The sequence below is a fragment of the Callospermophilus lateralis genome, chromosome 1 (assembly GCF_048772815.1).
Source record: "Callospermophilus lateralis isolate mCalLat2 chromosome 1, mCalLat2.hap1, whole genome shotgun sequence".
Lineage (NCBI taxonomy): Eukaryota > Metazoa > Chordata > Mammalia > Rodentia > Sciuridae > Callospermophilus > Callospermophilus lateralis.
Window position 1 is genome coordinate 17,115,358 of NC_135305.1, and position 576,716 is coordinate 17,692,073.

At 39.3% G+C, this 576,716-nt stretch overlaps 2 protein-coding genes across 4 annotated transcripts; both read left to right on the forward strand.

Moving 5' to 3' along the window:
* The first annotated feature begins 24,076 nt into the window (after nt 1–24,076).
* Nucleotides 24,077–428,151, forward strand: Dgki (diacylglycerol kinase iota). Of its 2 annotated transcripts, XM_076860225.2 has the most exons (34): nt 24,077–24,486; nt 155,544–155,652; nt 168,117–168,212; nt 189,168–189,242; nt 190,410–190,466; nt 200,190–200,255; nt 218,567–218,638; nt 221,543–221,659; nt 232,254–232,328; nt 232,925–233,023; nt 240,134–240,216; nt 242,447–242,507; nt 259,048–259,161; nt 260,539–260,676; nt 263,723–263,801; nt 274,244–274,299; nt 275,209–275,271; nt 278,595–278,668; nt 282,334–282,445; nt 298,633–298,832; nt 302,907–302,969; nt 323,509–323,609; nt 346,830–346,909; nt 349,344–349,388; nt 364,365–364,434; nt 366,600–366,640; nt 367,524–367,651; nt 370,012–370,134; nt 388,638–388,663; nt 411,014–411,051; nt 414,453–414,573; nt 422,359–422,395; nt 423,770–423,869; nt 428,035–428,151. In XM_076860225.2, exons 1-34 carry the CDS (start codon nt 24,077–24,079, stop codon nt 428,149–428,151), a joined length of 3,246 nt encoding a protein of 1,081 aa, XP_076716340.2. The 2 variants fall into 2 exon arrangements, with proteins under 2 accessions (XP_076716340.2, XP_076716341.2); XM_076860226.2 differs by lacking the exon at nt 302,907–302,969.
* Nucleotides 428,152–466,563: 38,412 nt separating this feature from the next.
* Nucleotides 466,564–569,096, forward strand: Ptn (pleiotrophin). 2 transcript variants are annotated; one of them, XM_076860228.2, is made up of 5 exons: nt 466,564–466,813; nt 545,771–545,886; nt 546,929–547,102; nt 549,101–549,262; nt 568,347–569,096. In XM_076860228.2, the coding sequence occupies exons 2-5, from the start codon at nt 545,772–545,774 to the stop codon at nt 568,400–568,402; spliced, it is 507 nt and encodes a 168-aa protein (XP_076716343.1). In that variant the 5' UTR covers nt 466,564–466,813; nt 545,771; the 3' UTR covers nt 568,403–569,096. The 2 variants fall into 2 exon arrangements, with proteins under 2 accessions (XP_076716343.1, XP_076716344.1); XM_076860229.2 differs by having other exon boundaries at nt 568,350–569,096.
* Nucleotides 569,097–576,716: the final 7,620 nt, after the last annotated feature.

Below are 576,716 nucleotides of genomic sequence, written 5' to 3' on the forward strand. Positions count from 1 at the left end.
TTTGTTAGGACTCTATTTCATTTAATTTCTCTGCTGAGTCCCATTTCTTCCTCTTTACTTTCATGATTTTGGATCCTTAATTATCAGCCTATACCCAAGACTCAGTTTCAGCATCTCCTTCTAGAGAATGAAGCCTGTGACACAGCAGATTAGACATAATCATAAAGAGAACTTTTAAATTGGAAACTCTTCTGTAAATGGAGTGGCAGCACTGGGAATTTATAAGACCTTTTACATCCTTAGTATTCTATAATCCTAGATATCTCCTTGATTGAGAGAAACGAATTTATCTTCAAACATCAAGATTAGGACCCAGAGATAGAGATGGAAAAGAGGAAATGTTTAGCTTGTTCTAATAAATGAATTAAATGGTTCTACAGTGGAATTCTTCTCTAAAAATAGACTAGAATGTTTGAGTATTTAGGGTACAGATGTTGGAGCCAGACAGGGTTCAAAATCCTGATTCTGCAAAAATTCTCCTGACCTCTCTTTTTCAGTTCCATTGGATGTAAAATGGGAAAAAAATTGATACCTATCTTATAAGGTTTTTGTGAGTTTAGAGTGAGTTAATAAAAGCCATATAATAATTACTGACATATGGTATTTACTACATAAGTGTTAGTATCGTTGTGTACATAAGATTTCTAAGTGGAGATTTCTCATGGACTAGAACAACATCTACAATGTAAAACTTCTGATTAATTGACACTAATATCACAAAACCCATTCATGACCCTACTTGCCCCAGAGGAATCTTTCTTCTCTGAAAACTGTTATATTACCCATTGTTTCTACTGCAAGGGCCTTGGGTGGGCATGATAAAGTATTATCAGGTACCAACACACTGTGGCAGGTGCCCAGAGCACTATTCCCAGAAGAAGCCAGCAAGCTTCCTTGTCAGTGGTTCTCAAAGCCTTATCTAGGAAGTGTTTCTCAAAATGTGAATGCTTAGGCCCCCATTGCAAGACAGTCTGAATGGTTTGTAAATTCTAGGCATCAGTATTTACCACATGCTTCCACTGAGACATTTACATTTTGAAATGTAAATATTCCTATGCAGCTAATAGCTGTATATATAAAAGAATAGACAGGTAAAAGGGGGAGAAAGAAACTTTTTTTTTTTTTTTGGCATAGAATATGATTAGTTGAATAGATAGGTTAAGTGGCACAAGACACACATCATGAAACAAAAATAAATGAGTGAAACTGTGGATGGAACAGAGGGAGAGAAACCGATGAAGTAATTATAGGTTCCAAAAATTCCTCAAAACCAGGCATAATATTCAATCTACATTTTCATAAGTTTTTGGTGAAACTACTGCCTCTGAGGGACTTGGGGGGAGTTTAAGCTGTGCACAGATTTAAGACCCACAAATCTTTCTTTTTGCATAGGCAACTCACCCACTAATGTAATGGTGGGTCAAACATCAGCACTTGGTGGGCGTCCATAGGGGACAATCCCCCAAACCAGTGAACAGCCTAGATAGCCACTCCAGAAATGCAAGCTGCAAGGGAGGCCCGCCTCTGGTCAGTGCTACAGAACTAACACCATTGTCTGCTTAGGTGCCTTTAGCAAAGGGCTGACTGGGCCAATAGATGTTTTTGGAGCAGGGGAGAAGGTTCACTGCCTGGAAGAGAGGCCTGCTTGTGCTTGTAGCAGGAGTTCTCAGCACCTGAGGAATGTGTAGACCAGACATTTTGACCTTTTGACCAGACATTTTGCTGCAGGCCTGCTGGAGTGAGAATCAACACCCACCTTACCTTTCCCTCTTGACCACACACTCCTATCCAATGAGGTCAATGGTCTCACTGCACCAGTGCTAAGGATACCACACTGGTTGGTACAAACAGGCAAAGAAACATCACTAGCCATTTGGGGAGACAGGGATGTCTGACAAGGGAGCTCAGGCTAATAATCAGATTAGGTGCTTTCTTTGGAAGCAGAGCTAATGGAGGAACTGAAGAAAATGTAAATAAAAATACAATGAAGGCTTTTCAAGATATTTGCTTAAAGAACAAATTAGAGTTTCTGGAATCAAAAGAAATTCTGAATTTAAAAATGTATTAGGGAAAAGAAGAAAATATGCTTTGACAAATCTGACATTCCCATAAGGTAGCAATTAAGTCAACCATTTGCTTTTTTCTTTACAAACTCAACAAACATATATCTAATTCCCTTAATTTTTTTGGTGATCTTTATTTGCTTCTGAAGTCTCTTAACTATCTCTTCTTTTAAAAAATAAGCAATTAACCAGCACAGCAGAGCCACTGTGTTCCATGTGATTAATTGTCCTTACAAGTGGACGGAAGCTTCTGCCTTAGCAACTGTCAGAGTAACCCTTTTAAAACAGTCAGAATTCACAGATTTTAAGCAAAATATGAAGTCCATTTGGCAACATCATGGCCATGGGGAACGAGAACCTCTGCTTTCAGATCAGTTATATTTTCTGGCATAATGTCTTCTCTTCTTTCTTATTACTTCCTTTCACCTCAAAGAATTCACTCAGAGTGGTTTTAATAGTATAATTTCTGTTATTGTTATTTAATATTTATTGAGTAATGGAGCAGGAAACACATCAGTGAACTCTTGACTACTAGACAATAGTTATCCATTAGCTTTGATGAAGAGATCTTTTGGAAATAGTTCAACATTCAGATTGGCAAATGCACTCATGAAATTACTTTCTGAGATGGAAAAATGTCAAAAGGATCCATATCTATTCCTGAGAGAAAGGGAACACATTGTATCTTTAAGAAGTTCTGTGCTTATAACCTCTGAAAGTGCTCCTGATGCCATTGCTCCTGGCTTCTTCCTCCTTGATGGTAGCCCCCATCTGGAGGGGAGAGGGAAGAGTGAGAGGAGGAGAGGCAGACAGAGCAAAGGGGTGGTATAAATGGAGAAAAATGGATCAAGTAACTAATAAAACCTCAAAATTTTCAGGACTCTAATAGGACAACAAATTGTATGGTAAGTGGGTAGTTTACCTCCTATGTCCAGTTTCCGCCTTATTCATATTTATTTGACTCTTGGACCATGAAAGAATCTTAGAGAATCTCTATTTCAACCCTCAACCTTAATAAATAAGAGAACTACATATTAGGGAAGTTAGGAGACTTGCCTGAGGCCACATAGTGATAAAGGTAGAGCAGTCTGGGCTCTGGTTTTCAGATTCAGTATCCTTTCCACTACCGAGTCCTTCTGAGATAGACCCTTGACTATGGCAGTCTTGTATAAGCTTTTCTGTTGTCGTTTTATTTTAAATCCAGTTCCCACTTTCCAGCTCAGGGTTCCAGCAGAATGAAAGTCAGATGTTGTGAGTGCTCAGGTGTTCTGGTCTGAATGCAAGGGTTAAGAGTGGACAGAACAAAATGGCCCTCACGTGGAATGAGCCCATTTCCTGCAATACATAATAAAATCTTCTCTAACCCAAGGAACTGACTGGCATGAACTCCCAAGCAGTAAAAACTCAGGGAGGCTTACTCAATAATTCAGTTCAGCAACCTCTGACGCCAACAAACAATTGGTCAGATAATTTGTGATAATGGGCGTGGCTTTATTGCTGTAGGCGAAGCAATAGATTCATGGTCTTACTGCTGTCAGGAAACTAATACCAACTGGAAGAAATAAATAGGAAACAATGAAATATTTTACTAATATTAAGTAGATGCCAAGTGAGGTTTGGTGTAGTATTTCTCAACGGATCCCAAGAATCTGGACCTTATGTTATTTCTTTTCAATATTAAAATATGTTGTTTGCTTTTGTATGGTCATTTAAAAATTAGTATTGCATATGGGTATTCTACATCAGCTATTGTATCCCTTTGAAAATAACTGCTCTGTGTTTTCTGGAACCCCATTGGTCACCAAAAAGCACTATTTTGTGGTGGTGAGCTCATGAGTAAAGAATAAAGATAAAATTATTATGTAAATTGTGCCTTTGTGCTAAGCACTGGCCAAATGGCATCTCTGCAGGCCATGTGAGCAAAGGGCTCACTGTTATTGTAGTCTAGAAATGCAACCAGACAACTGCCTGTTATCACAGCACCCAGCGCCAAAGAAATTGCTCTGGAGCAAACAGGACCAAATTCTTGTTGAAAGTGGTAAGCAACTTGGGGACATTATCTGCCATACAACATTCAGGCTTTGGTTTTGAGAATATAGGTTGTATACTCTCATATTTGAGACTTATTTGAGTTTTATTGTTGTATAGGTAATATAAGGATTTTATGACTTGTTTTTATGAAAAAAAAACATACTGAATTAAAATTCTAATTGAAAGAATTTAAAAAAATTTTTAGGGTCTTTAGGAATCCCTTTCTACTCCCCCCACCCACACACACACACTTGTTTTCCTTTAAATATTGGGGATTAAACCTCCAGGGGCACTTCGCCACTGAATTACATCCCCAGCCCTTTTTAATTTTTATTTTGAGACAGGGTCTCTCTATGTTGCTAAGGGTCTTGCTAACTTGCTTGGGCCAGCCTTGAATTTATGATCTTCCTGCCTCAGCCTCCCAAGAGGCTGGGATTGCAGGTATGCACCACCACACCTGGTTACCTTCCTCCTTTATTCAGCATATGAATTCAGCATATGAATTCAGCATATGAATGAAGATTGAGAAACTCTGGTCTAAACTATGAATGGAATAGTTTGAACAAATGCAATAGGTTCTAGCTTCAAGTCCTTTGGACAGCAGAAGTAACACTGGACTAGAGAGTTTAACGACTACCATCCGATTAGAGACCCGGCTCGCTGGAATTAACGGGGAAAATGCAATCATCATTCTCCTGTGCGGCTCCCTAATGGTGGGTCTGCCTGGAGGAGTGTTGCCGAATGCACTGGGCTCACCAGAGGGACTGTGGGTGATAATAACAAGAGAAGACCTTTAAGCACTCGGTTTTCATTGCAAGCAAACTCTGGTCCTGAGAGCACAAGCATTTGTCCTCAGGGAACTCTCTTTCTCTCCAATCAGCACCATCTCAGAGGAGCAGAAAATGGAAAACTCTTTGGCAAATAACGCTTCCCTGTAATTCTGCATTATCTTTGATTAATGAAGAAGGATGAGCAAGCGCCCGTGGAACCTGGTGCAGGAATTGGCATCACAGCTTAGAAGACTGCATCAGGAAATTATTCTTCCCTTGCCTTGCTAGTGCCTTACCTGGCTTTTGGTCATTTGGACTCATCTTCTCAGAGGATATACTTTCCTAGCTCATGGTCTAATTTGTGGTCTCAGCATAAATTCATTTTCATAATTTCCCTGAACATGTATTTTTCTTTTACTTTTTTTTCCCCACCTCTGCAAGTGTTCTTTAAAAAAGTTATTGTGCTAAGAATGTGTGACATAAAATTGATCATCTCAATCACTGCTATGTGTATGATGTGGTCTTGTTCAGTGTGTTCACGTTGTTCTACAACCAATCTCTAGAACATTTTCGTCTTGCAAAACTGAAACTCTGTACCTTTTATATAACAGCTTCCTGTTTCTTCCTCCCCCACCTCCTGACAACCACTACTTCACTTTGTGTCAGTATGAATTTGACAATTTAGATACTTCAGATAAGTGGAATCACACAGTATTTGTCTCTTGTGACTGATTAACTTCAGCATAATGTGCTCAAGGTTCATCAATGTCATTGTATGTATAAGAATTTCCTTCTTTTTGAAGGTTGAATAATATTCCTTTGTATAAAAAAATACATTTTGCTTATCCATTCATCCACCTACATTGCTTCTACCGCTTGAGTATTATGAACACTGCTGCTATAAAAATGGGTATGTGCATGCCACTATAGTATTCTGACTTTAATTTTTTTGGATAATATGGGTGTGTAGATGTCGATTTGAGATCCTGCTTCTAATTTTCTTGATACACACACAGAAGTAGAATTGATGAATCATATATTAATTGTTTAGCTTTATGAGTAGCTGCCACATTATTTGCCCGTGCACAAGCATTTCAATTTTTCTTCCCATTTGACAACACTTGTTATTTTCTGGTTTTGTTTTATTTTTGAAAGTATCTATTCTTAATGGATGTGATACCTCAATGTGGTTTTGATTTGATGTTGAGCATCTTTTCATATGCTTGTTGGCCAATTATATGTTATCTTAGGAGAAATATCCATTCAAGTCCTTTGCCCATTTAAAAATTCAGGTTAGGTAAGCTGAGCATGGTAGTGCATGCCTGTAGTCCCAGGAGCTCAGGAGGCTGAGGCAGGAGGATCACAGTTGGAGAACAGCCTGGGCAATTTAGTGAGACCCTGTCTCAAAATAAAAATAGCTGGATAGTATAGCTCAGGGGTAAAGAATCCCTGGGTTCAATCGCTGAATAATAATAAAAAAAACCCCAGGTTATTGTTGAGTTATAAGAATTTATTATATATTTAAAATATTAACTCCATATCAGATATATGATTTGCAAATATTTTCTCCTATTCCATAGGTTGTATTCTCTAATGGACAGAAGCTTTTATACTTCTATACAGCCCTAATTATCTACTTTTAATTTTGGTACCTATGCTTTTGGTATCATATCCAGGAAATATTTGTGAAATCTAATGATATGATTCTTTCCCCCAGGTTTTCTTCTAAGTGTTTTATAGTTTTACATCTTAAGTTAGGTCTTTGTTTTATTTTGACTTAATTTTTATATGTGGTATAAGATAAGAGTAACAATATTTATCTATAGATATTCATATTCCTAACATCATTTGTTGAAGGGACTATCCTTTCCCCAATTGGATGGTCTTGACACTGTTGCCAAAAATCATATGACTCTGTATACAGTGATTTATTTCTCAGAAATATTTCCCTGATGGATAACTGTCTTTATTCAAGTACCTCCCTGTTTCGATTACCATAGCTTTGCAATAAGTTTTGAAATCAGGAAGTATGACATCTCAACTGTGTTCTTTTTTATTTTTATTAATTTATTTTCTTATTTTATTGGTACATTGCAATTATATATAATTGTGAGATTCATTATGCCATATTCATAAGGCATAAAACTGTCACATTTTGATTAATCTCATTCCCCAGTACCATCCTCTTCTTTTTTAATTAAAATTTTATTGGTGCATTACAGTCATACATGACATAATTGTGACATAATTTGGTCAGTTTCATTCCCCAGTACCTCAGTACCTCCTTTCCCCCTCCCCTCCCCTTTCCCCCAGTCCCCTTTCTCTTTTCTGGTGGTACCTCTTCTCTTTTCTCTCTAGCTACAGTGTATGTAGCTAGACTTTCTGGGTCTGACATTGCTTAACATAATTCTTGAGTTTCATCCATTTTCTACAAATGGAACAATTTTATTCTTTATGGCTGAATAAAACTCCATTGTGTATATATAACACATTTTCTTTTTCCACTCATCTGTTGATGAGTACTTAGGCTGGTTCTATAACTTGGCTATTGTGAATTGTACTGCTATAAAAATGGGTATGTGCATGCCACTATAGTAGTCCGACTTTAATTTTTTTGAATAAATACCAAACTGGTATAGCTGGGTCATGTGGTGTTTCCATTCACAGTCTTATGGGGAAACTCTACACTGGCTTCCATGGTAGTTGTTCTAATTGACAATTCCATCAGTAGAGTATAAGTGTTCATTTTCTCCCATATCCTCACTAGCATTTATTATTATTTGCATTCTTGATAACAGGATGAAATCTCAGTGTAGCTTTTATTTGCATTTCCTTGATTCCCATATGCATTGAACATTTTTTTCATGTATTTGTTGTTCATTTGCATTTTATCTTTTAAAGAAGCATTTGCTGGTTTATGAATTGGGTTATTTGGTTTTTTTGGTCATGAGATTTTTGAGTTCTTTATATATTCAGAATATTAATCCAGAATAGTAGCTCACAGAGATTTTATCCCATTCTATAGGTTCTCTCTACATGTTCTTTTTTCCTTTGCTTTGCAGAAGCTTTTTTTATTATTTACCATTCAATTTATTAATTTTTGATATTATATCCTGAACTGTAGGATATAGGGGAAATCATGGCCTGTGCTTGTGTGTTAGAGTATTTACCCTAGGTTTTCTTTTAGCATTTGCAAAATTTCTGGTCTAATTCCTATTTATTTGATTCATATTTTTTTAGTTGTTGATGGACCTTTACTTTATTTACTAATTTATTTATGTGGTGCTGAGAATTGAGCCCAATGCCTCACACATCTTGGTAAGTGCTCTACCACTGAGCCACAACCCCGGCCACTTCCTTTGATTCATTTTGAGTTGACTTTTGTATAGGATGAAAGATAGGGATTTACTTTTATCCTTCTACATATGGATATCAAATTTTCCCAACACCATTTGTTAAAAAGTCTGTCTTTTCTCCAACATATATTATTGGTACTTTTGTCAAATACCAGATGATTATATTTGTGTGAATTTGTTTCTGCCTTTTATTCTAGTCCATTGGTCTTTGTGTTTTATGATAATACCTTGCCATTTTGTTGTTATAGCTCTTTAGGATAATTTAAAATCGATATTGGTATGTCTCCAAGATTTCTTTTTGTTCTAGAATTGCTCTGGATATTCAGAGTCTTCTATTCTCCCACTTGAATGTTAGGACTGCTTTCTCAGGTTCTGTGAAGACTGTCATATGTATTCTGATGGGGATTACATTGAATCTGTAGATTGCTTTTGGTGATAAGGCCATTTTAACAATGTTAATAATGCCTATCCATGAACATAGGAGATCTTTCCATCTTCTAGGTCATCGATTATTTTTCTTTCTTCAGTGTTCTTTTATTTTCATTGTAGAGGTCTTTCATCTCCTAGGTTAAATTTCTTTATTTTTTATTTTATAATTTTTTTGTGGAGGGGTATTGTGAGTGGAACTGTTTTCCTGATTCCCCTTCCAGTGGATTCATTGTTGGTGTATAGAAACACTATTGATTTTTCTATTTTGATTTTGTATTCTGCAATTTTTCTGAATTTGTTTGTTATAGAACTCTTCTGGCAGAGCTTTGTGGATGTTCTAAGTATGGAATTATATCACCCGAAACCAGTTATAATTTGACTTTTTTTTTCTGTCTGTATGCCTTTTGATTTCCTTATTTTGCCTGATTGCTCTAGTTAAAATTTCAAATATTATGTTGAATAGGAGTGGTGGTAGTGGACATCCTTTTCTCATTTCTGATTTGAGAGGAAATACTTTCAGTTTTTCTGCATTCACTATGATGTTAGCTCTGGTAATTTGTCATATATAGTCTTTAAATTGTTTGGGTAAGTTATTCTATCCCTAGTTTCTTCAATTTTTAAAAATATCTTTATTATTTTTTATATGGTGCTGAGGATTGAACCCAGGGTCTCACACGTGCATGGCAAATGCTCTACCACTGAGCTACAACCCCAGCCCCTCTTCAGTGTTTTTATCATAAATAGATACTGAATTTTTCCAAGTTGTTTTCTGCTTTAAGATGTTTGTGTGGTTTTGTCCTTAATTCTTATAATTGTGAATTACATCTATTGCTTTATGCATGTTGAAACATCCTTGCATCCTTAGAATAAAATCCACTTGATCATAATGTACAGCCTTCTTAATGTGTTCTTGAATCAGATTGGCCAATATTTTAAGAATTTTCTTTTCATTTATGTACATTAGGAATCATCAGGGATATTGGTCTATAGTTTCCTTTCTTTTATGTGTTCTTTTCTGGTGTAGGTATCAGGGTGATACTAGCTTCACAGAATGAATATGGAAGTGTGCTCCCTGCACCATCCTCTATTTAATGGAGTAATATAAGAGCTTTATGCATTAGTTTTTTTTTTTTTTTTTTTTTTTTTTTTTTGTGTGTGTGTGTGTGTGGTATTGAGGTTTATTAAACCCAGAGGTGCAAGATACCACTGAGGTATATCCCCAACCCTTTTTTATTTTGAAACATGATCTCACTAAGTTGCTGAGGCTGGTCTTAAACTTGTGATCCTCTTGTTTCAGCTTCCCAAGTTGCTGGGGTTACAGGCATGTGCCACCATATCCAGCTGCATTAGTTCTTCTTTAATGTCCGGGTAGAATTCAAATGAGAATCTTATCTGGTCGTGGGCTTTTTTATGCTGGAAGACTTTTTATTACTGCTTCAACCTCTTTGTCATTCATCACTTTAATTATTCTATATCTTCTTGGTAAATATTAGTAGGTTATACATGTTTAGAAATTTATCAATTTTTTCTATACTTTCCAATTTATTGGAGTACAAGTTTTCAAGATAGTCCCTAATGATCCTCTGGATTTATGTAGTGATAATTTCTTTTTCATCCCTAATTTTATTAATTTGAGTCTTCTCTTTTTTTCTGGTTAGTTTCACTAGGTTTTATCAATCTTATTTATCTTTTCAAAGAATCAATGCTTTGTTTCATTGATCTTTTGCATTTTTAATTATCTAATTAATTTTGGCTCTAATTTTAGTTATTTCCTTCCTTTGTAATTGGTTTGTTCTAAGTTTTCTAGGACCTTCAAATGCATTATTATGTTGCTTATTTGGAATCTTAATATGTAGGCATTCATAGCTATAAAGTTTCCTCTTGGAAATACTTTTATAAAGTCCCAGAGATTCTAATAGGTTTTTTTCTCTTCTTTAATTTGATTTTAAGAGCTTTTGAATCCTTCCCTGGATTTCTTTTATGACCAATTTATTTTTCAAAACTGTATTGTTCAGTCTTGTGTTTATAGTTTTTCTCGTTGTTGTTTTCTAGTTTCATTATCATATCAATATAATAAATTTACTAAAACTTGCTTTGTGACCTAAAATATATTCTATTTTGGAGAAGGTCCTATGAGTACCTGACTAGAAAGCAAATTGGCTGTTGGTGCATAAAAATTCTAGAGATGTCTGTTAGGGACATATAATTTGTAATATGTTTTAGGTCTGATCAGTCTTACCGATTTTATGCCTGTATAACCTATCTGTTGGTGAGAGAGATATGTTGAAATCACTCAGTATTATTGTATTGGGGTCTAAGTCTTTATGGCAAGTATTTTTTGTCTTATGTAATTAGGTGCACAAAAAAATTGGGGCATACATATTTACTATCATTTTATCATCTTGTTGAATTTTATATTTGCCAATATAAAATGATCTTTGTCTCTTGTGGACAATTTTGGTTTGCATTCTACTTTATTAGACATGAGAGTAGCTATTCTTGTTTACTTTGGGGTTCCATTTGCATCATTTTCCAATCTTTTCACTTTCAGTCTATGGCTGTTTTTGCTAGAAAGATGAGTCTCTTGCCAATAAAATATAGGTGGGTCTTATTTCTTAATCTAGTCTGCCTTTTAATCTGATCTGTCTTTTTTTTATTAATTTTTATTGTTGGTTGTTCAAAACATTACATAGTTCTTGATATATCATATTTCACACTTTGATTCAAGTGGGATATGAACTCCCATTTTTACCCCGTATACAGATTGCAGAATCACATCAGTTACACATCCATTGATTTACATATTGCCATACTAGTGTCTGTTATATTCTGCTGCCTTTCCTATCCTCTACTATCTGATCTGTCTTTTAATTGGAGAGTTGAGACCTTTTGTATTTGATGTCATTATGGACAAATAAATCAAACAGATCCCATCAGTTTGATTTATTTCTAATGTTTAATTTGGTCCTAGATTTTTGTTTGCTTAGCTTCTCTTCTCATGAGATTTGTCCAGTTCTGAGCTCTGAAATTTGGTTTTAATTCTTATGTATTTAGTATTTCATTAAGTATTTTCTGTATTGCTGGTTTAGTAGTCATGAATTTTTTTTGAATGATAGTCCTGCTGGATATAGAATTCCTGGTTGACATCATTTTTACCTGGATTTTAGAGTTAATGATGAAAAATCAGAAATAATTCTGATTAGCTAACCTCGAAATACAACCTGACATCTTTATCTTAAGGCTTTTAAAATTTTATTCTTGTTCTATATGTCAGGCAAACTAATGTGTCATAGTGAAGCTCTTTTTAAAAAATCTTGTCTATTTTGGTTTTTGAATGCCTCTGGATGCCTATTTCTTTCCCAAGGTTTGAAAAAAATTATCTGGTATTATTTCCCTGAAAATGTTATCCATGAAATTAGCATGTATCATATCTTTCTTTTGTTTTTTTAAAGAGAGAGTGAGAGAGAGACAGAGAGAGAGAGAGAGAGAGAGAGAGAGAGAGAGAGAATTTTCTTTTTAAAGAGAGAGTGAGAAAGAGAGAGAGAGAGAGAGAGAGAGAATTTTCTTTTTAAAGAGAGAGTGAGAAAGAGAGAGAGAGAGAGAGAGAGAGAGAATTTTTTGATTTTTTTTATTTTTTAGTTATTGGCGGACACAACATCTTTGTTTGTATGTTGGTGCTGAGGATCGAACCCGGGCCGCATGCATGCCAGGCGAGCACACTACCGCTTGAGCCACATCCCCAGCCCTCATATCTTTCTTTAATTCCAGTGATTCTTACATTTAAGTCTCTTAATGTTGTCCCAATCTTCTAATATAGTCTGGTCATGGTTATTTCTTTTATTTTCTTTAACACTCTCTAAATATTCAAGGCTGGTCACTTTGTCTTCCAGTTCTGAGATTCTGCCTTCTTCTTGTTTTACTCTATTGATGATCCTTTCAACTGATTTTTAAATTTGATTTAATTGTACCTTTTATTTCTTGGATTTTCTTTTCTTTTTTAATCTCTCTCTCTTTATCACTAATATTCTGAACTGACTGCCTTATTTCATTCTGTCATTTTTTTTGTATTAGATTACATCAATCTTTTTTATAATCATTCTTTTGAATTCTTTATCAGGTACTTTATTCACTTTAATGTGGAGTCAATAGATAGTGAATTATAAACACTAGGTGATATCAGACTACCCTGTTTTTTTCATTTTTCATGCATTCCTATGTTGAAACATGTGCATTTGATAAAATTGGGTTCGCTTCCATTTTTATGTGAAAGTCTTTTTAAGGCACAGCTTTCTTTTAATTAAGTATTCTGGAATATCAGGCTGTTATAATTTATTGAAAATATTTCCACGTGTGTTTCAGAGTAACTTTCTGTGCAAGTTCTTTGGTGAAGATTAGTGTACTTTGATACAGTGTAAATTGTGTCTGAGCTTGATGATCTCACTTTTTCTGTAGGTCTCACAAGAGTGGGGTCCCTCTAGTAGGTCATGCAATTACGTTGTATATGCGGATACACACTCTGTGCTTGCTCTTATAGACTTGACAACTTTGTTTGTTTGAAAGGGTATGGGAGTGATCTAGGTTGAAACCCCTCATAATGTGCCGCAGTCCGGCTGCAGCAAAATAACCGGGGGGTGACGAATGACTTGTGTACCTTGATACAGCAGGAATGGAAGCTGTTTATTGTAGGACAGGAGTGGTATTTATACATTTTACACAGCTTATCTAATTAGCATAAAATAGATACAGCAGTCAACAAATAAGGAATCTCCACACTTAATGGCTCGCTTTTGTTACTTCACAAACCACTCCCTCTGGCATTTTGCCAGGCACCATGCAGACTTGTTTACAGACTCTAACATTTCTCTGGCAAAATAACAGGTGCCAATCTGACTTGTTTATAGACCTTAACAATAATGTGATGTATACAGTCTTTGTGTTATTTCTCTGCTGTTGCTGTAGGAGCAGATGTACATGAGTGAAATCTGAGGGCCCTTTCTAGACATTCTTGCTTGGATCATGATCGTTGGTTTGGGGTTTTTATATCTCTTAGTCTTTTTTTTTTTTTTTTTTTTTTTGGTACTGAAGATTGAACTCAGGGGCACTCAACCACTGGGCCACCTTCCCAGCCCTATTTTGAATTTTGTTTAGAGACAGGGTCTCACTGAGTTGCTTAGTGCCTTACATTTGCTGAGGCAGACTTTGAATTCTCAATCCTCCTTCTTCAGCCTCCAGAGCTGCTGGGATTATAGGCATGCACCTCCATGCCCGGCTCTCTTAGTCTTTATGTTAAATTATTAGTGAATTCGAGTAGGTTTTGGTTATGTGTGGAGGAAGGTGTGCTTTCTCTTAGCTAGACTGGGTTATAGCTCAGAAGTAGAACTTGTGGTGCGTTACACTAGATTCCCAGCACCTCACAGAAAAAGGGAGGGGTAAACAACAACAACAGCAGCAGCAGCAAACAGTATGACACTTGTGACACTAACAACGACAAAGGCAGGAATGATGGGTCAGAAATGAACAATAGCAAGAGCAAACAGACATGAACTAACATAATATTAAAGTGAGCTCCAGGTGTCAAATATGACATTCACAATCCTAAAATTGTAACAATATACGTGGTGGAGGCAGAAACTATATAAAGTAGTTTTAAAAGATGGTAAAATATAGGTTTTTAAGAGTAATGAATATAGGGTGGGAAGGCAAAAGAAATTTTAAAGTAATCAAAAGTTGAAAAGAGAAAGCATAAGAGAGTAGCAAGTGGAGGTCATAAAGAAGGAGCAGAAAAATCAAAATAATAAAAATGAGAGAGGTGGGGAGAACATGAGAATTTGGCTAGTAGAGGGAGGAGAATAGAGAGTAAGAAAAGAAACAAAAATAAAAGTGAAAAACCAAAAAAAATCACCAACCCTAAAAAAAAAAAAAGGAAAATAAAAGGGAACAAAAATTGTAAAGAAGAAAATACATATTTACCCAACCCTATCAGCAAATAAAATATATGCTTTATTGTATATATAATTCTATATTATTATACAATATTATATATACTTAATTATATAATATTATATACACACATACATAATTGTATTAGACTATATACATATATATGCTAATTAGTAAATACAATAAGAAAACAAAACAAATCTTTTCTTGCCTTCTGGTCCTAGGGATTTAACTTAGGGGTGCTTTACCACTGACCTATATCCCTAGTTCTTTTCATTTTTTAACTTGAGACAGGGTCCCACTGAGTTGCTGAAGATCTTGCTAAGTTGCTGAGACTGACCTCAAATTTGTGATTCTCCTGTCTCAGCCTCCTAAGTCATTGGAATTACAGGTATGTGTTACTGTGCCAGGCTACAAAACACATTCTTCATGAAAAATGAAAGAAATCTTGAATTTCACTGTAGTAAAGGTGATTGAAGCTGTGGACAAGGATGGATATTCACCGTCTCTGCAAGGCTGCCCTTTTTTCCATTTCTTCTTGGGTTATGCATCCTTAGAGAGAGCAAGGACCTGGGGGATTAAACACATCCTTCTTTTGTGTTGCCGGCTAGAGTGGCCTGGGGCCAAAGCTAGTTGAAATGGCTCTCATCTCCCCTGCTTACCAATTCAAGATAGGATTAATGGGAAATCTATTTAAGTTTTGTCTGGACATTCTAGAAAAACCCACTCCAGGGCAGGAGTGTTGCAGAATTCTAAATAGGAATTTCTGGAGGCTAGGGTCTAGTTCTGATCAGAACTTTGAAAAATTTTTAGATGATATCTGCTCCAGAAAGATTAGATCAATACCCACTCAGGGCCAGGCAGATAGCAATCTCTGCTGGGCACCTGGATCTCAGGAGCCTTCCAAGAATTCTCACAGGGGAGGGTAACCAACTCCTGTGGATGGAGGGGACTTGGCAGTTTTCACACTCTCCATCGGCCATGAATATGGTCTTCTAAAGCTTCAGTCCTCAAATGTAATCACACCCACCTGTTTGGTTTCCCAACCCTTTTCATCTGGTTGAGGTAATCACCCAACTCAGAGGGAAAGCAAGTTGCAATCCCATCTGTATCTCTGATCAGAATCTCCTTGGAAACAGTCTTCTCTGTGCCTATTTCAATCACTTTTGGCAGGTGCAGCCTCGGTCACATGGTAGGCACTGCTGGGACTGTGGGGAAATGTTTGCTGTGGTCCCCAGCCTCCTGCAGTGGCATGCTCCAGCATGGCCTCCTTAAGCTGGCCCCTTTCCTCAGCTCTCTGCTCTCAAACTGAGAAACATGGAACACTTTTCAAACACCGCCTCCCTGTACAACCTCTGAATCAGCTAAACTCAGACTATCTTTCTCTTCTAAAGGTGTTCCTGTGCCAAATTTGTCTTCTCTGTTTCTCTTTCCATTTGTGTTTCCCCTCCCCTCTGTAGTGACCCAGTACAGCAGCAGCGGCCACTGGCTTGGCTCTGATGGACTCCTCCTTGTATTCTGTTGAAACACCAGGATTTCTAGGTCTCTTGGAATCTCTCATTGTCCAATATTGAATTTCAGTGGATTCTCTCCGACACCCAAGTCACTGAAAAGCAGAATTTCCCTGCTTTATTTCTGAGCTGCAGAGCCACAGCAAAGTGCAGGCTTGTTCTTTTTAAAGAATGTTTTGCCTATTTAAGTCACTTGTTGTAGCCTCCAGGGTTGGAACTTAGGATACAAGCCCTTATGATAATAAGTCTTATAATTAGAGACCTCTCTCTTTCTTTTCCTCATTCTTTCTTTTCTCCCTTCCTCCTTCTTTCTTTCTTCCTTTATTTTATACTTAAAATATAAACCCATGGTCCTTTACCACTAAGTTACAGCCCCAGTCCTTTTTATTTTTTATTTTGAGACAGGGTCTTATTAAGATGCTGAGACGGGCCTTGAATTTGTGATCCACCTGCCTCAGCCTTCTGAGTCATTAGGATTAAAGGCATGTGGCCATTAATAAGTCTTGTAATTATTATCCCGTGATTCATTCAAGACTCTGATATCTGAGGGGTAGGATACATCCCCAACTGATATTTACACAAAATGCTATACACAGTGTCCAGTGTAAAATAGTACAGAGTAACTTCTTAATGAATGTTGATTCTGAGGAGCAAATAACATTAAAGAAGATCTGAATTCTATTCCTCCTTCTCCATTAGCAACCTATATGGCCTTGGGTGTGACTCATTTAACTTTTCTAGCTTTCAGCTTCTTCATTTGTGAAATGAACAGTGATGACAGATGATCTTCAAGATTCCTCCCAACTCTGACATCTTATTGACATTTTCATTTGTGCAAAAGACAACTTTAATCATTCAAATAACTTCCTTATCCATGACATGCAAGGAAAACAAAAGCAAAACTGAATTTCTTTATTTTTTATATTTATTTTTTAGTTGTAGTGGACATAATACCTTTATTTTGTTTATTTATTTTTATGTGGTGCTGAGGATTGAACCCAGGGCCTCACACATGCTAGGCAAGCGCTCTACGACGGAGCCACAACTCTAACCCTGCAAAACTGAATTTCTTTAATGCATTTGACTATACATTTCATGTTAATTCTTGAGGAACTATTCCTTATCTTTTTATTTCTTTCCTTTTTTTTATTTATACTGGGAATTAAACCTCAAGAGACTTTACTATTGAGCCATGTTCTCATTCTTTTTTGAGAAAGAGTCTCACCAAGTTGCTTAGGGCCTTGCTGAGTTGCTGAGGCTGGCTTTGAACTTGTAAATCTCCTGCCTCAGCCTCCTGAGTCACTGAAATTACAGGTGTGCACCACCAAGCCTAGCCAATTCTAATTTTTATGAGCTTTCTTGGTATTAAAAAATGATCCCATACTGAGTTAAAATACTTTTTGCTATTTGTTTAAATTAAATTTATAATTTTGTATGTTCCTTGTTTCAAATAATATTCTAATACTTGTAATACTCCGTTTTGGGTAGGGACATAAAAAATATTTTTTAAAGAACATGGTATTTATTAAAATAATACTTATCAGTCAAAAGGTTTATAATATTATAAATAATTTTGAAAATAGCATCTTTAAAATAAAATATTCTCCTATTTGTGAATTCCTTCTGTGTCTTCATTTATCCACATTTTATGTAGCTTCAATGATAGTGTCACAATTGTGTATCTTAGTATTTTCATTTAGCATGTCATCAGAAAATTGTATTGTTTCTACATGGACTTATAATTATTATCTTGGAATAACATTCCTTCAATGGACATTGAAAAATTTGATTATTTTCCTATTGTTGACTTGAAAAGACCACTTGGTTTTCATCATTAAAAACAATTCTATAAACAATATCTTTCTTTACTTAGAGTCTTCTTTACTTGGGATTTTTTTTTTTTTCTTAATGGGCATTTATAGAAGTAGGATGGTTTCGTTAAAGGACAGTATTGTTAATTTTATAGATAACTTTGGAAAGTATTCACAGAAGTACAATTTTGTGAGATAACCCATTTGATGTAGGTTATAATGAATATTTTGACAATACATTAAGTATTTTTCTGAACTTATTTGTGCCATGTAACAGGCCTGGTTTTGGCTGTTAAGCAAATAAAAAATTAACTCCAGTCAACAGTGACTTCAATATATCAGAGCTTAATTTTCTCACATAATAAAAAATGTCTAGAAATAGATGGTAGAAAATAGGTGGTCGAAATAGCCAGTCCTGGGTTGGAAAAAGCTCAGTAAATTCACTGAGGACCAAGTCCTATTGCATCCTCTTAGTCTTCCCTTCTTTTGATTGGTTTTTGTCCTTATGGTTACAAGACGGCTATTATGCCTCAAGGTATTGAACTAGCTTTTCTAAGCATGAAGAAGGAGGAAGAGCAAAGGAATGGAGGGGCATATTATCTTTCTGTACTAATCAAGCACTTCTCCAAGCCCAGTTTGATTATTCTGGCTTTGAGCTCTTTGTTCAGAACCAGCTCACGTAGACACACTTCACTTCAGGGAGATTTGGGAAAGAGAACATTTTATCCTGTACATCTTTGTAGTCTAGGATGATGAGGAAGAAAGGGGCCATGGTATTTGCCACATGACTTTCATTACTTCAATTGAAAATGAAGGGTTGGCTTTCACTTATAACAATTAAAAGGCAAACTCCTTCCAGGAAGCTGTAGAATTGTATCCATCTTTGAATCTTTAGCATTAGCACAACAGAAGAGACTCCAGAACTGTTTGTGATATACTGAAAAGTCAATATATGATCCCTGGAAAATTCAGATGGGTTAACTAAAAAGTCACATTAGATTAGCCTCCTATGTTTGGTAGGGTTTCTGGTCTGATAATTTATGGATATGGAACAGAAATAGAATATTGGACAAGGCCCCTGAACCAAACATTGCACATAATAGAGAAATGTGGATTCACAAGAGTCCAACTCAATTCTTTAATGTGAATTTTAATAACTGTACACAAAAGTTCACAATAGAGCACTAGTTATTTAGCACCAAGAAAGCAGGGTCTGTAGCCTTTTTCCTGCTGGCATCTACAACAGGGTGTACGTATCATATGTGGGCACTTAGTAACTGCCAGCGAAAGTAATGGCCGTCAGTCTGGATGGAGGTTACTAGGGGCACACGGCACCCTTTGATTACAACCTTATTCTTTTTATGAGGAGATTTATTGATGACTTTATTGGATATATTTCATATCAGGCCTGCTCTTGAATAAGTAATCCAGTGGGCTAGTGAATGTAATGAATGACAGACAAACTCCAGATCCAAAGATTTTTGAATAGGTAAATGATGGTCAGAACATTAACAAGAGGAAATTTATTGGAAATAAATGTTAATTCCTTCAACTTGCCCCTTGCTCAGCTTAGCTGCTGAAGTACAGAAACATGGATGATTATACGATTTGTGTAAGTGTGTTGCACCAGCTGTGAGAATGAGGGATAATGGTGAAAACTGGAAAGAACTTCATGGCAGAGCTTCCTGAAAACCATGGGGCTGCTCAGACAGCAGTGATTCCTCCATCACCTCAACTGTCCACCATCACAGATGCCATGGGAGTGCCACGCATGAGTGGGGGGCAGGACTGGGTGATGTCAGAGACCCTTTCTCTCCTGGAAATATAGGACTATTATTTGTAGTTAAATCAAGTTCAGAGATTCTCGATGGGAAGGATCCCTATCAGTAGAACCTAAGAAACTGTTTTCCACTTTAATTCAACCATCTATCACTATAGTTTTATATTTCATATGGCAAGGATCTAAGTAAGAATTTAATCTTTCACTCTGGATTTAACACAAAAATTCTCTTTCTCCCGTACTGGCTAGTAAATTTATAAGCCTAGCACCTTCCTAATTGGACCTCTGTTTTTCCTTCCAGACAAATGAATGTGGAGTGAGAGCCATTCGTTCAATAAGCATTTATTGTTCACCTACTGTGCATAGCAGTTTTTGAACATTAGCTAAAAAAGCTGTGTGCAAATAATAGAAGAAAGTCAAAGAAGGAAACTGACAATGTTTAAGCATTAGGTAGTGCTTTGAGGGAAATAAACCAAAGTTATGTGGTCTTGTGCAGGGAAGGGCAGTTTAGGCAGTGTCAGGGAGGCTTCCGAAGTAAGATCTAGATGATAAGAAGCAGCAGAATGTATAAGACTGGTCTTGTGCATCTCCAGAATGGTTGCCCACTCCCCACTCCCATCTTCCACACCCTTGCTCCTCTGCTTACTCAACAGACAGCTCCAGCTGCCATTTGCCTCCTCCCTAGCTCTGCTGGCTGTCTCCGCCTCCTCCATTGAGGGCTAGACTCTGGCACAGCCTCTGTACCAATGGCATAGGTAGGAGACTTAACAGGGTGGTGCTTGAGCTCAATCTAGTTCTATTCTTAGAGTTCCACCCACCAGAAGGAAGAGTCCTGCTGTGGGGTGAGTGAGGTGATCTACATTCCCTCATAGCTGCCAAAAGAGTTAGTTACATAACCTAGAACCAAGGATGAACTCCTTCCCTAGGGGATCCACTTCAAACAGCATGTCACAGGAGACAGACAGAACTACAAAGACAGACAAAACCTTCTTTTTCCTGTGAACAGAATGTCCCTAGGTGCAATATCTTGAAGAAGATCTGGGATGATACTTGTTTGAGATAGAACAGTAATGATATAAAGATGAGTCCACCCCCCCCCCACACTCTGCACCTGGTGAAGGTGATGTTGTCCATCTGAGAAGAGGGATTAGATTTGCAGGTCCAGAAGTCGAATGATTTAACATACCCAGAGATGCCTGTTTTCTTATTTGCATACTCAAAAATCATACAAGATGCATGCTTAAATCAGAAGATCAGTTTCTTTTTCTGTGATTAGAAAGTTTTGATCCATTTCAAAGAATTGCACTTTTTTAGTATCAAGGTAAGTCAGAAGCTGAATGAATAATTAAAAAATTGCTTAGTAAAATTAAAAAAAAGAAAAGAAATTTTCTAAGAAGATGACTGGTATTTTAAGCAACTTCTAGGAAGGTTATCCCCACAACAGAACTTCTTTGTCTCATGTTGAAATTGTGCTTTCCAGGTCTCTGCTAAAGTTAGGGTGCCTAGGCAATGGATGTTTTTTAAACCCTATTTCCTTTGTTGAGCAATCCGCTGATGCACTCTTTCAACATGCAAATACACACCTGATAGGTCCAGCTGGCTTTCCTGTTAGTCTGGGAGACATTCTGTCTCCTGTTGGTATGTATTGATTTAATCAGCAAAGCCTCAAGATTCTAGTGAGGGCCATGTAACTCTGCTCCGGTGTCACTGTTTACTCAGGTGTCTCCACAGGTGTATGTGTATATTCATTCTTTTTTTTCTTTTTCCCATAAATGGTTGCATACTGAATAGTTAGGCTGAATCTAATTTTTATTTTTAAATTGACCTTATGTTTCGAGATTGTTTTATATTACATGTCAGTTTGCTTTATTTCTTTTATTTATTTGCTTTATTTCTTTCCAAAGAATTCCATTTTTGCAGGAATAATAACTTAGTAACTATTATTAACAATAATAAATTAATATGTAGTTATAACTTATACTATTACTAATATACTAGCTAGTATATATATACTACTAATAATACATTAGTATTATAACAATAAATTAATGGTTTAGGTTGATTCCAGTCGAAGTTTTACGTATACTTACAAGAATGGCAGAGGACAAATTTCTAGAAGTGGAATTGGTATATTAATTAGAATGTGCATTTCAAATGTTGATGCATATTGCCAAATTTCCCATCAGAGAGACTGTACCAATTAAGCTATACCAACAATTTGAAAGGGGGTTGCTTTTCCTACCCCCACACTATCAAACTATTTATTCTGCAAATGATATCTTATTGTAGTTTAAAATTGATTTATTTTATAATGAGTAGTTGAAGCATATGTTTATATGTTCAGAATGATGTACATTTCCTTTTTTGTTGACACACACTTAACCATGGCTTACAATATACACAACTTGGTATGTTATTACATTGTATGCTTATTTATGATCATGGGGATATGACAGCATACAGCCTCTACATACACAGGGAGAGACAGACAAGTGACAAACAGTTATAGTGGTCCAAGCTTACTAGAATAGTAGAGTAGGAGCCTATTGGGTGGGGGTCCATCATGGTCTAGAATGGAGGTTTCTAGAGATCTGATGGAGGTGTGGGAGTAAACAGTAATATTAGGGGTGAATGACACAAGAAGGAAGAGAAGATAACATGTTAGACTTTACACTAATGACAATATGATAAAACCAAAACATTTTAAAGTAGAGGGGTAGCATAGCAGAAATATCTTGAAGTCATGTGGGGAATGGATACAGAAGGTATGACTGGGAGCAAGAGTCATGAGAAAGTGAGTCCAGTAATTCAATTATGACAACATTTGCTTGGTCTTAGGGATCCCCTCAATGTTTGGATCTTGCTGTTGAAATGCCTGAGGGTCCCCTCTGTAGAAAGAGTGATCGCCTCTGGTGAAGTGTAAAGACCTGCCATCTCGCAGCCTGGACATGATTCCCAGCTTTGCCAATTTCTCCTTGCACATGCTTGAGCAATGAGAAAAGCTACTCACACTTGAGGGGTGTTGCAAAAACGTATGGCAGTGGATGTGTGAAGTGCTTAGCACAACACTTGTCATGTAAAAGCAAGGGCTTAATAATTGCTAGCTGTTTTTATTTTTATAACCTTTCCTCACTCCTCTGGAAATGCCCTTGCCTTTATCTTATTGTAATATACCAGTGTGAGGAGAATTACAGAATGTTGAAGTTGGAAGATGTTTAAGGTAGCTTGCTCAGTCTCCTAATTTAGAGGAACAAACAAAAAACCTGTTCCTAGTCACGCAGTGCCACCCTGAAACTCCTCATGGTCGGGTTTCTTACAGCAGCATATATGGACGTGTATAGTTTGGTTACAAACATCTACTTTGAGGTGTTTCTCATGTTTGCTGACAGCGGTTATTTCTTGGGAGGAAACCCCTAATTTAGAAAGTGGTCTATTTTAAAACACTTTATAGCGCACCGTTCAAATCGCACAGAATTTTCTATAATCATAGAAAGAAACTGGGCACGAGGTGTACAGTTAGCTTCCGCAGAGCCTGCAAGATGGGGTTTCAGCCTCGGGGTCCTGGCAGCTTGAAACGTTCTTGGGCGAGCCCCTGCTCTCCTTCGGGTCCTCACTTCTACTTCCCGAATGCTCTCAGCTTTCTGCTTCACTGAGGACCCGGTGATCTGATTCAAAGAACAACTGTTTAGGGAGTGCCTACTACGTATTTGGGATGCACCTGGCGAGAAGTGGGCGGGGGCGTTCAAAGATGCTGGGGTCCCACTTTTCTCATCAGAAAAGAGGCAGGCGCTTGGCACCCCATCCCCTTAATTTATATTGCAAACGAATTCTCCCCAAGGTTCCCACCGACCACGCTCTTATTATGTTCCCCGAATGTTACCCAGGTCTGGAGGCTTCTGCCTGGCCCCGGCTCTGCCCTCCCCAAAACCGCGCGGGAGGGAATACTGCCCTGGGCATTGGGCTTCAGGAGTCTGTGACCAAGGGGGGCGCCGCCGCTCACCGGCAACTGCCAGCGCAGAGCAATTCTCTGGTCCTGGTCCCCGTTCCCTCCTGCTTTAACCAGGGCGCGGCACGCTCTCCTCCGAGTTTCCCCGGGCGCTCTTCTTCCCTGATGCCAGTGTTTGTGCCCCAGCGCCCCTCGCCCGGCGGCGCCTCGTTCCCTCTTCTCCTCCTCTCTGGCAGCCAGTCGCCTCCGGGCAGAGTTCGGGTTCAGCCCTTGCCTTTGCTCAGGATTTAGGGAAAGGCTTGGGGGTGGGGGGCGGCCGGAGGGCGCCGGCTGGCCGGGGGAGGGAGGGGGAGAAGGAGAGAGGTAGCCTCTGATTGGTCGGGGAGGGGGAGTGGAGGCACGGAGTTTCCCACAATGCCTCGGTGCCGTGCAGCCGCGGATGGATGCTGCGGGAAGGGGCTGCCATTTGCTGCCCCTGCCAGCGGCGCGCGGACCTGCCCGAGCTCCTGCAGCCGCCGCCGCCGCCGCCGCCAGCGCCGTCCGCGGGCCGGGCCTCTACAGCGACGCCGCCTCGGCTCCCTCCGCGGCCGCCAGAGCGGTCGCCATGAACCCCAGCTCCTCGGCGGGAGAGGAGAAGGGGGCGACGGGCGGCAGCAGCAGCAGCGGAAGCGGCGCCGGGAGCTGCTGCCTGGGCGCCGAGGGCGGCGCGGACCCGCGGGGCGTAGGAGCAACGGCTGCGGCGGGGGCCGCTGCCCTAGAAGAGCCCGCGGTCGCCGGCCAGAAGGAGAAGGATGAGGCGCTGGAGGAGAAGCTGAGGAACTTAACTTTCCGGAAGCAGGTCTCTTACAGGTAGGCGCGGGGAGCCCAGGAGCCGCAGACAGGTGCCGCCGAGGGCGGGGAGCGACTCTTCTCTCCGAGAGGCGCTTCCACGGAGTTGTTGGGGTGCCTCATAGTCTCAGTCTCTCTCCTGCCCTCGTCTCCCTCTCCCCCCCGCCCCCTCTCTGTTGTTCTCTTCTCATTCCATCATTCTGGGCTGGAGGGAAGCTACGTGAGCCTGGATTCCCCCTAACGCCTAAGGAGGGATGTATCTGTAACTGGAGAGAAGACCGAGTCCCTGAAGTCAGGATAACAAAAATACGTGTGTGTGTGTGTGTGTGTGTGTGTGTGTGTGTGTGTGAGAGAGAGAGAGAGAGAGAGAGAGAGAGAGGTGGGGTGGGGGGAGGCACAGACCCAGAGGTTCTTAGTTTTCTTGAGAAAAGTCATCAAAGTTGCCCCTAAGCCAGCGTCCTCTCAACCACTTGCTCCACACTCCAGATTTCACTTGATGAACCTTTGGCACTACTTGATGACCGAGGTCACTTCCCCGAGCAGAAAAGAACAGCACTACACCTGCCTGGAAATCCTCCACTAAGGGAGAGTAGGATACCGGTCTCTTATCTGTAGATACGCCACTGCTTATGAGGGTTACGCATACATGTGCTCTCTGCTTCTCCGCTGGGTGTGACCAGAAGATGATGTGGGGAGCCTACTGGCAAGCGAGGGGTGAGGGGGAGAACTGACCCTCACATGTACCTAAAGATGGATGTATTTGTGAAACAAGGACAGTGTGAGCTAGATGGCCATCAAATTAGGACAAAAAATGACCCCTAATTGTGTCAGGACCCAAACATGAGAAATGAAGATTCAGTACGTTCTCTGCGACCCCCCCCCCACCCCCACAAGATCCTCAGGCAAGAAGATGCTGAGACTATACTTAATGCTTATTGGTTTTAGAAGTTGAGGTGAGAAGCAAGCATAGATTTATAAAGATTTGTACTTGATATTTGTGCTTTTTATATTTTCAGTTTCTGGAGTGTTTCTTGAAAAGGGGTCAGTGAGAGCAGTCTTATAACCCAACTCCTTTTGAGTTAGCAGTACCTTCCAGAACACCATCTAAAGTATTAGGCCTGTCACACCATGTGCTGTTATGTAAGCAAAAGCAGATGACAGAGGTGTGTGGGTTTGCGAGGGTGTGCTTTATTTATGGGGGCAGGTGTGTGAATCACTGGGATCCCCACAGGCATTGCCTGGACTGGAGGCCCTGGCACTGGGGCATGTGCTGTGTGTCTAAATGTGACTTCTGATGCTTCCTAAAGGTGTTCCTGGTGTGGTGACAGCTTCTGCATCCCGTGCCTGCATTCTGCTTCCTGCATGCTCAGGGAGTTTCCACCTGTGTTGTTCTCTTAGTTACTTACACAGATCAGATCCAAGTGGATCTTTCTTTTTATATTTTCAGTTTCTAAAAATAGGCAGGTGGTGGGGAGTGGGGCCGCTCTAGGGAGGTATGCTAGGACACTGCTGGCTCTGCTTCCTAGCTTCAATGGCCCTTCTGGCCCTTAGGGGAGCAGGGACCACATTTAGCCTAATTTAGGTGATGTGTGTTTGGATGGGGTTATTTTGGGGAGCACATGGTGGGTCTGGATCCTGGGTTTCTGGACTGAGGGATCCTCCTGAGTGATCAGTATTCATCAGACTTCTCATTGGGTGGAGCTTCAAAGCTATCCTTTGCAAGGGAAATCATTCCAGTTTGCCTCTTGGCAGGGGTCATTCTCTGAGCCTCTCTCCTGGAAATGTACTCTGTATGAACTGTTGTCTTACACAGGCAACCGGCATGTGTAAGTGTGTACTCACACATAGGCAGTGTTTTTCTAGAAAGTGATAATAAATAATATTGCATCTGCCTTAAAGTTCGTAGAAGTGGCTTCTACTTCTTGGACATCATTTCTTTTCAATTAAAGCCTCCAATTTAGTGAAATACCTGTATACACGTCACCTCAGGTTGCTGGTTAAAATGTTTGCCACCTTGGATTTACAGCATTGAATTCTCTGTGGGTGGGACTTCTTATCAAGTTCCTCAGGTGATGCTGAAGCACAGCAATGTCTGAGGATTGCTGCCCTATTTTTTTTTCCCCCAAAGGCTAAACTATTGACCTTTGAATTCATACACCCTGCCCAGCCAAACGAGGCCAGGCTGTTCCCAAGCCAGGAGAAAGACAGGGAGAAAGTGGGTGATTTCACCTGGCACATGTTTGTCCAGGAGCCTCTGCATTTTGATCACTGATATTTATTTATTTTAATAATTTGTTTAACAATAAAAAATGGCCTACCCAACTGCCATGGTGGCCATTGGTGCTGGATACAGGGATGCAGCCAGGCCTGACAGATTCTACTGGAGGGCTAAGGAAAGGTATGTAAGGAAAGAGCAGTTGGGCTCAGGTTGGGTGTGGGCTTCTCAGTGAGGACAACTCTGCCTGGCTCCTGGGGGTCAGCTGAGGACGGGGACTGGTGGGAGTTACTGGAGAGGAGTCAGAAAGGCCTCCCTGAGTGGAGTCTACACAGAAGAGTTCAGCTAGAGTGTGGGGGGTTGCTTGTGTGCAGGGGATCCTTCGAGGTGGGGAAGTGGCAATTTTCAGGTAGGTTAAAAAATGTCTTTGGAAGCACATGGATATTTGCAGAATGGAACTTGATAGAAAAGGAGAAGGGGCTTGGGGAGAGAGGGTGTGTGTGTCTCTCTGTGTGTAGGGGGGTCTCATCTGCTCCTCTTGTTGCTAAGGAACATATAAGCTAGGGTTTAAAAATAAAATGAAGAGTGGGTGGGCATATGCAGTGACTCCTGTCTTTTTAGGAACCAGAGCCCTTTACAAAAAGCCTTTAAATAACTATTTCTGGAGGCAGATTATTCATTTTGCTTGACTTTTACTTTGTTAAGTAAAATAAACTCCTTTATATACCCCTAGATTTCCCCTCATTATCTTTCCTTTGTTGGCTTTTTTGGGAACCGTTTTTTCCCATGAGAATTTTTCCTTTATTTCAGAACTTGCACCCCTAGAGCAAATAGTCTCTGTAGACTGTAAAGCTGAAGGGTTTAGAAGGCAGTGCAAGTGAGCTGGTACTTTTCTCTTAAAATTACTACTTCTTTTTTCTTTGCAAATTATGGTGCTGCAACAGATACATATGTGCAAATGACTATATAATGTGTAGTTTTAAAAAACTGCTGTAAGAATTCCCATTTAAGTCAGTAAAACTGAAGAGAGGGAAAAAAAAACCTTTCAGTAGCACACAAGGGAGGGAAAGAGAAAGTTGCTGATGTTTCTTGTCTTTCAAGCACTATGCTAAGCATTACTGTATGGTCCATCTTACTTGATATTCATGACAGTCCTATGATGTCATCATGCCTATTTCTGTTTTTTTAGAAAACAAACCTAAAGAATAGAGCTCAGGCAGGAGGCAGATTTTCAACAGAGATCTGACTGTGAAGGATTTTCTCTTTAGATTACATCCTCAAACAATTACTTTAGACTTGAATTTGTGGGGTGTGTGTGTGTGTGTGTGTGTGTGTATACCTATGTGTGTCTGTACAGTGTAAGCTGCTTCCTCCATAGCATTCTGTTAGTTATTGTATTCTACATTATCTCTTGTATGCTTTATTCTTTGTACAATGGTCCTTTGGTTGTGTGATTGTAGGGAACTCCTCTGCTATGTTGGAAATAAAAAGTGAATATAAATTCATGATTATTGGCAAGTAGATTGATTTCATGTCTGAGAACAGAACCACCTGCGTGACATCTGCCATCTCTGTGAAGCCATCCATGTTAAAAGTGAATACGTCTTTGGAAATAATTCCCATGGGTATTGTTTAGGGGGACCCAGGTCTGGGGACAAGTTGCCCTGTCTGTACTTCCCTGGGCGGCACACAGAAGAAGATGAAGTATGATTTTGCTTGTTAGGAGGCCGGGGCAGTTACCACTACTTGTAAGAGCTCAATGCCTGTGCTTCAGTTTCTCCACATACACAAACCAGGATGGAAATACTTGACCTTTCTTAAAGGAAGTTTCTGTAGAAGTAGCAGCAAGGAATATTAAACTTCTTAGATTAGCCAACCAGGTTAAAAAAAAAAAAAGATCTTTTATTCTTGGTAGGTTGACGATACGAGCATATTAAGATCATCTCTCAGTATTTGTGGGCAATTGGTTCCAGGATCCTTCTGCAGATTTCTAATCTTCAGGTGCTGGAGTTCCTTATATAAAATGGTATAGTATTTGCATAGAACCCGTGAACATCCTCCCTTAAGCTTTCAATCATATCTGAATACCCATAATACCTAATACAATGTAAATGCTCTGCAAATTGTTGTCACAGTGTATTGTTAAGCAAGTAATGACAAGAAGAGTCTATACATGCTTAGTACATATGCAGTTATTTTTTCTGCATATTTTTCAATCTGTGGTTGATTGGATCCATGATGCAGAACTCACAGATACAGAGGGCTGACTATATCTCCATTTTGTGTTTTGTCCCACAAAACAAGATTGTGTTATTATAAGAAACATGTTGTGGAGTTGGAAGCCAAATAGGGTAACCCGGACATTGTCCTTCCCTGTGCACTGGAATCAGTAGTGTCTGGGGAAACTTTGTTTTCTGAATGTCATTATCAGCATCCTTCTTTGTAAATCAATTTTATTTTATGTTTTTAATCTGTGCTTTGCACATTTGTTAGATATTTAGAAACTTCAGGATCAGATAAAAGCCTCAGTTCTAATTTAATATTTCCTTCCTCAATAGTGACTTAGGTACTGACTCAGTGTCGATTTCCTCAGTTAGGACATGCACCAAGTGAGCTTCATTTCAGTTTATCCCCTCTCCACTGTGATCCATATTTTGGAGGCTTTACCCAGCACAAGACCCTGTGTTTTGGGGGCTGGAGAGGTGAAGGAGGGCTTTGCTGCCTTTCAATTCTGTTGTGGCAACAACACCATTGCTTCGTGGGGCCAAATTAAATTAGAGGCACACTGGCTCTTTCCGACACTCCACTTTCTAATCTGAGAAAATGAGGACTCCCAGGAAGGGCCAACCTAGCTGTACCTCTGTGTTCTTCAAGGTTGGGATCTGGGATATGTGTTTCCTATGTGACCCCCAAGGCATCCCAGGAATTGAGTACACAGGGGCATCTGGAGAAGCCATTGCTTATGCCCCGGGCTGAGATGTTTGTGCTCACATGGGTGTATTTGCAGTGGTAATTCTGGAGACTAATATAGAGTGGTAATTCTGGAGACTAATATAATAAAGTGTTTCTCCTATAATTGTGGTCTTAGGACACTAGTTACTGCAAATGAAGGTGGTTTTGAGCTTTAGGAAGGAGGGTCAAGAGCACAGCCAAATATAAGCCATTAGATTTGAATCTTAAAATAATCATAAAATGGATTACTTTTTAATTGTTTGAACTGGTTGGAGCCTATCACAAGACATAACAAACCAGTATACTGTAGAAAATTAAAGAAATAAAACACCAAGTTATGTCTGCCTGTGCATAATGCGCTCATCTCGTGTCTGGCTTGCTCACCAGATGGACTTCTTAGGGAGCTTGTCCACTTTGTGTGGATGGTGCTTGGTCCTTCCCATTCTTGTGTGGCTTCTTCAACAGCTGTGTTAGGACCACATTGTAATTTTCTGTCCTGGGAATTAGACTTGGGTTTGAACCTGGCATCTTCCAGCTGATCTTGGGCAAGTTATGTAACCTCTTTGTGGTTCAGCAGAGCTCTCTCTAAAGTGCTGTGGTGGCAATACCTGTCCAGGAAGTTTTTTGTGAAAATTAAGTCAGTTACTTTATGGAAAGGGCTCAGCGTAGCACCCTTCTCAGAGACAGCTTTTGTAATTCTTGTCTACACTGAGTTGTTAGTCTCGTTGAAGACAGGAACTGCACCTTATTACGTGATTATCTTCCTCTTCTTGCTTAGTAGGTATTGGGTAAATTATTGAATGAATACAACTTACTGACATTTTCAAATCAACTACTGTTGTTCATCTGGGCACCATCTCAATTGCGATTTCCTTTCCATTAAAAGAAAAGTCTGTCTTCTCCTTTACGTTTGGTCCAGCAGCCCAGGGCTGTTGCTGCCTACAGCTTCCTGTTTGAGTACCTGCTCTGGCCTTTCAACCAGCTGTTGGAGGCTCAAGAGGGGTGGATGAAGTGCTTCTTAACCATCTGTTTGCACTTTGTCAAAGAAAAGGTCTTATTTTGCCTTCTGAGTAGCACTAATTAGCTCTCTGGTTCTCTTTCTGTCCGTCTCATCCCTGTCCAAGGGGCCACATTGATGTTCTCTTCAGGGAATTTTCTCTTGACATTTCCTTCTGTGATTAGAACTTAACAACGCAGAGAGAAGGCGATCCAGTGCTCCTGGGTCTGTCCAGGCTGCTGTCCAGCCAGCCGGCAACCTCTGCTGTGGAGGGCTTCACTCACTCCTTCTTTCCAACCCATTTGGTTGATGCTGGCGGGAAAGTTGTTGAAGGAAGCATGGTGAGCTCCCTTGGTGACTCTTAGCTTTTGCTTTGTTTTGACCTCATTTAACCACAGCTGCTTTTTCTTCCTGTAACCTACGAAGCCCTTGAAGAACGGCTTGTGAGTTTCCCGTCATCCTCAGAGAGAGGTGCATGAACCCAGTGTGGGCTATTCTGAAGAAAAGCAAGTCTTGAGTGTGTGCGAGCTGGCGAGGGGGAGGCTGTGACTGGGAAGGGGTGGGAAGAAAGTCTTAGTGGACAAATTTGAATGTTAATCCCTTTCAGCCCTGAGTTTTGTGTGCTTTTGAAATGGAGCAGATACCGTTCTTTAAAGGCTACGGCTTTCTAACAGGGACTTCTGTGGTTCTTGTATCTAACCTCCATGAGTTTCCTCAAATGGAGATTTGCCTTTAGATGTTTAGGCTCATAAATAATTTTCTGATAAGGAGCCAATTCTGGTTGAAGCTACATTAGTAGTCTGGTTTTTGTTGGATATAGAGGAAAACTTTCAAAGCTTAAAATGATAATAATTACACTGCAGTTAAATCTCATTATTCTTAACCTTCAATTATTCAAGTAGGGTACTGGTTAAGAGCCCTGACTCTGAAGTACTGCTGCCTAGTTCCACACTCTCTATGCCATAGTTCTCCCATGTGTAAAATGATAACCATAGCAGCACCAACCCATAGGACTTATTTCAAGTTTAAGTTGATACTTACAACACTCGTTGTCACAAAATAAATGCCATGGGTGTTTATTAAAGTGGTATTCTAACTTAAGTCCAGTATTTATTGTTCTTTAAAACAATGAATGTCTGTCAAAAGTCAGTAGCTGATGGTAAAATTATTCAGATTTTATGAAAATGATTTATTTTATACATTCAAGACTTTTTTTTTAAAGATGGACATAACATCTTTATTTGTTTTATTTATTTTTTATGCAGTGCTGAGGATCAAACCCAGTACCTTACAAATATGAGGCAAGTGCTCTACTGCTGAGCTATAACCCCAGCCCCCATCCAAGACATTTAATTTGCAGGTTTTGGTGCTCATGAGGATGAAGAATATGTACTTTTCCTTGCATTCTACTTTTCCTTGCAGTGCTGGGGACAGACCCTAGGGCCTCGTGGTTGCTATGCAAGTGCTCTGCCATGGGCCGCAGCCCCAGCCCAGCAAAGGCCATCCTTACTAAGTGGCTGCAGGAGGCTGCTTCTGGGTGCTCTGGGAAATGGAGTGACAGAAGGCAGAGGTCAGGGAAGATAGGCACAGTGAGTGTGCAGAGGGGTGGGGGAGCAGTGACGCAGACGGCCAGAGGGTCACCCAAGAGCAGGAAGTCAGGTGTGGAGGTGGGCCGGAGGGGTGGCTGGGCTTCTCAGTGTCAGGAAGAGATAAGTAGATCAAGATAGAAGCACTGGAAATAGAGCTGTCACCTGTGACTCCAGAACGGAGGCTGGTCCTCTTCGGGCCTGTCCTGGTGCTGTCCGCCTCACTACACAGACGCTGGCCGTCAGAGGACAAAGCCCCCCCCACACCGCCTGCCCTGGATTATTTCAGAAATGGGAGACTCAGCCTTCTGGGGAGTTCCGAGTTAGCCCAACCAGGCCAAACAGCAGAATTCATGTTTAAAATCTATAGATAGCTTTTAAATATTTGTTGAACAAATAAAGCTGGCTCAGGACAAATACGTTTTGAAGGGATGACCCCCACCCCCTTTTTTTCCCTCCAAAGGCAAAGATAACACAGTTTGGATATCTGTGTATCACATGGATTTGTAGGAAATAGCCAGAAAATAGCCTCCCTGGAAGGAGTAAAGTACATTTTTAAATATGGCGTTCCTTTGATGTGAGAAAGATGCCAAGACTTCTATGGAAAAATTAGTATCTATTAAAAAATAACTTGAAAACAAGTTGTTTAAAGATAAAAAGAGTCTTATATAAGCCTGGGTGGAAGCATTTGGAAAGGGTATCATTTGGAGGCAAACTTCTGGAACATTCCTCAGGCTAAAAGTACTGGGATCCCATCATTGTATGTGACAGGCAAAGAGGCAAGCCCTCTCAGAGAGCAATTCCTGTGGAGGCTTTTTAGGGAGAGTCTGACTTAAAACAGATCCTCCTCTTTAAAATGGCCTCTTCTCAATGCAAAGACTGAGCCGTGATATGTATTTGTTTCTCTCTAGTTGATGGAAGTCCCTTCCACCTTAAGTTATACAGGAAATAGAAAAAGTGTGAGTCCCAGAGGCTGCAGAGCATGAACTGCCCTGACAGAGTGCACAGCCATGGGGCTGAGTGGCCCCCCCAGCTGACTCGGCTCCCACTGCTGTAAGGAAGTATCGTGGACCAGGTGGCTTACCTACAACAGACACTTCTTCTCACAGGTCTGGAGGCTAGAAGTTGAGATCTGGGTGCCTGAACAGTCAGGTTCTGGTGAAGGCTCTCTTCTGGGCTGCAAGTGGCCACCTTCTCACTGTGTGTCTACAGTAGAGGGTAGAGAGAGCTAGAATGAGCTCTCAGAAGACCTCTAAACTCATTCATAAGGGTTCTGCTTTTCTTGACCTGATCCCCTCCAGAGGACCCACCTCCTCATGCCGTCACCTTGGGAATAAGGATTGCAGCATATGGATTTGGGGAGGACACAGATATTTGGTCCAAAGCTCCAGCCCACCCTGTCTTTTCTCTAAATGGCCTAGGAGGTGCTTCTGATAGATCGTTCCCTGAGGCAGCAAAAAGCAGTCCATGCACTGATAAATGTTTGGTAAAGTGCAAGTCAGTGAAAGGAAGACTTTGTTCAGTACAAATACTTGCTGCAAGCATTCGCTTACCTCACTACCTATGAATATTAATCATTACAAGTTATTGATTTTATTAAATGCCTATTCTCTGCCAAGAACTACTAAGCATTTTATGTACAGTATTTCATTGAACACCCAATTTCCCTTTTGCAGATAAAGACATAGAGGCTTAGAGTTTAAGCACCTTGCCTGAGGTCACCCGGCCAGTTAAGTGGCAGGCATATCGAAGAGGGCTCCTTGCAGGATGCTTGAGTCATGTCGATCTTCGCTTTGGTTCTTCCTTCACCCTTTCCCATTTTCTGTGTGCAGACAGGCATGTTTCCTCAATCTAGTGGCTCATTAGACCACAATCCCCGGAGGGCATAAACCCATATATTTCATCACGGTGGGCCCCACTAGGCCCACCAGGACAGAGGAAGGCCTTAACAGAAGTCGATTGATAAGAGTATATTTCTTTTCTGTCTAAGTGCAGGAGCGAGGTCTGTGAGTAACTTTGTGCTACTGTCAGTTGCAGGGAAGTCAAGGTTGAACTTTCTGAAAACTATATGAATTTTCCATTGCATGAGATGGGGAAATGAATCCAATTTCATGGGGCCAGAAAATGATTGCAGGGATTATAATCTCGTACTATTTCCTTTAAATTCTACCTCTAGGACAAGACCTCATGACTTGTTTAATCAGAGGGGAACCGAAGCGGGTAAGAGATTGTACATGGATCAGGGTCCAGTGAAGAAGTGAGGACCAATGTACTTGTGTTTGACATGGTGAAGATGATACAGACGGCATCATTTGAATAAAAAAAAAATTCTTAGGAGAAGTGAGTCTTTTACCTTTCACTAGTGACCTGTTCAGGCTGCAAGTATTTATAGTATTAATTTTTCCATAACAATGCCCTTCAGAATTCATAAGTATGTTCACATATGCAGTTATAGACACCTAGAAAGTTCCAAAGGAACATTTAAAAAACCTGAGTCATTCTTTCACATTTGAAGAAAACCTTCAGAATTTCTTCGGAAAATAAATCTCTAGCTCAAAAATAAACTTTGAAGCTATTTAAAGATTAAAACAGAAGCTTTCTATGAGCCAGTGCAGCATTACTTGTAACAAAATCTAAGGGATTTGTTTTTTGTTTTGTTTTTTTTTTTTTGAAAACCAATTTTTGGAGATTTCTTTAACTGTTAATAGTGACTAAAGTTAGGTACTTAATAATAATGAAATGTGCATGGTGCCTCTAAGACTTACCATTTATAAACTTTCACATCAATGATCTAATTCTATGCTCAAAACAATCTTAGACAACCCCATGCTGTGTTCAGAGCCATTCTACAATTCAGTAAAGTCACGGCTGCTAAGTCACTTCCCCAGCCACCTGCCAATGAAGGGCACTGCAAGGCAGGCTGGGTTTTGGATCTGAAATCCCATCTTTTTTTGACTTTAGAACACTGATCCCACATATCCATCCATAGAATGACAGCAGCATTTTCCTCTTGTTAATTTCATTTCCTTGAATCAATCTGGTTTGTAAATCACAATGAACAAATTTAAAATCAGTCACCATCTGGGGTATCAAATCCATATTACATTGATAACAAGGATGACCTCATTGCTGTCCTCATTACCCTTCCGGTGTATGTGAAAACATGCAACCACATGTGTGGCTAATGCATGTCTAATACTCCTCCTGCTACTGGGGAAAAAGAAAAAGAGGGGAGAGAGAGAGAGAGAGAGAGAGAGAAGGAGATGTTCAGACTCTTTGCATTAGTTGCTAAGCAGCAGCCATTTCATTGTAAAGGAGATTCAGTTCAAGTAATGACATAGGTATTCCAAGAATAGCATTTCATTTTTATAGCAACTGCATTTCAGGTCTCCATAGAGCACATGCTCCTGCAGCTCAATGATTTTGGAAGAAGAAATAGCTACCTTGACATATTTTTTGGATATACAGAGAAAATTCCATAGAGCCGATCACCTGATAACCAGAATTTTGCGTTCTGCACGTGATGAACGGTGGGCGGCGGCAAGCGCAGGCCACTCGCGGTTGTAAGAATTTGGAAGTATCTCCAGAAAAAACGGCAGACAAAGAGGTATGTTTTGAGGCCATATTTGACACGAACTGATACCATCTCAGTGGGATACTGTGGGTAATTTGGAATTCTAACTTGTTTGAAGTAACATGGTCTAGAACGGAATTTGATGTTGCAGCCAAGGAGCTGGAGCATGGCCAAGATTTCATTGTACTGGGTGTTTGCTGGCCAGGGAAGGCTCTTAAAAAGGAAGTTAGAGAAAATCATGGAGTTCAGTCCAACAGGAAGAAAGAGCATAAGTGTAGAGGAAGACCTGTATTTGATGTCCTCACAGGTGTCTGTGTGAATGGGAGATGTCCAATGCAAAGATGCCAGGGTCAAGGGTATTTTTTGGATTGCACTCATCAATTTTGAAGATGGCCTGAACCGTGTGTGGAAGCCCTTGGCCTGGCCTCCTCAGGCATTTCTGCCATCTCTGTTGTGACTTGCCAAACTGTGGTGAAATGTGGGTGCGTCTGGACAATTATATTTTCTCCAGAGAACTGCTTCATGGGACTTGTTACAGGAGCACACTTTGTTGCTTTCTAAGAGTGCTCTTCCCTCACAGTCTCCCCCACCCCTCCTCAAGCTATTTGAGAGAAAATGCCTCTTTCCGGGAGTAGCTGGGATGCTCGGAAGCTCCTCTTTAACTTCCAGTAAGTTGCCCTCCCATTTAAGTCAAAGTACCTCTTCTAGGAACTAAAAGTGATATTCAGAAGAAGTAATACATGGATGAATTCACAAATGGTGAATGGTTATTCCCACTGTGCTATTGGGTTCATTAATATGGTTGTTTTTAGCATCTCTCCAGCAATTACTGCCTCTCATATATTTCCTTGTGCACTTTTTACAATTACTTGAAACAGCCTTGCTGAAGCAGCTCTGGCCTTGCAGGAAGCCATTATCTGCATAGGGAAACTAAGTCAAGACGGCTGGGGAGGAGAGGACTAAAGGTCACAGAGGTGCAAGGTCCTAAGTCTCTCTCAGAAGGATATTGGGTTTGGGAGGAGCTCATGATCCGCACTCAGCATTATTCACAGCAATACCAGGAACAGTTCTTGAAGCCTTACTGTGCACCAGGAACTATGCAGAGTGCTTTACCTACACAGTTTCAGTATGTTCTTCCAAGGCTTTTGTAGTAGATACTCTGTTACCTGCAGCTTTACAGAAAAGGAAACAGAGGCACAAGACAATGAAATAACACACAAGCCAGCAAACAGTGGAACTGGGAATGTGAATCCCAGAATGCTCTGTGCAGTATCCCAGGATAACTATGTGACTAAAGAACCCTGTTTGGAAATTACCTCTACCCTGTCGCATGCAGCTTGGTGGGGCTCAGAATCAAGGTGCCTCACTCACCACCAGAAACCAGCTCTTCCTTAGCAGCTGAGGGTGGGGTTAGGAGCCTTCCTCTCACTGTGATTCTGCCACCTAAGGGCAAGCGCATGACCTGGCCATGGGCACCCAGACTGTGTGTACTGGGACTCCTATGGACTGGCAAAGGGACTGCTGGTTTGTCTGTGTCCATTAGTAGTGCTCTGGTAGGACACTTCATGCTGCTCTGGCTCCTGTCTTTATGCCCCGCACGGATCACCATCCTTCCGATTGAACTGTGAACAGTATCTTCCCCATTAATTTCCTTATTGCCTGCATTAACTAGGGTTGGTTTTCATTGCTTGCAACTAAAAATATTAAAATCTAACTGAAAAAAATGTCAATGAGTATACACTCAGAAAAATGAGAAATTATATCCCATCTATGTATGATATATCAAAGTGCTTAAATGAATTCTATTGTCATGTATAACTAATTAAAACAAATTAAAAAGAAATTTAAAAATCTGCTAGCCATATTTGAAAGTGTAATATACTGGACATTTTCTTTAAAAAATTCACAAATGAATATACATTGATCTTATAATTAAAAAAAAAAAAACCAATGAGAGATTCTGCCAGCCTCTTCTGGTGAATGGCCTCAGTGCCAGGAAGTGCCAGACAGTGAGTTGCCTTAGGTAGACATTTATACCATTGGCCAGATCTTCATGGTTAGAGTTTTCATGATAGGAAAAAGGAATGGATTATTATTTAGCAAATATTAACATGAATTAGGTAACTTTTTGCTTCCTTTTTGTTGTTATTTAATTATATAAAATTCTCTAGGTTAGTTATCTCTGTTTTAAAGATGAGGAGTCTGAGTCTTACAGAAGGGAAATTATTTGCTTCCAGTCAAAGAGCTAATAACTGAGGGAGTCCATTCCAGTCACCCACAGCCCACAGTTATTCTCATTCACCCTGCTGCTCCCGCGTCATGTCCAAAACTGACTCCTTCATTTTCTAACTGCTGGCATTATAGTTTCACTTCTAGGGGACCTTCCAGATAACCCTTTTCTGCTTTTCTATGTGATAGGTCTTTAAATATTTAGAGTCGGATACCACACATCTCTTCATCCCTCCTTCCTGTAGTCAGAACTATCTTCACTTTCATTCTCATCTTTATCTGAAGGTGATTTTCAGTCCCCTCTACATGTCTGTCTCTCTCTAATTTGACATTATACTGAGTTATCCATGGTTTTCTTTATGAAATTGGAGCAACTAAAAATGTTGTCTAACCAAGGCCACTGCTAGCACATAGAGTATTTTTGTTCAAATTAGAAATAGGTCTCAAGTCTGGGTGGACAAATTTATAGACCTCCTCCCTCATTGCAGAGCTCAGTCAGTCCCCAAGCCACGACCAAGCAGGTGGTGGGTGGCACATGGGCTGGATTTCAGTCTCCACCTGCTCTTTCTCTGGGTGCCCTAGTGCAGGACACAGCCTCCATGCTGGGCATATAGTTCTGGGGCTTCCTTCCCTTGTGTGTTCATTGGTAATGGATATGGATTTGCAGGGGTGCTGGCTGGCTGCTTTAAAACCAAACTGCCAGACCGCCAATTCAACAAATTACTGATGACATTTCTAAAGTTTTGCTTAGGTTGCAACAACTGCTCTTCAGATTTGTCATTTCAGTTTGGCTTAATGTTTACTTGGTGTGTTTCATATTTATTTTAGATACCAAACAGTTCTAGAAAGTTCATCATTCATCCCTTTCTTTCTCTCCTCTTTCCTTAATAAGAAAGGACAAGATCTCTCTTAAGTATTGGTTAGTATTACCTGTATTTCTTTGACTTAACCCCACCCTTCCCTTCCTTGGCCCTTTGGTTAGTAGAGAAATGCCTGTGGTTAAGTCTTCTAAAACTGCTTTTGGCTCTTTGTCCAAAAGGTCTTGGTAAAACTTGCTTTCAGTGAGGTGATACAAAGCTGATAAAGAAACCCATTTATACTTTGGCCAAACCTATATTTGGTAGCCAAGATGACGTTTTGCCCAAAGGAGAGCATTTTACCATTTCAGGTACAAGGGACTTGCTGTCCGATGCAGTGGGCACTGGCCTCATGTGCCTATCAAAACCAATTAAACAAATTAAACGCAAAATCCAGTTAGTCACAGTAACCACACATCTTGTGCTTAAGGGCCGCATGAGGAGAGAGGCTACCATCCTGAGCATCACACACAGAACATTTTTTGCCACTGCAGAAAGTTCAGTGGAACACTGCTGCTTTGAGGGACATGTCAAGATATTAATTTATCAAAATTACAGAAACCTCTAGCTAGCCATCCTTGAATGATGACCTTGAGGGGTGTAGTTCTTGAATTAAGAAGTCCAGTTCCCTAGCTAAGAAGTTGTATTTTAGGAGTATAATTGTCACGTGCTCCTCCTTTTCTCACTGCAGTGGTGACTGAGTTCCATAAGGAGAAGGACAAGGAATTTGTCTTCCTTTTTCTTTGTAAACTGTACCTTCCTGTACATGCCACACATAAAGAGCTCTGGGCAGAAGAGAACATGTTCTACAGCTTTCGGGTGGGCTGGGAATTCTGCCATCCAGGAGTTAGCTCAGCTTGTGGTTGCATGTGGGGGTAGGATGGAGGGTGGGCACCGTGTGACTGCTTCTCCCTCAGTAGGTCCTTGTACTTTGTGTTTCAGGGTGTGGCATATGGAGTTGGAGTGTGGACCTATGGCTTCAGGTTGTGTCTATCACAGAAACTGTTTTGCCTGCTTCCTCTTTTGTTCTTAACATGAGCTCCCATCACATTCAGTAAATATTTATTTTAAATTCACCAGGGGAGACATGAAAGTAAATGCACCACGGACTTAAACTTTCAGTGTGGCTCACCTGGTGCCCAGGGAAAATACCCGAGGACACTACAAAAAGGGCTTCAAGGACAGAACAAAAGCCCCAGGAGAAAATCCGTGTGTGTGTGTGTGAGTGTGTGTGTGTGTGTGTGTGTGTGGATTTTCTCTGGTGCTTTGAACTGCCAATATTGCACACAAGGGTGTTCTAAAAATAACTCGAGTAATGTGCATCTTCTGCTGAAGGGAAGGAGATAATTTGTGAGAATGATGAGAAATGGAAAGGCAGAGGAGCTTTAGAAGATGAGAAATGAAATACATGACTCTCAGTGGTCTCCGAGGCTCTTCCATATACCCAATGCTCCCTTTGAAGCCTTGATCTTGGAAACTGGGAAAAAATACTTGAAATAAAAGCAATATCCCTGGGAGAACGTTGGGTTTTTCTCACCTGTGTTATCACATGAGCAGTTCCCTAGATAAAAACGTTCCTATTTTATCAGAATGGCTATGGAATACTCCTCTGTTATATGTGCAAAACATTATTTCAAGTTAGGAATCCAAAGTTAGATAATATATAGTTTCTACCTTAATATTTTTAAGTTGCTTCTAATTTATTGGGTGAGTAAATAAAAAAAATGTATTGAGTGCCTACTACTTGTGAAACACTATGCTAAAGGTGCTAAAAATAAAAGAGAAACCAGAATCTCTGTTATTAAGAATATATGGTATTAAGAATATCAAGAATTAGGGATTAAGAGGCACAGAATAGATCTGCTCTCCTACAAGTTGATAAAAACAAAGAGGGGAACGTTTGGGGTCAGCATGGGTATCAGCATCAGACTGAGGAGTCAGCAGGTCTGCTTCTTTAGGGAGGAAGAGGAGATGGCTGGGTAGAGAAGGGATTGAAGGATTTGTTCAAATCTGATTCAATGATGGGAAACATACCCCAGGTTCAAAATGGCAAACGAGAAACGGAATTTTGGACCGTAGTCCTTTGAATTCTAATCTCTTCTGAAAAATTCCTAAAATAGATCATTTGAATTTTTTAACCTAGAAATCCCCACATAAAAGAGATCAAATTCTTTTATACTTGTTAGACACCAGCGGCTTGAAGCAAGGTAAAGCAGCAGGAGGAAGGGGTGCCTGGGATCTTCTGGGCTACAGAAACCCTGAGGAGGAGAGGTTAGTTCTGTGTGCAAGAAGATTTCCTGGAGCATTGACTTTGAAGCGTTGGTTGGATTTCAGCAGGAGGAGAGGGGGCACAGGAAGGGAACATTTCAGGCAGCAGGAATTGTATGAAAACGACAGTGGTGGACATGCATGACCTTTGTGCGTCAGTGTGAACAGTGGAAGAATTTTGCCTTGAGTGTGGGGACACAGAGTGGAAGATAAGGTCGGGAAGGTTTGTTAAATGCTTGTTAGGGTAGACCTTGGGGATGTGGCTCCAGTGGTAGCGTGCTCGCCTGGCATGCATGAGGCATCAGGTTCGATTCTCAGCACCAAGTAGAAACAAAAATAAAGATGTGTGTTCACCTAAAACTGAAGAATAAATTTTTTTAAAAAAAGGAACTATTTGAGGGTTTGGAGCAGAGAGGTAGTGCTCTCTATTCTCATGTGGGGAAATCCTTGTTCTTCCTGGAGCCGTTGCTGGTTCCCCTGCTTCTGGAACTACAGAAGTTGTTGTTGCAAAAGCCCTTGCTGCAGAAGTGTTACCTCCAGCCTGACATGCCTCTGAGCACTCCAGGGTGGACAAGAGCCTGCCTCCTTTTACAAGAGCATGAAGAGGGACGAGAGATCTGTGCTTTCTCTGCAGTGACCATGGTGGCCAAGAGACAGGCTCTTTTCTTGCCTTCAGGACCATAGGAGGTGGCATGATCTTGTCTCAGGTGAGAATTTGGGAAAGACTAAGCAAGGAGGAAGTGAGCTGTCCTGAGTCTGCACACAAAACTCGTTTTTGCATCAAGCAGTGTAACCAAGTGATGTTTCAATTTGATGTCACTCATTGATATTTTAGCAAAACAGCATTTTTCGAAGTTCTCAACAAGTAAACACACAGAAAATTTGGGAACATGGCTTGCTGCTGAGCCGGGAACTTTTCTTTTTCTTTCCAAACTGTTTGGAGAAACTCCCAGAATCACATCTTTGGAATTTTATTATTTATTTATTTATTTTGAGTTAAGTGGACTGTTTTTCTCCCCCCGATTCTAATACCTAGAAATCACTAAGCAAATTAACAAGAGGAGTGTACATTTTGAATTGACTGGAAAATAGCAGTTGGGCAGCTTTGATGTGTTCCTTGTCAAAGGTCTGGGTGACTGTTGCACACTGTTACATGAAGAGAGATTGAAGGGACCAGTTAATAGAAATACAGTTTTGCAGGCAAGACTTTGCATTCAGCTGTAAACCGCATGCTCTTTTCAGACCTAATCTTTTTTAGTAAATGGAGTGCAACACTGTGGTGGAAAGTTGGTGTGACAAATGCCATCCGCTGGCTTTCATGCCCATTCCTGGAGGATTAGGAGGACGCCCAGCTTATTGTCTGCATTATGTGCCTCGTGTTGCCACGCCCGAGAGCTGGCTCACGTCCTGCATTTTAGAAAACCAACATTTTCTCATATAAGTGGAAAACAGAGAAAAATAGGAGAGGAGAGAGAGAAACTTTCAGATCAAAGGAATATTAACGTGCGGGAAAGGGAAGAATCCTGGCTTAAGGCCACCCTGAGTGATGCGCAGTCCTGTGACCTGCCTGATGGGGGAATCGATCCTGCTAACCGATTGCAGGATTAAGAAATAAGAGCTGCTTTTAAACCAAATTCACTTAATAACATAGAGACTTTAAAGCAATGTCCTAGTGTTAGTCCACAATAAGCTTTAAGGTGAAAAACGTCGTGTATTTTTTCCCAAGTTACTTAATGAAGCCAGTTTTATTTTAAATGGAAAAAAGAAATGTGACCCATAATTTTCCCCCCCGGATAGTCTACATTTAAATCTGCATTCTTTGCTTCCCTAGGCTGACAAAGGCATAAACGTGTTTGGAAACACTCTGTCCTGTGTCGCTGCTCCATCCATGTCACAGAACACCGCCACCTACTACCTAGAGTGTGCATACTTGTTGTGGTGTGTGTACATGTGGTTGAGTCCTTATCTAAAAAATGAGGCTGATGATGCCTTTTGTCTTGTATGGCTTCTGAGGTGGCTGAAACGATGTATGCGCATTGTAAATTGTATAGCCCCAAGACATTGCTGTCACCACCATGCTGAATCACATACATGGTATCTGCCTTGGAATAACAGGAGGCCCCTATGAACTTTCCTGGCAAATTTCTTAAATGTCAGCTTTGGAACATAGGGTTACAAGTGGTGCAAATCATTTTGTACATGTGCACCTGCAGGTGTATATGGATGAATCATCTTTGGGTTTTATTTTAAAATATTATTTAATCAAAGAATACATAAGTAAAGCTTGATGTATAGGCTGTAATCAGAACTATAGGGTTCATAACAGAGCCCAGTGGGTAGTCCTTTCCCCACCTTTCCCTCACACTCCCTTCCCCTGAGCTTCTGTGATGCACAAACTCTTTTATTTATACTCAATATGCCACCAAAGGCTGTTTTGTCATTTTTCTCAGTTGAGAGTGTCCCTTCTCCCTTCTTCTAATGTAGTCACACACAAACTTATTTAAACCACTAATAAATGCTTATATCATTATGACTTTATGAATCTTACCCATTATGCTAGGAAGACTTTTCCATCCTTGAATTATTGGCTTCACCTTGAGATTATTTGTATATGAACTTATTTCTAATTCTTCTATAAAAACTTAACAGAATCATGAATTTTCTATTGCATTCTGTCCTATGCAATAATGTGTGTAGCCCTCCTGCTTCTCTCTGGACTGGTTTTTATGTATCTCATTCTTTTCCATCATTTCAATTTCCCACTGCCTTTTTCTTTTCTTGGATCTTCTGTTTTCTAGATTTTCTTTTTTTTTTTCACATTTTCTTGTGGAATGCCATGTTTGATGGCACAATTTCAACAACAACAACAACAAAACATTGCGTATGAGTTCCCCCCTCCCAGAACTTTCATAATGCTTTTGATTACCAAGTGGAAAAAGTTTCTCAGGATGTGAACTGTCCTGCGATAGCTTTCACAGAGAGGGTGCCTGGGAGGTAGATATTTAGAATATCTGAGAATATCTTTTTCTCTACCTTCATTCTTGGTTGGATTTTCTTTTTAAGGTATGGAGTTCTAGACTGGAATAATTTTACCTCAGAATTGTGAAGGCATTTCCCTGTTGCTGCTCGGCTTCTGAAGTTGCAAAGGAGAAAATCTATGCATTTTCTTTCTTTCTGGGCTTTTTTGGGGGGTCATTTTTTCTTTATGTCAGCTACTTAAGATTTTCAAAATTGATGTGCCTTAGCCTGGGAACAATATGATCATGGTCTGTGGAAATTTTTAGATCTCTTGCATCTTAAAACCCTCAGTTCTAAGAAATTTTCTGATCTTTTTTTTGCGGGGGTTGGGGAAGGATATTTTCTTTCTCTCCATCTTACCAATTTTTTTTTCCTGGAATTTATATTATGTAACTATTGTATTTACTGGACTAACCAACTTTCTTCTTTATTCATGTTCTACTTCACTTTTATTCTGACTTCCAAGAGATTTTCTTGTTATTCTCTGTCCTTTCAGTGGATTAAAAACTTTTTTTTATGTGTGTGATTACACTTTTAATGCCTAAGAGCTCTTTCATATTTTCTGATGTTCCTTTTTATAGGGCTTTATTCTTGTTTTGTGGCTTTAATATCTTCTTCTTGTACTCTTTGAGGATATGTGCCACACTTTTTGAATGTTTTACTCACTCTGTATTAATTCTGTCTTCTTCTATTGATGTTGGTATCTTCATGATGGAGACTCCTCAAATACCTGGTAATCCAGTATTCTGTAAGAGCTTGGCAGGGCTCAATGGAAGTTCTATGTGTGTGTGACTTGAGCATTTAAGCTTCGCCATGGGGTCCTTCTTTGTTTTATTGGGAAAACCCTAAACATTCATATTTTCTGTTTAGTTTTTCTCAGGAAAGAATCATCCACTATCTTTTAAGAGGTTGACAGCTTTCTCTGAGGTTGTGTTTTTATTTAGGATGTAGACTTTCATTTGATCTCACTGTATTAATAGAGGGCCTCCCACTCAATTCTAGAGTGGACAGGGCTTTCTAGTTCCTTCCATTTAGCTTTTTCAAAAACAAAATTTTCCATCTCAAGGCCGTGTGTGATAGGAATATTGCAGTCTGCTCTGAATGGGGCATAAGTGCCCTCTATAATGAATTCTTCCTGTTTTTGGTCTTTCCCCAGGAGCTAATTTTCAGATGGATCTAATTCCTGGGCTTTTCTGGAATTCTGTGGTGTGAAGCCACCTCTTTCTGTTTTGCTTCTTCCTTCAGTCACTGGATTTCCAGGTTGTTCTACCTTCTCTAATTCAGTTTCCTCTCCATCTTCCAGACTTTCTGCCCATCTCTTCCCATCATCTCTCCTGCTTTCTTTTTCTTGTGATGGTGTAATTTCCTCCAGTTCACATTAGTGGGAATTTCTGGAGGAGGTGAAATAAAGCTGTGTCCCTGTCCCTTTGGTGAGCTGAAAGTTTTGCTCTTCTTCTTTGTCCTCAGTAAGAACAATAGAGGATTAAACATATTCGTGTGTTTCTTTAGAATATTTACACACACAGTAACGTTTATCATGTGTCTTAGTTCTGAAGGACTTTTAAGACTTTCCTAGGCATCTTAGCTTTTTCAGCTCTCTATGTGATAAGGAGAAGGAGAATCCAACATCATTTTTTTCTTTTTTTGAGCATCTAAGTAGAGAAGGCACCTCCCGTGACTTCTGATGGCATCCTGGCCCGGTTCAGTGCCTTTTCCCTTGCAGACAACTAGTGTCCCCGTATCCCTTTGATTTCATCACCTCCCAACCTGGAGTCATTGGTTTCTGCCTGAAGCCATGCTTCTCTCTGTAGCCTGTGCTCTCCTGGCTTCCTAGCAGCTCAGATGCCATTCTCCCCAAAACACCCAGGCTCATTTAGCACCAATGAGGTGCTTGGTCTGGGATTTCTGAGGGACTGTCACTGGGGAGAGGCTGTTGCTAATGAGGTGCAAATTGGTGGCAGCTGGGGAGGGGCCAGGCCCCAGAGAGGGGATTGCTATGACACTGTCAGAAAGGGTGGCTGTGGGCTGGAACGGGTGACTCCTCACCCTTTGGCAAGGCCTGATTCCTTGATGGGAGGCTGGTCTGGGCTCACGCCGCCCCACCCCTGTAGCTGTTGCCAGCTGGCTAATCTCTCGTCTGGCTGGCTTTCCTGGCTGGCTTTCCTTGCAAGTAGGAGAGGCCGTGATCAGTCACGGGGCTTTCCCAGACTTTAGAGAGACAGCCAGAAAGATCTACTGTCCCCAGAGACACTATCCTTGGGATTATTATGCTAGAAGGTTGAGGGGTGGAGGGCTTGGTGGTGGAAGAGCAGTTATGGTAGCAACCCTGGAGACAGAGGAGCATGCCCACTTTCCCTGAGCATTTGCTTTTAATGGAGGAGACTCTTACTCATTAAACTCGTCACCCGAGTGCCCTCATCAGCTGCTCTTGTACTCCTGGAAGATTCAATCCTCTCATAGTCATTTTCACTTGCAATTGTCCCCACCAGATGAACAAGAAACTCTTCTCTTTGGTGGAGAGAAGATAGAGGAGGTAGGTGGCTGGGGTTCTGTAGGTTCCTAAGTCTTTCTCACTCCTGGTCAAAACCTGCTGGTTGGGGCCTCCGGGATATAATCTGTGTGACCATTTGGTGACCCTGAGCAAATCTCCTAACTTCTTGGGCTTTAGCATCCTCCATCTTCTATTTATCTTGATCTCATTTCCTCTAGCATTTTAGGCTATAGTGGGTGCCAGGCTAGATGCAAGGATGACAGAAATGAATGAAACGCTGTCCCTGTCTTCAAGGATCTCACCTTCTGTTGGAAGAAGGCAGATATGTAAGCAGCACAGATTTCTATGTAGTATGGACCGCACTGTAGCAGAGGTGTGCAAAAAGTGCAATGGGACAATGGGGGGAGGGGCAACAATGCTAAGAGAAGGGGAGAATGCTTTGCCGTGGAGGCAACATTTGAACTGGTTGTTGGAGATTGACTATTTAGGCAGGCAAGGGGGCAGCACAGTCATGGAGGTTTGAAAAGACGGGATATGTGCTAAAAAGGGCAGATTTGCTTGTAGATGCTGGAATGCAGGGGCCGGAGGGCCTGACAGGCCATGGATGGGTCAGGTGATGGAGTCTTCCACCTGAGTTTGCACACTGCCTTATTTGGAGATGGAGAATTGTAGGGCGCTGTGAGGAGAACTGAGATAATTGGCTAAATGAGGAGGCTGAGCTGGATAATCTTTAAGATCCCTTGTAGTCCAAAATTCTTGGATTCTCTGTGTGGGTACAAGATGTGGGTCTGGGAACACAGCTTCTTTGAGGAGTGTAATCTGGTGTAAAGTCTGTGAGTAGGTGTTTAAATGTGGGCTGTACCCAAGTGCTATATTAAGAGGTAACATCAAGAGGGGAGCAGAGCACTGGGTTCCCAGTTAAGCTGGAGTTTAAATATCCAAGTCTTGTTTCACCATCCGACCATACTTTTGGCCATGGCTGAAGTGCTTGATCTGTCTATGCCTCAAGATCACCACTTGTAAAATGGAGATTTTTACTTCTGTGCAGCTGGGAGGGTGTTTTGGAGAAGGTTTATTTGAGAATGACTTTGCTGTTGGTTAGGACATTGGAAAGGGAATTATTATTTTAGTTTATCATGATTTCTAATACTATTATGAGCTATCAACAAACATGGGAATAAAATTTATCTGTACACCAATCTTTGTGTAATATGCTCATGTTCTTCTCCTGAGTTCTGATTTATCTCTGGAGAAGGAATCTGACGACTGTTGTAGCCAGGAGTTGGGAAGATTTGCGAACATCAGTGTCACAATGCTGATCGTCCAGTGGGGCCGCTATAGGAATGTACTCGTGTGGTTGACGACACATTCCTGAAATCCTGAGTGTGAGTTTATTCTTGTTGAACTTTAAACCCAGGGGATTGTTCTTTTCTGGAACCATGGGATGAACATTTTGGCCCAAATTCCAAGATAGTTCCCAATCTCTGAATTGTGTGTTTGCTTTTGAGCTGGGAGTATGTTTTTCAAGTTTGTCTTAGAAGGTTTTTAGCTTGGTGATTTGACTTCTTCTCAGAATACTCCCCTATAAACTCACGTTTGTAACAAAGGGACAAACAATTTCTATGTTCTTCTCATGATCTGAGATAAGGTCATTGATGGTGTGATAGCCAAAGATGGGACACCAGAAAGAGTAGGCAAAATATGGAATAATTGGTAAGGTGTGTGGGGTACTGGTTGTGGATAGCTGATGATTTCATGTGAGTGTCCACTAGCTGATGTTGACCCTCCTGGGGGTGGAAAGGACTGGGACACGCACATGCACAGGAACACAACTTTGTAGATGTGGTGTCTTTGGGAAAGGGAGGGGAAGGTACCATTCAGCACTGACCTCAGACACACAGATGGAGTCTTCCTACATTCATAGGAGTCTTATCGTTGAAATAATCCATTGGTATCTGTAGCGGTCTTTCCAGTGGGAGCAATGGTCATGTTTACAACCTTGCATTTGTTTGTGATTTACTGGTTACAAGTAAATCAAGATTTACAAGACAAGGTATTTATTTTATTCTAGAGAATGAGTAAAACACTTATTTGAAAGTATTTTTTCCTGGATCTGAACTCTAGTAACACTTTTCTGTTACTTATGTTACGTATCACTTTTAGTATTGTTTGAGACTTATGCCTGAATGTACTTTGTGGACTCTAAATGATCATAAAATCCTTGAAGACACAGTGATTAATTCATTAAGCAAAAATATCTGAAGCACCTAGTGTGTGTTTTATGCAACAAACCCAAATGAGTTAGGCAGTGAGGCACTCTGAGCAGAGGAATAAAGGATGGAGAGGAATTGTGCAAACAAAGAAGTAGCAGGGGTCTTCCACAAAGGTCAAGAGGCCAACAGAGGCCGAGATATGGTTGTATAGAGAAAGAAAAACAAGTTAGTAATCAGGAATGGGAAGTGATAGCTTGGGTCAAGAAATGAGATTGGAATGGTAACAGTGTTGCTGCTTAATTTGTCATTGCAGAATCATTCAATGAGGAGGACCCCGTCCCAACTTTTGGGGTGCTGTTGGCACCTAGTGGTTAAAAGTCAGGACCCTATGATCTCCTTACGATGCTTAGGACAGCCCCGCACAGTGAAGACTTGTCTGCTCCTAAGTGTCCATGGTGCCATGGTTGAGAAGCCCTCTTTTAGGTCTTTCCATGTTTGACTCAAGCATGAGCTCCAAAGTCACTACTTCTGTGGCTGCCCGGCCCATCATCAACTGTCACAGAAAATGTGCCTTTCTTCTCTGTGATTCTCTGTTACATCATCCAATCTTAGTGTGAACCTTTTGATACTGTCAGTCTTCTATTATATATTTACTTCGTTATGTCTCTTCCTCTAGAATATAAATATTGTGAGCGTTTTGACTTGTTCACTAGGGTTTCTCTAGAACCTTCAGTCGTGTGGGACACAGAGGCAAAGCATGGAGAGGTTTGTATGTGGGAGTTCTGTGGGGAAGAGGGCAGTCAGTCGGGTGTAGACTCTGGTGCTGGAAGAGGAGTAGTTAACATTTATTTTTGCTACTGATATCAGGCGCCGTTCTCAACATTTTATGTGTGTTAACTCATTTGACCCTGGGATTGTAGGCATTGTGATTATTCCCATTCTGCATACCAGCAAACTGAGAAAGAAGGTTGAGCATTTTCCTAAGGTTATACATCTAGCAGGTGACAGTGCTCCAGAGGTGATCTTGTGTACTCACACATGCTCTTTGTGGCTATTAGTCTGGCAATACTGTGGGAGTGGGTGGGCTGGGGACTTGTAAATTGGGTTTGAGGGGTTTTGTATAGTGTACCCCCAAACAGATACCAGTTGGATAAGGCAGTCACATACAGATGGAAAGGTTAATATTTGGTGGACAGAGATTTTGTAATTAGAGACTGGTGCCCAGCAGGGTATGGAGCACACCAGCCTGGTTAGGATATCTAATGACCCATTTAGGTTGATAAAAGCTGAGGACCAGGATCCTCTTATTCAAGGGGAGTACTTTGGTTAGAAGGAGAGATATGACAGTCCCAGGCCTCCATGTCAATCTTGGGCTCAGGACATTTTGTCCTGAGTGGTGGCACAATGCTGCCTTGGGTCCAGCACCAGTACCTGCTGGCCATTTTCAGTGTCAGGAGTGAGCTGCAGAGATAGACTAGGATGATGAGTTGGCTCAGAGACAGTCCCTGGACACAGACCCTGTGACTGGGTGATAGAGCTGCTGCTTCTCACTGCCGTATGCCTGCTCACCACTTACCCCTCCCAGCCTCCTGCCACGGAGGCTCTGGGATTCTCAGGGCTAAGATCACACAGCTGGGCCATTCGTTGCTGGGCTGGTTGTAGCAAACCAGGTGGTTGCCGCCTGGCCATCTACCTGGAGACAAGGACTCTGACTGCTTTGTTTTTTTCCACCTTCTTTCCTTTTCCCCATGGCAGGATCATAAGTTGGAGCTCAGTAAGTCTTGATATAAACATACTTTCTAGAGCAAAGGTGTGCGGGAGTCTCTGGGTCCCTAGAACACTTCTCCTTTTGTGGGAGGAGCCATTGTTAGTGGGCAGACCCGATTGGTTCTGAATGTCAGCGTCTTCACGTGCAGTTATGCTGCCTGATCTGCAAGGCACTGCTAGGTTTTCAGGTGAGAGGTGGAGAGAGAGGTTGTTGCCATGTGTAAGTGAGATCTGGAGGTATTGAAATGTCAAGAGGTTGGAGAGCCCTCCAGTCTCTGAGACCCATTCTAGTTGAAGCAACAGGTAGATGTTAGCCATTTCCTAGGGCGGAGACCAGAAAGGGGAGAGAGATTTGATATTTTACGTGCACAGTAGGGGCTTGGAAACCTTGTCTAAGTTGGCTTTCTGGAAGCAGACGCTGGCATGGGGCTGGCCAAAACTGAGGTCTTACAGGTGAGGACGCAGGAAGGTGTATTTTCAGTCTGAATTCCAGGTACAGCTAGGTTTGGAAGCAAGGACTTGAGCTAAACTGAGTTAGTAAACCAGATAGTTTGGAAGAGCCAAGTTGGGGGTGGGGGGAAGTGGGAAGAAGAGGCCCCTTATGAGGAAGTCCTGGTCCTTGAAGGTGGATGCCAGGGGCAGTGATCTGAACCAAGAGTGGAGGCATTGTCGCCACTTTCTGGCTAGTGTGGAAAGCGACTGAGAAGTTTTAGACAAGGAAGAGGCTTTTTCAGACTTACTTTTTAATTATGTTATTCAAATAATTGCATAGAGGACAGGTTAGTAGAAACTCTTGTGCGAGTCTAGGGGAGAGAAAGGACACAGCAGAGCTAGGAGATGGAAGGAATCGGGAAACAGAAATTAAAACTAAGAGGGCTCACCGATTAGGTGAACGTGATGTGTTTAGAATGAAGGAGCCTCAAGAACGACTTCCGTGTTTCAGATGTGGTTGCCTGTTGGTGCTCACACCTCAGATAAAGAGGAGAGGATGAGGAGCTCTCCTGGTCAGGGGAAAATAATGAACTAAATTTTGGTCATGCTGCATTCAAGGCATCTTGAGCCAACAGGATGAAGGCCAGAGGGAAAGGGATCCTCATGTTCCAGAGAATGGCCTGGCTGAAGGTGGGGAGTTCCAGTGGGAACTGAAATCATGAGAGCAGACATAATTTTCTAGGGGTAGGCTGTAGGATGAGGAGCAGAGAGGACCTAGGGGACACTCTGAAGTCACGTCAGTACATAAGTGACCACAAGAAGAACCCACATGGAAACAGAAGGAGCAGCAGACCCATGTTTCAAGATCTGTGTTGGACGTGAGCTTCTGTTTGAAGTCTCCCTTCTCTGTGTTGAGTGAATATTTTGCTACATTATTTGGTGTTTTCAACACATGGTACCATAGCATGTGGTACCTGGTGGCATTAGCAATGGCAGATGCTATGAGTGTCATACAGGCCCCTCGGGCTCCTTCAGGCTTCATCCTCATCTTTTCTCCTCCCATGATCTGTCTCCACGGTAGGGATGCCAGTGGTTGATATCTGGTAGGTTTTCTGTGACATTGTTAGATCATAGAGACTATAACAGAACATATTTTTTGGAGAATGAATGTGCCATTTTTTTTTTTTTAGAGAAAAATTTCTAACCCACATCAGAAGAAGAAATGTTTGTACCAATTAACTTCCCCTCCTGTTATAAAATAGACTCACCCACCCCGCCAACTTCTTGAACAAACACTTTAGCTGATTTCTGAAATGGAGCTTCTAGATCAGCACCAGAGCCATGTGAGAGGCTGGACCAGCAGCTCAAGTAAGATGGTTTCTTGAGAGCAATCAGAGGAGCTGGCACCCTGTACGGGAGAGGAGGCTCTCTTGTTCTCCTGCCCTCCGGTGCACACAGTGGGTTCCGCTCTTCTCCAGCAGCTCCAGGGAGGAAGAGGGGGTGACTTTTTGAAAGACTCAGGGGGAGGCATCCAGATTCTATAAATACCTGAGAAAAGTAATAACAAAACTAGTAATTCCACTTTTATGAACCGAAGGCCAATGCTATTTAGTGTTATTTTTTTTTAAGTGGGAAGTAAAAAGAGAGTAACTCTTTAGGGTAATTATCCATATTTCCGTGTTAGCAGCAGGATTCAAGTTAGCTAAGAAAAGCACAATCTTTCATTGTCCAAACTTGGAGATTACTTGAGTAATCCAAAGCCAGGAAATTGCTGCCCAACGAGTGTCTTTTATTTTAGTTTATATGTTGATAAACTAAAATGCTCAAGTATTAAATGTACATGATGCACCTAAGTAGTTTGTCTACCCCTGGAATGTATGTGGGCTTCGATTGCTCTTTTTACTTTTTCTCTAGGGAGGCTTATAATATTTAATAATATTTACAGAATCTGAGACATTTCTTATTCTCATTCCAAACCTCAATTTCTGTGCCAGGTTGCTTGGAGCAGCTCAAGTCTCTGTAGTCAGAGAAGCTAGAAGCTGTCAACTGCTCAAGTAGAGGAGATCCACCCCTTCTAGGAGAAGTGGGGTTGATGGTGGAATGTGAACCTTTCTGCGCATCCCCCCACTCTGTGAGAACACTGGGCCGTGTTCCACCCAGTGCTGAGCAGTTTTAGCTTTGAACCATAGAGCTTTTAGAAAGGGCTTCTGTGGGTGAGGGTCATCACACCCTGTGGTGGCCTGAACCTCCTCCCCATCTTGCATTGTCCTTCTACACCTACCTTCACTCCACCCTTTGGGAAAGGAGAGTGGAAAGGACACCATTGATCCACAGAGGCAGTAAAGATGCCCTTTGGGCTTTAACATTATGTCCAACACTATTTTTGTGCTCAGCAAAAATCCATTTTGTCTCATTATGAACATGTTTTCCCTTCCGAGGTTATTTCAAGGGAAATCATGTCCATCTATCAGCTGCATTTGCCCACATCTCACTCAATGACTATTAGAGTTATTAGATATCTTGAACCAGGAAGCTGCAGTTTTTGCCAGCACTAAATGCCACTTGAAATTCTAAGATTTAATTTGGAGGCAAATCACTACATTTGAGTGGGTTAAAATCTTGCCCAAAATGCATTTTTCCATCTGTCTCATGCTAAGAGCTCTTGAAGGGTTTGAAATTTATAGCAAAGGACTTTCAGCCATCTTTGCAAAGTGGTCAGAAACTGGAGAATTCCTTGGGAGCAGCCCTCCAGAGTGAGGGTACTCTTGAGTGGGTATCCGTTTCCTTCTGTCTGAAGTTTCTCGATGTCACACTGTAGAGCCAGCACCAACACCCTCGGCACCTCAGGGGCTGGTTCACAAGCGGTCTGTATCCACAGCCCTGCAACATCCAGACGCTGTACATGACTCGAAGTAGCAGTCATGGTCACTTCCCATTCTCTCCTCCTGACCTTAACCTGCCATGACAGTCTGAGCATTGGCTGCATCCTTATTCGCCCGCTCTAACACACACACACACACACACACACACACACACACACATACACGAAAGGCTCTGGGTTTTGCCGAAGCCAAGTAAGAAGTCAGAAGCCAAGTCAAGAATCTCAGCTTCTTCTCTGACCTGGCCCACGCACAGCTGGTTGTAATTTTCCTCTTCACTTTGTGCCCCTGATGAGACCTGTGAGCCCTAGTGCAGTAGCTCATGAGCACCGCAGCTGACCTTCCTGTCTCTGCTTGGGTGGATGGACTCTGCCTCTTAGGGTTGTCCGCACCCACTTGCTTCAGAAGAGGAGCTCCCTTGGGATTGCTCGTCATTTGTTTACTGGCATATTTTTTCGGTGTATTGCTGGAGACTCTGCTTTGTTGACCTCTTGGCTCTTTCGGCTGTTCTCCCAGCTCAATCATAGTGTACTTGACCTCGTCACGCAGCCATGGGTGGGGACATGCTACCTTCCAGTTTGTACACCTCACATGGCCTGTGTTATCATTGCTTCAGTTACCACTGTGCACAGAGTTTACATCAGTTGATTAATTAATCTTACCCATGGCCTAGTGGGCAGAGCTCAGGCTTTAAGGTCATCTTTCTGAGCTTAGATCTTCAGATGACCACTTCCTAGGTTTATGGAGTGGCCAAGTTATTTAGAATCTGTTGGCCTTAACTTCCTTATCTTTAAAATGAGGATATTAGTAGAATCTTCCAGCGGTGTTATTGTAAGGATTGGATGAATTAATATGTTCAGACGACATAGACTGATGCCTTGTACACATTAAGATATCAAACCTTGGTTATGATAGTGATGGTAGGGGCTCAGTACAATGACCTTGAAATTGCTCCTGAAGGAGTTGGGTTTCTTAATCATTCATATACAGAGAGTTATATATGAGAAATTGCTTAAGAGGTTGGGTGTAACCTTTGCTGCAGTTAAATGCTTCCTTGATTTCTAAAGTAGAACCTAGATGATGAAGATGGCCAACATTTATTGTGCATTTACTATGTACCAGGCTTGTCCCAAGCATCATCTTGTTTATCCCTCATATTCCATTTTACAGTTGAAGAAATTGCAATTCCAAAAGCTTGGAGCTGGGTTTGTACCCAAACTTCCCAATTAACCGTCACATTGAATGACCTTCTCTGCAACCATTGATGGTTTCTTCTTAAGAGGAAGCCTGGGAACTAGGAACTGAAGGGCTTTTCCTAGCATCTCTTGTGCCTGACATCTCTGGTGTTCAGAATTTTCATCTGTAAACTGAAGATGACAGCTGCTTCACAGATTGTTGTGTGAGACAGAAAACAAAATAAAATATGTAACAAAGCAAGCCTAGGTATGTACTTGAAGAATTGCTGCCTAGCTTGGCCTGGGCAGCCAAAAGAAATGAAGATTCTGTTTTATGTACAATAGTCCCCTTATCCATGGGGGACATGGTCCAAAACCCCCAGTGGATGCCTGAAACCAAAGCTAGTACCAAACCCTATACATGCTGTATTTTCTCCTGTGTTCCCTGTCCCTTACCACTTAGAACCTAGCTAATGTGTCCTTCTGTGATTTATAACCTGATGCCTCTTTTGCATCAGTACTTATTCAGGCTGGGGCTGTTACTAAGTAGAGCAAGGCTTTTGCGCACACAGTTACTGAGATACCACAACAGTTGGCTGAGGGGCAGGTAAATAGCTTATGGTGTGAATATGGCTGGTAAAGGGGTGATTTAGATTCTGGGCTAGCCAGTGCAAGAAGAAGTGAGATTCTGTGTGTGCACCAGTTAAAATGTATGGATTGTTTATTTCGGGAATTTTCCATTTAAATTTTCAGATTGTGGTTGGCTGCGGGTAACTGAAGTATGACAAAGTGAAACTCTGTATAATGTACAGGGAACCACTACATCTAGAAGTATGGGCAGCTCATTCTGAGGTCTGGCTAAAGTTCTTCTCCCTGGAATCTGAGCTCAGTCACTTAACCAGTGTGATTTGGGGATAAGTTTTGGTCTCCACTGGAGTCTCTGGTCTTATAAATCTTATTAATTGAGATGCTGCAACATAGTCCTTCAGGCGACTACCCTAACAGATTTTAGTTCTTTCTGATAGTTTTTGAGATATATTAATATCTCGGCATTTCTAATAGAGCATTTTGTGTTTGTTTTCTCCCAAGACACAGAAATTCTTTTTGAGGAGGTTGGTTATTGCTGCTGCTACTGTAGCTGGTGTGTGTGTGTGTGTGTGTGTGTGTGTGTGTGTGTGAGAGAGAGAGAGAGAGAGAGAAGTCTTTTCTGGCAGTTGGTAGTCAGAAAGGAGCTTAGCATCAATTTGTGAAACTCTAACTCTGAGACATAACATTGAGGAACCTACTGAAGGAGATGGGTAGGGAGAAACTCAGGGGTGTCACCATTTAATCAGTTTAAGTTCAATTTCATGTGTTATAACAGACCCATCCCCCATCTTTATCGCTGCATCTTCTGATAGCTCATCACTGCTTCAGGGGCAGAATTCAGCAACATCTTTGGTTTATCTACCATCAACAAGCCTGTCTGATTAGCCTGTCTGATTAAGGCAGATACAGTCTTTGGGATTATCATCTGTTAAAATAGAGCCACCCCAACAACTACCCGTGGCCATCATTGGGACTTGTTACCAAATACTCTGGCTCTCCCAGCTCTGGGAGTGTGGTAGGTTGTTCTTCTGGACACCCTTACATTTTGGTGGGGATATAGAACTAGTTGTGGACACTGTGTTGTGATTGGAAGTGATGTATGCTCTTGTGGGGCGGGATAGTTATTTGCCAGTAGGAGCACCGCCCTCACCATAAGGGGTCACTTTTCCTTTGGCATAGTGACAAGTCCTTGGTTGTTAGCTCAGGTCCCAGAGAGTCCTGATGAACTGTTCCTAGACAGGCAGTGCTGGCTGGAAATGAACTGTTGTTATTTTGTCAAACGAGGTATTTCTTATGTTCCTGTCCTATAACCTGGTCTATCCCTTCTAATGTAGGGATTTGTTGATGGAGCCTGTGCTTATATAAGGTGGGCAGTCAAGGTACCACCTTGATGACATTTTTCTCTGTACTACTGTTCCCATAACTTCTGTCTTGCATTCTGAGATAATGTAAGAGCATAATAATAGATATCTCAGGGCAATGAAGCTTACTTAGTCTCTTCCATAGTCTAGTTTTCTTTTTCCTTTAAAATTTTTTTCCCTGTGGGTCCTTGCCCCAGTCTTTAATGTTTCTCCTGGCATAGAGTAGCACTCAATAAATGAGTGATGAATGACTACATACAGAAATCCATCGACTTGAAAGGAACTTTCCATTAGCATAATAGAAGTATTTCTCTTCTCCCTGAACTTATTGTGGCTATTTATTCTTTTACTTAATTCAACTCTCAGTCATAATATTCCATTTTCAGGGCTTCCGTGGCTCAGCAGCAGCTTCAGTGGCCTCTCTAGGAGGCCGCAGCTGGGCACCCTGGATCTCCACTTTCTCAGTCCAGTAAGCGGGGGAAATATAAAGGACTCTTGCCCCAGAAAGAAAGAAGTATGTCCCTTTTTCCTGCATCACTTGTGGCCAAGACCATAACAGTCAAACTGGTGCTGGCTCTAAAGGATGTTTTCACCTGTATATATATATTTTTTTCCTTTTCTTTTATAACGTATAGTTTTGATCAAACTCTTTGACTTCTTTGACCTTGGAGAGTCTGCCTGACTCCACGCTTATTCCTATGGGACCTTGACTGAGGTGTCTATGTTCTGACTACTAAGTGCTGAGAGGGAAAGGGTGGGGTTAGGACAGCCTGGGGCTTCAGCTTATACCCAGTGGCAAAACACCAGTGTTGTCAACACCAGGCCCACGCCCTGTTCTGCTGGAGTTCTCTCTGGAATCAATTCCTTCTCTCCTTTCCTCCCAGCATTGCTTCGTATTAGGCTCTCAAATCTGTTGATTACACCATTAAATTAGAGCAGGGCCTGGGACATCAATAAGTATAAGCTATTATTGTCTTTATTATTGCTATTTCTGCAGCCTCATGTTCTCCCTGTCTCCAGTTTTTCTTCACTCCAATCCATACTTGGCATTTTTTAAAAATAGACCTGATTCTGTCATTTCCCTGTTTATGAAGCTCTTTTGCTCCATGGCCTAGGGGACAGAGTCCTGGATCCTGAGCTCATCGTACCTCTTCAGCTGTGGTTCTTGCCCACTGTGTCCGTATCTGAATCCCCAGGGGAGCCAGGGAGCTCTCCATACCCACCTCTCTTTCCCAGAAGATTCTGGTGAGCTTTTGGGTGGTGGGGAAGGGAGAACTGACCCACTCCTGGGGTGGGATGTGCACTTGGGAAGGCTGTCCAAGTGATGTTAGATGACTACCTGCTCACATAGCCACCCCTGCCGCCCCTGGGAGGACCACTTCCCACACTCTGGTCTCCCACCTCACCCCATGTGTGACATGGGTCCCAGTCACACCAGGCTTTGAGCCCCTCAGCCTCGTGTTCTGTTGACCTCCCTGTGTCTTGCAGGTGCCATCTTGTCCCCTTGTATGCCCTTCTTCTTGGCTCTGCAACAGTCAGTCCCTCCCATTTTATCTTCAGGTTCAGTTTAAATGTCAACTTTGAGACCTTTCCCAACAGGCCCAGGGCTGTCCCTCCGGCCACAGCACTTGGCACTGACCCTCATTATCACCCTTGTCAAGTTGCAGCCTTATTATTTGTGACTGCAGCCCCCTGGAGACCCGGCAGGTGCCTGGTTCTGTGATCCTCTGGATCACAATTGAGTTTTGGTATACAGTAGGTACTCAATGAGAAGCCCCAGTGGGTGACCCAGCATTGCATGATGGTTGAGTCTGGACTTTGGTGCCTTCCTTCCTTCTGTGTGTGACAATTAAAAGAGATAATGTACCCCAGGCACTCAGCCCAGGGCCTGGCTCTTTCAAAGTGCTCAATAAATGTTCCTCACCATTTTTATGAAATAAATATTTTATTGATTCGTTTGTATATAAAATTCTTTCATTCATATACTGAATTATTTATACATTAATATCCATACCAGGATGCATGTATTTCCAATCCAGATAATTGAAACACAAGTGAGTATTTATTAAGCTCACATTGGTTGCTGTAAAGAGTGTATACTATCTCGTTTTTGCACTCCAAGAGAGCACCCACAGACCACCCCCGCAATGCAGACACACATGAAAAGGCAAGGAGCCAGTCATCGCAGAGTTTAATTGGTTGTGTAACAAAGTCTTGTCTTTAAGCCAGTGGGAATGAAAAGGCTAGTTGTGGTGGTGGCAAAAGAGACCTTTAGGAATCTTATACCACTCTTAATTCCACTTCTTGGCCTCACATGGGTCAGTGGCCTGACTGGTTGTGCTTGACGGGGAGCTGGGCAGACAAGAAGACAACTCCCTTACTAATCCTGGTTCTGAGCACAGGTACCAACGCTTGGTTTCTGATTCTTCCCAGTCTAATGTGGCACTGACTTTGGAATCATCTAGACCCGGATTCAAATTCTGACTCCGTGCTGAAGCTGTTGTGTAGCTCTGGGTCCCTCTAGGACGGGGTTTCATTTACTTGACCTAGAGGGCTCTTCTAAAAATGACACACAAGTTGCAAGTCATTCGGCATCCAGCCACAATCAATGAGAGCTGCTATTATTGTCACCACTGTTTTCATTTCCCGTTTTCTAAAGCCTCCCCTTCACCTGTCCATCAGGTGAACACTTTCATCTGGTCAATGAGAATCAGAGAAGGATAGGCATAGAAAAGGGAGACTGAGTGACTGTTTTTTGGGCTCACAAGTGATTCATAATAGATGAGGTTGAGAAGAGGAAATGAAATACCCGGTCCACTTGCTCTTAGCCAACTCAAGTGCTGCCTGTATTATCATTTGGCATCAGAGAAATTACCTTCTGAAGTGCTTTGTTTAGCTCTCTGCAACTAAAGGCTGTAGGTCCGACGCAGGCTCGGCCTTGGCTGACCTGTAGGGAGCCAAATAAGTTCCTTCACCTTTTTTAGCCTCTGTTTCCTTATCTCAAAAATGAGAGCATGAACCTTCATGATCCCTAAAGTATTTCCAGTTATGAGAGTCCAAGAAATGATGCCCATCTGAGGGCAGTGGAGTTAATGGTACAGAGAAAGCCTGAAGGAGAAGCGCTGGGGATGGGAGTGGGAGCAGATGTGAATCCTGTCTGCTTTTGAGCTTGGAAATGATGACAGCAGGTTTTCATATTCATCTGCCTGGTTGCATGCTTGTGCTCTGCCCTGATGTGACCTTGAAGAACGTGGTTTTTTTTTTTTTTTGCATTGTTTCTAATGGAGACAACACTGTATTGTCACAATTATTGTGTCACATCTGCTGGGGAAACCTACCAGGATCTCTTTGGATCCTCCTCCTTCAGGGAGCTCTGAAGTCAGTGGCTTACCTGAACAATTCATGGTGACTTTGGGCTGCCTTCTCTCTGGCCAGGACCCTGGGATCCCTAACTTCCCCAGACACTGCACGGTACAGAAGGTGTCTTCTCTCCATCCACTTCTCACCAGAATTGGCACTGGAGATTGTCAGGCAGGGGAGGAGAATGTGGTCATGCTCTGAAGGAATGTCAGACCCAACATGAGTCAGCTGCAGCTTCTCTAAGCACAGCTGAGAGACAAAGAAATGGATTTACCAGAGATGTACACAAACTAGCGCCTATTATGTTAAAAAAGCATAAATAAAACAGAAGAAAAGGCACACAGAATGAAATTATCTTTTTAAAGCATCTTGGCAAAATAGCACTCAGTAAACATCAGTATAATAGTAGAGTCATCCATGTGTGTCAACCTGTAGTTTTTAATGACAGAGATGTATAAACAAGTAGGTGATACGCAGCCCAGCTGCCTCTGAGGTTTTTCTTACTCTCTTCGAGAATGAGCTGATGGAAACACAGCTGAAAAGACTCTTCTGGAAAATGAGTCATTGAAGTTGAACATGGAAGAGGAGAGCTGGATGAGGATTCAGAGAGAAGACCCCTTGGACCCCGGAAGCTTGCAGTTAAGATTGAATAGAAATTCTATTGCACTCTCAAAGTACGGACGTCATTCCCACTTCTTTCTATGGTTAGGCAAAACTATGAATGATATCCCTAACGTGGGCTTCTTTTCTCTCCTCCATGTGCCCACTCAAGCTCTTTCACAAAAGGAGTTCTTTTGCCCACCCCCCCCAACCCCGCATCAATCCCGAACAGACAGTGCAGACACACACACAGTAGAGAAGTTGGAAATTTTTCGTTTTTCAAAACTGCTCTGCCTTTGTTCTGACAGATGATTTATAGTAGCCAGTGTAGTTAAATGGATGTACAGGGGAGCAAAACGACTTATTGAAAGGACAGAATGAGTGAAGGACTTCTCTTGCCAAGAGGGAACAGGGCAGAGCCATAATCAATTCTTATCGAAGCTGGAGAACCAGCCTAGATTCATCGACCTGGAATGTCCTGAGCACTGCTGTTCTAGGATCTTTTACAATAAGTGTAAAGAAGTCATTTTCCTGAAAAGGAAATTGATGTTCAGAGAGGCTGAATAAGTACCCACACTCACATATCCAGTGGGCATTGGGGGAGATGTAGAAGCCTAAAGTCAATGCCTTACTGTTTCCCTGTCCTCCAGCAATCAAACTGAGACATAAAGCCTCCGGTCTATGGCAGACATTTTGCTGGGTATTGGAGCTGTGGAGAGAAAATGAACCTAGAGCTCAGCTCATTCTTTTTTTAAGAATGATTTTTTTTAAGTTGTTGATGGACTTTTATTTTGTTTATTTATATGTGGCTCACTCCTGAGTGCTTCACAAAGCACCTGTGCAGTGTGCACTGTTTGTCACTTATTCTTACAAAGGAGAGATTCAGTGGAGCCTCACAGTAGATGACAGAGCCAAGGGGTCATGCTCGGAGCTTGTATTCCAGATAATGAAAAATGCATGCTCAGAATGAAAAATGCATGCTCAGTCTGTTTACCTCACATCACTAAGATGGTCCAGCCAGTCAGTGTGAGCACTGGGATTTGGACCCAATCCACAGAGGGTGTATTCAGTCCCCCAGCCCCTGATTTTTTTCCAACATACACATAATACTACTTGTAATACTTGTTAACTTCACCAAGATATTTGATGTGGAGTTAAGATGTTGCATTTGCAAAAGTATTTTTATTTTATTTGAAGCTCCCACAGGTGAACCTCCATTTTAAAAGAACTTCCTAATTAAGTGGGGGAATCCATTTGCTCAGGGAAAAATTTCAAGAGGCTTCAAAATGATGCCCTATGTTAAATCTGTGTACCTTCAATATGCTTGTCTATAAACATGAAGGGCAGATTACCTCAGCTGGCAGACAAGGAAGAGAAAAGCAATGTCAAAAGGAATAAAATATTGTACAAATAAATGTCTGGTGATATGAATGATAAACATAACTCTTGAAAAAGATTGAAACCAGGAGGACCTATTTATTCCATTATTTTTGTGGTGCTGGGGATGGTGCTAGGCAAGTGTTCTACTACTAAACTATACCCCCAGGCCCATAAGGACTTATTTAATACACTGGCTGATATTGGAATCATAAAATTTAGCTGGAGTCTTGTATGAAAATCTTATTTGGCTCTCTGCTGCTGGCTCTATAATTCGTGGTGGACCCTTTACTCTGGGAAATAAGGCCCCCAGAGAGCTGATCACAATCCCTCTCTCATCTTACGCCCACCTGCACTGGACAGTCCACATGTCTGCTCTTCTCCCGGTGTCCCATGTTGCCTGCTTTATTTCACCAGGGTATGTTCCAGCCTGAACCCCTCCATGGCTGTATGAATGTAGAACCCTGCAGTGCCCACTCACTTCTGTGGGATGCCGTGGCTGATCCCAGCTTAGAGCAGGTGACCTGCCGCCTTTCCTTTGGATTCTCGTTTAGAGTGTGGGTGCTCGCCTGGTGAGCCTTCTTATTCTTTGCTTTGTATTCATGATTTTTAGTGCTTGTATTGTTCCACCTCCTAAACTATAATTTTCATGGGAGTGTTTGTCATCTGCTTTTACTCTTTGTAGCCTTTGGCACAGTACTTCGCAAGCTCTCATGAATGTCAGTGGACTTAGTTAAATAAACCTCCATTCATAAAGACCCAGTGTACAGCGAGCCGTCAGAAGAGCCAGGCTTTACCTTCCTTGGAATTAGTGATAAAGTCTTCTGTGGTAAGGCAGGAAGCTGGAGGGGAGAGGCAGGAAGGAGAGGGAGGTGTCTCTGCAGTGTGGCACTAATATGAAATTTACCCTGGAAAATTGGCCTGTCTGCAGGAACCACCTTTGCCCTTCTCGTGGAGGAGAATATCCCCTTATTAGGCAGAACTTATACAAATTGATAAGCAAATTTCACACCCTCCTAAAGATATAACCCTACTTATGACATCACATTTGGCTACTTAGCCACACTGACAGTGTCACAAATAGAGGATTATTAGGGTTTCAGATGGGAAAAAGCTGGAACAAGGGACTAAAGGTCAGCAACAAAAGAGAACGAGATGACCAGCTTACCGCTGCACCGGGATTCTTTGCTGGAAGGCATTCTTGCCTAAAGTTTCTATGGAGTGAGAGGAGCACACTCTGAAGATGGACATTCCCCTGGACAGTCCTTCTGGCCCCAGGCACACCAGGCTTCTTCCAGAGCATTCACAGTCCCTTGTCCCTGTCCTTACTCCCACTGGGGGCTAAGCCTCCCTTTCCCATCGAGTGCCAGTCAGGGTTGTTCTCCAGATGTGGAGAGTGGAATGGATTGCTGAAGCCTGATGTTGGATGTTTGTCAAGACTCCACGGTTAGGACCTGGGGGGCTCACACTTTCTTTTGACATCTGATGGTCTTATGCTTTGGGTGTCATTGCTGTTTATTTTCACAACATACATTATAGCGATAATCATGTGAATCTGTTCCCCTTCCTTCTTTTTTCAAAACCCTGATTTCTTTTTTTTTTTCCTCCCCTTCTATTGGCTCATAAGATTCAGAAAAGCTGGTCTCCTTTCCAACTCTAGGGAACAGGAAAGAGGACATGTCTGAGTGGCTGTGGGGAGGAGTGTGGCTTCCCTCCTTCCCCTGTCATCGATCCATCATCTGTTTATCTTCCTTTTCCTTTGGTCCCATCCCTTCCCTCCTTTCCCACTTGACGTCTCCCTCTCCCTTTCTTTCTTCTCATTTATTTTTGTTTTCTTTCTTGTGAGTTCAGAACACCTGCAAGAACATATTCAAAGATCAAGGAAATTACAAAAGACATCTCTGTTTGAAGGGGAGAGTATCCATGTACAAGTGTGTAGAATGGGAAGTCGGAGGTTGATGGGCAGTTCAGAGGCCTTTGACCTTTGGCTGGTACCTCCTTCTCTTTTCTTCCTGAGCCCAGAGGAATCACGACTTATCAAAAGTTTCCCAGGCTCCTGAAGGAAAAAGACAAATCAGTTACAAAATACTGGCTAGGAAGAGAAGTACAGGGTTTCATGAGACAGTGTAGCAAAAAAACATTTCGCAAAGTGAAAAACGGCAGAATGCTGACCCGGGTCCTGCAGAACGGGACACCAGCACTCAGAGCACGTGAACAGCAGCCGAAGTGGAATGAGACCCTGGAAGAATGTAGTCTAAGGTGAGGTGGGAATTCTTCATACTCCACAACATTCTTGCTTTAGAGCATGAGAGATAGGCTAACTGCCAAATGCCACTAGCAGATGCTTGACAGCCATGGTGAGCAGTGGATGAAGGCAGGAACATGTTTAAATGGTGTGAGATTTATCAAAGACAGTACGACCCAGACCCAGAAATAAGACTTGAGTATCACCAAGCCTTGACTTTAGACCTGTTAAAAATGAGCACCAACATTTCTGCTCCTTCCCTGAAACCAGTGAGAAGCCATTTAGTACCAGTCCAGCTTGTCCTGGAATGCAGCAACGGCCTCGCCCCAACCTTGTCACACAAGTGGGGAAACTGGGAGCCTCAAATCCCTCTGGTACCTGGATTTCTCATTCCCCTTCAGAGATCCTGAAACTATTGACCTGAAACAACCATACCCCATATTCCTGTGCCCTCTGGTATTTTTCTTTCTGCTTTATTTCTAACAGAGAATGTGCTGAAGAATCGAACCAGGTGATTTTTGAATGCCATTACATATGTAAAAGTAACAATTGAATTAATCATTGCAGAAGAAAATATTTTTAAAAAAATTTCAAATACATCATTCATAATCACAGTGAATTTCAAAACTAACGATTCACCCACAGATGTACCTGAGCAGCAAACAATAGCCAGGTTGTGTGGGAGACATCACAACTAAGCTCTCATTCTTTCATTTCATTTCAATTCAGGCACATCTTCGACTGATTAGTGGCTGAGGCTCGTTGGCTTACTATTTCAGATCAGTGCCTGCATATTCTGGCTTTAATTATTGGAGGTTCAGAAACAGATTGTTACCAATTTTCCTTAGAAAAGCAGGTGACTGACTTCTTAAACAATCTAGCCAAAAACTGATGAACAATAATGTCAAAATAATTGCTTTTCCAGGAATAGATTCTAGGCAGAGTAACTGAACTCAGTATGTCCTTAAATGAGGAATTGGACTGACTTTTTAAATAACAGCTTCATGGAGACACAATTTTCATAAAATTCAGCCTTTTAAATTGTACCCTTCATTAGATTTTAATGCAGTCACAGTTGGGCAATCATAATTACTGAGTATTTTTAGGATGTTTTTATCGTCCCCCAAAGAAACCCTGTACCTATTAGTACTCACTCTTCACTTCATGTTCCCCGCGGCTCTTGGCAAACACCCATCTACTTTCTGTTTAGGGGTTTCTTGTTCTGGACATTTCAAATAAATGGATTCATGTCCTCTGTGATATTTTGTGACTGTCTTGTTTCACCTAGCATAGTGCCAAGGTCCCACATTGTGGGGTACATGAGGCTATCCTCACTGATGACTGCTGGATGATGTTCAGTTATGTGGCTAGTAGAATGCCCAGGGTGGCGAAAGAAGAGCTTTTTGTCACTTTTTGATCTAAGAGGGAGAATGTTTAATCTTTCACTATTAAGTATAATGTTAGTTTTTTTTTTAACGTAGATGTCCTTTATATTTCTAGTGTGTTGAGTAGTTTTTTTTTTTTTAAATCATTAACAGCTGTTCTGTTTTTAAAAAATGATTTTTCTGTGTCTGTGGAGATGATCATGTGAGGTTTGCCCTTTAGTCTATTGATACGGAGTACTGTGTTGACAGATTTTACTATGTTGCACCAGCCTTACTCTCCTAGGATAAGTCACCCTTGGTCACTTATAATTCTTTTGTGTGTGTGTGTGTGTGTGTGTGTGTGTGTGTGTGTGTGTGTTGCTGGATTCGGTTTGCTAGTGTTTTAAGAATTTTTGCCTCTGTATTTATAATGGGTCTTGTTCTGCTGTTTTCTTCTCTTGGGATGTTTTGTTTTTTGGTAACACTGGCCACAGAGATTAGGTGGGAAGCTGTTCCTTCCTCTTCTAGTTTTCACAGAATGTTTTGAAGGATTGGTGTTAATTCTGTTTTGAATGTTTGGTAGAATTCACCACTGAAACCATCTGGACTTGGAGTTTTCTTCATGAGAAGTTTTAAAATTCAGTCTCTTGTTATAGTCTATTGAGATTTTCTATTTTTTCTTGAGTCAGACTCAGTAGTCTGTCTCTTTCTAGGATTTTAAAGACTTCATCTAGGCCATCCAACTAGTTTACTTGCAGTTCCTTTAGCTTTACCTGGAGTTTCAGCGAGGTCAATGGTGATGTCCCTGCATCAGCAACCGAGTCTTCCTCCTTTTCCCTTTGGTCAGCCTAGCTGAGGGTGTTCATTTTCCCTATAACTGTTTGGCTAATTTCCATTCTGACAGTTTTTGTCACTGATTTTGAGATACAAAGTGTAAGACCAGAAAGTTGTGGGCAGAACGTAGTATCCGAAAAATGGGAATGGCTATGCTTTGAAAGGAGGCAACATGAAGGTGGATGAAGTCTGGTGCTTGTCTCCTCCCTGGAAAGATAAAAGGTGGTATCTCTCTCCAGGGAATGTGGTGCCTAATTTTTCTGAGAATAAGAATCACTGCTAGATAGTCTCCTTAAGCCTTGAGATCATGGGGAAAGGGAAGGGCATTTGGTCTTGATAGTAAAGTCTGAGTGGATGTCTTAGCTTAGAACCTTGGAAAAGCCAGTAGGACAGCATTGTGACAGTGAGACTTAAGGGACTAATTGGTTGATATTGCTGTCTGGGAACTTAGTAGATGTACATGCTGTCGATTTGCTACTTAAAGTTCAGCCTGAGTGCCACCTGAGTGCCACTTGGGAACTCAGTAGCAACGTAGGATCTCAGATTCCACTCCAGATTCAGTAAATTAGAATTCGCATTCCGACAAGGTGATTTATGCACACATTTGAATTTTAGTAAGTGCATGCCTGTAGCATATTTACATCTTTATCTTGTCTTGGGAGAACTCTTGAAATTTTCTAGCTTCATCTATTTAATGTTGACTCTATCAACTTGAATTTCAGAAGCATGTTATTGGCGTTCCTGAAATTTTGAAGAACACCAATCATTGTACAGTATGGTCCTTTTTGTAGTTTTTTATACTGAAGAGAAACAATTGAACCTCAACAGAGAGGAAGAAAAAAAATCTGTGTATGTCGGAGTGCTCCAAAAGACAGGAAGGGGAGGAGGTGAGTGCGTGTCAGGCTGATGGAAGAATATGGGGCCAGCCTACAGTCGTGGGGATTATTTATCATGCAGTAGACTTCCAAGTTGCAAAATTTTTGAGGATATGGATTATGTCTTGCTCACATATGTATCCTTAGTGAATGGCATGGTTGGATAAATTTTTTGCACACTGAAAAGTGGAAAAATTGGTTTAATCGGAGATGAGGGTTTATATAGAAATTCTGGAAATGGATGCAAATTGATTAGAATATAGCTGAATGATGGGGACCTTGAAAACTTGGTAGGAGTTTGTATTTAAATTTGTTGGATAACTTTTAATAATCCGTGTTGGTATGGAAGGAGGCTTGATTGGTATTGTTAGTAGGAAATGACAGTCAGATGAAATAACTCTAAAAGCAGAGCCCTCCCAAATCCTCTTGCTTCTTCCAGGTATGTGGTCACTTGAATGAGAACACACGGTGGGAACCATGCATTGAGGGAAAAGAAATCTGGACAAATGTAATAGACATTAGTAGCACATTTCAGTTTACACTTCAGTTTTTTACAGGCATTCTCAAGGAGGGAAATGATGTGAAGAATGGTTTAGTAAGTGCCAGGGAGGTTGGAAGGGGATGAGAATGGAGTTGGGTAGAATAAGGAGTTGTTTTCATAATTTTGGGATGGAGGCACAGGAATGTGGACCAAGACCACTGTAAGGTAAAGCTGCTACTGCAAGACTCTGGTAGACATCTGATCAGGCAGTTTGGCTTTTTACATGAAACAAGAAAGGAGAAAAGAGAAACTTACCTGATACAACAGTAGTGGTGAAAGTGAGACAAGCGAAAGTTGCTTGGTGAGATGCTGGACATTTGGTGAGCACTCCCTACAGGTTAGTGACCGCTCTTGTTTCCTGGAAGGAAGGGCCTCCTGGCTCTATCAAGTAGCACTCTGTTTCTCTCAATTGATACCCAGCTCAGCACTTACTTGCAAAAGATGCTTAATAAATGGATAAATGGAAAATAAAATCTATGTTGATTTTAAGTAGAATCACATTTTACTGTTGATTTCTGTTATATACATAGCCCCCCAGTGGAGGATTTGGTAATGTGGCTATTGTATCTTCTGCTTGCCAAATAATCTCTCCCAGTCCCCCTACCCTCTTTTTTGGCACTGGGGATTGAACCCAGACGCCCTTAACCACTGAGACACATCCACAGCCCCTTTTCACATTTTGTTTACAGACAGGTTCTCACTGAGTTCTTACGGCTTTGCTAAGTTGCTGAGGCTGGCTTTGAACTTGCAATCCTCCTGCCTCAGCCTCCCAAGCCACTGGGATTACAGGTGTTTCCTACCACACCCATATCTCCCCTCCCTCTTAATATTCCTCTTTCTCTCTTTTCCCACCCCCATTCTGAGAGATTCCTATTTCAGTACTTGTGATTCCTGAAAGCCAGCTCTTCCTGTGTGTGTGTTTTATAGTTGATGCACAGAAAAATTTGTGTTAATTACCAACCAATGTATTCTAGACCCTGGCTCATGCCTCAAAGCAGTACTGACTGTGGGAAAGATGCTCTCTGTTCTCTGCCATATTTAAGTCAGCCCTTTGAAATAGTTTGTCCTCTGAATGGCCATTAAGATGTTCAATAGGACCAATTTAATGAGTTGTGGCTACACTGCTTTATTTTACGTGACTGGCATATATTTAGCTGCACACTTGGGCATGAGCCTAAATCTCTAAACATCTCCTGGTAAGATGACAGCATAATTAGTGTGAGGGGGCAAGGATTGAGTGGTTCATGTTTTACTTCTCTTTCTTCACCCACCACTGCAGTAGAACTTTCCTTGAAGCAGAAGTCAGGGACTTTTCCTGTTCCTATCACCATTTGACAGAAGTTGGAGCATGGAATTGAAAATGTTAGGTAGAATCTCTTTTCAAGTAGCTAAAATAACTTTTTATTCATTACCTCAGCATCCCTGTACAGAAGGGAAGTTTCCATATATAGCCGGAGCTGATTTTCAAAGTTAAGGAATCTTATAGGGTCTTACAGATTCAAAGGAACTTAGTACTGTAGAGAAAAATCATGACAACCTCAAGTCCAGCTCTTCTGATTTCTTTGGGTCCTTTATTTAAAGTTGGCTTGCCTTTTGCCATTGCACAGCTTTTTCTTTAATGCTTAACAATGATGAGTCCTTCGGAAGACATTTGCTACAAAGGGTTGGAACAGGGGTGGGGAATCTTGCTATATCAGGGCCACTGACTAATCATAAGGATTAATGGAGCCTACTTATGAAAGAGCCACCTAATCTGGGTCATTTGCAAAGGAATATGAGGCCATGAAGTAAGTGTAGGCACAGTTGCTGCTGCCACTTCAAACTCCTGTCATGTCCAGTTGAGGGAGATGAGGGAGAACACACGGGGGAAGAGATGGAATGGGTTAGGAGAAGGGAGCCAATGGAGAAAAGCATTACGCAGAGGCAGAGATGTGTGCAGACCGGGAGAAAGGGAGGAGGAGGCTGACGAGCACTGAGGCGAGAGTATTGGGGTGAGGTGCTTGTCACACACAGTTGCTCACTTGGACTGGTTTCCTTGCTAATGAGTTGCTTAAGCATTGCTCATAGCTCCTTCTATAGCAGTTTGCCAAGAGGGAAGAAAATCCTTTGGACTGTAGCAACATTGACCTACGCGATGCCTCTCTGAGAAAGCAGATAAAACCAAGCCCACGGCTGGAGTTTGCCTGACCCTTTGAAGGGAATGCAACTAATATTAATTGATCCTTATTTTGTATCCAGCACTCTATGTAGGTTTTCTAGTTTAATCTTCTACAAATCCAGCCACAGGCACTACTCTGCCCAGTTTGATCAGGGAGCACAGCTAGTGCCTGGGAACAGGGGTTCATGTGTCCTCTCTGAGTCCTGCTTATTTGGCATCTAAGTCTCTTTCTAGAACTTAAAGGAACTTCAGAGAATCATCCAATTTGCAAGTTGATTGACTTTGCTCAGGGCTTCAGATTGATCATCCTTTGCTTTATTGAATAGAAGTGTGTCACTCGGCCCCATGCCAGGCAACCGAGCTTCTCAGCCATTTACAGTAAAACAACATCCAGTTGGTTTTAGGGAGTATGATACCTGCCTTTCTATGATATAGTTTTCCATTTGACTTCAAATTCTTATAGCAGGGACGTTCACAGTTTCTCACAGGAGATTATCCCGGTCATTTTCAGAGTCAGTCTTAGCATGATCAATACCATTAATCCCTTTCCCCTGGCTTTGAATGCTACATCCTGTGATGGGTCTGACTTTCCTGCTTCACTAAAGATGGTTGTTCTGGTGTTTCCTGTGATAACATAGAAACTGTGAGTTGACAAGGAAGCTGTGGCTAGAGTCAACAAACCGTGGCTTCTGGCCAGAGCTAGCTGGTTGGTTTTGTAAATAAAGTTTTATTGGAACACAGCTGTGCTTATTCATTTATGTCTTGTCTGTGCTTTCATGCACTGATGGCAGAGTGTAGTCGTTGGGACAGAGACCACATGGACTGCATAGATTAAAAGATTTTCTTGTCTGGACCTTTATCGAACAAATTTGTGACATCGACTTTAGATTCATAAGTCACCTGAAGAATCTTGAAGAAAACTGGGATGTAACAAAACTCTGGTGTTACCTAGGCAACGGTACGAGGACTGCAACAGATAATGTTTTCCAGGTGCCCCTTGTGTTTGGGGGAATAGAAAAGACAGGATTCTCTTGCTGATACGTTGAAAGCCCTCCTCAAAATAAGGACTGAGAGTTCCTGGTAGAAATGCAGATTGTGTATTAAAATATAGAGCTGTGCTCCTCTGACCCCACTGGGATTCCTGTCCAGGCAGACTTGGAAATTGTGACTCCCAGAAACCGTGCAGGCAGCCAAGCGTTCCAGCTGATGTTTTGTGTTTTCCCCCCTTCATTTAAAAATAAACTTTGCAGATTTTTTTTTCACGGCTCTCTAAATATTCTGTTTTGAAACATTTAATTACCCAGGTTATTTATATGGAAAGGTCTGATAATGTTTCTATGGGAGTCTGTTATTTATTTCTTTAGCTAAATTTTATGTTATATTAGGGGAAGGGCTGAGGTTGGTTGCTATGGCAACAGGCTCAAAAATGGCAACAATCCCATTATGGATGCTAAAACTATAGTCATTCTGGTGGGAGGGCAACAGGGATGGTGGGTGGTAGTCTTTTTATTTTTATTTTATTTACTTTTTTTAAGAAAACCTCTCCTACTTCCAACTCTTTTGCATTCATTTATTTTAAACTTTCCAGTTTAGGGCATTGGGATTAAAAGAAAGAAAGAAAGGAAGGAAGGAAGGAAGGAAGGAAGGAAGGAAGGAAGGAAGGAAGAAGAGATCATGTCTCTCCATTAAGTTTCTGGAGTCCTTTTGCCACTCCATCTTTAGGGATACCTTGTTTTCTATCTCCTATTTTAATCACGTAAGCATCAGTTTATTTTCCAGACTTTTATTAAGGTCTACTCTGTGTTGGAGATGAATAAAATAGCAACCTTGCTCTCATGTTTCCTTTTAAATTGTAAATATCTTGAAGTCATTAATTCACTTTAATTCATTTAAGGAAATTGTTTTCTTTTTTCTTTTTTTGGTACTGGGGATTGAACCGAGGGCCATTTAACCATTAAGCCACATCCACAGCCCTTTTTAATTTTTACTTTGAGACAAGGTCTCATTAAGTTGCTTAGGGTCTTGCTAAGTTACTGACGTTGGCTTTGAACTTGTGATCTTCCTGCCTAAGCCTCTGGAGCTGCTTGGGTTACAGACATGTGCTACCATGCCTGGCCAGTCAAGGAAATATTTGTCCTTGCTCTATACTGAGGATCATGATGGCTTACAAATATAAACAAATTTGTAAAAATAAAAAAGTTTTTTTTTGTGTGTGTGTATGGAAGCACATTGTTTTGTTTTCTTGGGAAGCACAGAGAAGTGCATACTTTTAAGCCCTGAGATGTTTAAAATAAAATTTGGTAAATGCCAGTGGAGGTACTTAGACCAGGTAACTACCCCCGCACCATACAGAACATAGAAAAGACTTGGCAAAGAAGTGACATTTGGGCTGATTTGAAGACAGATGGATATTATGGTTAGGGTCTGTTGTGGGCGTGGATGTGGGTGCGTTAGGCATTCCAGGTGGTCTGGACCAGTAAGAACAAAGCTGTGGAGGTGAGGGAGCCGTTGACTATGTACAAGATAACAACAACCGCCACAGAATGCGCACGGAGAGTTGTGGAAGAGTCTGGAGACAGGCCAGATCCCTCAAGAGAAGCCACAACTGATGGGTTGAATTTGAGATATGGAGCCACTGAAAAATTCAGGCAGAGGAGCAGCTTGTGTGTTTGGGTCGAGAAAGATCTTGCTGTTGGTTGTTGTGGGAGTGAGTTGGCTCGGGAAAGGCATATGATGATTTGTAAAAGGTGGCGAGATTCATCTTGGGACATGGCGATTTTGAGCCCTACCACACTGTGCTGCAGCTTGAAATAGGGATCTGGAACTGACAGGGAAAGCCAATAGTAGTCAATCTAGTGTCGGTGCCCTCTGAATCTAGCAGATACTTAAATTGACTTCTCTTGTGGGTTCTTTGCAGATTCTCTCTCTCCCACATTGATGAAAGACTCTCACGTTTGTGGTTCCCTGAGATAAAGGCAATGCTTGACTAGACTAGCTCCACTCTTCAACCCTTGGCCCCTGATACTACTTCTTAAGGTACTCCTGAGATGATCTCTACACATGGCATGCTTTGCTTCTATAGACTGTAGGAGTGCAACCACTTCTCCTGGAGCCACCCTCAACCAGCCTGCAAGCCCCTTTCTACTATAATATGCCATGTATGAATCAGACACAAACCCACTTGTCTCCCAAACTTCATGAAGTGCTGGGGACAGATGGGAAGCCCACTGTCTGCCTCTGCTAGTCCCTCTGTCCTGAGGTAAAGAAGTGAGTACCTCCATCCACTGCTGTCCTTGATTGGAGGGGGCTTTCAACACATCAACAGGCCCCTTGAACAGCCCTTCCCTAGTGTATCCTTCTTGTTCCTGTTACATCCTCTAGGTGAATAAGGAATTATATGTTTTGGGGTTTGTTTGTTTTTTTGGTACCAGAGATGATTGAACCTAGGGGCTTAACCACTGAGCCACATCTACAGTCCTTTTTATATTTTATTTTTTAAAAATTTGTTATATATGACAGAAGAATGCATTACCATTCATATTACACATACAGAGCACAATTTTTTATATCTCTGGTTGTACACAAAGTAGAGTCACACCATTTGTGTCTTTATATTTTGTTTTGAGACAGGGTTTCACTGAGTTACATAGGGCTTCACTAAGTTGCTGAAGCTGGCTTTGAACTTTGATCCTCCTGCTTCAGCCTCCTGAGCCACAGAGACAGTGTAAGACACCACACCTGACGTGATTATGAGTTTTGTAAACAGTTTATTGACACCTTCTTTAGTAAAATTTGTGAGTGTTTTAGCTCCTTTCTAAAAACACATTTTCTATCTCTTCTTATTGCTTTGGAGAGACTATTCATTGAAAAATCTTGAACACAGATGTTTCCTACGTTCACTTCTTTCAGTTTTCCATTCATTTAGGGAAAGAGTTGCCACATGGATACAGGACTGGCCATCCAGGGATGGGCTGAACGGATGCCAGGGCGGGAGCCAGGCAGTCTCTGTGGAGGTTGTGTGCATACTCTCCCTGCAGGCTCCCCTCCTCTTTCAGGGTACCCTTAGATGAGCAGCTGTGCACCTGACAGAAGTTCTGTTTACAGTGATCAGTTTCCTCTGTGCCAGTGACTCTTGGATCTGTCTTAGTGGCCAGACCTCTTCTTGCACAGACCCATATCTGATACCTTGCTGGATTTCTCTCATCAAAGTATTACAAGCTTAACTCATATGTTGCTTCAAAGCCCATCCCCAATATCCATTCATCTCCATATGATTTCTCCTTAGTCTATTAATATAATAAATGATACCCAGAACCTCCTCCCCTGCCCCTTCTGGTTGCTCAAATCAGAAGTCTGGGAGGCATCTTTGCATTCTTAAGTGCTTGTGAGCCATGCCCTATTAGCAGTCTGGTGATTTCTGTGTCCGCCTTTTCAAATAATGTTGTTCTGTGTGACCAGTGATATGGAAACACAGTTCTGTTATGGGTGACTTGGGATCCATGGCTTTGTTTCCTCTCTCTCAGCTCTCACTGATTATCAGTCACAGATCACCTCCTGGAGAGCTGTCAGACTCCTTCCATCTCATCTGCCTTCACAGCACTGTCTTAATTCCAGCCTTTATCATCTCTTACTTGAATTACTGATGTTAAATTTGCTCACGTGCGCGTGCACACACACACACATACTTATATATATATATAAGCTTGTGTGTATATGAAACAAAATGAGTCCCCATGTAGCCATCCCCTAGTTTGGAGTTTCAATAGAATAAATACCCCAACCTACTGCCTACCTTTTATTCTTTTATAATGATGTCTTGAAGTAAAATTTATAAACTACCTTAGTTCACCTTTGTGCTACTATAACAAGATTCCTTAGACTGCTTAATTTGTAAAGAACAGAAATCAATTTTCTCATAATTCTTAGGGCTGATGAGAAAAGGTCAAGGTCAAGGTCTGGGTGCCTGCATCTGGTGGGGGTCTTCTTGCTGCATCATCACATGGTCAAAGGCAGGAGGAAAAAGGACCCTAAAGGGAGCCAATGATAAGAGAGTGCTCCCGGCCTAAACACCTTTCCAAAGTCCTACCTCTTAATACTGTTACTTTGGCAATTAAATTTCAATATGAGTTTTGAGAGGAACCTAAATCATAATGTAAACAAACATTCAAACTGTATTCAAAATGCATAAATCTTGGATGTGCAATTTTGATATGTGGTTACCGAACCCACTCTTTATGGGTTAAACCCCAAATCCCTATAAAGATAGAGAATATTTTCATTTCCCCCAGAAAGTTCGCTGTTCCATCAATGGTGCATTCCACTAGGGGCACCTGCTGCTGTTAGTTTTTCCATGTTAGTTTAGTTCTGCCTGTTCTGGAGTTTCTTATAAATGAACTCATGCAATGTGTTCTCTTTTTGTGCCTAATTTCTTTCATTTAATATAAGATTCTAATATCATACATATTGTTTTGTAGACAGCTATTTCATTGACTACTGTTGCTGAACAACTTTCCATTATTCACAGGTTGCTAGTGAATCTTGGTGGGCATTTTGATAGTCTTAATATTTGTCTATTTAAGAATGCTGTTCTAAGCATTCTTAATGACTTTTTATTGGTATTTATTTTTATTTTTCTTGGATAAATACCTAGAAGTGGAATTTGGGACTCAAAGAGCAAGAGGTATGTTTACTTTTATAAGAAACTGCTAAACCTTTATTAAAAGTACCATTTTACTAGCAAGGTCTTAAAGTTAGTTTTTCTACATCTCATCCGCATTTTTACTGCTGGTCTTTAAATCTGGCCATTTTAGTGAGTGCATAATGGAATGTTTTTCATTGTGGTCTTCTTTCGCATTTCCTTATTGTGATATAAAGCATTATTTCTTATGGACATTCATAGATCTGTTTTTGTGAATGTGTATTCAAACTTTCTTTTTTGATTTTATGAGTGAATTTCAGGATTAAGAAAAAGTTTGGAATTAAATTCTTTATGAGACAGGTGTTTTGTGAATATTTTCTCCCAATCTGAGGTATACCTATTAATTTTTCTTAATATTTTCTAATATACAATTTAAAATTTACTTTTATCATTGCTTTTTAAATTTTGTCTGAGAAATCTTTACCTGTTTCTAGACAACAAAGATATTCTCCTATGTGTCTTCTAGAGTCTTATATCTTAGCTTTCATAGTTAGATCTATAATTAGATCTAACTATGAAATTATTTGAATTAGTTTTATGCATGCTGTGAAGTAGTGGGAGTTGCTTCTCGTTTTATTGAATTGATTTGCTAACTTTGTTAAAGTTGGGTGGATTTCTGGACTTTATTTTGTTCTTTTGATTTACTTGTCTCTTTCTGTCAATCCACACTGGAAATTTAAGATAAGTTTTGAAATCATGTAGTGTTAACTTCTCTTTGTTATTCTTTTCAAGGTTGTCTTACATATTTAAATCCTTTACATTTCCAATTAGATTTTAGAATCATCATGACAATTTTTATTTCAAAAAGCCCTGCTGGGATTATAATTGGGATTGCATTGACTCCAAATATGCATATATAGTTTATTACTTAGCAGGATTATTTGCAGATTTTAGAGCTCATTCTTTGTGACTTTGCTTCCAACATTTTCCTCCTAGCTTTCTGCATTTCTGCCTTCCCTGAATCATCTGACACTTCAGTCATTTAAGGAAATGGAGTCTTTTGGCAGCTCAAGATCTGTGTGGATTAGGCAAAATTTTACAAATTTATGAATTTTATCCATTGCAGTGTGCCTTTTAATGGTTGTCTCTGTTCCAGTGTTTGCCTAACATTGGCCATTTTCCAATGCTTTGAGTAGTTTTCTTAAAAAAAAAAACCAATCCCCCGCCCCAATCCATATTTTATGTTTGTTGTCCATGGAACAATTATACTAACTAAGCGGCTTTGTAATTATTAGAGGATTTACTACATCCTTTGGCCACCATCTAATGGTTTTTCTTTGCCTTCTCTTTCAACTCTGTCTAATCTCTGTCTAATAAACTGGCCTTTTATCCCCAGAGTGATCTTTCAAATGCAAACTATTGCCTGATTGAAAGCTAAAATAGCCATATAGACCAATGGTACAAAATAGAAGACACAGAGACCAACCCACATAAATATAGTTATCTCATTCTAGACAAAGGTGCCTAAAACATACATTGGAGAAAGGATAGCCTCTTCAGCAAATGGAGCTGGGAAAACTGGAAATCCATATGTAGCAAAATGAAATTAAACCTCTATCTCTCACCATGCACAAAAATCAAAGTGGATCAAGGACCTAGGAATTAGACCAGAGACCCTGCACCCTAATAGAAGAAAAAGTAGGTCCAGATTTTCATCATGTTGGAATAGGCCCTGACTTCCTTAACAAGACCCCTCAAAAGTGCAAGAAATAAAATAAAGAATCAATAAATGCAATGTATTCAAGCTAAAAAGCTTCTTTTCAGCAAAAGAAACAGTCATTAAAGTGCAGAGAGAGCCTACAGTATGGGAATAAATTTTTACCACACACTCATCAGATAGAGTGCTAGTTTTCAGGATATATAAAAAACTCAAAAAACTTAAACCAAAAAATTAAATGGGATAAGGAACTGAACAGACACTTCTCAGAAGAAGATATACATGCCATCAACAAATATATGAAAAAGCATTCAGCATCTTTAGTAATTAGAGAAATGCAAATCAAAACTATTCTAAGATTTCATCTCACCCCAGTAAGAATGGTAATTATCAAGATTACAAGCAATAATAAGTATTGGAGAGGATGTGGGGAAAAAGGTAGACTCATACTGGTACACTCATTATCAAAGAGGTACACTCATTGCTGGTGGGACTGCAAATTGATGCAACCACTTTGGAAAGCAGTGTGGAGATTCCTTAGAAAACTTGGAATGAAACCACCATTTGACCCAGCTATCCCATTCCTCAGTTTGTATCCAAAGGATTTAAAATCAGCATACTATAGTGACATAGCCACACCAATGTTTATAGCAACTGAATTCAGAATGGCTAAACTGTGGAACCAACCTCGATGCCCATCAAGGGTGAATGGATAAAGAAACTGTGATTGATATATATATATATATATTTATATATATATATATATATACACACACACACACACACACATACACACACACACATACACACATTATATCTATATCTATATCTATATCTCTCTATATATACACACACACATACAATGGAATATTACTGAGCATTAAAAGAGAATAAAATTGTGGCATTTGCAGGTAAATGGATAGAGTTGGAGAACATTATGCTAAGCAAAGTAAACCAATCCCCCCAAACTATAGGCTAAACATACTCTCTGGTTAGTGGATGGTGATCTATGATTCTATGATGGGGGATGGGGGCATGGGAAGAAGGGAGACTCTTTGTATTGGCAAAGGGGAGGGTGGAGAGGGGTTATGAGGGTAGGAAAGATGGTGGAATGAGATGGACATCATTACCCTAGGTACACGTATGATTGCATGAATGGTGCGTCTCTACACCCGGTACAACCAGAAAATTGAAATGTGCTCCATTTGTGTATGATGAATTGAAATCCATTTTGCTGTCATGTACAACTAAGTAGAACAAATAAAAAATGAATTAATTTTAAAAAAAAAGAAAGCCTGTCAGTAGCTTCACATTGCCTCTGTCACTTCTCATCGCTTCCCTTCTTTGTGTTCTTGATTCTTCCACTTAGGCTGTGTGCTCCCTGGCTTTATTGAACACTTCAGCATTCCCTAGATGCACTCTTCCCTGCAAGTCTCCCTTCTTTGCATTTGTGATAGTCTTTGTACCTGGCTCACGCCTACTGTGCTTCACAAGTCTGCTCAAAGCCTCACTCATTGGCGAAAACATCCTCCATCAGGATAGCTCATATTTTCAAATTTTCCTGTTGTTCTTGGTGTATTTTTGTACCAGAGCTTGTTAACTTGTACTTAATTGTTTAATCACTTATTATTAATATTTCTTACCTCACCTATCAAAGCTGTGAGCTGCTTGAGAGGAAGGGTCTCTGTTCTTGCCTGTGGTTGCCTTCTTATTGAAGGGAAGAAATGGAGTTGGACAGACTTGATAGTCAAAGTATGGTTGCACTGTAAGTTTTAGTCATCCTCAAATATTTAACCTCGTTCCTTTCACTCATGGCACTGGATACTTAAACACTAGTCTGAAATTGACAGTTATCCAGAAGAAAGCCTCCCAGGAGCTTCAGAAAAGGCATCAGCTTCGGATTTATAAAAAAATTGTATTTTAAGGAATTCCTTTAAAGAGAATAAAAGGTATCTATCTATAAATAGAAAGTGGTGACAAAATAATAACCAATGAGCCAATGAGATATTTAAAGTTTTATGGACACAAAGAAAAAAATTTGATTATAATTTCAAAAGTTAAGTAGCTTTTGCAGCTTTAATCTGTGTGGCCAGCATATGACCCTGAGGAACTCTGAGGGAACTCGCTCATACCTGTGGCTGCTGCAAGAGTTTGGGAGCCAGAATCCCTCCACCTTCACCTGGCAGGTCAGCCTGTCCTTCCTTCCTCCCTCCCTCCCTCCCTCCCTCCCTCCCTCCCTTCCTTCCTTCTGGAGGTCGGCTTCTCACTGCTATGACAACATAAAGGAAGAAAGACTTATTTTGGCTTGTGGTTTCAGTGGAAGCATGGCTGGTCCTTTGTTTCTGGGCCTGGGGTGAGGCAGTACATCATGGAGGAAGAGCATGGCAGAGCAGAGATGCTCACCTCATGGTAGCCAGGAGGAAGAGGAAAGGGTAGGGGGCAAGATACAATCTCCAAGGTCAGGACCCCAAGGACTCAGTTCCTTTAACTAGTTCCTACCTCATGCAGTTTTTCCTACCTACCAATGGTCCATTAAGCTAGGAATACATCAATGAATTAATCCATTGGTAAGTTTAGAAATATCAGGATCCAATCACTCCCTGAAACCCCACCTCTAAACATTGCCATATTGGGGACCAATCGAGCCTTTTGGGGACATTCTAGATCCAAACCATAACAGGCATCATAGACTGTATACCTGTTTTTTTTTTCTTGGTAGAATCCCAATTTCCATTACTGTTTCCATGTCAGTCATTGTTGGTGAGGAGACAATGTCTTTTCAACTTTAAAACTTATACTGCACAATTATATACCACCTTCCTGAACATCAACTAAATTTAAAGGTTCTCTCAGTATATATATATATATATATATTTTTTTTTTTTTTTTGAACAAGGCCTTTCCTTGTATTTTGGCTGACTCATTTACTCGTCTTTTCTTTTTTCTACTCTTTGATTAATTTGTAAACATTGTCTTCCTGTGTTCATGTCATTTTGCTTTGAGCCGCTCCCACGGAAAATCTGGCCCCATATACACTTCTCATTTATTTCAAGAGCTTCGGTCATTTTTAAAGATATCAATAGTCTATTTCTTCCATTAAATTCTCCTGGGTAATCATAGTTGACTGTATGTATTTGTGTGTATATGTGCATGCTCTTTTTAAGTTTTAATTGCAAGCATAATAAGTGCTTTATTTATATGGAATTTCCATTTTAAAACACACCTACCCCCAATATACCTACCTCTTTCCCCACTCTTGGAGGTAATCACTCTCAACCATTTTCTGTGTTGTATGCATGTCTATATTTTTCTAAGCATCTATGAATGAACACACACACACACACACACACACACACACACACACAAACACAGCAAAGTGATGGTGAAAACATTTAACCACTAGTATGGTAATATATATAAATATATAACCCAGAACTCAAAAATATGTTCTATTATCTAAGTAAACTAAAATATGTATAACTGCCTTCCATATGATCTAAATTAAGGGTAATTGCTCATCAAATTATTCTAACAATTTTTCAAGTACTTATTGATTCTTACTTGGTATGGTCTTTTGTTTGATGATGTGGCTGTCTCTAGCTAATTGATGGTTCCATATCCAACATGATTTGAAAGAGGAAAACACATCACTCTATTCCAACGATTCACTCATTGCATTAATAAGCATCAGGTCTATATATTGTACTGCGTTTTTCTTCTTTGTTTAAGAATATATCATTGGTTGATGTATTTCTACATGAGAACATAATAGATCTATTCATTGTTCTTAATGACAGGATAGTATCCCATAATGTGTATAATAAATTTAGCTATCAAATTCCCTATTGTGTATATTTTTCCAGTGCTTTGCTATTGCAAATAATGGTGCCAGAATATCCTCTTAAGTTTTTGTGTGCCTAGTAAATATCATTGCAGGATGGATTTACAGGTGAGGATTTGTCAGTTCACAGTGTGTATGCTGGTCAGGAATTCATCCCCTTAAAAGAAATGCTCCATGCACTTCATGAGCACACATGCTGGCATCTGCATGACCTGGAAATGGAAACTCAGAAGCAAACTCGGGTGTGCCCTGGGTTAAGTCTACAGTTCATTTGAAAGTTTGGCACCATGAGGATGTGTACCCACATTGCCCCAGCCAAGAAGGCGGGAGAGAGGAGTGGCAGAGGTACTGGGTGGAAAGTGGGGGAGAAGAGGAAAGGCTGGTGAACAGGGGAGTGAATGTGCTTGCCAGAAGGAGGGTGTCTGTCCTGTGTTGAGGAAACTTTTTGAGTGTTGTTGTTTCCTTATTGTCCGCCCAAGGAGAACCATTTTTTTTTTCTTCTGAGACTTAAAGATCAGAACTGCTTTGTTTAACTATTGGAAAGCTCCCCTTTGGGGCTGGGGTTGTAGCTCAGTGGTAGAGCACTCACCTAGCATGCATGAGGCACTGGGTTCTATCCTCAGCACCACATAAAATGAAATAAAGATATTGTATCCACCTAAAACTAAAAAATAAAAATAAAAATAAAATAAAATAAAAAAAGCTCCCCTTCTCTTTTGTGCTTCGTGGAACATACGTTTTTCAGGAGTCAAGGAGTTCTAAAAAAAAAAAAGAAAAGAATGAAAAGAAAGTGAGTCAGAGCTAAGTTCTGCCTGTGAGTCTGAGTCAGAGTGTTGAAAAGAAGCCGTGTGCGGAGACCTGCCTGGAAAAACTGCTGAATGGAAACACTCAGGATCACCAGCTGATGGACGCTGGGCAGAGGAGGAGTTCACGTCTCTTCAGAGGTGGTTAGTGGCCACTAATAACAGTCCCATGACGCCACAGAAACCCTGACTGTCCTGGGTCCTCCTTCCCATTCTCTTCTAAGCCCCGCTCGCTCACCTGGGATCCACATAGGATGATCGCAACAGGGGCTCAGGAGGAGAGGAGGGCTGCCCAAAGGAGGGAGGAGGCAGCCTGTGCTGTCCTTTCCTGGCAACCCTGCCTACTCTCAGATCAGATCATCTCTTCTTTTGGAGGAGATGCTGCCTGGTAGGGGCCCTCTCTGGTCATTCAGCTGCTACCACCAACTCAGACATGTGGGACCGCTGGAAAGAAAAACACCCCTGGATGGGGAGAAGGTTGAGTTCAATTTTATTTTTCACTGTGTGTGTGTGTGTGTGTGTGTGTGTGTGTGTGTGTGTGTGTGTGCCTGTGTGGAGAGGGTAATAATGGTCAATGTGTGTGTGTTGCAGACACATAAACATGAACAATACAGTGGATGCATCTTTTACTCATGCACATAAAGACGATGTTTTCATTTGATTTACTGTGGGAGGAAAAACTTTATGGTTGGAGATTTGGTGTAGTGGAAATTGCATGGAAACTTCTTGTTGCCTTGTGTTCACAAACATGATTTCCTGAGAAAAATCGCCTTTTAAAATCACTTTTTAATTTAAAAAGAAAACGTCAGAAAATTGAAGCTAACATACCTTTTGGTCAAGAGTGAAAATATTTTTAAGGGGCTCTCCTGTTGCTCAAATTATGCTGGTAACCATTTTTTGATTTGAGTGTTGAATCTGTTAGAGAGCTCAGATGTAGTCCCCAAAAAGTTTTCTGTGGAATGCTAGTGGAACTTCACTCTTTAGTGGTTTTTTTTCTTTTCTTTTGTACCAAGGATTGAATCCAGGGGCACTTAACCACTGAGCTACCTCTCCAGCCTATTTTTTATTTTGAGACAAGGTTTCACTAAGTTGCTTAGGGCCTCACAAAGTTGCTGAGGCTGGCTTTGAACTTGCAATCTTCCTGTCTTAGCCTCCTGACTCTATAGTGTTTCAAAGAAGTGGCTTTTTTTTTTTTTTTTTTCAAACAATGGCAACTTTTCTCTCTTTGTCTTTTGGAAAGGCATCTGTTCTGCAGGCTGCATTGGATATTATTCCTTAGCATCTCTCTAGGGTGGGTGACTGTGTGGTTGCCTAGTGGCAGGGCAGTTAGAGACACCAGTGCAAGGCTGGTGCACCCAGTAATCTTCACACAGGCATGTTATTCATACTAAATCACTGTGTCAAGTGAGGTTCACAATTTTTTTTTTTTCTGGAAATGCATTTTCAGTTGTATTTCAAGGTCTAGGAGTATTTTTCAAAAACTAGCCAAAAATATTCTCCCACTTAAGAAAATAAGTTTAAGTGATTAAAAAAGTTTGATAAAGCCTCATGGAGGCAGACTTGTTGTCTGTTGATAAACGTTAGTGTATGACCTACATCATGTCTGTGCGGTTAGATCTGCAGTTGTTCCCATTTCCAGACACCCACCTTGGTGTGATGGAAGAATGGGGTGGAGAGTCAGGCAGTCCTGGACTTGAGTCACTTTTCCACAGCTGGGGCTTTAGCTGGCTACGTGGCCTCTGTGAGCCTGGGTTTTCTCACCTATGAAATGAAATAATGCCTGCAGTTTACTATTGTAGTGTAGATCATCTTTGCAGAACCTCTGTCCAGAGCAAGTATGTGCAGAAACACATACTTGTTAGTTTCTATCTCCACCTCTCTTGTTTCTTTGGTTGTTTGTGTTTCTTCCCTGATCGTTGGTTTCTCCTCCATTTTAAGTAGAATGCAGTCTTCCTGCAGCATGTCAATGTAGATTTGCCAACAGAGCTTTTCTGAATTGCTCTTGCTCTTTCCTTCACCAACAGCCCCCACTGGTCCTGCTCCTTGATCTTGTTTCTCAATCCTATGTGCCGCTTGGATCTGTGGAGGCCCTCGGGGTCTTCATTTCAGGACTGCAGCTTTCCCTGGGGGTTAGCCCTTCCGAAGCAGTAATCCATTTTCCTGGCAAAAAGCTTCCATCACATCTTCTCAGCAAGTTAATCGTATTTATTCACTCTGGCTAGCGCAAGGATTGTCCCTGTTGGCACGTCTTTTGCAGTTTTTTCCGACCGTCATGTGCTATAAATGTGATATGACTCCAGACCCTTGTTTTTGCTAATATAAAACAAATCCCACTGTAAATAATTCCAATGGTTTTGTTGCAAATTATTTTGCTAGTTCAAAATAAGAGGACTGTTCCAGTGTGGAGCTGCTTTGGTGCAGTTTGCAGAGGTAAACTATGCTATACTGTGATTGGTCCATGGTTCCCCTCACATACAGAGTGCTGGACACTTTCTGGGAAGGAAGGAGAAGGGGGAGCTGGTCTGCGTCTGGTGATTCACTTTCATCCTGCAACATTCACTCAGAGCAGCTTCTTCCACTGTGACCCTGACTCACCCTTCCTTTCTCCACCCACCTTGTCTCGTTCTGATGTGCTGTTCACACCATGGATTCTAGGGTCACATTGACTTATGCCTTCTTCATTCTAAGCGGGGGAGAAAGCTTGTTTCTGTTGATGAAAGTTTGAAGACAGAACTGCCAACGCTCTTCGATGCAAACAATGCACATTGGTTGCCTGTATCAACACAACAACCTGGAATAGCTGCCCACAGTGTTTGCAAATATTTTGGCCCTATTTAAGTAAAGAGACATGAATAATTTGAAACTGGCATTTTCTTTCTTTCTTTTTTTGCATTAGCAATGTATGTGATGAAACCTTAAAAACAAATTTTCATAGTTAAGAATGGTTGTCTCTGGCAGGGAGGAGAAGGGAGCTTGGGCTGTTCATCATGAACCATTCTGCATGTTTCTTTTTTCTAAGCAGATATATGTATTACTTTAGTGCCTCCCTTAAGTAGGCTCAGTTTAAGTGCAGTCTCAGGGGCCTTGTGCCTGACATGGTGCTGGTCACCCAGACCTGGGGGATGAGTCAGGAGTGGTTTTTATTATGAGTTCACAGTCTGGTCGGCACAGAACAGACCAAAGGCAGATGTTTAAATACTAGACACTGGCTAACAGAGGTAGCCATGGAGACATTTTATTGATAATTTTTGGTTTTAAATTCTATCTTTGTGATGCCTGAATCTCCACAGAGTTCATTATTACAAGTTCAGATTTTGTGGAAAATGAACAGATGAGATTTTATTATCTTAATTCCTGTAGCATGCAGGATTCTGGAACAAGACAGGGTACTGCAGAGAGAGGCTTGACACCAGTCCTGAGTTTTATTTGGCTACTTCCTCTCTGGAGGGGAGGGTTTGGTGGAGTTGAGTAGCTCTGACTCTCAAGTCATAGCCAGATGTATAAGAACCAGGACGTTGCTTATTTCCAGAAATCCACAGCTGCCTGTTTCTCTGTGCACACCCAGAGTTTCCTGTGACCCTTCCGTGATTTCAGAGCCCCCAAGAACAATTGCATCTCATTAGACGGTGTTTCCCAATTTGAACTGGAGACAAACCAAGCTTCTCTTCCAGACTCTTGAGTTCTTCAGGTCTTACTGACAAAGCTTCAGACTCTGAAGGATGTGGACATGTTAGTCCATCTCTCAGATTGTCCCTAGCTAACAGGACCATACTTCCCTTGAAGATCACATTGGAGCTGCTCTGCATTCACCAGGATGCACCAAATCATACTGGGTTTTAAATTGTCATTGAAGTGTTGTTGATGTAAAGATGCACACCTGGTGGCATCTTTAGACTCCTGTATCTCATTCCAGGGAGAAATTTCTCAAATTTGCACAAAGATAGTTTGCGCAAATTTGTACAAAGATGTTGTGGCTTTGTGAGTTCCCTTGACTAAAAGTGAATAGAGTGCATCTGATGTGAATTGAGTCTTGTTTCTTCTAACTCGGAGGTAAGTGCTTTGTTAGAGATTAAAGAAAGTATTTGATTTGTGCAAAAACGAATCATTGTGATTACAAGGATAAACACAAACTCCAATCGGGACTCAGAATTTTACCAGAATGTATGTCGACAGTCACGTAGATCCAACCTTTACTGACTCATTGCAGATTTGCCTTATATACTTCATGTGTTTTCAGTTCCCTTCATATGACATGACTATATGACATTGAAATTTTAAATAAATTAAAAATCTCTAGAACATTTCATTAAAATCCACCTGGGTATAATTTATTATATTTTTAAAGTAATATATAATTGTGCAATCAGTGCATGGTACTTTTTTTTTTTTTTTAAATTGTGCCTGAGTGATTGATACCATCCTTTCCAGCCATTTTAAACCTATTTCTTAGGCTCTAATAGTTTTCACCTTAGTTCCAAATGCTCACCACATTTGGGGTCCACATGTTCTTATAGAACTTTGCCCTCAACTGCCACAGCTGGATTGTCTGTCAGAGTTTAGAGGTTTACTGCACTCTGGCTTCTCGTGTCTGTTGTCTGTTTCTCCCTTGCAAGGAGCAGACACAGAAAGAGTGATTACTGACATGCAGGTGGACTGTGTAATCAGAATGCTAAATCCCTGTGCATAAATGCTATCTTTCCTCCGAATCTCCTGACCCATTTTCCATTTTTTGAGAAGACAAAAATTGACTTTCTTTCCTTTCTTCATTCTTCAGAAATCTCTTATAGTGACTGGCATTTTCATCTGCTGGTACCTCTGCCAATGACTTGGATAACATGCCTCAGATAGAATAGAGTGCCAACATTTCATCTTATAAAAGCAATACTTTTTCTGCAAGAGTTAGTTTCTCTGATGAAACCAGCATATGGACCATTTAATAGAAAACTCAAAAGACTTCAGAACACAATTTAGCTGCCATTTAATCAAGCTGCACCAATTTCTTTTGTGCCTTATAGGGAAGGAGGGTAGCCCAAGGAAGGCTTGGCTGGGGAGGTGGAAGGCAAGAATAGGTGGTATAGGGGTCCTGAAGAGGGCCAGCGAGGTAAAAATTCAGGGCATCTTGTGCAAGGAAGCACAACACAATTGTGCCTGAGGCTTGTTGGGCCACCTGCCTCCTTTTCCCTTGGAAATATGCCCTTTCCTGACTTTTTGTTTGCTTTGAAGCAGCTGGAGAGGATATTTTTTGCTGTGACTCAGAGCTTAGTTTTTGCAGAAGCTGCTTGGTGAGAGTCATCTCTAGTCATCGCTCTGGGTTCCAGCTCAGTGTGATAAGGTTACTTAAATATGTGTGTGTTTTTTAAATGATTATAAAAATAAACTAGTCACAAAAATGGGCCCATCTCCTCCTCCCTATGGAGTCTTGATCTCTTTGGCAAGAGCGTCCCATTGCCCCATCCCTTCCCTCTGGCATTTATTTACCTCCACATTTCTAAATATTATGCTTGTGTTTCAATTACTTAATTTGCCAATTGTAGACACTACGTACTATCTTTTCTTTTTTATGAATGGTAATATTTTAAACTAACATCCTTGTGTCCCTCTAACATATTTCCTCTTTGTTGGTCTTCCTTATGGAATTACCTCAAACTTTTTGGTTGAATTCGTGATTAAATTACTTGTACTGGAATGTTACGCAAGGGTTTTTAACATTAGCTGACATTTACGGGGTAATTTCTAAGTGCAAGCTATGGTGAAGAGTTTAGGCATATATTTCCTTATACTCATCACAATCATATAAAGCAGGTCCCTCTTATTCTTCCCATTTTGTAGATGTGGACGTTGAGGCACAGTTAAATGACTTTTACAAATCCTGTATGTAGTAGTTGGTGGATCCCAGGCTTCAGTCCAAAGTAAAACTGGCTCTAGAGTTGGCTTTTAAGCACTATGCTCTTTAAATAATCATGATTTTATAAATATTACTTATAATGGAGCCACGTGTGTCTTATTGTTTCCTTGCTTCCTTCCTTTCCTCTACAACTCCTATTAACGGTCTTGGTTTCTTACCTTTCTCTCTTCATGACCTTGGGGCCCACCTTCTGGGAATTGCCTGAGCGCTCTCTTCTGCCTCTTCTGTTGACCTTTGATCCTGTGGTGTTTCTCGGTCTCCAGTGCTGTCTCTTATTGTCTGCGTGCCCCGTTGTTTTTCAGTTCCTTCTTCCTGACCGTGTACTCAGTGCTGTCTTTCACATTAGTAGCTCTCTTCCAATGTCAGGGGATCCGCAGCTGTCGGGTCACATGTAAGAATGGAGCTCCACGGAGCTGACAGGTCACAATGTGCATGTGGCCTGGGCTTGTCAGGCCGTGGAGCTCCCTGCAGGGTGACCTGGGATCTGCAGATCTGTCCAGCTGGATGAGCCTCCCATGTCCTCCTCAGGAAGCCTTCCCCATGGACAGGTCAGATTCTCCAGAATGGAATCTTCCAGACTGGTCCCTAGGCACACCACCTGCAGCAGGTGTTGGGTGGGCACGTTTGGGATGGGGGACAGAAAACTCAGTGTGGGTGTTGACCTTCACCTGTTCCCCGTTTCAGACCCACGTCTCCCCCAGCACACCCCTCACGCCCTGCACGCCCTCCTGCTTGTGTTCCCACTTCCTGAAGACGGCTCTTGCTGTGTTTTTCTAGAAAGAAAATTCCTGCTTTTTGACTGTTAAACTTTTGATTGTTATCACCTCTCTCTCTCTCTTTTCTCTTTCTTTCTTTTTTTTTTTTTTTTGTCCTTGTGATTTTACTTTCTACAACTTAATTGCTTTCATTACATTGGAGTTGGGAAGGAAGCAGAGATAAACACCATGTTAAGACGCCACACTTAATGAAAGTCTGATCACATCACCACGGAGGATTCTTGTTTCCTGGCGTTTGCTTCATTTTCCTGTGAGGTTGAAGAACCCAGAAATAATTGCCTCAGAACAACAGGATGGCTTCCCATGTCACCTTGCCTGACACTCCTTATGTATGCTGTCTCCTTCTTTCCTCTCAGGATCTTGTCTTAGCTCTGCTCTCTTCCTGTCTTCATCTTCAAAACGGGCTGAGAGCTGGGTTTCAGGAAGAGGCAGAGAGTGGGGGATTCTCAAGTTCAGCTAAGTGTCCCTTTGGGTTTTCCTTTCAGAGCTGTTCTCTGAGAATCTCGCCACACCCAGACCCACAGACTGACTTCAGTGTTGGATACCAGCTCATGGCGTAGGCCTGACTTCTCTGAGGAGCACACTATGGCTTTGGGAATGAACCGCTGACATGGAGCGTCTCCTTTCTCTCTTGAAGTCTGTTGTCGGGCTGGATGGTTTGGGGGCTTCAGAGCCTTCCTGGATGCCTGGGTACCATGTCCTGCCCATCTGGTTCTGAGGATGCTTGGCCGAGTTTTTTAGTAAGTGGCTTGAGGCTCACCCTGTCATCCTAGGAAGGCTTCAGGTTCCCAGACTATCTCAGAGGACTGATGGTGGTGATGGCTCTAAACCTTGACAAGGGAACGCTCTCTGCAGGATGTCACCAGGCAAGGGTTGTCACCAGGGGAGTCCTGCTGAGTTTCCCAGTTCCTGGACTAGCTCTGGACACTTCATTTTGCCAGCAAATTTGAAGAAGTCACAAGAAGTGTGTTCGTTCGATTTGCAGCAGTCACAAAGCTGGGAAGCATGGCCATTGTGATCAGTGACAAAGACACGTCTCAAAGTCATGTGGGCGTGCTGGAATCCTGGGTGAAAAGTCAGGAGGTGGCATTTCAAAGAGATAAATGTAAAATCTTATTTTGGAGTTAAAAAATCAATGGTAATGATGAGAAAGGAAAAAAAGTGTGCTGTCTGTGGTTCTGCTGGTAGAAGACATGGGAGTTTTATTTGGCTGAAAGCTAATATAAGCCACTGTATTTGAGGAGGCATCTAAAAAGCTGCATTAATGGAACCATAATGTATTGATCCCAGGAAGTTAACACTCCTTCCCACTCCTTCCCACTCTACAGCCCGTGCTTGCTGGTGAACCTTTTGTTAGATAGAGCAAGTCGGAGTTTACCAGAGAAAGGTGATTATCAAGGGGACTGGGGGTCTGGAAGTGTATCTCAGGGAGTGTGTCCCAGGGGAGGAAGTGAGAATATTTAGAAGGAAAATAAAAGCATCTTCTTATTAGCTGTGAAATGTTAGGCAAGTAACTAGTCTCTGAGCTTCAGTAGCCTTCTGTGAAAAGTGAGAAGGGGAGGATTTATTTATGGTGGTTGGAGGGGGGTACATGGCAGAAATTGGAAAGGTAGGAGGTGGGGAGGAGATTGAGGAGATTTTTATATCTCAGGACAAGGCATTTGAAGTTTCTCCTGTGTTGTAGGTAAACAGTAAGGTCACCCTATCTATTTGTATTCACAAACATGACTATAAGAGTGAAAGGGAGGTTTCTTAGTCTGTTTTTAGTTGCTATAACAGAATACCTGAGACCGGGTGATTTGTAAATAATAAAGGCTATTAATTTTATAATTCTAGAAGCTGGAACATTCCAGATCAGGCTCCTACATGTGGTGAGGTTCTTTTTGATGGCAGGGACTCTGCAAAGTTCCAGAGTGGTTTAGGGCATCACATGACAAAAGGGACATATAAAAGAGACAGCTAAAGTGGCTTTTATAACAGACCCACTTTTGAGATAAACCCATTAATCCACAAATGGATTGATCCATTCATGAAGGCAGAGACCCCAAAGATCAAATCACCTTTTGAAGGTCCCACCTGTTCTTTACCTCTTAACATCTCACAATGGGGATTAAATTTCAAGAGGAGTTTGGGTGGGGACATTCAAATCCTAGCAAAAGGCTTAGTAAATAAACCAGGCCAACAGGTGCACATTGGGACTATTGTGGGCACCTAGGCAAACCTGGAGGAAGGGCCATCCTGCTAATGGTACTATTAGTAGAGGCAAACTGCTTCCTGGGTCTACCTTTGGAAATCTTTAAGTAGGGTTTGGATGAACCTCTGTTATGGGCCAGTGTTTCTGTTGTGGGTGGAGATGAACTCAGGAACTTTAAGATCCGTATTAATTACTGCCACAAGTGATGCTAGACTTGGGGGTGGTGCATGAAGCAACTTAGATGGAAACCACTTTGGCCCTCTCCAAATTCTTCTAGATGTGCATAGTTGGCCAAAAGCAAACAGCAAATGGAATTACAACCCCTTCCTTCCTCACCCCTAAGCATTCCCTTTGAATGGTAAAACATTTAAAATTTGGAGCCTGTTCACCTGGACCAGTAACCTTGGTGTGCTCAAGGATTACAAACACTGATATCCTGGGCTTAAGGAGCTGAATGAAGTAGGGTGGGGCACTTTAGGAAATATGATCTGTTCTAGAGTGACACCATTCATGAATCTCAGGTGCGCATCCAAAGACATTTATTAAATATTTGCTGGACCTGGACCTGTAAGAGCAGCTGACCAGATCAACCTAAGCCATCACTGGACACACTTAGAGGCTTAAAATAAATGCTGGGATGATATGCACCCTGAATGAAGGCCAAGCAGGCAGATGGCCTGTCACCGATGTAGTGCCCTGGTTTTCAGCCTGCTCAGGCCTTTCTGGTTAGAGCTACCATGGCATGCTTTTATAGTTGTGACGAGAGACTGGAAATTGCTCCATACCAAGTATGGAGGCCTGGTGGGGCCTGAGGGCAGACAGGCCTGGCTTGGGGGGCTACCTGCTTGCCCACAAATTGCTTTTTAATGGTCAGGCACGTTGGTCCTGCCTTGAGAGGAAGGCAGACGCCCTGCCCTTCCACCTTTTCTTCCACTGTCCATTAAGGTCATAAAGTCCTGCAGTGCCCAAGCTTAGGCAGCGGGCCTTGTGGAGGGCAGGGAAGCACATTGAGGAGATCCTAAGCCACCCATCTCTTGGTTACCATGTTCTCACATGAAAAAGACTCTCTTGGTAAAGCCGGCCACAGGGGAGAGTGGGTGGCGGTGGACCTAGCTGTGGAGAAGAGTCCTGTGCTCCGTGCTTGTCCAAATAGTGGGATTTTCCTCCGAAAACGAGATTATATGGTAGGAAATTAGAGAAAAGGTTAAATTTTCTGAAGAAAAACAATCCGCAGTGAAAGCCAAATAAAAATTCCTAAATCAATTAGAACACAGTTACTATTTCAGAAGGAAAAAGAAAGTATTTTTTTTCTTGAGAGCTGAATATGCCTCAAAATCCATACACATGTGGCAAGTTTTAGGAAGGAGGAGTCCATCCCAGATAGAGGCTGAGAAGTCACCTTGGGTAGGACAGATATTCCTTCCTGGACATCACACTTTGGCCAGGAGGACTTGGGCTCATTAGAAGTGATGGCATCTGAACAAGAGCTAATGTGTATTTGAGCTATTGCTGGGTCTAGAACCTGAGATAGGAAGCAAACATCACAAGAGAATGGAAGCCAAGACTTGAGTGTTCCCATCTCAGATGCTGCTCAGAATGCCTACGGATGCAGTGGGCCCGTGCTTGGGCAGTGCACGGCAGAGGTGATCCGCACCTGAAAAAATAAGATCCTGGGGCAGCAGCTTTAGCCTGCCTGGATACCGTCCAGTTTGACTGTTCTTTAAAATTGTGGTTTAGCTTCTAGGCTGTGTCTTGAACCCTTAGCAAACTGTTCTAATTTCTGAGGTGTCCAAGGCTCTCCTAAATTGTCTTTGTTGATCTCTCTCTCTCTCCCCCCGTGTCTCTCTCTCTCCCTCCTTCTCTCCCTACCTCCCTTCCTCTCTCTCTCTCTCTTCATTTTCTACAGGGCATGCTTGCTCAGTCATGCAAAGTGGCTTCCTTACCCTTTCCAGCATACAGCATGAGGCTCACACCAAATGTTTAAGGAGAGAAAGATTATTTACGGATCAGTAATTTCCAGCCGTTCTTGGGGAAAGTCCTACTTCGTTGTTGTGCTTGATTGGTTTAATTCTTCCTGCCATTTGAGTCCTGACATTATTCTGGACCATTTCAGATCAGGAAATACAAGCTAAAATTCACTCACATTGCCTGAAGAAAAGCCTAGTGGCAGTTCACAATAGCAGGTGCCATTTATAGGTGCTAAATACTATGCTTTCTTTTTATTCCCTCATTTACATCTTAAGGCTGTCCTGAATGATAGCATTGCTATTCAGTGTGTTTAAAAATGAACAAATCAAGCCGCATAGTTATTTCCGAGGGTGTAATACCACCAGGTGAAGGAACTTGGACACTTATTTTGGTCTTTCTGACTTCAAAATTGTGTGTGTGTGTGTGTGTGTGTGTGTGTGTGTGTACACATGTGTGTATCTGTAGCACCACTAAGTACCACTCTGCTTGGAAATATCTGCAGAAGATTGATTCACCTCTGTTTAAAGAAAACTATACAAGTCAGTTAGGATATACCCCCAACTTCCAATAGCCCAAGGAGAAAGCTAACCTTTTTCCTTTTCTGAAATTCTTTCTGGATGAGAAAGGTGTAGGCAGACACCAGCCTGAACCACCCAATTCAAGCCTTTTAGCCCAGATGAATTATATTCTGAGTAACAGAGAGAAGCGGCTGAATTATTATTGAGAATCTTTGGAGAGTCATGGATAATAAATGGGACAGTCCCTGGAAAGCTAAGATAGGCAAGCCTTTTCTAGGTTTTCAAGAATGGGAAGTCTGTGTATTTCACACACTAAAATGAGAGAGTCTGACATCATTTCCATAATGCGTTCTTAAGCAGGCTCTGAAACTCACTTTGTGAGTGCTTGGACAGGAAAGGAATGATCCCTAAATGCAAACACTATCCCACTGAGAATATTTAGCCAAAGTAGCATGATTTCTTTTCAGGAAATTTAAAGTTGCAAAACCTTAAATAGGATAAAGGGAGCAAATGCAGTAAACCTGGGCCTCAGCAAGACATTTGACAAACATCTATGTTCATTACTTCACACCCAGAACTTTCTGGATAATACTGATAGGTGTGAACTGTATACAGGAACTGTCAGAGAGCATCCTCTTCCTCCTATGACTTCCTGGGTGCCTCACAGGCATGTAGACCTGTGACAGTCATCATTTTGGAGCTTATAAATGTATTAAAGTTTTTTGCCTTTATTTTGTTGCTTGAGTTAATTAGTGTCTAATGAGAGAGATTGCACATGTGGATTCTGCTCATTGGGCCCTATCTGAATTTTTAAGCCAGTAATTTTAGATAAGGATAAATAAACATGAACATCAAAATATTAGGTGAGGAGACATTGGGGGGCTGGGGTTAATAAACACTTTGGACAGGATGAGACCAGAAGGTTTTGAATGGATGAGTGGTTGCGACCATGGAGATAAATCCTGATGTGATCATTCTTTGTCACTCACTCAACATTAAAGTCCCCATTTGTCCGGACTTGGACTGAGTGCTAGGATCAGGAGATCCGTGTTCCCTAGCAGGGAGAACACGAGGTGGGCCATGTCCCGCAGTAATTCTATGGTGGAAGTGAGCCCAGAGTGCTGTAGTACAGATAAAAGGAGTGTCATGAAGGCTTGGGGTGGGCAGGAGCTGGGGAGAGCTACTGAACCAAGCAAGGCCACTGCAGAAGGTCATGTCTGGAGTTTTGAGGGATGAGGAGGAGTTTGCTGTGATAAGTGTTGGGGTCAGGGTATCACACATTCCGGGAACAACATGTATGATGGCACAGCAGCCAGGAAAAGTGAGACCTCAGAGTAAGACAACATGGAAAATCAATTTGTAGAGGCCATCAGTGGCAGATAACTGGAACAGAGAGGAGTGTGACATATTTCTCTCACTTCAGTGTTCCCTGCTCCTGGGTCATGAAATGTGAGAGAGACTTAGGAATACCCCAAGGAGCAGCAGCCAGGGCATGAAGGGCACATTTTCTTGTCTTAGAGGACAATGTGTTTTAAACATACCTGATCATTAGAATCATTTGGCCTATGTTTAAAATTCTATTTCACACAATGCTCCCTTGGAAAATCTCATTTCAGTTTTTTTTTTTAATTTTTTAGGGTGGGACCCCAGAATCTATTTAAGGAGAACCCTAGTTAAGTTTGGGAAAATTTTTTATAGACTATCAGGAGCTGTTTAGCATTTAATACTAGGAAGGAATGTGATCTCTTGTCATTAAAATAGGCTGTTTTGTCTGCCATGTTAAGAGTGATTGGAGAGGGGAAAATACTTCCTTCAAATCTAGGTCATAAATAATGAGCATCTAGAGAAAGACAATAAAAATGAACAGTTTGAATTGGATTTGATCACTGCCTGGGCATGGTGATTGATGGTTCCAGTTTTCAGTCTTGGGCTAGTAGGTGATACCATTCCTTGGGGAATATTTCTGCTATTTTTTTTGGGTGGGGGGATACTGGCTATTGAACTCAGGGGCACTCGACCACTGAACCACATCCCCCGCACTATTTTGTATTTTATTTAGAGACAGGGTCTCACTGAGTTGCTTAGTGCCTCACTTTTGCTGAGGCTGGCTTTGAACTCTTGATCCTCCTGCCTCAGCCTCCTGAGCTGGTGGGATTACAGGTATGCACCACAGCGCCCAGCTAGATTTCTGCTTTTATCAAGTCAAGTTTAAACTGTGTCGAAGACATTCCAATGGAGATATCCAATAGACAGATAAGTATGACTGGAGTCCAGGAGAGAGATTTGGTGGTCTACCTTCATGGTAGTTAAAGCCTTGGGTATAACTGAGAGTACTCAGGGAGAATGTTCATATTGATAAGAGCAGAAAGCCTAGAACAAAACTTTGTGGAACATTCTAAGAAAGCTGAAGAGGTATTCACAAAGGAAACCTGAGAGGGAAAATTTAGGGGAAGGAAGAGGAGGAGGAGGAAGAGGAAGTGGTAGAGAGTATCAAAAAGAGAATGAGCAAGAATATTGGATGCTGCTAATAGAGTTGGGTGATGGTAATAGTCACTAACAGTTTTTGAGGACTTCCTGTGAGTGAGCCCTGCTTGGACTGTTTTATACATATTGCCTCATTTAACCATCACAATAACCTGACAAAGCAGTTACAATTATTACTTCAGTAATAATGGAAGCAGCAGAGGTTAAATAACCTGGCTAAAGTAACTTGATAAATGCTAGAGCCAAGAATTGAACATAAGTAAACGGACTTTGAAGTGCTGTTCTCACCACAGCCACTTGTTAAGGAACATGGTGGCTGACAGGCTGGAAGGGGTCCACAGAGCTCAAAAACACCTCCATCACCTTGGCTCTGCTTTGGTCATGGAGGAAACCACTGCAGAACAAGGAACTAGGGGCAGGAAGGGAGAGATGACCTCCCACAGGGAAGACAAGGGAGCAGCCCTGGAGGGTACTAAGGGTCAAGAGGGGATTCTGCTTTAAGATGGGCAATTGTGTTTATATATTGAAGGAAGTGAGTAGAGAGAAATTGGCCTAAGGACAACAAGACTGAAGAGATTTTGGTGGAATGAAGATCCCTCAGGAGTCCTGAAGTAGTAGAATCCTGATCCTCCTGAAGGGAATGGTCTTGCCCAGGGAAAGGGAATGTTACCCTTCCACATGGGAAGACAGTGGGGCTGTCCTGTGGGGTGGGAGGAAGGTGGGGCTGTCTCTTGGAAGCAGGGTGGGTAGCTCAGTGGCTGGAATGGTATTAGCAGATCTCAGCAGGCCCTTCAGATAACTCCAGCTTCTTTTTTCCAACCAAGATGGTTCTTGCTGGACTTGGCCTTCCTTGCTCCCTTCTCCTCCCTTTCTAGGGTCTGCATAGAACCTTCATTCCCAACCCTGGCGGTTTCTGTTGTGAGTGGTACTTTTCCATTTAGGAACATGGAAAGAACCCTCCTGATAGGATCTGGTAGATTGGAGGGAAGGGGAGAGGAGAGAACTTCAATCACTGTGGTTCCCTTTATCCATCCGAAAAGGAGGGAGGCAAGGATGGAGAAGGTGGGACTCCATGAGGGCCAGGCACAGGGGTGAGGGCAACCAGGAGGTGGCTAGAGCGAGGCCAGCTTGTTTAACAAGCAAAGCAGATAAAGATTAGAGTAACCATGACAACAGGCTACTGGCAAAGGCTCAGGGTTGGGGGAGAAGGAGGGAGGTGGAATGAGTGGGCTGGGTATAAGCCCAGAGTTTTGGAAAATGCCATTTCTTCCCCCAGGGCTCTTGGCTGTAATCACCATAGTCACCCACAGTGACTGGAAGGGAAAGAAAGACCAGAGGGAGGACAGGAAAGGTTAGAAGGTTAAGATGGGTCTGGCTGACCCAGAGAAGAGGGAGGAGCTTGAGGACCATAACAGGTTCCCTACTGGAGGCTCAGGGAGGCCTTCGGGCCTTCGGGGTTCACTGCCTCAGTCTCCCTCTGTGACTCCAGAACTCTCACTCTCCATTTGGCCCCACTAGGGTAGCAGAGGTGCTGCAGCTAGCATGCCTTCTTATTCTCAGTTTCCGGGACATCACCTTCTTTACTCCTGGACACTGGGGCACAAGCCCCTCGGTACTCTTTCTGAGGATGCTCAAAGTCTCTGCATATGACATTTGCAAGCATTCATGCTAATGAAGCCACTTCACCCAGCCCAGGCCTGGAATTAGTTTTGAAGTGTGTTGCCCGGGCTATGTAGCTGACCACTCTACAGCTGCTTGGGCATCCATGGATAAGGAGATAAGGAATCTGTATCCTTAAAAATAGGTGAATACAGTTGTTCCTTTGTGAGTCAGATCAAAACACCTGAATGGGAGCTGGAGACATTGGCACGATTACAAACAAATGGTGCTTTTGGCTTAGTATCTCCTTATCGCACCCAGCGTGATCTCTCCCGAAATAGCACCAGCACTGCTGGAGAGGGACAGAGACTTTTTCTCAGTCTGATGTAAAGAGGTTTGCAAATGCGGCTTTGACTATCTGCTCCCTTCCTTTCCAACCAGACTGTGCAGACTGTGGCCCTTCCAGCTTCTCCCTGCAGAAATAAACACTGGTGCCACCTCAGCAGTGGGCTGGGACCCGAGGTGCAGAGTGAGCCTCGGGGGAGCAGGAGTCCCATGCCTTGCCCCAGGAGCTTAGAGGACTGTGAACTATAGAGGCGTAGGTGTCACAGATGTCATCCCTGAGCATTTGCAATTTTGATTGGAGAGGAGGTAGCAAAGTGGATTCATATCCTTTTCCAAGTCTTGTTCTCTCCAGATAAGCATGTGTAGCCCAAGCTGTTGGAAAAAAGAGATTCTTTTGCACAAAGAAAGTTAAAATAAGAGATACAGGACTGAGCTCTTTGTTCCAAAATGTCATAAATAGCTGTGCAAAGAGAAAACATACAGAGACCTGATTTCCCCAGAGTACAGAGGAGAGCTGTCTCAATGTTGGAAAGAGGAGGCAGGATTCTCCAATTTTGCTATAAACCTGAAATGACTTTTTTCCTTTCTTTTTAAACAAATCTACTTCTGCCAGGTAGATGCAGTCACCTTGTCCTTCTCAGCTATGTTATAATTTGTAAACATGTAAATTGGTCCAACAGCGATGCAGAGTTCCTGGCACCCTGTGGGACAGGCCCTGCATTGATATTTCCTTGGTTGAGAGATTTTTTTCCTGAACCAGTGACTTTAATTTTCTTTGTTGTCAGCACATATCAGAGTTTGACATGGAACTATACGTGGCAGGAGGTCATTGCCTAAATGTCCCAAAGGGAAGGAAGAGAAAGGAAGACACAGGTAAAAAATGACATGCAGTGGTCCCTTGTGTGAATTAGAAAAATTCAGGAGGATTTGGAGAGAGAATGGAGAAAGTTTCTACTCTGGAAAGTAAAACATGGTATCCACTGTTACCCCTTGCCAACCCACCATGGTGTTGTGTAGACACGTGCACATACCATGGCACTCACCAACACACTTGTATATACTTGGAGTAAACAAGACATTCACCTTTATCCATTTCATCTGCTAGTTTGATTAACTCACCTCACAGACATTGACTGAGCATTTGCTATGGGAAGATACTGTGCTAGGTCACAGCAAAGGACACAAAAGTGGGCAAGACATGGTTTCTACCCTGAAGGAGTTTCTGGTTAGTTGGTGAACAGTCATATAAATATGTAATTACGTTGCACATTGTTGAACGTCCTTGAGGGATGGACAGTTGTACAAGTTACTGGAAGTGTTGATCAACTTTCCTGATTAAGGACGAGGAGGGTCAAAGAGTGTGTTTTAGTCAGCTCAGACTGCCTTAACAAAACACCACAATTCTGGAGGCTGGAAGTTCAAACTCAAGTTTCTGGCAGGGTTAGGTTTCTGGTGAGGCCTTTTCCTGGGTAGCAGAGGGTCACTCTCCTCTTGTGTTCTCATATGACCTGACCTATTCTTTATACTGGGGATGGATAGACGTGGGGAGAGAGAACACATTCTCTGGTGTCTCTTCCTATAAGGATCCTAACCCTGCCAGATATGATTTCATTTTGCCTTAATTACTTCCTTAAAGGCCCTATATCCTAGCCACCTTGGGGGCTAGGACTTCAACCTGTGAATTTTGGGGAGATGCAGGCAGTCCGTCCAAATAAGGCTTCACAGAACCTGCGTTGAAAGAGTCGCTTTCATGCATTCACGTGAAAGCATTGAAAGAGTAGCTTCCTGCTTTATGCATATTGGAAATGACGATAATTCAATGCAACTAGAAGGGAAAAGGGATGTGTGGGATAGGGACATAATGCCTGGCTTGGGCTTGCTGCGTAGTTGATGTGTAGCCGTTAATTAATCTTGAAGGTGGAGACGGGAAGCCCCAGGTGAACCAGGACAGCAAGCCAGGTCGGGAGAAGAGGTCTGCGGGCTTTAGTGACTGACTGCAGGTGAGGCATGGGGCAGTTGGAGCTGGTATCCAAGCTCTGACTTGACTGAGTCTTCTCCATTAGGAGTGCAGTGGGAGAGACAGGTGTCAAGGGGTAGACAGTGGGTACAGTTTTGGGCACTTCAGGTGTGACTTTTCATTTCTCGTTGGTCAGGAGAAAGGTCTGACAGAAAACGCTGGGACCCCTTGCCATGAAGGAGGGGTTGGGACACGAAAGTGGACAGTTTGTGGAGAAACCATGAGGATTAGAGAGAAGAGCTGAGCTTGGGATCCCAGGTAGCTCCATCCGTTAGGGGCTGGGAAGACGGGGTGCCCGAAAAGGAGAGGGCACAGGAAAACCAGGGAGGAGTCCTGCACAGATGTCAAAGGAGGAGGACTGGCGGGAAGGAAGAAGTGCTCTGCGGAGCTGCAGAGATGCACTGAGAAAGACTAAGAGGTCCTGAGCCCTGGCTGGAGTCGGTGGCTTTGGGGAGAGGTTTCCCTGGAGCTGGGAGGGGACTCCCTAGGACCAAGGGTACGGAAATGAACACAGTGTTGTTATGTGGAACAGAAAGCACTGTGGGAACCCAGGGTGAAGGCTGTCGGAAAAGTCAAGGACAGTCTTCATTCAATTGTCTGGGAGATATTTTTAGATCTGGGAGAATGTTTATGGAGAAATTCCAGAGAATCAACAAATACAAAAGGAAAATCTTAAAATAACAGTTTATATATGAATAAAAACAAAAACAAAAACAAAAAACTCTGTCCAAAGTGTATAGAGCCCAAATGATTGAGAGAGGAAGAGGCTGATAAATATCTTTGGAGGAGTTGAATAAAAGAGGAGGGGTTGGTTGGTTTTAGGGTTGTATGGTTAAGGTCTTGTATGGGTTTTTTTCAGGTCTTGTGTGGTTAAGAGGAGGATTTGGGAAGGGGAGGGAGGGTAATATGTTGAGGAATTGGACTTATGAACACTGCATTAATCAACTCCAATCCATACAATGTAGGTTCTCAGGCAAATTCATTTTAAATTGGAGTTTATTTTTTTTTTAAATTCACAAGTCTAAATACTTAGTCTTTTAGATCCTAGAGATGGATAAAGTTAAATAGCTCTTTTAAGAACAGCACCGCATGGAAAATAACTAGGTTTGCCCTGCTAAGTTTAGCATATAAAGCTCTTTCCTGAATGGCTCCTTTGTCAACTCCAAGCTGGAGGAGTTCAATTCCCTTTTATTTGGCGAATTCCTTAATTGGATTTTGTTTGCCGATCTGACTTTCTCACATTGTAAGGTTTTAATAAATCATTATAATCATTCCCTTATGTCTTGCAAAAATAACCTTTCTGACAGTTCCCGAAAGATTTTGTTCCCCCTGTGTTTGCATCATGGGATTATTAGTGTAGCTTACAAATGAATCAGAAAAGGGCTCAGCCGCTGGAGATATATTTCCATCATTTCCCAGGCGTGAACTCGGAGAGTGATAACCAGGAACCTGTGAGGTCACGCTCGGCTGGGAGGGCACAGCAGGTCTTGGCATATTATCTCCTGTCTGGATTATTGATGAGATCTACCGCGTGGAAACAGGGGAGAGATCTCCTCTCTGTTTGGTTATTAAAGTCTCTGTGGGAAGCAGGTTTATTTGTGATATATGTACACTGCGGCTTCTGATGCCTTCTCAGCTTAGATTCTTCTGTGTCAGTTATTGTTGATGCCTGGGTAAGGAAAAACCATTCATTTTGTTTAACTGTTGTGCTGGGGCCACGTCAGGCTCAAAAAATACCTCTTCTAAGAACCGTCCCGGACCGACCTCCTCTTGCAAGCTTCAAGGACTTGCTCAGTCACTCAGGTTCCGTCCAGTCTCTTCTCACTCATCGTCCTCCAAGCCATATCCTCAATAGACACAGGGGACACGGGGCCCTTCCTGCTCCTGGGCGACCTTCACAGCCCTCTCTTGTGGGTGGAGCTTTGGGAAGTGTGTGCAGTTACAGTATTTTGCTGATCGGACTTGTGGTTCATTTGGCAGTTCAGTGTCCTCTTAAGATGTTCAGGGCAACATGTTTCCAGGGTGCTCCACATGTGAGGAGCAAAGCCCAAGATCACAACCTGGACATAGGAGTAATTTTTAAGCCAGAAAACCTCACTTTCCTGTTCCTCTCCCTGCCCCATACTAAAGGCAGCCATCTTGACACCATATTGGAAAGCAGGCGTGGGTGGGAAGTTGCTCTCCCCAGCTAAGTCTCCCCATGGGCTCATTCCCTTTTTTGGTGAGAACTCAGTGGGAAGTCTTGAAAAACAAACAAAACAAGAAGCCTTGAATCTTCAAAACTTTTCCCTTTGTAATTTTTCCTATTGTGTTTTTTTTTTTTTTTTTTCCTCTACTGGTAGTAAGAGATTAATTCAACATGAGACTGGAGACCTTATTTTATTCCTCTTCTTTGTACCTACATGATCTAACCATGAACCTAATTTACAGTCCACTTAGGTATGGATTACATATTGAATTGTGTGAGCCTATGTAGGTAAATACTTGGAAATATTCCTGAGAGCAAAATTATGAAACAAAGTACCTAAAACCTATAGAGAAAAAGACTTCACCGGAGCAAGAAGGTAAATGTCTTAAAGCAGGAGCTATTTGAGTTTTGATGCCACATCTGCCGGGCAAGCCTAAAGTCCCAGCATGTGTGATGTTTTTAATTTTGTTCTCTAACGGGGCCAGGCACCCTCCCTGAGGCTGTTTGTGGAAGCCACTAGAAGTCCCCTGGCTGCAGAGTGACGCCAGCTCTCCCAAGGACCCAGGGGAAGCTGCTGCCGCTGCTGTTTCTGTCTCTGCCTTTCTTTGCTCAAAAGTTGGCAAATGCTGGTCACGTCGTGGGTCTATTTATAGTACGCACACGTCTAAGCACCTTGTTCTTTTCTTAGCATCAGCCTGACTTGCTATCAATTATCCATGAGGTGAATGGCAACGCAAGGAAAGTTATTTGAAGCAGGTGCCCCAAGGTGAGAGGTGGGGGTTGTGGCCGAGGTCACACGGGGACAGCTCCAGATGAAAAGGGTAAAAGAGACATTCTGTGCTGTGTCTCAGCCTGGTGAGCGATCTCAGACAGGTGGGTGGGGAATCCTGAGCTGCTTGTCAGGCAGTCTCAGCTTCTGTCCTCTTACCTGCTTCTGTCTAAAATGTCCTTTTGAAAAATACAACGGGACCCAAAGGAGGTGGCCCTCTTCTAGAGGTCATGTTTGTTACACCCTCCAGCCACAGAAGGAGTAGACATAAGGCCCAAGTAGGGGATCCTGGGGGGCTGGACATCCTTCCTCCCACTGGAGCATTTCCAGGGGTGTGGGTGTGAGGTAGCAGCTGGCGAATGGGGAAAAATCAACTGTGCCTGGGATGTCCTGCTGCCCCTCTTCTTGCCCTGTCTGGATCAGCAAGGTGGCTATCCCTGGAAGTGCAGCACAGCATGTTGCCTGGCTCACAACATCTCCCAGCCTTCCTCACAGACCCTCCATGCCCTCGGGGATTCTAGACTCGCTCATTGCTTTCACTCCTCCTCACTGACAAGGTCTCCCTTTTTGAAAACAAGTCCTTCTTCTCCTCTTCCTCCTCCTCTCTAGTGTTAGAGCAGAGATGCTGATTGCCCCGTTTCAGTGGGACTGGATACCCTCCTGTCACTTTCTCATTTGTCTGCCACTGATTTGGGGCTGTGTGGCAGGAGCTGGAGGGATTTGCTCTCGGAGCTGTTGTATCAACACTGATGTTTCTGTTGTCTTAGCTCCCACAATTGAATTGCCTGTGACCTGGGTGATAGAGGGGACTTCTGCCTTTTATATCCCAGTAATAGTATCATTGCCCTTCCTGTTTGTGCCCTCTGTCCACCGTGGGCTTTGAATCTGAAAAGGGACAAAAAAGAATTGAATCAAGGTCAAAAAGAGTGGGACACAAATTAATTACGCATTCTGTCGGCCTCGCCATGAACTGACTCAGCCTTTAAGACCCATTTCTAAGTCTTCCCACTCCCCACCTCCTGCTTCTCAGTCCCTGTGGCAATGGTGGACTCAACTGTCTGCAGGAAGTGTGTGCGGCTGGCTCCTTGGGGACAGAGTGGCTGCAGGGCCTTGGACATTGTGCAGTATTCCTGACTATGTAAAGGGCCCTGGCTGACCCTCCCAGGGCTCCCGCTCCGAGGCTAATGCCATCTGCCCGGCTAATCCACTTTCCGGGCCAGTGTCTAGCGCCAGAGAATGTCTGTGTCCGTGAGTATCCTGGTGCCATTTAAACTGACTCCAGGTTCCTGGGGATCTGTTTGCAGCCTTTGTTATCTTTTGGCAGAGCTACCTGTCTATTCCTTTCTCTTCTTCTCCGTAGTCAGATCACTCAAGTTAAACTTGGTTTATTATTTAGGGACCTCCTGGGGAGGAGTTAGATGCTTATCCTGAGCACAGAACAGCCAGCTTTCAGGTGGTGCATGTGTGTGGTATACCAGTCACGTCTCTTTGTGTGTAAGTGCTTCTGGCTGTCTTAGAAGGATGAGTAGGGGCTGGATGGATCTCTTTTGCAGAAGCTGCAGGACCCAAAACAGGTGCACAAGGTCATTGTCAGAGTCCTCAGATGGCAGGTGAGTACAAGAGGAGTCCCATTCTTTTTGTTCTAACTTATAACAACAACAAAAAAATGTAGTTATAAATATTAGGGCCTCCTTTTTCTTTTTTATACACTAAAATTTGGGATCTAGGACCCTTTTTTGATATCTTTTTGGGGATTGTGAGACCTGACTTTCTTTTTCTTTTTGCATGTTGATTATGTTATTCCTAACCTGTGGGCGTTCACCACCCACAATTTTTGGTAATTATTTGACACCTCCTTCCTCTTTCTCCACCCCCCACCCCCAAGCACAGGCTAGAAGTGGTTTCTTCTGAGGATAAGTTTTGGAAATAGATTTTTAGTCTGGAGTTTCTGGTGGCAGGATTTATGGTTCTGAAACATATTGATAGGTTCTATTCAGTTATGCATTTAAATATATAGTCAGCTGTATCTGCATTCCATTACATACAGTTAAATGATTGCTCATGACTAATAAACCAAACAATGTTGCTTTGGCTTTTCCTTTTGTTATTATCATGTTGTTATTGTTTCTTAATTTGTTCCTTAAGAGTTTGCATAGGACCAAATGTTCCTCATTTTGCCTGGCAAATGATAAGAAATTATTTTTTAATGCTTGCTTATTTGTTCCAAGCTTAAATGCAAGGTTTGGAAAACTATAGTCCCTCCATCAATCCAGCCTACCACCTGCTTTTATAACTAAAGTTTTATTGAAATGTGGGCAAGCTCCTCGTTTACTTTCCATCTGGGGTAGGCTTTTGCTACCACTGCAGAATTAAATCGTGATGACATGGACTTTATGGCTCATGAAGTTCAGAATACTTAGTATCTGACCCTTCACAGGCATAGGTTACCGCCGTCTCATTTAATTTACATTTCTGTTCAAAATGCTTTCAAAAGAGCTATAGCAAAACTAAATAGTTATAGGGTCTGAATGAAAAAATGAACCATTATCTGCACTCAAGGAGATTCTGAGTCAGTCAGAAAAGCAGAAGAGGTTACTGTCACATGCATAGAAACACAGATGATACAAATCAATGAAGGACACTTAACAGAGACCCTGGCAAATACAAAGTAGCCTTCCCGTGCTATGAGAGCTGCCCAGTGAATGGAACGCAGTGCTAGTCCCAGGGAGTTGTCTGGGACAACTCGAGAGAATCTACTCAAAAGGAGAATCTACTCAAGTAACTAGTTGTAACTAGTAGTAATCATCTCATTGTGACTTTGGAAAATATGCCATGCTATGGGATTCGAAGAAGCTAACATGACTTCTGTAGCCTATTCTAGAGAGGAGGATCTTTGGATTGGAAATTAGGGAAACTCTAGTGATGAGTTTTCTTCTAAGAGTGAAGAAGACCTTTATTCACTGAAGTCAATCTTTGCTTCTGTAGTAGAAGGAAGCTTGTTCCCCCCAGTCCCCCTCAAAGAAAGAATAGATGAACTTTAGCAAGCTCTTTGGAGTGAGACTCAGTGATAATAGACTTAGAGATGCTTCATTTCAGGCCATATACAGGAACAAAAATATGATTAAATCCCTAATTAGCCAGTGACCTAGAAGTGACTTTTACAGATATCCTACTATTATTATGCTTGTTTTACAATGGAAAAATGGGTACCAAAGATCTCTTCTTGAGTTGTGTAAAATTGCCTGTGGGACCTAAGCTTCTGATTCCCTGGTCTTCACTAAAGTCTTCAATACTTTTTTCAAACTTTGAGACATATTCTATGTGAGTGGGTAGAATATTCCAGAATTCTCAGCCTGAAGTCTTTCATGGTCATAGAGACCTTTGTTAACATGCTAGTCCTTTCCTTGGTCCCCTTGAATCTTAAAGTTCTAGGCCATTTGGGGTGCCACCTTCTTCTAACTGCCCTCTCATACTGCTAATAGGGTAGACATTTCAGGATTGGACTGGGGCATTCTGATGGAGTGCCCCATATTTTTATACAGATGCTGATTTGTGCCTAAAATACCCACAGCAGGATTTTCTTTGGAGGAAGATGGGCGGAAGTGAGGAGATAGGAAAATAGCCTATAGGTGATGTTGGGGGATAGATACCTTAAGCTTCCTTTTAACTGCCTCCAGGGCAGGAAGGTGTGATCCCCTTCCTTATTCTTCATAAGAGTCATGGCTGATACTCCTCTAACCAGAGTCAGGTTGATAAGACACGGGAGCCTTAGAAGTGAAGCTAAGGTTAGGGAGATTTGAGGTGATGTAGGCAGCTGTGTCAAAATGCAATTGAACAGAAAGGGTGGCACCTGGTGGGAATAGGCCAAATGGAGAAACGTAGTAGGGTCTTTCTATTCCGATGCTTTTTGGCAGCTCTGTACAGAGTTCCTTGTTTCCAGTTATCGGGCAAGACCTCTTCTAAAATGTCTTTTTGTCTTTTTTACCCCTCTCATTTGTGGGGCTGGGGCTTGAACCCAGGGCCTTGTACATAGCTCTAGCTCTACTACTAGAGCTACACCCCAGCCTTAGGAATGGAGCTTTCTGACTTACTATAAACAAGGTAGGTCAGAAAATTTCTTTGTTTTTTAATCTTACACAGTAAGGGATGGAGAGGAGATGAGAATAATATTTTCAGGTTTTGTAGCTGCTTTAGGGGACAATGGGTTCTTGTTTCTGCAGTCCACTATAAGGGAAGTGGATTAGTGGTTCCGAGGCTTTCCTGGATCCGAATGAGTGAGGGAGTGGAGGGCAGGAAAAGGAATGAGGGAAGTTTTGTTTCTGTGGCTTTCACTTTGGGGTATCATTTTCTGAACCCTAACATCGCCACTCAGTGATCTTGTGTTTATTTATTCAAGAAGTATTTATTAAACTTCTACTGCATACCAGACTTTGCTCTGGGCACTTGCCATTCACAGTGATCTAAACAGATAGGAATCCTCCCTCCAGGGTTTTACATATTAAGGTGCTTCATTAAGGGAGAGTGTTTCTTGGAGGATCAGCTTGGAATCTGAGCAGGGGCCCTGCATCCTGCTTTGGCTGCTTCCCCACCAGCTCCACAGCCCTCCTTACTCCACGTCCCACTGCTTTTGCCAAGTCCCTGTGTCGGTAGGACCTTCACCCTGGTTCCTCTGGGACAAGCGTCTCTTCCTCATCTTTGCTGGCACTTGCCTATTTCTCTGGGTCTCCTGTTGTCCTGCTTTGTATTGTCACCTCTTGCAAGGTCTCCCTGACGCCAGTGTGTCCTGGTTCTCTAGGGACACTGTGTTCAGCCTGTCTCCACTTCCCCGTCTCTGCGGCCAGTTCTGCTCCCGTTTTCCAGCTTCTGCCCAACCCCGTGGGGCATGTCTTGCTCTAGATCCTGAGGTCCCACCTGTGGGCCATGCACTTCTGGGGACAGATCTACTTCTAGCTATGTCTGGAATCAAGACGTGTAGCACACTGTTTCCACTTCTGTGATGGAGTTTATTTATACACATTGTCAGTTCCTTCATTTAACAGTGTTTTTATTGATCCCAATTCCAGCTGGGGACATAAGGGTGAAGGGTCCACTCTTAGGTCCCGTAGATCTTTCATTAGCAGATGAGGAATCGGAGTTGGAATTTGGCCAACCTCAGGTACACTGATTCTTCATTAACAAAATGATGAATATGGAATAAATTTTAATGTCCCTTTGAATTCAAATATTCAGTCTATAAAATTTCCCCTCCTTAGTCTCCTCCCATCCCTCCCTCTCTGTGTCCTCTCTCTACAACTGCTTGACTGTTGTCTGCAGCTAAGGTTATAAAAACAGCTCGAATTTCTTAGGCAGCCCAAAAGAAGTGTGTATGGAGGGAGGGAGGGGAGGGGAAGGCAAGAAATCTGCAGATCCTGGACAAGAAGGGTCAGCTGGGAAGGGAACACTTAGAATGCTGTGGCCTGGAGCTCACCAGTGGTTTGTGTGGGGAGTAGGCTCAGGGAAAATCTCTAGTGTCCAAAGGAATCATGGCAGATTTCTGTCAGGCGCAAACAAGGGAAGGGTGAGGAAGAGCTGGGGGTTCCCTCTGGTCCTTGCCTCTTTTAGGTGTTCTTCTTTTGTGCCTTTTGCAAATTGAAAAAATAGAAATAGCAGCTGTTTTATGCTTCGGAAAGGCAGAAGATGGAGGAGCTTTTGAGTTTATCTTAGGTGAAATGAAGAATCTGATTTTGTCAGTTTATGGATAATAGGAGAGATAAGATTGAAAGAAAAGGCAATTAAAATCCTAACTATCTGATGACCATTCGGTGGACATGATAGCACTATGTCCCATTTTTCAATGGTGCATCTGTTGTCTCCATAAATAATCCTGTAGTCATAACCCACACGTCAATATTTGGTTCAGAAAATATAATCATTGGTTGCTGCTATTGTCTGCAAGGCATGATGATACCTTATCTTGTCATCTGTCTCAGTTTTTATCACTATCTCTTAGGTAATTTTATTGGAAGGAACGATAACTTATAAATCACGAAAAGGTGAATGATTATCCCAGTTATAAATTTCTTCCCTTACCAGGTGTCTTTAAGGTGACCTCTCTTAATCATGACTAATATTTTCCCAAAGGTTTTAAAAGAAGTGAATGCAGATTTGTGTGATGGGATAAGGTTGGGCATGGCGGGTTTACGATGAATTTCTGATAGTGTTCGGAGAGTAGTATACCTTTGAAAAAGTTGAAAATACAAAAAAATACAGAGAAGAAAACAAAAGCTCCCCATTGCTTTTTCTTTCCTAAGGAAGAACAGGAAGATGAAGCAGGTCTGAGGGGCAGAGATATTGTCTGTTTCATGCTCTGTGTCTGTGCCAAAAAATGCTTGGGGCATAGTAGGTACTCATAAATATTTATAGGATGGATAATGAATATTTGGTATATTTTCTTCAAGTCTTTTTTCATATAGTCATTTGACACTTAATGACAGGGATACATTTGGAGAAATGTGACATTAGGCATTTTCATTGTAATCTTAGAGTGTCCCTACACAAACCTAGATGGTACAGCCCACTACATACCTAGGCTACCTGGTGGAGCCACCAGCCATTGTCATGTGTATGAGCTTCACTGACCAAAATGTTGCTTTTGGCTTGGGACTGTGTATGTATGAATATCATATAATCATGGTTACATCTACACCTTTAAATGATATTCTGTATTTTGGTTTTTTATTTTATTTTTTTGTTTTATTTTAATCATGGATATAAATTCAGAATTTCTTAGAGGGACCAGAAGAAAATGCAATAAAAATAGCATTATATATGAAACAGGTTAAGAAATTTAGAATTTTGACTCCCAGTGACTAAGAAATTTGAAGTTATTTGTCTCCTTGTGTCTTGGTTCCTCATCTGCAGGACTGCAATTTTAGGGCTGGCACTTAGGTGCAGGTAGTCGGTGTTCAATGGTGAAGTTTATGTTGATGTTAAGGTGGTGACATATGTATGGAATGTAGAGTTTTGACACTGGAGTCACAAGAGCTTGGATTTGAATCTTCTTGCCTCCTGCAGTACTAGATTATGTGACCTTGGGCAAGGGACCTCGGGCAAATGTCTTATTCTGTGTGAACCTTACTTCCTTGCCTGTAAATTGTGTTTGTACTTGCTGGGATACACCAGCCAGGATATGTTGCCATAACAAATAAACTCTGGCACCTAACTGGTTTAGCACAACAGAAGAGCATCTCTTGTTTACATAAATGCAAAGTGAAGTGTGTTTGCTGTGGCAGGGACCCAGGGAGCCTTCTTTTGGTGATGCTGTCACCCCACCTCAACCTGTGACCTTCACTGTCTCTGTAAGAAAGGAAAAGAAACATTGGTGATGGCACCCTAGCCCCTGCTGCCTTGGCATCCATGTGCATGTTCATCTTCTGTGCACGTTCCATTGTGTAGATCTAGGCACGTAATCATGCTCCAGCACAAAGGCTACGTGTAAAATTTTTGCATGCTTAGGAAGAAGAGGAGACCCAGGCATGTGAAAGCACTAGTAGTTTTTACAACAGAGACTAATTATAGTAACCTCCACAAGTATGTATACTTCAGACTTTTACCAGCCTGTGATTAAAACACAAACAGACCAAATGGGATTGTGGTATGCTTTAGTTTTTAATCCTAAATTATCATGATCAGAAAGGAGCCCTACCCATCAAATTGCTGGAAGTACATTCCCCTCAAGATCCTGTTAAATGATGTTGTCGAATTAGACTGTCCTACTTCTGGGGTATTTTTGAAGAAATGTGGCCACCACAGAGCACCTCTTCTTGTGTTCTCCACAGCTTTCTTCCCAGGCAGCCGCCACAGAGCTTGGTCCCTCAGGACATGCTGAAGCCTTGAGGACAAAGCAAGCAAACCCCAGAGTATAGTTGACACCTGTCCCCAGACACGTCTGGACTCACAGGGCCTCAGGCCCGAGCCCAGCTGCGCAGTCTTCTGTTCCACTCCTCCTTGGCTCAGTTCCCCTTGACTCCACCGAGGGATGATTCAGACCTCTGCATGCTCTGGAGTCTAGGCCCAAGGAGTTTGTCCTGTTTCCAGGCCTTGTTTCAAAGCCTCTGGTTCACTTCTTGCCAGGGTGGTGACTAGTGGGAAATTGATTCTCCCCCAGCAGAGATTTCACAGTGTGAAAATATAATGCAATATTTAAAAGTACATTACCCTAAATCTGGATGATTCAGGCTCAAATCATGCCATGCTGGGGACCAAGAGCCTATCCAGACTGAGCTTTGGTAAGTCTGTGTCACCTTCATGTGATCTTTCTTGTAGTCGTGGAAGAGGGAAGATAGGACTTTCCCTCTCTCTTGATAGTCCAGGCTCAGCTCCATCTCCAAGAGCAGATGCTTGGGTGACTCAAGCACAGTATGACAGGGACAACACAGAATGTCACAGAGGATCAATCCTAAGTCAGACTTTGCTGCAACAACAAGAATAAAACTCACACCAAACCAAACCAAACCAAAACAATTTTTCTTTTGCACTGACAGTTCAGTTAATGTGGCCAGTTTCCATTAGAAAGTAGATAACTTCCTGGGTTGGGCTGACGTTTTGACACTGGGTTTCTTTGGGATTCAGGTTTTCCCAAGGAAGATGGAGAAGTATGTGCTGCTTTCCATCCACATGAATCAAAGGCTCACTGATGTCATCCTTTCCGTGACACAGCCTAGTTCTACCTGAAAATACCTTGCACATTTTATAAGGCAGAAACCTGCAAATGGGTGTTTTCAATAGCTGCACAACAACTCAAAGTCCATTTCCTCCCAGAACTCCTTTATATTAGGTATTTCAATTATAATAAATCAGTGTTACATTTTCCATTCTTTATCTTTCCATATCTTATCTTATTCAATAAACTTGGTTACCCATAAAATATTCATCCTGCTGGGGCATACTGGTGGGATCAAACCTGTTTTACCTACACACATACTTCGTTTTTCCTTTCCAACTTCATTTTTTCTCCTCAGGAACTCATTGTCCCTCTCACCCTAACACTGAGTGAAAAACATAGTCTTTGGACACACTTGAGCTTTCATTCTCACAAGAACATGTTTGTGGTTGGAGTAATAACTTTATCATGTGGGTTTGAACCTGTCTCTGCCTTGAAAATGACTTAGGGGTGCACATGGGTCTGCATGGGAAGGGCTTGCGTGTCTGTGGGGGGAGAATGGAAGTCCTGGGAAGCTTCCATAGACTTTCCTGTGGCAATTGGTCCCAGGATGGATCCCTGGCACTTACAATAAAGCTTCATTTCTGTCCAGAGCAACTCTGAGAGTCTCTGTTGCTGCTCCTATTGCAGAGGGGCCCAAACTGGGAAGGCTTTTAAAGTTCTGTTTCTTCTTTTTCCTTTTGGATGTAATAGCTCACCCACCACTGCCAGAGCTGACAGAATTGGAATGGCAGTAGGTGGGTGAGGGGGGTGGCGAGAGGAATGGCAATCATCAGTTTAGAACAATCTTCGAACCAAAGAAATGCCTTTGGCGCAGGAGAACAGCATGAGTTTGTCTCTTCGCCTCCTTGGAAAGAAGGTACACTATAAATCTGACTCAACCCAGGAACTATTTATGGGAGATCATTATTAAGGAATAGATGTTTTCCTTTTCAATTAGTACTACTTTGGAGAGACTGTGAAATGGGCCACTGAGAACTTGCTGTGCACAGATAATTTTTGTCTGGCCATCTCTAAGGTGAATACAGATTTTTGACAGGAATCTTTTTAAGAGAATCAATTCTAGGTTTCTATATTGTGTTCATATGGGTAAAAGCACTAACAAACAAAGAGTATTTCATTAGATTTGGCCCCCTAAGCTTGCGGTGTTGGTAGAATCAAGAGCTTTTATTTATGATGACTCTTGACTGTGCTTTTCCAAATCACCCAGACATCAGTTCATAAAACTGAGTATCTAAATTTGTTGAGATAATCATCTCAACTAGATTCCACTTCTGAGCCCAGGAAGAACTGTTATTCTCAGTGATTCAAATAGATATTTGAGTACAGGTGGTCATGTGTGGCAAGCAGGTTTCTGTGTAAATCCGGCACCTGTGTTTGGTTGAGTTTTATCATTCAGACATGGAGGCTTCATGGAGCATTGCTTCAAACTGGTTTTGCAGAAACCACAACCTTTCTGTGATCCTAATAGGAAGGAGTCAGGGTACAGAAGGATGTGACAGATTAATAATTGGAAGCTGGGATAAACCAGAATATGCCCTGTGGGGCTAACTTCCTTCTTTAAGTCGTGGGCAATATTTCTTAGGTACCCCTTTTCCAAACTTCAGCACTTCACTTGTCTTTCTGCATTTTCTGCAAGGACTTCCAAGATGTGAAAGGGCATCTGTAAAGCGGGTGGATTGGGTAGGAGCTCTGACGTTATGTGTGGAAGAGCCCGCCTGGCTTCAGCGCACTTGTGAGCTTTCACTAATTAAAGTCAAGAAGACTTTTCAGCGAGACCTCGCATGTGTACAGCACCTGCTGGATTACTTTGATCCTTTTGGTATTTCTGGTTGGGTGGAGAGGCAAGAAAGGGGAAACAAATGACTTGAGGCAAGAAACAGTGGTGATGCCCTACTCTGGGGCAGGCATGTCATTGACCTGTTTAAATGGATAGCAGGCTGTTTGTGTCTGGGGTTCCACATCCATGGGTCTGACCAACAATGGATTCAAAAAAAAAAAAAAAAAGATTCATCTGAACTGAACAAGTACAGACTTTTTGTCCTGGTCATTATTCCCTAAATGATATAGGACAGCTATTTGTATAGCATACACATATTATTAGGTATGACAAGTATCGTAGAGATGATTTAAATTATATGGAAGCATATACATAAGTTATATGCAAATCCTATATCCTTTTATATAAGGGACATGAACATCTGTAGATGTTGGTATCCCAGGGGGTCCTAAAATCAGTCCCGTGAAGATGAGGATGAGGAACGACTACATTTTTTTCCAACTCTAACAATAATCCTTTAAGTGGATATTTATCAACCTGTGGAAATTGAGGCTCATTTACACAATTACTCAGTGTGTTGCTGAATAAGGATTTGATCCTGAATCAGTTTGAAAGCCCACTCTACTTCCAGCCCTATAGCTATCTTAAAAAAACAGGGTGTCTATAGTGCGGACAGCTTTTCATGAGAACAGGCTCACTCCACATGGAGTTAGTTTATGTTGGAAGATTATTTAAAATTATAGTCATAGTGATAGCATGATGTCACTAGCAAGCCATGGACGCTTTCCAGAGATGTTTCCTTGGTTAAATATTCACACAACTTTTGGACACGCAGAGTAACCAAGCATGGTGCTAGTTCTGTGTGTGTTGTGGGGTGGGTAGAAGTATTGGCTGATCTGAGTAATTCTTAGACTGATTTCCTTGCAGTGAGACATTATCTGATTCTCTAGTTTTGAGGTAGGGGGGAGCAACTGTGGCAAATCCCTGGAGACAGCTTGATGGATGTACCAGTACACCTGCCACTGGGGACCGAAGTGGAGCCACAGGGCAAGCAGCCACCAGCCCCAGGGAATTGCTTATGAGCTGACCTCAGGCATCTTCCTGGGGAAGGTGCTCACTTGTGACATCCTGAATTCATGTCAAGCAGGCCTGGTTTGGTCATACTTTTTTTTTTTTTTTTTGCCCAGAAAATATAATCAGAAGTAAGAGATAGAGGAAACTAGTCTTTCATCCAGAATTAAGAAGCCAAGATATTTTCAGTTTATTTCCCAAGAATGTGGATTTCTGCAGTGAGACTTAAACAGAATTCATGCTTCAATTTGCCTGGGTGTTTAATTTCCGAATTCTGTAGTATGGGTTAGGTAGAGGAGGTACGCGCAGTGATTTGCTGTGAACGCTTCGAAAGGGGCTGCTCTTTACCTTTATTCCATGGTGAGACCTTGGTTGAGGTCCCTTGTTGCAAGGAGATGCTTCTTCCTCCTAACCCAACCTGGGAGGTTGTGCTGGAACAGAGTCACCTGGCAGCACCAGGAGGGATCACTGAAGCTGGAGTAGTTCTCGCCAAACAGAGAGAGACCTCCGTTTCAACCTTCTCTCAATGGCCAATTTGGTTCTGCAAATGGCAAAAATAGACAAGGAGGCAGATGGTCACTCTCCTATGCTCTGTTGATAATCGGAAAAATAGAAAAGGCAATCAGGAGGCATGTGAACAAAAACAACTCCCTGTGGCCAGTCTGGGGGATAAAAGCTACTGGGAGGAGCCAGTGTACACATCTGTGCGGCACGTTTTACATTTGTCAGTCCCTGGTGTGGCTCCTCTCCTTGGCCATCCTGGCCACGTGTGTGTAAGGAGTGGGTCTTAGTCCCCCACTGGAGGGAGGGGTGAGGATCTAAAGCAGCCCTGGGAAACGGCCTGCCAGGGCTGGAGCGCCCAGAGAGGCCCGCCCAAGATTCCATGGGACACCTCCTGGAACTCTAGGGCCAGCTGCTTTTTTCTCTTAGGCAGATCATACCACAACTCTGAGAAAAACCAAAACCCCCAAACAAACAAACATGGAAGCCTAAGCTTTTGTTGTTTCATGTTTTCAATATAGAAGGAGGCCTAGAATTTATTTTGTCCATCTTTTCATTTTAGAGGCGAGGAAAATGAGATCCAGAGAGATGTGACTTTGACAGGGTTAAGTCACTCAGGGCTCTAGCTAGCCTATAGAATACCTGACATGAATGTTAAGAAATGCAGCAGAGGAGAAAACAGCCTTCGGGCACATGGTTTGGCAAGCCGAGGTGTGCCTGTGCAAAGGAAGAGAAGCCCTTCTTAGTCTGTTTTGTATTGCTCTAATAGAATACCAAAGATAGGGTAATTTATAGAGAAAAGAAATTTATTTCTTACAATTCTAGAGGTGTGAAAGTCCAATATCAAGGTGTCAGCATCTGGTGAGCACTTTCGTGCCAGGTGACATCCTGTGGTGGAAGGTAAGAGCCAACAAGAGAGGGTAAGACTAGACTGAATTCACTTATGACACACCAGCTCCCTGTGATTATGGCATCAGTCCACTCTTGAGGACAAAGCCCTTGTCACCCAATTACCTTTTGAAAGTCCCACCTCTCAATGCTGTTATTGCACTGGGAAGTGTATTCAACATGTGAGCTTTGGGGACACATTCAGACCAAGGCACCCTTCTTTCTGGCAGATGCAGATCCATGCTGGTGCACATGGCTTAGAGGCCAAGCATGGCTGCACGTCAGCTCCTAAGACCTCTATCTGTGACCACAAGCTGCCTGTTTTATGAAGTGCCCCTGCACGGTTATCCCAGTTCATTTAAAACAGATCTGGGTGGAAAACATTACTAGTGAGAGAGTAGGCATTCTATTAGGTGGATGATAGTGTCCCTCTGTCTACTAATCACCCTCTTGTGACACAAATCGGTCAGACTTGAGGGCTGAGAGGTGAATCTATATTTTTTATGGTGATGGGCATGAATGATGAGGATGCCACCAGAGCTGCCCGTGCTGGCTTGAGTGATGATGGATACTTTTAAAATTTTAGAGAAAAGAGACTTAGTGAAAATCTGGAAAACTTCACTATGCCTCTACTGAATTGAATGTGAAAAAGGGAAGAAAAGCTCTACCACCTTCTCTGTATATATATATATATATATATATATATATATATATATATATATATATATATTTAAAAGTGTTCACATAAAACAGGGCTGGTTAGGTTAAAGAATCATTTCTCAAGCTCACAACAATATAAGAGGAGATTTCCACTCGCAGCCAGGATTTGAATAGAAAAATTCAGGTTGGTCTCAGTAGTCAATACCTGAAGTTCACAACATGTCTTTTTGTTTTTCACCCATTGCTACAGATGTGTTTTATGAATACATTTTATATTGAAAGATAAATAGCACTATTCCACTGGTAAGTAGTGAATAATTTAATCGGTGGTGAAAATAGCCCTATCTTTCGGTGAGTAATCCTTCTTGTGAAAGCTCTTTGAGTAGCTCAACATTCTCCTTTGTATAATTCATTACAGTTGGAATTTAAGTATTATTTGTAGGTATGCATTTAATGTCTCCTGTAGCTGTGTCAGCCCAGAAAATTCATGAGGGACCTGGTTTCAAATTCCACTTTTATCTCTGGTCTAGTTACTTCATCTCTTTGTGCTTCAGTCAGCATCTACAAAATGGTCATAAACATAGGACCTATTTCATAGGGCTGTGCACTAGATACATGAAATGAGATCATCCACAGTGCTGAGCGCTGTGTCTGGAACATGGAAGCCCTTAACATGGAAGCCATTGACAGACTGTGAAGGACTGTAGTACCCTGTGGTTATTCCCAGTGCTTCATGCAGAGCTTTGGGGCATATAGATAAACAGCAAATATTGTTGAATTAATCAATGATCCCATTTCTTCATAACTCCAGTGCAGTAAAGCCTCAGATTGCCCAGGGTGTTATGTGGGAAATTATGTCCCTGGTGGCCAGAATTCTTCTTCAGTGTGGCGTTTCTATTCTGCCACGCTTCATTTCCAGATTGATCTGCTTTTACATAAAGAGAGTAACCTTAGGAGCTATGGGCTCTTAGCTTCATAAAAATTGACAGCTATAGAGCTGTTTCAACATACAGTATCCAAAATGCTGGGAATAATGTTGGGAAATAGGGGGTGCTGATTTGGGGCAGTAGGAAGTGACTAGAGGACCAGGTCAGGGATTCTGGGTTCTAGTCCGAAGCCTATCAGAGGTGAAATCTCACATCACCTCATTAGATTTAACTCTTTTTTATAAAATGAAAGGGTTAACCCCCATGATCTTCAAAGTCTTTTTTTTGTATTTTTATTTTATGATACTCAAATTTTAGTAAATTTTGTTAATTCCTTAGAAATACCGATACAAACCTGCCTGTGTACTAGAATGCAGACATGGTTTCTGCAAATAATGTTTCTTTATATTCCAGGGACATTTACTGTTGGAAGGGATCCTTCCATGAATATGTCTTGTGATTCAGAAATCTTTTCTAATGCAAATAGTTATCTCCAAGTGGCTGTTCTTTGAAAATTTGTATTTATTGTGTTTTCTTAAAATGAGGCTTGTTGAATATTTTCAAGTAAAACTAATATAATTTGGTGAGTGGACACATGCCCAGTGCAGGTCGCTACATACTTTGGGGGTCTCCAGTTTTAAAACACCATCATGTTTCCTGCCATCCAGTTATATTTAGCGTCAATCATTTTTTAGTCCAATTGTTTGAAACCATCTAACCTTGATTTTTTTCAGGAGTTAAAAATTACTCAAATTTCTGATTTAACCTGACTTATAAGGGATAACAAAGATCATTATTTAAAGCCACTGTCATTAATGATAGGAGGGCAGATACTAGAAAAAGTGGATAGGCTCCTTATCTCTTCCTGTGATTCATATGACCCCTAATTAATTTAATCACAGTTCTGTATCTAATGTTGAGGTACTGCAACAAGGTCTTGATTGACAAAATCTATTTCTTCCTCATACTCATTCAGTTCAGACCTCTTGGAACTACCTCTTGGAAGGTAGGGTTTCTGATTCAATTATGCTATTTTTATAACTTGCAGAAGATCCCACATAGTCAATTTCAAGTTCCCTTCGCTGCCAGTGTTTTTCCTAGGTGTTTGTTTTGCTTAAGATAAACAGGCGCAATCTGTGGGGTTGTTGTTTGACTTCTCATGTGAAAAGGTTTTAAGTGTTTTCTCACTCAGCCGATCATTTTAGAAGATTATTGATTGCTAAGCACTTTAATACCTTCTCTCATTCAGCCTGATGAGGTAAGGACTATTATGTATCTCATTCCACCTTTGCAAAAATAAGCCACAGAGGAACTGAACAATCTGCTCAATGTCACACAGCTAGTAAGAGGTTGATAATCAAGGTCTAAAATCAAGTCTCTGGAACTCTGGTCTTAGCTTTACAATATGTGGCTTCATACACAGACCCAATTTTCAGTGAAAATTGCATTCTAAATATATCTTAAATAAAGCATGTAGTTTATTCATGTTTCAGCATTCACATTGGTCAGGCTGCAAAATCTGTGTAGACATTTGTTGAGAGATTGGAGGCACATGAGTGACACCTCTGAGTTTTCTTTCAGTTGATCTTAGACATTAGAATGAACTGAGAGATGAGGGGAGGAGAGAGCTGTAGGGGGAAATTGAACACTGTTCACTGCTGTTGAGTGGCTTCATGTGCAACATGTGATGATCTGCATGGGATGCCCTGTGTGCAGTGCTTGGGCCATGATCATTCTCTCATCTGCAGCTATTGCTTTCTGGTACACAGTTGTTGGGTGGGCTGCAAGGCCGAGATGAGCATCCAAGCATTACTGAAAGCATACTTCCACCAGCCCAGCTTGCTAGCCTCAACTCCTGCTTCTAGTAATATCATTTTACAGGAATTGTCCTTCCAAGTTGCTGGGCCTTGGATGGGCCCGCTCTGGGCTGTCCTAATTGGTGTCTTTCACTTTAGAAGACTAAGAGCTGAGGTTTTGCCTCCTTTATTTTCAGTGTTCTTTTGGGCTTTGTGTGTACTTTGGTCCTCATTCTTTATAGTGACCAATTTTACATGTGGTTACTTTCTAATCATATGAAAACGACTTACTGCTTAATAGATATTTCAACCCCTAACGTGGGGCCTTTGCATTGCCAAGAAATATTATTTTACATAAATAAGCTAATTTGTTTTCATTCTTAAGGGAAATAAACTCCCTACCTCATCAGTGCCTCAGATATACCACCATTATGCAGGAGAAATGCTGGAACACAGATACCTAGGGGAGAGAAGGGCTGCTTGGCCAATTATGAAGGGTGATTCCTTATGTGAGTCTTGGAGGATAAGTAAAATTAACCAGGTTGGAAAAGGTGGGAAGGATTTTGAAGTGAGAACATAGGATGAACAAAATAAGGAAAGAATTGACTGATATCTTATAAAGAAAAGTGAGATGGATCAATATCACTCAAGCAGAAAGTGAGTGGGAGCGGCAGAAGAGAAGTTTGAACATATAGGTCCTAATATGCAGTGCCAAGGAGATCAGAATTTATTTTAGGTCACAGGGCATCCTGAAAGGGTTTTCAATGGGACAGATATAGATGACTGTAATTTCAGTATGAAGCATGGGCTTCAGGGGCAGTAGCTGCAGTAGAGGCAGAGGCCAGTGGAAAGATAATAAGATGGCATGAGTGTGGAATGGGAAAGGACCCATGTGGCTAACCGCAGATTTTCAAATAATATGGATTGACAGGACTTGATGATTGGTGATGTGTAAAAGACAAAGCATAATTGATAACTTTTTATTGATCACACACTCTGCGCCAAGCACTCTAAAGGTCTTGAGGTCTAGAGGTAGGTGCTTTAGACCCATCAGAGGTACAGGTTCTGGGGTGGTTATCATCCAGAAAAGTATTGATAGGACAGACACTGTTGAGCATCCTTACAGCATACTGTATTTGCAAGATAATTTGAATATTTTATTATAGTAAATATGTTTTATTCAAAGTACTTAGGCTTTGCAAATCAAGTCAGGGTTTAAAATGACCTAGGATTATATACTAGAGCCCTATCCTGCAGAATTTGCAATCCAGGCAAACCCAGTTTAGTACATCTTCATTGAATACCTCTAAGACTCCTTGGTAGGAAAGGCATACAAAATATATATTTACAAATACCTATTGAAAAGTGACTTACATCCTAGTATGAAACTAGATACCTATTTGTTCTACAAGCTACTGTTTGTGTAACTGGTGTTAGAATAGCAATGGCCACAAAGGCAAATCAATGGATGTTACAGATGACCCAACTGCAAGTTTCTCAATAACTGTGAGTGAATGAGTTTTAAAGCATTATCGGAAGGTGGAAAGTTTTGTGAAGACATGAAAGCATTTCTATGAATTAAAGGTCACTGTGTCAACATGCATAAATGTATTTGAAGTTACATGTCCTGCTAGTGTGAGCTGAGCTGTGGGGAAGCCCTCATCAGGCAGGATGCAGGATGGAGGTGTGGCTATGGGTTTTTATTTGGAGGGTCAGCAGCTTTGGGGTTAATTTCAGCAGATTCCTGAGGGTGAAGTGGACCAAGCTCCAAAGAGAAGGTGATTATGGCTGTGAAATGGTGAGGGCAGATTTCAGAAGCAAGAAATCAAGCACTTTGGATTCCAGAAATTAAGGTTAGACAGGGGCAAGAATGCAAGGAGGAGTGTAAATCCCGATAGTGGCATAGCCAGGAGAATGCGGATGTGGGCCTCATTTGGAGAGAAGGGTTTTCCTATGGTTTCTTGTACAGTTGGAAGTTCCCTCAGTATGGTAGTGTTAAGGCACATGATGGTGGTGGTGGTGGTGGTGGTGGTGGTGGTGGTGGTGATGTTCATGTAGTAAGCTGCCGTCTGTTGGGCACCAAGCACTATTAATTCAACACATATTTTTAATACCTATAATGTACCCAAGTGCTAGGGAAACCATAATAAAATAGATGAAGTCCTTGTTCTCATGGAGCTTAGGTTTAAGTGGAAGGAGACTTACAGTAAGTACATAGGCAAATACATGGTAAGTTGGGAGGTGCTCAGCTCTTTGGAAGACAGAAGAAGCAGAGTGAATGGAAGAGGACTGGAACAGGGCAGATAGTTCACATAGGATGTTCAGGAAAGCCTAGTGTTTTGAACAGAGATACAGTATTAGTGTGGGACCAAGCCAGGCAAATTTGGGGAGAATGTTTTGAATAGAGTGCAGAGCAGGTGCTAAGACCAGGGGGCAGGAATTGCTTGGCAAGTAGGTGGAATAGCAAGGAGGCCAGTGACTGAGGAGGAGGACCCCCAGAGCCCTTCCTTGTAGCTGAGCTGTAGGTTTTGTCTTTTCATCCAAAAGAGAAGCCACTGGAGGCTTCTCTGAACATTGTGAAACATTAGCTATACCTGTTGTATTCTCTCCAAACTTGTGTGAGATAAATGATATTGTTATTCACTCTTTAATGTGGACTCTTTAGACATAGAAAACTTAATCAACTTGTCCAAAATTAGCACTGAGGATTTGGAATGAGAATCGTATTCTCAGTCTGACTTCAGAGCACATACAGGTTACATAGGAGACATGGTAAAAGGGACACAAAGAAATTTTGAGGGAATGTCAGACCTTTCATTACCTTGATTGTGGTAAGAGTTTCACAAGTGATGCTCATATTAAATTCATCAAATTGTACACTTTCAATATGTACAGTATATTGTGTGTTAATAATACCTCAGTGATGTTGTAAAAATTGTTTGAAAATGTAAAAGGCCTTGAAGGATTTTAAAGCAGACAAATGATGTTCACATTTTGCAAAAGATGGATTGGAGATCCATTAGAGATGTCACAAAAACTCAGAAGAATACTGATAAGCAACTGAAGGAAGGTAGTGTGGAGAGGAAGGAGGAGAAGACCTAGATTGTAAAATTTAGTTAAAATGAGAAGTGAGAGAAAGAAAGAAGGAATTGAGGATGACAAGCAAGTTGGGTTTGATGAAAAGTCAATTGTGGTCCTAAGAACAAAAATGTACAATTCCAGAGGAGCAGGAGATTTTGGGAAAGATGATGGCAGCTGGAGACATGTTGAGATTGGTGTGCCCGTGAGATAGCTAGGGTAAGAAATAGCTCCACATAGGAGACTTCTAGTCTAGAAAGAGAAATGTGGGGGTCAGCGTTTAGAAGGGCGTTGAAGCTCTTATATGATTGACATGACCCAGGGATGAGAAGGGGTGGAGGACATAATTCTAGGGAGCACCAGTATTTAAAATGGGACATAGAGAAAAGAAAATTCTGCATGGATTGTGTCCTGTGCTTCTTTTCATGCTTGTGGGCAACACAGCTGATCAGTCACAACACTCTCCGCTTTAGGACTCTCTCAGTACAGTGTTCATAGAACCATTGCATTTGATCAATGTCCATAAGCAAGATGAATCCTCTTTTCCATCTCTGACTTAAGCAGTGAACATGAAACCCTTAGGGAGATGAAGGAGTGTTTTCAGAATTTAGCAGAGACCCGGGAGGTAATCATGACATGGAAGCTAAGAAAATTTCAAGAAAAAAGAGGTAGTCAGCTCAGACCTTAATCCTGTAAGAACTGATAGGTATCCATTGGAGGTTAATACTGACCTTGTGGAGGATCGTTTCCATGGCATGAGAGGGCAGAGGCCAGATTATGATGGACTGAGGTGTTAAAGAGAGGGTTGTTCTTCCCAGAAGCTTAGCCTGCAAGGAAAGGAGTAGGCACTTTATTGAAACAGTCAGCATCATTTTTGGAAACCTCTTCCTAAATCAAAGGATCATATTAGTTTTTGTAGTTTGTCACGTTTCTTTCTTAAATAGAGGAAGATCCTTGGAATCTCTTTGCTAAGAGACTTTTAAGGACAAGGCAGATTGCTCCTTATTTCTAGGCAGTATGCTGCTCTGAGGAGACTCCCTGAGCCTTACTTAGCATGTTAAAGAAATCAACAACCCTTGTCAGTCACCTCATTTTTTCCAATGGTTGGAATTCCTTGACTCCTTATAAATAGCCATTCACCGCTTTATTTATTTATTTATTATTCTCTGGGCCAGACTTAATTTGGACAAAGAAAGCTGTCTAGGTCAATGAGATGGTTCTTAGTCCTCAGTCCTAAGAAACATGGACATATGGCCTAATCCCCAAGAACTTCAATGTAAAAGACAGATTATTTCGATAATCTCAGAAAAGAGATGATTCTTCTTGGAATTAGACTTTAAAATCAGTCACAACAAAATAAATGCACAAAGTCCCCTAAGGATACTGAATGGCTCCCCTGCCAGCCGGATAAAACTTCAATGCAGTTAAAGTATTAATCTGTCTAATTGAACAATGTATCAATGAGCAGCAAGGCTGATTTGAGGTGGCAGCAGGAGAAGCCGGTGAGGCAAAGCTGGTGGTATCTCTGAGCACAGACTAGACAAGGGGGGGATGTGTTTAGATGGCTGGGTTACCCTGGCAGAGGCAGAGTGAGCCCAATGCCCACCTTGACACCCACTGCATACCACTCTGCACCTCTTTCCACACTTACATAGACGATGCAATTGTGCTGGGGGTAAAATATTACTTCTCATACAGACTTAGAGTTTAAGTCCCTGTGTGAATTGCTTCCTGATAGAAATTCACAGCTGGCATCCTGGGTTTATCCTGCAGTCTTAGCTCTGAAAGACGGATCCTTTAATGTGCTGATGACGTCTTCTCTGAGCCTGAGGGTTGAGGACTGATGGAAGCTTGTGATTTTTTGCTAGGAAGACTTTGAGCCATTGGTTGTCCCCAAACTTTGACATGGACACTGTTATTGAACCACAGTTTTGACTTGTCATTATTTTCCTATTACAGTTTTTACTCAAAGTATCATTTTAAAGGAAATATCAAATTAATAGCATTTTTTTTAATGAGATGTTCTGCAGAAAATCATGTTCAATAATTTTGGTCATTTTTCACTAGCCAATTTTCAGTCATTTTGACTTTTTTTTCCCCCCTTTGCTCCTTACTCGAAACATTTGTTGAATTATTGATTATCTTAGTTCACACAGTTGTGGATAGTCCTAGGATGATGATCCGCAGGCCCGTTCTCCTTTCTTCCGTCTCGTCTCGGTTCTGCTGTGATGGATTCTTTGTCTTGCAGATCTTGAAAGAGGTTAATGGAGAAGGTAATCCCAGCAAGATAGATCCCTAGACCCACAATTCTGACCACAAACAAAATATTCTGCTTTCAGATTCTGCGGTGAAAAATTACATGGATTTTTGCTCATGGTTTACAAATTATTTTACTCCTAAGACTCGAGGCTATTAATGTGACAGTGAGCATCTGGGAGATTTTTTTTTTTTAATTAGTCATTTGAATGTTTGATGTACAGTTTGAAAAGTTCACAAATTTGTAAACATTCTGATGTTAGTCATTTGAGTTCTTTCCCTACTTCTTTCATCTGTTCACTTGTCTTTATGTAAATGGAATCCTCCGAAGGGGAGGGAGAAAGGCTTTTTCTCCAAATACTCCACACTTACCATTTTGTTCTCTTCTGATTTTATTTGTGGGGACATCTACAGGTATGTTTGAAAGGGAAATCTAGACTGTCCTCAAAAGTGGGAAAGCGAAGGTGTAGGGAGGGAAAGTAAAGTTGGATTACTTGACCTCCACTTTAGGTTTTCTCCGGTAAATTTAATTTATTTACATTTTGAAATGAAGAAAATATCACAAATTGTTTAAAAATGTACACACTAGGTAATTCAAATGGCTCAGGAGGCTGAGGCAGGAGGATAGCATGTTCAAAGTCAGCCTCAGTAACTTAGGGAGGCCCTAAGCAACTCAGTGAGACTCTGTCTCTAAATAAAATATAAAGAAAGGGCTGGGGATGCGGCTCAGTGGTTAAGTGCCCCTGAGTTCAATTCCTGGTTAAAAAAAAAAAAAAGGTATATGATGGTTTTTAAAGTCATTTTGAATAGAATAGAAATGTGCCTGTTAGGATTCTTTTTTAAACTAAGAGGAAGTTTCCCAGCAAGCTCTGAGGCTTTCATGTTGGCTGTGATGTGTCCAGGTCACCTCAGGGACATATAGTGATCTTATAAGGAAAACCAAAGAGAAGATATTAGAAGCCTGGAAATTTAACGAATTGAGGAAAGATGGATTGTACCAGGGAAAATTGGGTTATTTTGAGCATTTGTCAAGGTGTCCCAGGTGTGTCTCTGCTCAGAAGAATATATTTCCAATGTCTTGACCTGTAGACCAAGCAGAACCAAGAAGACCAATGATTTCGCCGCTCTGTTTCTTCTCCTCCCGATTGAGTCTTTTTCAATACTGAAAATGCCTAAGCAGTGGTCATGGAAGAGCTCCCCGGCCTTTGTGGGGAGGTATTGAAGGTGGAAAGGGGTCTAATACAGAATGCCTGAAGGAGACTCTCCAGAAATCCCTTTCATACCTTCTCCGCCCACTGTCTTCTTCTCACCCCCACAGAGAGCTAAGCCCTTTTCCACTCGGATTTTCTTCCTCCATCACGACATCCTCTTTTTAAGTTTTCTTTTGCTAAAACTATCTTGCCTTCCCCACTTCGATGGATGCAGAGCCCCAGAGCACAGTGTTAGCTGGACGCTTCTTTCCTCTGTTTCTGGCTACTTCCCCCCCTAGGATCTCATCTGCTCCTGTAACATGAAGTACTATTTTTGTGCTGTGTACCTTCAAACCTATATCCCTAGTCCTTACCTCTTCTCCTGAACTCCACACCACCTACTTGTCGTCTTTGCTTAGATGTCTCCTAGGCATCTCAAATATGAGTTTGCACAAAAGCGAAATGTGTGATTTCTGCATCCCCAGCACATGGTCCTCTCTCAGGTGGCCACATCTCACAGCAAATGTGACATCCTCTGTCCAGATGCCTTGAGTCATCTTGGCTTCTTTCTGTTATTTGTAATGCATCTTTAGTCCCTTAGTCTGGAGCTTTACACCCATGAAGTATCTTGAATCCTGTACCCCTCCTTGCCCATGCTGTGACCATTCTAATCAAAGTCCTCACTTTCTGGATGATGGACGCAGCCTCCTAATTGATTCCTCTTTTCCACCCATCTCTTGGACACATATTCAGATCTATTCTCCACACTCCATCTAATGTGGTCCTTTCAAACATCAGTTGCTTATATCACTTCCCAGCTCAGAAACTTCTGGTAGCTTTTTATTCTTAGGATCTCTCAAGGTCGCCCATGGCCTGTAGAGCCCTGCAAGTTCTGGCTTCAGTCACCTCTCCAATCTTGTCTGCGGTCAGTCTTGCTTTCATTTCATGAGGTTGAACCTCACCTCCTGGCTCTTTTCTGAACAAGCTGAAGTCGGAGGGGCTTTGAACTCCGTGACCTTTGTCTGGAACTGTCTTCCATCACATAGTTGACCCTCTCTCACTTCATTAGGGGTCTGCTCAGGTGCCACCTCTTCTGAGGGGATGTCATAACCCCCTATCAAAAATAGCATTCCATGTGGGCTGGTGTTGTGGCTCAGTGGTAGAGCGCTTGCCTAGCACTTGTGAGGTACTGGGTTCAATCCTCAGCACCACATAAAAATAAATAAATAAATATTGTGTCTACCCACAACTAAAAAAAAAATAGCACCCCTTATTCTGCTCTTGCTCTTGTTCTTCATTGCCACTGTCATGATTTAACTCTAGATTGTTTGTCATTTGACTGAAGTAAGCTCTCTCAAACAGGGACTTTCCTGTTCTGTGCCTGGCATCCAGAAGCCACCCACCTGCACCTGAGGCATAACTACTAGCTCCATAAACACTGGCTGACTGAATGGCAAATCAGTAGTCAAGGGGGTCAGTTTTTGATTCCTGTGATTTCTTACGTTAGCAGCCTTGGAAATGGGAGTAAGTCTGCCCAAGTCTCACAAGTAAGTTTGCATATATAAATGTAGGTTGAGCAAAGAAATGAATGATTAAATGAGTGGATAATGTTGCATTAGTATGTTAATCGCTAGTACTTCTTCACCTACTTTTTAGACCTCTTCATTGGCCAAGAAGCCTCAACTTGTCTAAGGATTTTGAGGGGCCTCCTGGAAGTGCATGATAGTGTTCATATCTGACATTCCAGGCACTTGCTGGGAGCTTCTACTGCCTGTGTACACTAACTGGTTTAATCCTTGCAACAAATTTGTGAGGTTGATTCTAAATTACTCCCATGTTATAGATAAGGAAATGGGATACATAAAAGTAGATTAACAGAGGATATGCAGCTAATAAGGTGTAGAGGAAGATCCATGTAGTCTAGTCCTAGGTCCTGGGCTCTTAACTACTCACTGTGCCATACATCCAAGCTGGACATAGATTAGAAGAATAGCTAGCTAAATGGAGGGCTGGAATTAGGTAGAAGTCAGTGTTCTGGGCCATGTATCAAGGACTAGATCATAACCAGTTCCATAGATATGGAGGCCTTATGGGCTGTGCCAAGGGGTTTGTCCTTACCTGAGGCAAACAGAAAATTAGAGGGCTTAAGGCAGGGTATTAGATACACAGACAGACATGTTTAAGCAGTCACAGTGGTGACCTGTAGAAGGAGAGCTGGAAGCATGTAGGTAGGAAGCAGGAGGACCCATAGGAAGTTCTCACAGTGGTCCAAGGAAGGGGTCATGGTGACCTGGTTAGGGGGTGGTGATGGTGATAGGCAGCATGGATTTAAGGTAGAATCAATGGGACTCAGCGACTTTCTTCAATGAAGAAAGGAAATATAAAGATGTCAAGGTTGATTCCCAGATTCCTGCTTGGGAAGGCAGAAGAAGATGATGTCATTTAGAAGGATTGATTAATTGATCAGTTCAATCTAGAATTTGACTTTGCAGATAGATTAGTTAACTAATTCATGCATGTAAGCTCTTTTTTTTTATTTACAAGGATCTTTATTGCATTATTTATAGTTGGATAAGAAATAATACAGTGCAGGGTCTTGCACAACCCCAGGGGCTACCTTTTGGAGAATGTGATATGGGAGTCTCCCTGAATCTGTGCGACTGGTAGGTATTAAATTACTAACTTCCAGTAAGTCCAAGCAATGGAATATAATGCAGCAATTCAGGATTAAGATGTAAGAGAGTCTTTATGAGTTGATAGATTGCCAAGATACATTGTTACACAAAAAGAAGAAGAAAAAGGATGCTTATTTTATTATAAAATCTGTTTTTACACACATATATTCTTGTAAATGCATTACATATTTCTGAAAAGACAGATAAAACTTTGTAACAGAGCTGCCCCTGGGGTGAAGAATTAGAAGACGATCGTAGTAAAGAAAGTTCTTTATTTTACTGTGTAATATTTAATTGTCATGAATTAAGTACTAAAATGATAATTCAAAAATATAGAAACATGATAATGCAGCAACAATGAAATGATTAGGAAAATATGAATAAAGCAAACATGATATTAATTTATACTCACCTTTCCATTTAAATACCTCTGAAACAATAAAAATTTAAACCATAATAATAAGTCCCAGGGCAAAATTAAATATTGTGTAGTAAATGTGGGATACAAAATAGTGTATGGGGGGAGGATAAGATATATGAATCTTATTAAATAGAAGATAGAAAAATTATAATACAAATTTTTACATATAAAATGTTAGTAATAATTGTGGATGCAATTAATTGCCTGTAGGGTTAAATATACACAGACAGGATCAAGATTTGCAAGAATAGAAAAAACTGCATTTAAATAATATTCATCACAGAAACTTTAGATATCTAATAATTTTGCCCCAAATTCCACTTTGCTAATTAAGGACTCAAGGTTCTTTCAAGTGTGAAAAGCCTTAAGATTAATGAATTTTAGATTGCACTTCCAGTTCTAAGATAATATTAGTTGTTTAAAATGTGCTGGGGGCTCATGGTCCTGCAGGTAGGTGTCATAACTTCTAGCATAACTCTCTTTATTAGGCCACGTGAGAATCCTCTGTGAAATGAAAGCACGGTATTAACGGGAAGAATAAAGTGGGGCAGGACCAGGATGGATTTTAGATTGGGTTTGCCATCTGGGCTTTTTTAGATTCTCACACTGTAAGCAATCATGGGCTTCTGGGAAGAGACAGGCTTCCCCAGTCCTTGTTGATCTGCGCATCCAACAACAACAGCAACAAAACAAAGAGCAAACAAACACTTTGGGATCAGTTTGGTGACTCTCTTCAGAAATTTCCTGGTTCCTGAGTGAGCTTACAATTGAAGATGTTAGGGTTGAATAATAAAATTCACTATGGGCATTACAGAGATGTTAGAAATTCTTAAAATAAGTCTTAGTATAAGGAATGACAAAATGAAGGAAAATTACAGTGAAGGAACACTTTTTATCCGGTTCTCTTCCCATCCCTAGTAGACCGGTACTGTGAACAATTGAAAGTCAAGATGTATATAAAATTAAAATATTGTCTTCTCTGATTAACATTCCTCTGTGATCACCTCCTCAGAGACAAAGTTCCTACGTGTGACGGCCTCTTCTGAGGATCATCACAGATAGTCTGTGAATACTGCACAGAAGAGCCCACATGAAATTAGGGCATTTCTTCTTGTCCAGGCAATGAGCCCAAACAGATGTCTCAAATTCTCAGTCTCTCTTTTCTGATTCTAGTGGTGAGAGTCTTTTTTCTTCAGATCTCTTGATCTTTGAACTCTTGCCACCTGAATCAGCCAGAATGTGAAGTTAGGTGATATGAGAAGAAACAGTGGGCATGGGCATGTTTCCTGGAAGACAAAATGGCAGGCCAGGCCTTGCCCATTTCTTGTGAAGCCCAAATTGACTCTATCTCTACTTGTGCAGGAGATTTACGTTACCCTTAACCCTCTAAGGGTGAATGACATGTAATTCTCCAATTTAAAACCCACTAACCTCTTTTAGGTCAGAACCCTTTAAGCTGTCTTCCATGTTTGCTATTTCTATAAGCCCATGCAATGTTGGGGACAATACTTGATTTTGAAGGTGACTTGGGAAAATCTGATTTGCTTTCTATTTGTCTTATTAAATGTGTGAACTTGAGCCTATTTCAAGACTTTGTAAACCTTAGTTTCTGGATGAGTTCACTGGGGATAAGATCTACCACCTCAGGGCTGTGGTGGGGGTTGTGTGAGTTTATCCATGTAAAATATTTGGCTTGCAGTTGGCATTTGTGGAATTGTTCATCTGTTCTTTTGGATGCTTCCTGACCCACCAGGCCCTCGTGTTTCTGAGATGTGTTGTGCAGACGGCCCACATCAGAATTTCCTGTGGAGTGTTTTGAAAAGGTGAATTTGCAACCAGTTCCCCTCAGAGATGCTGGACCAGAATTCCATCCCCATCCCCACAAGCTGGGAATCTTTGTGATTAACAAGCTCCCCAGGTGACTTAATAGAAATTAAATTTGGGGACCATGGTGCTGAAGAGTGGTACTTTTCCAAACAGCCTCTCTGAATTCTGTTTAGGGGCTTCACTTAAACATCAGTGCATTCTTGTTAGGTGGAAAGGAGTGATTTCTGTTCAAGGGGAAAAAGAACACAAGATCAATAGACTAGAGAATTTAAAAGTAAAATACCTTCATTTCCCCTTAACACAAGATTATCTAGTTTTAGGAGGTATTTTTGGAAATGTGGATGGAAAGGTAATTTCTGGTTGTTGTATGAATCACTGATGCCGGATGGGGTCCTTGGATGAGGTCAGCACACAATCCCTATGTTGCCTGCTATGGTTTGATTCTGTGTAAAGCTGTGACAGCATACACCTGTAGGCACAGGATGTTCACAGACTCTGGGTGGATGGCAGCTGGGTGCATAGTAGGACACATAGGGTTTGGCTTCAGGTTTTACGCCCTGTTTAAGTTTCAGAGCCGTCTTTTAAAAGTGAGTATAGGATAGATAGTTGATGGATACGGAAAGTCTAACTGTCTAAGACATTAAAATAGTATGTGCCAAGACCTAGAACCTTCTGCTGACCAGAATACTGACTGAGGGAAAGACCACACTTCTGTATTTTACACAGAAATTCATCTTGTTCAAAATTCTGATCCATTTTTTGTAGTGATCACATTTGCCACAAGTCCCTCCAGGAGGGACATTTCCCCCCACCCCACTTTTCATTAGTGCATTACAGTTGCACACAGTGGTGGGATTTGTTGTTATGTGCTCATATCTGCACACAATAGAACATTATAAGTTGGCTAGTATCATTCCCCAGTGTTCCCCCTTTCTCACCCCTTCTCCCTCCCCTGCTCTCTTTTCTTTACTGATTTCCCACTGATTTTTGTGAGACTCCCTCCCCCACCCACTTGCTTTTCCTTTTTCCTCTCTAGCTTTCACGGATGAGAGGAAACATGCAACCTTTAACCCTCTGAGTTTGACGCATTTTCCTTCAAATGACAACGTCATTCTTCTTTATGTTTATAGACCACATTTCTTCCTCCATTTATCCTTTGATGGACACCTAGGCAGGAGTTTTTTTGTTTTTTATATCAGAGGGCCTTTCCTATCCCATTCTCTAGTCCAGTTCTGCGGCACCTCTGGTGGGGAGTTCTCTACTCCTTTGTTCCTCAGGGATGGAGAGCTGTCACCACAGCCCTGAAGACCTCTGGTGGTCCCGGGAGGCGTTCTGAGACCCCTGGAACTCTAACTTTTGGGTGTTTTTCGCAGGCTCCTGGACATCCTGGGGTTTTAATGGGCTTCCTGTGCATATCTGTCAGAAAACGGCCTCCCTCAGGGAGCCCCATGTTCTGAGGTGGTGACCTGGGGGTGGAGCTGTGCTGGCCAGCGTCTGTGTCCTACAGAGGAGGCCCTGAGTGCAGAGAGGCCTTTGGCACTGCCCCTCCTGTTTCGAGTCCCAGTGTCTCTTCCTTTCTCAGCCTCCTGCTGACACACAGGCATCTCACGGCAGGGTGGGCTTCTCTTCCCCACCCTTTGGGTTCAAATCCCAGCTCCCTTCTTTTTTAACTCCAAGGCCAACTCCCTAGCCTCCTTGGCTTTTGTTCTCCTCATCTGTGACAGTGGTCCAATAAAAATAAGTACTGCCTCCTGTGTACTTGAAAAAACCAAAGCAAACAGAACAAAAGAAGTCCTTGTCTTCCTTCTGAGGGAAAGCAGGTGTTCTGCTGCTCCCTGTGTCAGCCTCAAGAGGTTAGAAGCCACCATCCGGTCCAGGGGACGCTTGTTTTATAGTTCTCTTGTGACACCGTGCGTGGCCAGCCCCACCTGAGTGAGTCATGGCTCCTCAGTCTAGGTGGGACGATGCTTTTTAAGCACAATCTGAGAACGAAGCCTCTGAGGGGCACACCTCTTGTCCTGCTGGGAGAGACCGTGAGAGCCCCTTGCACCAGTAGATTGTCAGCATCCTTGTGGCAAAGATTGAACGGATTGGAGTGGTATAGGAGGAAACCGTGTGAAAAATATGTGCTAAGGTATTTTTTTGGTCAGAAACAGCCACTAGGCATTATGTGAGAAGCCTTCGTAGGAAGGTGAAGCGTGATAACAATCCTTTGTGAGTGTTGCATCTTTTCCTTCTCCCTGCTTCACCCCCCAACATTCTTCTTTTCATTAATTTTATGGCAATTTGACTCAACACTTCCAAATATCTAAGTAAACAAAAATAAAAAATAAAGTGCCCCTAAATGAGTGTACACACACACACATACACACACACACACACACAGAGAGATGGTAGAGCTCTTACTGAGCAGTACCCAGTCTTGGTGGTAAGTGAACCAATAGATGTATCTTTAAGGCATTCAGAGAACCTCCATAGCATTCTGTGAAATGCTTTCACTTAAAACGTGCTAGTCTACTTTTTTTTTTCATTTTTCATTTCTTAAGAACTGTTCCAAAAAATGCCAACGACTCATTTTATGTAGAATTGTAGTTTTTCTAAGTCACAGAAAGAAAAAAAAAAAGTATACAGTCTTTTCCTTTTCCTTCTTGACAGCCAAAAAGAGCATGTCGGAGCCATTTCTGCCTGTGATTAAATAATGGAGCCTCCCACATCCCACAGGCTCTAAACCACCAAATCCAAGAAAGCAATCTTTTTTTTTTTTTTTTTTTTTTTTTTTGCATTTTCTTGTGTATAGGGCAAAATTTCTTCACTGAATGAAGAAATAGTCATCTATTATGTGCCGGTCACTTTGTGGTCCCGAATAAGACACAGTTCCAGGTATTCTATAATCCAATAGGAAAGGTCAGAAAATTGAACTGACCTTCTTGTTAGAACCAGATCAGTTTCATAAGAGAAGGAAGGAGCCAGTGTGGCAGGAAAGAGTCAAGTTAGAAAAAGCATGTCTCCGTGGGTTCTGCAAGAGGCAGGGAGAAATGGAATCAAAACAAGATTGGTGGGAACCTTGGCTTAGGCCAGGATGTCAGCTGGTGGTTGGTTTTTTTCAGAGGGAGAGGCAAAGAAATAGATCACTAATGGTATCAAGGAAAGTGTGTATTAGATACAATACAAAGAGGTCTAGGAGGCACCCACCTTGATCTTTGGGAAGTGGAACTGAGGTGTTTTGCAAGGATTGGTGGGGGGTTGAGAGCAGTAGCTAGGTGTTGGGGGTCGAGCTGACACCTGAGACCTGGGAGAACTTGCTATGGTCAGGGGTGGAATGTTCCTTCCTGGTGTGTCTTTCAACACACACTGCATGTGCTCAAGAATCTCCATGATTATTTGCTTTTAAAGATCATTAAGAGAGTAGTGATTTCATTTTTAATTACTTCCCTGCTGAGTCTTCCACTGGTGTCTTTTGCTTTATGTTGAGTTAAACCTATCCTGGATCCAGCTGTCTTCGGGTGACTGGTGTAAAGTGGAAGTGAGTGGCAGGTTGTTATAGCAACGGAATCCGATAGCAGTTGGTGATACCTGTGGGGATTGATCATGAGCCGGCAAGCTTTTCTTAGGGAATCTCACAGTCATTTTAAAGGCCTTTCTTGAAATTTTTATTCTGATGATGAACACTTTCACAAATGTTCACATTGTCTGAAGATGTTAGAAAATTACCACAAGGCAGTTGTAAGACCATTCCATGAGTCTCTGAGAACGTATCATTGAACAGTCTATTGTGGTTCTGTTAAAGTTGTGGATGGGAACAATTTTGTTGAGACCTGAGTGTAAATGTGGTCTCCTGTACTAAAGCTCTGCTGAGCCTATCTGTGACCTCCTTAGTAATTGCTCTGGGCTTCATACTCTCGCTCTCAGCAGTCTAGATTTTTGCTCCATTTCTCTCCTTCATACGCTTGCATATTTTAGAAGCAATGGGTGACTTTTGGTAACTAGCACAAGACGTCATCCATCTCAACCTGGACCCTTGCTGTGCTGTCTGCTCTGCATATCAAGCTTTGAACCTAACCTCTTCCTGCTAAAATTCTCAGGCTGAGCTTAAGTGCTCCTTGGAGCATTTCAGCCTTTCCTCCTCCTTCCTCTTCTAGGCAGAACTCCCTTCCTTTTTCATGCTAGTTGAAGACTGAAAGTACCACTAATACAGTAAGTTTGGGTTGCATCACAATCATCAGATTAGTGTCCAGGAGCACAGGATATTTCTGAGGAACACGTGTTTCCTTGTTGCTTTGCACACTCTGTGTTCTTCCTTTGCACAAAGCAGGGCACTGTTATGTGTACCTGCACTTCTGTTGGGCATATGTCAGTGTCTCTCCCTAAATGAAGCTGGGACTTCAACAATGATTCTGCAGGGAACCATGTGACCCAACTGATATTTTGGATGATATTTAAAGGGAAAGTATGCCTGGACTTTAAGGATGGGACATTCAGCATGGGAGGGCATCAGGGCAGCGAGTCTCCTGACCTTGCACCCTGTTCCACCATCAGTGCTGTTTTAGACAGCATTTCTCAATCTAGGTCTGGCTGGAACGGTTTCACAATACGAAAGCCCAGGCTTCAGAGCTTCTAATTTTGTAGGTCTGCAGATGACTCCTGATTAACAAAACATTTCCCAAGCTTGGCCAGTGACTGCACAGCTGGACTGAGAGGCATCAATCCCATAGCGGGTCTCAGGCTGGCAGCACTTTTCAACCCTCCAGGGAGGTTTTCCAAATATCAAGCACTGGGTGCTACTCACACCATTTCAATCACAATCTTTAAAGCCTGACCACCGATCTGGGCTCTCCTCTGCCTGCTTGCATCAAAAGGCAGGATGCAGAAGAGAGCCGGGCAGTGAACAGCAAAGGGCAATTGCAGGAAATCACAGAGAAAGCTCCGTGTTAGCAGTTCTCATGGTAGTTGCTTTTATTTTGTTTCTGGATAAGGAAAGAGGAATGGAAGAGAGCAAGATGAACAGGTGGAGAGTAAGGGTAGAGCCATTTCCGGCGGAAGGATTAGTACTGGTGAAGCTCGGAAATGAGCAATTTCCTCAGCTGATGGGAAGATACATCTGTGGATTCACAAGGGAGCCCTTCAGACAAATGACTGCCAGGATATGGTGGGTGGGGAACTGGAAGTCTGGGTTTAAGATGATGGGCTGAATCTTGGAGAGAACAGGGGCTGACTTTATTTCTGAGCAGGGAGTCGTTTTCTAGATAACATTTAATTTCAACAAAATGTCTTACTGCTATGGTAGGGTGGATTGAAATCAGTGGTAACAAGAAGGGATTTTGTGTAGGATCAGCTTGTCTGGAAGGCGTAAGATCCTGGATGCTTCTATTTTGTGTGTCCAGCTTGATGAACCAAAATCTACCATGGATGCACCTCTCTGTACCTTTGCTTCTCTGTCTCTCCCATTTTCCTATTTTTTTCCCTTCAGTAGATTCTTGTCCTCTAGTTATCATAAATGTAGGTAGAAAGAAGTAGAAGAAAAATTAAAAAGCAACAATTTGGTGCACAAATATTTCTCAACGTGAACATTGCCCTGAGGGACTCTGTATTATTTAAAATAAAATATTTAAATGAGACACATGTTGGATGTTTTTTAACAGTCTTGTGTGCTGGAAAGAATTCTAAAGTAAAATAATTCGAAATTTTGATTTATTAAAGACATGAATTTTCTCTCAATAATGCTTTAGTTAATTCCATTGAGGAGAATTATCTTAAAACTGGACGAGAGAGATAAATATTGATATAGGGAAAGAATCCAAGATCAGGAAGAATATATTTTTAAAAACTTACTTTCTTTAGAGAGAGAGGATTCCACATTCAAATGAATTATGTCACAGTAGTAAGTGCTATTGCAAATTTGATGATGGGATCATGGACTCACAATATCTGAGAAATATTGAAATGGGAGACTTTCTGGAGGATAATGACAGGGAGAATATTTCCATTCAAAAGGTGAATTTGTAGTTTAGTAAGTTTAATGTCAGCCTCTACAAAATTCTTCCAAAATACTTTAAATGGATGTTCCATGTAAACTTAGAAAAGGAGATAGTGGGCATGATGAGTGAACGTGAGTTCCCTAAAAAAATATAAGTGATTTGCTTCATTTATTGGGTGGAGATACTATCCTATTAGATTTGGGAAATTCTGTACACAACTTGTATCTAAATATCAGTCATCTGATAATTGTTCATAATTTCTCTTTGGTCACAGAGACGGCAGGCTAAAATTAGACCAAATTGCAGGTGGTTAAATCTCACCCCACCCCAACCCTACAAATATTAAACAGTTCCAAGCATCCCTGGGCTCAATCCCTCGTACCAAAAAACAAACAAACGAACGAACAAACAAAAAAACAAAACAACAACAACAAAAAACATTATAAACGTGGAGACTGTGGTAGTTAATGAAAAGGTGTCAGGGCCTTTCCCCACCTGTACTCTGACTCTGTGTTCCTTCCTATTTCATGCTGGGAAGATGGCAGCCAATGATCAGATCCCGGATGCCTCTATTTTGTGGTCAGGGCTCTTGGCAGAACTAGTTTCGAAGTTGTGTGGAAGGTTGCATTTGATTTCTTTGAAGCTGTGAAGTCTGTTATTCTTTGGAATTACTTGGAGAACTTTTTCATGAAAGACAACATCACATCAGTTATCCATCATAGAGCTAAATAGTTCATCTCATTCGTCACACGTAGGTTCCAGTCGCTTGTTGCTTGCTGACTAAAATGCAGTCTGTCTTCAGAGGATCAGGATTGTCAGGACTCAGAATGTTCAAAAGTATGGCTGCAGATTCAGAATGTTTTTCCAGGAGGAGGGTCTCCATGCTTTGAACAGAAAGGAATCTGAGTAAAATAGTAATTATTATTGAGAGAGATTTAGCGTGTTGTCTAAAGAGGTGACTTTGAATGGACAGAAGTAGCTCAACCGTGCATACTGACATGTCTCTGTTTCTAATTTGACAGGGCTTAAGATGTTTTCATTGATGGGAGAGGACATGCAACAGAATGGGATAAAATACTTATATTTGTAAATTATGAAGAAAATAGCACAACAAATAGCTGAGTACTCAGCACCCAATTTAATAACAAAGTACACTATTACCATAACCTCTGGAGTGCACCCACATTTCTCCTTTCATCCACCACTTAACCTCCCTTAATAAGCCTGAAATTTTTTACTTATTGCTACTTCGCTTTTTATTATTTCACCAATACATCTTTAGTGATGATAGCCACATAAAGCTTCTATACAGTGATTTGTATGTGGCAGCATTTGTAAGTGCCATAAAAAACTTCATTTCATCCAAAAGCAATCTTTGTGAGAAACTAACTAATATCTCCATTTTACATATGGGGGAAATGAGTGGTACGTAAAGGTGACATAACTGTCTGGTCACATAGTTAGCAGGTAGAGTAACAAGAAGCACCATTCTTATACTTGCATCTTTAAATGTTGTTTAAGCAAATTCGACTGTATATTCTGCAGTTGACTCTTTTCAGTCACTGCTGTGCTTTGCTTTGCATCTATTTTGTTCTGTGGAACTGGAACTCATTCATCTTCATTGCTGGAGCCATTGTTACCTCATGTGATATGTCTCAATGCATATATCCATTCTGCTTTCACTAAACACTTAAGCTGTTTTCATATTTTTCCATAATCAGCAGTGCTTATGGGATGTCTTGTCACCCTCTGTGTGTGTGCTGGACATCCTCTAGGATCTGAATCTTTGAGTGTCATTGGTCTCCCTGTGCTACATGTCTCTTCAATGTTTCTACATAATTTCAGGTTGTTTCCCAAAGTAACCAAGAGGTTACATTGTCACATTTTAAATTTTTGCCAGTTTTTTTTTTTGTGTGTGTGTATGGGGTGAGAGAGTAATGTTGGGGAGGGAGGGTAGAAAATAAAGGGGAGACAGGTATGGAGGTGAATTTCCATTTATCTGGTGAATTTGACTAGGTTTTTAACCTTATTATTATTTTTTTGCTATTTAGGTTTTTTCCTCTATAAAATTGCTGTTCAAATTTTTGCCACTTTCTTTTAAGGGGGTAATTTTTTTTTTCTCTCATAGGTATCTTCGAATCCCTTATCAACTGTAGAAAATATCTTCTTTTATTTTGTGGCTTGTATTTTTACATTCTTTCATAGTATTTTTGATGAACAAAATTAATTGAATTTATAAATTCTTTGATTTTTTTAATTCATGGGTTTTTTTTTTTGTGTTTATTGAATGCTTTCCTCCCTTTTGATAAAAAGAGATATTTTTCTATATTGTTTCTAACATTACACAGTTCTATAACTCACTTTTCATCTTTAATCTAGCTGGGATTAATTTTATAGCTACTTTAAGTAGGGACTCATTTTTCTTCCCTAAGGCTGACAAATTATTCTGGGAATATTTTTTGAAAACTGCATCTTTTTTCACTATTATGCAATGCTAGTTCTGTCATAAATCAAGTTTACACATGTTTTGGTCTGTGTCTGATTCTGTTTGGTTCCGTTGGTCAGTTTGTTGATTCTGGCTCAGTTCTATTCTATTCTAATTGGTAATGTTTGTGATATCTTGATTCTGTGTAAATTTCCTTCCAGCGTTTGCCATTAACAGTCTTGGCTACTCTTGTTCTTTGCTCGTCTATATAACTTTTAAAATTCACTTATTGAGTTCACCCAGAAAGCCAAAGCGACTTTTTTTAAATTTAAATGTTTTTTAAATTGTTGACGAATCTTTATTTTATTTATTAATTTATTTATATGTGGTGCTGAGAATCGAACCCAGTGCCTCACACATGCTAGGCTCTACCACTGAACTACAACCAAGTCCCCCAAAGGGACTTTTGGTGGAGATTTTGTTAATTTAAACATCTAGGGAAGAATCGAGAAATTCAGAATATTGAGTCTTCGATTATGTGAATGCAGCTTCTTTTTAATTTGAGTTTTAATGGCTTTCTGATCTGTCTTTAAATATTGCCTTGTCCAGTTCTTTCGTTTCTTTCTGAAGCACTAACAGACATATATTGATTTTAATTATAGTTTTCCTTATTAACATTTTATTTTTTTTCTTTTTAAAATAGGTATTTTTCTTTCTTTCTATTTTTTGGAGGCTAAAGCAGGAGGAGCACAAGTTTGAGGCGAGTGTGGGCAACTTAGTAAGATTTTATATCAAAATTAAAAATAAATAAATAAATAAAGCAAGAACTGGGAATGTAGTTCAGTGGTAGAGTACTTGCCTGACACGTGGAAGACCCTGGGTTCAATCCCCAGTACTGCAAGATAAAATGAAAAGTAAAAAAGTTGTTTATTTATATATATTTTTTGTTCCTCAGTCTTAGTTTTAACCCTGTCTTTTATTCCTTTAAAGATATAAAACATGATTTTATGTTCTATTTATGATGGTTTTATTTAGTTTTAATTTTTTAGAGGTTGTGCTGCCTACAACTCATTTGTGTGTGTGTTTGTGTGTGTTTATATTTTTGACAGGGATTTCATAGTGTCTTGGAAATTTGGGGGGACTTGGGTTGAAAATTTTTCCTCCCTAGGGAGGATTTACATTTCCATCTTAGATAAGGGAAACTTATTAACCCATACCTATGTATACTGAATAAAGTCTTTTGGAAAACTCGGGGAACAAATCCATGGCAAGGCTAGCATGTGGTCACATATCCTGGGATGATATTTTTTCCCATCATTTAGTGCTAATATTCAAGACAGACATTTTTTTCTTGTAGTTTTAAAGGTGAGTGTAATATTTGAAATTTGGTTCCTCTTTTTTTCCCCCTCACTGAGGTCTCTTTAGATAATACCCCAGAAATTTTAGAAATAAATGCTTCCTGACAGTGGGTTCTCTCTCCCCTCCCACACATGAAATTCTGTGGCTTCCGGTACTCATAGTAACCTGTTGAAGTGAGAAACCTTAAATTCTAGGCTTCATTAGTTTCATAATAAATCCACCTCTGCTTCTGAGTGCATGCACATTAGTTTTTCACATCAAGTACACTGTAGCTTTACAAAATAATCTTTTTTATTTTTTACTATACAAAGTAGTTTATACTCTCTTATTTCCTGAAAGATATTATCTTCTCTCCTTTATGGCTGAGGGAACAAAGGCTCAGAGCAGTTAAGTGACTTGTTCAGAGTCATAAAGTTAATAAGTCAAATCTGTTTTTCTTTTTTTTTTTCTAACCCACTTTCCACTTTCAAGGCTAGTCCTCTATTTAATTATCACAGATGCTGTTTTCAAAACCACTGCTTTGTTCTAGGAAAGGGTGAAGAAAAAGGTGCATTTAATATTCTTATTTAATTGTACCTTTGAATCAACCTATGTGATACAAATTTTCCTTCCTGTTTCACAGATGAAGACATTGAACCTAAGAAATACTAATAGATAGATCATTCATTTAACAAGGGAGAGAGGCTGGCTTCCAGTTGAAGCTACTTTAAATCCTGTATCTGTCACCTCCTCATAAGTAGCCTTCCTTAAACGACATAATTCCCCTTTTCGAACATTCAAACCTGTTCCCTTCATAGCAGTTGTATCCATTAGCAATAATTCATGTGTTCTTCTAATTATTTATTGTCTGTTCTCTTTCTGGGGATGATAAACTTAACAAGAAGAGGGACCTTGTGGGTTTCTTTTACTTCCTTACTGTTAGACGTTAGTTCGAGTCTGGAACATTGTAGACACTGAATAAAAACACTGAATGCCTACGAGTCTGATTCTGAGACCCATTTTCCTTTTGCTACGTGTAGTTATTGAATGGGTTCCTTTCCTGTTACTTGGAACTACAGCCAGTTCTCAAAAGTCAAAAACCATGGACACAAGATGGATCCACATCTTCAGTTTCGAGAGCGGCACTGGGAGGGCTGAGATCAGAAAGGTACTCCTCAGAAGGCAGTTTAAACATCTCAATCCTCATTATGGCATGTGAACAGTCAGTGGATTTGGCCATCTGGCCCTCAGGCAGAAGAAAAAAAATTGTAAAGAGACGTTTTGGTGGGAGACTGCTAGGTAGAAGGTGAGCACAAGTTGGGGTTACTGAAAGTTCTTGATACTCACAAACTTTGGAAATTGATTCCACACTTTCTTTCAGTTTCGGATAGTTGAAATTCTGGGGCCTGCAGAGCCATTCTTGTCAACTATCATAACTTTTGGTCAGTTGAAAGCAACCTGTCTATCTGAGTGCATCATGACGGTATCAACTGGGAGCTGTCACAAGATCTTCATCTTGACGGACACTGCAGGGGTTGCTTTGGGCAGAGCATACCAAAGCTACCACCAGTCCAAGACAGTTAGCTCAGCCTCATAGCTAAGACCAGTGTGCTGCCAGTTTCACTTAGTCAATTGCAGAGACCATCTTTTCCCTCCTGTTCCCTCCTCTGGGAATGAGAGGAATGAGAACAGTGGGAATGGAGAGACGATCATGAAGAGCAGACCTCTCTATCCCTGCTCCGACTCAAAGCTGCCAATGCCACAGGTCTATGGGAGGAGAGGGGTTTTGGAACAGAAATGAGAATGAAATGAACAAGATTACAATGGTTAGCAGAAATTGAGTGAGACTATTAGGGGAGTTATTACCTATAGGAAAGAGGGGTTTCACATGGCATAATTAGGGAAATAGTTGGAAAATAAAGGTCTTTCTCATTCAAAGTCAAGGAAGTTTGAGACTCCACATCCAACTGTTGTAATAGTTATCTTTGAAAGGTCGATAACCCAGGACTGCTTATTGGGTGAAAAAAAATTTTTAATAAGGGTATTTTGACACTTTAATGTGCCACCCAGTTTTTGACTTCCTCTTTGGGGTGAACGCTGTGGCGTGAGACCTAGCATTTTATTTTACCAGTAACTAAAGGCCAAACCTCACATTTCCCTTGGCCTGCATAATATTTCAACTGCACAGCTCTTCTAATGTATTTAGAGAACAAGAAAAATGGAGTATGTCAAGAGTCACAGCAATAGAGACCCCAGTTGTTTGTATCTTGGATTAAAAAGGCTACCCAAGGGAATGTGTTAGTCTGCTCTCTGTTACTATAACAAATACTTAGATAATCAACTTATTTAAAAAAAAAAAAAAAAGATAGCTTTGCTCATGGTTTTGTTGGTTTTGGGCCATGATTGGTCCAGTTGCTGTGGGCTTGGGAGGCAGCACTTCATGGTAGAAGCACGTGGTGAAGCAGAGCCACACACTTCAGGGCCAGGAAGCAAAAAGAGCTGCAGAAGAAGGGGGCGGGGCTCCACATCCCCTTCAAGGGCACATCCTCAGTGATTTGAAGACCTCCACTGGCCCCTGCTGATTGACAGGCGTTACCTCATCCCAGGAGCACCACTCTGCAGAACAAGCCTTCAGCACAGGGCTCTTTGGGAGTCTCTAGGATCCGTGTTGCAGCAGGGGACACTGATGAACTGTTTGTGTTGTCAAAACAGTTTAGTCCTAGCCACACATAGTGGGACGGTTAAGAAGCCCTTTTTCTTAAAGAAAAGTATTTGCTAACCTGTGTGGCATTCCCACTATTAGAATTTGCATGGGTCTGTGTTTTAATAAATACACTTGCTTCATAGTAAGAGTGCAGTAAATATTTACTAAATTTTTTTTCAAAAGATATGGTTCAAAGGACTGTTCTGTAGTATTATAAATAAGGGCATTTATAACATTTTTATTGTTTTTCTCCCTATCCTCCCCCAGGGTTATCTCTAATTGCATGTTCTACATTTTATTTCATGATTCCATTTGATTATCAGAGTCATAAGAAACAGCAAAATTATGTTCACGGATGGCAATCTCCATCATTTAATAATAGCTACCATCTTAAAATATGCATCCTCTCTGGGTAGCAACTGACATGCCTTCTTTATTTGTCATTTTTTTTTGCAGAATATTTAAATGCAAGCTAATGAGTTTTAACCAAAGTCCACAAGTGTGTAACTGATACCTCTATCGAGATAAGGAATATTTCTACTACTAATTTTTATGCCCTCCTAGTCAAACCTTCTCCTTCACTCAGCAACCTCTGTTCTGATTTCCACTGCAAAACATTAGTTTTGATCGTTCTAGAACTTTATATATATAAACATATAAACACGTTTGTTCTCTTGTGACCCATCTGTTTCACTCAGGATGTTTCTGAGATTCATCCATGTTGTTGGAATTATCTTTAGTTCATTCTTTTTGATTCCTGAGTAGTATTTCATTGTATGACTATACCATAGTTTCTTTTATCCGTCCTCCTGTTGATGGACATTTGAGTTATTTTCTTTTTTCTTTACTAAACATGCACAAAGATGGTATGAATATTCATGTGGACACTTTTAGTTCTTTTGTATAAGCATCTAGGAGAGGAGTTGCTTGGATCACATCACATGATGTTTAACTAGAATAGAAATTGCCAAAAAGTTTTCAAGTGTTTTAAGATTTTTCATTTCTACCAACAATGTATGAGAGTTCTGCTTGTTTCATATTTTTGTTGACATTTAGCTTTCTCTGTCTTTATTTCTAGTGGCATGAAATAAAATTTCATTGTTTATATGCTATTTGTTTTCCTGATGTCTAAAATGTTGAATATTTTCTCTGGTTTTATTGGGCATATTTATAGATCTTTTATGAAGCATATGCGTAGAAGTTTTTTTCTTTCTTTTTTTTTTTTTTTTGATGGGAAGTTGTGCTGGATATAGATTTATTGGTCAACTTTTTTTTTTTTTTCTTTCAGCATTCCCAACATGACGTTCTGTTGCCTTCCTTCCAGGCTCCATGATTTCTGATCAGAAGTCAGCTATTAATTTTGTTGAGAATGTTTTGCAGGTGAAGATTCATTTTCCTCTTGTTGCTTTTAAGATTTTCTCTGTATTGTTGACTTTTAAGAGTTTGACTATAATGTCTCTAGCTGTGGAGCTCTGAGTCATCTTCGTTCAAGTCTGCTGTGAATGTATAGATTAATATTCTTTTTAAATTAACATTGAAATTTTTGCAATTTTTTTTCTTCAATAAAATTTTTTTTGCCTCTGTCTCTCCATCTTCTGGGATACCCATTTTGAATATACTGGCATGCTCAGTGGTGTCCCATACATCTCTGAGGATCTGTTTCTTTTCTTTCTGTTTCTAAAAGTGGAAAAGGTTATTGTTCTTTCTTTAAGTTCACGGATTCATTCAACCAGATTAAATCTGCTATCAAACACTTATCGTGAATTTTTACTTTAATTATTATATTTTCAGTTCTAGAATTTCTATTTGGTTTCTTATTAAATATTTTGCATCTTTTCATGGTTATTCTCAGTTTGATAAGACGCTGTTCTCATAGTGTTCTTAAGTATTTTTTGACATGGTTTATTTAAGCTCTTTAAATATTTTTAATGTAGGCGATTTACTTTTGTAAGTATCTGGTCTTTCTTGTATTGACTGACTCTTTTCCTGTGATACTTTCTTGTTTCTTTTCATGTCTTATGAAAATTTGTTTAAAAAAGGACACTTGACCTCAGAAAGAATTTAGTAAGTTGCAAATGTGATTAAAGATTCAAAAAGTGAGAAATGTGGGAATAGATCCATGAGTTTGGACTTTCTTTGTTTGCTAAGGGTAGGGTTGACATTGAAATGGATTTTGTACTAGTTCTGGTTCACTTTGACAAGACCGTTCACCTGCTCTCCAATCTCTGGTGACTTAACATTTCTTTTTTTTTCCAGTACCACATGCTTTTGGCCTCTTCTACTGTATTGTAAGTCCTGTGACCAGGTGGTGGTTGGTTTATAATCCTACTTTTAAGTAGTTCCCTTACTAAAGTGTCTTTATCCGAAGCATCTGGAGTGAATGGTGTGTTTCTGCCTCCTCACTGATACAGGTTGGCAGTGTCTCTTGAACATACATATCATTATGCTCTTGGGTCCCTCTCTCTCAGCCTGGTCCTATGCCTCGTGCTCACCTCTAAGCAGGTGAGTAGGTCTCCACCACTAGCCACAGACCTCCCCACCAGTATTTATAATGTTTGGGTTGGGGCTTAGAAAAATTACTTTCTGTACTTTGAGCATTAAATGACCCCTTCCTTTGCGTCACGTTGGTCTTTCCATTTTTATGAGTCCCTTCGGAACACGCAGATGCCCTTGTGAGGGACATACCTCAAACTTATTTCAGTTGAGAAGACTGTGTTGCGTTTTCTATTTAAAATGCCATCAGCTGAGCAGAGACTGTGATTGTGGCAACACAGGTACTAAGTGCTGGGGAAATTGAAGTGGGCAGGGACCAGTGTGTTCGTGTGGAAATGGACAAGGGATTCTAAAAATAAACTTTTCCTGTTGGTAATTTTACTGAGAACAGACCTGCGAGTCTTAATCCTTTCGCTTAAAAATTTCTATGAAGTCCCAAAGGGCTTATGTGCTTAAGGTTATTTCTGTCCTGAGGCTAATGCTTTTCCTAAATTTGTTCAATTCTGGATTATCTTTCTATCTTGGTTGGCAAAGTCTATTCCGTATTCATTGACCTAAATGTAACGTGCAGCTCTTTTCTCAGTTTCCACACTCATAAAGCCTCACTGCTGTGAGGCAGGGAGCAGACAGACTTCCCTGAAGATGTAGGAGCCGGTAGGAAATATGGAGGAGCAGACAAAGGAGACATGTCTGTCACAGCAGGACAGTTCCCAATTGGTCATGGGACTGAGGGCTTAAAATGCCCCTCATCCTACACAGAGGCACTTACTGTGGCCTGAATATTTATGCTACCAGCTCTGCCACTTAAATTCACATATTAAAATCTCAACCCTGTCAGAATTAGAAGGTGGTTCCTTTGGGAGGTGATTCCATCATGAGAGTGGGGTCCTCATGGTTGGGATCAGTGCCTTATAGATGAAGCACAGGGTAAGAGGTTGGCCCCTTCTGCCCCATGAGGACTTAGTGAGTAGATAGATACCCTCTGTGAGCAGCAAGTAGGCCCTCACCAGACACTGAATCTGGTGCCTTGAATTTGGGGCTTCCCAGACTCCAAAATTGTGCAAAATGGGTTTCTATTGTCTATAAGCTCCCAGTTTATGGTATTTTGTTGTGACAGCCATAGCGGACTGAAACAGCACTTCGCTGGTCAGTTCTATCCATTGCGTGGCCTTGCCATGGGCCCTCTTGTCCATCTCCCTCTCAAAGGGAATACAGAGTGATGAGCCTTTGGAGCCAGACATCTGGGCTCCAATTTTTGCCTTCTCACTCATTAGCCATATGGCTTATTAGAGGTGCCTTAAAGTTTCTATTGCCAGTTGACCTATTTGCAAAATGGACATAATAACTCGGTCCATCTTGTGGTTTATCGGGAATATCAGAGGTGTGCTGTAGTCGACTATCTATGCACAGTCTCAGGACTGAGTTCCTCATTTTCTCAGCCTTCATTACCAGGCGTGTTAGCTGCTTGTGGTCTACAGCTGAGCCCTTCCTGGGTATTGCCCCTGGTTAATCTCTCCCCAGGGGTTTCACATGCCCAGTCTCTGGTTGATGTGGGGGTTCAGTCTTGTGCCTCTGCTTCAGATTTGGGACAATTCTGAAGGGCCATCCCAGCTCCAGCCCCTATTGTGGGGTCAGCCGAGGCTGTCGTTGGAACTACATTACTTGAGCTTCTCTCTTGGCCAGTCCGCTTTCTTCAGTTCCTGATGGGCATTCTCCAGTAAACATGAAAATTACTGTCCCACACAGCCTCTTTCTGACCTAAGAGAAAATGAACTATGGGGATGAGAATAAAATCATCCCAAATTTTGACACAGGAGAAATAGTTATTGTTCGATTTTTTAAAATGTTATTTTATTACAGCATATTCTAGTTCGCCTGTTCCAATAAAAGCAGAACCTGATTATTTAATAATTGACTCTCATTTAATACTCCTGGGTACAGTAATTTTGTTGTCTCTGTATGCTTGATTATTAATCCAAAACAGAAGTATTGATGGTTTATATTTCTGTAAGGTTAGAAGTTAGCCTGCAAAGCTGATAGATTATGATTTTATGGAGTAAAAGGGAAGTTAATGACACAAAGGTTAAGATCTTTTTAACTTTTATAAAGTAAACAACCCTTATTTCTGACTTAGAAGTCTGTTTAGGCATTTCTTTCCTATTATAAATCTCAATTTCTTATACCCATTTTGAATTTGCACTTGTCTTTTCTGCTGATTATTATTTTATTAATGAGTTAAATAAAACTTTGTCAGATTCTCCCTATTTTTATTTAATAGCAGTTTTTCATTAGACTGTATCTCTGTTTAAGACTTATTGTCCTGAAAAGCAGAGTTATAGCCAAATGGTACCCACGGTTTCCTTGGGTGGTTGGAAAAGGTAAGTCAACATGCTGATGTTAGCTAAATCCCACCATACTAAATCCAAACACTGGGTTTAGATTTGAAATATGTGTATTTTCTCGGGCTTCCATAACCAAGTATAACACACAGAGTGGCTTCCACAACAGAAATCACTGTCTTGCAGTTCTGGAAGCTATAATCTGAGACCATGGTGTTGGCAGGGCTGGTTCCTTCTGGGGGAGAGTCTGGTCCACACCTCTCCCCTGGCTGAGGGTGATTTGCTGGTATTCTTTGGCCTTCTTTGGCATGTAGATGCATTGTCCTGATGTCTCTGTTCGTCTTCATATGGCTTTCCCCCATGTGTGTATCTTTGTCCAAATTTTCACTTTTTATGAAGCCACCAGTCAACTTGGATGACAGTTCCACCCTAATGACCTCATTTTAACTTGATGGCCTCTGTAAAGACCCCATCTTCAAATTCAGTCATATTTTGAGGTTCTGGGGATAAAGACTTCCAAATATGAATTTTGGGAGGACATGACGATTACTTTTTCTCTACTTCCAAGGGTTACTTTCTCCCTCAAATGATATCTTCAAGAGAATAATGTCATAAATTCCTGAGAGAATCTTAGTTAAGAAGTCTCACTTTGTTTAAAATGAGGATTATTGCCACGTTCTATACCAAGTCGATACCGGCATCAGTTTATAGATGTGGTTATAATGAATTTTGCTTGACAAATAAATCCTGACTTGTAGAAGAGTTTGCAAGTTCTGAGAGGGAAGGTAGCACATTTTTCAGATTAAACAATCAAACAAGTTTTTTTTTTTTTTTTGTATTGCATTAACTTACATGACTATAACAAATAATTCCAATGGCATCTAGATTGTATGTCTATTTTCAATAACGTTGGTAAAGTAGAGGTGAGAGTTGTAATTTCTAGTTTTGCATTAGGAAGGTAGGTAAGTTATTCCTTAGGCCACCATGGAATTATTCCCTGGCTAGAAGAATCTTCTGTCTGAATGACCCTTTGAATGGCCTGACATTTGGTAGAAACTTGTAAAATGTTTATTGAATGAGTAGAAGTATTTGGGGGAACTTGGAAAACTTGAGAGCAATCAAACCTCACATGTTTATTCAGATTTATGTTATACCTAACTTTAGCTAGATGCTGTGGGAGTTTCTAATATGTGAAATAATAGTAGTAGTGGTGACCATTTATTGGATTTACTGTGTGCCAGGTATTCTGTGCATATTTAATTTTTTAAAAAAATTTTTCTGTTATGCTCTGAATTTTACATAATTATTTTATTTTTTATATAAGAAAACTGAATCTAAGAGGTGAAATAACTTGTCCACATAGCTATTAATTGGTAAGGTCAGTTGTGTTCTTAACCTCCATGCTCTGAAGTCTATCACACATAGCCTCTCTCTAATTGAAGCTTACATTCTTATTGTGAAGATAGGACATTATATATATATATGTTGTTGATGGACCTTTATTTTGTTCATATATTTATATGTGGTGCTAAGAATCGAAACCAGTGCCTTACAAGTGCTAGGCAAGTGCTCTACCACTGAGCTACAACCCCAGCCCAAGATAGGACTTTCTTAACTAAGACAATTAGAAAATTAGAGTATGAGATTAATTTCATAGTATGACTAGTTTGCTTTGTATCCATGTGTTGACAGCATTTCACAGACCGTGACCCTGTGCAACTGCAAGATACGCCCACCCTGGTGCCAAATGCCTAGATTCAGAGTCACTTGGAGCTCTTCCTGTGCATGTGAACTTGAACATGTAGCTTGCCCATTTCGTGATACTGTATTTAAAATTTATTATAAAAGAGGAATAATAAAGGTACCTATCTCATTCTGAGAGAGATACATAAATATATAAAATGATTCAGTAACTGGCAAAGTGTTTCTCCTGGAATGCAAGCTTCACAAAGGCAGTGACTCCTATCTGTTTCGTTCATTCATGTGTCTACCCGTCTAAAACAGTGCATTGAGTAAATACATGGTTGAATGGATGAATGTATTTCAGTATGTAAATTCCTAGGCTTAGTCAGTTTAGTGGACACACTGAAGTAGTCAGAGGCTTGCATATTATGTGCAACAGTGGAACTCAGCCTAGGGAACATATGGAACCCGGGGCCTTGTGCGTGTTAGGCAAGCACTCATCACTGATTTCTACTCTCTGTCCCATGGAAGGCTTTTAAATTGACTCATTGTCAAGCCTCACCATGGGCAAAGGTTCAATACCACTGTTGGAGAATAACTGTGAAGTTAAAATATCCAGAATAATGCAGGTATGTTACATTGAACCTTCAATATAAAAAATGGTTTTCTGAATGATTTAACACCCCGAGACATGAATGGTGTGAATATACTTTGTATACAACCAGAGATATGAAAAATTGTGCTCTATGTATAATATGAATTGTAATGCATTTTACTGTCATACATAACAAATTAGAAATTAAAAAATTTTTAAAAACCTGAAAATAAAAATAGAAATCTATTGGTAGATATTTTTTGTTTTTTGTTTTGCTTTGATTGTCCTATCCATTACTAATATTTGTGGAATCAAAAATAAAATCTGAAATTTTCTTCCATTTAAAACTAAAGAATTTTTGAGAAGGAAAAAAAAAGAAAACTAAACAAGACCTTTGTTTCAATAATAATTGAGTTCTTGAAAATGTAAACATACATTAAAATCACCAAAAACTATTTTGAATTTATATGTGAAATGAAGTAGGATTTAGGCTCAAAGAATTGCACATAGTTTGTTCCCCTTCATATACTTCTGGTGGAATATTTGGAATTCATCCAGGTTTGAGGACATTTTTTTTTTTTGTTGGGTGGACTATCCTCAGCATTGCAGGTAGCTCGTCTATGATAACCAGGAGGCATTATGGGCTGCTTTGAATACAAGCAGTTAGTGCCTAGACGGTGTGGGGAAACACCAACACACACAGCGCTGAAGGAGTCTCTTGAGGCACAATGGCATTGAGCCAATGTAAGGAATAGCTCTCTGGGCAGCTGGCTTCTTTTCTAGAACAAGAGGAGTTTTCTGGTATCCAAAAGGGGAAACCTTAGGAGATGTCCTGGCTAAGGGATCTCCTGATTCTCTGGTACTTTTCTGCTCAGCAAGCAGGGTCCCCCTCTTATGCTCCTGCATAGGATCCACTTGGAGAGGGAGTTGGCAAGACACAGATGGTTGAATATGGGAGCCACATAAAGTTGGAGACAGAGTGGAACCAGGGCACACAGAGAAATTTGTGAAATGGATGATTGGAAAGTATACTGGCTAAGTATTCATCCTTTTACTTGTTTTCCCATACATTTTAAAAAATTCTGTATATGTAGAGTATAAGCTGTGTGTTTCTTTCGATAAATACATTGTATAAATGTTAACAGCATTATATGGTCTCTACAAAATCCTAGCAAAGGGGCTTCATGTCAATGTTTATCACCCAAAGCAGTTTTGATGATTTCTGTTTAACACTGGATTCTACCTCATTTGCCTTTATTTTTAATGGGCTGCTTTGAAGGGTTTCTGACCCTCTCAGCAAAGAATATAACTGAAATGTAAGGTTAGGATATAATTCAAATCATCCTAAATCAGATTTCTGAGACCTTGATCTAATCAGTAGGCTGTTGTGCTTAGCTTCTTGGTCAAGTTCATTCATTCACTCAGAATGCATTTATTGAATATATGCTGTGTCTACCCTTGGGCCAGAATGAAATAAGATTAGTTGATGAATTGAACCCTGTCCTTTAGGAGTTTATAGTCTTATTGAACTAAGTGAAGGAAATAATAGAATGCTGTTTAAAATGTATAATGGCTTTTATACTTTAAATATGTTAGAGGTCTTCCATGTCAGGTAATTGGCATTAACTGTGACTTTATGCTTTTGAAACTGCATTATAGAGTATTTTCTTTTCAGATCTATTTCATGGTTAACATCACAGTTCTTTTTGAAAGATGCTTTTGTGATTATAGTTATTCCTCACAAAAGGGTTGTTGTGAGATTAATAGAAAGAATCACTGGCATTTTATGGTTTTGCTTTCTATAGGTTTGGGAGGATTTTTAGCAGGAATAAGGAATGAGAAGTTGAAACCTCGTTTTTTTTTTTTTTTTTAATTGAAGCAAATTGTAGCATAAAACCATTGTCTTACCATCCCCTTGCAACCACCTACCGAGTGCCGTTATGCTCTTAAATGTCATCTCCCACAACCAAGATAAATTTAAATAGAAAAGTAACATACACTAATTTTATTTGAGGTCTGAGATATAATGAGGTTACTTTCTTATTTTGGAAGAAAAATAAGTATTCACGTATGAATTTTTGGAAAGAAGGATTTCTCCCATGGTTATTTTTATTTAGAATGGAAATCTGTAAGCAGAAATTACTTTCTATTCTGCTGCCTTATAGTAACTTTCTTTTTTCCCCTATTCTCTTTCTCTTATATTGTGTTTCTAGGAGACCCATTTGCAAGTTATAGACTGGTAGTCACTTTGATGTTTCTTACTTATTTTTCCTCCTAATTAATATTTATATGTGCAGTTGATATATAATTTTCTTCAATTAATTATATAAAAGCAACCTTAAATTTGCATCCACAATGAGGAATAAATGATCAACAAAAGACTACTTAACTGCGTCTGCTCACAGTCTAGAAAATATTATGATTTGACTGCAACTTCTTTAAGGATTAAATGTTTATGTATCTCTTATAGTCACATTGTTCTTCTATAGCACATACATCTCTTGCATACTAATTAGATTATCTGCATTTTTTGCCCCTCCTGGCACTCCTAATTAGGAAGAGTAATAAGATTTTGGTTGTCAGGGTATACAAGTTCTGATCAGTTAAATTCATTTGGTGTCTGAAAGTAGAATTTTATTTCCACTCTTCCTCCTTTTCCTCTCCCTTCCTCCCCCTGCCCTGACCCTTCTTCTTCTCCTTCTTCTTCTTCTTCTTCTTCTTCTTCTTCTTCTTCTTCTTCTTCTTCTTCTTCTTCTTCTTCTTTTTTTTTTCTGATCACAGCTCTCGGGGAGGGGGGAAGTTCATGAAAAAGTGCAGGATTTGTGTCTTCTTATTCACCTGCACTTCAGGAGTTCTTCAGCCATCTTAAGGACTTGTATTCAGGCACTATTTTTTTTTTTTTTTGTGTGTGAAACATTTAAAGTTCAGTTGTGTATACTGTCGAGGACCCGAAAATGGGACTTGTGGTTTCTGACTCCATAGAGATCTGAAAAATTTTCTTAAAAATCCCAAACTGATTTTGTGGCACAAAATCTCTCTAAACGGGAGACAGTGCTAATGAAGAATGCCAAAGAAGTTCCTTCAGTTTAGTTGGAGGAAAATGATCATGGGTGAAAGATCACAGATAGGAATCTTCCACTGTTCCTTTCTTATTTAACTCAACCATAAGGAAGATAAGGAATAGACTTTGGGTTGAAGGGTCAAAACTGATGTTCGTTAGTAGCCTTGGTGAAAGTGAGGGAAGGGAATGCCATGTCACCCGACTGTCTTCATTCAAGGCCTCCATTTTTATAATGACCCTCAGGGGATTATCTACATTAAGTGCCTTGAATGCTGCTGGCAAGTTTGATACGATCACTTCCAACTACTGAAGACCTGTCCACCCTTCATAGAACCTCCTGGGGAGGAATACCAGAGACTAAAAGGATTAAGGAGGGCTGGACCCTCGCTGAGCTCTGACGCAGTTGATCATTGATCAATGGTTGCACAATTCTGAGCTCTTTACTGGATTCCACGCTCCTTTCCTGGGTTGTTAGGGCTGCTGTCCTTCTTGCTCATCTTTACAATTTCCATTTCTTGATGGGGTTTTCGGAGGCCAGTGAACATGTTGAGAGATCACCTTTCTTTTAGGATTCAACAAGACTTGTACCCTTTGTTGTTACACCTTCTCCTTTCTGGTGCAAATGTCTTTCCTTGGTGACTCAGTCCTGATGGGATTCATCATAGATCTCCCTACCACTGATTTTCCTTCTCTCCACTCTGCTGTCTGTAGCCTTCTTTGTCTGTGGTGAGGTGGGTGAAGGTCTGAGGACCTGGGCCACAGTGTGTCAGCTGAACAGAAAGCGGAATAAAATTGCTGAGGTTTTTCTCTAGAACTCCCCTTTGATGGGTCCTGGTAAGTTATTGTTCTCCCAACTGCCCAAACATACTTGCTCCCATGGAACACGTTAGCTCACGGAAGGGAACACCTTGGGAGCCTGTGTGAATGCAGATTCCTATGCCTCACCCTCATGATAGACTCAGAGCTGCAGCATCCCAACCCCCACTGGATTCTATTTCGACGTTTCTCAGACCATACATAGGTACTTGTAGGGAGGAGAAGCCCTCCCTTCTAGGCATCTGTTAATACTAACAGATTATGATTCTGTACTCATAACTTAAGCTCCTGATCTTTGTTGGACATTTTTGACAGGTTGTTCAAAAAGTGAACCATTGTTCCCAACAACACTACAGTCTCCCTAGGTGATCTCTGCTTGCTTTCTTTTCTATGCCCTTCTTATTCTTTCCAGGACGTTCTCACTTCTGTTTCCTTAGCTGAGCAATGGTCATATTTACTTGGCTAAAACAGCTTCTCTTATTTCTTATCCTTGCAGGCCAAAGTTGGGGCCAACTGTCTCAGCCACCCTTGATTCATTCTTCCCTTTCTGAATTTAATTCTGTTATGTTCCACCTAACAAACCTAGGATCTAAGACTATGATTTGGCTTTTCTCTCTGTGGGCCTTGGTGAGGTGCTGATCTTTTAGCATGTGCACTTCCTTGGCATATGCAGAACGGTTTTTAAAACCTCAGGCTCCTAAATCCTCTGCAAGGGCAAAGAAGGATGATTCTGAGAGAAGAGAATGGACTTTCAGCTGCCCTGGGCACCAAAAGGATTTCAACAGAAGGCCTCACGAGGCTGCTTTCTTCTTTGCTTTTAGTTTCTGGCAACTTGAAAATTCTCCAAGCATTGCAACTGCCCAAACCCTGGATCGTTTTTGTAAATAGAGAGACCTCCATTTCTGTTCTCTATCCTCAACAGGGGCTTACATTTTACCTTCTGGTCCTAAAGCAATATTTCCCCAGAGGGCTGTCCTCAAGCTCCTTGTCTTTTGGGACCTGCCACCCTCTTCCTTTAGAGAACTGTATTCCAACACATTCGTAAAGGGGTTCAGATGTAGAAAGCTACCTTGGGCATTGTATCTACCCCATGGGAAATTTTGTACTCTGTACAAGATTCTGATACTGGTTTTCTTTTGTTTTCTTTTCTTCTTGCTGCAGGAAAGCAATCTCCCGGGCAGGCCTCCAGCATCTGGCTCCTGCACATCCTCTCAGCCTTCCCGTGGCAAATGGTCCAGCCAAGGAGCCCAGAGCAACTCTGGACTGGAGTGTAGGTGTCAGCTTTTTCACTTGAACCTAATTTCAGCTGCATGTTGTGTGTTGCTCATTCTCAGGATCCCTATAGCTACAAGAAAGATGTGATGATTTCCAATATCGCTCACTGACTAATCTTCGGATGTCTAAGCCATAGCTCCATTTCTTCTTTATATGAAGTCAGATGTGTTCAAGATTAAAATGACAACTTCACTAATCCCTTGAAGCACTTTGTAGCTGTGAGATAAAAGTTACCATGTGCACAGGCTCTATTGATTTCTGCCAGGTTGGTGAGGATGAGCAGAGCTTACCCTTGGCAACGTCATAGGATCTGAGATCGATTTCATGGAACTTCGTTTCCTAAGTCACACTGGCTTTAGGGGATGCCTTCCTCTCTGGACAGATGATAACCTCAGTTTACAGTGTCCTTCTATTGGTGACACTCCCACCCCCAGACAGACCCACAATACCTTTTCACTTAATTTGCAGTTGCAGACTAGAATTCTTAAGCCCAGAAGAACATACTTATGGAGCGTCTTCAATAGCTAAGTTCTTGGTGGATAACATCTCTTAACTGTGAACTAAAAGATTTTGTCCCTTCCCAGGGCCATCTAAGGAACAGCATCAGTTGTAGGAAGGCCTCTCTAAAGTCCTGCCACCCTGTCTGGACGATGACCCTTGTTTAGCATTTTTAGTTGAGTTTGTGCACACAGGCTAATCTATGCTCTTTTCCTCTCCTATGGAAGAGAGAGGTGGGGTAGGGAAAGGAGAGGAGTGTGTTTTTAAATTGAAATATATTTTTAGTTGATGAAAACATAAAAATTCATACATACCCATATAATGTTTTGATGCATATGTATGTTGTGTGATGTTTAAATCAGGGTACACATGTCTACTTCAACATTTATTATTTATTTATGGTGAAAACATTCAAAATCATGTCTTCTAACTTTTTGAAATAGATGGTACATTATTATTTATGTTCCACCAACCATGAAATAACCCACAAGAACTTCCTACTCCTGACTGTAACTTAGTACCCGTTGATCAACCTTCCCCATCCTCCTGCCCTCTAGCTCCCCAGGCTAGAGGCTCAATTTCTATGAGATCAACTTTTTTTGTATTTCACATATGAGTGAGAACAGGCTGTACTTGTTTCTTTTTTCTGTGCCTGGCTTACTTCATTTAATATAAAGATCTCTAGTTCCATCCATGTTGTTGCAAATGACAAGATTTCATTCTTTTTAATGTTTGAATAGTACCCTGTGGTGTTCCTGCACCACATTTTCTTTATCCATCTGTCAGCTGATGGACACTTAGGTGGTTTCAATGTCTTGGCTGTTGGGAGTAGTGGTGCAGTGCACACAGGAGTGCAGATGTCTCTTTGACATACTGATTTCATTTCCTTTGGCTATATGCTCAGTAGCAGAATTGCTGGATCATATGGGTATTTCTATTTTTAATTTTTTGAGGAATGTCCATACTGTTTCCATAATGGGTATCCTAATTTGCATTCCCATCAACGGTTTGCAAGGATTTCCTTTTCCCCACATTCTCTGCAGCACACACTATCTTTTGTCTTTTTCATAAGAGCCATTCTTACGGGGATGAGGTGATATATCATTGTGGCATTGACTTATATTTCCCTAATGATCAGTGATATTTACATTTTCTCATATACCTATTGACTATTTGTATGTCTTCATTTTAGAAAAATCATAAATGTCTATTTGGGTCTATTGCTCATTTAGAAAATTGATTTTTTTGGTTCTGCTATTGAATTTTTTAAATTGCTTTTATTTTTTAAATAGGTGACAGCGGAATGCATCACAATTCTTATTACACATATAGAACACAAATTTTCATGTCTCTGTTTGTATATAAAGTATGTTCACACCAATTCATGTCTTCAAAAGTGTACTTTGGATAATGATGTCCATTACATTCCACCTTCATTGATAACCCCCTGCCTCCTGTCTTCCCCTCCCGCCCCTCTGCCCTATCTAGAGTTCATCAATTCCTCCCATGCTCCCCCTCCCTACCCTACTATGAGTCAGTCACCTTATATCAGAGAAAACATTTGCCATTTGTTTTTTTGGGACTGGCTAACTCCACTTAACATTGTCTTCCCCAACTGCATCCATTTACCTGCAAATGCCATGATTTTATTCTCTTTTATTGCTGAGTAATGTTCCATTGTGTATATATGCCACATTTTTAATCCATTCATCTACTGAAGAACATTTAGATTGACTCCACAGTTTAGCTATTGTGAATTGTGCTGCTATAAACATTGATGTGGCTGTGTCCCTGTAGTATGCTGTTTTTAAGTCCTTTGGGTATAGACTGAGGAGAAAGATAGCTGGGTCAAATGGTGGTTCCATTCCAAGTTTTCCAAGGAATCTCCATACTGCTTTCCAGATTGGCTGCACCAATTTGCAGTTCTGCAGCAGTGTATGAGTTTGCCTTTTCCCCCACATTCTCGCCGACACTTATTGTTGTTTGTCTTCATAATAGCTGCCATTCTGATTGGAGTGAGATTGTATCTTAGAGTAGTTTTGATTTGCATTTCTCTAATTGCTAGAGATGATGAACATTTTTTCATATATTTGTTGATTTATTGAATATCCTCTTGTGAGTGCTATTGAGTTTTTGACTTCTTTATATATTCTGGATATTAATTTCTGTCAGAGATGTGGATTGCAGATACTTTCTCCATTGTTCAGGCTGCTCCTTCACTGTGTTGATTGTTTCCTTAGCTGTGTAGAAGGTCTTTTTTTTTCAATGTAATTCCATTTATCTACTTTTGCTGTTTCTTGTGCGATTGAGGTTTTCTCCAGAAAATCATTGCCCACTCCAATGTCATGAAGCATTTTCCCTGTGCTTTCTTCTAGTAGTTTCAGGTCTCATATTTAAGGTTTTAATCCATTTTGATTTGATTTTTGTACCCAGTGAGAGATAGGAATCTAGTTTCACTCTTCTACAGGTGGTGTTCAATTTTCCCAGCACCATTGATTAAAAAGACTGTCATTTCTGTGATATGGGATCTTGGTACCTTTGTTGAAAATCAGTGGATATAGATGTATTTTAAAGAATTTATATCATGATTTAATCTCCTTCATATTATAATACCTTTTCTCCCCCAACACACATTTATTAACATTCTTCCTTTACATTCTGAACATATATCTATGTAGCTGCTGCCGACACTTATGAAGTATCCAGCAAAAGACTAAATGTAATTGAAATGTAACTTTTTCCTTGATGGAGATTTATTATATTGGAGCTTCCTTTTACTGTAAGACAGTTATGATACAGTGTAGAATATAGTTGTACCACAATAAATTATACAGTGTATATAGTAGAGTATATTTATTTAATTCATGATATGGGATAAGCGTATATTTACACCAGTGTTTGCATAACTAAAAATAATTAAATGTGTACACAAACCTATTTGAAAAATTATAGGGGGGTGTACATGGTCCAGTGGTGAGAGTGTTATGAATGATGCAATCCAAAAAGTTAGTTTAATATTCTTGATGTTTCAAACAGTCTCCTGGTCTAAAGCAGCAGGTCCTTATTTGAAATATGAAATTCTAATGAGGGATAGCTTAAATCATTTGGCCAGGGGCATTCATTTAAAGTGTTCCTGGTCCTCTGCATGACATTAGTCACATCACTCAATTTTGCTTAGCCTATACATCATTTTGTAAATGGGATAATTGTAGCCCCTCCTCCAGAGAGACTTCTTGGGTATTGTTAGGATCAAGCATGGCAACAGTGTGAAAAATTCTTTTTTTTTTTGTTACCCATGGCATTCTGCAGTTTTACTTATTCAAAAATTATTCATATATTCATATATCAACCATTTCTGAACACATGCCTAGGACATGTGTGTGTTCCCTGAGATTGCACAGTGAAGAAACAGTTTCTACCTTCAAGGAGCTTAGAATCCAGGGGACAGACAATAAATCAACAGCTAGAACATGGAGGTGGGGTGGGGGGAGTTGGACCAAGACAGAGGGGTTCAGAGTGGGTCACTGGAGTGTTAGAAAGGACTCTCTATCCCCACTGGTGTTGGAAATAGTCATCAGCAAAGGCTTTTAATAAGTGTCCTGCTTGTGCCAGCTTTTGGCTAGAAAGCATTATTTTCTGATTCCTGTGGAGAGGTATGTACTCCAGTATTCATCACAATGGTATTTTGGCAGGTGGTGGGAGGCTGTAATGCAGAACAGGAGAAGAACAAATCAGAACTAAGGCTGGTTTGTGTGTAGTGGTCTTTTGTTTCTCCCTTTCCTTCCCTCTTTGATTGTGGACACCCTATCATGGCAGTCTCTTGAAATTATGGCATGAGAAAGAGGCAGGTTGTTAAAAATATTTCAGTGACTCCCTCTTTTTTTATTTTTATTTTTATTGCCAAGGCTTAAGATTACTTGCTTTACATTTTTTGGCTCTTCATACCAAACGTACTTTTCAGCAATTTCATTTATATCACCTTAGTTTGCTCTTCTGTTCCAAGAACCAAATCAGGAAATACTTTGTTCTGGTTAAAGTGTAAGAAGAGTCATTGGGCTTAACTGCTGCCTTCGCCTACCCCCTTGTTTAATTCCTGGTGGAAAATCGGGGTGACAACTAGCTCATCCCCCACCATCAGCCCACGCTTCTGGACTACTTGCATTAAAATGATTAATCCTTACTTACTCAGTACTACTGTTTATTGAGGAATGATTAGTCCTGGAGCCTCTTAGGAGTCTCCAAAATAAGAAAGAGAATGGAAAGAATTAACAGGGCTGGGGTGTAGCACAGGGGTAGAGCATTTGCCTAGCATGTGCAAGGCCCTGGGTGTAATTTCCAGTACCACACACACACACACACACACACACATACACACACACTCACACACACCCACGCGCGCACACACACACAAAGGAACTCCAATTACTGAATTAAGTAATTGGATGAGGTACCGGCCCAATAGTGTTCAGCAATGCTTTGGAGGGCTTTGATCACAACAACAGAACAGAGGAGGCAGGGCTGAGAATTCCCTGTTCCCTCCTACCTCCTCCTTGACTATTGAAATTCTCTTTGCTCTATAACCCTTTGGCTCAGGGGGATGGGTGTCAACTCAAAGGCCTTGAGTATGGTGACCTTCTGGCTATGCCACATCTGCTTGCCTCACTTACCAGTGAAGAAAGAGATATAGAATCTATTCATGGTGCATCTTAAGTTGAAAGGCAGGCAAGGTCAACCTGGGATTAGGATCTTAGTCACTGAGTTTCTATGTTTGAGTAAAGAGCTCTGTTCTGACCCTAGCATGTATGCCAAAGCTCTCTGAAGAGACAGGGCTCTTTCCCTGATATCCTTCTACAGAAGTATTGAGAACTGATCTGCTCATGGGGCTCCTGAGACAGAGGTGAACATTGATTAGTGAGCCCAGACTGTAGGTACCGTATAGCTTGGCCAGGAGGATATTATTGTCTGAGTCAGTTTTTAGGCTTTTGATGAATGAACTTAACAATGTCCTTTAAATATCCTGTTTTTACACTTTTGTTTCCCTCTTTAGTGATAAATAGTCTCTTTCATAATTTTAGTTTGTTCCTAGACATGCAATACCTACTCTCTTTCTGCAGTTTACTCAAATAGTTTATTATGACCTCTAGGATTCCCTACCTTAGTACATGGTCCCATTTCCTTGACAACCCTTTTGTAGTATTTTCCTTGTAGGCCTGTGCCTAGGCTCCCCACCCCACATCTGTCAGGGGAGAACCCTTAATGATGATGCACAGAGTACCCAAGTCAGTCTTCAGTATGGTTCCTGAGTGTGCTAAGGACAACAGGGGACCCTAGCTCAATCCAACATGGAGATGGCTATTTGCTATGGGTATTTCCTCTCTTGTTTTTCCCAAGACATGCTCATCTTTTAATCAAGCCAGTTCTGTGTATCTCATTTATTGTTTGCTTTGATTGTTCACAATACCTATATGTACAGGGCATTGTCTAAAAAAACTCACAACCAAGTTAGTGTTTCCTGTTTGCCTTGGTGCCCTCAGTTAGGTTCAAGCTGTGTGAAAGGACAGGCAGTCTCTTTTGCTTGTGTCCTCTTCTCAGGAAGAGCATAGCACTCCAGCCTAGGAGCTGCTACATAGTTACTGGCGTTGGGGAATGAATTGAAGACAGCTTTTCTGCTCAAGCAGCTGGAAAGAGACATATCACTGGTAATTGACAGGCACTCAGATAATCTCCAGTTACTGAAAGGCTTGGTAAACACTTACTTGCAAAACAAATGGATGTGTGCTATTTTAATGCTAAGTAACTCTTTTTAAAATTTCTTCCTATTACAGTACATTGTGTTAGACCACTAGGCACACATGGTTATTTGATCTTCCCACTGCTCCTAATAGTGTCCTCCCTTCACCTTCCCAGAGACAATGACAACTGGCAGGGGCTGTTCCCCCGACTTCGACATCGTAAGATACATGCCAGCCAAGCCGGAGTTGGAGGAAATAAGCTAAATTACTAGAAAGGGAGGAAGTAATGCTCAAAAAGGAAAAATATTCTCATCTCCTGGGCTGGATTCCAAGTTCCCAGTTTAGTGAGTTAGCCCATTTAGAAGTGTGTCTGTTCTGTAGATAATGGTGTCTTCTCTTAAATGTCATATGCCTTTCCTGAAATGGAGATTTAATTTGCACTTAGAAATCTCTTCTGGTTTTAGAGTGTAGCAGAGAGCATAGGCGTTGGGTCTCCCTACTGTCCCCACTGTTTTATAATTTTGGTTTTGCCCATCACACTGCCTATAACAGCCCTCAGGGTTGTGTGTGTTGGTGGGGCGGGGTGGGGGTGAGGGACCAGTTCTTTCTCAAAGGGCGTGTTGGCTTTGAACCTAATATCCTTGATTTCAGTTTATTTTTTCTCCTTCACTGGAACACATCCTCTCATCCATCCCAAGTGCTGCAGAAACCAGATCCCCAATCCAGACCACCTCTTCTCCTTTCCTTTAGTTGAAGATGCTAAGGAAAGAAGCACTTTGTCCCAAGCAGCACAGTTGGGATCTGCCTCACAGTTTGGTTCCAGGACAGTATCAGGGAACCAGAGACTTCATGTGGGACTGGTTTAAACTGGGTTATGAAACTAGGTCATTTTATCTTTAGAAACCTTGAATGAAAATCCAGGAGGAGGCAGGGGTTTGTGTGTGTGTGGTCTGTGCGCACACTTTCTCATTCTAGTCCTATCCTGTGGAGTCCTGGCAAACCTGTCTGTCAGGTTTTGGTGTCACCATCCATAGCCCCTCTCAACCCACTTCTTGCCCTTTTCCCATCCCTGTTTCAAAAAACAAGTCAGACCACAAGGTCATTCGATTCCTGAGTAGGACAGGCAGAGCAACTCACTGTGAATCAGTGAAGACCCTGCCCTTGGTTAGCCACATTAATACTGTGATTCATAGACTCCCACTAGTCCTTTATTCCCTCAAATTGGAAAAATTTTTAATTAAATCATATTGGCTTTTGGGAGAAATCACAGAATCCTATAGCTTTACAGTTCTGCGAGAAGTGTCTAGGTCTTATTTTCTGCCACTTGGCTAGAGATTATTTAACACTGTCTAGTAGAAATAGATGTGGACAATAAATTAATGTTGAACTTTCTAGGAAACCATGTTAAAAAAGTGAAGAGAAACAAGGAAAATTAATTTTAATACTATATTTTGTTTAACTAAATATATTCCAAATACTATCATTTCAGCATATAAATCAATATAAAAATATTAGTTTTACATTCTTTTTCACATTGTCTTCAGACTCTGTTGTGAATTTCACACTGACAGAATACCCCAATTAGTGCTAACCACATTTCTAGTGATCAGTGGTCATATGCCAATTGTACAGAATAATCCAAACCAAGATAGTTTGCTACCTATTTTTATCCTGAAGATTTTCATGGGGAGATCATTCATCTAGTTTTCCTTTTTGCTTTTCTATGGATATTTACATAGGTCACATTAATAATTCTTATTGCTTCAAAATATTTTTACAATTAACAAAGATTTCAAAAGGTTTATAAGTATCTTCTTTTTGGTAGATTATTTGCTTCTGACATGAATGTATTTTTATATGTTATTCAATATCTAATACTGTTCACCTTTATCTTTATATCTCTAAGCATTACTAAGATTTCAATAAAACTTGTACAAGGAATCTGTACCTATTAATCTATATTTGTATTTAGGAGTATTTCTACTCCTAGGTAAATAGATCTGTTGTTGTAAATCCATTTATGTAAATATATAAAATCTATCTATATAAATTTACTTAAATAAATATATGACTTGTCTTAGCACTCACAAGTCCAGAAGAAATGTTATCTTCATTTAAAAATGGGTGTGTTGGAATACCTCTGTAATCCCAGTGGCCTGGGAGGCTGAGACAGGAGAATCACGAGTTCAAAGCCAGCCTCAGCAACTGTGAGGTGCTAAGCAACTCAGTGAGACCCTGCCTCTAAATAAAATATAAAATAGGGCCAGGGATGTGGCTCAGTGGTCAAGTACCCCTGAGTTCAATCCCTGGTACAAAAAGGGGGGGCAGTTGTTTTCCTGTCTCATACAGATGGGCAGTTTGGGGGTTGTATATTATTTAAGATGGCATTTCAAGGTGGATGTGTAGAGAAGAAGCAAGAAAGATGTTCCTAGGTGGAGGAACACAAATACAATCAATAAAAATGTGGCACAGAAAACAAAAAACAAAAAAAGATAAAGAAACAAAAATTTGGTATGTTTAAAAAAGAATAATATGAGAAAAATTTAAAAAATTATGAAGGTAAGTAAGAGAGGCATAAGAGAAGTTAAACATATTGATTGGCACTACTAGTGGGAGGTCTTGCATGCCAGATTGCATTTATATTTAATTTTATAAATCTTACATAATTATAGCTGCATTTTATGGGAATTTAGTGCATGCCCAATGTAAAATAAATCAGAGCAGATATTAGAATGAGAGTTCAGAGAAGCAACCAGGACTTGAGAGATTCGACTTCCTGTCTAGTGTATAGTAAGTAACCTGGGGGCAGATGCAGATAATGGATGGAAATCTAGACAAAAATAATATTAAGGAGAAGAGGTCTGTATTGGTTGGGGATGAATGAAAGACAAATTAGTAATGGCACAATTCAACAGAGGTTTGTTTCTCTGGGGTAGACCTGGACTCTTCCAGGTGGTTGGGTGAGGAGTCAGTCCTTTCTCAGATACTTATTCAGGGATACATACTGATGAGTGTTCTGACATCTCAGCAGGAGGCTTCCAAAATCACACCACGAGATGAATTCCCAATGAACCTCTGTGGCAAAAGAGCATGGAGGAGTGCTCATAGGAGGACTTAATGGACCAAGCCTGGAACTTCTGCCCATGTTCCATCAGTTAGAACTTGGTTACATGGCCACACCTAATCTGTAAGGGAGGCTTGGGAATAAGATCTACCTACAAAAACCAGAGAAGGGCACTTGCGTAATGCAGCCCAGGCTAGATACCTTTATGCATACTCAGGAGTCCCGAAGGTCATCCTTACTTCTGACTTTAGCTGCAAGTTTGTGAAGCCCCAAGACCACACTTAGTTTGGAGAGTTCTCCAGACAGATACATATAACTCAGTGAAAGCTGGTATACCCACAATTCTGGCATACTATACTCCTTTACCAGTGGAGTGGTGGACAGCTAGCTTACTTCTGCCAGCAACCATAGGTAATGATACGTGTGGCATATTGCCAACCAGGGAAGCTCATCTGAGTTTTAGTATCCAGAGTTTCAATTGGAATTCGTCATGTAGACATAGTTGACTGCTATGTGATTGATCTTAACCTCTAGTTTCTCAGGAGGTCAAGCTGACTCTATATGGTGAGTGTGCCCAGGTAAATAGATACTTTTAATCTAGTAGAATACTCCAGGTGCTTAGAGATTACTTTATTGGTGCTGAGCACTAAAACCAGGGTTTTTAGGTAAGTTTTCTTTTTGAATTTGATTGAGCATTACATAGAGAGACATGCAAGGAAAGGTCAGGATATAGGAAAACATAGTCTAGCTAAAAGTACTCTTCATCTTTTCCTTGCATGCCTATTTTTAAGGACTCTGTTTCTTTTCCTGACGTTAAGAGACTGCCATATCCCTATTAGGCATCCATAGTTATGTATTAGTCCAAACTAGATAAAAAAATAATTATTTTCTATTGCTCCTTGGAGTAAGATATAATAAAAATGTACATTCAGTTCTTTATTCATTGATTTTTATTCTTTCACCTCTTCACTTTTTAAAATTTATTAAGCATCTACTCTTTGCGAGGCACTAAGTTAGTTTTTGGACATTCAGTATTCTAATGGATCTTAGACTCTAGTATAAAAGGAAATATAAATCAAATAATCATGCCAACATATAAATAATTTTCAGCTTTGATAAATGATGGGAGAGAAACATGGTTTTCTGACAAACTAATTAAACAGCTTGACTTAGGTTTTGGGGTTGGTGAGAACTTTTTTGAAGTAGTGATAGTTGATGTGATGACCAAGAAATTAACCACATAAAGTCAGAATGGAGAGGGATAATAAATTTGGATAAAGAAATCGAATATACAGTGAACCATCTTTGCTATAGAAACATTTGAACAGAACCCTCAATTAAGTGAGGAAAACACAATACTGGTGTCAAGTGTAAGCCATTTTAGATAAGGGAACAAAAAACACATCTGAGGGAGAGCTTCATTGCCCTTCTTGAGAAGTAGCAAGGGGACAGAGTGATGACATGTTGACACACTTTCATGTCTCACTTTTGCTGTTCTAGGACTTACCTTACTTTCGTGGGATCATGAAGCTCCTAGATCATAGGACAAAAATATAGCATTTGGTTATTCTTGCCTGAAAATATTTGATACTATAAGCCCTGCAATGAAAATATATTTAAGCATGAAGAAATGTATTTATTTTAAAAGATGGGTGACTCTTACTATTTTTCCCCCAGAAAACATTGGCTCTATATTTCTGCTTCTCTGGGCTAAGTTTTGGGATTCAGAGGACTATAGTGTGGACTCTTCTGGACTGAGTTATAATAAAGGTGGCTCATACATAAGATAGGTTTCTAAGTTGCTTGGTTATTCTACAAAATTCCTTATTGAAACCATCCCCTATATTGGCCTTCTCAGGATGCTGTAACAAAATGCCGTGGACTTGGCACCTTAAACAATAGGCTTTCCTTTTTCAGTCCTGGAAGCTAAGAAGTTCAAGGTCAAGGTGCTGGCAGATTTGGTTCCTGGTGAGGAGCTCCTTCCTGGCTTGTAAACAGCCACTTTCTTTCTGTGGATTCATGTGACTTTTCCTTGACCCGTGCACATGCAGAAAGGAAGACAGGAATATTTTTCTTGTGCTCCCTTTGTATAAGGACACAGATCCTGTCATGGTGCCTTTGCCCTCATGACTTCATTATTTCCCAAATGCTGTACTTTCTAATACCATCAAATTGGGGCTTAGCATCCACCACAGAAAAATAACCGTAAGTTCATCTATTTTTAATGAGTAAAGTAAAATGAGAAATTTTCCTATAAGACCTGCCAACTTAGTCTTGTTTCTTTGTGATTAATCTAATACAATGCTTTCCCTAACATATTGGAACTCTTTTTTAACCAAATAAAGAGTTAATATACCAATTCATCCTTTCCAATGTAATGTGTTATAAGAAATATGGATTTCTGTTCTTGGTACTTTCAAAGACAAGTGTTTACACTTCTCTCTCCAATTAAACCCTGCATATTTGGGGACAGTAGGGCTGTTGCTCATTATATCATACATCAGAGGGTGAGCCCTGCTCACTTTCAGAAGTTTGTGACTATTTTTAGAAGCAATAAAATTATTCAGTTTGAAAAATTTAGAATTAATTGGATGGAAGGCCTTACTGAATTAGTAAAATATTTGAGTCAGTAGAAATTTACTAATGCTTTGAGTACCAGGGACTTAAACTAAGTTTTAAGAAAACTCTGCCCTGAGAAGTATAATTTACCCACTGCTTATACAAATGTTTTTTGAAACAGTCTCAAAGTACTTTAATACCACTATTGTCCTTCTAACTCACTAAGTTAAGGCAAATTTTAATAGAGTTTTGATCTCAATTGTCATAAAATTTGCAGCATTGTGCCTGGATAAGTAAGGCTTAACATGATATTATTTAGGGATTTTTTTCCCATTTGTGTTGAATATATTTTTTTTAAAAATGACCACATATTTGAACAAATCAACTTGAGACCTTGTGTCTATTTTGGTCATAGCTCAAAGAAAGCTTTCCCACACCTTTTCCATTTCTAGACTTTCAGTAGTATCCATTCTAGGGGAATCTTAAGTGGTCCCAGGAGAGGTGCTTAAACTCCTTGGGCCAACTTTCCTGTATCCAAATAGAAGTTTAAAACTCCCTCTTTGTCTCTGAAGAGAAAACTGAAGCCGCTGGGTCTTTTCCTTGCAGGAGAACGCCGTGAACGGGGAGCACCTCTGGCTGGAGACCAATGCCTCAGGTGACCTCTGCTACCTGGGAGAAGAGAACTGCCAAGTCCGATTTGCAGTGAGTGTGTTCTAGGCTCCTGCTCTGTCCCCGGGGAGGACCTCTGGGTCTGAGGGCAGAGGGGGTCTGGTGCCTGGATTTCCCAGGAGGGTCCTTGTGAGGTAGAAAACTTTCTGGAGGTTTTCAAGGTTTACAGAGCATTTATGAAGTGAACGTAGCTTGCAGGTTGTCAGTTTTTGTGGCTTCAGGGTTTGACTGTACAGGTGAGACCTTGGTGTGACAATGGTGCTTAAGGATGACACCCAGGGTAGGTTTGTGTGTGTGTTGGGGCTGGGGAGAGGGTGCATGTGAAGGAGGGAGGGTTCCTTGTGTGTGGAGGAAGGGGGTAATCTCCTCCATGTGGGGTCCAGCCCTCCTGGTGGGAGAAGAAGAAGTGGGGTGCAAGCACCTGTGCTGGAGAGCGGTGTAGGCTTAGCAACTTATCCCCACTGTTCTGGACAATATCAGTATGTCAATCAGAGCATTTTTTTTTCGCTTATTAAAATTTACTTTGTGTCCCTATTGAGAACAGTCTGTTTAAGTTTAAAATTCTCTTTAGGTTCTGTGAGAAAAGCCCATGGGCCATGCATACAGTACTTTATGAAGGAACTAAAACTTTAATGTTGGGAAAGTGAAGTTAAAATTTTTGCCTTGTTTAAAATTATTGGTCTAAAAAGAAAGTGAAGGGAAACTTCGAATAGGAAAGAAAGAAAGAAAGGAGGTATTCCTTCATATTTGATAATTTACATAGTACTTATTTTTTTTTTGTAATATTTGTTAATGTATGAAAGATTTGGAACAAAATGTAGGGCATTGAAATTTCAAGCATGTATGTGTCTGTTAATAACCAATGAGGAAAAATTTGAGGTTTTGTCAAAGTTGATAGAAGATACTTTTATCAGGCTGCCTAGAATGGCCAAGTCCCAGAACCAAGACTTTTACATCACATTAGCAGCTTTGACCCCTAGAAGAGGTTTTACTTGGAAAAAAATCTGAGGTTGGGGTGGGGGGAAGATCAGGGTTTGTTTTTTTTTGAGTGAATTTGGGAATAGTAAAAGGTCAAGGAGGAGCCCAGATAAACAGGGTCTGAATCGGAAGTCAGGAAACCTGGATTTGAATCTCAACATTAACACTCACTGTGTGACATGAGAATTCATGACCTTTGGTTCTTGGCTAGCTTCCAGGTAGAAAAAGAGTGTAGGATTAAATTATTTTAAATTTTGCTTCTAACTCAGATCTGTAATTAATCGTTTGCATTTCTCTTCTAATCTGGTTGTAAATTCAATTGACTTAAATATCAGCATTTCAACTTTATGCATATGTATTTTTAATTAAAGTATAATTGCATGGAATTTGATTAAATTAACGAAATCCATGAGAAGCTCAGCTGTTTGGACTAAACTGCTATAAATAATGAATTAACATTAAGGTCTCAGTTAATTTCATAAACACCGGTCTTGGGATATCAGATAATACAAAATAGAAAAAAAGAAAAGCCGCTCTTGCTTCACATGGACTTTATACTGATCCTGCTGTCAACCAATGGACTAATTTGTTCCAGACTCTGCCTTATCTCCAAATGCCTCCCTTTTGGGTCCTTTTCTGATATTCACTTTGGGGAAGACACATGTCACCTCCATTGACAGATACATGAATAATCATACACATCCTCCTTCTACCTTGTATCAGTAAATAGCACTGCTAGCCACTAATTGGTTATTATTTGGTCACTGTTACCTCTAGGCCATAGGAAATACCAAATAGGATAAAGGGAACTGTAGGCTGGAGTATCAGGTAACCCAGTTGTGAGAATCCCCAGTACTGGGGCCTCTTGACTCAGTTTACAAAGTGTCTGGAAGATAAAGAGTTTTCCTCCTCGTGATGTTGATTCACCAAAGGAATAAGTCAGTGAGGAAGGGGAGCACCCCGCGGTTCCTGAAGACTCAGCCTCTTCACCTAGAAGTGCTGTTTTGAGGATTTGGTAAAGCATTGCCTAGGAGGGGCTCACTTTCCACAGGGACGGGCAGAACCGATTAAAAGAAGAAAAACAGAAAGGACAGGAACAGATGATTCATAGAAAAACTGCCAGTTGCCAATCCACACCTGAAAATCAAAACCCAAGTTAGAACAACTCTGAAGAGCCAACCTCATGTGCCTCTTCAGCTAGCAAAGGTTTTCCAAGTGATGGCACTTTCCACTGGTTGCCTCAGGCTGAAATGGGGTCTTGTGATCAGCCTGCAGGAGTGTAGATGGATGCGCTTCACAAAATTGGTAGTGTGTAGTAAAGGCTTTAAAAACCTTCCAGCTGTCTCCCCCACCTCATACCTTGTAGGTATGTGCCAGCTTTGAGATCACGTTTGGGGAGAGACATTGACAAGCAGCAAAGAACCCAGATGAGAGTGTCCAAGTTGGTTCAGGGTGTGGGACCTTGTGGTAAAGAAAAGCTAAAGAACCTGGGTTTTGACTGAGTATTAAGGAGGGAGGGTAGAAAGAGGTCTTCCAGGATATTTAGAGCTGCTGTGAAGACTTGAGTTTGGTTTTAGGGAGATGGAACAGGTTGTCAGCCTAGAGTCCACTGACTGATAGCGGATCCACACTCTGTGGTGCACAGACATCACCTGGGAAAAGCCTGTGAATCACGTACATTACTGTTTCCTGCCTTGTTCCAAATGCTGATTTAGTTACGCCTAGAGTTGGACTTGAAAGCCTGGGATTTTAACAAGCATCTCAAATATTCTGGTGCAGATGGTCCACAAAGTTAATTTCAAGAAATACTGTAGTATAAGTATGTTAACAAACAGAAACCGTCCTGCTGTCCAGATGGTTCAGCTGGAGAAATGGTCTCAAAGGATGTGTCCATGGATAAGCTGAATGACCATCTTCCAAGGATGCTGGAAAGGGAAAATGTGCACGTGCTGTGGACAAGGGTCAGACAAGAGGAAGCCCCCAGTTTAAATGTCCTGTTAGCAACTTTCTTAGATTTTGTAAAAGAACCCTGCCTCCTTACACTGTGTATTACATTCTCATTTCTTTTAGTGCACCACTTTTGAAGAATAGCCACCTGTTAGGGTTGGGATCAAATTACCATAACCAGGAACCAGATTCTGCCTGCAGGCTTCTAAACAAAGTTCAGGCATCCTGCTTGGGAGGAGGAGAGAATCCATCACTGAAGACAGGCCTGTGCTCACTCTTTACCCTGTTTTAGCAAAGCAAATGTCACAAGTAAAAGTTAGGAGAAGGAAGAAGTTGGTGTGGGCTGAGGTAGACAGAGGCCACGTCACAGAAATGGTGCTGGAGTTCAGCTTTGAAAGACGGCTAAGATTTACATAAGTGGAGTTGGGGAAGGAGAACATTTTGGGGAGGGAGAACAACAGGAACAAACTCAGAGGCAGGAGCAATCTCTGAACAAGAGAGACAGTAACTGTGAGTCACACATGAGCACGTCAAAGGGCCTCTGTTAGAGAAGCATAGAAGGAATGTGGTGGGGGTGTTTCCATGTTTTCTGAATCAAAACTTGGAGCATGGGTAAATGTTGGTATAACTATGGAATACACTGTCCACACCAAGACAATGTTGAGGGTGAAAGTGGCCAAGGATGATAATGATGCGGTGGCATTAGGGGTTAACCACAGCTGCATCAGAGGCACTAACGCAGTTACTGTAGCTTACAGGGATGTCAGAGCTTCTATTAACTAAGCTCTCCTGCAAAGCCAGGGCCTCCTGCTGCCATATGGATCAATAATTGGGCACTGATAGTGGAGGATATTGAAAACAAGACAGTGACCTCAGAGGATCTCGGGCTGTTACAGAAGTTTGCTCCAAGGCCTCAGGACTGAACCACATGATCTTTAAAAATCTTTCCTCTTCTATTCTCTGGTGACAACATCTAATACAGTAGAACTGTGAGCAGATATTTACGGGGATTAAGCTGGTTCCCAAATCAGCAAAAGTTTCCAAATTAGTAACTGTTTCTTTTTCTGGTTTAGGGAAGAGAAAAGGATGTAAAAATAATGAAACTGGAGTAGAAGGATCACTGTTTTCCAACCTGATTATAGAAAGAAAAACCTGAAATAAAACTCCAGTCAGGATCACTCCCACTTGGTAACATTGATTGCCATCTATATTTCTTCATCTGTTTATTCTGTCAGTGTCTGTGGGCTGAGGACCCAGCACCAATGATTGCGAGACAGTGCTGAGAGTGACATCTTCTTACCTGTAACTCACACCCTGACTGGTTAGCGGGTACTCTGATAGCAACATCTCATGCCCCAGTGATGGTGTGTACAAAGAGGTCCAGCCAAGTATCTGTACCCAGAGGAACTTCCCCCTTCACTAGGAATCTAGAGAGCTCAGGCCAGTGCACACCTGGCTTTCCACTTGAAGGTTACCTGCCCACGTAGATCTGCAGACATACCTGCCAAAGTTGGTCACATGGGTTGGGCAGGTAGAGATGGGCAGCATGGATTGTGAACTTTTTGTGGTACAGACTTGGGTTTGAAAACCCACAGTTCTGGTTATATTCTGTGTGAACTGTAGACATATCATTTTATCTCTTTTTGCTTTGGTTTCCAGGCTTTAAAGCATTGTTGTTAAGGTTGACCTCAGAGATGGTCATTTCTGAGAGAGCATTGCACTCCTGCAGGACACTTAACTCCTTCATTTTACATTTTAAAATGTTGACTCCCAGTCTGGATATGTTGCATGTAATGTGTGCTATGGGCATGAAATATATTTTAAAAATAATGAAATGTTTCTGCAGATGATTCTGTAAACCTTCAGGGTAGAGAGCCACTGATCAACTTCATAAAGAGTGTCAGGACCAAATGAGGTGGTCTGGTTTTTGCACCTGGCAGATGGTGGCAGTAGTGAGTTGAACTGTGTACTCCAAAGAAGAGGTGCTGAGGTTCTAATGTCCCAGACTTTGGAATATGACCTTATTTCGGAATGGGGTTGTTGCCAATATCATTAGCTAGGATGAGGTCATACTGGAGCCAGGGAAGCCCTAATCTCATGACAAGTGACCTTGTAAAAAGAGGAGAGAAGAGACAGAGAAGCACGCAGGGTGAAAGCCCCGTGATGACGAAGGTCAAGCGTGGAGAGATGCAGCTACCAGCCAAAGAGTGACGAGGACTGTAGGCTGCCATCAGAACCTAGGGGAGCACCCAGGAGATGTGCAGCCATGTTGACACCCTGATGTTGGTACTTTGTCAAGGCAGCTCTACGAAACTTGGGCAGCAGCCACTCTGTGACGTGTGGATTTTATCTAGCTGTGAAGGTATCTCCAGATCCACATCAGTTTACAGGTGCATGCACAGGGACACAGGTAAAGCAGCCACGAGTGTTTAGGTGGAGGGACAGGTGGTTTCTGGGTAGGTGAATAGATAGGTAGGTGTCAGCAGCTGAGAGCTGCAAGAAGAGAGTAGGTAGATGGTTAGGTGAGTGAGAGCGCGTAGGTTGTGTGAGAGGAAAAGGGAACTGTCAGACTTCAAAATGCCGCTACCAGATATATCTTCTCTATTTTTAAATGTGCTTGTGTCACCTTCTTTTTGTGGGTAGGCGAACAGGCTCTGTTTTCCTTTTGCTATTGTTTCACTCACGCATTTTGCTTTAGTCTTTTCCTCGTGGGTAATGTCTGGTGAAAAAGGCTAACCCCACCTGCAATACCTGACCTTCGTCCTGAGGTGTCTTCCGATATTGCTGGCAGCTTGACAGATATGGTTTCATTGAGATGAGAGTCAGTGAATCTCATTTGGTGGGCCATGTGGCAAGGGGGTCAGCAGATTGGAGAGTGGGAGCCACTACAGATCTAGAGATGAAAAGATCTGGATAAAAATCCAGGCTCTGCTTCACTGCTCGGAGTCTCGAGTTCCTCTATAAAATAGTGATAATTAGCACTACCTACTGGTATCAGCACAAAGATGAAATTAATTAACAAATGTTCACATTCTCCTGCCTTCTCTTTTGTTCCCAATTATAGTTCGATGTCATTAAGATGAACAAGGTAAACAGTGGTTGGTTGGACTTTGGTTTTAATAAGACCTTATGTTTGGGAGGACTTCATGTAGTCCCAACATTAAGACTCTTCTACCTCCATTTGTCATTTTGCTTCTGTGTATAACACCCGTATTCTTACTAGGTCATGGGTGAGACCAGTTGGGTGTGACAAATCAAAGTAACATTTTCTGGGAAACCTCTCACATCCTGTGTCCTCTTTCAGAGGATTGGAAGCCTCATCATTGCCTATAGTGTGATATCACAGTATCTGCCCACAGAGATGTTCGCTATGGTCTTGGGTTTTGGGAAGACACTGCAAAGAAGTGTCTAAACTCTCTATCTTATTTGAAGAAAACTTTCATCTTTCCGCTGTTTAAAATTTAAAATGACCCCAAACTGTGTTACCCCTGATTCATTTCATCTCAGGAAGATTGGAGCATTCAGTAGCAGAATGTACAAATGCAGATTCCCATGCATCTGTGTCTACAGGTAAAAGGATGAGAGAACCAATACCCAGCATGCATTTCTGGGGACTTTCTGCCCATCTGTGTATTTGGTCCAACAGGTACACACCACAGTGCACCAATACTGGTCTCAGGATGCGCCATGATCTGCCTGCATATGGTTCTGTTCTGGGAGCCTCACATGCCAGTTGTCCAGCATGGCAGATTGATGATCACACCCCAGATGGCAGCTTGGCTGAGCTGGGTATAGGCTGTCAGAGGGAACCTCATGTGTGGCAGCAAAGCCCAGGAGGCAAAGCCAACTTTCTGAGTTGTTGGGTGGCAGCCTGAAGACAACATATCCAGGGAGCTGCCAAGGCTGCTGTCTGCTTGAGGACTCACCCACCATTAGGATATTGAGAATCTAATAAATCAAGATGACTCAGACCAAGCACAGCCATCAACATTAGTTTATGAAAATATAAAATTCATGGACAGACTCTCTGCTTCTGACTGACTTGTCAGTGTATATGAGTAGAGGAAGGGAGTGGGGGTCTCCTGTGGATGGAAGTAATGTTGCCTTCTGTGGATCGGCCAGATGGTTGGACATTTCTGTGAGATAATCTCTTAATATACTGAGAATAGTACCTGGCACATGTTAGTCATTGTTACTATTACAGCTACTGTGACGGTTCTTATAATCATCATTTAGAACAGAATGCTGTCTGTACAAGTATGTAACTATCATACCCACCTTATTTAATAGAGAAAGAAAGAGAGATGATACTTAGGATATGAAGCCCAGGGGTCTTTAGGAGTCTGTCACTTCTAGATGACCTTCACCAATGTCTATTTGCACAGTCCATTTTTCCCCCAATCATATTATGGACAATGCTGAACTCATATGGGTTGCTATTAACTAAAAAGGGCTTGTGATCATACGTTTAGAAAACACGGAACACCTTTTATATACAAGTAAATCTTATGAAGCTCAAAGAAGAATTTAAGTATACAGGACTTCCAATTTTTTTTTCCTGAGTGGTGGGGAGGATTGCAGAACCCATTATTTTCCCCTCAGAAGAGCCCTTGACATTTCATGGGATTTCAATGTCCAGTGGAAAACTACTTGAGAAACGCTCACACATTTCTTTGCAGTTTCCCGAGGACTCATACTCATCTCGGTTCCCTAGCAACAATCCTGGGGGGCAGTTAGAGCAGGCAGTTCATGTCTACCCAAAGGTAAAGGGAAGAAGAGTCACCACAGTTTAGTCACCAGCCGAAGCTTTATCGTTTCTTTTTTACATTGAGTCAAAAGTGTGTGTGTGTGTGTGTGTGTGTGTGTGTGTGTTTTCTTCTTAAGAGTTTGAGCATCTGAGAGAATATTGAAGATGAAGAGATATCTTCTGTAAAGACAATTTTAGGCTGATGCTGCATTTGTGTTCATTTGTGTTTGTAAGTGGGCGTGCGTGTTTGTGTGAAGCAGTTCTGTTGTTATTTAATATTATATGGTCCTGTTACTTAGTAATAAAGATAATTTGCATCCAATTCAGCATAGAGTTTGCATGTCACCTAGGTAATGCCCAGGTGCATAGAAACGCTTTCCCTTCTTCTCATGTCTCCCAAAGCCAAAGACCCACAATAGTAGATTTTTAAGCAGTATTCTTGTTGCTCAGGGGCATGCAATCTTGTTAAACCATTGTTTGCATTAGCAGTTCCTCAAAATTTCTATGACCTCTAAAGTTGACACTGTCTCTGTTTTCCTAGGAGCTTTTTGTTGTAGTTGCTTCCTGCCTGATAGTCCAGGCAGAAACATATTTCAGAAGAAATGGATTTAAAAACACAAGGAAACGAAAACCGTGCCTTCATATTTTTAATGAAGGAGGGGTGGGTATTTGATGAAGTATGTGGACTTTGGAATCAAATGATCTAGCTTTGTATCCAGGGTCTCAGATGTATGACATCAGTCATTGTTTTCACCTCTTGACCTAAATTTCCTATTGGTAAAATGTGAGTAGCAACTTGCTTCTCATGATTGACAGTTGATTGAGACAATGCATGCAGAAGAGTCATTAGCTTGGCAGATCATAAGCACTCAATAAGTATTAGCCACTAGAATCATTCCTCTTGGAATGAAAGTGGTTCCATGAACCAAACCCCAGAAGGAAACCCAGAATACTAGATTTGGAGTCTTAGAATCACCTACTGTGTCTCATTGAGGAAAACCTAAGACAGAGCTCATGCAGTGAAGCAACCAGGCGCCCAAGGTCAGGCTGTCCCCTGACCCTGACCCTGTTCTCTCTACTCTTTATGGAACACATCACTTTCTATCATTTTTAAAATACTTTTTGTTGTTGGACATAATACCTTTATTTTATGTATTTATTTTTATGTGGTGCTGAGGATCGAACCCAACAGCTTCTATTATTTAAAAAAAAATATTTGCCCTCTTATTTACTTGTCTCTACCCTGGAACACAATCTCCACATTGGCTGGGACTTTGCCTATTTTAAACTCTTGAACCTGCAGCACTGAGAACAAATAGCTGCACTGAATAGTCGTCTTGTGACTTTTCACTGAAAGAATACATGAGTTCAATAATGTGATTGCTGAGAAAGAGACATGTACACACCGAGACATTGTCACCAGGTGGACTCTGCCATTTAGATATCATTGCATTGATAGTCCAAGGACATTTGAATTCCTGCCTTATTTCTGAGGCTCTTGAGAGGGCAATTTCCTACTCACTACTAGCAGACTGTTACGGGGGGAAAGCACTCTTGGCCAGTACTACATCTTCTGAAGCCCATTTTATTTGATCCCCGTGAAGAACAGAGACTGCTTTTTACCATCTTTTCGTGGGTGGTCATGGTATGGTTGTCATCGGTCCATTTCCGTGGGGTTCTCAGGAGACCAAATAAAGCAAAGATGTCAGATATCACATGTCTTATGGGTTCTTATCAGTATTGGTTCCATAAACCAACACTGAAAATAAGACAAAGAAAATAAGAGGGAAAGTAAGTTGTCATCAGTAGAAGACCCGGATTCCACTCTTAGCTTGTCTTCTTGAGCAAGTTGCTCAGTATCACAGGGTCTCAGTCCCTTAGCCCCAAGTGGTTGAATAGTACCTGGCCTGGCTAGGGACCATGGACATCATACTGCCAGCCATCTAGTGAACTATGGTGATGGTGTCCTCACTGAAAAACGATATGGGTGGCGATGTGTGTACATCAGTGAAAACAGCATTTCAACTGGAGATACTATGAAGGGTGACTGAAATGTTGATTTTTCTCTGGTGAAACTGGCTAGGGAAGCCCTGTCTGAATTATGAACCAATAGCTGGGAACATGGAAAACAGCAATGAAAGGAGAGCTAGCTTACCACTGCTGGTATGGTTTCTAAAGTACATATAATATCTCATATAAAAACAAGTACCTCTAAAGTGTAGGTTAGAAATATTTAGTTGTTGTTTTAAAAAATTCATCTATTTCCACAAAGTAAGCTGATAATGAGAACACTTAGACTCCTTATACAAGTAAGATGGCTTAAATGGTGCTTTCATACCAGCTGGAGTTAAAAGGCAAAGTTTGGCATCTTCTAGTTCCATTAAGCCTCAGCTCTCTGCTGTGCCCAAGATATACTACTTCAGAACTAGAGAGAGCCATTGAGACCACCTCTGAGACCCCAGTTCCTGTTAACTTGCCTTCATTGTGGCTTCTGTAGTATATCCAGCCCATCCTCACTCCTACCTGTCTGCTTGAAATGTGTTGATGCCCATTCATTTATATGTGTAGGTCTCTAATTGTGAATTTCTATTTATGATTGTCTCTGTACTAGTAATCATATTTATATACATTTTTGCACATATATCCACTCTTCTGCTAACCTTCTGTAATATGTATGGCAACTTTGATCTGCTAATACAAAATAAAACTTTGGAGAGAGGCTTAAAATCTAACATGCAGCAGCCACAAGAGCAGTTGGAAAGAACCAGAGACGGGAAGGTGGCAGCACGTGTACTAAAACTCGTGACTGGACCTGCTGGCTTCTGGGTGGAGAAGTAAAGGGAAGCAAATGTGAAAAAGGAAGGAAAGCACAAGCAGGTCAGAGAGGACGGGGAGAAAGAAGAGCTGATGGCAACAGGGTAGATGGTTAATACTAACATGGCAATATAAAGTGTTCTTGGGTAAAATGAGAGCCAGGAAGAAGAAATAGGATGACAGTATTTTGAAGTTTTGAGTTTGTTGACTGAGATCCCTTTCTAATACATCATGACCATTCTGGAGAAGATGAAGGAATGGATAAGCAGAGAAGCAATCTTCCAGTGGAGAGGACACTGGACGTCATACATTTGACCATCTCAGACAATCGGAGTTTTAGGATCATTTCATTCAGCTTGTACCAACATGTAACAATTTTTCAGGTCATTCCCCATACTCCAGTATGTTCTGTGTCTAAATAACTGCACCTGAATTTTATGTAGATTTCTTAGATGTGGTAGCAGTACTTGCTCAATTTAGTTCTAAGACACAGACCTCTCTTAAGATTCTTATGGTAGCTTTCAGCTGAAAGTGAAATCTTGCACAATTCTTTGCTGCTTAATTATGGGATGTCTTCTAAGAAATACATCATCGTGTACTTGTACAAACCTAGACAATCTGGCCTTTCACACGCCTAGGCTGTATAGTGTGTTACGTCAGATATGCATGAAGTCTGGCTTTGACCAAAATGTTGTTATGCAGTACAAAATTCTACCTATCATGTTTTCCCCTGTAAAAAAAAATTAAACCAAATAAAAAAATAAGCATTCAATTCTAGCTTTGAGTCAACATGTTCTAGCAGTGTGGTTTACCAAATTGCTTCTCAGGTGAGTCCCAGTGGTTGCTTCTCAGGGGGGAGAAAGGTTTCTTGTATTTTTCTGGCTCTCATATTCAGTCCACAAAGTCTTCTACTTCCCTTGGCTTTCTGCTGCAAGATTTTGGCTTCTTTTATTCCCCCTTTCTTTGAATGCAAAATATAAAATATACTGGCTGTTGGGGAATTATAACACTTTTCATTTGTGTCCAAACAATGCCAGGGAGGCACTTTTCTTCTTCTCTCCGTGTGTCTCTCAGGGACCAATGAGTTGACCTTTCTTTGTATCAGCTCCAGTGTGGCCTTGGCTTAGCTGCAAGATTTATGTGCATATCTGAGGTTACTCAAAAGTGTCTCTAGGAACACAGACACTTCATATGCAGAGTGTTTCAGAGGATGTGTTCCTTAGAAAAGAACAAAACACTGTTGGAAGAGCATATTAAATGGCTTTTATTACAGAACTCAGAGACAATTCCAGCCGTAGTCCAGTAGGAAACTGTGATGTATGCTGTCAGCAGGTCAACACCTGCAGCCAGAGTGTAGGATCGAAACCAACCTTGATAGTATTAATTAATCTACTGAAAGACCCAAGACCAAAGTGTGAGACATTCATGTTGACCTTGGAAAACACCTGTGTGGGATTGGAAAGAGGGGTATGCACTCAGTCCCTGCTATAGTTTGACTTGAAATATTCCCCAAAGGCCCTTGTGCTAAAGGCTTGATCCTTAGCCTGTGGTACTATCGGAAGGCAGTGGAACCTTTAGGAATTGGGGTCTGGAGGGAGGTGGTCTGGTCATTGGGAGCAGGTCCTTATAGGAAATATTGAGACCCCACCACTTCTTGTCATCACTTATCTTCCTAGCTGAATAGACCTCTCCTCCATGTACTCCCACCATACTGTACTGTGTCATCACACCAAAGCAAAAGGGCCAGATGACCACTGGCCTTTGAGATCATGAGCCCCATCTCATCTCCTTTTCTATAAATTCTGTAAATTTCCCTTTAACACTTATTTCCATCAACATGATATATATATTGATATGTATGTGTATATATATGTGTGTGTATGTATATATATATATATTAAACACTTATTTTTTAGTTTTAGGTGGACACAATATCTTTATTTTATTATGTGGTGCTGAGGATCGAACCCAGTGCCTCATGCATGTTAGCCAAGCACTCTACCACTGAGCCACAACCCCAGCCAAACATGTTATATGTTACTTTCCTATTTTGATTATTGTCTGCCACCTCTCTCAGGCAAACAATGCTCTGTGATGTGTATATATACATAAATATATATTTGCTGCTATGTCCCCAGTGCCTGGAAGTCTGCCACCTAGTAGGGACTCAATGTTTATTAGTTGACTGAATTAATAAATTACTTAGCTCACCTTCTCTCATCTCCTTCCTTGTGCTTTGAGATAGTGCTGCAGGCTCTTACCAAATTAAATGATTATCTGTGGCATTATTAGTCTCAAAACCTCTATGGGTCCCTTGTTACCCATTAAGTTAAAATTTGTAGTTTTTAAAGTCCAGATGTAGGGTCTTGGGGACCCTATCCCCGTCTACCTTATAGCCTCATCTGCATCACCCCGCCAGGGTCTTCTCCTGGGGAAGGCTGGCTGCCTTGGCCCCAGTTCCAGCTGTTTCCTCTGCCTCCCAGCCCCATTGTTGCCCAAATAAGCCTTCCAAGTTTTGAGGGACTAACAGATACATGTGGCCTCCTGTGAGCAGCAGTAGCACAGTCACCTCCTGCTCTACCCACCATGGAAGCCCTCAGTCCTCTGCAGCCTGGTATCCCCATCAGGTCTCCCTGGGAATCCCCAGAGGACATGTGATTTGTTGGATGAAATAGTTGCCCCACAGCAGTGGAGCCTCTACCCTGTTTCCCCCGTGGTCTGTAGAGGTCCTCTGTTCCTCAGTCAGCATAATTATTACTTCTTGCAGGATTGTCCATTATGAGAAGCCCATGTACTAGTGGGGATGTCTCCTAATGTCTCCAAGACCGCCATTTTCCCCTTTTCCTTTCCTTCCAGAATATCTGTGTCAGGCACTGAACTTGGTGTTGTATTACAGCTGTGTGTGGAAAAACACAGCAGAATCTCCACCATCTTGTATGCTAAGATCTTTTTTTTTTTTTTTTTTTTAAACACCTGGGCGTCTTAGAAATAGTTCTGCTTCGCCAGTTCTATGGCAACTCCTCATGACACAGCAAAACCATTGTGCACATCTGTGGACACCCATTGTGCCCGATCCCCCAACTAAATGCACGTGATCAAACTCAAACACCAAACCTTGTGCAACATACAACTTGTGCAAATGGACACCCATGAGCCCGGCAGCTCTGTGCCCACCTCACTTGCTGAAGCCAGGCTCAGTTCCTTTCAGAAGGCATCAGTGCCTGTTAAATAATGATAACTTTTGATCTTTCTGCTGGAATGTTTTTGATTTTTCAAACGTATACACCTTTTAAGGCTAAATTCAAGAGTTGGATTTCTCCTTGAGGCCTTTCTTACTGACTCAGCCTCTGCAATCTTACTCTCCTCTAAATTATACCTTTTATTGTCTGAGCTGTTTCTTTAACATTTCACCACGTGCAGCTCTCTCCTAACATTCTGCCAGCTTCTCCCAAGACAGAAGCGTTCTCCTCTGCCTTCTACCTGGAGTGATGTTAGAATGATCTGTTGACTGAATTTCCACAAATATATTCTGGAAAAGCTGGTGGTTCACAGATTGTTCCAGCCACATGAGAAATTCTCTGTGTGTGTGTGACTGTATGTCAGGCCATCCTGCTTCAGGTAGCTGCCGCACAGATGCGTTGATACACATTGGAGCCTGTCATAAGGATTTTGGTGCACACATTCCCCCACCCACCTTCCAGAAGTCTCTGCTATTTTTTCCTTTCAGATATTCTGTGGTACTTTTGGCATCATTTATAATCTAGGATGTTGATGGTGGAATACCATCTCAGAGGGATTCAGCCCTTACCAGGACGTTGTCTGTACAGAGGTCACATTTTTACCAACACATGGGTCTTCACAAATAAAGCCTTCCTTTCCAGGCTGAGGGATAGGACCCTCCACAAGTGCCATTCTACTGAAGTCAACCTTCTAAGGAGATCTCCGAGTTTTCCTTGGGTCACAGACTCCTCCAGATATGTGCATCTTGGTTCCTTGGTTTAAGATCATGAGATTCTGTTGCTCTGAACAGAACTGGTAAAATCCCAGGACGTCCAGTAGGCGTGTGCTGGGACCTCAGCTGGCCACCCTCCTGACTTATGTGAAACTGTTATGCTCGAATTTGGGATCCCCAAAAGACCACCAGAGACCAAGAGGGATGTAAGCAGCAAAGAGGCGTTTATTGGGAGCTAGCTCTGTCCTCCACGCGCACACAGCAACTTGTGATGCTGAGAGGCCCCGAGCCCAGGGTTTGCAGCAGTTTTATACACTTTTGGGGGGAGGCAAGGACTTCACATACATCATAGCATCTCTTAGCAAATCATCACACACCACGGGAAAATCATAAAACAACTCTGAAACATGATTAGCACATTCACTGGCAGGAACAAATTGGGTAAGGGTGATTGGTTAGCACAAGAGGAGGATTCGTTTTAACTGATCCATTTAATCCACGAGGGGTGTACGTGCTGAACTACATGGTTTCCCAACATGTTGTCAACCACCACAAACTACTGGGAAGGTCATCTGGCATCCCAGGTATTTTTCCTGTCTCATGCTGATTGGTGGTTGCTGGGGGTTGCTATGGGTCCTCACCTAGCCTGACTGAGTCAGGGACACCTGGCTCTGCAGATCTCTCCTGTTTTTTGTAGATAAACCACTCAGCAGAGTGGGTATGTGCCTAGGAGTGCTCTGTGGGTCTTTCCAAGGACAAGGGTCACACCCCCTTCCTTGGACAGGCTTTGCTCTGAGGTAGGGGCTGGTTTCTCAAAACGTTCTGTGTTCTGCTGGGAGAAAAGAGGAGCCAGCATGAGGGACAGTGGAGGCTGAACTTTGGCTCTGAAGTCTTACTTATGGAACTTTCAGATAATGTCATTCTTCATTTTTCCTAATACCAATTTACAGATTGCATCCCAGGCTCCCCAGAAAAGCAGGACTTGCCAAGTATGCTTGTCATTTCTTCTAATGAGGTTTTAAATAAATCAAAGAACTCTTGTTTTCATTTACCTTGAATTATACAGCAAAAAAAAAAAAAAAAAAAAAAAAAAATGTTCTTGTTTTTGTTGCCCAGAGAGGCAGTCCTCACCTAAAGGACTCCAAATTCCTGACATTCTAAAAGCTAGGGAGTTTCCTGTCCTGCCATTCACCAAGCATTCCCTTAGCCCCACCCTCAGAGAGAGAACCCGGACAAGGCCAGCCTCCTGGGCTGCACTGCCCTGCTCCTGCCCTCTCACCAGAGTGCCCCTGTGGCTGAGCCTGGTGGTCTGCAGGGAGAATCTGCTGACCTAGGAAGGCCTAGGGGCTGAGAAATCAGTGGGAGGGGCTCAGGGGAGCCCATCCCCCAGCCTCCCCAGAGTTCCCCTTCCCTGGGCTTTTTCAGCTTCAGCAGAAACTTCCCCTAAGAGCCCCTCTGAAGCTGCCTCCCTGCTTCTCCCCGTGTGGCCTCCTGGCTTACAGGACTCAGTAGAAGCAGCAATTCCCTGCATTAGGTCTGGGGGCTTCACTCTGGTGTCTCTGTCTAAAGTGATAAGCTGTGAGTCCAAACTTAACCCTGGTATTTTGGGAGGCAGGAGCGGGTTCTGGCCTCTGCACCCTCCTTGAGCCAGGGAAATCAATGGGTGGCCACATAGACTCCTGATTTCTGGTGGTTAAACCTGGTGGTTGGGTGAGGGGGGTTCTTAAGGCTACAGCAGGAGATATATGGTCAGCAGGGAAGACAATATGCCCTCTGTTTAAGGAGAGGAAAGGTTTGGTGTGTACCTTGTTGGTAAGGGAACAGCTAGCCTTGTCTTACCTGCTCCTTGGGGTCAAACAGCAGACTGTTGGGGCCAATAAACATTGAACTCCAGTTACCCTGGGATGCAAGAAGGCAGGACCCTTTCATAACCACAGACCTGTGAGAGCAACTTACCATAGTCCTGAAGTCTTCATGTCCTTCCCGTCCCTCTCAACCCATCCTGCCATTCCCCCTCTCCTCCCGTTTCTCTTCCTTCCTCTCCTTTCCTTCCATTTTTATTTCCCCCTCCTTCTTCTTCTCCTCCTTCCCTTTCTCCTTTTCTCACCTTTCTTTTTCCCTCTATCAGATTCTACTTCCACCAGAAATTCATTATAACTTAGCAGAAATCATCTCTCTTGCTCAAGGGAATTAAAGATCGCTGTCTTATAGCCAGAGGTTGTGGTTGGGAGAGATATGAAACCCTGTCCTGTGACCACTGGTTGTCTCTCATCTTTCTGTCCCTAGAACTGATATCCCCAGCTCCAGGGCTCTAAAGCTGCGGCAATTTTGCTTCCTTGCTTGATAGGAGCAGCAGTTTGGTGAGGAGCTGCCCCTGCTTGGAAGGCCAGCTGTTCCTGTAGTTTGGAAAATGATAAAGGGCCAAGCCAGAACTTTAAGTGTGTTTCCTCTTCTAGCCACGGTACGGCCGCTAGACCAGGCCTGCCATGCTCAAACGTAGCATACCATCTTGTTATTATGGTTATTTCGGGGATTGCTGGGGGGCTAGGCATCAGTAGGCAAGGGCTCTGTCACTGAGCTATCTCCCAGCCCCTTTCATGTAATTATTTAAGTAAAGGCCCATCATGATTTTAGTAGATAAAAGTGAGATGTGATGGTTTTCATCGCTGTGACCAAAATAACCTACAAGAACAACTTAGAGGAGGAGAAGTTTATTTTGGCTTATGTTTCCAGAGGTTTAATCCATGGCTGGCCAAGTATGTGGCTCTAAGCCCAAGATGAGGCAGAACATCATGGCAGAAGGGCATGTGGAGGAAAATGACTCACTTCATGACAGTCAGAAAGCAGAGACAGAGAGGAAAGGAAAGGGCACCGGGAAGAACAAGCTTTTCAGGGCATACTCCCACTGACCCACCCCCTCCAGCCACACCTACCAACCCACAGTTAACACCTAGTCAACAGTCCATTCAAACTAGGACGGACAGATTAGGTTACAGCTTTCACAATCCAATCACTTTACTTCTTAACATTTCTGTATTAACACAGAGGCTTTTGAGAGACACCTCATATCCAAACCATAACAGATGGGATGTGATCTATTCTTAGTTTCTACAAATATGCTATAAAAGCATACACACATGCGCACACACACAGAGAGATTAATGGGTTTATTTTGAATACCAACACTGATCAAATCAGGAAACCCTCATTAAGGGCACTGAGGTTACTCTATTTGAAATTTAAAGTAGAAAGCCCAAATGACCTTTAAATTCACTGATGAGAACAAATTAATACATTTTTACAATTTTAATTTTTGAACATGGACTTAGTGTCCCAGATAATGTTTCTGTTTTCAATTATGTTTTTGTGCTAGGTTCTGTAACAACTGTGTCCCAATGTGAAGACTAACCTATTGGATGATTTGTTAATGACTTGATTTGATTCATCACCTTTCATAGTGAAGGAGGAGCTGGCTTAAGTAAGAGTTATTTAGGAAAAAAGAGAATTAGTGAAGGTATTTAGAATAGAGTATGCTTCATGTTGTATTTCCTGTATTTAGATTAAATTTTTAAAACAAAAATTGTAACATAACCAAGCATAAAATTCTACATGTTTGGAGCAAGTTCTACTCAAAAGCTTATTATCTAGCCACTTCAGATAGCCTTAGCCAATTGAAACAGTAAAAAAAAAAAAAAAAAAAAAAAGTCAGCAGTTGCCTTTGGATCCATTGAAGCAATTGTCGTTAGTTGAGGAACTATAATCCTCGTTCTTTACTAGTATGGGAAAAAAACTTGGGCCTTCACTCAGAATTTATTCACTTAATTTTGTATATGTTTGTAAAATTTAATTATCTGATGTTCAGATCACAAGCTGCTTAGTAGCTGTCATTTAGGAAATCCTGGGCAACAAAGACAGGAACAATGATTTGAAAGGGTCTTTTGTCAGATCATAGGAGAGGAAAGAAAAATGACTGGACTTTGAAGAAGAATTCAGATTGTGGTCAATATTTGCTGTCTCAGGAGGCACAGAAGCATGCGATATATTTTAAGACGGTCTTTCAGAATTCAATATTATTTAATTAAAATTAGTTTTATCACATACAGCACTTTATTTCCTATGTTGTCAGCCATAGATTGTTGCTCTTGAATTGTTCACGATGAATGACGTTAGCGTATTTACATGTCATCCCAGAAAGCTGAGTGATGACATATCTTGAGGCAGTGGCTCTTAAACTCCAGTATCCCAGATCCCTTATCTAATAGGGATTTTGACCCAGAATCCTGATGTGGAAAACAAAGAAAGGAAGAGGTGTTCTGGGTTTATTGAGTTCACAGGCTTCCTGAGCCCACTGTATTTCTTTTCCCATCCTCCTCAATGACTCCTAAGACGCTTCCAGAAACCCTGGAGCTCCAAAGAGCTTAATGCAGAGCTTGATATCAGGCACAAAGCTAGACCCAGGTTGGGGGTATGGACAAGAAAGGAGGCTTTTCAGACACCTTAAATCATAGCCCCTAAGGGGTAGCCCACCTGAAGTAGGCTGCTTTGCTTGTGTGCAGTGTTATCTAGAAGTCTTGTGGATGGCAAGAAGCTGCCTAGAACCAACTCCAGTTTCCCTGGCATCTCTGTAACTTTGTTAGTGGGACTCAAATGCCCCAGGGGTTTTCTGCAGGTGGTGCTAAAGCAGGATCCCACCAGGATATGCGCAGGAAACAGGAGAGCCCAGGCACTTGTCTGCGGCCATTCCTCTCATGAAAATTTACAAGGTCAAATTTTATTACTGTTGTTGCTGCTGCTTCTGTTACTGCTGTGACTGGTGCTTCGAATTCTCTTGTAGTGTGCGTCCTCCTCTTCCTCCTCCTCTCCCTCTTCCCCCCCACTTTCTCCTCCTGCTTCTCTTCTGCTGTGTTTAGGAGTAGAGCAAGACAGTTTTCAGTAGTGTTACTAGTTGTTTTAGTTTCCCTTATCCTTTGTTACTTGTAGAATCAATTGATTGTCAAATCCATACAACATTGAAGACCATGTTCTCTCTTTAGGAACAGGAAAGAGTGATCAAAGCATCCACCAACAGGGTCAATTAACTTCAGTCAGTGAATACATTCCAGAGTTTTCGTTGTTGTGGTAATACAGTGTTCTAGGTGTTTCTTTGATAGCTGAGCTGATAACACTGTCATCACTGGTACCAACAGGAGCCCACCCCCACGCCCCCATGTTGAATAACTGGAACCATCCAGGAACGGGGGGGGGGGGGGGAGGCAGTTTCTTTCCTTTTGCTGCCCCTTCCAAGGTGGCTATCTGCAGTCCCTCCAGTCTCCTTGGGTGGCACCAGTATTGGGCTCTTTCCTACCCCACTGCCAAAGTCTCCTCCAATATGACACCCAGCAGAGGCAGCCACTCATCAGACGGGGACAAGGGGGAGTTGCTCATAGTCTATTCTGGTGCCTTCTGAAAGGAAAGGGACCGCCTTTCACACTTGGTGGCTTTGATGGACTGTTGGCAGATAGGTTGTTGGTAAGAAGTTTCTTCTAGTGCGCAAACTCAAAAGTACGGACTCAGATGTCCCTGCAGAGATCTCAGCGTTCCCAGCTTAAATGCTACAGGACCTTGGTAGTGATGAAATGTAGAGCCCCTGTTCATCTCTCCCCACAGCTCTTTATTATTAGAGAAAAGATAAACCTTAAAAAGCTTTTTATTGTGAATTTAACCACTACTAACTGTCAGAGATGCCACATTGAGTAGTGCTTAGGAGTCAGACAGTCTGACTCTGCTATCCCCTAATTAGATGACCTTGGGCAGGTCCCTTCCCAGGCCTCACTCTTCTCATCTGTAACCTGGGAAGGATAGTACCTATTTCATAGAGTTGTGGGGGTTAAGGGAGTTGCTGTTTGTGAAGTACTGATAAGGGCATGCAGCAAGCCCTGTGTTGCATTAACTGCCCTTGCTGAGTTTGCTGTTGTGGTTGTTATCATTATTATTATTTCTTGGGTATAAAAACTAGAGCTGTGTTCTCTCTCCTGAAGGTAAGAGCAGAGACCCAAGTAGCTTAGTATAGATTTATACCTGGAACTGAAACCTAAGGTGATTGTCCCCTTGAAATATAGACTTTCTGGCAGTAGGAAACGAATGCTTGATTTGAATGCAGAACTAAGTAAGGCTCTCAAACAGAAAATCAGAAATAGATAAGAAAGATTAATTGCTCAAATGAAAATGTGACAATTTTTTTTTTAAAGGGATAAAAATAATGCCTACATTGCTAGGTCTCAAACTTAGAAGTAGTGTAATGGAATAAAGTGCCCAATTCATATCATATGCTCCATATGACATTGGGACATTATTATACTTGGGAGAGACCGGCCAGGCCACTGTGGAACTACTTGGTGAGACAAGACCGTTAGGTTTGTTGTGATGTTTAATATTTTGATGAAGTTTCAAATTCACTTGGTATGAAAGAATGGCAGTGTTTCATTTGTGTACATATACAGTCCTTATACCAGGGAAGTCTTTACACAGACTGTTAACATTTCTTTCCTGTATTTTGAATTGAATGTTGTAGAAATCGGCTCTCAGGAGGAAGTGTGCAGTCTGTAAAATCGTGGTCCACACCGCCTGCATCGAGCAGCTAGAAAAGGTAAGAGAGCGCCACCTGCTGCCACCCTCCTTTATTGTAGGTGTGTGGTCTTCAAAGACTGGGTGTCAGTTTCCATTTCCAGCTTTTTGGAAAAAAATGCCCTTTAAAAAAAGAGGAATTCCAACATAATTAACAGATTAATAGTAAAAAGAGTTTTAAGCGTAATTCACTGTGTTGTTTGCTAAGTGTCAATTGCAATAATTTTATGTTACCTCTTAGGATGAATAATGGTCTCTGGAGCCAGTGCTCAGTCTTTTCTCTGGGCTTCTTGGTCAGTGCTTTTGCTCGTGCAGGGTAAATGTGTGGCTGGGGCTGGAAGTGGCAGCCCGAGGTTGTGTTATCTCCAAAGAAGAAAATTCTGTGTAGTGCATTTATTTGACATTCGGGAGAAAGGAAAGGACCCAATAGTGATTTTCTGCTGCTCACTTTCAAGAGTCCCTCTCCATTTCCATGTGTGATTCTCTGTGCATTATCTGTGTTTTCAAGCTGACATGTGTAAATGCATTGAGATATTTTAGTTCTATGCAGCATTCACTTAATTTCACTGACATATTACAATTGCTGGTGATCTAGATGGTGTGGCAATGACCACTGACGTTCGATCTTAATATGTTCTTTCCCATCCCAACTCCACTTATTCATCTCCTTCATTCTTACACTTTCACGTCCTACTGTAGTTGAAGATGATATAAGTGTACCATGTAGGAGACCTCCCCACTTAAAGTATGGGGCTGCTGAATCCTTCTATAAAGAATACTTTTTCTATTGTTGGGATAATCCTTACAACATTTTCAATTTCTCAAGTTTATATTTTCTACTTTTAAATTTTAAAACCCAGCTGGGTGGTTTAACTTCTCTGTAGTTTTCCTCTGACTCTTTCTTATCTATTTCTGATTTTCTGTTTGAGAGCCTTATTGTTGAAAGATGCTGTGATTTCATTAGTGAGAAGGAGGGGATGGAAAGTGGAGATAGAGAATCAGTTGATGTGTCTGTAGATTATCTAATGTGATGATTTCAAAGCACTGAGAATAGCAGTAAACTTTCTTCTTTATTATTTAGTTTCTTTTTTTCTGTAGCCTCAGTATCTGTCATTGTTGGATGGTTTTAGGTAATTCGTTTTAGTGTGATGCTATCCCTAATGTAAATGCTTTTCTTTTTAAATGACAGATTAATTTCAGATGTAAGCCAACGTTTCGAGAAGGAGGCTCAAGATCACCAAGAGAAGTGAGTAATTTTTTTTTTTGTACCAGGGATTGAACCCAGGGGTGCTTAAATACTGAGTCACATTTCCAGCCCCTTTTATGTTTTATTTAGAGACAGGGTCTTGCCAAGTTGCTTAGGGCCTTGCTAAATTGCTGAGGCTGGCTTTGAACTCTGGATCCTCCTGCCTTAGCTTCCTGAGTCTAAGGAGACACCATCATGAAAGGCAAGAAGTGAGTAATTTGAGGCTCCATTTCAGATCCCACCTTGGAATCACTGGACTCCTAGATATTCACCTGGGATTGAAAAATAAATTCCCTCTCTAAGTATTCAAAATCAGTTATTTATGAATCCACTAATATATGCAATCAATAAAATCTCATAAGTCTCTTCAACATTTGGACACTGCACTGTAGATATGTTGGGAAACCACGGTCATACTGATTTGACAGAGAGTGGGGGGCATCACAGTTGAAGAGGCAAGAAAGAAATAGATGCTATTGTCTGTTGATTGATTTTAATTCTATTTTGTTAATTTTGAGTGGGGGGCATTAAGCTATTCAGGGGGCAGCATAGTTACTGGTTATTCATGTGTTTTAGCCAACTTTTTTTTGCTACTGTAACTAAAAGACCTGACAAGAACAATAGCAAGGAGGAAAAGTTTATTTCAAAGGTCTCAGTCCACATAGCTGGCTCTATTCGTTCCACAGGGCTTGAGGTGAGGCAGAATATCATGGTAGGGGAGAGAGAGAGAGAGAGAGAGAGAGAGAGAGAGAGAGAGAGAGAGAGAGAGAGAGAGAGAGACTCTAATATCAGGTCATTAAATATATACCCCAAAGGCATGCCCCTAGAAACCCCCCTCCTCCAGCCACATTCTATATGCCTGCAATTACCACTGAATTATTCCTGTCAGAGGATTAATTCATTGATTGGGTTAAGGCTTTCAGAATCCAGTCATTTCACTTTTGAATGTTCTTGCATCGTCTCATACATGAGTTTTTGGAGGACACCTCATATCTAAACCATAACATCACGTGAATGCTGGAATTAGAATTGGGCTATCTGCTTTCAAAGCCAGTCTCGATATAGTTGACCTTTGGCATCTCTCTCTAAATCACAGTGTTTTCATCTGTTAAGTCAAATAAATAAGTCAAAATTGCACTCCCCAGTCAGAAAACCTAAAGCCTACCATTAACATCCTTCTTAGAATGTTGCTTAGCATGCCAGATGTTAACCATTGTTTCCCAAACACTACCATCTCATGTGGTACTCTCCTCAAAGAAAGTCTGCTAAATAAGAATTCTAGCTAGCATATTTTCTTTACTTCATTTAGGTTCCCAGTGATATGAATTTTAGTTCCACTTATAGATTTAGCCCTTGGAAACCTTCCCAGCTAGTGTACTCCTTATACCAGCTCTGTGTAGTCATGAATGGGAGAGACTGGAAAGGGGTTAAATAAATGGTTTCCTGGAGGAGGTGGGCACTAAACTGACATGTGCAGGAGTTATCTAACTTAAAAAGGTGTGCAGGGGGTGGTTACCAGGAGAGTGAGAGCCTTCTAGACAGAAAGCACAGCAGCATACAAACTGTACTGAGGGAGCTGAGTAAGATATGTGGCCTGTGAGGCAGACAAGAGCTAGACCATGCAGATTCCTGGGAGCCAGGTTGTACTCGGAGTGTTTTGTCATGAGGAAGTTGGGAGGACATTGAACTGTTTAAGCTGAATATATTATACCTGACTGCTGTGTGGAGGGAATACCACACAGTCCTGGAGTAGTATTGAAGGCACAGAAACAACTTAAGAATTTTAAGAAGCTCCTCTAGCCATAGAGGCAAGAAATAGTTGGGAAACCAGGGTCAGACTGATTTGAGCCAGAGAGTGGGAGGCATCACAGTTGAAAAGGCAAGAAAGAAATAGATGCTATTTGTCTGTTGATTGATTTTAATTCTATTTTGTTAATAAGAGAGGTGACCTGAACCAAGAGTAATGTTGGTGGTAGACATTAGACTGAATTAAACAAATTGACAGAATATGGTTATTGATTGGATTTTGGACATGAGTTGGGAGTGGGGGTGGGGAGACTGAATAAACCAGACCTCTACCTTGCAAAACTGATTAATATCGAAAAGGAGTGATTTGGAAATAGAGGGGAGGTGATGAATTTAATTACAGAACGATCATGTTTGAGATGGCCCTCAGTTGGAGATATTCAACAGCAATATATGAGTTGGAAGTTAGAAAGAAGAATGGGCAGGAGGTAAGGTTTATGAGTCATTGGCAGATGTAGATAATAATAAAAGCTATGATGACAGATTGATGTGTAGAAAAGGAATAGAAGATGTCTGAGCACAAAGAAAATCACAAATTTTAAAAACAGTTAATAAAAAGAGAAGAGATTGTGCATGACTATAGTCCCAGCTACTTGGGAGGCCAAGGCAGGACAATCCCATGGGTCCAAGAGTTTGACATCAGCCTGCATAAAATATGAGAGCCTGTTTTTTTTTTTTTTTTTAAAAAAAGACACTGTGAAAAAGAGTAATCTCAGTGTTATTGGTGAATGCAAGGAGATTAAAAGAAAATATGGGAAAAGATTGGATTTTGAGGTTATGGAGAGAGGAAAAATAGTTCTTCTATCAGTTGCCTTGCCCATTTGGTGTCTGTCCAATATGGCAGCAATGGATGAGGGAAGTGTGAGGAAAACGATAGCATTGTGGGTGTCCTCGGTGCCCACCGTGATGTACTACAGTATTGGCCAGAAGATGGCTCAGTGATAGCTCAAATGAAGTAGTTGTTTTATTTAGGAAAATTGAAAGCACAGAATTTTGTTCTAAAGAATACAACATAAATATAACTACCTTTTACTCCCTGTCCCTCAATTTTTCTCTTTTCAGAATGGCTAGTTGGATAAGAGATAATTTTCGTTGTATGTATAATTTTTCTAATCCAAGTGTTGTTTTATTTTTATCAGTGTGTTGCTCCTCTTCTCTGTATCTAGACCCTTCATAAGATCTTGGATCTCTTCCCCCACCTTCTTATCAAGGACTTGATATTCTTTCCTTTCCTGTGTTTTCAACTACCCCACCTCCCACCAGGTGTAGACTATTTCCGTCAGCAAAAGCATGCTCTAGTAGTTTCCATCTTAAAAAACAAACAAACAAACAAGAGTGTGCTTTAACTGCCGACTGTGTATTTACTGCTGCTCTGATTCTCAGTTTGCTGTTCACTGCCAAGCTTCCAGAAAGTATCATCCATAAAAATTATTTTTAGTATGTCATCTTCTAGTCATTTTAACCTGTTCTGATCTCATTTCTTCTCTATGTACTTGCTGAAATTGCTTTTCTCAGTGTTGCCAGTGATCTCCCTGATGCCAAACTCATTACTTTTCTGTTCTTATTCAGTCTCTAAAAAAGTATTCAAAATATCAATATTTGGTTCTTCTTGAAATGCTCTCCTCTCTTGACTTCCCACATCGCTCTTTCCTAATTTTCCTCTTCATTGGATCAGCCTTCCTAAAGTCTTTCTTTGCTCACACCCCTGACCTCGACAAATCCTTCTGGGATTCATCTATGTTCTTATCTTTGTCTGCTCTTATTAGGAGAGTTAACAACAAGGGACTTTACATTTCCAGTCTACATTTTCTGGAGTTCATTTGACATGTCCATTGAATGTATCACAATCATCTCAGATATAATGCATCAAACCTATATTCACTATAAAACCATTTTTCCCAATTTTTTTGCAAATCAGAAAATGAGTTTCTAGTTGGGAAAACTAGAGTAGGTTCTCACTGATTCCTGCTCTCATGCACTCTCTGCCTCTAGTTCTTTGCTAGTTTTATTGATTTTATTCACAAAACATATTTTAAATCCATTTATTTATCTCCTTTTCTGTTGACAATAGCTTAGACTAAGGTGCCATGATTTCTTATCTTTGACCTCTCCATGGTTGTTTTTATTTCTCCCTCCAATCTACCTGTGATTTGATGGAATGATCTTTTAAAATGAAATCTAGATAATGTCATTTTCCAGATTAAAACTCTCTAGTGGTTTCCATTGCACTTAGAAAAAAATCTAAATGCTTTGTCTTGGCCTGAGAAACTTGTAAGTCTGGCCCCTGCGTGTCTCTCCAGCTCTACACAGTTGTCACAGGAATTTTATTTCAGTTCCCAAGGTGCATCCCAAGATATCCCTTACCTGTAGACCCTTGCATAATTTATTGTTATATTGTAGATCTCTTTAAACGACTAGCTACTGCTTATAGTTAGGTTTCTTCTCAATTATCATTCTCTCAGAGCTTGTCTTAGTCAGTTCAGGCTGTGTAACAAAATATCCTGGACTGGGTTGCTTATAAACAACAGAATTCTTTTAAGAATTCTAGAGGATGGGAAGTCCAAGATCTGGATGCCAGCATGGTCCAATTCTGATGAAGGCCGTCTTCCAAGTTGCAGACTGCTGCCTTCTTATTGCATCCTCTTTCAGAGAAAAGAAAGCAAAAGATCCCAGGGGGTGCTTTTCATAAGGCAGTAATGCCATTCACTAGGCCCCTACCCTCAAGAACGAGTTACCTAACAAAAGGTCTCACCTCCCAATACCACTCAACGGATGAACTTGCTCCATTGCAGAGCTCTTCCTTGATACCACGTGTAAGCAGGTAGCACTGTGTTCTTTGTCAAAGTTCCTTGTTTTCCCCATTAGGTCATTTTAGATGTCATAATTATTTATGTTTATAACTGTTTGTTGCCTGACAATGTTTCTCCCCTTTAGTGTAAGCCTTGGGAGATCAATCATGGAGCTTATCACAGACTAATTGTTCCAGGACATGGAGTATGTGATCAATGAGTATCTGTGGCTTCAATGCTTTTGTAAGGGGGTGCATTTCTTCCAAAGTGTGTAAGAACTTTTAGTCTAAGAGGACATATACTAGATGAAATTATGACTATGACTCATTTGTGATTCTTAAGAGACTTTCAGTAGAGTACTCAATGGAAATGAAAGAACATTCACTTTAGCATTAGTGATCTGGGTTCAGTTCAACTCTGCTTCTTTTCTAATAGGTGGTCAGTCTTGAGTGTGGGGATTGTTAGTCACCGTGTCCTGGCAGTGTATAGTGCCTGGCGCGCAGCTGTTTTCTAATGAATATTTGTTGGATTGCTTTCTCCAAGTTGAATCTTTTTGGAACTCAGTTTTCTTAGTCATAAGCCATATGGATTGGGTTGTGATTTCTAAGATCCTTTCAAGCATTCTATGAATAATATTTTGAATTGCATTGGCTGTTTGAAAATAACTGTGCAATTGTGCTATATGTCTCAGCTAACAACACTGGGTATTTTTTATTTTATTTTATTTCTTTTGGTACTGGGGGTTGAACCCAGGGGTGCTTTACATCTGAGCTACATCCCCAGCTTGCCTCAAATTCATGATCCTCCTGCCTCAGCCTCCTGACTTGCTAAGATTACAGGTTTGTGCCACTTTGCCCAGCTGCAGATAAGTCTTGAAATAATATATCATTGATATTTTAACACCTATAAGTAATAGCTTTTTACCTTACTTACTTATACTTGCTTGAAGTATATGAATAATTCATAAATTATTGATGAGTGATGAAATGGTATTATTGTGTTAGAAGCTTTGCTGTTCTGTCTTAACAACTGTTTATCAACATTCACATTTGGAGGCAAATCTAATATCAGTTCAACAATTTAAGAGATATGAATAATGGTCAAAAGAACATAGAAAAAATCTAATTTTAGTCCAACAATTTAGGAGGTATGAATAATTGTCAAAAGAAAATTGTGTGAAGAATTAAGGTGCTTGGGAAATAAAGATTTTCTTTATATCACTGATGAAGGCAACTGATGATTCTTCCTCCCCTAAATGATAATCACATGACTTAATTGTCACAGAAGTAAGGTTGAGAATTCAATTCAGTTCAACGTATATTTATTGGATGTACTTTGTTCAAACTATGTTAAGCAGCAATAGGATCAATTTATATTGGGAATAAGAAGAACTCTGAATAACAACTGCTTGACATCTCAAATCATAGAGCTTAGTTTTTAACTTTCTTCTACAGTAAAAGTAATGGATAAGTTACTTTCTCTGTGCCTTTATGTCCTCAGTCTCCCACTTATTTTCTTGGAAGGATAATACTCAAGATGTTTAATGACTGGTAGAGTCATATACATTAGTTTTTAAATAAAAATTTAAGGTGTTTTCTCCTATTCCCTAAATGAACTAAACTACATGGTGTTAGAACTCTTTTTGCCAAATTGGTGCAACCAATCTGGAAAGCAGTATGGGGATTTCTTAGAAAACTTGGAATGGAACCACAATTTGACCCAGCTATCCCACTCCTTGGTTTAAACCCAAAGGACTTAAAAACAGTATACTGTAGTGGCACAGCAACATCAATATTTATAGCAGAACTATAATTCACAATAGCTAAATTATGGAACCAACCTAGATATACTTCAATAGATGAATGGATAAAGAAACTGTGGCTCATGTACACAGTGGAATATTATTCAGCATTAAAAGAGAATAAAATCATGGCATTTGCAGGTAAATGAATGGAGTTGGAGAATATCATGCTAAGTGAAGTAAGTCAATCCGAAAAGAAAAAAACCAAAGGCAAAATGTTTTCTCTGATAAGTGGATGCTGATCCATAATGAGGATGGGGGTTGGGAGGGAGCATGGGAGGAATGAAGGAACTTTGGGTAGGGCAAAGGGGAGGGAGGGGAAGGGAGGGGATATGGAGGTAGCACAGGTGGTAGAATGAGATGGACATCATTACCCTAGGTACATGTATGAAGACACATACACGTAGAAACACGGTGTGATTCTACTTTGTGTAAACTAGAGAAATGAAAAACTGTGCTCCATTTGTGTACTATGAACTGACATGCATTCTGCATTCATGTATAACAAATCAGAAATAAATAAATAATTTTTTTAAAAAAGAAGATGTTGTGGTACAAATGATTTAAGTCATCTTATTTCTAAATAACTGTTGATCTGTGGAAATTGTAGGTTTAATCTCTTGAGTGGAGCTGTTACTAGCTCAAGGATCCCATGAGTCAGCCATGATTTCTCATAGATTAATTGCACCCAATTCTTCCAACATTTCCCTTCTTAAATTGATAGTCACTGGGTGATTTATAATCTCGATAAGTGCAGAATTTCTCTTAACATCAATGATATTGTTCAATCTCCCTCAGTTTCTGCTAAAATAACAGCAATTGTATTAAATTTTTTCAATCCTTTTTGATTAGTGTCTGACATTTTTATGTGTTCAATATTTCCACTCCTGACTGTCATTGAAGTCATTGATTGGTGTGTCATGCTGAAGTAGCTTGAACCTAATCTTTCAGAGTTGAGGAGGCATAGAGATGCCATGGAAGGAGCATAGACTCTACTGCCAGCCTGTTGGAGTTCTAGCCCTTGCTTTGACTCTTAAATTCTTTGTGACCTCTCTGTGCTTTGGCTTCTTCATCTGTAAAGTAAGGAGGATAATTCTGACCAAAGTTGAGCCCTCTGATGAGTTGCCCTACAGTAATGTTATTGGGAATAAATACTGCAGTTGGCAGTTGACTTCAGTCCTCCCCATCCTATTCTTAAGTAGGCACTGAGCTAGAATTCTTTTTTTTTGGGGGGGGTGGGGGCTAGAATTCTTATCACTCAGTAGTAGCCTTACCTGCAAAGTAGGAGGTGGAGGATCCAGGACCTTCATCTTCCACCAATAGAATTATTCCTCTGAATTGTTGGCATGAATATTGATAACTGGGAACATTTCTGGAGTTGTTGCCACCATCTTGAAAGCTACACCCAGACATGGTACCCCAAATCGCCCATGTGGACATTTAACCTTCCATGGATAACCCATACTAGGTGGACCCAGCCCAGTCTTCTGAAGTTTTTGAGGGAATTTGTGGCATTGCCCAGGCAACAGGATTTGTTTTCACAAAATAACTCATTTGAAACAGGATCTTGGAGTCACAATATGTCAGAAATTTACATCCTAATTGTTCAATTAAGAATATGTAAAAATAGTCTTCAGTATTGAGAGGGTGTATTAGGAGTTGTTATGGTGGTAGGGGAGGAGCTAGCGAAATGGTAGAGGTGCTAAATCGCAATTTACTAGCTAATGTAGGAACATTTTAATACTTTAACAACTCCTAGAGGTTGATTGGTACACTTCTACGGAACAACACTTCTATTTATTAAAATTCTCATGAAGACTAAAAGCATTATTACATACAAAATAGTTTTAAAAGTTCATGGAACATAGTACTCAATAAGTGTTAGCTATTATGATTAGCTGCTTTCTGAGAGCAACATTGAATTGTATCTTTGTTTTAATAAATGGGAGCAGAGTGAAAAACAAGATGAAAATTAGACTAATTTGTAGGATCAGTATGTTGCTTTACAGTTTACAGTTAAAAGACCATTATACCTCCAGAGCCTTTATTCAGTTTTATTTTAAATTGATTTTACATTGTTAAGAGAATAAAGGTGGTGTTTTTTTTTATTAATAAAACTAGTGCTTGTTGGAGGTATTCTCACCATTCTGAATTTCATGCCTTGATAAAGCTTTTTTCTTCCCTCAACCCGATCTCATATCTTTGTACATCTGTATTCAGTGTGTGCTTGGCATACAGTAGGCACTTGGTAAATATTTGTTGAATTAAGGAATATATTTAAGGGTCCTTTAAAGGGGAAATATGGACCATGGCTAGATTCTGCCATAGACAAATTATCAGATAAAGTGTGTTTTCTCAGAAAAGGGCAAGAGAAAAAACTTAGCAAGTATGTCAGGCATATTGGTTCCAGAGGGATGAGTTGTATTAAGCTATTGAGTTTATCTGCATCACTACTTGGATGACCCTGCTCTCTCTTGTAACATCCTAAGAGCTAGTGGAGATGGGGCTGTTTGATTCGGTCCCAGGGGATCGCCTACCTGGGGGGAGGAGGAGGACCCCCCTGTGTTTCCTACAGTTCAAGACAAGAACAGACCTTGGAAACTAACCTCAACTAGTGTTGAGGATAGGTTAAACACACCATCACCAAACCACCATCAATATGCCCACATCTCTTATCCACATCAGTTTTCTTCTAGATTCTCAAATCAATGCCCCAAATCAGGGGATCGATTGCTTTCTGATAACTTGATTTCTTTAAGTTCCTTCTAGGTAGAATGTTGAGGAGAGGGCCCTGTGGAAGTAGAACTGGCTTCCAGCATTGAGGGTTGTGGCAGGGGTCGCTGGGGACAGCAGGAGAGCGGCCAGGGAGCCTGCCATGTAGCAAGCATTGAACACATTTGTCATGTTCAATTATCGATGTGTCAGCTTTTCTCCTTCACCTTTTCACTTCTATTTGGGTATTTCCTATACCTGTCTGAGTTATCTCCCAGCCCAGTTTCCTGTTCACAAATCTGCACCATGTTTCACTAGTAAGGTGGAGTGACAGTAATCTGGCATGGCTGCTTGCCATCGGGAAGACAGGGAGAAAGGGCAGGATAAACGCCGTCTCCCTTTGTGAAAGATCACTGGCATAGAGAATTAGCTTCATTTTTTTTTTTTGAGTGGATTCATATTTATTGCTAAACAAGTTGTATCTACACATTCGATTTTGTGCTTCTAGGGGCTTATGTTATGGTTTCTACAATCCTGTAGTCTCTAAACATTAAAAAAATGAATATTGAGGTTTGCAAATTAACACATATTCATTTAACTTTGTTTCCTCCACAGAATTTTGTGCGTCATCACTGGGTGCACAGGCGTCGGCAGGAGGGGAAATGTAAGCAGTGTGGTAAGGTAAGAGGCCCAGCCACCCACAGCCATCACAGGAGGCTCCTCAGGCTTTTGCAAGCACCCATGTCGACAAGTCCTGTCCCCAAATCCAATGTTCAGTGCATCAGTTTCCTGAAAGGTCCTATTTTTCCAGGTCCACTGTTCTGAAGAGCTATTTCAGTTGCTGTACAGCTCACTGCAAGAGGTAGTGGTCTTAATAAAAGAAATTAGGTGGATGCATCCTTGCAGAGAATTCCTCTGATTGTTGATTTTTTGTTATGTTTTGGTTTTGGTGTCAGGGATTGAACCCATGGGCATTCTATCATGGAGCTAAATTCTCAGCCCCTTTTATTTTTTATTTTGAGACAGAGTTTTGCTGAGTTACCCAGATTGCCCTTGAACTTGTGATCCTCCTGCCTCAACCTCCTGCAGTTATAGGCATGCATCACTATGACTGACTGATGGATGATTTTGGAAAGCAAGTTTTCCTATTTTGTTAAAACTTCCCTACAAGGCAAACTGGCTATCATACTTATTTGGTCAGTAACAGCAAACTAATGGAATGTTGAGCAATGCTACTTTTGCCCATGTCCAAGCGTGAGCATCTGTACTGTGATACAAGGTGCTGAGCAGAGCCATGCATGACAGCATGGTCAGAAGCTAGAAATACATAGCTCTTCTTATCAGTTTCTGGGAAGAGATGCCCCTGTTGGTGGTGGTTGTGTATGTCTCTTCCCTCTTTCACTCTGGCTGATTACAGGCTCCTCTGATGCAGTGCCACTTGGAAAAGAGAGGTGGAACAGGGTGGGGGCATATGACTGTGCGCTGTTAAACTCACATTCCGAATATTATTGATCTAGCACAAAAGTTTGAAGTGGCTTTTCAATCACTTAATCTGTAAATGGAAATAGAACTGTTAGCTTTTCTCCAAATGTTATTGACCTGAACTGATTTGAGTATGAATTTTTTCCAGTGTAAAAAGCTCTTCTTTAGGAGATTTCAGGAACCTCTGGGAAGATTAAACAGAGGTCAGTCACACAATAAAGAATGTTTTAAATGACATCAGTAATAAACTGATATTGGTAATGGGACATTGGTAATGGGAAGTTTGGGTTTGGCAAGAGTTCAAGATAATTTGAGAGAATGTATTGTTTATCAGTTAATTATTAGTTACTCAATTAATTCATTTATGTGACTCCTTCCAGTTAAACATTGCCTGGAGTAGGATTGTGGATGGTGAAGGAAACTTGGAAATAGTTTATTGATTTTGCTGTTGTGTCTCATACCTGGGAAGAAAATATGATGCAGCAATTGGTAACCAAGTTCTCAGGGCATGAACCTCCTTTATACTAGTAGTATCTCCTCAGGTTGCACCCAGTGACTCTCAGTTGGTTGCCTTTTAGCCTGTAAAGAGTTTGGCAAAATAGTATGAAAGCAGATTGAGTTAAAAAAAAAGTGAGGAGGAAGGGGAAGTAGAAAGATTTTGATGGTCATTTTACATGACTGGGAAGTAGGAGCTCAGTCTTCTAGTCTCCTTTGAGTGAATCTCCCTCTTCCTACATGGTGCTACCTTGGGGCTTTTGAATTTTCTCTTACTTTGTGAATTGTAAACTATAACTCTGTGTGTGTGTGTGTGTGTGTGTGTGTGTGTGTGTGTGTGTGAGAGAGAGAGAGAGAGAGAGAGAGAGAAGGTGTAGAGAAAAGAGAGGCAGGCACAACCATTTTGGAATCAGACATGTGGATGACAATCACAAGCAATCTGGATGAGTAAGTTTTTCTCTTTGGAAAAGAATCTTTCACTGGGCAGCCTTATACCTGACACCACTTCAACACTTCAAATTATAATGTAATTGGAGGAATTTTATTTAAAAAATCAATGAACATAATATATTTGAGGATAAGCATTGCCTGGTGTCAGACTGCACTCCCATTTGTGTGGCCTCAGCTTATGTAGGCACGGTCGGTCGATTGGAAGCCCTGGATTCCCCGAATGCTGCATGGCTAAGACCATCCCCTCTCCTGTGCATGTTCTCTGGCAATCCTCCCAGAGTGCCTGCGCTTCTGTGCACCACAGTTATCAGGGGGGATGGTCCAGCTCTTCATGCAATGTTCCTATAACGTTTACCCCTTACAGTCCAGCTGCTCATGAATTCTTAGATTCAAGCAATGAAAGGATGGGATGGTCTTAGACCTATCATATCCTCGCTGGATGATAACTCTCCTTTGCATCCTAGATCCTGCCCTGCACTGGGGGAAAGCTAACAGTTCTATTTCCATTTGCAGATTAAGTGATTGAAAAGCCATTTCAAACTTTGGTGCTGGGTGTCATTTTTATCAGTAGAGTTGTACATCCTTACATACCCACAGACTTCAAAATCTCACCCAAGTCTCACCCCAATTATTCCACAATGTCTTTCTTTGGGTGGGTTTAAAAAATAGCCGTTTCACTTAGCAAATCTTTTCTCCCAGTGGTGTTTTTGAAGCTTTGGTGGGTTTTTAGGGTGTATTAATAATATGGTTTCAATTTCTACTTCTTGATTGAATAATAAATATTTGGAGTGATTTTCTCTTGAGCTCTGAATGTATTTTTGCCTGACCGTGTGTGTGTGTGGCATTTAATGTGATCACAGGAGAGAGCTCATGATTCAGCTGCTTGGTTCCTTTAACATCAACTGAACATCTCAGGCTGCCAAGTTTAAGGCCATTCCCTGGTTTTACATTGTCATCGTTCATAGCCCTGTCTTATGAAAGAGCCAGAGTTAAGTCAGAAAAAGAATGAAAGACTCACACTTAAATTATGTAGCTTGATGAGAGTTTAATAAAAAGAGTATTTATAATGTGTGTGCAGAGTAGAGGGGAACCACCTGGGATAGTGTCGAACACTGAGGTTAGAAACGGAGGGGCCATGGTCAAGCCTAGTCTGAAGAGGCAGGAGATGGCCAGGGTTCTTCCAGGAGCTATGGCCTTTAGTCACAAGACTCAGACAGCTTGAGGGGAATAAATGTACCTTTGATCTCTAACTACCAAACCCAGTATAAACCAGAGCTCAAGGGACTTTGTTGAGGCAAACCATAAAAGCAACATTTAAAAAAATACAGTAGAATGCGTTTTGACATATTATGCATACATGGATTCTGACTTACCATTTTGTGGTTGTACATGATGTGGAGTTACACTGGTCGTGTATTCATATATGAACGTAGGAAAGTTATGTCCTATTTTTTCTACTGTCTTTCCTATTCCTGTCCTCCCTCCCTTCCCTTCATTCCCCTAATTCAATGAACTTCTGTTCTCCCCCCATCCCACTTATTGTGTGTTAGCATTCACATATCAGAAGGAACATTTGTAAAAGCCAACTTTTAACAATGGGCCATAGTGTATCAAAAACAGAGATGGGACTGGAGAGTTGGATGAGATCTGTCTAGAACATATCATTTAATGCAGATCTGCATTCAATCAATGGTTCAAAGCCAGAATGCATACTTATTCTGCAAACCTGTTTGTGTCTTTTTCTCACCAAATCTACACATTACATTCATTCAGTTAGAATTCCCTCACCACTGAGTTGTCTGTAGTACTTAAAAGTATCAAGATGCAAAGGAACAATATAGTAATGATTATAGCTCATTTGACCATTCTTTCAAAGAATTAAGCATCCAAGCCCAGCAGTGTGGTAATGTGGAAATGTTTGTAAATTACAACCTGAAACCTTCTTTTATTTCATTTGGAAACATACATAAGCATTATAAAATAAATAATTTTTATACTATTTGATAACCATGACTCAAAAATTTTTATTATCAAATATTAAGAGCAGGCTTTCAGTGCAATAACCCCTATTTCAACTTTGGTATACATTTGAATACTTCTTAGTTCCCTAACCAAACAAGACACATCCTTATGATTTATTATAAATCATATGTTCTTTAATATTTAATTAATTTAAATAAATTAAGTTACGTGCACCATATGTAATGGGAAGATATCAAAAGTACTCTTTAATTTTCATGGATATTATTAATTTAAAATGAACTTAAGGTGTGGTATGTAAAATGTACATAGCTAAACAAACAATGCCTAATAGCTCTTTTTGTAATGCAAAAATTTTAAAAAAATTTTTAAAAAATGACTAAGCCATTATTATAGGGATGGTGAAAGGGATTGCAGAGTCTAAAAATAATAAAAATACTGATTGGGGCTTTCTAGGATATTCTGTGTTTCAATTTGAAAACTCCCCTCTAGTGATTTGAAAATGCCTGCATCCCAGGAGTCAGCTCTCGAGAGGTTAGGTACCAGGACTCTAAGTGCTAGTGCGAGGATCCACAGCTGGTTGGGCAAGCTTGGTTATTTGCCTGTCTACGTGTGTCCAGCTGTAACAGAGACATCCTCTGTCATTAGCCTCAGGAGGACCATGGAGGAGGACTGGAGTGGGCGATAGAACAAGGGCATGGAATCCAAGCCTCTCCATGGAGCTCCTGGCAGAATGACTGCTGGAAGCTTGGTTTTCCTTTCTGTCCTTGACTGAATGTCAGTCAATGGGACAAGGGCAACCACGATTCCATCCTTTGACTATTTTAGGTTCTTTGCAGAAGTGATATCGTGTATCGTTTCTCCTTTCATGTCTGACTGACTTCACTTAGCTTAATGTCCTCAAGTTCACCAGGGAGGGGCCGTGGGGAGGTATTAGTAAAGAGTATCAAGTTTTGATTATACAAGAGGAATAAGTCTTAGAGATCTATTATGTTGTATAGTGTCTATAGTTGAAAATGCTGTACTGTTCATGTCTAAGGCTTCTAGGAGGGTAGCTTTTATGTTGAGTGTTCTTATCACTGGGAGAAAAAGATGGGTGGGAGGAAAGAAGTTTGGAGGTGCTGGATATGTTTTTGGCATAGATTGTAGAGCTGATTTCACAGGTATATGCTTATCTTCAAACTCATCACCTTGCATACATTAAATATGTATTTATACCTCCATAAAGTGGCTTAAAAAGGTAGGTTCCTCGGAGACAAATGGCCTCCCATCTTTCTCCCTGACTTCCCCAGTGGAGTCAATTTGGCCTTTATATACTTCCTCTCCTTTTTTCAGAATCTGACCCTGGACAATTAATCTGAAATTTTGATTCCTAGTCTTTTGTTATGAGACTGAGCGGTGATTACCTCCCTTTCAAACTGCCTTTCTTGAATCACTTCATGAAGAAAAGCTACTTCTCACTCTGCCCTGGTTTAAAAAGCATGGGTGTGTCAGACACTTGGATATTGATTTCAGAAATAAACCTCCTTCAATTAAAAATACAGCACAATGAAATATGATTTTAAAAGAGAAAGACTTATTTGTATATTTTTAAAATTGATGGCCATCACAGTAATAAACAAAACTAGGGCTTGGTTTTCCTAGGTAGGCAGAGAAATGCATGCTGAGTTGTTAGCTGAGAAGCAGAAGTCAAGGTTCTTTTGACTAATAAATGGAGTTTTTACTCTTTATAGATTAGAATTAGTCCAAAATACACTCACAGTTAATTAAACAAGGCAAGTAAGTATAGAAGTACATTGAAGTTGGTTAACACATGTTGCTCAGGAAAGATCTTTTGAGTGCTTTGGTGAGGATGTAATATAGAGACATAATAATTTTGGCTCGGGATATAGCTCAGTTGGTGTAGTGCTTACCTTGCATGCATAAGGCCCTGGGTTCAATCCCCAGAACCACACACACAAAGAGAGAGAGAGAGAGAGAGAGAGAGAGAGAGAGAGAGAGAGAGAGAGAGAGAGAGAGAGAGAGAGAATAATTCTCATTTTTTAGTGTCAGCTGATTAAAAGCAATTGTGGTAAAACAGCATTTTCTTTTGATATCTACCAGTCAAGTGTTGCTGTTGGAGGAACAATTCTGGATTCATCTCACTCTCAACTAGTACTTCTGATTTAGGTGACCTGCTTGATTGCAGGGGTACAGGACCTTAGCCTTGTGCAGTCTGATTCCTTAGTCTTGAGTGCTTCACATTCTGTTTATTATTAAAATTATTCAGAGAGTTACAAAGGATGTCCCAGTGGATCATCAGGGTACCAAATATATTCTTCCAGCTTCCATTGTCAAGTAACAGCTGTGTCTCTACCTAATGATCCAGGTCAGTTTCTTCTGTTGGTCCGATGACTCATTCCTGTATCTGTTAGACTCTTGACACAAAAATTCCAAATTAACTGGGCTCAGTGGTAGTTTAAACTTTGAGAGATTCCTGTTGTGCCCTGTGGTTGAAGGTGCTCTTCCTTTGGTACTCAATCCTCACAGCCCAGAGTTGTAGGGATGAGAATCAAAAATTCCCCAAGTAGGTCAGCGGAAACTGTGGTAGACAGGGCCACTCTACTTCCATCCCTTGGTTTTTTTAACAGTATATTTTGCCATGGACACAAACCACCATAAAATTCCCATGGACTTGGGAGTGCATTGGGTTTGGAGGATGGTGCTCACAGGGTATCCTTTCAAAGCTCCAACCTGAGTTATATGTGCCTTCCAAAGACTGTATCAGGCCTGCTTCTGGGTGGTGTGGCTCATCTCATGGACTCATGTCTACTGATGCACTCTTGTTGTCATAAAGTGTTTCCTTTGGTCTTACACAATATTTTGCAGAATCCTGCATCAGTGGGTCAAACACCAATGTGTATGTTTGTTGTAGTGAGTTTTTGCCTCTTCTGGAGTGGAAGGGGTTCAGTGTCATCCATTTTTCATCAGTTGTTTCCTTTAAGGGATGTGTCATGGTGGCCTTGGTGCTCAACTTTGGTGGCTTTTGTTGGCAGGTGAGTCATTAAGCAGTGGCAGTAGCTAACTCAGTTTTGGTGAATGTTAGCCCTTGCTGTTGAACACAAACATGTCATCCTAAACTACCATAATGGGTACTTCACTTAGGACCCCATGGTGCTATCTGTGGAATGGCTCATAACAGATAGCACAGAGAGTGGTACCTGGGTTATATCATAGTTTTTGTTTCTTACACGGTGAGTACTCTCTGTTGGGCATACGTACAATGATTTTTTTTTTTACTCTTTGTACTTAACTTCATATATCATCTAACCATCTCTTCCACAGACCTCTCCTTTCCTTCCTGGTCCCTGACCATCTAGCAAGCCATTCACCATGGTCTGTAGGTCATTATATATTTGTATACCAGGGCATTTATCTTTTTACACAGTTGCTGCATCTGAACTTATGCTCACTGGAAAATTTCTTCTCACTTATGTCTCTAGGGACCACTCCTGAGTAGGCTTCAGTGCAACAAGAATCCATTTTTGGCTGGGACTTACATAGTTGATCCATCCATGCATGACCCAATCTCAGCTTTTTTCTCCTCTTTCAGATGACCATTAATTGAGGTGTGAATTGAGTGAGAGACCTGGTACTATATAGTAATGGACGACATGGAATTCTGAGCTACCTACTCATGCATCCTGGTGCTGCTCATACAAGGTCCTTGATAATCCCAATTAATATAGCAATGGATGGAGCTGGGCAAACCCAACCTTATGATCTTACAGAATTACACCTGGTGATTCACCTGGTATTCCTCCACCAGAGCATAGTAACAGGCCAGGAAATGATTTTGAAAGGTATTTCATTTTCTCCTACAGATGGCATAAATTTGTTTCAGAATCCTAGTGTCTGTATTATCTTGTTGCTGCTTGTCATAAATACCACAGGGACCCTTTCTCCTCTCCTGTTCCTCTAAGAGCAGGAGAGATAGCAGTACTTTCATTGCAGAAAGAAACTGTTGCAGAACTCTATCCTGCTCTGGGCTCTACTCTAAGCTGGGAGCATTTAATGTCATGCACTAAATGGATGAAGACAGTATTCTTACATGTGTAATGTGCTACCTCTAGGACCCAAAGAGGCCTACAAAGTGCTGTGCTTAATTCTTATTTTTGTCAAAATTGTGAAATGCAATAATTTACTTTATGGATCCGGGAGGTTTTTCTAGCATGCTCCTGTGAACCTCAGGAGCTTCACTAACAAGTGAGATCTCTGATTATACATAGGGCCTATGTCCCTACCTTCTATCTCACCAAGACTTTCAGTATACCTGCCATTTTTTGGCTAATCCGCTTTGACATGATATCATTGATAAGGTGGACCAAGTGATGATCTGCAGCATGTTCATATTGTTAAGGTCCCTTTGCATTACATCCAGAAGAGCTCAAAGCCTTGGAATGAGCCTGAAAAAGTACCATTGACCATTGACCCATTGACCCTGCAAGTGAATGTAAAATGTTTTGTATTTTCCTTTCAGAGAGGATGGAAAATAATTCAATTTCCAGTCAGTCTCCACATATCATGTACTTGAAGCTGAAAGATTCCAAAGTTAGCACAGTAACTGCAATCAGAGTACACTGGGTTGAATTTGTGCTAGCCTAACACCATTCTCCTATTTGGCTTTATAGTATCTCAACTGGTAACTTAAATGGGGATATGTAATTGTATACTACCTCTGCCTCCTTTAGTTTTTAAAGGGTGGCACTTAAACAGATCATTTTTTTGAGAGAGAGAGAGAGAGAGAGAGAGAGAGAGAGAGAGAGAGAATTTTAATATTTATTTATTTTTTTAGTTTTTTTGGCGGACACAATATCTTTGTTTGTAAGTGGGGCTGAGGATCGAACCCGGGCTGCACGCATGCCAGGCGAGCACGCTACCGCTTGAGCCACATCCCCAGCCCTAAACAGATCATTTTAAGGAAACTTAAACAAAAGACCATTGTCACAGCTTTCAAAATTACCAATTTGAAATCATCTCATACCTATTGCATTTGTGAGTTTCACATTGGTTATGTTTTACATAAGCTTTGGAGAGTGGTTTGATTGTTATTTGGGTCTCCTCGCTATGCTAGTTCTTTCACAATTTCCAAGGGTGTACATTCCAATTATGTAATTGAGGACCAGGGAAAATAACCCTGATGGATTTATAGAATTAGCAGACTCTATAAACAGCCCTAGTACAGGACTTGATTTTTTTTTAATGCTCTAGAGTATCATGATACTGCCTTATACCCAGGGTAGACAAGTCATTTTGGAATTTTGCCCCATAGTTTTTAAGACACTTGAACATTTCTCTCTCCTCAGTGTCAAACTACCCGAGTGAATGGTTGTAGATTCTTTAAGTTAAAGACTGGGCAGATTTACCATGGACACTTGTTGTGATGTTGCTAGAGTCTTCTTCTAGGGACTTGTCCTCTCCTTCAGTCAATGGGTTGTATCTTTGATGAATGACAGAAACATAAGAAAAAATTACGACTGTCTATTGGAGCATCTACCCTTATATCTCTTGATCAGTTTTCCTGATTTCTTTTGATTGTGTTGATTGAAAAATATTCTTTTATCTGAAAATTCATGGTGATGGTTTGCATATAAGGTGTCCCTCAAAAGCTCATATGTGAGATAATGTAGGAATGTTCAGAGGTGAAATGATTAGACTCTGAGAGCCACTGGATGGATTAATAAATTCATTAATGGGTGGTACTTATGGGCAGGTAGAAAGTGGCTGAAGGAAGTGGGTCATTGAGGGCATGTCTTTGGGTTTATCTTTAGTGTCTGATGTGCAGAGCTTTCTCTCTGTTTCCTGGCTGTCTTGTCCTGAGCTGGCTGTCATGTCCTGAGCTGATTTTCTCTGCCACATCCTTCTACCACGATGTTCTGCCTCACCAAAGCTATTGATGATGGACTGAACCTCTGAAACCATGAGCAAAAGTAAACTTTTCTTTCTTTAAGTTGTTCATATCAGTCTTTTGGTCACAGCAATGCAAAGCTGACAAAACATCCATCTTGCTTCTGGGGATGCCATGCTCTATTTTCCAGTTCCATAGCTCTCTTTAGGTCAAGATCCCTTGGTGTCAACATCAATCTTACTGTAAAGGTGCCAGCCTTGCTTTGATGATTAAGTGCTGCCACATGGTTCCTAATGTGTCTGGAATTCTATAATCCCAGTTGCTAACATTCTGCAAGGCATTGACTACAGTCTGGGCTAACCTGCAGAGGAGAACTGCCCTGAGCTTCTCAACATGTTGCCCTTCTCACCAGCACATTTATTACTGATTTTTGAAGTGGAGCATCCTTTGGTCCTGATGCAGATCATAGTCAACTGATGTGTACTTAGCTGTACCTAACAAAGCAACTCCAGTATATTGCCTCTGTAAGATTTCCATTGTTTCTCTATCATAACAGTTCTGGCATTTCTACTTAACATGGACCATTTCTTTGTTTTTAAAAGCCATCTTAATGTTAGTGCTAGCATCCTGGTGTCAGCATCATCTTCTGAGTTTCTTGGTCAGCTCTTCTATTATCCAATTATGTATTTTATTTGTATTAGCTTTTTATCACTCTGAAAATACTGAGAAAAATGACTTAGAGGAGGAAAGGTTTATTTTGGCTCAGGGCTCAGGGGTTTCTGTCTATGGTCAGCTGGCTCCAAGGCAGAAACACCATGGTAGAAGTGTGTGGTAGAGCACAGCTGCTCAATTCATGGTGGCCAGGAAGTAGATAGAAGGAGGAATGGACCAGAGACAAGGTATAGCCGTAGAGGGTATTCCCTCAAGTACTCACTTCTTCAATTAGGTCCCACCTGCCGCAGCCTTTACCACCTCCCAATAATGCCATAAAATTATTAATCCCTATTGTGGTCAGAGCTTTCATGATTCAATCACTTCCCCAGAGTTCTGCCTCTGAACATTGCTGCATCAAGGACCCAGCCACTGCCTTTGAGGAACATTCTAGATCCAAAACATAACAATAGGACACACACACACACACACACACGTATATATACGTGTGTGTGTGCATATATATATATATATATATATATATATATATATATATACACACAACTTTATATACAATATATGTGTGTGTGTATATATATATATACAGCTTTATATACAATATATGTGTGTGTGTATATATATATACAACTTTATATACAATATATGTGTGTGTGTGTATATATATATATATATATATATATATATATATATCTTACATGTAACTTACAAAACTTGTAAAAACCTATAAAATTTATAAAATATCTAACTTATCTTTAACGTATGAGTGTTCTTACATTGAGAAACTCTCCTTCATCAGCTGTAAGTCCTGCCTTCTCTATCCTACACCCTCAGATCCAGGCTCCCAGACACTCTCACACTCCCACTGGTACATTTTGATTAGTTCCTGAAGCTAGGTCCTCTGAGGCTTAGTTCTTTTCCTCTCTTAACAGCCTTTACATCTTCCCTGACTGAGTCCATGAGTATGAAAAGACTATTAGGTCATTGGTAATATTACCAGGAAGAATAAATGTAGTAAAGCACCAAAGTAAAGTCAAAACTATTTCTGGACAGCAGATTTTTCATTCTCTGAGGTACATACACCTAACAATATTACCTTGACATAGATTCACAAAGCCAGCTAGGACATAATCTGAATAATTTCACCAAGTTTTGTAAGTCTCTTCCTTAGTTGTCTGGTAGCTGTATAGCAAAACAGTCCAAGTTTATATACAAAAACGTAGAATTACTTCTACCAGCAGAAGAACATTTTATTTAATCAACTAGTTAGAGTACAGCCAGTTATTTCCTGAAATGTCATATAGCCAGCAAGGTATATATTGTATTATTTGTTTAAAGAAATCTTAAACGATTTTAATTGGTCTTGTTTTTTTTCCCAAACACCAACCTGCTTGGTGAATATTATCAGCATAAAATGATAATTTTAATTTTTAAGGTTATTAATTATGGGTCAGAGATGTCAATTAATTATCATGGATGAACATATTATCATAATTGTAAGTAGTTTGTTGCAGCATTAGGAAAATGTTTTCTTACAAGAAACCTACCTGTTATTATAGGACAAAGGTAAGCCCAATAGTTAGATGTAGTTTGTGCCTTCTTGAATATAATACTATTCACAAAAGATATTTTTGTTCTAAATTCAGAATGGTCATAAAAACATAACACATAGCTATCTGTAGTTTTCTTGTAAATTAAAATGTCAATTAGTATCCATAGTTATGGGGGTCTGCCTGAGTTCCAGGGCCCTGGGTTAAGCCCTCCACCTTGACAAAGTCATTGACTCATGGAAGACACAGTCTTGGAAGCCATGCCTTAGACTCTTCACATAGTCTGACACAATTGTAGTAATAGTGTTAACACTCAGGGAGAATCCTGTGTCCTAATTCTTTGATAAATTTTCCCTAGAAGACTCAATTTATAATCTGTAGCTTGTAGAAGGGGCCTTGAGACAGATGAATGGAAACAGGAAGAAGTATCTGAGGATGGTATGGCTGAGCTGCTCTGATTAATATATTGTAATTCCAAACCATATGAGGATGGAGGAACTCAGGGTGTTCTGTTGAGAAATAATAAAAAGCCAATGTAACATATTATGAACAATAAGGGCGATGCAAATTTTAAGAGCCTTTAATTAATACCATAAAGTGTATTGTAATTAAACCCAATAGACAAGAACTTAAGACTTTTCAAGAATGATTCTAATAAAGTAACTATAAATTCACATAATTTTAAGCAACTTCAGAAGTTATAGACACTGCTTACTATTGGTTTAATTGATAAAAACATTGTTTATTATAATTTTAACTTAGATGGATACATGTACTTACATTTTGTAAATGTTAAAAACAAATTTTAAAAATTTTAGCTTAAAACCAATACTATCAGAATAGGAAATTTAGGAAATTCAGATAAATGGGATTTTCTATGAATGAATAAAATCTCAGTTTTATAAAAAACTAGAATGTTATACTAACATTTTTACACTGTGACCAAACTAAAGAAAAAGCATATTGTCACCCTAACCTAGTTTCTAAGGAGTTACCATGTTGGGCAAAGGTGCTAGTATCAGTGAACTAGTATAACTGCACTGAGGTTTTCTGAGAGGAAAAGTTCAATGATCTGTGTATATTGGGAAGGTGGCTGGTTCCTGGTGGCTTTGCTTACAGATTGAAGCATGAACTGTAGATAAGACAAAAGTAGCCCATAAGTGAGTGGATAATCAGTTAACACAAATGCCTTTTTTTATTATTGGTTAGAAGAGTTTTCAGTTAGGCTAGTGAGTCTGCCCCTAGGAAACCTGAAGGTCTTGGTTACTTACTAGCTTTAGCTGGTTGGAGGTGGTTACAAGGCAGCCAGTTTGAGGTTTTCTAGCAAAGTCCTGCTTAAAGAGGAAAAACCTCCTTTTACATCACTGAGTACCAAATCACTAGTTATAGTAAAATACATTGGTAGATATATTCCCATGATATTCATTTAAAAGAGTGATATAGCTGTTTATTTTAAAATTTCAATCTTATTTTTCTAGACATTATGAACTTTGCTTTTCCACTTATGATAAACATTTTAGAGATGAAACATGAAATTTGTAAAAGAGTAAATATTTAGTTCAAAAATCATAGGAAATATTTGAGCAAAAATGCTTGAAGTCATCTTTTTAAGATAAATATTACTGGAGGTAAATTGATTTAATCTTATTTTATATTTCACTTGGGTCTGTCCTCAATAATAGTTATGGGTTTTGCAAACACTGGTGGATGTGGACAGGCTTATTTTATTGCTGCTTAGTTTTGGAGGCAAGTGAAGTATCATCTTGTGCAGGATAAGATCAAATCACACAGGGAGGGAATCCGCCTAAGGTCAAGAGATCCCCCCACTTCAAACTTCAGTTCAATACAGAAACGAGAAAATAATTTCAGGTAAGGTTCTTTTTTCCAGTTTCAGCCAAGGCTGTAAAACTGAGTGCCATTTGGTATGTGCCCTAGATGGCAGAAGAAAGAGACGCCACAGAGCTTTAGCTGCTCAGAATAAGTCTTGTATAAGCTTTATTCCAAAGGCTCAGTGTGATTGAAAAAACGCAAAGAACCAGGAGAGTGACTTTGTCCCTCGGTATTCTTGATATTTTTAATTTTGAAGTCAGTTGGATCCAAAGCATCTGGGCTCATGTCCCTATTTGCCTCTTTGATAGTGCGGAACAAAATAGCCCTTAAAAATCAGAGTCATTTTAAATGCAGTCAGGCATCTGTCAGTACCATAATAGCAGATTTGGGCCAGCATTTTAACATGGGTGATTAGGAATCTGGTTCTTTTTGCCTGGCCAAAATCTTCCATGGCAGGTGGTCTGTGGGAACTTGGTCCATGATGGCTCTCAGGCGATTCTATTTATGTGTCTGTGTTAGATAATAACCCCAAAGCCATGGCCACTGTGACTCTGCCAGACTAGAATCCAAAACAAAGCACAGAGATGATGACCACCAGGCTCATTTCCAAGGAACCCCCCGGCAATTCTGCATAAGCATCAGACTAGTTGTGATTGGCCTTGTCATTTGTTTCTGGAATCAGCCTGTCTGTGTCACAGTGGATTGCATCTGTTTTCTTCCTGAAGCTGGAAGAGAAGGCCAGTATTCACTGGAGGGCAGCAGCCGAATACACTCACCCTAAACTAAGTCACATCTTGCACTCAGAAGGCTTTCTCAGCAAGGTGGTAGAAGAGGTCCCTGCTGCTAGAATTTAGTGATGAAATTACTCTTTCACACATATAAACACACACACCTATTGAAAGCATTATAAGAACTCCCAGATACAATTTTTTCATTTGATGCTTATAACCCACCTGGAGGTGTAGGAAAGGTTCAATTCATTATTTCCATTTTTAGGTAAAGGAAGATGTTAGAAGAGTTAAGTGATTTACCTAAGATCACTGTTAGGATTTGGAGATGAGGTGTCCCCCAAGAGCTGACAGGCAAGAAGATTCAGAGGAGAAATGATTGGAATATGAGAGCCTTGACTCAGTGAATTAATCCCTTGACAGGATTCACTGAGTGGTAACTGAAGGCCAGTAGGACGTGGGTGGAAGAGATGGGTCACTGGAAGTGTGCCTTTAGGGTATCTATTTTGCATCTGGAGAGTGGAGTCTCTCTCTCTCTGCTTCCTAATTATCATGTGGGCTGCTTCCCTCCACCATATTCTTCCTCACTAATGTTCAGCCTCACCTTGAGCCCTGAGGAATGGAGCAGGCTGTCTAGGGACCTCGGAAACCATGAGTCCTTGAATAAGCTTTTCCTCCTCTCAGATTGTTCTGGTCGGGTCTTTCAGTCACAGCAGTGAAAAAAACTGACTAAGACAATCACCCAGCCAATAAGAAGATCCAAGAACTGGTCTCAGCTTTGTCATCTCTCCTCATATTCTGTCTCATGTACAAGTTGATGAAAGGGTGCCTGGGTAAAAGCATTTAAGACTCAATACATTTGAATTACAGCACTCAGCTGTGGCTGTCAGGTTACACATTTTACTGTATTGATTTTAGCCATTTAGCATTCCCAATATTTCAGACTTAAAAGTAAAATTTAGAGTCCTATGATGTTTGTATTGCTTATAGGGCTGGTTTTTTTCCCTGGAGAAGGGTCTAATGAGGATGCCCATTTTCAGGTATCTCAGGTCAGGCGTTTAAAGGCTGGATGGCATGAAGTTTGGGATTGGATCATGATGTCGTAGCAGCAGCTTTCTGGTTCAGTTAATAAGAAAATGTGTACATCTTGCCTATGATGTTTGAAGAGCTGTGCCGAGTTGCTAAGAATAAGGATTTTATTTGAAGACCTTACATTTCCACATCATATAACTAGCTTCTTGGGGCAACTATTTGTTAGTGGCAAGGGGAGGTACAAGTGACCCTTAGTTTAGGAGGAGAGACCATATGCATTGAGGTGATTTGGAAAATGTTTCTTAGATTTTGTAGTAGACATAAAATCTAGATACTACTGTATATGAAATGGCGTAGGCTTTCCTGCTGGTGGACTGGGGATGAGAAAACAGCATGGGACAACAAATGGAAATAGAACAGAATAAATCAAGTTGTGGAATATAATTAGACCCGTCTCACTATAGACAGGGCTTTATAACAGAAAGGAGTGGGTTATAGATGTTGATTGGGAATAATAAAATTGATTGGGAATATTATGGATGGTTCCAAAATGCTCTTAAGAGGAGTTTATTTTCTTGATCTATAGAGAAAGAAGTGTCATATTTTGCATTCTGAGCTGGTGGCAGTGAAGAATAAAGGGGGAAGCAGACTGTCTCTGGAGAGAGAAGTTAGAAAATGAAGTGACCAGGTAACGCAGCTGGATGCCTGGCTGACGTGGGGTCCACAGGGAGACAGTTCAGTGTGCTCAGGTTCCACTAGGCCCTAGCACACTTGCTCATAGCTGCTGTTTCCTTCCTTCACACAGCATCACAAATTGTTGCTCTAGTTTAAAGTTTTATCCATCTTTCTGCTTTCTCAAAAATGACTTCAGGGATGTTGAGGAATTTTTCAAGTATCTGCAACGTGAAGTCATTTTTTTGTCTTCTGTGGTACCATCTTGTTTTATATTGAATAGTTTGGCATCAGCTTGGAAAAGCCCTGCACATCTAATCCTCTGGCCCATTAGACTTTGTGTCCCCTCTGCAAGTGATTCCTGTTGGGCAGTTGCAACTCTCAAGTGCTGGGGACTGGGATGGTTGCCTTTTCCTCTTCTGGGGAAAAGGTGCTGTCATTGACAGAAAGAGGCAGTAAGACCCATTACCTAGGTGGAGGAGCATGTGTCAGAGGTCCTCAAGAGCACTCCAGGTTCAGTGGTTCATTGGTGGGACTTAGCATGTAGTAGTGCTCACATCTGTGACTTATTACAGCCCAAGGTCATAAGGCAGTGTCAGCAAAGAGACAGGTGCAGGGGTAGGGGAGAAGGGGGGAGTTTGGGAAAAGCCAGGCACAAGCTTCCCAGGGACTTTGCCCAGTGAAGTCCTCAGGAGGTGTTGAATTCCTGTAGCCGTGAGCTGCGAACCCCAGGTGAAACATCTACCAGTCTCAGTGCCCAGGGTTTTAATGAGACCTGTTCACATAAACACGCTCTGCATAGCACAGACCAAAATTCCAGACTCCCAGCAGGAAAGTGGGTGTTCAGCTGACCACTTAGCACAACAGTTTACGCCCAGCATGCCACTCTTAACTTTTCCCAGGTTTCCCAACCTTGCAAACAGCCCTTCTAAGGTTAGGAGTCTCAGGATTCCTGTATTGAGTCTTTTCTACACAAAGAGTGACAATATGATCACTTCAGTTGTTGAGAAGGGGATGTCGATGGAAAAACTTGTTCAAATCCAAGAGAGTCAATATTAAAAAATCATGTTTCTGAAAGTGCTCCTTGCAGGTGGGGCAAAAGAGAAGGATGAGAAGTGGAATCTTAAGGTAAAGGTGGCTGAACCCATCCTGGGCTAGTGTCCACATGCAGGAGACTGCGGAGGTAGAAGGAGACCCAGGATGGTGTCTCAGGGAACCCAGAGAGGAGAAAGGTTTAAAAAGGAGGGAATGCTCAAGGGTGAACAGGCAGAATTATAGGTACTGCCAGATGCCCTTGAGGCATCATTCCAAAGCCTGTAAATTGACTTTAACTTAAAAGTATTCATACACACAAAGCAGGACTTATTTGGCCAGTGCCTGGAATAACTTTCCGGCCCATCACATCTTTCTCTTTTCCTCTGACCACCTTACTGAAGCCCTAGTTAGTTTTTTGTTACTGCTCTTTGTTTGGGTTTAGATTTCACAGGCAGTGAGAAATGATCGAACAGTGGGGGAAAAAAATTTCTTTGAACATTACTGCCAACTTCTCTTTGGAAATTATTTAAAGAGAGAAGCAACTAAAACCACCTCTCTGGTTCCTGATGGAAGAGTCATTCTGTTTGTTCATTTAAGAAGGTTGTTTCTGCTATTCCATCGATCTCATCGGTGCTTGTTGATGAGGAATAAAAACTAAAAGCTGCTTGTTTGTGAGAAGACATCCCAAGAGGATGATGAAAGTGTTGAATTCCCTACTCTACCCTTGGACTTCTCCCAGACCCTGACTTCTGGGTACTGCCTCTCGGATATTTCACTTCTGTTTTTCTGAGTTCTCGGACACTAAAGGCATATAAAGTCTCTGAGATGCGTGACCATTGTGACATTGGATCAGGGAACCAGTAATGACTTTTCCTTTTCTTATAATAAAATTAGATCAGAAATATTTTTAAGCTCTTTTTTGTGTGTGGCTGATTTAGAGAAGTTAGTGGTGTAGGAAATGCCAGGGCCTCCTCCTTCTCACACTCTGGGTGGTTCAGAAATAGAAACTCTTTGCATGGCAGAAGGTGGAGAGCACAGTGATGATGGTGGCACTTGTCGTCCTGGTTACTATAGGAATGGTGACAGTTCTGGCCTTATTTACTTCATTGAACTTCAGGAGGGCAGATGTGTGCTGTGATGTAGATGGTTTTAAATTCTGTGTCTTTTGTCCTAATATCCCAGGGCTTCCAGCAAAAGTTCTCCTTCCACAGTAAAGAGATCGTGGCCATCAGCTGTTCCTGGTGCAAGCAGGCGGTAAGTTTGGGATGAGATACAGCAACGTGGGCTCACGCGACCAAAATACACTGTCAGTGCCTGAGTTCCTGTCGGCCAGGGGAACAGGAGCCTAACGGAACATACTACTTTTCCAGATAGAATCCTTGAAGGAAGAAAGACAGAAAAACTATAGAACAACTGTACAGATGAGCTGAGAGAAACTACAGAAATACATTTACCCCTTTCTTTTGTACATGTTGAGAAGCCTAGGCCCAAAGACTGGGGGGGTCCTTCCATGGTGCCAGTCCTGGGCCTGGAACAGAGGGCTTCTCACTCCTGGACCACATTTCTTTCCTTTCTATTAGATTGCTGAGAACTCCTCCTGGTAGGCAGGTTAGCATTGGGAACAGAGCAGTGGTCATCAGGAGAGACCCTCTAATGCAGATGTCCAGACATGTTCCTCCAGTTTTGACATGGGTGACTATTTTTTATTTTTTATTTTTTTGGTGGCACTCAGTGTGCAAATCTCCTGTGTCCTTCTTCAGGTTTCTCTAGATTGGGATGATGCCATCTGTATGTTTATTGAAATGTAGCTCTTCCTTACATTTGCACATGTATATACATTAGGGTCCCATGGTCATTTTCCCATTTTTGTTTCTCCTTTTCTATCTCCCTTTGTCCCCTCAATTTTTTTTTTAAAGCACCTCACTTCTCTCTCCAATGCTACATTTTCATACTCGTCGGCCAGTGTGCCTGTTGTTTCTGTTACTCTTACTTGGGATTTGGCAAACTGCAGCCCCCAGGGCTAAATATGGCCAACACCTATTTTTATAAATAAGAAATTTTATCAAAACACAGCCATGCCTAGTTACTTATGGACTCTCTGTCCCTGTTTTTTGCATTTATGTATCACCTATGGCTACTTTCAAGCTGCAGTGGGTGCATTGAGCTCCCTGACCTGGTGAGACCCTGTTGGTGAGATGTATCATGGGCAGCTGTGCTCAGCAGGCTGCATCTGCACCACCATGCTGCTACCAGGGTAGGGTCAGATGGTCTGTCAGGGTCAATTTGGAAACGCAATCCCACTTTCCAATGAACGTGTATGCTCTCTAATCTGTAGTCCAACTGAATTAATACAGAGACTGAACTTTCATTTGACCGTTAAGGCAGACCTTTGGTTGATTCCACATGAATCTGAATTTTCCCCTTCCTTACATGGTAGAAGGTGGTTTCTCAAGTATTATAAATAAAAAATTTTCACACATATTATAAACATGATGTATTTTAACAGTATAGGTAAACAAGTGAATCTCTATGGTACACAAGAATGGACCCTGGATTTGGTAGCTGAGTTTCCTTCATTGAGATCCTGGTTGCACCATTTAAAAGCTGTGTGATCCTGAATTTGCCTGTTAGTCACTATATTGGAGATTACTCAAATACAAATTGAAAGAGTTCACTTTGTCAGTCTCTGAGACCCACACCATTGTAGATAGATGATGAAAATTTTAGACACACAATTAAAACATTTTTTTTTGAAAGAAGGCATTCAAATATCATTCCTCTGGATAATTTAATCTTTTGCAAAATGCAAATAACTAGTGGCAAGGAAAATTATTAAGTATTTTATCCTTAATTGACCAATTAGTAATTAGCTACTGGATCACAGCAGATCTTAAAGATATGCAAACATGAAAAAGTATTATTAAAATTACAGTGGCTCTATTTGCTAGTTTTCCTGAGTCCTGATTTATGTCTGTTTTTCTCACATAGTTATTATCAGTGATCCCCTTCACTTTTAAATTGTTCCAGTTAAAATGATAAATTATATGATCACAATAAATATAAACCAAGTTGAAACTGACATGAAGTTCCAAGAAATCACTATAATTAAAATCTGAGGCCCCTAATTATTGCATAATGTTGATTTTATGTTTGTTAGAAGATAAATGTTACTGCACATTGCTATCACTCTAGTCAAAAGATGATTGCAAGTGTGAATGGCCCTGGCCATCAGTCCCAGCCTCAAGCTGGGGTACCCAGTTAAGCCCCTCACACTGAGGTGCTGTTATGATTATTAATCTGCAGTTGCTTCCTTTCTTTCTTTCAAAACCAAAAAGCACTTCAGGTTTGCCAAGTGTATTAGGGCACTGTGTTTTTTTAAAGGCTGTTGAGGAATGGAGCAGAGGCACTCTTTTTTTAAAAAAAAAAAATTTAAAAAAAATCTTTTTATTAGTTGTTGATGAATTTTAAAATTTTATTTATTTATTGGTATGTGGTGCTGAGAATCGAGCCCAGTGCCCCACATGTGCTAGGCAAGTGCTCTACCACTGAGCTACAATCCAGCCCAGGTACTCTCTTTATACTTTGTTACCTCTGGGTTTCGTAACTTTCTAAAGGGGACATCCTGCCTCTCTCCTGGCTTCTCTAACTGGAGAGAGAATCTGGGGGGATTGCTGTCTCTGATGGAAAAAGGAGAGGCAGAGGGCAGGCCTTGCCTTTTAGCTGCCTTCATTTCCTTCTCCACGTTATTCTTACTCAACCAAGTCTGTGACGAGCACCAGGGAAGAAACACAACTGTGTGCAGTCGGGATTACTAGAACCTTTCACATTTCTAACATCGTTATGAACAGATTTCATTAAATGACTAGAAAGTTTTTGTAGGCCTTGTTCTGCCATGTTGATTTCTCTGTAATAACTGTGGTAAAGTCTATACTGGCAGAATAGAAAGCTGGTCTCTAAGCTCCTGGGGCTGGTTGGGTGGTGTTGAGAAGGAAGTGCACTTTGTGTGTGTGTGAGTGTGTGTGTGTGTGTGTGTGCACGTCTGTGTGTGTGTGTTGGGGGGGTGGATGTGATGCATGGTGTGTGTGCACGCACTTACTCCTTCTTACTGTGACATTACCTTTTGCCTAGAATTGCTTATTAGCCCATTTTTCTCTTCAGTTTCACAATAAGGTGACCTGTTTCATGCTGCATCACATTGAGGAACCCTGCTCCCTGGGGGCTCATGCTGCCGTTATAGTCCCGCCCACCTGGATCATTAAGGTGAAGAAACCTCAGGTAACTGCCAGGACCCTAGTGCTACAAACCCAGTGCAGAGAAAAATGAATTGCTGCTCCTTGCTTTTCTCCCCCTGACTATTCTCTGGGTTACTGAGACCTCTGCTCAGTCATCCCCAAGGTCCCGTGCTTAAGCTACTAAATTCATCCCGTTGCCCAGCACTCGACTGCACTGGGCTCCCTCCTGGAATCAGCCTAATCAAATCAAAGTTCTAGAGCAAGGGTGCTTCCTCCCCATTCATTTGCTCATGATAGTCTCTTTGGTGGTATTGTCCTGAGTTTTAGGGAGGTCCAGTGATGGGTAGAGCTGGTTTTCATACAACTCTCTTCTCTTCCAGCCTGGGAATTTCCAGGGAGTCAGTTGAGGGCAGACTGAGTTGTGACCTTCCTGCATACACAAGGCCTGCTCAGAGAGCAACAGCCCTTTCTTAAGGCAAAGTGGAATTTATCCTCTTAGTTCCTAACCCTGTCCTGTATTCTTCTCCGTGTGCTTCCTGTCCTAGCGAGCCTCAGCTTCCTTATTTTGGAGACTGTGATGGTCTCTTGACTAGGTCATATTCTTCGATTGAACATGTTTCTTCCTTCATACCCTGCATCCTGGACAGTGAGCTCCAACTTATAGGATGGAAAAATTTTCATGCAACAGGGAGAGAGATCGTATCAACCTCCCCCAGGGCATATAGGTGTTTAGGAAGTCTCATTGAATTTACTGCATTTAAAAGATGGTAGACCAGTTCCTGTGGTCTCTCATGCAATTTATTCTCATCAACTCAGTTGTGTTTAAAAGCTAGTAGCTGAGGGATATGGTTTTGCTTTGTGTGTTTCATATCAAATTTAGCCTCTATTCATGAGTATTGTTTATAAATGATCTTTCTAAGTTAGAATCCATGGGAGCATTTGGGAACCTTTTTTTCAGAGATAAGTACAGTATTGTCTGTTAAAAAGTGGGAACTCTGTATAATCTTTCATTTTACTTGTTAGTATCCACTGCCAAGGTGTGTTTGAGGAGTGGCCTAAGGTGACACAGTGAACTCTACATATGTATTGCTGTCTGAAATTCAAATGTACTGAGTTCCAATTTTTACTTTTGAATCTCTTTAACATTTCTACTTCCTTTTTAATTTCTTTCTATAATTTAGTAATCTCTCCAGGGCTTTACATTATATATTCGTTCTGTTAAATCAAAACTTAGGTTGTGTCAGACTCTCTGCTATAACATATAGTCCTCGCTCAGAAGAGACTCAGAGTTACCTTAAGGAAAGGTTGGAGGAGTTTCATGAGGAGGTGGATTTTAATCTGCTTTTTGAAAAATAAGTGGGACTTAGATCAGTGGAGAAAGAAAGAGAAGCAGGCAGGAGCCTGACCAGAACAAGGGCACCTTGTCCAGCATTGCATTTGTGGGACTATGAAATGAGTCGCCCTGAAGTGCACAGTGAGGGAGAAGGTGTGTAGGGTGAGCAGCAGTTTGCACTGGACTGACAGAGAGGGATCTGGAGACATGTGGACTTTATTCTGAAGTAACTGGCTTCTTCCTCAGCAAAGGAATGACAGCGTAGAAGGAAAAGCTAGCAAGAGTGTGTAGGATGCCTTAGTGGTATGGGATTTCGAAGGACTAGAAATAGAACAGTTAGGAAAATCAGATGATGATTCCACTCTGCAGAGAAATGGTATTCTTTTCTCACCCCTAAAAGCACCTTTTTATTATGGAAATTTTCAAGCCAATGAAGAAAGAGAAAATTGAAATTTCCCTTTTGAAATGGGTTACAATCTTCCCTAGCCATAGGATTTTCTGCCATTCTTGTTTCAACTATCCTTGGCACTGCCAGATTATTTTCTTTCATTGAATTATTAATTTTGAGATTCATATAAGAAATTGGAAGAAATAATACAGAACAATTTCTTGCACCCTTGACCAATTTTCTGGTAATATCTTGCAGTGCAGCATCACCCCAGGCTGTCGACCTTGACAGCCCATCAGCAGAGACCCCTGTACCTGCTCCCAGCCACCTCCATTTTTCTCCTGGCCTCACCGCTCTGCCCCACCTTCCTGAGGTGGAATCTACCCCACTGTTTTTCTTTCAGTTTCATCTGTTAATGTCTCCTTTTGCTTCTTTAAAATATAACATTTAAAAAGATAATGACATGCCTTTGTCTCATCAAAATTAGTAATTCCTTAATTACTTTTTTCTTTGCTTGTCTCAACTATTTTTTTTTCAACAGTTACATTTTTCAAATCATAACTCAAAGTCCTGCACTGCCTTTTGTGGACAGATACCTTAGGTGTCTTTTAAATTTGTAACAATATCCTCTCATATTTTTTCATGCTATTTATTTGTTGAATAAACTGGGTCTTTTTTCCTGTGGGATGTCCCATATCTTGATTTTAACTGCTTGTATCCTTACTTTGTTTTAAACAATTTTCCTAAACTGCTTATATTTTGTATAAATTAATATTGAGATATAGCAACTCATTTATATTTGGGATTAACTTTTAGGGAGAAGGACTGCATTGGTGGTGCTGAGTATTTGTATTGTGTTTCTAACAAAGGAACATAACATCAAATTGTTTCAGTATTCTTAATGTCATGATCAATGGGCTTGGAAACTATCATCCTAATCCATTTACTATAGCCTTTTACCTATTGTATTAACCCCTAAAGGTCATCTTCAAAATCTATTATTTCATTAGTGATTGCCAAAATGTGGTTTTCCAATTTTAATTAATGCCCTAATAACCTTTAAAGGTGGTTAATGCCCTAGTAACTTTTTAAGAATCACTGTGGTCATCTTTGCAGAGCATCATTATGGATTCACTTCATTTTTATGTATGTGAATATACAGGCATGTGTGTGCATGTATATTCACAAACACGCACACACACACACTCAATGTGCCTCAGACTATGGTCCTCATTATTATTCCTACATTCACACTGCTTTGTGAATTGGAACCCTTCCAGGTGGCTCCTGCCTACTGTCATGGCCAATAAAGTTTTGGACAGCTTCTTTGGTTTCAGGAATGCTAGGATATATTTCCTGTCCATATCTGGAATCAGCAATGTGGATATTAAGTAGCTCAAATTGTGTTTGAACCCAGGAATTTTAATTCTTGGAAATCAAGTTCTTAGTGAGAGGCCACACTGCCTCACTGTCTGACTACAGTCAGCTTTGTTGAATTAGGTCTCTAAAATTTTTGATGATCTCTCTTCCTATGGGCTCCAAAGCCATCAAGTAAGTTAATTAATGAGCTAAATTCTGTTGAAAAGCTGGCTCAGGATGAGTCTGGGGACAGCACAGTAATGTTTAAGAACTGTGGCTTTGGAACTTGGACTCCTTGAATCCTTAACCTTACCATTTACTGATTTATGCAATATTGAACTATTTAAACTCTTCCATTTCATTTTCCCTCTTCACAGTGTAAATGATACTAGTACCTAATTCACAGGGTTTTAATGAAGATTAATCAGCTAACAGATGCACATAGAACAGCTCATGGCTCATTGTAAGTAACAGAGCTCTCTTTCGTGATCTTTCTTCTTGTTGACTTTAAGGAGTACAGAGTATCATGGAGACATACCACAACAGTCGAAAATATTGGACAGTTACACACAGGTCAGGACAGAAGTTATTGAAGGATGAAAAGAGGAGGCAATTTCTAGTGGATGGGTGTGAAGAGAGAACAGTAAGGGATGTAGCCAGGCATCTGCTCTGCTCCCAGAGCACCTTGCGGCACTGTAACTATTGTATTTTACCATGTGGTGGGATTGTTTGTTCACTGGCTTGTTGCCTCTGCTGTGGAAGAGAGTCAATGCCCATTCATTTATTGAATAAAAGAATAGATGAAGACTAGGGGATTATTCACCTATAGGAAGTAGAAGAAGAGGATCCTGCAAACTGGGAGAGAGCTATGGAAACGTGGTTCCATTATTAAAAATGGAAAGAAAATAGGGTGGCCATCAATGTTGAATTCCATAGATATTAAAAATAATAACAGGAATTGAGAAAAGTCTTTAGGTTGGTGGTTAAATCATGGATAACAATAAAAACTGAAGTTTGTAGAGTGTGTAGCATGGGTGCCAAGTTGTTCCTGATGATTTGGAGGCAGTAATATCAGATAATTCATTTGAGACATTGGCAAGTGTATTTAAAAAGAGAATTTGGAAAGTAGATGGAGAACAGCAGAGTAAAATCTTTTTCCAACTTTAATTTTATATTTACATTTTTCTACATATCTACATCAGTATATTTTTCATTCTTTTATCAAATTGGTTTAAAAATAAACGACAAAATGTGTATTCTTTATTGGATTAAGAAAACAGTTATTTAATTAGCCACATTCAAAGATGTGTGTTATGAGGTCTAAAAATGAATCAGATGGGATCTGTTTCCACACACAAAAAAATGCATACTCCATAGGGGTAACATAGATATATCCATCTAAATCATTGGACAGAGTATTTGTGAATTTTGGAAGAGGCACTCAACAATATGATATCCTTAAGGAAACAGCATCCTCCTGCTATTTTTAGAAGAGTGTCTTTTTTGGTTAATGTGTACTTTTGGGAAAGATTCACATGGGGTGGGGAGCACAATAGGCTAGAAAGGTTGTTTCAGCCATGGTCAGGAAGGAGTTGTACATCCAAGGTTGAGAGTGGTAAGTTTTACCTGAGATGTAGAAACACAGTAGAATTATTAGGCAGGAGTGAGCACTTTCAGTTGTTGGGATCAAGGTAAGCTAAATGGAAATCACACCACAGTGCTTGGTCTTAAAGGATGTGGGTGGTATGGTTTGGGGAAGAGAGACAAAGAAGTTCAATACAAGTAGATAGAACATCAAATAAAGCCAGTTGTATTTGGATGTTTGTATTTAGACAAATGACTCCAGAGAGGAATAATGGTTAATTGTATAGGAGTCTCCCCCTACTCTCAGAGATGCATTTCAAATCATTCCACAATTGTCATGGATAGTATCACTATATATATAGTGTTTCTTCCTATGCATATATTCTTATGATAAAATTTAATTTATAAGTTAGGTACAGTTAGAGATGGAAGCAATAACTAAAAACAGAACAACAGTATCAATCTACTCTACTAAAAGTTATTTAAGATAGATGATTTTTTTATTTCTGGAATTTTCCATTTAATATTTTCAAAACATAGTTGACTGTAGATAACTGAAACCGCAGGAAGTGAAACTGTATTATAGTCAGGAAAAGTGGTTCATAAGGAGATGGAATTGGACCACATATTTTTCTTCTCTGTTAAGAGATGGCTGGCTGAGAGGATAATGGCTCCCTGAGCAGCTGTAGAGTTGGGAGTCCTGAGACATCTTGGTTGTGAGGGGAATGTGGGCTGCCTGCATGATTTGCTGGGTTTCATCACCAAATCTCTTAGAGAGAGGAAGAAGTTAATTGTTAGAAGTGAAAAGATGGTGGAAGGTAGATGATTTTAAGTAATACAAATTGAAAAAAATCTGAAGAATTGAGGCTGAATCTGTTGATATGTTTAGATTCCAAGTTATATCTTAAGTTACAGACATCAGCGTTTCTCTTTTGGACTGAAAATCTTAGAGAACAGTATTTTGATCAGATAAACAATGCTGAATCTATTCAAACACCAGGGCAAGTGCTTGTAGAGGAGGAGTAAGACACACATCACATGAATGTCTTACAGGATTCAGCTGTAGAATATGAGGGTGGGAAAGCTTTTTGCATCATGAGACAAGACATCCTTCAAAAAAAAAATATTTTGCTTTTGAACCACTGGCTTTTCCAAAACTGTCTCTGTTTTGTAACTCTACCAGTAATCTCAAAGGGTTTCTATAGTTTTGTGCAAAGAATATAAAATGATGCTCCATCCTCTCTCCTGAATTGAGTCCCTTGGGACAGTATAGGCCTGAATAGGAGCACTGTGGTTTCTTTGAAGAATGATAGTACTGTGTCTTTTGATTTATTGTGTAGTCTTAATGAGTAATACATAAATGTTTTTCCCGTAAAAAAAGTAAACTTTTTGGATTAATAAACAGTCTTCTTTTACCAACATTTTAAATTATAGGTCTCTCTTCCCCCATCTCCCCCATCAAAATCCATATGGGGGCTGAGGTTGTAGCTCAGTGGTAGAGTGTTTGCCTAGCCTGTGTGAGGCACTGGTGCTGATCCTCAGCACCACATAAAAATAAATAAATAAAATAAAGGTATTGTGTCCATCTACAACTGAAAGAAATGTTTAAAAAATTCATATGGAATTATTAGTACTAATTTACATGCATAAAAACATACCCATGGAAAAGATACCCCATTCTGAGCACTGGGGTACATGTTTTTAATATGAGACCTCATTCTACTCTCAATGCTTTAGAACTTGCTCCAGCCTAGTAATAACATGACCCTTGGAGACAGGTCTATATGAAGACCTAGAGACCCAAGTCATATTTTAAACTGCTGTCCACATCCCATACAATGGTTGTGTTACGGTTTGTTAATCTCCCTATTGATAGATAGTTATATTGTTTTTAATGTTCCACTTATAAATAATGCTGTATTCATTTCTTCCTGACCCTGAATGAGCTTTTTTTTAATATTAGTCCTTTTGTTTTTTTTTAATCCCTTATAATTGGAAAATGTACTTTAAATGCTGGGGACCTATGAAATGTAATAGCTAATTTTATGCAATGACCAATAGTATCCCTTAAAATTGCCCAGGTTATTTCCTTTGGTGAATTCTAAAGGTCAACTAGTACTTGTGATTTAACCAGGTATAAGACTATTTGCAGCTTTTGAGACCATGTCCTTAACTTTTTAAAAAATGTCTTCATTGGTGCATTATTAGTTACACGTAGTTGTGGGGTTCATTTTGACATATTCAAACATGCTATAGAATATCATTTGCTCCATTTCAGTCCCCAGCACTTCCACACTCCTTACCCTCCTCCCTCTCCTGTGTCCTTAACTTTTGATGTGGGTTTTCTTTATTCCTCTGCTTGCCCATCCTCAGAATCACCGTGACCTAGCTGGAGCAGGCAATGAGAAACTCAGTCCCTGCCTCCCATTCCTGTTGCCTATCAGAGTTTGGTTCCGTATTTTGGGGGGATGACTTCCTTTGGGATGATGAATTGGCATATCTTTATTTTTTTGAGACCTGTTATTGTAAACAATCATATGTGGCCCCATAACCTGGAAAAATCCCTTAAGAGTAAAAAGACCTAAAGTTTATTTCACAGTTGAGTGATTCATACCAAAGTATTTCTTAACAGCCCAAGAAGGAGTCATAACTATGTTAAGGGTCTTGTTGATAGGATTACTTCTGTGGCAAGGTAAGATTACCCTGATATCGGGTCCAAAAAAAACAAAACGCCTTTATTTTTCTTTAGGTCTTTTACAAAAGAGCAGGCACAGAATGTACAGGGGCAACTACTGTTGGGATCCGAAGAATTACAAAACAAAAACAAACAAACCCACAAAACCCCTCAAAACAACACAACAACAAAACCCTGTTTGGATAGTATTAATCTTGCAAAAGGAATTGTTTGTGTCCCTAAGTTAGCTGCCCTGGACGTTCTGGATGACAGGCCAAGAATTAAAGAATTCTTCAACAAGTCTGCATAATACCTTCCTGGTATCCTTTTGGCCTTCTTGAAAAGCAGATTATTGTGTTAGATTCTCTAACAGTCTGACACAGGAGGATAGGCCAGGCTGCAGGTTCGTGAGGGTAGGTGACTTATCTTCTTGTGGCCCAAACACCTCCTCAGTCTGCCTTCACATTCATCTGTACCTCACTGAATTATGCTGCCTTCCAAATGAGGTCGTATGTTCAGACAGAAGTATATATTTCCATGTGCACAGAAGGGAGCCTTCGGGAACGTTGAGGCGTGCTGGGAAACTGCACACTCTCACTGTTGCTGTCTGACCACCGTAGGGCTGTAAGGTCTCAGAACTCACGCAGACGCTCGCAGGTACTGTACAACACCGTGCTTGGGCTTCACCCTCTTCTTGGTCTGTGAAGTGAGGAAGGCCTCAGATGCCTTCGTCCGGGTGAGGCTAAGAAGAACTTGCATTTGCTACCTCTGTGTTACCAAGGCTGTTTTGTGTGTCTGTTCCCTATGGGAGTTGAGTTCCTCACCTGCACTATTCTCAGATATCTACCCTTATTTCGATGTGTTTTTCCAATTCCGTGTTCCCCTTGTGTGCTTGATCCTCAAAATCATCTGAAATGCTGTGATTTTATGATCAGACAAGTTTAAAAAACTTGTTGGAAGATCTTGGCCTGATCTGATAGACCTCTCTCTTAGAGTCAAAAATCAAGGTCCACAGCGTGTCCTTGCAAGCACGTGGCATCCTGCAGCTGCTCTTGACAGTGAATGGCTAGAAGTGCTAAGTTAGGAGGCACGCGTTAACTTCCTAGGGTTCACTTCCAAACTCTGCGGAGGGTTAGTAAGTGCTGTGAGGTATGATAACGTGTGCACCCTGTTTCAACAAAGATGGAGTGCAGACATCCTGCCAACCTTGTGCTGGGTGCTGGGCTGTGCAGCTGGGGACGAGGCAGTGGATACTGCTTCACATACATTTTCTCATTTAAACTTCACACCTGTCCTTTGAGGTAGGTATTACCACTTCATGTTAAAATTAAGAGACTGATGTTTCAAAAAGTTCAACTGACTTGGCCAAGGTCACAGAGGTAGTAATGGGGAATTTCGGGACCCTACCAAGTCTATCAGACTCAAGCTTCCCCCTGTTGATCTGTTCTACCCTTCTATACACTCCTCATGTTCCTCTTTTCTGCTTCAAAAAGCAGTTCTCAGCCCTGGCTACATGGTAGAATTGCCTGGGGAGCTTTTAAAAAAATATCCCAAACAGATTTATTAAGAACATTTGATGTGGCCCAGGTATGAATAGTTTTTACAAAGCTTTTTGGGTGAGACTAATATGTAAACATGGTTGAGAATCTTTGAGAGCATCATTAATTGACACCAAATAGACACTTCTTCTGCCGGCCTAGTAGTTTCCAACATTTTTCTTGGATCATGTGGCTGATTAAACTTTTAAAGACTTCAGATTCTTTTTCTTCCCTTTTATACAAACCAAAATGTATTGAAATATATCACATACTTTCATAATGCAAAAGAGACAAGGACATGATAAAAGACCCATTGAACCAGGGTTTAGAAACCTGGAGATCTATTTTTAGGGGAGATGTAGTCAACTGTAAGTATGAGTAATCACCTGGGGTCTAGAGCACCCATGAGCTCCAGGGTCTTTTTTCATTTTATTCTAAACTGATGGGGAAAGAAAACCTTGAGACAAGTGGTGATTCTTAAAAGTTTCTTTCATCCTTGGTAAACACAGGTGATAGATGAACTTTTTTTTTTTTTTTTGTATATTCAAGTCAAAGTGAAACAAAAGCAAAATAGTTTGGATCTTGTTAATTTTTGATGCATTAATATATGTAATCTAGACTAAAGTTTATTTCGAATGCTCTATGGGAAAATACTCTAAAAAGTAGATAATTAGTTAGCTAAATTTCTTCAAGCTGTTTTAAAAAATTTTAACTGCTCAAACAATGGCAAGTATGTATACTTATATGAACTTCTAAGTTAAGAATTCTGCATTTCAGGCCTTCAACACTTGGTCAGACATCTATTATATGGTCAGTAATATCTTATCCTTGTGAAGATGCAGTCTAATTAATTATTGACTCTGTTTATTAAATCTGATTTTGCCTTGTTTCCAACCAGTAAGTTGTGTCTGTTCTCTAACAGGTTCTTCTCTAAGCGTCTATATCAAATATTAAGAGTTAATGGTCAGTTGAAATAATCACCAAGTTGTGGTCTATAAAATCCCTAGAAAGGAAAGCAAATTCAAAGGTCACTGTATTTCAATTAGTCCAAAACACTTCCATGAGAGAATAAAAAATAAAGTTACTATAGAAGCAGGAAGACCTTCTAAACCAATGGCCTTTAGACAGAGAAAGAAAGGGCAATTACTGCTCTCCTACTGTTTTAAGTTACTTAAGGTGACTCTTACCTCAGCATTTAAAATATTAGACATCAGTGCTAATACAGTAGTTGGAATGATCATGAAGTTCTGTTGGGGTCAAGAGTCATTTTATGACAATTATTATTAAAAGACCATTAAAAAAGTTAACAGGAAAGAAAAAGAAAAGAAAAGAAAAACATGAAAAATGGCCTCCTTTTTTACATTTCCACATAGGTGATCTCCATACCAGGAGATGAACTTGAACTTGGTTGGGCGGGAGACGGACCTGGTTGGGCGGGAGACTGGAGCCCCTCAGAGAATTTGGGATTCTTCCATTTTTACTGGGAGGGTTGGCAGGTATAACATGTGTTGTTATGTGAGTCCACGAGAGCCCCTGGGGCTCTCCCTCCCTGCCCTCCGTGTGCTGGGGAGTCAGTTGCTCACTCTGAAGCACTCGACTGGTTTCTGTCTGTGGCTTACCCATGAGCAGTGGCTTGGAAGTGTCAAAGCATGAGAAGCATGCAGTCCACAGCATGTGCTGCCATCACTCTCTACATGGTTCTGCATGGAAGCCCCGGGGCTGCCTGCCTCTGGGCTCAGGCAGCTCTTTCTTTCCCTACAGAACTCCCTGAAGGCTTCCAATCGGAAGAAGAAGAGAACAAGCTTTAAAAGGAAAGCCAGTAAAAGAGGAACTGAAGTAAGTGTTGGAGGGTTTGCTTTCAAGGAAATACAGCTTCCTTTCCATAGCCTGCTCTGTGCGGACGCCCTGGCCCAAACTTGGTTTCTGACACAGCTCCCACCTCTCTTTCTCCTTCTTTATATTCTAATCTCACCAGAATGCTTTCTGTTCCAAATAAATAAATAGGTACACACACACACACACACACACACACTCACACACACAGGCACACGCACACACACACACACACACAGACATCTCAACTGTCACTTCAGAGTCACAGCAGTTGCATGGAAACCTCATCCCAAAGATGATGATGATAATGATGAAGAAGAAAAGATGATGATGAGAGTCGACATTTCTAGAATTCCTAGAGTACACAGAGTAAACTCAAAAGCAAGGCTTAATTATCTGAAGCAAATTATAGTTTAAGAGACTTCCAACTTATGTATAGAGGGTCCTATGAAGAGTCATCCTTGCAAAAGAAGATAAAGGATTTTTTGGTGGGTGGAGGGGTAGGTGGGAGTGCCCACGTTGGGCTCCCACTTTCTTTGCTTTGCGGTTGCTTTCAAGGCATAGGTTTCTGTACTAACTGTGTTGCTTGCTTCTTTCAGCAGGAAAACAAAGGCCGTCCTTTTGTGATAAAACCTATCTCTTCTCCTCTCATGAAACCCTTGCTGGTATTTGTGAACCCCAAGAGTGGAGGAAACCAGGTGAGTCATTTGTCATGAGTTTGACTTAGAGCTTTAGATGATTTCTTGAAAACATAATTCCCAGTATTAATTAAAATAGCACCGCCAGGACCCCAAGCATTGGCAGACAGCTAGTTTCACAGGACAAGGTTATTGTTGGCTTCACTGGGCTGGGCAAAGCCTGGAGGTTCTGGGATTTATTCCTCTACTTCCAACTGGACCGAGGCAGAGGTCCTCCAAACTACTGACATTTTCTTTATATGTTTTCAAGAAAGATCATTCCCAAATTTCTCTTGGTTACTGTTTCAGGGATTCACAGTTCCCAAGGGATTCCTTGGTAATCCCTCTATCAAGCCATCTTTACTTCTTCCCGTTGTAATTTAGACCCAACTACTTTTGCCCCTCTCCTCAAGATAAGGGAGTTGGATGACTCATGGGTCAGAGCAATTATTAACAGACACCACCAAAGCAGTAGAAAATATCGGCTTCCAAGAATTTCATCCTGTCCTTGCCCAAACCCTTTTAATAGGTAATGATTACCTTGAAAATATAGAAACAGCTTTACAGATATTTAGGGACACACCTAAAGTGACAATGCTCTTTAAAGGATAGAATTTGTTCTAAAATCTGGGTCTTTGTTCATCCGATTCTCTTCCCACTCTCTGGGGCTTCTTATCACTACGCTTCTATAGACTTTGATTTCTGGTGTTTTCAGGTGAATAATTTTCATTTGGAGACAAGATTCTTTGAGGTTTCACAGTGAACAACTGGAGGTTGGAAGCTCTTTTGCCTCTGCGTATAAGGAAGGGAGTCTTGTAGTTAGGATTAACCCCGTAGTCCAAAGGACGTCATTGTTACTAAAGACACATTAACTATGTTAAAGCTTCTCTTAGGAGAGTTTATGATTTAATGGTAACATCCCTCTCCCTCTTTTCTTAAGATTCTTGATAACTTGCTATGCTAAGAATATATTTTGGCATCGTAGAGATCAGGGGAAAGAAATGTACTATAAACAAGGAAACATTCATTTTCAGCATCCTTCGATTTTGAGTTGCTGAGTGATGATCTTAATATTGAAACGATGGTGAATTCAAGTGTCCATAGAGGAGGAACTAAGAATGGGTTTCTTACCCTTTGAGGCTCAGTTTGCCCTGAACCATGACTGCTCTTGAGCTCACCTCCCTGTAGCCTACCAAGGGTTGGGATATGGTTAAGAACCATGGAATACAGCAAAGTGGATGTAGTTGGCTTTATGATTTTGGCCACCTGAGTGCCACATGCTAATTAGTATCAAATTATTTTATCATAACAGTTCATATAAAATCCATTTTATCATGAAAGGTCACATAAAAACACATTTACTAAATAATTATAATCAAACTTTTCTCCTAGGCCCACAGAAGCTTGTGAGTAGTGCCTGTCTTCATAGATCTGACAAGTTAAGAAACAGCTTGTTCCTATTCTAGTCTTTGTGTAAATTTTGATGACAGGGTCTTCAGAGACTAGTTTCATTCCCTGTTTCATTAAACAGAAAACAAAACAAAACAAAAAAAATTGAAAGAAAGAGATAGGGTTAAGTGATTTTTTTAAGGATTTGTGTTTTTTAATGACACAAAATAGAAAAACAAAATAATTCAAATAACTTTCACTGTTTATTCTGAATTGAATGGCTCTGACTGAAAGTGCTGTGAAATTTTAAAGGCAAGATATGACTTCAGGGTGATAGGAAATCTTTTATTTCTAGCACACAGTACGTGGCAGACTAATAATTGTATAATAAACAATATGAATAGAAGATGAGATGTCATGATGGAAATTATTCACTTCAAGGACAATGTGGTGAGTGGAGTGTGCATATTAAGTTATTGGAAATGGGATTATAAAAAAGATTAGAATGAACCTATGGAAAACTTGGATGAGGATTTTGGATTTGTGCAAAGGCAACTAGGTTTTTGCTGTTTTTAAAGAATTTTAGGTTTGTGAAATCTTTTGGCTTTTGAACAGAGCAGCATGATTACATTTAATATGCAGTTTTCTTGGAGCTCCTGCTACAGTTGCAGATGCTGCCTCAGTAAGTCAGGGATGGCTCTGAATCTCCTGGGTAGACTCTCATTTTTAACCAGCTGCCAGGTGCTGCTAACCCCCACTGCCCAGAAAGCCACTCTGATTGGCAAGGGCTTGCTGTGTTACCAGTAATAGAGGGAAAAAAATCAGTTGGATCCTTATTTTTGCCTTCTAATAATTTACTTATCCCATTATCTGGGTTTGGATATAAATTATTTAGATTTTATTTCCTCTCTGAAACTTCATCAGTTAAATAACTACTAGATGATATCGCCATCTACTGGCAAGAAAAATACCTGTGGCTTTTTTCTTATACTCTATTATATGTAAGGAAAATTTTCAACATGGTATAAACAAACACAGGAGTTACTTCTGTGTCCTTCTTTGAAAAAATGCATTAGTTTATATATTTTTTATTTTAAGCTTTACAAGAATTGTCTGTTTTTCCAACATTTCCAAAGTGGAGACTATATTGTTTTGCAAAGGCTTGGACATTGGTAGTGCTGTAATTATTGTTGAGATCTGAATTATTTGAGGAAACAGGCACCTAGATCAGAGATGGAAATATTTTCTTTGAACAACTCCCCCTGCAGGAAGGAGGTAGTAGATGGAAGACAGAGCTTACCTCAATATGGACCCCTCCTCTTTGTGGGAACTTTAGAGGACCAGAGAAGTAGGGCCCCTCCCTTATACTTCTACTTTAATTTCAAAAACTATGATTTCTCTTTGATGGCCCAGAGTCACTAACATCTTTCTAATCTGAGTCTTGAAGAGTTTTTGATCCCTCTCAATGTGCCCTGTGTTGGCTTGCTTTTTCTTTCTCTCTTTTTCCCCTACCCCTATGTTTTGGTTTTTTTTTGTTGTTGTTGTTTTTGTTTTTTTACTTCATTCCAGATGATTTACATTATAAATTTAGGGTTAAGCAGATGTTCTGACACTTGAATGATTTCTGCTACCCAGTTCTGAGAGTCGAGGGTATGAGACTCTGGCTCTTTACCCTGACCTATGTGCAGTTCCAGGGCAGAGGGATGGTAGACCTTGCATCCCTGGGTCAGGGCTCCAGGTCCTGAGAGGCAGGAGCATTTGAGGAAGGGATGTTCAGCCGGTGGACAGGCTGTTGCTGCTGAGCCCACTCCACCATCTGCCAACAGAATCCCTTAGGCAGGTCCTCCTTCCCAAGTCAGGGGCCAGGCACACTAAGGTGGGGAGAAGAGGCAGATGAAGAGGGAATACTTCAGAAGAAGAATTTCAGTCTTCGATCTGTTTCTAAATAATCTGACAAACAATTTCAATGAGGAAGTTGGTTTTTGCAGTGATGGAGATATTTCAACCTGGAGATCAATAAAAATGTAGGCTCCTAAGGGTTAGCGTTGCCTGGGAAGAGGACAGAGGAGCAGGGAATAGATGAGGGCATGTGTTAAAATACAGCCTCGAGATCTTCTTGGTAAACTAGCATCAACAGATGGGATCAGAACAATCAAACCACAAATATGTATAAAGCCCCTCTTCTAAATTGTAATATTGGTGGGAACCTGGGGGTGGTAGGACACTAACCAAGCCAAAGGGCTCCTTTGCTAGGCCTAGAACCTGTGTATCTTAGCCTGACTGGTGCTGCATTAAAATGTTGGTCTATTTCTGATTAAAGCATTTCAGTGACTCTTCGTTTTCCACAAAGTGAAGCTCACACTTTTTAGCTCACACTGTCTGGGCAGTTGTCTTTTGCATGATCTGGATAATGTCCATATAATATGAACCAAGACTTGATCATATGGCAGAATTGTTGGCAGTGCTTTGATGAATCTATGTGCTGTTTGAGTTGACCTGTTTTTAATTGCGTCTCTGTAGCCCCAAGTCATTATTGCCACATTTTCCTCTATGAACAATGCATAGAACTTCCTTCTGAGAGCAAGATGATCTCTGGTTCATTCGCCCACCTAAAACTGCTGGGCACAAAGCAGGGGAATGAATGAACCTTGTTCATTTCCTTCTATAACAATCCACTTATTTGAGGGGAAGATGCATTTTTCTGAGAGCTGGAAAGGGTAATTTTTTTTAACCCCTCAGGAATACCCAGTCACATAGTATCTCAAAAAGTTCTGTGGTCAGTGGGGTATTATATCTGCGATGTGTATTGGAATTCATGTGTAAGTTATTTTTTTTTTTTCATTTAGAGAAAACCAAACTCTTGCAGAAAAGTAGCAACTCTTTTGTTTGTCACAGAGCCTGTGGTAACTACAGGAGTGCTTGGAACATGCTAGTGACTGACAGTTGTATAAATGACTGGGTAGATTTAATCCTGCATTGAGAAAGAAACAAATTACTCTTTCCCCAGTGAATTAGTATTTGTCAGGCCATTCAGTTCTATTTAATAAATTACCTCTATTAAAGCCCTAAAGTAGCTTATCCTAGAGGTGGCAGCAGAGTTAATGGAACTCACTTAAATGTGTGAATTAGACATTTTTTCCCCACCTGCTAGGATTGATTTTTTTTTTCAATTGCTTTTATTCAAACATTCATTTTTCCTAATGAATATCGTGTCTTGGAAAGAAGATTACTTTTTTAAAAAAATTTATTTTTTTCTTTTTAGTTATACATGACGGTAGAATCTATTTTGATATATTTATACAAGCTTGGTATATATCTTATTCTAATTAGGATCCCAGTCTTTTGGATGTACACAATAGTGAGATTCACTGTGGTGCATTCATATATGTACATAGGAAAGTTATGTCACATTTCACTGTCTTTCCTTTTTCTATCCTCCCTTTCTTCTCTTCATTCCCCTTTGTCTAACTCCCTGAACTTCTATTCTTAAAAAAGTAATTACATCATGCTGAATGTCATCTCTGATAGGGTAGCCATGCTTGGTCATTCCTGCTCACTCCCCAGGAAGCAGCATCATCCCAATACATGGCTCCACAAATGGCACCTCCCCAGGACATGCAGTGAGCAACTCACCAGCCTTCATTAATACCCTTCCCTGGGAAGAATAATTTGAGATAATTAGGTTCCCACTAACACAAATTGAAAATTAGCAAAACCAAAACAGTTCACATCTTTTAGAGAAATTTTAGGTTAAGGAAAAATAATCTCTCCATGTTTTTATTTTTACATTTCTGAAAGGTGTTAATCACCTTGTATCATATGCATAGTAGGCGAAGCTGAGATTGAGATGTGCACTCTAGCACAGCAAAGGTAGGAAGGAGTAATTAACACCAACAATTCACACTGCTCAGGGATTCCAAAACTGAAAAATTAATTTTCTAGCAAGTTGGTTGGAAATGTTCTATAAATTGGTTGGTCATTAAAATGACTCTTATGTTACTTATTAAACATAAGAGATTATTGAAATAATCCCAAACACACTTGGGAGCAAGGCCCAGCATGGGGAGAAAGAAAATGATCCAATTTTGTTAGCATTATGTCTCTAAATCTGTTTGTATTTGACAGGGAGCAAAATATGTCCTGTGGTGAAACTGAAGGACTGCTGGTAATAATTATGAGTAGAATGTTATTCCTAAAATTATAGCAGGCACATGATAAAGCAGAACTTTTAAATTGCAGGTTTGGATGATACTTGGAACAAAAGACCTGCATTGGCCTCTGTAGCAACTGGCGTAACAATGTGATAATTACAAACTATGCTTTAACCCTCACACCATCAAGTGCAATTTAATGAATAGATTAACAAAGAGCAAAAAAGAAAGGCACTCACATTTATCAAGGTCTATTTTGTGCCACATACCATGCTAGATACATAACTACTCCCGTTTCACTTAATTCACATAATCACCCCAGAAGGTAGACGTCCCTTCTGGTTTAGTTTATACACTGCATTTCTGCAAGATTGTAAGTGTTCATGATCACGCAGTTAGAACATCCAAGTTAGTTCTGACTCAAATGTCATGCTTTTTCTACCACAGGAGGATGACTGTTAAATACAGTAGATATGATACAAATTTAGGAATATTTTAGGAAAGAGCAAGCATGATATTCATTAACAGAACAGAATTACAATCGACCAACTCTGCTTAACTGATTAAATATTATTTGCTCTGAGGTTCATAAAGTGAGGCATCCCACTTAATTTTAAAGCTCTTTTGGTATTGAGTAATGAAGAGATCATTTATTTCTTTTTGCACAGTTCCCTGTAAGAGATTATTTCCAAACTGCCTTTTGCCTTTCTTCCTGATCATCTTGTTTTTAAATATATATATTTTTAAGTTGTAGTCAGACACAATACCTTTATTTTATTTTTATGTGGTGCTGAGGATTGAACCCTGTGCCTCGCACATGCTAGGTGAAAGCGCTACCACTGAACCACAACCCAACCCCATGATCATCTTGATACATGTCATAGTTATTTATCACACTCCAAAAACTTTCATGTGACAGAGAAAAGTTTGGTTTAAATTGACATAGACATGGAGATTGGAAAAGTCTAAAAGTAAACTATAGTCTTACTAACTTGGTACAGTTTTATATAAGACTTGTGTGTGTGTGTGATATATATATATATATATATATATATATGACTTATATATATTCCCAGTAACTGTTAGAAAAAAAATGAAATCATGCTTTGCCAATACTACCCAATTTTTATATTATGCAGACAATAATAATCTGTGCAAAAAGTAAAAATTAAGTTTACATTGCAGATGCTGATTGTTATCTTTCCTGTATGCATTTTCACACATTAGGCAATGTCAATAAAGTTATAAATACCATTCATTAAGTGCCTATCACACACCAGGCACTATGATGTGCTCCTGGACCATTGCATTTAACACTGGCAACCAGTTTGTGAACTAGGCATCTTATCTCTATATTAAAGAGAAGGGAGACTGAAGTTAATGAAATTAAGAAACTTGCCCAGAATTGCACATTAGACTAGCATCTCACTTCGCTGTTCAACCTTTGTTTATCTGTGAACAAAGCTAATTATTTTAACTACTTTTCTACATTTTTTATAAGTAAATATTGTTTTAGAAAATTTCTGCATTTTTATTTTTTTAATATTGGGAAATTTTTATTATTTTCATTTTTTTCTCTCTATCTCTACAGGGAACTAAAGTCCTACAGATGTTCATGTGGTATCTGAATCCACGGCAAGTTTTTGACCTTTCGCAGGAAGGGCCAAAAGATGCGTAAGTCTGGAATATCCTCCAGGATCCAAATGTATTGTAGGCAAGGTAGAACTTTCTGATTTGAGGGTTGAGCTCCATTACCTGATTACCTTGTGAAACAGTTTTTGACCATCTCTTCTCTACTCTCTCACCTGTACTTTCTTACCTTTAAAACGTTATCTGATGGTCTCTTTTATTCTTTCTTGTGTTACTTTCTTTCAAAACATAAAATGGGTGTAGTTGGAGAATATCATGCAAAGCAAAATAAGCTAATCTCAAAAAAACAGAGGTCGAATGTTTTCTCTGATAAGTGGATGCTAATCCATATGGGGAGGGTATGGCTGAGTGGAGGAACTTTGGATGGGCAAAAGGGGAGATGAGGAAGGGGGGAAAGGGGTAGGAAAGACTGTGGAATGGGATGAACATTACTACCCTAAGTACATGTATGATTGCCCAAATAGTGTGACTCTACTTCATGCACAACCAGAGAAGTAAAAAAATCTGCTCCATTTGTGTCAATGAATTGAAGAGCTTTCTACTGTCATGTATAACTGATTAGAACTAATAAATAAATAAATAAATATACTTCTCAATTGCTGACTCATTGAGCACTTCCAATGTATTTGCTGCTCATGTGTGTTGTGTGCTACTGTAGATTATTCATAGCAAGTTGTGAACTGAGAAAAGACCCCTTATTTTTCTGTTTATGCATGTACAACTTTGGAGATGCACACTTATTGGCAATGTGGGTTGACCTGTGGGGAGCAGAGCCATATTTATTTGTGTATATTTGGTTTGGAGGGCTTGCATGTGTGCATATGTGTGTGTTTGAGAGATTGATTGATTGATGATTTTAACTGTGGGCTCTACACCAACTTGGGAAAAACTTTTAAATTCCTACTCAATCCATTTTTTGAGTTTCTCAAATAGCTCATTCTCTGTTTTTGCTAGAATGTTGGAAATTAGGTCTACATGAAGGTGATTGAATGTCCATGATGGAAAAGAGCCGGATCACTTTTGCTGTTTTGTACTTCCTGTTTTAAAGCCACCTACTAAGATAGTTCTGATGTTATCTGATTAAACATTAAAACTTAAAGGATACAAGTTTTTTAAATAAGTAGCAATATCAGAAGCAAAGAGATGTCAACTCAGATGATTTCTATGAAATACTATTCCTGCATGAACGGATAGATTATATATTTTAAACATGCAGGAGAACATGAATTATGAAACTTAAATTTGTCATTCCCCAAATCTTTGCCTTTCTTTGCCACTAGAGTTTGCTCTAAGCCTTTTGTATTTTTTCCTGTATTTGATTGTGCTAAGGCAAATCTGCTACGCTGGCTTGTGTCTTTTTATCTGTTGACATTTAATAAGATTTTATCACTTTAGTGAGACCTCAGGTAGATTCTTTATAGGTCACTATAGAAAGTAAGAAAGGACAGGGAATATTTTCAGAAAAAGAAAACATCCTTTTACTTCAACAGGTGATGTTTTCTAGAGCAGACCCAGTAATAGCTTCACTTAAGTAGCGGATGATCACCAGGGGCAGCATCTCTGCATCTTCTTGAGAGCCATCTGGTAGGAGAACACAATCTGTCCTCAGCAGGCAAAGTCAACAGTACAAGAAAATCAATAAATCTTCCCCTCTTGGGCTGGGAGTGTAAGTAGGGCTGTGAGTGAGTCCATTGAGTGATAGACTTGTAGGTATGGTTATAACAATAGTGGAGAAAATCTCCATTTCTCTCTAAAAAAAAAAAGTTCTAGAATTAAGAGTGGGAATACAGATTTAAAACTGATTTGAGGGTTGAGCTCCATTCCAGTAAAAGCTAATATAATAAGATTTAAGAAGAAGACATGTAAGGGGTATTGTTTACCAATTAATGATGGTTTTCTTTAAGAAAGGAGAAGAGTGAATGATAGGAAAAGAAACAGAGAAAAAGTCAAGAACTAAAGAGAAAAAATAAATACTAGTTGATATAATAAAAGGAAGCATGAGAAATAAGAACCTAGGGACACGCCCAAATCCCATTCAGTATCGGCCATTTAAAATGCTGTTGGCTTCAACCTGTGGTCCAATTGCTGGACGAGTTCTCCTGTGGTTACTTGGACCGGTTTTAAGGGTATTGTCATCCTCAGGATGGCACATTTTTCCTAGGGGATGCCACCTCCCCGATCACGTCCTGTGTTTTCTCTTTGCTACCCACAGTACTTGTTCTTTTGTTTACTTTTTCTTCTGTTTGCTCTTCAGGCTTGAGCTCTACAGGAAGGTACCTAATCTGAGAATTCTGGCCTGCGGTGGGGATGGAACGGTAGGTCCTTGAAAGAGAATCTGGTTCTCTCCCTTCTTTCCTCTTGTTTTCCATGTGACTGTTTTCTGTCTTCGTTTCTGATTTTCCCAACCCCATAAAGTGAACGTGTCTCTCCTGTGAATTGTAGCCCCAAGGCTTAGAAGAGGCTTTGCTGTTGTCCTCATGGCTGCCTACTCGACCTTTCTAAATTCTCTTCACTCATCACATATACTATACCTGTCCCTCAAGGTGAGGATAAGGCATATCAGTAAAATGAAGAATGGAGACAGTTAAATTCATTTAAAAATACAAATATTTATTCACACTTATTGTAGTTAATAGTTTTTTTTAAAAAAAAACTAACATAAAAATGCAAAATTGTACATATTAGTCAGGTGGTGTTTAGATACATGTATTCATTGTGTAATTTTTAAATCAGGTTATACATACACATCCATTCAAATAGTTATCATTTTTTATGGTGAAAATATTAAATCCCTTCTAAAGTTTTGAAACATACAGTACCTCATGGCTATCTACATTCACAGTAGCATGCCAGAATGTCTTGCTCCTAACTGTGACTTAGTTCCCAATGATCCCTCTTTCTCCATCCATCCCTTCCCATCCCTTCCTTCTCCTCTTACTACCAGAGTTCTACTCTCACATTATGAGATAACTTGGTTTTGATTCCACATACAAGTGAGATCATGTGGTACTCTTCTTTCCATGCCTGACGTCTTTCACATAATATAATAATCTCCAGCTCTAGAAAACATCACCTGTTTAAGTGCTGCAAATGACTTTCATTAGTATGTCTTCTGGAGAGTGTTACATGGTATACACTTACAGTATTTTCTTTATCCATTCATCAGTTGATGGACTTAGCTTGTTTCCATCCCTTTGCTATTTTGAATAGTTTTCCAGTGAATTTTCCTGCTGAGGTCCATACTGATTATATTCCATTGGATAAATACTCACAAGTAGAATTGCTGAGTCCCATGGTAGTTTTTAATTTGTTGAGGAGCTTCCATGTTGTTTTCCACAGTGGTTGTTTTATTCAGCTTTTCTGTCGTTGAGACCAAAAGACCTGCAAGAACAATTTTAGAGCAGGAAAGGTTTATTTATTTGTCTCAGTTCATAGACAGCTAACTCCATTCCTCTGGGTCCAAGGTGAGAAGAACATCATGGTGGAAGGATGTGGCGGGGGAAAGCAATTTAGGATATGGCACCAAGAGACAGAGAGAGAGCTCCACTCACCAGAGATAAAATATGAATTCCAAATGTACGTCCCCAGTGTCCTATCATCTCCTACCATATCCTGTCTTCCTACAGTTACCATCCAGTTAATCCATAGTAGTGGATTAATCCATGTATTCAATTACAACCCTAGTAATCTAATGATATCACCTCTTGGATCTTCTGTTTTGTCACACATGAGCTTTTGGGGAACACCTCGTATCCAAATCATACAGTGGCTATTCCTGTTGACCACAAACAGTGTCCTAGTGTTTTATCCACATCCTTGCTAGCATTTGTTATCTTTTTTTTTATAATGGCCATTTTTACTGGGGTGAAATGCCATTTTATTGTGGCTTTGTTTTACATTTCCCTGATAATTAATGATGTTGAAAATTTTTTTACGAGACACACATCATTAGTGTGTCTTCTTTTTAGAAATGTCTAATTAGGTTTAATGCCTGTTTTTTAATTGAGGTATTTCTCTTCTTTCTATTGAGTGTTCTTATTTCTTACATATTCTGGATATGAACCCCTCATGTCAGATATATGGTCTGCACACACTTTCTCCCATTCTATCATCTGTCTCTTTACCATGCTGTTTCCTTTGCTGTGTGGAAGCTTTTAAGTTCAATGGAATCCCTGACTATTTTCACTTTTTCTTTTAGTGCTTTTGGGATCCTGTTCAAAAAAAAAAAAAAAAAAAGCTTGCCCATTCCAACATCCTGAAGTGTTTCCTTTACACTTGTAGTAGTTTCCTATTTCCAGGTCTTACATTTTAGTCTTTAATCCATTTTTACTTTATATTTGAAATGGGTGAGAAGTGGGGGTCTAGTTGGATTCTCTCAGTACCCTTTAATAAAAAGACCATACTTTCACTAAAGTGTATTCTTAGAACACTTTGGTTTTTCTTTTAAGGTTATTTGGTCATAGAAGTGTGCATTTACTTCTAGGCTCTCTATTCATTCCCTTGGTCTGTGTTCCTGATTTTATGCCAGTGCCATCCTGTTTTGATTACTAAAGCCTTATAGAGTGATGCTTCCTGCTTCATTCTTTTTGTTCATGATGTCTTTGGCTATCTGTACTTTTTTAAAGGTTTCATACAAATTTTAGTATTTTGTATCTAGTTCTGTGAAAAAATATCGGTGATTTTGGTAAGGGTTGCATTACATCTGTAGATTGCTTTGGGTAGTAGTGTGGACATGGTAACAATATTGATTCTTCTAATCCATGAACTGACGGTGTATTTCTACTTTTTAATGTTCCCTCCATTTCTTTTCATCACTGTTTTATACTTTCATTGTAGATTTCTGTTACCTGAGTGGTTAAATGTATTCTTAGGTATTTTATTTTTTGTATCTATTATGAATGGTATTGCCTTCTCGATTTCTGTTTCAGATAATTCACTAGTAGTGATTTTTATGTGTTGATTTTTAAATCCTGCTACTTTGCCATCTTTGTTTATGAATTCTAATAATTTTTGATGAAGTCTTTGGGTTATATCATGTCATCTACATACAGTGATAGTTCAGCTCCCTCTTTTACCATTTAGATACCATCCACTTCTTTCTTTTGCCTAATTTCTCTGAATAGGGCTCGCAGACTATGTTTAGTGAAAGTGGTGAAAATGGGCACTTTGTCTTTTCCCCAGATTTAAAAAAAAAAGACTTTTAGCTTTTCTTCAGTCATTATAATGTTAATTGTTGGTTTATTATAAACTGCCTTTATGATGTTTAGATACATTCCTTCTATACCTAAGTTGTTCTTCATTTTTAGCATGAAGGGATGTTGAATTTTATTAAATTTCTCTTCTGCCTGTATTGGGATGATCTTAACTTTTTGTCTTTCATTCTGTAGAGATGATGTACCACACTTTTGAATTTGCATAAATTGAACCATCCTTGCATCACTGGGGTAGATCCCAGTTGATGGTATAGAAGAATATTCTTTTTAATGTGCTGTTGAATTCAGTTTACTCGTATTTTGGGGATTTTTCCATTTATGTTTATCAAAGAGATTGGCTTGTAGTTTTATTCATTTGTTACTTTTTGTCTGGTTTTGGTATTGGCCTCATAGAATATGTTTGGAAGAATTCCCTCCTCTTTGACTTTTTGGAATAATTTAAGAGAAATTGATACTCGTTCTTTAAATGTTTGGTATAGCTAAGTAGTGAAGTCCTCTGATCCTGGGCTTTTCTTTGGTGGGAAACTTTCTCTCACTGATTAAATCTAATTACTTATTAAGGTCTTTTCAGGTTTTAAATTTCTTTATGATTCAATCTTGGTAGGGTTTATGTGTCTAGGAAATTCTCCATTTTTCCAGATTATCAAATTTATTCGTGTATGGTTGTTCATAACCTTTAATGATCCTGTTTGTTTCTTGGTGTAAATTGTTGAGTCTCATTTTGCTGTGTCTTTCTTTTTCTTGGTACAGCTAAGGGTTTGTCAATTTTGTGTAACTTATCTAAGAACCAGCTCTTTGATACATCGATCTTTTATATTTTATTTTTTGTAATCTTTATTTATTTCTGCTCTGATCTTTATTACTGCCTTCTACTAATTCCAGATTTTTTTCCAATAGATTAAATAAAGCAATAGAATAAATACAGAAATAGATTGTTTGTTTTAGATCTTCCTGCTTCTTTGATGAAAATATTTGTTGCTATAAGCTTTTGCTATATTCCATAGATTTTGTTTTATTGTGTATCCATTTTCATTTGTCTTCAGTTTCCTTCTTGATTTATTCCTTGATCCATTGATTGTTCAAGAGTAAGTTGTCTCATTTCCTATTTGTATGATTTGCATTTTTTTCTTTTAATCAATTTTTAGTTGTATTGCACTGTTGCATAAAGATACTTAATATAACATCATTTTTTTTAAATTTGTTAAGACTTGTGACCTATTGTGTGATCTATCTTGGAGAATGCTCCACATGCTATGAGAAGGCTAGGTTTTCTGGAGGTATGGATGGAATTTTCTGTAGATGTCTGCTAGGTCTATGTGGACTAGGGTGCAATTTAACTCTGCCATTTCTTTATTGATTTTCTGTCCAGATAATCTGTCTATTGATGAAAGGGTAATTAATTAATCTCCCCTACTATTACTGTGTTAGAGTCTCTTTCTCCCTTTAGGTCTAATAACAGTTGCATAATATTTGGATTCTCCAATATTGGGTGTATATGTTTAGAATTTTTTTTTGTTGCTAAATTAACCCCTTATACAATGACCTTCTTTGTCTTTTTAGTGCTTTTGATTTAAAATCTATTTTATCTGATGTAAGTATGGCTACTTCTTCTGGCTTTCGGATTCCATTTGCCTGAAATATCTTATTCTATCCCTTTACTTTTAGTCCATGCATGTCCTAAGAGGTGAAGTAAGTTTCTTATAAGCAACATATAGTTTTTTAAATTTATCCATTTACTGTGACTTTATTTAGGAATTTTAATCCATTTACACTTAAAATAATTAGCAGTAGGCAAAGATATTATTATTATTATTATTATTATTATTATTTTGGTGGTGCTGGGGGTTGAACCCAGAGCCTCTAATATGCTAGGCAAGAATTCTACAACTGAACTATACCCCCACCCCCAAAGAAAGTTCTTAGTATAGTTGTTTTATAACTTATTTTCTAATTTTATTATAATTCCTTTCTCATTCTCTTACAATCTCCTTTTGTGGTTAAATGATTTACTTTAGTAGTTAATTTTAATTGCTCACATATTATTTTTTATTTATCTATCGAAAATTTTTCGATTGTGGTTACAATGAGGCTTACAGAAGCATCTTTTGATTATAAAAAACTATTTTGAAATAGCTGTTAAATAACAACTTAATGTAATCATAAAGATAAGAAAGAAACAAAATATATACTAATTAAAAACACCACACTTGCACTCCTCACATTTTGTGTTTTTTGTATCCCATTTTACAACTTTCTGTATTGTCTCTCTCTTAACATATTAATGTGGTTACTGTTATTTTTAATTGTCTTGTCTTTTAGTCTTCATATTAAACATGAGTACTTTACTCACCATTCTAACAATATTAAAGCATTCTGAATTTGTCTATATTGTTATTTTTTTCAGTGAGTATTCTACCTTTCAAACTTTTATCCTTATTAACACCTCTTTGAAGGACTCCCTTTAGCTTTTCTTGTAGACAGACAGACCTGGTGGAGATATTGGAGATATATTTCCTCAGCCTTATTATTTTTTTTCCTCTGAAAATGTCTCTGTCTCTTTTTTACTTCTGAAGAATAGCTTTGCTGGGTAAAATATTCTTGGCTGAAATTTTTTGTTTGTTTGTTTTTAATAATTTTTTTTGTTGAAGGCAGATACCTTTATTTTATATTTATTTGGTGCTGATGATCGAACCCAGTGCCTCACACGTGAGGGAAGCGCTCTGCCACTGAGCCACAATCCCAGCCCCATGTTTGATTGTTTTTATGTTTTCCTCTTTAGGACTGTGCAAACCTATGCCAGGTCTCCTGGCTTTTAAGATTCCTGCTGAGAAGTCTGCTATCAGGAGAATTGAGACACACTTCAGGGTTGTTTATTTCTTTTCTCTTGCTGCCTTGAGAATCTTCTCTTTATCTTTTATGTTTGAGAGTTTGATTATAATATTGTCTTGGGATTGACTTGGATGAATTGAATCTGACTGGATATTTGTATCTTAGTCTAAGTGTGAGAAGTTTTCATCATCTCCTCTTTGAATAAGCTTTCTACCCTTTGTCAGTCTCAGATTCCTCTTGAACTCCAATAACCCAAATATTTGATCTTTCATTGCTGTCTCAAAGTTCCCATAGGCATTTTTCATTTCCCTTTCTTCTATTTTTTTTCTCTTCTAACCAGGTATTTTCAAGTAGACTGTGTTTGAAGTCAACAATTCTTTCTTCAGTTTGTTCTAATATTCTATTGATAAAGCCATTGTGATGCCATTGTTTTTTAAATTTCACTTAGTGTATTTTTTATTTCACAGATTTCTGTTTGTTTAATTTTTTTCTATCTGTTATGTTGTTCTTTTGGGTATGGAATTACTTCTCTGTCTTTTCTTGGAGCTTGTTAAGTTTCCTTGAATCAGCCATTTAAAATTCTGAATCTAAGTGTTCACCCACGCTGGTGACTCTTTGGTTAGTTTCAGGTGTCTTATTTTCACCATTATATGGGTCATGTGTTCTTGAAAACTCTTAATGCGTGGTGTGTGGTGCCACCTGGGCATTGAAGATTAGGTATATATTCCAGCCTTTGAAATCTGGCATTGTTTTCGTCTTTACAGAAATTCTAAGTAGGCTCCTTATTTTCTCTGAGCCTGTAGTCTCCTGTGTTATCTCAGCACTTAGATGGCACCCTAAGCCCAGGGTCTTTTCAAGTATGCTGTTGGTATATTGTCATTGTTTCAACACTAGAGGGAGAACCATGTCCAGGTTTGTTCCAATCAACGGTTGATATGTTGTTTAGCATAAACTATGGGATTACAGAAGAAGGTAGCCCATCCCCACAAGCCTTTCCCTAGGACTGGAGTAGGCCTGGGTGATTTATTCACAGTGCTTGAGAGAGAAGAGCCCCAGACTCCCATGCCATACCCATGGCATCCTGACCCTAACAGAAGTCTAATGGACTGGGGCTGTGTGTCTGTCAGCACCAGTGCTGTTCCAGAGGTGCTCTCTCTGCCATCATTGCCCATTGTTAGGTTTCACCAGCCTGATGTTTTCCAAGGCAAAGTATCAGGAGAGCTACCCTGTCCTACCCTCTAGCATATGGAGTCTTTTTCCACACTGTGCTGCCCACGATTGGGGTAGTACTGGTGAAGGCAGGCTCTTGGCTACCAGAGATAATGCTCAGAGGTGTACACTTAGGTGCAAGGTCCTCTAAACTCAGGAGGGCACCCAGGACCATACTGCAATGGGGCAGTGATAGAGGCCAAAACATGAGATTGTTCTATGAGGGCATGGGTCTCTGCCTAGTTCTGGGACAGATCTAGAGGCTTTATCTGTGAGCAGTGGCCTAGGGTCAACTGGAATGCCTGAGTTTTGAGATTGGGTAGTGGAAACAGCCCCCTGGCCACTAAGGCAGATGCTAAGCTGGGTCACACCTGAGTCTCACAGCATAGTCTTGGTGGGGGGTTACCCCAGCATAATCCAAGTCTGACAATGATGCAAGACAAAACTAGAGTCTGTCCTACTGGCTTGTAGTTCTCTACCTGATGTCAGGTTATGTCTAGAGGCTCCATCTGCAAACTTGAGTCTGGTTATGGGTTCTTTGGTTTCTGCCTGGTATTGGATCTCACCAAGGTGGACCTAGCACTGAGCTCCAAGACAAAGTCCTATGCTGGCATTTGTGCCCTGCCAGCAGGTGGTGTCTTGCTTCACTCTCTGCTGGGAAGAGGGGTGACAGAGGCAGGCAGCTGCTTGGCTGATGCAGTTCTTTTGGCTCAGTTTGAGGGTATTGATCTAGGAGAGTGGTTGTGTGGCTCTGTCTAGCATCTATCTAGCATCTGGCTTTGCTGTGGTGGGCCTGGAACTGGGTTTCAAGTCTAAGGTGTGGGCTTAATTCCCTTTCCTTCCCTGAAGTGGGAAGTACATTTTTATATGCTTCTTGGAGTTATGCAAGAGGGGATATGGGTAACTCCTTTCTTCTTTCATCAATGAATGTTTTGTTTTTATTTTACTAAAACCAGGCACTATAATCTCTCATCTGAATTCTTAGCTCCCTTGAAGGTAGTTCAGTGCATAAATAGCAATTGGTACGTTTGCAGGAGCCAATCACTGGAGGATCTTAGCTGCCATCTTACTCGGCCTCTCTCTGTTCATTTGTAATGGTCAAGTGAGCAAAAAGAAATATATCACTATACTTGAATTATTGCCTTTTTCTAGTGGCAATAAAATTAAATAACCAAAACAAATGTTGGTTTGCCTTAAAGATTATTAATTGGTTCCATTTGTGTTCATTTGTGAAGAAAAATGCAGAATTGGGTTAAAGCTTACTATCTTGAATATGTTTTCCCCATTTATTATGTCTTAATTGTTTCTCCATTTGGCCTCTACTTTTGTGGATATATTTAGCCAAGGTAAAGAAGTGAGAATCATGACAGCTTGTGCTGTCCAGTGCCTTTTTATTTTGGATTTGGAGTTTGATTTTTTTAGGATCTAAGATTGTCTTATGAACTATCTTCAGTTTTTCTTTAAAGTCCCCAATTAGCATGTTTCATTCTCAAAGGTAGCCGCAAAATCTCCCCTTTAATTTCCTCTCATAGCACAAAACCACATAATACAGCTTCATGAGTGCAACTGGAGCAAAATAGAACATCATTGGTCCCTCAATATACTTGGTGAAGAGGAAACATTTTTTTTTCCCAGTTGGGAAAATGGTATTTACCATTCTTCAGGGTCATAATACAATTTTTACCTCATGAAATTCATTGTAAAGTCTTACAGCTAGAAGAAAATCCTAATGACGTTTAGTCTGGTGTTTTCCAAAATGTATTTGGTCATGGAATTTTATTCCCCAGAATGCTAGTTAAATTTCAATTGGTTATAGTGTTCTAGTGATATATTTATGCTAGTGTAGGGGTAACAAGGATGTGATCTCTCTCCTTCCCATCATATATTTTTTTTTTACAAGCAGACACTTCTGTAACAAAATACAGATTAACAAGAAAATAAGCATAAAAAATTATTTAATCAAAGCTTTATGTGACAAAGGAACCTTTAGTTGAAGGTTCAAAGTCCTAGGGAAAAATCATTTGCTTTTATGTTTAGATTTGATGAAGAATGGACAGTTGGGTAGAAATGTGAATGGACATGAAGGGTCTGATCTGAGAGGCTGAAGGAGGAGCCCAGCGAGGGCTGTATGCTCAGATACTTCTTGGATTCTCTGTGTAGAGTTCCTTCCTCCCAGGTATAGGGCAGAACCTCTTGGGGGAATGAGGGTCTTAGGATTAGAAAGTTAGGTCAGGGAATATTTTTATGCCAAAATGCCATACGTTGGGGCATCGTTTTCTAAGCCCAAACACTATTGTATAATTTTCCCAACTTCCTTTTAAAACAATTACATCCAAGCAAATCCTCTAGGGCTAATTACACTGTGTTCTTTCACCACTCCCCAGTTGTCTTCAGTGAAAGGCTAGCCTTTACCACGGCCACTTTCATTATTTAGGACCTGCTTGCCTTACTGTATGACTTCAGCATGCCACTCACCTTCTTTCTCCTCCAAATCTAGTGACAGCAACAGAGAAGTTGAGGAAATGCCTGGCATTCAGAATTCACAGTTCTTCCTCTTCCTTATCTGAAATCCACACCAGCTACCTATTATATCCCAAAATGTGGAATTCACCACTGTATCTGGTGTTCCACCTCCAAATCTCCCTATCTCCACTGAAACTCCCATTATACCTCTGCTCCTCTTCCTCCTCCTTCCCTTTCCTCTACTCAGCAGATATGTGTAGAAATCACTGCATTAGTTTGAGTACTAACAAAGTCCACATTATGGAGAGATTCTCTGCAATCAGAGGTGTTCACAAACATGGGGTACCACAAGTAAAGAGGGGAGATCACATCCAAATACATAATTATGGAACTCAAGCCAAAGTCCAGAAAGAAAATGAAAAGACAGGAGACTAGAATGGCAATCAGAGTGTGCTCTATCAAGAAAATAAATCAGAAAAAAGTTTCAATAGTGAAGCAGTTGTTAAATTTTTAAGGGAAGACTGAACATAAACATGAATTTGGAGACTATGAAGTAACTGATAACTTCAAGAAAGGAGTTTTAACAGAGTGTTTAGGAAAATAACCAGAATAATAGTGAGACTTGTACAGTTGAAGTGAACTTCTAAGGGCCATAACCAGTTATAGTGTTGAGTGTCTGTGAACTCTCTTGTGCCCTTGATACCCTGCTCTGTGACAAGTGGACGATCTGGTTCTCCTTCTACTTTTCTCATCTGGTCTTTTCTAGCGTCTTCTCATCAAATGCTATGATTAGTGGTAATTTCAAAAGGCTAATTTTTTTTTTCTATGTGTTAAGTGCTAACTTCAGTTTTCACATCCTTCCACATAACTGACAAATGTGCTAATTGTTTACACTTGGGTCTCTCCCATCACTTGCAGTAGATATACCTAAAATAGAAATAGTTTATTTACCCTTAGAATTGGTGAAGAGTTCCCCAAAATGATTTCTTTCAGAAGTCGCTTCTGCTATCCAATTACTTGGAATCCAAACTTTGCTTATTTTATACTTTATGTAAACTCAGGTTTCATTTCTCTTTGTTAAAAGAAGGTGCTTTGTGAAAACCAAATGTGGTTTATGAAATGTTTATCATGGCATGGGATTGATATCTTTTGCTTTATTTGTTTAGAATATGAAACTTTTAGTTTGTTGGAGGCAGAATTTATATAAAGAAGAGGCAGCCTGATGGATTCATGAAGAAAATCTGCTGGCTTTAGGCAAGTGGAGTATGATTCTCAAGAGTGTCAGTTATATACTTGACATAAGATATTCAGCCCTTAGTTAGTGAGCCTATCTGTCACTGCCAATGCTGTCAGAATTCTGCCAGTGTGGTGACAAGACTCAGGGAAGAATCTGATATGGAGTATTTTTGACTGATTATGATGAGGATATATTAACCCTTAATCACATTAGTGTAACTATACAAAACATTTTTTTAATATGTAGAGATTTTTGCATTATTTTGGAACAAAGACCACATTTAACAGTTGTGACTTCTTGTTAAAAGTCTGAATTAAATTGATTTTAGGCATCTGCTCTTCTTGCTTATTTCTTGCTCATTTGGCTTAGCAGACATCATAGATGGCAAGGTGCTCCTGTACCCTGGTTTTCCCCAGCCACAGCATGGAAGGAATGATGATTTTCCTTTAATTGACAGAAATAAGCAGATCATTCTATGTCCATTCCCTCTCTCAACTTCAGCCTACCTAGATCTTCTCCTTTCTCATGAGCAATCACGAGATATATTCTCAGTATGTATTTGTTGTGAGTGAATCAGTGAATGTCCCAAAACTACATGTTGTTTCAAAACACAGTGTATATCTTGACCTTTTCTTGATTTCTTTTGGGTGAATATAAAATACATTTCTATAAGTGGTAACTTTGTAAACTATTAATTGCATAAATTAGAATATCAGAAGGAAGAATGGTAGTCTCTTCCTCCATGCAGTGGGGATTATTTCCAGGAATCTCATGTGTTCCCAACTCCACAGGCAACTCAAGTCCCTTGTATAAAATGGCATAATATTTACATGGAACTTCCCATACACTTAACATCATCCCTATACTACTTTTACCACTGAGTATGATCTAAATACTATGTAAATAGTTTTTATTGTATTGTTTAGGGAATAATGACAAGAAAATGCACACATGTTCCGCACAGACCCAGTTGTATTTTCAGAAGATTTTAATTCATGATTTGTTGAATCCTCAGATACAGAGCCCACAGATATACAGGGCTGGCTGTGGAAGGGTCCAAGGCTGTGCCCTGATTTTCTTTCAGAGTCAGGAATGTTGCCCTTGTTCTCCTTTGGTTTCTCAGTATCAGTGTCCTTTACTTTTCTACTGCATACACCACCAGGCAGTGCAACGTTCATCTGTTCTTTTGGAAGAAAATGCCAGTTCACTGTCATCTGCATCCCTCAGCCACGTCTAATGTTAGCATACTGAAGAAGGAAAATATTGCTCAAAATATTGCTAAAGCTGAAAACGGACAGGTGGTGGCAGCATTGGCCAGCTGCTGCGGCAGGACTGCTCAGGGCAGAGGCGGAGGACCTGGTGTTCTCAATCTGTCAGCCTTGCTTTTCTTAACGAAGTAAGGAATGAATTCTGCAAGCTGGAAAATGATTTGGCCCAATCAAGATAACTTTCTTCATTTCTGGTGGAAAATATGTCAGGTGCTATGTGTTGCAATGAATTAAATAATTTAATTGGAAGGGTGCTGGGTGAGCTGGTGGAGGTAATTTGGGATGGTGAAGCCCTGGCAAAACGAGCAGCTGCCCACGAGCCTGCAGTCGGCAGTCTGGAATTCCAACAGGAGCAGGTTGCTGATTACATGAAGGCAGAGCTTCAATAACAGCCTTGGGGCCTGAGATTTTTTTTTTTTTAAGTTTTGCTCTTATAAGGACAAAGACACAAATTATTACAGGAGATCCTGTATGTCTCCTGCTCTTGTATTCTGTCCATTCTCTTCTTTATAGTCCCTGTACTGCAGGGCAGCTAGGTTTGGATTGTTCTTCATAGGCTTCGAAAGAAAAGCTGCTGATGTCAGACAAAGGTGGGGCTGATTTGAAAACTTAGGGCTTGGTTTTTCTTTAAGTGGAGCCAAGGGAAGTGGGTATTTTACTTCTAGTAAATGATCTTTATTGATGAAGAAGAAAAATATAGGCGAGTCATGGTAGCTAATGTTCATTGACCATTTCCTCTTTGTGAGGCACATGCTAAGCCATGTCAACACATTTCTTTTATTTCTTTTTATTTTTTTAGTTGTAATTGGACACAATACCTTTTATTTATTATTTACTTTTATGTGGTGCTGAGGATTGAACCCGGCATCTCCCATGTGCTAGGTGAGCACTCTACCACTGAGCCACAACCCCAGCACTGACACATATCTTAATAGGTAAAATAACACCAAGATGCAGGTACTGTTATTATTCTTGTTTCACAGAGGAGAGAGAAACAGATTAAGTGACTCCCCAGCCAGTTTGTGGTGGAGCTGGGCCTCAGCCCCAGTGGGGTTCCTGTGTCCTGTGCCCGGCTGCACTGCCTGATGCTACCTCCTGAGGGTGCTTTTTTACTGAGCGTAATCCATAGCTGTTGAAAAAGAAAAACTCTTCAGGGCTGAGCCAAGGAAAGAGAGACCCACCTTAGCCAGAGCAGTATCAGCCTAACTTTAGTTGTTCATCAAAAAAATCTGTGCCATTAAAGGCAGGAGGCATTTGATAATGGGGAAATACAAGATTGTCTGCTTGTATTCAGGGAAAGGCTGAATATTGAATCACTTGGCTACTGTAAAACGGAGATAGAAAATATTTTTCCACTTTTTAAAGCAAAACACCATTACACTCAAATCAACTCTACCCTTTCCTTTGCTGTGTAGGCCAAACGTAGGAAGAGAGGAGAGGGTGAGAGATCCACAGGTGCCCACAGAACCCTTGTGGCAGTATCACCAGAATTCTTGACAATTTCCACTGAGAAAGCAAATAGGAGCAGAGCCTAGGAAGGTCTGCATAAGGGCAAAGCCTTATGCCAATCAGAGGCCTCTAGAAGATAACAGCATCAAGTCAAGAAAGTTACGGGAAACTTTTCAAAGTCGTTTGTACTTTTTGCATTTCCTCCGCAGTAAATTAGTCCTCGTACATTTTAGAATTAGCATTCCTCCCGTGGTTTAGAGTTTTTCTTTGTAGGCTCATCTTCAGAGAGAGTTGTTTGATTTTACTTTTCTATCTCTGTATCACTTTACTATCCCTTTCAGGCAGTTTCGAATTATTTCCAGAACTTTCAAACCAGAGCTGAGTTTCCTATGGATGGCTAAGGCTCCCACCCTGGGATGATGGTGGGGGTACATCAGTGAGCTCGTGGGAAGCTGGGACAAGCATCGATCAGAGACAGGCTCTTTCTGCTTCTTCCAGACACAACAGGTCTCCCTGGGACAGGGGTCATTCATGTTCTTTGTCCCACATCTCTTCTTCTTTGCCAAGAGGGAGCCTAGGGCCATTACAGCCTCCTGCTATATTACTTTTATTCCCCATTGTAAGGAGACAGACTCTGCTCCTTCCAGGACCAGGAGCCAGGTTGCTCCAAGCCTTCACCTCAGCTTTGCCACTTTGTGTTTTGTTGGATTCTGCTCCAAGAAGACGTGTCCCCAACCGCCCTGCACCCTTTCCTTGTCTTACCTTTTCTCTGTCGCTGCTGTGTCTAGAATGAAATGGGATGTCGAAAGCAGAAACTCATAGCAATATCTTTGCCAGGAAGAGAGATTTCAACAAAACATAAGCAGACAAAATTCTCATTTAAATTTGCTTAAAATAAGCTCACTCTGAGCACAAATCAAAAAGGGGAGGTTGAATGATCATCTCTCAGAGAAGTTTTGAAGAGAAGACTTCCTTTTTCTATCTCTGTGTCACTTTTTCAACATCTAATGGGATGTTGCATTAGATTTCTGCTAAATTCCATTGCATATCAGCAAGTCTGGTTCTACTTGAGCTGTTTGTATCTGTTATCAGTGATCCTTGATGGTTGGGCTTTCTGAGCATTTTTGTTCTTTTTCATGACCTTTAAGCTCTCTTATAGTAGTTTAATAGAGGTGTTTGGCTTTTTCCTGTGTTTGTCTCTACTTTCAATAGCACAGGAAGAGTGTCTAGCTTGGTCATCAGAACCAATTTAGCATCTGGTGATTTGTTTTCTTTTCTTTCTTTGGTCAGCTTTGGTGGTACTATATGTAAAAAAAAAAAAAAAAAAAAATGCTAAAGAAGCCCTGGGGTCAAAAATCTAATGAATTGCCTAGGAGTAAATGACCAGTTTGGAGGAATGAATGAACTTTCTGACATTCTGTAGACAGACATTTTTACCTGGATTTTTAGTGTGACTCATTGAGTGAATGTAGAGGTATGTCTTTTCAGAGGGCGAACACAATCTTAGACTTTGTTGGTTGACAGGCGAAGCTTACATCCTGGGAAGGAATCATATGAAGGAAGAGAAAGGATTTTAGACGGAAGTCAAGAGAAGTAATACACTCCTCTGACTCGGCCATTTTCTTTAGTCAGAAAATCACATGATCTCTCTTCACCTTGAGCAATAAATTTGTGTGATAACTGAATTTAATTCATCAGTTTCTAAGGTTTCTCTAGCCTCAAAGAGGCCAAAATCACAAGCTGTTGTCTCTGGGACGCTCAGGCCATATCCTGAACTGGGCTTGGTTCTTTTTTTGAAGATTCCCTACCACATTGTGAAGAGGGTGGCCATTGGTGTTGGTCATATCTAATTTTAAATGCTACCTGTACTGCATAAATAGTGGGATATTAAGGAGGTCACTTAAACATCCTAGTCTCAGCTTCCTTATCCATTAAATGTGAATGAAAGTTACATCTATAGAGTATTTTGAAGTTTAATAAGACAACTCATTGCAGGATTCTGCTCAGGCATAGTGCTTAGGAAACCATTAAGCATGCTATCTTGTTATTGAGAACAGACATTCTACCTTTTATCTTAGACTAATTCAGTTATCTCTTCATTTCAACTGTGTTTTACTGGAATGGGTTCATTGACTGTGCTATGAATGCTTTAAGAAAACATGACTCTCATACAAATATGGAGTGAATACCTGTCAAATTTAGTTGGCTCAATAATGAGGGACCCAGTAAAATGGTAAAGCTGACTGAGAGAAGTAGAGGAGAAGAAGAAATATGTAGTTCAGTCCACAGTACTTTCCTAAACTTGAGACAAATTGGTTAATGTCATGGGGAACTATAACCACAACCTTTAATCTTCTCTTCTTGACATTTGCAGTTCTACCATGTTAACCTACAGTTACAAAATTCTTTACGTAGGCCTATGAAACACTATTCTTGTATGACATTGTAAAGATACGCAGGTTCCCTTTTGCCTTTTCCAGGTTTGGGATAATTTTTCTAAATGGTTATAATAAGACCACAACCTAAGTATTATTTATTGTAGAAAAAGATTAAACAGGGTATATTATTCTAGTATATAAGTATCTCTTTTCTACCTAAACTTATAATAGATGCTAGGTCCACCCATAATTATCTTTTCATAATGTTTCATTAAAGAGGCTTCGTGGATATTTAGGAAAAAAACAATTTCCAATGCTGAGGAGGGCAACCATCATTTAACAAGTACTTTTACAGGCCCTGGATCATATAAAGGGCATTATACACATTTTAGTTTAATCTCCAAACAATCCTGTGAGGTAGGTATTATTATTCCACTCCAAAATAGGTAAATGGGTCTCAGTGAAGTTAAATAATTTAATCAATGTTATATAGTCAGATTTTCCTGTGCTCTGTTATAGTAACTCTCCTAAATTTTAGAGTACGTATCTAGCTAAATACACAGATGATGGGTCTAGTTTTGCTTATGTGATAAAGCATGGTCCTTTTCCTATGAAGAGATTTACCTTTTTGAAACTGCCTGAGATAAGTGGCCTTTCTGTCCCCTACATATTGGATTAAAACGTGTTTGCAAGAGAAGTAAAACCTCAGCAATCATTTGGTTTAGTTCTGTTTAGCCTCCCCTCAAACTGTCTTCTTTGTAACTTATTTATCTTTCTTTTCTGTCTTCTGGTCCCCAATGTGTCTGTAGGTGGGCTGGATCCTTTCCATCCTGGATGAGCTGCAGCTGAGCCCCCAGCCTCCTGTAGGGGTCCTTCCTCTGGGGACTGGCAATGACCTGGCTCGAACTCTCAACTGGGGCGGGGTAAGCATCCATCTCAGAGGCTGCCCCTACCACAGAAGCAGACAGCATCCCTGGATCATCCACATGCTTGAGAAGATTCTTAGAGGGAGGCACGATGCTGTTGGTGCCCAAGAGATGAGTTAGAAATGGGAGTCAAAGTACCCATGAACCCTGATTTTATTTGGTAGCTTCTTTACTTTAAACTTACCATCAGCTAGAGGGAAGAGAAAGTTCAGAATGAGGAAAATGTGTGGTCAATACACAGGTGTGGGGTATTAAGAGGTGCCTACTAGGACATAGTGGCGGGGTGGCGGGGGGTGTTGGTCTCCAGTCCTTACAAATTTGAATTAATCCTGCTCTCAGCCCTGGTTAGAATAACAAATAAGATTTAGATCTACGGTCCTTCTTTTGGGCAGTAAAATCCTTACCTTATGGCTTTTTTGAGCATGGGTTTTTTTTTCTGATCAGTGTTATCATGGCTTTGGCTATACAGGTATCCGACTCTCCTTCCCACTATGGAGCATCTTAAGGCAAGTGTGGGGGGAAGTAGTTCTCCTGTCACTAACTGGCCATCCTATTGTTATTGATTGATTGAGTAGTACTAAGATATTAAGAAGGCACAAGATACTAACGTATACCGCCATACATACCCACCTTTTACCTACTCACATAAATCTCCATCTCATATGAAAATGATATTTTCAGCAGACATTAATCTGGCCTTTGGGTACATTAACCTTTTATAGAATTTCATTTTGCTTTGTGGTTTATAGTCAGCAATATGTAAGTAAATATATTCATATGCAGCAACTAAGGGATTATCAGTGCTCATTTCTCACATCCCAATTAGATTCACATGTTAATAATCACACTGTCCACAATGCATCCAGGAGGAATGAGTAGCTCCCTAAGAGGTTCCTCAGTCTGATTTGCCTCAGGTCACTGAAGGATGGTGGACTGAGACACCACCAGGGAGGGGTGACTGAGATGGAGTGATAGTAGGAGAAACTGATTGGAATCCTGCCTTGATTCTTCCTTTTCTACACACATTTGTTCTGTGTACCCACAAATTGCTCCAGTAAGTGGAATGAAAGTTCTATTTTTTACTCCAATAAAAACAGCCCTCCAGCATGACCCTCAATGCCTACCACTGGCTCTTGGTGCTAGGAAAAAAATTATTTTTCAGCTTAAATCAGTGAGAGTGAGTGTTTTAAGTCCCTTGCCTATAGGTGTTGCCTGGTGTTTTAATACCTGGAGAAAAGCAGCTTGTTCTCCCAGCCTCGCTAACATCAAAATAAGCAGAGCCATAGCAGAAGAACCCTTCTTTGCATGCTGTAGGATCAGAAGCGTTGCTTCACTCCCCACAGCAACGGGTGTCTTCTTTGATTCTGTCCCCAGGGTTACACAGATGAGCCGGTCTCTAAGATCCTATGCCAAGTGGAGGACGGGACCATTGTACAGCTAGATCGCTGGAACCTCCATGTGGAAAGGAACCCAGACTTGCCTCCAGAAGAGCTTGAAGATGGTGTATGTAAGGTTAGAGAAAGGAGCCCCGGAGCATCTTCCTAAGTCACAGGAAACACATTTCTGGTTATAGAGTCCTGGGCTGATTCCTTCCTATAACAGGGCAGCATTTGAGTTCCTGTCTCCCGGGGCTGTGAGAGTAATAGCACCACCCCCACGGAACCTGCCCCGTGGACCCTCTTTAAAGACTCAGATTTCATGATTGCTTCCAGAGCTTAGGAAGCTGTCTTTAACTTTCACACTAGCAAGGCATGTATCCCCTATTTTAATCATCCAAGTTAATTGTAAACAACTTATGAGAAGATGGAATATGTATGCGTTCCAAAGCATCAAGCATATGGTCTTTCAGTGGAAAGAAAACCTCCTGAGATGTCTGGCCTGATATCAAATATTCCTTATGTGTAGGAGGTTTGAACTAAGCCAATTTCTTCACCTGGTTGGGAGTTGAAGATGCCTAAATAAATGCTTTGCCTCAGTGTTTTCTTCTAGCCACTGAGCTTTCATTTCAAGCCAAACCAAGGGTCTACAGTTATAGATAGTGCTGTTGTGCATCTTCCCTGGAACATCTGGTTCTGAGTTCTGGCCTCAATTTCTGTTAAATTTTGTGGTTTACTTAGAAGATGCTTTCTCTGTGTTACTTTCCATCTGTCTTCTATGATATTGTTTTCAGACTTTTGTATGCACAAGAATCTCCAGGTGTAGGTTAGAGGCAAGGTTTCAGAGCTCACTCACCAGGCATCCTGACAAACTAAATGTGGGGAGAAGGCCCAGGCATCTACACTTGAAACGGCATCCCTGCTATGTTGTACCCTGACATTGATGAGGCCAAGATTTCATGGGTCTTTCAGCTTTAAAATAGACTGAACTTCACGTCACATCATTTAGGCCAGGTCCATTAATTCAGTAGCACCATGATCCCGACCAATTGTGATAGGTGCTTTCAAGTTTCTTATTTGGTTAAAACATATTTCACCTTGTCTTCCTAGTTTTTTCACCTAAAATTGTGATTCTGTATTTAATAAAGTTTCTAGTAAATACCATGACTGCTCAGTTGAATAGGAGGTTATGTATAGGAGGTTTTAGCTAAGCTGAGTTCATTATGTATAATTGAGTTTATAATGTAATGATGTAGTTTAAACAACAAGGATGTAATCCTTTTTTGGGGGTAAGGGGGTACCAGGGATTGAACTCAGGGGTACTTGACCACTGAGCCAGAAATATAATATTTTTAACAGATGTATTTATTTGAACTTATAGAAATTGGATAGAAAATAGCTAAAATAGAAAGAAGAGTTGCCACATGAAAAACTTAAGGCCCTTCTACCAAAGTTGGAATGGTTTGGCCTATAACTGAAGTCCACATTTAATTCTCTTCCCAACAGCTTAAGAAATGGAAAGACTTCTCCATGTAGCCAGGGAACATCAGTCCAGATAATTAAAGGGCTTTGGAAACTGAGTTTTGAGGAGATGTGTAGGAAAATAGGGGCACATTTTCTTGGAAAATATGAATAGCTTAAAAACAAGTTAAATTGGGACATTATTTAGGGGGATTGTGACCAGATGTTTTCCTTAACTATCAGTGGATGCTAAGACATGGGTTAGAATTGTAGCCAAAGGGACATAAATGGCAGAGGAGGAGAACATGTGTGTGGTTTTGGCAGGATTGCCAGACTGTCCTCACTTAGAACTGATATTTTAAGTACAGGAACTGGACATTCTCAGATACAAAGCCAGGAGAGACAGACATGATTTTGGCCTTGTTCTATGTGTGTAATTTCTCTCTTGGCTCTCCAGTTAGTGAAAACCATTTCTAGGGGTTCAGTTAGCCTCGGGGTCATTATAGGCTCAGATTCTGAGGCTTGCATGTGGGGTCCTTCCTTACTTCCATTAGAGACCTAGGCAATCTAAGGTCTTTCTTTCTGCATTGGTATCTCTCTTGCTCTCTCTCTCTTATTTTGTTTTCCCAGTAGTAAGACATAAAATCTTATAGATTGTGATTGTGAGGCCTGTGAATAAGCCATGTAATAAGCTTGCTTTTGAAACCGTGAGGGTTAAAACGCTTCTGATGATAGAGAGGTGCAGTTCAGCTTGGGAAACAACCCTGATAATTAACTGTGAATTTGACCTCTCTTTATTTACTTTAATGTTTATCTTTCAGTTTCCCATGTTGCATTTTTCTACTTGTTCTAACACTTAACCAAATCTTTAACATGATATAGATTTTACAATTTTTAACATGGGGTTTTAGACTGTTTAGCTTTCTTCTTTACCAACTTGAAGCAGGAGCAGCCAGGGCCCCAAAGGCTGTGGGCAGGATAGTTAAGCTAACATGTGTTTCTGTGTGGGTGTTTGTAGACTTCAGTCATATCAAAGATGCAGGCTTGATAAACTAAATGGGAATCCGAATTTTGCTGGTGTATGTACATCTGTATATACATCATATGCATGTATCATATATCATATATATGTATCATACAGACACCCTTGGGTGTTTATCTTCCCTTTAGATCAACAATACCTGAATTATTTTCAGTGCCTTATTTCTTTTATGAGTTTTGTCATAAAATTTATTTTTAAAGATAGGGTATAAACAAATTATATATTGTTCACTTTAAGTTACATTATTCATATGCTGAATATGAACTCTTGAAAAAAGTGTATCCAGTGATTAGGTCGGTTAGACATTATCCTTACAATTGAATTGGCTTTCTAAGTTTGCTTAGTGAACTGATCTTTATAGCTATCGCAGATGTGTACCCTGAGATTAACAAGTTTCAGTTATTGCAACATGTGTGAGAGTGATTCTTATTTAATAATTGGTATCTGCAACTCTTATTCCTTATACTATTTATAATTCTTGAGTTAGTTATTTGATTTGGACTTTCATGAAAGAATTAATTCAAGAACCCTACTCTTTCTACATTAATACCCTCTGCTTTGGGTTGTGGCTGATTTCTCCCAGGGACTGGCCCCAGACATAAGTAACTGGCATTAGGTTTTGTTTTCTCTTTCTAACCAGCTATGTACAGTTTACCTCTGTCTTTGTTTATCATTGCAGCTTCCTCTGAATGTTTTCAATAATTACTTCAGCCTTGGATTTGATGCTCATGTCACACTGGAGTTCCACGAATCCAGAGGTGAGGACAACGTCCCATTTCCATCTCCCAGGGAGGAAGTTCCCAGCAGGTGTTTTGCATGTTCCCTTTTGTTTACATATCACTTAAGTGTTTGCAGTGTGCTTCAGTATTGTTCCATTTTAACTTTCATGATGACCCCAGGAGCTCGTCCCAATGGGAAGTGGCTACAAGTGGGGCCCTGAGACCTAATTGTTTGGGGTCTCAGAGATACTAAAGTACCGGGCTAAATGTACATTCCAGCTCTCAGGACTGTTAACCCTTAACTTGGAATGGAAATTTTGAACTGAGTGAACTACTAAGATAAAGAGAGATGATTCCACCCAAGCCATGAGTGTACTCACAGCCTCACAAACCACCAGTGATTGAAGCTCTATAGGTCATTACCAGAGCCATTGAAAGATGATAGCAAAACAAAGAAGCAGCAGGCATGTAGGGAACAGGGGCTACAGATAATTTGGACACCAAAAGTGTAATGATGATTGAATTAGGGAGAAAGGTAGGTGATGAGACAGGTGTGAATGAGACAGTGGATGAGACAGGTGTGAATGAGGCAGGGGGGCAACTTCAAGTATTAAAGAGATGGGGAATAAACAAAACAGGTTTTGAAAGAGAAGAAAGATGAAATCATGAAATGTGATGAAAATATTTCATTCAAGTTTTCTTAAGCTATTCAGGACTGAGAAAGTTTAGGATTTCTGTATGTGCTTGGTAAACTCAAACAATCTCTTTTTTATTCTCTTGGTCTCTGTCAATCTCTTTCTCTCACTCTCTTCCTATGAATACAATTAAACTTCATATCTATCGATGACTTATGTTGGTACCTGGTTTCTTGCTAATATATTTATATATCCCCAAAATAATGCCAGGAGGTAGGTAGCACTGTACTTTATTCAGAAACATGGGAGGTGGAAGTCATAAATGAGGAATTACTTTAATTCTTTTCTCAAGGTTCTGCAGAGCTCAAGTAGTTTTAAACTCTAGAATTTGAAATACAGAGTCCTAAAAGCTAGAATTAAAAACTTTACATTCTGGCAAAAGGTAAAAAAAAAAAAAAATTCTGATAATATTCCTAGGACTAAAATGTCCAGGGTGGAGCTATTCCGACTGTTAGAATACAAATTGCAGCCAAAGTACAGATCTAGAAAGTCCCTCATAGAGTTCAGGCATTTTGGTAGACCTTGGCCTTTCTGGTTTCATGAGGCGTTGAGGGGAGCATCTCTTTAGAAGTCATATTCTGTGCCAGAAAAGAGGGATACTCAAGCCAGAGTTTGGTCTTCTCTGATTAACTGGAAAATCACACAGAAAGGATGTTTGATAAAAGAATCTTAAATATCCCAAATCAGAAGCACCTTTGCCCTCCCACATCCTGCTATGGACAAGTCTTGGAGATGTGGTAGTAAGAGGCATCTACATTAGGCCACATTATCAACTATTGTTCTTCCTATGTTTGTGGAGACTTCATTTGGAAAGTAAATGGGACATTTCAGTTTCTATTTCTTGGCCCATTTTTTCCTTTCACATTTTTTATGAAACTGGACCTAGCCTTCTTAATAAGATTCCCAAGTTCCTTAATAACACATATAAAAGAACAGAGTTTTCATTAATACACAAATTTCCCCAAATAGGCCTCCTGGCATGAAAAGAAATCTAAATGAGTAAGTAGCCCACAATGAGCCCATTTTAGTGAGTCTAATATTTAGTCTAATTATCCTGAAAGGTATCCTAATGATACACTTTTTTGTAGTTTGATGGAATTTCTATGCATAAAGTAAGAGGAGATCTGGGAGTGGCACAAAGTGGAAAAACCAGATTTATAAAAGAATTCTTTGAGTAAAAGTATTTTTCTTCTTCTTACTTTAAGCTATGGGATTCTTTAATTTTAAAGTAGAATATGCAATTGTGTATATGTGTGTGTGTGTGTGTGTGTGTGTGTGTGTAAACAGTTTAAATGAGTGATATTAAAAAACAATTAACTAAGGATTCCAAGCATTAATCTTTGAATACTTTAGTGCAAAGGCTTAGTGTAATTGTTTTATGTGATATGAAATGGAATTGCTAGCATTTTTCTTATATGCAAACCAGAGCCTTTGGAGGAAAACCAGGTACAAAGAGCTAATAAAGGAGAATTTTGTTGATTGAGAATAATAGATAAAATATTCATGAAGATGAGATTGAGATGGTGAAAATAAATGTCTATAATATAATAGAACTAAATTTTGTTGATACTCCAAGTATCAGAAATCTCAGTATTTATTAATATATATTTTTACATTACATTAAAAAAATGTTTGCATGAAAAGTATAATTACTAAAGCTAGTTTTTAAACTGATTTCTGTTCATTTGGATTTGCCCCCTATTTTTATCTGGTCAGTCAAGAAAATCTTAAGCTAAGCTATAGGAAAAAAATGAAACATAAGTAAGGCCACTTTTCAACAGGGGTTAGGATGATTTATTCTTGTTGGTAGGGTGTGAGTGGCTGTTCTCAGACAAAGACTACTCAGAGATGAGACTTCAGACTGTTCTCAGACATAGTCATTCACAATATTAAGGTTTAATGATAAAACTTGTATAATTTACTATAAAATACCTGCAGGGTGACTCAAGTCTCAAGAGAGCCGTTCTGGAAAAAAAATGATTCTGGATAAAATAACCTATTAGGTATTAGTCAAGAAATACAATATTTTAAACTGGGAACTATGCCAATCTGTCTACATGCAGTAGTTTATAAATATAAATCTCATGAAGGCAGAATTTTTAAAAATGTAATTGCAGAAAGAATTTTTGGCATAAATAAGAGAATAGTTCATCAAATGGACAGTTCTTAGCATAACTTACTATATTGTATTTCTTTTAGAAAGGACAATTAAAGTGACATTTATTTTGAAACAGTTTATTGGTGTCATTACAATGCAAATGCTTTTAGAATTACTAGTAGAAAGTCCAGCAGGGAGTATGCACAGTCTTAACATTTTGTTTGGCTTTGTTTATAAAGGCAGCAAATATTTGACAGTTTGTGTTTTTATATTTGATAACAAAGATAGCATACTTCATTTGGTTGGAAACAGAGATGCTTATTTTCAAAGTGACCAAGGCACTCATGGTTTAATTTGTGCTACTCAAGTATCAAAAAGTGCAGTAATATGGAACAGAATTTGGAGACGTAATAGGATTGATCATTTAATTGTCATTTGGAGTATTGCCCAGTACTTTCATCATTATTGTATTATCACAGTGCTTGAGGGAGTATATTGAAAATATTCCAATCTATTAATGTTTAACCTTGTTAACAATGATTATGGTTATCAGTGACAAAGTTAGGTCTCACTTTGTCAACCATGTGAATAAGATTGTTACTTTTTAGGTCTGGATATTAAATACATCAAACTTCTAGCCTGAGATTGGATGCTTGCATTTTATTGCCTCATTGACATTATCATTCAGAGGAGTTGAACCTTATGCTACAAGGTCAAGGAAATGCAATTATGTCTCTGGAGGAGGCAGTATTTAAATTTGATTTAGGATTTACTATTTTCACTGAATATACAGAGACTTGCAGATCAGCACCTTTCAAAGGATTGTCAATGTTTTATGACTCATTTCATAGGAAACAGACATATTTTTCTAAAAAGGTGTTCTTTGCAGTAGTTTGCTAAATTCCATCACTGTTGTCACTTCCAGGGACACGCTGCATGTCTTTTGTCCAGGCACTGAAGCTGAAGTGCAGTGTGCCCTGGAGAAATTCACTGCCTGTGGTCTCTGTCTGAAACTTTCTTTTCCATCTTGAACTTCTGTGTGTCACCCACTTGTCATTCATGATTCAAGTATACCTCCCTCTGGAACACTTTCCTGACCACTCTACCACTTCATCTCACAAAAATATCATCCATAGTAAAAAATTATGTTCTATTTTTCATTTTTTTGACCTGTCACCTCTACTCTGAACTCCATGAGGGTAAAAGACCACATCTTTATTTTCATATTCCCAGTTCACAGCCCTGTGGCTATCTCCGTTAGTATTTGTTGCAGTAACAGAATGTTTGATTGCAGGACAGCTCCCACAGATAAAGGATAAACAGTAGAAGAAGGTACATATAGTGAAGGCAATACTAGTTATAGAGGTCACAAATAATATGGGAGTTCAGCAGGACTATTGACAGAGGAAGAATATGGGGTAAATTTTCAGAAAGCATAGATGGAAATATGGCTGGGAGAGAAAAGAAGAGTATGATATAGACAAGAAATGAAGTTGATGAGAGCATTTCAGACAGGAGAAAAAAGTACAGAGAGACAATAAACTTGTCATAGGGATGGGTTTGATGAGCAATTAATACACAATAACATTTTTATGGTATTAGAAAAATGATGATAAAGTCCATAAAAATATTTTTCCTTAAGGGGAGATGATGTTGGAAAAAATGAAAGTTTTTTTAGTGCATACAATTTGAGTCTAGGATGGTGATGTTACCATAGGCATAGGTTATGGAATCATTGAACTGAAGTTTAAAAATGAAATAAGTGTCCAATGGAGAGAATATGGAAGTTGTGTGAGGCATATGAGGTTCAAATTGCCTATTGATTTTTACAAATACAATTTTGCACTTGCACATACCTCATGAATATGTCTCAGGAAAACTGAATTTGGTATGCATTTCAGTAAAGATGTTGGAAATAGAGTAAAGGGAAAGTATGGTAAAGATATGCATACTCAATTTATATGTGTGCTTGAACAAGTTTTTAAGATTTGTAGGTGAAAGCCCCAGTTTGAATTATGAGTTAGGGAGACTTCCTTGTCAATGTACAAGCTGGCATAAATGAATGTGCATGTAGGTAGCATGAGTAATAATCCAATTCTGAAAACTTGGAAATGTATTTTACCATGTGGAGTCTCTGTTCTCGGTATCTGTGTTTACAGTTGTCTTTTCACCTCACCTTTAGGTTTGAGCTGCTTTTCTCTTTGAGTATCTCATCAAAGGCGATTTGGGCTAAGATCAGTTGAAGCAAGTGTACATGCAGAATTTTTAACCAATGTTTTAGTCAGCTGTTCCCCTGCTGTGATGAAGAGATCTAACCAGAACAATTGTAGAGAAGGAAAAGTTTGAGGGCTCAGGATTTCAGAGGTCTCCATCCATGGACAGCAGGCTCCATTTCTCGGGGCTTGAGGTGAAGCAGAACATCATGGTGGAAGAGTGTGGCAGAAGGAAGCAGCTCACATGATGATCAGAAAGGAGAGAGAGAGAGAGGGAGAGGGAGAGGGAGAGGGAGAGGGAGAGGGAGAGGGAGAGAGAGAGAGAGAGAGAGAGAGAGAGAGAGAGAGATCTTCGCTTACCAGATACAAATATATATCCCAAAGACACTTCCCCAATGTTCCACCTCCTCCAGCCACACCCCACCCGCCTTCAGTCACTACTCAATTAATCCCATCAGGCGAGCAATTCACTGATAGGTTAAGACTCTCATAACCCAATCATTTTTTTCTCTGAACCTTCTTGCATTATTTTCATCTGAGCTTTTGGAGAATACCACATCCAAACCATAACAACTAGTCCTTATGCATTTTAAAGCAGTGAATTATATCAGATGACAGAAGTCTTATAAATTTTATATTTATTTTAAAAAGTCTAAGATTACAAGGGTGCATTTATGTCACTATAAATACATAATACATATTTTGTTTTATATTGTATGCATTCAGAAATATAAATAATCATACATGATCACTTTTTGACTACTTATTCTATATTTCAATGTTATTTGGATTTTTTTTATCCAAAAATGAAGAACGTAGGATTGCTTGTCTTTTGTTTCACATACTGTGTTTATAATATGTAGGTAGAACTGAATTTACATGAGCAGTGCCAAGGAGTGGCATCTTGACATGCCTCTGCAGGGGTATGGTTTCATGATTCCACTTTTATGTACTGTTCCATGGAGTAGTCTCTTTGCTACCTGGGAGATTTCACTCCTGAATTTTGGTCCCTGGGGTTCACATGTTCACAAGTTTGGAATATCAGAATGTTGACTTTAAAATTATAATAATTGTGTGTTACTTAAGGAAATAATAAGTATCTGAGAATGTAAACCAATATGTGTTTCATGAGCCCTTCCATGAGCTTGGATAATTTGGACTCTTGGTAACTTGATGCTGGGTGGAGCTCTATGGCGACAGATGGATAACCCCCTGAATTCTTTACTTATATTCTTTCCTGGGAAATAACTATAGGGGGACAAAGGGATGGGGCTATTGTCTGTAAGCTCCACAGAGAAAAGAAGTATATAGGAAATTGTGCTGTGAGCTAAGCAAACTTAGAGGTGCTTTGCAACAGTAATCATCTTTGAAAATATCTATATATTTAAGGTGGCTAGGAATTTAGAAATGTTCTATGTGTGGAAGGCAACTTCGATGTGACTATTTATACACCAGTCATCGTATGTCTTTGTAAGAGGAACGCACTACAGGAACAAGGTGACTCATGTATTTTGGACTTCCTCCTTTCTTGAAGACACAGGTGTCAGGAAGGCCATCATACTGGCTCAGATAGAACAGTCTATGGGCGTCATTTGCAAGGGCCATTAAAGGAGAAAGGGGAGAAAAGCTTATGAAGAGTAAACGAATAAACTCTGTAAAGTGAGCTAATATGCTTTTGTCAGGCCCTCCCAAGACCTAGAGGGTGATAACTGGACTGAAATAAATATTTGGAAGGAACTGAAAGCTATATCTGCCAGGCCAATCACAGACAAAAGCAGGGTTTTAGGATCCCCATTCTGATGACTCCTGTCATGCTATTGTGTTGGATATAAGCATGCTGTTAATACGTTGAATCAATTGAATGGATTATGCTCACAGCTCCATCATCATTACAAATGGATTATATCCGGAGCTAAATCATTTAGATGATTTAGATAATAAGATTTGGGAAATTTGAGCTAATGAGATTTAGATGAGATTTTCGGATTTTGAGTTGATGCTATAATGAAATGAGGTCTTTAGAGATCTTGGAGGGAGTGAATATATTTTTCATATGAGAGGGATGTGGATTATGTGGCAGACAGTGGACAATGACTGTAGCATTTTGGCCTCCACAACCAGTTGTCATCTGGCTCTGTCAGCTGTGTTCCCTTACATGGCAAAAGGACTTTGTGATGTGAGGCAAGTTAATGTATCAGGTGACTTTAAGGTAGGATGAGAATTCTAGATTATCTGCATGGACACAACTAAAACATGAGCTCTTAAAAGCAGAAGAGGAGAGCAAGTGGGGAAGTCATAATGATTCAGAGTGTGAAGACTTGATGTTCCGTTGCTGACTTTGATGATGGAAGGGATCAGGAACCAGGGAATTCAGGAAGCCTCAAGAAGTGGGAATTAATCCTGGACACCATCCAGCAATGAGAGAGAGTTTCCGTCCTGCAACCCTAAGGAGATGGATTCTGCCAACAACCTGAATAAGCTTAGAAGTGAATCTTTCCCATGGCCCTCAATAAGGGTTCACCAGTATGACACCTTCATTTGGGTCTTATGAGACCCTAAGCAGAGTACCCAGGAGAGCCTAGTCCAGAATTTTGACCTGAAGAACTCTTAAGGAAATTAATGGATGTTGTTTTAAGTTGCCAAGTTTATAGTGATTTGTTGTGGCAGGAATAAAAAAAATTAGTAAAGCTACCATTGGTGTTCAGTCACACTATGAACAGAATAAAGATCTGGATGAATCCAGTGAGTGCTTGGGCCTCGCTGTCTGACACCACTTCTTGCAGAGGAGGAGAATGGGCAACCCAGGAATTGGAGCAGTGTATCAAGGATCCTCCCACTGTTGGAGTCTTGGGATATTTTGAGTATTGCTAGCCTTTCTTGAGGGTGGCCTTTCATGTTTATCTCAAAGCAACTAGCAGACACAACTTCCTGAAGGACCGAGAGCTCTTACACTTTCTCTCTGATGCTTTCCCAATTCTTTATTCTTCCTTCTGTTTCTTGATGTAGTTGGAGTCCTCACTCTTGGTCCTCCCTGAAGGCATACCAGCTCCTGTGAATGCACACAGACAATCAACCATCCTAGGTCTTTTTAATAGCCAATGGGGAATGGCTGAATATTGTTGTCTGCAGGCTGTTCCTGACTTTCCTATGACCTGGCTTCCACTGGAAGTGTTCAAGCTCTAGGTCTAAGCTAAAACATCTCCAGCTGCCCTATGTTTATGAATCTTTTTTTTTTTTTTTTTGCTTGGAATAGCATAGATGTGGACATAGGAGAAGAATCCAGCTGTCAAGGCCATCAGGGTGTGTGTCATATATTGCAAATTTCTTGTCCTGGAACTAAGAGGATTCCCTTGAATCTTTTCTAACCTCACACCCAAAGCATAAGTGCAAATCTCCTACCTGTTTACCTTATGTCTCGAACACCTCTCTGAATGTGAGGTGTCTTGATGGATCTCTATCTTTAAATTCTTATTTCATGTTATTTAGTGACTTCACTAAATACATCTGAGATGACTGTTTTCCTCAAATGTGTGCATGAAATCACCAAAAACTCATCTTAGTTCTTAATTTTGTAATCATTTTGGGAGATCTTAAAGATAGAAATAGTCTGTCTTTTGAGAGGAAAAAGAAACTATTCTTTAAAAAGAAATATTTTTTTCAGTTTTTCAGCTTCTGGAAAAACCTCATTGCAATATAAATATTTTCAAACCATAAATTATAAAATGAATAAATGTTAATAGTTGACAGATGATTCACTTAATAGCTATGGGCATCAATGCCCTGAAAAAGTTCTGTGCCAGCATTGTGGCTGCTGTTTTCCCTTGCCTGTAGCTTGCTTAATAGCTGGGCCTGAGTTGTTGTTGTTGTTGTTGTTGTTGTTGTTTCTTTTTTAATTAGGGTCTGTGTACTCATGATAAATTGCACAGTAAAAAGGCTCTCATTTTACCCCTGGTTTCATAAAGCGAGACAGTTAATGTAAAGGTACATGCAAATGGTATCCAGGTAAATCTGATTCAAAAATAGATAAAAAAAATGACATGTTGTTCAGTAGCCACATTTACCTGCACTAGATCTAAAATGTGAAAATGGTTTATTCTCAGGCCAAGCATGGGAAATCAGGATGCAGGTCAATTAATGCCATTTTCATCTTCTTTTTGTTTAATGTATAAATGAGTCTTCATTTCATTTTGTTTCTAGGGTTAGAGAACTTAGAACAGAGTATAGAAAAGCTTTGATATACAGAAACTGTGTATCAATGAAGACAGCTCTCCAGGACCAATCTATGAAAGTTTGTAACTCTCGACTTGTTTCCATGTCATGTGCTACCATGATGATGCAATAATCATGAAAATCATCTAAGAATCATTTGTCTAGGGCTATTTCTTGAGATCCTGGGCATGTTGTTTGGGCTTGGAGAGTGAACTCTGTTACTCTTCAGGGTGATGGCTGGGGATTGGCATTCACAAACACAGTTAGTTTCAGCTTGTCATCCTGCTACCTAGTGAGAAATGACTGGGAGAAAGACCTAGACTAAGAAGGAAATGGTGGATGTCTGGGATAAAATAGTAGAAGACCGAATGTGGGTAGTAGTTTCTTTTAGAATGTCTTAAAACTTTATTGGAGAAAAACATTTGAGGAAAATTATAGTTAATTTGGGGATTTTATAATCCCTTGAATTCACATGAAAATTCTGATACACATTTTTGTTTCATCTTTTGGGGTCTTCAAACTTTATAGCATACAGAGGCAAAATCCAAATTAAAATCATTTTTAGTCAGGGCCTTTGCTGTAATAAGCCAAGTCCATTTAGTAGACCATCTGTGTGTGTGTGTGTGTGTGTGTGTGTGTGTGTGTATGTATTCTCCATCAAAACAAATAATTTTCCAAGGCTTGTGACAAGCAAGAACAGATGGTAGTGCGGAAATTTTATAAAAGCAAACTCTCCATTAATTTTTATCTAAATTCTCCATATTTGATTACATTTGGAAGTTGTGTATATAGTTTATGGAAGCCATGTCCTGTAGAAGTCAATGAAAATAATCACCTCTTTACCTCCTATCATCTTTCCCTATCATCTCTGCCCCAAATTCCTGCCAACCTGCTATTTGGAAGAGTCCAGAGTGTCGCAAGCTTTAATATTCATGAGACTCACCACCATTCCTAGTCTCTGCATGCAGACATTCTAATTTAGTAGGTTTAGGTAGGAACTAATGATTTGCATTTATAACAAGCTGCCAATTTGCTCTGATGTTGCCAGTTTGGAGCTAAACTTTTGTAGCACTGGGCCATATATTTCCCTAAAGCCTAGGGAAAGATGATTAAAAAAACAAAAACAAAAACAAACAAACAAACAAACAAAAAAACCCGAAACTGCTCAAGGATCTTTTGGCCCTGTAGATCATAGGTAGGTCTGGGGGTAAAACTGCTAATCTCTAATGAGATGCCTATAACAAAACTACCTCTCCTCTTTCACAGAGGCAAATCCAGAGAAATTCAATAGTCGTTTTCGAAATAAAATGTTTTATGCAGGGGTAAGTACATATTTCATTTTATAATCATTATATATTATTTAATATTAATTCAATGACACTAACTATATTAAAAATTATAACATATCTCAGGCATTTTTATCTGTCTCTATATAATTACTATTTAATGTCTTCATTTAAGAATGAAAGTAATGGTGTGTTTTTTAAGTTTGTTGTCAGAAAGGGAGTTGATATTTATCATCTCTGAATTTTAAAGATGCAAGGCTTCATGCTGTATAAGAGTAGGTGATATTCAGGGAGGCATATGGAAAACATCAAAACCAATGTAAGGAGTGGGGAAATCAGACAGGTAGTTGGAAAACTGTATCAACAGACTGAAAAATGTATAAAGAGTCTTAGATTAGAATGTCATTTTTACATGTACACATTGATGTTTGGATGAGAAACTGACAAATTGACAGAACATGGGAAGAATTTCATGGAAGCAGATATGAAATTAAAGGAAAACCCTTCTTTTCCTCCTCAGGAAAAAGTCATCCAAAATATTAATTAAGAAAGTACAGTTTATTCCACTGCATAGAGGGAGTCAAAATAAAAGAGGTAAAGCAGGGCATCCTCAGTGGCAATGCTAAAGATTATTTTAGCATCTAACAGACCAGTAGGACAGTCAGGGAGGACAGCCAAAGTCATCTTCACACTGACCCTTGGAATTATCCAGTTTTTCACCCTCTTTCTGTAGTCTTAAATTTTACTAGAGATTATAGTTTGAAAACAAAAATAAATATTTCAACTTGATAATCATTTTCCTGCTTTACTGTGGATTCAGCAAAAGGAGAACTTGTTATATATTTTTGTATAATTTGGAATCATTGGGAACTGTCTATAATATGAAGTGGGATATGGAAAAACTATGTAACTAAGTTTTTTTGTTTTTCCCCTTCTGATGTATAGGCAGCTTTTTCTGATTTCCTACAGAGAAGTTCTAGAGATCTATCCAAACATGTTAAAGTTGTCGTAAGTATTGAATATGTCAGTTCATTTTTTTTGCCTGTGAATATGAATGTCACAAGAAACAACTTCTAAATAACAGTGTCTGTGTGGATTAATCTCTTAGACTATGTGTGATTTAGAGATCACTTAGTGTGGTTCACTCAAGCTGTATTTATGAATACTTATCATGTCTTGGGCACTGGCTTAGTTGCTGGAATGAAGATGAATATAAAAACTAGTTTCATTTCTGAAGAAATTCACAGTCCAGTTATAGAGAAAGCCACTTAAATCATTGGAGCATAATGTAATAAAGTTATTCAACATATGTACAAGATGGTGGTATCACAAGGGGAAAAATAGTAACCTTGAATATTATGGCATCAGGAAGACCTTCATCAAAGAAATGATGTTATCTGGCTCATGAAGTGTAAACAAAAGCTCACCAAACAAATGTCCTTATTCTAGGACTATCTGAGAGGACTCCATTTTAGAACAGGGCCTTCCCTGAATTTATTATTTTGTGCTGACTTACCCATTAGGCTGGTCAGGTTCCTCACCGCTGAATGGAATTTTCATTTTATTTCTTTTTCTCTGCCCCAGGCTTAAGATATCTACTACTTGGAGGAAAAGGAGAGATAAATTTACCTTTCTCTAGGTGCTGCATTTTAAAACAGCTTAAAATTAGTTAAGAAAGACAAAATGTTTCTTATAGGAACCAAGTTAAGTAAATGGATGGATGAATCTTTGTTGTGTGTAGTTGCATACATAAATGAAGAAAAGATCGAAGGAGAAAAATATAGAAATGGGGAAGGATGTGTAGTGACACAGTAAGGCTTGGATTTATCATGGCATAGGTGAGGAATATGTGATCAGAGAAACTGGAAAAATATAAGCACAAAAATAGAGAAAAAGATGATACTAAGCTATTAAGGATATAGAGGAATACAGAGGAGCATGAGAAGATACAAATGAAAATCTGTAATCATCAGTAAAGCACATATGACACATGAATCTCCTAAATCAGTTTAACGGGAAACAAAGCCCATCACTCTGGTATTAACAAACCTTGGCATCACTTGCATGTGTTTTGGCTCTCATATGAGAAGTGTCTGTCAGTGATGGAGAATCTTGATAATTCAAATATTTCTTTCTTAAAACTAGATGGAAGAAATACACAAGTCCATTGTACTATGAAGATCTTTATTTTGATAAAACTATGGTTAATAAAGTTAAGTACCAGCAGCATTATATCAAACTGCCCATTTCTTCTTCTGCCTGCCACCCAGCCAAAACTGACCATCACTACCCTTCCAGTATTTTTTGCATTTAGAGGAACATTGACAGTGCCTGCCAAGAGAGCTAGTGAGTGCTGGGCATAAATTTTCGATCATAGGTGGGCAGTGGACACATTGAATGTCAGTAAAATGCTCAGGAGAGAGGACTGAAACCAATCTCTGCATATTTTCCTAATCACCAGAGAGTCTCTCTCTCTCTCTCTCTCTCTCTGGCAGTCCTCTTAATGATTGCTTCATACATGGGCAGCTACATAACAAGGATTAAAATGAGCTTGCAGAGAGGCCAAAATAGCAGCAAATCACTGGGAAAAAATGTAGAATCAGCCAATACATGTAATATTCCAGGTGGAATAGCTTTGTAATCTTATGTACTTTTAGGAGGAGGAAAAAATATTAGAAACAAAGTGTGGGGATTTGGGATTCAGTTTTAGGTTTGCCTTTCCTAGGTATATGACTTTGATTCTGTCATTGAACCTTTGAAACACCTTGCTTTTCCTGCCTGTGAAACAGGCATAATAAGATGTCTCTTAAAAAAAAAATGTTTGACCACTGTTGTGTGACATAGGATACCTCTGCAGTGATATTACTGCATGTTTTGACCGTGAGATGGAAAGGATGGAAGGTGAGCTAGAATGATCAGATGTGTACACCATAGACCGCCTTTTCTTTGCCACAGAGAGCAGTCAGTGTTTTAGTATAGTCATCTACACACTCTTTTCAAGTCCTTAAAGCGGGAGGCTTTATGTTTGCTTAGTAGTTGAGAGTTTTCTAAAACCACCTTTGATCACCATCTAGAATTTGATTCCTATCTAAATTACATTTGAAAACATTTCATTTATTTAAGTCTATAAGCTTTCTTGGAAGCTATTTTCGAGCATGCTCATGGAAATTAGGCTGTATAAGAACAGCCAGGAAAAGTTCCAATTGCTTAGACAATAACCTTGACTGTTATCAAAATCATTACTACTTAGTTTAAAACTTTGCCTAAAGAACTCCTCAAAAATTATCAGGGACTTTGGAAATGCTTTACTCCTCTTCCCAAAAGAAAAAAATAACGAGGAAATTCTGGGATGAAGCTATGAATAAAGCAAATAGAAAAGCAGACTTTGTGACTCTGACCACTGAGGAGTCTATAGCCCTGACTGGAGTTTTTGTCTTTTGATCTTTGTCAGGAGTGGGAAATGAGAAAGGCAAATGGAAGGGTCTCCTTTGATTGGTCAGAGGATGTTCCTCTTTGGGGAAAGCACTGACAGATCAGGGAAGCACACAGGCGCTAAGCAAGGCTGGCCTGGCCTTCGAGACCAGAGTCATGTCAATCAACAGAAAAGCAGTTTCTTCTCAGAAGTCCAGTCCACTTCTGTACAGATTAAATTTGTAAAAAAGTAATCACTTGTTACTGTTTTATGTTTTCTTGGTCTAGTATTCCCATACTCATTTCACATTCATGAGAGTTATTAATTATTTCATTCAAAATACTGACTTCCCTGTGGCAAGGATCAGATGGCCTGTTGGAGCTTATTCTCACTTATACCTTTTTAAAAACTTGAATATGCATATATTTTAAAAAGTGTTCAAAATGTTACATTTAACCTTTTAAACATAAAAATTATCTCAAAGAAAACAAATAACTTGTTTGAATCAGCTGGTTGTGGTAGTTAATGCTACTGCCTTCATTTAAAGCTTCACTCCTTTCATTCTGGTAAGTCTTTCATTGTTGATTCTCTATATATAAGTATCTAATAATAAATAACCCAAGGTTAAGAAGGACGGTATTTACTGTGATTATGAAAAAAGACACAGTTTATTTTTTTGTAAAATGTCAGATTTGTTTTATATTAAATCAAAACGAAATTCAGCTCTGTACTCTGGGTCTCGTTAAACTATAAAAAAGCATAAATTTTCAATCATAGTAACTGGCCATCCAGTTTAGCAGAATTAGAGACAAGGGGAATAAGATCATGGTGCCTATTGTTGTCAACCCAGTTATCTTGATAATTTTCTTAAACTTATGACTGCTTCAAACCCTTACTTTTTCTGTTTTCATTGTTGCAGTGTGATGGAACAGATCTCACCCCAAAGATTCAGGAACTGAAGTTCCAGTGTATAGTATTTTTAAATATACCCAGGTAAGCTCTGTTTATATTATATCCTTGGTTTGACATGAACTTTGACTTGATGTATACCTGTTTTCATAACAGAGACATTTTAGGTATTACCAATAAAATCAGTTATTTTTATGTTTTTATTAGTGTATTACAATCATACATAACAGTGTGGTTCACTGTGACTTATTCCTACATATACATAGCATAATTTGCTTCAATTAATTCTTCATACTGACCCTTTTCTCTCCCTTCCTTCCCCCACCCTCCCTGTTTCCTTTCCTTTCCTCTTCCTCATGTTTATTTACATATACGTGTGTGTATATATATATATATATATATATATATATATATATATATACACACACACATACATACATATATATATAGGTACATTATAATTATTCATAAACATGGAATTCATGTAGTATATTCATACAAGCAAATAGCATAATTTTGTTGATTTTATTCTCTAGTTCTTCCCCGTTCCCTCCTGTCCTCCTTCCCTCCCAATCCCTTACTCTGCTGATCTTTCTTCTATTTTCTGAGATTTCCTTACATTTATTCTTTTTTCTCTCTAGCTTCTGCATATGAGAGAAAACAGTTTACTCTCCACTTTCTGACCCTGACTTATTTTACTTAACTGATGTTGTTCAATTCTATTCATTTATTAGTAAACAACATAATTTCATTATTTTTTATGGCTCCATTGTGTGTGTATACCAAATTTTCTTTATTCATTCATCTATTGACTGATACCTAGGCTATTTCCAGAACTTGACTATTGTGAATTTTGCTGCTATAAACATTGGAATGCATGTTTGACTATAATGTTCTAATTTGTTCTTCTGGATAAATTCTGAAGAGCAGAATAATGGTCATATGGTGATTCCATTCTTAGTCTTTTGAGGAGTTTTAATACTGACTTCCATAGTGGTTTTTGCAATCCCACCAACAATATATAAGTGTCCCTTTATATATAAATAATATGCTTGACATTCTAACTGGAGTGAGATGAAATCTCATTGTAGTTTAGATTTGCATTTCTCTGATTGCTAATGATGTTGAACATGTTTTTTTAAAAAATATTTATTGTCCACATGCATTTTTTCTTTTGAGAAATGTTACTTTAGTGCATTTACCTATTTACTGATTGGGTTATTTGTTGTTGGGGTTTTTTTTGGTGGTTTTTTTAGTTTTTTAATATATTCTGTATATTAAACCTTTGTCCGAAGAGCAACCTGCAATGATTTCTTCCCATTCTATATGTGTTTTTCACACTCATATTTCCTTTGATATAAATAGCTTTTTAATTTAATGCCATTCCCCTTGTTGATTCTTGGTTTTATTTCTTTGGCTTCAGCAGTCGTATTAAGGGAGCTGGTGTCTGTGCTTATATGTTGGTGTGCTGAACCTATCTTTTCTTCCATCAGCTGCACAATTTCTGTCTAATTCTATGGTTTTTCATTCACTTTGTGTTGACTTTTGTTCAGGTTGATAGATAGGGGTCTATTTCCCTTCTTGGAAGACTCCAACACTCCTCAGGAAAACATCTAGGGCTGATAAATTTGGTAAAATAGCAGGATACAAGAGCAGCATTCAAACTCCATGGCTTTTCTATGCACCAATAATTAACCCCAAAGAAAAGGAATCAGAAATCAATTTCATTCACCATAGCCTAAAAACAGACCCAGGAATAAATCTAACCGAGGATGTGAAAGATCTGTACAGTGAAAGTTATAGAATACTGAAGAAATAAGTTGAAGAAGACATTAGAAGATGAAAAGGACTTCCACGTTCTTAGATAGGCAGAATTAAAATTGTCAAAAATGGCCATATTACCAAAAGTACCCATATAATCTGCATCAAAATTCCAATTCACAGACTAGAAAAAAATAGTTCTAAAGTTCATATGGAAGAATAAAAGGCCCAGAATAGACAAAGCAATCCTGAGCAATAATAACAAGGCTAACGGATCATAGTACCCAAACTCAGATTATACTACAAAGCTATAGTAACAAAACCAGAATGGTACTGGCCAAAAACAGGCATGAGACCCAGGGAATAGATAGTGGAGAAGACACAGAGACAGACCCACACAGACAAGAGTCATCTCATCTTTGACAAAGGTGCCAAAAGCATAAGGTGGAGAAAAGATAGCTTTTTAAATGAGTGATGCTGGGAAAACTGGATAGCCATTTGTAGAAGAATATCAGTTGTCTTAATTGCTCAGGAAAGGTTTTCAGATGATAATTTCATTCTCCTACCTGGTTTATCTAGTGTTCTCTGTGGTAGGTGGTTTTGTGTGTCAATGGTGTTCTTAGTCTAGACTCATCCAGCCTTAACAGACCCCAAACCCCTTTTGATTGGAACATTTTTGCTTAGTTCTCAATTACTACCCTCCTACCCCTACTCTGCCTCCTCCAGGAGTGATAGAAGTGAATAAATTTTTGTTCTCAGTTTCCCAAAAGCTATTAGGAAACCATCCAGCCTGATTCATGTGTGGATTTCATTGCCAGGCGATTGCTTTGAAAAAATAGAATCAATTAGAGAAGCATTTTCTAGCCAGGATGTCAATTATCTTTGGTACTATTATATACCTCAGAAGAAAGGAATATTTAAGAGTAACTAGTCTCAAAATAAGCACATTACCTCAGCAACATCAAATATGATTCTGGGCTTCCAAGCCAAGATTTTGGAAGGCATGGATCTCTAACCCTTTGTTACCTACCCACTAACCAACTCAGACACACAATCTGCAGATAAAGTTTACTGAGACTGAATTTAATTAAAATGAGAGTTCTATGTAAATTTATATCTGTGAAAACACATCGTAGTCTCCTGATTATTCTTGGCAGTGCTCTGTATAGTCAGTTGCAGTCTCATTCCAGAGATATCTTTAGCTTAGTTCTGTAGATGGCCTAGATTCTCAGGAAACATTGGCTAGTAGCATTCTGTATTTTTTTCTTCTTCTCTTCTCCTTTTTTATCCCTATACTCCTCTTTCTTGGACCTTTTATATTCTCTTTCCTTTACTTTTCTAATTGTCTTTATTTCCCCTTCCCATTCTGATTTTGTCTTTCCCCCATTCCCTTTCCCCTACTTTCTTCTTCAGTTGTCTTTTCTTCTCTCATAGGCCTTTCCTATCTTAAAATCATGCATATTGTGGTGAATGCTACCCAGCTTCATTCCCTGTCTCTTAAACTAGTATGTGTGTGTCTTCCCTTAACACCAATTCTGAAACCACCTAAAGAGAATTCATAGGAGAGCATAGAAACAGACATAATCCTAAAGTGAGAAATGTTGATAAATAATGAGTTAGGGGAAATTTGGATACCACAGGTTGCTTTTGTTGCAAAATTATGGCCATTTTTGCAGGATCGTACCTTGGAGATGATAAATTCATTTTCTTTTCATTTGAAAGGTATATACCAAGAGCAGAAAACTGTTCTTATACTTAATGAGCATTGGTTCTAACTGTAAATAAGTAACTTAGATTTGAGTTAAAATGGTTAGTACTTGGTTAATTAAACCTTGTGCACATAAGTACAATTAGCACATATTTTTTTATGGAGTTTATGTGAGGTCTTGATATATGTATTCATTATTTTAACTGCCAGTTGATCTCTAATGATAGAATCATGAGCTGAATAGAGTCTATTTATTTCTATTTTTCCCCTTATCCTGCAGATATTGTGCTGGCACAATGCCCTGGGGAAACCCGGGAGACCACCATGACTTTGAGCCTCAGCGTCATGATGATGGCTATATTGAAGTCATTGGATTCACCATGGCCTCTTTGGTGAGCAGTACAACTATTTTGTTGAAACAAAATGCATTTAAATCATAGAGTTTATCAATTTATAGTCCTTATACAGTATAAAGCTGCTTAGGAAAAACATGAAAAAAGTGAAAACTCATGAACATGTGATTGAATTTCAAAAAAAAATTAAATTAGTATCATTTCATATTTTCTTAATTTTCTACCAGAATAAAAAGTTCTCATGCTAATTAAAAAGCAATATCCCACAGAAATATCCCAGCACTGATGTAAAAACCATAGCATTTAGTACTTTTTGGATAACTGAGTACTAGAATATTTAAGTAAAAATTCAATTGGTTATTTGTGTTCAACTTCATCTTGCTTACTTATTTATGCATGAGATGGGCATATCCATTATCACAAAATATTTACATATAGAAAGACATCATTATCGTGACTTTAGTAAATATTCACTTGCTACAGTATTGAGATCCCTTGATTTTTTCAATACTGTTTGCTTGTAGTAAATGGTAAATTTGTAATAAAAGTATGTTTTCAAATAGGTTTTATCTATGCATTCCTCTTTGTTCTTAAATGAGGGAACCAATTAAAATTATGCTATTATTTTATCTTGTGTAAAATAATAGCATAATCTATGTTATCAGAAAAAAACAAATCAAGATAAAGCCTCTACTTGAAATCTTTGGTTAGTACTTGGTTAATTAAACCTTGTGCACAAGAGCAAGGAGGTTGTACTTCTCATTCAAAATCAAGCAAATGGATCTCTTTTCAATCCTCTTGTGAATTTCAAATGACTTCCTCAATCATCTCCAACAGTGAAGCCTAACAGAATGACCTACAATGGTCATGGCAAGAATCTCCATCACTTGAGTGACGTTCCTTGTTCAACTTGCCATCTCTAGACTGAAATAGGGTGTTAAGGTATGAAAGACTGAGATGGACCTACTTTTTAGGGTCATAGCTCATATGCTGCTGTTTGTCACCAGTGCTTTGCATGGTGATTACAAGGAAGATGCATCAAAGAAAAAACAGGATTAAGTTCAGACAGGATGTGTGCAAGGAAGTATTATTGGAGGTGACCAAACTATGCTGGTACATAGGGGAAAAGACCCAAACTGTCCATGTGTGTTCACTCATTCACTGATCCAGTGGAGATTTATTGAATGGTTACCATGTGCCAGAGCTTCCTGGTCCTGGCCGTGAGGTAGAAGGCTGTCAAGAATTGTCAGAAATGATGTCCCTTGTATAACTCTAGGAGAGCACAAGGATTACCAGATATTTTCCTTTTGCCCTTAGGGTCAAAATTTAAATCCTTTCCCTGTCTTTGACATCAAGGTTCTCTCTGATTCTCCAGCTTTCCCCACGTCCATCTTTGCTTTCTAGCCCACGTAGCTTACCAGTCAAGCAGAGGTTCCAACGTTCCCTTGTTCTTCCTCTCCCTTTAAAGTGTTTCTTGACTCTTCACCTTCTACAGCTTCTCAGTCTATGTCTGTATTTCTTCATGTAGTCTTTTTTGGGGTTGTTTGTTTACAAATGTTTAATAAGTGTCTGAGCAGGAGAGATGGGCAGATAGAAACTGAGTTATTAGAGGAGAGTTGAACAGAGGGACTCTTTATTCATAGTGCACTAAGTTTATAGGAAGCGACAATTCCTCAGCTGAAGGACGAAGGACAAAGAAATGGTCACCCAAAATAGAAAGAGAAGTACTTGGAAGGGGTCCCTTGATAGATGTGATATTGGCAGAGGAAGCTGCCAACTTGTGCCTACCAGGCAGAGAAGAGCACACATATGGTTTCCTTGTCCTCTGGACCTTATGCAGGTGGCTCCCTCTGGAGAAGCCTGACCAGGAGCCAGAGGATACAGAGGCCACCAATACAGTCCAAATAGATCAGCTTCATAAGACAGAAAGGAGGGTAGGGAGGGCTGCAGAGACAGCTGGGAGAGGCCAATGATGGGCATCCATCACTGCAGTTCTGCTTTGCGGGGACTCAGCAGAGAGCCAGATACCTATAGTTGGCAATGTGGAAATATGATCAGTGGAATGAATTTTACCAGGAGGAGAATGGAACTTGGCATTCTGGAAAAAGGGAAATTTACAAACACTTGCAAGTATAAGAAATTATATTCTGTGTGGGAACTAGAAGTAAGTAGCTTTATGTAGTATAATGGTAGGGAGAAAGTGAGCGTGGGTCAGGTGGTGCTGGAGAAGTACAAGGGCCAGATCCTAGGGTGCATAAAGAATTTACCAAGGAGTTTTTACTTTATTAAGTGTAACTGGGAGTTAATAAACTTTTTTAAAATATATATATTTTAATGGGAAGATTTTAATATAAAAATAGAAAAAGTTATATAAAGGACCCCCAAGTGCCACTACTTGGCTTTTATACTAATCAACTCATAGACAATGATACTTTTCCCTATCTCTGACTTTTACCCTTATTCTATTTTGAAACCAATTCCAGATGTTATGTTATTTTACCAGAAAGACTTTCCTTTATTTAAAAAAGCCCTCAATAATGTTATTTTATCTAAAATAAATTGTTGAATATCACTATATATCTACTTAGTGCTCAAATTTCTAGTTGTTTCTGAAATGCCATTAGTTTTCTTACACTCTCTCTCTCTAAATCAGGATCCAAAAATAGTTTACACATTCTGTTTGATTGATAAGATTTTCAAACCTATATAGATTATTTTCCAACTCTTATTTTTTCCCTTTTTGGTTTGTTGACAAAACCTGGTCATTTGTTTGGTAAAATTTGTAGAATTTGTCATTTGTTTGGTAAAACCTGATCATTTTGTTTGGTAAAATTTCCGAGTCTGAATTTCATTAATATCATCCCTGAAGTCTCAGTTAACATGCTGTTCTTTCTTCTCCAGTTTCAGTAAATTGATAGTTGGCTCTGGATACATTTTCCTGTAAACTGGTATAGGTTAAGCTTTCCCTAATCCAAAAATTCAAAATCTGACACTTACTGAGTGCTTTTAGATTTCAGAGCACTTTGGATTTTCAGATTAGAGATGCTCCACTGGTAAAGACTATGCAAATATTCCCCAATCCAAAAACATATGAAATCTGAAACATGTCTGGTCCCAAGCATTTTGGATAAGGGGTGCTCGGCCTATAGGAGGTTCTAGGGACATCATTTATATTTTCCAGAAAATCTCTTTGTGGGAGTGTTTTCTTCTTCCAAAGCGGATGTATAATAAGTAGTTGTGTCTCTCCTCTCTTTTTTAATGTTAGCAGATATTGATAGTCATTGTCTGGATACAACAATCATTAGGGATTTTAAAAGAGTGACATTCTAATTCATTGGAATGTTTCTTTAAAGAGAGGTCTCTCTTCACCTGCTATTTGATCACTTAGATATATGCTTACATAGGAAAGGCAGGATAAGAGATGTTTTTTTCTTTCTATATTTTCAAAATAATGAGTTGGTTCTGTAGCATCCTCTGATGGTGATTTGATTTAAAACAGCATTGAATGTTTGGACACATCCATCAAGAATTAGGCTCCATGTGTCCTCCCCATGAGTCTGGTTGGGCTTGTGAGTACCTTGAGGGGTCAAGTACAGTGGAGGCTGTGCTATGTAATTTTTGAGGCTGGGTCATAAAAAGGACATGCAATGTGTGGGAAATCTGGGCAACACTGATGGTCTCCAATTAATAGGAATTGTAAAAATTCAACTTAAATATCTCTGCTTTCATTCACTCAGTGTCATTTATAAGTATTTATGGAATCCACAAATACTAAATCCATGGATGACATGCTGCTAGGTAAAATGGTTGAGAAATGGGCTTAGGAAAGGCATTGTCCTTGGGATGCTCACAGCTTACTGTTATGGAGGGAGACCCAAGAAGTAAAAATGTCATCACAGTCTGATGTACTAAATCCTGGAAGTAAAGCATGAGTAATAATAGGAAAGAGAGATGGGGTGATCAGTAATGGCTTCACAGAGGAGGAAGGAATTGAGGTGTGATGTGGCACCATGGTGTTCCCATCAGAGGAACTAGCCTGAGGACAGATATCCTAAAGAGCCAATGGCAGTGCCTTTGAGCAACCCTATACATATAGTGAGTAAAGACAGACGTATGGAGAAAGGGCAGAAACAGCCCACTGAGCTGTTGATGGACAGGCCGAGGGAGTGGGGTGACAGGAGCAGACTTGTGCTTTAGAAAGATTGCCTATGTGTTGGTGGAGGAGGCGACCAGACTCCACCACTAGAGGCTGAAGGACAAATCAACACATTGGTGCCATGTCCAGGTGAAGAAGCGAGGAGACCTGGAAGCCAGAAGCAAGAAAGTGGCAAGGAAGACGGAGGGTGAGTTTCCGTCACTTGGACATAGTGACTCATGGTGAAGGGTAAAGGAGGAGATGGGTAAATGAACTCTGGGACCTTAGGCAACCAGGTGAAGAATGACTGCCTTAAATGATGTAGAGAATAGAAAAGAGAATATTGCTAAAGCAATGGACTCAGTTTTACATATTTTAAATTTGTAATTCCTGGAAGATATCTAAGGGAATGTAAAAACAGGCAACTGGAAGTATATATTTAGAGCTCAGGAGACCTCTCTAGGTTGCAGAGACGTTTTAGGGGCCTGTCACATCCTACTTTATTCCATCCTATCATTTGTAGGTAAAAGAGAAAAATAATAGTAGATGGGAGTTCTTGAACAGGAAATGGAATACCAAAATCATGCCGATTAAATTCTCCTTATGCAATATGAATAATGAAATGCATGCATGCCAGCTATCATCAATGTGTGATAAAATCGCCAATTCTAGTGATTCCTAATCGCTTCCAAAATAGGAAATCCTACTGCAGAACAACGGAGTGAGATGTAGGTTAAGACGTCTGGTTTTTAGCACCCAGTACTCTCTGTTGGAACCTACTTCTCTATTTTCACACCCATGTCCGTCATTGCTTTCATTCAGTATGGAAAGGGCTTATTTTTAGTCATTCAATTCTGCATTTCTTAAAACTATCATATTGATTATATTTCAAAGAACGAAAATTATGTGAAAACTCAAGCATCTGTTTAAGATGATTATATAAACAGAAGAATGAAGTTATTTGAGTTGTGTGTGCATATTTTTGTGTATTTAAAATAGTTGCCATATAATTTAAAAACATAACTAGTAGGTCAACGCTTTTAGAAGCAAATTATTTTTCTTAGAAATCGACATGTCTGAAGTCATTAGAGACTATGTACTTTCAAGCTAATGGAATAAACAATTAATATTTTTGTAGATTGCTTATAACTTAAGTAAATTCCAAAGAACAGAAAATTCAGAGTGGCTCTTGGAGACAGATTTAAAATAGAGTTACTGGAATAGAATTTTTTTAAAAAGACTATTTCTTTTAGACTCTTTATCTTGTAATTGCAAACTTCAAAGCAGAAGTCTTCAATTCACTATATTGGTTGAAATGCATTCCTACTAATTAAGATGATTCTTCACTGTGTACTGGGTCTCCTGATTACCTTTATGGATTTTACACAGGCCATAATCAGGCATTGTAATTTGTATTTATTTCTGCCACAATTTTCTGCCATTATAGTTGTGAAGGTCCTTTCATGTTAAGTCTGTTTCTAAGTAATTTAAAACTGTTCAAGACAGTTCAAAGCATTATTCAGATTGAGGAAGTGGGAGCCTAATTTGCTATTCAGTATGAAATCCAAGATTTCAGTCTTATAAACTTTAAAGAAAGCACATTGATCTTTTTGTTAATTGAAATTAAAATGTATAAGTTCTTTTATATTTATGAATTAGGAAAGGAAAAAGTTCTTCAGTGAGAAAAAAAATTACATGGGGAAATTCCCAGGGTTGAAGTTTTATATTTACCATGTCATATAATATTTTATATTTTTTAGAAAAGAAAATGTAACATTAAATATTTGCTTATTTTGATAATCACATTAGTGTTTGGATTGAAGTAAATATATGAGTCACAATCATATGATTCATAAGTGACTATATTTTGATATATTTTCTTCCAATGTCTTTATTTTTATGTCTTAAAATATACATGAAATTATATTATCATAAGTAAAAAAAAGAAATAGTCACATACCCACCAGTTCATTGTATAAATGTATACCACTACATATAATAATTGTCCCTTTATGAAAAATTATTTTATGAAACTTTTAAGGTCTGAATGTTTGTTGTCATAAATAATACTGTAATTAACATAATTATTTGGTTTGTAAAAGTCTGTACACATTTCAGATTATTTTCTTATGATAAATCTCCAGGAGTGAGATTACTGATTCGATGACTTAAACATTTAAAAATCCTATTGGTAAGAATTTTAAAACTTCTTTTTAGAAATTCTATATTGTTCACAGTGTACAGAGTATAATAGCAATGTACTTGGATGAGAAGTGACTTAAATGAAATGTCCTCTAGGTGCTGAAAAAGTGTTACTAGAAGAGATACAAATGCTGTCATGACAGAGCACTTGACAAAACAGAATGAGGGGAGAAAGTAAGATTCCATCCCCCCCAAAAAATTGTGTTTTATAAAGTTATTAAAACTTGGGAGCAAATAGTTATGTCCTAAATTAAAAAAAAAATAAGAGTAAGGACAAATCTATCTTTATTGTTACCTCTTATGTCTTTTTTAAAAATAACAATCTTTGTGTCTTTGTATATGTTAATGGGCTGTTTATCTTTCAGTTGCCAGAAACATATTGTGGACACAGGTCTTTTGACAGACTTATTTATTGCAAATGTATTCTCAGTTTGTACTTTTTATTTTTATTGTTTCTTTTGATGAGCACACATTTAAAACATTTTTTATGAATTCCAGTTTTATGAAGTAGGCTTAACTTGCATTAAAGATTCTTATATGCATCTTTTAATTTTTTTTTGAGTTGTAGATGGACAGAATGCCTTTATTTTATTTGTTTATTTTTATGTGGTGCTGAAGATTGAACCCAATGCCTCACACATGCTAGGCAAGTGCTTTGCCGCTGAGCCCCAGCCCTAGCCTTAATATGCATCTTAAATTTGATTATTCCAAGAAAGATCAGGAAGGCATTCTATATTTTCTTCCTGAAGATTTATTGTTTTAGCTTTTATGTATAAGGGATTTCATTTAAAATATTTTTTAAATTTTTTTTTAGTTGTACACAGACACGATACCTTTATTTTATTTATTTTTATGTGGTGCTGAGGATTAGACCTAGTGCCTCACATGTGCTAGGCAAGTACTCTACCACTGAGCTACAACTCCAGCCCTAAAATTAATTTTTATGTATCATGTAAGATAGCTATTTATGCATTCAAAAAATATATGTATCTAGTATTTTTTGCACTATTTGTTGAATGAACTTTCCTTTTCTATAGAATTGACTTGGTGCCTTTGCCCTTTGTGTGTGAACCTTTTTCTGAAATTTGTATCCTTCTGGCTTGTGTATGCCCATACCACTCTGTCCTGATTACTCTAGCTTTATAGTTAACCTTCAGTCTGGTAATATGATTCATTTCACTTTGTTCTTATAAGAGAATTTTGATTATTCTAGCTCCTCTGCATTTGCAGATAAACTTTATAATTTGTCAATATCTACTGGAAATCTCTTGGATTTTGAATTGGGGTTGCACTAAACTTTTAAAATTAGGATATTAGCAATGTTGATTGTTCCATTCTATGAACACATATATTTCTTTATTTATTTAGGTATTTTTATCTTCTCTCAGCAAATTTTTTTAACTTCAGTGTAGTTTTCAGTTTCTTGCACAGCTGTTAATTTCTAAATATTTTATGCCTTTTGAGGCAATTTTAAATGATATTTTAAGTTTTACAATTATTATTGCTGGTAAGTAGAAAACTGATGTATGTGCATTTATTTATTTATTTACTTACTTACTTACCTTATCTTATAGCTTTTCTAAATCCTTTTTAGTTCTGGTAGTTTTTGCAGACTCCTTAGGTTTTTCTGTACCTATAATCATGTTGTTTGTGGGTCAGGACAGTCTTACCATTTTCTTACATCCCTTTTATTTTTTTTTTTCTTGCCTTTTTGAGATGGCCAGTATGTTCAGTAAGATGTGAATAAACTTGGTAAGAATCAACATATTTGTCTTATTCTTGATTAGAGGGAGAAACATCTATATTCCCTCATAAAATATGTTATTTAATAGGCTTATTTTTAAGTAAACATTCTTTATTCCCTTAAATATTTCTATTATATTCCTAGTTCCCTCAGAGTTTTTTGTCACAAATGTCTGGTGTATTTGATTAAATGCTTTTCTGCATCTTGCAAAAACGACATATAATTCTCTCCTTTCTGTTGTTTAAATCATAAATTCCTCTTATTTTTAAAAAGGCTTATATTAACCATGCATTTCAGGGCTAAAACACTCTTAGTCTTGATGTATTATTAGTTTTTATTTAGCTAGATAAAATTTGCTAATATTTTATTAGGCATTTTTGTGACTATGTTTATAAAATATATTGCTTGATAGATTTATTTTATTTGTTCAATTTTGATATCAAGTTTTGTTTGCTCCATGAATTGAAATAAGAAATCACATTCTTTATTTGTCTAAAAGAACTTATGGAAACTTGTTTTATTTTTTTTTCTTATATTTTTATAGAATTTCGCAATGAATCATTTGGCTCTAAAGTTCATTTGAGAAAAGGATAGGTACAGAATTATTCAAATTTCTATTCTACTGCATCTACCACTCTTTTTAAAGAAAGGAGCCTTACTCTGTTGCTCAGACTGGCTTCAAACTTGTGAACCTCCTGTGCCAGTCTTCCAAGTAGCTGGGACTATAGACACCATGCCCAGCTCTATTTCTTCTAGAATCAATTTTATTCAGTTAAATTATTTAGGAAATTTTTCATTTCACCTTCTTATTGAGTCCATGGACATAAAGTTATTTATAATGTTCTGTTATTATCCTTTTACTGACTATTGGATCCTCTCCTCTATTCCTAATACACGTAATTTGTTATCCATCTTTTTCTCATAATTTTACTTTTCCACTTACTTTGCTCTCTTATTTTCATATACTTTATTTTATATGCCATAAGTAAACCCCACAATTTAATATTTTTGCTTTCAGCAGTGGATTGTCTTTTAAAGAACTTGAGATGAAAGAAAATTGATAACCCTTTGTTACCTATATATTTACCACTTCCAGAATTTTTCATTCCTTCCTGTCAACCCAAGTTTTCATGTAGCACCATTTTGTTATTGTTTGAAAGAACTCCCCCAGCATTTCTCAAATGAAGTCAACAAATAATTACAAATTTTACTTTTTGAAAATACTCTTATTTGACACTCAGTTTTAAAATTTTAATTTTATCGAGATAAAATTCTGAATTGACAGGTTTGTTTGCTAATTTGCTTGTTTTAGCACTTTAATTATGTTATTTCATTTTCTTCATTCCTCTGTATTTTTTTGAAAAAAATGTCAACTATCATTTGTACCTTTATTCCCCTGATGATATTTTCTTTTTTCCCCTATTTTTTAAAAAAATATTTTTAGTTATAGATGGACACAATACCTTTATTTTGTTTATTTATTTTTATGTGTACTGAGGATCGAACCCAGTGTCTCACATGTGCCAGGCAAATGCTCTACCCCTGAGCCACAGCCCAGTCCTTTTCCTGTATTTTTGAGATTGTCTTTTTATTTTTGATTTTATGAAGCTTCTTTGTGGTTGTATCACTTTCCCATTATCTCTGTAAACACATTACCACAAACAGTGGCTTAAGACAGCATCAATCTATTTTTCAATTATGGAGTTCATAAGTCTAAAACAGGTTGTTGGTAGAGCTGTATCTTCTGGAGACCCTGTGGGTGAATCCATGTCCTGGTCTTCTGCAGCCTCTAGAAGTCATCTTCATTCTCTGGCCTGTGGTTCTGTATTTTATTCTCACATCTTCTCTGACTGACTCTCTTTTCCCATCTATCCCCTATCAGGACCTCTAAGATATTACTAGGCCCACTTAGTTCATCCAGGATGATCTCCTATCTCCACATCTTCAGTGTATTCAAAAAAGGCTCATTTTTGTGTAAGGTTTTCATAATTTCTGGGAATTAGAATGTAGGCATCTTTGTTATTGTTATATTGGGAATTATTCTGCCTATCACAGTGGTTTTCTTTATATTTACTCTATTTTAGATTGGTTAATCTCCTTGGATTTGAAGACTGATTTTTTTCCCCCAACACATTTGGAATTTTTTCCCACGTACATTCTGCTCTGTTTTCCTTTCCCTTTCCTTATGTATCTAAATACATGTATTGTAGTTTGCTTATTTTTGTCTCACAGCTCATGAAATAAAACATTTCTGTGTCTGCTTTTGAGATCAGTAGTTTCATTGACATCTTTCCATCTGCAGCAGCCCTCTTTACTTCAGTGTTCAATTTACTCTGAAGTCCACCCTGTGATAATTTCATTTTTCTTCTTCATTATGGATCACATTTTCTTTTTTTTTCATGTCTAGTTCCATTGATTATATATGCCAAGTAGATGATTCATTGAATGCAGTCTAAATTATGTTTCATTGCTATCTTGTATGTAGTGCTTTAAGAATATGTTTTATTTAGTTTTCCACTTCTTGCTTTACAAAACATAAAAAAGTAAGTTTAGTATAAGAGGTAAATACCACTAGTCTTGTATTTAAAAAATTAATTAGATATGTTTCTTCTCAGATTTGTATGTATGTATTTTATCCCATTGTTCCTGGATATATTGTTTATACTATCACTATTCTAAGTATTTCAGGATATTACAGGTTTGGGAGGAATGATTGGACAATTTACTAATGGATATAAAACTGAATGTTTCCTTTTATGGCTTCCTTTTTTTTCTTTTTGGTCTGCCATGAACTTATGTAGTTAGTCTCTACAATCTGTCTCCATTCTTTACTCCACTGAGTAAAGACCCCTCGAGTAGCTCACCGGGCGCTTCCCACAGGAAATGAAAACACAAAGGAGAATCTGCCACTGCTAGAGACATTGCTTGAAAAAAAGAATGGTGGTGTGTTAGCTTTCCTCTACTGTGACAAAATACCTCAGATGATCAACTTATAAAGAGAGAGAGAGAGTTTATTTTGGTTTATAGTCTTGGAAATGTCAGTCCATGGTCACTTGCACCATTGCATTTGATCCTGTGGTAAGCAGCACATCATGGAGAAAATCCTCACATTATGGCTATAAATGGAAAAGAGAAGAAGAACAGCAGGTGGGGTCCCAGTATTTCTTTCAAGGGCATGTCTTTAATGATCTAACTTTCTCCAGGTAACCTCTACCTTTTAAAGGTTCCACGACTTCCCAGTAGTGTCAAGGCCTGTGGATTAAGTCTGTAACATAGGCTTTTGGAGTACTTTTGAATTCCAAACTATTTCAGGTGGAAAGAAACTTGTTTTCTTCTTTCTTTCAGCTTGTTACTTTTTGTATTTTTATTTTTATTTATTCTTCCTTTGTATATGATGTAAAATACTGATTTTGTTTTTCTCTATGTAGCATGAAATATTCCCAGTACCATTGGCTAAATTAGCCATCATTTCTTCAATAATCTGTAATGCCTCATCAACAAATTCCATATTCTTACCCTTATGAGTCTATTGTGTTCTTTCTATTCATTTCCATTATTTTAATTAGTGTATCTTAAAATATTGCATATTTCAGTATCTAATAGGGAAAGTTTACTATCTATTGCTCTTTCTTTTTTCAAATTATTCTGTTACTTGTGGACTTTTGTTCTTCAAATTTAATAATAGAATACATTAACAAGTGTATTAGTTATGGTTCTCCAGAGAAATAACCAATAACTTGTGTGCACAAGTGCATGTATGTGTGTATGTGTGGAGACAGAAAGAAAGAAAGATTGGAGAGATTAGTTGGGCAGGCAGGCTAGAGACCTGGGAAGACTTGATGTTGAAGCTTGAGTCTGAAGAAGTCTGCTGGTAGTAGAATTCTTCCTTCTAAAAAGATCAGTCTGTCTTCAAAAAGTTTTCAATATAAAATTGGGGGCTTGGCCAATAAAATAAGTCACAGAAATGAAATTAGAAGAAAAAAATTGCAAACTTTCTAATATTTCCACTGATATAATCCCATACATATAAATTCTATGAAAATTCACAACAAAGTATTAAAAGTCATAAGAAAGATGGCTGATATCCTATTCTGTTAAAAAGAAATCAATAGTCTTCCACCAATCTAGCAATAGCTCAACAAATATGTCATTTATGATATTAACAAAATCAGTAAATACATGAAACTTTTATATAGAAAACTTTAGAACTTTATTGAAGGATATAAGAGAAAAATAAGTGGAAAGCTGTGACATATTCATCAATAGGACAATTCAATACACTACTGATCCTAATTTTACCAAATTAATATAAAAATTCAATGTCATTCAAATTAAATACCAGAAATACCTTTTGAGGGAATCTTATTGTGATGATATGTGAAGTGAGGAATAATATTTGCTCTTTCAAGTTTTAAAATGGTTCTAATCTGTTCAATTTTTGTATTTGTTATGCAAAAGTTTTCAAATTACAGTTTTTCCTGAAATTTTCTTATCTGGGTTTTCTAATTGATCGCCTTCATAACATTCTCACGTGATTTTCAAAAATTCTCTGTTATATCCTTAGCTATCTTTTGTCTTTCTAAAAGTAATTCAAATTAGTGTTTTTCTCGTTTAGTCTGGCAAGAGGTTTGTTTGCAGGTTTGGTCTTCAAAAGACAAACAGCATCTAGTGCTGTTGATGGTCTCTGTTGTCTACTTTGCCAGATGCTGACTTCTGCCTTGAGCATCCTCATCCAGGATGAGGCTGATTGATGGGCAGGGCTGGCAGCAGAGATGAGGAATGGGGGGGGGGGTAAGACTTGCTCTTGCTTTATGACACAGGGCTTACCCACCGTGCCATCTGATGGCAGGTAGAGTAAGGATTTGAGTAGACGAGCAGAAGGCTTGAGAGGAGAAGAGGAGAATAATACCTAGAGGAGTACAGAGAGGAGAGACAGAATCTCAAGTCATACCTTGGACCAAAAAAATCCTGTAGGGGACTAAGTGACAAGAGATGCACTTATTCAGGGACTATCATAGTCTTCCTCTCCAGAAAGGCAATACTTGAAATGTTACAAGAGTAGCACATGCCAAGTTCAATAGTTAATTGCATTCTTAATAAACCAGTGTCGTCTTATTGCTAAAGAACTCATTCTAGGAAATCATAGGTGTGTGTGTCTCTTGGTGGCTGTTTTAGTCAGCTTTTTCACTGCTGTGACTAAAAGACCCAACCAGTACAATTTTAGGGGAGGAAAAGTTTGAGAGCTCAGGGCTTTAGTGGTCTCAGTCCAGAGATAGCAGGCTCTGTTCCTTGGGGCTCAAGGTGAGGTGGGACATTATGGCAGAAGAGGTGGTGGAGGAAAGCAGCTCACACGATGATTAGGAAGCACAGAGAGAATTTGCTTGCCAGATACAAAATGTAAACCCCAAAGGAACACTCCAATGACCCGCCTCCTTCAGCTTCACCATGCCCACCTTTAGTTACCACTCAATTAATCCCACTAAGGGAATAATTCACTGATTGGGTTAAGACCCTCATAAGCCAGTCATTTCTCCTCTGAATTTTCTTGCATTGTCTCACACGTGAACTTTTGGGGAATATCTCACATCCAAACCGTAACAGGACCTATAACTATATAGGATGTTAAGCCTTGACCACTCTGAGAGATGAAAAATAAATTTTGCTATTCAGTGTTTTTAAAATCACATATGCCCTAAATAATTGAACATGTGTCTTTTACAGTAGGAGAAATGTCTTCATTCTGCAAGCTGATGATGGTGGTTCTTCTTGTGAGCCTGCAGTGATCTTGGGTAGATGCTGGTGGGCCCAGAGAGCTGGCACTGATAGTGATTGAACTCTGCTTGTTTGTAGAACATGTAGAGCATCCTAATCTGAAAATCCCAAATGGGACCAGCTGTGAAATTAAAAACTTTTTGAGCATCCACTGGGTGCCACAGCTGAAAATTTCACATCTGATCTCATGTGCCCAACATCAAAATGTGGACACACCAAAAATAACATTTAAAATTAGCTTTAGGCTATGACTGTAAGGAGTACACTTTATGAAAGGTGAATGACTTGAATCCCATTCCCCAAGATTTTTCATTATGGTTTTCCAAATAGTCTAAATTTTGAAAAAACAATCTGAAATCTGAAACACTTCTGGTCCCAAGCATCATGGCTAAGGAGTACTCACCTGTTTCCATTGTTGTCCTATTTTTTAGTCTGAGAAGATGGCTTCAAAGTGCTTTATAGTGCTGTCTAGGCCCCCTGATTCTAAGGCGGTGGAAAGTGTTGAAGCAATTTTCAGTTCTGTTAAACTCAGAGGAATACGTTCTTAACTGGCAAATTTTGCATTTGTAGCTGCCATTCAGCCTAGTTAAGGTGAGGTTTGGGGGAGATAAAACGGTATTTCCTCTAGTGGATGAAATGGATAATATCAGGTACATATTGGGCTGAAAAGTACAAAAAGGCAAAGGAAATATATTGGGGAATTTTTGAAGGAGAGACAGTGGTTCAAATCCACAGCTTAGATAGCAAAAAAAAAAAAAAAAAAAAAAAAAAAATCCTGGAGGATCAGGTGGAAGTCCAAAGTGAAGTTCCCCTTGCTCTCTTGTTCTCCCACTAATGGAATAAAAATGTTTGTAAAGCCCTCTGTTCAGCGTGTGCAGCATCGAAGGTGTTCAGTAAGTTATGTTTTGGCTTTTATTCTATTTTATTTCCCTTCTTTTTGTCTCTGTCTATTCCTTCTCTTTGCATTTATAGTCATTTTTTTATTGTTCAGATTAATGCAAAATCCATTCAAAACATCAGATAAGGACAACTATTTGGCAGTCAAGTAAATGCAAATTGGCTTCGTAGAAATCTCAATTAATAAGATTTTCTCCCTCTGCTCATAAAGAGCCTTATGGCAGCACGCTGATAGTACTTTCCTTTTCCCGAGAGTCAGTCTTTTAGATTTTTGTGCTAGAGTTACTGCTTGATTACTTTTAAACTTTTACTTCATTATAAATTAATAGAAAAACAATTTGCCAGTATCTTTTAAAGTTAACATTCACCTTAAGTAATGACACAGAAGTTCTACTCCATTCTATGTACGTAAGAGAGTATATATCCACCAAAATATGTGTACTGACAATAGCCAAACGTCCACCTGCCAAAGCATTGGGAAGAAATAATATTTGCTAAATGTCAGTCAAACATAAAAATGAACAAAAGATGTCAGACACAGGTTACAGACTGTGTGATTTCTTTTCCATGAAGTCCCAGTTCAGGCAACATGAACCCATGGTGATAGAAATCAATAGTGGTTGCCACTTGGTTGGTGGGAGGACTGTGGTAAATGTCAAAGGGGTGTGTGGAAACCTCTTGGCTGTTATAAGATTTTTAAAGATTGATCCAGATAAAGTTTTATGCTTACTGTATGCAAATATTCATTAAGCTGTTGAATAAAATTTGTGTACTTTATGCATATCGTGTACCAGAAATGTATGATTTTCATTCATCCTGCAAGGATAAATGATACGGAAGGCATATATTTTTACTCAGGAGAATTTTGACTTGATTCAGAGTCACTGTTAACTTGACTCTTCATTCTGTGGCTACCAAGGTGAACTGAGCTCTTGTGATGTTTTTATTTTGATCCTCAAAGCTCTCTATAGTGTTTTTAATTGAACAATTACCATTTTGCATTCTATTTGTCTTACACAGGTTAGAAATAGTTTGAGGAAGGTTAATGTGCAAAGGAAAAACTTCCCCACATTTGAAAAATAACCAACGTTAGGCTGCAGATTTAAGAATGGGATAAATATAATTTAGACATTAATCACTATGTACTTTAGTTTCTTTATATCCTTTGTGTAGTACTTACATAGGTTATTTAATGGGAATAGATTAATACAAATGGAAATCTTTTGTATTAGAATAGTGTGGCCAAATTTAGATTTAAAATGCATAAAATAAAAAGTGGTGATCAGTGGAAATTCATGATAAACTCATCAAGAGCTTTGACTATGTAGCTGTTTGGTGGTAACAGCTTATCTGACGTTTCTTCTTATACTGATGGCTAGTGAATTTTAGTATGTTTATCAAAATCCCTTTGGACATGGGGTCTCTAGTTCTCTTAAGTAAGAATAACTTCTGGCTCTCTTTCAACTTGTTTGGCAGGCTGCCCTGCAAGTCGGGGGCCATGGAGAAAGGCTGCACCAGTGTCGTGAGGTCATGCTTCTAACGTACAAGTCCATCCCCATGCAAGTGGACGGCGAGCCCTGCAGGCTGGCCCCGGCCATGATTCGGATCTCCTTGAGGAATCAGGCCAACATGGTACAGAAGAGCAAGAGGAGAACCTCCATGCCTTTACTCAATGAGTGAGTCTGCTCCTCGCCTACCCGGGTTCCCATGAAGACCCTGACGAGCAGGTCGCAGAGCATGTGCATGGTCTGGGACCGCGCTGTTGGGAAGGGGAGAGAAGCCCAGGAAACTCAGCGGTCCCTGGTGTCTCTCCTGGGAACGTATTCTTTTTTACTGTTGTTGCTTATTAAAGGATCCCTTGACCCTTTTACTTGTTACTGTATGACAGATGATTCTTCACTGGCCACTTGGATACACACATATCCTGGCAAAAATCATAAGAGAGATTTTAGGGTCATACAATGTACCCACATAAAGCGTTCTTTTGGTTTGGGTTTAAGGGGCATGCAACTGGCCGGCTCTTTACTCAGGTCCCTGGGAGGGTGGTGTTCCTCCAGTAACAGAGGTTGGCGGTGCTGGCCTGTGGCTTGCCTCTGTTCATTTCGCATCCCCTTCTGCCTGTTGGTGAATGGTGCCTTTCCTGGTGTTTCCATCTGGGGTCCTGTGGACTTTGGTGCTTCAGCTCAGTTCTGCTTTTCTGTGCAGCATCCTACAATCCTGACTTAACCAGACCTATTATTTCTACTCTTAAACACCTGGTATCCCTATTGGGCTCTTTTCCTGTTTTTAGGTGTTTTGATTAAGAGAATTGAGGTAAGGCAATAATGACTCAATAACTTAGAATGCATATTTGTTTTTCGATGTGCCTTACTCCAATTGGCGATTTAATTGTCTGTTTGGGATTAGAGAAGTGGATGGAGAAAGAAGGGGCTTTGGGGCACTTTTGGAGTACTTTCTGTGTATCATGTCCCTATGCCTAAGGCCATTTCAGGGCTTAGCTTGAGCCATTCTCTGTCACAGTGAGCGACCCTCAAGAAACTCTTCCTGTTTGTGGCCTGTGATGCATGGTTCCTGTTTGTACTGAATGGCTGGCTTCCTCAGTGGTGCCTGTAAAGCCACATGCTTTGCCACCTGTTCCTAGACTCAAGGTGATAATCCACAGAAGTTCCTAGAATAACCACTGACACCAGTGCCATGGCTCCCGTAACCTCTCTGGGGTGGCAGATGTCTAGGAAGGGCGGCAGCCAGGGCTCTGCAAGTGTTGTGGTTGGCATCTGCTTCCGAGTCCGAGGCTGGGGGAGAGAGGTCCTCTCCCTCCTTCTCTCCCAGAGCCTGGATTTTTTCTGGAATGTTGCCCAGCTCATCTTCCAGAGCTGCTGTGAAGTGAAATTTCTTGCTTTATTTACATTTTGCAGCTGATGAAACTCCTAGCCCATTCCTGATGCTTTTTATCCTTCTTACTTTGTCCTTTCTTCTAGGTTGAATATGTAATTGCTGAGTTTGTATGTTTCAAAGGTGGGATGTCAGCAGTCGTACCTGGTTCGCCACATTTCCTCGAGAAATGAAAGTTAGGCCGTGAGCCATCGGTTTGGCAGAAATCTATGAACTAATAAATGAAAAGCCACTTCTGAAGTTACCCCATAACCTATGGGGTCGGGTCACATTGATAGATAGTCTAAAGAGATCGTGAAGCTAAATGTCTTCGATGTCTGTAAACAAAGAACTCACAGCCTCATGCCTAGTGTTTCTGTATTTTATAGACAGGAAGTTGTATTCAAGTGTTTCAATTCCAATAACTCTTACCCTCTGTTAAGAATTAAAATTTGCTAAGTAATCATATTGTTTAGAATTTACATGGGGTTTCTTCTCATGGAAAACTAAATACAAGTAAAAAGTTTTTCTTTTTTCCCCCTTCTTTGTCCTCATGGCAAATACGACACGTGATGTCATTTCCTGTACTTAGCTGGGCAGGTATTTAAGAAGCAGCCTCAAAAATGCAGTTCTTTCTGCCCACCAGGGGGCAGTAGTGTTTTCATCAAAACAGCCCCAGGCCTATGAAAGACCTATGTGAAGTGGGAATAAAAACATGCTTTTCATTTCTTAAAAAATAATTTAAAAATGAATAAAAACCAAATATTTTATTAGTACAGATGGAAAACTATGATTCAACACCACAGTTTAAGCATATCGATACAGATAGCACATTTCTAAAAGAAAGCAAAAACCTAGTTACTAGTTAATACTTGCTCACTGAACGGATTTCTTTCACCTTGATCTTCATTCACCCTTTGCATTTAGATGGCTTCTATTTCACTGAAAGTCAGGTTTTGAAATCTAACTTTTTCCATGGGATTTCCAAGTAGAGGGAGTTTCAAGTTGAAGGTGGGGCTTGCCTTTGAGGCTTCCTTCGACCTCTGGCACTCCAAGCACTCCTCTGACTTAGCCATTGTGTGTGAAGTTCACTCTTGCATGTAAAGAAGAGCTACTTGAAAGACTTCTCATTCCTTTATTTTCTGCCTTCCTTTCTTCCTGCCTACCTTTTTTTCCCTCCTCTTTCTTGTTTCCTTTCTTCTTCCTTTATCCACTAGGACTAATTTTTTTTTCTGTTTTATTTTATTTTTTCTGTTTTATTTCTCCTTTCTTTCACATTAGAGGAGAAAGGGAACTGCTCTGCAGTGTCTTTAGAATCTTAGCTGACACACCTGTGGGTGTTCCCCATAAGGGAAGGCCAGCCATTCAGGTCATCTTAAGGAATGTGCCTGTCTCACAGCATGGAACTGGGAGGGCTTGAGATTTCAGGGCTGTGGCTCCCTGCACAACTGCTTCTTCACCAGGACAGTGCTGCTCTTCCTCCTGAATCTGATCTTTCTCTGGGAGGTTGCATCTTAGACCTCTGACTTCAGCCTGGGTTTTTGTTTTTGTTTTTTCCCTTAAAATTGAAAAATCATACCCAAATATCTTAATTCACATTTTTACCTTAGTATCCCATAACATCCTCAAATTATATGCTAAAACCTGGACTCTTTAATGATTTCCTTGGCTTCTCCTTCTTGCCATCCACATGAGCCTATCCCATCCATGTGTGTGAATGGAACCACCCTCCACTCATGCACAGTGACCCCTGGAGTCATCTCAGTCGAGTGCATTTTTTGACATCTGCAGACTAGCCACCACTTTCTTTGAAATCTGCCTTCTATTTGTGCCCCAAGTCTTTGACTCTCTCCCGGAATGCCTTCTCTCCTTGTAAGACAGCCTTAGTTCCAAGGTCATATGAGTTTCCTCTTGCAGCATTGCTGAAATATCCCGGGGTTCATTTCCCTGCTCCCCCTGCTGCTGCCTTCACATAGTCTCTTCCAATACACAGCTAAGATGGTCTTTCCAGAAATGAAAATCCCCATTCCTCAGCTTCACAGGCCTTCCTGGTCATTGCCTTCTTGTATCCCTTTCCCTCAGTGTCCTCTTCTCTCTAGTTCTAGGTGTTAATTGCCCCCTTACTTGGCTTGATTGCTTTCATCACACGGTTTACTGAAATGGGGCAATGGCTGGTTTATCTGTCTCTGTTCTTTGGGGAGGCCCTCGGGTTTTCCCCTTGGGATCCCAGTGCCGGTCCTGTCAGTGACTCGCCCCTGGATAAGATTCGTAATGCCATCTCGACCACTGTGTGTCTCAGAAGCCATTACTAACATAACAAATCTAAAAAAAATCACAAATATAATGATGCTGGAGAATATGTTTGGATCACCTTTTATTGTGAGTAGAGGATACATATTGAATAATTCCAGATTTGGGGATGCTAGTGTTCTTGCACAGCCTGGGGAATCTCGAAGGCTGGATGAGATCCTAAATTTGCTAATCTCAAGGAGGGGTGTGGGAGGCCAGCGAGTGGCTCCATGGGGAAGTGGGGGCCTCCTCTCCTTGGTGTCCTGGAAGACCTGAATGAAGCAAGGGCGGCCATGGCCACGCCTCCTGTGCCCGCAGCCCACCCTCCCGCCTTGGCCTGTGTCTGGTCGGTCTGTGGCTTGCCTGGAACCAGCCCCTTCCATGTGTCCTGTCGGCTTCATTGCTGTCACCAGCTTCTCTGGATGATTTCCATGACTGGCTTGATTTTCCTTTCGACCATTGTTGGTGATGCGCTCATTTAATTTCTGTTTAAACTCTGTGTGTCTCTCTTTCTCTCCCCGGCTTGCTCCTTGTCTGTCCACGCTGTCCTGCTGACTCTGTCTTCGCTGCTCATTCCCCGCCGCCTCTAGCATCCACCAGGTGCAAGCTGCGGACCTGAGGCGAGTGTCTGCTCCCCCCGGCTCCTTCTCCATGTGAGTACAGTGCCATTGCGTTTTTACATTTTGTCCCCAACCTCTCCTGCTCCTCAGGGTTCCACTACCCGCGGCGTCCTTTCCCTTCACAGGTCTGCTGCTCTGCTGAGGACACCTCCTGGCCACGATTGCTGTCTGGTCCCCTTCTTCGATTTGAAACGGAAGCTCTGATACCCTTCATGCTCTCTGTCTGCATCCATCCTTTAGGATTAATGGTTTCATGCAGGTTGCAGGGGCTCTCCTACAGCATCCCATACTAAGCACTGTTTTTTTGGACTGCGGACAAAGCCTTAGACCCCTCCATGGCCTGTGGGTTGGGGTAGAGTTGAAGGAAGTGCCTACCCCGTTGATGTGTCATGTGTGGAGTGTTGGGTGTCTGTACGTGAATATTTCTCACTGTAATGAAAGGTCAGTGGCCCGGGCTGGGACCGAGTTAGTAAAATGTATTCTTAGATCCATTTAGTAGTCTGTGCACAGTGTACTCAGGATATTATATTTGTTTTCTGCCCAAACCAACCAAATAAAAGGAAGATATGTTTTTGTAGGATTTCACATCAGGATATTTTGATACCCTTCCTCTGTCTTGTCCTCCACCTTTTCTCCACCTCCTATGTACTTACCTAGCATTACGTATGTATCAGGCACTTTATGTATGTTAACTTACTCTTCCGACAACACTATGCCAAATCATTCTCTGTTGTGCATACAAGGAATCTGACGTACAGAAAGGTTAAGCAACTTGCCCAAGGTCACAAAGCCAATAACTCAGACTGGGATTCAAACTCAGTCCATCGGGATTCAAAATTCCTGCTCTTAAACATTGACAATCTGCTGCCTCTCATCAGTCAGGATTGTGTGTATTTCTCAAGGCCCACTGGAATGATTGCTTCCCAAAGACTTCTTCCTTAGTCTTAGTGTCAGAATTAATTACATCCCCACTGGAGCTTAGTATTGATGAATCTATTATAGCTCCCGAGGTCTAACTTGGTATTAATCACTATGAGCTATCTGTATATCCCGCTGTTGACAGGTCTATTTCAGATCATTGCCAATATCTTCTTAGGGATCTTTGTGTTGCTGGCCTTGTTCACAGGTCTAACACGAAGTGTTCTGAAACCCCACAACAGTTGGTTGGTGGAATGAATGAGTAGAAGAATATATCTAGTGGGATTGAAAAGCAATGCCTGAAGTTTAGTTTAGATCTTACTTTCAATTCTAGTCTTATTTATTAAAAATGTATATTCATGAAAAAATAATTATTCTGCATTTGCTTACTGTCAGAAGCTATTTTATGCTGTATATCTAGTGGTGAACACCACAAAGCACTGCTTCATGGGGCTTAAAGTTGAGCAGTCAAAAATCAATAAGAAAATGAATTTCTAATTTGAAGGTTATTGCTGGGGCAGATTCTACTTTCTGTGTTCAGTAAACTTGAGTTTGATGAGTGGCTCATAATGATCCTTACTGTTGCTGGTTCCAGTGATAGATAGCAAAGCTCTCTATCCAGTGATAATGTCAACAACAGAAATGTGTCGGTAGTCGCTGTATTTCCACCGTAGGTTCAGTTTAGGTGACATTTACCTTTTCGCCCTGTCTCTTCCAGGGCTTTGTGTGTGTGCCACAGTGAGGTGGATTGCCATGATAGTCTCCATGGGCTGTAGCAAGCCCTGTCCACCTTTAAAACTTAAATATCAATCAGAAAATATTTCATATCTGTATGTGACATATATTAAATGCTACATGTTATAGATTTTCTATGTATAACCAATAAAACATTTATGTAATCAAAATGTATTCAATCTGGGTGTTATTTAAAAATCAGGTAACAGAATCTTATCTGATTCTAAGGAGCAAGGAGAATGGAGAAAGGCCAAGTGCATCAATGTGTTTTATGTCTTTTTATATTATAGCCATGATAGCTTAGCTTTGATCCGCTCTCAGACTGTTATTGGCTATTTTCAGGAATACTTAAAAATCATGTTAACATGGCTTTGGTCCCCATGAAAGTCAAGAGCCCTGGTATCATCATGCATTGAGATTTTCTGATTCGTTTCGGCTCTCTGATTTGCCATTCTCAGTTCAGAGCACCTCTCTCTATTTCTCTCTTTCTCTTTTTAAACAGATGATCCTTTCTTTCAGAGAAGCCTCTTTTTCTGCTGCTCCCCAAGCAAATGTTGCTTTCTTGAAGCAGCTTGAAGTAATCCTTTTTAAAGTAATCCTTTCTCACATGCTTCCTAGTGGCTTTTCTGGAGGAGAGAGAGTGCACAAGGGTGACAGTGTGATGCATGGATTGTGAGGGATTGCAACGTACTACTAACATCTGTGTCCCTGCAAAATCTCAGCTTTATGCTTAGAAGAATTCTCAAATTTTTTGTTTTGATCACATATCACCACACATAAGCTGATGAATTTTAATCAATGGTATTTAGTGGCTCATTGCTAGAGGACAAAACAAAGAATATTTCTCCACAAATCTGCCATGTCACGAAGTTAACAAATTCTTTAAAATTAAAAGGTTTCCTGGTAAAGTCTTCCTTGAAGCACAAATACACACAACTACCTTTCGTTAATCATGAAAAGTCACATTAAATGCTCCAACTACCAGCTCCTCTTTAACAAATGCCAAAGAGTATGAAACTATAAAACGTTTCTTTCTTGCGTTCATTTATCCTTTAGTAGCTCCCTTTCATTAGGTTCCATTTCCCTCCTGCTTTTCTCCCATCAAAATGAAACCATGTGACCCAATTTATACTTAATTCATTTTTTTTTTCATCTTTCAAAGAACATTGAGTGCTTATTTCAGATAGCAGATACTCAGTGGGATGTTGAAGCTAGAGATCAGAAAGCTAAAGTTTCTTCCCTGGGGGGATGGAGGGGGGTGAGCATACCAGGAACAGAGCTAATTGAGTTCCTACCCTGTGATTGCAATATAATGTGACACGCGTCCCAGGACAGTTTATGGTTGTACTTCCACGTGACTGACGTTTTATTGAATATTTCTTATGTTTGCTTTATTTTCTAATATTTAAAGTTAACATACAGGAATACTGACCTTTCTGCAGCTTACTGGTGCTCATACAGTTCCAAGGGTTTGAGTCATGGATAGATTCCTGTAATCACCACCATAACCAGGGTACAAATCACTGAATCACCCAGAAATGCTGCCTTTTATTCTACCCACTTATAATCCTTCCTTCCTTGTTCCCAGCCTTTGGCAACCATTGTCCACTGTGGTTTTGTATTTTTGATACCTTTTAAATGGCATCATGCAATTCGTAACTATGTAGCTGGCTTCTTTGATTGAATACAACATCCCTGAGATTTATCTACCTTGTTACATGTATCAGTCATCAGTTGCTTTTTATAGCTGAAGCTGAATTCCATTGTAGGAGGTTTCAGGGTGTTTATCCCTTCACCTGCTGAAAGATATCTGGGTCATTTCCAGTTTGCAATGAATTCAATTAAGAGTTCAATTAAGAGCCAGGCAAGCTGATGCACACCTGTAATCCCAGTGGGAGGCTGAGGCAGGAGGATCATAAGTTTGAGGCCAGCCTTGACAATTTAGCAAGGCCCTGAATCTCAGTGGATCTATTTTAGGAATCATTTCTCCGGTTATCTATTTTAACATGGTGAGTTTCTTTCCTATAAAAAAAAAAAAAACAAAACAAAACAGTTGTTTGATGTTTTTTGAGGAATTTGTTCACTGCATCTAAGTTATGAATTAATGTATGTAGAATTGTTAATAGTATTTCCTTGCCCCTGTAGTGTCTGTGAGGTCTCTAGTCTTATTCCTATTTTATTCCTGATAGGAGTAATTTGTATCTCTTTTTTTTCCCCTGTTATCTTTATCACTCTTAATTGTCACTTATTGATTTTGTTCTTTTATTTGAAGAAGTGGCTTTCAGTTTCATTGGTTTTTCTTGATTGCTTTCTTGTTTGTAATGTCATCAGTTTCTGCCCTTTTTTATTTCCTTTCTTCGGCGTGGTTGGGATTCATTATCTTCCTCTCTTTCCAGCTCCTCAAGGTGGAACTTCATTATTTGTTGAGTAGGCAGCTGACTGGGCTAAGCTCAGGCCCCAGGTGTGGACAAGCCTCCTGAAGCTCACAGTGCGAGCTTCGCTTTCAGAGGCTGTTCAGTGCTCAACCATCTGTCTGATGTGTGCACTCTTTGGCTAGCATGGGATGTGGGCAGGGTCTGTCCTGTCCAGTTCCTAATGTCTGGGCCATGAGGTTGAGGGCCAGAGCTATGTAGCTGCCACCAAGGGACGAAACCCTGAGTCCACAGACCTCCCTGTGGGGTTGTTTTCTGAACCCCTCCCTCTCTGTCAGCATCCCTGGTACTTTCTGGTTTGCTGGGGCTCCCTCTTTCAGTCCTTTAGCCAGAAAACTAAGGCCTTGGTTTTCTCATCTGCCACAGTGCTCCAGCGAGGGTGTTCATGTCCACGGATGAGCGGGGATATCACAGGAGGAGAAAGGGAAGCCTCTGGGCATCACAGCCACTGTGAGCTGGAAGGAGACCCCTCTTTTTCCTGATAGTAGTAATTTTGGCACCTGAAGTCCTTTGTCATGGCTGCTCCCACAGCTGCCAGGATAGCAAAATGGCCCCAGTTCTGGGGCTATGAAAATAAAGGGAAAAGAGAGAGAGTTCTCCCCCATTTCTCTCAGCCTCCAGAGGTGCCTATTCTGGAACTCAGGCCAGTGCCCAAGCATCTCCCAGAGTCGTCACTCCCTGCACCCAGGGCCACCTGAGGGCCAGGCCAGGGGTTATGGGGGAGGGTGGGGTTCTCACCAGCAGTGTGATGGTATTTTAAATTCAGGTCTTCTTCCAATCTACCGCTATCATTTACTTTTCAAAGTTCTCATATGACTGGTTTATGAATTCTGACCAGGTTTTATAGCTGCACTTAGTCGGGGATAAAGATGGTATGAGCTTCCCCCGTTCAGCTGGGTTGGGAGCATCTCCACTGCCTTTAAAACCCAGGACCATCATCCATCCTTCCTGCCCACTGCAGGGACTCAGAGAGTGCCAGAGCTAAACCCAGCAAAACAGCTCTGCAGAGACCAGTGCACTGTGAACGGCCACAAACATATGTTAAATGTAGCATGCCATCTTGCACAGCAGTTATGATTTAAACCAAAACAGGATGTTCCCAATGCTAAATTGTGTGGGTTTGCTTATTACCTTGGGGAAGGCAAAGTTAGACACAGATCCATGAGAAAAGTATAAATTGTCATCTTTGACTACTGGCTCAATATGATTCAACATTCCAAAATTGCTTTCCATAAATGAGGGCATCTTGGTAAAAGATGAAAGAAAATTGATTTTTATTCCAAGAGGAAAGGGAGTTTTACTAAGAGAAAAAGAAATAGTTTTTGATAGGCCAGTTTCCCTTAAGTTTCTGTCTTGGGTTGAGTTTAAGAATTTTATTGTTGAAAAGCTGCAAATAAAGAACTGAGAACCTTCAATCTTCATGATTGAAGAAAACAAACCAGCCACAGATGGGTTAGTGTTTGCATGCCTCTGGCCAGGGAAGTAATCTAGCAGACTCTTTGAACTGATTTCTAAAGTTCTTAATTCTCTTCTCCATTTAGTCACATCAGAGTTTTGGTACTGACATTTTCTGAAATTTGTGTAATATGTTGTGAAAGTTCTGTTTATCTCGTCTATTGAGTACTGGGCTGTCCAATTAGAAAATAAGACTGGATATGCATTAGGCAGAACACTTTTTCTTTTCCTTCCTTCTCTTTGTAAACTCCACTCTACCACATCCTGCACTCTGTTGGGAAGTAGCAAAAACATTGCCAAAGTAGAGATGTGCAAGCCATGAGGCTTCCTCTGAAGTACCTGAGACATCCATCACTCATGGTTTGGCTCAATGAATTAAAAGAAATGGTTGTGCCCAAGGCCAGACAGTGGAGTGTAGAAGTTAGTTTCAGGCTCTCTGGAAAGCAAAACTATTTGTTCTTCAGATTTTTTAGTGAAAGAATCTGGTAAGCTTTGCTGATTCTCTCCTCTTCTTTCCTCTCTTCTGACCCCCACTCTTCTGGGTTATCTTCCTAATGATTTCCACTGTCCACAGTGACCTGACTTAGTCAGATCCGGAGGCCATCTTTTCCTCTTCTTTTGCTATTTATTCTTCTCTGCTAGTTCCATAAGATAGTGCTGAGTGGAAAATTCCGAAGGACAGGAAGTAATGGCTACTTGGGTTTCCTCCCCTACTAATTCCCCAAGTAGAGAGCCCAGATGCAACTGAGATAATAGACTTTTCCCACTACGTTTTCTGCACGTTTCCCCAAGATCTCCCTTTTTCTGCTGGGCCTTCCTTTCACTCAGGGAGATCCAGTAACCTAAGGAAAAGCAGAAGCAGGTGCAGAGCCTAGGCCTCTGATTGGAACATCTCCCCTTTATTCTGTAACCCCACCTTCCCCCTGGTGACCTCCTCCTATTTTTTGAGCATCTGGGGGAGCCAGGCATCTGTCTGTATGACACTGACTGTACATTATGCTTTTGCATTTCAGTTTTAAAGATATTTTTAAAAATTCATTTGATCGTTGGGATACTCATCAGCTTTGAAGTTGTGTTATGGTAAAATTCAGAATCCTGTGAAAATTTGCTTCAAAGAGTGAAGTAGGTGAAGTAGGTAAGATTTGTCATGGGACACCACAGGGTCTTCTATAGTTCTGAGAATGGAGCAGGAGGCCAGGCTTTCTGCTGCCTAGGGACTTAGCTAATGTTTGGCCTTGCTGACTGCTAGAACCCAAGTGGACTTTTACATTTAGACACGGAGGTAATACGCACCCATGCTCTACCATGCATCTCGCAATGTGATCAATATAACAACTTAATGGCTATGTCATGTAGCAAATTGTATTATTCTCATTCTATAGATGAGAACACTGAGAAGAAGAAATGGTAGAAAACTTGCTTCCAACATACTATACCTAAAGCCAGAATTAAATTCCAGGGCTATTTGCTTTGAAGACAGCATTTAAGGCATTGAACTCCATGTAAAAATAAACTCCGTGTTTTCCTATGTGTGTATGTGAGTGTGTGTGTATGTGTGTGTGTGTGTGTGTGTGTGTGTGTGTGTGTGATTTATATATTTTAATCAAATCATACTATGTAAACGTTTTAAGAAACAGTGGAATGGGACTAACTTAGAACTCAATTTTGAGCATTTCAAATGTGACTCTTGGGTGTTAGAGGTTCAAGTGTTATTACAAGAAAAAAATTCAAAGAGACACCCAGTTAAAAATAAATTCTTGCACAGCCAAAGAATTTGGAAAATCTTTTAGAATAGTTATTTGCAGTGTTCGGTTTGAAATAGGCTTATCAGGATGGGTCATGTGTGCATGTGCCGTGGAGGATGGCTCCTGTGTTCTTCTGCAAGCCAGCGCCACACGGCTCAGCATTCAGTACACTTATGTAAGGGCACAGTACATTAAGGATTCACTCACAATTTAAAATTATATCTCTGTTGCTTTTAAAATTTATGCTTAGAGATGAATTATTCATGTCTGCGTAGGTGTAGGAAGTCTTACGACTCAGCATTTTTTGTACAGTAAAAGGTCACTTCGGAAGTAAAGCAAATATTTACTGCTGGTTTGTGGCTGGAGTGTGTGGGGCCCAAGGGGCCTTTGCAGAAGTAGATTCAGGGATGAGGCTGAGAGTTTGGAGGCAGGTTTTGATACAGTACATGGTCCAGGTGTATTGGGTGGGAAAAAAGAGGGAGGGAATTCATGCATTTTTTTAAACAACAATACAGTTTAAAAAATAAGCATAATCTGACCTTAAGGATAAAATTAGTTCAATAAATACAAAAGTCCCATTTTTCTTAACATACTATGACTTTCAGAAGGAGAAGAGGAAACTCGGGTTCAAATATCCAAAACAGAGATATGGAATTCATAGAGATTTCTAAGCCAGCTTGGAATTTTGGAAAGTGACAAATTAACAGTCCTCTCATTCTTCCATTACATATCTTTTTTTTTTTTTTTTTAATAAATACTTGTAGAATTGGAACAAAAGGTGTTAGCGCTTTTTGTGCCTCTTTTTAGTAGCTGTGTGTGTGCATTGCTAGGATTGCCATGACAAAGTGCCAGAGACGTGGTTGCTTAAATGACAGAAGAGTGCTTTCTCTTGGTTCTGGAGGCTGGAGTGTCCAGGTTGGTTCCTGCACTCTGTCCTTGGCTTGCAGCTGGCCTGCCTGCCATGTGTTTTCATTCCTCCACATACATCTGTCCAAACTCCTTCTTCTTATAAGGACTCCCATCTTATTTCATTAGGACCTACCCAAATGATCCCATTGTAATTTAGTTCCCTTACTAAACACCTTATCTCCACACAGAGACTCCCATGCATTCTGATACCCAAGGGCCAGGACTTCATCCTCTCGGCTCAGCCCGTAACAGCATCATCCCAAATACATTTGGTAGAACTTTGGTTATTTTTCTTTTTGTGTCAAATTGTTTGAAGGTTGAACTTTGTGTATAGTACTTGATTTTGGAAGTTGATTTTTTTTAATTGAAGGGTACAAGGGGAACTAAAGGAAGTCACCCTTTAATTTAGAGCAGATTTTCAGTATCAATTAGATGAGATACTGCAAAGTTGTTCGTCTCTACCCCAAATTTATTTTCTGTAAAATAAGGTGGATGAATAATATGTACCTTAAATTTTAATTTCAATCTGAATTCCTAAGGTGTTATCATAAGGAATGCAACTGCAGAAACGCATACAGACTCTAAATAGAAAAAGAAAGAATCTCACTTGTCTTTGTGAATAAAAAATTTACTTGCAAATTGACTCTCTACCGAAGGAGAAAAAAAATCTGTAGATTGTTATTAATGGGTTTACTGCATTCAGGGAGAAAAAAAGAAACATTTCAATATTTACTGCAGTACTGTAATAATAACTGATTTTATCTTCTGACATAAAATGAGGAGAACATCAATAACAGAAGTCTAGATGTTTATTTTGAATGTTTCAAAAACGTGTTTGTATAGGATTGCTTGGGCTAAGGTGGTAATGAACTCTGAGGTGTATTTCATGAGAGGCTCAGTTAAATTATACCAATTCAATTGAGTTTTCCTGGCCTATTGGAACCCCCTGGAACACTTACATGAAATGAAAAGAGAGTACATTTTTAAAGGCAAGAAGAAGAAATACTTGTTGATGCTACATTTAATTAGTCTCTAGAAATCTTATCACATTTTATGTCAGAAAAATGAATTCAAAAAATGAATTCAGCAAATTCCCAAGTTATGGCTAAGATAATTTGACTAAAATGAAAAATGCTGGTTGGAAGAATTACAAATGGAACAAAAAGATTAAAACTTCATGTAACAAAGTCCTGCAGTTTTATTTTTATTTTACTTTTCATTTATGGCTCTCAGGAGAGATGGCTTCTGTTCTCTGATTGGGACATAAGTATATGTCTTGGACTGATACTGTTTTGTTGTCCAGCAAAGTAAAGAATTAAACATGTTTCCTGAAGGAAAGTTTCTTGACTTCAAATTCTTAATACAGGGCCCTTGGTAGAGACTCCATCTGCCTTCATGTGGCAGGTGAGAGGAGAGAAAGAACTGGGACAATCAAATGTACCCCAAATGATGGTCACATTCTATTATGATATTTCCAAAAAGACCATTCCAGTTTTCCTTTTTTATTCTTTTCCTGTTCATATTGATAGAAAAAAAATTAACTAGTTATATGAGTCAGTTTTCCATTACTATATGCATCTGTTTCTTCCTCGACCACGGTGACCTTTTAGTTTACCTCTGAAAATACATTCCAAGGAACTCTTTGTCCCCTGGGTTTACTATCAAGCTTTACAACAGTTTATCTTTGTTGATTAGTAATCTCATTAATAAAAATTGTGTGACTTTTACAAGTTGCATTCTAGAAAAATATTTTTATTCTGTCATAATTATGGAGTCAAGAAGAATGATTCTAAAAATAGGAGCAGTTTTAAAATCTCTCATTCGTCCAGTCAGGGAGTAGAGGAGGGGACTGAGAAGTTTTTACCCAATTGGTTACTTTCACTGAGTCAGGCAGGAGAGCCAGAGGACTCTCCATTCTTTCTTTTTGGATTTCCGATGAGGAAACATGGGCTGGTAGGATGCATCTGTGAGAGCAGTAGGGGACTTGGGTTTCCACCAGCTGTAGGTTCCTGAAGGTGTTGTGATGCTGGTTCTCTCTTCAGATCCCTGGGTACCTCCCTACTGAGCAGTCAGGATCTTGGCAAGCACTTGCCAACCTGAAGAAAAGAAATGAGTCCAAAAAGTGTGAGTTACCAAGTAGTTAAGAAGAAAACAATTTTTCAAATAGTGTTTTATCTGACACCCAGATTTTAAGAAAGTATGAATCCATTTATGAAATATTTTATGTAGAAAGCTAAAAATAAGGAAATGTTTTTTAGGTAATGCTATTTATCACTAGGCTAATGCTTACTTTTATTCTTCTTCACAGAGAATAAAACATGGAATCTTCAGAGAAAGTCTGTTTCTAGGAATGAACATCACCTCTCAAAAAATTTTCAGAGTAGCTTTTCAGTGGAAACACATATGACAGTTCATGCATTCCATCCTTTCCCAACCTTCTTGGTCTGTATAATTTCCCACCTCTTAAGATAGTTGTATTAGTCACTTTTCCATTACTGTAACAAAGTTCCTGAGGCAGGCTTACTTTATAAAGAAAATAGGCTTATTTAGCTCACAGTTTGGGAGGCTAAAAGTCTAACCAGCATTGCCAAGACTTTGGCAAGGACCCTGTTGCCTGCCTTACCTTGTGAAAGGTGACAATGGTGGGAGAATATGTGGGAGTGAGAGACCACATCACCAAACAGGAAGCCAGACAGAATTTGGGGCCCTCCAGTTTCTTGCAAACTCAGCAAGGACCTCCCTCTATGCCATACATTCTAATATCCAACCCCCCAACATATCAACACTGGGGAATAAGACCCTGACACACCCACATTTGGGGAGTGAGCAACATCCAAACTATAGCAACGTCCATATTCATCTTCATTCCATTATTGCTTCATGCATTTTGGCTATTTGCTTTGTTGGTTATTTTTATTTTATAAACCATTATAAATTTTTGATTTCTTTCTATTTACAGATGAAATAATTGTTGTCATTTAAAAATTACAATCACGTCTTTTTCTGGTAAAAAAAAAAAAATTGCTTTAGGGTTACACATAGACCCCACCTCTCAGCTCCTCAAAGGCTTGGTGCAGACTTGAGCCAAGGGTTGCAAGCTGAATTTCTGGGCTCTTCCTGGCCTGTGTGCAAGGCCACACGTGTTTCCTTCTGTAAAGTGACAGTTTTTAAACCACAGAAATCACAACACTTCCTCCCCACATCTTTCTAGTACAGATAACCAACTTGTCATTTGCAAACAAGAACATGAGAATAAAACAGTTTGTGACTGTAAACCTATGCAAGGATTTTTAGCACTTTAAATAGCAAATAGGTGTAAGATCTCACTTGGATAAATAGAAATTGGAACCTGAAGTAGAAAATGTCTGTCTGTCTTTCTGAGCACATAGATCTAAAGCCACTGTGTTGGCTTGAGTGACATCATCCTTCCATGTCTCACTGGCTCAACTACAACGGCTCCTACCCCAATGGAGATAGTGGTGGATGGTCCTCCCTTCAATCAGAGCAGCAAAGGAATTCTCCGCCCCATTACCAGCTACAAGCTAAGATGACCTTATATTAGCATTTTTATATAAAGTGTTTAGTCATTTTGAATAGCCAGGAAGCCTCCATCCCATGGATTCACTTCTTAACACAGAAGTGATTCGGCCTGATAGTCTGATGTGACAGAAGACAGGGCCTGAATTTTTTACCTGCTTCTATTCCAACTGCTGTCAACAGTTCTTCTCCCAACCATCTGAATTTGCAGAATTCTACTACAAAAATGCATGTTCCCTCCACCTTGAATTTCCACTCATTCTCATTTCCTGTGTATTTGCTTCCTCTTTGCCTTTCCTTATGACATTTGTCTTACTTTTGCTCTTTGTAAGCATGAGTGGGACTTTAAAGACATTTTTTTCTTCAAGGTTTGTCATTACCAATTGCCAGTCCAGCAAGTAGCAGGGCAGGAGACTCCACTTTCGTGAGCTCTGGATTTTCAGATGGTATCTCATCCCAGGCCTGTGTGCAGACCAGCGGCAAGCCAAAGAATCAGCTCACACTATGATGCCTGAGCATTGAGATTCTTGTCTGGTGGGTAGCTTTCATACCAGGAGTTGACTTTCTCTTTGAATCAAATTCTGCGGGGTGGTCCCCGTTGTACCCACTGATTCACAGAGCATAACACACATGAGTAGATGTGATGAGGAGTGCAGTCAGTTGTCATGAAAAAGCAATTTTTCTTCTTGCAATGTTAGGCGGTTCTTAAACAGTCATTTGACACGTGTTGAAAACCTCACATTTAACAGAGGTTGCAGGAGATCTACAGATGGCTAGAGATGGGCGTCCTGCCCTGGAAGAGCTCATGATGTGATGGGAGGAGTGGCCGTCACATTGGCATTTAAAACAGAATGGAGTGTGAAGGAATTTCAGGTGCAGGGAGCCCACTTAGTCAAGGTGCAAGACGATAGAAACCTGGTGTGTGTGTGTGTGTGTGTGTGTGTGTGTGTGTGTGTGAGAGAGAGAGAGAGAGAGAGAGAGAGAGAGAGAGAGAGAGGAAGGGAAGGAACAAAGAAGCATCAGTATTTGGAAGATATTTGGAGGAGAGTGAATTACTAGGGAGAGAAAGGAGCGACAGGAAGCTTAGTTGGGAAACCAGAAGTGTTTTGAACTGAAATCCAAGAGAACAGGGCTTCTGGGAAAAGAGAGGGAACAAACAGTGGGAAAAGAGAAGGTGAGGACTTTGAGCCCTTGGCCGTCAGCTTTCAGTGACTTAAAAAGAAATCCCACCCCGGGGAGCTGTAATTTTAGCCACATGGACGTCTGGGTGGGGGTGGCCGCACAGGGAAGCGTGGGATTGGCTGACTGGGTCAGTAGCAGTGATGACATTCACTGCCACAGAAAGAAGCAGGAGGTCAGGAAGAATTTGAAACATGAATCCAGGTTGTTGGCCTCTCAGCCTCTGAAGCAAAAACAAGGAAACTGCTGTACCTGGCGATGAGCTCTTTACAGTGCCACCAAGGAAAGTCGCGGCCTGGTCTTCTCCTTTGCTTCCCCTTGATAGACTAGGGATATAAAACTGGGCGGAGACGACAGTCTGTCATAGCCACACAGTGATTTCACTCTGTAGTGTATTCATCTATCGCACATTTCAAAGGCCTAGAAATTTGTTATAAATTTCCATGAAAGCATGAAATTGTTAATTACAATGTGTGCAAAATAAATTTTGTCTCAGCCAATGTCATAAAAGTTCCTTGATATTTGATAAGTAGAGTCTATTTTTAATCCTTCGGCTCATAAATCAGATAGCAATGTGTCTAGCTTTTGTGCTTAAAGTGTATGCTTTTTGGTCATTAGTCTCTGTGACTGATCATCTCGGGGACTTAAAACCCGATACCCAACAAATACTGAATTAGATGTGATCTAAATTTTTTTTTCCCAACCCTGTAACACTTTCATGAATCACAGGAAGGTCTGGAAGTATAGCTGTCCCAAATGATTTGTGAGCCGTGACAGCAAACTGTCATGTCACAATGGAAGTCCTAGAGACTGAGCACCTGTTCAATTGCTATCGAAAAGAATTAACAACCTTTAAAAACTTCTTCAGGAAAACATGTTGGGCACTGGGATCGCAGGACTAGTCATTGCCGATGTGATTTTGGTCTATTCTTATTAAGATTCAAAAACTTCTGTACAGTTCCTTTTAGATTCCTGAGGCATTGTTCTCTTCTCCAGGCAGAAGACAACTGAATTATGAGTGTTCTGTCTGACTTTGGCAGGTGTCAAAAATTCACTTTAAATCTCTGTTCAGAAGCCTTGACTCAGTTTGGTTTTGTTGTAAAGAGGTCTTCCTGCATATGTTTTGAATAGGTTGTCACTGACAATTCAAAAATGTCCCAAGGTAAATGTCAGCAATTTTTAGGAAGTTGCTAAAGGAAGCCATTGATTATAATTTTATTTAAATTAGGCCCAGCTTGACAGCTGATCTGAGGATAGGGTGGTAGATGTTTCCTAACAATTTAATTGGAGAACATTTAGTAGTAAAACAGATTATTTACCTTTTTTTGGTAGGGACATCTACTATCTGTTTGTTCTTTATTCTTTCTTTTTCATATGCATGAATTCCAGTAGAGATAAAATGCAAGAGAGTGGGAAGATAATCCAGCCTGGATGCATGTCCTGATCCAGAGATCAGACAGGACAGAAATGCACAGCTAATTTGGAGTTTCCTCTGGGGTCCACAAAGAGAAAAGCCACAGGAAGCAGCTCAGAGAAGCTCCAACACCAAACTGTGCTAAAGCCTCAGGGCCACGTTCAGTCCCAGAGGAATTCAACTTCTGTGTTTCATTGACTCTTTTGTTCATAAATATTATTGTAAAGGACATGGGCCGAGTGCTATTCTAGGTGGTGGAATCCCAAAGAGGAGGAGGAGAGAGTCTTTCATACTGAACACTACACTCACAATTAATATTTAAACATGAGGCCAGTGCAAAGGAATTTCACTAAAGATTAGTTAGAAACGCACTTGATTGTATCTAGATTATGATCAGGTAGAATCTCATATTGGCATTACTGAGAAGAACTTAAAGCAGTTTATTATTGTCATTAAATTAGGCCTGAAGGGAGATAGGCAGAGTTGTGAAGCTTTTTCTGCCTCACAAAACAAAACAAAACAACACAAACAGGTCTCTCTCTTTCTGCAACAAATGCCTGGTAAGATTATGGCTCTTCACAAAAATCCATGCATCTCTATAGTGAATGTTATAAGGGCCACATCTTAAATTGAACCCATCTAAGAAATGTTTTTTTCCTAAATATTTTTAAGCTGGGACACAATGCCTTATTTTTTTTAATGATTTACTTTTATGCGGTGCTGAGGATTGAAGCCAGTGCCTCACCTGCATTAGGCAAGTGCTTTACCGCTGAACCCCAACCCCAACCCCAAAGAGGTGTTAATGAAAACATTAAACAGGATATTTACAAGGAAGAAAAATGTAGAAAAATTATATAGCTTTAAAAGTCTTCTCTGCAACACAAATTGGGGATTTTATTCTTCATATCTTTAAGTCAAATATTGCAAACATGCCCCCATCTCCAACAGCATTCTTATTAACGATAGACAGTTAATTACTCTGAATTCTGTCTCCTGCCCATGTTGACAGACTCTCAGCATGCCAAGCCTTGCTTTCTGTTCATCAGAGCTGCAACTCTGGGTTCAACTATGATGTATTATTTAGGACTGAGTAAGAAAAGCAAGGCTTGTAGAAACTGGCATATCATTGCGGTGCTAATTATAATAACGACAATCATACGTTATTTCTGAACATTTGATATTTACCAGAAATGTGCTAACAGCCTTGTGTGCATCTTCTTATCTAGTACTCACTCCAGTTCTATCATCAGTCTCATTTTCAGATCAGAAAATGGCTTAAAGCAGGTAGCTTTAGAGTTCTCAAGATCAAGCATAAATCCATGGAGTTCAGGTTGTGCCTAAGATTTCTTTTATGCTACGTCTTGGAGTTTTCTGTTGTCTTAATCAATCGTTGACACCACATGATCAATCTTTGGTGACAGTCATTGTCACCACACAAGCTCTTCTCAGGTGATTGGTGTTTTCAGCGAGAAGAGATCCTGTGGTGTCAGTGGCATTAAAGCCATCTTGGGACACCAAAGCACCTAGCTCATCTGCTTCTTCTGTAGGATGATTACTCCAGGCAGGAGTTTGGGTGCGAGGAGTCTTGTGTGAGGCTGAGAGAAACTGTGTACTAAAGAAATTAATTTGAAGAGGAGGAGATCTCAGAGCATAAGGGAAGACTTGGCTCCAATGGGCTGAAATTTTACATAGGGACAATAAAAAGGAAAAAAAGAACCCAGAGCTTATTGCAACGGCATCTCCGGAAAAGCAGAAGCAGGGGGGAGCCGGGGGGAGCAAAAGTCAGGTGCAAATTGAATGTCAGTGAGTGTTCGAGGGCTTGTCACAATGGCATGGAAGTCCACCTCCCCTCCAACACCTCCGGGTGATAGGTGTGCAAAATGTGATTAGGGGAAGCTGTGTTTGAGGGTGTTGGAAGCCCATGTGAGTGACTGAACGAGAGGAGATCTTAATATGGCTCTCAAGAAAGTGGTCATGGGGAACAACTGGGAGTTCGTTTACAGTCAGGAAGTTCCACTCTGCATGAGGAGCAGAGCCATAAGGTTGCCCAGGAAATTAGTGAGAAGGCAACAGGTTGTGGTCACTACCCCGATATGAAGGAGAGTTCACAGATTGATGAATTCCTTAGAGGAAACCTGAGTAGTCCCATGGAGGTCAGGTTTAGAACCCTTGAAGTGGTGCCTGGGTCAGTATGGGAGCACCGTGTGGTAGCTGTTCGCAGGGAGGCAAGGTTATGTTTGCTCCCACGGTTAAGTCTCTTCTGTGCTTTACTAACTTCCTTGGCAAAGTGTGATTTTAGAAAACTAATGGCAGTTCTCTTCCCCAGACTCCAAGGGACAACATTGTCATCCTCCACCTTCAGCCAGCCATTAATGGGGGACAAATGCATTTTGACATAAGGGGACAAAATTGCATTCCTTGGATTTCATTTAATCTCGGTACACTTTCTCTCCTCCTCCTTCAAGCTGTCTGCTTTCGTGTTATTAGTTGGCTTTGTAAAATACCAGGTGGGAGAAGATCCAGGCATGTGAAATGTCACGACATCAGCCACGCTTGACAGTTTCCCCCAGAACCTTGTCAGAAATGAAATGTCTAGGGAGGATTCTGGATACATTCTAAACTTCTTCCAATATTGGACAGCAGCAGTTGCTAGCATTAGGTGAGCCTTATCCAGGAGAGAATTTTCAGAATAATTAGTAAAATGATCTCAGCTAATATTCATTTGACACTTACAACACGACAGCACTTTTTCAAAGCAGATTGCATGTACTGACTCATTTAATTCTCACTGTGTCCCTGTGAGGTGCATGCTATTATCTGCATCTTACTTACGAGGAAGTAAAAGAATGGAGTTTTCTGATTGACCAGTGATTAGAAGAACTTCACTTCAAATCCAGCCAATCTGATTTGGAGTCAATTTCTTAACCAAATTGTGGTATTGCCTCATTTATCTATGGCTTACAGCAGGTGAAGAAAAATTCAAAGGGGTTTCCAACACAGACTTTATGGTCCAAAGCCCTAAAATGTGTTGTCAGGTCTCAACTGGGGCAAAGTTTGATAGGAAGCAAAACATTAGTTGACTTACCATACAGGGTTTAAGAAAGTTACTAGTGGTGGGAAAACTGGATGTGTAGGTTGTTGAGAGAAGATGAGAGCTGGAAGCAAGAGGAAGTTGGGTGGGTGAAGACATTATGTGGTGGCTAGTCTGTCTGGCTTAGCTGGTCATTCTGGAGACGAGGTGAAATAGTGCATGGATTAATTTTGGATCTATTCAAATGATAGCTCCTGTTGTCTGTCCATGGTGTGACCTCTGGAAGTCAGGAAGTTTGGTGGGAGCCCAGTGATTCAGGAAGAAGCACTGTGTAGGTTGGCATCAAAGGGCATCGATGAGAACCTGGGAGATGGACAAGGAGCAGACACTAATGGATTTTGAAAAAAGTGGTACAACTGGTGAGCTCAGCGTCAGGGGAGCTCATGGATATGGGGAGCAGGGACTGGCTCCTTCTCTGAATTCTGTTTCCCACTTGGCATCTGGGCTATAACAAGGTCCTAGTTTTGGTGCCTCCTTCCCACTGAAGAAGACTGGAGCTCTCTGCCATTAGGTCCACTGTTATCTCAAAAGAATGGTTAAGGAGAGCTCATTCAAGTCCTGCACCCCCAGACCCCATTACAGGATATGAAGGACCATCATGTTTCATGGTTCTATCTTCCTTCTTAACTGTTATGCTCATAGCAAAGTATTTGCTAATTGCAACCTTTATAGATCACTTAGGTGAACCTGAAAATTAAAGAAAGATTAGACCCCCTTAATTTGGGGATAAGCATTTGGTATGACCATCATGTGGTCATCTATTAAATGCTAAAATTCTTTCCTATCTTTGTACAGCTAATTCTCTTTGCTGTAATCCTTATTTTTACTCTTATCCAGAGTTATCATTTATTTACAAATTGGCATACTTTTCAAATGACATGTTATTTCACTAAATATGATGATCCTCAGTGCAAAATAATCCCCAAGTCCCACCACATAGAGATAACCACTTGGAACATCTTGTTGAAGATTTTTCCAAACACTTCTCTTACATATACAGACTCCTAAATTCTATAATTTGCATGCAGGAGCTTATGCTGTGTATAATTTCCCAGGACTCATTCTTCACTTTGCAATATGTTATGGGCAGACTTTCTTCTAAACTCATTTCCCTTCCACACATTCATCTATAATATCTGCCTTATGCTCTCTTATTATAATTACTGTGGGTACTTAGCCGTCCCCTTGTCTATTGTTTATTATCTTCAGACTCCGCTAACTCAGATGTTAAGGCTTTGCTGTCACATCCATAGGATTTTTGGTATCTATCCATTGACTTGGAGCTCCTCAGAGGAGCATTGGGTAGTAGAGAGAGCATGAAGCTGACATGTGGGGAGAATAAGGCCCTGTTCCAAGCTCTGTCACTTAGCAACTATGTGACCTTAAAATCACTTTACCTTTCTGAACCTCAGTTTGCTGATCTGTAAAATTATATAGGGATGCCTGATGCTTGAGGTCAATGCTACCAAATACTGTTCTGTCAAACTAGATCTCTCATCACCTCTTAAATGCTCATGTCAGCTTTATTCCTTAGTCCTCTTCAGTGTCCATTGCAAGGTCGATACAAAGTTGTGAATGATGGACTGATGCAGCCACTGAATCCATCATCTCAGCCTTCCCCCAGGACTGCCCAACTCTGAGGTTTCATATTGGCTTGATTTTAACCCAGCGAACCTCAGGCCTTTTAACCTGCCTGCGGTCTCACTTTAGAAGGTGCAGTTATATCTACATTTTAAAATGTCTTAAGTGTGTGAGTGTGAAAGATAGGGAGAGAGCTGTATATGGGTATGTGAATATACATACATATAGTCTACCTATATATCTATGTAGATATGTATATTATTTTTAGATTAGTACAATTGAAATCTCGGAAGGAATTACTATTATTTGCCCTGAAATGAGATTTTTAGATAACAGAATGAGATTAATTTTTTTTTTCACTCCCTCTCCCAGAGTTGCAGTGAGACTAAACGGGTATGAGTTCATGGGTCTCTGTGTCTTTGCGGTGGGTCGAGAGCAGTGTCCTGAGGTCTCAAGCGGCTCCTTCCTTCCAGCCATTGTTTTCTTTCCTTCCCTCCCTCCTTCCCATCCTTCAATCCTTCCATTTTCCTTCCTTCCTTCCCTTTCTTCTCTTATTTGCCTTCCTTTTCTTCCCCTACAGAAGTGAAGAGTAATGATATTCTCTCTAGTTTGGTCAGTGGTGACTTTTATCACTGTTTCATATAAAAACGAGCAGCAATCGTCTTTGCTCAACTGCTGAAATCTAAATATGAGGTGGTCTCTGAGGACAAGCCAGGACCTGTAGATCCACAGTGGAGGTGACAAAAACTAAGTTATTTCACTCAACTTGTGCCTGGGATGAAACTTCTTTGAAAATGTCATTTAAGAAAACATCCAAGAAATCTAGTTACCAACTTTCTGAGGGTGAACAGGAAGCTTCAGGAAGTTTGGTGCTGTCCCTTTGTTGAATGTGTGTCCTGAACCAACTTGGGTTAAATGCCTTCCAGATGAATCCCATACTTCATTCTCTGCCTAATGAAGCAATGAAAGTACTCTATACCTATTGACTTTTTATTTGGGGAAGCTCAGAGGTACCTTCACAGGCAGTGCTTACTGTAACTTGCTCTAAGTGACAGGTGTTTTCAGAGATGATTCAATCGAGGAGAGCTATTTCAATTGTAGTTCTGTGCTTTCTGGATTCTTATTCTGTCCTTTTTATTGTTTTTTTTTTTCTCTTTTCTGAGGGTCAGGCCACCACTGACCAGGTTTGACTACTGTGGACCTATTTACCTTTCATTTTTCATAGTAACACCCTGCTTCTATTTCCAATTAGCCACATCTAATCTGTTATGTAACAAAACACATTTTCCTTAACATTTTAATAAATTAATATCAAATATTATATAAAGTGGTCTCCAAAAGGCTTTTTTTTCTGCTGGTTTTTATGTTATTAGCTAAGTTGCAGGAATGTTAGGTTTCTAGAGAGGCATTCTCAAGGTAATCACTTGTTTACTGGTAAACGACTTGCAATTCTCGGTTGAAAGTGAATTTTTTCTTCTAAGCCAGAAGAGACGACCTTGTCCCTAGTCCCTCCAGGTGCATGACTCCCAGTTCTACTCTCTCATTTGTATCTGACCACTTGGTTCTTGTTTTGCAGTCCCCAGTCTGTCCCAGATCGCCTGAGGATCCGGGTGAACAAAATCAGTTTACAAGACTATGAAGGATTCCACTACGACAAAGAGAAACTTCGGGAAGCTTGTAAGTTGCTGGTGCTTGTAGGTTTCCTAAGATCAGCTTGTCTTCAGCTTCTTGACCCTCTTTGGTTTGATGGGCAGAGTCACTAGACCATGGCTAGGGAAGTACAGTAACATGCAAACTCCAAATGATGATCTGTGGGCTGGAGAGAACAGAATTGGGAAGGGAAAGCATTAGAGTCCAATCACTCAGCTCCAGGAGCAAGGTCAGGAGCTCCCAACTCTTTCACCATTGTAAGTCCCAGCATTGCCTGCAGTGAGGGAAGCAGAAAGCAGGTGAGACCAAGGCAGAGGAACACCTGCAAACCCTCGAGGCAACACGGTTCTCTCTCTGGAGCCTGCATTATCAAATACATCCCTCATTCTTACACAAGGGTGGCAAAGTTAGCCATGAAGGCACATCCATCATTTTTAGTTACCATGCCCTGGTGTGATGTCAAAGAACAGCTCACAAGATGCAGAATGCTGGGTCGATAGAGTAACTCATGGAGGATAAGGTGCCATGGTTTCTGACGTCTCAAATTGAGTCAACATATGAATTCCCCATGTATATCTTTTCTGTATACTTCATTGAACACATAGCTCATTGTCAATTTCCCTCATCAATCAATATTTATAGGACACTTTTTATATTCTGGTCACTATCTTAAAATTGTAAAATTCTGAACTCCTTCTTAATTGTGGAGGCCAATAGTCAAGCATAGTAAGATCAAGGATGGTAATGAAGACCAGTGTCTAGGTGAACAGACAAGGATGCCGCCAAAAAGAAAGGAGTTTTATGGAGCGAGGATTGTGGCTCAGTGGTAGAGCACTTGCCTGGCATGCATGAGGCACTGGGTTCCCCAACACCACATAAAAATGAAAACAAATAAAATAAAGGTATTGTGTCCATCAACAACTAAAAAAAAATTTTTTTAAAGGAATTTTATAGAGAATTAAAGGTTATTAACCAAATCCCAATTGGTGTCCCAATGTGGACTGACCAGAAGTGTAGAAGAGGAACTAGTTAAAATGGGAAGGAGTGGAGTAGGAGAAGCATTCCTGGGTTAGTGACTTCCATGTTCTGATTTCTGGCTCTGATCTTGAGAGAGTGGTAGTGGATGGAAATCCTGAGATCCAAGGACAGTCTCAGGTGGATGCAAGCTCTTCTACAATCCAGGGTTGGCAGTGAGCAAGGACCCTTTCCCCTGGTGGCCTCGTTATAGAATCTGCTTGAGAGTTCTCCGGTGAAATCTCTACTTTCTCAATTCTCTCTACTGCTTCAGCTTCCTCAACCCTTTTGGGTGTTTTCCTGAAACATCCGGACCTTTATTTTCTTCTCAGCTCTCACTTCTACCATTCTCTCCCACTGCTTTGGTAAGAAAGTGGGAGCTGAAGTAGGGATAATTTTCTGCAACTCTACATTTCTTCCTTTTGTTAACATCATCTTACATTTTTTAATGTAAAGAGGTTATAAATAACAGACCTGCACCAGAATCCAATGGAATCCATATATATTTGCAGTGGGAGGTATAGCTACAATGTAAATTAAATTGATTTTTAGAAGCTTCTAGTTATAAAGAACACTGTTTTATGCTCTTTCTTATTCCAAACTTCTAAATGAATAGTTTGCAATTTTTGAAAATAATAAAAAATAATGGATCTCTAGTAATATTTTGCAGCTTACAGTCAGTTCTCAGTTGGGAGTACGGATACACTTGAATATTTTGGGCTAAAATGAAATTTGAAGCTTATCTATGGTTTCAGGGATCTGTCCTATCTTTCCTGTGGCGTTATCTGTCCACTGTTGCCAGAGGCAATTGTGATTTGAGTTTTTTCCAGGAAGATGACATTTCCTGGCAAGAGCTTTACTCATCATATGTTATCAAACTTCTATGTGAGAAAACTTCTTAAATTGGAAGAAGGAACTTGGCATTAATATAGGTCAATGAAATCAGCAGAGTCTTTGGAACCCAAAAGGGCAAGTAAACTCCCGAAGTGGGCACTAAAGGAATTATTCTAAAGATCTGAGTTTTAAGAAACAGAGGGAGTGAGTCCTCTTCGTTCTTTCATTTATTCAGGCACACACAGAGGTGATTACCATCACCATTTACTAGATTCTTGCTAGGGTGTCTGAAGGGCTGTTCATGTCATTCATATTTCAAGTTGAGATGTTTCCTGGGATGTTTATGATCTAAGCCTTGCTTTTGTCTGCAGTGCAGAGTGATAAAACAAAATGGCAGCCCCTTTAGTTGCTCTGCTTATTTTAGCATAGAGAAAGATGACTAGACCATTTCAAATACTTCGCATTCTCCTACCATTTAGCTCCATCTCACCTGAGGACATTCCCCCTAAACTAGCAGCATGGACAGGTTGTGTCCTTCACAGTTTCTCCCTCAGCTCTTGTTTATAAAGTTTAGACTTACTTAAAACACCTGGAGTCTCCCTCATTGGTTATAAAGCTTCAGGTTGATGGTTATGATTTGTAAGAGGGGAGAGTCTATTCAACTGAAGAGGTAGAAGGTATAGAGAAAGTGGCCATGTTAAATTGATTAAATTGATTTTTAAGCTTCTAGTTATAAAGAACACTGTTTTATGCTCTTTCTTATTCCAAAATTCTAAATGAATAGTTTGAAATTTTTGAAAATAATAAAAAATAATGGATCTCTAGTAATATTTTGCAACTTACATTGAATGATAGACATATATATTTGCAATGGGAGGTATTAAAATCTTAAGCAAATCTATAATAATGACAGCAGAAAATCACTACTGTCATCTGAATGAAGTACATAAATGTATCATTAATAAAGCATGTAACCATACAGTCTATGCAAAAAATAATCAGTTTTTGAAAATCCATTTTATTTCTGTCTTCAAAAGAGATTAATTGGCATGACATATATTTTTATATCTAGAATAATTTGACACTGGCCAAAATTTAACACTATCCTGTGAAACTGATTAAACTTTACTTTTGGCATTTACTGTACATTTTTGAATTGCTATGGTAGTTCACAAGAGTTTAGAGCCTAAAACACAAATAGGTAAGATCAATTTGGGGCCAACAGAAAACAGATATAGTGTATAAAGATAAGAGGGGCTAACATTTGATAATTGTGTATCAAATATAATTTTTCAGCAATGCTTTTCTCAAGATAATGGATATTATCTGGATGCACACAGTATATAATGTATACTTTCTCCGTTTATTGGTTGAAACTAATGATATTAGGATTGTGCTCTAATTAGGTACCGCAATTTAGGCATTTTCACTAATGGAATTTCCTTGATAAGTGATTTAGTAGAAAAGTCATAAATGTTTGTGTTTGAATCTCAGTTGCAACCTTGTCAAAATACTTTAATTTCTCTGATGATCAAATCTCTCATCTTTAAAATGAGAATATAATTGCAATCCCATAGAGTGCTGAGGCTGAAATATAATCTTGTATATGAAACTCCTGGTGCTTAGTCTGGCACATTACCATGTTTTCCAAAAGTGGCAGCTATGATTTTTATGGTTGCAGTTGTTAAAGAACTCTACTGTTACACCGCCTATCAGTCTTCAGGTCCATAATGAGAGGGTCAGTGTAGGGACTTGTTATGGTTTATATATGTCACCCCAAAAGATCATGTGTTATTTATTATGCATAACTGTTCAAAGGTGAAATCATTAAATTATGAGAACTATAAACTAAACAATGGATTATTCCATTTGTTGTATTAATAATTTTAATGGACTTTGGGTGGTAACTGTAGATAGGTGGGGCATAGCTGGAGGAAGTAGGTAATTGCGGGTGTGTCCTTGGTTATTGTGTTTTCTTCCTGACTCCTCTTGCTTGCTCTCTCTCTCTCTCTCTCTCTCTGTGTGTGTGTGTGTGTGTGTGTGTGTGTGTGTGTTTTCTGGGTGCTGTGAGCTGATAGATTTGCTCTACCTTTCCTCCACCATACCCTTCCACTGTGATATTCTGTCTTACTTTGGGTCAAAGCAATGGAGTTAGCTAACCATGGAATGAATCTCAGAAACTATGAGCTGAAAATACACTTTCCCTCCTCTAAGTTGTTTTTGACAGGTATTTTGATCAGTGACAAAAAGCTGACTAACACAGGACTAACCTCCTTCAAACTAGAGCAACACCCTCCAACTCCCTTTCTTGCTTTCAAAAACAGAATTGAAAACAGTAATAAATATACTTTTCCTTGGTATCAGCAGCAGATTGGTTCCAGGACTCCCTGTGGATACCGAAATCTATGGATATACAAGCCCCTTAAATATAAAGTATTATTTGCTTATAACCTATGCATATCCTCCCATACACTTTTAATCATCTCTAGATTACTTATGACACCTGAAGTAACATAAAAGCTATGTACATAATTATTATACTACATTGTTCAGAGAATAATCACAAGACAAACATCTTACCTTTCTGGGGGTAGGAGTTAAATAGTCAGTTATGACCCAACTACTGTGGATTGAAAATAACTGAAATATTGAATTCACAGATAGGAAACTCTTGTATGTATGACAAATTGTAACTTAGAAAGGTTCGGGGAAGAAAATGTATATAATCATTCAATGTGCTTTTATTGTTAGTATAAACATCTGCTATGATGACAAGACACTTAAAAGCATGGTGTATGGAAACTCTAAGTCCATGTTTGATATGCCCAGACCTCTGCAAATTTTCATTCCTTAAGTCTATTCCTGGATTTGGTCCTAGATACCACATTACATTGAGTTGGCATTTCTTCCCTGTCTCCTCTGGTCTATGACAGTTTCTCAGTCTTTTCTCTTTTTTTTTTTTTTTTTGATTCCCCACCAATTACCTTGATGGTCTTAAGGAGTATTAAACAGGTATCTGGTAGAAAATCCTCAAATCTGGCTATGTCTGTTGTCTTACTCATAATTAGAGTGGGGTTATGCTTTCTTGGAGAGAAAACTGAAGAGGCAGAGTACCCTTCTTGACCCATTCTATTAGGACTCACTTGATGCCTCATAATGTCTCTGGGATGTTGACCTGATTGACTAAGGTGGTATTTCCAAGATTTCTCTACTGCAGAATCACTACTTTTATCTCTTCCTTTCTCTATCCTTTGGTGGTAGTGGATGGACCACTGGAGGTTTCATTGCTTCCCATTTCCATATTTGACTTCAACTGAATTTAAAAAAAAAAAAAATATGTGAAATTGGTGGAACCATTCGATCATCATGCATTCATACTTTGCAGCAGCTTCATATCTGCATCAGTTACATACAGATACCATGGGGGATGCTGGGAACTGAAAAATGAAACCAGAGCATCTCACAGTGCAATATAATTTATTCAGAGCACATATATTGTGTTCTTAGTGTGAACAAACAGTGGTTGAAAAACAAAGCAAAACATAATTAGTCTCCATTTGCTGGAGCTTTTTTCCCATTTACCTTTTTTCCTAGCAAATATTATTTAAATAGCAAAAGTAAAAGATAAAATACATACATGCAAGAATGAGCAAATCCAGTCTAACCACTAATTAGCTGTGTGACCTTGAGCCATGTAGTTATCTTCTTCAGACTTCAGTTTTCTTATCTGCTAAATGCAGTGGTTGAATTAAATATTTTTAAAGAACATATTATAATAAATGTTTTGCCCTGTAGAAATTAGGTAGGATTTAAACCTTTTCCTCTGACTTGTTCCCGCAGTGAAGTTTTCGAAGCTCCAGTATGGTGCACAATGAGTGTAAGCATTAGAGAATTGTGCAAATGCTTTTTGTTTCAAGAATTTGCTAAAAATGCTAATTATTTTTCTCTCTATTGCTTCATCTAAAATGGAATATTTCCCCCCAACCCCCATTTAACAAGTTGACAACAGGGCTGTTGAGCAGAGACATGGGCCTCCATCTCATGAAGTGGGTGATAGGCATTCCATTTGGAAGTCCATCTGGGAAGTTCATGACATCAGTTTGTCCTCTGCAGGTCATGGTCCATCCTTTCCCAAGTGTGTTGATATTTACTTTTATTTTCACAAACTGACTCCGTGATTTGTTTCTTTTACTGTCCTTCCTTTTCTTTTGTTTGTATCTCTATTATTCTATTTAAAAATATAATATTAGTTAAAATTCTAGTCAATACATATTACACTATGTTGTAAACTAGGACATATCTTTAATACACATATCATGTAATTTAATTCTCTTTTATCCTTGTATGATAGGCAGTATTGTTATCCCCAGTTCACTTATAAAGCAGGTGAGGCACAGAAACATAAGAAAATTATAGAAGGGGTTGGCATTCTGAATACTTAATCACTGTTTCCTCCAAGTAGTGCTTCTGATTTTCTTATGTAAAGTATATTTAAGAGTATAAGTAAAAGTGCATATGTCAATCATTCATAATGCCATTTCAAATGCTTTTTACATTTTTATTTAATTTTTACTTGGTGCACTATAGTTATATATAATAGTGGAATTCATTGTGATGTATTTGTATATACACATATAATTTGGTTAATTTAATTCCCCAGTACCTCTCACCTTTTTATATTTAAACTGACTTTTAATTCATCATTCTCTGACTTACGGGAAAATTTTCTGGTTTTGGGTCTCCTTTCAATCTCAGAGGAATCACCCAGTCATAAATTTAACAAATGTTTATTGACCATATTTCTAGTACTGTTTCTTTACTGAGAAGTGATCACCCTCATAGAGTTGATATTTCAGTGGGGCGAGAGACAAATTAATACATAATAGAATATAGTAGAGCGTGCCTTCGTGACAGGAGAGTGACAGAGGATCCTGACACTCGAAAGGTGATCAAGGAGAGACATCTGAGGAGGTGACATTTAAGCAGAGATTTGAATGCAAAGAGCATCTGTGACCACAAAGGAGGTCCTTGAGGATGAACTTGGTTACTTGTGGAAAGGAGAAGGAAAAGGTTTGTGTCTGTAGGAAAGGGCCAATTCACAGAGACGGCTTGTTGGCCCTAAGGAGTGTGATGAGAATGTGTCAGAACTGTTTGAGAACTGGAACAGGCCTGGATTTTTTTTTTCTGACTGCTGATTGGAGAACTGACTGTGTCAGATTGTAAGAGTGTAAACAAGTCGACAGACAGAAGGTCCCATTCCAGGTGAGAGGTGACAGAGTGAGAAAGTTAAACTAGTAGAGTTGGAGAGAAGCTGTTGGTATCTGGATACATTTTGGAGGCAGTACTGGTAGGAGGAGGTTATGGGTTAACTGTACTGAATGCAGATGGATTCAAGATTGCCTCTGGGGTTTTGACCTGTTCAGCTTGGTAAGTAGAGGTAGGAGAATTGGAGAGAATTCGGCAAAGAAGACCAATAAGAAGCATCCAGTGAGCCAGAAAGACAGCACGGGAGCTTATTCACTGGAAGCCAAGAGGAGAAAAACATTTCATAAAAGGAAGAACAAAACTGTCAAATATTCCAGAGAGTAGGATGCATGTTAAGATTGGTAATTGGATTTGGTAGAGAGTGTTTTTTATTAACCTCACAAGAGGTTGGGGATTGAAAAAAGTGAAGGTAAATAGTGTGTCCATGTGCAAATGAGTGCAAAGGAAGTAACTCAGCACAGACTGCTCATTTGAGCTGTTTACAAAATGGGAAAGAAAGATGGCATGGTAGCTGGAAAAGAATATAGAATCAAAGGAGGACTCTTTTTGTTTTTTTCCTGGCTTGTAAGATATTTTAGCAGGTGAGTTTGCTAATGGGACTGTTGTAGGAGAGATGAGGCCAGACACTGAGGAATTAGCAGGAAGCAGGCTTATTTAGGTTGCAGCAGTCCAGAGAGGCTAACACCTAAAAATCTCTAGACTTTGAATCTGGAAATTCTTTTAGATTTATACTCAGTGGGATGGTTCCATGGCAGTGGGTGGGAACAGTTACTCTTTGTCCCATATTCTTAGACAGAGGTTTCACACATTTTGTCTACAAACCTGGCATTGACAAGAAAGAGAGGCTACAAACCACAATGCTCTCTGCAGAAATTTCTGCTGATATCCTGGTGACACCCTTTGTAAGTCTTTCAACAAGAAAAGAAGCTTGATTATGGCAAGGGTCCTTTGGGTGGGGGTATCTGGTCTGCTTTAGGATCAATCTACTAGAGAGGCAGAGCTTGATTCAGAAGAGGACAGCTTCTGGGGCGGTGCCTTTGTGCAGGTGGTGAGATGGGGTCTGGTGTGCAGAGGAGGGGTATGCAGAGGGAGGGGCCAGGTCCTGTTGTACAGAGAGGGAAAACAGAGTAGTGGAGATGCACACAAGTAGATTGATGGATTTGGAATTAGGGAGAAGCAAAATCCCTGGGGATGACTTTAATCTCCTTAGTAAAATAAGAAATGGGCTTATTAGGTGAAAACAGGGAAAAGAGGGTGCCATTGTTCAGGGAGAGACAAGAAAGTTGGAAATTTTCCATTTGAAATGAGAAGCAAAGAGGGGCCCAGGTAGAATTGCTGGGTAGCACTTTAGAAATGGATCACTGAATTTACTGGCTTTTCATAAGTACCTGGAGCCTGACCTGTCACTTCCTGGGGTCTTGGATTCTGATGACTATACTCTCTGTCTTTCTGATTTCAAAGGACTCTGATGCCAGAGGAATATCAGGCTGAAATATGTTCTTATTATTAATAAAAATTCCTTTGTTACATATGGTCAAAAGCCTTGCTTTGTCTCTAAGGAAATAAGGTATGCTTCCAGAGCTGTTCTGTATTAGAAATTCATAATGTTAGGTCTCAGGCAAGGCAATGAGCCCGAAGTGCTGATAATGATATTTGATCCTTCCTTCATTGTTAAACCTTACTCTTAGGTAATGAGAGTGATCAATTTCAGGTGAATCCCTAAGTCCTTACCCAAACCAGAATTTTTTCTTTTAGCTGATTTATCTTCTGTAACATATCCACAAAATAAAGGCCCATTATTATTGCTTAATACCAACCTAGTCCATGTAGATGTTGTCTTACCAGCTTGACGACCCCAGGATTTGAGCTCACGTGGTCCTTATCCTCTCTTTGAAGGCTTTCTCCTAAGATCCTGTATAAAATCATCATTTTTTCATTGGTCATGTTACTAAGTGAGTGACAGTGTCAGTCATGAGAGAGTCATGACCATCATATTTAATGATAAAGAATAAACACCACTTCCATATTTGTTCAGTGCTTCATGGTTTATGAAGGACTGCTCTATACACTGACCCCATATGTTTGCAAAAGGACACCAGAACCATTGTCTTATCATGGTCACATTACCAGGACAGTATTTTCATAAGAAACTGTATCTTTTCTCTTAATCCGGTATGCTTCCTACTGCACACCCTATTGTTTGTTAACACATAGCTGTGCAACAAATAGAAATGTGTCATTTGGAAGAATTGGGGGCCATTGTTCTTGAAGTAGGTTGGGTTCAATGGGAAACAGACTCTGAGACTGAATTTTGTGGATCAGGAGATAAGTGGGGATTTCCTAAGAGGGAACCAGGGTTCTGTAGGGAAGGAACTTAGGACTGGGTAGAGGGGCAAGTTGAGCTTTGACACAGCTGCGATAGAGGATTCCTACAAGGGCTTTGGATCTGGGACAGCCACTTAGAGTTGTCCAAGAGAGACAAGGGTTATTGGATACAGGTGGGGCTCCCCCTAGGGAGGGAACAGCAGCAGGGAGCCATTCCTTTGTGGCTCTGCATGCATCTTGGTGAGGCCCTTGAGCTCTGGATGCAGTCCCAGCTGTCATTCATCGTCTGATATTTGAACTAATACCAGCATTTTGAACTAAGACACATATAACAGTCCTTTGTTCATCTCTTTGTTGAACAATGTTTATTTCAAGTAGGTGTATCAACTAGTATTCTCGGTCCTGGTGTCCAGCTTAAAAAAAGCTCTAGCCTCCCAATTTCTCTCCTTATATCTTCTGACCTGATCTTTATACTATTTAGAAAATTTAAATATATGTTAATTACTTCCTTCAGAAGTATGCACAAAGGGAATGGATACCTAAAACAGGAATACTGACCTTTGCTTACTTGTGCCTTCTGGCATTGAAATACTGGCACATCTAGTGATCTTTATTTGGGTTCTGAGTAATTAAAAGTGGAAACCAAAATGCAAAAAAAGGCTAAATTTCAGATGATTTCTAGGGGAATACTGTAGTCAGGAGAGGGAACATCAGAGATTGGTTCTCAACAAGATGGATATTCTACATTCGTACAATTTATGGCTAATGATACTGAACTGAATAGGACCCAGGGTAGAAATGGCAACAGTCTGAAAACAATCTCTTTGCATATTGATTCAGAACTAGGATATGATATGACACTTACATGCATAAGAGCCGCAGGCCTTTCAGAGGAAAGCACTGTTAGTACCTACTGGGTCTCCTGTATCCCTGGACCACTGCCACTTTCCCAGAGTCACCTAGCAACAGAATGAGAGAGGACCTTTAGGTTGTCAGCTGCTAGGGATGGGTTTGCCCTATTGCTCATCTGCTTATGGAAGCTGCCTGGCTATAATTTGTTTACTCTTTTTGCTTCCAAAAAGAGACTTTGGGCTCCTTCGGATAATTTTAGGAAATCTTTCTGGCATTAATTCTTCACATGTATCTAATCAACTAGAAATGTGAGGCTGCATGACAGCGCCAGCATTCGTTTAGGGGTGACCTTGCCTATCACCATATGGGGTAACAGGATAATGTTGAAACTGTAGAAGATATTTGGACCAGTGTGTCTCTAATCATCATTTCATATACTTAAGTCTTAGATATGGTTAGTTTGGGGCATTTCTGATTTCATCTTGATTTTTGCATTGATTTGGCTGGACTAGCTATGAAGCCAACATTCCACTCTCATGGTCAAGTTTTTGCTATCTCCCACCTGAATACTTGAGGTCTGTCTATATGACTCTGTAACGGTGTTTCCCTGTAGGGAAAAATTCTGCAAATACTAATTTCCTGATGGAAACTTACATTGCTTTGCCATGCCCATTGTCAAGTCCATTTTAGGGCCTTACAGACAAGAAGCTTCTATTACATTTTTTGCTGGGTATAAACTCCAAGGAATTATGTAAGTCATTTTGTTGTCCTAGAGAATCACTGCATGTGACATCAGGCAACTTCATTGAAATGGAATTCTGTCCATCAAAAGTAGACATTTACAGTGAACTTTTATATGAAGTTAGAAAATGATGACATTTCATAATATGTTTGACCCTTGTTTCATACTGTGTATTAGAAGACAGAGGCATTTGGGGCTTCTGCCCATACTTTCTTCTGGGTCACTGGTAATATATGAACCAGAGTCATCAGAATAAGAAAAATAAAACAAACGCAGACGTAGTGTCCACGGTTAGATGGCATTCTCCATATGGCTCCTTTTGTCTGTGTCCAGAAGTCTAGGCTCCAACTCCACCATTTTTTTGCTGGTTTTTTCTTGCTTGCGTCTGCTTCCCCATTCATCATGCATTCTGTGCAGACACTTTGAAAAGAAAAAAGAGAAGGATCTGTCACTGACAGACTCCTGAGGGGTTGCAGTCTGGGCTTTGGCTGGACGTCTGGGAGGTACAGCGTTCCTGTTCCTCCTTCCTCTGCTCTTGGTTCTCCAGCCACCGCCATATTCTTCCCCCAATTCTGTCTGCAATACAGTCCAACTCAGGAGTCCTTTTCTGTCTTTGTAGGTGTTACAAAAGTGCATAAGTGGTCCTTCCACTCCATCATTACAATGTCCATTACAGTGTCCTTAATTTTATATTATTTTCACAGTCCATTTCTCTCTGCTTCCTTCTCTGCTCTCTCATACTCCCTCCAGCTCAGCAGGCCACAAGTCCATCACAGGGACATGCAAGGGGCCACACAAGCGTCTGTGATCATCCTTGCTCCTTTATTGTCTGGCCAATCATTGGATCATGAAAAAGTTGATTGCTTAACTTAACATCCCTCTCATATGTTTCTCTTCTGACCTTTTCTGCTATCCCTTTATCCCACACTTCGCTGTTGCTGACTTCACACACTGTGGTAGCTTCCTGATTCATCCTCTGGCCATTCACCTTGTCTCCCATTGATATATCTCCCATATCGCTGCCAAAGATATTTCTGCAGTTTTATTGAAGAAAAGGGTGGGAGATTTTGTAAGCACTGGGGTGAGCTGCTGGAAAAATACTGCAGGACGTTGGAGGTGAGGGGCTGTTCAGTGTAATTACGACGTCTGTGTTGCTGCTCGCCTCTTATTACCAGCAATTAGTCAGGCTCCTGCTTTCCATGGAGACCTGGAGACAGCAGCTCAATGTTTCATTATGTTTACTTTTCAAAAAGATGATTCCTTGGGAAGTTTGAAATGTGTTTCGTTTCATAAGTATTCATGATTGTTCAGATCTTTCACCCATTTTTAATTGCAGGGTTATAAAACTGGCAAGAGGCAGGGAAATGATCTACATCTCAAAAGGATGTAAAGATAATTGACGTTTGGAAGTTTGCTAAGGCAAATATTCTTAGAAACAAGGGGTCAGGGGCCTCTGGTCAGAACCCAGTCTGAAGTTTAGCTGAGGGGAACATTAAGGATGTCCTGGTTGGTGAAAATCTGAAATCTTCACCTTCAATTGAAGCCCATTAGCATTTCCCCTTCCTTTTGAGAATAACGTCTCCACTTCGTAGTACGTGAAAGTCATGGCTCTGACCCGTCCTCACTGTACTTTGCTGTGTACCTGCCTGTTTCCCTAATCCCTAAACATTTATTTCTTCTCATACTTTTGTTTCTTACAGTCCAAGAACGGGTGAAGAAGACAGACAATGTCCTTTGTGTGAAAAACTCTTGTTCCTCTTTCAAACTATACTACTTTTGTCACTTTAGAGTCAACTCCCATGGGAGTCTTTCTGGTCCTGGGTAATGTGTACCTCTTCTGATCCCAAACATACTTAGTACTTATCTATCTGAATTCCTGTCACAAAGATGTCCTTTGGAGGATGTGTTATGTCCTCCTCTCCTCCTCTAGGCCTGTGAACACCTGGAAGGCAGGTCCTGTGTCTTAGTGTGTCCAGCTCCTGGCACTAGAGTTGGCCCTGGCACCAGTCAATCCTTAAACACCGTTTGCTGAAATGATTAACTGAATGACTGATAGTCCTTAAAAATATTTTGGCACAATAGCTCGTACATGCAATACGTGTTTGCCATACTAAGTGCAAATAGATATTGTAAATTGCTGTTCAAGATTATAACACATAAGCATTTAAGAGGATTTTTAAAAAATGAGTTGTATGTTCCTTCAGTTGGCTTCTTAAGCACTATACTATCGTGATAAAAAGCAGAAAGTGCCGTATTCTGCAACTCAAATTTGTAGAGAACTATCTAGTTTCTGAAAAGCACACCTTAATAAATCTTATTTTCTACTAGAATACTATGAAAACTGTGGTTTCCTTTTATCTTATGGGTGACATTTCTAATTAACTACCGACCCGGCTTGTTTAAGCTCGAGCTAGGAAATCCAAACTCTAGAATCATTTTTAATCACAAGAACCTGAGGTTGTGAAATCTTTGACAGACTCCCGTCACCAGGCATGGCAAGGCAAGGTGTAAAGTTCTCAGGGTGTCTCATTTCCTTTTGTATGCTAATCTGCTTATTAATAGCTTCTTGCTGGTTCCAGGTCAGCAAAAAGTACCTGAGGCCCTCAGGTGGGGAGAATTGGATGGAAATATTGCTAAATGATTCTGCCTTTTATCAATCATCAAATAAAAATTTCATCCCTGATAACTTTGGCTCATTTCATACTAATTTCAAACTACATTTAGGTTGTTAAAAAGATACTAAATACTTAATAAGCTCTATTTTTTTGTCAATAAATCTAAAATTGATCATTAAGGAAATATCAAGGTTTAAAAATTGTATGTCTCTATAGTGCTAAGACAAAATACATTGATTCTAAGATTATTGCCGGTATTTGACAGTTTATATTTCTTGTTCAATGCTCTTTTTGATTTTATGACTTTTTTAATCCCTGTGATTCTATTTATTGTTCTGTTCAGAAAGTCATCTTTCTGAAAAGTATTTTTTTTTTTTTGGCCTTGACAAAATCTCTTCAAGTATACTATTATTTATGGATTTATTTAGAATTTAAAAACTAACCTTTGCAATCTCTTACAGTTTCTGAGAAGCTTTTCTGTAAGGTATCACACCTTCTTTTAATGATCCCATTAAAGATAGTTGTGTTTGTGCTTTGAATAAGTAAATGGCTCTGTTTAGGTGCAATTCTGTTTTAACAGAATTACACTGTAATAGCAAAAGTGTCAGATAATTAAATCCTTTCTTTTTCTAACCTGCTGAGCTCTTGGCCCTTCATTTCCACAGTGATACCTTGCAGAGACTGAATTAACTGCTGTGAGTTTTCTCCCTTTCTACAAATCCCATTATCAGTTTCATAGGGACTTCCTGTCAGAGGCGGCTCTCTCTTCATGCTTTGGCTCTGAAGGCCTTTGCTTGTGTCGAAAAGCTGCCAGCTGTGATTTCCCTCAAGTTCTTGTAGCTTTGGTAGATTCCCTTATTTACTTGCTTTACTTCAGGCTTTAGGCTTTGAGGCTTTGGTGAAACACATTATCTGTTACAGAAGTTTGCACTTAAGGTCTGACAAAATTGCTTTGAAGGTTTGCGAATGGCTAGTATGTGTTGATAATAGAATTAGGAAGAAAAAGGGATGAATGTAATAAGGCTTAGGAGAGTGACCAGAGGATGGATTTTCAGTGGGTATGTGCTTTACAGGTGCTGACTTATCTTTACAGCAACCAGGGAGGTAGGCTTCACCGTCTCTTCTATTCCTTAGACGCTGCATTGCAAAAGAAGAGAGAGCACATTAAGTACATTGAACAATCAAAATGATCAATAGTATCCATAATTATGATATTTTTCTAGATATATAGTTATGTGACAAAAATAAACATTGAAAAGGATGGCATGAGAATACTATTTTATCATAGCAAAACTACCAAAATTGCTAATGTTGAATGCTAGCCAATCAGAAATGACAAATTACTAATGTTTAGTAAGCCCTTGATAAAAAAAAAAAAAATACTTGGGAAACACCTTTGAATACCTTGTTTATCTGATGTCATGAATTTTTCACACCTCAAGGGAAAGCATGGCCCTTGTTTTTGTTTGGTTTATGTCCACCATCAATCAGTGATTCAGTTCAATACTGGAAATTCTAATATATGGATATTATAGCAAAACAAGTCATGTGATATTCCAACACAATTTTGATTAAAGTCTGTTATCGTCTTGTCATCACTACTGTCCCCCAAATGATTACCATCTGCTCACAATTTGCAGTTGTATTTATTTATAAAGTAAGCGATATTCACTTTAATTGTATGACCCCCTAAATTACGGCAAAAATTACATAGCAAGCTTCTTTACAGGATTAATAAGCCTGATTTATGGGCTGTTAGTCTCTCAGAAGCTGGCTACTAGAAAAGAGGGGAGGGGAGCCTTGGGATGAGACCCAACTCTCGCCACGTCCAGCTCACTCATGGCTTCTGCACACCATGCCCTTCTCCTCTGTCCAGGCTCGGCCCTGTTTCCTGCCTGTCCACAGCCTTTCCCTTGGGAAGCTCTGCATGTGGGACTTGTGTGTCCATCCTCTCCTTGGCTAGCTGGTCACTCGTTTTTGCCTTCACTTTTCTGCGCTCAGTGTTGAGAGGTCATGGGGACTCCATCCTCCCATGTGGCCATGCTTGATGGGAGGTAGAAATAGTCAGAACTGAAACTCTTACATGAGAGACACCTGGGGTAGAAGCTAAGTCGTTCCATTTAGTAGTTGTAACATTCAGGGCATGTCGCTGAGTCTTTCTGAGACTTAGTTATAGGAATACCCATGTCCAGCCATCAAGACTGGGGCAAAGATTAAATAACACAATCAAACTGGCATATTTTGACATTACTGTGATTTTATTCTCTTCCCCTTCCTCCTCACCCTTCTTCTTCATAATTCTCTCCTTCTTTGTTCTTCTTTCTTCCTCCTTTTCTTGGTCCTCCTGTTCCTTTCTTTCTTCTTGTCCTTCTTCATATCATAAAATTGGTTTTATCATTTTCTTGTTCATCCACCCCTGACCAAATTCATGTAAATCATATTATATCACGTTATATAATAGAATCCCCTAGAACATGACTCAGGGTGTCTATCTTTGATATAGCATGAATTACGTCATGCTCTCGGAGCTTATATACAGAGAAAGTCTATCTGGTCTGACTGTTTTTTCCAGACCTGCACTATGATTTACTCATGGAAGAAAATAAAGCTCCTGAGCTTCTCCTTTCGGGGCTCATTTTCAGAACCCCCAGGACTGAGCTCAAAGCAGCTTTGCCTTAGGGGAGTGCTCCCAGCTCAGCCCAGTATCTGGGGACTCAGGATGTGTACCTCGGGATTAACCTTAGATCCTCATCCACTGTAGATTCACATTGGTCTCATCTCAATTCAGTAAACTCCTAAGTTTTACAAGAACAAAATTTGATTCAGAGATTCCTAGGAGGGGTAGCTACCTCAGAATCAATCCACAAGGATTTCTTTGTTGTCTTTCTTCAATCAAATAATCATTCACTTGAAGACATTATTTGAATGTCTTTTTATTATACCTCTTGGTCTTTGTAACCTATATTTTAAGTTTTCTTAAAACTTTAGGTACCTTCTACAGCCTTTAAAAAATTTGGTGTTTAGTGTTTTGAGTAAGTCAGCCCCATATAGAGGGTAAATGTGGTTGATCTACTCCCTGGTCCTGCTTAGAGTTTGTAGTGAAATAGATCTTTTAGAAATCATATTTTGACATGTTTTCTTTAGTACGTGTATACTTTAAAACATTTTTCTTGTAGATAAAAGAACACTCTTGTAGATTGGTTGTTCAAAGATTTTTAATTTGCTAAAGATGACTAGTGTTAATTTATGTACTATTTGGCATAGATTTGCATAATAGCCCAAGTTGTCCTAACTTCAAGCATCTAAGGCAAAGTTAATTAGTATGACCTGTTGGCATTTTATTTCAAACATAAAATCCAGAGCACGCACATGTGAAATGTATAATGGATTTCTCATCCCATTAATTTAATCACATTTTGCATTAGGAGACATTTAAACAAACAGAAATAGGGATAGGGGGTTAATGGAGATCAGGGTGAAGACTTAGACAGGAGCCAGGGCAGGACTCTGCTTTTGCTAGAAAAAAGTAATTGGTAGTATAGTTTTCTGAGGGTGAGGATCACAAATTAACTCTCCAGTTTCTTACCTATTTATGTACTAGGATTTGCTGAAGCTTCATCCTTGTCTTAATTGCTCTCTTTCTGGTTTTCAGAAGACTGGTTTCTCTCTGTGTCTTCAAATACATGTATAGAGGTTCACAAGAGATTCAGAATCATTAGGATATAGAGATAAATAGGAGGAGATCTGTTACTGGTCTTGGCTCATGCGATTATGGAGGACAGGTCCCACACATGTCATCTGCAAGCTAGGGAAGAGGAAATTCTCCTGTGGGTTTGCTGCAGTCCAAGTCCAAAGATCCCAAATCCAGGGCATCTGCAGGGATAGCTCCCAGTGTGATACTGTGGGCCTAAGAACAGGGGTGAGAGTGAGGGCTGTCACTGATATAAGTCCTGGAGCCAAAAGCCAGGACACCAAGAGATGTAAAGTATGACAGCAAAAGAAGATGGATATCTCAGCTCAAGAATAGAGAGAATTTGCCCTTCATTTATTCTCTTTCAGAAATACTCTCAAAGACAGAAATAATGTGTACTATCCATGTGGGCATCCCTTCGTCTAATCAAATCAGCACATATAATTAAGCAGCACACTGATAGTAGACTGATAGTAGAATAGTCACACCTAGATTAAGAAATGGAACAATGTCCCCTCCACCTCTCTGCTACCAGGGTAACCACTACACTAATTTCTGTATTTCTCATTCTCTTGATAAACATGTATTTAGCATCAGTGTTTGCACTCCTAAACCAGAAATTGAATAGTTTTGAAACACTGAGAAGCCAACCTAAATGCCCTATGTAAAGAAATGAAGGATCTTTGGGATCCTTCACCTTTAGGATCCTTCACCTTTGGATGAAGGAACCCAAAGACAGCTAAAAAGAATCTCTGATCATTGTCTGGCTTCAGCTTCCCTGAAAGGGCACATGTGCCCACTCTGAGAGAGTTTTGTGGGCAAGGTGACTAGTGAGTCCTGGGAAGCATTTGGCAGGTAGATTCTACATAATCGAGTGGAACTATTGTTAGAGGAAATGTCATTGAATATGTCTGCTTTTCTGTGATCTACCTCTTGCTCTTGACAATAGGTTAAGGAAAAGCATTGCATGTATTTACACACACACACACACACACACACACACACACACACAACTGAAAACTGGTTCAGGTTTTCCTAGGCATTCTGACTTTGGAAAATAGTCATTTAAAGGCTATGAGAATCTTAATGGTGACTGCTTTCTGCACATCTGTATCTGGAATCACAGTGCTCCAATTATTTGGTAACCCAATGTATCTGTCATCTGGATGGGTGGTGGGGATGGAGTCTTGCCCCATCCTGTTTTCCTATTTTAGCTATACTATTTAACTTTATCTCCTGATGTACCTGGTGCTGCCATTTTGTAAGGCTTTTGAGGATTTTGAAGTGTAAATTGTGATTATTCTCCTCCATCTCCACCTGTGGTTTAAGACTGGACTCTGTAGGACTCTGGGTCAGTCACCAATTTTTCTTCTGCTTCATCTGTTTCTATTTTCTCTTTAACATTCCTGTTCATTTTTATTGGTTTATATCCTTTTAAAATTCCTTTATTGTAGATCAGTAGGATTTCTAGTGAGAGGGAAATGTGTGTGTTAAATATGCTCGTACTCTAGAAACTAGGTTGGGTTTTTTGTTTGTTTTGCTTAGTTAGAACCTGTGAATTGCATTTGATCCCTGTTCCATTGTGTAAGCTGAAAACTGGCTGATGCTTATTGGACCCAGAGTCTCCAACACCACACTAAGATGAGTTGTGGAGACCAGGGTGGTAACACCATGATCAGGTCCTAAGCACTCTCACTACTCTTAATTAAAATTGAAGAAAATGGTTCGAAATTTGGCATTTGGTTATCCATACTATGAACTGGAGGTGGTGTTTTTCACAAGTTTCTGCTTTCTCTTTACCATACAATGCTCCAAATGGAAGAGCCAGATTACAATAGTTTTGTGTTACAAAAATACTTTCCCATTGAAGAAAGTAGAAATTACTTTTAAGTAAATATGAATATAATTTATGGATTCACAGGTCCTCATGTCATTATGATATATTAAAATATCGATGCTTGGGTATATCCAATTTATAATAAAACATGCCCAAAAGATAGTGAAGGGAGTGGAGGAGAATTAGTATTAGTGTTTTGGTAATTCTATTTTAAGTGTAGTGTGGAGTCAAGCTTCATAAAATTCTGCCAGATACCTATTCTAAACACCATAGTCTTCAAATCAGGGCTCAGAAGAATTGAGTAACTTGGAAGAACAAAGAGCTAACTTGAGCAATGCATGTTCAAGACCAAAGCAGGGCTGGGGTTTAAATCAAGAAGAGAAGGATGATGAATCCTTTCTACTGCCTGCTGCTGTTCTCTTAGCATAAATTTCCCAGTTGATGGTCATCATTTTAGGAATTTGTGATACAAGTGGCTTTTAAAAAATCCAATTACACATGAGTATCATTTAGTCCAAAACAGTTACTTTTACTTATTAGCTACTTGAGGACTAGACAAAGTAGTTAATTTTATACATATGGTAGAAGTGAATGAATCATCTCTTAAAACTTCTTTCTTGCTATTTCTTTTTGATTCCAGATCTTGAATATCCAGTCTCTAATTGTAGTTAAAATATCTGATGATGAACATTTTTTCATGTATTTGTTGATTAGAGAAATGCAAATCAAAACCACTCTAAGATTTCATCTCACTCCAGTCAGAATGGCAGCTATTATGCATAAAAACAACAATAAGTGTTGGTGAGGATGTGGGGGAAAACTCATACACTGCTGGGGAGACTGCAAATTGGTGCAGCCAATATGGAAAGAAGTATGGAGATTTCTTGGAAAATTGGGAATGGAACCACCATTTGACCCAGCTATTCCTCTCCTCAGTCTATACCCAAAGGACTTAAAAACAGCATACTACAGAGACACAGCCACATCAATATTTATAGATGCACAATTTACAATAGCTAAACTGTGGAACCAACCTAGATGCCCTTCAATAGATGAATGGATAAAAAATGTGGCATATATACACAATGGAATATTACTCATCAATAAAAGAGAATAAAATCATGGCATTTGCGGGTAAATGGATGGAGTTAGAGTAGATAATGCTAAGTGAAGTTAGCCAATCCCAAAAAACCAAATGCCGAATATTTTTGTTGATATAAGGAGGCTGATTTATAGTGGGATAGGGAGTGGGAGCATGGGAGGAATAGACAAACTCTAGATAGAGCATAGGGGTTGGAGGGGAAGGAAGGGGGTATGGGGTAGTTAATGATGGTGGAATATGATAATCATTATTATCCAAAGTATAGGTATGAAGACACAAATTGGTGTCAATATACTATGTATACAACTAGAGATATGAAAAATTGTGCTCTACATATAAGATTTGTAATGCATTCTGCTGTCATATATAAATAAAGAAAGAAAGAAATACAAGATAGATATATCTAAAAACAAACAAACAAAAGTATCTGCCACTGGGTACATTAAATTTATTTGGATGAGATGAATGTAAGTACTAGTAATAGAAGGATATCAGAAGTTTTGATAGGATTATTGCTGCATTTCTAGAAAATGAATTCCCCAATTTAATAGGTAAGTATCAATTAAAATCCATTCTTCTACATTTTTTTCAACTGAAATTAAGAGAAAGTATCATTCAACAAGATTCCAATGTATACTGTCATGTAAGTAAGTTATTGCCATATATATATATATATATATATATATATATATATATATTTCTTTTCCACAACCTTTGGTTTGCCAGTTAAGCCAAAATTCTAGCTTTTCAATATTATTCTGTAAGTATTATAAATCCTTATTTTACTTTAACCTTAGTGGATCACCTTATTTCATTCTACTTAGTAGTATAACTGGGCTTGATGAATCAGTAGTTTTAAGGGATCCCTTATTGGATTTACATTCCATTGTCTTTCAAGATGCATGGTTCATCCTAAAACTTTTTGAGGCTTCTGTTTATCTTCAAAAAAAGGGAAATATATTCTTCCAGATTATTATTCCCTCAAATGCATGGCGCCTTGAGGATTCCATACCTTCTGCTTAATAACTCTCTTGCTTGGCTTCTTGAAGAGTAGGCAAAAGCAAGCTCCTGCCCGATGCACATCCTCTACTTCTGTTTCTAGGAGAAGTGCCCTTCCCTGAAAAATCAGCTTGCTCTGCAAAGACCCACTTTCTCTTTCACCTTTGGGCAGGCCCTAAGTCTGTCTTCCTTCTTCTTTTAACAAGCATTTATTGAATATCTGCCATTTCTCTACTAGGCAATGAAGAATCGAAGGCAAATAGGCTTTATCCTTGATGTGAGAGAATCCATACTCACAGGCTTCCATAGGTCAACAAGGTGGTATCTGCCACTTTTTTAAAGATTTATGTATGCAGGACTTCAGGAATTTAAAGGAGCGGGGTGGTGTAATTGATTTGGTTTCCTTGGTGGAAACTAATCTATAGGTATGTTGAGCATGAAACTGTTTCTTTTTCTCTAGAACACCCCTGCTTCACTAGCCGAAAGAGTAAATGGGGCTCCCTATCCTTCAGTGAGCTCCAAATCTGTGCCTAGTGAGAATTAGTCCCTCTGCTCTATAGTTTTCAAGTGATTAAGTTCATACATTTAATATGACCTATGTTGCATTTGTTACTATTTGATTAAGTGTATGGCCTCTTTACTATTTCAGGATTTCCTCAAGCTGTTTTCATGCACTTTTATCTTATTCTGTGCATTTTAAAAACCTTAGCCTTTTGTATTTTCAAACCCATTTATTGATGATGAGGATTTTAAAATAAATTCAATCCATGAAAGGTTTTTAAAAATTCTTAGTGAATACTACTCTTATATCATCTGGTTGCTAGTGTCAAATTGGATAATTCAATATTTTGAATTTTTTGTTATATCATGGATTTTAATAGTGTAACTGCACTTTTGAAATTAAATTTCATTTAATTTTACTGGGAATTGAATTTAGAGGTGTTTAGCCACTGTGCCACATTCCTAGCCTTTTTTATTTTTTATTTTGTGATAGGGTTTTGCTAAGTTGTTTAGGGCCTGCTAAGTTGCTGAAGCTGGCCTTGAACTTGCTATCTTTCTGTTTCAACCTCCAGAGTCAGTGGGATGATAGACTTGTGCCACCATGCCTGGCATAACTGCATTATTAAAGTAAGAAATAAACACATGGTTTTTAGCTGTAGGAAGGAGACCAGCTTTCAGTATTTCAGGAATGTTAGGTTTATATCTGAAGTAGAAATTTCTATCCATGGAAGCCACTGTGTGTTGTTTGCCAATACCTAAATAGGGTATGTTAAAAGATGCATAATTTGGCTTCTCCTTATTGTTCCCTGAGGTCCAGCTATTACCTCACTTACCCTAAGCCTCTTTTAAACTTGGTTGGGTTTTAAGCCGAGTACCTTCTAAAAGCTTTCTTCTTCTTTTCCTTTTCTTCCTCCTCTTACTCCTTCTTTTTTATATCTTTATTTCTGTTGTTGGCCACCAGGTAACAGCAATACCTTGAATGGCTTAAGGCTCATAGTTAGAAAACTGTTGTAAACCAACAAAAACTTTAAACCATGTGCATTCAGGAGAGGAAAGGGTAAGTGTCCAGAATCGTGAATTCCTCTGAGGGCTGTGTCCTCAGGCTGCCTATTGCAAATGTAGGCATATATTATCAGCTATCTGTGAGCAGCCTCCGTGTTCTGCCAGTCCATCCATTGATACTGTGATGTTACACTTCAAACCAGAGCCACTGAGATAAAGTGAGATGAATGCCAGATGAAGGCAAGGGACAACATGGATCATTCAAGGACAGTGTATGACAATTGCAGGCAAAAAGAGTCCAAAATCAAAAGAGAGGTATAGGGACAGGGTGATTATTTCTCTGTATGGAAATATCCAAAAATCCCATAATATTTATGAGATTATTTTTTAACCATGAGAAACACATGTGTGCCAATCTAGAAAAATCAAATATGTTATTTTAGATTTTTCTTTTTCCTTCACTCTCAGCCATTCCTCTGGGTATTCTAGTTGTGCGTGGAGACTGTGATCTGGAGACTTGCCGTATGTACATAGACCGCCTACAGGAGGTGAGTTTATTTAGCCAATTATTTATTCTCCTTAGCTTTCCATTTTCATAACTGATTACCAGTGCTTCTTAAGTGGCACATTTGGGGAGGAATTGGGAATGTGGTAGACTTGTCCCTTAAGTCTATACTAAGTGTCTTCCTCCCACCCCATGGCTGTCTCCCTCCTCTGGTGGTTAAAATGGGAAAGGATTGGTCAGGTGCCTCAGGGTCCTATTTCTCTAGTACATTCCACAGCTTGTGGCTTAGAACTTCTTCTTCTTGCCAAGCTACATACCTGTATTTTTTAGCTTTAAAGGATTTCAGATGGCACTGATAAGTAATAAAAAAAAACAGATTTGGGGTTATTTAATGTTTTGTATCTAATATAGACTTTTGTCAGGGACTGTGATTTAAAAAATAAAACTTCTGCAGGAAAGAAAAACGTTGTATAATTCATGAAGCTTTGTCAAAGCACAAAGGAATAATCTATGTATTATTATAATTTTTCTCCCTCAATCTGGTCTTGCCTTGGAGAAACAGAAAGAAAAAGATTTTCTATATGACAGTCCCATTTATTTGAATAGCACGATACCCACACTTATCATTATAATTTTTCCTGGTTGTTCTTAAAAACTTTTGAGGAGGGGTATGAAAACTGTCTCCATTCTGCAAAAAGCAGAAACATAAACAGCCATTTATTTATCATTGTTTCTTGGTAAACGATACTCATTAGAGTCACTTTCTCAGGTGGGGCTAAGAGATTTGTATGCTTTGAGCTGTTGCATGATTCTGATGGATACTCCTAGATGAACAACTCTGTCCAACATAACACACTACACATATGTAAATATCAGAAGGCAGATGTACAGTGTTTAAAATATTTTTAAGTTGAAAGCACTTAACTATGAACATTAGATTTTATTTCTCTTGGAGGAAATAAGTTTAGATAGGAGGAATACATTGATGTAAAAATTAGTAATTTTTTTCATTATCACTGTTAAGAATTGAGATGGAATCATGAATACAAATTTTTTAGAAATAGATGTCCAACTTTTAATACTGATATGCTTAAGATTAAAAAGTGTGGACAAATTTTATACTTGTGGCTTCCTGTAGATAATTTGATTGACTTAAATAAGTTCAAATTTTTGAACTTTTTAGCATGTGACTCAGGTCAGAATCTGTATTCCTCAAACCTAGATATAGTATTTCATTCGACAAATGTAATGTCACTTGACATTGCATAAAAAATTGAATCATAAAAACTGAATTATAATTGGTACCAAACTTTTTTCTTCTTTTTTTTTTAATATTTAGTACTCTAGTAATTTTGTTAACAAGACTTCACAGTAGGAAAGCACATGATTAATAAATTAACTTTGTTGAAAACTAGCTTATCGGTGTGATAAGCGTGCCAATATTCAACTATTAGGGAATTCTAAATAAAAAGGAAGTAAGCTCAAGAGATAAAGAGGAATGGTTTTGAAACAAACTTGGGCACAGAAGTTTGTGTGTGAGGTAAGATGATGAAGCCTTGTGGGAAGTGGACATAGGGACAAAAGGACCCAGGATGCTGACGTCTGCGCCTGGGGGATATGGTAATGGTGACAACTTAGTTATAAAACTTTATGCATGGAAGCAGGCTTTCAGAATCTGCCAGTAAAACCTCCATTGCAACCCTGCTAATATGCACACTGTGATAATGTGAAGGTGTTCAGTGATTTTCTCTTTGAGGTTTACAGAAACCCAGTTTATCAGGCAACTTATCAATATATACACAGCTACCATCATGTATTTAATGTAAGAGAAATAAATTCTTTATGTATAAAGGGACTCCAGAAGTGCCTTCTCTCTCTCTCTCTCTCTGTCTCTCTCTCTCTCTTTGTGTGTGTGTGTGTGTGTGTGTGTGTGTGAGAGAGAGAGAGAGAGAGAGAGAGAGAGAGAGAGAGAGAATGGATGCATAGAGGGTGCATGGAGACAGGGAGAGAGAGAGACAGAGACAGAGACACAGAGACAGAAGGACTGGGCATTGAACCGTGCCATGCTAGGCCAGTGCTCTCCCACAGAGATATATGCCCAGCCTCAGAAGACTTCTTTTAAAACCAAAAAATTCAAATGCTAATGAAACATGATCCCCATTTATTACAATAAGTTTGCCTGTTCTTTACTGTGGTCTTCTCTATCCTTGAAATTATAATATGTTGCTTAACTCTAAACATTAGGAATTATAAGTTTCAGTAGACAAATGACCTGTTTTCTCTCTATCCAAGTTGGTATGTTTTTATTATTTCTGGCATTACCTTCTTTGTTTAACTTTCGTGAATATGAGAGGGCTAGATGCTTTCCAGATGAGCATTTTCACATTAAATTGGGAGTTTCAGTTGATAGAATTATGGGGCAGCTTGTTCAAACTAATTTTAAGGTATGGATTTTTTTTCTCCCACTTTCTCATTAGGACTTGCAGTCAGTTTCTTCTGATTCCCAGAGAGTTCATTACCAGGTAACACATGATTGACTGTCCTTGTTTCTTACCTTCCAGCCAAAGAAGTCCATTTTCAATTTGTGTCTCATTTTGATTTAGTGGACACATCTTCTCCAGGGATAGAGTTCACCCTAAGAAGAACCTGCTGAAGTTGTTATCCGGACTCTTTTGCATTTGCCTGATTTTGGACCATTCTAGCATAGGACAAGTTTAAAATGCAGATTTTTCTCCCAGATCATTTGAAAAGAATTAAAAAATGAAGTGTCACCAGAAAACTTAATCAAAGTAGCTTGCAGTGCAATAGTCAGTTGGCTAACATAACCAAAAAGGTCCAGATCAAGAGTGGATTTCATGCTCCATTTTCCTGCTGGTCTTCCTGCTTTATTTTCCTCTTTCTGTCGATTTCACATTGGAAATCCAGAGTCTGAGAAGACTCCTTCACATTCAGGAAATAAAATTCCCTGTTTCCCATAACCATCAAACAGAAGTTCTAAAATGCCATCTGATGGCCTGTGCTGGTCTTGGGAAAGATCTAATGAGCCCAGTCTGCCTCTCTCTCTTCCTGACACTCATCAAGTCCCTGGGAGAATACTCAGTTGTCTTCTGCCCCACCTGATTTGGTTAGAGCAGTTTCTTCCCAAATTTCCTGTCCATCCTAGGCTGCAGATCTCTTTAGCTTTCCTCTTACCATTAGATTTCTCATGTACGCACCAGATACAATCTCAACCTAAAGCTCTAAGAGCCCATGCAAAGCTCTCTGAGTGGTTCCATGAAAGCCCTTTTCTCTGAGAAGCCTGCACACCCTTCCCCGTAGAGAAGGGTATGTGGGAGTCACAACATGCCAACAACTTATCCAAATAAATCTCTAGATGTTGTACACCTCTGTAAGGGTAATGGATTTAAATACAGCCACGTGTTCCTGAACAGCAAGGGTGCTTTCTGGGATGTGCACTGTTAGCCAGTTTAGCTGTCCTGGGAAAACCATACAATGCACTCATGGTTATGAGGTTACTGTTAGCAGGAGATACAATCTTATGGGACTACTGGTGTATAATGGTTCATTGTTGACCATTGTGGTGCTATGTAGGACTGTACGTATATATTTGTGAATTTGTAAGTCCTGATTTCACTCCTCACTTTGGATTTTGGTGTCTATTTTGCTATACCTGAAAATTCCAGCTGAGCATCCTTTTGCAGAAACAATAACAGTAGCTTAAAGTAGGTCCTATACTGTGTAGCCTTCTAGGCAGCATCCCTGATGGTAAATACCCTCTACCCTCAGTCAAAGCAGCTTATTTATCTTTAGGGTAAATGACAGGAATGCCTTAGTGTTCTTATTTTTGCATGTGCTTATTTCTCAAATAGCAAATCCCACAATTCCAGAATCTTTTCCTCCATCTGGTTGTAATTAGAAGGATGAAAAGTCACTTAGAGTGTGTTTACATTAAGAAAACAAATCATGAAAGGTTTTTATTTCATCATCAAATCTGAAGCTTAATTGTGCTGGATATTCTTGGTTAGCATCCGTTTTCTTTCAGAGGTTGGTTTATGTTGTTCCAGGATCTCCTGGCTTCAAGGGTCTAAGTTGAAAAATCTGATGAGATACAAATTGGTCTGTATCCCTCTATGTGTGATCTGATTTCTCTTTCTTATGGCCTTTAACATTGTATCCTTAATTTGTATGCTAGGCATTTTCATTATAATGTGACTTGGTGTAGATCTGTTGTAATTTTGTACATTCCATGTCCTATAAGCCTCTGGTATTTGATTTTCCAATTCATTCTTCATGATTGGGAAATTTTCTTTTTTCTTTTTCTTTTTATTTATTTATTTATTTATTTTTTGTAGTTGTAGGTGGACAGCATGTCTTTCTTTCCTTTATTTATTTTTGTATGTGGTGCTAAGAATTGAACCCAGTGCCTTACACATGCTAGGCAAGTTTTCTGCCACTGAGCCACAGCTCCAGCCCAAGGTTTGGGAAATTTTCTGAAATTATTTCATTGAAGAGATTGTACGTTCCATTGGTTTGAATCTGTGATTTCCTTTATCCCAATAATTCTTACATTTAGTCTTTTGATACTATCCCATAATTCTTGCATGTTCTGTTTCTTAGCCATCTTCACCATGTTATCAACTTTATTTTCCAAATTGTATACTTTGTCTTCATTACCTGACCTTCTGTCTTCCAAGTGATCTAGTCTGTTGGTGATGCTTTCTACTGAGTTTTTTATTTGGTTTATTGTTTCCTTCATTTCAAGGATTTCTAATTGGATTTTATTTCAAATCTCTATCTCTTTCTTGAAGCAATCTTTTGCTACCTGTATTTGCTCCCTTATTTCTTTGTTTGTGTGATCAATGATTGCCTGTATTTGCTCTCTTATATCTAGTAATTAGAGAAATACAAATCAAAATTACTCTTAAGATTTCATCTCATGCCAATCAGAACAGCAGATATCAAGAATACAGACAACAATAAATACTGGCAAGGATGTGGGGGAAAAGGCACACTCATACATTGCTAGTGGGACTGCAAATGGGTGCAACCAATCTGGAAAGCAGTATGGAGATTCCTTAGAAAACTTGGAATGAAACCACCACTTGACCCACCTATCCCACTCATCAATCTGTACCAAAGGACTTAAAATCAGCATACTATAGTAACACAGACACATCAATGTTTATAGCAGCTCAAATCACACTAGCTAAACTATGGAGGCAACTTAGATGTCCTTCAACAGATGAATAGATAAAGAAAATATGGTACATATACACAATGCAATATTACTCAGCCTTAAAAACAAAATAAAATTATGGCATTGGCAGGTAAATTGATGGAATTGGTGAATATCATGCTAAGTGAAGTAAGCCAGTCCCCAAAAACCAAAGCCTGAATGTTCTCTCTGATAAGTGGATGCTGATCCATAATTGGGGTGGGGGGGTATGGGAAAAATAGAGGAATTTTGATGGGGCAAAGGGAAGGGTAAGTGGGGAGGGGGAATGGGAGCAGGAAAAATGGTGGAATGAGATAGACATCATTACCCTAGGTATGGATATGACTGCACACATGGTATGATGCTACATTGTGTACAACAAGAAAAATGGAAAGTTATGCTGCAATTATGTACAATGAATCAAAATGCATTCTGCTGTCATATATACCTAACTATAATTAATTAATTAATCAAAAACTTTAAAAAAAGAAAGCAAATTATTTCTAGACTGTTTATCAACCACTAAAAGACAGATTTCCACCTTATTTCTTAGATAGAGCCCAACATTCTTAACACTGGCTCCTAGAGTATTTGCCTAGAGTCACCACCTATGTTTAGTTTTATTTTAAAAAATAAGTAGTACTTTTAAAAATCACAGCTGATCTCTAACAATTGGCAATGGTGATTTCAGGGCAGGTCTGTTTTATTAAAAAGGTTTGTGCTTTTTTTAATTCTCCTACATTTTGAATTTTTGAAATTTTATCAAAGGGTAGTTTTTCCTAACTAGTTTTATGAAACTCATATATTTATTTACTCTCTTGCCTTATAAGAATGTTGTCTTTTGGTGTGACAATTTTGATCATGATTTTTTTATCATGATGTTTTTACCATCTTTATGCCATTTCTGTAGAGATCAGGAGATGGATGAAATTCTAAATATATGATAAGAATATTTGTTTTATTTATTGTTTGGTAATGAAAACATGTAGTAAGATTAATTATATTTTCCTGACTTGGTCAGAGTCTGACTATGCTATCTGTTGACCTTCATTCAAGTCCAGCACTGGTGTGAAAGCTGCTATTATCAATGTCTCATCACGAGGTATTGTGTACTGAGCAGAAAGGACAACTAAGTCATGATCAAGGATGAGTATCAGGGTGCCACCTCCCCACAGTTCTCCTTACAGTCATGAAAGTAGGGAGCAGAACTATAGGAAGCAGGAGGCTTTGGGTATGAAGTGATGTCAAAAGATCGGCAAGTCCAGGGTCTGCTCCTGAAACAGGAAACTTGACCAGTAGAGAGATGATATTGGATTAATGTGGCCAGAGCCCAAGTAAGGGAGGTGAGGAATTTCCTGAGCAGAGAAGATGGAAGCCGGAAGCTGCCGGAGATGAATGTTCACATTTGCCTGAGATTCTCAGGGCAGGAATGAGGTCGAGGGATGGTGAACAAAGACTTCTGTTTTCAGCCACACCCGTTATGATAGGCCTGAGGTCCAAGAGGTTCGGTGAGTAGGACGTTTGGTATATAAATGTTAAAGTTTGTTTAATAATCCAGGTTCCCAGATAGAAACGTGGTTGTCATCAGCAAATGGGCAGTAGTTAGGACTACAGGGCTGGAGGTTACCCGGGAAGTGTCTGATAAAGAGCAGACAGAGCCTAAAGTCATGTCAGTATGTGCATCAGTTAGGAAGAGCATGGGTTCAAGAGAACCATCAGTCAAGAAGAGCCATGGAGATGGAGGCAACCAACAGGGACCTAGAGATCAAGGATTAGCCCACAGAGAGATACCTGGAAGAGCAAGGAGTGGGTGGACAAGGCCAAATGCTTTCAAGAGTCTGAGATGATGAGGATTGATTTCTGTATTTTTTTCCTAAAGGTACAGATAAAATACATGAGATGCAATTGCCATTAATTAATTTTTATGTAGACTGTGACATAACCACTGGCAGGAAATTTAATATTAAATTTTTTGTTTCTAGCCAGGCACATTAGCATACTCTTGTAATCCCAGCAGCCCAGGAGGCTGAGGCAGAAGGATCGCAAGTTTGAGACCAGCCTCAGCAATTTATCTGAGACTGGTCTCAAAATAAAAACTAAACAGGGCTGGGGTTGTTGCTCAGTGGTCAGGCACCCCTGGATTCAATCCCCAGCACCAAAAGAAAGGTCTTTTGTTTCTTATTGATGAAGCTGATACATCAGAAACTTTAGACTGTCTCCATGAGAGTTCGGGGTGACATAGGAGAAAAAGCTTTAAGAAACATAGACACTGAAATGCTTAACTACTTTTTAATGAACTTTGTTATGTCTGAGATGGCATTAAATATGCTTGGAAAATTAGCTGTGAAGAGAATGAATAAACACTAGTAAGTTTAAAAACTTGAGAATCCCTGTCAGCTCACTAATTTGCAGCTGGGATTTTAAGCTGTTTTCTAAGACAAGAAAAAAATGCAAGAGAAAAAAAAAAACAGCATTCAGAAATGTTCATTTGCCCAGAACACCCTATTAGTGAGCCCTGTGGCAGCCCCTTGACACTCAAGTATTTCGCTGCTTTGGTTTCTTCCTTTCCCAAATTCATAGTGAATTGCCAGCAAAGCACTGAGGCTTAAAAAATGACACCTTGCATTAACCTAACAAGGTGTTATGGGTTATACAAGAATGTGTTGGATATTTATAGCCTGCTGAAAATTCCTGCTGCACCATCTCTAAGGTCAGAAGACCAAGGTCCCTCCACCATAATGGCATCTCTGTGGCCTGAAACTCATATGTTATCCAGAAAAAACACTGTGGGCAGATTCAGGGTATTCTTGTTGGCCAAAAGCAAAGCAAAACAAAACACCTGGAATTTGTAAAGAGAATTGCACTTTACCACCCTTCATAAAGTTGGTGTATTATCCCTGGAAATCGTGTATCTTCTTACCCAAGTCGTAAAGTTCCTAGAGAATAGAGATATTTGTAAGAGACAGCTTCTGCTGTTCCCAGGGTGGTTCTGTACCAGGGAAGGGGTTTGCTCCTCTAGGGAATACTTGGCGATGTCTGGATACTCTTCTCAGAATCCACTGAGCAGAGGCCAAGGGTGACACTGAATATCTTAAAGTGTGCAGCACAGCCCAGAATGTCAGTGGTGTGGAGCTGCAGAAACGCTGAGGCATCTGGTGCTGCTTAGTACAGAAGTGGGATCCCCAGGCAAGGAGTAAGCCCTGGGTGAGGAAGGGAAGAAGAAAGGAAAAGGACCAGGATGAGAACAAGTAGGGAGGGAAGGCAGAAAGAGGCAGCTATTAGTAAGGTAGGGAGAGATGACAGAGTGGAATAAAGAGATTTTTGTGAGCAATTGCATTGTGTGGGTTTTTTTTTTTCTTTTTTCAGGTGGGAGAGACACTCAGTTTTCCTATTTCCCAGGACACTGCTTTGTGTAGCATTGAATATTGTGAGTTAATAACATGAGGTTTTAGTGAATACCATGGGAATCAATAGTAGATGCCAAAATGGATCTATCAAGGTGATTCTTTTCTCTAAGAATTATTTACTTAAAAATAACACCAGAGGTTTGAAATATTTTAAAATGGGACATTTTTGAAAAGTCCTTTCATCCTTTAAAGCAGTGTAGAGGTCTCTCACTTCCAAGAGATAAACCTGGTGGTCAGGTTTGAGTCTGAATCCATTTGCTCATCCTCTGACCTCTCCTTCCCCCATGTACCTGCTCTTCTGGAGGGTGGGTCTCTGTTGTATTGAAGCTCCCTCTAGTTCCAGGCAAACAGTGTTTTTCCACAAATATTTTACTTGTTCCTTTTCTCTTGATGTTGTCAGACTTTATCCCTGTTTCTCTTTACTCCAAAATCTCTTCCTCCTTTATTCTTTTGTTTGTTTAATCTTTCTTTTTTGATGAAGGAGAAGCTCTTCAATAAATAAGACAAATTTGAGGGAGTCTTCTGGGAATTAATTTATCTTATCCAAGAGAAAGGCAGGGGCAGGTAGGGACTTTAGAGAATGTTTTCCTTTGGAATGGATTGAAGCTGTCAGAAATGGGTCAGATGAGGATTTAAAGTGTGAATAGCCGAGGGCCCTGACTGTTGACTGTTGAGAGTGGAGGCAGTACTGTTAATTCTCTCTCTCTCTCTCTCTCTCTCACACACACACACACACACACACACACACACACACAGAGAGAGCTCTCATTAGGACCTTCTCACCCAAAGGAACTCTTTAAAGTGTCAGAATACTTCCTTTTTCCATCTTCTATCTCTCACCATCCCTATTTCTTCATCTCCCCGAGTTGGCTCTGAGAATGGCCACCCCATTTCTGTATTCTGGTGCTAAAGGAGTTGTGGGTGCTAGTGTAAATTTGAAGTGAAAGAGCCTTGATATATAAAAATAGCAGTAGCAATTGTGTTAGGACTGTAGTTGGACAGAGACACATAAACACATATTTGTAAGCAGAAGGAAAAAATGGATGGATTTGCTAGGTGTTAGAGATGTCATCGCACCCAGATGAGAAATTCTGATGGGTAAGCAAGAGAGAATTTTAGAAGTAAGGCTATTATTACCTGGATGCTATTAAATGAAGCAGAGAATCCCAAAGCATAGGACTTTTGTTTTGCCTCTTGCCGCAGTCTCTCGGCTGGGCACAAATCACGAGTCTCCACACCGCTTGTAGATTCAAACAGCAATTCTTTATTTCCGAACTCACACTGGCCGTCTACAAACACGTTCTGGGGGAATCCACGGTCTCTTCCCAAATCTCCACTCTGCCCTAATCCACTCTCTCCCAAATCCACTCCGCATGGGCTTCTGTCTCCCAAAATATACTGTTTGACCCTAAGCACTCAAGAGGAACTCAGCAGCAGGATACGCCCTATTCCAAAAGAGGAACACCCTAATCTCCTATTATACTAAACTGCCCTATTCTAAAGGGGAAACACCCTACTCTCCTATTATGCTAAACTGCCCTATTCTAAAGGGGAAACACCCTAAACACGGATCCTGCCCTGGTCCTTGAGCAAGGTCACCTTTCAGAAGTCCTTCCACTAGACAGCATGGGAGTAAGCTGGCAAGGAATTTGTCATACCTACTTGGCTGATGGCTCCCAGCAGCCTCTGTTTACATCTTTCCTAAATTTTAGGAAAGAAAAAGAATTTCATTCACATTGACACCGTAGTGAAATGCTAGGTGAGTATGGCTTAAGTGCATAACCCACTGGAGTGTGTAATGGGACTTCTGTGCCTCCATTAAATGATGTGTGCATTAGCTACAATTAAGTGAATGTAAATTAAGGATAAGTTTGGCATATGCATGCCAAAGAGTAATTTAAATAAATAATTCCTTTATTGATTTTATATATATATATACACACACACACACACACACACACACACACACATATATATATATATATGTATATATATATGATTCATGCCAGTTGGATTTTAGAAATCATGTAGGAGTATGTATGTATATATTTTCACACATATATATGAGAAAAAATATATATATACATATATATGAGAAATATTAGGTTTGCTTTTGTGCACATGGCCATATTCCTAGCAGGAGAGATTTTCTATTAACATATATCAAGTGAGAAAATTCACATATCAAAGATTTTTGAAATAAGCAGTTTTTTTAATATCATGCACTTAAAGAGCATGTCATTTTAGATTATTATGTTTAAAATAGAAAGGAGCATGGCACCTCTAAGGTTATGTCATTCAGCCTACATTATAGAGCAATGTCAGTTGCATTCCTCTAAATCACACCATTTATATGAAGAAAAATAACAGATCAAAAAATGAGCAAGTCAAGTATTTTATCTCTTTGATGAATCATTGATTTGGTTGTGCACTTGAGAGGACTGAGGAGGCTAGAGGCTCTAAATTACTGAAAGCTATAGATGTAATGGTTAGAGGCACAGCTCACATAATTATGTGAATGTCTTCTGCAGAGTAGGTGCATTCACACAGTCACATCTCTTAAGTATCTATAGTCAGATACCTTGGAAAGGTGCATATTTTTAAGATTATATTTTTGGCTTTACCAGAAAATAGGCCATTGTACGTTTATTTTAATGTGTAGAATTCACAAATTCTGACCGTTCATTTGTGTTTTTATTTGGTGATGAGACATTACCAGGTCCAAGACAGCAATCTCATAAAATTAAAGCCTGCCCTAGAAAGCTACACCCTACCATGAGGACCATTTTGTTTCTCACTTCCTGTTTCCTGTTCAAATCTGATTCATGGTCCACATTGAGCTACTGCTCACTTCTTGCAGAGGCTGAAAGATAACCCTAATTCCAGGATTCCTTAATGCCAGGACCACACAAGGTATAAATATGAAGATAAAGTTGTAACAGAAATTAGAGCCAAATAACAAACTAAAAAACTATTAAGATTGACCATTTTTGTATGGTGTTTAGAGTCATAACCATAGCACATGTAGTGTACTTATCTAAAATCTATAATCACAATTTTCTCTACATTAATATAGTCTAAATTTTTCATCCTCCCTGTGCCAGACAGTGACCTTGACCACCATATTTCTGTGGGATTCTCAAACAGCAGAGTGCATGGGGGTAGAAAGGCAACCTGACTGGAGAATTTGAGGGAGCGGGAACCATCACCAGGAGTAAAATTGTCTAGTAAGGAATTAGGAAGATTTGTTTAATTGTTGGTGGAGGCTGGCACTGTGGAATGTCCTTGACTACTAGAGAGGAAGGAAGGTCTTTACAGCCATCAGGATCATTCTAGCTTTTGCTTTCTTCCTGCTTTTGCTTGAGATGGGTCTGGAAATTTCTCATCTCTCAGACTTGACAAATCCCATCCATACTTCATTGACTCTGATAAATGTACATTGAAAATATTGATCATGATTGTTTCACTGAAGTAATAATTACAGATTTGAGACAACTGACAACCCAGATCAGCACAGGAAAAGTTAATTTTGAGGAAAGTAAGCAAATATCAAGTAAGCCCAGTGACTATGGAATAGGAAAGAGAGGGGCCAGCAAAATAAAGTGCTCTGGAAAATGTTGCTGTTGATGATAAAATATATTCAGCCTTGAAGACAATACCCTGTATTTAAGACAATTATATAGTTTCTAATATTATGTAAAGAACCATTGGATTGCTGATTAAGACAAGTTCTACAAGCACCAAACCAACAAATGGCATAATTTCAGCTTTTGTTGCATGTCATTCTTTTTTTGTGTCCACTCATACAAATTTGTCCTATTTTTTTTTTAATCTTTTCTCTGAAACCCAGAATCTGAGTACAAATGTGGTATGGATGAAACAGTGTTGTGCTGGGGTAGCACCAACTAAATGATGTGCTCCGGAATATGGTGTGTGTCTCATAAGCTCCTCATGTGACCAAGGGTCACAGTTGTGTTAGGTAGCATCTTTGTGTGTCAGCTGCCCCAGAATTACTTGTCTAGAATATCTGTGTCAGTGTATTGGTAAGAAACAGCAAATAAAGTAAACATTGTTCATTTTGGTTCACTTATTCCCAATAGAATCTTGTACAATAGATATTGTTATAGCTATTTGACAGATGAGATGGTCCAGGGACAGATTAGATAAGAAACCTCCCTAGATCCTCAGAGCTGCTACTTGGTAGGGCCAGGATAATTGTGACCCTCAAAGCGGGTGCTCCTGGAGATCCACTGGACTTCCGTTACCTCCACCTCTCTCCTTGCTGTTTAGCCAGACTGGATCATTTACAATGTCATGGCTTGTTCTTCTTTCCCCCTCAGAGGTCTGTCTCCCATGTGATATTTAAATATCCCAAGGACAGGTACATTTGTTTTGGTCATGCCGATTTTTGCCTCTTATGATGATGATCTTATCCTACAAAAATTTTAGATTTCCAAAGCAGACTTCTTCACTGTAGGTAAATTTTACTCAGTTTTTCAAATCAAAAGAAATCCAGTAACCACAACCACCACAGAGCCACACCGGAACTTGGCCCACGCTTGCCTTTCACCTCCCCTTCTCCCCCAGGTCTTTCAGATGTAGTCCCAGCACCCGTTTGGGCTAAGGTAGTTAGATTTCCTTGCCTTTTTTAAAATTTTATAGATCATTGGTACATATTGTAGGTATGTCTTACATTTTGTGTCTATCTGCTACATGGAAATACCATTTCTACACTGATTTCAGGAAAATCTCTGCTTTCAGTGTCCCGGGGTCTATTTATCTGCATATATGTGTGTGGATTAAGCGCAAGGGCAGAATTCTGTTGAGACTTCACTGCTTTTGTGTAACTTCTTCTATATGAAAAAATTAGTTTAATCACATTATAAATCTACTCAGATATTAATTAGACTTTCTTCAGATTTCAAGTGACTTTTAATATAGGACCTCATTATGTTACAGCCATCCTCTCACAAGCTCAATTTGTTTTTTTTAACATAAAAGGTGGAAAGAGCTTCAAAGGAGAATGAGGATGCAAACCCCTTTTAGGTAGCATTTTAGAAAAGTTAGGTCTCTATTTGAGCTTCCTTACCAACCTCCAAAATTTCAGTTTAATCTTCAGTTCAGCAAGAAATTATCCTTTCCTTTCAGTAAAATTAACATTTGAAATCAAGGTTTCTGTGATTTTAATTAATAATATTATTTATTTCAGTTATTAAAACTATGCAAAGCTCAAAATGTCTATTAAAAAAATGAGCAGAGCTAGAACTCAAGACACTGAGAGCAAATGTTTGGGATAGACCATGGATAGAAATAAGCAAAATGTCCATTGTGTCTTTTCTAATTATCCGACTTGCCCACTACCAAGAGTACTCACAAACTCAGAGAGCTGCTGTTTGGTGTTTCAGTCACCAATAATTTTTGAAGCAGAGATTCCTATGCTTTAGAGTCTTTAGATATTGTCAAGGCAATTTACTGATCCGAATCCTCTTATTTTGTTGAATTTATTTTGACCTAAATTTTGGATTGTTTAAATTACTAACTTTTTAACCTTTTGGGAATGTCAGATCACTTTGATGACCTATAGAAGCAGGTTGTCTCTCTCCAGAAAAATGCACGTGCACATAGTCAACCAAATTTAATGTAAAATTTCAGGGTTCAAGAATTGTTGAACCTGTTCAAAAAGCCATTGAAATATTTGGAAGATCTGTATGGCACTGATGTGTTTTCATTAAGCAAAGTGGTAAAACCTCTTTAGACAAAACCTTCTGAAGGTCATTGAGTGATATCAAATGATGTGTCAAATTGCAGTGTAAATACTGTATGAGATTTTGAATGATTCTGTCTCCATATTCTCAGTTTGCATGAAATGCTCCTTACATTCTATATGTTGTATTGTATTTTATCTTCAGTTAATCTTCATTTTGACGATTTTTAAAACCTTCTACCAATTTGAAACTAAAGGAAATGGAGAAAAGAGCACAATTCTAATTTGTTGAACTGATCACATCCTTTGACCAACTATTAAACAGCACTCTAGTTGGAGGTGGAAGTTGACCACCTTTTATTGCTAAGCAGTTGAATGTCAAGAATTATGCTACTATTAGAGGACAATTACAGAAAAATACATTTTCAGAGGATAGACCAGGTCTGTGACAATCTTAAAAAATGTTCATGCACAGTGTAGCAGTCACTGATATTCATGATAAAAGCCCAAGGGAACATTTGAATGATTAAAGAAAAAGTTCATCTGCAATTATATAGAATAAACCAGTGAACAAAAATAAGCAAAATAAATATAGTCAGGCATGTGCATAAAACTCTTCGGACATACAGACACCTACACATGAAAAGGCATATATTTATATCCATGTTTCTTCTTCTTTTTAAAAAATTTGTTGTTTTTAGTTATACATGACAGTAGAGTATATTTTGACATATTTATACAAACACGGAGTATATCTTATTCTAATTAGGATCCCAGTCTTTTGGTTGTCCATGATGTAGAGATTCACTGTGGTGATTCATACATGTACATAGAAAACTTATGTCAGATTCATTCCACTGTCTTTCCTACATCAACATTTCTTTAAAAGTGTGATAAACTAGTCCTGTGGCTGAGGTAGTTTATCAATATGTGTTTTGCTAATTAGAGGGAAGAGTATCAAATTTTCTCTAATTTGAATGTCCTGGTGATAACATTATGTTTCTTTACATTTTTAAAATGATAGATCAAATATTTGTATAGTATTTCAGTTGATTTTTACTTGTAGAAATTCAGGAATGTTTTTATGGTGTTCTCTGATATTTAATATCAAAATTCAGAAAGTGTCCTTGGTGTTTAATGTTGAGAAGACAAGCATGTTTCTGTTTAATATCTTTATTTATTAGCTTTCATAGTTGCCACTAAACATTTCAAATCGATTTCATTTTTTTGTCTATAATTACATTTCTCACAAAACTGAAATGTCAGTAGCTTTACACATTTTGTAAAAATGCATTGAGAAATGTAAGTTCCATTAAAGTGAGATATCACATTTGTCAAAATATAATTCTCAGAATGTTAAACATAATTTTCATAAACATAAGTATTGAGTACATGTCAAGATTTCATTTAGCTCAACCATCAGGTTGACAAAGCCAGTGCAAAAAAGAAGCTCTATCTGTTTCTAGCGCTATCTTAATTCTGTATCTATAATATAAATTTTGGTATCAGTCCTGAATGAGGCCATTTATTCCTCTATCAATTAATTAATTAATTCACAGAATCATTAATATTTAAAAACTGTATACTCAGTGTTTCTGTCAAGTCCCTTTTAGTCCTGATAGCTTTAGTTCCAGGTTCTTTAGCAAATATCAGACTCATCTGAAAGGTTTGCTACAACAGATCATTGGATTCCACCCCAGAGTTTCTGTTGACCTGGGGTGAGTCCTGGGAATCCGTATTTCTAACAAGTTCCTAGGTGATGCTACTGATCCATGGTGCACACTTTGAGGACCATTGATTTAGTTCTAGGCTTTGCCTGAGGATCAAGTGAGGCAGCAGGAATAATGACTAACCCCTAGGAGTCAACGTAGTCTGTTCTCCATGCTATTCCTGTTTGCTTCTCCTGTTTCCTCTGTAAACACAAGGTCAAGCACACCTATGCTTCCTCTGTCAAGTTGACATTGTGGTAGCATAGCTGTCCTCCAGGGATGTTCCCCATATTTGAATATCTCAAACCCCTAATGGGGGTCATTAGGGGTCAAGTCCCAGGTGTCTTCCCCACAGAGACCTGGCTTCCCACAGTTATCTCTTGTCCCTCAGTGATTTCAGTTTCACTATGAACCAGAGCTAGAAGGCTCCAAATCATGTCCTGTGAACCCAAAAGCACTTTTATCCATCAGGTATCATTTGTGACCTTCTGTTAGTAGGAAACGTTTAATGTTTGAAAGTTTGTCACCATAAGGGACATAATCCTTTCAATTTTCAATCTGCCAGTTCACTAGTCTGTTCTGCTAGTTTATCCTTAGTTACTCATAAGAAGTAAAAGCTTTGGAGATTCCAAGGAAGTTTTAAGATTGAGAGTAATGTTAACTCAGGGCAGAAAGCTGGTCTTTTCGATCTCTTGGAAGATTTCTGAAAGCTGGACTTCTAGAGATCATAGTCAAAGTGGGCGACTGGAAGTCAGAGGCGGGAGACACTAAACACATGCTTCAGGAGTTTGATGGAGCAAGAAAGGAGAGGTTTAGAAAATTATCAAGTTGAGGGTCATTGAGTCTTTAGAGGGAGAACCATTGCAAACCAAAGATGAGTTTAAGAAGTAGATGTTAGTAATGTTATAGAAATAAAATTTGAAAGAAAGAAGGAGGCTCATCCCAAGATACTGATGAGGTTAGTGATGACCTTGACATAGGAGCTTGAGTTTTCTTTGTAATAGATGCTCTGTGAGTTCCAAGGCTTCTTGAGCTTCCTACATACTTCTAAGTCCCATCTGAACAGTGGATACAGTTCAGTTTTCTCCTACAATATGCCCATGTTAAATCTATGTGGAGCTCCTCAGCTTCACAAAAGGAAAGAAAAGACCAGAAGGCAGTCAGTGTCTCAAGTTGGTTCATGAATATGTAGGGTAACAATCGAGTATCTCCTGCAAGTTTTATGTGGGAGTTGTTCTAAGAAGCTTCATGTAAATAATAATAATAATAATAATAATAATAATCTCAAAGCAAAGTCATGTTTCTGTTTGTGTTTCTGGTAGCATCTACTTTGATCTTCTCACCATTCCTTTGTTCAGGAAAGGGTGGGCACTTCTAGAAGAGGGTGATGTGGCAAAATTGTTAGGGGAGGAAGCCCCTTGGGGAATTCACATGGGGCCACGGGCATGTGTATCTCTTTCCAGGACCATGAAACCTCCTTCCCCAGGGCACTCTCGGCTCAGAGGCTGTCCCCTCGGTGGTGCTTCCTAGATGGTGAGTGTGGCTTTTCTTCACCAGGGACTGGAGGGGGTTGGAGCCAGCAGGGCAGGACATGGATTGATAGAAGGACCAGTTTTCCAAAGATGATTCCAAAAGCTTTTCTGGGACCACAACTGGTATTTGCATCTCAAATGAGGTGGCTTGCTGATGCCACAGCACCTCTGCCTAAGTTACTTCCTCCAAATGCTTGGTTAACAGCTGGTGGAACTCAGTTATCACATTGCTCAAGCTAACGTTTTTCTTTTATCACTCCACTTTGGCTATAGCTGCTGAGGGCCTCCCTTAAATTGATTCAGGCCAGTGGGTAGATTCTACATGCACAAGATGGGTACTGATTTCTATATTATTTGCATGTCACGGAGCTTCCATGTTATTTTTATGAGACAATCATTTCATTTTAATGTATACATTTTTGTAACAAGGATACAAAATTTCAGTTGCACTCACATCTGCTGTAGTGAGCATGACAGATTGCATGCATGTTGGGGATTGTTTAATGAGTCCATTTTCCATCTCAAGATTTTCTCACTTTTATAGATACATCTTAATCCCATTTTTTAAATCCAGTCATTTGTACTGAAATACATTCTTAACTCTACACATTGTTATTTATATACTACCCAACATTTCTACCACCAGGTCTCTCTGTTGTTTATATGGAGGCATGGTTTTCACTGTAGACCTCTCTTATTTATCTGAGAGGACATAGGTGTAGGTAAGAGTGTGTGAATTACAATGTGTGTGAATTACAATGGCTAGGAAGGTGGGCTCATGTATGTAATCGGGATGCAGGTTTTCACTAATGCTCATCAGCTGCCTCCACGGACTCCCTCCAACTCCTTTTTATTCCACAGCAGTGAGAAGCACAATCATTTGTTGCTCCTGAATTAACAGAGGAACATCTCAATTTGAAGAAAATTATGAAAGTGTTTACGTTATTATAAAAATGTTATGTTCTATGTATAGTCTTGGTGGATAATGGTTTTGATAATGATTTTAATCTAGATATTACTTTACTCTATAAAGAGTTTCATTGAAAACCTTTTAATGGTTAACTAATTGTTAAAATCATGCCTGAAATCATGGGTAAAAACAAAGTAGAGTAAGTCATTTTAGAGACAGATTTTACTCTAGTCTTACATTTTTAAAGAGCAATGACCTTGATTATCTTAGTTCTTAACTAAGTAAACCAAATAAAACTTAGTTTTATTTGGAGAAAAACTACTCTTAAAAGTTTGTGATTTTTAAATGATAATTTGTGCTTTTGAGTTTTTCTCTCATTCTATTTTTTCTTTCTTTCTTCTTTCTTTTTTGTAAAACATCTGTAATAAGTGAACTCTTGGATTTAAGAGAGGAGAAACATAATTTTCTTTTAATATTAGGAATATTCAAAATAATTTCTAGGCACTCAAAATATGTACTTTTGGTTTTTTTTCCCTAAACCAAAGATACACCTTAATACCTCTTAGAGAATGATCTATATCGCCATCTATACCATATCCATATCTCTATCTACTTTGTCTGTTTGTTTCCTTCAGATAGGCCTCTAAGGACGCAGTTTGAAAGTTATGTGATGGCTTTAAGGTCAGCTGTGTTTCCTGGCTGCATCTTCATTCAAACCCTTCCTTAGGAAGTCTGGGGTTGTTTTTTGTTTGTTTGTTTGTTTTTCTGGCTTTCTTTATGTAATAAAGCTCTGTTTAAGGTCTTATAAAAATTCTAAAGACATAAAAGAACAAATGAAACAGAAACCTTTAAAGAAGCTAGCTACGTATCTTATTCTCATAGTTATGTGTGAATTTCATCTGTATAACAAGTTTAAATAAAATATGAATGTGCATAGAGGTAGTAGCAATAAATTCTTTCCAGGGTAGTGGAGTGAATATAGGAAAGTATCATAGAAGTAGAAACATTTGAGTTGTTCCTTAAAAGACAATGAAGAGTTAGATGGCAGATGTGATGGGGAAGGAATCCCTAAGCATTGGAACAGCAATGGCTAAGTGCTGAGTTTTTCTTAATAGATTTAGGGAGTGACCAAGTATCTAGCATGACCGAAATTCAAAGGTTTTGATTGGCACAGTGGAAAAAGATAAGACTGTAAATTTGGTGACAAATCACAGATGAACCTGAATACTATGTGCTTTTTTTTCTTTTTCTCCTAGCAACTTCTGCTGACCGCTTTTATCGAATAGACAGATCTCAGGTACGTTTCCTTCACCCTGTTGACAAAATTGGAAAACTCCAAAGTCTGTATACTGTATTTATAGCTAGTCCCATAAGTTTTTCCAACAAAAGCATCGAAACATTTGTAAACTTTGGAGTTGTATTTGTAGTGGAAGCCCAGGGGCTCTTTTGTCTTCATGTATTTTATGATTTTGGAGTGAATGATAGGCTTGACCTATCATACGACCAAATGGTCGTAGAGAGTAACGTGGCTTGTAGATATCACCAACCTGCATACCAAATTTTCCTTCACACAAGTGCTTTTGCTCCTGCAAACCCAAAATTTGTCTTTTAAACTCATTTCTGATGAACTAGTTTGAGACCCTAATTGTATATGCAGGCTACATAGTTTTAGTTAATCAATCCCCAGAGTTCCATAATGAGGAGAAAAAAATTTTTTCTGTTCAAGCTTAACAAGTCCTCCTACTGTCAGAATTCTGCAGGAAAAAAACCAATGTGCAAATGGCATTGAACCCCGGTTGAAACCAGTGGCCAGCCATGCCACTTCACTATGACTTCATCCTGGGAGAGGAAGTCCAAGCTGTCAGGTACTGACGCTGGACCAAGAGGCATGCGTGGTGTCAGCTCTTTGTTAGTATTTGGAAAGAAGAGGCAAGACCAATTCTGGTTATACTTCACAAGATCCTGGTCAACTGGGAATCCAAGGGGATTCATCTCTCCCCATTGCCCACTGCCTGCTTCAGGGGAAAACATCAATTGCTTAGGCTTCAGACAAAAACACTGTGATTGCTTGGTGTGCGGAGTTGCATCGTCAGGACCAAGGATGCTGTGTTCTGTTATTCTTTAGCTGATGGATGTGAGCGTCTTGTCAGTCATCTGACAGGTTCATTTTTCTTCCTTAGGAACATTTGCACTTCGTGATGGAGATTTCCCAAGATGAGATTTTTATTCTCGACCCAGATATGGTGGCGTCCCAGCAGGCGGGGACACCTCCCGGCATGCCTGATCTGGTGGTAGAGCAGGCCTCAGGGTGAGTGAGCTTCTCCTTGGTTGGCACCAGCATCAGGCTGGCCTCAGGGTGACCTCGGGGTCTGGCTTGCTTTTGAAGTTGACTTTGTAATCCAGCAAACTATTCTGAGGTGCAGATTTTCTGGTGTTTCTTTTTTATCGAGTGAGGCGTAGCTTGTTATGTGGTTAGTCTGACTTATTAGTAGCTGTGTAGAATGCACATTCCCAACTCGATTTGTGTCATGCCTGAGCCTTTTTTAACCATTACACCAACACATCCTACCAGACCTAGAAGCGACAGGTACTTGCATCTGTGCATCTATGGCCATTTATTTGGTCTGTTATCCAAACAAAAAGTTGACAGAGGTGATGACAGTGATTCTCTTCTTCTCCACTGTTTCCAGGCTGAGATACATAGATTATATAACAAGGACTGTGACATGTCAGTCTCTCACAAAGAGCCACACACTGTGCTGTACACCCCTCCTGTATTCTAGTGAATTAATCATTGGAAGTGTTCTGCGCTTGCTTTCTTATCTGTGAAATGTAATAACAATTATTTCTACTCAGAGAAGTTGTTTGAAGAGTAAACAAATTGATGGAGGTAAAACATTTAGAATAGTTTTGGGCCCTTTGATTGACATTGATTAAATATTGTGTTGGTAAGAATCACAATCATCATTTTATAATGATGCAACTTAGTTTTTATTATCTTAAATCCATACATAAGAAAATTGAGGTTTAGGGGGTTATGTGACTTGCTTAATACCTCACAGAAAACAAATGGAAAACCTGGGGTTCAGTCAGCTCTGATGCCAGAGCCCAGGCATTTACCACGTTGCATAACCAAAATAGTGTTAACGTTTCTAGGCGATTTCAAAAAATTTTAACAATTCAAAAATATTTATTTGAAGCTATTTTGTGTAACAGATACTAGTGTAAGACTTGAGAAACAACAGTACAAAAGTTAAGCAGAGGGGGCTGGGGTTGTGACTTGGTGGTAACAGACTTGCCTAGCATGTGTGAGGCACTGGGTTCGATTCTCAGCGCCATGTATAAAGAAATAAAATAAAGGTCCATCGACAACTAAAAAAAAAAATAATAAAATAAAATAAAAGCAGAGGAGGGGGCTTTCTGATATACGGGGGCTGAAGAGTTGAAATGAGGACAGTCCTGGGTAGCAGACCAGCCTGTGCACATGCTCACAGTATATAACAGGCATGTTCATCGGAGTTAACTTTCTCTGTTGGCCCCTTCACTTAATTCACTTTCCGTTTCAATTTTTGTCCATTGCTGCTATTTTTTAATTGTGTGCTACTCTGCCAGAGCCAGCCGATATCCACGGTACATGCTGAGTGTGTGGGGATCAGGAGCGGGTTGATGTGGCAGCTTGGAACCATCCAGAGTTACATGTAGAAAGTCAGTGCCACCAGAACTGTGCTGGCCTGAGGGGAAGGTCACAGGCACGAGGATGGCCTAATGTAACCCCAGATGTCCCAAAGGGGTTATGGCTCTACCTCCAACCTGTCAGCTGTGGGGAAGCAGGTGTGATGCTACATCCCAATGCAACAGTGGCAGGTGCTGGCATCTGGGCTACTCCTGCCCCGAAAGTCAAGTGCTCACCTGTGATCTGATGAGGAGTGAGGCTACCTTGCCAAGGCTGCCCTCGGCATTGACCTCTCACTCTCTCCATGTCAAATACTGGCCAAATACTGGTTTTCCCTTAGTTACACCTCTTAGCTCCAAATATAAGTAGCTGAAAAATCCACTAGAACTCTAACTCACCCCTTTCTTATTTCTTATCAGTTCCCAAGAAATAAACTAGGATCCAAGAACAATGAAGGAGGATGGGCTTTGTAACTTTCTAACCTGCATTTCTGTGCCAGGCTCTCTATTGCTTCTGACTCCCATCACATGTAAAAATCACCTAATCTTTTTTATTTTTTATTTTATTTTTTGTTTCCAGGAATTGAACCCAAGGATGCTCAACCACTGAGCCACATCCCCAGCCCCTTTTTAAATATTTTGTTTAGAGACAGGGTCTTGCTGTGTCACTCAGGGCCTCACTAAGTTGCTGAGGCTGGTTTTGAACTTGTGATCCTCCTGCCTCAGCCTCCCAAGCTGCTGGGATTACAGGCGTGTGCCGCCCGGGCCCAGCAAAATCATCTCATCTTGACGTTCAGTTTATCTGTGAAAAAGGTGAAATCCTCCAATTAGTTTGTGTCACAAAGAGTCAGTGAAATATGGAAATGTGAAACAAACTCTCAGTCTAGGTGGATTTCACTTCTCCAGTGTGGAGAAAAGGGCCTTCCTGAGACAGGACGGAGTTAATCACTTGCTGACTTTTAGTGCTTAACTGTCTGGTGCCTTTCTTTCTCCCAGGCTGTCAGACTGGTGGAATCCTGCCCTGCGGAAACGCATGCTGAGTGATAGTGGGCTGGGGATGATAACTCCCCATTACGAGGACTCAGATATGAAAGATTTCAGCCACTCCCGTGTGCTACAGTGAGTCTCTGGCCATCTTCCTTGGTGCCACTGTGATTGTTGGGAGATTTGTACCCTGTGTCATTTACTAATAGCACGGACTCCCTTTTCAGTGGTGCTCAAGCTGTCTTATGTCTGTGTCACTGTGGCTTGACATTTTATTTCCTTGCTCACTTTTATCGACCTCAAGCTCCTGAAGGAACTTCCATTTGTCTTGCTTGGGAGCTACCTTGAGACTGCATGTGGATCTCTCAATATTTCGATTTCCACCAGTGTTTTCTTTACTGGCATCCAGTATTTGTCAGATGTTCTTGCCTACCACATCATGGAGACATGCATGAGAGTAATCGTGAATAAATAGTTGGGAGGTGACCCACAGTTTTTCATCTGTGTGACTTTGTGTCAAGAGATGAGCCTCTGCATGTTTGCTCTGCTTATTATTGTCAAGTAGCTCTTTTGCCTGAAGTGCGGTGCTTGCTGCCTGTGTGTGGTTGCAGTCTCTGTGGGCGAACGAATACAGTATTTGTTCAGAGATCAGAATAGCAGGTGTCCTTTCTTCTCAGACCTGATCTTGGGTAGAAAGAAGGATACAGGTTTGAGCTTTGCAAGGGGTTGGCACCTGGTTCTCAGTGAATCCTCTCTTCTCCTATCCCTAAGTGCAGGTGCAGACGCACCCTCTTGCACCCACTGTTTAGTTTCAGGCCAATGGCCCCATCAAGTTCCCTGCAATTCAGGAAAGTAGGCTGGTTTCCAGTCCTCTGGGGGTGCTAATCAAATAGTGACAATGGCCTTGCCACACCCAATCTCACCTTTTGACAGAAAAACAAGATTGCTAAGATTCTTGGGAGCTCAGGGTTAACTGAAGAGGGAAGACAGTGCATTGTTTCTAAAAGAGGACCCGGAAGCAATTTCAGCATGACAAAGGAGAGAAAAATGAGAAATCTGAAGCTAATTATTTTATTGGCAAAGGTTCTACTCAGACACCCGGAGGGCAGAAAGAGACTTCATTTTAATTACTCCTTGGTATTACCTCCTATTTTCTTATGTGAAGGGGAGTAAAGGGAAAATAATGAATTAGTATAGATTTTCTTTTTTAATTAAACATGTTGTTGGTTCCGATGGCATTTTGATTGCTTACAATTCAGGGTGTTTCTCCACTTTGTTTTTATGCAGAATTAGGGCTTGAGAAGCAGGGCTTGTCAGCCACCCATGAATAGCTTTTTAAAAAAGTGGCCGTCTATCTGTGGGCAGACTTATTGGAAAATTAGAGTTTAATTAGCTGCAGAAATAGAAATCAAGCCCATACAAAACAGCTGAATGTTTTAGTGTACAGTTTCCAAAAAAAATGGAATATGATCTCAATCTAGTTTTCTATGCCCTGATTTTTCTATATAGGACATATTGATGTACATGGCTATATGAAGGAATTACTTCTAAAGTAGTAAATGTTTTTCCCCCAAATCACCAACAAATGTCCCACTGTACATGGTAGCTCAAGTTTTTAAAACACCATGTCTAAATCAATGTTGCTTTTTTAAATTTAGATTATACAATTGGCCCTTCGTGTCACTTGGGTTGGGTTCCAGGACCCACCCCAGTTACCTAAATCTGTGGATGGTCTAGTCCCTTACGTGAAATGGTGCAGTGTTTGCATATAGCTCACCTCTAGATTTCTTATAATACCTAATACAATGTAGATGCTATATAAATTGTTGTTACACTGTATTGTTTGAGAAATCCTGACAAGAAAAATAAAAAAGACTGTACATATTTAGTCACATATATTTTCAAATATTTTTATCCTCAGTGGGTTGAATCCATGGATCCCTGAATATGGAGGACCCAATATTATCTTTTTAAGGATTTCTCTTAAATTTTTGTGGATCTTTAATTGATAGCTGTCGATTTTCAGGAGTCACAGTGAAGCACTCACGTGAGTCTTCACACACTCAGCAGAACAAACAGCCATCATCTTGGGCTCCATCTCCATCTCAGACTCACTGAAGATCATAAATGGTTGTTTGAATTTACTTTTTCTAAAAAAAGAGGTCAAAACTAAACTAAGTACTTTACCAGCACATGTGCACTAACTCTTAACTTTGCTATGTTATTAGTATGTCCCTTACTTCCATAGGAGGAACCTCTTTTTTTCTGTTTGTAGATCATCTCTCATATAGTCAGATAAGTAGAGCTACAGAGATACCTCATGTTATAATAGCTACTGTTATGGAATACATCCTGCTGGCTTTTCACCATAATGAAATTATCTAATTCTTTCAACGACTTTTAAATTTATCCCTTGCCTAACATATGAGTAAATTGAGGCTCATAGAGGGTAAAATATTTAATTTAGTCACCCAAGAGCAAGTGCAATTTGAATGAGGTCAGCTTGGCTCAAATGACATCATGCTTTTCCACTAGTATACTGCCTTCCCAAAGGGACCATGCAAGGGCAGCTTGCCCAGCCGCGAGTCTCACTGCCTCAGAAAGATTTACTTTGGTTTCTATTTCCTTTTAACATTTATAGAGGAAAAAATCCTACAATAATAGTAGTACATTGTTTACACATTAAATATTTAACTGCAAACTTACCATAAAGTAAATATAACTGAAAACGAATTTTGAAGCAAGAAAAAAAAATTCTTTGTGGTTTTAAAAAAGAGATTGATATGAAAATTCATGGTTTAAGACTTCTATTTAAAAAGCATTAAACAGGGCTGGGCCATAGCTCAGTTGGTAGAGTGCATGCCTCACATGCATAGGCCCTGGGTTCAATCCCCAGCACCACAAAAAATAATAAAATGAATAAAAATAAAAAGCATTAAAGTGTATCAAATATGCACCAATATAAGCATAAAATTATTATATAAAGGCACTTATGCACTGACCACCCTGATTCATCATTGCTATATTTGCATTGTCCTTCTATTAATCCACAGACAATGTAGAAGAGTACAAAAATACATAATTTTTATGGCTTTTTTTATTACATTCAAAAAATTTTTCATCACCTGTGTCACACAATGTATATATTTTGGAACTTGCTATTTTATTCAGCATCATATTTTTGAAGTTCATTCATGTTGATATTCCGTGTAGAATTTTAAAGCACAAATATGCCATAATCTGTTTCTCCATTTTTGTATTTACATCTAATATTTTATTATTTTAAACAATGCAGCCAGCAGCCTGCTGCGTATGCCCTTCTGTGTTGCACAGTATACATGCAGTTTCAAATGTATTTAATATTGCAAAGTTTACCTTCCCAGCAGGAGTATATTTAACAATGTTTACATATATTTAGCCTGAAGAATTTTCTTAACACAATTGGCATCTGCTACTTTCAGACTGAAAGCCTCAGTCAACTTGGAGATAGGAGAAGTTCGGTTCCAACATCTTCAACCCAGTCTCTAAGAAGAAATCAAATGGGACACTTTAACTGAACAAACTATTTACCAGAATCTTCAGGTCGTCGCTGAAGTGGCATTCCCAGAATGACTCATGACCCCAGATTTATTTATCAAGGCAAAAACTATTGCAAACAAATAAGCAGAGCCTTCGATTTGATGGAAGAATCCCAGAGTCAGGAATGAAGAAACACAAGGGGAGAAAGATATAAAGAGAGAAACGAGTGGCAAGGAGTAGAAAGTCAATGATATAAATGACTAACCAAAAAAATCAAAATTTTAAAAACTGATTATTGGAAAAGGGAAACAGGGAGACAAATTTCTAAGACTATTTTTTTTTTTTTTTTAAATTGCCTGGCAGGCTCCTTTGCTGCTTTTCCCAGTCCAGTCTTTCTCAGTGTCACATGGCCACCCAGCTGCCCTTACCCATCCACAGGCTGACGGACCATTCCCTCAGGCTTCTCTGGGTCTTCTTAGGGTTTTAATATTTGAATTCTTAGACTTATCATCTCCTCTCCTTCTTTAGGGTGAGTGAGAGGGAATTAAGGATGAATTACATTTCTATCATTACTGTAACTGGTGGCATTGCTGTTGCTTCTACTTGAAAGCATTATTATTTTTAAGGAAGATGCCTCATACTCACCAGCTAACACACTGGTCCTTCAAGAGGGACTGGAAGTCCAAAGAAGGATGCACAATACCTGGGGTCTTCCAAACCTGTGAGCACAGCAAAGGGCAATCTTTAAGAACCAATTTTGAAATGAATTGGCGGGAGGTGCTTAACTTGTATTTTACTGCTAGGACCACAATGAATTTTTTTAAAAAAATGTTTTCAGTGCCTAAGAAAGTGCTATTTAAAATAACATGATTTTGAAAGCATGTTTTCTCTTATCATTAATCATACCACCACTATTTGTGACAAGACTGTATTTCATTTTGACAGATGATGAATGAGGAGGGAATTAAATTTTAGCAGACAAAATCTCTTTGAGTCTAAGGAAGAACTTTACCATCTTCTGTGACTTTAGGGTCCATGAGATAAGAAAAATAGACACGGAATGAAAGTGCGATGTATTCTTTCCAAATTCTCTTTGAGAAAAGGGCAGACTCACTTGTAAGTCAGGTGGGTTAAGGGTGGGCAGGCAAAAGGCTGGGAGATACTGCTTCAGTTTCTGAGTAGAATAACTTTTTTACAGTTCTTACATTTTGTGGTTTATGAAAAACTCCAAAATTGCCTGAAAGTTACACACTTTTCTTGATATCCCTAAGTCCTAAGCTTCAAGGAATACAATTAAGGATTGTCATACAAATAAAAGTAGAGAATTTTGCCACTGGACTAAGACAATAGGGAGATAGTGCAGTAAAGAACCCTAGGGCAGACGCTCAATCTAGACGTGTGTCTAGGCAGGTATCTGTGACCTAATCGGTTGAGCGGGGCTGATGGATTGCTATGATTAGCAGAGTGAGTCTCTCAAACAAGAGATAATGTTACCCAAGATAGAACTATAAGGTATGAGGTTTCATTTATGATTTTGTTTCAGTTCTAAGAAACCAGTTGCACTCTTCAGTCAATTGTTTATTGAATAAATCAGTATTGGGCAACTCCAGTGTCTGTGGGTTGCTGAAGATATGAACCTGAATAAAAGCAGTTATTGCCTTTTGAAGAGCTTATATTCAAAGGGAACTAGTCTATAAACCAATTATTGTAGTTTCTGCTGACAAGTGCTAAAATGGATATTTGCAAAGAGTGTTTTGGAAACAAGATAAAGTAGAACTTGTTTTCTTCCAGTCCACTTTTAAAACTTTTTGTATGAAAAAGATGAGTATTTAAAGAATTCATTAAAATAACCTCAAAGAGAAAAAATAGGCTTTTTAAGGACCCAATGCATATTTTACTCAACCATTATATGGGAGCACATAAGTATCTCCTTTCCCTTATCAGGAAATGTCCCTCAGATCATTGAAAACAGTCAATGATGGTTTAGCACCACTCTACCTGAAGGTGCTTGAGGAAATCTGTATAAGTGAGAAATTATCTGGAGATACCCAAAGCACCTAATATTATTTCAAACTGAAAAACTGAACTTTTTGGTGCATCCTACAATTCTGAATCACTGTATCAAGAAGATAGCCTTGAATCCTCCCTACTTCTAAAAACTCAGATGTTCTGGGGCTGAGCATGGGAGAAATAGCCTCATCCGCCTCTGGCTCTCAACAATTTTCTTTCCCCAATTTCTCCTGAGGACATTGGGTTATGACCTGATCCTAATAAAAAGGGTGGTTTTGCTTACTGTCAAAGCTCTGGGTTCTCAACAGGAAGACAGATTACTGGGTGATGACTTGGACTGTGGAAATATCCTTTGAGCATCACAATCAGATAAGAGGGAGAAAATTAATCTTCTTAGGGGGATGCAGGTTTTGCTGGGATGTGTCTTAGAGATGCGATCAGTGCTGTCAGAACAGGGTAGTTCCTGGCAGCTGTTTTACCAAGATAGCTGGGTCCTATCCCTGCTTCACCTTTGAACTCATATGCTTTAAAGAAGGCCTTTGACTGGTCTAAATCTTGCTCGCCTTGGATAATCATTTCAGTGGAAAAACATGCAGGATAGCCAACACGATCTTCCTTTCCTCTTCGTTTTCTCCTTGCCTTCCCTCAAGCTGGTACTCCCTCTAGTTAGCCAAACCCGCAGTAATAGTCTTCCCATATGTATGCAAATTATTTAATAAGATATTTTGCATTGTTATTTTTATAAGTGCTCCTCAAAGAGTAATGCATTATGGAGGCCCTAAACTACTCAGGGGAAATGGAGTCACATTTCCAAGTTCAGTTAGTGAAACAGCGAGAGTTGAATGTCCTATGCATCATATCTTGTTTTGACTGACAGTGGAAGAGAAGTAAAATTCTTGCTAGGATCCCTGTGCTTCAATAGTAAACGTGCATTTTTTTTTTAAAGTGATGCTAGGAAATCCTGGTCTTCCATTTTTATGAGTTCCAAGTTTGGGCAATGATTACAACACCAGGAGATATGATTACTGTTAAGTGGCTCTCCCTTCTTCAGTTTTAAAAGTTGGCAGTCTTACCTCCTCATACTTAAGGAATATTGGGGATGTGTGGGAAAATTGATTGGATCCTTCTTTAAAGCATATGAGTTCCTTGGTTAGCCAAGCTATGCATTGTGCCCTGCACCCTCTACATCACACTGTAGGTGGAATAGCAGGTATTCAGTAAGTCTATTTGGATGAATGGATGAATGTTGGATGGTAGAGAAAGTGTTCTCTCTCAAACCAAAATAGTTAGTTGTCTATTTGGATTGCTACAATAAAACCAGTGCTAACCACATAGCAATTGTAACAGAACAACATGTTAAGTGTTGAGTGTGTATACTAGGCTATGGAATGCATTTTTGTATTTCAAACTTTAATATAAATATATTTGATGCAGGGATATCATGTATCAAAATAATAACAATCCAGTTGAACCCCTGAGGGATGCTGCTGTTTCACAGGTGAGAAAGTAGGATGATGGGCACAGGATGTTACAGGCACATAGGGAGGACAGGAAGGGTCATATTAAGGAGCCCATGCCATCCCTGGATGCTCTGGGTTATGTCAGTGTAATTTAGTCCTCGAAGAGGTTGTAAAGATTCTCTGAGAGGAGAGGGAGGTCACTGGGCACATGGGAAACCAGAAACTATCAAAAGTTCCTGCATGGAACAGAATCCTAGACTTCCTAGAAATTTCCAACAAAAAGAGATAAAGCAGAGCCAGAGCAGCCGTAAGTACAGCGTCAACATATACATAAAAGCTGGCCCTTCTTGGGATGCCAAGTGGGCTGGGAAGAGGAGGTGGGGACTTTCAGGGATTATCCAGAATCTGCTTTAAAAGCAAAACAAAGGATTTTTCTCTTTCCAATAACACCATTCTGCTTTAGGGCATTAAGAAAAGCTGGCAAGAAGGTGACAGAGCCTTTTGTGACAAGCCACTTCGGCATCATCTAAATCTGGGAAAATGACAACTCCCTCCCCCCTGCACTCAGAAGCAAGAGGGTTTTAGGCCAATGTAGAAACCGCTGTTTGCAGTGGCTGTGTTAGAAGTGGGGCTCCTGTGCACACCTATCCTGTGTCCCTCAGGAGCAGCTCTCTGCTGGTGGCAGCATCCCTTAGCCATCTATTTTTGTGGTTGGTCCGTCTTTCCCTAATCCAATCACTAGCTCTTTCTTAAGAGCCCAGTGGTCACCTCTTGACATTGACCTTCATCAGTGTGATAAATGGAGTTGGGATACAGGCTAAGATGGATGATATCCATACTGTCACATTGGACATGGATGTCAGGGGAGATCTACAAGATGATGTCACTTTTATTCTTAAGTGCTTACTTCTTCTAAGGACTGGGGTTAAAACTTAGTCAAGACTAATCATAATCTCCTAGAGTATTCTGGGGAAATGTCCTGACTCTCAGAAAAGTCTCTGCAGACACGAAGTGTGATTTTTTTCCCCCTCTTTGCTGGAAGGGAATAAATTTCCAAGATTAAGCCAACTGTTAGGTTGCTCTTCCTCTGGTTCCCACTCTGTGGGGTGCAGGTAGTACCTCAGATGTTTCCCAAGTCACTGGGCTTCCATAGCATGTTTGTGCAACAGGAGGAAACAGAGAAGTGCCCATCAGGATCTGAGCTAAGGATTTATTTTTTATTCTTACAATCAGAGAGGGGCCATAGTTTCTTCCACATGTGATGTGGGCACATTTACTTGTGAGATGAAGTATCTCTGCATATAAATCCTGTCTTCTGAACACTGTGCATAGGGTGAACCCTTCGAAGGCTGCCCTCCTCCTGCCCTTTTTCCGAATGTCACCAAGGAATCTGCTCATTACTGACTCCCCCTGACCTCTTTCCATCCTCCCCACCTCCACAGAGAAGAGATGCAGGTGAGGAAGCGCCAGGAGAGCCAGATGGTCCTCATGGGCTTCTGTGTCCTGACCTTTGCCTTCAGTCCCACTTGTCCTATTTCCTCAGCATCCAGTGATTTCTGCTGTCTGCATTCTGACATCCTTCTTACTTTCTCACACTCATCTCCAAAACAACAGGTCAGTCCAATGCTGCTTTCTCAAATTTATACCAAAATTCTTATTTTCCCAGTGTTTCTGCCTTTGATGAATAATGTGATTAAATGGGTATAATTTTGATCATTTTGAAATCCTTCCAGAAATAGCCATTATTGCTGTGGTGTTGTGCAGTAACCCTTCGGTACCTTCGTACCTTCTGATGTGGGGTCAGCGATGTGAGAGAGATGCCTGGATTGCCACTAGAAATGGTGATACGGGAGGGTCACATAGAGTATAGAACTTCTTGAGGCCCCTCTGATATCCACAACTTCAAGAGAACAGGATGTGAAATGTATCTACACCATGGAAAAACTACTTACTTAGAAATTGGGGAGATGGATATCACATTTTCCCCTCTTGTACCTTTGCTGGATCTTCTGCTGATCACCATGCATGACAATGACAAACGCAGTCCTGTTTTCTCCAGGACTCACTTGGATGGTAATCGCACGCCATAGCTCCCTCCCTAGAATTCCTTGAAAGTGGGGTGATGGACTCTGAACCTCTCCCTCGTCTCCAGAATGGAGTGAAACTCATGGCAGTGCTTAAGACTCAGACACTGAGTCAGCTGAATTGTCCCCAGTGTGGCCATCTGTGGAGACACTTCATTGCTTGCTCTCAATGTCGCTCTGCTTTCTTATTTTCTCACAGGGCTCCTTCACTGTCTTGGGTTGTTTGTGATACATTACTGAGAAATTCCCCTGTCCTTGAATATAAAAGGGTTGGGAGGAGACAGGCCCCTTTTGGATCCTGTTTCCCACCCCAGTGTCATGAATACGAGTACTCCCTCCTGAGAAGTGGCTGGGTGGGAGGAGAGAGATGTCCACAGGAAAACTTCTAGGATATATTGCAGTTATCTTCAGGAGAAGTGCCAAAGCAGCTTGTAACTCCATCTATTTTTTCTTCCATTTTCTAAAACTGGGATCAGAGCCTTATTTAGATTTCATAAAAAAGTAATCAACTGCGAGGAAAGCCCTTTCTCACTGACCAGGGTACCCCAACATAGCTACTGCTTATCCTGGATCGTGGATATATGAGATGGCTTTTCTTCCAGACTTCACATGCATGCCCTAAATGTGACACTCATATGATTTTTCTTCATGATCCAGAGCTTCGTGCCTCAAAATAAGCTTAAAAAAAAAAATAAGTGCACATTCACAAAATTCAAATGGATTATGTCTCAATAGGAGCCTATGATCAGGGTTCCCTAAGTCACTAAGATAAAGCTCAGTGTTTTCTAATTTTTCTGAATCACTGTGTGTATGTCTCTTTTTAGACGAATATGTCTTTTCTACTTCTTCACTCCATTTTTAGAAAGAAGAATGGCAAATCTATTACAAAGGCTGTGCTAAAACCATTCTTCATTTCATCTTCAAAACACGAGCCCCTGATATGATGGTCCACTTTCCATGTGGAATAAGCTGGTTAAGTATTAGTTTCTTCAACTCATCTTTATCTATTTCTTCTTGTGCCCACTGTCTGCTTTCCCCCATTTCTCCTCATCTTTCTCACCCCTAGATTTCAGAGAAATTTCTTTCTCCTCATTTTGTTGAAGTTCTTGGGAATTAACAGTAGGTGGCAGTAACATTTCAAACTCAAAGGGCATTTTAGGGCCTCTCAGCTCACTGCTGAAGGGTATTCAGGAGAAATCAGAGTGTACTAGTTAATGGTGAAACAATTTTATTTTTTGAAAGCCAAACATTTCCTAAATAAAAGGGCCTATTGAAAAAAAAAATAAACAGCATATTTCAAGCTCAGCTCACAGAGGGTCGTCAGTGTAGATGTGTGGGACTCTCAAAGAATAGAAAATGAGAAGAAAGAGAATTACTGGAAATTCACCTCAATTGAAGAACTCACCAAACAGCCTTTATTCTATGCAATCTAGAATCTGTTTTATTACCTCCATACTGATGCCCATCTCTGGCTCTTTCCTTCAGTCTTGCTTTTTCCCTTCCCAACCCCTCTGATGGTGGTGAATGCTACCTCTGAGGCTGTGCGACATTCCCTGAATGGGTTTGTGAGTGCTTGAATAGACAGTGGGTTTCTCTCTCCTTCAATGCCTCTCTGTGTGCTTGCTGTGACTTTCATCTCTTCCACTCTCCTCCTCGCCTGTTCTCTTTTACTGTACTTGCTTTGTTTATTGTCTTAAGAGAAATATTCATAACTAGGGGGAGGAAAATCAAACAAAGAGAGGATTATATAGTTGATGGAGATTCTCAGTGCTGAGGGATTTCTGGTTCTGTTTTACCTAATTTTAGAGATGCTTTGGGGCCAGAGTGATAATGGCAAGGATGTCACTTGGATCCATGATCTATTTCTCCCTCAAGTCCCCCAAATGATATCATAGGCCTTGTGTACCAGTTCCCTAGGGATAGGCAGTGTATTCCATTGAAAGAAGCACTGGGGAGGAAGGCTATTACCTAGAGATGGTAGTCTACAGCCATGGTATGGGAGCACATTAAATCACCTCTGGGCTTACTTCATTTAAATGAAGATTCTCATCCCTTGGAAGTTTTAAGACACAACCTGAATTTGCATAGTATCACCTTCCTTCAAGGTAAAGTAGAGGGAAAAGCAAAGATGATGTGTCCACAGCAATACTATCAACTCCAGATGGGCCTTGAAGGATCAACCAACTGGGTCAACTGGGACTTCTCAGGGGTTTCACAGAGAACCAGGATAATGTCTCAGCAAGGAGCAAAGTGACCAGGCCTGAATGGTCCTGCCGTTCTCCTTGGGAACCAGAGTGTTGGCACGTGATGGGTGGCTATTTGCCAAGAGAAGACTGGATTCTACCAAAGAAGAAGCACAGATGACAAGAGTCCAGGGAATTCTCAGGGCTGTGATCAGAAAAGGGGAAAATGAAAAAAATGATCGAAAGAAGAGGGAAGACATTGAGGATTGATAAAGGTTAGATACCAGGGGCCCTCCTTCTCTTCCCAAATAGAATGCACGATCACCCATACATATAGATGGTGGTATGTCTGCTGTTGTGGTCATTCTGAAAGCTGGAAGTAAAGAGGCAAGCAGGCATCTAAGAGGAAAACTGACCAAACACTTGGGTGGAGTTGCCTCCAGTGTGTGGGCGTGATGCTCTGCTGCATTCCCATCGAGGACTTCACAACAGAAGGAGGGTTTACTGACTCGCAGGTGCCAGGCACTGTGTCCAGGAAGCACAGCCCCGGCTCACCCAGCAGCCTGCCTTTGTTTTTTGTTATGATTACAGGATGATAACCAGGAATGGAGGGGCTTGGCTCTTCCAGGTAGTTCTGTGAGTTAGTGTGAATGTCCCACACTTCCCTACCCTATCTAGTCTTAGAGAAATATTCCGCTGCTGTGGACTTTCAGAATATGAATTTGTGCTCTTGTGTCTCAAACACTGCCCTTTCTCTTGTGCTGCATGTTTATTCCAAACCTACCTGTATGTGGTAATCCCAGTCCTTGGCTGGACTCCCACCTGGTGATGGTTTAGAAGTGATAAGTAGAGGTATGAGTGTTGGGGAACACTGGTGAGATGTTTGTGGATGATTCTCTCCAAAAGACAATTGACACATATGCACAGGTCCCTAACATTCCTCCAAGCTCTCCTGTGTCATTAGGACACACTCTAAGGTGGATAATTATTGAGATCCTATCTATCTCCATGATGTAGGCATTCTGAAGAAGAACTAAGTAAGAGAGCCAAGTGTGCTATTGAATTAAAGATTCAAAATGAGAAAAGCAAAATTCTGCATAGATGCTTTTTAAAATAAAAGTAGGATTAGGGTAGTATTATTCAAATAGAAAGGATATCATGTTAGGAACCAATTTACAAATATAGAGTATTTCATGGTACTTACCAAGAAAATGCACGTATCCCAAACCTATGGCAAAGCATTACAAAAGTCTGTAAAGGCTGAAACAGTCACAAAGCTTGTTATTTCATTTTCAAGTGTATTGATGAAAAACCATGGAACATCAGTACTTTTTAAAGACTCACCTTCATAAATATAGCACTCTTGTGCTTATGTATTACTACTTCACTGGCAGAAAGCGGTACATTTTTTTTTTCAGTGTCCTTATGCCTTGTAATGGATCTACTTGAAAGATAAGAGGATTTGAAGGAAAATTTGTGGGTGGAAGGCAATCTGAAAAACTATCTTTGAGCTTCTTGCATCTTAGTGGTGGCTCGATGGGATGGAGCACTTTCCTGTGCAGAAATTCCTAGCCCGTGTGTTCTTCAAGTCTCATTTCCACAGATTCTTGATATCCACATATGTTAATTGAATAAAACCACTCACTCTGAGATGTCATAACTTCATTTAGTTAATTTTCGATATTCATACTTTCCCATGGAAACCCCAGTATTTTAGAGAAAAGAATCACTCCTTGCTTAGGCACCTGGAGATACTGCCTAAAACTGATTGCTTCAAACACAGCTTTTTTAAAGTTAATTTCCTTAAGAATTCAAACAGTTTTTATTTTTTAATTCATAATATGGTTATGCTAGTTTCAATATAAAAATTACATAATCCTTTACCTAAAATAGTACTTCCCTTGTTTTTCAAATTTCTGTATATACCCTAGGTTGAGAAATGTCATCTTTAAAAAAAAGAGAAAGGTACACTATTCTACCAAGCAGGGTTAACTTTGGGAAGGGAGCTTTGACCTGAGACTCTTCCAATCAAGACTTATAAAAAACTCTTTGTTCCTCTGAAACTTGGTGCCATTATAAAAAACAGTAACTCAGAGTAGAAAAAAGCATAATGACTTCCACCAAGCAGATAATTGTAACTTCTAGTTCAAAGACTGGGAAACCCTGTGTGCTCTTTAGTTCCTATAGTTTATAATTGTTTCTCAATCATTGCATTTCTTCTTTAAGTTTGTTTCACAGAAGTTCTATTCATTCACTGATCCTTCCTCCTTTCCTTCTCTTTTTCCTTCTTTCCCCTGCCCTCTGAGGATTTAGGGATGGAATCCAGGGTTTGCATACACCAAGCAAGCCTTCTACCACTGAGCTATAACCCCATCTCTTTTTCAGTTTTATTTTTCTGTTGTTGTTCTGTTTTGTTATTTTGATGCAGGGTCTCACTGAGCCAGGCTGGCCTTGAACTTGTGATCCTTCTGCTTCGGCTTCCCAAGTCTCTGGGATTAGAGGTGGTCATCACATCACCCTGTATCCCCATTTTCCATTTCTAGGTTTCATGGACATTTATTGGCAGTTCTTACCTTTTTACCTGCTTTATACTGACATCTTTTGAGTGTGATCTACCTACACTTGGTTTTCTTCTTGTGGTATTTTTGTCAAGATATCACAATAGTTCTTTTTGGATTATTCATAAAATTTGCATTGGGTGAGTTCTTTCTGGAACTTCTGGCTTGCAGTGAATGATTAGGATTATCAGGTTGCTGAAATTTTGACTTCAGGTCAGTCATCTGCAGTCTCTTTAAGGGTATGGTCCAGCTTCTGACCAGCAGGACATTCTGGCTCACAGCAGAGGGCTTTCTACCATAGGTTTTGTGATTCATGATTAGCATGTACCTCTTCAACTGAAATTGAAACTCTTTGTTCCTCTGAAACTTGGTGCCATTTTTTCTATCCTTGATAGCTCTTCTTAACATACGATGGGCTACGTTTATAAACATCTAGTTTAGTCAAAGGTGGTGTTTCTTTTACTGGTCTTTTTCCTCCCTATTATTTTTTGTATGTTTCAAAGAGAATTGAAGAACAGATTTTTATTGTGCCTCATTATCTTGGATATTTTGCTATAATGGTCTTTAATTTGTCTTCTGCCTTTTAATTTGTCTTCTTGCTCTTTTATGGACTACTCTCCACAGCCTGCTCATTCAGAAATACAAACCAGAATGTTGCTTACACTGCTTGACTTAGAAGGTAAATGGCGGGCACCTCAAAATGGCCCCAGGGGCCTGATATGAAATGGCCCCTGCCTCTTACTTACCTAGTCCTAGCTGTTATCAAATCCTTTACAGTTTAGCAATACTGAGTTACTTATACATCTGATAACATACTATGAAATTTCATATCTGTTCTCCTTCTTATATGTCTTTTGCTTCTGTCTAGAATCCTTTCTTATCTAACAAGTTCTTATTTATTCCCCAAAGCCCAGTTTAGATGGTTCTTACTTTTTAAATTCTTCTTTCACTCTTTTAGAACAGAATTGCTCTTTCTCTCTGCTCTGTGCTACCTTTTTATTTAGTTTGATAATTACATTTTTCACTATATCATAATCATGTGCTTATGTATTTTTCTTCTTCGCTAGATTACGAGTTCTTTGAAATTGTTCTTCATATCTCCGTCACTTAGCATAAAGATGTACATAAAGAGTTCTCCAGTAATAAATTGAATCAACATGAATTGAAAGATTCAAAGTTGAATAATAATTATTTAGGCTTAATAAAATAGAATTTTAAGTGTGAGGCTAAAATTTTTGCTTTGTTTTCTATTTTGCTTTGGTGAATTTGAATGAAATAAAAATGTACAAAAATCCCAAAATTAATAAATAAAACATCAAAAGCATAAACATTATGAGATTATAATAGCAGACTTGTGAACAAGAAAGTAGTGAAGATAATGGTAAGTCATGTTGTCGCTGGGAATGTTAGTAAGGGTTTACGTTGTGAGGTCAGATGCTGTGTCTAAGTGTCTAAGTTATGTATCACATGGAGAAAAAGTGAACCACGTCTGGGACAGAGCAAAACATGTCTTTCAGGTATGGTGGGAAGAATAAGCACTGGGCTTTCCTGCATGTCTCAGTTGTCAGCTTGAGGAAGATGATATGTTCCTGAGGTTCAACCGCAGTTTTAAAAATAACCACTTCTATTGCTGATTTTAGAATATTTATTTTCTCTTGAGTTAAGTTCTGTAAAACTTTTTATGCCCATTTCTAGCAATAATGGATGATGTGCATGTCTCAGTGGTATAAATTTAGTGACTTGTTGCAGTAAAAGGTGAATTACTGAGTGAGGATTGAGGTACTCCATATGTCTTAAAATTCCACAAATCCAGGCGTGTGGGAGACATTCAGCACAGAAACTCAACATGACTAATCCTTGCAAAACACTCTGAAATGGATAGTTCTTCCCCACTGCCTGCATATACTGTGGAATGCATCCCCTTGGGACTTTAATGGAGCCATCTGGAATTTTTCAAGTATAATATTAGTGCTTTGCTTTTACAGAAGGTCAGCAAAGGCCCTGCTTCATGAGCTCTGTACCCGAGACACTCAGTTGTCCATGGATTTTTCTTTGTTCCTGTAGCTTTGTGAAAAATTAATTGGAAATAGCCAAGACATATTTTTGTTTATTTCTAATCTTTACTGGAAGTAAAGATATTTCCCTCTTACTAACTCCTTTTTATGCACTTAAAACTTCTTTTTATTTCTTAATGCAGTTTAAGCAATTGGCTCATTTTGTTTCAAATATGTTTCTCTGGATTTGCTTGCCAAACCTATGTCTCCTTCCATTCCATACCTCCTACCCCTCTATTTTTCTTAGCATTAAAACGGTTTAGGGGTGTCTCTGTTGTTGGGTGTTTTGCATCCTTTCACTCTAAAAGAACCCACATTATAAGCAACCTGGAGCTTCAGGCTCTTTGCCAAGGCCTGTTTTCTCGCAGCTGAACTCAAAAATCAGGCCAAGTTGTCTTGAAGGTCATTTGAAGGTAACATCATGATTTTTTGACCAGATCCAGAATGTTCCTGAGTCTGAATATAAGCATGATAGTAGCAAAATTAAATCAATTCAACATTTCTGAAGTCCAGGACATACTTATTCTAAATAAGATACAGTTCCAGTTTGCAGGAGGATTGCAACCTAGTGAGAAGACCAGTGTGTGACACTACCAAACAGGGAAATCCCAGTGGGGGCAGGTAAGCCAGCTCTGCAGAGAGGGAAAGTGTAGTGTGCTGTTTCTCAGGAGCCACGCTTAGAGATTGTAACAAGCTTCTGCTCACTACTCCCACATCCATGTCCCAAACGCCAATTTCCTTTCCACCAAAACCTTGGGATCCTCTGTAGTTTCACATGCTTGGAGAGACACATCAGGTTGAAATTTTTGACATTTTGTTACTAATGGAGGTTCAAAGTTTTTCTTTCCACTACTACTATATCTTTGTACTTAACTGTTTACTCCCATAATAGAAAGTAATTTATTAATTAGTAGAGCAGAATCAACAGTCCAAATCATTCTACTGAATCATTCTTTTTTTTAAATTGTTTTTTTAATTGGTTCTTTTTAGTTATACATGGCAGTAGAGTCCATTTTGATATGATTGTACAAGCATGAAGTATATCTTATTCTAATTAGAGCCCCAGTCTTGTGGATGTACATGATGGTGGGATTCACTGTGGTATATTCATATATGTAGATAGGAAAGTTATGTCAGATATTTTCCAATGTCTTTCCTATTCTTATTCCCCATCCCTTCCCTTCATTACCCTTTATCTAATCCACTAAATATCTATCCCCTCCCCAATTTATCCTGGGTCAGCTTCCACATTTCAAAGAAAATATTTGCCCTTTGTTTTTTGGAATTGGCTTAGTTCACTTAGCATAATAATCTCCAGATCCATCCATTTACCAGAAAATATCATAAAATCATTCTTCTTCATGGCTGAGTAATATTACATTGTGTGTATATATCACAATTTCTTTCTTTTAGATATTTGTTTATTTATTTATTGAACCCAGGGGTACTTAATAACTAAGCCACATTGCCAGCCCTTTTTAATTTTTTTTATTTTGAAGACAGGGTCTCACTAAGTTACCTAGGGCCTCATAAGTTGCTGTGGCTAGCTTTATGATCCTCCTGCCTCAGCCTCCCAAACCGCTGGGGTTGCTACCATACCTAGTTACCACAATTTCTTTATCCAGTCATTTGCGGATGGGCACCTATGTTGACTCTTTAGCTCAGCTATTGTGAATGGTGCAACTATAAATATTGATGTGGCTGTGTCACTATATGCTGAATCATTCTTGCCCCAATATGTATCATTATGTCCTAAATATAAATAAATAGTAATAGAAGGATTTAATTGCCTGAATCTATCTTTGATCAACTTCCTATTATAAAGTATAGTATGAATTCACTCAGAGAACTCCTCGTCAATGAGGGAAGTGTATAGTTTCTTGGGTTTTCCTTCAAAATCCCAACAACTCTGAATATAAGGCTACATGTCACTAATTTTCCCTAGAAAAAAAAAGTTGGCAGTTAAAACTGTAATCTTTGGAGATAGAGGTGAGTTAATCTACAAAACTGACTCTGTTGCCCAGAATGCCTCAATTAGGAGACAAGAGAGGGGGGAAAGACTTTTATGGTTGACACAATGCTTCATTTGATATTTAACTATCATAATTTGAGATAAGCCCACAGATGGTACATAAAAGTAATTGGTTTATAAAAGTTGGTTAGACTCTAGTGGTTGACTTCTTGCCTCAACCATTTCTCATATTCTTAGAGGAATAAAGCCAGCATACAGAGAGTCTTATCTCAAGCTCACTCAAACATAAAATTCCAGAAAGAGTGGAAAAAATAATAATGGTAAAGGCACATCATTTATTTTACTCCTGTCTCATTTTTGACTGAGTAGACACACACACACACACACACACACACACACACACACACACACATAACCTAATGCCCCTTACATTCCTAGCATTTTCTCTGGAGGCTTGGCTCTGAGCACTAGGTGATATCACAGAACTTCACCCAACACCATATTTCTATTTTGCTTTTATCTGTCATAAGCTCAGACTGTCTTAAGTTGTTGAAGCCCAGTGACATCATGCATAGACTGACATTTTAGTAACCCCTGCTGTCCAACCAATCCAGGTAAGATTTAGGGGTTATTAATTTGCAATATATTATGCAACTAGTACTTTAATTAAACTTTACACTCTATTGATAGTTTCTAATTAACTGGATTTGGGGAGTATAATTTCTATAAAGTCATTTGTGATGATTGTTAATCATTATTATATGCAAAATATTTATTGTGCACATTTTCTCCTTTTAGGTCACCAGTCTCTTCTGAAGATCATGGTAAGAATCCATCTTATTTATATTAATTCGGTATTAAAATTTGAGCTCTGGCTTAGGAGTTTCACCGTCAGAGTGAAGAAAAGTTTAAGAAAGTATCTCTACATGTTGGCCTTGTATTTTTTTTTTTTTTTAGTATGAATGTCAAACACAATTCAAAAGTTATCATGCTAGCTGGAATTGATATTTTGTATTATTTTGGAATCTGCTACAACCATGTTGGTTGACTAATATCAGGAAACAATGTATTCTGCCTGATTTGTTCTCATCTGCCAGAAATTTTCTGTGACTCTGGGCACAAAATCTCTGAATCAGATTTCCATCTTTCAAATGGGAGTTTATAATAGGTATTTCCCAAACCCCTCCAGATTGGACAATGGGACCATATTCCACTCCATCCATTTGCAGAATGTTCTAAGTCTGAGATGAAGCCAGTTAGTAAATGTGAGTTGTTACCCAGTTGAGTTTACATTTTAAGAGACACCTGGTTCACTCAAAGGATAAAATGTCTAATTATGTCTCCTTTAACCTCTAGAGTTGTTTTTTTTCAGTCACTCAAAAAACTTCCTTGCTAGGCATGGTAGTGCAGGCCTATAATCCCAGAGGCTGGGGAGGCTGAGACAGTAGAATCCAGAGTTCAAAGCCAGCCTCAGCAATGGTGAGGCACTCAGCAACTCAGTGAGACCCTGTCTCTAAATAAAACACAAAATAGGGCTGGGGATGTGGCTCAGTGGTCATGTGCCCCTGAGTTCAATCCCCAGTACCAAAAAAAAAAAAAAAAAAAAAAAAAAAAGTCCTTAAGTGGCTACATAGTGAGTCAATTACGCTATGTCATTTACAAATATCCATGTGAGATTTTAGTACATGGATCCTGTGCCTTTCCCAGACTTTGGAGATTGTCTCATACCTTGTATCCATACTTGGATATCTCCTTCCTCTGGATCACTTTGTACAACACCAACTGCTCATGGTCAAAATCTATTACCTGGGAGGTGACATTTTTCTAGCAGACCAATATCCGGGATGAACACTCCAATACTGTATTTTAATGTGGACTAGTAAGCCCAAATGATGGAATCTTCATTTTCTTCTACTTTAGATTGTTTCATTTGCCATCTTCTTCTTTTCTCCAATGCATGATTTATACTCCAGCCATATGGAGCCGCATCTAAATTCTGAAACTCTCCATATTTTTGATATCTCCTGCTTTTATCCCCTGCTGTTCTTCCTGCAGGAAACGACTTCTCCCTTTGCCATATGGACAGTTTCTGCTGGGCTTACCTTTCCCTCCGAGAGCTTTTTGATCTACTCACCATTGTGCCAAATATTTATTCCATGCTAAGGCTTAACATACAAATTTGATTCTTTATTTAGCTGGTTCCCATCTTACTGTGAGTTCTTTGATGTAGTTTCTAGTGAATATAAAACACTCAAAATCTATTAAATGAATGAATTAAGGAAATCGGAGGGAGCCTTAGGCAGTCTCTCCAGCTGCCACATCATGTCCCAATATTGGAATGAAGTTTGTATCATGTTCTATGAAGAGTCACAGAGAAAATTATGTTCAGGCCCATTAAATCAGAATTAGGTGATCAACCACCTAATGGTAACCCATCATTAAAAGCTATTTTGTTGATTGTTGCTAGTATGACTAGGTTTATGATTGGATATTTGTAGGTCCTTGGGCTTCCATGTCCAAGAAATAAACTAGAAACTTGTATTTGGTTTTTATTTTGAACTAGATTTCCTTCTAATGCCCTCTAGTTACTATCTATAAGAACTTATACCTTGTTCTAGATTGAAGGAAAAAAAAAGAAGAAGGGGAAGAGAATTTAAAATTGCTGTTCTGTCATTTGCTAGAACTTCCTTCAAGGTTATTACATATCACTGAACATATGTAAGAGTCCTTTGAGGTCCTGAAAGGTGATAGCTACCAGAAAGACTCTCTCAGTATTAAGAGCACATCAGAATTGATTATCTTAACAACAGTTATATGTAATTAGTTGAAGAAATGTTATCCAAATTAGAAGTCTGTTATATTTTTGTGACTTCAAAAAATGTAGTAGATGCCCATGCCTCCATAATTTGCTTTTGCAGCTTCTAAAAAATAGTTCAAATGTGCAATACTGATTTATCTAATTTTATCTCATTGTTTATCACTTTCTATCTCTATCTCTTTTTTTCTCCTTGGAAAAAGGTTAGTATCTTTTTTTAATGTGTGTATGGTGCTGGGGACTGAGCACATGGCCTCACGCCTCCATCACTGAGCTATATCTCCAGTCTTTATCTTCTTATTACAAGGATTTTCTCTCCCATACTCAACATATATTTCCTATGTTCGTACATTTTCAGAAGTTTATATTCAGTATGACTAGCATAAAACCTCGTGAATGTCATGCCATTAATCCTACATAGCATGTACACAGCAATGACATTGCGATACACTTGTAAGGGAGGTGAATCAAATTTCTCAAATTTATGGGTGATAAATTTGAGGCAGGCAAATGGATTGTGAAATTGGAATATAAAACCCTATGCCCCTTGATTTTCCATTTTGTTCACTTTCCACCAATGATCCTGCCTTCCTCTGAAACAACTGATCTCTTTGACTATCACTGAAAGAAAATTCATTCTTGGGAAAATCTAGTTTTGAAAAGCCCAATAACCCTGGCATTTGTCATTTGTTCAGATACCCTTTATAGAGAGCTGAAATACAGTGGCTTTGCCATCCACCATCTCTTGTTCTTAGGTTTGTTTAAAGGAAAACATTCTGTAAAATGGGGCTAATTCCGTCTAGTCTGTGTATCTCGTCTATCATTGTAAGCAAATGGGAAATCATTTGAGAAATCTCCTTCTAATTTGTTACAAGCACATCATCCATGGTGGTGTTACTTGTTAGCATCCAGGCAGTGGAAGGAAGCATGGTTTTACTGACATGCTCGGTTACCATTGCATATGGCATTTGAAAAGTTAAAAGAAGCAGGGAGTAGTTAGGGAAGAACTTTCCCTTAAAGTTTATCATCAGTTTTAACTCTTCACCGGGTACACTTTTTACCTTAGAGTGAGGGAAAGTAAAACATTGTAGACATAATTTGACTTGTAGAGCCAAAATAAAGACTCATTTCATGATTGGATGCACGATAATATAGCATTGGCAGTATCAGGCATAAATGACATACAAACTATGTGTGTTTACATAATAGAATATCAAGATCATTGAGAATAAAGACTCAAATTTATTGAGCACTCATTTGAAAGCACTGTGCCAAAATGCTTCAACTGTGTTATTTCCTCTTGGACAAATAAAACTCTAAAATAGATGTATCATCTCCAGTTTTTACAGCTAGGAAAACAGGCACAGACTGCTTAAATAACTTGCTTAAGGTCACCTAGCTGGTAAGTGGTAGAATTAATTTTTAAACCTAGTTGTAACACCCAAACTCTGGCTCTTTTATCCACCCTGTCCCTGGGAAATGAAAGAAATGATTGTCAGCATTAAAGTGGCTTGATAGAATCATCTAGGAAAAAAACAAAAAGATCTTCCTTCCCTCTAACAAGAGTTTATTTACTGCTGTGTAAGTAATTTCTTTTTAATGACAAAACAAAACAGAACAAAAAATAACAACTTCTCCCTTTTACTGGGAAAGATTTATCCCTGTAGAAAAAGTAAATACCGATGTCACATTTTCTCATAATTAGTGAACTGAGTGAAACCGGAGCGTCAGGGAAACCTGCCACTCGGGGTCCCAGTGGGAACATTACATTTTAATGTTACATCTGGAAGCTGAGCCCCGCTCCTTGTCAGGAGATAAGCTCGGCAGTGATTGATTGCCCCATCCTCTGAGTTTCCTCTGCACTTAGTGCCTATCACTTCATCATTCAAATTGCTTCTGGAGCCACCTCCTGTGCCCACGCGGCTCCCCGGCTCCCAGCTCCTGTGCTCTGCTCGGTCATCTTGGCCTGCTTGTTTTACAGGCCTCTCAGAATGCTGTCCTTGCAGCCTCTGCCTGTGCCAGCAATCCCAGGGAAGGTCATCTTCCAACTAATGTCTGTTCCCTGACGAACTCTAAAGCATTAATCGACTCCTTTGAAAGAAAGTGCCAAAAAGCTGCTTGATTCCCCTTGGAACTCAGAGGCCTGTGTCACTCTCCTGTCCTGCCTCCTATGCCTGTTGGCAATCGCGACTGTAAAATTCTATGCTAGCTTTTTTTTTTTTTTTTTTGTCGAGGCAGTAACATAGGAAAGCATGGCGGCACTGGGTGTCTGGAGATGAAATTGTGTCGAGTGGCCCGGATGAGCCCATGATTGGACTCGGGGCAACTGCCCCTTGCAGTCAGTGGAACACAAGAGCCCAGAGCTCTTGGAGGCATCAGGAACAGTCCTTGTCAACTTAGTTTTCTCTGATGCATATATTCATTAAAATAAATAATATTCAAAAAAATGCTCAGTTTAAATAATAATCGAAAGGAACTCCTGTGACCCATTCACCTACCAAGAAGGAAAACTTTTCCATCACCTGGGAGCCTCATGCTCTCTGCCTTTCTGACCATGTTCTCTTCTCACCTCCTCAGAAGTAATTACTCTTATGTCTTCTTGTTAGTGGTGTCCTTGTTTCCTTTTATCATTTTACCACATAGATGCATATATGTGTGTGTATATATATAATGTTTATGTGTATATGTATATGTGCATATATGTATATGCATTCCCACATGTGAATCCGTATATGATTGTATACACACATATTTATTCCAAATATTTGTGTATATGTATATACTTTTGCCTATTCTGAGCTTTTACAAGTTGCATGGGGTGATTTGTTTCTTTTCTTTAAAATAAGGTTTGGTGATTCAACCCTGATAAGTATAATATTCATTTCACTAGTTTTGCATGTGATATAATATTCTACTGTATGAATATATAGCAGTTTATACATGTAATCTACTGCCCATGAATGTTGATATAGATTATAGGAGTTTTTGTTTGTTTGTATGTTTTGCTATTGCAAATCAAACCACTGTGGATATTCTTCTAACTCCTGCAGATGTCCCTGTGTGAGAGAATTCCTCTAGCATTTATATATGGGTTGGCTTAGTTAGGTAGCAGATTATACATATTTAACTTATGAGGTAATGGCCAACTGTTTCCCAAAGTGATTATTCTAATATATATTCTCAAATACAGTGGGTAAGGCTTGCCCGTGATTCATAACCTAGTTTACATTCTATATTAACCAATTAAAAAAATGTTTACCAGTCTCCTGGGAGTGTGAATGGTACCCCCCTTTTATTTTAATTTGCATTCAGTATTTGCTCATTGGGTCAACATCTTTTGGTATATTTATAGGCCATTTATGTTTACTATGAAATACTTCTTTATGTCTTTTACCCATCATCCCCTTCTGAGTTGTCTTTTTCGTAATGATTCCTTAAACATTTTTTATGTATTCCAGATTAACTTTTATTCTTGACTACATGTGTTGTGAGTTTTCTCCAGTGTGGCTTGTCTTGGTCAAATTCTTCTTTGTTTCATCTGACGAACATTTTTTTTCATTTGCATGTAATAAAACTATTAATGTTTTTTCTGTGGTTTATGTCTTTAGTATGTTTTTAAAGAATTTTTTATGGTAGAATTATAAATATTTACCCTATATTATCTTCTAAAATTATTATAGGTGCCTTGCTTATATAAGAATTTACAAATGATTTTGCAGTTTGATGAGAAATAACAGTCCAATTTTATTTTAATTTTTTTCCTATACAGAAGCATCTATCTCATTATCATCCATTTCCTTTGCTGACATGCAAACCTGCTCTATCTTCCTGTATATATGGGTTTTTAGGTCCTTCTTTCTGTTTTATTGATCCTATGTCTATTCTTATACCCAAACCACATTGTTTTAATTGCTCTAACTTTGATATAAATCATAATATCTGACAGAGAATATACTCTGAAATTTGTTCTTCAGGAGTGTCTTGATTATACTTGGGCTTTTTTTGTTTGTTTCATATAAATTTTAGAATCAGCTTATCAAGTTCGGTGTTAAATTTTTTTTCATGGAAATGGAACCAGTCTATAAATCAGTATAAAGAATACTGATACTTTTTATGATAATGAGTCTTTTTATTCCCAACTGTATCTCTCTGTGTTTAATTGGCCTTCAAAATGTCTATGAATAGCATTTTATACTTTCCTTCCTGAATAGTTTGGTCATCTTTTGTTAAATATATCCCTAGGTTCATTGTATCTTTAGTGACATTTTATATGTTGTATTTTAAAATTATATTTTCTAAGTGATCTTTACTGGCACACTGCAATGCAGTTGACTTTTAAAATCTTGTTTCTGTATGAAAATTCCTCCTAATCTTTGAATTCATAATTGTTATCTGAAGGGATTTTTTTGTGAGAAGAGAATTCTCCATGGGCAATTTCATCCACACATACTGAGAATTTTGTTTTGGATTACATTCCATTTTCTGGTCTTTTCTGCCCTGGTTAGACCCTTCATGCAGTACTGAGTAGAAGTGCACTCAGTATAATTGAATTGTTCCTGATCCCCAAATGAATGCCATTCATGGTTGAATTGGAAGTTCATCACAGAGTGGTCATGATGTACATAGGTGCTGGTAGCTGTTTTGTAGATGATCATTTTAAGGGTGTTTTTCTCCGCTTTTTGTCCAGAAGACTGAATGAGAACAACTTAGAGGTGGAAACGTTTATTTTGACGGATGGTTTCAGAGGTTCAGTTCATGTTCAGCCGACTTCATTTCTCTGGGCCTGAGTTGAGGCTGAACATCACGGTGGAAGAGTGTGGTGGAGGAATATAGCTCAGCCCATGGCAGCCAGGAAGCAGAGAGAGAGAGTTCCACTCATCAGGGACAAAATATAAATCCAAGGGTATGCCCCCAGTGACCTGTCTCCTCATGTCAGTCAATAAATCCACTGCTCAGGTGACACTTCATTATCTAATCATTTCATCTCTGAAAATCCTTGCATGGTCTCACATATAATCTTTTGGTGGACACCTCATATCTAAACCACTACAAAGGTTTTTTCCTTTCATTCAGATTTGTTAAATTTGACAGATGTTGAATTTATCGAATCTATTTACCTTTATCTTTTGAGGTGGTAACATGTCTTTGGACTTTCATCTGTAAATATGGTGCATTTAATTAATTGATTCTCTAATGAGAACCAATATCATATTTATGAGGTGAACTCTAATTAGTCATTATATTTATATCCTTTATACAGTGCCCGATCTGGTTTGCTAATATTTTATTTAGACATTTACATTTATGTTTATGACTATAACTGGGTTTTTAATTTTCCTTTTCATTATATGGTTACATATATGATTTTATTAGCTTTATAAAATAAATTAGGAAAGGCGTCTTCTTTTTCTGATCTCTGGAAGACATTGTGTACATTTGAGCTGTCTGTTTCTAGAATACCGTTTATTGACTACTATTATTCCTGTTTTATAGATGAGGAAACTAAGGCACAAATTATTACATGACTTGTCCGTAGTCGCAGTCACAGTTGGTATGGAATAGAACAAAAGCTTAGGTGATATGAATTCAGATCTTATTCACCATTCCTCTGCATGTTTCTCAATAGCATTGCCTGCCTCACGTTTGAGCTCATGTAACCAGGATTTTATTTGTTAAATGGAGATCTCATAATTATGTGAAGTTTTATTGGATAGGAATTGATCATTAAAGATGAAGATTTGATCATTAAAGATGAAGGCAGTACCCTTGATACTGAAGAAAAATACAAATATATATTTCTAATCCACTTTTTCTACCCCTATGCCTCAAAATCAAGGGAGCAGATATCCCACTTCCTGCCAATAGCCCTCCTTCTTTAAAAGGTGGAGTTATTAAAAGGTAGCTATTTCCCCAAGGCAATATCACCACCAGGGAGACCATTATTATGACCAGAAGAATAGAGTAAGCATAGAAAGTTAGATGTTTATTCTTCTTCTATAATCTATTTATTAGTTAAAACGGGATGAGTAAACTTGGCTGGTGATATAGAGGTAAACATCTGCATGCCTTTAATTGCCTTAGGAGGAAGAGCCTACCATGTTGGCCATCGTAGTGCAGTGTTTTCGGGTGACTTTGGGTCATCTAATGCAAACTTGCTAGTACATTCTTTCTTTGCCTCATATCCAGCTTCTTACTATGGAATCCCCCATTGGCTTTCTAATTAGATTTGAACTTTGTAATGCTCCCCCTGGTTTAGTTCATGTTGCTTTAGTGAATTAGATCTGCTTCCCTGCTTGCAGACCCTGTCCAGATTCTGGTCCCTTGTATCCACTCAGCAATAGGTTTATATCCCCTCCTCCTATCCCTCTGGTAGACCACCTTCAATGTCCTTCATTCAGGTCCCTCCTCAGTGCTCATTAATTTCTGTGTCTTGGAACCACCTCCATGGAGTCTAAGGACAAACAATGGTAAATTTTCCTGACAGCTGAAATGCCCACAATTTCTCCCTCCTTATTCACTTACTGTTTTTTTGAGTGCATTCCAATTTTTTTTTCCCCTCCTGGATGGTGTTGCCCTTCTTATTTGATTATAAACCCAATGAATAGAGACATTGCCTTATTCTATGCTGTGTGCTGGCACACAATTGGTTCTTTCTGTACAAGTCTTACTGTTCAATTTGCTGCAGTGTGTGGTGTTGGCAAACAGAAATGTCCAGTACACATCTTTGAATCTCATTGAAGCCTCATTAATATTGTTCTCTGTTGTAGAAGATAGGTCAATCCTGGTCCATCGCCAAAGAGATTTTGCCATTAATGTGATGAAAGGATGGCCTTTTATGGTCGTCTCGCTGGGGGAAAGGAAAAGAATAAAAATGACTGCAGGTTTTTCCTTGGTTAGTCTTCTTTCACAAATCCTAAGAAAACAGATTATCCACTGCTGATTAAAGAACAAAAGAAGCAAACAAAAACCAAAGCAAACCCCCTGGGTTTCTCCAAACCTGGTCGTGTTATTTTATGTATGGGCTGACCCTGTACCCTCTCTCATTCCACTGTGCTAAATCTTAACCATTGCTTCTAACCATACAATTCTTTTGATCCTTTTGGTGTTTTGGAATGCTTCATGGCGATAATGGTCTAATCATCTTTCACAGGCTGCGCTTGTGGGAGGGGAATACTCTTCACTAAGATTCACCTGCAACATGGCTTTGGATTGCTGTTGGACTCATAATATTTAAGTGAAAACATTGAAATTAAAAAAAAAATAACATATGAAAGAAAGGGATGCAATTTTGAAGGAGGAAAGCTGACCTTCTGATTTGAGGTTAAGAGGAAGGATGAGAGGGCATCAAAAGAGGATTGTCTGGCAACAAAGCTCTCCGAGATCTCATTCCCACAGAGAAATCAATACAGCATCTACAAAGGAAATGAGGAGTCCCTGACACTTGGTCTCTGCCTACTCGTATAATAACAGAAAGGAAGAATTGAATTGTGGTTACTTTTTAAATGTTACTGCATTTATTTAAGATTTCTACTGTCTGATGTAGAATCTGAGTTATATCAACAACCAATATAATCAAGGGGCTGGATTGGCATACTGACATTATTCTCCTGTGATTCTCCTATGAGAATAATTAGTACTCTATTTGTCTATTTTTCACTTGACTAAAAATCCTTATATTCTATCTGAACTTTTTCCCCAATGTTATCTTTCTAAAGCTTATTTTCCTCCACTTTGATGGCTTCCTCCTGCAAGGAACTGGCTGGTTTCCCTGAATTAGGCCCTTACCATGATTACTAGCTGCAGAGAATTAGAATGCGTCATTGCTTTTTCATTTGGTCCCTACAGGGTCAGTTACAGATGTGCTGCCTTCACCTGTGTTTTCCAGCACTTTGGTAGCATTTTACTGATGATGTTTTGTTTGCCCAAGCTGCCTGTTATAGCTACTGAGGCCCAGATTGTCCCGAGAGTGCTGGGAAAGCATTCATCAGTCCAGCCCTCTTACAAAATAATGATATCAGCTTCTTCATTTTTCCAGCTTCAAGAATTTTCAGGTCCATTTTGGGTCCCCTAAATTTTAGGGTGTGCCCTTAGCTTCATGCAATATTCCTTTCCCAGCCAGCACAACTGTACATAATACTCAGAAGCAGGTCATTGTCATGGCCTTTCCTTTCCCCAGAAGGGCAACTTGATTTTCTACACCTTCCTTGTCAGAGCCAGAAGATTATGGGTTATGGACACAAATAAAACTGTATCCCTCTGGACTGAACAAGAAAGAATCAGAAAGGGAGGACCTAGTGTCACTATGTAGTGACACCATGATACATGCATGGTACGCTGTTTGACGGTTCCTATAGCCAGATAAGGGAGGCAGTATAGAGCTCTGCCAGAGATACAGGCTCTCAGGTAAATCGTTTCACGTTCTGGGTCTCCATCCTGGCCTTCTTTCTCATTAACTGTGAGGCCTTGAACCTCTTGCTTAGAGTCATTAATCCTTAATTTCTGCCTCCTTGAGCTGGAACTGGTAATAGTAATATATACCTAGTAGGTTTATCATGAGGATTACATTAGAAAAGAAAGATAAAGCCCCCAGTTCTGTATAGAACACACGGGTTGCTTGCAAACATCACCAAAAGAAAGGGACAGAAAGTACAGGAAAGAGCCAGAGAAACCATCAATGACAAATAGACAAATGGAATATCTTTTTCCTTAAGTAAATCTCAGATGTTTTATTTGCAGCAACTCTTTAGACTAGTAAAGCCTGTTGTTTTCTAGGTTTGTCAGGATCATACATTTTTTTTTTTTTTCAGGTCACTTGTGTGTGGCTAGCAGGACTGTCCCAGGGGTCTGGGGAGGGAGGTACCAGACCCCTGCTGACTCTGCTCTCCACAGCCTGGGGAATCCTGGGCAAAGCATTTGCTGTCATCCTTGGTTTCCCCATTGAGCAGTCTGTCCCCAAAGGCCTCTTCAGCTCTGTGGACTCTTAAGCCTCTGAATTGGTAAAGAATTCATACCAACGTAACACACGAGAAAAAGCCAAACCAAAGTGTCACCTAAAATTTTGAGGAAGTACTTTGGGGACATCTGTGTGTTGTTGTCTAAGGGGCATATGTATGGATCTCTGAATACGGGTTCTTGTGATGACAGATGGCACTGCCGTTGCCTGCATTCACCATGGGCCCTGTTCTTTTCATCACTGTGACCAAAATATCTGGCAAGAACAACTTAGAGGACTCAAAGTTCATTTTGGGCTCACAGTTTCAGAGGTCTCAGTCCAGGGTTGGCTGGCTCGCTTGTTCTGGGTATAAGGTAAAGCAGAACATTGTGGCAGAGGAAAACTGCCCAGCTCATGGTACCTGGGAAGCAAAGAGATACGGGAAGAGGCCCGGAACAGATATGATTCCCAAGGCCACATCCCAATGACCTGCTTCCTCTAGCCATGCCCCACCTGCCTACCGTTTCCACCCAGTAGTGCATTCAAATTATTAATTCATCAAACAGATTAATCCACCGATGATGTCATAGTCCTAATAATCTAATCATTTCCTAAAAGCCCTGCCTTTCTGCAGTGGGGAATATGAGCTTTGGGGAAAATGCTCCACAGCTACACCATAACAGACCCTCTTTCTGAAAAGAAAGAAGGTCAACTTGGTCAGTATGTAAGTGCCACAGGTAGCTGCCATACTGGTAGTTTTCATTAATAAGTTTACAAAATCCATTGCTATTAGGTGGCTTCCAGCTTTTCTCCTGACAAAGCAAAACCCCCTCGCTTATTGAAAAGGAAATTTGCAATCTGCCAGAATCTGCTCACTTTTCCTCATCTGGTGATATTTCTGTTCCCTGTCACCTTAGCAAGTGAAGGGAATTGTTTCAGCCGTTGGGGAAAACTAACAAACAAACAAAAAACCAGGGTGGTGTTTTATAGGACTACACAAGAGTCATTTAAACCATTTCTGTCCCTCTGAGCTGTTTGCTTTCTTCTCTGACCACGATGACCAGACCAGTCTTCATACCCTCCTTCACTAACCCTGTGGGCTTCTTCTCATTCTTGGAAAACAAGGCCTGCCCTGTGACACTGTTCTTCAATCATTTAGATTTGGCAACCATCTCACTGCTCATTGTTTAAACCCCTTATCTTTGAGGAAAAGGGTATTAATCTTGGCCAAAGGTATATTCTGAAAATGGAGTCTCTGAATGCTTTTCCTTGATATTATGGAGTGCAGAGAGGGTCTCTGGTCTAACAACACCCCCCAGGTCTGGAAGGTGCTCCCCCTAGTCTCTTGGTCACTGTGTTCCTGACATGTTTCTCCCTCTTTCTGTTCTGGGCATCCCACTTTGTCAAGTGAAGCTGCGTGTTCTCCCTGCCAGTCTCCCTGCGGGCTGCTCTTCCCTACAGAAAACCCTACTCCTAGCTTTTCTGCCAACACACACCTTCCCTTTTTGGATAACTTCTTACAGCTGCCCTAGGAAATCATACTCCACATTACTCCTTATTTCTTTAGCAGTCAGAGACTACATTTGGCCATGTAGGGTGTTAACTTTCTAGCTACTTTTTTCTTCCTTAAGGGAGTATGAGTTCTGATAAGGACTTGGCCTTTGTTTCTCTTTGCAGCCCCCAGACCGTATTATCTGGTCTTATTCATAAGTATCATTGAAGAGTTGCTGATACACTGAAGCCTATTCTGTTTGGCATTTTATCTTTAGACCATGTTCAGAGCTAACAATTTACATTATCATTCTTGTTTCTAACCCATGATATTGTTTGGTCAACTTAGCATGATATAACAAAAGTTAAGACTTTTCACTTCTCTAAAATAAAATTAATTTTTCTGTTCTTGCAGTTAATGTACATCATAAACCTAAATGGAGAAAGTTCAGAGTTAGTGCTTTATTATAACTTAGATACAAGCAAATGATTTTGTCTACCTTTACAGTAATAAGGGACAAATATGCTCTAGAAATTTCATCTTTTCAAAAATTTCACATTTTTTCCTATATGTGTGTTTTGCTGGCATGGATCCGTGAAAGTGACCTTTGGATCTTAACTCCTCCTGGACTTTGCTTTTGTTCCAGCGAAGGGTGTTCTGGTTAACTCTATTCTTCTTCTTGGTTAAAAAGGCTTTCATCTTATAGAGTGGCCAGTTTCTGCTAGGCACTGATAAGGTACTTATGTACAGCCCAATGACCCCATGACCCATAAACCTATAATTCTCCTGAGATCTAGAACATATGCCTGTGTACTTAGATCCTGACCTTAAACATCATTTCTTGTGCAGTCTTGAAGTTTGGTTCAAACAACTAACATCCATTACTTCAAGCCACATCAGATCCTGTCGCAGTTATGGCTGAATAAGATATGTGCCCCCCTTTTCAACCTGAGTTCCTTTTAGGAACCCAAAGGACACTGCTAAAGTACATAAGATGAATTCAAGGAGACCAGTCATAGGAGAAATGTCAGCCTGATGTTGCGGGAAGCCAAAGCCCTGATGCCCTCTCTTAGCTTCTCTGAGGGAGTAGGTACCAGCTGCAGGCAGCAGTGCCCCCTCTTCCACCGTGGCACCTTGCTTTCGTCTGTGAGGCTAAGGAGGACCTTTTTTACTAGCTCTTCCATTTCTCTTACTCTCTCAAGATTGGAGCTTTATCGTTCAAATGCCTGGAAAGCAAAAATAAACAAAGTTAATCAATCTAAATTAAATTATCTCAACATTCTGGGGATGAAGGCCCTTCAGAGAATACTAGAATTCCTTTTTAATCTCTTACACTTCAAAATCGGTTTGCAATATGCAAAGCATTTTAATATGTATTACTTCTTTCAAATGTTAAGGAGGGCAAAGAGTGTTATTGTGCCCTGTAATTGCGTTGGGTTCATGGACTTAGTAAAGTATAATCAGATTAAAATGCTCAACAAATATGAAAAGTCCTTCCTGTTTGTGCAAGATTAATATTTACTGAACAAAAGTAGTTAATGGGATTCTGTAATATTGATGCTAGAAGTGATTTTGTTTTTCTAGTGTTAAGTTGGATCTTGTTTCAGATGGTGGTACTACATAAAAAAAAAATGTTGACCCACTAGATCAAAAGATGATGGTATTAATTTATCACTAGAGAAAACATTAAATTGAGCTGTAGGTGTTGGCAAGAAGATATTTTCAAGAACCTCAGCTGGTCACCCTTTGATTGTTGGTTCATATTTTTCTCAGTTGGCTGAAGGGAACTTACCATGATGGTGGAAAAGGATGCATGCCATTGGCTCCTTTACCTAAGAACATGGCTTACCCAATGATCCAAGCAAATTAACTAACGAATGAACTTTGCTTTAGTCCACATCTAATCCTTACTACTGGTATTCCAGGAGGTAACACGTCATTACTTAACATAGAGGTCTGATTTGACTCATAAATACTTCCAGTTTTGCAATGATATTTTGCCATATCTAATAGACATCATTCACATCCCAAAGAGATCTGAAAATATTTGGAACTCCAAACTTGATTGTCAGGTATAGCAGGGCCAGTAAAGTGGACTTCCTTCTATTTCCTAGAATCTCTTACTCAATCCCAAATTCAAGGCCTATTAAAAATGATAATCAAATGCATTATTAGGGCGAGAGACTCAATCATGTACTTATTAAGCATATTATTAATTTCCTGTACCACAGAGTTTTTAGAGAAAGGTGTAGAATGGGTAAAACAAAGAGAAAGAAATTAAAACAACAACAACAACAACAACACAAAACTTGGTCCACATGCTTGTGGCTTAATTGCAGAAATGGAACTTAGACACGTGAAACAACTAACTAACAATGTTGCAACAACAAATAAACAAATGGAATGCTTCCTAGAGACATCTGGTCCCCACACTGTTTATAGCCAGTTCCAGTGGTGAATAAAAGATGTGGAACCAACTGCTTCTGCAGGGAGCACATCCTGGTCCTCTGGCAGAAAGGTGGAGGTTTTCTGCCAGGAGGGAACACTAGATGGGGGTTGTTTGTTTTTTCTACAAACAGAAAACCTTTTCCATGCTAATAGGAGCTTCCAAAAGATTCTGCAGCAGATGGAAACAGCCCATATACATTCATGCATGCAATTAGTAGGAACTAATTGAATTTGAGGATTAACTCTGTCATTAGAAACAAAATCTATTTATGTCCCCCATCTATGGTTATACAGTCTAGAATGGATTTGGCACAGGCGCTGTTTGAATGTAGTATTTAATGGCCTCTTGGTGCAACTGGATTAATCCCAGGAATGGATTAATCCTGGTAATGATGATACGATAGGCTGGGTGAGGTGTGTGGTCTGCACCCTCCACTCCATGTTTCTTCAATGGAGGTGAGAGGCTGGAAAGTGGAATGGGAGGATTGTAAACCTGGAGTTCAGGGAGCCTTACTTTGGTTGAAAGAGAAACTTAGTGGGAAAATCAGGAAAATCTCTTCGCTCACATCTGATTATTAAGGAGAGATTAGGGACAAAGTCCACCTGAGATAGAATTTTTAATTTCACCTACTTTAAATAAATAATCTTCCCCAGAGAGTTTTATGAATGCATGACATATACAATGAACAAAACTCAGGTGAATGGTTTTAAGCACCAACGCTTTTTTGCCAGTGAATAATGAGTAATCAGCCTGGCCACTGCAAATGTGGCCCTCACAGTTCTTTTGACCTGGTCATCATCACAGCCCTCAGACTTCCCCCTCTCCATCAGTGTTGCTTCCTGCTTGGCCACCAGGCAGCTCATACCTTCAGCCACCCAAGAGCCCACTTCTCTCAGATCCATATGTCCACACAGCCTTTCCTGTCTTCGCCTCACCAGGGGAAAGCTGCCCAATTCCTCTGCTGTGTGAGCAGCCAGCCATGCTACATGTGCAACAACCTGTGAAGGCTCAGCTCACAAAGACGTGGAATTCAGTATGATCATTAAACACAGCAAAAGCAATCTAACACTCACTCAATGGTACAGATAGCCCCTGTGAATTATGCTAATTAGGCACAAATGGGAAGCAGCCCAACAAAATGACAGTAATTAATATTATTTTACACAAACAGAATGAGTCCAAGATGAGGTGAGAAAAAGGAGAAATTCGATATTTCTAAAGAACTCTGCATTTTAATCTAGGCCTAGAGGAGGTTTTCACAATAGAGATAAAAAGATATGTGACAAGTTATTTCCTATCCTAAAAGCTAAAATGCTGAGGGATTTTTTTAAAGAATCTACTAAAACTAATTCATGAGTATTCTTATAATGATATGCAAATCTGTATCAGTCAACTATTACTGCATAGCAAACCATGTCAAAACACAGTGGCTTGTAACACAACAATGATCATTTTGCTGAAAAATCTGCATTTGGGGTAGGGTTCTGAAGAGATAGAAAGTCTGCTCCACTGAGAGCTGAATGACTCTCTCTGAACACCATCTACACCCTTGGCTGGTACTTGGGCACTGGCTGCAGCTGGGATCCTCGGTTCTTCCCAGGTGGGCTTCCTAGGGGCTACTGGGGCTTCCTGGAGGAAATGATGGCTGGGTTCCAGAAACAACCAGCCCCACAGAGCCCAGTGAAGCCTCCTCGCCTTACCTTGGAAATCACAAAGGGCCCTTCCTGCGGAAGTCACAAGTTTGTCCATATTCAAGGAGAGAGGACACAGCTCATTAGATGAAGTCACATTGCAAGTTGAGAGTTTAGAAAGGAAGATAATGTCCTGCCTGTAGAAAATAAAACTGTCACATCATACACTTGAATTATGACGGGCTTTGAGTAGGAGGGTTGGTGACCACTTTCACTTAGTGTTGGGGAATGTCTCTGACCCTCACTGACGGCCTTCGTCAACTGCATTCTGCGTGTGGGTATGTATTATACACATACAGTGCCATCTGTTTTGTGTCGCGAGTACCTCAGCAGAAAAATAAAAAAGACTGTAAACTACTTCTTGGAAAGAACCTTTATTTTTAGAGATGGAAGGAGAAAGGCAGGTATGAGGTGTGACAGTATGTACTTTCTAAAACAGTCACGTCTTGTCTCCTGTCCTATACACAGATTTTGCAAGGGCACTTTGACACTCTTCCCATTGAGATGTGTAGTCTGTGTCTTTCCTCCTTGAATATAGGCAAGCTTGAGACTTCCACAGGAAGGACCCTTTGTGATTTGTGGCTGGTGTTCAGAGAGGGTCATTCAGCTCTCAGTGCCCCAAATGCAGATTTTTCAGCAAAATGATCATTGTTGTGTTGCAAGCCACTGTGTTTTGACATGGCTTGCTATGCAGTAATAGTTGACTGATACAGATTTGCATATCATTATAAGAATACTCATGAATTAGTTTTAGTAGAGTCTTTAAAAAAATCCCTCAGCATTTTAGCTTTTAGGATAGGAAATAACTTGTCACGTATCTTATCTCTATTGTGAAAACCTCCTCTAGGCCTAGATTAAAATGCAGAGTTCTTTAGAAATATCGAATTTCTCCTTTTTCTCACCTCATCTTGGACTCATTCTGTTTGTGTAAAATAATATTAATTACTGTCATTTTGTTGGGCTGCTTCCCATTTGTGCCTAATTAGCATAATTCACAGGGGCTATCTGTACCATTGAGTGAGTGTTAGATTGCTTTTGCTGTGTTTAATGATCATACTGAATTCCACGTCTTTGTGAGCTGAGCCTTCACAGGTTGTTGCACATGTAGCATGGCTGGCTGCTCACACAGCAGAGGAATTGGACAGCGTTCCCCTGGTGAGGTGAAGACAGGAAAGGCTGTGTGGACATATGGATCTGAGAGAAGTGGGCTCTTGGGTGGCTGAAGGTATGAGCTGCCTGGTGGCCAAGCAGGAAGCAACACTGATGGAGAGGGGGAAGTCTGAGGGCTGTGATGACGGGGACTGCATTTTGGGCAGGGTTCTGAAGAGACATCATCTGTGATGATGACCAGGTCAAGAAAACTGTGAGGGCAGCGTTTGCAGTGGCCAGGCTGAATATTTACTTTCTCTGTTGGAACAAGAAGTGTTGGTGCTTAAAACCATAAATTGTTTACTCTTTTAATCTTCATTTTTTCAAAGAGATAACTGAAGCTTAGTAATCTAACTTGTCCATGGTCTTCATTAGCTAATGATGCTCTAAAGACTGAAATCCAAGCCATCTGAATCCATCCTCTATTATAATATATTCCTTCCTAATTATAAAGTCAGATCTTGTTTTTTTTCACTTTTTGCCAAAACATCAGCTTCATCAGAGAATGGACTTTGTTTTTTGTGTATCTATATCCCCACCACCTTGGATAGGGCTGCCCTGAGACAAACAAGAACTCTAAATCCATTCCTGCTACTAACTACATACCATAGATTAGATGATGTATAAATAATAGATAACAGATATTAAATATAAATAATTGAACTTGCAAAGTCCAATATCATGGTGCCAGTGGATTCAGTGTCTTTCAAAAGCTTTCTCTGATTCCAAGATGGCACATTCTCACTGCATTCATGGTAGCAAAGTAAAGAGGGGAAATGCTGTGTCTTCACAAGGTGGAGAAGATGGAAGGGCCTGGCAGTGCTCTGAAGTCTCTTTCAGAAGGGCATTAATCTCTGTCACAAGTAATTATGTTACTAACATGATTAATCATAATATAATCACTTCCTCAAAGGCCCCACCTCCTAATTGGTTCTCAACAATGAGGATGAAGTTTCAACATGAATTTTAGAGGGATATAAACCCTGAAATCATAGAGGTTCTCTTCTCCCTTTCTTGATTCTGTGTGATGGAAGCCATCTTTTCCTTCCATAAACCAGGTCTGAGCATATCCAGATGCTTAGGAATCCAGGCTTTAGCAAGGAGGGACTGGGAGAGGGAAGACAGGCAGTTGCCCCTAGGTCCCCAGTGTTCTGTCCTGGGGTGCACAGTGGACAGCAATTTATTGAAAGTCATAGCACTAAAGGAAAAAATGAACCACTGCATATTGACTAATGATGAAACTTCCAACCCCTAAAAATGACAAATGCCCTAGTTCTCTACCCCCTCACACACCTGTCTTCCTGCAAAGGAAGAAATAATGTGATTTCATTTTCCAGGAAACTTATTATTCATCTATTCAATAACCTTTACATCCTGTTAACAGTTTGACTTCTCTTACTTCTGGAAGTTTGAAGCATCGTTTCTTTAGTTGAAGGAGTTTTGAAAAAGAAAAAAGGAAAGCTTAGAGCTCAAGAAATAAAGAATAATTCTGTGATCATAACAACTCATTATTTGTTTTCAAGCTTGATCTTTCAGAAGGTTATTATTTGGAATTGAATACTAATGGATTCAGGTTCTCTTTATGCAGAGAAGATCTTCAACAACAGTGTTCATAGGAAAAGACATTAATCAGGAGAGAGAAGTGAGCCTTGTTCCTAATAATGTTTGCATAATAGCTACCCTTGGGTATATTGCTTGACTTAAAAATAAATATTCATGCTTTCCATATTCAGTACAATGGAGATTATTTGTGGTTATGAATCTGTTATATGATTCTCTGCGTATTCATGGGGACATCAAACTGGGAGGCTGTTGGACACCAGCAAACATAAATAACAATGCTTCTGAATGTTCTGGGGTAGAAGTAGAAAGAGGCTTGACTGCAGGAAATCTGGGAGAAAGAGCTAAGAGCAGGTCATAGCTGTTTTCAGAAGGAGAGAAGCAGAATCAAACTGGCCTGTGTAAGGACATTTATATGCATTTAACTCCATAGCTTCTCATCACCTGCAGGGTATAATCCAGGTGCCTCATCTTGGCATAGTGGTGCTCATTGGAGTGACTTCTGTGAGATTCTGCAGCACATGACCTGAGACCACTTTTGATGTGACAATATGGAGCTCTTTGCAGTTTCCTTCAAGAACCACATCATTTAACTATCATGGCTTTGTTCACATCCTTTGCAAAGGTTCCAAACCTTCTTTGTTAATTATTTGAATTTATCGTGAGCAAGTTGGCCTAAACTAACTTCCCCCAAGAATTTTTTTTTTAACTACACCACTAGCTAGTAAGTTTTAACCTAGCCTCTATTATTGATTGATTGATTGATTGATTGAGATCCATAAATAGTCTTTGCCCAAGGAATTCTTTCATGATCTTCAATTGATTATTTACATGCTGTATATTTTATTATGCAAGTGCTTTAATAAATTCATTTTTTTTCTTTTCTTCTTTCTCTATTTTTTTGTCTCCCATCTTTTTTTGAACTTTTAAATTCTGAGAAAGGGTTTGATACCATCTTGAAGACATAGGCTATGCTTCTCTATGAGTTATAGGGCCGTATATTAACTGTTCCCCTGTGCCATTTTCCTGCCTTTAATTCCTTCACACTTTGAATATTCTCCTACAACCAAGAGAACATCATGCAGCATGAAGGTCCCACTGATTTGTTCCCCCAGATCTGTGACTGCTAACACTCACCCCACCTCTTCTTCCCTGAGCTCAGATGTAGTCTTTAGGTCTTGAAGTTAAGCTCCATTCCTTTGACTCCTTTATCTGTGCTTGTCCTCTGCCTGGTGCTATGTTAACAGAGTTATGTCTGCCCAACTTCACGTGCCAACTTTACCTTGTTGGAAGGCTCCTTCTAAAATGTCCATATGTCTTTTCCATGTATTTGGGTGCAGTCACAGCAGTACTGAGAATCACGTCTTCTGTCTATACAACCATCCCACAAAGCACTTTTTAAACTTTGATCCTTGGTAGGGAGGTGAGCAATATACCTGTTAATGAAAAAAGTGGCTCAAAGACTGAATCACTTCTTAAATTTATGGGCCCAGTAAATTACAGAGTCAGAATTAGACCTGAGTCAAGCACTTTTCCCCACAATGCTACAAACCTCACAGCAGCATTTTCTGCCACCTTCTACATACCTTCTGCAGAGACTAGCAGGGCTCTGTGCACAGTGAGCTCCATGGGGCACTGGACAGGGGCCTGCCTGGTGATGCTGACTAGGCCTCTACTTGCTCTGTGCCCCAAGTCACTTAACTTCAGATGCCAAGGTCCCCACTTATAAAACAAAGAGTGAGACAGGATGTTTCTTAGGTTCTTTTGACCTATCTTATTCCTTCTGTATTATTTTCATATCTCTCCCTTCCCACTCCTTTCCTTTACTTGCTTTCTTTTCAGTCAAACTGAGCAGTTAATTGGTTCACATCTGCCATGTGCTGAATTTATAGGAAGATGGAAAGAAACCCTCAGATGGTTTAGATGGGTTTTCCATTATCTTCCATGTATCCTCCTTCTGTCTATTTTCAACTTGCCCTCCTCATCACCAAGTTTTTCAAGGCTTCCACTAAAGACAGATGCTCAGTCCTGTGCCCCCGAGTGAGTTTCACATGGCCCTTTGCATCTGCTCACCCAGGAGTCGACAGTGAGCCATAGAAAAGCCTCAAGGACTTTGCTCAGCAGCAGCCACGGCTTCATGTACTTTGTTGCATAGTACTTCACTTTTGGTTAACTCTATCTGAGAAATTACTCAAGCAAGAAGAATAAAATATCACTTTGCAAAATAAATTTACATTATTTTTCTTATAAAATTTTGTGACTTCAAAACCTGAAAATCTATTTTTTGAGTAGTTTCATGATTGATATATTATTTATCTAAAAGGACCATATCCATCCTGGTGTAAATAGTTTCTTTTAAGAATGATAATTATCATCAGACACACATATAGTTTTCCACTTTTGTCAATCATGTTTTCTTATTTCCTTTTCATACCCCACATGATGTGCACGAATCATTAGGTACAATTAAAATAGAATGGTTTCCTCTAATCATCTTACTATCTATAGCAGTGAGTTTTTATCATTATGAAATATACAATCAAAATGACAGGTGATTACTTCAACTTCAAAAGAGCTAAGGAGAAGGAATTAGAAATAAGGGACTAGCCACAGTCATGATTAGACTCTTCCTCGGCACCTGTGGCTAGTTAGGAACATCCATAGGGCTTCATGAATCCTTTTAGCCTCCCATAAAGTTAAGACTTTCTCCTTTGCATTTGTGGAAACTGAGGCTCAGGTAGTTAAAATAATTCACCCACTGTTCTGCAGCTCCTGGGTGTCAGAGCTAAGATGTGAATCCAGTCCATGAAACTCTAAATTTAATGCCATCCTTGCTGGACCAGGACTGGAGCGGGACTCCTGAGGGCTCTAGAATGATGGATGGGATTGGTGCCTGGGCAGGGAAGGGCTGAAAGAGAGAACCTTCACCTGTTTGACTAAGTTTCAGCCTTCGGGATGCTTCTCCTTCTCTAGGTTCGCCCCATAGACTACCATAGACTGCCCTTTCAAAATATGCACCCAACCTTCTGTAGGATTTTAAAGAGAGGGCCTTCTACTAATGGACATCTCTGTTTTGTCTTTCACAGCAATTTTGCAGGCAGTAATAGCTGGTGATCTTATGAAGGTAAGAGATCTCTCTTTGCAAATTTGGTGATTCATTAAGAATTTTCAAAAAATGATATTGTTCACCAAATTTTCAAGATCCTGCTTATGGATTATCCCCCCGCTGCCTGCATTGGCTGAGAAGGAGGGAGGATATTGTTGAGAACAGAGCACAGAGAGAGGGGAGCCCTCATAGTCTCTCTTCATTCCCAACAGCAGAGGGTCTGTGGGAAAATGCCCTGGGATTTGCTTGAATTCATTACAATGAACCATACACCCAGGAACAGGGCCACAGTGCCCAGAGCTCCTGCTCTGGAGAAGCTGACACTTGAGAAAGTAAAGGATTTCTTTTCAGACAGATATTGAAATGAATACATTTTAAAGAAGAACCTGAGCAATACCCACAAATTCATTTTCTGGGATGGGGCTCACATCTTCTGTTGTTATAATTTGATGCTTTGTGAATCATAGTTAGCCCAAAGATCGCCTGGTCCATTTTGAACATCTTATTTGTGCCATTTTTTTTTCTGGTGAATTTAGTTCTAAGGAAGGAAATGGTCACTGCTGCCTTGGGAGTGACTGTACATTCTGAAGTCAGGCTTCAGAACTGTAACATCAGCAGCATTGACCTGCTCTATGTAGTGGCTGCTGCCTTGGGTAAAGGCTGTGCCTTACCCATCAACAGAGTAGGAAAGTTCCAGGTCAGATTGACTACCCAAATGCCTTAGAAGAAAACTGAGTTCAGATCATGGCCCTACTGTTCATTACTCATGAGGTTTTGAGCCATTATTGAATTCCCTCTGTGCCTCAATTTCTTCATCCATAGAACTGGATAATAATATTGCCCCTTTCTTAGGTTTGCCATGAGGATTGAATGTTATCATGCATGTAATATTGTCGTGATGGTCTGTATTATATAGAAAGGGCTTGAAAATGTTAGCTATTTTACTCATTTTACAGTGTTAATCATTTTTTTAACAGCTAAACACAGTGGGATAAAAGTATGTGCTGTATAATGTAGTCTGTGAGTGTTCTAAAAGGTCTATCTGGTCGCATAACATTTTCAGGCATGGGGACCCATATCATATGTCCCTGTGCAACATCAGCAGCACTGACCTGCTCTAAGTATGTGGCAGCTGCCTTGGGTAGAGACTGTGCCTTACCCATCAACAGAGTAGGAAAGTTCCAGGTCAGATTGACTACCCAAATGCCTTAGAAGAAAACTGAGAAGCACCATGATTTTTTTAAAAGTACTTACATTGGATAAATCAAGGCCTACCTGTATTACATTTTTACATCAACAGGTTACTAGCAGAGTAATAGAAGATTGTAAACTTATTGGCCAATTGCCATGTGTAGGCACATAATTATGAAAATGGTATTACCCGTGCTGTTGTCCAGATCATAGTGTCACTGCATGGGTTCCCAGGGAAGAAGTGCCCCCCTGAGCAGTGTACCTGTGCGTTCATTGCCTTTCCCAGCAGTGGACTAGCACCATCCTATGCTGCTGCAAGGACTTCTGGTAGGCCCTGTGGGAAGTAAAGATAGCAAGGCGGATCCTCGCCCCTGGAGAACCTCTCGGCCACGACATTTTGCAAAGCACCATACATCCGAAACCCTTTCATTTGATTTTCTCTGTGCTTTTAGTGTAGGCAGCCAACATTCCAGGTCCTTGGATATCACCACACATTTTCAGTAATTAACAGAGAGTAATTTGAAATATAGAAAATCACTACGTCCAGCTGGATGTCTTTCTGCATTCTACATTATAATGATGTCCTAGATGGCTAAAAAGTAACCTAATAACAACTTACTTACAGAGAGATGAAATACAGTGGCTGAAGTGTTTTTTTTTTTTCTTTTTTAGTCTTTTTCTTTTGTACCTTTTTTCTTGTTCTTCTCAATTTTCTGTTTCTCTCTTATGCATAGAAAGTACAGTACAAATTAAGTATTAAACTGGTTGTTGTGTGTATGTGCATATTTTTAGGGGAGAGAGAGAAGGAGAGAAGGACTAGGGAAAAGAAGATCCCAGGAGCCACTCAGGAGGAGGGCTGTCATACAGCTCCTGAACAGCTGGGCTGCATAGGATGCCCACGGCTCACTAAAGAGTCCCAGTGTCTGAAAGCCCTTAGAAAGACAGGGTCAAGGCTGCTGGGCAACTGGATCTGGCTGTGTCTGTACTGCATCCATCCTTTCTGGATCTGCCCCCAAGGAAAGGGTGCCATTGCAGTTGGGCCGAGCAGGATTCTGTCAGGTCATGAGAGGAGTGTTGGCTACTTCTCCCCATCCTCTCGCCCTACAGTTTAGGGATGGAGATTCCCATGAGTCCTTGGCCTCCATTCAGCTATTCTTCTTCATCTGTTTTTTTTAGGCAGGATTCCAGGGCTCCTTTTGTATCCAGTGCTTTGTGGTCACCTGGTGGGCCTCTGCTATCCACATAATATCCCCCTCTGTCACTATAATTCTTTACACCTCTGTCTTCTGAGTTGCCTGAAAGGCCTGTAGACCAATGACTGAGTCACGTTCAGCTTTGTTTCTGCCTTCCCTTTGCTTATGACCTGCTCGGTTGTTCATCCTCAAATTGCCCTTTAGAAATGTCATTAAAGCTCTTCTTGTTCAAATATCCTGCCATTTGGAGAACAGGACCCTATTTGCACTTTCTACAGTGTTCTATCCTTCATGAACCTAGACTACCTCCTCCTGTAGCCACCTTACTCTCAGGCGGCCAAATTGTTTCCCCCCACTTCTAGTCTTTCCTCCCACAGAAATAAATACATCCTTCTCTTCATCATTTCAGTTTTCATCCCATGGATCATCTCTAGCCTTTTTGGGTATGTACTAGATGATCCTCAGAAGGCATCAGGCCAGGCTGCAGGTCTGGATGAGCAAGGGAGCCATACACAGTGGTGTATGCATGTGTGCGTGTAAATGCTTGTGTTCAGCAAAATGAGAAGCAGCGATTCTATTTGGTAGTGAGGCTCTTTAGATTGAAGAAAAGCTAAAGGACACAGTAAAGCAGCTTAGCTATCAGCCATATTCTCTTTCTGCTTATAGCAATAACTATTCTCTCCCTTGAAAGAGTGCTGAGCCAATCTAGGGAAGGGAAGTTTTTGCTGTCTTTACCCCTCACTCCTATGGGACAGAGACTAGAGCTTAGAAGAGGAAGGAGAACAGCAATTGAGAAAGTTTCAGTTTCCTTGGACCATTGAATACCACAGACCTTCATCAGAGCCAGGTGAGACACCAGCCATCTATGTGAGTAATATCACAGTCCAAAAATCCACTTCATCTCTTTGACTTTTTTTCTATGTCCTCTGAGGCTAGAAACATTTGTGGGTTGCTACGTGAGTCTTATTTTATGAGGACTTAGCTGTTCTTGTTCTGGATTCTACCTGAGCCTCTTTCCATGCTTCTCCCTTTCAGCTAATAGAAAGCTATAAAAATGGAGGCAGTCTGCTAATTCAGGGACCGGATCACTGTTCACTGCTTCACTACGCAGCCAAAACCGGCAACGGGGAGATTGTGAAATATATCCTGGACCATGGTGAGTAGGCACAAGAACTTACCAAAGACCACTCCTGCATGAAGTAGAGGCATCTTCTAAATTGGCATTCACCCAGGCTGTCTTCACAATGGGAAAAAGACTGCTAATCCCATTTTAACTGACTCTCCCAGCTTATGTGAAGCAGCCAGGCTTACAGATCATTGATACTTGTGGGTCATCCTAACCAAGCAATTAATAGAAGACATCATCATATGGAGCCCCATATAGGCTATTATTGGATCATTAATTTTTAAAAAGTAAAGGACAAAATTAAATGCAGTCTGGCGAAATGTGTTTTATTTTTCTAAAAACTTTTTTTTTTTTTTTTGTAAAGCAACTGATTGGGATCAGCTACCTAATCCATATTTGTAGTTGACCATTCTGAAGATTTATGACTCTGATTTTTTTTTAAATCTTTGTAGTTTCTCAGTTTCTTCTGTTGGAATCCCATTCATCTTTTTAAGCCATGCTTTATTTTCCTTGAAACGCCTGATACTCCTTTGTCCTCTGTGGCCAGCCATACTCACCTCCCAGAATATTTTCTTACTGGGATTTTGAGGAATAATTTGGTGTTAGATCCTCTGCTGTATTTGATCTAGAGCACCTGTCTCTAAGAGCTTGTTAGAAGCATTAATAAAGATGGTGAATATCAAGTCTCTATTGTTATGTTACTTTCTCATGTTTACAGTATTTCTAGGAATAAAGAACAGGAAAAAGGGGGATTGGGCAGGGTGTTGTGGGTGGGGTCTGCTTGGCTAGGCTAATTGAAAGGAGAAGATGTGGAAGCTCAATGTGTCTGAGGACATAAGGTCCACTGAGATCCTGGAAGATTTGAGAGCTGATAGTGAACATGTGGCCTACTTAATTGGCACCCAAATTCAGATTATAGATAGTAGCAGATTAGTGCTTTGGTTAGAGTTTGTTAATTGGTTTAATGTGTATGCTCAAGAGAAAAAGAAAAAAGACTCAAGATTCCCAGTCATTATCTAACTTCATTCACAGGAAAGAGTTCCAAAGGTCTCAGATATTTCCTGTCTCATCAGAATCTCCAGTGGGTCAGGAGATGCCCAGGAGAAAGACTGGAGATAGTGAAGTAAATAGATCTCTTCTGATTGAACTTAAATCTTCCAATTGGAAGTCCAAGAATCACTACATTTTTGATGGCATTTTTAAACTTTACTATTATAGTCGAGTAATGAAAATTCATTTGCAATTGATCTTTGTTGAAATGCATTTTTATCAATCTTATATACATTACCAATTTTTAAAAAATCATCCATTTCATCATTTCTATTTACTTAAGAATATGAATGAGAATTTTTTTTTTTTATTTTGAATGTGAAATCTTTTGGTAGTCAAATTCACCTGGTTCTGCAAGAGTTAAATGCTCATTTGTTTTCTTAACATCTTTTATTGCTGATACAATGTGTATTAACCTGTGCATTTTGAAATTGAAAACTACCTTTGCAGAACCATTCATCTCTTTTAAATTATAGAAGCCTCTTTAAACTATCCTGTTCTTGAAATCAGGAACAAGTAAATGAAAACCTTACCCTATCTCTACTCTGTAATCACTTTTAAAGGGATCTCTGCTGATTGAAATAGTCTTTCTTTAGTACTGATGATAACTTTGGAATTACCCTGGCCTAACCAAAGTGGCAGTGCCTTTTCTAAAGGGCTTCCAGAAGCCATTTAGGATTGTTGACCAGACTATGGTATCATATTTAAAAATAAGCAACAGATTTGCAGTAGGTAAGTCTGATCAGTTTGAATCCATGTAAATAAAAAAAAAAAAAGAAACTAAATAAATGAAATTTTTATGCATGCCAAAGATCCAGAGAACACACTCCTCCTAGTTCCTGAATGCAGCAAATCTCTTGATCTCTTTTTATTTTTTACAATTTGGTCCATGACGGTCCATGTCTTTCCTGCAACTTCAGATATTATAAATCCAAAATATGTTGAAAGACCTGACAAAAGGTGCCTTTGCTTCCCGTGGATTCAGTGGGCCCCTTTCAAGGTTCATAAGTGACACTCATGTGGCCCTCACCTTGTACAAGGTTCGGGGCATCTTTACTGCCGTAAGCACCTCCCCCTCTGCTGTGCCTGCTTCTTCAGTGGGCATTTAGAGTAAGGAGTGTGGTTCAGGATCAAGAAAACACCTGCTGAACAAGAGTCCTGAGAGATGGTTGTCTTCGCTGACAGGAGGATCCACAGTGTATTTCTCTTCTAAGGCTCTTTCAAACTGGCTGAGGACTGCAGGAAGTGAGATGTGTGGTTTGTTCTGAAGAAGCCACAGGGGGCCTCTTCCTTTGGCCTTCTTCTCTCATACATACAGCCCGCAGCTTTCCTTTATGAAAAAGTGGAATCTGGGCATTTAGAGAGTTGAAAAGAGAACCGAGGAGGAAGAGAGCTAACCATTCCAGAGACAGGGCAGAGGCTAAGGATGCTGAGATTCCCCATGGTGGTTCCCACTTTTCAACTCCTTTCAGCCATCATTTTTGCGGGCTCCCTCCCCCTAGTTTACCCCTCCAAAAGACTTTTGTGTTGTTTTGTTCCACTACGCCCTATGCATTGGGCTCTTTTGTTTTTATTCTCCCCACGCCTACCCCATTGCCCCCCACTGTTTTTCCTGATAGAAATCTCACTCATGCATTTCCTTTTTGATTTCAATGGGTTATTTTGTCTTCCCTCTTTTTCTGCCTTCAATCTTTCTTTTTTCTTTTTTTTTTTTTAAAACACCCCCCCTCCCTTTTCTGCCTCTGGTCCCAGAGAGAAACGACCACTTTCCTGCTGGGCCGGGATGACAGTGCTGTTAGCATTCCCAGTGCCAGCTCTCCCCACATCTGTGCAGCCTTTGTCTCTGGGCAGAGGAGGATTTGGAATGGTCTGCTGGCAGTGTCAGGGAGACTAATGGGAAATGAGTCCTAAGAGAGGGAGGAAGGGAGAGAGGCTATGGGGAGGTGGAAGGAATAGCAAAGGGGACTTGGATGCATTGGTGTGGGAAGCAAATTAAAGAATGTGTGCTACAAAAGGCACGTCGAATATAACACAAATGCAATATGGATGATAGAGTCAGAGTCGCACCAGCAAGGAACAGCATGGCCCAGGGAAGAGCCCAGGGACTGAGTCCTTGTAGTTAGGAGAGCTTGACCACTTACCACCATGCTTGCTTCTCATTTTGAAAGATTTTGAAGTTTTGCCTCCTTTCATGTTCTTCGAACTTCGCCTGCATACTGATGTATATGTCCCCTTACGGGATTGTTCTTTATTTTCCAGACAATTTCCCACAGGGTCCAGTCCTTTAAATCCATGTTTCAATTATGAATAGTTCTCTGAGGAAAAACATGTGGTCTCGGATCTAGTATGATTTAAACATGACAATCATTCATTTTTAAAAATTAATTGTCCCAGACACTTTGGAGGAAAAAAATCTACAGCACTCATTACACTAAAGTTTATTGAGCTAGATGCTAAATGTATTAGCACATTTAATTTCCATTTGACAGATGGTAAAAACAGAAGCATCATGAGGTTAGGTTATTAATCCAAACTCATGCATATGTCTTCTGGATTCCTTATTCTAGCAAAAGTCCTGAGATACAAATAACCAGAAGGCAGAGGAGCTGCATGTGCTTGTTGTATAAATTGAAGAAAATCAGTCTTTAATTTTTTTCTCTTTTGTCCTTTTTAATTAGAGAGACCCAACTTTCCAAAAATCTTAGGAGTTATTTTGTTGTTGTTGTTGTTGTTGTTGTTTTTGGTACCAGGGATTGAACCCAGAGATACTTAACCACTAAGCCATATCCCCAGCCCTTTTTCATTTTTTATTTTGAGACAGGGTCTTGCTAAGTTGCTGAGGCTGTCTTAGAACTTGCAATCCTCCTTTCTCAGCCTCCTGAGCCACTGGAATCACAGGCGTGTGTGCTACCACACCTGGTTTAGGTGCTTTTTTTTTTTTTTAATACATTTTATCCTTCAAGAAAATTCTTGTGACCTTGGTTTATTATGTTCCAGTTCTCTGACCACCCTCATCCAAATCTTGCAGCAAGGTGACCAAACAGCACAGGCTAGTTTAGAGCATGGTTCTAAACTGGTTATTTGTCAGTGCAGAATAAACCAACAGGGATGGCACACCTTGTGTTGGGATACACCTGGCAGCCGCTCTTCTTGTGTCTTACTGTGTGGCCCCCTTCTTGCTAGCACAATGCAAACATAGGCCTTTGAAAGCAGGCTCACAAAATGATGAGAAAATGTACCTGTGCTATTAAAAGCAGCTCCCCACTGCCATCTGTAATGAGCTGGCTGCCACCTTTCCCCTTCTTCATTGGTCATTTGCCTGCCAGTGCACAAAATGTTCTAATGGGCTGGGGATGGAGCTTAATGGTAGAGTGCCTGCCTAGCATGCACGGGCCCTGGGGACTGGGTTTGATCCCCGCACTTAAAAAAAAAAAAAAAAGTTTTGGTATTTTGTGATTGTGTTAATGGAAGGAGAAAGGACTTTGGGGTTGAATAAATTAGTCATTCCAAGTCATACCCCAAACCCTTAACTAGAGTTTCTTTAGATGTTAATTAAGAGCAAGTGTCTGTTTCAGTGTCTGTACCTCTTCTCTGGCCACAGGCATGCCAGAAGCACAAACTGGAAAATCAGCATTGGAATAACTGAGTTGGCTGCCCTTTTAATGATTCTGTTTTTATCCTGTTCAGATCTGGTGAGGCACAATGTCCTTTCTTTTCCTTGTCCCCACCCTTAGATTGTCAAACCCTTGTTGTTAATGAATTAAAATATTTCATGTTCCCTCCCATGCATGGAAGCTTGGACCCTGGGGGTCACTGGACCCATGGTGGATGCAGCTCTGATTGACAGTGCTGCATAAAGGAGGGAGTGCTGCATAAAGAGGCCTCTGTTGCCTCAGTTGGGTACAATTAGCAGTCATGATGGGGGCCTAGCTGCTGGTGAGGCCAGGCTGTTTGTGTTCCTGGAATTCCTTCCACAATGACAGGATTCAAAGGTTTGCTGAAGGTATCTGGAGCTCTTCAGAAGGACCATGGGGCCAGTGGGCCTTCTTGCTCCTGATCCTGTGGAGGATGCCTTGTCAGCAACTGAAAAGGCGTGGAGTGCTTGGTTCTCTGGCCTATAGCTTGAGTGGCTTCGAATGCAAGTGGGAGTGAAGTGGTCCTCTGTGTCATCTTCCTACACTGATGTTCCATGTGATTGATGTGATCAGCTATATATGACAGAGAACAGGACAGTTATCACTAACTAAACTCTAAGTGGTGCTTATGGTGGGCTGGACACTGTTATATGCATGTTATGCATAATGATTCAGGAAACCTCCCAACAACCTTTGAGATTAATATTAATCCAGCTTTGCATGTGTGACAACCAAGGCATTAAGAACTTGTCCAACATCTAGAATGTGTTGGAATTGAGAGTTTAAACCAAGAGGGGCAGTGCCAGGAGCCTCGGTCCTAATCTCTGTCTAGTCTGCTTTGGATGTGTGTATGAGGTGGAGGGAGAAGGATTATCATTCTTATTTCCTCAGAATCACAGAAGTAAGGAACAGAAGTACACCACAGTGAATCCCACCATTTGTACATCCATAAGAATGTGATTCCAATTAGAATAAGATATATTCCATGCTGTGTAATTATATCAAAATGGATTCTACTGTCATCTATCATGAAAAGAACCACTAAAAAAAGAATATTCTCAAACGTTAAAAAAGATGATTGCGTTAGATGTTTGTTGACTCATTCATATAATGTACATGGTGGATACAAAAATAATAAAAGCATTTTGATCCTCAAGAGATTTAGAATAATTTAAGAGATAAGGCATAATATTTGACAAGGAAATTTGAGATACAGGGTAGAACCAAGGAAGCATCATGGGAGTTCTGAGATCACAGATCATCTCTTCAGAGGACCTTGTCACAGACAGGGCTTTGAAAAATGTGTTGGGTTTGGGTATGAAATTAGAAAAAGAAAGGCTATTGTGGGTAGGGAGAGTAGGGGATCAAGCTCCCAGATTTAGAAATCTGAGAAATGCACTATCAGTTGTGCCCTTATGAGTTCAGCTGACGTGAATAAATGAAACTTAAAGAACCAATGAAGGAAGGGGTGTTCCCAGTGTAAGCCTATAAACTTCATCACGTACTTGGGAATGAACAGTAGATGATAGACGGAAACTTGGAAATCCAGGTGATAAAAGACAATTTTATTTTTAAATAACACTTTCTTCATGTAATTACATTCCAAGCAGACACCTGTTAGGAAGTCTACTTGTCAACTAGAATAAAAAGTAAAAAGAGGAGGGAGTAAGGGAAGGAGAGAGGGAGAAACCAGGAGGAGGCTGGGATGTGGCTCAGCAGTAGAGTGCTTACCTAGCTAGTATGCCCGAGGCTCTATGTAGCATCCCCCATGTTCCTTAAAATTTCTTAAGATTCACCTCACTCCAATGAAGAGCAGATGTGAAAGCGATGAGGTCCAGATGATTTAGCTCCGGGATGAACAGAACTTAGAAATTCAATGATATCACAGTCATTTCTTTGGCAAATTCATGGTTAGAAACTTAGAATATCTTCCCCCCAAATTTCTTACATTATGCAAAGTAAGTTAATTTGCAGTAATAATGATCTCCACCAATACAAAGACAAATCCCAAGGATTGTAACATGCCCAGTACCTAAAACTGTATTTGGTACTTCCTGCCATGTTTATTCATTCATTCAGCCAAATATTTAAGCATCAGCGTGGCACCAGACTCTATGTTGGGTATTAAGAAGGACACAGTGATGGGGAAAGCACAGGCTAAATCTTCCACAAATTTACTGGAGTCTAGATTGAGAGGCAAATCAGTAGGTAATTTGAAAATCCTTACTCAAGTCTCGTGCTTAGTAAAGTAATGCCATATCCCCATTGACCTTGGATGATCCCAAGTTAGATGATAAGTCATACTTCCCAACTCAAGTTTGAGCCACAGGGTCAGCATGTGAAAAGAGAGTCATGTAGGCAGGGTGTTCAATGCAATATGTGCAGTGGGGTCTTAGGGGACTTAGTGTAGGAAAAGGGGCTCTAGAATGAAGGATAAGGGATTGCAAGGAGGGAAGCAGTGGTCAGAAGGCAGAACAGTGAACATTCCAAGCAGTGTATTCAGACTGGATGTGAGAATTAGTAAATAAAGCACCAACCAAAGACAAACTCATGTGTATTTCAATTTCTAATGATGTGTTTATAACTATTTATGGGTATGCGTAATATTTCTTCCAGTTTTTAGAAGGGAAATTTCACAAAAAGTAAGACTTTAGCCTTTTTCTAATATGAAGACACTGGACCAGATGATGTGTGCAGTGTTTGCAGTTGTCACATGGTACCATGGGAGGTCCCTGAAATACATCCTGTAGCTGGAGAATGAGAAACAGTCCTGGTAGCCCACTTGATTGGCTGTTGTCTCCCTGGGCAGCCACCTAACCATTCTTCACCTCCTCTGCTCCAATTAATTTTATTTCTTCAACTTGATTGAAGGTCTTTGGACAGCAGAGACCGTCTCATCTTTTGCATTTCCCATTCTATCCGTTATTGACTCCAGATTGGGAGATCAATGATCAAGAGGTAGAAGAATTCTTTTTTTGTTTGTTTTCTTTTTGTCTTATTATTCCTATCACCAAATGACTCCGTTAAAATTCACCTTTCTATGGCATTTTAATTCTGTGACTATAGTTTCTCTGTTAATGTTTACTTTGGAGCTTATTTTTGATGGGCATCTTGCTTTCTTCTTTTCTAGGACCTTCTGAACTACTGGACATGGCAGACAGTGAAACGTGAGTGTTGCCTTTCATTGCATAGTCTAGATTATTTTCTTCAGAACATTTCTAGGAGAAGATTAAAATCTAAGGCATATGAGGTAATTTTAATTTCATTGATTAAAGGTCCACTATCAACTGTATTTATAACTGTGCAGGCAGGGCTAATCTGAATAAAAAAATTTATGATAAAAATTGATGATATGTCATCGTGACTACATGCATAGACAATGCTAGTCATCAATGAGAGCTTCCTAGAAACAAGGTGCTTTTACACTGGAGCATCTTGAACTGCTGAGAATCGTCAATAAATGCATTTACCTCTCTCTATATAAACCTGGTAGAATAAAGATGAGTGGGATGGAGAGAATTAGTTGATGAGCAGCTAAATAGGTAGAGAGCAAAAGTGGGATTGAATAGAATGGAGGACCAGGGGGTGGGGTTTCAGCTGTGAGTTACTAGAAGCCACCATTGCTCTGTAGAGCTGGTACACACAGCATGTCCCTTTGGCACTGTTGTGAGTTCTGCTGCCACTAACCCCAGTTTGCCTTTTCTATGGGTTGCATTTGATTTTTTTTTTTTTAATGAAACTCTATGGCATTAAACATCTTTTTACTTTGGAACTCAGAATGGGAATATATTCCTCCCTAGACTGCCTGTCACAGATAGAGGCAAGTCTATCACTATGCCCTCCCAGAGGCTGGTCTTAGACCTGCTTCCTGCTTGGAGATCTTGGGCCCCTGAAAATCTCACTGAGCCTCCCACATACCCTCTGAGGCTACCCCTCCTTCTGCCTGCCACTCACACAGAACCCAAAGTGGCCTGAGCAGAGTGGAGGCCAATCTGGTTCTTTCAAGTCAGGTTTTCTGGAGATATTCTTTTGAAGGCCAAGTAGGGTCAATCAAGCATTCTGAGATGCCACAGAAAAGTGGTGGCCTTTCATGCTGCTCCCTGGGCACTTCACCCAGTACCTTTCATGCTCTGCCCAAACAGAGACACAGAGGGAATTATTTTGGGTGTGCAGACAAATCTATGCAATTATTCTATTTGATAACACCATCAAGCATATGCTAAGTCAAGCAGCATAGAAAATTTTTAAAAACTAACAAACTATTTTAAAAAAATTACTAAGCCTAGTTAACCAATGGAACTAGATATGATATGATGGTCAATCAATGAGAAAGTCAAGTTTTAGGCACCCCCTAGATCACCTTCCCAGGAACTTCCCACAGCCCTGATATCAGCTGACCTAAGGGGAAAAGGCTGAGGAGCACAGGACAGCAGCATTATGGTAGGGGGTAGGATAATTCCCTTCACCATTCTGCCCCCCCTCCACCCCCAAGCCTGTCCCCGATGCCTTTATGAGTGCTTCCCATTTCATCTTTGATTTAGGGGTGAGACTGCACTGCATAAGGCTGCCTGCCAGCGGAACCGGGCTGTGTGCCAGCTTCTGGTGGATGCAGGAGCATCTCTGAGAAAGACGGACTCCAAGGTAACTGGATGAGCGAGTGCAAACATCCTCCCTCCCTTGGGATCGTGGCCACTGTTGCCTTCGCTGGAGCCCCTAGCACAGGCATCCTTTCTGTGCTTATGGAAGTGCCTGGGGCTTTGGAAAAAGGAGGAAAAAATAGAGTGCTTCCTTTGGAGAAAGTGCATTTTAAATGCATAAGCACAAAGGGCGGGTGTTGCTTGCCTGTGGCACTTTATAAACCTCTCAATGTGCTGGCCTTGGGACTTGGGGGTTGTTTGTTGAACTCCAGCAGGCAAATTGTGGGGAGGGGAGATCCAAAGCCCCAGGAAAGGGGTCAGGACTATGTTCAAAAACATTGGCCTGGATAATGAGAAGTTCCTTTGGGATTTCTCTTTCAGTACTGAATCCGATGCCATTTAAAATCTGTTCTTTATGTGGCTCCTTACATGGATGCCAAAGTGATTACCTGTTGGCTCTTTGGAGCTTGGTTCCCAGCTTTGAGATGGTTACAGACTTAAATCTGCTGTATTTCTGAGGTTCTCTATTTTTCTTTCATTTTTGAACATTTCTTTCTATTTGTGGCTTTATAGTATTCCCTAAAAGTTAATCTAGAAATTAGATAGGTTGGGAATTACTGTTGGTACAGAAACTGAACCTTAAAGGAAGTTGAGTGTGCCCTTGGACTTCCTCTTTGAACATTCAGCCTAGTGTTGTTTTAGCAGATTGGCTTTTTTCATTTGGTGACAGAATACCCTACTGTCCCAGAAGGATGATGTGACAACAAAGTTGGTTTTCATGCTCAGTTTGTGTAATCTGTTTTGTTGCCTCACCCTGAGGCAGTGTAGCTTGAAACGTGATGGATTTCTTTGCAGCCAGAATTATATAAATCTGGATTTAGAGTGTATGGGTATCTTGAAGGTAGTGAGAACACCGAAGAGAAAGGGTGCGGAGAGATGAAGTAAAGGTGCAGTTGAAGTCTAATAGAGTTGAACTTGGACTGAGCCTGGGGGGTGGTGTTTCTACAGAAGATCAACCCTATAAAGAATCCTGATAAGCTCTGAGAGTTTTAAAGTACCCTGGGTAGACTCCAAGGAATGGCCAACCACTTACCCTAGAGTTGCAGAGAAGAATTTTAATGTATAGATGAGGCTTTCATTAAGCAAGCACTGAGTAATTTGGATTTTGAGTAACTAACTGTAGCCATGACACATATTTAACTTAGAAGTTTAATCAATGATTTCAGCTCCACTAGACTTAATTTAAGTAGAGACTGCATATGTGCAGTTTTTGCCCTAGAAATTGCTCAGACTTTAGCAGGCATTGTGAAATAACAGTCTCCTGAGTAGACCTCTTTCCTTTCTGAGCTGGTTGGGTTGTTAGGAATCCTGCAGTTTCCAGGCAACACACCAGTATTCTTGCCCTCTTGCTGCATCAATTCTGCTTTAAGCATTTCAAATACACTTGAGCTGTGTCCCGGTTTCTAGTTGGTCAGTTACTCATCTGGCTAGCCAATTTAGTATGTTATTTCAAATGGCAGATAATTGCTCAATATGATATGCTCCAGATGACCTTTGTATCAGAGGCTTTGATGGTTAACCTACCTGAGGCACATGCACATTGTAGGCAGGATTAGACAGTCCCTGTTGGGTGGGGTTGGCCTGGGGCCACTCAGAGCATGCAGGTTAGCTGCCCATCTATCACACAAAGGCTAGTTTTCTACTTATTTATTAAAAAATAAAAAATAAAAGGAGACACATGAAATAAAGGACAAACTGGGACTCAGGAGACTTGGCCTGTGAGCAGGTTGCCCTTTTTATTTTTCTATTTTCTTCATCAGTTAAGTGGACTCAGGTTCTCTGGGATTTTTTCTAATTTTGTGTCTTGTATATGTGTGCTTTTTCAAAATGCAAATAACTTCATTATTTTTATGACTATAAATACAGAACATTCTCACACAGAAAACTAATACTATAGAAAACACACACACACGCACACACACGACAAAAGCAAAAATCACTAAGGATCCCACAACCTAGACCTGAATCCAATAAAACTTTTAGTGATCTCTCTTTATATATCTGTCTATTTTTCTTCCATTTCTTTTAAATTGGGTGAAGTGATACTATATATGCCATATTGTGTAACATGAGTTTTCACTCCACATTATGTTCTAGGGTAAGTAATACAGCTCTGCTTCATTCCTTTTAAGGATCTTTAATTTAGGCATTCTGTAACTTAATGCTAGAACATAGTGCTAGAACACTGAACATGATAATTACAACTTGATCTTCTTCTAGAATTATTTAGGAAGAAGTAATGTCCCAGGAATTTCTCTTATTAGAGAAAAGTTCCTTAAAAATCAATTTGGAGTCCCACTAAATGGAACAGGAATTACTATGGGAACCTTAAGCTAGTGGTTAAATGCTAAATTCTAAAGTTTTAGAGTGATTCCTGAGCCATCATTACTGTTCTTAAATCCTCTACTTACATACCTTTGTGTGCTACTTGAAGCAGGTTGAGGTTTGTGGTACTCACTGGGGTACCTGAGATGAAGACAAAGATGAAACTCTTTACTGATTATTATTCTTATTATTATTGGTACCAGGGATTGAACTCAGGGGCACTTAACCACTGAGCCAATCCCCAGCCCTTTTTTTGAGACAGGGTTTTGTTGAGTTGCTTAGAGCCTCACTAAGTTGCTGAGGCTGGCTTTGAACTTTTGATCCTCCGGCCTCAGCCTCCCAAGCCACTGGGATTACAGGCATACATCACTGCACCCAGCCTTTAATAATTGTTTTTGAAGTCATGTGCATTTATACATGGAACCATTTCTTTGGTGTAATGATCATGAATGTACCTTTTCCTTAGAACTTGATATGACTTTTTAAATAGATAAAATAATATAATTGAATAAAAGTTTAGAAAACTTCAAGGGACATTAAGTAGGCATTCAAAAAAATGGACACACTGCCTCCCTTTAGTGCAGACTTGTACTCACCAGACTCATTTTAAAAAAAATTCTCAAACAGCCAGATATGGTGGTGCACATCTGTAATCCCAGTGGCTTGGGAGGCTGAAGCAGAAGGATCACAAGTTCAAAGCCTCAGTAGCTTAGTAAGGTCCTAAGAAACTTAGCAAGACCCTGTCTTTAAATAAAATATATTTAAAAAGGACTGGGGATTTGTCTCAGTAGTTAAACACCCCTGTGTTCAATTCCTGGTGCAAAAAAAAAAAAAATTCAAACATAAATACAAATGCTTGGTGTATATATACAGATATACAAAAAGCATTATAGTAGGCTATAAGAAATTATGTAATAATTTAAAATATTTTGAAGATGTAATGACAAAATCATGATGTATTATTAAGTGAAATAAGTTATATAACAGCATATAGGCAAAGTAGAGTTTTATTTTTATAAAGAAAATTATGCATAGAGGTAGAGAAAATGATAAAAAATGATAAAAAAAACTTACAGAAGATGAAAACTGGTTTTCCTATTTTAGTGCAATGATTGGTGATTGTTATTTTATTATTTATGCTTTTTTTTTTTACTTTTCCAACATTCCCTTAATCAATATCCATCATTTTATATTCAGAAATTAATTCATTTTGGAGCAATTCAGGTAGTTAATTATAAATTGGGCATAACTTAACTGAAGACTGAAACCAGCAAAGAAAACCTTTCAGATTATTTGTGAGTAGCCCTTTCTCTCAGCTTCAGCTTGTCAGTTCCTAGAGTTTAATATAATAGAATCTAAACTAGAAATAAGAGTGCTCACTTCCTGTTTTTTAATGCTGTTTTATCTCTCCCTTTCTAAGAAGGGTCTGTGTCCCTACAGTCACTGGGCCACTCTCTCTGTTTCTCTCTCTGTAAAACTCTGCAGACTTCTGTTTTCCGAGATTTAACCTCTCAAAAATGATACACTCTTTAATTTGCCAATTTAACCTCTCAAAAATGATACACTCTTTAATTTGCCAATCTCACAAGTTGGATATAATGCTATGATAAGATAATAGATTTGAAAGTGTCTTGTAAACTAGAACAGGGCAAACATGGGAAGATCTTTATTAGTGAGTAACCCCCTCCCCCCTGGGTCGGGGGGAGCTCTGTTTCTCTGATAACATATGCATTTTATCTCACTCCAAGTATTTGTGTCTCTCTCCTTCTCACTGCCACCTCTAGGGTAAGACGCCTCAAGACAGAGCACAGCAGGCTGGGGACCCAGAGTTGGCTGCTTACCTCGAAAGCCGCCAAAACTATAAGATCCTTGGCCATGAGGACCTGGAAACTGCTGTTTGACCCTGGTAGATGGGCCAAGAGGATGAGTGAGCAAATCACCTGTGCCCTGCTGGCAGTTGGGCAGCTCCCCTGGAAGAAGCTGATGGAATCCATGTATCTGTCTGTCTCCTGCAAGAATATCTGAGACCATGCCACCAGTTTTTAAGGGCTACCAAGATGTACAACAGAACATGATAGCCCAGTGAGAAGGAGGCAGGCTACCTGGAGATTTGTGGAATGCAAGTTCCACAAAATTTGATCCTTATTGCTTCCAGCAAGTAGCATGAACTTCTGTGTTCACCTGTATAATTTATTTTACAGATTCAAAGGATGTTTGTATAAAAGGCACTGCTCCCTCCTCCCCCATGCATTTTCATCTTTCCCCCGTCCGTCCCACACAATTCTACTGTAATTACCATCAACTTAAAAAAATATGATATCTCTTCTCTTTCCATGCAGTCTTTGAAGACCACAAGACTGTCTGAAGGTCTTTTAAAACCCCTCTGGCTGTTCTGCAGAAATATTACTATAAAACCACTTCCATTTCCAAGACTAAAGATACCGAGACTACTTAGTGACTCTTTGCATGCCCTCCCCTTCCCCCTCCTGTTTCATCCTATAGGAGCTGGAAAGTGCCACATGGATAACGTCAACTTGTGGGCTAATCTCTGAGGCCTGGTGAGGTGGCATGGGAGCTGTCTGTGCTCAGAGGTACCTCAGAGAGGTCACCCAGGGGTCGGCCCAGGCAGCTGGGCTGTTTGCCGATAGCCATGCAGGACGGGTTCAGCTTGGGCTGTTTGTACAGCTCCGTACTGCCTATGTGTAGCCATCTTTGCCTTTTGCTGCAATAGAGATGAGCAAAGGATTAAACAAAGGCCCATAGCTAGTTTGCAGAACCACTCAATTTCAAGTGCTGTTTAAATTGCAGGGCAGAAAACCGTGTGGGAACTGTGGTTACAGGAAATGGAGCACTCTAACAACATTTAGTTCTAGTCTTTGTTGAGTGATAATAGAAAGCAACCTAATCGAGTTGGGGTGAGGGGGACAGCAAAAGCAGAAGTAGCAACATATGTCAAGATAATACACTGGAGCAAGAAAACAGTCATTGGAATGTTGCACAGAAGCTAATAACATAGACTCTTGGATCCAGCAGTGAGAGGGAGTCCATTTAAGGTTTTCCTTCTAGGGTTCATTTTCATGATTTCCAGGAAGTCTTGACCCAAGGACAAAGCCTTGTTTAATGAATCCCACCCACTGCCAGATTCCCAGAATGCCTGGCTCTGTCTGATGGATGCTTCATTTGTTGCTTGTCAGGTTCTGAGCTCATAGCTGAGAACCCTATTTCCAAGTATGGGGTAGTCTAATATATTTCTTTCTCTGCAGGCAGTTCTTGTGCTGTGGCAATGTGGGAGTCTAGCCAGAAGTGTCTGGTAGTGGGGGACTCTGTGATAACTAAAATATCAGGAGAATAAGTCTTCTAACTTTCTGTCCAAATATCTACTTGAGTTGGGTGTGAGTCAAAAATAAACGCAGGTGTCCAAGGCTAAATCTGGTATCTTCTGAGCTTCCTCCATTTTGCTCCTGGACACAACCAAACGCTCCCCTAGTGTTTCTGCATGTGACCATTAATGATCATCTCTCTATGTTTAATGTAAAGGGCCAGTGGTAACACATTATTTGTCTGAATCACATCTTGGTCCCAAATCATCATTTTTAAAGTGTGGATGTAATATACTGTTTTCGTTCAGAACAGCCTGTCAGTGGATGGGAATTTTATTTAGCACAGTTTCTCCTTAGTCACTTCAAAATCAAATGGTTGGCATCGTTTCCAGCTGTGGGAGAATGGGTTGGCTATGAGTAATCCATTTCCATCTATCAGCCTCAGACCTGGAACTCTCTCTTGGATTTTACAGTCAGGGAAGGAGGGGTTGCAGTAGATTGTTTCCAGAAGCTGGGGGAAAAAATATATGCTCCAGGAGAGTTTAATTACTGGGCTTCTGCAGGGAGTGTTTCAGTTGGTGGGATTGTCAAGGAAACATTGTGATGACAGAAATATAATATAATCCTTAAAACAGACTGGTATCTGGCTTTGAATGGTGCCTTCCATTCCCTGGATTGAGCCAGACATTTGGCCAGGCAGTCAGTTACCCAGCTGCCACTGTTGGGATAAAGGACTTCATTTTCATCAGTTCCCATCTCAGATTTCTCTGTGAGTGCTTTAAAGCATCCCAGAGAAAATTTAGGGCACAGGTGGCCATGGGCCAATTCAAACAGCTCCAATGGAAGACACAAATAAACCCCTGGTATGAAGACTGATGAAGTACTGACTACTGGAAGGGTCCTGGTGCATCTGGAAACTGGTTTTTTTTTTTTTTTTTTTTTTTTAAAAAAAAAAAGCATTAGAGTCTTACAACATTGATGGGGAGCAATATGTTAGCTATCTCTTTGAAAAAGCAAACACCTCCAGGATTTGGGATTTAAAAAAAAAAAAAAAAAGTGAGCAGAACAGCCACATATTTACTGGCTTCAATATTGAAATCTACCTCCTGTGGCAATTTTTTTTTTTTTAATTTGGTTGCTGTGTGTGAAAGTTTGGGCTTTAGAAAGAGCTAAAGCCATATGGTCTATGAATTTCCATCTCAGTTTAGGTATTTTGTACCCCCTTTAGTGGGCCATCAGGCCAGCCAATGGTCTGGTCCTGGTCTGAAGCCTCACATAACTTGGACAAAAATCTGTACCTATAAAAATGCTATTACAAAAAGCCTGCAGGGATATTTCTGCAAGAAGTGGCCACCTAGCTAGCCAACATTCCTGTGTTTAATCCTTTGTGTGTGGCACTGCCCACTCTGTGATTCCACTTCTAGATCAGGCCACTAAAGGGATAGAAAATGGAGAATTATTTAAAGACAACATTCTATAACCTTAAAGGTAGTCATTTTTGGAACCTCATATTTCTGTATTATGCCATTAATGGAATACAGCACAATCAAGCTGGGCTTTGTCACATTCGAGGACTTGATAAAGAACAGGATTGCTAAACCAAGAAGGGAATAAGCACCATAACTTGGAATTTTGCTTTGAGATTTCTGGTTACTTCAACAGAGGCCATGACTGAAAACTATTGCAAGTTCTGATACGGAATTTAGCTGGTGAATGCCCGGCTGTGAGATTGCTCATGACTGGTGGACAGCCTCTATGCTCCATTGCTGCATATCTTTCATAATTGCTGCAGATCTGTGAGTGTTATAAGGTACTCAACAGGTAGTTGCTTTTCATTTGGACCTGGGAACAATCCCTTGAGTAAATAATTTCTGAAATGTAATTACTAGAATCCCCATGATATTCATGTCTTAGAAAATGTGGGGCAAAAGTTTCATTTTGTGACAAGTTGATTTTATTAACAATATTTAGATTTCTTTTTATTTATGACAGTAGCACATGCTGTTTGTAACAAGTTTTAATAGCACAGAGGGGTATCTCCTGCTGTGTCAAGGCATCTGTCCCTCTGTACTGGTGTCCTGTCTCAGACCCCAGAGAGAAACGTTGTTAACGTTGATAAACATGGTTGCCTGTATGTAACATCATAAATACCCTGTTCACATACTCATATATGCATATACACATTCACACATACAATCAGAAGTATATTTATTTGAATATATATGTGTATATCACACACCTACATATATTGCATAGATTTAAAAATAGAAAACAATTGAAGAGCATGACAATCATCTGTATATGTACAGTTAACACCAACAGGCAAAGAGAGAGAAGATAATAGAATTTTCATTTATTTTTTGTTTCCAACATGACTGAGCTTAGTTCTTGTCACCACATCACTACAGTTACATGTGACATTTACTATTGGCTGTGTCATAAAATCCATTACCAAGAGTCTGACAATTATTTATGTTGATGTCCACAAAACACAGAACTTGCCTCAGCCCTGCGGCTGGTCTTTGCTATTTTAAGGTCTCAAATAGATAAAGGAGAGTTCTTTCCTCTGAGGCACACTCCACTTTATAAGGCTGAGTTTATAAGACTATCTCTCCATAGGTTGCCTAATGGTATTTGATTAGGGCAAGCTATTGGCAAGAAAGGGGAGTAACTTGGATATGGTCTGGAGTCTGACCAGTTTGTCTTCCAGTAGGAGTAGCTAATGAAATCACTAAGAACAGCATGATATTTTATTTAATTATGCTATTTAAAAATAAAAATAGTTCTTTGTTAAAATGGCTCATCATAAAACTACTAATTGCTCTACTTAACTAAATTATGTTCATTTTAGGACAAAAAATAGAAGAACATCTATTAAATGAGCTCTCTGATTACTCTTTAACATTTATTTAATATAAAAGCCTCTACCCACATCTCGGGAGAATCACCTCTGAATCCTCAGTGCTTCTCAGCTGCAACAATAATCTTGTCACACATCTGCCAAAATCTTCGCCAGATATTATGATCAGAAGGGCTCTAAATGAAATTTCCTTTTAAGGCAAGTATCCATGTTGCCCAAAGGACAAGTACATGTCCACTGGCCTTGTCATCTTATAGACCTGCAACAATCCTGATAGTGGGACATAATCCGTGAGGCTCAGCATGTTTCTTTCTTGTCCTGTAAGAGCTCACAATCATAGCTGTTGCTTCTACACACAGTGGTATAGGCAACATGTCCCCTTGACACATGGGTCCTATATGTGTTGTAGCTCTAATGGCCATGCATGGATTTTAGGCCATCTCTTATAGTTTAATGGGAAACCTAGAAAAGAAATAAGCAAGGAATAGTGCATTGGACAACTTATTCTCCCAGGACATGAGATTTATTAAACTGGTCCCCAAAAGAAAGCAGAATAATCCTTAGGGCATTAAATCAATTATTTTAAAGTAGAAGCTTGAATATGAGATGGTGTGTCCATGATGGATAGATTCCTTGTCTGTTTACATATTCCCTTATGCATGCAATTATATGTTCACAAATCAGTCAAATGCATGTATTTAATCATTTATTTAAAAAATATTTGTCACTTACTCTGATGCAGGCACCACATATGTAGGAAAAAACAATGAATGCAATGGACAAACTCAGGATTTATTGGAGTTGGCAGCCAAGGGGGAGAGACAAATTCCAATGTGAAAAATGCTGTGTGGGAGAAACCCAGGGTCCCCTAGCATGTCCTGGAAGTTCAGGGCTAAGCTGTATTTGTATTGGCCAACAGTGTTTTAGGCTTATAAAAACAAAATTAACTAGGAAAGAAATAATGAAATTTTGCATTTCCTTTTTCTTAAGAGTTTTAAAATGTTCTTAAAAATGTGTTTGAAACTAATATTTTACATGAGACTTAGGAACTCGACTGAAGTAAGGGTTGAAACTACTTTATCCCAGCTCTTAAGGGCAAAACTGGGAATATGAAGCAGAGCTTGTACTGGATCTTGATTAAATATAAAGGAAATGAGCTATAAAATTGCCAAATAATGCATTGGTGATCCTTACAGAGTTCTAAACTAGCAGCCCCTGGGAGAATTTTAACAGAGGGTATTTGACCATCTTTAAGATTGTTCTGACCAGACATAGGATCTGAGAGGGATGGATTTAGATTCTGTAGTTTTCTGTTATGATCTTTTAAAAAAATGTCTTTGTTGAGTGGCAGGATTTCATTTAAAAAATTCGTGAAAACCTTGATTTTTCATCTTTAAATCATCATTTTGTACATGAGAAGCTTTAAAATATTGGGGAAAATGAACTTTAGTTTTCATTTAAAAGTTAACAACCACTCAGCATGAATTTAAGAGCTAGCAAAAAAGAATCCATACAAAAATCTGTAACTTCATCCAAAATACTTCTGGGAGCATTATGTATCTTGACACATTCTTAGACATTCTCAAGGAAAATTCTATTAGAAATCTGTCTTACTGTTTGTTATATATATGAAGCACTGTGATTTGATATTCTTAAAGTTAAGAGTAACCTTATATAACCATAGAAGAAAATTCTGTCTAAAAGATATTTAGGAGCAAAGTAAATGTAAATGAGAGGTAGTTGTGGAAAACGCCTGGCTTCAGCTTCCAGCATGGTGATTACAAAGAAGGAAACAACCACAGAAGAAAAAAAAGTAATAATCTAGGTTTTCTCCCAACTTTAAGTTTCAACCTCTAAAGCCAAATGGCATGTGAAATGGGAGCCTCTGATAGTGACTCAAACTGAGACTGTCTTCTTTCTCAACTCTTTAATGAAACACATATATAGCTTTTAACATAAAATAGTTGAACGACCAATCTATATTATTTCTTAATAACAATTTTCATAATGTTTTTAAAAAAAAATTAGTGGTTTGGCATTTTAATATGCCTTTTGGCACTTTTGTGCTTCAATACAACCCCAGGAGATGGATAATACATTTAGATGAATAAATTGAATTTTGAAGCAGTGAATTCATCTTGCATAGATCATGTAGCAAAGGAGAACTGCAGCCAGAACTGAGGTCTTTAGAAATTGTAGGTTCACATGCCTATAAGAGAAGCTTTCTAAGTCCACAATTCTCCACCATTGCCTTCAATGATATTTTACATCACTTGTTCAGATTTCCATACTAAAAATGTTCCTCCATGAAAAAAAACAACAACAAAAAAAACCTCCTACCTAAGATCCCACAGCAGAAGTTGGTTAGGACCAAGGGAGAATGTGAAATAAAAAATTCAAGAGCTTTTGTTATCAGAGAGAGGCTTGCCAGCCTAGACATATTTCAAGGAAAAAAAAAGCAGGTCAAAGGGATGGATTGTATGAACGATTTCATGAGGATAAGTTAACACTGAAGGTTTATGACTCCTCTGCTTTATTTCTGACTCTCAATGTTTATAAAACGTGAATACTCTTTTCCCTCCTTGAAAAGATATTGGAATGAAATTGTTTCAGAATGCTGCACCAAAAAGTGTTGAGAGTGGCCCTATCAATCAAGATGCTATTGCTCTGTTCATGGGTGGTCACACAAAGTTCATCACTCATGTGATCACATACAAAGAGGTCGGAGACATCTATGGGAAATGATGCTGAACTTGAAATGGAAGGAGAAGATAATATTTTGCAATTCTGACTTTCATATTTTACTAGGATCACCTATGCATTGGCTGGTGAATATGCAGAAAGATGTTTGACCTGGAAAGAAGACAAAATTAGGAATATGAATGTTTGGAGGACACAGGTTAAAGAATACTCTGAGATTTCAAGTTCAGTAGGGCAATTGTAGAATGAAACAAGGACACAACAGAACAAGGACATGAAAAGGAGGCGGCTTTATTATGTAAGGATTTGTTTTCCCCATAAGTTGTGTTTTTTTCTTTTTTCTTTTTATTTTTTGGAGAGGAACCCAGGGCCTTGACCATGATAGATAAGCACTCTACCACTGAGTTACATCCCCAACCCAAAATAGCTTTCTGAAAAACAGTTGATCACTTCTACTCTTCTAGTATTTAAGTAAAGCCGGAATAACTAACTCAGGGATCATGTAAAAGCAAATCCATAACCATGAGGGATGTTGGACTAAAAAATCTGCAGCATTTCCCACATTTTGATCTCTATAATTTTAGACTGGGGCAGTTAAAGCTCATTTGCTCCCAGGTACCTGCCAAATAGATGGCAATGAGAGCATCTTTACAAAAACATCAGCCATTGAAAATATATCAAAAAGCATTTGGAAGCATGTATTTCCCTAAAAATTTGCTTTGCTTATACACCTCTCTCTCTCTCTCTCTCACACACACACACACACACACACACAGACACACACACACACACACACACACACACACACACATGCATACTTTGCCAATTGCTTGTTAATCTCCACATCTGAAAAAGATGTTTCTACTGAAAACGAGAGATTTAGTGTTCCTTTTTCTACTTAGTACCCCTTTGTTTGATGTGTAGAGTTGGAATTGGGACTTGGAGAAAGGACTAAGGATTTGTATATTTTCTGTAATAAGGAGACAGGAAGGCATTTTCTATACCTTTTTTTAATTAAATAAGACAGAACCTCATGTCACTAGGCTAATGTTTCTATAATATTTCTGTTTAAGGGGACTACAGTTTTAATTGCTCATCTTCCCTCATTTCTATGATGGTAAGGAGTGAATGTTCAGATTTCAAGCAGGAGAAAGAGTTCACTCCAGATAATTTAAGAAATGGGCTCATATGTACAGTCCTAGCAGAGAACTTCTTTCACTTCACTCCCCTTTTTCTCTTGCCCGACTCCTTGCCGACTCTGTTCATGGTTGGTCCCATAAAGCTCATCATCATGTGATTATATGAGTGGCTTGGGAAGGAAAAGGAAAAGCAGAATTTCAAGAAAAAGAAAAATAGTTCTCAAGAGTAGGACAATAATAAGACCCTCCTATTAACACTATTAATTCTCATAGCAACTCAAAAATGACATACACGCTCAGCAAATTTGATGCCCATGAAAATCAAACTCTGAAAATGTAGAAAACAATTAAAAATGTTTAGAGTGGCTTCAAGGAGTGTTAGTTGCAAGTTTTTCAACTTACGTAACTTAGAAGAATTAGATCATGTCTGGAACACAGGAGAACAGACCAGCTAATTTAAGAACTTTTAAAGGATTGGGTTGTTTGTTGAGCATTGCCCCAAATGATCTCAGGAACTTAGAGCTGTCCACAGACTTGTATGGGTCCACAACTAAATTTGAGAAGAATCTGGACAATCGAGTGAGTGTTTCCACAAATCTAAATATATTTATTTTTTAAAAATTCAAATTCAAAGATTTGTTATTAGGGGGTTTAAATACAACCTTTTCTCTTAAACATGATAAATGTAAGAGATATTTACAAATGGTTTTTACTTGTGAAAAGAATTTAGAGCATACACACAGATGGCAGTCCAAAGTTAGTCGGTTCACTATATTTTTTGTTTGTTTGTTTCAAATTTATAGGTGATTCTTACAAACATATTGTTGAGATTTATCATTTTAAGATACCGTCTAGCCTTGATAGTTTCGCAGCTTGTATTATAAATCCACATGGTTCCTGACCTTTTCGGTTTAATTAACATTTTTTCATCTGCCACCCTCACCACCACTCCATTTGTTGGAATGGGGTGCTCACAACATGCGTGCATAATTTCCAGTGTAACTACAACTTTGATGCTTGCTGACATCCTGAGGTGGGTTGGGTAAAGTAGTCTCTTGCTGTCCTAGGGAATGACACTTAGAACTTTATAGACAAGATATTCTAATGCAACAGGATATTCTGCCAAGCACATCCTTGAATAGTGAGGGTCCTCATCAGCTGCCATAAATGCTGACTTGGCTTTTTTTTTTTTTTTTTAAACTGGGAGTGATTAAGTGGGCAACCATGAATCTGAGTATTACATGGACTCAGCTGATTGAAAGTGAGGGAAACCATGCCTGTCAGGAATTATGGTCCACAGGACAATCTTAGTCCCGTCAGAATGAATATATTTAATTTTATCAGATTTCTGGGTGGAAGCTAGTTCCTACACATCCAGAGTATCTTAGGCTATGGGTGGGCCACTCCCCAAGGCTACATCTGTAGGAAGAGTTATAGTCACAATTTAAAGGGCTCTTTCATGATTTCTGATTCTGCCCTTTCACATCCCAGAGCCATGCTTTCTGCAAAGCTGCCAGCTGGCAGGTGGAATCCCCCAAATGTAGCAGCTGTGGCAGTAGAAAGAGGTTGTTTTATTTCCAGGTAGAGTGGGATCCGGATAATATGAGGCGGAGGGAGGGTGGGTGGGGAGGGAGGGAGGGGAAAGGGAAGAATGGAGTTTTTTTGTAACAAAGTCATAAAATATTTTTCCCTAATTTTCTTGCATTTCCTATTTATATAATGAAACTTGATCACTGTGTTGCTCTACAGAGATTTTCAATGGAATTAATTTGGGAGACTGAACTAATCTCTGAAAAAGAAATTAACTAGTTATGGTTACTTTTTGGACACTTTTTTCTGTATTGTGAATTGTGTGGAAATGTACAGAATAAAAATGAAATATAATTAATCTTTTTTTCTACTATTTTGTCTGTTATATGGACTAGATGTGAATTTTATTCTTAATCCATAGTTAAATTAGATTTTCTTAGTCAGGAGGTAAGCAAAGTGCTGTCTAGTAGGGTAGGCAGAGATGAACAGGGCAGAGAATGTTTTAGAAAATTAAAAATTAATTTCTTCCAAAACGAACTAAGGCCAGATCTATTCTCCTGCCTCAGTAATGTGTGTGTGTGTGTGTGTGTGTGTGTGTGTGTGTGTGTGTGTATGAATGACTGTTAAGACACTAAGCATCAGGCAAAAAGAGACACTAATATCTGAGAGGTGAGAATCAAATAAGATAAACTCTGTAATTACCCCATTCTACAGATTTCAGAGAGCTTCCAGGAAGTGATTCGGGAAGAGTTAATTCAGGCAGAAAATGGAAGATTTCCTGAGTAAAGAAAGAACAGAAAGTGTGGGAGGGCTGGGGTTATAGCTCAGTGGGAGAGTGCTCTCCTAGCATGGGTGAGGCCCTGGGTTCCATCCTCAGCACCACATAAATATAAATAAATAAAGGTATGTGTCCACCTACAACTTAAAAATAATTTTTAAAAACAGTGTGGGAAAATAAGGCAGCCAAAGTTCACGATGAAGAGTATCAAAAAGGAAAGACCTACACAGAGAAATAACCCCACAAATCTATCAAGACTCTTCCTTAAAGGTTCAGTAGAGGACTGAACAGAGTAGGCACAAGAAGAAAATGCCTGAGGCTGGGTAAAGAACCATCAGAAAGACTTAAAGGGAACAGCACCCAGAACTCACACAAGCTTAAGAATATTCCCTGTTGTCCCAGATAACTGTAAAACTCATAATTCATAAGTAGTGAATAGAGTACTCTGTTGGATCTTGACTCATTTATAGGAAATAGTTAACCATAAGCTTGATGTTGTTCTAATTCCACTTAACTAATCATAAAAACAAGATAAAATTGGTTTCAAATAATTGGACCTTACTATTTATGCAGTAAAGTAAGATCACATAATCTGAAAGCTAATGCATAGGCATACAAAACAATCAGAAATAAAGACATATAAAGCAGAAAAAAAATAGCCAATTAAAACTAGCCCAGAACTGATACAAATATTAAAGTCAACAAAATTATATCAAAATTGTTATCATAATTGTATTCCAGATTATTTTGAAGAGTTAAAAAAAGACATAGAAATATTTAAAATACTCAAATCATACTTCTAGAGGTGACAATAATAATATCTGAGGATGATAATACATTACTAATGATTAAGGGTACATTAGACACTATAGAAGAAAAGATTAATAAACTTGAAAACAGAGCAATAGAAAATATCCAAAATGAAACATGTAGAAAGAAAAGTGTCTTAATAATGCAAACAAACAAACAAAAATCATCTGAGATATGGGACTTCAATCATCTTAATATACAAATAAGGGAAGTCCAAGAAAGAGAAACAAGAGAAGGGGAACAGAAAAGATACTTAAAGTAATAATTGCTGGAAGTTTTAAAAATAATTCCTCATTAGAAATTAAATAAGCGAGAAAATAAGAGAGAAGAATCTTTAAAATGTTGAAGGGGAAAATAATATTATCAAGTTACTATTCTTTGTCAGCAAACTAGAAATGGTTATAAAATGAAAAATTTTACAGGTATATTAAATTTGAAAGAATTATACACCAACACACCTGCACTACTGATAATGTTAAAGAAAATTCTTTAGACAGAAAAACAAAAAACTGTTGCCATATCTCCACAAAGGAATATAGAGCATTGTACATGTAAGTATTTGGATAAATATAGAAGATATTTTTCTTATTATTGAAATATATTTAATAGATAAATGAAATTGGGCATGATAGCACATGATATATTCCTGGAGATTTGGGGGGCTGAGGCAGGAAGATCCAAAGTTCCAAGCCAGCCTCAGCAAATTAGTGAGACTCTCTCAAAATTAAAAAATAAAAGGAGCTGAGGATGTAGCTCAGTGGTAAAGCACTATTGAATTCAATCCCCAGTACTTAAAAAAAAGATAATAATTTAAACAAAAAAAATATTGAAAAATGTGTTCAAACTAAGCTATTATATTATGAGTTCAGGATGTTAATTTGTAATCTAGGTTAAAGACAAGCAAGGTAACTAAACTATATAAAGAAAAGAAAAAAGGTGATCAAAATGATATACTGCCCCAAATCATCAAAATATTATTTTTAATGACAGTAATGAAGGAACTAAGGGAGTAAAAATTATGTTAGATCTATAGAACACAGGTAAATGGCAGAAGTCAGCATTCTTTATTCAGTATTAAATGTAAATGGATTAAACTATCAAGTTAAAAGGGAAAATCAGTGGAATGGATTTTAAAAAATGACTTATCTATGTCCTGTCAATAAAATATTCCCTTTAGATATAAAGATATAATGAGATTGAAAGTATGAAAAGTAGGGGAAAAAAAAGATAATTCTGTGCAAATACTAAGTAAAAGTAGTAAGTACTTTTTTAAAAATACTAAGTAGGATTAGATGATTAGACAAATAGATTTTAAATTAAAAAAGAGCTTGCAATAGACAAACAAGAACATTATATATTGGTGAAAATTTGAACCCATCAAGAAGATATTCACACCTAACAAAAAAGACCCAAAATATGTGAAGCAAAATTAGGCAAAACTGAAGGGAGAAATAGATCTATAAAAGTAGTTTGATACTTTATACTCCATTTTTAATAATAAATTGATTTCTAGACTGAGAATCAACAAGGAAATATAGAACTTGAAACAACCATAAACTAACTAGATCTAACATATACAAGAATATTGTACCACACAATAGTAGAATATACTTTCTTCTCAGGTGCACGTGGAATATTCACCAGTAGGGACCATATGCTAGGTCACAAAACAAGTTTCAATAAATTTTATATACTGAAATCACACAAAACATCTTTTTGGACTACAATAGAATAAAAATAGTGGTTATTTATAGAAGGACAACTTACAAATATGTGAACACTTTTATATAACTAGTAAGAGAAAGAAATCAGAGAATGTCTAGAAAATCAATGAAAACGAAAGTACATTATGCTTAAATTTCTGGCTTGCAGCAAAAGCATTGCTCGGAGGAAAATTGAAAGTGGCAAATGTCTACATCAAAGCAAAATCTGTCTAGGCACAGTGACTCATGCCTGTCATCCCAGAGACTTAGGAGGTTGAGGCAGGATGATTGCAAGTTCAAGGCCAGGCAGGGCAACTTTGTGAGACCCTGTCTCAAAGGAGACTGGGGATGTAACTCCATGGTAGAGTGCCCTTAGGTTCAATTCCAAGTATCAATCAATCAATAATTCATTGAACAAGTAAATAAAATGAAAGGAAAAAGTAAAAGCTGATAGAAGTGTAAGAAAAAATATGCATATTCAAAGTATAGTTGGGAATTTCATATATCTCTTCAATAATTGATAGAACAGGAGAAAACATTTTTCATACAAATACTTATGCAGGGATGTTCCTAGTAACTTCTTTTGCAATGGCTTTAAGCTAAAAAAAAAATTCAAAGTCAATTAACAAGTGATTGTATAATCAAACTGTGGCATATCCAAGCTCTAGAATACCAATCAGCCATGGAAAGGAATGAACAATAAAAAAAAAAAAAAAAAAAAAAAAAGAACCACTTATACATGCCGACATGGATAAATCTCAAAATAATTTTGCTGATTTAAAGAAGCCAGACACCTCCCAAAAAGGAATGGTAACAAAGGATAGATGCTGTCTTATTCCATTTATATAAAACTCTAGCAAATAAAAAACCAATCTATAGGCACAGGAAGCAGATCCTTAAATTACATTGCTTGGAGGCAATACAAGGAATGAGGACGGAATTACACAGGGGCATGCAGAAACAAAGCCAAAGTGATGGCTTTGTTCATTACCTTGATTTCATGATGGTTACTTGTGTGTATAAACACATCAGAATTGGTAAAATTTACCCTTTACTCAGTGATTTATTGAATGCCAATTATTCCTTAGCATTTTTTAAAAATATCAAAATAGACTTTGCATTGAACTAAAATGAATTTATTGGTGTTATTCATTTTAAAGGTGCCTTTTGTTTTATGAAAGAGAAACATCCTTTGTTGATAAGATTGTAATCTACAGCCTGCTTGGTAGCAATTTTGAAATAGGTTGTCAGCTCTGTTACAAACAAGCTACAGAGTTCAAATAAAGAGCAAATGTTACCCACCTGAAGCCAAAATCCAACTCAGATTTGAGAATACCAACTGTCACATTTCCAGACTTAATTAAGTAACAGAAGATGAGACTATCCATTTATTAAAAGTGCAGAGAAGTTTCATTTCTATTCTCTAAAAACAAAGAAACAACAACAAAAGCCCCTAAATGCTCATTTACTAAAAGCTAGAATGAAAAGACAAAATGGTCTTTAAACATGGCTGAAAATAAATGTCCTAGGAGAAGAAAAATGTTCCTCTTTAAGCAGACCTGCTTACACTGAATGATTTTTCTTGGATTATAGCTAAATTCAAGCTTAGTGTGTTTTTCCTTCACTTCCATATGGTCAGAATTTGATATCAGTAACATCATCCTCTCAAATCATCCAGAAATTCTTCTTCAGATATCTGTAAAGACTCTCACAAAAATGGGTTGTGAACATCAACTGTGCAATAAATTACTTCTCCCAAATGCAAACCCAACTTCTAGTTCATAGCTGCCTAGAGAAGGGGCCATGGGTGGTGAAATGTGCAATATTTTGGCTCTCATTTAAAGAAGAAAATTTCTTTTGCTAAAGTAAAGCTTTAAAAAAGGAAAAAGGAAAGAAAGAAAAAATAACTCACTCAGATAAAATGTTCTTTTTCACTTTTTCTCGAGAACATTTAGATCACATTTTTACAAAACCTTGGCCTTTTAAAAATTGTAAAGTACCAAAGAAGAGACCAGAAAAACTCATAGAGTATTCATATATACTCTTATACATGTATTTAAGTATTTCCTACTTATATTTGTATACATGTATGTGTAAACACACACTTACACACGTTACCAAGTATAAAGGCTCATCAATGCATTCAGGGCTACTGGATCTCACCATGTGCACTGGCAACCCAACATGGAAACTTGAATTTTTATCTCATAAGTGTCAAGGTTGAAATAGAATTTAAACCTTGAACTGGTTTATTTTAAGGCATGTAGCCGAGACTAAAACAGGAATCATTCAGAAACTTCTATCAAGCAAAATGGGATTAAGCCATCCAGGCGTTCCTCAGGTCAGAGTTTTGAAGATGGAGGGCCAGGACCAGCAATGTGAGCATCACCCAGGAATTTACCCAAAATGTAGACTCTCTTTGTCCTACTCTAGACCTGCTGAGCCAGAGACCTGGCAATCTGTGTTTTAGCAGGTCTTCTGGGTGATTCTGATGCACCCTGAAGTTTGAGAACCACTGCCCCAGAAAAAAGGAATATAAATAAAATGGTGCATCAGAACATTTAAGGAGAGTAGTTCTAGTCAAAAAACTAATGTCATGGCCAATATGATTGAAAACATAAGATGTTATCAGACTCAAGGAAAAAAAAGAAGGGCAAAAAAAACCATGAATGAAGATTTCCATGTAGCTATGTTCTACTACACTGATGTTATGTGATGCTAGATTAGGCATTTATTTCCTCATTATTTAATTCCTTTGGTACTTCTTCATTTATAATCTTCCCATCTACTCTGTCCACAAACTTTTACTTATTAATTAGACATCACAATTTCCATTGTGGCCTCACTCAGTCACAGAAACAATCTTTACAAAGATATCCCCATCTTTTCTTTTTACTTCTTCCCAATATTGAATATATTCCCCATTAGAGTTGTAACATCCTACTCTGTGTCCTGTCATTGTTTTCACTGTAAGAGTTGAAAGCCAAGAACCTGGAGCTATACTATTGTGTCATGATAATAATGTGTACGACAGAGCTAAGTAGTATATAACCATAACCCTTTGCTCCTGAAATCTTTGAAAGCCAGGGTTCAGTGTCAATGAAAACCAATGTCACTCTCATTCAGGTCAAATAATTTCTTTTGTCTTACATTTTTTATTTGGTTCTTCTAAATAATACCTCATTTTAGTTTGTTTCATATTTGCAGCCTTTGATATTGTTTTTATGAGGGTTTATTTTTGACTTGGTGTTTGTTATTGCCTCTTTATTCTTGCTGAAAGACAAAACAAACGTATGCTCACAAACAAAAACTTTTCAACATGCAAATAGTATCATCTGGCTCCCTAATCATTTTTGGTATCCATTCTATTATTTCTTGAATTCTATTTTTTTTTCTCATTTGATTAATTCTTTCATAGGTATGCTACTATAATTATCACCTTAGGACTTTCTTCTTTGAATTTCCATTTTTTTTCTTTTACACTTCTTGACTGCCACTTTTTTAATATTTATTTTTTGGTTGTAGTTGGACACAATACCTGTATTTTATTTATTTATTTTTATGTGGTGTTGAGGATCGAACCCAGGGCCTTGCTAGGCTGCTGAGCCACAACCCCAGCCTGACTCCCACATTTTTTATTTACTGAAGGACAGCTAACAATTCCTTCTCAAAGCTAGGCAATAAGGAAATAAATAAGTTCCTGCTTCTCTAAAAAAAATGTGTATATTTTCCTTTACGTAGGATTTATCTGCCTCTGAAATTCTAGTTTTGACATCATTAATCATGGGAAATTTGGAGAATTTTAATGAGAAAAAAGAGGGCCTGTGTGCTTTGTGAAAAGTGGTTTATTCACAAGTATAGCAAATTAAAATCATGGAGTCTCATAAGCAAAATGACTCTAGAAGTCAGGTTGAACAACTTTATTTTATAGAGTAGAAAACTAGGGACTCAAATGATAAATTCCCGGTATCACGTATTTAGCTAATGACAAGGAAACTTCCCCAAGCCTCAGGCTCTTCTTCTGCATCTGGTGGATGCCACCTGAAGACATGATTAGGATGAAACAAAGAGGTGCTTGTGGGAGGAGAGGAGATCACACTAAGCCAAAGGAGTCTGGACTCCTGCTCCAACTCTACTCCTGAGGATTTGGACATGGTTTTTCCTTTCCTTGGGCCCAAATTTCCTCATCTTCAATGTTAGGAGCGTCAGACTAAAGAGTCTCAGAGATTCTTCTCTCAAGTGGTGGAATTCTCTGAAGGGGATCTTCCACTGAAGACTCATTATAAAGATGCAAAAAGCTTCAAAATCTTTACACTAAAGGCCCTCACTTTGGAAATCTTTACTAATGCCATCCTGAAGGTGTATGGAAAGTGATATTTATCATAGCATTATAATTGATTGCATTATATATATATATATATATATATATATATATATATATATATATATATATATATTAAGTAAGATATCTATGCCTTTGTTTTTTGTAGACTGAAAACTGCTGAAGAATTTTTTGTGTGTGCATTTTTACAGAACAGAATCGTCTGCCGCGTGCTGCTAGTTCTTTGGCTCTATGGGCTATCACTTCAAGGGCTTAAAGATAATTTTCTCAGTTTCATATGGATGGAAGAGACCCAAACTCACACAGAGCAGAGATGCTTAATAGTCTCTATGTCTACACTGAGGTTTTGATAACAAGGCAGGATGTCTCTCCTTCAAGGACCACTCTAATTAGGAAGTAGGGCTCCTTCTCTTTTGGCATTTCCTGAATCAAGGAACAGCACTGGGTTGGCACTTCTGTTCCTGATTACAAACTTGGTGAACTTGGTCATGTAACACTATTTCTGAGCCTCCCTTTCCTCACTTGAAAATAGGAGACAATACACCCAACCAAATGGAATTTGTGTGGATATTAGATGAGATATGAGCTAACAAAACTTCGAATAAAACCACACACATAGCAAGTTCTCAACAAACCGGTTATAAAAGTATGCAGGAATGATTACAGTGATGAAATGCTTACCCAGTTTCCCTAATCCTCTTTGTTCTCACATTGAAGTCCTATCCTAAAGTTTGCCTCAGTGCAATCTTGTAAAAAGGTCTTCAATAGTTTAAAAGCATCACAGCAATAAATAAGGTATAATTCTGAAAACTTACATTGAGAGAAAAATGTGGAATAAATATACCCAAATATTTGAAATGAAAATGGAAAAAAAAATTAGCTGGTCCTAAATCTAACTTCATGTTACGTCAATCTGTGGGCACTAGTGATTTGAGAAGAAACCTCTGTGTTGCTGTCCCTTTAGCAATGCGTGCACACACAGCCCACATTAACAAATTTAATTTTAAACTCTTTGGATTGCTTTCTTATTTTAAATTTTGCCTTTTGGGAAACTCTCTTGATTCTTCTGAGAATCACCAGATTTTCCAACTCAAATGGGCATGCAGCCAAATGTTTGAAGAATCTTTCATAATATTAAAACCTCTGACCATCTTTAAGTCATATTCTGTAACTATCCCATCTGTCCCACTGGGTTGTTTCAGTTTCTGTGTCTCTTCCCGTTTCTTGGAGTCTATCTTTACATTTTCTGTATCCATAACTTTTAATCTCATGTCTGAAATTACATTTGGCCTGGCGCCTCTGAATTCAGAATTTTTTGTACTTTTAAAGGAAGAAACATGTTCCTTCTACCCAACCCTAAGGTCTGCAAAAAGTAACACCATATAGTCACCATACATTAAGGCTTTTCCATTGTCACTGATGAGAGGTATGAAATATAGCTTATGAGCTGTTTTCAATTATCTATATAGAAAAATCGATGGCAGCAGTTTGTCCTGGCTCAGGGAGCTGCTGGCTCATTGAGGGAGAGGTTTCAGTTGCTCCATGTGCCAATGACACACTCATTCCTCTGACAGAGGCAATCAAGAGTGAGATCCCCACTCTGTTAGCAGTAACCACTGGTTAAAAAAAAGAAAACAAAAAAAACCCATATTTAATCATCCAATGTGAAACGATTACATAACTTGTCAAGAGAATGGTGATACTGAAAGAACGGAATTTTGTGACCCCAACCCAAATCCAACTCATATTTTCCATTCTATTTATCTCATCTGAAAAGAAATAGTGAGTATCATTGAATGAACAGTAAATAAGAAATATCTGTGTGGTCTGTGATAGAACAATGCACTAGTCATTTGATTTAGTGGGTTCACCTGAGAAAAAGGAATTTCCCAGGGATTTATTAGTTCTACTGTAACTTTTATTTTCAAAGAACTAAATACATGAAGTAGGAGCCTGGTTCATGTGCTGGATTAGTGTACCCAGTGGTATGAACTGTTTGAACCAGAAATCCTATATAGGTGTCTCTGGTTGATTACTCTGTGGCCCCAATAAATTGTGGTTTCTGATACTAATGTCCTATATAGTCCTCTGCAACATTGACTTTGGCTTTGTCCCTTTTCCTAATGGGACATGAGCTGGTATGAATCTAGTGATGGCTTTAAAGAGCATCAGCATACCAGGCCTTGTCCATGAGTCTCTTCTTGGAACCCAGCACTATTATAAGAAAGCCCGAGGCAGCCAGGTGGAGAGTTATACAGAGAGAGAAACATGCTGTCCAGCCCACATCTGTTTTAACTATCCTAGCTAAACATCCATCATACAAGCGGTTGCAGAAGTCCTGATGGATGCTCTGGTCCTGCGTGGATAGTCTCTAATGTGGCAGAGTACAACTTCTCTGACAAGCCTTGAACAAACTGGGGGATAGGAACTGGCTTTGTCAGCTTTTGCATTGCTGTGATCAAGAGACCTGGAAAGGACAATGTAAAGGAGGAAATGTTTATTTTGGCTCCCAGTTTCAGAGGTCTCAGTCCACACACTGCCCACTCCATTGCTCTGGAACCAAGGTGAGGCAGAACATCATGGTAAGGATGTAGCACAGGAAAGACACTCAGGACATGGTAACCAGGAAGAAGGGAGTGAGTTCTGATCAACAGGGACAAAATATAAACCCCAAAGGCATGCTCCCAGTGACTTTCTTCCAGCCACATCTTACCTGGTTACTCGACTCCAGTTAACCCATATCAGTGGATTAATCCACTGAATTGCTTACACCTCTCAAACTACAATCATTCAACCTCTGATAATTCTTGCATTTCTCACTTATGAGCTTTTGGAGGACACCTCATGTTTAAACTATGACATAAACAAAAACATGATTGCTGATTTTTAAAACCACCAAGTTTCATGTTTGCAACTTAGCAATAATTAAATCAGAGTCAGTGTCTGAAAAGAGACAGCCCAACAGATTTAAAACTTTGTGGTCCACTCCTTCATGTTAGTGGGACAGGGGAGGGAATATGACATAATTTTTTCCCCAACCAATAATTAATTTGTAGTGTTTGAGTAGCTCAAATTATATGTACAATCATAGGATTTTGGAATTGGAAAATCCTCAAAAAGCATTTTTTTTTCTGCATTTCAAATTCTTAAATTTGAAAATTGAAGAAAACAAAACAACAAAAACAACAACAACAAAAAACAAACAAACAAATAAGCAAAAAATAAATCTCAGCCCTGGAGCCCAGAAAAGTTGATATAGCAATAGAATTCACATCTTGTGGATTCTTTTCAGTATCTACCATATTGACTCCAGTGGGCTCCACAGTTTCATCAAAGTTGACTCCTATTAACAACAATTTGAACATAATAAATGTTAAGTTAATATACATTAATGTGTTATCATTATTATACTTCTGCTAACATCAATCTAAATCTGCCAGACACATGGTTATATACCCAGTATGTGCTGGTAAGTCTTTGAAAGGGAAAAGGGTTAATCAAAGGGCTGTGAGACTGTATCAATAATGCATTTTTTCTCTCCTTATCAAGTCAGCAGTTATGTCAGCAAATTTCTAAAACAGAATATTTCGACTTCAGGAATCTCTGATTGGGGGCTTGTTTTACATCTTGATAGTAATTTAGGGAGCTACAGTCTCCTGCTTTCAGAGCACTGAAAGACCACTTTCTTCTCTCTCTCTCTCTCTCTCTCTCTCCCTCCCCTACTCTGTCTGTCCATCTCTGTCTTCCTTCTTTCATAATTGTAGATAACCAATCAGTCAGTGATTTAGAGGTATTTGGGGTTCCTCATAGAGAGCTCCTTCAGACTCTTGGAACATTAGGGCTCAGGGATCATCTCTGAGCTTCTGCAGGCAAGGTATGCCGATTTGATCAGCATCTACCTATGGGGACAAAGAATCACCAAATTTGAGGTTAGATAAACTATTAAGTTATTTTAGACAGTAGGTCCATTGTTACACATTTTTGAGAATAAGAAAACAAATCCTTAGTTTATGGCATATTTTGTCAAGTTTACCACAAACTTGAGGTAATTCAACAGTAACATACTAGTTGCTCAAGTCATCCTCATCCACATCTCTGTAGTAGCAAAGATGCATAGAATTGAGAATCAAAAGTTGCCATGGCATAGAACCATTCATTTTGGAACATGTGCTAATAAAATTAGTTTCCATTTAAAGAGCTTTCTATTCCTGACACTAGCATGTATCCTCGCTGTTCCATTAACATCTTATTGGTCAATCACTCACCAATTTTTTGAATGCCATACTGTGCTAACAACATAATGTAATACAAGGAAAATAAGCTGTAGCAATAAACCACAGACCTTTTAAAAGATGGAGGACAATGACAGGGAAACCTCTAGAAATTAGAATAATTTAAATGCAAAAGCATGCAGGAATTTTGAAAAAATGGATAAAGGATTTACACATTACTATTAACAAAATCATGCTGCAAAATTAAAAGTAAATTGAGGCATGTTATATTGTCCTGTCATATAATTTTGTTGTATAAACAGAACAGAAAATGTAAATGATGGATTAATATTTTATTTATTCTTTTGGCTAATTATCAGTCTTTATTTGCAATTATAATTGAATTTATTAAATAGTATAAATATATTAGTTTTATTCTTCCATAGAAAAATCCTCATTTACTATGATATTTTGATTCCCTTTATAATTATTTTCCATGTTCTAATTATCCTCAGATAATAAAGTCCTCCCGCATATGTTACATTTTGGTTTTAATATGAAAGAGAAGACCACCCGTCGAATGTCTTTTAAATTCTATGATCTGCACTGAGTATGTATAATACTTATTTTCTCATTTTTTTAATATTTAGAGCAACCTACAGAAGTAAGTAGCTGTCAGTAATCTCATTTGATAGATATAGAAACTAAGACACAAAATTTAAGTAGCTTGTATAAAATCAAATAGCTACTGAGTGAGAGAGAAGGAATTATATTCCTAAATTATTTTTGATAAGGCTTAAGAAACACCTGGTAAACAACACAGCACTTTCTGCCCACATTTTCAGCCAGTTAAGAAATCTAATTTGTATTAATAAACAAATAAATGAATACAGGACAAAACAAACGAGAGCCCAAAATATTACCTTCCATTACTGATAAGTTTTATATCAGGCATTCTGACACTCTGACTTATATGGAAGAATAAGTGGGCCCTATTACTGGTTTCTAGAATGACATAGCCCACAAGATGACATGACATGTGGTTCTCAGAGTCTCTCCACCCTTTAAGTGGAAAAGAAATGCTAATTGGTACAATTAGGATTTTTAAAAAGTTCATCACAAAGAGATATATATTGACTGGTCAGGAAAAATGAAAACTCTTTAGCTTACAACTCACCTTTAATAATTACTGACTGCACACATAGTTTTTGTGCTACAACCAGAGGTTGGATGAAATATTAGTATGGCTTATTGGAAGTACGTCTTATGTGCTTAGCATTTTCTTACTCTACACACTATGATGGAAAATGTGCTTGAAACAGTGTATTTCTCACCTGCTAATTTTACCTTCTCTTCCTTGAGCCAGAGACAAAAAAAAAATGTTATTGCTGAAAATACATTGTCAAGTTCAGTGTACATGAATTAGTTACCAATCCATCTTGCTTAGGAATTCTGAGTTTCTAAGATGAGACCAACCCTAAACCTTTAAAGAAAGAGACTGAAATAGAAAATGAAGGGAAAGAGAAGCACTGTTTTAAGAAAGTTGGCACAGACAGAAGCAATGAAGTAAGTGATATGATGGAAATCAAGAGTTGAATAACAATTTTCCATTGCAACAGATTCTTATTAAGCCCATGGCAGTTAAAAGAAATTAAAAGTGTTTCTAAAGCTCAGTGCAGATGAAGGAACTGAAATTCAGCAATTAAAATAAAAAATCCTCAGGTAGGTACAAGAAACTATGTGTGGACTTTTGTAAGGAGATTGTATAATCACAATTTGTTCATCATACTGCTGGAGAAAAAGTCTACAGATGCCATGCAATAATTTTAGCAGATGTGTTTTTTGGCTATCCCAAAGCTTTCTCCAGGCCCTATGTCCATTACATAGGCTGAAAAAAAATTGTATCTTCAATATGCTCAGTGTTCTTTCCAGATGAGGTCACATATGACCTTGTTATGGCTATGTACCATGTAAGGAGGGTCTTTGTGGAGCTTTTGGAAGGGTTTCTCCTTTTCTCTTCAGACAGAGATACTTGAGGGGGAGAACTCTTTCCAGTACCACACCACAGATGCTGCCATCTTGTAGCCACCCAGAACAGCACAGCAAGAACACCACAGGCTCTCAAATCTTTTAGTCTCTGAACCAAACCAATGTCAGTAACCACTCATTTCCAGACATAAGAATGTGAGAACACTGTCAGTCAGAATTTTCAGTTATACAAAACTGAAAACATTCCTAACTATTCTGAAAAATGGAGACCACGCTTTGGGTCAGATATCTATTTTATCATCTGTATTTCATCATGATTTTTTTCCAGGTCAGTTTGAAAGGAAAATAATCATCACAATTCATTTCCCACAGATGGAAATGTTATAAGACGTACCAAAAATATAATGAAAAATTGGGGAAGATAATGACTCAAAAGACCCATATTACATTTCTGGTCAGACTTGATTCAAACCCCAACTTGACCATTTCTAGGTATATGATCCAATCACAAAAGCAGGTATAAGAGTCATTTACCTTATAGGGTTGTTATAAAGATTACATGTGCTATTTGTAAATAACTAGACCAGTGCCTGGAAGATTAGTGTGATTATAATTTGTTATGTTATACTCTGAAATTATTGACAAAATAAATTTTATAGTATCTTGATAACACATTGTATTCCCCCCCCCAAAAAAAAATCTTTATTCTGTTTTTATTTCAAAGATTTTAATTTTTCCCTTCTTGACAAAATTCCTACTGGTGCCAAATATTTTTTCTCACTGGCTATATCATTCTTTTTTTCATTGTACTGTTCTGTGAGGAGGAGATCGAAATGATTGTAGTATTAGTGTTGGGGTTAAAGGTTAAGTGTAAAATTAACTGGAGGTAAGTATCCAGCTCTGAAAGAGTGAAAACACACCAAAGAAACTGCAAGGAGCTGGGGAAGGAGTGGAGCAGAAGTTAAGGTACGGTTGGTTGATGCTTTTACACATTCAGTGAGCCAAAATGAAATAAAATCAGAACAAGAAAGAATACTGACAAATGGCTACAACAAAACAAAACAAGAAACAAACAGAATTTGAGACATTGAAATTGCAGGTCTTGGGCAAGACTGACAATATGTCTGCAAGTTAACTATTTATTAGAAAAATCATGGAAAGGTGGGGGAAGGGGCATGGGTGTCCGGAGAGGTAAGAGAGGAGGGTGAATGGGATGGAATACGAGGCTTGCTGGAGCCACGGACCTTGCCTTGTAAGTGGAAGAAATCCCCAATTCTCTGGTTAACGAATTCATGGTTTCCCTTGCTTTGTCATATATTTTGATGTGAGGAATCACCAAAATATGGCTACCTCCCAGACTTGGGGAGAAAGGAAAGAACCAGCCAGTAGCAACATTTTTTATTTTTTTTTTTTTAATATAAAATAGAAACATCCCAAAGCACCCCTTTTTAAAAGAACAAGCTCCAGTTAGGAAACATTTTTATTACAGACTTGAAATCTCCTTGAATGAGTTGATTTAGAGAGGCAATATCAAGGAGCTAATTCACTGGCCCATGGTTTTGGCTCATTCATTGAAAGTACATGCAAATGTTGAATTTAAAATTGCCAGTTTGCACCATGTTATGTAATTCTCCTAAATCCTGCTAAACAATATATTCTCCAGTCGGATCTTACACAAAACTCTCCAAACTCAACATCTCTAAAGGTGACTTATTTCTGATTCTCCAGTTCTGTTCGTTGCTTCAAAGGTTGGCATCACCACCCACAATGCTGGAGGCTTAGGGGTTACTCTTGATCATTTTATCTTTTTACCATTCATAAAGAACCATCCACTGCTCCCAGGAAGTTCTTTCCTCTCTAATCTGTTGTTTTCCATTGCTTGCTTGCTCATTCAGGCAACCATTATTTCCTACCTCAATCATCTCAACTGGTCTGCACACTACATCTTGTCTGTCTTTCTACTGTACCTACTCACTGAAACCAGAGTGGAACTTTTTAAAAATGCAGATCTGATGTGTGTATTTGACGTCTTCAAGGATGTCTATAACTGTAAAATAAACTCTAACTTTCTTAATATTGTTGGCAAGTTTACACACAGATCCAGTGATCTAAGCCTATCCCTTACCATAATTTCTAAATACGCTATATTATGAAAACAATGGAAAATCTGCTGAGAGCCACAGCCGAGTAGGAATGGCCCCTGGCATTTTGCCAATAGTATTGGTTGAGAGGCAAGCCATTAAGATGATGCTGGATTGATTTGGTTATATATTAGACCTTTACTGTCCGCCTTGGCCTGCTACTGTGGAGTTCTCGTGGGGATTCCCGGAGAGTTCCCATTGGTTGAGGAAGTGCGGGAGGAGGGATTTCCGGTTGTTGGTTCCTGGAGGAGCCGAGTGGCATTCAGGAGAGTTCCAGGGGAGCGTGTGGAGTGTGCTGGTAGAGTTCAGAAATAAAGTTTGTTCCTGCTTCAGTGGCTCGTGATTTGTGCCCAGCCAGACTGCGGCATGAATCTATAAGAATTGGCCTGTTGTATTCAGTTTTGATTGTTTTTTTTTTTCACATATGCAGAGATAGAAAAGTATGTATATATGGATAGCTATAGCTATAGTTATATATGCATCTTCAACCCCACTTTTTGTTTTATTGTCTTTGTATCCACCAAAATCCTTATTAGTGTCAGTCAAAGATGTCAATCCAGTCACTTCAAACCAATTAGCAGGTTGGTACAAGTGCTAGAAATTTGACTTCTAATCCAATTAATGTTCATTAACAGTTTTTTTTTTTAAAGGTAAAATCTGAAAAGTTTATGTCAGAACACATTATAAAGAGATTTGGAAATGAGAACAGGCTGTGATTAAATTAGGTATCCATAATTCTTTTAATTTCCGATACAGCAAGCCTGGCTTTGCATACTAGATACAGATACTATATTCAACCAAACTCTTGGAAAGTACTTTTTTTCTCAAACTATTCAAAATTAAAATGAACAAATTGCAAGTGAGCGTGCTCTGTTTTCAAGAAAAGGCCTCCACACACATGGAATGTGAATGCACAGTGAGAGATAAGTACTTAGAAGCCAGCTGATTGGAGCACTCGATTCCCACTAAATAATTCAGAATCTCTAATGGAAATCAGATCCAGTGTTTCCCCAGTGGAGGAGCAACCCTTCTCGGTTACCCAATATTCAATGGGCTACTCAAGGGCTTTAGAGAACAACAATAAAGTATAAGGTAAAAATATTTTAATGGCATTCATATCCTCTTAGGGGCTTTCTTGGCATGAAGTTCCCAACTTCCTAGCAGCTGCTGCCGTTGTGAAGAGGCAGGGAGAGTGAGAGAAAGAAATCAATATTTAAATCTGAAACAGCCAGAAAGTTCTGTGAGGGGTGCCAGTATTAACTGGTTTGTGTATGTGTTTGGCCTTTCAAAAGTCCCCAGTCTTAAGAGGACAGAAGATATTCTAAGTAAACAAGCCATCAGGAATCACATAGCCAGGCTCCGGTAGCTCACGACAAACACATTTAATTGAAGGAAGAATATTCATGTGAGATTTTTGTCTAGAAATCTCAGTAAGAGAATGAACTGTTGCATAAAATAATGTGTGTTTTTTTTTTTCTTTCTCTCTCTTTCTCTCAAAACAGGAAGAGAATATTGATTTCCCAGTCTTGGCCACCAGCCCCACCTCTTCTCACTATAAGTATTGAGATGAATGAGTTGGAGTCTCTAAAAGCACTAAGCAATCTTCAAGAGAGTACCGCTTTATACATAGAAAGAGCTTTATTATTATTGGGTAGAAATGTTAGAGAGAAAGTTGGAGCTCTTATCAAAGGCTGTTGGTGCCCCGACATTTGCTGTCAGCTCTGAAAAGGTAGCTGTGAAACTCATTGTATCCAATCCTGGTTGGCTTTGGGCCCAGCCTACAGTGGGATTTCTGGCCAATGGCCCTGTATAGTGGGATGGCTGGCGCCTGGCCCAGGGATTAGAGAGTTTTCATTTCTTTGTCTCATTGATATTAGTCACAGAATCTCTCTTTTCATGCGCAACCCAAATCCGAGCGGTGGCGGGGGGAGAAGGCAGAAGCAGAAATTGCTGAAAACTCTGAACCCTTGTACCCCAGGAGTAAGAAGAAAATGCCCACTTTCAGCTCAGTTATCCAACATCTGTATCTAGTTTGTTGTGCTCATTTAGCAGGAAATGGATAGTCTGCTATATCCTTGAAAAGAAAATTGCTATATAGATATAAGAGACTGTAAGTTACCCTTGGAAAAACTAGGTCTTCAGTATGTTAGGGCTTCTGTTTCTTTTTTACTCCCCTTCTCCTTCCCTTTTCTTTCTTCTTCTTTAATGAGCTAAATTCTGAAATTTCATCTCAAGGAATAATTTGGTAAACATAATTTATGGGCACATTTCCTTCGGTTGTTAGATACGTGTGTGTATAGCCTTTACAGAAGGCCATATGTAATGTATCATTTGTTGACAGATTTTCTCAGGTTACTTCCTTTGTGTGTGTGCATGTAATTGTGTATTTGTGGGCAGATATGTGTGTGTGCTTTGCGGAATCCGTCTGCAATAATATGTCCTCGGGGCACATTCCACTTGTGTCTTGGAAAGTGCTCTGCTGAATTCCATAGGATAAACTTTGGTCTGAAATAATAATAATCTTTTCTTAGTATTCATGCCCAGTGGAAACTGAAAGTTATTTCCAAAATGAAAATAAGACCATGAATTATTAAATAGCAAATGATTTAAAAATAAACCACAGAACCCCCACACATCCTAACAAAATGACTCAAGCTCACATCTCTGCCTGATTCTCCTTAAAAAAATCTACTGATGCAAGAAAAGATTCATCTCTTGAAGTCTAAATTGAGTACACATGTATAAGCTTGTTCCTTTTCATTATATTACATAATTGCTATTAGTGGGAAATCAGTTAATCTCAGGTATAGATTAGGTACACTTTCGGTACCAGTGGGAAGGTAGAAGGAATCAGGGTGAGAAGAACCCTCAAATAACACCTAAGTGCCCCCGTAAGGATTAGCCTCTGCTGTCTCAGCCATGAAGCGGTGATAATGATATCCATCCTTATTGGGTTCATGTGTATTCATTGATAAAAGATCAATCATGAAATATTTTGAAAACTTACATTATTCACTTGAAAATGTCCATATTAAAACAATTAAAAGAAAAGTAGATAGTGTCCCTGTGAATCCTCTCCCTACTTCTTTTTTTTTTTTTTTAATATAAGGGCTTCTAACTTTCTAATTATAATTAAATGCCTCAGCCCAGACTCAGAACAGCAGGAATCTTAAAGATTGTTAGCTTTACATTTTAGGGAGAATAAAAAGAAGGCAAAGAGTCATTGGTGATTTATCCAATGTCAGAAAATGATCACTAGATAAAGGATGCCTGACTCTGATCATTTTTAACTGCATATTCTTGTGGGGTCACTCCTTCCCCATGACAATGGTATGTTTATTTTAATAAGTAAACCCTGAGATCTGGGAGCAGTGTGCCGGGGCTGGGTGGCTCTGGGTGGCTGAGTCTTCCCAGGAAGACTCCATGGTGTGGTAGGAACTTGGTTGAGGGGTGGGATATAGGTAAATGTGACAGAACAAGGAAAACCTTTTAACTACAGAAAACAGCCAGAACCTGGGAGGATATGAAAAAGCATGCTGTGTACAGAGGCCACAGGGAAGATTAGGTGACAAAAGTACAAGCCAAATTTTAGATGATGTTTTTAAGGAAATTTCACCTGATGCTATAAAAGTTTAGATTCTTAAACAAAAGGCTGACAGGATGACAGGGGTTTAGTAGATGGTCTTTCTTCTTGGCTGTCTCCTTGCTTTATACATCTGCCAAATGTGACTTGCATTGTGTGAATGTGTTAGGAACCTTCCCTTGTCTCTGTGGTGTCCGGTTAGTGCAGACACATTCAAGATGGGACACAAAGCAAATTGCTCTCTGCAACCCAGGATGGCTCCTGGATCTGGTGCCCCTGCTTCAGCAGAGCTGTTCCCCAACTGTTGGCACTGAGAGCACAACATCTTAGTACAGGTTCATAAGCATTTGTCAGGAATGCCGTGGACATCGCCTTCTTGAGGACAGGGCACGTGTATGCAGCATGAGCTGATCCCGAAACAGAATCTGAAAGGGTGGACCGGTCAGGCGCTATACACCTTAGACATCCTTCCGGATGGACTCAGTTAAGCCCCTGTTAAGAAGAGGAGTGAGCAATCTACTTTGGGAAATGAACCAATGAAAACCGATTTCTTTTTCTTTTTTAAAAACTTTTATAAACAAAGCTTTATTGGAATTAAGTGGCTCCTGTCTATGTATTGCCTATGATTGCTTTCACACTTTAACCACAGTTAAGCATTGGCCACAGACTCCATACCTGGGAAAGCAGAAATACTTCACATTAAGTCCTTTACAGAATAAAAATTCGCTGTCTACAGGATAAAACAAAACCAGTAGTCTATTTAATATTCTGTCTTGATTCTTGATAAAACACTTATTTTATGTGAATCGTTAGTTGAAATGAAGAGGTTATTTCTGGAAGACGTGGAACATAGCTTTTCTGTAAGAGAATGTGTATATTTAGACTAGTTACTTCACAGCATACCTTTTTTTGTTACATGGATAATGCTGCATGCGGTTAAGAATTTAATTCAGTGATGTAAAATTTATTTATTAATGTACAGATAGATAACACAATGTAATACTCTAAAGCAATGTTCCAAACATGCCTAATATTCTAAGCAAATTTAGGGGGAAAGCACTGATACTGTTCTTACTTTATTACTGCAAAATCCAAGGCACAGAGGGTTAAAGTAACTTACCAAAGGTCACACCTGAAATTGAGAGGCATAGGTTTTGAAATCAGGCATTCTGGCCACGGAGTCTACTATTTAACATCATACCATTAATGCTATTTTATTTTAAAAATAAGTTACTGAGGTATCTTCAAGAATTTCAGTTATGTACAATAAAATGAACCTATTTTAACCTCACAGTTTGATGACTTTTCACAAATGCATATTCCATGTAATTACCACCCAATAAAATATTTGCTGGTTCTATCAAATTTTTCCTAAACCCAGCCTGCAGTCTGAGGCAACCACTGATCTGTGTTTTGTCAGTATAGATTATTTTTACTTTTTCCAGAATTTCACATAATGAAATCATACAACACTTGCTCTTGTGTGTCTGACTTATTCGACTCAGTGTATTTTTGAAGTTAATTCATTTTGTTTCATGTATCAGTAGTTTTCTTTTATTGCTGAATAATGCCTGATTGATGGATCTTTAATTAATACATTCATCAATTTCCAATTTGGAACTATTATGAATAAAGATGCTATGCATATGAATGTATAATTTTTGTATAAACCTTTATGTGGGGCATATTTTTTTACTTTAAGTAAGTACCTAAGAGTGAAAAGTTTTATATGTCTACAAAAATTGAATCATATGTTAAATGTATGTTTAATTTATGAGAAATGGTCACACTGATTCTCCAGGTGTCTATAGCATCTCACATTCCCACTAACTACTAGGTGGCCAGTGTGTTACGTTTTAGCTCTTTAAGGAGGTATGTAGTAGTGGCTCATTGAGGTTTTAGTTTTGTATTCCCTTATTGGGAAAAAACGATGCAAAATATTTTTTCATATTTGTTGGCATTTACATATTTTCTTAGTGTTTACTAAGATATTTTGTTTATTTTTATTGTTTTGATTAACTTCTGATTATTGATTTATATGAGATCTTGGAAAGTTCTAGATCACAATCTGTCACACACACATTTTTATTTGCATTGTTAGAATTGCTTTATTTTTTTTAAATTTTGACTTTCAAAGGACAAAATTTTAATTTTAGTGAAGTCAAATATATCAATATGTTTTTTTTCACTATTTTATACTTTTTATGTCTTAGGTAAGAAATCTTTGCCTACTACAAGGTAAAAAAAGATTTTGTTACATTATCTTTTAGAAGTTTTATAGCCTTTGCTGTTACATTTAGTTCTATGATCTATTTCGATTTAATTTTTCTTTATGGTGTCAAGTATACTTTTTTCCATATGGATACTTAGTTCTTTCAAGTTATGGTCATATATATGCAAATCTATCCTTCCTAGAATGAAATATATTTGAGTATCTTTGTGAATGGATCATTACTCTCCCTCATTGATCTATAATTCTATTTTTATGCCAATACTGTACAATAATCTTGTTAGAATATAGAATAAAATTTGATTTTTAAATTTTAACTTGTGTCCAGCTAACATCACTCATTAGCTCTAGAAAGTTTTCTATGCATTTCTGATGATTTACTATGTATGCAGTCAAGTTGTCTGAGAATAAAGACAATGCTACCTCTTTCTTTTCGTACTTTTTAGTTCTTTTTATGGTATTTCCTTATTGGCTAAGTTGTTAGTATAATATTCAGTGAAAGTGGTAAAAGTGGTCATTCTTGCCTTTTTCTTGATTTTTTTGTTGTTGTTTCTTTATAGTTATACATGACAGCAGAATCTGTTTTGATATGTTCTGATATGTTTATACAAATATATCTTACTCTAACTAGGAGTATCTTATTCTAATTAGGTTCCCAGTCTTTTGTATATACTTGATGGTGAGATTCAATGTGGTGTTTTCACATATGTACACAGAAAAGTTATGTCAGATTCATTCCCACTGTCTTTTCTTTTCCTATCTCAACCTCACTTTCCTTTATTTCCTTTTTCCACTGAACTTCTGTTCTTCCCTCTAACCTTTATTGTGGGTTAGCACCCACATATCAAGAAAATATTTGACGTTTGGTTCTTTGGGGGATTGGCTTATTTCACTTAGCAAGGTAGTCTCCAGATCCATCCATTTACTGGCAGATGTCATAAAGCCATTCTTCTTTATTGCTGAGTAACATCCCATTGTATAGGTATACCACAATTTCTTTATCCATTCATCTATTGATGGGCATCTCGATTGGTTCCATAGCTTATCTATTGTGAATCATGCTGCTATAAACAATTATGTGGATACATCACTGTAGTATGCTGACTTTATCTCATTTGAATATATACCAAGGAGTGGGATAACTAGATCAAATAATGATTTCTTTGCAAGTTTTCTCAGGAATCTACATACTGCTTTCCAGAGAGGTTACACCAAATTGCAGACACACCAACACTTTATGTGTGTTCTTGATTTTTGATGGAAGCATTCACTGTGTAAGTATCACATTTGGCTGGAAGCTTTCTATCTCTTATCAAAACAAGGATATTCATTTGTCATATTAAGAATTATTACCAATGGATGTCCAATTTTGTGAAAAGCTTGTCCTATGTGTATTTACATGTTCCTTTTCTCTTACTCAATCATTTAATGTGGTAAATAATATTGTTTGATTTTTACATGTGAAACCAAACTTGCATTTCTAGGATAAGCATCCAATATTACATTCAATATTCAACTTTTTATAAATTACTGGTATTGATTTGGTAATATTCGTTAAGGGCTTTGATGCTCATGTTCATGAGAGCTATTACACAGTAGATTTAGTTCTCTCATATCATGTAACCAAAATTCTTTAGGTATTTTAGACCTGATTTTCTGTGCAAATCTAAGTGAAGTCGTTGTACAAGTCCTGTTCTTCTGAAATGCTTAGACAAATTAAAACTCTTATTTTAAGTTTTTGATAAGAAGGACAAGGTTCTATCCCACTCCTTCGTATACACCCAAAGGATTTAAAAACAGCATACTACAGGGACACAGCCACATCAATGTTTATAACAGCACAATTCACAATAGCTAAATTGTGGAACCAACTTAGATGCCCTTCAATAGATGAATGGATAAAGTGTTATATATGTGTATGTATATATACACACACATATACACTTTATATAATAAATATATATGTGGTATTATATATATGGGAGATATATATATATATATATATATATATAGAGAGAGAGAGAGAGAGAGAGAGAGAGAGAGAGAGAGAGATGTAGACATAAATCTGTGGTATATATACATGATGGAACATTACTCAGCATTAAAAGAGAATAAAATCATGGCATTTTCAGGTAAATGGATAGAGTTGGAGAATATCATTCTAAGTGAAGTAAGCCAATCCCCTAAAGCCAAAGGCTAAATATTTTCTCAGATAAGTACTTGCTGATCCATAAAGGGGGAGGGCATGGGAGGAATGGAGGAACTTTGGATAGGGCATAGGGGAGGGAGGGATAGGGAGATGGTATGGGGATAGGAAAGATGGTGGAATGAGATAGACATCATTAAACAAGGTAGATGTATGATGACACCCATGGTGTGGCTACTTTGTGTACAATCAGAGACATGAAAAATTGTGTTCTGTTTGTATACTATGATCCAAAAATGCATTCTGCTATCCTGTATAACAAATTAGAGCAAATGAATAAATTAATTAATTTATAAAAGGACAAGGTTTAGTGGATTAAGTCAAGCTAGTTAGTTTCATAAGAGACTGACTGATATGCTCTGTGTGGCTAAGTGGCTGGGGAGACCGACCCATTCTCTACTAAGATTTGAGTCTTCAGCTTCATGTTTTTTTTGTTGTTGTTGTTGTTGTTTTTTGAAAGATAGAGAGAAGAGAGAGAGAATTTTTTAAACATTTATTTTTCAGTTTTTGGTGGACACAACATCTTTTTATTTTATTTTATTTGTATGTGGTGCTGAGGATCAAACCCAGCGCCCTGCGCATGCCAGGCCAGCACGTTACCGCTTGAGCCACATCCCCCACCCTTCAGCTTCACTTTTAAAAGCCAAATATGCCTGAGACTCCCTGAGACATATTTAAGAGCCTTTATTTGACAACTGAAGGTGAGTAGACAAAAGACCTAAGTCCTGGAAACTTTGAAGGACACATTTTACCAACCTATGTTTTTGTTGAGATAAATTCCTGAATTGTTGAAGTCATTTTTACTTATACTTTCTGTCTTTTTTGCAGTCAAAAAAGAGTATAAATGTTATGAAAATATATCTAATATAAATAATTATGTAGATAACAGATATGTGGTTTTACAATCTATCACACTAATAAAAAATACTTTAGATTTTTTTTATTACATTTAAAGAGAGAATGAAACTGTATTGGAGCAGGTTCTATCAAACTGGGACAACTTGAAATGTCCTGTTGCATTCTAGGAATGTTGACGACCTGGCAGGGATCATCAAGAATCCACATGTCCCTCCAAGGAGACACTCCTGGAAGAAAGATGACGAATTTTCACCAGGTTCCCGCATGATTTTAAACTTTATGCTAATCACCCTCCTCTTTTTATTTGTTGCCACAGAATCAATGGCCTCCTTTTCAAAACTCCCTTAGGACATGTTATTATTCCTATGATTTCAAAGCACTTGCCTTGGTTGCATTTTAGCCTAGCTGCAATATGCAGGGGGCTCATTAATTATGCTGGGAGAGGCTGAGCGCCCATGTCATGCAGAGTACAACGGAGTCCTTACAGTGGATGCAGGCTGAACACGGCCTGGCCTGTTACTGCCCTGAACATTGGCCCACCTCACCGAGTTGCTAGCATAGTGGCCTCCTCACTGTTCTGCCAAAACTCAGGCCCAGGCAAGGGCAGAACCCAGAGCCTTGCAGCCACTCATCCCTTTGCCTAGAAGTTCCTCCCTCAACTCTTAAGTCTTCACTCAGATTTCACCCCAGGGAAATTTTCTCCCCCAAATGGACATGGTTAATTTTCTTCATTGTCTTATTTTTCTCATGACACCATTTTTTTTCCTAAATTTAATCAATTAGTTAGAAACAAAAATATAAGCTCTCTGAGAATCGGGATTTTTGTCTGTTGGGAATATAGCTCAGTTGGTTGAGTGATCACCTCACATGCACAAGGCCCTGGGTTCAATCCCCAGCACCAAACAAACAAACAAACCAAAAAAGAAAATCAATCGGGCTGGGATTGTGGCTCAGCAGTAGAGCGCTGGCTTAGCACAGGTGGGACCCGGGTTACCACATAAAAATAAAGGCATTGTGTTGTGTCCATCTACAAAAAAAAGAAAAAAAAAGATTCTCTCTCTCTCTCTCTCTCTCTCTCTCTCTCTCCTTTAAAAAAAAGAAAAAGAAAATCAATCAAAAACTGAGGCACTCAAAGAACATTGAGTCCAAATGAATGAAATGACTTTAAGTCTTGAGTTAATAGGGCTATGCCTATTAATGAAGTCTGAGATTGAGCATAAAAGGATATATTGAAGAGTATGTTCTACTTAGACTTGGGTGAAAATGAATTAAATTAGGTCAAATCTCATTCTCATAGATTTCTAGAATAAAAAACTCTATCTTCTTTTTTATTTTAAAAATACAATTGTAAATAGTATTAGTCAGAACTTCTCATTTTTGACCCTGTTATCATTTTGAGTCAAATAATTCTTTGTGGTGGGAGCTGGCCTGTTCATTGCAGGATGTTTAGTCTCTTGTCTGTCTGCCAGGGCAACCCCTTCCCTCAAGCTGTGACAACCAAAATGTCTCCAGATAATGCCAATTATTGCCTGCAAGGCAATAGTGCTTGCAACAAAGAACCATCAGTCATATGTATTGTATATAATTATGTAATATATGTTACATAGTGGGCTGGGGTTGCAGCTCAGTAGTAGAGCACTTGCCTGGCTTGTGTGAGGTACTGGGTTCAATTTTCAGCACCACATATAAATAAATAAATTAAATAAAGATTCAGCGACAATTAAATATATTAAACAAAATATATGTTACATACAATGTCATGGTATTATATGACACTTTTGATAGCATATTATATGTATATGCTATCTAGATTATATATTATATCACAATGACTATATAATATGTACTTATATGATTTGTAATTATTATATGTATATATTATATAATATATGTGTATCTATATTATATATAGTATATATTTTTTCATAACACCTATTGGAAGAAAACAAGAGATTGTATTTCTGATATAGCACATGTAATTAAGTAGAAATCATAAAAATTTCATGCTTACTTTTTAAACTGTATCATCAAGCACCATAATCAAGCCAGCATGGTTCATGTTAAATGGCGGTCGCATGTAGCCCTGGTAGATGTGAAGGTAAAGTTCAGGAAGAGAAAAAGGAAAGATACCCTTTATTCAATGGTCTTGGAGCTCCATTCTTGTAAAGAGATAGGAAATGCTGAGACATCTCTTTCAATAAAGGATCTGGGAAAAATAATAAAAAATGAGAATATGCCCTGCTATGTGATTTATATAGGTGCCACAGGATTAAAACAAAGATTGTTTGTTTCTTGGGGAAAATGTAATCATAAAAGAAAAGCGTATAACCTAAAGTCTAAGATTAGATGGAAGAGAATTTGTTATATTGATTTGTTTATTTATTTATTTCCTTTGGAGGTAATTATGTGTGGAAAATTGAGAATTTGATTGGGGCTGTAAATAAATATATACTTTTTTTTTCTGTATTGAGCCTCTTTACCACTGAGCTACATGTCCAGTCTTTTTTTTCTTTCTTTCTTTCTTTCTTTTTTTTTTTTTTTTTTTTTAAGACATGATCTCAATAACTTGCTGAGGGCCTCCCTGACTTACTGAGTCTGGCCTCAAACTTGCCATCCTCCTGCCTCAGTCTCCTGTGTTGCTGGGAGTATAGATGTGTGCCACCTCACCTGACTGTAAATAAAATCTTGATGCTTCCTCTTTTGATTGATGGGTTGATTGATTTATTAAAGCTCTACTTGCAGGATCAGGACATGTGTCCAAATAGCAGTCAATAGAAGAGCTCTGAGTCCTAAAAAACTATCTGCCATGAAAAAAAAAAAATGCCCCTAATTCGGGTTTTAGGAATGGTCCTAAGAAATGTAAGTTTTAGTTATATACAGGGCTTAATAAGCAATTGTCTAGTTGAATCCAAGAGATGCAAACTCAGAACTATGGGAAATGGAAGCATATTTTACAACTAATTTGAGGTGGCAGCTAATAAACTGAAAGGAAATAAAAGGTGCAAGCCCAGGAGCAGGAAAGAACTAATGAGTGAGGTTAAAATCTCAATACTTACATTTTGAAAATGTTTGGGTAAATACGTTTTATGCTTCCTAATCATTTTTATAATTTATCTCATTTATATCATAGACACTGGTCTATGGGAGACTCATTGGACCCTAGATCTATTACTTTAGCCTTTTTCTTCGACTAAAAGAAACACAAGTTCCAGAAAGACAGGATCTCCAATCTCTGCGTTTTACAAACCTCAAAGTTTGAGCCCCTTGGATTAATCCCCTGAATTCTTGAGTGCTGCAGAATCATGTCACTAAATAGGTCACTAGAGGCACCAGGAAACCCAAAAAAGAAAAAGCCCCCTAAAGGGAACTGGCATTTAATTGGGAACTTTCAGAGATCTGCCACTCTTTGTGACAATCCAGAAAAAGTACTTTGCAGGTTCTGTGACTGCAGGTGGGCTGCGACTGACAGCTGAAATTAACTGGGGCTCCGTGCAGGGGGGAGGAAGGAGCGGCTGGATTTGAAGACTGTGTTTTTTCATCTCGAATATCATCCTTTCAGTTGTGCAAATCCCAAACTCTAAGCTAAAATGCCACCGATTGTCCCTTTAAGGCATCCTACTTGGTAAACAGGAGCGTGCACCCATAGAAAGAATAGGTCGTGCATGGAGTTTGGAAAAGAAATATCGTGTTGGGGCTCTGCTGAAAACAAAACGATCTGGCATCTCCTGGCCTCTTGGTTCAAATCCCTTTTCGTGCTCCGTGGGGAGAGACTGCCCCTGGAGTATTCTGCTTTTAATCAGCTTCCCAATCAGCTCTCGGGCCAAAGCGCTCTCCCTCCCTCGCCCAGCCTGCGTCCTCTCAGCCCTCCCCTTCTCCGTTTCCCTTCCGTCCCCTCCCAGTCGGGGAGTAATTGAGTCAAAAGCAGGATCAGGTTCCCCGCCTTCCAGTCCAAAAATCCCGCCAAGGGAGCCCCAGAGCGTAGGAAAATCCAAAGTGGAGAGAGGGGAAGAAAGAAGCCAGAGTCATCCGTCCAGGAGGAGGCAGAGCGGCAGCCGCCCAGGCGGGAGCAGAGCGAGCCCTACCTGGACTCCGGCCGCGGCAGACAGACCTCGCCCCGTGCAACAAAGGCAGCCTGCGCGCCCCGAGGACATCTGCAACTCAAAGTAAGTGAGAGGGAACGCGCGATCCTTCCCAGGGGTCTCCGATCCCGGTGCCACTTCGGGGCCGCCCGCGGATGATGGTGGTAGGAGTGGGAGAGAGGCTGCCTGGTGCCTTTGCTCTCAACACTGACTTGCTCCAGAGGCAAACCGAGGCTTATTTGGGGCGGATTCGGATCAGGCTGGTTAGGGTGCCCTTGGATGAGTGGAAGGGAAGCGTTTGCAATGCTAAGCAAGCTTGTGTGGGGCCTGGGGATGGTGTCCTAGCTACCTGCTGGGGAACACGCTGGTGTGGGCCCAAGAGGTTCCCCAAACCTGGAGCTTTGGTAGGTGTGTCTGAGGCTGGTAGGACTGAGAGGGAGGGAGAGAGGGAGTAAGAGGGAGAGGGAGAGGGAGGGAAAGAGAGAGATGTTTCTTTCCCCCATTTCCTCTTTGCTTCTCTGGATGCCCCAGAGTTTGCAACCCATGTCTCTTGGTTGGCATTTCTAGGTGTGGTGCAGGGACTGGTTGGTCCTGGTGCCTGCTGACACAGCACATCTCTAGGGCTGCTGGCTGACACTCCTGGACTTGCTTGGTAGTCCAGAAATGGTTCAGTCCAAAGTTTCAAAGACACACCTTGAATCCCATCTCTCATTTGAATGCTAATTTTAATAACCACCCTGCACACAGGCACTTGAACTTTTAATTTCACCCTCATAAACCTGGGGTGCGTTTTTTACCAGTTTGCCAGATGCTTAGGATTTCAGAGTTGATGCTTTTAATAAGTTAACAAAATATTTTTTTGAAAGGGGTGAAACATGAACCTGCATCTCTCCTGAATACACACACACACACACACACACACACACACACATACACACATACCATACCTTTCTCTGTGGGTGGGCCATGAGAAAGGGAATGAATAATGTGAAGGAATATCTAAGTCCTAAGTCTTTTAGCATTTCTTGCATCTCTCCTAAAGGGTTGTCAGGCATTTTGCTCCTGCATTGAGAGAGAGAGAGAGAGAGAGAGAGAGAGAGAGAGAGAGAGAGAGAGAGAAGAGGGAGGGAGAATGAATTGGAGGGAAGGGTCTGGGAGGAGATTTAGGAAATACCAAGAGAAGCTTTTGAACTAATAACATAATGGAGTAATTTCCTGATCCTAGACAAATGTGCAATTGATGAAAGAGCAGAGCCCATTTTAGCCTTTTGATCATCTGGGAATGAATTGATTTGCAGAAAATTAAAAGGTAATGGGAGTGAAACAAAAGAGAAGTCTGCCAATATAGGAAATAAAACTTGTATTTGCCATCTTCCTTATTTTCCTTTTTAGTAAATTAAGTGCATTAAAGACCAAATCATCAAAAACAGAGTGCAGTTCAATTCAAAGGTAATTATGGGGGAATACTATCTTTTTCTCCCTCTTGGAACCTGAGATATTTGTACCAGAGGTTGAGATGTTTTAATTATTTTATTTTTTAGAAAACCATAGTGCTATTCTTTTGTGCTTTATGTTTTCGAAAATGTACTTTAAGTCTTTAGATGGTGACCTTCCTTCTCCTATTGCTCATGAATCTTCTTCGGGACATTTGCACCCTATTTAGTGAACAACCTTAAGAGGGAGCCCACTCCTGAAGCCAATATGTAACACCTTAGATACTGGATTCTAACCATGTGCTTGTGGGAACAAATGTATCTTTTTTCAAAGGTGCAGCCATGACAGAAATTAAACTACTGTGAACATATGGCTTTTTAATTATCTGGCTATTAAATGAGATATCATAGAGAATGGGAATAATAAAATATATCTGACTATATATTGTATAATATGTCTTTTATAAAATATATAATGCTGTGTTTTCCTGGGTCTCTTTCTATGAAATTTGAAATAATAAACTTACTAATTTATTGGAAGTTTTCATGTCCCTTATTTGGTCTTCACATACAGCAATTTGTAACAAGATCTGCATTTTTAAATTTTGTGGGCATTTTAAAAAAATTATTATTCTACATAAGTCAATGCCCAACTTTAAATTTTCGTAAAGCCTAATCATTGAAAAGAACATAAGAGAAATAAGATCCCCAAACACTTCAATCATTTTCATCGGTGAAATCAAACTTAGAAATCAAATATTTTGGGCTTAATTGTTTAATTTCCTTTGAAGATATTCTTGCTTTCTCACCTAGATGACATTCTCAGGTGAATTCTGATCAGACTTCTAATTGTGATGTGGGGATTTTATTACTGCTCAAAATTTTCCCAGCAAACTGACTTAGCTGACTTGTTCAAAATGGTGTTATGAGTTAAAGGTACATTGAGGGTCAGAAGTCAGAAGTCAGAATACAAAATGCAGTTTTGCAAACACTGAACATAGTGACAAGGGAGTTGTCCTTGATTTCTCTTGGGGGGGGGGTGATGTCCAAATTGAGACCATCCGGGACCATGCAAATGTGCTCCCCCATCTCACACAACTTCGAGGTGTGGTTTGCTCTGTAGCCCCTGCTCACCAAGAGCCTTCAGCTGCCTTAGCTCATGCTTTGCTTAGTTGAACTTCTCCATAAAGTTCAGGATGTTTTCTCCTCCAGTTGATATTCTAATAAATAAATGGAAAAGCTACTGTGTCCTCCTGGCATCAGGCCAGGCCATTGCCTAGGAGTGGAGGTCAAGTAATATGCAGATAGGGGACTTCTTTTTACAAGCTTGGACTACTTTTTTCACCCAGAGTCATTTGGCTTCAGTGGAATTTGGGCCACGGCCTCACTTTGGAAAGCTTGTTCTCCATTCCTGATGTTTATGGCTAATTCAAGTTTCTACCCACTGGGCCATTTTTCCATCCATTTCAGGTTCAGTCTTATATGTGCTGAAATTTTCATGGTATCATTAGGATCCTCCGAGATTGTAAAATTGAACAAGCTTTTTATAAACGTTTTGGGTTCTGTAGGTTAAAAAGATAGTTATGATGAAACATTGTTAAAGGACATTATAATTATGGTAATATTATGGATTTATCATATAGGTAACAATCACCATAAATCTCTCTCTTAAGGATAGGCAAGAAATCCAGTGATGGTTCATGTTTGAAATATTTTGAGAAATAAAATTTAATTGCTTCTAGCATTCTTTATTCATCATGGTGAGTTTCCTAAAAGCAGAATTCTTAGATTCTTAAGCTTCATACATACTATAACAATAATAACAAAGGAAATCTATTTTTGCATATTAATCTTGAAAGAAGTGAGTGATAGTAACTAACAATTGAGCTCTTTGTTCTCAGAGTTACTTCTAGCCTAAATCTGTTTTCAGTACCAATTCGCTCTCTTTCTACTCAACTAGACTTTTCCACTTTGGATTCAGGGACTGGTAAGGCCTGCTTACACTCTTATCCCTGCAGTAAAGTTGGCTTCATTTTCTTCCTGGATTCCTAACTTTAGCAGAGAGCCTCACTAGGGTTGCTCATCTCCATCTCAACCTCCCAGCTCCATCCAGACAATGCAGTTCTTCTTGGTGCTGTGGCCAGTCAATTTAACCATATTTATTATACACATGTTAGGTGCCTGATGCCGTGCTGAACAATGTAGCATATTTAGGAAATACAACGCAGCTTCTTTTCTCAGAAACTTAGTTTTTTTTAAAATTTAAGTTGAAATTATTTTTAATTTTTTATCAATTTATTTATTCATTTTAATTAGGTATATATGATAATAGCAGAATGCATTTTGATTCATTGTAAACAACTGCAGCACGAGTTTTCGCTTCTCTGATTGTACACCATGTAGCATCACACTATTTGTGCAGTCATGCGTGTACCTGGGGTAATGATGTCCATCTCATTCCACCATCTTGAGACTCACAGTTTTATAACTTTAGACACTCTGTGTTTGGCAGGAGGTGCTAACTTGTGAAATCCTTTTATAGAAACTCTTAAAATAGATTTCCAACAAACTCCATGATTCCCCCACCTATCTCTGAAAACAACAACAACAACAAAAACTTTAAAAGTCACAGGCCATTTCATGAAGCGATGGCTTTTTGCATTTCTTCCATGAATTCCCTCACAGCAACACTGTCTGCTGATCCCAGCTTCTTGAGGTTGTCCTTCCCTGTGCCCACCCTGCCGAGCTATCCCCTGCTACAACTTCTCTGCTTCTCTGCCCCGTCCTCCTTTCATCTTTAATTTTTTTTTTCTCAATGTTTGAAGTGGACATTTGGTCTCGAAGTCTCTCTCTCTTTCTTCAGATGCGTCAACACTGCCACAGCTCTTCTTTGAGCTTCAACTCCAACTTTCATTAGGAAAATGCTCAGATCTCTCCTGAGCTCTATTCTCACATTTTAAGTTTCTCTCCTTTCCCTCCCCTCCCCTCCCCTTCCCTCCACCCACCACTTCCTTCCTCCCTCCCTCCCTCCCTCCCTCCCTCCCTCCCTTCCTTCCTTCCTTCCTTCCTTCCTTCCCTCCCTCCCTCCCTTCCTTCCTTCTTTCTCTCTATCTCCTTCTTCCTTTCGTTCCTTCCGTACTGAAGGGAACCATTTGGCCACAATCTTATTTGGAGGTGGAGAGCGAAGTAAAGTAAAGCAATTCTTGTTATTTTATTTTTATACCTAACAGACTTCTACAGATGATGACAGCCCTGCTATGTGCCATATTGTATGATAGGGGATACGAAGATAAATCATATGTCTTCAAGCAGTTTTTGGTCTACTCAATGTATATGTAAGAGTAAGACACAAACTACTTCAACACAAGAGGTGTGTATGTATGTGTGCATATATGTGTGTGTGTGTGTGTGTGTGTGTGTGTACACACACACCCACACATACCCCATTTTTGTTCTAAGCACCTACAATGACAAAGAAAATCACATTTTTATGAGAAAAAGAAGCAATAAAGCTTGTTAAAGACTAAACGGTACTAAATACTTATTTGAAAAGCATCCCTATCTTTTTGTTCCTTTAATATCATTTATTCTGGAGGAGAAATGAAACCATCATTTTTCTGATGTTTTCATTTCACATTTGCCACATAATAGAGAAGAAAAAAATGATTGGGTGTGATAGCTTGAGAAGTCACTCTGAGTTTGTTTAGAATAAATATAATTTTGTAGGCATGCCATCCTAGATGTCTTTTTCAGGAAAATTTATGCAAACCTGAGGTGGCTTCTCTCCACTGAAAACATACAAACAGAGGGAGAGAAAGCAAATCCAGCTACTTCAGCTATGGGATGTGGGTGAATCTGTAAAATCCTCAGAAACTGGGGATACAAAAGGTCTTAAAGGCAAAGCCTCCAATCTTCCCATCTTCTCTTTAAGCCCCTCTATGGCCCCTCCTCTGTCAGCAGAGTTGCTGCTGAAGAGCTGGCAGTTTGCCAGCACAGCTCTACCCACCCACACCATGCACCTCTTGAAGACAGAGTCTCTCTCACTCATCCGGAGAGCCCTGGGGAGCTAGCACAGGCCATTGAAAGATGTCCAATAGATGTCTGACAAATAAGTGAACAAATAAATAGATGACCTTGAATATTCTTTTCCAGGATAATCCAATCCTTTGACTGTCTTCCATAGAAGCCTCTTGCCTTACTAACCATCACCTGGTGCCCATTTCCTGTCTCAGACCTCCAGGAGAAGCCTCTCCAGTTCTGTCCTTCATTCCTTCACTAGCAGTATCTCAAGTGTCTTGCAGACCTGAGAGCTCTCTGGAGTGTCTCCGCTAATCACACTCTACCCACCTGGATCACTCTCAATTATCATGGTTTTTGACTTACTGCTACCTCCAGAATGGAGAAATCTCCCTCTTCTTTTCCAAACCATTATTATTCAAAGCAACAAGACTACTTATTTGAAGCATTAATTTCACCATAACATCAATGTTGCTAGGGGGCCTTTGCTTCTAAGAATTTTCCATATACTTTTTCCTATCTTATTTTCATAATAACCTTACTCAGGCAGGACGAGTAGGATTTTTTTTAATTGTTACAGAAACTCAGGGTCAGAGATGTTAAGGGGGCTGTATTTGATGACATGTGGGTAATAAGACAAATATCTTTAAATTCTAATTTGGGTATTTTTTCTCTCCATTATTTACAGAATGCCCCTTCTCCTTTTGGCTAATAAATTGGTTTTATCTCCTAGTTGCCTCTCACTTCAAACCTAAAATCTAATGTATATATACTAACAGGCCAAATAACAGAGCAGCGGTTCTGTCTTTAATGTTCAGCAGATTGACTAGTCATATTTCAGCATCCATATGCCTGGGACCCAACTTTGGTGATTCTGATTTTAGAGGTAGAATCAATGAAGCTGGATGGAGTTGATCCATTAGAAATATTAACCCTAATAGTCCAATATCAAAGCTCTAAGATGAAAGAAATTGAGCCATAAGCCACCTCGTTTGTTATTAGCTGTTTGACTATGAGAAAAATATTGTGGTCTTTCTCAGGTCAACATCCTTCTCTCTAACTTGGGGGCACTGATACTTATCTTTAAGGATTGACATGTGAGTATGAACTGAGGCAACTGATGTAAGGTGCTGAACACACAGAGGATTTAATAAAGAGAAGATGTTAACGTTGGTGAAGCAGCTCTGGATGAAAGGCCCCTTCACCCCCTGACTCCTGCACTGTTTGACTTTGATCTTTCCCATAAAATCATAGAGAGCATTCTGCAAACAGGGGACTCCAAGTGGCAGCCACCGTACACTGACCTTGGTAATACCCATAGACAGGTATTCATCAGCCCCTGCTGATGGAGCCTTCAGTCCACAGGAAGGAGTTTGAATTTGGATTCAGGAGGCAGCATTTCATTTCCATTTTGCTTGTTGTTCAGTATAGGATGCTAATGAGCCACCGAATTTTCTGCAACCTTAGGTTTTTTAGCTCTTGGTTGGAACTTATGACGATGCTACTTGTGTTGTCCACCTGGCAGGTTGGTGGGAAGGGTAAATAGGCATCATGTAACATTCATAAACTGTAAACTATTATACTAAATAAGAACTCCCATTATTAAAGCCTAGTGGGGCATGTTCTGTCTTTTTCATTACCAAGTTTTACTTCTGTCACTGTCATTTTCTCAGGATACCAAGAGAATGCTTAAGATGCCGGAAGGTAAGTTTGACCCAGTGAAATGAGAGGAGGAAAGATGTGTGACAGGAATGAAGAGAAGGCAATCTGAGTCATAGATTTAAAAAAAAAAAAAGTGAGAAGACAATCCTAAATAAGAATACATTAAAGAATCATGACTTCTTTTTACTAAATACTGTATTCTAGTTCCTTCTCTAGAGTCTTAAATGGTATGTACCAGATTTTCAGCTGGTTATTCTCACTAAATTTAGGTCTTTACAGTTGTCAAGAAACTGCACCCAATTTAGACAATAGTGTTGCCTCTTTTACCTTCACATGCATCCCAGACACCTGCAGACCTTGCCAAAATGCAGATCCCTATTCCACATTTTGCTTCTCTCGACTCTGGGAGGGGGCTCCAAGAGATGGCATTTTCAGTAGATGCCCAGGTGACAACAGCAATGTTGTCCTGGGGAGTTTCACTCTAAAGTATCAATCCACCTAGTTGAGTTCGACAAACCAGAGAGAACATAGAGGGATCAGAACACAGCACTCGTGATATCTGTAGCTTAACAAAAAATGTGAGGGTCATTGATAGTCACTCCTTACTACCTGCAAAAACTGCTTGCATTTGTATCTTCTCATGTCCAAATATTTAAAGTGTTTGTTTGTGAAAGAAAGTTGTCCCACCTCCTGAGTTTCAACTGTCTTGGCTAAAGCCCCTAAAGAGTACAAGGTCGAGGCTCTGTGTGTAGGGGTCCTCTTTACCCTGACTGCTATTAGGTCTTGCTATTAGCCTTAAAGCTAATGAAAAGTGGTTAGGACATTCTTAATGTCAAAGAGATATAAGGCTTTCTTAGTGTTATTCTCTTGTTTTTGGTTTGGTCTTAATATCTTTCACTGCACTCAAACTGTCCCCTGCTATAAGAATGGAAGAAGAGCAGGTATCATCCATGTATGGGACTCTCTGGAAGACATTGGGCTGGCCAGAGAGCAAGCCAGGGCTTTGGGCCTCACAGGGCAGATTTAGTCAACAAGGAATATAATTTGGTAACAATCGAGAATGACCGAGAAAGTCTTCATTCAGGCTAAGACAAATGCAATCCATACAGCATTTTTAGAACAATGTTTTCCTTATATCCTTCCCTGTTTGCTGAGAATATGGCCTTTTCTAGTTTTAGCTATGGACCACTGCTTCCAGTACCAGAACTGTCTTTTTGGTTTTAACATATGGTGACCTTCATTTGTGAGTCTAAGGTCATCAGAGGTGTAGTGAACATCTGCCAAATGGCCAAGTGTGGAGTCCATGGCAAGCCAGGATTTGAATTCTTTAAAAAAAAAAAAAAAATGCCCTGCAGCTTTGGAGAACCTGATTGCAATGGTCAGTTTAGCTCTTTGAAAAAATATATTCATTACAAAAAATTGCCTGCTGTGCCGAATGCATTTTTTTTTTAATTTTTAAATTTGTACTATGCAGTTCTTAAAAGAGCTTCAAATGGGGAAACCTAAGGCTTCTATGGGAAATAAAGCAGGTGATTTATTAGATCATGTTAAACAAGTGTATGTGCTTAAATCTTGCACCAATAAAATAAAATCTTTCTTCTCATTTTCTTAAAATATACAATATAATTTCATTTTTAAATAATGTCTCTGGGAACATGCAGATTCTCAAATACTATCCAGTCCATGTCAAACTTGTGAATACATTGATTAATTTTAATCATATGAAAAATTAATGAAAGGATATTTTTAATTTTTATATTATTATTAGGAAAATACAAAAACACTGAAAGAAACAGCCCTTTTCCCCATTGTAGGAAAATACACATTTATAGTACCCCATTGTAGGAAAATACACATTTAAGTAACAAGGTATTCATCAGTGTTTATGGAAAAACATACTCATAATCCTCAAAATAGATATTATTAACACTCTCATATACCTTTATATTTCTGGCATCACTTTAATGCATAATGTGTGTCTCAATTTGCATGGACTGGAAGTATTTGGATCCATGCAATGTTTTTTAAAAGCTATAATTAACATGGCATTTTTAAGAAATGAGAAGAAAGATTTTATTTTATTATTTAGCACATATTGTTAAATTAGAATCACAAAAAAATTTCCTAGTAACTTTATGGATTCCCATTAATTTAAACTGCATAGTAGAAAAATGGAAACAACAAACATCCGGTACAGCAAACTAAAAAGTCTTTGTCCCAGCAAACAGTGTGTTTTAGAGGACAAAGCTGAGAACTGGCTTGCCAGTTAAACGGAAACACTGTCTTCTATTCTTATCTCTGGCTTGCCATGGTCCACATATCCAAGGGTGAGAGTCTCCCCAGGGAAGACACAGCTGCAGGGCTCTTGTAGGTCCCATCTAACTCCTCAGCTGGTCCCAGGAGCCTGGGAAACTTCTGAGCTGCCCTGGGGTTCATGGGAGTGGGCCTCTTGCACTGCAGGTGGGTAAACTGCAGGGCCAACAAACCTCTTTGATGCATGTCGCTCTAGGGCTTGGCACCCTTCAGGGAGTTATTTATTTGTTCTGTTATTATTTGGAATGACTAGTGTACAATTGGCTCTAGTTAAAAGTGAGTCAGATCAAATTTGGGTCTGACAACCACATTCTTGATCACAGAGAAGTGAAAGTCAAATGCCTTTATTGTCTATGCCAGTATTAGGATTCCAAGCAACTTCAGCCTGGAGTGGGGTTTTTAGCCTTTTAAAATAGCGATTTTAGTCTGATGTTGAGGGAATCACAGAGTTTGCCTTCTGATATGTGATATCTGGGGATTTGAAGATGTAGTTCAAGGCTGTCATAAATGAATTTGGTTTCGAGAAGTAGATCAAAAGCAATTCAGCTGGAATTATAAGTGGGTAGATGTGGATTTCTACCAATTTCTCTCTAAACAGATCCACATTTCTAAATGCAGGCTAACACTGTGGGTTTCTAATATGTCATCCCGTGATGTGCTTTTGCAAGAGTTTAAATGAGAGTTATTAACTTCAAAGGCAGCAGAATCAAGAAGACAAAAGAAATAAAAGTGGGCTTGAACTGAAACCTTAGGGAAAAAATCCAAGAACATGGGAGAGATAGAAGCCCTATGTTGGGAGAGAGAAGCTGCAGACCTTATAGAAAATATTATTTACAGAGTGTTGAGTTTCCCTCCACCATGGACTGGGCAAATGTCACTGGGTCCTATGGGCTATCCCTGGAGATATATTTCTGGGGTGGGTTTGTCTCGTTTTCCTTCCAAATTTTATGGGCTCCAGATGTCTCTTGCCATAATGATCCCATGAAGTCAATCAACTCTGGAGCAACCCTGTACCCCCTTTGCTCTTCTCAGAGCGGGTATTTGAAGACAAAAGCAATAGCAGCTGTTCCAGAAAAGAGTTTCCTCACTATTAGGACCTTCACTTCCTGGGTATAGGGCCAGAGTTGGGCAATCTGGTACCTGGAGCCAACTCTTCCCAAATGCGTCTAGCCCACTGTCCCCATCCCTGTGCGCCCTTGATGGAGGATCATGGAGCAAGAGGACCCTAAGAGGCCTCTTTCATGGGCTGGAGCACATGGGTTCCTTCAGCCCACGATGTGTCTGTACATTGGTCTGGCAGCTTGCTGGGCTGTTTTTTGCCTTGATTGCTGATCACCAGCTGTACTGAGTAATGTTAAACAATTCTGTTTCAATTCAAAAAGAGTATAGGTTCTATCATTTCTTTTAAAAGGTCTAATATCATTTTGAACCATAAAAATTTCTCTCTTCCCCTCCCATCTCACATTGGCCCCTTCCTTATCCAAGTCCATAAACAGGTATAACCAATTTTGTCATTACCATGCATTACACCAACAGAAATTGAAAAAACAAGTACAGGACATGAAGGTGGAGCATTTCTTCTTACAGTGATTTTTTTTTTTTTAAGCAAAGAAAGTCAACCCAAATATTAGAGGCCATTTTTTTTTTCTCACACTGAAATGGATTCCATTACTGTTTTAACTGGACATGAGATTGCTATCTTGACTCTTGGTAGCATTTAACAAAATTACAATTTGTCCCTTGAGAAAGTTCAGATAGTTTTATCTATTATGCATCAATACTGAAGTGGGATGGGAGCACCTTTAAGACTTGGAAAGAGATCAGGAATCTCCGAATTGGAGGAGTAGAAAAACTTAGACCAATGAGAGCAAGGAACAAAATCCACAATATGGGGGCCGGGGTGAGTGGAGAAACTTGGAAACTGATAATCAGATGATCAGTGGAAAAAGGATGGGGAAAAGTCCAGTGAGAAGCATATGTTCAATTGAGAAGCATTCAAGGAACATACTAGACAGAATAAAGCATGGAAATATTAATCAGGTTTAGAAAATCTTCAGGAATTATGTTATATCCCATGAGACAACATTTAACTGGTATTATTTCTGTCTGGAGGTTTCTATATAAAGTAACTTCAGTTGCCAAATCATCTTGGGTCATTTCTATTATGTTCAAAGGAAGTCACAATATTACTTAGGAGTATGTATCTTTTTCCTGGAACTCACTTTTCCTAATACATTGCTAGCAAATTGTGTCCAGTCCTTTTTCTTTTCAATGCCAGAACTGGAACATAGTAGGTGCTCAATCCATGTTTGTTGTTGTTCAATTCATGGGATTGGAATGACCTTTCACTTAGTGTCTACCTGTCCCTCTGCTCTCACCCCTAGCTCTCTATCAAAGAGAGGTAAAATATTAACTGGCTGTCCTAGCCAAAAACTGTGTCCTGAACAAGAGTTTTCTCTGACATTTCCAGTCTCCTGCTCTATCCTTTGTACTTTGAGGTATTTCCATTGTCAGTGCTCATGTACCCAGAGGCCAGTCTCCTGCTACATACAAACACACATCTTGTGCTCTGCCTTCATGCTGGCTACTGGTGTCTTTAGTTCCCTTGTCATGCTCTGAGGATAGTGGCACTATGTGAAAGTTCAGTGTCCACTAGTACCTCTGAGGTGTTGTCCCTAGGAATGGCCAGGGCCAAGGAGACTTTGTTGCCTACCACCAATTGCTTCTAGAACCTGAAGACCTTGCTCTTTGATTATCACTTCCAGCTCCTTTTCTTTCCTGAGCACCATTCACCTACATTAGTACCAATAGTTTGTGTTTATTGAATGTGTCCTATCTGGTGGATGCCATGGTACTAGAATTTTAGAATCAGTGCTTGACCAGATGCTCCTAATAGGCCTATAGGGTAAAGACTCTTTCCCCAACCCCTGCTAAATGAAGGGACCAAGTCTCTGAATGGTTGAGTGACTTACCCAATATCACAAACTAGTCAGAAGCATAACTGAGATTGAAGCCCCAGTACATCTGACCACAAAGGTCTTCAATACCATACTCCTCTACTTTCATCTCCCTATTCCATGATAAAGACCCAGTGAGTATTTTGGTTCAATATTTCCTTCTTTCCTCTTGGAATATGCTCTATGTTATTTTTTTTCTACTACACGGCATTTGGGAGAATGTACTCCCTTGCTTAACAAATGCTGTCGTTAGAGCAGACCTTCTTAGCTGCATCTCATTGCATACATTTCATTCCCCTTTCCAGGACAAAGAGCACCAGTTTGCCTGGTGTGGTGGTTCAACCAACCAGTGCTGCTTACTGAGGAAGGGCTCCCCTAGGAGCGCAGGCAGAAATGTCCAAGAACTGCTCCTGCTGATGCTCCACCTGCCATCACCTGATTGAATTGTTTGTTGGATTGCTGTGTTCCAGCCCTGGGGGAGGCCACAATGCCGAGTTTGTTTATGGACAAGAGTCTTTGGATTTGATTAGCAGCTAGTTCCACTGCAGCTGAACACACAATAGGGACCAGAGGTGGGAGAAAAAAAAAATTCTGCTACAGTTTCCCATTGGAAAGCATTTACTGTTAAACTTGGACACCCAACAATGGGACACAGATGAACAGAGGCTGGGAAAGGTTAAGTGATGGATTCTCCAGGCCCCTCAGCTTGTTGTGTGTGATGAGGTCACTCTGTTACATGAGGTGTGGAGCCTCTGTCCCTCCAAATGTCTTATAATTCAGGTTTGAGACTGATATCCATGGGGTTTGATGAGGGACAAAACCTGAGCACTGGAAAGCAAGAAGAAGCCCCATGATTACAAGAACCAGGGCAAAGGCAGGCAAGGTGATTTAGCTATCACCAAGGGCTGGTCGTGCAGTTAAAATGTCATTAGTGGGGCCATGTGAGGCAAAAATAACCATAGTTATAATTCTATCAATGAAACAGGAAAGTAGGAAGTTTTGCTTTAATTTAAAATTAGTTTTGAACACAGATGTAAAAGCATAAAAACTGTCCATATTTATAGGGTACACGTGATATTCTGATACATGGCTACACTGAATAATGTTCAAACCAGGCTCATCGCATCTATCGCTTCCAACATTATCCTTTCTTTATGGGGAAAACATTCAAGTTTTTTTTTTTCTTCTTGCTTTTTGAGATACACAGAACATGGCCAGTATCTACTGTCACCCTACTGTATGCTAATACACCAGAACAGTATGTAGAAAGTTTTATTTCATTGCATAGACAAAGTCAGTGATTTCTAGACCAAACTGAAAGAATTTTCTTTCTTTGCTCTGAACTGGTCATAAGTAAACCTATCATCTGAGCACTCAGAATCACAAAATGTCTGCATGAAGCGAAGGGCTCATTTCTCCTTAAAGCAATATTTTGATTAACAAGAGTTTTTCATTCATAGATAATTTGTCTGAGACATTGTGCATGTTCCAAGATGACTGTTGCCAGTATCCTAGCCTGTGCACACATTAGCAGGGCCTTCATCAGAGAGACAGAGAAGACTTATAGTTAGACAATAGAGCATTTAATTAAATGATAAAAGACGTTCAGTCAAGCTTTCTAGAGGTGGAAGACTTGGAATGAAAAAGGAAGACTATGTAGGAATAGGGTTTTCTTTTTTCTTTTTTTGCTACTGGGATTGAACTCAGGGACACTCAACCACTGAGCCACATCCTCATCCCTATTTTGTATTAAAGAAAGAGTCTCACTGAGTTACTTATCACCTCACCATTGCTTTGAACTCACAATTCTCCTGCCTCAGCCTCCCAAGCTGCTGGGATTACAGGCATACACCATTGTGCCCAGCAGAAGTGGGGTTTTCAAAGACAGAGTTTTTATGGCAAAGAAGTAAGAGAAATGGAGAATTAGGTGATGCCAAGCATGACATTGGTGTCAGAGGACAAATGGGCCTGATTTGTGTAGAGTGGCCACAAATGGAAGTTAGAGTCAGAAAAAAGTGTTGGGGAATAATAGCAAGACCCTTCTGGTGCAAGTTAACTTGCTTGAATTCTATTGTGTTAGATAGAATAGGAGTTGATGAAGGTTCTCTACAAGAGAGAAGAAAAAACTTGGTAAAAGTAAGGTGTAGGAAAAATTATCTTTAGAGAAGTAGCAGTTTGGAGGCGGAGAGAATCCGTTAGGTTATGAGTAATCCTCTGTGTATCACCCGCCCCCAAGCCCTTGATCTTATTAAATTCTGGAAATCCTGTTCATGCTCCAGTGCTTTACTTGAATACCATCTCTGCCATGAAAATTGTCTTTACTCCCTTACTTAAATAGGGTATTTTTTCCCCTTTTCTGTTCCACAACTTTCTATGATTCTTCACTTTTAGGTTTTCATTATCCACGCAAAAATATGTAACGAACACAACATGCCCAGCTCTATGTTAAATATCAGGAACACAGAAATGAATAGGACCCAGTTCCTGTCCTAGATCACACAGTTCTGTGGCAGGGAGCTTGCAGGCACATAAATAGCAGGCAAGTGTCATGGTTCTGATAGGCACTTGTGGAAGCACACAGGAGAGACACCTCTATCAGCAGAGGGGGATGGGGTAAGCTTCCAGAAGGATCTAGAATCTTTAAATACAAATCAGAAGTGTTTAAAGACTGAAGAATATAAGAGAGAAAATGTGAGTTCTAGGTAGAGGTAATGGTGTGAATCTTTACCTCATTCTTTTCAAATAACAGTTACTTTAAATGATTCTTTCTCCCCACTTGACTGTGGGTTTTGTTTTAGCCCAAATGCTTTCCACAATAACAAATGAATGAACAAATTGCTAGTGCCTGGGTGTACCTGGATAGTTAGGAGGGATTCTTTCTAGAAAGATGATGGAAAGCTTTCTAGAGCCTAGACTTTGGGATGAAAGGTGGAAGGAAGGGGGAATCAAAAATTCATCAAGAAGAGTAAACAAAAAATGAGATGTTGAAATTGATTGCCTTGGGAATTCTAGTGCTTTGGGTGAAAGAGGGAATTCTGCAGCAAGAGCTGATTTAGGGAAGGAGTTGGATGTTTGATTGTCCTAGGAACTGAGTACAAACTCTACACAGGATCCTCAAGTGTCTCTGAGCTTTGTGGGCAACCTCAATACCTGTGGGGCCTCCTGATGAGGAGCAGTCTTGGGCATGTAACTACTGGTCCATGGGGATCCAGTTCCAGCCTCAACTCCAGATTTCCAAGCTCATGGCTACAGATACCTCCCCAGGAGTTCTTATAATTTCCCTAGAATGCTGTGAGGCCATATAAACAGTTTTATTTTATGGAGCCTTGCTTTTCTTACTTTGATCTTTATTTAGGGGTTTCTTAGATGCAGGGACTTTCAAGAAAGCTCAGGTCTGGATATTTTACATGTATAGAAAACAACTTGAGGCCACATCTTCGGAAAGGGGCTAATTGGCCTAGGAGAACCTTCTGTAGTTCAAGTAAGCACCTTTTAGAGGCTCAGATTCACCAACCTTATATGTGGGCTGTACTCCTGAAACTGCTCATTGTCCCACGCTCCAGTGAATGATCTGACAGTCTTGTAGGGTCATTACTTCTATAGCCAGTGGCAGGGAAAGCCAGAATGTAAATGCTCAATAAATACTGGTTAAAGTGGGTGAAAAGACCCCTGTCCTGGGAGCGTCTTTTCTAATGGGGTCCCTTCCTCCTCTGTATGCCCTGCTGGGATATGAAGATGCTCTCTTCTTTTTGTATTTTTTAAAATCCAACTCTAGGAACCCTTCTTCATGGTGAGGGCAGAGTTGAGGGTAAATAGACCATTTTTATTATTATTATTTTTAGCTTTGCTAAAATAAATCTCAGGAAGTCAAAATTGTCTGGGTTCCAATCCCCATTTTAATTATGAGTCAGAAGAGGCAGGAAATGTCCTGGAGACAGAGATTAGCCTAGATATTCTCTAAGAAAGCCATTTAGCTCAGGATATATTTTATTTAATGTGGTTCCAGATGGGCAGGCAGCTTAGTCAGCAATTCTTGGTCCGGGTAATTTGGGGCCTATGAGGGAAACGTTCTGTGATTTCACTGGGGGTTTGCCTCCTCTGGTCCCTTTGGCCAATTAGGAAGCTTCTGCCAGGATGAGTCTACTATAGTATTTCTAAGGCTTATTATCTGTAGATGACACATTAGATATTTAGGAAAGAACTTCAGTCTCTCTAGGCTTTTCCCTAATGACTTTAACAGCTAATATTGGTGTAATATTTTAGTGTTCACAAATTGCTTTCATTTTTTGTATCTCATTGTATCCTCATATCATTTCCCTCTCTATAGATGAGAAAAATGAGATTCTGAGGGTGGAGGAGACGCATCTCAGGTTTCTCCAAGAAGAGAGACAGACAGTGGCCTCCTCCTCCTCAGAGGATTGCTTGGGGGAATTTCGCAGCCTGTGAAAGTATTCGGTAAAAACATTCAAAGAAATGTTGGCATTCTGTTCTTTTCTATTCATAGATTCTGAGGCTTAGAATGTTGCTTTCACAATTCGAGAGCAATGCTTCTTAAAGAACCCTTTGCCTATAGCCTCCACCTTTGAAATCTGAAAATTTTAGCTGAGACCTTAGGAATGCTAATTTTTAATACCTCAAGATTCCTTTCATGAACAGTAAAGCTTGAAGACCTGTGTGTGTGTGTGTGTGTGTGTGTGTGTGTGTGTTTGTGTGCGCACATATGTGTGCATGTGTGTACGTTTGTGTGTGAGATGTTCAGCTGATATCTATTAAAAAGAGTGCTTATTACAAAACCAGGCTTCCAGAATTGCTGGGAATAGATTCTAGGGTGTAGACCCAGACTTCACCACAGACTAACTCTGAATTTTCATTAAATCACTTGAATTTTTCTGGATTTCTTGTCCTCAATTGTGAAACAAAGGCTTAACTTGGGGACCTCAAAGATCCCTTTAAGCTCTTTGATTCAGGGCCTGTGCTCTTGCCACGGACCCTCTGATTTTCCCCCTCTGTGAAATTCCCTTCTGATTGTGCCTAAGATACTGATTCTCAAAATGTGGTTCCCAGATCTGAGTACCCAGGAACTCACTAGAGCTGCATTTTCAGATAGTGCCCCAAACCCTGAGGTTGGGATCAGCAATCTGTGTTTTCATATGTTCTCCATGTGAAATGCAAGTATATAATTCTATAATTACATTTTGTTTTCCTAAACCCATGCTGTGGTTATGACTAAAGGTGACTCAATGAAAAGCATTAAGACTGTTTTTGTTTGTTTGTTTTTTTTTGGGAGGGGGGATATGTAACTTCTAAGAATAAGAACCCAATTTTCCATGTTTCTAAAGTGGCTTCTATAATATATAAAGTTATTCAGGGGTCATTTGAAAGTTTGGCAGAGAAATTAAGTTTTCAATTACTGGCAATCTTTACTTTGCATGGTCCCAACACACATGTCTTTTAGTTACTGCAGTTGAATTAACACCAGTCCTCTGACAACATGGTTTAAATTCTAGTATAGTATCGATAAGTAATTGCAGAAAGCACAGATTTTACTGCTAGTTACTTAGGCTACAAATCACTACATGAATGACAGATGTGTTTTCAAGTCAGTGACCAATCACATCACTGCTGTCATCTGTCTGCAATTGGTCACCAAGCATCTGTTAGTCACTTTAGGCAGCTTATAGAGGGCATGTGGTTTTGTCATCTGTCTCCCAGTGGGGAACCAGTAAGACATTTTTCAAACATGGGTAATGCAAAGAAGAAATTGGCCAACAAAAATGAAAGTGCTGACAAGAAATGGGAAGTAATTTAAATAAAACTCCTATCAAACATGAATGGAGTTGGAGAAGATAACTGAAGGTGAGAACATGGGTGTTGGTGCTATTTGAGACTCTTCCCCTGGAGGCAAATATTTAGCAAAGGAAAACTCAGCAACATAAGACCACAGGTGCTCATGACAAACAGGGTGAAGCTGTCCCAAAGGACTATGCTGGCAACTAACTCACTTTTGTGAAATTCTTGGATCTATTTTATAATATTGAGAGTGAGCAGAATTAAAACGCTGAGAACTAATCCAAACCTAGTAAGAAGTATGGAAATTTGCTAAGTAAAGAAAATATGAGAAAAGGTGCCCATTCTGTATTGTAATGGGTACTAAGAGAACAAGGAAGCAACTCATCATTTTAAATAAGTATCAGTTTCTCTATATCTTCATTGCTGTACACTTTTATAGATGATAGTAAAAGAATTTTTCCTAACTGGACAAAAACTTTCAAAGGTCATGGAACAATCATATTTTTCCCACTAAATATTAAGGTTGCTTTCCACAGTTTCAGATTCAATGATCCTTTTCATAGTTCCACACTACTGTGCAAAGCAAGGACTGCTAATATATCATCCATAGCCATATCTATATCATCTTTATATATCTGTCTACATATCACTCCTGAAAAACAGTTCTGTGAGAAAGTTCTACATTTTTAAAACAGGGTGCAGAGGTCTCTGATAGAAAACATTTATCCATTTACCCAGACATCAACTATTTATGGAATGCCCACACACTGTTCTTTAAGCCCCAACAGTGCTGGGGTAAAGACATAAAAGGTATCTTCTTTTATTCTCAATAAATTAAAAGCAAAATAGTAGACAGTAGCAAGGATTATGAAAAACACGAAAGAGGGTAATGAGATGTAGAAGGGAAGAAAGGTGGGTGCATAAGGAGGGTGTCAGGGAAGGCCTCTGGGTTTCAACCAGATGGGTTTCTGTTCCTGGGCTGGGATAAAATAGCTGAGAAGTCTTATCTGGTACTATTTCAATGACCAAGTGGAAAGTTTTTATTTTGCTCTTTGTTATGGTTTAGATAGGAAGTGATTTGCAAAGCTCATGCAAGAAGGTTTAGGGGTGAACTGATTGGGTTATGAGCATCTTAATCTAATCAGTGCTAATCTCCTGGTGGGGGTTACCTGGGTGGCAACTGTGGCAGTAAGGTGTGACGTGGCTGGAGGAGGTGGGTCACTAGGGGCATGCCCTTGGGGTTTATATTTTATCCTGGTGAGGGGAGCTGTCTCTCTCTCTCTCTCTACTTCTTGGTGCTGTGCTCTCAGCCTCTTTCCTTCACCACACCCTTCTGCCACGATGCTTCCCCTCAAGTAGAGCCCTAAGGAATGGAGTTGGCCATACTCCACTCATATGGACTGAGACCTCTGAAACTGTGAGCCTCCAAACAATCTTTTCTTCCTTAAAATTGTTCTTGTTGGGTCTCCTGTTCACAGCAGTGAAAAAACTGACAATTGTGTTACAATTTATTTATAAAAATTAGTTATTAATATGAAACATATCGTCTTACTTATTCTAGTCCCCTGTGGCCTATTTTAGGAAAGACAAATTGAAAAAAAAATTAATTTATGGATAGAACTTTAATCCAAGAGTATGAGAACTTTTTCTTTAATAATTTAAGCACTAAATAATCATTTTAATTTTTGCTGTTTACATATATTTACATTTGCAGTCGAAAGTCTGAATACCAAAGTCTGTGGTCATAGCCCAGCTGAGTAACAGATATTAATAGTTTTGGGGCAAGAAGAGGAAGCCATGTGTGCTGTTGATTAGAACAAAGAAAAGCCAGTCAAGCTTTAGTCAATATCGAGCAAAAACACTATTGTTATAGAAAAAATTACAAAGCCATATATAGAATATCTTTTCATCTAAGAGCTTGACATCATTGAAAAATACTATTAAAGATAGCAGAAGACTCTCACTAGTCTTGCAATGAGCCTGTGGGGATGAACGAAGACACAGGGGTTACCATTTTAGGTGATGAAATGCGAAATGTGAGCTGTGAGAAAGAAACCTAGGTAACAGTATTTGGTTAAAGACTTATTTTAAAATCAAGGAGGCATCCAAACCACATTTGGTTTAAAGGATTTTCATTCTTCCAAAGCAAACATCTCTTTGATTCTTAGCCAAGCTGTGAACAGGTAAAAAGCCTGGCCTTAAGCAAATTTGATAAATGGTATAACTGAGAGTTTTGAGGAGAGCACGGGTGGGGACCTGGAAGCTTCTTTGCTTGTTTAGCTGTGCACGCATTATGTAATTCACTACCGCCTGGAGCAGGAAACAAGATTGGCAATAGCCAGGGAGTATGAACAGCTGTCGGGTCGTTTCCTTAACTGTCCATTAGCCTGGATGCTCCGAATAAGACACCTGTGGATACAGAACACAGGGTGGAACACACATTATAGAGCCTGGGTACGTACCGTCCACCTCGAGCTTGCTTTCAGTCTGTGAAAAATAAAGCCAAAAGTTATAACGGCGTGTTCTCCCAATCCGAGCTTGCTCTGCAAGAAGAATAGCAGCCACATCAAGATGTGTGAAGAGAAGTAACAAGGTGTCCTGTGGGGCAGGTTGACAGTGAGCTGCAGGACTGCAGGAAGCAGAGAGCGGGTTTGTGTAAGGCAACTGCTGTTCCCATTGAAATTCAATTGACAAGGGAGTGTCCGAGGAGAAAGAGAAAGCATATATTGCAAACTTGGGGAAGACACCTACAGTGTTATAAAAAAAAGTTTATTTATTTTTCTCTGCTCAGTGTCCAGAGTCATATTATTTTCTACAATGCTCCTGAGTTCTGCCTGAGCTCTCTTCTCCATCGGAAACCCCTTCAATGCATTTTCTCTCTCAGCCATTGTTTTAAGTTTGATATGAACCTAAAGTGCTTCCGATCTCTATAGAAATATAATTCATTTGGTATTATTTATGCAAGGGCAGGTATTAAACTCTAAGAGAAAAACAGCAGTGCTAAGATTCCTAGAAGTGTGAAATGATTTAATTATTGTCCTCTGACAGACAGGATGCTTAGAAGGTATGGTCTTCATTTTTAATTTGAAACTAAAATTATCTGCTTTACAGAAAAATTCTGCAACCCCCTTGTGGCTTTTATTTTTTCTGTTGGGTAAGTACAAGGTGAGTATGAGCATTGGGGGAAGGGGTGCGTAGAGTGTGTGGGAGAATTCAGTGAAAACTGAGCAGGAAAAGAAAAAAAAATATCTCCTCATGGTCTAAAATAATAACAAAATTGAAACTGCTTACATTTGTTTAAGTATGAATTCATATATTTATGTCTTACAAGCTAGCAGGCACTGACAGAGCGCACACAAATTTGGAAAGAGGAAATTTTCGCTAGGAAGGGGAAGGTATTTGTTTTCTGCCTTCTCCAATATCACAAAAGCACAGACGTGTGTGTGTGTGGGGTGGGGGGTGGGGTTGTAGCAGATGTACCCTAGAGGACCCTAATACTGAGCCGGTGTGGACTGAAAAGGGACCTAGACTCCTAAACAAAATGTGAGCAACTTAAGTACTACCCTAAATGTAGGAAACGGTACCATGAAGGAATTCTAGCAAAGCCGTGTGGCTGAAGCTAGGTTGCAGGCAGCATACCTGACCCACTTCAGAAAAGGAGCAGGGGTCCTGCACCCAGAGACCCCTGGACCTGGCAGTCTGTCCCTATTCCTCATCTGTCCAGGTTTGAATGCCCTTTGTGGACACTGGGAGACAGTCTGAGATTCGGTGAGATTCTGATAAAACCGAAAACAAAACCCTATGGGGGAGAAATCCTGGCTTTTCCATTTCAATGACTACACAGGAAGCAGACCTGCTAAAACCAGAGCTGTGAGCTGAATGAGGAGGCCTGCAGGCTTGGGAAAATGACAAAGAGACATTTGCTTGCAGCCCCTTGGAGCGACTTCAGGTTTTAGGAAAGATTCCTCCAAGAACTCTTCAGTTATGGTATTTAGTGAAAGCCTTCTTTGGAGACTCAAGTTTCCTGAGAAGAAACAGAAGGGATACGGGCTGATGTTCTGTGACTCCTAACATTTTTTGAACCGGCACCTCTGATACACTTGGAATGTATATGACTCTATGAATTCTGGCAAGAAATTTTTAAGATGTGAAATCTAACTAATCCCATTTTACAGATGAGGAAATTGAGGCCAAGGGGTCATAGGGAAACCTGGTCTCTTCAGATACAAACACTTTGAAAGTGTGTCTTGTTACTCCAGAGCTTGACTAGTCAGCAGTTATGCAAAATCAGTGGGGAAAGGGCAAACTGATGGATACAGAAATAGACGGATTGAAAAGAACACCCCTCCCTCCTGCCATAGTAGTATAAAAAGGGAGAGACACATTAAACCAACCATGAAAATGCCATAGAGCAATCAAGGAAACACGGGTGCTTTTGGGGGCGGGGTTAATTCTGTTCCCTGGGTGGCATGGTCACTGCTTTAATTTACCTGATCTCACTTGAAGCATTTTTGTTCTTTTTCACAAAGAAGGAAATGGGTTTTACATAGGCAGATTTCTCAAGGTCATCAGACAGTAACCAGGAGAAACTAGATTTGGACTTAGATTGTCTGACTACGAAATCCATGCCATTTATCATCTCATGGTGACTTGAAAGGACAGGAAGGTGGATCACACCATTCAAAAAACAATCTGTGGCCATTTATCCATTCACTTATTCATTCAAGGCACCCACATTTACGTATCTGCTCTCTGAAAGACCTGGAGGTACCAAGTTAAATAAAACCTAAAAGCTTATGCTTTGTGGTCCTAAAATTATTTCTGATGAGCTTAAAGCAGATTAAAAAGTTATATTTAATATGGAGCTACAGGTGATAAAAGACTAGATGAAGGGATTTGTAGGATTCCACCTGAAGTTTCTGGAATTGCTGAATCCCTTTCAGGGCCAGCTTGGAAAGAACAAGGTGCTTTATGGAACACTTAGCCAACTTCAAACCTTCTTCAATGGGCTTTCTGACCCCAGGTGACTTCTTAGGAAGAAAAGTTCAAGTCCACCTCATCAAGTAGTGAGCATGCTGCGGCCCACTTGGTATCACTCCTTGAGTTCCCAGGGAGTTACTCCTGTTGACCCTGTTCACCTGCCCTGTGTCAGTCAGTGTCTCAGTTGACATTTTCTTCCAGCAAGACTAGAATTTGTTGGAGGGAGCAATTGTGTATAGCACAGTTTTCCTCCATACAGCATTATTTACATGTTACATGCTCTCTACATAATTATTTTTACTGTATTTAAGATTGGTGTTCTTGCTGGGTGTGGTGGTGCATGCCTGTTATCTCAGCGGCTTGGGAGGCTGAGGCAGGAGGATCACCAGTTCAAAGCCAGCCTCAGCAATGGCCAGGTGTTAAACCACTCAGTGAGAACCTGTCTCTAGAGAAAATACAAAATAGGGCTGGGGATGTGACTCAGTGGTCGAGTGTTCCTGAGTTCAATCCCCAGTACCCCAAAAAGAGAAGGTATTCTTTTTAAGAAGACCCAATGAAATTCAGAAACAGAAAGAAAGTAAACACCTGGTTACTTGTTAAAGAATTGATTGATGTGTTGCTGGAATAGTTTGAAGGTTTTAAGGTGAAGAGGAAATGAATAAAGTCTCAAAGTTGACATGATTTCTCAAAGATGGGATACCCAGACATGTGGTCAGGTAGATTTGTGGCACGGGGGTTGCCACATAGAGGACATCTGGGATTCCTCCCACTTTCTACCCACATACTCAATACTCAGACCTGTTGAGAGCTAGAAAATCTAGAAGTGCTTGGGCATTTATAAAATTCTTGATATTTAAATGTAACCATCATAAACCATATGAGAAGAAACCTAAAAGTTGCATTCAGATTCCTGCACTAAGGACAGAATGAAGAGTGTCAGGGAGCAGGAGGAGGAGGAGGTGAGCAGAGCCTGTTCCCCGTTCCCTGCTCTCCCAGGCCTCTGCTCATCAAGCCGGACAGCCCCAGCGATGGATCCCCTGAGGGCCTTAGAACAGCTCTAGGTGACGGATGTGCTTTCTGATTAAGTTTGCTGTGCATGTGCAGAAATGAGAGGCAGAGAGAGACCACCAACCTGAGAGGAACCCCACATCCAACAGAGAGGCCTGCCTGGGGACAAACAAAGCAGCTAATTGTGAACAGTTCCACTAAGGGGCCTGGGAAACTCGAGCACAGAGGGGTGGCTGTGACCCATTTGGCACCGGCGGGGCTGGCCTTGCATATTTCAACACCCTAGATGGTCAAACACCTGGGTTCCCTCCTGAGTGCAGCCCTGTTCTTAGAGATTTATGATGTTCCCCAGATCTGGCAGCTGCCTAATTTGTAGGAAAGGTACTGACTGCTTCAAGAGCCCTGTCTGCAACCCAACACTCCCCAGGAGGGCTTTGACCCCCTCCTTAGTTCCTGTCAAAATGCCTGGACATTCTCTCCTGCAAAGAAAGTGCTCTCTGCTCTCCTTGGGGGCCTCTTGATTCTCTGGTCTTACCTTGGTCATTTCCAAAGCAGCCTCCTCCTGTTGGAAAGACTTGAGACTCCTGTTATTAATGAAAGGTGACCTTGGCTTGTCTTTGTAAACTTTTCTTTTATTGTGTCACTTGGCATATATATTCATAGAGAATGCATCACTTTGAATTTCTTGGGAATGTTTGTTTATCTTCCAGTGAGAATTTCTTTTGAGATTTGTGTTCCCTTAATTTAGAAGATGGCTCAAGACTGAAATTCTGGAGTAGAAATTGAAAAATCGGAGAATCACCTTGCTCCAAGTTTACACAGCAATGAGTGGGGAGACTGAGAACTGAGCTGAAGCAGTATGAGGTCAGAGAGCTGAGGATATTGATTTCTGGCAAGTCCCCAGGTGACAGTGATGCTGGTGGTCTGAGGACAGGTACTTCGGACATAAAGAAGCATCTCAGAACCAGCTGTATTTGGAGCAAGAAGGGCCATGAGGGGTTATTTAAAGAGGTTTATTGAATCATTTCTGTAATCTTTAGGGCTCTGAAGAAGGTCCTTAAGCAAGATGCAGTAGGCAAAGGGCAGATTTCCCATTATAGTACAAGATAGAATCAGAGCAGCTTAATTTTTATCTGTCTTTATATAGGAATTTGTACATTGTTTTACTTGTTGCTACTACCAATCTATTTTCTTTTCAATATGAAAATTCAGAAACAGAAGCAGAGATAAGATCACAGAACTGTATGACTAGGTCTTTCTGGTACATGATGCCACCTCCCATAATTTAGATGCATGTCTATGCCAGATACTGTATGCCTGGGTCTCAGCTCCAACCCAGTCTGTCAGTCTCCACCCTAATGCTGACATTGGAACACTGAGACCACATTTTTGTTTTTTTCAATTGGCACCATAGTAGGCTATCAATAAGGGCAAATAGAAGGAAACTCAACCAAACTTACAGGATTAAGACCCTGGGTTTTTGCTGAATCCTGCTAGATCTGTTCTTTCTGAGTGTCAGGAAAGGTCTTCTATAAACCACATCCTCATCTGCACGTGATAGAACTGATAAAATAGTAACATCCACTTAAATTGTAATTCTGCAATATACTCAAATTAAATGTTGAGCTTGATTTTTAGCAGTCTCAGCTCAAAGATTGTAAGAGATGAGACTCCTTTAGGGCTTCCACTTAAGTTCTCTTCTGGGATTTGAGAATTTAGACTCAACCTGTCCCTTGTTTCTGTAACTGTTCCAGGCTGTTCATAGGAGTCCACCCTACTCCACAGTCCTCAAAGTCACCATTTCCTCCATAATGGTAAGGACAGCTGCCATCTGGGTTCTGAAGTCACTTTATTTACCAAGCACTTTATCACCATCAACCACAGGTGTTCATTTAACAGCGATGCCACTTCGCTGCAAAGTTATTGGCACCCTGTTTTCCTTTGGCAAGGAGCCCATCACTGCGTTGTGTTCAAGTTCAAGGACACAACCAACCCAATCTCTAACTCTCATCTTTGGGAGTCTGATTCCTGATCTCAGGCCTACTATCAACTTCTCTATAAATTAGGACCAGCCAAAAGTAATCATTTTAACAGAAACAACAAACATAAATGATAGTTAACCATATATAAAGTTATTAATTAGGTAACTGAAATAAGGCATTCAGGAATCATGAAGCATCACAAAGTAGCACATAATAGGATGGCTTTAGACCTGAGAGATAATAACTTAAAGGTAAGCATCATGTACTCTATACATCTATACATACAGTTTCCTTTGATGTTGAAGTCTATCCTATCTCTTGAGGTAAGGGTCTATTCTTACAGCTCTTTTCTTCACAATGCACACATTGAGGTGTGCTTTAAGTATTTTTATACATGTCTACCTTCCATCAACTTTGGATACCCCATGGTTGACTCATTTTCAGCTCTACCAGGTGCCAGAGTACATGGACCAGGGTAGCATAATACACATAAAAAAAATAATGAGCCACAATAAGGCTGAATCTGTTTTAGTTAATGGGATATGAGGTTAGGCAACTCTTTGTTGCTTTGACAAAAATATCTGATGTGAACAAATTAAATGAAGAGGACTTTATATTGGCTCATGGTTTCAGATGTTTAGGTCCATGGTCAGTCTGGCTCCATGGCAGAAACATCTTGACAGAAGGGGCCAGGGACAAGATATAGTCCCAGAGGGCACACCCTGGAGGATCCACTCCTTCCACTAGATCTCACTTACCACACAGCCTCCAACACCTTCCAGTAGTCCATTCAGCTCTCAGTGGATTGATCCACTGATGAGGTCAGAGACCTCATGATCCAATCACTTCTCCAAAAACCCACTTCTGAACATTGCTGAATGGGGGCCCAAGCTTTCAACACGTGAGCCTTTCAGGAACATTGCAAATATAGACTATTGTAAATTCTTAATGGACATCTATTCTGGAAACTCTGTTTTGGGATCATTTCTTTTAGGATATTGTGCAGTCCTCTGAGAATGTCAGCTATGCCTCATTGTCTAAAGCTGAGCTTTGATGCTTCTAAAATTGATACTTTCTTCTGCTTTCCTTATTTTCTTTATTTTATATTATTGTAGTATTGGGGATCAAACCCAGGACTTTGTGTATGTTAGGCAAGCACTTAATCACTGAGCTACATTCCCAGCACTCTTCTCCTTTTCTAATGGGATTTTTCCACTCCTGATCACATAAGGAAAATGGATTCACCCATTAATAGATTAGTGAGTAATAGACTAATAGATAAAAGTAAAATAAAAACCACAGATAAATTAAAATAAAATAAATAACACTTTTTTTTTCTTTCCAAATGTGATTTCCCAGTTTCTGCTCATAATCTAGGAGCTGATTAAAGAGGATGAAAAAAATAAGCTAATTAAAGACAGGCGACCGACCTACTTCTGATCCAGTCCAAGGTGACCATTCAACACTGAGGAGATGTTCGATTCCAAGAGGGTACAGGTTCTTACTGGGTTCTTAAGTGGATTAAATTACGCTTTTCAATCCAACGGATATGACATCTGTAGTACATTAGATTTCATATCTTTGTTGGAGCTAGAGAGGACCTTGCCTCATTAATTTTCAAAGTTGTTTTCCATGTGTGAATTTGAAGTGAAACATATTAGTGAGAATTTATTGCACCCTTTGTCAGTTATCAAGATTAGCTGAGAGCAGAATTTGCTAATAAGGTCAACTTTTAAAAACTGCAAACATCAAATTTTCTTCTGGCTAGTGAAAGCCTTGGGAAATTGATTAAGGGACAGAGATGGTTCCCTCAGCTATCCTAACAGTTGAAGAGGCAGACTTGGGGCTGTACCTCTGGGAGGGCTCCTAAGGGCACTCTGCAGAGCTGGGTCATGATGAGAAAGTTTAGATTCAAGAAGCTCTACCCTAACTGTGGTTCAAGTGCCATGCCATTTCAGCCTTGTTAAGGAAGGAAGGAAGGAAGGGCTCCCTGGCTGAATCCCAAGGTCACTAATAGAACTGCTATCTCCAGAGAAACGTGTCTCATCACAGCTCTTCCCTGCAAACCACACACCCTACCTTTGTCCCTTTATGATTTGGTTCTCCAAGTCTTTTATGAACGTTTCTGACTGACAGTTACCAAAATCACCCCCAAAACTACTGTAAGAAAGACTGGGACATAGAATAATTATTTTTTAAATTTGTCTTTTTTTTTTTTTTTTTTTCATTTTCTTTCTGCTTTTTTGCTTTTTATTTTCTGCTGACCAGAGGAAAGTTGGTGCCTGACATAGGCTTGGAAATGGGGAAATGGATGGCTCGAGGAGTGTCTCTGCACACACATGTAGGGAGTGAGGGCATTAAGGAGGGCTCAGTTTCTGCTGATGGGTAAGGGGTGGGGAACCAGGAAAAAAAACAGAGGTTACTAAAATACAGCAGTGAAGTATTCTGTAACAACAATGTCAAATTATAAATAACATTTGACCCAGTATATACAACATTAAGTATCACAGTATAAAATTATTTTCCAGTGTTTACTATGTTGAATCATTTTTATTTTATTATCACAACAATCCTGTGCAGTAGATAAAACATAATGAATTCATTTGAATTAGTTTTAATATCAGGTAATTCCTTCACTCCCCAGTATTATACACATGTTTTATAGTGCACTATTCTAAACTAGATTATAGCTATTCAAAATTTAAGATTTACAAATTTTTCATTTAAAATAATGGAATTTTCCAGTCTCCTTAACTTTTTGTCTCCTCTTGGAGGAGATGTTGAAAAAAATCTTTCCAGTGGTTCACAGTTTCATTAAATATTAATGAATTAAATAATAATAATGAATTAAATAATAAATAATGAATTAAGTAATTCTTTATTAAGTGATTAATAAAATGATTTTTATTAATAAAATTGTATTCAATTTTCATTAAATATGTGGGAAGGGTGTGGGAGTGGTAAAAAAATTAAATAGAAATTTCCCTGAAGGTATGCTTTTAAACAGAATTTGAAGGCTGAGGTCAAGGATGTCTTGGAAACTGCAGAGACTGCAAGGAGGCTTCAAGTAAAGTGAAAGGGCAGAACAACCATCTGGACAAAATGTCAAGCCAGGTGAATTTGTCCTTGTGCATCTTCCGCTTCTCACATTAGTAGGCTCCCCACTGCTTCGTTCCCTGTCTCTTCACCTTGTTCTCTGTCACAGGCAGAAAAATCAAGAGAAGCATCCTTGAGCAAAACTTTCAGAGATGCACACTGCAAAGACTCCCCAAACAGAAACGGGTGGATTCCTTTGGCCACCTCATGGCTGCATATTCTAATTTATGTGCATTTTCACTGGAGAAAGATTGCAAATGTATGATTTTTAAAAATTGGCTTTGCTATTGGCCACCAAAGGGACAATAATTAATATCCTCCCCTTTAATTGGGAAGACACCACAACTCTCTCTTGTTGGCAGTGTCTGGTGGGTTTAATAGATGCCACAGAGCTTCAGAATTGCCACCTGTATTTTATTTTATTTTATTTTATTTTAAAGAGAGAGTGGGACAGACAGAGAGAGAGAGAGAGAGAGAGAGAGAGAGAGAGAGAGAGAGAGAGAATTTTTCAATATTTATTTTCTAGTTTTCGGCGGACACAACATCTTTGTATGTGTATGTGGTGCTGAGGATCAAACCCGGGCCGCATGCATGCCAGACGAGCGCGCTACCGCCAGAGCCACATCCCCAGCCCGCCACCTGTATTTTAAAACCAGGTCTATCTACCCTTCTCAGACATAGCCCATTGATGAAATAAACCCATTTCCTAAGGAATTACAGCCTCCAGATCGCAGAGATATTGGATCCAATCATCATTCTGTGTTCTGCACTAGGATAAGTTTACCTTTTAGATCTCAGGGTAACATTATTTCCATTTGAACCTGCCAGGTATCAAAAAATATCAGTCTCCATTGATTTGGAGTGATCCAGTAAATTCAGAGTTATCCCCAATGAACTCGAATCTTCCTTTTCCTTTTGAAATCTATAGTCCCTAGAATAGTTGTTACATTCAGGGAATTGACTGAAAGCTAATGTGCTGGGGAGAGGTTGAGAGATAGATGAACATTGGGTCAGAGAGTTTTATCCTTGGACATCATCTGTTAGCCGCAGAAGTTGTAATCTTCATTTTATCTTAGGATATAGAATGTGATGTGATTAGATCACTCCCTTGTGATGATATGTGGTTCCTTTCATGATCTATGTAACAAAAGTAATTGTCTTTTTAAGATATGAATCCTAGCACCTGCCAACAGCCTGGCATAACCTGTCATGAAAAAGAAAAGACACAGATGGACAGTCCCTCTAGTAAATTCAGTAGGTTTTGGTCAGCTGATTTGATAAACTAATCACCACCAGTAATATGTATTCATGGATATAGAGTTGTATTTCTGTAAAATAGTGATGTGAAATAGCAGGATTGGTTCTGAACTGATTTTTCTTTTTCCCATTGGAAAATTCAGTTTTTTTTCACTTTTCTTTCCTCCTTTGAGAAGCTAGAAAAAACGTAAGGACAGAGGGAGGGAGGGAGAGAGGGACGAAGGGGAGAGAGAGAGAAAGAGAGACAGAGAGAGAGAGAGAGAGAGAGAGAGAGAGAGAGAGAGAGAGAGAGATTATAGCAAAATATAGGAAAAAAGAGTAAAATTCATGACTCTTGAATAGCAATAAATCTTGGAGCTTCCAAAGCCATGAGGGACTCTGGACATAAAATTCATAATAATGAACAATGAATTGGCTCAGCAAGAGGTAGCTCTTCCTCCCCCTGGACTAGATAAAAAATTTATAGGCTGTAAAATAGACAAGCTGGAGGGAGCAAAATTGCAAAAGCATAGTGGGGTCCCTCAGTGGGGACTCAGTACCCCTCCCTTTGGATGAAAGGGAAAAGAAAATGTAGCTCTAAATACTTTGGAGATTCCATGAACAAAGGAAGCTATTTCTCATTTCCAAAGAACACAGCAAATCTTGCATTCTTTCACTTCCACTCATGGCAAGGGGCGTGGATCAAGAGCAGGAGCAGAAACTGGTTTTTTTTGGGTTTAGGCAGAGGGACTCTGCTCTGTACATGGCTCTGCCCTTCCTCAGACTTTTTGCACATTACCCAATATCCCTTTCTGCTGGGAAGTGTTGGTGTGGGTGGTGTATGTTGGGGCCCACTATGAACTCTAATCTCAGAATTATAAGCCATGTAACATAACAAATTGGACTAGCCAAAGTAACTATATCTATTCAGAGTTCTTAAGCAAGAATGAATTTTAATTTGTTGGTTCTCATCAGAAATCAAAGAGATAAATGGGCAGTTTGAAAGAAAAATTAGTATAAATAAATTGGCTCTTCATTAAGATAGAGGCATCCTGTATATAGGATGGAATTTTAGGTTCAAGAAACTAATGAACAGAAGCACACACACACACACACACACACACACACACACATATTTAAAGGTATCATTCAGTGGATTCCCAAACCTTGTACCTGGAAACCACTCAACACTTGTTCGTTAGAATTAATCATTACACAAACATTTAAAATGAAAGGTTACACATATACACACGCACATACATGCACACATACACACACAAACACACACAGAGGCAGAGTCTGTCCATAGGGAAGATAAAAGGTCAAAAGTCACTAAAGCCCAAATTTTAATCTAGCATTCAAAGTAGCTGGCACGTAGGTCATTGATAGCTGGATTGAATTTCAGGTTTTCAACCAAGTATTGCCTGTACGAAAAATGGGAGTTGGATACCAGGGAGTTCTAGTTGCTAGTGTGAAATATGAACCCATTATGTTCATATGAGGAATCTGAACCTCCAGAAAGTGCTGTGGCTGCCCAAGATGGCGTGCTAGTGGAGGCCAAGCCAGAACCAAAGGTGGACACTCCTGCTTTTTAGCTCTGTGGATTTTCCCCATCGCAGTGAGCCCCAGCTACCTAGTGAGGACTGATTACCATGACCTCCACCTACAAATATGATCTTCTAAAACAGTAAATGGGATTTCACTTTGAGGATGTGCTTAGATATCTCAACAGCTAGGGAGTCATTGTATTTAGTGGTGCAGAATAAAGATGAGTGGATATTAGCTGCGAGGTAAATAAATGGTGAATACATTTCCAAATCTGCTGGAAGATGAAAACTCAGCTTTTTTTGTTATCCTTGGTCCAGATTTCTCTGCTTCTATTAAAAAAAAAAAATAGTGAGTTAAGCTGTATTGGCTTTGGCATTTTTTCAAAGGGTTTCTTCCATTTCGCAGAAGACCTCATTTATTTCTAGCTCTCCTGCTCTCAGGGGGTTGGAAACTCAGCCAGGGCATCTGATTTATATAATTAGCCTTTGGTGAGTATGGATGGCCTCTCACCCTAGCATGAAGTGAGGTGAATTTGAGGAAAAACATTCTTGCTTTATCCTCCATCCTACCCTCCCTCCCAACTCCAGTTCTCATTTGTAACCGGATTTACTAAGGAAAGCAATGATTCTGCAATCCAATGTGATCTCACCCTGTCAGAGTTTTCAGCCAGAAAGACTTAGAGCCCATCAATTTTATAATAATGGGTGAATAATGATGGTCCCTTTGGTATTGCTCTCACCCAAATCCCCATTTAAAGACTGCAACTGGCAGGACAAAGGCTAGTGTTTCAGGAAGGGCAGATTTAGGGTAGATCAGCCATGGAAATCAGTATTGGCACACATGTCCAGGACCTAATGAGAATCTGGCAGTAGCCCAAAAGGAGTTGAATCTACTTGGCTATGCATTCTCCTCCCTATTTTGGTGCTTTTCATGGGAATCTGCAGAATTGTAAGGAGAGGAGGTGAGGAGGCAGAGCCAGCAGGGGACAATCACAAGAGTATTTGTTACAGGTTCATCTTAGTGTGTTTCTTCTTAAGGGACAATTGATAGATTCCTCTGATCATTTCTTCTATGAAGGATTCCCCCCACTTCAATGTCCCATTGTGTGACTTCTGAAGGTCACCCCCACTTCAATGTCCCATTGTGTGACTTCTGAAGGTGCTCAAATTCCCCGCCCCTGATAGTGGTAAGTATGGATGATGAAAGTATCCACTTGGTTCAGGCTGATGTAAATTTGCCAATTGGACTGTCAGGCACTTATCCTCCATGCTTATATGTCATGTCTTCATACATCCACTTATGCTTGAAAACTGACAGTCCTAAAAAATGTAGTCAGAAAATTGTCAGAGGAGATAGAGGAAAAGTGCAGACAGACATTTAAAATCAATGCCAAATTTCCTGGTGAAATCATCTTAGAATTCTCTTGGAAAATGGGTGAAATATAACATTGAGAAAGCAGGGGGATTTATTTCTTGTAAGTCTAGACCCTATCAATCATAACAGTCCAGGAGACGTTCATTTTGTGTGGGAAAAATAGGTGAAAGGAGATGGGATACCTCTTGTGAAGCATATGGTTACTTTGATTCATCTGGAATGAAAACTCTTTAGGGTCTGAACCTGAAAGACAGTGTTTGTGTGACAAACATGACAGCTTTTCAGAAATACGATTCATAAATTAGGAAATACTTATATCTTTGCGGGGGCGGGGGGAGAAGAAATACAGTGGATGCCACAGAGTAATTGGAAGTCTACTATTTTTTGAGTTTGATGTGAATTGAATGCTATTATCTAACATTTTTAAACTGAGAGGAAATACACTTTCTTTGTTGGCCTCTATGTTGTTACCAAGACTATTGACTGGATCCATTGGATAGGTGGACTGGGGCACTCTGAGATGTTCAGCCACACTGGTTGAAGTATAGATGGGCTGTAGGAGTGGCCTAAAGAATGTATCTGCTGTCACTTGTTTTCCGATGAGTAGAAACATTTCCCGTGCGTGGGTGTTGGATGTTATGGGTGGTCTCAGCCCCCAGCTCTTTGAGTAGGTATCTTACTTGTGGACCCAATCCCAATGAGGGTCCCCGATGTCTAAGGGAAGTAGAGCCTCACAGGCTCCATGTCTTCTCCTCCTTCAGGTACACTGCTTTGTTGGAAGACTACGAAATATAATAGAGACTCGTTTTTGAAACCGTGGGCTTCTTACAGATTCATCTTCTGCATTTTAAATTTTGAGCACTTGTCCCTGGCGCTCCACGCTGACTTCCTCATTTCCCTTCATCTCTTTCTCTGGCGTTTCTTGTCTCTTGCCCTTCCTAGTTCTCCACTTGCTTTTCAGCCAGGAAGGCTTTCTTCTTCATCTCCTGCTTATTGATGAATGTGTTTCATTCATCTTTCTCTCTCTCTCTCTTTTTGTGGGGGTGGGAGGCGTTCGGTGGGAGCAGGGTGGTCTATGAATAGCTATAGACTCTGCCTGTTCCCATTTTTTCCACTTGGCTATTCAGTTCCATGGAGACAGAAAATGGAGGCAAGCCGCGGGGTGGGAGGCGCCAGGGTCAGAGGTCAAGAGTGGTCACCTTTTGAATTAAAGCTTCTGATTTCCACTGGGGATAACATATTGTAACCCAAAGGAACTGTGCAAGGACTTGACTCTCAGAAGGCTCCACACAAAGGGAGGGAGGAGAAAAAGAGGGAAAGATCAGAGGAAGGGGGAGGATCGCAGATCCTGGGGTCAGTTGACATCATTGGCAGTGCTTTTGAAAACTGTTTGGTGACTTTATACAAGAGTCATTGTGCTTTGAATCTCTCTGCCCATCTTCTCAAGGGTCACACTTGGCATTTATTGTGTGGCCTCTGGACACAAGATGAGAGCTTTCCCACCTCACTGATGACTTTATCTAGAAGAATTTAGGTGGCAAACTGTTGTTTTACATTGAAGCATTTTGGGGTAGGAGGAGTGATACTGTATGTGAAATTCATTGTCACTAAAGACTGTGCAAGACCAACCTTCAAGAGGCTGTCTCTGTGCATATTTTACATGCACTCAAGCCTAGTGATTTGGTCTTGTGGCTCAACTGCAAGAAATTCAGTAGTAACAGTGAGTTAATTTGCTTAGCTTTGCACTCCTATGGGCTATTTTAACACCCCAAATTTAATTTTGACTAGAAATGAATTAACATTAAAACCAAAATAAAATTTTCCTAGTGAATTTCAAAGCCTTGATTTCCATTTTATTTGTCTTTATGCCCATAGCACAGGTCTCTACAGCACTTCATAACTGTGTATGGAAAGGATAAAATGATGAACAAAAGAAATTAAGAATTTTCTAGGCATCTTAAGTACTTTTTATATGCCAGGAAATTACTTGGTTAATATCAGATGGTCTAATCAGATGAACAAATTACTTGCTTTGTGTCCACTAATTCTAATACCAACTGGGAATCATAAGAGAAGTTTAGGCTAGTTTTGTCTAGGAAAAGGTTTCATTTTACTAATATAATGACAATCTGATTGAATCCTCAAAACACAATGATTCAAACTCATTGTATATTGAAATAAAAGGATATTACATAAGATGGCTGTTATAAAATCAAATAGCTCATCAGAATTACCTGGGAAGAAACTTTCTTTTGCTATAGGCTCTATAAGTGGTGATTCTGAAGTGTGACTTGTTCCGTAAACTACTGTCACAGGACAGGGAAAGTAAAGAAGGAAGAAGACTTTCAAAAACATTCTCCAACTCGACAACACCTGGTAAGATTCAGAGCCACATACAACAAAATCCCATTATAACAACAGCAGCAATGAAATACAGCAAGAGTGTTATAAAACAGAGCCATTTCCATGTCTCATGCAGCTGGCCCATACAAACAGTGGCATATTGATAGGATCACAACAAATGCTATACAGTGAATGTACACGAACATCAAGTGCTCTCTCACTGAGGCCATACAAGGCACAGCCATTGTTTCAGTAAGGAACTGAACCGCTCACAGTGTACATGGACAGAGTGGGAGCCGAGCTGAATTGATACACTTTTGTGTGATTTTGCCCTATTTATGTAACCTCGTCTGTCCTGCCATTAAATGGTGCATGATATCTATCCCCACCATGCGCCTTAACAAAAATAAATAAATAAATAAATAAAGAGAGGGAGAGTGAAAGCTTTTGAATTATAAAAGCACCATGCAAGTTTGAGCTGGAGTCTTCTATTACATTTTTCTTCATTATAATAGCAACACCAACAGTATCGGACATCTCCTGAAATTCCTTGTCAGAAGGGTTAAGACAGAGACCTTGCTCAGTAGTGAGTAGAGGAGGAAGGGGCCCATGGGCTGGTGAGACCCCTTGTGGTGTCTGCGGTAGGTTAGAAGTGGAGTAGGTCCTTTGGATGGATTTCTAATTTCCTTTCTTTGCCTTATCTAGCCCAGCCTTCCCAATTTTTTCCCACTGACTTTCACCTGAAGCTAAAGCTGTTTATTATCTCTATAAAAGCAGCCGTTCTCCCAGCAGTAGATATTCTATTGCCATCCTGGCAACATTCAACTAATCTAGTAACTAATAATCAGAGAACATAGGATGCTGTTTCTGCTTCCTTTCTTACTAGCTGTGTCAACTTCTTGGTGACAGTTAACTTCTTGGAGGATTAGGTTTCACCTCTGGATGAAGGAAATTATACAAATTGCCCTGTTTTCTTCACAAAATTGTTGAAGTCAAATCAGAAAATATGCGCAACATTCTTTGTAAACCATAAGTTATTCTGTAAACAGAGATTTGCTAGACTTTATTATACTGACGTCTCCAGATAATTTTTTAAAAATTTTACACAGAATATACAATTTTTTTAAAAAGGGAAAGTTTTGAAATTTCATATTTGAGAAATCAAACAGTAACAACGATGATAAAATTATTGAACTCTAAAGGGACACTATATTATCATTGTAATTATTGTCCTGAATTTTGACATGCAAGAGTAAAGAAGTTTAGGATTGTGTCTGCCTTGCTAGTTCTTAATCTTTAAATGCTACAGTACATTTTTAAATGATGACATTAATTTAAAAAACAACAGGAGAAAACATACTCCTTTGAGTTCAAAGGACAAGAGAACTGTTAGCATGTTAGCTGTTTGTTGTTTGAATTTGTGTCCCTGGGACTCCGCTCATTCTGTAAAAAGTCTCATTGGTACTTCCAAGGAAATCCAGACTTTAAAGTTAGGTCCTGCAGAATTCTGCACTGAGTAGCCTCATGATACATTTTTGTTCATTTTATATTCATGATTCTCAATCTGTTTGGCACCCTAAGGGAAATTGTGAACCTCTATTTTTCTGAATTAACTAAACATGTGCTTTACCCCTCTGTTTTTAAATGTCTGGTCCCATCTTTATGCAGGCTGGTTCACCTTTTGCCCTATGACCACTCTTGTGGCTCGCTCTCTCCTGATGGGTTTATGGAGTTGAGTGATATCCTATCTGTCATCTCCAATGGTCTTTGCAAGACCCCTGGGCTCCTCCAGGGAACAAAAAGCCTCTCCTTTCAGGGTTGCTCTTATACTGGTCTCTTGAAGTCTTGCTGTGGTTTTCTCCAAATTGCCTTGGTTTATTGCTTCCTCTGACACATTCAACACCTATTCAGGGTATTGTTAAGCAGACTCTAATCATATAAGAATGTCCATTACAGGAGCCAGATTTTCACCAAATACTATACCACAGTTCCCATGATGTTTTTTTTTTTTTTTTTTTTTTTCCCTGTCTGGCCACAGTAGCTGATGCCTGTGAAATACTTGATAATACCCATAAGAATAAATGCACAAAGAAATAGTCTATTTTTAGTAAGGAATAAATTATTAAGCTCATTTGAAATAACTGATAAATTCTATGCTTTTCAATTCATACAACTGGAATCAACCACCAACTGGAATCAACCACCCATGACTTTGGCCCTAAGGCTGTTCTCATGACCATAAAACTCTGGGTGTGACGGAGTAAAATATATAAAAATGCCTAAGTCATGAATTTTAATGTAATGCTAATGTTTTATCTATCTATCTATCTATCTATCTATCTATCTATCTATCTATCTATCTATCTATCTTTCTTTAATCATCCATCTACCACCTAACTATTGAGAAACACAAGAGGATTAGTGTTTTAGAGTGAGAGGTGACATCACTCCCACAGAATGGATGGTCACCTCATCTCAGGTCTTTATCACACACTTGTCCCAAAAGACTTCGGACAAAAAGTCATAAGCTCTCCATTAAAGGATCTTAAACTTAGACCCAAAGAGGGAAATTTTGAGGATTTGTAGAATCCGGGACTTCTCCGGCCTTTTAAAAGGGGTGCCTTTTACTATGGGACCACAGTGATTCCGGGACCAGAACCAGGATCTCCTGACAAAGGGTCAGGAAACTAATCTTCAGGGCTGGTTCTTGGTCAGACAAGCAAAACACTGAGGGGTTCTCTTTCTCTGATGTCTGTCCCTTGGACAGGAACAGAGATGAGTCAAGGCAGGGTCTCTGTTGAAGATTAGAAGTCACACATTCTTCCAGGGACTTGGGAGTCTGAGGCAGGAGGATTGAAAGTTCAAAGTTTCGGCCACTTAGTCAGGCCCTGAGCAACTTAGCAGACCCTGTCTACCATACTTTCTTATAAACCTCGCCTAATGACTTGATCTTTTTAAAACTTAGTTTTTCCATTTACAAAATGGGGATTGACAATCTTCTCCTAATGGAGAGATGAGAAGGATTAACTAAATTCCAAGCAAAGCATTTAGTGTTATACCAGAGCCCAAAGAAAAAGAACAGTAACAACAAAAATTCCAGTTAGTGTTATCTAACTTGATAGATGAGTTGGAAGTTTGTTATAGTTTGAAAGCATTTATTTTGGGTACTGGATATCTGGATAACATAACCTGAGTGACTACCAAAGGTAGGAAATACAGCTGGAGATATGGGTGATAAATAGTACTCTAGCTGAGGATGTTCATGGGTAAGCAGCACAGACCCAGAGAGGAAGCAGGAGAAGGGAGCAGATCAAATATTCATTAAGCCACTGGGGCTCTTTGTGCTCAGTACTGAAGACACTCTCCAGAGTTCCCCAGTTGTTTTCAGGGAGTTTGAAGCTCACAGAATCTCACTCAGAACTGATTCCCTCAACGAATCTTGGAGAGTGTACTGGAGAGACGGGGCTGCTGCTTTGCTCCAGCCTGGTATTAGAACCAGGCCTGAAGCCATGTCATTTCTCTAAATCCCTGGATATATTACAAATCGGGTTCCCTTTCTTTGCTCACAAGCTGAGTTCTGGATAAAAAAACAAAAACTAAGAAAAAACAAAACAAAACAGAGTTACTTTTTTGAAATTCCTGGCAGAGAACCCAAAGCCCTGCTGGGAGGTGGTGCCAAGAGCAAAGGTTGCTGACAGAGTTGGATGCTTCCTGCTGCACTGGGCAGAAAGGCAGGAAATAGTCCTGCTTCACAACTGTGATGGGCCACAGGGCCAGGACGAACTCGGGGCCTCCATGGAAACAATCTGTGCTCAATACGGTGTGCTGAGCACCAAGGAGAGACTGTTCAGAGTCCTACCAGGTCTCACTGTGTCAGTGGCCAGTCATCCAGGGACTATGCATTTTAAAACATGAATTATACCAAACAGTTTATAACTCTTTAATTATCAACATTTTATGTTAAAATGTATGGAAGGATCAAACAATTTTTAAAAATTTATATTAAAGAAAATACCATATTAAATATCTGGAATATACCATTTTCTGTGTAGTGGCTAAGGTAGAGACTCAGTAAGCTTTTGAACAGTTCAGGTCAATAGCTGGCTAAGTCAAGGAAAAGAAAATCTAAAACATATTTACTCAGCTAATGAATACAGAGTTGGGGATTAGTTGAATCAAAATTTAATAAAAACTTAGATTAACATAAATCTCAGGATTATAGAAAATTCAAGATTAGAAACAATAATTTTTTTTTAACTGCAAGAATTCTTATGTACTATTAAAATTATGTGGGCCTACCTCTTATCTTTTTCTACTACTTAATCCTTGCTTTAGGTAGTTCCTGTTAGATCTCAGTAGGACAGCTGCTTCTAACCAAGTTCTCTGCTCTCTGCATTGTGAGCTGTCTGACATGGGACAGTATGAGACAGATATTCAGAGCAAACTTGTAACAAGGGTACTGACATAAACAGCTCCTGTGAATATTTCCCCATCTTACCACCATTGGAAAGCTTCAAGTCCCGTAGATAACCTCTTGGTCTAATTTCTAAGCTCTTGTGGATAAATTTTTATTTATTCTATTTGCACCTCCATTTCTACTCTCTCCTACCTTTGCTATTCTACTGTGTACCAGGAAGCTAATTTTTATGGAAAACATCAACAGCTTTTTTTCCCCCCCAGTCTGGCTTTGGCTTGGCTTTGGCCAATGGAGGCCTGTCAGGAGATCAAAGAGTTGGAGAAGAATAACTCTCCGGTTGTTTATTTTCCTCCTCTTTCTCTGCACATTTGTGAGCTTTTGGAGTTTGTTCTTTTTCAGTCTGCGCTTTCCTACAGTACTCTTCTCTGTAGGTTCCAACAGTGACTTCTTCCACTTTCTACTTCTGACTTAGATGGTAAAACCTTTTGGTTGCTCAGCTCACAATGTTCCAGTGTCTCTCCTTGGACCTTTAACTCTCTTCGTATCATTGCAAATAATGCATCCACTAAATGCTGCTCAATGCCTCCACTGGAGTATGCCATTGCTTCCCGCTGAAACTTTCTCCCTAAGCTACTCCATTCCTTCCAGACAAATTTGCTCACTGTTCTTAAATCTCTCTGTGATTTTGCCACATTGGATGCCCTTGCTCTTTTACTCCACATCTAAACTAAATATAACATACTCTTATGAGGGAGGTGATGGTTGGATCTTTTTTTGGGAAAAAAATGGCCATGCACTATTTTATAATATACCCTACTTAAAAATATTTTAATTTTCCAATATTATTCTATATGTCTTATCTTCTGAAAACTTCTTGGAGCAGTTTTCTTTCATTTCTATGCCTTTCCCTGTGGTATGAATTGCTTTGTCATGCACATTAGAAAATGTATTCATTGATGGAAATTAGCTCTCATTTGAAATACTTTTTGAATCTTTGTGCAGTCCAGTTAGCACAAAACAACTCAGCTTTCCACACTGCCACAAACTTCCCAGACTACAGCAGGCAGAGCCAAACAGGACTTCTGAGGCCCTCTGATCTGCCTTGATTTTCAGGGTCTGATGGAGACCAGGAATTTTGCACCCAGCTCAGATACTCAGGAAAATAATCGTGTCTCTGTGTTCCCCTAGTGTGCCATTGTAGGCTAAGTGGTGTGGTGCCTGGTATTGCTCAGCCAGAGATTGTACAGAGTCTCCTCTGTTTCAAAGCTTCAACTTATGCAGTGTGAAATCAGAGTCCACCCCCTGCCACCACCACAGAAATAAACAATTGACCAAACATAAATAGGGAGAGGGCTTTATTTTTCAGCAGTAGTGTTTTAATGGCTACTACAGGAGAAAATTCACTGGAAAGGTAAAAAAACAAAAACAAAAAAACTCAAAGTGATTGCCTGGCATCAGACAACTGATTAAGAAGTAAGTTCCCCAAACTAAATTGTCTCTACTCTTTTGCATGCATGCCTCAATTGTAAATCCCCATCTCTTTAACTCTCTTCTTCCTTTGTCAGCCTGTTTATTCATTATTTGTTTGAATTTTTCAATATTTGTTTGAATTTTTGTTGGTTTTGGAAATTCCCCAGAGTTATGATATTTTTCTCTATCTCACAATTTTTCTTGATTGCTTAAAATAGTTATGATGATGATTATTATAAAGGATAATAATGGCAATAGGCTTTACAATGTACCAGGTTTTCCTGTATCTTTATCTCACTTGCTCCAATATTATTTGAAAGTGAGAGGAAGTTTATTTTTATATTCATATCTAAAGAGATAGAGATTCCACAACATCTCACGATTTGCTCTTATCCTTCAGTAAGTGGGAACTCTGAGAACAGAGAAATCAGGTTTTCTTTTTTTTTTTTTTTTTTTTTTTTAATCATTCTTGGTCATATTTTATTGGCCAAATAATAGTCATACAATGGGATTACAAAGTCCTGGGGCAAAAGTAATTTTTGAAAGTCCAGAATGAAAATAAGATAGATTCTTTTTTTTTTTTTTTTTTTTTTTTTTTTGAAATGTTTAACATTTTTATTCAAAACCCAAACACATATATTTGGCTTGGTACAAAAATCCTGGTTTAATTGAACTAATTTACATTTTTTTTTTTTTTTTTTTTTTTTAAATTAATTTTTATTGTAGGTTGTTCAAAACATTACATAGTTCTTGATATATCATATTTCACACTTTGATTCAAGTGGGATATGCGCTCCCATTTTTACCCCATATACAGATTGCAGAATCACATCATTTGCACAACCATTGATTTACATATTGCCATTCTGGTGTCTGTTGTATTCTGCTGCCTTTCCTATCCTCTACTATCCCCCCTCCCCCCTCCCCTCCCCTCTTCTCTCTCTACCCCCTCTACTGTAATTCATTTCTCCCCCTTATATTTTTCCTCCTTTCCCCTCACTTCCTCTTGTATGTAATTTTGTATACCCCTGAGGGTCTCCTTCCATTTACATGCATTTTCCCTTCTCTCTCCCTTTCCCTCCCACCTCTCATCCCTGTTTAATGTTAATCTTCTTCTCATGCTCTTTGTCCCTACTCTGTTCTTAGCTACTCTCCTTATATCAAAGAAGACATTTGGCATTTGTTTTTAAGGGATTGGCTGGCTTCACTTAGCATAATCTGCTCTAATGCCATCCATTTCCCTCCAAATTCTATGATTTTGTCATTTCTTAATGCAGAGTAATACTCCATTGTGTATAAATGCCACATTTTTTTTATCCATTCGTCTATTGAAGGGCATCTAGGTTGGTTCCACAGTCTTGCTATTGTGAATTGTGCTGCTATGAACATGGATGTAGCAGTGTCCCTATAGTGTGCTCTTTTTAGGTCTTTAGGGAATAGACCGAGTAGGGGAATAGCTGGATCAAATGGTGGTTCCATTCCGAGCTTTCCAAGAAATCTCCATACTGCTTTCCAAATTGGCCGCACCAATTTGCAGTCCCACCAGCAATGTACAAGAGTACCCTTTTCCCCACATCCTCGCCAGCACTTGTTGCTGTTTGATTTCCTAATGGCTGCCAATCTTACTGGAGTGAGATGGTATCTTAGGGTGGTTTTGATTTGCATTTCTCTGACTGCTAGAGATGGTGAGCATTTTTTCATATACTTGTTGATTGATTGTATGTCCTCCTCTGAGAAATTTCTGTTCAGGTCCTTGGCCCATTTGTTGATTGGGTTATTCGTTATCTCATTGTCTAATTTTTTTAGTTCTTTGTATATTCTGGATATTAGGGCTCTGTCTGAAGTGTGAGGAGTAAAGATTTGTTCCCAGGACGTAGGCTCCCTATTTACCTCTCTTATTGTTTCTTTTGCTGAGAAAAAACTTTTTAGTTTGAGTAAGTCCCATTTGTTGATTCTAGTTATTAACTGTTGTGCTATGGGTGTCCTATTGAGGAATTTGGAGCCCGACCCCACAGTATGTAGATCATAGCCAACTTTTTCTTCTATCAGACGCCATGTCTCTGATTTGATATCAAGTTCCTTGATCCACTTTGAGTTAACTTTTGTGCATGGCGAGAGAAAGGGATTCAGTTTCATTTTGTTGCAAATGGATTTCCAGTTTTCCCAACACCATTTGTTGAAGATGCTATCCTTCTTCCATTGCATGCTTTTAGCCCCTTTATCGAATATAAGATAGTTGTAGTTTTGTGGATTGGTTTCTGTGTCCTCTATTCTGTACCATTGGTCCACCCGCCTGTTTTGGTACCAGTACCATGCTGTTTTTGTTACTATTGCTCTGTAGTATAGTTTGAAGTCTGGTATAGCTATACCGCCTGATTCACACTTCCTGCTTAGCATTGTTTTTGCTATTCTGGGTCTTTTATTTTTCCATATGAATTTCATGATTGCTTTCTCTATTTCTACAAGAAATGCCGTTGGGATTTTGATTGGCATTGCATTAAACCTATAGAGAACTTTTGGTAATATCGCCATTTTGATGATGTTACTTCTACCTATCCATGAACAGGGTATATTTTTCCATCTTCTAAGATCTTCTTCTATTTCTCTCTTTAGGGTTCTGTAGTTTTCATTGTATAAGTCTTTCACCTCTTTTGTTAGGTTGATTCCCAAGTATTTTATTTTTTTTGAGGATATTGTAAATGGGGTGGTTGTCCTCATTTCCATTTCAGAGGATTTGTCACTGATATACAGGAATGCCTTTGATTTATGCGTGTTGATTTTATAGCCTGCCACTTTGCTGAATTCATTTATTAGCTCTAATAGTTTCTTTGTAGACCCTTTTGGGTCTGCTAGGTATAGAATCATGTCATCTGCAAATAGTGATAATTTGAGTTCTTCTTTTCCTATTTTTATGCCTTTAATTTCTTTCGTCTGTCTAATTGCTCTGGCCAGTGATTCGAGAACTATGTTGAACAGAAGTGGTGAGAGAGGGCATCCCTGTCTTGTTCCAGATTTTAGAGGGAATGCCTTCAGTTTTTCTCCATTCAGAATGATGCTAGCCTGAGGCTTGGCATAGATTGCTTTTACAATATTGAGGTATGTTCCTGTTATCCCTATTTTTTCTAGAGTTTTGAACATAAAGGGATGCTGTACTTTGTCGAATGCTTTTTCCTCATCTATCGAGATGATCATATGGTTCTTATTTTTAAGCCTATTGATGTGGTGAATAACATTTATTGATTTCCGTATATTGAACCAGCCTTGCATCCCTGGGATAAATCCTACCTGATCATGGTGCACAATTTTTTTGATATGTTTTTGTATCCGGTTCGCCAGAAGTTTATTGAGGATTTTTGCATCTAGGTTCATTAGAGATATTGGTCTGTAGTTTTCTTTCTTTGTAGTGTCTTTGTCTGGTTTAGGAATCAGGGTGATGTTGGCCTCATAGAATGAATTTGGTAGTTCTCCCTCTTTTTCTATTTCCTGAAATAGCTTGAGAAGTATTGGTATTAGTTCCTCTTTAAAGGTTTTGTAAAACTCTGCTGTATACCCATCCGGTCCTGGGCTTTTCTTAGTTGGTAGTCTTTTGATGGTATCTTCTATTTCCTCAATTGATATTGGTCTGTTTAGGTTGTCAATATCCTCCTGACTCAATCTGGGCAAATCATATGACTTAAGAAATTTATCGATGCCTTCACTATCTTCTATTTTATTGGAGTATAAGGATTCAAAATAGTTTCTGATAATCTTCTGTATTTCTGAAGTGTCTGTTGTGATATTGCCTTTTTCATCCCGTATGCTGGTAATTTGAGTTCTCTCTCTTCTTCTCTTCGTTAACGCGGCTAAGGGTCTGTCGATTTTATTTATTTTTTCAAAGAACCAACTTTTAGTTTTGTCAATTTTTTCAATTGTTTCTTTTGTTTCAATTTCATTAATTTCAGCTCTGATTTTAATTATTTCTTGTCTTCTACTTCTTTTGCTGTTGTTTTGCTCTTCTTTTTCTAGGATTCTGAGTTGAAGTATTAGATCATTTATTTGTTGGTTTTTTCTTTTTCTAAGGAATGAACTCCAAGCCATAAATTTTCCCCTTAGAACTGCTTTCAATGTGTCCCATAGATTCCGATATGTTGTGTCTGTGTTTTCATTTATCTCTAAGAATTTTTTAATTTCCTCCTTGGAAATCAGGTTTTCTGATTACCATCTGCTGCCTCTCCATTGCATCAAGCTCTCTAGGCTTTTCAGCCACTTCACTAATCACTCAAGATACAAGTGACCCTTCAAACAGGAGAGAAAAAGTGGGCTGAGGTAGCTTACAGTGCCCTAGCCAGGTTCAATCAAGTTCCTCCTTAAGTTCGTTCCACAGCTTCCTGGAAGGCTAAGCTCCATTTACTGTGGTCATTGGCACTGACAGAATGGAAATAGTTAGTATAGAGAAATGCTAGCCAATAAAAACATTATGTGAGCCACATATGTAATGTCAATTTTTCTTGCAACCACATTAAGAAGAAGCAGGTGAAATTAATTTTACCAGTAATTTTTATTTAATCCAATATACATGCAATATTATCATTTTGCTATGGACTCAATATAAAAATACGAATGAGATACTTTATGTTCATTTTTTTTTTCATACTATATTTGGAATCCAGGGTGCGTTTTACACTAACAGCATGTCTCAATTCAGACTAGCCACATTTCAAGTGTTCACAGTCACATGGGACAAGTGGCTCTTTTAGTGAACAATGAGGCTCTAGAGCAATGAGAAAATGCGCTTTTTGCCTGGCAGCAGTTGGCAACTGGCTCCTGGTTCGCATCTTTTGGCTTCACATTTCAGCAGGCGACAATGGTGTCTGTTCAGGAGTATCAGAAATATAGTCAAAGACTTCATGTGAAACGCTAAGCCATCACAGAAGATATTTTTTAACAAAGTCGGCTTGCCTTAAAACTCAATAAAGGCTAAATCTGAACCTGTCGGACTCATTGTTCTATTTTTAATAACTACCCAACAATGGCCAATTCTTGAATAAAGAAATGATTTAATAAATGATTATATTTGAGATATTTTTAACTTAAGCTAAGTCTTCAAAATTTCATGTGTATTTCACACTGAATGGAACATCTCAATTGTTATGACCTCATCTCATAGGCCCAATAGTCACAAATGGCCAGAGGCCATGGTGTTAGATGAGGTCAAGATTGTAAAGATAAAATATAGACTCTGTCATCCACCAGGGATGATTGGGAGCAAGCGACTTCTTTTTTTATTGCTTGTCATACTTTCTGGAACTCTGAGTTCAGAGTTTAAAATTCTGCGAGCCACCTTAGAAAAACTGAAAAAGCCAACATATCTACCATCCATGCCCCATTCTATGTTATTATGATTATTATTTAAAAAATTTTTTGTAGTTGTAGATGGACACAATGCCTTTATTTAATTTGTTTATTTTTATGTGGTGCTGACACATGCTAGGCAAGCACTCTGCTGCTGAGCTACAGCTGCAGCCCCTACATTATTTTAACAGTTATATTTATTACCAAGGTTACCTTTATTACCAATCCAAACAATTTGGCTAATGGAAAAGGCCAATCACTGTATTTACCTCCTCACCTTCTCCCTAATGTATAAATGAGCAATGCCTCAAAGGCATATACCTAGATGTACTGCAAGGAGAAAAGGAAGACAGGGATGCTTAATGGGCTTTTCAGTAACTGCATCTTGGCCTCTTTTCTGGTGGCTGGGGTACATGGCAGAGAAATTTGCTAACAGGCCAAACTCTCTTGGTGAGGCATGAAATGACCCGGTAGGGAGCAAATGACCCGACTTTGGCATCTGACTAGATACTTGACTGCCAAGCAAAGAAACCAGAGGCAAACTTTACAAAAGAAATTTTAATGTTCAGGATCAGGACTGGTGCACACTGTGATGTCAAATGTGCCCTGTCCAAGGATACCTAAGCCAGGTGGACAGTCGGAGAAAAATACATGACCGGTATATACTGCCGTGGGCGTGGGTTTTCCTTCATAAATTTTGTGAAAGTTCACCTTATGGGCCATCAATAGCCCTCTTTAGGACCTGAGCAGGATGTGTTTAACACCAGAGTTATGTCCAGAATTTTAGACATTATTTCATCTGAAAATTCTAAGTTAAAAGCTTCTTAACAATTACAATCACAATGACATTGGTACAATTAACAAAAGATTCAGTGTTCTGACCTTCATTAGCATGATCTCTATTTCCATAATAAATGTTCAGTTTAAAAAGTGAAGTCATAACACAGGGTTTTTAGGGCAGGTGAAATGACACTGTATGACATTATAATGGCAGATACATGTCATTATAAATTTATCCAAACTCTTAGAATGTACAACATTAAGATTGAGCCCTAATGTAAACTATGGACTCTGGGTAATAACGGTGTGTTCCTGTGGGTTTGTTGTCTATAACAAACAGACAACTCTGGTGGTAGAGGCTGCACATGTGTGGGGGGCAGGGGATGCACAGGGAATTCCTACACTTTCTTCTCAAAATTGGTTTGAACCTAAAATTGTCCTGTACAGTCTATTAAAATAAAAAAAATAATAAGAACAGACTATCAGTTTATCATCTTCGTGATATCCTTTAGGTAGACTCATCCGAAGTGTCACTTTCTAGAATAAAATATTTCTGTCTTCCTTGAACAACTATTTCCAACCTTAATTACTAGCACTTCAAATATGGTAGATTAGAAACTTCGCTTGTATGACGATGACCAGTCTGAAGATATTTAGGGATGCTTGCTCTTTTATTCTTCCTCAGTGATGAGTTATATTGCTTGAGAGGTGGAAGAGTGCCTGTTCCATATCAGCAAAAACTGGTGTCAATCACCTATTTCTAGTCCCATGAATCAGGAAGGAGGAGCTGATTCCTCTCCCATATGTTTATGGGTTTTATCTTTTCTTGCTTATTTTCCAACTCGACTCTTGTTGTTCAGCTCTCTCACAAGACACAGTTTATCTCACCCCATTTATATGACTAGGAATACCTCCTGCAAAGAAGAGCAACCTTGGGTGCTTGTTTGAGGCAAGCAGGCTGCTGATATGGCCTGGTACCTACATATCTTTGTCTAATGTTTTCATTTTGAAAACAAAATTGGTGAAAAGTAGAGAAATAATTGATATATCAAACTGCATCTACTTGGTAGGCATTGTGCAGTTTTTAAAAATAGAAATTGAGACACTACATAGAAGCATGGGAACATTTTTATAACTTGATAAATTTTTAGAAGAAGAATACCAGATGGTGACTATTATAGGATGGCAGCTATGTAAAAACAAATAAATATGTATGTGGGCAAAAGACGGAAAGTAATTAAAACTTAAAATAATTTTGATAGTATGTTAAGCCTAAGGATCCATTCTTTTTCTCTTTTTCAAAATGTTAAAATATTATGTTATGCCACATTTTGATTACGCTTTTCTTTTCGAAGGTGACTACCAACATGCCCAAACTAACCCACTCACTTGACTCTAAATGGAATATTTTCCATCATTGTCAATGGACTTTAAATTCATGTACATTTTCATAGTTTCAGGGCAGGCCAAAGACCCAAGGTTTCTCATGTTGAATCAGAATCCTAGTTTTATTCTTCAGACATAATGGAACACAGGAGTGAATGACATAGACGAGGATGCCTGAGGACACAATTCTAATAAGTGTAGGAGTTTGAAACCCTGGCCAAGTTACACCTGCTGAAGTATGTCAAAAGAGCCCACGATATTTTTTTTTTTTTTTATCTCACTGCCTCTGGCTAGAAATGGATAGGTTTCAGCAGCTCTGAATGGAAGCTCAACTCAAGAAGACATTTGCACAGCTCATGCAGTAGAAAACGAAGGAAGAAAATTTCCCTCAACTTTCTTCAGTTGGAGTTTTGAAAAGCCAGAAGTGTTTCCTTGGGCTTCCTTCAGTGCCTGGCACACCTCAATGATCTGGGAGGCTGTTGGGGACTTGAATTGGAGCTTGCTCCAGAAGACAGAATATCTGGGGGAGAACAGAAGAGAGAGCATGTGATGGCCACTGGAGCAGAAGATGCAAGCTGTTGATGTACAAGTGCACAGCCACCCAGGTGGGAATAAATAGTGAACTGATGAAGATGGAAGCCTTCCTTTACTTCCCAAGCTTCCTATAGACTCCAGGATGTTTGACAATAACCATGTTGCTTGGATACAACTAGACTAAGAGATAATTTTATTCTGTGAAATAAAACATGGTTTAGTGTCCCAATATTCCACATATACTATAAACTATATTATTTATATATATGCAGGAAATTTATAAAAGTATTAGAAAGAAAATAAAATGCGCCATATTCCAAAGATAACCTCTGTCAAAAATTGGGTTTAGTGTGTGTGTGTGTGTGTGTGTGTGTGTGTGTGTGTGTGAATGTGTATGCAGTGTACATTTTTTAAAAAACAAAACCAAAATGGATTTCTCTTATATAAATGGAATCAATAATTTCTCGTGAAAATAAATATAGATCATAAATTTTTTGTGGATTACTATAGATCACATTTTAATGACATACAGACTTTTATAGGTGCATTTAATGAACCCCATGTTGGCTATGGACAATTTTTTATCACAGAGCTTCAATATTTTTAAGGCTTCCTTCAAACTTTAATGAAACCAGTTTGAATTAAAACAAAAAGCTCCACATCGCATTTAATGAGGAAAGCTAATAATTTTTTTACCCCATTGAATTGTATAAAGTCTCAAATGATAAAGTGAGTGTGGAAGTATAGTGAACACTCTGAAACATTATTTACATATTCTTATTAATAATATTATCACATGATTAGATGACCAAAGGAATTTAAAGCACCTGCTATTTATTTATACACCATCAGTATTTTCTTATAAATGTGCTTGCAGAAAATTGATGGTACATTTTCTAGATAAGGGAAATCATTTTCAGATTTATCTGAAACACTCATTAAAGACCCAATCATAGGTTAACACTGTTGTTTTATAAATGTAGTTTGAAACCCTCTATTATTCTATTGCCATGTAACAAATTACTATCAATTTAATAGTTTAAAGCAACATCTATTTATTAGCTTCTAGTTCTGCAAATCAATTTGCAGAAGTTTGGTTATGAAATGGTGGATTCCTGGCAAGGTCTTGGCTCAGATCCAGGTATTGGCCAGACTGTGTTTCTTCTTTTTAAGGTTTTGGGGAAGAGTATGCTTCCCAGCTCATTCAGTTTGTCAGTCATATGCAGCAACCTGCAGTTGTAGGTTGAAGACCCTCTCTCTCAGCTGGGGGCCACCAGCTTCTAGAGATCATCTGCATGTCCTATTAGCCAACCTCTCCACCTCAAAATCCTGGGCCAAATGCCTCTCTCACTTGAATTTTTGACCACAAGACACAGATTTAATGGCCTCATGTGATTGTATCAGGCCCACTCAGATAATCTCCCTATTTTAAGGTTGTCTAATTTGGGATCTTAATTTGCTTTGGTGAAATCCCTTTACAACAACACTTAGTTGGTCCTACAATGTTGCCTACTGTGCACCTCTCTTCAAGCCAAGGTTTTTCTCTTCCAAAGATTCACAGCACAGCTCTTTTCCACTAAAGAAGAGCTATTCTCTCATAAAAGTCATCAGAAAGTTCAAGTTCTAAGGACCATGAAGACCACATTTCAATACCAAAATTGTAATTTCATGATTTGAACTGTATTCCCTCCCCTTCTCAGTCTGAGGAGACCAGACTTAGAAATGAAATATACTAAGTTCAGATTTTGTTTTTATCACTATTTTTATGCATGTAGTGAGCAATGGGTTTAACCTGTTCTATTGTGTTTTTCTGCCTTGCGAAGTGTGACTGCTAAATAAGAATAGTGCGCACACAAAGTCTCAGCATGGCACCTATAGGGAAGTGCAAAAATAAATAGTAATCTTGGTGTTGTTTCCTGGGAAGGTTCAAATTTTTATTCAGTTGGGCAGGTATATGTTATTGTTAGATTTATATTATTTTCTTCTCTTGGCCTTTTAAAATTAAATGCATCATCCAGCAAACATGCTGATTTTGCCTTCTGAGTGCTTTTCCTGAAAGTGAATATATTGTATATAATTTCAATTTCCTTGAAGAATGATAGGTCCAAACTTTCCAAAGTCCACATGAAAGATTTGTTTTTCCCCCAAAAGTGTTTCTTTACATCTTTATGCAGATATTTATTATTTGATTAGTAGATCCCCACACTAAATTGAAAAAACACATTTGATTTTAGGCAAAATTAAATCAATACATTTGATGTGTGCTCCTTTAATTGGAGGGTGCTAGAATGTGGCAAGATATCCTTTAAAGTAGAGACAATAATCATAAATCGAATTTAACAAACTGGGTGGTCTAGAAATGACCCATGTCACCTGGAATCTCCAGGAACAGAATAAAGATTGATTCTGGGCAGAGTTTCTGGTTTACTCACATTATTCTAGAAAATATCAGATCTGGAGGATAAGGTGATAAAGCCAATTTATAGCATTATTGCTTCATAATACTCCTGAAAGCCAACAGAGCAAGCCTTCAAATTCATCTGGGCTAATTGCTCTCCCATTAGAAAAACTGATTACATACTTGGGTAAACAGCTTGCTTGTTAAATGACAGTTCACAAGACTGTAATCTTGGTTATGGTCCTATTGCAGTAGCCTTTTTCTGATTGGTCTTTTAGGAGCAATCAATAGTTGACATTATCATAAATGTGTTTTATAATATAGAAAAAAAACTTTATTGAAAGAATATCAGTTATTTAATAAATCTCCTTGACTTCAGAATAGATTGTGCTGTAAACATTTTGAAAGTGCATATAGTGTAAGGCTTTTAATTCTATGGAATATTTTGTCATATTGAGGACAGGAATTGTCTTTTAAAATTTCCTGAAAAGCTTCAAATTTTAGATTCTTTATAGTAAAGGGTTCTATATCATGCTTATTTTGTATTTCTATGGGTCTTATTCATGACATCATGAAGTAAATTCTAGTTGAAACATAAGGAGGATAAAGACCAATTTAATTCCACTCTCCATTTAAAATTCTCTGAAATAAAGTCTACATTTTGTTTGTACTTAGATCACATCTCGAATGATCCTAAGTATAAAGAAGCTTCATTCTATCCCAACAATATCTGACAAGCTTTAAATATACATAGTAAGAAGGTTTGTGTTGTTCATAAATTACTTTTTGCAATTTCTCTGGAAACAGCAGTTATTTCAAAGAGGCACTATAAGTAGGGCTAACAACAAATTGGTTCATAAATTCTGCAGGTGGAGTGTTGAGAGAGGAGGTAGAAAAAGTTCACTAGCAAATCGGCCAATGCTATTTCATTTGGGGTACAAGCTTCATTAATGCTGCTTTGTAAACATAGCACCAGCATGAGATTTCAACCTATGAAACAGTGTAGCTAATGTTTTCACATTCATGAAGCATGGATGAGAGAGGGTGCGTAATCAGCAGTAATTACTAATTAGAACTCAAAGTTAACTTCTTGTCTGGTTTCATGATTAACAAGCTTTATGTTTCAGAGAAAGTTGTAGTATCTACTACATCTGGAATTTTATATCCTATTAACTGAATATGGACACCTCTCATGTTTGTGTCACAGTGATGTTTTAGAATTGAGCAAGATACAAGGATACCATTTTGGAGTGGGAAAGTAGATGATGCTTATTTAGTCTTACTAAGTATGGAATCGTGATGTAAGGGAGGAAATTTAGAACCGTATATACAGTTTTTGGTCATGTCAGATCTTGTGATTTTTTAACTCCTTCTAAAAACTTTCTTTCCAATATTTATGTATTTATTTTCCCAAAAGGGTTATATTATGTCTGCATTTTCACCATCCATCTTGGTATTTAGAGTGCATCGACACATATTTGTTTATTATGAATGAAAAAGTATGGGGGGGGACCCTTTAGCTCTTGAAGAGTAGACTGGCTCATTTCCCCTGTTTTCCTATTTCTTATATTATTTGTTAAACCTATTCACAAACAGGTCATGAGGTAATTCTACCACTCTGAGTTTCCATGATCATTGAGCTGAAAATAGGAATTTCTCCTAAGGGACATCCCTTCTGGAAGCTGGTAATATGTGTTGCCATGAGATTTTCTTGAAATGTAATAACAATGAGACTTTCAGTATCCCAGGCATAGCCGGGACCATGAGTCATTGGGTTTGGTTAAAGAGCTGAGGGCTTGTGCCTTCCTGAACTAATTATTTCAAATAATTAACTTTGTAGGTGTAGCCTTGTAAAAAAAATTGCATATACTTTCTTATCTTGATGATTGCATACTGGCTTATAAATAGGTTGCATTTTTATGATCTTGGCTATCTTAATGGATAGCAGTACTGTGAGTGATCTCACCAGGAGAACAAAATGAGTTATTAGGAGTTATTTAATTCTATCATAAATGACTCCAAACTCTCTGCACATGAATTTTAAAAACAATTTCCCTCTATTTTCTATATTTTTATGCTGATACTGACATACTTGGCTATAGTATTTATTTTTCTTTCTTCTAGTTTACTACAGAAAATCAGATAGCCAAGTAGTCTCAACCATGAGATTTTTGTTTCATTGGGTTTGGCCAGTAAGTCTTTTTTAAAATTTCATCCATTTATTTGTTCATTCATCAATTCAATGTTTGCCAATTGCTAAGGTACTTTACTGGCCAGAGGGGTAGAAAGATTAAACAGAACATTTTTTTTTTTCATTGCATCTTGTTGCTGGGTTATATCACAATTAAAAAGAAAACATGTTAATGTTAGCAAAATACTAGCATCTGGATTAACAACCACTTCTACTTTAAATCCAGTTAAATTTTGTAACTGTAAGATAATAATCGCTAATCTCTTTTGAGTGTTGTTCTCTGCTGTGATAGTCACATCAGACACATGATAATCCAAGTTAATTCTAGATCTTATTGTCTATGAATGAGTGGCCAGGAATTCAACCTCATTCCTCTTTGATAAAAGTTAAATTAAATTTACAATGAAGTCAATGTAAGGAAAAACTTTCTAACGATTTGAGCTTCTCAAAAGAGAGATGGAGCCAGGCACAGTGGCACATGCCTATAATCCCAGGGGTTTGGGACTGAGATAGGAGGATCATGAATTCAAAGCCAGCCTTAGCAAAAGCAAGGTGCTAAGCAAATCAGTAAGACCCTATTCTTCTAAATAAAATACAAATAAGGCTGGAGGAATAGCACAGTGGTTGAGTGTCCCTGAGTTCAATCCTGGATCCCCCCTCAAAAAAAAGAAAAACAAATGGTATGTACTCATTTGCTCATTAGCTTTGTTTTGCTATCTACGTTTATCATTTGCATATAATTACTTTTGTGATCAAGTAAAACATTCACTCTATTCTTTTAATCACCATGAAGCAAGTCATCATAGTCCTTAAATTATTAATTTAAATGCATTCAGTTGCAGGATTTTATACTTATTGTTGGTAGTTTTGATTAATTTATTTAAAGTTAACATTGGATTCCATTCCAAATATTATTAACCTTGATACTATCATCAGTGTAATTTCACATTTATCCCAATTTTTGAGTAACTGCACTGAGCTAGAATCTTTTTGATGCTTTCATTCCAGTTATTAATAAGATCTTTTCCAGAACAGGTTAAAGAGAGACTCTTCCATCAATCTGGTCCAAGTTGACTTCTTTGGAATGCAGTCATCTAAGTTTATCCACCTTCTAATATTATTGTATAACTCAAACTTCATTATTGTACTCAGACATGTACTTTGAGAACACTTCCTAAAACCAAGATACTCTGTGGCATTGAAATCACTATGATCTGAACATTTTCTCACAAAACTAAATAAAGTTTATTGGGAATGACTGAACCATTTTGATCTCTTAGTGGAACTTTGATAAATTTCAGTGGTAGTTATAACCCTTAGGCTAATTATTTCTCTGAAGGAGAGAGGTCAATGAGAAGTTCATCTGATGCTCCCAAAGAGAGGAAGAAAAAAAAACTTAACCACCTTTTTTTTTTTTTTTTGGATGGATGGAAATAATCAGAGTATCTCCAAAGGGGCAGGAAGCAATTGAATCTCATACACCATTATGAGACCTGCTGTAATCTTCACATTCATTTTTGATCTTGCATACAGTGGATCATTAGGTTGAAGGGAATTTGAGTGGGACCATGTGTAGGAGAGAAGACAATGGAAATGTCCAAATGACCATGTATGCAGAAAAGAGATTGAACTTTAAGATGACAGGGTCAGTGGTCATAATCACCATCCCTGACTTTTGTGTTTTTAATTTTCTATAATTCACATTCATTTTTAGGATATGTTTTTCAGTAGTACAAACTTCTTGCTTTGTTAAAAGTATGATGTGGAATGCAAAGAATGTGGCAGACAGAATGGATGGCATTACCATACCAAATCACAAATGCACTCAATGTTTCAAACTAACCTGAAGTAATGTTCTGGGTTTAGAAGATGTCACTAGGTCTCTAATGAATTAAGTTTGCCAGACTTCTAACAAGATTTTCCTCTTTCCCAAAGCAACACTTTGCATAATCAATTAAGCCTTTCCTTGATTTCTTTTCTTGTTTTTCTTTTCCCCCCCTGTTCTTCTTTATTTTTTTAGTCAATGAGCTCAGCCCTAAATGAAAGCTAGAGTTGTATGAACGGAATCGCCTGGAAATAGCAGCTGAAAGGCGTGCAAATCAAAGCTGGCAAGTTTTAGCTCTTCCGTTCTTGAAGGAGAGGCTAGCTTCAATCCAAATGGCTTCCTGGGCCATTGTTTGATGATTCTAGGGTTTTGTCTCTGGTATGGAAGCAGGCATTAACAACCCAGCATTTGCCAGCTGAGCCAAGAAATACACATTTCATCTTTACCTTGTGATGCCTTAGTACCCATCTGCACTCTGCCCAGGACTGTGGGAACTGTGTGGGAAAGAAGTTTACATCATTTGTGGTACAGGGGGTGGTGTGGGGGTATTCCTGATACTTCCTATTCTACCCTAGCCTCGCACAGGGTTCAAACCACAGACCCAGGAGAATCTAGGAGCTCTGGAAGTTAAGAATCCACTTGGATGCCTCTGCGAAGGGCCAGAACTTTTAATATGTTTATGGGAGGTACACATAAAGCCGTTTTCTCTCTTTCTTTCATACACACACTCACATGCATTTTGGAAGAGTAAAACTTATTTATAATGTTTCTTTTTAAAAATTATTTGCCTTTTAATAATTTATTTCTAAATCATCACTAAGTGTATTCAAAACTTCCTGCAAAGTGACCAGTCTAATCTAATAAGGTTTTCAGCTACAGTGAATTTTTTGATTGCTAAATATTATTATTTTATGAAGTTGGCATGATGCCTTGTTATGTAGCCATTTTTAACACTACATTCAAATTTTTTGAGTTTTTTTTCCATATCTCCAACATTTCTGAAGGCCTTCAAAAAAAAAAAAAAAAAACCCTACTGTGACAGACAATGTGAATTTAGTGCTCAGTGCACAGAATGACATGAATAACAGCAGTTAGTTCCTGGCCCTCTATTTTGCCTCGATGCTGGCACTTTCTCCATCATGTCCCATTTTCTCCTTGAGAATAATAAAGTATCAGTCAAAATTTCACATGCCAAGGATGTGGAGGATGATCAACCTTGTAAAATGCCAATTCTCTCTCAGAAGGTCCAGGCAGGAACCTGAGTCTGCCTTTGTAGCAAGCACCCGGGCATGTTGATTCTGCTGGCCCCAGAGTAGCACTTTGTGTAGCAAAGAGTTCCTTGGCGCTTCACAGAAGTATCTAATATTCAGTGCATCAGACTCCTTGGGGCATGACTGAAAGCAGTGAGATGGTCTCTTATTTCTTACTCTTTTATGACCAAAAGCTTTGTCTCTCTAGCCAACATTACCTGCAAGAGTCTTGGGAGATTCCATTTCTTTGTCATCCTTTTGAGTGATACTGACTCCCTTAGTAGGCACTTGGTGCCTTGACTCTTGGGCAGTCTTTCCTCTTCTATTGCATAAGTTCTCAAGCCATTCGGGATGCCACATTGAATATTTATTAGTCTCTTCTAACACAGTAACTTGGCTGGTCACACGGGATAGCCACTGGCCAAGAAACAGCCTGTAAACCAATGTCATCTTAAATTAATGGTTGCTTCTAAAACAGCAATATTCTCTTCCAACTTCATGACTTACTAAAACTCTCATTAAACCTTGATTTAGTCAGTTTTTTCGTCACTGTGACCAAAAGACATTGACAAGAACAACGCAGAGGAGGAATAGTTTATTTTGGCTCATGGTTCCAGAGGTTCAGTCCATGGTTGGCTGACTCCATAGCTCTGGGCCCAAGTGAGGCAGGATATCATGGCAGAAGGGCCTGGTGGAGGGAAGCAGCTCAGTGCATGGCAACCAGGAAGCAGAGACAGCTTTGCTTGCCAGCGACCAAATATAAACCCCAAAGATATTTCTCCCACTAACCTACTTCCCCTGGCCACACCTTACCTGCCTATAGTTACCACCCAGTTAATCCATACCAGTGGATTAACCAAGTGATTAGGTTAAAAACATCATAATCTATTCATTTCACCTCTGAAAATTCCTGCATTGTCTCACACATGAGCTTTTGGGGATACCTTATATTTATATCATAGCAAGCCCCACAAATAATTTTTTATTGCTTATTCCTTTGGCACCTAGCTGAAGAATTTGATCTTTTTCATAATTTCTTCCAGAAAATTTCTATTTGCAGCTCGTAATTCACTTATGACAGAACAAGAATTTCTTGCCTCTTGCTTGCCTTTTAAGTTTTTATTCTAAGACTCCTTGAGTTGTAGTTTCCTTGAGCAATTGCAAATCTTTCTACTCATTCAAAAAACTTTTTGGATTATGCTTTAATTTCTATGTCTAGACTAGAGCTGTCTTCCAGATCCACCTCTACTGTCTGCTTCACTTCAGATATCCACCTTGTGCCTCAAACTTAACATTCCAAAAGGAATTTTATTACCTTTCCTTACTTTAGTTACTTAACTTTCTTTGGTATTTAATTACTAATCTGAAATGTAACATTAGTAAAATAATGAAAATAATCAAATTTTCTGAGAATTAAATCACATTTCATATATGTCAGATGCTTAGCATACTGCTGTTAGGATAGACCCTCGAGGTATGTATTATGTAAGAAACTGCTCATCAACCCACATTGTCTGTGTTGGCAACATATCCATCAGAAATCTGGAAGATAGCCTAGATGTATTTTCTCATAGAATATTCAATTAATTTGACAAGCCAAATAGATATTATCTACTAAATAATCTTTCTCTTTCCCTGCTCTTCACACCTTTCAGTGTTACAATTTAAGACTTTTCCTTATCTCAGCTGGGCTGTCAAATGGCCCTCTCTAAGTTTCCCTGGGTCAAGCCTCATCATTCTCCATTCACTTTGTGAATTGCCTGCTGAGTGCTTTCAGAGAAACCCACACATGACTAGGCTCCTTCTTTGCTCAAAACTCTTCATGGTTCCATGTCTCATGAAGTGTGCACAACACTACGTTTCTCATATAACCTTTATATAGGACAAGGAAGAGACATGAGATTAGTCCCTCTCACTCTGCAGTTACTTTCTCATTTCACAGTTTTTCTCATGGATGCTACAGCAATATTTAACTAGTTGATGGTATTTGGAATAGATCACTCTTACTTCAATCGACACATTTTCCTAAATGTTCTTCCTTTCCTCATTTAATCTGTTATTCAAGACTAAACTCAAAATTAGTCTCCTTTGGAAGCTATTATTCAAATTCTCATCACAGTGACTAACACCTGAGAAAAACAACTGAATAGAGGAGAGATTATTTGGGGTCATGTTTCAGTACATGGTCAGCCAGCTCCATGGCTTTGGCCCTATTATGGTTTGGATCTTTAGTGTCCTTTGAAAAGCTCATGTGTTAATGCAGAAATTTTCAGAGGTAAAATGATTTTATTATGAGAGCTCTAATCTAATAATCTGATTAATTAATAATTTGAATGGACTTCTGGATGATAACTGAAGGCAGACAGGGTATGGCTGGAAGAAATTGGTGGCTGCAGGTATGGCCTTAGATATCGTACCTTGTTCCTGGTTTCTCTATCTCTTCCTCTCTCTGCTTCCTGATTGCAGAAAATCATAGCTCAAGGCCATGGTGGAGGAAAACTGCTCAACTCCTGACAGTCAGGAAGTAGAAAGAGGGAGGAAAGGGCTCAGGGACAAGTAATACCTTTCCAGGGCATGCCCCAGTGACCTGCTTTATCCAACCATGCCTCGCCTCCTACAATTTCCACCACCTTCCAGTAGTCTATTCAGCTATCAGTGGACATTCCAGATCCAAATCATAACATTTTTCCTTACAGTCTCTGAACGTACCTAAGGAATTTTTATTATAGCAGTTTTCTCATTTTGATGCATCATAATTTCATCAAGAAAGAGTTTTAGAAATTGAACAAATTATATTATTTTTTGCATCTGATGAGATGATCCTGTGATTTTTTCCCCCATTGTTTTATTACAGGTTGAAGAACCTTAATCCCAAAATCTGAAATCCAAACTGCTACAAAACCTGGAATTATTTTTAGTGCACTATAGCAATACATAATAATAGGGTTCATTTTGACATATCTATGAAAGTATATAACATACTTTTCTCCATCCCAGTCTCCAGTATCACCCTGTTCCCTCCCTCCCTTCCTCCCCTGGATCTTCTTTTTCTATCTATGAGAAATCCTGGAATTTTTTGAATGTAGACATAACATCACAAATGAAAAATTCCACACCTGACCTCATGTAACAGGTTGTTGTCAAAATGTGTCAAAATACACAATCTAATCAGCTTTCTCAAGGGAAAAAGGATCATTCCAGCCACCTTCAGCTGAGGTCTATCTTTTTGAAACATACTCCGATTTTCCTTGAAGCATGCCCACAAAGGGTATCTTCTTATGTATATGTGAATATGTCAAAAACAAAAACAAAACAGAACAAAAATGATGACGTCAATAACAAAACACAAACTGAAATCCAAAACACTTTTCATCCAAACATTTTGGATAAAGGATACTCATCTATATTAACACTAAATTTGTAAACTGACCTTGTATCCTGAAATTGTTTTTTTTTAATATTTATTTTTCAGTTTTAGGTGGACACAATATCTTTTATTTATTTTATTTATATTATTTATTTATTTTATTTGGTTCTGAGGATCAAACCCAGTGCCTCATAAATGTTAGGCAAACACTCTACCACCGAGCCACAGCCTCAGCCCCTGAAGTTATTTTTTACTAGATTTTTTTCTTTTCTTTTCTTTCTTTTTCCTTTCTTTCTTTCTTTTTTTGCTGGATTTGGTTTGGTTTTATACTATTTAAAAATATTCTAATGTTTACGTACATTGCATATTGCTTTTCAATTTCCTTGTCAGGTTTTTATTTAGTTCTGGAAGTGTCTGATTGATGTGTTTGGAAATTTTGTTACGTGTATGTCTTCCTGATCAATAGAAACCATTCTACTTAGGAAATAATCCTATTTTACTAATTCTCCCTTTGTTGATGTCTAAATTGACTAATACCACTAAAATCATACCAACATTCTTATAATTAATGTTTTTGTGAAAAAACTTTTCCTATCCTTTTAAAAAATATTTTTAATCATTTATAAATAGTTAAAATATGTCTGTTTTAGGTAGCATACATTTGAATATTGCTTGACAACTGGCTTTCTGATGGATATATTCAGTCAGTTTATATTCAGTGCAATTAATCATACATTTAAGGTTAAATATTCTTTTATATTTTTTATTTAGTTTGCTTTAAATACTCAATTTATTGTGCCTGCTTTAAGTAGTCACCTATTTAAAAATTAACAAAAAGCATCTTATATTTGTGCATGTATTTTTCCTTATTTGTGCCTTTAATTCTATTCTGTAGATCTGAACTTTCATATATCCATATGATAAGTGGACAAGTTGGGCATGGTGGCACACTTAGGCCTGTAATCACAGTAACTCAGGAGGTTGAGGAAGGAGTATCACAAGTTTAAACTCAGCCTCAGCAACTTAGTGAGGCCTTGTCTCAACATAAAAAATTAAAAGAGCTGGGGATATGGCTCAGTGGGTAAGTGTCCCTGTGTTCAATCTCCAGTATCAAGAAAAAAAAAAAGACACGTGGACATATATGTTTATATGTTACATGTATGTGTAATACATATAAAGCACGACTATAGTCAAATACAGTATGTAATATTTCCAGTTAGTATGAAGAATTTCATTTAAAATATATTGCATAAAGAATTTACTGGCATCAAATTCTTTCAGGTTTTTAAAAATGTATCATAAATTTTCAAAAAATGTGAATTCTATTTTGCTGTTTTTCTTTTATCTGTTGCTGTTCCACTCTCTCTCGACTTCCATTATTTTACTTGGAGACAAACAGTCATCCTCACAGTTGTTCCACCTTAAGAAGTGTAACTTCTTCCTTGAGTGCTTTTAAGGTTGTTTTGTTGTTTTTCACTTTGTTTTAGTTTTTAACAGTTTGAATATGAAGTGTCTATTTCAGATTTTCTTTGTGTTTACCATGCTTGAGAGTTGCTAAATTTCTTGGTCTTTCAGGTTGGTGCTTTGATGAATTTTAAAAGTGTTCAACTACTATCTTTAAATACTTCTGGTGGCACATGCTCTCTCGTCTCTATTTCTAGAACTCCTAACTGGATTATATGAGAGTTAATACTTCCCCACCGTTCGCCGAAGTTTTATTCATTTTTTAAAAAAAGTAATAGTTTATCTTAGATTGTCTCTATTGAACTATATTTAACGTTTTAACCCTCTTGTGATGCATATATTCATCTACTAATCTCATCCAGTAAACATTTCATGTGCATTTTTTATTCCCCCTTTTCTGACTACATTTGTTATTGCAGGGTTTCCATCTTCTCACAAGAATTGCTGTATATATTTGTCATATCCACAGCATTCTTGTCAGCTAGTTCCAACATTATTTTGGTCAACCATGGTATCTCTGGATTATTGTCCCATTTTATAGTTTTTCAGTGTCTACTCTTTTAAAGCTTTATTTAGTTTAATCATCAAACTTCACATATTTGATCTGTTTATTTGATGACTATGTATTTTTATGAATATACTTATGAAATTCCACAATCAAGATAATGAATATGTCCATTAGCTCCAAATTTTTCCTATGCTCTTTTCTATTCTTTCTCTTACCCACCACACCACTCCCCCAAACTTCGTATCTGTGTAACTACTGATTTTCAAATTCATACATGTTGCATGTATCAAGAATCTTCTTTTTTTTTTTTTTTTTTTTTTTGCTTAGGATAACATGGATATAGTACAAGTTATTTATCAGTTCACCTGTTGGTGGGCATTTTGATGATTTCCAGTTTGGGCTACTATAGGAAGTAAAGTAAGCTGCTATGAACATTTGTGTACAAGGCCCTAAGTTTTTCTTTCTTTCTTTCTTTCTTTTTTTTTTTTTTTGTGGAAAAATACCAAGTTAGTAGAGTGGTTGAGTTGCACAGTAGATGTATTTTTTAATTCTAAGGAAATTGCCAAATGTTTTGAAAGGGGTTGCAATTGTCTAATAGGCTCACCAGCAGAGTTGGATTGTGAAAGTTAATTCACATCTTTGTCAACAGTCTTTAAATTGTACTCAGTTAAGTGGGCTGTCTAGTGGTATTATAGTGAGTTTTCCTAATGCTGTTGACTAAGCAAATATTTTCATGTTAGTTGGTATATGTATTTGTGGATCTTCTTTAATAGTTTTCAGTTCATTTACCTATTATATATGTATATATCTACATATATGTATATATCTCTAAATATCTACATATATAATATATACCAATTATATATAAATCATATTTATATGTGATATATATATATATATATATATATATATATGATATTTGTATACTGATCTTATATCCTGCAACATTACTAATTTAGTAATGTTAGTGTATACTAAGCCTTGTGCACAAATGTTCATAGCAGCTTACTTTACTTCCTGTAGTAACCCAAACTGGAAAGTAGCTTTAGCATTTGATCCCATTGGCTTGGAAATATAATCCCATTTCTTACAGGCTCTTTGATAATTCTATATATCAAATTATGCAACCTGGTACAGTCTTTTAGATACAACCAAGCTATACTAGGTAAGACTTTCTACAATTTATTTGCTGCTAAGAAAATAACTGTGAAGCAAGTTCATTGTTTGTGTACCCTTTTACATTCCAGGAGGGAACTCTAAACACTTCACTAGTATCATGCTCCAGTATCAATCAACTTGCACCAGACTGGTGAAAAAGAAAATTTACACAAGTTACATAAAGCAACTCTGTTACTTGCAGATAGGCAGCAAAGGATAACAGAAACCTGGAATTCATGGTGAGCCAGTCTCATGAGGCTAATGAAAGCTGTTCAGGATCGAGTCTTATTGATATGTGCCCCACAGTGTTGTGCACCTTAGGGACCCCCGAAATCCACTCTGTGTTGGGTTTTATACACACAATAAGTAAATTGTCTAGTCTAACATGTTGCAGGGCTTCCTTCTGAGACAGGAGGGAACAGAACTTGGGCTGCTATTTCCAGTTTTTCATAATCTTGGGATGTTATATTATCAGCACATTCTACAATTTGAACTATAAACAAGGAGGGCCGAGTTAGGTCTCCGAGGCCATTCAGGGACATATCCAATAATAATTAGTTTCTTCTCTGCATCAACTTAATCGTTTTCATCAGACTAGACAACAAATTAAGATTTCTTTTTAAAATTCTCGGTTTTCAGATGAGCACTTTGATTAGTTATTTGACTGTTGCAGATATAGAAGAGCTTTGTCTCTGAGTTCACTCATACCACCTTAAGAAATCTGCCTTACACTCATAACCAAGATCAACCAGATAATTTTTATTCTTCACCTTCCCTCAAGTACATAGAAATGTAGGACACTCTTCATTTGCTTAGTGGTGTGCCCATGAACTTGAAAATCTGCATGCTGTTTTGTTAATTATGTTTTTAATTGTGTTATTTATTTGAACAAAGAAAGTCACCAGTTATTAAAAATGCTATCTGAACTCAGCAGTTAATGAATCCATTATTTTAAAGCAATATGAAAATATGGTAACAATCCTGATAGAAAAAGTTTTATTTGAAACTGAGATTTACGTATTTTAAAATATGGTCTCAGGCTGTATGAGAATAGATTTGTATTTTCAGTAAACTTGGAGCATTTATCCATAACTAGTGAGTGCTAGAGATTCTTACTTTGAGAAACTGATTTGGTTTGCAATATAGAAGACTTTCTTTTGGTTTTTACTGCCAATATTTGAGACACATCCTTTTAATCTCCTAAAAGAGATTTTTCCAAGAATTTTATCATAAACACTTTTGATTTTCTTACATTTTTTTCCTCACACAAATATATGGCATATACTATTATTGTTTTAGTCTCCTAAAAGAGTTTGTCATCTGTAGAGTTCATTATATCATATATAATTCTTATCTGCATCTCCCTTATAATTTAGGATACTATCTTGCATACAGGAGGTGGTCACTAAATAGTCACTAATACTAATTATAATTTCAAAGTTCTACCCACTATGTACATCACATTAACTTCTTTTACTCCCAAACCAAACTAAATTCAAATCAATCTCTTGATTTCTCACCTGAAATTTACTTATTTGATCCCCTTCACCTTTGGAAGTAATTTCCATTCCAGATTTGCTAATTGTACTAGTCAACTTTTCATTGCTATGAGCAAAATACATGTCAAGAACAATTTAGAGGAGGGAAAGTTTATTTTGGCTCATGGTTCTGAGGTCTCAGTCCATGGTGGGCCAACTCAATTGCTCTGGGCCCATGGAGAGGCATGGTGGAAGAGCATGGCAGAGGATCCAGGGTATCAAGATCCCCAAGGTCATGCCCCCAGTGACCTAAGTTCCTCCAGGAATGCCTCACCTACCTCACCATTCAAATCAGGATGGACAGATTAGGTTACAGCTCTCAAAATCTAATCATTGTACATCTGAATATTCCTGCATAAACACAGGAGCATATTTGGAAGACACCTCATATATAAACCATAGTATTTATCATAATCTAAATCATCTTTAAATGTTGTCATATCCCCCTCTTAATGAAGCTACCTCTGAAATCCCTTCAGGGAGATATATACTCTTTCACCTTCACCATCAGAACTCCAAGGGCTGCCACTGAAGAAGCACTTACTATGTGCCTGACAAAACATCAGGCATTTTATATCTTCTATCTCATTTTAAAAATATAAATTATGAGCATACATAATAAAACTCTAATTTCTATAAGTGGTATCATGGTTTAGATATTAGATGTCCTGCAAAAGCTTATGTGTGAGACAATGCAAGAAAGTATAGAGGTAAAATGACTGGGGTGAGAACTTTAACCTAATCATTGCATGAATCTCCTCACCGGAATTAACTGAGTTGTGCCTGTAGGCAGGTAGGTGTGGCTGGAGGAGGTGGGTCACTGGGGGAATGCCTTTGGGGTTTCTGTTTTTCTCTGGTGAGTGGAGTCTTTCTCTCTGCTTCCTGGTGTAATGTGCAGTTCCCTTTTCTTCCTCCACAGTCTTCTGCCATGATGTTGTGTCTCATGTTAATACCCACGGAATACAGTTGGCCATCTATGGACTGAGACCTCTGAAACCATGAGCCCCCAAATAAACTTTTCTTCCTCTGATTGTTCTTGTCAGGTCTTATGGTAACAGCAATGAAAAACCTGACAAAAATAGATGAGTTAATGATAATGGAAGAAATTGATTACTTTGTCCAGATCACAGATATAGTAAGTGATTAAGCCAATGCAGAGGAAATTGGACTGACTCCAAAATCTCATTATACTTCCGTTAGGCCTTGAGATTGGATAGATGAGTGATTTTTAAACTCATTATTATTTGACAAATAAAATCTTGCAAGGAAGTCAATGATTAAAATAGTCATAGAGGACCTGCTCTAACCAAAACTGAGGTAAAGTTGGGGGAACTCTGAAGGGCACGTGTCTCTCCATACACCTGCTAGGATCCTCCTAATGCTTTGCAGCAACCCGTGATGCCTCCCTTTGAAAACTCCAGTGCTCTAAAAAATTACTGCTTTAGCTCCACTTTGTTTTTCTAAGAGAAAATAAGAATTTTTTTTTTCTGTGTGTGTAAGTGTGACATTTTGGGGCCTTAGAGCTTGCTCTTGAATCCCAATTACAGTACTTTTATAATAAAAAAATTACCCAACACTGAAATACTTAAACATCCACAGAACTGATTAACCAAAATAAGAGCAATGTCAGAGCAGTAGCCAAAGTACAATGCCAAGGACATCTGGACGAACTACTGCAAAAGGAGGCTGGGGCTGTGATGACTTATGGTTCAGCCACATTGATAAAGTACATGGCCTTTTCTTCCCTCTAAAATCTACCCTACCACTTCTCCAGTCTGCTTAGTGAATCTGTCTTTCTACTGAACTTCCTCACAGCTTCAGGATTCACCCATTTCCTCTTTCTCCTTTCGAGATCTATCCCCTACTTCTTGCTACTGTCTATGCTGTAACCACATTTTGTCTCTGAATATTGCAGAACAGTCACCTCCACACATTGGCCTATGTGGTCTCTTTTGCCTGCAGTTTCCTTTCTTCCCTTCCTTCTTCACTTAGATGTCAACATTGTTTTTTCTCTGTCACCTTCCATCCTATTGAACAAGATCACTTGGGCCTGTGTACTCAGATAAAATCGTATGTGTAATAATTTCACAACATTTACTGTAGTGTAACATCATATTTATTTATCTATTTTTCCCTAGATCATATTTATTTATCTATTTCAGTTCTGTGCATTTCATAAACACGGTGGTAAAAACTGATTTAAATAAAAAACTCTTAGGGAGAGGGCTGTATCATGCTGATTTATCATATTCCCACTCCCCAGAACAGGTCTAGCTCTTAGTAGTTTCTATAAAAATTTGTTTATGAAGGTCTAATCAAAATATCCTAAAATATACTTCTCTAGCGAGTGCCACCATGCCATTAACATGGTTCAGTCTGAAAGTTCCCTATTTCTGTAAATTAAATGTGTGCCCTACTTTATTAGTCTAACTGATATGCACTTAGTTTAAGCTGGAACGTGGTTGGATTCCTTTCTGTGCTGTGTGTAACTGCAACTGAAGTTCTACACCCATGTACTTGGCACTTTTTAAGGCTCAGTGTTTAAATAAGGCAGCACTAGAAGACCAAAATGATTGTTAACAACAGACTTCATTACAAACATAATCTCTGCTTACATGAGACCATAGGAATTGAAGGCAATGATCAAATCATTTGACAAAAGACCAATATAAAATGAGTGAGAGTACAGAAGGAAAAGTATTCTATAAATAAAGAAAAATAAAATAGAAAGTTCAAAATCCCCCATAAGTACAAAATCCCTCAAATATAATATTGAAAACAGAAAACCCACCATTTTTGGTACATTTTTAAAGCAGAATGATAAAGTAAAAATGGCATGTCTACCCAACAGTTCTTTAGACTTCGTAACCTTAAAGTTAGGCTACTCCTAACAGTTCTCTGCATTTCATAAACAAGGTGGTAAAAGCTGATTTAAATAAAAAATTAAGGCCCTTTAGCTTTTTTTAAAAAAGTCAGAATTAAGATATATTTTAGCTGCTATGACAGATAATGCTCAGGGCTCAGCATAACCCCTGGGGTGTGTTTTTACATTTCTATGTGCTTCCCCACCTGTCTTCAATGTGATCTCAAGACCAGCCAGAGCTGCTGTTCTTCAGAATTCTGCCCTCTTGGGAGAGAGAGATAATTAGCCAGCAAAAATAAAGATATAGTACAATCAACATTAATTCATGCTTGTATGAAGACACAAATGGTGTGAATATACTTGGTATACAATCAGAGATATGAAAAATTGTGCTGTATATGTGTACTATGAATTGCAATGCCTTCTACTGTCATGTATAACAAAAAAAAAAAAAAAAAAAAAAAAAAAAACAAAACTCCAGGTAAGGGATCAGAGATATGTTGGTGAGTGTTATTTTTAGATAGCTTGGTCAGTTACTTGAACCCAAGCTGTTTTTATTCTTCTATATTTATCTTATTCATTTATTTAACAAATACTTGACATCTATGTGCTGAACACTATTCTAAACCTTACAAATGAACAACAAAATGAGTATGTTCTGTCCTTTGAAAGACTCATTGATTACAAAAAAGGTGTATCTAAGAGTCTGTGTAAACACGTTTACTTATACATGTACCCATATTGAACAGTCACGCATGGTACATACGTGTATTATCCAAAGGCTTTGATCTTCCTCAGAGGCTGTTCTAATGCCAGCCACTCTGATATCTAGAACTTCAAAAGCCCATTGCTGGGATGGCTGAGAGCTAGGCTGAGAGCTATTTCTAAGATGAGAATTTGTAACCTGACTATGGTATGGGAACCAAACACCTGTCAATCAGCTAGGGAAGAATTTTAGCTGTCTTTTGAGTATCTGCCTCCCAGAACAGTTTTGCTATTTTCTACATTTTGTTTATCACGATTCTAATGTCTGATTTTGTTTTATATTGTTTAATTTTGTTTTTCGTTCGATGTTTTGAAAAGAAGTAACTGTATGAAAGAGTTAACTGCTAGTATTGATAATAAAAGAAGAAAAAAATGAAGGGGTCTAAAGGCATGATGGCTAGCAGACATGATGGTCTAGACAGCTCAGGTCATTTTCTTTTCTGTTTCGCATGCTACCTGCTATGGAATCAATAACATGAGTCTCATGTGTTTGGGAGATGTAAATGAGAACAGTCTATGGAATGGGTATAGCACAGTGCACTCTGAAGGTAAAAAGATATCATTACCCCAGCAAAGTCTTCATTAAGGGAAAAATCAACTTCTGAGGTCATCAAGTTTGGCCAGGTAGAAGGATTTGAGGAAGAACTTCCAATCACACAGGACAGCAGGAGCAAGGACTAGTTGATTAAAACATTGCTTCTGGGTTTAAAGAAGAGTAAGTACTTCTTTCTGGCCAAAGATATATAGAGCAGGTATAGGAAGAGAGGGGACGAAGGGGAAGGGTGCCTGTGAGACAGAAAGGTTTGAGCTAGTCTAGACAGTGAGGCTTCAGGGGAGTACAGGTTAGTAGGAGAGAAGAAAGGCAGCAGGAGTGTGTCCAGGGACAGGACCATGACGTGGTGAAGGGGAGACCCGCGTTGCCAGGTTTGCCCAGGAACATTCAGCATTGGCCTTCAATGATGGGATGGCGTCTACGCAGAGGGTGAGTTTGTTGCTTTAGTACAATTAAAGGTGCAGAGGCAAGAGGGCTGCCGTGGAAGTTTGGAAAGGAAACAGAGGAAAGAAAGATGGGTCAGCCCCGTGCCAGGCACTGTCTTGCCTATTTTTTATGCAGAGTCTTTAATCCTAAAATATTGTGAGGAAGATATTATACCTAGGTCTACAACCAAGGGAAATACATTTTAGAGAAAGGAAATGTATTGCTTCCTATTACCCAGCCAGGGTGGGATTCTAACCCAGGTCTGCTTTATTCCCCAACTCTTACTTCTTCCTCTTACAAATTGCAGCAGATAGAGTATAAAAAAATGACAAGGAAACTAGAAAACTCTAGAATTCCCAAAGTCAATCTCCAGGTTCTTATGATTATAATCAGTTCAAACACTAAGGGAATCATACAAACCCAAGTCCATTTTTAACTCATTTGCACTGCCAAGTAATGGCACAAACACCCACAGTTATATTATAAAGGGAAAGCCTGATACATTTCCTCTGAATACTTGTTTTAGTTGATGTATTTTTTTCCTCCCTCCTTCCTGCGTGCTTCTGTGTATTTAGAGTTCAGTTAGAAGTAGAAAGCAATTTTCAAGAAGCTTATGCATCTTTGTACAGATTAATAGGGGGCAGAGGTGAAAGGGTTCCTCTTCAAAATGAATTTCCTACTCTATTACCAAGTCAGAAAATATAAGAGATGAATATTCTGGTGTGTCGCATCTAAATAAATAAATGGTCATCATTATATTTCTTGGAAAAGGTAAACATTATTTAAAATTGATTTGTTTGGTTGATATTAACTTTGAAATTATGATATTAGGTATTAACTAGATTGTGAGCTGGTAGGACTTCAGGTTTCACTGGGTTGACTCTTGTGGTCCAAGAGGAAGGATAAATTGATTTGTTAAACCTAGGAAGACTAAGTGGATATAAAGATCACAGTAGAGTGGGGAGAACAAGGTCAGTCAGGAGACACAAATGGCAAATTATTGAATTCTAGGGGAATTATAAATATTTGGAGGCAAAAACATGATAATCCAGCCTCAGAAGAGAAGGGAGAAGATGAAAAAGTGATAAATTGGTTCCATAATGCAAAATATTCATCAATAAGAAATACTCTCCTCCACTGGCTCTGTCTCAGTCATATGTTCAAAGCCCCCAAGGCACCCCACTTCAATTATCTTTCTACAGTCACCCTTCATCAATCATCTTTTAGATTTTTCCCCGAAATTTACCACCATCATCAATTATTTTAATTTTGAATTTGTTTACTTGCTACTTGTTCCTTTGTGAACTTTTAGCTTGTATCGAGAGGTTAGAAATCTCATCATCTTGTTTGACTCATCTCCAATCTCAAAGTTTTTAAATAATTAAGTAGATAGATAAATTTTCAATGATGATTCAATTATCAGTTAATATCAGCCTAAGTCAGTATATGCAAAGTACTAAAAGTGGGTACCACAATAAAGTATATAAATATATTTGTTAACGAAATAAATACCTTTCCAACTGATAAATATAAGTAGTCCTTAAACTAAATTAAAATTATTACTAAGTAAGGAAATATAGGAATTGGATTGTTTGACTAAAATAAACAGGAAATGATTAATAGTTTATACTCCCTAATTCTGTCTATAAATGATCTCAATAACATTATACAAAAGCTGATAAAATTCCATCTTTGGCCTTAATGTATCCCTGCTTTAAATTACTTTTTAACAAACAGAGGTAAATACAAATTAATTGCCTTTCCCTTCTTCCTGATCTTCTTTCTGTACTTTTTATCAGAGCATAATAAACTGAAATTGGCTATTTTGCTTTTTTGCCCTGTAAACTTTATTGAAGCGCAAGCTTCATAAGGACAAGACAAAATGCATATTTCAGCATTTGTCACTGGTGTATCATGAGAATATCAATCCATGGCTGGCATAGGGTGGGTGCCCTCCAAAAGTTTAGTGAAATAATATGTTAATTTTGGGAAGAAGGAGATATGAGGATGGTTTGAGGATCTTCCTGAATCCTCATATGAAAATAGAGGGAGCAAGTTGATAGATAGTAAAACCAAAGCCATTGAGAGAATTTCAAGCAAAACGGGGGACAGATTATTTCCCACAAATATGAAAATAAAAGTGGGTGAGAACAACTCGCTACCAGCCACAACACCTTCAGGCTACTGGCCTCTGAGAGGAAGCTGACCAGGGAGAATTCCCAACCCTCCCCACACATTCACAAATCATGGCGAGCCAATTTGAGAATAAAAGCTAACCTACCAGGACTCCCTTTCAGGTCAGGACCTGACAGTGAGGATCAACAGCTGGGAGTAAAACTGAAATTGATCAGAAGAGCACCAGAGAAATAAAACAAAGTCCAGAGAAAAAGTATGTAGAAGAAAATTGAACCAGAACGCCTCAGAAAGGTAGCCATTATGTTTTAATCATAATCTTGAGGAGAAAGAGGGAGGAATCCTGTGACATTAAAACGGCTGTCTCAATGTAAATAGGAACAAGAGATACATATTGAAATGAAATTGCATTCAATGTAGCCATTAAAAAGAGAATACAGAGCATGAGGACTGAACTAATAACCCTATAGGCAATGAAAGCATATTTGAATATGCTCAAGAAACAGGAAAAAAAAAAAAAAAGAACCCTGACATGTATTGTTATTGTTTAGTTGTGATGTACCCTGAAAGCTCCTGAGTGAGACAATGCAAGAAAGTTTGGAGGAGAAACATTTGGTTGTAAGAATCTTAACCCAATCAGTGAATTAATTCCTGTTGGATTTAATTGAAGTGGTAGGGTGTGGCAGGAGGGGATGGGAATTAAGGCGTGGCTATGGGGTATGTATTTTGTATCTGGAGAGTGGAGTCTCTCTGTTTGATTACCATGCTGTGAGTTGCTTCCCTCTGCCACACTCTCCCACCATGACGTTCAGCCTCACCTTGAGCCCCAAAGAAGGGAGCCAGCCTTCTAGGGACTAAGACCTTTGAAACCATGAGCCCTAAAATAAATTTTTCCTCCTCTATAGTTGTTCTGGTCAGATCCTTTAGTTACAGCAGTGAAAAAGCTGACTAAAATACATATTGTTGCAAAATGAGCTAGAAAATGTTAAGGAAGCAATTCAAATTGCTAAGGAACACCACATCCTCCTCATCAGGAAAACTCAGAAATAGGGTGGCAAAACTCAAGAATTAGAAACAAAAGCAAAATATTTTAGAAATGAATGCTAAACTAGAAGGAACACAAGATTGAGCAAACACAAGTCATATCAATATAAGTTGAAGATAAAACAAGTAATTTTCTTTTAAATTAAAAAATATGGAAAGGATTTGAGAGAAGTCATAAATGCTTAAAATAGACAAAGAAATTTGGCCCATAATTATCTGAGAATCTCAGCCCAAAATAAACACCACCAAGCCATATGTTTGAAAAATTTTTTGCACTTTAAATTATTATTAGACTTTTCAACAGACATATTTCATGATGAAAGAAAATGGGTGAACATATTTTAGACCCTTAAAGGAAGAAGCTGTGAACCATGGAGATTACATTCAACAAAAGTCACTCCTACAGATGAAAGGGCAAATTTGTTACCAATATACGATAACTTGAATACTATTCCTACAAGCTTTTCTATAAAAATCTACTACAGAATGAGATTTGGATTGCCATGATAGGCACTGATGTAAAAACTAGTGGTCGACACAAACATATAGCTGTTTTTATAACTAAAATAATGAGAATTCAAAAAGATGACATTGCAGGTAACGTATAAAATATCTAAAGACCCATTATGAAGCAACTGCAAAAATTTGGGCCAAAAGAAGATGGTATATGCAAAAGGAATTTTACTGCTTTTAGGATTCATAACTGGTATTTTAGTATTAATATATATGAGATTTATTTACGTAATATAGGCCAAATAAAAATATTAATTTTGTGATAGTTAATTATGTCATTTTCTATGTCAAACATCCTTATCCAGATTTGGGCTTGAAACATCATTTATTATCAAAACAAAAAGAATCCATGTGTGAGTGATTGATTTCAGATCTGAGGCAAGACAGAACAGGGACATGTTAGCCTACCAGAGCAAGGTCCTTATCCAAGATTGCAAAGGTTATGTCCAAAGAATTGAAGAGCCAACTTAGGAGAATCACACTGGCCAAAGATGGCACAGTTAGAGCTTCAATAAAGATTAAGAAATGTGCTGTCTTAAAACCCCTAAAATATGAATACATTGATCAATTTATAAGATTAAAGAGGGAAAGTAATTGGCCACATTTTAATAATAATAGGAAACAAATGCATAATCTTGAAAACTAGGTGACTAAAAGGAAAGAATACAGCATTTATCCAGCATTTCTTTACAAAATGTAAACTGTATAGCAAGCTATTAGACAAAGGAAAACATTTCTTTATGGAATTGTCTCACATAATAAATGAAAATAAAAAGGTAGAATTAGCATCTCACCATTTGGCAAGCTCCATCAGTACCCATCAAATACCAATGCCTCCAAACATCACAGAAGAGCAAAAGCAAAATATCATGTAGCTCCTGGTCAAAGGACAGGACACCACTTATAGTCTTGACAAAGAGAGGGCACCTGAGTCTGACTTGAGTCTCTGCATCTCGCTGCCAATCTGAGGCTAAACACAAGAGTGTTGTAGTCCAAATTTGCAGTCATCAAAATGTGATACTATTGATTAGATGGCCTGGGTTTTGCAAAAAGTAAAAAGCAAGAAATAGAACACAATGGAGGGCCATCCTATTTGTTAAAAGCAAATTAAAATACATGTTAAAGTTAGGCAAGTCTAGGGAAGGACACTGAGATAAAGCCCTTGAGTAACGCTAGGATCTAATTACTATTTAAGTTACTTTTAGAGGAATGGGGCTGGGATTGTGATGAGGAACACCTACAGCCTTCTGATGTCACTTTTGCTGTGATACTGCATGAGCACTGCTGTTGTCAACTCACTTTCTTAAGTGCATTCCACATCTTGTGGCATCAACAAAGGCCGGAGACATTTCAGCATGAATGCTCACTCCTCCATTTAATGCAGAGATATTTTTCACCAGCAAAATTTTAATGAGCAGCAACTAAACCCTGGAGCTGGTCTTCAGTATTTTTATTAAGAAGAAGAGGAAGAATGTTTTTAATGCGTTGCGGGACGTAAAAATATAGTTTCAAGGAGAGAAGCTTTTTCATGTTTCACAGCATATTTCCTAACTCTCAACACAGGACCTCTGGACTCAAAAGAAATACCATGGGTGAAGATCTGTGAGTTTGTATCATGCATTAAGAGTAAAGGCAAGATGAATTTGTGCCTGATAAAGGTGAACAACCCCTTACTTGGCCTTAATTAAATGATGTCTCTCTCCATTTCTTTTTTGTTTGTTTTGCGTTTGGATAGTATTAGATAATGTAAAGTGTACGCTTGTTTTCTTTCTTTCTTCTCTTTCCTCCTTTTCTCCTTTTTCTTCTATAAAATGCATTTAAGTAAAGAAGATGTAAAGTCAAATAAAGTTTGCTCATCAACTAATAATATATTTCTTCATATTTGGAATCATCTATATGTCTACATCTTGCTATCATTATGACGATCCTCATTAGCAGTTATACTACTGTCCTACATGGTATGTCCGCTTCACAGATATGATGAACAACTCCATTGGTTGGAGTTTTCCAAGATACTCCCCCAAAGTAAAGGGTGGTGTTGAGGTTTTAGCCAAAACTTCTGCCTTGAAATCCCATATTAATCCATTCCAACAGATCCCCAGGGGATAGTTCCCACCATCCCTGTCTTGAGTTCACACCAGATGTCACCATCTTGAAAATTCTAGATCCCATTGCAATGCTTCAGGAAAGGTGAGCTCTTTTCTCCTGATCAGCTATTTCTCAAGAGAAGGGATTGGCTCTTAATAAGTGAGCACTTTCCCCTAGAGTTAGTTTCCTGAAGATTGAGTTTCAGACTTCATTGAGATAACAATAACTTCTGGACACCACTATTCTTCTATGGCAATGTTCAACTGAGTTGTTAAACTGTAGGGAATTACATCTTTTGGGGCAAGGGCAAGAAAGAAGGCTGTAAAATGAGGAGGCGAGAAATAAGTAAATAAGCCTCATTCTCCCACTGTTTTTCCTCAATATGAAAAAACAAATGTCAGTTTGTTAAGCACAAAGTTTATGCTACTAGGCTCATTTGGCACCTCAACACCACCCTTTACTTTTGGGGAGTATCTTGGAAAAATTCCAACCAATGGAAAATCCCAACCTTTGCTGGGGAACAGGCAGGGTTAAACTCTACACAGGGAGAGCTTTTGCCTTCACCTGGTGCTTAGGACAAATGAACAATCAACTATGCAAATACCACAAGCAAGGGGAACTATTTATCTGCACATATGCTGATTGCTCAAGTATTTACTAGGACAGGGAGGCACCAGCAGGCTAATTGGGTATTGTTGAGGCACATTTGATGTCTGGGATAATTTTAATAATCCCATTTCCAAACCTTTTACTCTTTTCTTCTAAATAACTTTTATTCCTTTTTATCTACCCAGAAAATCTAAGTTCTCAAGATACAGACTTAAGTAGCATGAGGGGCAAAGGAGGAGGAAACGGAAGGGAGGATGCAGAGAAGAAACAGAAGCCCAGGCTGCACACATCTGGCGCAGGCAGCTCACGGCAAACGAGGGCTGGTGCGCAGTTTTCCCTTAGAATATTTAAGGGCTGAAATTCACAACTGACCCACTCCTTAAAATTCTAAATTGTTCTGAATCAATATCAGAAGCAGGCAGAGCACATTTCCTTAGACTGTCTCTCCAACTCTCATCCCAGTTCCCATCCCCCCTTCTTTCTACTCAATTCATAGTTCAGTTATGAGCATTCATTTAGTGGATCACTTTGGGACTCAAAAATTCACATGAGTAGGAAATTCTTGGTCTGCGTGGCTTTTTATCCTCCTCACAATAAGTGAATGTAACTTGCTTAAGAGATCTTTTTGAAAATAACGTTGAAAGTAAGAGGTTTGCAATGTAAAACTAGAAATGCTGAGGTTTGATTTCGTGTACGGCAGCTCTTTTGTTTCCACAGCTCTTGTGTATGTGTGTGCGTGTGTGTACGTGTGTGTGCATGTTATTGTGCTATTTGTGGAAGGTGGAGTTTGCTCCACTTCTGCCAAGTGACCATGGTTCCCTGGAGGACTCCAAGGTGCTTCTCACCCCTCTTCCTGTACCTGTGCTACCAGAGTACGGTGGATCCTCCCATTCCTTGGTCAGAAAGTTTCCTTAGGAGCTGAATGTTCTCAGTGGGAATTTCCAAATTCTCCTAGTAATCTAATTCACAATAGGCTAAACACTTCAGGTGTTTCTAGGTAATTGTCAAACATGAAGGCAAATCCATGGGGTGTTTTGGAAAGAAATTCATTAAAATTTAAAAGTTCAAAGCTGAAAAGTTGATTGACTTTTCAGAAAAGTCAAATGAAAAGGTGACAAAAACTCAAATGAACAGTTTTTCTTGCCAAAGTGGTTAGTCACTGAAAGAAGGCTCTCAATCAGCCTTAGGAGAAAGTTGGAAGACATCCATTTTGGTTCACTTTACAACTAATAATTTTAAATGCTATGTGAATGTTATGAAAATTGTAATCATAGAGATGCCCAGGGTACTCAACTGTGAAAACTTTTACAAGACTTGGAAACCAGCAAATCTAGATTGGCTTCTTATGTTATTCATGCCCCATGAAAAGCATAGGGAAAAACAAAAAACCCTCAGAATCAATAAGAACCTTCCTGTGTGACCATTATTTGGGCACAATCATAAAAATTTAGCATTAGGAAGAATGAAACATCCAATATTAGAGTAGAAAGTGAGGGAGATGGTTGGTGAGTAGCTCACCAGGGTATGTAACTCAATGAAATGACAAAACGACCAAAACATTAATTTTAATTCTGAAGTGAAATGAGCCTTATTCATACAATGGATCCCAAGTGACTGGTTGAAAAATGAAAACTAATAAGAGACAGCATATCCAATGTCCCTGAAGTAGGGACAAATTCACCAAAAATGGTATCATTTCATAGATATTTTTGAATGAGAATAAAGTGGTCTCAATCTTTTATATATATGAAATGTTTTATTTGGATTAGAATGTAAAAACAGCTAAAGTCATCTATTGCCACATTTGGAATAAGAAGTGCTCCAAGCTAATGACCATAGACATTTGATCCCCTGGGTGGCCCTGGGCCTTCCACTGAGACTTCTTTCAGGGGTGTATTGGCGATGTGACCTATATCTGTATGATACCAGTTTGTCACAAGTGGCTTCAAGATCTAGAGGGTCTTTCTAATGTTATCTGGGGATTTTGATTCAAGTCAAATGTGGAGAAGAATTTCAATTATGAGTGAATATAATGACACCTCTCTGCATCCTAGAATTTAGAGACTCTTGAGCACATAAGTTCAGAGCTGGTGCTGCCTGTGTCACAGGTGTGCTAGTTTTACCTCTGTGCTCCAATCTGTGGTCCATTAATGAATACCAGAATAATGATAAGATGAGTGAAATGATCCGGGAAAGCAATAAAACTATCAAAGCCATTAGTTATTAGCAGTGCATCTAAAGAGAAGAAGTAAACATAGACTTGTATGAGACAATCTTTCATTATTCAAATGAGCCCTGTGAACTACAATGCCCTGGTTGTTTCTAGGAATTTTCAGGAATTCTGAAGATGATTGTAGCTGTTGATGTTACCAAATGATGCTATCAGCAAAATTTGCTATAGGAGTCCGCTAAAATACATGTCTTCAAAATTCTTTCACTTCCATAATTCCTGGAATTACGTGGAAAACTTGCATTTTATCTGTAAATACTTGACTGCTCACAGAAGATCATGTATTTCGGCAGCTACTGGGGAGGAGAGATAAAATTTTTCTGCTTATAATAGTTGACATGCATCTTTCTGAAAGCCAACATTCCACAAATGGAAAGTGGAGCCCTTCCTTCATCAAGGGGTTCAGTGTCTCTCTGTCTTAGGTTGACATCTCTGTTTTACCTTTCTCTCATTATTCCTAGAATGCAGTCCCAACAGTACCAGCAGCAGCGTCGAAAATTTGCAGCTGTCTTCTTGGCATTCATTTTCATTTTGGCCGCTGTGGACACTGCTGAGGCAGGGAAGAAGGAGAAACCAGGTAAGTAGAAGAGTTAGGATGGGGTGCCTCATCGGTTAATAGCCATCGAACCCAGCTCCCTTCCTTTGCTCCCAGCTCCCTTGCCTTTAATCCCTCCTCCCCCCCTTTTTTTTCTTTCTTTCTTCTAATTATTTAGAAGCAGCAGAGACATCTCCCTTATTTTTCCCTATGGGTAGGTTCTGTAATATGATCATATTAGGGGGTCCCTGTATAGAACATTGATTGTTAATTAGGTGCTTTTGTAAAAGAAGAGATTCTTCTAATGAAGCCTAAAGAATGTGAGAAGACACTGTGTTAGAAGTAACAGCTCTTAGTCATTGACTTATGTCATCTCTCTTCCCCAAATAATGTCACACAAGGATGTTTGTTTCAATCTTAAATTTACAAAGAAGGAAACTGAAGCCCATGTAGCACCTTCCCTGTGTGGCTCCCAGAGTCAGAACAGGCTGTGGAGTGGGGAGACTCCTTATGTCTGTTTTATGTCTGTTATTCCATCCACAAAGCAGAAAGGGGTGTGCACCTGCAGTGAAATAGATGATCTAATAACTGTTGGTTTTAAAAGAATGTTTTCTATTTCAGCCTATTTTTTTCTGAACATCTAATTTTTAAAAATACTTTTTAATTATATTGGGGACACAATACTTGTATTTTATTTGTTTATTTTTAATGTGGTGCTGAGGATGGAACCCAGCGCATCCAGTGTGCTAGGCGAGTGAGCCACAGCCCCAGCCCTTGAACATCTGATTTTTTTAATAGAAATATTTGCTTCTAGAAAGAGATGTCAGTAAATCACTTAGTCTCTAACTCATATAGGGGTTAAAATAGTAGTGGTTCTAGCTCTTCCTTCAGTTTCATTTCTCTCTTTGCTTGATTACTCATTGATTCGATCAGGTGACTGACATCTGTCACATTCTTCCTATTTACTGGACAGAAGATAGAGGTAAACAGGTCTCTACAGTTAAGGCTCTCAGGATGAACCTAGTTACATCTAGGAGATAAACAGTTTTCTGAATGTTGATTATTTTTGGTTCTTTACTTCCAGAAAAAAAAGTGAAGAAGTCTGACTGTGGAGAATGGCAGTGGAGCGTTTGTGTGCCCACCAGCGGGGATTGCGGGCTGGGCACCCGGGAGGGCACCCGCACTGGAGCCGAGTGCAAGCAGACCATGAAGACCCAGAGATGTAAGATCCCCTGCAACTGGAAAAAGCAATTTGGAGGTAAGACTCTTTCTACTGTGCTACTGCTTTAGTCTATTCTGAGATAATTCTGGTGTATTTCTATCAAATGTCTTTTTGAGTTTGAGTACTATTTCTTTCTAAAAAAGTTTATTTTATCAGCTGCAAGATGACCACACATCTTGTCTAACCCCAGGATTTCTCAGCTTCTGCACTGGTGAGACACTCTGGACCAGGTGATCTCTTGTTGTCTTATGCAGGATATGTCCTGTGCTTACTGGTTTCCAGTGATACTTCCCCCCCCAAAAGATGAGTAAACAAAAAATATTTGCCGGTATTAATGGCCAAATTTGAACTAACTTCTTTTTCAAGTTCCCTCTTTCAAGTTCCTTTAATTTTCTTTCCCCATTTTATTAACTTCCTTTTCCTTGTGTCCCTCTGTTACACTTAAGCCCTCTCTCTTTGAATTCCTCTCCTCCCTTCACATAAATTTATAGATTGACTTATTGATCAAACAGGGGCTGGTCATGGCCAATTTTTATTTTTCCTCTCACCGTCTGCTCAGCCTCATGTGGATCTGATCTGTATATCTGAGGCAGATTCTCTCAACACTTTCAACTTCAACCCAGTATTGAACCCCAGGTGCTTTGTCTTTTGTGGCCATTGTGGGACATAATACCCCCAATGTAATACCTGTGTGATGGAGAAATGCAATGTACACTGGTCTATTGGCAAGTTGAAGAAGGCCAATGCATGTTTCTTTCTCTCTGTAACCTTTGGGGTACATTTTTCCAAGTTCTGGGGACTGAACTCAGGGCCTAACACATGCTAGGTAAACATTGTACACCGAACTACATCCCAAGTCCTTGGGGTACATTTTTGAATGATGAGGAGCTCAGTAAAGTTTAACATCTTTAAGGATTGGCATATATATATATATACAGATATATATATACACACACAAATATATATATTTATCAAAACAGGAAAAATATGAAGAAAGTACTAGTAAAAAAGTGAGCAAAACACATTAGCAGACATTTTAGCAAAGATAATACATAGATGGCCAATAATCACCTGAAAAGATATTTGACTGTTTTTCTCCACCAGGAAACTGGGGACTGAAACCATAATGAAATATCACTATACATGTGTCAGAGTGGCTACACAGAGCAGCTACACAGACAAACATAGTGGTAAAAATACTAAATGCTAGTGAGGGTGCAGAGAAACTAGATCACTCATAGTGCTAAAGGAAATACAAAATTATACAACTGCACTTGAAAGGATTGTGATGCTTTTCTCTTAAAAACTAAACATGGATTTACCATGCAATCTATCAGTTTCTTGGTCATTATCCCAGAAAAATGAAAACTTCTTTTTCTAATAAAATATGAAAGTTTATAGTATTTTTATTTGTAATAGCTAAAAAAGTAGAGAAAAAAGTAAACAGATATCTTTCAACTGGTGAATGATTGACCTAAATGTGGTCTAACCATACCATGGAAGGCTAATCAGCAATAATAAATGCAGTCTATTGACACATAGAACTTTGGTGGATTTCCAAGAAATTATGCTAAGTAAAAACAAGATGATTTAAAAAGGTCAGAGACTGTATAATTTCACTTACATAACATTCCTAAGATGACAGAATTAAAGAGTTGGAGAAAAGATTGATGGCTGGGCATTTAGAAGTTAGAAGACTATGTCTATAGATGATGATGCACAGACCTCTGCATTAGGAGCTGCTCATGGCATTGGTAGTGATGTGCACTGACATGACACACGGATTTAAATAGACACACAGAACTTATTCTGTGGCAGGTTTTGTGGTGGTGCTACCAGACTAGAGTTATGCAAAATACCAGGTTGGAACAAACTGGGCGAAAAATATATGGAATTTCTTTGTATTACTTCTAACGACATCTGATAATCTATAATTATCCCAATATGAAAAATTAAAAACAGAATCTACCATCATTACCATGGCACCAAAACAGAATCTCTCAAGGGTTTGTATCTTATTTGGCCCTGCTTTAGCTGAGTGCAAGTACCAGTTCCAGGCCTGGGGAGAATGTGACCTGAATACGGCCTTGAAGACTAGAACTGGCAGTCTGAAGCGCGCCCTGCACAATGCCGACTGCCAGAAGACAGTCACCATCTCCAAGCCCTGTGGCAAGCTGACCAAGCCCAAACCTCAAGGTAGGTCCCTGTCCTTCTTCCACAACTTGAGTATTTTAATGGACTCAGGCACAATCTCCAAATGCGGGATCCTGAATTTTCTAGAAGGAAATCTTAGCGAGTCACTTAAGAAAGTGATTGAAAAAGTCCCAAATACCGAGCAGTACAGGCAGCCAGAGAGTTCAAGTTGATGTCTTCTGCATAGCTGACAGGGAGGCAGGGAGGGGTGAGTACAAGGTGTCAGTTGTCAGTTAAGCTGTCAGATGTGTACGCAAGATAGGTGGACATACATTCCAAACTCTAAAACAGCAGAACTAGGTCCTGACGAGACAAACTTAGGGGGTTCACAAGGCAGATTTTAAATCAGACCTCTCTGACATTATCTGCAATGGGGTTTTCACAAAATCCAATATGGCCAGTGTCCTTACAAGAAGAGGGACTAGGACTCACACACACACAGGGGTACCTTGTGAAGACACAGGGAGAGGACAGTCATCTGCCAGCCAAGGAGAGAAACTTCAGAAGAAATCAGACCAGTCAGACCCTTGGATCTCAGATTTCCAGCCTCCAGAATTCTGAGAAAGCAAATCTCTATTGTTTAAGCCAATAATTCTGTGGTACTTTAATTACAGAAGCCTTAGCTAACCAGTGCACTAAGTCTCAGTGAGCTCTAAATCAAAATATCCTCTTGGATTCTACTCCTATTTGAGCCCTAAAATAATCTTCCCCAAATTCATAATACCAGAAAAATTAAACAGAGAAATTCAGAATAATGACCATGTGATGAATAAAAATAGGAAAGAGTAAATCCCCAAGAAGCTGAGGAGGAATGGCTAGTTGGTACCTGAATTCTTTATGTATGCCCAGCTCTTTGGCCTCTGATGGAGTTGTTCACGAAATTGTTTACCTTCAACTTCAGGATGGCCAGGTATGAGGTTGGACTTGTGAATGATCACTCCAGGATTTAGGCTGCCCTTTCCAGATTATGGAAATCTCCACTTGCATTAGTGTGTTTTTGGAAAGCACGAACTGGGGCTAAGGTTAGTGCTGTGTGTAGCTGTGCCAACTTTCTAAGTATTATGGAAAACCATATGGATCAAATTAAAACCAGTCCCTGCATCTATGAAGTGTAAAACTTCTCCAAATCAATGAATTCAGAGATATAGTCTTCAAATTAGTTTCTTTTAAACCAGCTGTTAAACATATTCAGCATAAATATAAAATGGAAAGAAAAAGAAATGAAGGCCTCTGCCCTCCAGCACTGTGATCCTCAACCTAAGCTGCACGTTAGAATTCTTTTGCAGAAGCTTATAGACATCCCAGTGCATGAGCATAAACTAGAGCACCTAAGTCAACATCAGTTGTTTAAAAAAGTTAAATGATTCTTAGACAGTTTCACTATGTAGTCAAAATTGAGAGCTGCTATTTTCTAATTAAAAAAAAAAAAAAAGATACCAACAACAAATCGAGCGGGGATACACTCATGCACATTGTTTTTGGAACAGAGGGAAGGAGAAACCACAACTTAATAAAAGGGGAGAAAAAAGTGAGAATGTGATTAGGTAGGGGATGGTGGGGCTTAGTGAATGTGGAAGATGCTGATAAGTTTAGAACACACAGACCGACTAAGAAAGACCCCTAAGGGTTTAAGTAAATATGTTCAAGTCTTTTAATTGAACTGGTGGATAGCTCAACTTTTTACCTTTCCCACCTAGTAATATTTGATGAGGGTTAAAAGTTTGTTTCAGGCTTTCAGGTTGAATAATGGTGGAAAAAAATCTTCCAGGTGGGTAGACATTCTGTAATGTTCATAAATAGTAATGAGCTAAATTATGTAATTAATTGAAAATGGATTAGCCTAAGTGAGTGCCATGTTTCAACTACTAGTTATGCATTTTCTAGGTCATTAAAATGTAATTTTCCCTCTGTGCATAATGTGCTTTTGTTAAAGCCAACCAATCTTTTCCCTCTCAACAGAGGAGGGTTTTTATGAATGCCATTTTTGGCACTAGACACTCTGCACAAAGAATAATCTTATTGTAGGAGTTGAGCCAGGGAGATGTGGCAGATAGCAAATTTTCTTAATGGGAAAAACACACAAATTCCATGATGTATTTTTCATGGTTTAAATACAATATAACACCGGGAGCTGTGGCTCCAGTCAGTAATCCCATTGGCGCCAGAGACTGAGAGCCCCAAATTCAAAGCCAGCCTCGGCAATTTAGCAGGGACCTAAGAAAGTTAGAACTTGTCTTTAAATAAAATATAAAAAAGGGCAGGGATGTTGTTCAGGAGCTCAGCCCTCCTGCATTCAATCCCTAGTACCAAATATTAATTAATTAATTAATTAATACTATGTAACAAGTGGCATGTATGAGTTTATATGATTCTGTACTGTTTTACTCAAATAACCCAGGTTATGGATTATTTGAAACCATAACCTTAAGATAGCTCATTTTCTTCTGATCAGTGAAATTAGCAATCATATTAAAATGGAATCTGTAATGGCACCCTTATTCTGTTTCTACCCCTGTGCATTGCTCAAAGTATTTTGCATATATTATTTCATATAATGCCATATATCCTTACAGGTAAATATTATTATAATAGAAACTGAGCAACAGTGGTTAATTTATTTACTTAGGGGTACATATCTAATAAATGACAGAGCCAAGATTTGGCCAACTCTAAACTTGTGTTCTCTTTTGCACCTTGCTGATATCTTATCTAAATCCCATATGAGTATGGGATTTATTTTCCTTTGAAGTAGAAGGTTAGCTTTGTAAAGCCCAAGACAAGTGTGTCAAATGGAAGAAGACGTTTTCTGCAATATTATTTTTAAGACAATTCTGGAAGACTTCCATCAGAACATGTTTCAGGAGAATAGGAACCTGGTCTTTTTGTTTTCTATTGTATCCCTTATGCCTAGAACAAGGTAGCACATAGTAGGTAGTGAATATATATTTATGCAATAAATGAGTGCTAAGCAAAAAGGTTCTGCACCTGAAATTCATCAAGCCCTAGTGGAAACTGCAGTGGTAGTCCTTTACCTAAGCTTTTCCCAAAGTGGTCCAAATAGAAATGACTTTCTTCATTCAGGAAAGAATAAATCAAAAATGCTTTCTCTTATTTTAAATCAATGCAGGAAGAGGAGAAAGATAAGTAGGAATATACTAATTTTAAGTGGGCACTGTGATAGGAACTCTTCATCACTTAATTTAAACCTCAAAGCAACTCTATGCAGTCAATTTTATTTATCCTGCCTTATATGAGAAAGCACAGGCTCAGGGAGGTTCAGCAACTTGCCTGAGGTTTCACAGATTTTAAGTCCTTGAAGCAGGATTTAAATCCATAGTTCACTGACATCAAACTCTGTCTGCTTTTTCAATTGCACCATGCTTTCTCTTGTTACCAAAAACTCATGAAACTCTGGTAATATTAGATAATTTTCCCATCTAAAATCATTGAATAGTAGAGTTTCTGGGGAACCTCCCTCTCTGTGCTAATGCTCAGTGTCAAATGACAGAAAATCAATTATTCAGCCATGTCTGTCCTGTTGTCTAGTGGAATCAGTTTCAATGTTCATTCTTGCTGAGATCTTTTATATTTTTTGTCTTTTTTCAAACAAGGGCTATTGGACTTTTTACAGCAGACTTTCAAAAATAAACTACATAGGATATCATGGTCTTCAAGAAAAAAATAAGCTTAATTATTTCATGTAATTTAAATTAATGGGTACATAAACAAAAACATGCTTTTCCTGAATCCTTATCCTTCTCATCAAACCCATGATCAGGCTCAGTTTTGTTTGTCTGGTTTTCACTTTATTTTGTTTTCAAGAACCCCTCAAATTTACCTCTTTTACTTTCTCACCTGTTCTGTTTTGGGAAATGGTACTGGATTAATATAAAAACTGTTTTATTTCTAGTGTGAAAAACCAATGCTTAAATTTTAGAATGGAACATAAAGATTTGGATAAGGTTGTGACTTATTCAACAGTGAATTGAAGAAGACTGAACAATAACCTTGATTTTGACAACTACTAATAAGGCTAAAAGATTATAAGACTTGACTGAGAAAGAAAGGGAGGTTTAATATCTAAAGTCGATATTGAAACACTTGGTTAAAATATACCACTTAGTTTAAAAATTGCTTTCCAATTCACCCTAGTGCAGGCCAATCTCAGTGTCACTCAAGGTGTAGAAGGTACCCTTCCTAGTGCTCTGAAAATTTGTGTTGATTCTATAGTCTAGCTTGAGCCCACAATTTCAATGCTTATCAATGTCACATTGGAGCCTCTACCTAAAGATTCTTTCACATGGAAGCCCCACTTACACCAAAGAGAACATTCAGTCATGCAATTTTATTTTCCTCTGCAGACATAACATTGGAAAGATGCCTATTTGGAAGGCAGCTTACCTGGGAATTGATCCTTCTGAGGAAGGATCATTACTCAACTGAGAGATTGAAACCAGAATGTGCTTAACTATGAGAAGAATTTAACATTGATATATTAGTGAATGATTGTGTTGGAGATTTCAGCTTTTATTTTCTTAGAAAAAGAGCTGAAAAGTTTTAATTAAGTTCCATTTAATTACTGAAAAAATCCTATATCTGTCAGAGGTTTTGGGGCGTAGCAAGATCTACTCCAGCTTAGTTTAGGAGAAAGGTGTTTATTCAAGGGTCTTATACAGTTCAAAGACTCTCTGGGAGGGCTGGAGGATCTGGCTTGAGTCTTGCAAAGCCAGCAATAATGAAGCCAAAGGCAATAGATTCAGAAGAAATACCTAATCACACCATGTGACTGAATTAGCTGAAACCCATTTACTGAAATTACCCACTGTCTGGCTTGTATGATGTGAAGAACTGAACCCTGGAAACTCCACTATAGCTGTCTCCCAAACCAGACGCTTACACATCTTTTCTTTCCAGAATCGTCAGTTTGGCCACTGTTGTGAGTTACTAACTTTTGTCTCCATCCATTAACCTATCTACCTGGTAGAAACTAGGTCGCTCCCCTGCTGCAGGGGAGTCTGGGAAAGTGTGTTGGCTTCCCAGTCTATACCTCCAAACACAGGAGGGAATGCTGAAAGGGTCTTGAATTGGTCTTTTGTGAGCTCCTCTGCCAGAGCGAGCAGGAATGTTGGGACGTGTTGGAGTCGATCATTAGAATCATCCGGCTTCTTTTCTTGGACTAGATGAGGCCCTGATGCCTGGAGAAAAGGTGGACGGAAGTCGTCTTATTTGGGACAATTGAGTGTCCCCTGATATAGAGAGTTAGGTTTTTCCTCTTTGGAATCATCTGAATTTTTTTCTTTTTCCTGTGGGGCTAATTGATCTGTGAAATAGTGAAGAAAACTGGAAATAAATGTCAGTTGTGCTGACAGCTCTGTGGAGAGTCTCAGAGTAGAGGACTCTTCAGAGGATAAGTGACTCTTTTCCCAGCCTTGGCTGTTTCTCAGGGATCCCCTTAGATGGAATTAGAGGATTGCCAAGACAGGCAGGGCTTCCAGGAGACACCCATCTGTCTTGGAATCATGGCCCTAGCGCCAGTCCCATCTGTGTGTGGTGTGACCCCAAGGAGCAGGCATCAGTCTCTGGAGTGCAGAGTCAAGCTGGGGCTGGGGCCAGGGCTGGGGCTTGTGTGGGAGGAGCCAGTGAACTCAGAATTTCCTGGGGGGCACAGAAGATATTGCCTTATGATCATCTTGGAACATTCCAGGGTCTTGGATTATTGTTCACATGGCAGTTGTTGGTCATTGCTTTTAAAATAAGATGGATAAATAAAAGATATTGTGAAACTCCTTTTGGTCTTGACAAAGTTAGCATGGCATTCATGGCAGCCTCTGAATTTGGCCTCTGAACCTGCCAACAGAAAGGACATCCAAATGGTTCCTGGGACAGGCAGAGGCAGGAGTCCCTGGATAGATATTGGGTTGTAGGTGGTTGGGGAATGAGCGTTAATTCCTCCTGCCTTCTTTAACAATCCACACTGTGCTGCAACCAGACACTTGACCAACTTCCCTGCTCACGATAACCCCAACTCCTTTTATTTCTTCCCAGCTATTTCTAAAAGTTCTGCCACTGTGCCACTCTCTTTTGGACAAGTGCCCAGCCTTCTCTTAGGTTTGACAATTCATCTTTGAAGATCAAAAGAACAGTAGCTATTTAAGTCAAGGCTCCTCTGTGTGCAGGACTCAGTGTTTGGCAGCTGATTATTAAATGGGAAAAGGGGTCAGTAAAGGGATAGTCCCAGTGTTCTCAATCCTTTGTCTATTAAATAGATGCTTTTATTAGCTCCTTTAAAGATAAAAGAAGTTCTCCATCATTTCTATTTTCTGGGCTCTGACACCCCTCAGGAAGGAACATAGCAGCACTGTGTAGATGGGCTTTGCTAGGCTGAGACTTTGAAAGAGGTAGAGGGGAAGAATCCCACCATGGGCTAGCCCAGGACCTGCTAGCCCAGGACCTGCTAGGATCATGGCTAGCCCAGGACCTGCTAACCCAGGACCTGCTAGGATCATGGCTAGCCCAGGACCTGCCCCTCCCCCACCATAACCACTGACAGGGGTGAAAAATAGGGGCAGGGATACTGCCTACTGCCCTTGAATTTGACCTGGAGTGGTAGCATGGGGTACCTTGTGGGAGTTCTACAGTTCGTTATCAGAGGAAGAACTCTTTCTCAGTTTGGTCTCAAGATTTTTAAATTTCATATTCTGCTTGTGGAAATATCTTTTAACACCTATATTTTCCTTCCTATGATATTGCACTTGAGGTGAGAAGATCTAATTCTGTTCCTTTCTTATTAGAATGATATGCTTTGTCTTTTGTAAATTAGTGTTAACAATGAATACCTCATAGCGTTGCTGTTAAGATAAAGTTTAAGGACTATAGTTAAAAATTCTTGGTAAATGTGCAGTGGTTTTGAGACTGTTTCCTTTTTTTCCAAATCACTTTCTTGAGGTAGGTGTTTCAGCAATTTTTCAGGCAAGAGAAGAATTATGCTGATTATAATAGTATCTATAGTTAATAATTATTTAGTGTCATAGTTTAGTACATTGTTGACGTGCAAAGTCATTGAATGTTCACAAAATTCTAAAATAGTATTATCGTCTTCAGTTTTACATATGAGGAAACAGAGAATGTAGTGAAGTTAAATGCCTAGGGCAAGGTTATAGTGCTCATAAGCAAGGCAGTCTAATGCAATATCCCCTGCCTTATGAAAAGTTCCTTCCCTGTATCTATTTGATATAGGTATCCAAGTTTCTCATGTAAACATAATGAGACATCGTGCTCATGAGTCATCCTAATTGGTCTCTTGCATGACCCGTGGGCCAGACATTGCTGGTATACTCTGCCCCAGTCAAGAAGACTCCCAGTCCTCAGAAGATGGTGGGATGCATTGTGATGTCTTATGCATCTATTTCTCTGCACCTGTAACTCTTTTTCTCCTATCATTCATTCTATAAAATCTAGCTTGCTCATTCAGTGGCCAGGAGGTGGGTCACTGGGGGCATGAGTGGATGATAGGTGCATTATTCATTCCTTGAGTGGGTGTTGGACACTAGAGTTAGCACCAGTGAAAAAATAATGACTTTAATGGGATTATAAGTAGAGGAGCAGAAGCAGAGAGATGCATTCCAGTGTTTTCACACCAAGTAACAAATGCTATGAAAAGGAAGACTAGTCCTTTGGCACCGTTTCTAATTTATTCACTTATTTATAAAATCTAATACAAGCCCTACCATGGGGTGAAGAGTATGTTAAGTGCTCCTGATACTTAACAAGTAAGTCTCCCCCCTCCCTTCCTTTTATTGCTATGTTCTACTGGAGGTGGACAGAGAATGGAAACATAAAGAAATAATAATTGAAGTGATAACTCTGTATTGGAATAAGTGACCTTAAAGACCAAATTGACTGAAAGGGAATAGTGTAGAGAAAGTAACCAGGGAAAGTCTTTTTCAGAATGTAACTTTTGAACTTGGTCATGATAGAGAAGAGGCTAACCAGTTTAGTGCAATGAATGAAACAAGGTGAAGTTCAAAGTCCTTCAGGCCAAGAGTAAGGACTAGAAAAGATATCAGAGTAGAATCTTGCCAGACTTCTTTTCTTAAATATCAAGCCACTGACTTCTCTGAGAGGTTCCTCTGAGAAGGCACTCACTGTGCTGTGCTGAGCGCACATCTACCTTGCCTTACACAGAAACTCCTATGAGTCACATCTTATTCACCTTCATAACTTACTGCATCTCAGAGGACCGGTTCATGGGAAGAACTCAGTTAAGTGTACTGACTTGCAGGAATGAAAAAATGATGTATCTGGCTAAATTGTCTGGTCTGGCTCACTAGGACACCTCATGCATTCACTGGCTTCAAATATATGCAGAGAAATTGTGGTTAACACACAAGGAGCTCACCTGAAAGAGTAGTTATCTCAGTGTTTCACATTCATCTTTAGTAAATAATTTTTGGTCCTAATTGCCAGGGCAGATGTGAGAACTAGGAGCTATAAATATAGGGAGGGTTTGCTTCATACTGTGTGTCTACTTTCATCTCCCTGGGTAAATTCCACGCTCAGAGACTCATTAGTTGTGCACACAGAAAACAGCCATATAATAATTAATGGTAAGGAAGGCAGTGTAATAGAGCAATGCTCACACTAATTACTTACTGGGTTGAGGACCTGATTTTTTCTCCCCCTGAAACTTTTTCATTTTTCCTTTCTGACTTCTTAATGGAGAATTTCTTCTGGTGTTTCAAGTTGTAGCAATTGTCATTTACTGAGCATCATTAAAGCAGTTTCTATTCACTGAATATCTGTGATACAACAGAATCATGCTAAAACGTTAGCATGCTTTGTCTGCATCAAATCTCATGGCATCCCCAAACAATTGTATTCACATTTTACAATCTATGACACTAAGATTGCAACTTATCCAAGGTCACCCCACCACTGAATGGTCAGTCTTGAACTTGAAGATAGGACAGTGGATTTCTAGTTCTTTTCAGTTATACCACTGCTTCCCAAAGTGAGTGATTCCTGGAGGGTATATTTGATATTCTAAATGATGATGATGATGGTGATGATGATGGTAATAATAATAATATTTTGTTTTGATAATAATCATAGGCTATTCCTATAGGCATATTTGGAATGATTTATGTTTGACTCCTATTAAATAATTCCTGACCTGAGCATGCCTTTGTATAATGATTGAAGCAAAGTCAAAAGGGTCACTATAGGTTGCTATTGTGCTGTATTTTTCAAACAGGGATCAATTATAGGGGCTACATTTCTTGAAAGTTAGAAATATTGGTGTAAGACATCTTGTTCCACTGAGCATCCTCCCAGTCTAGACCCTAGACTGCACTGTCTTCTCTCTGCTGTGAAACTCACAGATACTGTGCTTTGCCAGGATCTTAGGCACTGCCATACTAGAAAGCAGTGCCATCGGTGAGGATACATCACATGCTCACAGTGACTCGACTCAGCTTTGCACTGATGCAAAGCTTCCAGGAGCCCACAGGGAAATCAAAGCAGACTGGCTGGTGCTTAGTGTACAAAGGCATGGAAAAGAAAAAAAAAAAAAGACTTTTTCTAGAAGAGTAAACATTATTTGTAGAAAAGCTCATCAGAAATTCAGAGCACAAGATGCAGGTAAAAATTTCTCTGGTGTCCTGCTGCTCAGGCACATAAGAGGTAGGGCCCAGAGATATTTAATTCAGATAAACAAATTCATAGCACTCTATTGCAAGGCTATTGAAAATAATTTTCATTCTACAAAAATAAAAAAAAACCCATTATTTCAGATCCTCACTCACATGCACAAAAATAATAAAATTCAACTTTGAAGACTGCTGTCTACAAAACGTAAAGAAGGGCAGACAAAGCTCTTTAGGACACTTGCTGCTTCCATAGATAGAGCATGAACACCTTCCCTGTTTGGAGTTGGGAGGACAGGCATGGAGATGGGTGAAAGAATTAATGCAATGTGCATTTGTGAAACCATCATTGAGCATAAAATCCTGTATTACCTACTATTACAGTCTTTAATTATTTAAAATTTAAAAAGAAATTTTAATTCTGCTGGACAAATGAAAAACAATAAACCTGCATTTTGTCTCTCTACAGTGAATGAGGATACTCTAAAGCACATACAGACATCTAATTTGTGGCTGCATGTGTTTGCCAGGGCTGCTATAACAAAACACCACACTGTGTGGTCTGAATAGCATAGATGTGTTTCTTTACAGTTCTGGAACCTGGAAGTATGAGATCAAGATGTCACAGGTTGGTGCTTTCTGAGCTCCCCTTTGGCTTGGCAGTGGCCATATTCTTGTGTCTTCATTAACGTGTGTGTCTGTTCAAAGCTCCTCATCTTCCGAGGACACCGTATTGGATTTGGGCTTACCCTAATTACCTTGATAGAGCCTCTGTCTCCAAATATGTTCACACTGTGAGGTACAGGGGTTAGGGCTTGGAGTGTATGGAGAGATTCGGCCCATACCAATTGATTCTATTTCTGTGATTTTTTTTTTTTTTTTAGTCAATACAATCTTTTTTTATTAGAGCATTTGAATTATACAAAGTAGTTGGGTTCATTTGGACAAAATTGCATGTGTGGAACTTGATTTACTCCATTTCAACTCCTGTGCCCTGCTTTCCCTCTTCTGCTTCCTCTGCCTATTCCCCTTCCTCTTCTCTACTATGTCTATAATTTTTTGAACCAAAAAGAAAAATCTATTTGGAAGCAAATATGGAACAATTTATGGGGCTGTATATACTAGAATTTCACACGTGATAGAGTTCAAAATTTCCCCCTTTTCATAAATCATAATTTGATTTTCTAATAACACTGGTCAAATTATGTTAAAGTAGGCATTAGACATGATAATGGGAAATAATGATGTACTAAGTAGTAACTACTTACTATTGCTTTTAATAATACGCTTCATTTCTGACAGAGGCTAGGTATAATCTGCTATACTTTATGAAAGGGCAAGTTTTTTACCTATGTCCTCATTATTGCAGATTTAAGCTCTTAAATATTTAAATGTCATATACGAGACAATTTTCCTTCCTGTTTTGGGATAGGAGAAGTCAGTGAATCTATTTGGAGATCTCTGTCAACAAATAAAATGTCGTGAAATTGACCCACAAATTAAGGAAGGGACAGAGGTTTTTGTTGGATAAAAGAAAAGCAAACATCAGTTTCTCACCTGGGTGTGTGGAGGGGGAGAGAATAGGTGTAGCTCACGTATAGGAATGTGATGCAAATGTGTTAATTAAAAGTAGTTTACCTTGGTGATTTTCTGCCTGGTGCACACAGTGTAAAGATTTTTCTGCAGGACATCTGAGCATTGGCAGATTTGCCCACTTCTGATTCTACAGTACAAACTGCCTCCTAAAGAATTGGAGAAGCCAGTAGATACCTCTTTGGCTTCCTCTAATGACAGGCCAATAGAGAGATAGGAGGGGAAAGAGGCTAAAAACTTTGTGTCAAGGAGTCTGTATTCCACAGCATTGACTTGACTTTATATTACTTACTATAATTACTCATGTGTTACTATTATTATTACTTATTATTTATTACTATTTTTATTTATTAATTATTGTTTGCTTTCATTCATTTACTGATGTTGCAGGACTTGCTTTGTAAGAAAACAAACAAGTTCAGGGACTCTTACTACTTTTGCTCTATTTGGTTGATGAAATAATTTCCTTATTTCCTCTACTAAACCTTCAGTTGCATCTACATTACTCACTAATGCTCTCACAGAGGATCTTTCTATTTTGAGGATTGCAGTTAAGAGCTGAGCCATTTTCCAAAGTGAGCAGGAGTAAAATAGAAGCTCCTGAAGGGCTGTGGAGATTGAGTTCATGTCTGCACATGGGTGAATGCTCTATTTTTATTTCCTTATACTTGATAGAAGGCATATGTGTTGAAGTGCAGATAGTTGAGAAGGAGAGGGAGGTGATGTGATGATATGGAGAGAAGATGAAACAGGAGGACAGTGAGGGCAGGAAAGTATCAGAATGTTGGTAGCACTGAAGGACAGTCCTGTGTGTATGCAGGTAGCACTGAAGGGCAGTCCTGCATATGCATGTATACATGTCTGTGTGCAGTATGTATTCTGTGCATGCTCCTAGGAGTTCATGCATGGAGTTCATGAGACAGGAAATGAGGCCAGTGGTACTACAACACAAGAAATCAAAGAAGAAGCAAAATTACTACACATTTTATTCAACAGAAGCTTATCTGTGAATAATATATTAAATGAATTTTTTAAAGAGGATACTTTTATTTTCAAATAGATAGAAATTTCTTTCTGCATTGTGCCACTTAATATGTGCTACTCTGATTTAAATGGAAATGTTTGGAAATTTAATGAATGGTGCCGTGTTAAGAAGCCCAATCTACTAGAGCCTGAACTTTGAATGGATCTTCAAGTTGTACATTCACAATTCAACAAGTCTTATTATCAGTTCTGAGGTACAGCTGATGTGGTGCAAGGAATTAGGTTTCTCTAAGCAGCTGATCTTAAGAGTGAGTGAGTTATTTTAGTAGGTCAAGAAGGACTAGAAGGATCTTGGTGATATCCAGGATTTAGGATGTATTTACATTGTGATTGTACTGTCTGATAGTGGTGTGTTCTTTTTCTTTCAATGAGTTCTTGTGACTTATTGAACAAGTCTCCTGAAACAAACTCATAATGGTCTTTATGACAGTCCATGGCCACTGGCCCTTGACCTCTGAATCTGAAGTGTGCATTTCTGAGTGTGTCTACCATCCACAAAGTATGATTTTTTTAAGGAACAAATCTCTCATTAGTCTAATCAATACTACTTCCCCTGGCTTTAATGACCAAAGCCTCTCAAGTCAGCAGCAAACAGAGGCTGACTGAGTTACAATGTGGGCTCCTCTCAATTACTTTATCTCCTGACTTCCCTCTTAGTTTTCTGTGCATACAGCAGGCCATCTGAAATGAAGTAATCAAAGCAAAGCCTTTGACTAACATTAGCCAGTTCCAGAATTCTCAGCTCTTTGCTTCTTGGAAAAGCATCTTCAGTCAAAGTCTTCAAGAAACCTTTAAATTGATGTCATTCTCTTGAGGCCCTCTTCCAACCCCATTTCTTCCAGAGTTCCCATATATAGAAAGTGGGAGTAGATGTTTACTTGTGCCAACTGCAAGGCAATTGTATTCCTAAAGGACCTCTGAATAGATGGAAAAGAGATGCTGCGTGTTGTTTGATTTTTTTTTGCCTTTTGAGAACAAGATTGCTATGATACGCTCTCACATAAATTGCTAAGAATTTAGATTGGCACTTCCTTCCTGGAAAGAAAGTTGCCAGTTCTTACCTAGAACTTTTAAAATTTCCTACTCTTTGATCCAGTAAGTGTTCTTCTAATAACCTATACTAAGGCAAAATTTAAATACGTTATGCTTTGTGAATAAAACTACCATTGAATTATTATTTATAATAACAAAATGTGGAATGATTCCAATGACCTATAAAAGAAGAAAGGTTATAGGGGAGAGGATGACACAAAGGGATTCTACTTGATCATGTTTCAAAGTACATGTGATGGAAGATAGATGCAGTTGAATATTTAGCATTAAAATATTCCTAATTAGCTGTTACCATATTCCCAATTAAATCATAGGAAGAAAACATAAATAGAGTCCATAATTAAACATATTGAGAAATAATGGATAATTTTTGTTAATAAATGTATATCTATTTCTTTATTTTAATATAATCTTGGATTGCCTTTCAATCCAGAAAAGTAATTAATATTTTTTTTAAAATATGAAATAACTCATAGGGGACAAATTCTATTTTTTTCTTTAGGTTATCACCGATAGGCATATTTTTTCTCTCTAGGAATTCATTCTTCTTGTTGATATTATAGGGTTTACATTATGCATATCTGGAATGTAATGGTAAATGAGAAGCAAGAAAAATGGGCCTCAAAGCTATAAAAGTAGCAACCACCTCTGCCCATAATTTTTAATATGAACTTATGTGCAATTCTGAAAGATTGATATAGGGATATCTTAAAATTATTACTTATATCAGCTCCCATGAGGACAGAATTTTGTTCTGCTCATCACTATATCCCAGCATCTAGAATTTAGCCTGATATAGAGTGGAAAGGGAGTACATATTTGCTCAATGAATAAATGGAAAACTTTTGGACAGCAGTGGTCAATTGAGAACTCAAAGGTCATGATCCTACATAATACTCCCAATGGCCCTCTGAGAAAGATATAGATTTTTATAATCCCCAGGTTATAGGAAACAGATGCTGAATGATTGATTTCCTGCAAATTACAGAGCTGGTTGAGTGGCAGATATTGATTAGAACTAATTCTCTAGGTTAGGACTTGGTTCTCAGTATGATCCTAGCAACATTTCCTGGTTTCCCCATTGCCTCATGGAACCCAAAGGTCATTCATTGTACTCTTTATTACTTCATTGTTTATTAAGGTTTTTTTTTTCGTATTTAGAATTAAAAATACATGGACTTAGAATTTATTGTGAAATATTGCATATTAATTCTTCCTCTTTCTCCCCACTTCCTTTCTTCTTTCCTGTCAGTAGTTGTTATATATTAAAAGAATTTCTTTGGTGAAATTTGAGTTTTGTAGAAAATACAGTAAAAATGGAATTTCAGTTCCTGTGATCCGTAGAATAAAGTCTGAATCTTTGAGGCTTTTTTCCTTTGGAAAGTCTCAGGACTTTTCGAACACTTTCAAACATATCTTCAAACAAAACTTGCTTCTATTCGAGTAGCACAAGATTTGGCACACCTGCCTTCCTCTCCCATGTCCACATCCCAGTTTTTATGCACACTAGCTTTCATCAATGCAAAGCTGGCTAATGAAAGGACCAAGGCTTGCCAACACAGGAAGTCAAACAGCACCAAGGGCCTTACTGTGAGTTTCCAGTGCAGTGATGTCCTCCTGGGCAGTATCCAAGGAGCAGAACAAGTCACTTCTCAGCAGGTGCCTTTCACAGTCACGTTTTGACAATGGCTTATTTCCAGTTTGCTTTTGTGTCTGCCTCACAGCCTCATTCCAGGTGGGGAAGAGTGTCAGCCGGGGGTATTATTTAAGGTGTGACCTGCAACTTGGCTCTTGTTCATTGTGAACTAAGGTGCCCTACTGTTCCACATCAGGTTGATGTCCTCCTGCTCTGAATACCTTGCAGGGTGGCCACTATCGCTACAAGACCACATTACTGAGTACTTGAGTTTATCTAGTTACAGCCCTGCTCCAGGCCAATTCATGACTCTGATGGTCACAGCAAACATTTCTCACTATAAACTGGAAGAACTACTAAAATGGGATATTGGTTTTATCAATCCAGGCTTCTACGTTAAAGACAAGAAAATGTGTTAAGAAATTTGGATAAATTTCATGTCTGTCTATAATTCCTTTCCTCATAAAATATTTATGTTTAAAGATGTACTAAACCATAGCAAAATTTCAATTGAATTTACACTCCTGGCTTTCCTTAAGAGATACCGTTTTTCCACATAGTGATTAGTTGACTCTCTTTGTTCCCCATTCAAGTGTTCCTTTATTCAGTCTGTGTGCAACAAGTATTTCATGAACACATATGTGCCAGCTACTGAGGATACAGGTAGAATAGACAGAATGGGTTTCTCCCCTTGTTGGAAGTAGAAATGCATATCAGTGAATTAGAAATAAAATTAATAGCTCCATTCTAATTTTGGAAAAAGCAGTGAGAAGTACAAGATAAGCATCTGTGCATGGAGTTCTGGAAGGTTTTCCTGAAGAAGTGAAACTGAACTAAGATCATAGGGATGAGTAGATGTTGGCTATGTAAAGTTGAGATGGTGAGAGGAAAAATATGCAGCGGAGGCAATGTGTGTAGAGGCTGAGCTAGAAAGACACAAGGAAGCACCATGAAGAAGTGAGGCTTGCTCTTGTCAAATGACACACTTATGTATCTCAGTGAAGGTTTTCTCATCAGCTGTTATGCATAAAGCACCTTGCCCCGGGCTGAGGTACAACAGTGAGTAGAGATTCCGCTCCCTCACTACTAATGCTTAAGTGGCAATGGCAACCCCAGAGATATGTGCTCCAGTAAAGGAAGGAGAGCTTCAAATGCAAACCACGAAGTCAGCAAACTAGAACTAATGTTAAAATTGGCTCTTGAAGGGTGGGAGAAAGTGAGAAGATGGAGCAGTAATGGAAGTATGGGGTTGACAAAGAGGACTAGGTTTCAGGTCAAAGACTAGACAGAAGAAAAAAAAGGTAAGACCCATTGGGGAATAAAAATAAGTACAAATATGAAGACTGAAGTAAAGGGAGGTGATTTGATTGTTTCTGTGTTTTATCCCTTACATAAAAGAGTCAGATCAGGTCTTTGCTAGATCATAGGTTTCATGATACTATTTAAAATTCTGCACATATGCCAGGTCAAAATTGAGAATTTGTTAATAAGTTTTTGAGGCCACAGAGATAAGCAATGATAAGCTCCTTTAGTCTGCCAGTTAAATAAAAGTCAGAAAAAAAAGGTGGCTTTGATTGGAGGCGATATTACTGACCTGATTTTCTTTATTTGGAAAAATTCAACCAGTTATGTGAAAAAATCAAAATGATCTCGTTGTAAATGCAAATTCTTCCATCTTTCCATTGGGTTTTACTAAAGACTTCTCATATTTCCATTTCGAGGCCGTGTTAGGATGATGTGCCAATTGTGTCAGAAGAATAAATTGATTGGCATTGTGCAGATTAGTTGGGCAAGTGGTTGATTGCCTGGCACTGGGAAAGTTGTTAATTAGTGAAGAAAAATGAAATGTCAGGCCCAGGTAACAGAGAGGCTCTTCTCTTGCCTTTGCCAAGTTGAATTTGGAATGTGTTTATTGAGATGGACAACCAACATTAGCTAGATCAAGTAGTGCATAATATTCAAAATAATTTCAAGTTTTATAAAATAAATGTACACAAAATAGCCGATTCGTATGTCATCCATTCAGACTTAAATATAAAATAGGGTCATGTTAGCTAAACTATGAAAATACTACATCAATTACCCATTTTACTACATATCACCAAGGGTTGCTCAGTAAGGCACATGAAGAAATTGAGACAAGGAAAACTGGAGTTGGGATCCCAGTTGATATTCTAGATTGTTCCCTGAAGATACAATCTTAATGTGCAGCTATTGCTTAAAATGTCAATCAATGACTAGATACTATTAAATGTTCAAACACTAAATATTTGTCCAGAAATTAAACAGAATACCTTCTTTGACATTACGTATATCTTTGAACTTGGAAATTCTGGCCATTTCACATTTCATAGGCTGATGAAATGAGACATTTATAAAATCAAGCAAAAAAAGATAGAGAATGAAAGATTAAATCTCTTCAGTATAGAAATGGGGAAAGCTGAGGATAGGCATGAACTGAATGAATATATTTATGGCCAATAATTAAGCCAGCTTTTAGAAACTGCTGACTCAATTGCATATTGGACACTCTTGAGCCCAGTAAAGGAAGCTTTGGAAAATTACATTGAACAGAATTACTGCTTTGCCTAGTGTGCAGTGGACTTTGGAAGCTACTTGAAAAGGTGATGAGGAGAATAAATAGGAATGGAAATTTTTCCAGCTCTACTTAGTATGACCTGGGATGTATACAGTGTTTCTGATGGGCGTGATTCCTTAATCAACAATGCTCTAATTCCTGATGGCCATTGCTTTTGTCCCAGTATTCTTCTGTTGCCTACCACATTCAGTGACATGCTCAGTATAAATGAGTAAAATTCTCAGAAGAATTTTAATTACACAGAGAAATGTCCCCCTGTTCTTATTCTATTGTCAACTAATGATAACTATGTACCTTTATTGAGCTATTTGTGCTATAATCTGTTCTCAGTGGATTTAGGTAACTCATTTAATTTGGATATTAATCTTGTGGTTGTTTTCATATGCTGTGGTACTATTTGTATGCCCACTCAAAAGTGAGTGATCTGACACACAAAAACATTAAATTACTTTCCCAAAGTCTCACAGTAGCCTAGTGATGTAGCCAGAACTTAACTCTGACAATCTGACTTCAGACCCTGTACTTAGCTGGTATGATTCTGCCCTCAGTGTGGGCCAAAAGGGTGAAGCAGCTCAGAAACAACTAGTAGTATCTTCTGGCTTGCTAGCTCGGGGATTCTGACCATTCTTGTCTTTGCAGCCAAAGCAAATGTGTTCTCCCCTCTACTGTATCCTTTTATTAGCAAAAGAGAGAAGGCAAGAAGTTTGAGTGGAAAAGGATGGAGCCTTTGGATTTTTTTTTTTTTTTTTGATTTGCTCTTTTTAATTATACATGTCAGTAGAGTATATTTCGACAAATTTATACAAACATGGAGTATATCTTATTCTACTTAGGATCTCGGTCTTGTGGTTGTATATGATGTGGATTTAAATTTTCATGATTTTGCTTGCCTGGTTTAACTCAGGTTGGCCTCTTCCATTAGCTTCACCAAGACTAGGAGCTCCTTCAGGGAAGTACCAGGCAGACTATGTGTGGTTCATGATTGTTCTTTTCTATGTAAATCAGTTGCTGACTCTGTGAGCAGAGGCCATATTCAGAGTGGAAGCATTTTAGAATCACTATGCTTTGGGAAAAAAAAATGCTAATGCTCATAAACAGTTCCTAGTCAAAGGAATGAGAGCGCTGAGAGCTTTCTCAGCTAAGCTAAGCTCCTGAAGCTTTCCTCTAAGTGGGGGACTGGTTAATTTCCCGAGATAGATGCCTGCGTGTTGTGTTTGCTCTCTAAGCAGGACCCCCAAACAATGTTTTCCATACCAAATGGAGGCAACCAACAAGATAAAAGGCATTTATAGTTACACATGGGTAGGCTGTGTTCCTCCTGGCTACTCTCGTGCACACATACACACACACACACACACACACTTCTGTCAATTTACCAAGAGAACTGCCAAAAGTAAGCACCTTGTCTTATTAATTTTATCTTTTAATTTCTGACCAATTATAAGAAAAGTGGCTTTCCCTTCCCTTACGGAGTAGTAGCTTGATGGCTTATTTCTCTCTTTCTCTTTTGAATCACAGCAGAATCTAAGAAGAAGAAAAAGGAAGGCAAGAAACAGGAGAAGATGCTGGACTAGATGATCCCACCTTCTGAGGAACAGGAAAAGGACATCAGCAACCGGAATCAGTTAACTATTGCATTTATACCTACTATAGGCTTTCTATTCAAAAAATATCTATAGCTTAAGTACACAATAGGCAAAATGATGAGGAAAGAAATTTTTGTAGTAGCATTTTTTAAATATATACCATAGTACCACTAGGGGCTTATAATAAAGGACTGTAATCCCATTTAGAAAGTTGACTTGTAGTACATGGTAAATGATAGACACTTGAGGTAAGGTTTTTGAAGTTGTGCGATATTTCACATTTACTTTTTTTTTTTTTTTTTACTTTTTTTGGCAGCAATTTAAATGTTGTGAACATGTAAACTACGTATCTTTCTAGGTATTTTTTTTTTTCACCTAGACTTTTCTTTTTTTTCCCAAATTGAAAAAAGTACATACTAAACAAAGCAGCAATAAAATATAATGACTCCATTTGAGAAAAATACCTTGTTCTCTGCCATTGGATTCTTTTTTAAAAAGTAAGTCAGCAAAATGAGGGAGGGAGAGAGGCAGAACCATGCCCTAGTGCAATGCTGTTGTTTTCTAATTAAAATATTAAAACATGATTTTTTTTTCATTTTGGCAGAAACAGATGTTTTCTTGATGAAATTATTTTTCCATCTGAGGAAAAAATACTAGAAAAATAAATCAAGGTGATGCTGAATAAAAGGTGCTTTTGTGTGCAATAATTTGATCTTGTGGCTCTCCTTTTGTCACCTGCACTCTTCAGTGCAATTTCAGTGAGATTCATCATTCAAATTAGTTACATCACTATGGCATAAATGTGACGCATGTTTTTGCTACTTTCTACAGTTCAAGCATCACTAAATCCTAAATCCAAAATCTGAAACGTTCCAAAATCCCAAAAATTTGGATTACAAATCTGACACCACACACGGAAATTTCCATCCCGGACTTCATGTGACATGCTTCAGTCAAAATGCAGGTGCACAAAAAATATTGCAGAGAGTCACCTTCAGCCTGTGTGTACAGTGTATAGGAAACATGAATAAGTATGGGTTGCATCCCATCCCCAAGTTGCTCCTCCATCATCATTTAGCCAAACAGCCCATGAACCAGGAAAGAGTTAAGGTGAACTACAACAAAATATCCCAAGGGAATCACAGTCCCGCAAATAGTCCAAAACCCTTAAACATTTGAAATCCAAATACTTCTCGTCCAGATAAGGGAGACTCAACCTGTATTAGTTATTAATAGGTTCAACTGATGCTACCGAGATCAACAAAAATCATACAATAGTCTCGGAAAGTGGAACACTAAAAGGCTCTTATTGTATTAAGTTTGGGCCAGCACAGTATAAATCAAGATCTGAACACTGAAATACAGAATGATAGTTTGTACTTAGTTTCCATAAACCAAAGCTTTCATTCTCCTTTATTTATTTATTTAATTCTTTAACCAGTGAAAAAGACTATTTGTGCAACTCTTATCTGCTGGACTCTACAAAGAGTCTTTAAGTAAACAAGTCTTTGCTTCTACTATTCAGAGAAGTCAAGTCTAGGACAATTGGTTGAGATTAGCTTTAAATATTTATCTTGACAGAGTGGCTGCTAATCCTAAGGTGATAACTCAATAAACAAATGTCATCTACCAAGATGATTTAAGCCCATTTTCAGAAATGACAGCTTCCACATACCCTGGGCTCGCCATTCTTTACATACTGGTCTGATGATGCAGCCAAAGGGTCTTGGCAGCTCAGCGGCTTTGGCCATCTAGTCTAAAACTCTCTGAGCTAGGAATGCTGATGGGGTCCGTTTCTCCCACTAAGTCAAAGACAACTGCCAGAATAGAAACAGGACAAGCTTCCAGGTGTCTTATGGATGGGTGCTTCATACAAACAGAGTACCTTGTAAAGTGCAAATGACAAAAACATGAATAGTAAATACAGTCCTTTTACAAGCTGACCTGAATAAAAAAAAAAGTTCTTATAGGGATGGATGGAAAAGACGAAAAAAGGCAGCATCTTAAATGTTTTTTTTTTTTTTTACAGCAAGTTTCCAGAAGGGTGGAAGATGGTTGCAGCAAATTTTGTTAGACTTTTGTTAGTTAACATTGCCCCTTCATCATCATTTAGCCAAAACCATGAATCAGTAATGAGATCAGGTGAACTAGAACAAAATCTCCCAAGGGAAAAAGAGTCCTGTAAATAACTGTGGCATACTCCTTTATTGCAGGGCATGGCAGGAAGCCAAAAGGGCACAGTGTCTCTGCTGTGTCAGCTACCACTCCTAGCAAACCCCGTAACAATGCCCCGATTCTCCATTAAAATAGGGTTGAAATGCAAATCTTCTTGGCACAGGGTATGAAATTCAACATGCCCAAAGTCCTGAGAAATATTCTACCCAGCCTCAGCTTTGAACACCTCATTAAATCACACCAAAGCACTGAAACATAAATATAAAGGAACCAGCTCCCCAAATCACTGATTCTCACAATTGCGAGCGGGGTAGAAGAGATTGTCCCTGGCAATTCATAGAGTCTCTTTCCAAATGTTCTTGGCTTATGAATGTTACTGTGAAGTTCGTTAAACCTTGAGGATGGTAAGGAAAATGTGAAGAAGTCATGTAGATTTATTCAGACTTTAAGTGAAGATAAGCTCTTCCAATAGTCATTAGAAGGGTGTAAAACAATTTCACCAAAAACCTAGTGAAAACAACCTTCCAGTGACCAGAGAGTGTCCTTATTCAGCTTAGCATTGGCATCCCTGAGAGTTCCCCCTGTATCCTGCAAGTATAGATGATGTCACCCTCATTTGTGGGCAGATTGTGAAAAACAGGATCTTGCTGGAAGGTTTGTGACTCCACATACTCCTGGAAAAACCTCCTCATATCCTATTAGTTCTAGTGGAGTGTAACTCCAAGGGACTCCAATGCTCTGAATATTTATCAAAGGAGGATTGCTAAACTGGGTAGGTGGGAAGGCATAGGCATAAAAGAGTTAAATGATTTCATGTGAGTGTAATAAATTTTTAGAAAACAAAGCCTGTGTTCTTTACCTATTGAAGGAACAGATATTTCTTTAGGAATAAGAGGTATTTTTCCCAATAACATCCAACCTATAATTCTGCAAATCTAAAACTAATTGTTCTCTAACTTCTTCAAATAAAGAACAGAGATCAAAATGATTTTGCAAACAGAGAGAATAGAAGCCAGTATCTTCCACAAATTGAACAATTTAAAAGTAGTTCCTATACATAATAATTAGAATGTTATCAACCTTTAGTAATAGGTTTTTCTAATGAAGAAAAGCAAGGACTTTTCCTCCCATAATCCTCCCCCAAAAGAATAAGGCAGATCAACATTCTTAGATTAGGATATTACAGCATTTAATGCACTTTTTAAAAAGTTACATTTATTTGCATGAGGAGAAATGAGCATAATGTTATTCTAAGCATCCAGGAAGTAATGCCTACTTCAAACTTATGTAGATTCTAATTCTTCCAGAAATAAAAGATGTGGAGCATCTTCATCAGAGAAAACACATCATTCTCTTAGAAATCCACCCTCCTGCTACTTTTCTATCCTTCACTCTTTCAGGAAAGACACCAAAAGCAAGTACAAATGCTGTATCCTGCTGGAGTCACAAGGAATCCAGTGTAATTCAGGAGTATTTCAACTCAAATGGAAGAGGAATTCAGATCTACATGTTAAATTATTTTTATCTAGCAAGAAAAATAATGAACAATGAGAGTATCTAATTTCTGTTAAGTGATGTTTTAAAAGCATGAAATATATATACAAGCAAAACAGATACAAAGCACACCCAAATACACATTTCTTCTGCTTATATCCATTTCAACTACTATACTGGGTCACTGGTGGATCTGGTTAAAGATGCTATGTGTCTACAATCTTGCTACATATTTTCCTTTGTTCTTTGAAAGTGTTCATGAAAATCATATACCTTATCAAAGAATGGAACATGGAAAAATACCAACACCATATCCCTAACCTCCTGGGAAGGAAGGAATGGATGCCTTAGAGGTTGTAGAGATGTGGAAATTGTGTCCACGCATTTGACTTGCTCTTAGTGAAGATAAAAATTTACATAAAGTAAACTAATCACAGAGAATGATCCCCTTTTAGATTGTCAGCTCCATCAAACACAGAGTAAAGCTTAAAATATGTCAGTTTCAGAGATTCTTGGGAGAATCACATGAATGCCTTATTTACTGTGAATGGGCAACCACAGATTGAGATATTAGCAATGAATGCAATGAATTTTAGACTTATAATTTCCAATACCATATATTTTTAAGATTGCCATTTTTTGCCTAATATTCTTTCTGGAAAAAAGTAGGTGCCACACTATTTTTTACAAGACTCTGATAAATATAAGTTGAACTTGTCTGAACACAAATTCTTATAACCATGGTGTCAGGTTATTATCATTTGCTACCATTTTAGCTATAATTGTGAATATGTTCTCTTGTGCTGCTCATGGATCAAAGCATTAAATAGATACCATACTGGGATGTAACCTATAACTTGATATGAGGAGAAAATAGCAAAAAGTCACCAGGATCAGTGTAGCTCCTTTTAAATTTTGTCTCTTCTTAATGAAGATGGAATGAACTACATGCTCCTCTTGAGCTGGGGGATAGTATAATGAAGTGATTATTATATAGAATTACACAACTAAATTTCAGGATTAAGCAAACCATCCTTAGTATTTTAATGCCTTCTAAAAAATCAATAAACTTCCACAAAATGATAAGAATTCTTTAGCTATACACAATATTTGAAAACTCATAAAATTACATACTGTATTGAAAAAAATCTTTGTAACTGACTAAATTCATTATAACATTATGACATTTGATTTATAGGATAAAAGTAAAATTCCTAAAACGCCCTGAGTAATCCTCTGCTTTATTCATTCTTTTAATTATGTAATCAAGAATCAATTGAATCACAATTACCTGCATAATGTGATGTTAGACTCTCTAGGAAGAAAACAAATAAAATTTGGAATTCCTGGTCTCCAATCTCTTTCATTTATAGATCCTGAATACACAAAGATTTTCAAAATTAGGAAAAAGCATTAATAATGTAATGTACTAGAATCATAATGATTATCATGATTAAGGGTAGATGAGACCTAAAATTTTCAAAGAAATTATAGGACTGGAATCTTTAGAGAATTCATAAAGGAAGGAGTTAAGTGTTGGTATGTTCCCTGGAAGATGGATAATATCTAGATGGAGTTTAAGAGTGAATTCTAAGGGCAAAGGTATGAAAATGTTGCAGACTTATGAACACAAGCAGTTTACAGTATTTGTTTAGTATTGCTAAACTAATTTACCTAAAGCTGAAGGTAGTATCTTTGAAATGTTTTATACCATCACATAAAGTTGAATTTTGCATTTTCAGGCAGCATCTCTCTCTCTCTCTTTCTCTCTCTCTCTCTCTCTCTCTCTCTCTCACACACACACACACACACACACACACAATTATTAATGAAATATAGTTTTCACAAAACCATATTTATCCATACTATGTGTTATATAGTCTTGATATATTTTTCTCTTTCATTTTTCCAAAAAGCCAGCTGCAATTCATTAATTTCATTAGTAATCTATGCATGGAGTAAAATCCTTATTTGAGCAGTTTTTCCTTCTAGACACTTTGACATCTAGCTATAATTTTATCTACTAGGCAAGAATTGATGTTCATGCTGATTTCAAGACATCATTTCTTTAGGAGAAAAAAATGCACTGTTGCAACTTTTGTCCAGGACTTTTCCATTTTTTTCCATAGTCGTCTTTTGTGGGATCAAAGCTACCTGGGCAAGAGTTTTCTGCATCTGGTGGAAGGAATTCCCCTGAGGCTACAGAGGTGGAAAGGGAAGAGCAGTGGTCATTCAGTTTCCACGAGGGCCTATGAGTAATTTGGAGATATTTCCCCAAAGAATAGGTCTGAGAGAGTTTGTGTTACAGTCTTTCCATGTGCCCATAGAGGGCTATGTCTTACCTTCTCCAGTCTGCTCTGTGTCTCATGAGGTTTTCCCAGGCACCTTGCCTTATATTTCTACCTGGGGAGTATCAACAAGAAGGAGGGAGGAAAGCAAGCTACTGAGGTCATTTCATTTATTCCCTGGCTGCTCTCCCTGTGGGATTGCCTTAGCTACATCTCTCTAGTTAAGTTCTTGGGGCCTGTTAGGAAGTAAGTGTCCGACTCCCACTGCACCCCACCCCCGGCATCTTCTCTCTCATTATACTTATTCATGCACAGGAAAATTGCCCCTGGTTTCTGCACTACTCCTGGAGGTTTCTGGATACACTATGCATATCTTTGTAGTCCTTGTTTAAACTGTTTATAAAGGTGCTCACTAAGGGCAAGACAATAGCACCTCATAATCATAAATTAGTGTACCTCAAGCATGCTCTTTGAAAGAGGACCAATAATACATATATAAGAAAGTATATACCAGTTAACATTTATAATTTATAGAGGTTTCTGTATTTATTCAGAGGAAGAAAAGTTGAAAGGTTTTTCAGTGATCATCATGCTTGTCCTAGAGAGAAAAAATATTTTGGCTCTCTTAAGTTTGAGCGTATTAGATAAGAAGTTCTATTGAGTAGTATCAGGCTGACTTTTATTGTTGTAAACTTATTTCTATTTGCATTATCTCCCACTCTTCATGCATGTTTCTTACCAATTCACCTGGGTCTACACTGATTCCAACTAGTTAAGTCACTTCACACCTTGTGATCATACAGGTGGGATGTTGGAGGATTGAAGTCCTAATGAATTAGATTATGACAACGAAAATATTGAAGCTTACTATGCTCTGTGGTTAAAGTTAAGCCCTATCTTTGGTAAACAAAAGAGAAAACTTTCACCACATGATCGGTTTTAAGGATAATTGAACTAAATTCTTTGTGGCTGTCACATCATGTGAATGTTATGAACAATAAGTTTTATTCATATTCGCTCAAGGATCAACTGCCAGTTAGTGGCCTAAATAGTGGAGTTTCTGTCTGTCCTTTCTGCTGTGATAAATGGGCTCATTGCAATTGAAACTCCAGTTGAACTTTCTAGATTTCAAGTGTTCTAGATCCAAAGTCAAGAGCCAATAATTGAAATTCTTACCGATTTATTTAGAGATTTCCATAGCTCATTGTCTCATAGCAAGGGTAAAGGGAGAGATAGTAGAGGTCTGCTCTGAGATGTAGTCAATAAGGGAGAGGCAAGATGTGTATCATCTGATCCAACTTTTCCAAAATCTTCATGCTCCTTCCCTTCATAGTAAGCCAGTAGATATCTGGCTGTCTTAGGTAACTTGCTTTGGGAAGGTTTAGTTTAGATATCTGTTCATTAAATGAGGAAACTTAACTAAAGCTGGCAAATTAAATTCTGAAATTCTGTTACATGGATCCTTATCAATAAATTCATCCATATCCAAAATAAGACTTCACTATCCTAGGAATTATACCTCCAAAGTCCTTCAGAATAAACACTGTTCAGTATTAGTTATATAGATTGATTCCTGAAAATCTCTTTGGACAAATTTCCCCATCTAAACACTGATCACACAAGTTTCCATAAAGAATAAAACCAGATTATTTTTATTAACTAATTCATTTATGCAACATGTTTATTAAGTGTTCAGTTATAGGTACTAGGAATGCAACAAAGAGCAAAATGAACAAATTCCCCTGTTTTCATGGAATTGACACTCCTCTGGGAGATATAGACAATGAATACTGCTCTGATTATCAGTGCACAGAAATCCACCATGGTTTAGAACAAGTCATTTTCTTTCTCATGGTTCTCCTAGTGGTTTGACTGCTCTTATTTAGGACATTGTTTTGATCCATGTGTTGTTAACTTGAGGAGCTCAGACTTCCAACATGGCTTCTTAGAGGAAACAGATGAAAACTGGACTTGAGGGAAATGCTGGAAGGCTAACTCTCTGTCTTGAAGTCTTAAGACTTCATTTTCTCCATATGGCATCATCTTTTCCTTTATGGTCTATCCAAATGAATACTTAGACTTTTTTTTTTTTTAATAAGATATCTCAGACCTCAGCAAAGCTCAAACTTGAAAGCCACCGGGACTACAAATTGCGGCAGCCAATATGGAAAGCACTATGGAGATTCCTTGGAAAACTGGGAATGGAGCCAACATTTGACCCAGCTATCCTTCTCCTTGGTCTATACTGAAAGGACTTAAAAACAGCATATTACAGGGATACAGCCTCATCAATATGTATAGCAACACAATTCACAATAGCCAAACTGTGGAACCAACCTAGATGC

Coding starts and splice junctions, on each gene's coding strand:
- Dgki (XM_076860225.2), top strand. CDS start 24,077: ATGGATGCTGCGGGAAGGGGCTGCCATTTGCTGCCCCTGCCAGCGGCG. Junction 259,162..260,538: donor GAACTCTCAACTGGGGCGGG/GTAAGCATCCAT, acceptor TTCTGTCCCCAG/GGTTACACAGATGAGCCGGT. Junction 282,446..298,632: donor GATTCACCATGGCCTCTTTG/GTGAGCAGTACA, acceptor CTTGTTTGGCAG/GCTGCCCTGCAAGTCGGGGG.
- Ptn (XM_076860228.2), top strand. CDS start 545,772: ATGCAGTCCCAACAGTACCAGCAGCAGCGTCGAAAATTTGCAGCTGTC. Junction 545,887..546,928: donor AGGGAAGAAGGAGAAACCAG/GTAAGTAGAAGA, acceptor CTTTACTTCCAG/AAAAAAAAGTGAAGAAGTCT. Junction 549,263..568,346: donor GACCAAGCCCAAACCTCAAG/GTAGGTCCCTGT, acceptor TTTGAATCACAG/CAGAATCTAAGAAGAAGAAA.